The sequence below is a fragment of the Perna viridis genome, chromosome 11, assembly GCF_037379345.1.
Source record: "Perna viridis isolate PV_CMFRI_1.1 ecotype Kerala chromosome 11, ASM3737934v1, whole genome shotgun sequence".
NCBI classification, from domain to species: domain Eukaryota; kingdom Metazoa; phylum Mollusca; class Bivalvia; order Mytilida; family Mytilidae; genus Perna; species Perna viridis.
The window spans coordinates 4,173,243-4,719,167 of NC_142455.1; the positions used below are offsets into that span (position 1 = coordinate 4,173,243).

Here is a 545,925-nt window from a genome sequence, read left to right on the forward strand (position 1 = left end):
GTTTAAATGTACTGTACATATTTTGAGTTGTAAGTATATTGCTTAAGGAGGTAGACATAGGGTAAGGGACACAACTCTTAAAAATCATTGGAACGTTTGTATTCAGCATTTTACATCAATCTTATGTAAGCATCTAATTAACTTGGATTCATTTTGTTCTGCTTCAATCGACAGCTTGAGAGGCTTTGGTGAAATTGAATATTATACAAACATATCACTGATTTCATGGGTTATGTCCCTTATCCTAGGTCTATCTCCTTAAGTAATTGTCAACGATTACAAGATGGTTGCTGTAGGATTGAAAGTGTTCTACGTATACGTTTCCGTAATTAACATGTGTTTTTGCTAATAAGTTTGATAAAAATTGTTTACGCATGTTAAGAATTTTCAAGTTGTTTGTCATTATTTTATACACGTTGTACTTGTACATGTATATCCTATACAGTTCATGTGCGTTTAATTTTATCCCAGAAATATATATAGCTTCTGTACATACAATGTCCCGGTAAAATTTGACCTGTTTATGTCATTCCTGCTAGAATTTTTCTAAAATATGTTTAAAATGTTTTGGTTTTTTTTTTACATTTTGATGGTATTAGAAGTTGACCCATTCTCAAACAGTGTAGCTGACCTTTGAATATAAGTTAGTTGTTTGGTTAAGGCATGAACTTTATATTACATGTACGCAACACATTTTTGTCATTCGATGCATGCATTAATTGCATTTACATTTTTTTCTTGTTCATATACCTAAAACTCAAAATACCGTAAATTGTGTTTTAAAGTTCTGTCAGATTAACAAATAATAATTATGTCAAGTGATGGGTAGTGGATGTAATTAACAGGTTTATAGATCCATGTAAGTGATTATTAATATGGTTCTTTTTCAGAACATTTTCAAGATATACTAGATACAATTAATTAATATGCAGATCATAAAGAGAGATACAGGATTTTCATGGCAATATTTTTTTTTAACTTCCGAGCGCCATATTGCAAACCGCTCGTTCCGACGTTCTTTGAAATCGGCAGAATTATAGTAAAATGAAAAATTACCATTTAGAACATTTTATACAGTTTCTTTATTCTAACACAAGAGGAGGTGACGAAACTGAAGAAAAACAAATGACCTATCTGATGAGAAAATCTAGCAATCCTCTACATCAAAAGCAGTTTCAATGAACTTCTCATTTGGTTTTCAGCATTTTGAATGGGTACATTTGGTTCATAAAATTACGGATTTTACTTTGCAAAACGAAAATATTAAACTAACTAACTTTCGTTATATCAAAACATATTGAATGCATTCCGTAACAAATTAGTTACCTAATTCAAAATGGCTGGGCACCTAGCTAGCTAACTGTCTTCATTACAAATGTTTTCTAGGTATTTAACAAAAAAATAGGATTTTTAAGGCTTGATTTCCAGTGGATTAAAATTCCTTTATGTAAAAAAAAGACTTTAAATATTTTAAGACACATGTAAGGATGACACCAAGTCAGAAATAGCTTGCCAGACAACCTCTGGCACTGCTTGAGTAACTTATGCATGACTAGGTATATGTGTAGGAAGTTTACTTGACCCTAACCACCTATGTCCCTTGATTATTATTTTTTTTTCACAGATTCATACGGATGTAACGATATATATGGATAGTTACCGGTCCGATATGCAATGTCGTCATACCGGTTGAGCTTATATTTGTTTCGAAAAATTCAGCTGCAGAATGTCAACAGTATGTTATAACTATGACTGATAAAAGAAATTGATTTGTCTCCCTTTGATTTATCCACAATTCTTGAACATGCTGGAACTTTTAATGTAAGCGTCACTAAATAGATACTATGCACAAGGCAGTACTACAATTAGTTCAAAGTATTCTTGTTTCACCTTCGACCATGTTAGTTACATTAAAATAATATAATAGATGCAAATTTCGGAACAGACTAGTCATAATCATAATGAAATAATTGATAACTTTGGATTTCAGTTAATATCATGATTTATCAACCCTAGAGATCTAAAATCGCCTCGGCGAAATCGCCTAGATCTCTCTGGTTGATAAATCAAGATATTAAATTCTTGGAAAGTCATTAATTGTTCAATGCCAGTCTAATAAGGGTAAAATAAATGTATGCGATTCAATTTAGGCTTTTAAGGACGAGAATACCTTTTAAACGACTGCATGCAGTGGCCGATCCAGAGGGGGATACAGGGGGTTGACACCTCCATTTTCATTGAAAAATTTGTCATTTTCAGGTATAAAATTGACATAATAATGGCAAATTAAGTCCTTGCACCCCTTTTCTCTGAGGAAACTTGGCTGGCCACCATCCTTTTCAAAGTGCCTGTGTCCGCCCCTGGCATGTATGAAATACAAATGTAATACATGTATTGTCTTACTTGAAGTATTGTCAAAATGGACCGAAAATATTTCACATTTGAATTTTTTCTCACCAAAGGAACTAAAAAGAGGAGAGAAGTCCAAAGATGGTAAAATAAAAGTTATGACTTGATTATTGCACACCAAAATATTTTACAAGATGGCAGAAAAGGGGTTTCCGGAGCGTGAATTTCTCCAACTCACGCAATATCAAGATGCCATGGTTAGGCAAGATAAAAATTATAACTTTCGGACCAAGGAGGGTAGAGATCTACATATACTGGATGTTTAAGGTCTCACTATCCACTTCTAAAGTTCTCATTTATCAACTTTACATGTTAAAAAGTAATTTTAAAGTTGACATATTAATGTTGCATACCATTACAAAGCTAGGAAAAAAGGCTTTCACAATCATTATGTCAATGGTACAATGATTGTAAAAATTTTTTCACAAAATTCACTTGAATAAATCATATAGAAAATACACATTTTTATCCTTTCTGGCTACTGACAGCATGGAAGCAAAATTACTCACAAATGTAAACAATACTCATACACTTCTTAAGTAAATTACAAATATGATTTTAAAGAACACATTCAAAGCTGCATTATGACTACTTCAACGTACACACAGATTATTATCTTACAATGCACAGATCAAGGTTCAGTGTGTTTTTGGCACTATTATAGGGTAAATTGCCTTTTGACCCGCCAGTGGTCAATGGGACTTTAGGTTTCACTTGCTTGTGGGAACTTTGATGCTCACTAAATTGATACCCTTCCCCACTCTCCCATTTGAAAACATAACCTTGACTTCAAGGACTACCAATGCACTAATGTACCTTCGACCTCTAAGTGTAAGATTTTGTAAGAATCAGGCCAAATGGGAAAAATATGAAACATGCATGTCAAAACCCACCGATCAGACAAAATAATTTCATTCAAGGATGCTTTTTTCTATTTAAATGTTTTTAATTTGATGTCTGCATCACTGGATTTGCTCAGAATTTTTTCAACATAATGTTAGAAAATGAGGTTTATGACAGAGTTATCTCTCCTTGCAATGTTTATTTTCAGTGCATTTCAATGCCTTTTAACTCACTGTACCAAAATAATAAAAATATATCTTGCCTTTTTTATTTTGATGTTGCAAATATTCAAATTAATATTTCCAAATTAATGTTTTTTATACCATGTTTCACCCACTGCCTGATTCTTACAGAGACTGGCATTTAAAGTGTCCTCAAGCATATAGCATACAGTCTAATAATATCAATTTATCACTAATTTAAGATACTTTAAAAGAGACTACAAAATCATTCGGGTAAAAAATGTAAAATAAGAAGTGTACATTCAAAATTTGAAAAATACATGTATTATGTGAAAGTTTAAAAAAATCCATTCAATAAATGTAGGAGCATCGCGGATACAAGGTATAGAAATAGGATAATAGTCAAATTAAACACCACATGCTTTACTGACGACCCCCAACAACATATTCAGATCATTGACAAACACAAACACACTCCTCCCAACAAATATCTTCAGATTAAAAACAAACTTCAAATCAAAATATGAGATGCACGTCTTCAATATTAAGTTAATAATCCATGAAAGTTTCATTAAGTTCCATTCAGCAAGCAAAGGGATATAAAAAGGACCAAAGTTCATGTTTATTTTCACAATTGATAGTGATCTCGATACTAATAAATATGTTTTATATACTTGTAGCACCATGTTTCATTACTTTGTTGCCCATTGTCACAGTGTTAATAATTCTTCTTTCACGTTGGCTTGTATCGGGTTCTTTTTTTTTCGAATATCTATTGTAGTTGTATATTCTTTCGATCTTTGGTACGTATTTGACTAAGGATAACTGCTAAAACGCGTACTGTGACAATGAAAGTGTCAAAAAATATCATAATAAGCATTATCGTTTAGGCTAATTAAGCGTTAATTGTATTGATAAATTGGTTAATTTGAATTTTTCATCATTGCAGATGCCATATTTAAGACTGATGGACTTCACGCATTGTACTCTGTGTACAAAGCAAACGGGAATGGAATACATGAATTACAGCACCACTGGGAATTTTTTCCCGACCACCACGGCCAGTCAGAACAGCAGCGGTGGCCACTCGGGGACAGGACTCTCTGACTCGTTTTTTATCTCATTGTTCGTATTGTACATACCTGGTACAGTAACCAATATCTTAGCAATCATCGTGATGGTCGTCGATTATCGAAAATCAAATATGCCGACAAGTTCATTGCTTTTATGTCTGTGTGTCACAAACTTTTTTGCCGTCAGTCTCTCCTGTTTTTGGCACACAAGTAGGCGTCTTGGCTTCGTCATGACGTATGAATGGTGCGCTTTGAGATCGTTCCTGCATCCATTGATGCCACTGTTGACAGGTGCAACAGGCTTATTACTTGCGATAGACCGTGTACTGGCATTCTGCAAACCATTCACTTACAGGTCAAAGATCACAGGAAAACTCTGGACCATAGTGTTTACGGCGGTATTATGTTTTCTTTCGATAATATGCACACTGCCTCACCTCGGTTTTGGGACAATTTGGACGCCTACTTTGCGACGTGGGCGACTAACCTACGTCTGTAGTGTTTTTACGTACCAAACGGAATGGAAAAAGAGGGTGTTCCATGCTTTATACACGTTTCTTGGACTTTCCTTAGTTGCTAGTATCATTACTTGTAACGGTGTCGTTGCTGGGGCGGTGCTCCTGTTACGGAATCGCATGTTGATATTACAGAAGGAGGTCAGCGGTGAAAGAAGAACACCATCCCGTGCGAGGGAAGTAAAATTTGCGGTTATTGTTGGAGTTTTGGCATGCGTGTTTATAACATGCTGGCTGCCGTACAACGTAAGCATTGTGTAACATCTTTTATATACAGGTATAGGTTTACATAAGAAGCATGTAAAAAGAGAATAAGACGAAAAGTTTGATTTAACAAAAATGTGTTACCAGTGCTCATTTATTATAAACAAAATACCGATAAATGTCAAAAGTCATGAAATCATATCACACAATTTGGTTGAACTCTATTGAAAATTCACCACACATTAATTTTGTTCAAAGTTCACAATATCCATCATATCTTCGATCTATCTGACCGAAATTATTGGACATGTACTCGACGCACTAAAACGTCCAACAAAAATTACGAGCTTTTAGGTGAAAATTTACAACCCACAAATTTCAACGACCGAAAACAAACAACAGACATTGATGGAACATTACATTTAAGTGCTACTCCGCCACGTAATGGTAAAAGTGGGATGACACAATGTGAAATAGTAATCAAGGGAACCAATGTTATAGCGGTAATCAAAAGAATGTAATCCAGGGACAAAGACCAGACATGGAAAATAGGCATACACAACAAAAACATAAAGTAACTAAAATCATACATACAAAGCAACAAAAACAAATGAGCAACTCGGACTCCACTAAAAACTGGGAGCACGGACCATGAGCAGCGGTAGGGTAAGCGTCCAAAATGGCCTTACTCGAAATCTATATTTATTGCTTTGCTGATATTGAACCTGTATTTTATGGTACTTAACAATGTGGTACATGTAAGTCAAAAAACGTAATTGATCCGTTCTCAAGTTATCATCTGGAAACCATCGGGGACCGACAGACGGACGGACAGAGTATACTTGTTGGGATATCACATAATACCTCGCTACTTCTTGTGTCGGAGTAAAAAGGTACAAGCTTTCATTACTGCATAATTCCTACACATGCATTCCCAAGACCACAATTGTAAATAATTTACCTTCGAAGTTTGTATACAGAAAAATTAAGAAGCTGCCCATGGACAAACCAGGCAGTGGGTGACACATACCAAATTTTGTTTTCAAAATATTTCCATCCATTAGAAATCATAAACTCATGTTCTAAGAATCTGCCTGATTTTTACATGGACAGTCTGTTAAGTTTGAGTACTTCAGTTGAAAAACATGTAATTATGTATTTTCCAAACGAAACATATATTCATAAATAAGCAAATTTTGACTTTGTAAATTTGATTTTGGAAACTTCTTTTTGATTGATTTATTATATCGCAACATGCGAGGTTTTCTTCTCTTAAATGCATGGCTGTTCATGAAACTCTAGTAACCATGCTAAGAGAGCACTGTGGTAATTAAAACATTAAAACGGTTGAATTCGGGGCGGTTGGTAGTTGTAATTGTGCACGTATCTGAAATGAAATGTCATTTTTTTTAAAGCTTTTTCTGTACGCATTTTGTTTTAGTCTTTGAATTCGTTTGCAGGACCCGTATAATTTTTGTACTGTTAATTGGTGTATTTGGCTTTTAACAATACAGGAGAATAGCCGGTAGAGCTCTAAGTGAGTAATCAGGTGTTTCAAGACATGAGTTGGAAGTTGGCCTGACAACTGAGATGACACGTGGGTCTTCTGTTGCTGGCTGAGAAAATAATATAAAACTTAAAACAAGTTTTATTTTTAATTTATTGTTTCCTCGATGCACCCATATATAGCTTTTTATACCAGATTAGCCAGAAAAATGATTAACCAATAAAAATCGAAATTCACTTAATTGGTCACATATCAATCAAAATCTTGACCAATGAAATAAAATATAACAAATCGTTTCTAGGGTCAAGTCGTCACTATGTGTCTTAATTAAATCCTAAGCCAAATGGTCATTTGTCCTTTATTACATAATTTATCTCGGCATTATTGTTGGTGTTCACTTAGCGAAAATGGGAACCAAAAAAGTAAGTCTTTGTACATAATTCCTTGTGCTTTAATCTTATGAAATATGATAAACAATTTGCCAATAATTAGCAGAAAGCTAACCTTTAGATGAAAGAGAAAAAATGGCATGTTAGGTAACTTCATTTTAGGTGACGAAAATAAAATACATGTACATACAAAATCAATAAAACGTTTTTAAATAACACAAAGCTAAATGAAAAACGTTTCCATCTACAATTTTATCAAATTGTAGATTTTAAGAACGAAAGTTTAATTCACAAAATATACACTAAACACACTATAGTAATAGCATATATTGTTTATGTTTTAATTTTTTTTTTGTATTTTGACCTCAAGGTTTGGATACTATACAAGTTGTTTAACATACCAATGGATTCCAAAGTTGTAGTTATCATTCACTACCTAGGTGGCTTTAACTACTCAACTGATCCTTTTATTTATTTGGTCATCCGGAAGACGAACTGGATACAGATACGACGAATGTGCAGTTGTCAATGCCTTCAGGGTTACGGAGTTCAAATTCACAGGGTCAAGACGAACAGCGGATCAACTTTCAAAAAAGCTCTTTCGAGCTAAACATATGAGATTTTAGCATGAACACTTTGTTGATCTCATTAAAAGTAACTGTTTGAGTATCAGACATTACGTACTCCATGCATGTAAAAAAAACCACCAAATTCACTTTTATTTCTCATTCATTAACAGTTACATACCAATATTGTCTTATTATGGCACACTAAAATGTTGTGCAAGATGGCGAAACGGGAGTTTCTGCTCTATGTCTTTCTTCAATGCAGGAGATATCAATATGCCATGGATGTGAAATTGAAAAAAAGGAAAGGTTCAAGAGCATCTAACCAAGCAGGTCGGAGACTTTATACAAAACGGGTTATGAACTGACATATCTTCTGGGCCGTTGAATGTTTCACTTGTCTAGGACTAATCCATTGTATGGTGCGCTTTGACTTACCCATCCCTATTTTTTTTAACTAGAAAAAAAATAAAATGTTCACTAAATAGACACCCTCTCCCTGCTCCAATGACCTTGTAAATAATTCACTTTTATTTCTCATTCATAAACAGTTACATACCACATAACCAGTCTTAGGTTGTCGTTCGGTTGTGGCACTTCCCGAGTAAAAAAATGTATAAATTTTGTATCAAACTGGCTCATTGCAAGAGTTATCGCTCTTGATTTGATTTCATTTATTTGATTTTAGTTGAAGAAGAATGCAGTGTTCTCCCCATAATTTTTAAATAGCACAGTGCTTACTAGCATTTTTGTTATTTGATAAAACAATATCAACCATTAACCCGTATTTAATATTTTTAATAAAAACATAATAAAAGTAATAATTTAAGCATTTCACAAAATATACTTGTGATGTCTATGACGTCTTAACTTGAGACATGTCTGAGATAGCTTCGAGACGCAACCTAACATTATCATAAGATGATCCTAACTCCATCCCAAAGTTGGTCTTAGGACGTGACTTAGGACGTATCTTAAGATAGTTTCGAGAACCCCACCCCAGGTTAGTACGGTTTCGCTGCAAACGCATAAGTTGCTGATAATGTAATATACCAACAAGCTTCAGAAATTCTTCCGTGTTGCAGGATTTTAGGCCAAGGGAACAGAAACTTGATTCGATGACTGATACATATATCATAGAAGCATTTCAGATAATTTAATGTTCGGAGACGTATTTCCGCATACTTACCAAAAAAATTATTACTGTTTTAGTAGCCTTCGAATTAGATATCCTTTCTTTGTATAGTATAAAACCGTAAAGCAGTTTCCACCTGATTCGAGGTAAATAGCGAATGTGAAAGACGTATATTACGAATGATTGCTGAGTTGTGTGAAGCGCCTTTAGAAAGGGAGGGAGTGAAAAATATATAAAAAAGAGTTTATGCAAAAAACATTACTACCATTTTCAGGGATCAATGTCCCCTTTGAATACGCCACCAGGGTGATGTGCAAAATTTATAAATTATTTTGTATTTACGTGATATGTTAAATATAGTATTTTTATCCAGGTGTTCTTTGTTAGATTATTGTGTTTAATCCTAGTTGTATTATGATGATTAATAAAGTACACGATTCCTTATTTTGAAAATTGTTACTTAGCTATATTTTAACATAATTAAAAAATCACAATACTCGAGAAAAGCTAATAGCGCCCTTGACAATTTTGACTAGACCGGAACCTTGAAACATTTTTAATAGTTACAGACAGCAAATCTCCTTCGGGTCAACGTTGGCTTATGTTTTTATCCCCCGGTCAAATCGTCAAGCCACTTAAATGATCGTAAACAGATCAATGATATAAGTCAAGTACTAAATCTTGATCGTGAATGGATGACGTTAAGGATCATGAACCAGAAATTCAGGAGCTTTTCGGTTCATTTTTGTTACTTTTTCAATAATAACAGCAAAACTGCAACTTTTACAGACAAAGCAAGGGTGACTGCCAAACTAATCACTTTTTACAAATGATATGGAGTCACTGATTTCGATAAACAATTTCGCCTTATACATTTTAACATGCTACTGGGCTCATTTTATCAATACTTTTTTTTATCGTTTTATCCAAATTGTTTACACAATTAAACATGTGCATTAAGTGTCAGCATTTGTAAAATTCAGGCAGTGGGTGAAACATGGTCGGAAAAAAAATGATAGTGTAATTTGACTATTTGCATAATCATAATCAAGAAAAAAAACAATATTTCCCTATGTTGCTGCATTGAGTTATAATTTCATTAAAATGCACTAAAAATGAACATTTCAAGGGCAGATAACTATGTCAAAAACATCATTTTTCTAACATTCTATTGAAATTTTCTGAGCAAAGCCAGTGATCAAATAATGGTCTTTTCAAATAGAGAAAGCATCCTTGAGAGATAATTTATTGTCAGATCGGTGGGGTTTTGACATGCATATTTCTCATTTTCCCATTATGCCTGATTCTTACAAAAAATACACTTAAAAATATATTTCTCACTGAGCATTAACATTTCAGATATTATTTCTTCTGTCATTTTTTGTTATTTATTCTCTTAAAGTGCACAAAACCGACTGATTACATGTAATATACCGACGTAACTAATATTACTTTAGGCTAAGTATCATTTTTTGTTGAGCTGGTTTTGATGTTTAGTATGAAGTGACTGTGATATATCAGATCTCTGTTGGAAACTTAGACGGATATCTGATGTCGTAATTAGTAATTTGAACTTTGAGACTCATTAAAAAATATTACGAATACAGTCAGCGAAATACTTCAATGTGTCTCAAAATTAACATTTTAAATTTGTCATATAAATTCAGCAATTCATAAAAACTAACAATTGTCGTATTTTGGTCTAAAATAACGAATAACAAGTGAAACAACAAATGCGTGTACATGTGCATGTACAGAAGATACTAACTTGTCTGAATGATTATAACGAACCTCCATATTCTTTGTTCATTGTTTTACAAAATATATTTATTTAATTTCACACCCGAGAAGGCTGTCAATGAGCTTTTCTTTTGTTTTTTAACTAATGATCCGATACACTGTAATACTTGTTTTTTAAATGTATAAAATACTTTACAAAAATGCGAATTCTTATTTAAAGGTTAACTAGCACCTAGTAGGTAAGACTATTTAAATTTACAAAATGTACACGATTTAAGTAGCAGTCTTTCTAAAAAGCAGACAGAAGGTGATTCATGCATGTCAAAAACCCACCGAATTCGGTTTATTTCTTGTTCAGAAACATTTACTGATCACTTAACCAGTCTTAGGAAAAACGTAAAACTATAGGTTCCTATCTTGAGACAGGCACATGAAATATGTTTGTGAGTGCTCGACCAACTCCTAACTTTGACAGTGGTGGGAAAAAACAACAATAAAACGAACTTTAAAGATCTGTCGAATTCGTTGAAATCTTGATATATCGAAATGAATACAAACACCTTTGAAAATAGGACAAACGACAGCAGGTTGTATCTACCTCGAAAGGGTACTCGCTTTTTCTTAAGGCAAGTTCAAAATCCAGAAGCCACAGATAAGTAATTCCAACAAAAGAATCCATAAAAACAAGATTTATTGAAAATAAATCATGAAATGTCTAAGTAAAACAAGGTCGTCGTGCAAATGTCTAGATATGAAGCAGTAACATTCACATGGCACATTAACATGATAATGCAATTGCCGATCCAGAGGGGTGCAAGAGGTTGGCATCCCCACTTTTATTGGAAAATTTGCCATTTTCATGTGTAAAATTGACAAAAAATTGCAAAGAATATCCTAGCACCACTTTTTCTGAGTAACCTCGGCTAGTATCCTTCCTTTTCAAAGTGTCTGGATCTGGCTCTGATAATATTACGTAGGATTCGTTAATCTTGAATTTTGTGAAAGAACTATTATAATTAAACGCCATTACCTTTGTAAAGAACGTATTAATTCAATTGATCACAGAGTTTTCTATAGGTTAACCAACACTGGACATGTGAACTGGTTTCTGATTAAGAATTAAAACTGAATTAGCTGGTTTTTGACATGATTTTTATAAAGACTTGTAGAACAATTTCTAGCCTAGAAAAAAATCTTACCATTTTAGTTAAGAATTATTTCTGCCATCTCTACAATGTTCGAGGATTGTGTTGCCTTGGGTCATTAAAGCATTGTTGCCCATTTTAAATCCCTCCGTCATGTTACAGGGTCATTACGTAAATATTAAATACATGAATTATAAATCATGACATTGCATATTCCATATCGGCCTATGTATGAGCACGAGAAGACGTCAAGATACGGGTCGATGGTTGATATGCAAGGGATGATATGGAACAACGTATTTCATAATATTTCATCATATTTTGAATAATTGCATGATAATTTTAGATGACTACTTCAAGTCATTATGATATTTAACCGTGTACATTTATTAAATGGAGAAGCACGTCAATAACATGTCAAAATATCTGATAGTACATAATAATATATGTATAAATGTTTATCGATGATAACAATTAAGTACATCTATACTTCCTCGTCTTTGAATAGGTATTACGACCTTGACTTAGCTACTGAAGAGAAAATCGACTTTTGAACGTTTGGACTTACAGTAGTGCATAATCATTAATACTGCCAAAGAGACCTACAATACTCCCGTCGTACATGCTTGAGGACGGTTTTTGGTATCTTCGAATGAAACATAGAATCGCAAAATGTACACCGAGAGATATTGTATATTTTTTAAAACTTTGTTTAAAGTTTTATCTTTTGATCGTAGTAATGATAACGGGAAAAGTCTTTCTGAATCTTAGTACGAAGGATAACAAAACCATAAAAATCCCGGAGCTGATTCAAAACGAGGGTAAAGACCATGACAAAACAAGACTACTTCACAACCCTAAAACTGAACGACGACAAAGGAAGACCTTGTACGGCCATGAAGCTTTAACATTTTCCAATGGTTTTTGGCAATCAGCCGATGTATGTAGATCCCTTCCAGTTTTGAAGGACAATCCCGACTTTTTCTTAGTTAAGTCCCAATCCGAAGCTGGAACAGTGCCCCTTTATGTTCATAATCCCAACAAAGATGCTATTTCCGGTACGATTAAGGAAAGACGCTCATTTGAATCTGGAAATGTCGATACTGTAGTGTCTCTGCTAAGAAAAGATCCGGAACTTTCTTTTATTGATATCGGCACGAATGTTGGGCAACATGCTATGGCCGCCGCGTTACTTGGAAAACAGGTAATAGCTATAGATGCGGCCAAGGAGAATATACAACATGTTTGTGCATCTGTTAAGTACAATCATTTCTCAAATAGAATTACAATAGTGCACAATGCCGTGTCCGACACTCATGAAAAATTAAAGTTTCGACATGGAATGGAAGGTGACTTTGGACTCGGGCATGTTGACATGGACAACATTCAATCAAAAATGGATGCCAAGTTTCTGAACTATTTTAAAATGAACAAATTCCGCAATATTGAATCCGTAAAACTGGACGACTTCCTAGATATTCCAGGTTTTTCATTCATGAAAAATATTCTTATCAAAATAGATGTGGAAGGCCATGAGCACAGAGTTTTGCTTGGAGCGAAGAAATTTATGGAGAAAAAAATGAAGAATATAAAAGGTATTATGATGGAGTGGCAGTGGTTTGGAGGGAGAGAAGCCGAACAGATAATTCTACAGCTAATGAAAACTTGGATTTTCCAACCTTTTAGATTCATAGGGAAATTCGAGATTTTAGATGTGAACAAGACACATACGTGGCCACCAGATGTACTTTGGCTTCCACAGAATGACGATATTTTCGAGGACTACATGGAAAACAAACATCTGCGATATTCGCGAAGAATCAAAAGACCGATGCATACTAGGCACTAAAAATACGACAGTGCTGCTTATATTTTTTAGCAAACAGGCGGATTAACATTTCTAATGGGCAATTTCGGATTTTATCAATTTTTAAAACATTCGTCAAACTAGAATTTCGTCGTTGGTTAACAGATTTCAAAGCAAATTATTCATGAAAACATGCTTATTTATCACAAGGTTCCAATCAAAAGCATCTGCAATGGGGCAGCACGCGACTTACTGGACGTGGCTTGTGTGTGTGTAAATTACTGCCCACCTTAATCATGTAGACAAACACAGATAACATTCCGATGTGTATCAGCTGTTTTGATTCATTTCAGTAGCGTGAATCAATATCGAATTTATATTCCATAAAGATATTAAACGTTATTTTAGAAAAAAAAATATTATATTCCGTTAAAATCACTTCCGCACATACTCGGTAGCACTCGCCACGTGCGCCATCATGTATGAAACCAAAAAATGACAATCGTCAATGAATGAAACATTGTACCTGTCCATTTGTGAACATTGTGACGTAATAATGACTATTGCCATATCTAACATCGTTCTACATAACTCGCCCTTTCCTCCATTGTAAAAAATATAAACCAAAGTTTCACTAGCGACCATTTCAACTGACATGGACAAATATGGCGGGTCTAAGGTTACCGTAATAGGTCACGAAAACGTAAAAAGTACCATTATTGTCCTGTTAGAATCGCAATCAACCATGGAAACTTCATTTTATCATTGGTTTACCACAGATTACCATTTATGCCGCTTTAATATTTTACCCCGAACGATAGCGAAGATGGAGTTTTCGTGATTTATTTTTCTTAATTAACTTTACCACATACAGTTCAAACCCTTTTCTTTTGACAAAAGTATTTCCATTTTTCAATGTGACATATTTGAAAATTTTAGCTTTATCTTCCACTGAAACTCACTTGAGTTACTTTTTTAAAACCGAAATGATATACATAACCATGGTCGACCTTCTATATGACATAAACATAAAATATCTAATGTAGTCACCATCATTTTTCCTCTTTTAAGAGATCGATGCAAAATTTAAAATCAAAACAATGAAAAATTAACAGTTCATGAACTTATTGAAAGTTCCTATTAAATATAGAGCAATAATCGCAAAATGTTTCATCTTTAATTAATTAATCTGCAATAATAATTGATCCATGAAGTGTCAATGGCCCAATTCCTAGACTTCTGTATGGAACGACTAACCTGTCTGATGAGATACACATTTGTTTACGTGTTGTCAATTTTTTATTACTTGCTGTGGTTTTATAATTACATGTGGTCATTTTGTATTTACGTTATGTAGGAACATCTTTACATTGTGTCGTTTTGTCTTTTCGTTCTGCCATTTCGTCTTTACGTTCTGTAATTTTGTCTTTACGTTCTGTCGTTTTATGATTATGTTATGTCAACATATATTTACATTATGTGGATTTATCTTTACGTGCAGTGGTTTTCTTATAACGTGAGGTCGTTTCATCTTTACCTTATGTCGATCTCTAAATACTTTATGTGTATTTTCTTTTCTTTACGTGCAGTGATTTCTTCTTTACGTGATGTGGTTTCTTCTTTACGTGATGTGGACAAAAATTTCATGATGACGTGTGACCCCGGAACTTTTCGATACGGTGTAAACTTCAAATCAGTCCGTAAAAGGCAAAATAGACGTCACAACGCCGATTAGAAAAATGCTGAACGAAATACACTTGGGTAGTTTATCCAGTCACCTAGAGTGTTTATTGTATTGTAAAAAATAGCTTATTTGTTATTTTCGTTCAATATTATCACAATTGATACACCTGGGACTCTGTTCATGACTTGTGGCGATTTTGGTAGTCAGAATATATTTTTTTTAATTCCAAAAAACTTGGGAATTTCGACTCCCGCGACAATTTACATAAATTCGACTCTACAAGTTAATGCGTGACTAAATTTTATTTTCTACATTAATAAACCACCAAAACTAATTTTCAAGAAAGAATTTTCAAAAATTGTTAAAAATATTACCTATACTCCTAGAAAACTGGTCCCAGTATCAAACATAATTTTCATTCACAGCATACCGACACTGTTAAACTCATATTTTAGGCATTCATAATTAAGATAATGATTTACTCGACATATCTGATCAATTCAAAACAATACTTTTTGGTATTTTTTGCTACTTTTTATACCTCGTTGAGGCAAAAATCATTTTAGCTCACCTGTCCCAAGACCATGTGAACTATTGCCACCACTTGGCGTCCGTCGCCGTTAACAATTATACAAAACTCGTCTCCTCTGAAACTACTTAACCAATTAGAACCAAACTTGGTATGAATGTTTCTTGTGGTATGCTCCATAGAACTGAAATGGGGATTTTTGTTCCGTCGAAAAACATGGCCGCCATTACTAATAATAGTACATAGGGGTCATACAATAGTTTTTTGCATATATCTCCAAAACCGTTAGGTTTTGCCAAATTATTTTTATTGCTGAAATGATCCTTATCATAAGGCTTACTAAAGTATCCAGGGAGAAAAAGTTGTCAGACGTTTCCTTGTTAGAGTTATTGCACTTGAAAGGTGAAAAATGATTATTTTTTTTTTACAGATTTTAGCCAATATCTTGAAAACTGTGATAGATAGAATAAAACTTTGAACTGTTGAAATGATCCTTATGACACGACCTACAAATGTATGTGGGGGTGTTTGTTGGATGACTCCTTGTTCAATTTTTTTGCCCATGAAAGACAAAAAATATGTTTTTAGCAGTTTTCAGCCAATATTTTGAAAGTCCTACCAAAGTGTTCATTGAGTCAAAATTGTTGGACAGCTCATTGTTAGAGTTGTTGTCCTTGAAAAAAAAACAAAAAAAAATAAATAACTAGGTGAGCTATTTAGGGTCCTTGGAGCATCTTGTTTACGTTTTTTTATACTTCTAACTTCTTTTTTCTGCAAAACGAAATAATTCACATATGTATGTATCAATATGCTGCCAAATGTCTCAGCTTTACAATGATACCAAGAAAGTTACGGTAACACTTCGGCTTTGTATCAAAATGAATACAATGGAACTCTGTCTCATAGAAATCGCTTAAATTGACATGTTGTTCAATGTCAAAACCCCTAGAGTATTTATTCTTCAGTAAAAAATGGCTTACTAGTATTTGTTATTTATGTTCGGGATATTCACAACTGATACTTCTTGGATTCTGTTTGTGACTTGTGGCGATTTTCGTAGTCAGAATTTATAAAACCAAAACAAAAAATAATAATAATAAAAAATGCAAAAATAGGAATTTCAATATTCCCGTAAAAAGTCGCATAACTTCGACTCTACAAGATATTACTCCACTAAAAAGTCTCAAATTTTGAATCATTCGATAGGAATTAAATTTCCTGAATTAATAAACCACCATTAACTGATTTTCAGGAAAGATTTTTTTTAAATGTTTTAAAATTTAACCCCTTCCCCCAAAAAACTGGGCTCAGTATCAAGCATAATTCTCATTCACAGCATACCGACACTGTGAAACTCATAATTTAGGCATTCATAATTTAAAAGATAATTATTTGCCCAAAATATCTTAACAATTCAGGCGTGTGATTTTTTTATAGGGTTACAATTACTATAAAATCGTAAAAAGTAGAATTTACAGAATTTCAGAATTTCTTCTATATCACCCTTTATTATCTTTTTACAGAATATCGTAGTTTAAACAAGCTTTTGTGTAATACAGTAGATTTGTATAGTGTCTAAGCTTTCAAATCGGCCAGGTAATTAATATTTGAAATTTTCCAAGTAAAGTTGAAGCAAAAATTACCATCCCTACCCATGAAAAAAAAAGACCTCAACATGAACAAAAATGTTAATTTTAACATATAAACGGCGTACACTGGGCATGTTGCGGGCGATTGCCTTCATTATCGATACATCCAACATATTTGCTAATTTCAAGCGCGTAGGCGACAATAATGTGTTTTTTTCATAAAAAGGGAAAATTCATAAAAATTCAAACGCCTGAATTGATATGTTGAGTAAATCATTATCTTAATTATGAATGCCTAAAATATGAGTTTCACAATGTCGGTATGCTGTGAATGAAAATTATGTTTGATACTGGGACCAGTTTTCTAGGGGAAGGGGTAATATTTTTATTTATTTTTTTTTTAAAATTCTTTCTTTAAATTTAGTTTTGGTGGTTATTAATGTAGAAAATTAAATTTAGTCACGCAATAACTTGTAGAGTCGACTTTATGCAAATTTTCGCGGGAGTCGAAATTCCCATGTTTTTGGAATTAAAAAAAATATATTCTGACTACCAAAATCGCCACAAGTCATGAACAGAGTCCCAGGTGTATCTATTGTGATAATATTGAACGAAAATAACAAATAAGCTATTTTTTAACAATAGAATAAACACTCGAGGGTGACTGGATAGACTACCCAAGTGTATTTCGTTCAGCATTTTTCTAATCGGCGTTGTGACGTCTATTTTGCCTTTTACGGACTGATTTGAAGTTTACACCGTATCGAAAAGTTCCGGGGTCACACGTCATCATGAAATTTTTGTCCACATCATGTAAAGAAGAAATCACTGCACGTAAAGAAAAGAAAATGCACATAAAGTATTTAGAGATCGACATAAGGTAAAGATGAAACGACCTCACGTTATAATAAAACCACTGCACGTAAAGATAAATCCACATAATGTAAATATATGTTGACATAACGTAATCACAAAACGACAGAACGTAAAGACAAAATTACAGAACGTAAAGACGAAATGGGAGAACGTAAAGACAAAACGACATAATGAAAAGATGTTCCTACATAACGTAAATACAAAATGACACCATGTAATTATAAAACGACAGAAAGTAATATAAAGTTGACAGCACGTAAAACAAATGTGTATCTCATCAGACAGTTTAGGCGTTCCATACTTCTGAATCCCATTAAACTAATCCTCACTTCTTTTCCACAAGGCAAATTCAATATTAGAATATATAGCTATCCTTTTTAGAGACGAAACCTTGGAGCAAGTTTTTGTAGGTTTCTGTGTTACTAATTCATAAAACAGCAGTGCAGCTATTTGAATTATTTGTTATAACAGTTACAAACATATCATCCTATCAAGAATTTCTAATAGACAATATTCTTCTCACTTCTGATATGCATACTAAACTGTAGTCCAGATGCAATTAGGCTTCTTATTTGAAAACAAAAGGTGCTAAAATGATAATATTCATATTGGACCTTTGATTTTTTAAATTATCTAAATGGTGTTCATTTTTAAAAAAAAAAATAAATGGACAAAAGGAATATGCCCTTCTAGAAATTAAAAAAAACTGAAAGGGAGGAATATTGTGCTATCTCAATATATTATCCTCGCATGTAATTGATACTATCACAAATAAAAATTCAGAATATAAAAGGTGAAAGCCTAATAGTCGTAAGAATATATTATTTTTGTCAAACAACTATGCCTGCGATTGTGAATGAACTGAGAGTATTTGAAACAAACAAAACATTACTAAGGTGTTTATCAATACCAGGAAACCACAATGTTGAGAATGACTTATTTGTTTAATAACTTGGTATAGTAGTTTGTCAGTGCATCATTCGGTACTAGTTAAAATAAGTAGTCATCTGATTGCATTTAACCATAACACAATGACGACAACAAAGTCTATTTATTGAAATGTAAAATGTAAAAGAAATTTAAGCATACATGTGAGATCTGTTTTAGTTGTAAATATTTTCTAGACTTTTTTATATTAGTTCAGTTTCAAATGCTTTTTATTAGATGAAATTAAAAATCCTAAAAATAACATATTTCATTTCATTTTTATCTAATTTAAGTCTACTGGAATATCCAACAATTCAAATGAAGCGGTCACTAATCCAATTCAGAATCAAGTCAAGTCCAAAATAAATCTAACAAAATAGATATTATACCACCGGAGAAGCTGGTACCGCAATGGTCCTGACTTGGTACAGGCACTTCAAACGAAATGGTGGGTTTAATCTAGGTTTTACAGTGCGCTAAATCTCCCTTTTCCATTGCGGCGTGACTATATCAGTGGTGATTACAAAGCATTTGAATGTTATTGTTACTATAGGTAAATCAGCGGTTACACCAGCACAAAGAACATTTTACACAAAAAAAAAAACAATCATTACTAATTGTTTTAGAAGAAACTGTATTTTTCAACCACGGATTGATATCTAAAAAAGAATTTGGTAAGAGACCTTTTAAGACGCATTTCCTCATATCCTTGATTCAGGAGTCTGTTACGCAGATATTTATGGCGTTCAAGGAAATCAGAGTATTAGTACTTGCTCTAGCGTAGCAAATTAATTGTGAAATATAAACACCATTTGCAGGTGAAGGATAATTGCTGCACAGGTAAGGAAAATTTATGATATTGAAATTAAAGTCGTCTGCTTTATCATAAATCTTACTGCTGAGATGACCACTGTTGTTAAATTCGAAATGTAGGTCCAAAAAGGATGCAGAACAGGCCGCTTCTGTAGTCCCCTTTATCTCGAGCTCTGATGGATATATTCATGGTAACCATTTACCAAAAGAAGGGTTGTTGATGGACAATACATCATCAATATATCTGTATCTAAAGTTAAAAGATTTAGCATCTTTTATTTTTTTTTATTCTTTGCGAGATTCTGAAGAAATTCAGTCTCGTATGAATATAAAAACAAATCGGCTAGGAGAGGAGCACCGTTAGTGCCCATTGGGATTCCAGCTTCTTGTTGAAATATAGCTCCTCAAAATGTGACAAATATGTTATCACTGAGGAAATCAAGCATATCGAAAATCTGCTTTTCTGTGTAGCACACTTTGCACTTCTGCGATTTTTTAGAAGAATATGTGGATTTGTAACCAAGAACAACATAATATTTTTGAAACAGTAAAAGATTTACGAATAAGTCCTTTCAAACGATATTTCAATTTATCATGTGGTAACGTAGTGTAAATAGTTGAGTAGTCTTAATTAGCTTAAGCTCACTTTGATATTGTATTGTAATTTCATAACATGTTCAACCTTACTGGTAATGTTTTTGAAAATTTTTAACGCCTTAACTGTTACAAGGTGAAAAATTGAAGGAGTAATCCAGTGAACCAAGGTTCTAGCGGAAATCAAAAGAATGTAATCCAGGGGCAAAGACCAGACATGGAAAACAGACAAACACAACAAAAAACATAAAGTAACCAATAAAAACATGCAAAGTAACAAAAGTAAATGAGCAACTCCTCGGACTCCACTAAAACTGGGAGCATCGACCAGGTGCACCGGTAGGGTAAGCGTCCTCTGCTTTTCTATAAACACCCGCCGAGTTGCTCATTAAAAGACAAGTCCGGGGTAGACGAAAGGGGAAAAGAAAACTATGACACATTGTCTAAATCAGTTTTCATGGTGCAGGTGGATAGACCGTAACGATCCACAAGTAATGATGACGACCATAAAACTTCTGTAGTGATGACTTCAATCTTGTAATAATATATCGCTGTTCCATAAGCCTTTTTGTAAGAAGTCTAGCGCGATACACAATACGGATTGAGGCCATGAGGGTAAGGACGATATTCCAGAGATATTGAAAAGGGGTTCTAGTAAAAATACGGGAGGATCTGGAGAGGGCGGGGCTTTCCATTTTATCGGTCGTTCCACTCAAACCACAGATTGGTTCATATACCCAGTGGTTCGTGCCAAACGATAAACCGGGCGAACCGGAAGTAGAATTATAGAACATTTGTACGTACCACTTAATAGGAAACAAGCCAAGCTATAAGATAAACCGGGCTAACCGGAAGTAGAATTATAGAAAATTTGTACGTACCACTTAATAGGAAACAAGCCAGGCTATAAGATAAACCGGGCGAACCGGAAGTAGAATTATAGAAAATTTGTACGTACCACTTAATAGGAAACATACCAGGCTATAAGATAAACCGGGCGAACCGGAAGTAGAATTATAGAAAATTTGTACGTACCACTTAATAGGAAACAAGCCAGGCTATAAGATAAACCGGGCTGTAAGAGTTATTTGCTCGTTTGCTCATTTTTATCTATGTTTGGCACCAAATTTACAAAAAAAATGATTTAAAGACCCAGAGTCCCTAGATCAGCCAATGGGGTTTTAGTATATACAATTACAAATTGTAAACACTTCTTCTTTGTGGTGTATGTCTGTTTCCCATATCTGGTCTTTGTCCCCGGATTACATTCTTTTGATTACCGCTATAACCTTGGTTCCCTTCATTATTCTTTCGAACAAGCGTTTATAATCCCTGTACAGTAATTGTCATGAACATATTCCAAATTTAGACTATCGGTGAAAATGCTTTATCATGAAGTCATTTTGGTTCAGACCAATGATTAGACATCTAATTCGGGACATCAGACAACATGTAAGTGTTGTTTTGTATTTTAGGTTTGCTGTGTGTTAAAGGGTAACTTTTCAAATAAAAAAATATAATATGGAATATTCCAACGGTCACGTCACAACCTGAAAATAAAGTTGTCATGCAGATACTTCCCATACATTTTGTAGTTTTATTTTCAATTCAAAAATAATTCGTTCGAAATTTGAACGACTTCTTATTTCGGTTGGGCTTGATATACTTATGTACATGTACCATTTAATTAACTTCAGCTTGACTTGCGTTTTTAGCTCCATCTTGCATGAGGTTGGACTCTGACAGTCAAATGACTTCTTAATCCGGAATATTCACGTTCAATTTTTATTATCAACGACATTAGCAAGGCAGAAATGTGGAGGAGGTACATGTACCCTGCCTCCTACAATTTCTGGGCGATGAACAAAATGAAAGAGAAAAAGAAGAATTATTATGTCAAGAATGAAATAAAGATGCCTTCTTTAATAATATATCTTTTAAAAAATAAAGAAAAATTATTGAAACATACTGGTAAGAGTTGATCTCGCCGTTTTCAAAACAGAAGCAATAACCGCCTATCTGCTCTCCAAAATTTTGTTCCTGAATGAAAGTTTTGTATGATGGCTCACTTTTGATAGCAGAATATCAGCAATCTGTTGGGTTGTTTCCTTAAATTTTGGGCATGAACTTGTTTCACAAGAGAGGACGACAAATCGGTTCGCGAGAATTACTTGCTGGCGAGATCATACAACATGTACTTCTTGACCAGTGCACTTATAGATATAAAATATAAATATAAATTGTCCAGAAAATTGACATCTAGGCTGTCTCCAAACAATTTGATGTCTCCTATCCGTCGTTAGATCGAAATTTACTTTTACAATAAATCTTATTCCAAATTTGTAAATCCGGAATCGTTCCGGAATTATATTGCCCTACCGGACAAAAAAAAAAGGTACCAAAAATAAGTAGCAAAACTTGTCTGAAAAATCGTTGTCCAAAAAGATCATAATCGTTGTCCTTCCAAAAAGATCATAATCGATGCTAAATGTCTCTTTGTAAAAGATCATAAACAATGAATCTCTCTTGTTCTTCATTGTGAAAAGAAACTGGTTCTCGCTTGTAGTGAATGTAGTGTAATGTAGTAGTCAGTCGAGAACTATCTTATGTGTGACCTGCCATTATCTTTACCGGAAGTGGTGAGAAGTCTAAATCTATGAGTTTTTTTTCCAAATTTGGAGGATCGTCTATATAGAGAGTGTTTGACAAAGTATATACAATGTCTCAAACAAACCAGTGTATGCTTTGTTCATATTTGTTAAATAGAATATATAAATATTTTAGCAGTTCTGTATCAGAAAATGAAAATGAGTGAAAAAAATTGTAGGACGAAAAGAATACACTTCTCTCAAGTGGGAAATGCGATCTGAACTCAGAATTAAGAAACAGCAATGACCGTGCAAAAAATTATTATTATAGATTGCGTTTTGATCCGACATTATACATGTATCTTATTTTACAAATAATGCATGAAAATTATAGTAGGCGGCTCCACCTTTTGGGTGAGTTCTTACTACTCTTTTAAGCTTGTATAAAAGTATTAAACGAAACATTTACAATTATTGACATTTTTTTTATTCGTTTGATTTATTTTGCATAAAATTGATTGTTTTATTTTATCTTACGCTACATTTTGTTTTCTGCGTGACTGCCCTCTTTCGGGACATTTAAGGTACTAATAGGTTATTGTCTCCATTTGCATTGATTTTAAAAACTATCATCTATAACCTGTCTTTTCTGGTACACCAATAATATCAGGCGTATTTTTATGCACTTGTAGGTTCCTTTATCTTCTGTTTTCATTTTTTCTTGTGCGGGCTACTTATGCTGCCCAGTGTGCATGTACAACCGGAAATTTGCATGTGAGAACAGGTGCTGGGACGAATCACAGAATTTTGGGTACAATGGCGATCGGTGAATGTCACACAGACAAAGGCGGTAGACAGACGGCGAATGGTTTAACATGGGCAAATATCGATTACAATGGACAAGTAAGAATATTTAAGTATTAAACTGACACTTTTTATTGAAAGAATAATGCTCATTATCAATGGTTTTCTGTGCAAGTCACATGTACGTAAAAAGTAGGGTTTAAATGGATTTCGGGCATTGACATGACGAAACGAATGTCAGTAAAATAAGTCTCCAAACGGTTTGTTTTTTTTTGCGTTGTTTCTAAAAATAGTATATGTATATTACAAATTTCGAAATTTAGTTTAACCTACTAGTAATTAAAGGGCCCTTGGGGCATACAAACCATACAACAAAATACTGATACAAACAATGAACATTATAAGCATAATTAGCGATTAGCGTGTAAGAAAAAGAAAGTAGCAGAAAAAAAGAGCCTCAGATAACACTTTTTCAATGTAACTATACGTTTCTCGCTTTTTCCCACATCGATTTATTTCTTTCCAGAATGCATGGGCAGCAATAAACTGGCTGACTTTCAAAACTTGTTCTAGTACGTGTTGTTTATTTTTCAGACATCATACAATGTGAAATGAATAAATGTTTATATGTATTTCTGTCGGATAAAAACCAACCTCAAATCCAACTCTGGCAAACGATATGATATTTAGCACAAGGTTTTTCTATGTAAAAAGGATGTTTAAAACAAAATACTTGGGCTGAATTACAAATGAATAAAGTTAACTACATAAATGATGATTTTTCTTAATTGCGCAACTATATACTGAAATGTAATTCTGATTTGATTATTGTACATAAAACATTTAACGAATCACCTGTGAAAAAATACTCATAGTCACACAAATCACTGAATATTAATGGAATAATTAAAATTAAATAAATTCCCTAATTTCTTACTTAGCTCATTCTAACACCGGACACACTACAGCAGGTTGTCCTCACATCATTTCCCGCGCGGAATGGGGAGCACGTGCACCAACCCATGCACATGCGCGACTAACACAACTTCCGACATACGTGTTTATTCATCACGGGGCATCTGGTGGATGCCACACAAAGGCAGCATGCATCGATAAAGTTAGATCATACCAAAACTACCACATGGATGGCCACAGTAAGTAAAACTGGAAGTTTAAGTTCTTGTCCTTAAAACTTGATTAAAGAAGAACTTATATGATTTGAGGTTTTAACTAATATGTGGTAGTTGTAATCTGTAAGAGGATGAGGTTAATTATATAGATATATTTAAAAATCTTCTTGTCGCTATCCCCCCTTTGTTCGCTTTCCCTAAACATCTTGATGGTTCTTGTCACTTCTTGGCGCTTCTTGTCGCTAATTAATGACACAGGTATTACTAGTTAAATTTCTGGCTAAATACCGAACTCCGAAAAAATGTAACTTCCTGTCAGAGTGAAATCAGACTCGCAGTACTTCCAAGCTACGACTTAAATTTGCATTAAATACCGTAATGAGGACTTCGTCATATATTAGTACGCAAGTAACATTTGGCTATGATGCTTATGCGCTGCATGGTATGATGTCTCGACCAACGGGAATACGTGTATGACAAATTAATAGAACCAACGAAACTGTACGTCTGCATTGTACGTTCAAACTACGTACCTCATTTAATTCTGATCTACGTCGCTACCAGCGGAACGCTTGATTCTGAGCATCACTGTACATTGATTTAACTCCGTCTCAACCATTTGTTGAATTGTAGAACTATACCTACGATCACCTATGATCGTTACTATGCAGTGTATGTGGTTCTCTATGTAAGTACGTGGTGAATCAATTTGAAGCAATCGCGAGTAAATATACATGTACAAGTTCTTTTTCTGCGTGGAGTATAATTTACGTGGTGTTCGTTTTTCTACCTTTCAGAGTGGAGCGACATTGGTTACAGTTTTGTTGTTGGAGAAGACGGCAATGTGTACGAAGCTCGAGGCTGGGATGCTGTAGGCGCCCATACCTACGGACATAACCATGATGGTCTTGGTATGTAGCATAATATGAAAACAAATGTTATAATTTCAGGGATCTATAGAAATGGTTTGTCCTTGGATACTTGAATTTTTGAATATATTTTCTGAATGTATAATTAGTCGTCATACAAGTAAGATTCTTTTTCAAATTATCGTAGTTATTCCAAAGAATCGATTTGAACATCTTATTAACAAGATAATGTGATAGGTAATCAACACACTAACGGCCGCTCTGTGGGCTGTCTGCATTAGAGAGCGTAACGCCAAATTCTGGCCCATTGACAGAAGCAGTTATACGAAATTCGAACTTCCCGCTCTAAATTTTCAAATTCTACTGGTCCTTGAATAAAATAGTCTATTAAACGACTCAATGTTTTATATCAAATGTAGTCTGGGAAATGGCTCAATGTTTTACATCAAATGTGGTCCGGGAAATGGCTCAATGTTATACACCAAATGTAGTCCGGGAAATGGCTCAATGTTATACACCAAATGCAGTCTGGAATGTGAGGTCTATATGCACAACAAATTGTAGAGCGCCTCCTCAATAACAAGTGCTTTATGCAGTGGCGGATCCAGGAGGGTTTCGTGGGTTTGAAATCACCGTCACCCCATATTTATTAAAAATCTTTTCAATTTAACGTAAAATTTGAGTATAATTAGCAAATAATAGTCTTGACCCCCTGTTAAAAAAAATTTGGATCCATGCCTAATAAGGATGCTGAAACGCAGAATAATTATTTTCATGTACATGTAGCTTCTTGTCGGTCTAGTTTTTACCGGAAGTAGGGTAGTAAGTTATATTTTGGTATGGTTGACGTTTACATCGGTTTTCAGTTTTAGTATTTAGTATAGTAAACAAATAAAACGATTGAATCAATCATATTCCAGTATTTCCCCTTCCATACTTTCGTTACATGTAAAATCCTTTTTTTGTTTTGCTTTTAGGAATCTGTGTTATTGGAAACTTTCAAGACCACGTTCCCAATGATGCCGCCCTTAATGCCGTCAAACAACTGATCCAGTGTGGGCTAAACCTACATAAGATCAAACCTAACTATATTCTAAATGGCCACAGAGATGTCGGGCAAACTGCCTGTCCCGGGCAAAGATTATACGATTTGATCCAACACTGGCCCCACTACCATCATTAACATAATAAATTAATCCGACTCTGCGGTTTCTATGATTTTGCTGAAAACCTGAGCGGACCAATACCCGATTCCTGATTGATACGTGCCACTCCGCTACTTTTACAAGTTCAAATTCAGATTCAATTCAGCATTAATTGCTAAGACAATAGGAGACGGACTTAGTATAAGCTATGCTTGTTTCCGAATCCTTGTCTTATTACTATTATGTTTTGTAATTTATTGTAATCAAACTATTTCTGAATAAATTATCTTTAAACTAAGACAATAGACCATATGGTCTGTACAAAACAAATCAAAAGACAAACAATAACAAATACAAAACAAACTGCATAAACAAATAGAACACTATATCATGTCAAAACAGATTACTTGTCTCTTTTCCTCGGTTCTAATAAGTATTGTATGAAATTCACAATCAAAAAATCATTAAGTGTTGATGGGTCTAACAAATATTTTCAATAGTGCCATGGGAGATAACAGGATATACATTTTCACCAGTCACTGTACCAGTTTATACAAATCCGCAAAGTGCTGTGTACAGTACTAATTTGCATAAAAGGATTTTTTTTAACATGCGTGACAGGGGTATAAAAGCTTTGAAAGAATAACGTATTAGCCCGCTCTGTGCAAGTAACCGAGTCGAAAAGTGATAATAAATGCATCTTTAAACACAAGTACGTGATACGTATTACTTTTTATAATGTTTATATTACAGGTATATCAATCGGTTCACCCCACAATGTTGAAATCAAATCTAAGAAAGAAATGTGAGCATCCCTCGTTAAGGCTACGTGTATACAGTGTAACTTTATCAAGTTAAACATATTTTATCTTAGAAGGCCCCTAAACATGCAGGTACATGTACACAGTATGGTTGAATGTTACCATTACACAAAATGTGATGTCTACAGAGTGGCAAGTCCTTTCAATAACTTGCTCGATAAAAAATATACAATGAAAGCTCTCTTGAGCTTTTGGACAAACGGCGAAATTTTTACGACCGTTTGGCTAATAGTTACATGTTTGAGCTTCTCGCATGGTCGCCAGATTTGAAGGAGGAGCACGATAGTGGTGTCGTCCTGTGTCGACCTCTTGGTTGTAAGTCCAGCGCCTTGCGTGTTCGCGCAATGGGCCATCCTGTCTATACCTTAATTTAGGTCTAACTCAATACCTTTTTTCTATGATTTCTGTGTATTACTGCACTACAAAAAGTGGCAAAAGGAATCAAAACAGAATGACAGTACATGATCGGAGACTTCATAATCCAAAGACAAAGCTAAAAATTGAAAGCAGGAAACAGAGACAAACAACACGATGTAGAAAACATAACAAAATACAATTCAGAAATACAGCACACATCTGAACTCCATGATGAAACCAGAAAGGTAAGCACGTTTCGTTTAGGTACGTTACATTTCAATTTTGTAAATTAAATGCAGTAAGCGGCAAGACGTGAAATCTTACCGAAAATATGTTATTATCTTGCAATCAAATTGTGATGACGATCATAAAACTTTTGTGTTAATGCTATCAGAGGTTGAACCCTTGTCGACGTAACCTTTGTTTTACTAAAACATCAGTGGACAAACCCCATGCACGATAGTAACGGGTGAAATGTGAACTTAACATTTCATAGGTTGGCGATGTTGACACACTGGGAGTTAATGGAAGTCAAAGGCAAGGCCGGATCCAGACACTTTGAAAAGGAGGTGTGCCAGCCGAGGTTCCACAGAAAAAGTTGGTGCTGTGACATTATTTGCCATTTTTTGTCAATTTTGCACATGAAAATGGCAATTTTTCAATGAAAATGGTTCGGATGCCATCCCCTACACATCCCCCCCTCTGGATCGGCCACTGAAAAGCATCACATTTGTCATAAGTTTTGATTTCAAACGTCCTGTAATGTTAATGTTTATGTATGAAGCAGAAGGTACCGATGTAACAGTTGTCGCTTTAATCTAAAGTATAGTTGGGTTTATAAAAAGTATGTAACCCTTGACGTTAAAATTATTCAGACAGTTATCATAATTAATTATTATGAAACACCATTTATACAGGAAAACCTGTTTAAACCTTGCGTGGGACTTAAAGAGTTCCCGACTGGCGGTTCTTACAGGTTCAAAATGTATTGAAATTGATGGGATAGGACTATAGGACTTCAGACTGAATCTGTGGCCCTTTTCACAAAAAATCGTAAGAGTAAAATTAGTCGTAAGTTATGACGTCACAATACTTTGATTTACCATGACGTCATAACTTACGACTAATTTTACACTTACGATTTTTCTGTGAAAAGGACCCCTGGTTTGGACTGGTTTCTAGTTTATTCACATTCCGGTTTATACTGGTTTTACTCTACAAAGGACACTGGGCTAGTCGTTTCTCTCCTATTATAGGAGAACACGAAAAGACCTTGAGCGATGCACAAATGTGTTCCGGTACGTATTTCAATGGTTTGCTGGAACAACTTCTCTCCAGCTAAGGAAATAGTTCCTACAGCCTCAAAATATTGTTACGGGGTCATTTTGGTTCTTTAACTGCGGATGTTTAACGGATCACCTCCTATTTTAGAAGCTTTTACTGCCGATGAACAACGTGTATTCTGGTCTTTGTCCCTGGATTACATTCTTTTGATTTCCCCCGAGAATCTTGGTTCCCTTGATTACTTTTTGCCATGAAGAACTCTTAACGTAGGGATCATCAAAAATAAAGCGGGTTTTAGAACTCATTTACGTTTCAAATGAGTACGATTGACAATCAATAAGTTAATAGACGTTATCTAATAGGAATGTACCTGGACTCGTTTTTTTTCCCTTTTTCGAATTATATATTTTAATTTTAGTGCTTTTTAGTTTCTTGAATTGGGAATTGATCCAAATTTTACATGATACCCTGTCATATGACGTTTAGGGAAAATAAGGATTAAAGCTAAACTTCGTCTTCGTATTCCAGAAGTACACGTAAGTTACCAGTAAATAAGCAGGATATCTGAATTCTTATCATTGCTGTTATGTTCACGTTTACTGACAGCATGTAAGTATTATTTAAAATTAGGCTACATACGTGTTCAGATAGAAATTGTCGAAAGGATTATTAGTGTATATTCAAATTTAAATATTCAGAAATTCAAATTTTTTTAGGTTCCAGAAAATTAAATTCCAAGCTATTTTAGCTTAATTGTTGCACGAAATTAACATTATTTAAAGGAAAGGAGGTTCCAACACTTAAAACTAACCCACCTCCTGGATCTGATTCAGTTGAATTGTCATGTTAAAAATAAACTCATGAGTAGCGGTCTGGGGGGGATTCCTGGGGTCGGAATCCCCCTTTTGAAAAATGTTAATTCACGCGAAATTTGAGAATTAGTTAACAAATAAAGCTTTGGTCCTCTTTTTGAATTTCCCGGTTCTACCTTGTCAACACTAGTTACAAATAGATAATTATTATATCTTGATTTTGTTTTTGTTTTTTCCCCACTTTCCCCCCAAAGTATCAATTTGGTGTTTTTGTACGCATTATTCTTCTTGATTTACAAAAATTTTAAAAAAAATGTTTCAGTAACACCATTAAGTGTATTAAGTACCATTCTGTGCAAGAATACTTCAATGGGTGCACATCGTTTTTCATAATTTAGTCGTTTTGGGCTCAAATAATATTCATTACATGTAGATCTACAAATGTAGAAAACAACTGAAAATCTATCTAAATTTATCCTGCAGCATCAGTGGCGTAGATATTTTTTGACTGCTTAAAGAAGTTTTCCCGCTATTTTCCATAAACACAAGACAATTTACATTTGCAAAACACTGAATTGCAAATCTTGCGCTGCTTTTTCTTCAACCTACCATGTCATGTAATTAACCATTGGATGCAGATTTGCATGGGATTTAATGAAATGCATTTTATTTTACAATTTTTGATAAAATAAACTTATAGTTTCAATTTAAAAATCATGGGATTTTTTTATCACATGGGATTTTTTGTGTCCCATGGGATTTTTTCTCCCATGGGATTATGTTTGTCCCATGGGATTTTTTTTGTCCCGTGGGATTATTTTTGTCCCATAGGATTGTTTGTTTGTAAATCAATACAGTTATAAACATATAAAAATGGGTACATGTGTATGAAGAGGTATTATGATAAGATACCAGAAAGTACAAATGTGTGTGTAGATTGAATGAAGCTATAGAATTTAAATAATTTTACATCTCTATTATTTATTAGCAAGTAATAACCAATGCTTTCTCACATTTAGTAAGTATATTTATTACTTTATTAAATTTTATAAGGAATATGTTTTTATGTATTAAATTATTCAAAAGAATTGAAGCTAAATTATCTTGATAAGTGTTATTTCTTGAACATGCTTTATAACAAAATATAGTTGTTTTTTTTTTGCATTGCAAAAGTACTGATATTGTTGACAAACTACAAAAAGGTTAGTCTTTCATAACATTTCATAACCATATCCACATTCAACACAAAAGTATCTGTATTTTTTGGCATTTTATGTCCATTCTTAAACAAAAAGTGTTAAAATGCAAAATCAACTTTATTTAATACACCCCCTTTTGTGTAAAAATTGGGTTGATTTTGTGCAAAATTTTAGCAAAAATTAGGAAATTAACGCCTAAACCTTCTTTCATAATTTCTAAGGATATGAAATAGATGCCCATGCAATTTGACAGGAATTAAATGTCTGAATCAAAGTCTAACTTATCATTTTGAACCTTATATCATGGGCAAGGACCACAGTTCATATAAACTATTCCAATCTGGCTAACATAGACATAATAAAAACACCTAATATTGTCATGAATGTAAACAGATATAAAATTACTTTAACAGAAAATGAATGCTTGATACATATTACAGCACATCAAATCATAGTAAGGTACAAGAATGTATGTTGTAAGTTTTTTCCGAATCGATAGACATTTATTAATAATTATTTTTAAAAAATTAAAACCTTTTTGCAATGGTGGGGTTTTGAATGAGTAATCAAGGGAACCAAGGTTATAGCGGTAATCAAAAGAAAGTAATCCAGGGACAAAGACCAGACATGGAAAACAGACATACACAACAAAGAACATAAAGTAACTAAAATCATACATACAAAGTAACAAAAGTAAATGAGCAACTCGGACTCCACTAAAAACTGGGAGCATGGACCAGGTGCACCGGTAGGGTAAGCGTCCTCTGCTTTTCTAGAAACACCCGCCGAGTTGCTCATAAAAAGTCAAGTCCGGGGTAGACAAACAAGGAAAGGAAAACTATGACCCGTTGAATAAATCAGTTTTCATGGTGCTGATGGATACACCATAACGATCCACGAGTTCATGATGACGACCATAAAACTTCTGTAGTGATGACTTCAATCTTGTAGCAATATAACCCTGTTCCAGAAGCCTATTTGTCTATTAGTTCTAGCGCGATACAAAAAGTCTGCGTAGTCCTGGCAAGCTCTGGCATAACGTATGAGTTGTGATATGAACACTCCATACGCAAGAGCCGAAGGAATGTTGCCACAGATGAAAAGAAAGTTGACAATTCTGAATGAAAAGTCATCACGTTTGTCGTAAAGTTTGGTCAATAGTTTTCCTTTACCATCGATTTCTAAGTGTAGGTCAAGATATGAGGCTGACTTCACAGTGTTTGTAGTATCTTTTATCTCAAGTTCTTTTGGGTAGATGCGATGTACCAAATTCCCGAAATTAGGATTGTTTAAAGATAACACCTCATCTATATAGCGGAAACTGAGATTGAAGGATCTAGCCAAACAATATTCTTTCTTTCTGATCAGATCAGCTATAAAGTCAGCCTCATAAGAGTGAAGGAATAGGTCAGCTAGTAAAGGAGCACAATTTGTTCCCATTGGAATGCCGACCGTTTGTTGAAAAACACGTCCACCACACTGGACAAATATGTTGTCGATTAAAAATTCCAGCATTTTGTAAACATCTTCCTCTGTATATTTGGAAAATGATTTGGAATTATTTCTTACAAAGTATGAGGAATCTCTACCAAGAACTATATATTTGTATCTAGGTGTACCATCTTTTTTGGAAAAACAACGATGTATAATGTTTTTAAGTCGGGATTTTAACTGAGTATGGGGAATAGAAGTATACAGTGTTGAAAAATCATAGGTTTTAATGCTATTATATTCAGATAATAGTCTTGAACTGATTGTCTCCAAAAGATCTTTTGAATTTTTCAGGATCCACATTGAATTAATACCACTACGGGAGTAACAAGTGTTGTGGTAGGACTGTAGACCCTCTTTGACAGTTGTGAGTATAGAAGTTAAAAGTTTTGAAAGAGGTTTGGTGGTACATTTTGCAGATCCAGCTTATTCTTCTGATGAATAAACGTGTAACTACATTCCTATTTCAAAATTTACATGTTTGTTGCTTATGTCTAAACCCCTACAGTTTCCTCCAATTTTACCCTTCTGTGAATGAGGCTGATACATCTAAACTATTTCTTGAATGTCAACACTTTAGCTTCAGTGAGAATAATATTAGCAGTCACAAGTACATATATGTACATTTATTTAGGTAACAATGATGATTTCTTTACAACTGTACTCCAGTATCACCAAAAGAAATTTCTCAATTTCTCATTTGATGGTAAAAATAGTAAAAGCTCATGTTATGTACTGCACACTTTGTAGTAATGATCTGATCATGATAGTGTTGCTCTTAAATATAATGTGAAAATCCTCCTAAAATTTTGCAGGAATTTCTTGCTGTATACCAGTAGATATTCTGACCATAGAATCCCAACCAATAATGATACCTAAAAAATAGTTAAGAACTAAAAATGTCATAGTATTGGGTAGATTTTTAATTTAAAAAAATGCAAACAAAGCACAAAAATGTGATGTCAAGGTCAATGGTAATTAACCCTAGAGCATGTAGAAGGCTATACATCTTAAAAATGCTTAACAACATGCCAATTATCAAAAACCTACCTTGAAAGATAATAAAGTAACAACCTAGTGTAAACATGATTTGTGTTACTGGCTGACTAATTACTATGAGGGTGATTGGTCAGTTTCAGCAGGCAACAACCACCCCCTCACTTTTCAAAGCTATGCAAAGCATAATCTGTAGGTCTTCAACTCTTAAAGGTTTCTTACAAATATTTATAACTTATTAATGTATTCTGATTTATATGGAACTCATTCATGTATAAAGACAGAACTTAATGTGCTAAGTTGAAAAACTAACTACAAGTAATATGCTTCTTGTGTTCCATTAACCAACAGAGTGCACAACATTAATAACAATTTGAAGTAAACTGATTACCTAAAAAAAACATCAAAATCATGTACAAGTAATGCTTTACCATGCATGTATAGGAATACCTGTAATTACAAGTTATCACATGTTGCTCTCACTACAGGATCCAAAACCCAATCCATCAGGTTGGTCAATGTATTAATAGTCATCTGGTATTATCAGGTTGTCCCTACAATATACAAAGCTAAAAGTACTGCATTGAATCTCTACTGATGCATTTCTTCACATAATTTTTCTTTTAAATACCTTGAGTGGTTTTGGAGGAGCTGTGCTAACAAGGTTTTCACATTAAAAACCAATCAGTTTAATTATCTCCCTTTATGGGTCTAGTGCATATATTATATCTTTACATAAAGCCTAACTTTCCAATTTTAATAATATAAAAAATTAGATGACTGTTTAATCATTCAAACAGTATGCGTGAAAGTTTCTGATAGTCTGTGAAACGAAAAACAAAATCGAACATCTCCACTACTATTTTGCGAGTTTAAGTGTGCTTTCTTTTAAAATGCTCGTCATGAAAGCTTCCTGTGTATTCAAAGCAAAACTGTTTCAGCCTATTGACAATGTCATCAAGATTATATTAAAAAAATGCATACCTGTGGATTAAAAAAAAAATGTTTAATTATTTAATAATCACTGAGTATTGCATGTATAAGTACTTACTGCTACAGTAAATGTGTCAAATGATAATCGCCCTTTTTTTAATTGGTCAATATTCTTCTCTAAGAAATGTGTAAGTGTCTCTCTTTTAAATACAAGTCTTCACTTAAAGTTCTGAAAAAGTAAAAATACAGCTAGACAAATTTAGTTGTACAAGTATTAAAATGCCAGCCATATGTGTAAAGATTGAGTTAAATATGGTTCTGTTGAAAAATTTCTGTTGGTATTAAACCCTCCCCTCTCAAAAAAAAAAACAAACAAACAAACAAATTCCAATCAACATATTTCAATCTTTGCACACAGCATATCTTATTTTAAGTTCTATTTAAGAACTTTTAAGAACTTATATGTATCAGGAACACATACTAAGCAACAAATCCAGTTAAAACTTTTTGCAGGATTGTCAGGTAGTGCATGTTTTGTAATTTTATAATGGGTAAACACCGACGAGAATTCAGCTGTAGTTCCCAACCTGTGACTGTGGAAGGAGGAGACTGTTTCAGGAGCAGAGTGGTCAGAGCAAATCATGCAGATTTTCTGCAGCAGTACAACTCCTAACTTACTGTAGTCGGAACTTGACGTATGCATTTATTGCTGTATTGAATTCGTTAGTTTCTGAACGACTGCAGCATCAACACTTATGGTCTCAGTATCGTATTAATTTTCCCATAGACTTCTATAGTGAAGTGCATATTTTTAGGATTTTTTAAAAAATATGTAAATTGATTCAATAAAACTTTCACTTATGTAGCATTTCTAAGGACATGTGAAAAAATAATTTCCCGCAAAGAAAATAGGGCGAGTCCACGAAGATCGGACAGAAAAGTAGTCTCGAACTATAAATAGCCATTTTCCCTACTTTCACTTTCGTTTTGCACTCACCAAACCAACCTTTTCAGTGGAACATTTTTATGATATTATGTTAGATTTTCTTTTAAAAAAGTTCTTCATCTTACAGTGTGATGTTTGCTCTATTTTATAAGTCATTGTTCATATCTTTTGACAAAATTTTAGTTTGTAGAGAGGCAAAAAGAAAATGCCCTATATTTTTATAGCCATGTTTTGATACTGGTACCTTATCTCGCTGCTGGGACGAGGTCATAGCGGGGAATGAACCGTATACGAAAGCGTCTTGTGTCATGCGTGATTTCGCCACCCCGTTTCACCACTGACTGACAATACATATCCGAGGTTTTCTCTGTAATTATCCTATCGTATAACACTTGTTGATTTATCGATGCAGGAACGCATATGATGAGCATTCCAGTAACGTAGTAAATAGTTATTTCATAGCTAGCGAAGGAGTTAAATTTAGCTAAATGCTATATATAATATAAATCCTTGGGCTAACGAATGAAACTGCACTTTCTCGGGATTTTGTCTTGATTAAACATAGTACGTGTACATTTTAATACCCAGATCTAACGTAAGATGCTGGCATTTCCGTTCGTCCATAGGATGGTGCCACATCAGAAAATAACTTCCACGCAAGCGAACCTCTTTCACGGGCTGCAGTAATTCGGTTTTGTAATGTAAATTAAATCATGGACTGTAAAATCATTGGTGACAGTTACACGCATAGACCTGTAATTAATTATAACTCCCTGTTACATGTACGGTTTTAATTCGCTAGTAAAATTATAAAAACCTTGTATAAAGTAAAAGAAAAAAAACTAATTCACTAGTAAGCAGATCCTTTCAGTAAATATAATTATATACAAGGACTTTTATAATAGCCTATCAAAATCCTTTGGTTGTTATATTCATGAAAAGAAGTATTAAAAATGATATAATTGGATTAATGTGGATAATTTCATGCAAAATTTTGGTGAAAATGAGGAAATATTATACTATGACACACCCCTTTTTTCTAGACCCCCATCCCTTTTAGAACCCACTTTCAAAATCTCGGTTAAGTTTACATACACACTACACAGGCCAGGTGACGAATAGAATTGCCCTAAGGTAATTTTTAAAAAATTTAATTGTTTTATGGCTCAGACAGAACAGGTGACTCAACAGGTGACAGGGTTTACCTGTCCAATATTGCAGTAGAAGATGTTCGTTCCCTTGCAGTTCTGATCATCCGTGTGTATATAGTGTACAAAAGTGCGTCCCTGTTATATACAAGAAGCTTTTACAGATGAGATGATGACAAAGGTATACTAGTATATTCCAACATTACAGTAAAAATCCTTAATTGTATAATTTCAAAATCGCCTACATACATGTAGGGAAACTGAAGCTCTTAAGTTTGTCCTACCTCTGGTTATAGCTACAATTTATATGATATGCATTAAACTGTATTGTACATACGTGTAATAAGATTCACCCATTCTACTTTTCGAAACACTATACGGTGGAATCTATATGTACAATCTATACCTGGTGTACACTGAACATACTATTTTGTACAGTTCATATTGGTTACCAAGTGTCTACACGTTGAAGTTCAATGAAAGTGTACATTGCGCGTTTTTCGATTCAACTTTTGCGGCAATTGGATAAAAACTAGTTTAATTGTCCCAACATATTTCCCCGTGGTTGAATTGCGCTTAAAAAGATTGGCACTAATTGTGTCAGTTTACCTGTAAAAAGGTAGTGATATCAAATATTTCATAAAAAATATGAAAATAAAATAGAAGTTAAGAATATATATACCCAAAAAATGCCAAAAAGATGTAATCTACAATTAGATAGATTTACCTTGTATTGGATCTAGTATTGAAAAATCTTTTAAATGAACATTAACTCCGGCCGGATAACTCTACGGTCCCAAGTCTGGATGTCCCTATCATATGTAAAATCAATTTCAATTCTTCCCATGCACGGTTGAGCCACAGTGCTTCACACGTCATACAATAAGGACACAACCCATGTCACGCCAAAAAACTGTTTTAAAATGAAGGAGAGTTCTCGTGATGTCGTCACTTACCTGTGATTTGGATTTGGTTGGCAAAAAATTCTTTGAGTGGCATGGGGCATCAACTTTATATCATCATAACGTTTTCGTTTTTTAAGATAATTGAAAAATTCTTTTGGTTCTCTACACTTCCAATAATACTCTTTTTATCCACGGAATTTTAAAATAAATATTCAGTAATTAGACTATGTTTGTTTGTTTGTTGGGGTTTAACGTCCGAGCCGCAATATTTCAGCTATATTCAGACGATGAACACGAAATTGATGATAAAATGAACATGAAATGATGATGAAATGAAAAAGGGATGGGACACAAGGATAATGGGGTCGACAAATTTTGATTGCCACCGGAAATAGGGAGAGATGGGTAGGGTCGGGCAATTTAGCCTCCTGTGGCGGAGCCCTATGGTTCCTACTCCGGGAGAATACCACAGTAGGGTTCTTTAACGTGCGAGGAACGTGGCATCTTTCCCAACACGGTGCACCACTATGGTTTGCGGTCAGGTTTTCCGTATTATAGCCTGACAACCCCAGCATGTAACACGCCAGGGGTACCCCATTCCACCACCTGAGGCACACATCCCAGTTGCTCTGTGGGCAGAGCGCCCTAGCCCCCAACTAGGGTTCTGAGCACTATTTAGTCGCCATTTACGACAAGCTTAGCGCTGCTGCAGGCCTATTCTTTTAACACCCGGACCTGCACGGAGATATTAGACTATGTGAGCATAAAAATTTAAAAATAATTTTTAATGATAATAGAGGTTTACATATAAATATCATTTCAAATTTATTTTTTAAGTAAAAATTTACATACAAAATATGAATTATTTTATCTAAATGAAACATTTTACCGAACCAAAATTTGGTATAAAAATAACAAAGTTATAAAGTTTTGAAAATTGAGATTCTAATCATGAATTTGCTAATTGTTTATTTCGTTGTTTATTTGCCAACCAATTTGACACTTAGTGATATGAAAATTAGTGAATATGACATCACTAATGAGATTGGCGAACTCTCCTATAGTTGTCCAATTTCTATTTAAAGACTCCATGAACGAATCAATGAAATACAAAAAAAAATGTCATCCTTAAAGATCTGCCAAGAATATCATAACATTATATCCCTTACGAATAAGCCTATTCAACGGTTTAGTTTACTTATTGGGCGAGTATCGAGGTTTCCGTGCTATGTGTAGAATATTACCGTAAAACAAAGGGTGAGAGACAAAAATGAATATTTGTCCATAACAAATGAATGGTTATTAACAAAGTTATCGAAGTGATAAACTCCATATATGAGTCAAATTGAAAAGTCTGCATAAACTTTAAATGGTATTATCAAAGTACAACCGGAAAGTTTGCAACCATTGCAATGGTCATCGTCACTCGGTACAGGCATTTCCTTTAGACATTGAGGATTAAACCAGGTTTTATGGCGGCTGTCCTTTGTCCCCTTATAAATTGATTTTTTAATGTGACATTTGTGCACAAGAAATAATCAAACAAATATTTGCTTCACATATTTTCGACAAAAGTGAATAGAATGTATTATTTTCATAATTTTCTTGGGTAAATTTAGGGTCCTGTGTCAGCTCCTATTTTGTAAATCTCTTGATCTGCCACACGAAACACGTACGAAGCCATATTACGGGATGTATTTATTACTTAGGTTATAGGTGCCCCCAGCTAAACCGACCACTTCCTGTATATTGTACTTAATTAGCAGTAAAACGGAATATCGAGCTGTTAATATCTGTAGTCATTTTCTCGTAATAAACGAAAATTTGAGTTTTACGTATACATTTTGACTGCAGATTTTGATTTTTAAAATTCATTTTAAAGATCAATTCAAATCAATATCTGTATAAGTTAAGTAAGGCAATCATGCTCACCAGTATAATGTTACAACAAACAACAGTACATATCCCAGTGGTGTCTTCTCACTTAGCCAACATTTTGTATTTCAGGTACCTACAGGTAATTAAATTCATGTAGGCTAGGTGAGACTTTGCAATTGTTTTTACTGCAATTATTTAATTGATTGGGGCCTCTTCCATGGGGACTATAATAATTATTCAAGGTAAATGTGTCAATTTCTCGAGGTTTTTTTATAATATGCAGGGGTTTGATAGAAAAAAGTAATAAATATATATATATTTATATTTTTTTATTTCAGAAATAATAATTGATCAAATCACAATTTCAAGCAATAACACATAACAACATATTTTTATATTAAAGCAATGGTATTTTTTTATAATCAGCACTATATTCATATAAAAAAATTGTCTGCATGTTATTACATTTAATGTATATAGCTGATAGAACATCCCAGGACATGAATAAAATGTGCCATCACCAAAACACTGTTTGTGAGTTGCATAACAGTTCCAAGTTGTTGTCTGTAGCAAACACTAACATTCGCTGATGTTGGTTGTTGGTGTTGTCTATTAGAAGAAAGCGATCACCGGCTGGTGTGTTTTTGAAGTTTTCATCGAGGTCCATATCAGCCTGAGTTTTTGGTAGCTTTGGAAGCACCTTAGAACGGCTTCTGTAGAGTGCAGCTTTACAACTTTCAAACGTCGGAATTTTCTCTATCATCTCATTGACATCATCGTCAAACTCATTATTACGAAGACTACCAAGCTCCTCATCAAAAATGGAAGGTATTGGTGACACCTCTTCCCTGCCACGCTTTTTTACTTTATTAATAAAGGCTGCTGCTGCTAAACCAATGTTATCTGAGTCATGGTTGTGGTTGTTGTTTATGGTAACAGGAACATTATCTAGTGTTGTCAGAGTAGCAGGACATTGACGTGAGACGCATCTCCAGTAGCAACGGTCGTTGCGTCTAGTTTTTATTGAATATTTGTAACCATTATGAAGCAAATAATGACCACCGCGGCCATTTTCAAGAAAGTCTACGTGTACTTGAGCGTTAGCCATGAGAACTGAAATGATAAATCTGCTAGTTGGCCCCACATTTATATACTCTTCCATAGCATCCCAAGCTATAGTGAGTATGCATCTGTCAAGTAGAGTGGTGCAAGCTGAACATATCTTATCTTTAATTATTTTAATTTATATTAATTAATATCAATTAATAATAATTATTCTCAATTAAGAATAGCAGTCATTTCATTTTATTAAATTTTATTTACAGAATTTAAAAATTAAACATATTTTTTTATTTTTATATTTGAAATATATATATTTATATATTTTTTTTAAAGATAATAAAAAAATGTTTTGTGTTATTTTATAAATACTTTTAAAAATATATCATTAATAATTTTTTTTTATTTTACCCAACATAAATGTAGCCCTTTGGGTGGCCTCAATAAAACAGTTATAAAAACAATATTTCTAAATGTTATTTTAACACCCCAATTACCTATGTTGGCCAGATGAGACTATCAATTTTCAAAATGTTGGCTAAGTGAGAATGAACCATCCCAGTATTCTAAAAACTGAACAGAGGATATTATACGTTACAATTGCAAATACACAATCATAATTAAAGTAATTAAGTTAAGACTGTAAATGCATGGAAAAGGAACCTACATATTTTACGCATCACATTGAAATTTCCAGTGATTTTGAAATATATGCATGTACTATATTTTGAAAGAGGAGGGGCTTCTAAAATAATAAGGCTAGACATACTGGCGTCACAACTCGATACAAAATGAAATTCATCCTCGACACTTTTCATTGTGCACAAAGCACACTATCTATTTGACATCCCTATACCATAGTAACGCCCAGTTTCAACAAACAAGGAATGTGATGATTATCTTAGTTTACATCTAGTAAAGCATTTTTTTGTAATAAGTCCGTTTTTTAAATATTTTTGAAGACTTGGTACAAATTCAACAACAAATTTGTACAAATAACAATTAGGAGAGCCCTGAAAGGTTCCGTTTAGATCAAATGTTAAATACCAGTCAACATAAAATTCAGACACTGCTAATGGAGAAGTGATTCATGTTGGATAAAAAGTAATTCACGGTGAAGAAAAACCTACCAAACAAACGATGCTTCTGTGCAAATTTCATTTACAATCTACATTTTTGTACATATTTTTTCTCTATTTAGCGCAACAAACAAATAAAAAACTAAGACTGGTTATGTGATCAGTAACTGTCTCTAAACAAGAAATAAAATTAAATTGGGTTGGTTTTTGACGTGCTGTCTGATTTTTAGAAAGCCTGATAAAAAATGTACTTACGATTAAAAAACTAGGAGTGTGAAATGTGGTGCACCGGTTTAATCCTGGTTTGCATACATTTAATTACAGGTTTAAATAAACAAAGACGAAATTGTTGTTTTAATCATTATAGTCTGTTCTTTATTGGTCACCTTAATTGCACCTGTATTTTACCTGAAGAATTGTACTTAAAATCTTAAGATATTGTTATGAGAATATCAAAATAAACTTGATGATGTTTTAAATGAAATATTTCATGATTTAATATTTTATTTTAGTACATGTTGTCAATATTGGGATTATAGTACAAAAATACAATTATTTACATAATAAATTATGAACTTAATGAAATAAAAAAAATTAAAACTGTAAAGTTAGTTTTATAGTTTATCCTTAATTAATGTCTGTTGAAATTTATTACATTCCTTAATGTTAAGCTTCCAAGTAAAAATGGCATTCGCACAACTACGAGCACTTGAATTTGTTAAAAACAAGTTTGGCAAAGACAGCTTAGTCTTAGATGGGTATCGCTACAGCATCAGAAGTCAACGCAACACATGCATATATTGGCAATGTGTCATCAACACATGTCCTGCTACAGTCAACACGCATGATGGCCATCTGGTCAAACGTGGATACCAACACAACCACCCAAGCAACCAATCCAAAATTGATGTCATGAGGGTAATACAGACAATGAAAGACTGATCTAAATCCGAGGTCACACCAGTACCAACAATCTACGAGGAGGAAGCAGTGAAACTACGCACACCAGAGTGGAACGACGATACCAGGCAGATGGTAGAACAGCTACCTACATATTACTCAATTAAAACTTCACTTTACCACCAGAGATCACTGACCAGACCCGCATTACCAAAAACTACCATAGACATCAACCTCCAAGACAAATGGTGTACAACTACTGCTGGGGAACAATTTCTACTGCCTGATGACAACATTCACCCACGTATGCTTATATTTTCAACTACCAGGATTAAACCATACTGTTTCATCAACTATACACTATCCATGCTATGATCGACGGTTCCATGTTTCCACTAGTATTTGGCTTACTACCAGGCAAAGACCAGACAACCTACATCAGATTCTACAGCCACATCAAAGAGATATCTCGCCAACTCAACATTGTACTTCAACCTCAGACTGTATTCATCGACTACGAGATTGCCACCAATAATGCCGCCACTACTGTATTTCCAGGTGTGACCATCAAAGGATGTTTCTTCCACTACACCAGTTTACCAACACATCAACACACAACTACAGCAACTCAAAGACAGATATCAGCAGCGAATTATGACTGTGATAGACTACGCAGAAGCCGCTTCTCACTTACTACATCTTAATTAGTGAACTTTTATACAATACAAACATTGTAATATATTTCATGCTTTGTCATTTCTGATAATTTAACCTGATTTTATATTTATTTTAATGCTGCAACTGATACAATGGGTCTTAAATGTTGTATATGTATTCTTAGTATATGCAAATTATTTATTTTATTTGTTGTGATTCAAGCTATCTGAAGATGAATTGTCTTGTCCCTTATCTTGTGTTGTTGATTTTGTTATTAAAATATTTATTAAAAAATAATGTTTTACTTATTTTTTATAGGACTATTAGAAATGAGGGACAAATGTACACATTAAATAAAACACGCAATCAATACTAAAACAAAACTCAACAGAATGCCAACATATATTTTCTGCAGGTAAAAAAAAAATACTATGCATTTCATTGTACATATTTAAAACAAACTATAGGTCCTCAAGGTGTATGAACCCATTGTCTTTTTTGTTTATTTAACTATTTAATTAGTATGGTAATTAAATGTATGCAAACCAGGATGACACCGGTGCACCATAGAACGTTTCCATGTGTTGTTACCTTTCGGTCCGTGGTCAAATCATAACTTGTCACATTACACCATAATTCGTTTCTTTCCCCTGTATTTCCAAACTCATTGAGAAACTCTTCGCATGAGAATAAGCAGCACGCGAGAATAAGAACTTTCGCTGCTTTCAAAATCTTGGATGCAATTAATATTTTAAACTCGTTCTTTCCAAAATAGAAACAGGTTAGTACCATTCATTCCCGAGTATTCGATACTGTCGTTTACTAAACGCGAGTTGAAGGATCACTCAGTCATAACCATTTTACTACTACAAGTGGGGCTGCATGTACTGGACAACAAGAGCAGGTCTCACTTCCAGATAATGTTTACTAAAATCGTGTAAACATGATGGTTTTTCAAAGGGTATGGTCATGATTAGACCCCCCTTTTTTGTTGGAATTTTTTTTTTTCAATATTTTGCCATTTTTTGGGCAAATGTGGCCGAGTCAAACTTTATAGTTTGCATATTTTAAGCAATGATTTTTATTTATGTACTGCCATGGTAATTCTTCTACAAGTGATGGAATAAATATCGAGTGAAAAATTTGAGTAAAACAGTATAAGCAATGACCATTTTTGAATGCTGGAATAATACATTTTGTATATGTTCCATAAGTTTATCTGTGCAGGCAGGTAGGTACTTTCTCACATAAGATACAGTACAAATGTTTTTTTTTTTGTTGAAATGTAGATATGGATAGTTATGGGTACAAATGTAACTTGTTTATGTTGTTAATCTTCTGTATTAACTATTCAGAAAGGCTTTTAATTTGAAATTAACAATATAGATATGATCATTTGAAACCATAATAGATTCAGTGCTTCTAGACCCAAATGTAGTACAGAGTTTTTCAACCTGTCCATCACAAACTGAAGATTGGATGCAAGTTTTCATTAGTGGGAATTGGGGTGTAAGATTTCTTGTGTTTGAAGAGAAATTGTGTTACGATTCGGAAATTGTATATATATGGCATATAAGTTGTACTGATTTCATTTTTTCTTCTCATGGACTTTCATCAGTGGACTTAGTACTGTCATATTTTAAACAATTGGAATATTTTTTTTTGGCACCACTTTTTGCTCTTATTTCTGAACATTAATTAAAAAAAAGAACATAAAGTAACTAAAATCATACACACAAAGTAACAAAAGCAAATGAGCAACTCAGACTACACTAAACTTGTTACATTTTTTGAAAGTTCAACGACAGCTTTCTCCACAATCTCTTAATTAATTTTGATTAAACTTACCCCCAGCATGTTGGACTTAACATTGAATGTTACTTATGTGCATTACAAGATAACTGCTTTAAGGATGCTTGCAATGAAAATTAATTCAACTAAATTGAAAGGTACAGAATTGTTTTTCACCATTTCAGGGACCAGCCACCTGCTTGCCTCTATGGTGAATGACTAATTCAGTATATGCAAACTTGATAGCTAATCATATCAGGTATACACTGTTCTCCAGAATTTTTGTACTCCTGCTTTTTGAGACGGGACATATTATGGCATACTGGTGTCTGTCCATCTGTTCTTCATACTTTGCACAAAAAATCAAAAGTGCTGCCACCAACTTATATAGAAAGCACTTTATCTTCGTGTCTGTTTGTCTGTTCATGTTATCTTTTAGATGTCTGATTGCAAGTAATTTCAGCTGTTGATATTAGAAATTAACATATATCAAGTAAGAAAAAATAAGATCACTTTAATTACAAATAAAATGGTATTGTAAAATATTTTATATATTTTGTTTGCATAAAGATTTTTACTTGTTTTATTCTACAGACGAGAAAGGAAGCATGTTTCATGGGTTGAAGCTGACCAAGAAGAAAAAGAAGTGCCAAAAAGCTGATTATGGACCTGAATTTAGACTTCCATTAGAATTTTTATAATTTATTTAAATACTAAGATAAAAGTACTGCTCATACAGCATTCTAAGTTTATAATCTTACACAGCATATTTATAGTCAGAGTGTCTGAATATTTTTTTTCTATTTCATTGTTTTACATTTGTGGTTGATCAGTGAATTTTCAAAGTGATTTCATTTCAAAGCTATAAAAGATTAAAAACTTCAAAAACATCCCAAAACAATACAAAAAACCTCTCTCTTTTAGTCATTCAGCTTTTTTATTCATACTGCACAGAAGAAAAATGCACTAAGTGAATATGTAAGGCATACACTCTCTATGACTATCATTGTATTTTAACACAAGATATCCCATGGGAGAAAAAAATCTCATGGGAGAAATTAAAATCCCATGGGAGAAAAAAAATCCCATGGGATTCTATGAAAATCCCATGAATTTCAAATTGTAACTACAAATTTATTTTAGTAAATATTGTAAAACAAAATGCATTTTATTAAATCCCATGCAAATCTGCATCCAATGGTTACTCACATGACATGGTAGGTTGAAGAAAAAGCGGCACAAGATTTGCAATTTAGTGTTTTGCAAATTTAAATTGTCTGGTGTTCATACTGGATTTTAACTAAATTTGACCTTTTAATATCTTAAAAAGGCAAATTTTACTAACACTTTGATGGTTAATTCTGGAGGTAATGAGGTTTAAATACTTCAATTTTTGTTAATAGAGCTCAGTGTTTTTTCTTAATGTGCCACGCCTTACACACATTTTGTCTGATTCATAGACAGCAATGTATTTACACAAGGATTCAAACGAATTTTAGGTACTTTATTCTGTTAACTTCATTTTTGGTGCGTGCTGCTTTTGCTGCTCAATGCGCATGTTCAACCGACAGTCTGCACATTAGAACTGGTGCAGGAACTTCTTACAGGCTTCTTGGTACAATGTATCCCGGTGAATGTCACACAGATAAAGGTGGGAGACATACGGCAAATGGATATACCTGGGCAAATATTGATTACAATGGTCATGTATGGATTTTACTGTTTTAAATGTAGAATATATATATCTATTGTTCATGGAGTATAAATCGTCGTGGTACTTCTAGATCACCTAAAAAACGAACTGACCTACCCCTTGTTTTTGGCGGAAAATTTTGTTAACTTTGGTAAACTTTAGGGCTAAATGAGGAAATGGAAATAAGTTATAGAAAGTTATCCCTCCCTCTTTTCACAAATCTCTAGTTCCGCGCCTAGCTTTTATTATACAATTTACATAGACAAACTTTGAAGCTGTTGTCCAATTCACAAAGTTACGACATTTCGGCATTCACGAATATTGATGCCCACGAGTAAAATCAATGTCAGAGTATTTTATACGTTTTGTCTGTCTTATTTTATTTATTTAAAAAAACGAAAATTCATCATTTCTAACAATTAATAGCGAATTCTGTTGAAAATTTTCTCATTTTTCGCAATTTTGACCCCCACCCAAAATTCATTACTGATATGGTATATATGAATTTTGGGAGGTCAAAATTGCGACAAATGGCAGAATTTTCGTCAGAACTAGTAAAGATAATCCCCAGTGTAATACCTATTAACTTTCTGTGAGACAGAATGCTTCTAAGCTCAAAGGTTACATTCATATTGATTACCATTATGATGACGTCAATTTTAATTTATTATTTATTTCTACAATAATTGTTAAGCCTTAATCCTGTCTTTACCTTACTCTTTACGTATTTTCAGAACGCATGGGCAGCAACCAAATGGCTAACTTTTAAAACTTGTGCAAGTAAGTTCATATAGTTTAGAAATCTGGCATACATTGTATGTCATTTCTCTACTGTAATCGCATAATGTGTATTAAGGGGAAACGGTGGCGATCTATATAAAAGCCAAGCCCATAAATGGTATATAATTGAAATTATAAGTACGTGTATAAGTGCAATGTATATCTGGATACCCAGTGGATGCTCTTATTGAACATGCCTTTTTTATGTCACTAAGTGCGAGTGATTTTGGATTTGTCGGTATACGGATCTGGTTTGCATTAAATATGTGAGTTTATCTTAAAATTTTTTTTTGTTTAGCTCATTCCAACACCGGTCACACAAGTACTACTACAGGGTGCCCTCACATCGTTTCCCGCGCGGAATGGGGAGCACGTGCACCAACTCGTCCGCATGCGAAACTAGCCCAACTTCCGACATACGTGTTCATCCATCATGGAGCCTCTGGTGGTTGTCATACAAAAGCAGCATGCATCGATAAAGTTCGAGGATACCAGAACTGGCACATGGATGGCCACAGTTAGTATTTGTATATCACCGAAAGTGTCATGAACAAGTTTGAAAGCGGCTAAAGATTCCATACAAGTATTTAAATGTGTTACTTGGTTTCGTAACCCTCCCTCTTCGTAAGAATGACTTCTTTGTACGTCGTAAGAAACTTGCGTCCTCTATCATCGTTTTTTTTTTTTCGGTATATTTTTTAATGTAAATGAAAAGTTCCTGTTCATCTATATATAATTTATTTACAAGCGTTATATGTGTCCTATGCTGTTTTAAATAAATTAAATTAACTTAAATTAATTTTCTGACCCAATAGTCTAGGTACCTCATAGAATGAAATACAAATAAATAGTTTTGCCCTAATGTTAAACAAATTTCCAAAATCCAAAAACAAATATTCTGTCCCCCAAAAGTTAGCCAGCCCCCGCTCCCCCTTCAGAACAAAGCGTGTCATTTTTTTTTAAATAATTTCCTTGAACACTTTATATTAATCATTCTTTATCCTACAATGTGATACATGTAAGCAACTATTGAATACATTAAGCAGAAAAACAAAGAAGTAAACAGAGTAGGAAAGAAAAAATCGAAGAAAATGTCTAAAACGTGAAAAAAGAAACTAAACCAACAGAATTCAATATAAATACATTATATAAAACTGAAGATGAGAACAATACAACTGACAAATAAAATGAAGCACTTGAATTATGAGCTCCCAAATTGAACCGGGAGTGCTCCGGTACGGTATGCATGCCCTACTCCGCCACCAACAGCCATCACATTGTAAGTGAGTAAATTCTGGTACGTGTCAAATTCAGTGGGTCCTTAAACAGATGGTCATTTTAACTTGCTCCTTAACTGTTTTCTACATTCCAGAATATAGTGACATAGAATACAGTTTTGTGGTTGGTGAGGACGGAAATGTGTACGAGGCTCGCGGCTGGGACGCCGTAGGGGCTCATACTCTAGGACATAATCATGACGGTCTCGGTATGTACAGTACAGCTCTTTAATAGTATTTGCTTTTCGTATACACTATATACCATCCCCCCCAATCCCAATTGTCTCATTCCCCAAACTTTTTATTTTTAAATTCTTCAACATTTTTATGTTTTAATCTAATAAAATACCCTCCCTCTCCGCTTTCAAAATCCCCACGCCAAGCGAAATCCTCATCCTCAAACATTACTCCCCCAGTACTCATTCCCCATCACATAATATGAAGTGAAACGTGTCTTAACTGAACCATGAACAAAATCCGAAAACCTGTCATAACCAAACACCCTAGATAATTCGAAAACTTGCCGAAACCAGAGACTTTTAACACCCTTCATATCAGTTTAAATGTGTATCGAAGCTTTGTAAACCGAACATCTGTATAAACCGAACACCCACATAAACCGAACATCTGTATAAACCGAACACACATATAAACCGAACACCTGTATAAACCGATAACCCGTATAAACCGAACATACTTTGGCTGTGTAGAATGTACGTACTGTTTACGTATAATTTTTGCGGGATATCCAAAATGGGCTACACATTAAAATCATGTTGCTTGATTAATGTGTAGATGATCGATAACTACATGTATCGGTAAATTGTTTGGTGTTATTTAATGTAAATATATGTTTACTACATTATCATGTATGCCTACTTTTTTTACATCATTACAAAAATTGAACATGAAAATAGCCGGGAATGTATCCTCCTTTAAACTTTCTTACATGTAGTTGGAAACCCCTTTTGGAACCTTTTCAAGATTTCGGTAGCTAGTGGCTAGTATCCTTCCATGTACTTTACTCGTTTATATTGATAGGTATCTGTATTATTGGTAACTTTCAAGATCACGCTCCCAACAATGCTGCCCTAAACGCCGTCAAACAGCTTATCCAGTGTGGACTGAACCTGCATAAAATCAAACCTAACTATGTATTAAAAGGCCACAGGGACGTAAGGGCAACTGCCTGCCCTGGGCAGAAACTTTACGACCTGATCCAGCACTGGCCGCACTACCATCGGTGATTTAATAAATATATTTCACAGTATAGTTTCTTGAACTTAATGCACCTTCAGAAAATAACTGACACAAGTTAAAAAAAGTTTGTAAAATTACGTGGTCTATAAAAGGAAGTTTAATAGTTCATACATTTGAAAATAGTTCCAAAAAGATTACCGAAAAAGTTTGATTTTCAAACATGTAGTGGTAGCAAATTGCTTATATTGCAATATGTATTGATACTTTACAAGCCTAATAGAGTGGGAAAAGTTATCACGCTTTAAAATCTGGCGAGATTCGTCGTCAGAGATATATTTACGTTTTTTCTTTTCCGGTGTTTGATCTGAATATTATTACTCTCTCTTTCGACAATTGCCTTAGTATTCAATAGTAATCATTTTTTTTGTATTGTTCGATCAGAACATGTACTTCATACAGGTATAGTAAAAAGGGGAAAAGAGTCCATTTCAAATAGAAGAACTGGTTAATATAAGGATTGTCATTCCCCTATTTAAAAGATGATAGCTTGAATTGGTCTCGTATGCATGAAAGCAATATTTACTGTGTTATTCTCATAGGTTTAGATCGGTTGGGTTGGAGATAGTTTAGTGCTGGTATATGTAGATTATGTGTACACTTTTTAACTCCTTTTATTGTGCCTGACTTGTTCACCCTCTGCCATCTTTTTGGTATTCCTCACGTTTTTTTTTAAATAGAAAATGCACATGAGCGTGGGGACAATTTGTGGTTTCTCGGTATTTTTCCTCGAAACCACATATTTAATAGTGTTCCCTCCTATTTGGCCATTATACGCATGTCTGACCTGTTTTAAGCTGTTTTACCACCTCGGACATTTTCCCTCTGTCTCTAATATATGATAGAGGGAAAATGTCAGAGATGGTAAAACAAGCTAAAAACAGGTCAGACAGGAAAAATACCGAAAAACCACAAATTGTCCCCAAGCGCCTGTGAGAAAATGTTGAATTGAAAGAAAATCATTGAATCGTGACTGGGCGCGGTTCTCTTTGGTTAGTCACGATCGGAACTACTCTGCCGTTTCTGCTACACTAAAACAGACATTGGATGCAGAAAGAAGAATTTCTTCTCTAAAAAATGCCAGAATTTTAGTCATACGCGACTCAAAGTAGCTTTATCAACCAGGTGGCGCTAAAAAATTTGGTTAGACATCACTAGAAATCTAGAACAATAACTCTGTCAAGAATTTTGGCGCGAAACGAGGAGTTAGGATAAAAAGGAATGGTAAAAATTTCTTACAGGAATAGTATATTGTTAGTGCCTCCAAGGATTTTCTTTTGTGTAGTAGGAAGGCTGGGGAGTTCTTATTGCGGTTAGTCGTCTACATTTACTGGCATGATTTCGGGTCAAAATGTAGTTGGTGAGCGTTTTGTCACCGCTTGCCACGGTGACACGATATCGTTTTTGCTCTTTTTGCACTTAAAATTTTTCTTCATATTGTCCCATGGTTTATAAGGATCGACAATGATTTTGTCCTTTGCCCAAATGTGTTCTTTTTGGGTTGTTAAACCTTTTTGTCGAAATTCATGAAAAAAAACGCCAAATCCTATCTTTAAGTTTCAAAAGACTAGAGGAAAGTGACGATTTTTAATAACACAGGTAAATCAAATAATGTCATAACCAACCGAAATTAATTTTTGATAAGGAACTATATTTAGATTTCCAATCGTAGGTTATCTGAGATCGCACCACTATAAAAACTTCCGGAATAGAAGGTCTCAGTCAACATGTAAGTTTTGTTAAAATTTCGGTTTAATCTTTGTAGAAACGTATTAGTCTCTATGAAAAATATTAATAATCGTTCTCGGTTTAAGTCATATTTTATATTTACGGCATTCAATCCATGTTCGCAAGTTTTTTTTTTCAAAGGGACGTAACCAACCTACACAACCTGGTTGGCGGTCAAGAGCAGTAAACATTTTTCTTTAAAACTTAAACTATTTTCAGTTTGCTAAGTAGCTGAATGGTTTGAAATAAGTTATTTAAAAGTACCCAAGTACTTTCTGTAGCTGTTTGAATTTGAAGTATACTGCTGTTTATTGCTCCAGTCAGACAGTGAACCAGTCTGTCGGACTGGAGAGTTACTTCCTTTTGCTCAAAATGTTAAAAAAAAGAATAAGAAAAAGGTATATTGGTGACTATAGTCATAGTCATTAGCATTCACTTTGTTATGATAAGTTGAACTCTTTAACAGTTCAATCAGCAGACATTTTCACAAGTCATCATGGCAGATCTGGGGTAAAATTGTTCTAAAACATAACCAGACGTATTTAGCTAATGTGTAAAAGGACGGCTGGTTCTGGAAATGTCAAGCAATTTTGACCTAACGGTTCAAACGAGGGGAAATCTGTGCATGTAGATACATGTAAACATATAAACAACAAAGGGGCCACACACGAAGACCAAATCGCAAAGCACCAAACGATTTAAAATTTTGCACAAGAATCTAACTGCACCAACTAAAACAAAAAAAATGTGGGTTCACCTAGCATCGTGATACCATCTCATGTTGTCATAATGAATACAAATATATCCCCACTTATTAGATTCCGGACTTTATCGCATCCATCTTGTTCGTCCGTCCGTTATACTTCTCGTTAATTTCTTAATTTCTAGATCCTTTAATCTTAGTTTCCGCTATATAGATGACGTATTATCTTTAAACAATACTCATTTCGGGGATTTGATACATGTACATCGCATCTACCCCCAAAGAACTTGAGATAAAGGACACTATGAGGTCAGCCTCATATCTTGACCTACACTTAGAACTCGATGGTAAAGGAAAGCTATTGACCAAGCGTTACGACCAACGTGGTGTCATTCAGAATTGTCAACTTTCCTTTCATCTGTGGCAACATCCCATCAGTACCTGCATATGGAGTGTTCATATCACAGCTCATACGTTATGCCAGAGCTTGCCGAAACTACACAGACTTTTTGTATCGCGCTAGAAGTTTAACAAATAGGCTTCTGGGACAGCGTTATGTTGCTACAAGATTGAAGTCATCACCATAGAAGTTTTATGATCGTCATCATGAACTCGTGGATCGCTGCGGTGTATCCATCTGCGCCATGAAAACTAATTTGTTCGACGTGTCATAGTTTTCCTTTCCTCTTTCGACTATCCTGGACTTGACTTTTTATTAGCAACTCGGCGGGTGTTTCTAGAAAATCAGAGGACGCTTACCCTACCGGTTGGTCATTTGCTTTTGTTAATTTGTATGTATGATTTTAGTTACTTTATGCTCTTTGTTGTGTTTGTCTGTTTTCCATGTCTGGTCTTTGTCCCTGGATTACATTCTTTTGATTACCACTATAACCTTGGTTCCCTTGATTACTCTTTCTATTGGCGGGAATGCTTAGACATTTGGTACATTACTATTGCATGATGACGTGTAACGAGTCTCCACTTTTGACAGTTCTTGGTTAAGCGCAATATTATTAGCAACGACGTAGATTGAAACAAATTGTTTGATAAAAGCGTTTACCTGTTTGACATTCAATATGAAAAATGTCGTAACGAATTTCAGGTTCCTTACTCTTCTTCTTTTATCTCTTGTGACTTCTGCTTTTGCTGATCCTTGTGCATGTGTGATCGATTATCTACACGTCAGAGCAGGCGCAGGAACAAGTTACAAAATTCTCGGTACAATGGTGGCCGATGACTGCTACACAGACAAAGGCGGGAGACAGACGGCAAATGGTTTTACATGGGCAAATTTAGATTACAATGGCCATGTGAGGGCTTTGTTAGTAGACGTATAAAAACTTTATTCAGTTGAAAAACATCACGGAAAGGCTAACCTCCGTACAAAAGCCACCTACTACACATATCTAAAGTTTATCCATATTTAACATCTTTCGTTTTTTTTTAAATTTGACTTATTAGTAAGTTATTTTAATATCAAAAAAATACAAAATGCTAAGGTCTTCCAAAACAAAATGTAAATTGTCCAATAAATCGTGCAGTCTCTATTACTCAGAAATTGCATATATTACCACGCATGTAATCAATTATTTGGCATTGCAGAGTAATTGTTGCCGTTTTCTTTTACTGTATGTATTGTTTTGTTTTTAGAATGCGTGGGCAGCAACAAAATGGCTGACTTTTAAAAACTGTTCAAGTAAGACTTTAGTATTTTATACGGGCTGAAAATAGATATTTAAATGCCTATATCTAATAAGATTAATACGTGTTAATGTTTACACACAATATCTTAAAATATGTTAAGCAAAGCTCCACCTAAGAATCATGCAAAAGCAGATATTAAGGGATTCAATCAATATCTCTTACAAACATAATTGTTTTGTTTGAAATCCTTCAGAATTACGAATAACCATGCAATACTTTTAGAACTGAGAGGTCAGTGAAAAATGTTTTTTTTAAAGAGTGATCTTAAATGTAAGTACGTGTAGTTTCGTATCTTTAACAAAAACAAATATTTATCTGTTTATAGCTCACATCTTAAAGTGATGTCAAATTATATGAAGACAATTAAATCCTATACTCGATGTCGAACTTTGAAAGTCATTATTTGTAAAAAATATCAATATATTCACATTCGTCCTCTTAAAGGTTATAGCTGTCTCAGATTGTGATCCCTGCGATAGCTTAATATATCAAACAATTGCATATATTCCAGGGAAAATCACACATCAATTTATCGAACTTATCTTTATACCATATTCCCGACTTGCGGACCAACATTTTGTCAACATTTGTCTCCCTTTGGAGCAGGTGTCTATTCAGAACACGTAAGGTTTTCCATCCGATATCGACGATACTTTAGAAAATCTCGAAAGTCAAAAGGGAATTTCTCGTTCCACTGACCCTGTCATAAATTTTCTTTACCCGGGATACAAATGAATATCACCCTTATGTAACCTACCAACAAAATGAAACAACCTGTAAATTTTAGAATCACCGTTGTGTTTGTCTGCTGGGGATTCCATTTTCTTTCGAGTTACCTCTTTTTTCTGCACCCGAATCCGAACATCGGTTAGAGAAACTTCGAAATTATACCTGGTCTTACGGGAGGTAACTCTGCAAATTTAAAACTGGATAAAATATGGTTGCATCCCGAGCTCCGCAAGTAAGGAATACATGTACCGTCATTCTACACTTCCCTTTCTTAAAAATGAAAAACTTCTTCATACAGATGCAATGTCAATGAACAACGCGACAGCTAATTCCGACTCTGGCCACACAAAAACTACACCAGGATGCCCTAAGATCATTTCCCGCGCTGAATGGGGAGCACGTCCACCAACTAACCCAAATGAAAAATTGACACAACTTCCGACGTACGTGTTCATCCATCATGGAGCCTCTGGTGGATGCTACACAAAATCAGCATGCATTGATAAAGTACAAGCTTACCAGAACTGGCACATGGATGGCCATAGTGAGTAAAATGGTAAAGGTCAGGTATCATAAAACTATAATTACTTATTATTATTATTATTATTATCATTATTATCATAAAACTATAATTACTTATTATTATTATTATTATTATTATTATTATTATTATTATTATTATCATATCATCATCATTAAGGTGTATACAAGTAATTGCAAATCAAAGACAGCCACGTGGAGACCGGGGAGGATCCAGACACTGGAGGGCTATCAGCCGGGGTTTTTCAGAAAAGGGGCGATCCTAGGACATTATTTCCCTTTATTTGTCAATTTTACACATGTAAATGACAAACTTTCCAATAAAAAAGGGGTACGAACCCCCCGCACAACCTGCAGCTCCGTCACTGGAAGAGTAGTACAGACATGAACTTTGAGCAAAGTTCAGATTGAGACACCGTACTCTCCTCCATAGAAACCATATATAAAACTCCAAAAGTCTGGAATAGGAAGTGCACAACGGCTTTGCATCAGGAGGGGGTAAAAACAACCAAACATGATATTCAATACAAATTACAATTCCACTGATTATTGATTGTGGTTATTGAAATGCGGAACTTCAGTTTCGTGATAGCCATCTTATTTTTCTTTAATTCCAAAAAGTAATAAATGTATGTGTTGAATTGGTGTATACTGTTCTTTGGCGACTTTTTCGTATACATTCAATCATGTTAAGCGCGTCCACTTATATTTCAATAGTATACAACAAGGGCGGATCCTAACACTTTGAAAAAAAGGGGTGCCATCCGGGGTTCCTCAGAAAAAGGAGGATGCTAGGACATTATTTGCCATTGTCTGTCAATTTTACAAATGAAAATGACAAATATTCCAATAAAAAGGAGCTAGGGGGCAACCCCTTGCACTCCTCTTGCGTCCATCACTGTGATATGACTAAGGTTTAAAAGTTGCTGTTTCTATCATAAGCAACAGGAAGAGGTCAAATTATAATAACAAAAATAATGAATAACATGATTCAGAAGACAAGGTACAGTAAGGCTTATATTTTGCCCCCTGTATGACTAGAAATGGGAAATGAGGAGTATTGCTCTGATGTTTAGAAGATTAAACGAATCAAAGGGCTTGGTCAACCACACTCATTCAATAATTAAAACTGTGATGTACTTAATTGTGCAAATCTACGAATTTTCTAACAGAGGTTTCGAAAGTTAGCATTTTTGGAATATTGCATGTTTTCAATGTGTATCTTATCGTACGTAGTCCTTCAACATGGTTTACAAGAATTTAGACCTAATGTTAATGTTTCTTACCATTGCAACCGTTTTATTTTTAGCATCATAATTGCAAACGAGGTGATTTTTAGCATCGTTTTCTGTCATTTAAGAATGGGACGATATTGGTTATAGTTTTGTTGTTGGTGAGGATGGAAACGTGTACGAGGCCCGGGGCTGGGACGCCGTAGGAGCCCATACTCTCGGTCATAATTATGACGGTCTTGGTATGTATTATTGCTTGTATAATACTTCTTTATAGTACACAAATATATACTTCGTATATATCCATACAGTCACTTTCGTCATAATGGATCTGACACTGTTGCGACTTGTCCGATCGAAGGCTCCCCCAATATGTAGCTTTTTCAATGTTTTTTTTTTTTTTAAAGTGTCTCAACTTTTAAAGAACCCGTGCGTTTCTGGTTATTCCATTGGCAGACTCTTATTTTTAAAAAATCATGGATCTGTCACATGACTGTACAATTCTGTTATGTGCATTAAAAGAACTCTAATGAAGATCCGCAAATGAAAAAAAAAATCACGAATTAAATAGTATGCAAATACAGTGTAGACGTACAATTGTAGACAGTTCATATGCAAGATGTAGTTATTTTTTAGTTTGTTTTATTGTGTAATAATTTGATTCAGACGTAACACGGTTTCTGATTGGATAAAAAAATTCGGATTATAGCATCTCATAGACCAAATTTTGTGCTTGTGAGGTCATCAAACTTTTTTTAATGATTTACTCGTTGAATTATAAGAAATGACTGTTATATTTTTTGGTCTATTTGAAATAATCTCAAGGTCCGCGGTGAACACTTTAAAATGCATGTAACCTGCTTCGCAGGTTATTTGGTGTGCCCCACGTGATTGAGATTATTTCTTCATAGTCAGAATTATAAGTTAGCTGGGTTGTATAAGGTGAATATAATACTCTATGAAATATCCCTTTTAACACTTTACAGTACGTATGAGTATTATCTTGTATAACTCTATTTTGTAAACTAACCAATGCACTTTGTTTTCAGGAGTCTGTATCATCGGAAACTTTCAAGACCACGTCCCGAATGATGCTGCCCTTAACGCCGTCAAACAACTGATTCAGTGTGGGCTTAATTTGCATAAAATTAAACCTAATTATATTTTAAAAGGCCATAGAGATGTCGGGCAAACTGCCTGCCCTGGTCAAAAACTTTACGATCTGATTCAACACTGGCCACACTACCATTGATATATAGTAATTAATTAAAATACACCGAATGATTATTATGATTTAATCTGTTGATTGCGTTTCTAGGAATACTTCTAAACAACAGAAAGTAGTAGTCCATTTCTGACATTGCGTTCTCTGGGCACCTTCTCTTTGCTCTCCGTTTTTTTCGTTGTCATTTTTCATTTCCTTGTGTGTACATTACGAATTCCGGTGAAATTCCATAGGGACCTGGAGTTTTTGGAAAGTTTTGTCCATGCAAATTTTTGGCAAAAATAGTCTGGACCCTCTTTCAAAATCTCTGGATTCGCCCCTGAATTTTGTTCCTTTCAGTTTTAATTAGTGCGATATGGAACTACATATACATGTAGGCTTCAAAACATAAATGATCGTAGAGTCGTTAGTTCGATTTTAACTCTCTTGACCTCCTAAAACACATTTTAGATATCAACTCATGTTGTACACAGATCTGATGCAATGATTTTGGCGCGGTTCCAAAGACGGGCGTATCGGGTGTAACCACCTTGAAATTCGATTTTTTTTTCAAAATGAAATCTTGATTCTTCATAAAGACTACCCCAAAATTGTCTTGCGTCGTTTCTCTTGGCGTTAAATTCTATGTATAATTAAATATCTCTAGCCTGAAATCTTGGATCCGCCATGTTATTGTACAGAGGCCCTTTCGTTTTTTTAAGGTTTGGATTTGAAACCAGCCGTCATGTACGCAAACAACACGAGGACTAAAAGAATGACAACTTTTCGTGAATGATCTCGCTAGTAGTGTAATCATTATGGATCTCATCTTGCCTATGTGTCCCAGGCTTGACAATGTATGAAAAGCACAAAAATAAACTTTATAGAACTTTAAGTAGCATTTTCTTGATCCGATCCTGAAATCTCCCCGTCTGAACTCAGCTCTTCATAAGGATCGGTTGAATCCGAAAGCTCATCTTCGGTGTAGTCCTGGCAGACATATTTACTTGTACGAGGACTCTTTTTAAGGGATTTTAAAATCCTTTACCGATTTGCCATCTTGACCATTTTTCGTGGAAGCATACGACCCCGATGTCGACGGAGATTTCATGTTTCACAGTGATTGCTCATATGCACTTTTTGCAATATTTGTGTAAACCTTTTGGATATTTACAAGATAGGCGTAGATGATTGCCGGTTTTCGAAAACAAAATCATGGGTAATTCGTTTCCATGATTCTTTGCTTTGAAGGGCTCCTTTGGGAGAATTTAGCAAGTATACATAATTATACCTTACTTAAGTTTATGAAATAAAATAAACTTTATAGAACTTTAATATCAGTCTTTATAAAATTCAGACAGGAGGTGATTCATGCATGTCAAAAACCCATTGAATTCGTTTTATTTCATATTCTGAATCAGATACAGACAACACAACCTGTGATAGTTAAAGAGGGTCTGAATATTATCTGAATACAATAGCATTAAAACCTACGATTTTTCAACACTGTATACTTCTATTCTCCATACTCAGTTAAGATCCCGACTTAAAAACATTATACATCGTTGTTTTTCCAAAATATATGGTACACCTAGATACAAATGTATAGTTCTTGGTAGAGATTCCTCATACTTTGTAAGAAATAATTCCAAATCGTCTTCCAAATATACAGAGGAAGACGTTTACAAAATGCTGGAATTTTTAATCGACAACATATTTGTCCAGTGTAGTGGACGTGTTTTTCAACAAACAATCGGCATTCCAATGGGAACAAATTGTGCTCCTTTACTTGCTGACCTATTCCTTCACTCTTATGAGGCTGACTTTATAGCTGTTCTGATCAGAAAGAAAGAATATCGTTTGGCTAGATCCTCCAATCTCAGTTTCCGCTATATAGATGACGTATTATCTTTAAACAATCCTAATTTCGGGGATTTGATACATCGCATCTACCCAAAAGAACTTGAGATAAAGGATACTACAGACACTGTGAAGTCAGCCTCATATCTTGACCTACATTTAGAAATCGATGATAAAGGAAAACTATTGACCAAACTTTACGACAAACGTGATGACTTTTCATTCAGAATTGTCAACTTTCCTTTCGTCTGTGGCAACATCCCTTCGGCTCCTGCGTATGGGGTGTTCATGTCACAACTCATATGTTATGTCAGAGCTTGCCGAAACTACGCATACTTTTTGTATCGCGCTAGAATTCTAACAAATAGGCTTCTGGAACAGGGTTATGTTGCTACAAGATTGAATTCATCACAACAGAAGTTTTATGGTCGTCATCATGAACTCGTGGATCGTTATGGTGTATCCATCAGCACCATGAAAACTGATTTATTCAACGGGTCATAGTTTTCCTTTCCTCGTTTGTCTACCCCGGACTTGACTTTTTATGAGCAACTCGGCGGGTGTTTCTAGAAAAGCAGAGGACGCTTACCCTACCGGTGCACCTGGTCCGTGCTCCCAGTTTTTAGTGGAGTCCGGGTTGCTCATTTGCTTTTGTTACTTTGTATGTATGATTTTGGTTGCTTTGTGTTCTTTGTTGTGTGTCTGTTTTCCGTGTCTGGTCTTTGTCCCTGGATTACATTCTTTTGATTACCGCTATAACCTTGGTTCCCTTAAATAACTCTTTCATTGGGTGTTGCGCTTTTGAGATAAAATTTATATATTGTACATGAAATTAGCACTTTGCAAGGGTTATCGTTCTTGATTTTGTTCAATTTGGTTGATTTTAGTGGGAGATAAATGTTCATGTATGATTTTCTCAAAAGTACAGATTTTGATATGGTTCGGTGGGTTTTTCTTCACCTTGAATCACTTCAATGTGGACATTGTCTGAATTTTATATGGACTGGTACTTAATAACCTTTAGCTAATAGTTTATATGCTCCAATCCTGGAAAGGGTAACACAAGTGGTTTCTTTATAATCAACAAACATTTTTAAGCATGAGGCGAGATCCCTCTCTCCGTCTATGTTACAGACATCATATGTTGATATATTTGTTAAATGTAATTTTTAAGAAAGAGTAATCAAGGGAACCAAGGTTATAGCAGTAATCAAAAGAATGTAATCCAGAGACAAAGACCAGACGTGGAGAACAAACATGCACAATAAAGAATATAAAGTAACTAAAATCATACTTACAAAGTAACAAAAGCAAATGAGCAACTCGGACTCCAATAAAAACTGGGAGCATGGACCAGGCGCACCGGTAGGATAAGCGTTCTCTTCTTTTCTAGAAAACCCACCGAGTTGCTCATAAAAAGTCAAGTCCGGGATAGACAACCGGGGAAAGGAAAACTAAAAACCGTTGAATAAATCAGTTTTCATGGTGCAGATGGATACACGAGTTCATGATGACGACCATAAAACTTATGTTGTGATGACTTCAATCTTGTAGCAACATAACCTTCCTGAAGCCTATTTGTTAGAGTTCTAGCGCGATATAAAAAGTCTGCTTAGTTTCGGCAAGATCTGGCATAACGTTTGAGTTGTGATACGCACACTCCAGAACGGATATATTGAATATCAACCCCACCGGAACGAGAAATGTCAAATTAAGTCCACCCATGATCGTCAACTAACGACGAGGAAATTTTCACACAGCTGGTCAGGCTGTAGCTGACTGAGCTTTTCGTAACAAAGTCTTAATGAAGTACCGGTTGTTACAGCGTCTATTTACTGTTAAAAGATCTACCTCTGCTTGTTGGCCATGTGACAAAAACATCGATTCTGCATTATATTTACACCGTAAAGGCTATATTTTTTCCTCTAATTTAATTATTTGTAGAATATTTGTCGCGAATAGTTAGTCACACTGTTAATTTACTTTCAAATTATACTCGTATTCATATTTCCATAATTGAATTCACGTTGGTTGAAATGAGTAAGCAGGGTAATCGCATGATTCATACATGTACCCTCGTTTTCGACGTTAAAGTGCAAACGCCCTCTCCCCCATTTCCCGCACACTAAAACCCCTCGTTTGAAATTTTCGACATTCATCTCTAATTGTCGCTGTTAACGTTCAGATACTATACTTAAAAACACTTCAATTGACTTTATTTGTTCTGGCATAGCTTTGATATCATGGCAACGCAAATATTTTAAAAAGTTATTTAATTTCGAAAATATTACTTTTCTGAAAGGACGGGTACTTATTGATTTTGTCAAGCATAAAACCGATGGATTAAAATTAAAGAATATTTACAAATTAATTTTAACTCATGTTGTTTAAATTATTAATTAGCCAAAAATCGATGAATTAAATGAAATAGTTGACAATTGTCTAGCTACATGCATCTATGTTGTTGCTTTCATCTTAATAACTGTTATAGCTAATTATGAATAATTCATAAGAATAAATTGAGTACTAAAAACAAATCGAAATTGAATAGCAAAATTTAGCGTATTAATTCAATCTTTAAATCTCCCGTTACAAATGAAATAGATTTAAAAAGAAAGTCGTGTACATATATATTTGATTTAAAACCTAGACTTTTTAAAATTTATATATTAGGGTTAAGTCGTTCTTTTAAATTGACAAGTCATTTTTGTGTGCCGGTCCGATTACCGCTTTGTTTGTACACGAAAACCTTTTTCTACTTGTGTTTTGCCGACGGAAATTATGTAAACAAATTCTTCTCCGATTGACGGTTTCTTACATCATGAAATATACATTTTTATAACTTGTAATGTATAAGTTACAATGAGGTTAAGCTAAACGAAGATTAATGGACTTTTCTGATCAGAAACAATTAGAAAACACCGTTAACTGAAGAATTGAGAAACGGATTTATACCAATTTGAAAATCACGTCAAAAATAGCAACTCGACGTCCTACGAATGTGTAACAGTTGATAACTAACAGATTAGAAGGAAGTGGAACTATATTAAATCGGTTCGATTTATACAGGAGAGAGGGAATCGAAAAGTACAATTTATTTCAGCTCAACATTTGAATTTCGAGAGAGAAAATAAGGAAATTCGAGATTATTGTTAAGTCATAAGCCGTTTTTTTTACAGCATTTCTACAAGAAGTTATGTACTGAAAGAAAACCGACGAAGTTGATTTGTGATTGAAACTAGTATTTTCTCAAAAGGTGCACGAATTTTACGATGAAATGGGATGTACAGCTGCAAAAACATATAAGGGAGGTCACTCTCTCAGGATTGTAATGGTTGGACTTGACGGAAGTGGTAAGGTTGCTGACATTATAAAAAAGGGTGGCACCCTGAAAAGGCGCCAAGTAGATTCAGGGTATGCCTTTGCAAGGGGTCAAGAGGTTCAAGCTCTGATGTTAAAATATTTTACAATATTTTAGGTGAAAAGGCTTTTGTTAAGAAAAGGGTGTGCATGCCAGCACCCAATGGACCCCCTAGCCTACGACCTCGGCCTTCTACATATATGTTTCCATGTTTTTAGTACAATAAATTATTTTACTATTCCATATCGGTTTTCAGGAAATGACGATTTATTTAAAGTTTATATGCACACTAATTGCCCTGGTTGCGACACAATTTACTTTCAAAAAACCTTTTACTTAGTGTACATTAAATCGGTGCGTTTACTTTTGTTTCTTAGTTTTAATTTTTATTAAGTATCGATACCAATTTTACATGTAACACAGTAATAGTTACTGCAACGAGAAATTCTGAAGTTCTACAAATTAAATTCAAGCTATGGGAATTACATGTAGTCTAAAAAGTCCTGAACTCATACTGCCGATCAGCACGGATACAAGTCATAACATCATTTTTCACTGAAATCTGAAAACGTTGATGTTAATTTTTTAATTTAATTGGGAGAGACGATAGAAAATCGGAAGAAGTTTTGTTGATCGGTATATCTTGAAGTTCAACTTCTTTAGAAAGCAGTCTTTATGAGGTGATTTACGCGTTTCCCCAAAACACACAAATTTCACTTATTCAAATTCTTATTCAAATTAAGTTCTTGATCAGATACAGTTTTTTTATTAGATTGTTGTACACATTTTTAGAGGTATAAAAGCATGCAGACTTAGAAGTATCGTTCTTGATTTGAATGTGGATGCTGCGGTGTTTAAATTACTTCTAGAATGTCCAACAAGAAAAGCTAGGTAGTTGTGTTTGAAAGGTGGATTACTGGGTTGTTAAAAATTCATGTTTCGAATCTAACTGAAATTAGTCCTATCAATTGTTCGATTCAGTCAGATACAATGATTGATAGGTCTATAAATTCTAATCAGATTGATATATTTCGAATTCTGAGTATAACGGTGAAAAATTTTATTGAATCTATTACGAATTATTTTCGAGATTCTCGAAGAAAAAACCTTGAAAAGTAATGACTTATTGAGAAAAAAAAAGATAAAATTTGTCATTTTCTCATTCATGTTATTAACTCAGAATCACGACAGTATTTTAAAGCATTTTTCTGAAAAAGTGTTTTCACTGGCGGATCTCGAGCAATGTTTTTGGGGGTTCGACAACCCCTTTTTGATGGAATTTTTTTTGTTAATTTTGTACAAAATTTTGTCAATAGTGAGCAAATAATGATGGCCTACATGTTGATCCCCTTGGTATAAATTTCTGGATCGAAACCCCCTTTTTATAAACTTGGTCCAACCCTAATTTTCGATTTATCCCCAGAAAACATTTTGTCATGGTTAACTCGTTTTCTGAGAAACTTTCATTTTACAGGTAAGACGACTCTGCTGTATCGATTAGCCACTGGAGAAGTCATCAATACGATACCGACTCTTGGATTCAATGTCGAAACGATATCTTACAAAGACAATGAGTTAACGATATGGGACATGGGCGGACAGGAGAATATTCGGAAATTATGGAGACATTACTATCTTGGAATTAGAGGTACGAATTCATTCTACTAGTGCATCTTATGTTATGAAACTATTCAACCACTGCTATTTCAATAAAAAAAAAAGCTAAATCAATGGATTCCTGTGATAAAGTACACATAGTGCCTTTCTGAAGATGGTGATAGATAGCGATACAAATTAAAAACATTAACCCCGGAAAAAATTTCGGCGCGAACGGGCGAGCAAAAAACAAAAGGCATAGTAAAACAATTTAACAAGACCAACTGAAACAAAACGTACACTTTAGAATCGTGTCGAACAAATTTCGGGCAGATTCTTCTGCTCCGCCTTGAAGGATAGACGTTTTCTTTGTTCTGTCTGGTTTATGTTCATACAGCTACTTTGGTGATCGTGGCATGGACATTTCTGCCAAATATTTACGTACTGTATTTACAATTGATATCAATAAAGACTGTTTGTAGAACATGAAATCAATGATTGATGATTCTGTTTTAGGAATATTGTTTGTGGTGGATAGCGCAGATAAAGACAGATTAGACGAGGCACAGCAGCTCCTTGACGAACTCATGTGTCAAAATGAATTATTAAAAACACCATTGGTTATTGTAGCCAACAAACAGGACAAGGAAGGTGCGTGTTTTCTTTGTTATTTTCATGTTTTCTAGAAAAGCAGAGGACGCTTACCCTACCGGTGCACCTGGTCCATGCTCCCAGTTTTTAAGTTGACTCTGAGTTGCTCATTTGCTTTTGTTGCTTTGTGTGTATGATTTTAGTTACTTTGTGTTCTTTGTTGTGTATGTCTGCTTTCCATGTCTGGTCTTTGTCCTTGATTTGCATTCTGTTGATTACCGCTATAACATTGGTTCCATTGTTTACTCTTTCAGATTTTATTTGAAAATGTTTGATTTTAAAACTGATCGAGAACCAATCAAGAATTAGGCAAAAAAGATTTTGTTTTTACATAATATGAATATTGGCCCCTTCTGTGAGATCATTTTTCTGCAATTTCAAATCAATTTTCATTTTTTTTTAAATCTTGCTAACTTATGCCGGACCATTTTGCCGAATTCACTGCATATATGCTACGTTTTTTTCTCGTTAAAAAAAAAACGACAAAGCGTACATGTACATTTGTGTATTATGATCATTACTATTTTAATATCTACTTGAAAATGGCTTTAAGGTAACACTTTGATTTACATGTAACAAAAAACTTGCAAAAAAGCCGTCGTGCTTCTCGCAAAATGTATAATGGTGATTTGTATGGTCAGTGTTTTTGTTTTTGTTTTTTTTTTAATAGATATTGGTAATTACTTCGTATATTCATATTTATTTCAGTTAAAACGTTTTGCCTTGTTGGAATAAATATTAAATTTAGTGGCATGTATTATATTTTAGGTGCAATGAAAGAAAAGGACATTGTTGACATTTTGGAACTCAAGCAGATTTCAGATCGGCTATGTACGATACAGGGAACCAGTGCAATCACGGGAAGTGGTATCCACCGTGCTTTAGACAATATACTGCGTTTTCGACACCACATGGACACAGCAAACAAATAAAATTTAATATTGATGGCATGTTTTGAACGATTCCACATGTTAACTTAAAGTGTGTCTGCAATATTGTTTATGTTTAATTTTCCTTGTTACAATACTGTTTCTTTACATTGACTTCAGTTTTTTTGGCCAGTGGCTAGTTAGATTATCACACATCAACGGGTGCCATATGAAAAAAACAAAACAAAACAAAAACAAAAACAAAAACACGGAACCTCTTTCGCAAACCGGTTTTATACTATATAATGTATTAATAATGCTTCTACTAAGAAGTAAGGAGAAATTGTTGTAATATCTGTAATAATACGAAGCATTCTATAAATACACTTGGTATAAATGGAACAAAAAGGATTCATCTTCAATTGATTTTTTTAGTCTATGTTCACTTTACAAGAAAACGTTTTCACAGGTCGAGGTTTAGCTAGGTCACCCGAAACGTAATGACAATGAAGTATATTCCATAGTACAAGAACGACCAATCTCCTCCGCAGACTTATAATCGATTCCTGATTCACTCAGTTAGCTTATATGCTCTGCTATAAAGGCCAGTGACGGATCTATTGGGTGCAGGGGGGTTGGCACATCTTTTTATTGGAAAATTTTGTCATTTTCATGTGTAAAATCGACAAAAAAAATGGCAAATAATGACCTGGCACGTACCCTCCTTTTTCCGAGTAACCCCGACTGACACCCCTCCTTATCGAAGTGTCTTGATCCTCCCCTGCAGGATGTTAAAAAATCACAAATCATTGCATTTCCGTTGTACTGCACTAATTTGCATATAGAAGTGTGGCATATGTGTAAAGCTTTGAAGGATTTTGAGACAGCGAGTATATACCCTTTGCGTCGTAGATTGAGAAACGACAGACGAATATTATATGTATACATATAGTAAATGTTCTTGTTATCACAAAAAAGTAAATAATTTGCTGAACTTGTTTCATAAATTAATAAGAATGTTTCATAAAAAAAAAACGTCAGTAGCCGTCCACATAGGAATCATGCAACTAAGGGATGATAAATGAATGGAAAGATCACACATTCGTACATTTGATATTGTTCCGTATGCTTCACAAAATGTAAGTGTGGAATTGATCGTAAATAAATTATGACGTCACAATGCTGTTTTAGGTTGTGACGTTGTTACTTACGATCAACTTTACACTTAAGACTTTTTGTGAAATCGACGTCTGCTGGCGTATTGAAACAAACAAAGGTGTCGTATAGTGCCAGGGAAAATTAAATGAAATATACTATCATTGCATGGTTTTAAAGGGAGATAAGTCCGATTTTGCCAACTTATTCTATTGTAGTTTCTACCAAAATATCTTATACTAAAAGACTTAATATTATTTAATACTATGAACGTCCGCTCGAAAAAAAAAAACAAAACAGGAAGCCAACTTGCATAAAAATTATATAAAATAAAAAATGGACCTTTCTTAAATGATAAAATTAATTGAAATTTTGCATGACTCTTTAAAATACTGCAACTTAAGTAAGAGATGGTTTGAGACCGGTTGATTTAGCTTTCTGGTCAGCTGCTTGGGCGTATCGAGTAGCCGCTGCGCTAGCTGGAGCCAACTGTACCACCCCCCGTTGTTGGAGAATCTGCGCCTTTTGAACAGCCATTGAGTATCTCAATACACGATCTGGATCCCAGTACCAGTTACCAGGATCTGGAACCAGGTTGTTTGCTCCGCCGTGTTTCATGGCCAGGTAAACTACCGTTGAACAGTTCAAACGCACAGCTTGGTATTTATTACTGGGCTTGAAAAGTCTCCACCATTCTTTAATGGCTGCTTGGTTAATGTTTCTTGGTAAAAAGACCATTTCCATAGGAGTACGACCTTCATATTCTGTGTCTTTTGCAAGGGTCTGGTCTTGGAAAGCATCAATCCATTCTGTAAACTTATAATAAAAATATCATTATATTATTTCTTTGTAGTATGCTTGCGTCTTTCATTTTCTTTGATTTTTTTCAAAACCTGATTAAATGTCCAAAATGTTTAAAGAAATCTGAAGAAAAAAGACCATATTACTGCATAAATGCAATTTTGTGAAGAACTACGTCGAAAAAAAAAATCCAATATTAGCGAACTAAACTTGAGACATCTCAGTTGAACTCTTTCGGTCGGAAATTACCAAAATTACCAAAATTTACCCAAGTCATACATTGAATGTTGTAGCCACATTTTCAAATATTACAAGTTGGGGTCGAAAGAGTTCTACTGGGTGAATTAAAGTGTGAGTTTAGTTTTAAAAATAAATATATGCATGGATAGTACACTATACATCGTTTATATTGGGGACGACTATTTGATTCTGTTGCAGGTGCCTGGCAGTTTTGGTCGGGGCAAACGATTTGTTATCAAAATTTTGTAAATAAAATAAATATTTTCTTACGCTATACGGCTAGAATTTTTTTCTATTATACTGTACATTACACTATGACGTTCTTCGAAGCTCTTTAGACAACAGCTGTGGTAAAAAGTGATACATGTACAATGTAAGCACCAAACGTTATAGACTGTGTCTATTCAAGAAGATGAAGAAACTAGTCCTATTAGAATCGAAATAAAGCACGGATTCGGGATGGGCTCCATACTCTACTTAGGAAACAAATCACGGAAACTCCATTTTATCATATATCGCTATCGTTCGGGGTAAAACAAACATAAATGGGCAGCCCGTGGTAAAATAATGATAACATGGAGTTTCCGTGATTTATTTCTTAATTACTGTAGACGCCATTTTAGGATGATTGCTGGTCATGTTTTGCCATTTTGCCAGATTTCTGGACTCCTCTAATTTGATCCAATTCATAGCATATTTTTTTTCGTCGAGTGACCCCCATTTTGTCTTTTCATAATCTCATTAAACAAACCTTAAAATATTATTTGGAAAGTTTCTAATGAAATCCTTGTTATTTGTTCATTAACCGAACAAGACTTAAAATATGAAGAATCTACAAAACATTTTTCCGCCAAAATTTTAAGTGTTTATAGCACTGACCCATCTACTTTTTCTTCTTATTTTGTTTCACTATAAAAGATCTTTAAAGACTTCACGACGCTTTAAAATCTTTGTTATTCTTAAAATCCTTAACAAAAAACTGTTGAGAATTGTAAATTTTGTTGTTTTTTCGGACATGCTTACATACATGGTTTTCTGTAAAGAAACAACTTTATTGTTCCATATATAATAAACTATGTAAATTAATGTATTCACTAAATATCAAGTTGTTTTTTTGGAAGTGGATACCTATTCCTTGACCTGAAAGTGACCAAAAGAACAAAGCTGACAGAACATCTTAATTTAAGCCAACAACTCCGAACCGTTGGAGACTTTTGAACATAAAGACCCTCCCATTTTTACCCCTATGTTTTATGAATAATTATGGCAGCAATGTTTTAACGGATCAAAAATCTAAAAGCATACTAATTCTAACTTTCAATCTGTCAAGTAGTTTCTGAGAAGAAGAAAACAGACGACGACAGCAACGACGGACACCAAGTAATGGCATTTATAGCTCACACGATCCAAGGTATGTACTCACCAGAGCTATAGGCACCATTCCAGGATTTTTCTTGTGTTCACCCGGTTCCCGGGCAGGCCACCAACTAATGTGTGTTCCATCCCCTAGCTGGAGAGAAGCGTGCCCCCAAAGTTCGTCAGTCGGCGACCAATAAAACAGTCTCATAGGCCTCCCGGCAAACGGATCTGCAGCCATGTTTTATCAGTTATCTATAATCAAAGAATAGTTCAACATAAGAATCATGAAAATATATCTACAGTTACTCAAAAATATCCTTTGCACAATACATATCTTGAGTGTACCCCTTTATTCTGAGTGTGCCAGTTGAAGCTGGGTTTAGTATATTTTGTTGAAATTATACATTGAAAATGAATTAGAATATTTCCCTGCAAGATACATTCATACGTGCACCAGTCAAAAATAAAATCATGATATACATGCATTAACAGGTTATAAATCACGCTTGCATGATTTTAGACAGGCTAGTACTAAAAAGATGAATACTATATTTTTTTCCGAAATACTAAAACAATAATATAATAATGTAATTTTTCTTTGTTTTGGACTTGATTAGTGTTCGGCAATTTTGTTGTTACCATTATTTGTATGCAACACTTAGAAATTATTCATGTTAAATGCACTGACGACGGACAATTGACCCCTCTTTGAACTGAAAAAAAAAGGAAAGCCAAACGATAGAAAAATGTACAGTCGAGCCCAAATTTTGTTATGACAAAATTGTATAATATTCCCTTGTAATTTCTTTATATTTTTTTGTCTTTTCTGTACTTTCCCTCTTTCAAATTCATAAATCATAATGACAAATACAACTGAAAATATGTTGATCGGACTAAAACAAAAACCATTTTAATGAAAGTCTAGAATAAAATTAAACCTGCAGGGAACGAACGTCGGAAACATTTCAAAAACGTCGAAGTTAACGTACAATCTGCGGTTCTTTTGGAGGATATACCTTCTTTTGTCAGATTTTTTTTAATTTTGCGCAAAAAAATAGCCTGGAATTTCTTGATCGGCACTCTCCCCCTTATATAAATATCTAGAACCACTGCCGCGGTCTCACCACCCTTAAAAACCAAACAGTCAACTTACATAAAATTAATTTCACTTACATTAAAATATCATAGGTATAACATCAATGAGTAGCTTTATCCGGTAAGTTGGTCGCTACATTGCTGTTTTATAGTCTCGGGAGGGTTACTAGTTTTCCTGTTTTGTTTCCTCTGGTATACAAGAACCGGCGGATTTTGCTGATTGCTGACGTACGAGTTCATGGGGTCAGATCGCCAAACATGTTTTGTTCTTTTTAATTTTGTTTGTTTGGGTTTATTGGTCAAGCAAATGAGGGTAAAGCAGGAATCAACCCATCTGTCTATCTGTTCGTTCATTCGTCTGTTGAAGTTTCTGGTGAGTAGAACTCCTACTCAACCGTCAAATGGATTTAGATAAAGTTTTAAACGATACATATAGGTGTGCATAGAGGAGTATAATTATTGTTGGTGACTCAAAAGGTAGAAAATATAGTATTATTGCGTAAGGTTTCCCATATTGCCTAGGCGAGGAACAATAACTCATTCAATATGGAAAACCTTACGCAGTTATATCTTTATTGACTAAATAATCCAATACGTCGTGTTGGCCTCGCCCAATATGGATTTTAACCAGGCCAATATGATGTATTGGACGACTTAATCCGTATTGGCGCACTTTTGTACTTAATATTATATAGGCAGTTTTGATCATATTTAGACTAATATTCAAACGTTAGTCAATAATTTAACCTACCAATAAGTATTCTTACTACATTTACAACTCCGGTGGTACTGCTAAAATGTTGTTGAAATTTTGTAGGAAGATTTGACACCATATGTTAACGCGTATGAATGAATATACACGTAGTATTGTCAGAAAACGTTTAAGAAGGAATTTAGAAAAAGAATATATTAGAAGATTGGGTTCTATTCAGAGGTTTATAAAAGGGGTTTTATTCAGAGGTTTATAGAAGGGGGTTCTATTCAGAGGTTTATCAAAGGGGGTTCTAGGCTATCATTTGCTCATTTTGGTAAATTTTAAGTTTTATTAACAAGTATTTGCCAACAAAAGGGATGGGGTTCAACCCATGGACCCCCTGGTTTGGTAACTAGTGTGTCTTTTCTTTTGACCATACCTTGCGCTTTTAAAAAGAAGCAGGTTTGATTTTTTAAATGGAAAAAAATATTCATTAAAATTTGAAATTAGAAAATCTTGACCTAATCTTAATTTTCACGCTTTGGTTCAGTATTTGATAAAATGCAAAACGTAAATTAGAGTACTGATTTTAATTTATCAATATGTGCATTCTCTCAAATTATAGACGGACAGACGAACGCACAAAGTAAAAACTAAAAGGCACCGACTATAATGATTGAGGTGCCGTGCAAATTGCAAAAAGGCTTGAGGTATCATGAATATGATAGAGATTTGCGAAAACATGTGTTCATATAAAAGAACGTTAATGTTTATGTTCCATGATTATACCGACTTCAATGAAAATTAGCATCGTCCCATATCGTATTCCAGTGGTTACGCTATTACCAAGGTCACGGGCATCAGATTTATAAACAAATCGATTAACAAGATCACAGAAATCAGGTCGCACCTTGACATTGAAAAAAAAATACATGTAGTATAGTAACTTAAAGATTCCGAACAACAAAAACCACGAACAGGAAAAATACAAATAAATAATTCCGACTATTTAATTGTTGGTCATATCCGAAAACACCAGTTTGTTTGTTCGATTTCCGATTTCTGATACATGCATGTATTTGTATTTATCGAAATTTCACACATGATACAAGTATCCGTATACGTACCTACTTTTAGCCACCCTTTCTTCTTAACGCGTTTCATTTTTAATTCACAAAAACCATTTCATTCCAATTATCACCTTATAAGTATGGTTACTTTTCCTTTATTTATGATTTTTTTATATTCTTATAACCCCTTCTAGCCGATCGGACTTTTGCGAATATCCCGGGAATATTGATCAAGGGAACCAATTTTCTATCGGAAATCAAAAGACTAATCCAGGGACAGAGACCAGACATAGAAGACAGACACACACAACAAAGAACATAGAATAACAAAAATAATAGATACAAAGTGACAACAGTAAATGAGCAACTCGGACTACACAAAAAAAAATGGACGCGGACTAGTGCATTGGTAGGATAAGCGTCCTCTGCTTTTCTAGAAACATCCGCCGAGTTGCTCACAAAAAGTCAAGTCCCGGGTAGACGAAATAGGAAAGAAAAACTATGACACGTTGAACATTTTTTTTTTGAAACTGAGATTACAGGATCTTGCCGAACGATGTTCCTTCTTTTGGATCAGATCAACTATAAAGTTAAACTCATAAGAGTGAAGGAATAGGTCAACAAGTAGAATTGTGACCTTGACTCTACCAAAAATACACCACTATCTAAAATTTTATTGAATTCGTTTACAATAGTTCATGCTCTAATGTTGAATTGAGCTTTGTACTTTTCCGAAGGTACGTTATGTGATAGTTTCATTTGGGTAGGTATCCAGTCTTTCCGAAGGTACATTATGTCATGGTTTCATTTGGGTAGATATCCAGTTTCTCTCCGAAGGTACGTTATGTGATGGTTTGATTTGGGTTGGTATCCAGTTTCTTTCCTAAGGTACGTTATGTCATGGTTTGATTTGGGTAGATATCCAGTTTCTTTCCGAAGGTACGTTATGTGATGGTTTGATTTGGGTAGGTATCCAGTTTCTTTCCGAAGGTATTTATGTGATGTTTCATTTGGGTAGGTATCCAGTTTCTTTCCGTAGGTACGTTATGTGATAGTTTCATTTGGGTAGGTATCCAGTTTCTTTCCGAAGGTACGTTATGTGATGGTTTGATTTGGGTAGGTATCCAGTTTCTCTCCGAAGGTACGTTATGTGATGGTTTCATTTGGGTAGGTATCCAGTTTCTTTCCTAAGGTACGTTATGTGATGGTTTCATTTGGGTAGGTATCCAGTTTCTTTCCGAAGGTACGTTATGTGATGGTTTCATTTGGGTAGGTATCCAGTTTCTTTCCTAAGGTACGTTATGTGATGGTTTCATTTGGATAGGTATCCAGTTTCTTTCCGAAGGTATTTATGTGATGGTTTGATTTGGGTAGATATCCAGTTTCTCTCCGAAGGTACGTTATGTGATGGTTTGATTTGGGTAGGTATCCAGTTTCTTTCCTAAGGTACGTTATGTCATGGTTTCATTTGGGTAGGTATCCAGTTTCTTTCCGAAGGTATGTATGTGATGGTTTGATTTGGGTAGGTATCCAGTTTCTTTCCGAAGGTACGTTATGTGATGGTTTCATTTGGGTAGGTATCCAGTTTCTTTCCGAAGGTACGTTATGTCATGGTTTGATTTGGGTAGATATCCAGTTTCTCTCCGAAGGTACGTTAAGTGATGGTTTGATTTGGGTAGGTATCCAGTTTCTTTCCTAAGGTACGTTATGTCATGGTTTGATTTGGGTAGGTATCCAGTTTCTTTCCTAAGGTACGTTATGTCATGGTTTCATTTGGGTAGGTATCCAGTTTCTTTCCGAAGGTACGTTATGTGATGGTTTCATTTGGGTAGGTATCCAGTTTCTTCCCAAAGGTGTTTATGTGATGGTTTCATTTGGGTAGGTATCCAGTTTCTTTCCGAAGGTGCTTATGTCATGTTTTGATTTGGGTAGGTATCCAGTTTCTTCCCGAAGGTACTTATGTGATGGTTTCATTTGGGTAGGTATCCAGTTTCTTTCCGAAGGTACGTTATGTGATGGTTTGATTTGGGTAGGTATCCAGTTTCTCTCCGAAGGTACGTTATGTCATGGTTTCATTTGGGTAGGTATCAGTTTCTTTCCTAAGGTACGTTATGTCATGGTTTCATTTGGGTAGGTATCCAGTTTCTTTCCGAAGGTACGTTATGTGATGGTTTCATTTGGGTAGGTATCCAGTTTCTTCCCAAAGGTGTTTATGTGATGGTTTCATTTGGGTAGGTATCCAGTTTCTTTCCGAAGGTGCTTATGTCATGTTTTGATTTGGGTAGGTACCCAGTTTCTTCCCGAAGGTACTTATGTGATGGTTTGATTTGGGTAGGTATCCAGTTTCTTTCCGAAGGTACGTTATGTGGTGGTTTCATTTGGGTAGGTATCCAATTTCTTTCCGAAGGTACGTTATGTGATGGTTTGATTTGGGTAGGTATCCAGTTTCTTTCCGAAGGTACGTTATGTGATGGTTTCATTTGGATAGGTATCCAGTTTCTTTCCGAAGGTATGTATGTGATGGTTTGATTTGGGTAGGTATCCAGTTTCTTTCCGAAGGTACATTATGTGATGGTTTCATTTGGGTAGGTATCCAGTTTCTTTCCTAAGGTACGTTATGTCATGGTTTCATTTGGGTAGGTATCCAGTTTCTTTCCGAAGGTACGTTATGTCATGGTTTGATTTGGGTACGTATCTAGTTTCTTTCCGAAGGCATTTATGTGATGGTTTGATTTGGGTAGGTATTCAGATTCTCTCCGAAGGTACGTTGTGTTATGGTTTGATTTGGGTAGGTATCCAGTTTCTTTCCTAAGGTACGTTATGTCATGGTTTCATTTGGGTAGGTATCCAGTTTCTTTCCGAAGGTACGTTATGTGATGGTTTCATTTGGGTAGGTATCCAGTTTCTTTCGGTTTGCTGTAGATATGTAATGTTCCTTGTGTGTTTAATAATTAGATATATACACTGTTTCCATGTTTCCATCCAGAGGAGCTTGTTTAGGGTTTAACTACGGCTTTGTGAAGGCAGTCGTCAAACTAACAAGTTTTTAATTAAGTAGATGTTCTGTAAATTTACGAATGGTCGCTCAGTGGCGGATCAAGGGGAGAGGGGTGTGTTATGGTGCACGGCACTCACCTCCATTATTTGGAAAATATGGTTTATTTCAAGCATATTCTTGGGTAAAAATTGCAGCCCACCCGAACAAGTTGGTTCCTGTATTAACACAGAATAGGTGTACTAAATCTAGACCAGATTATTATTAAATAAAGGTTGCATTTTCAATCAACAAACTTCGTTAGAACCTATGCCAATACTGAGACCAAGTTATGAGAAAGAATACATGTACCCCATTTTACGCTGGGGACTACAATGTCAATACACTGAAGCAGTTTCTTTTTTTGGAAATAGCCAATACCTATAATGACATTACGATATTCCGAAACGAAAATGTTCCTTTTTCATTTATACTTCTTGCTTGGACCAGTTGCGGATCCCAAAATTCCGAAGGCGTGGGACGGGGGGGGGGGCTGACTGACTTATAACGGGGTGGCACTACAGTGATTTTCAATATTTACTATTTATCTAATCAACCTAACTTTTTCGAGCATCAGAGGTCAGCAGTCCCTAAACCCAATTGGATCCACCATTGTGGACATTAATCGTGTTTACAAAGATCAAACAATTATTACATTAAATGAAGTCTTGGATTCTACAAAAATTGCGTCAGAGTAGGTTGAGTGGATTATGGGGAAGAATTCTCTTGGTTTGACAAGAAAAGGGTGTACAAAGCTTTACAGCTAATAATATAGTTAACTTCAGTAGAGATATTTGGTTGAATGACCATTACTTGACGAACTGCTGAAGGTGGTAAACTGGATAATTGACAACATTTAAGTAGTAGTCACAATGAGAATCATTCAAAATGTGATTAGTGGTTGGAAAGCCTGCATATTTTGATTTTTGATATTTTGTTTAAAATGTTATATTCAACAGAAGTTAAAATGTGGTTTTCCATATAAACCATGCTCTTGGGAGATAAAATTTATATAGAATGTACTGTAGAATTCAAAATTAAGGGGAATAACTGACACTAAAATACAATAAAAACTGTTGGATTTCAATGTAGATAATCTCCTAAGAGCAAACAGAGAGGAATGAAAAATTATATATTTCATCATGTACACCTAAAAAGAACTTAATAACAAAAATAAAAATGTGCAGCCTTTTTTGGGGGGTGTATCACATTTTATAGAATTTGCATGATTCTTACAAAGACTGATATTAAACTCTCAATTATTCCATACGTATTTGAATATATTCGATAGAAAGCTTATTATAATTAGTCTTCTTCTCAATGGTCCATCAAATACCTATGAAAGACCATAAGGTAATGGACATTCAAGCAAGGGAAAACCAACGCCATTCCCTTAGTTAACAATTTTACTCGCTAAAACAAGGCCGAATCCAAACACTTTGAAATGGAGGGGTTCCCATCTGAGGTTCCTCAGAAAAAAGGGAATTGCTAGAACATTATTGACTATTTTTGTCCAATTTATACAAGAAAATGACAATTTTTTTCAATAAAACAAGGGGGAAGGGTGCCAACCCCTTGCACCCACTCTGAATCAGCTACTGCTATATGATTCATTCTGCTATGTCCCTCGAGTTTCTACCTTAAAAATCAGATTTAACAAGAACATTTAAATGGCCGACTCATAGTAAGAACAAGAAGCATATAACCTCAATGACTTTAATAAGAGGAAACACAACACAACAACTGTTGTAATAACAACATATGAAGAAACAAAGTCAAGTCATTTCAACAAATTATACACTACAAGATTATATGCAGCCTTCCCAATATCAGACATGTTCGGAAGGAAACAGATAATACTGACTGTAAACAAAAATATTTTCGCATTCAGGACATCAATTAAATTTCAGGATATAATTTAATTTGATAGTTTACTTCTCATCTGGGCAAGATAGATTATTTTCCATGAACTAATTTGGTACCACGACGTCATTTAAATCAACCAGTCCAAAGTCCACAATTGAAATAAAGACTTTGATGAAGGGAAAAATAAAAAAAAATACTTTAATTGATTGGAAATAAAATAATAAGAATTGCTTATAATTTTGGACCAAGTTATGCTCGCATAGCGGTAACCAACTTCTCTACACTTGTTCACTTTTTGGGACGAACGAGACTTATTTGTCGATAAATAATAATAAATTGGTTTGCATTATTTTCAAATGAACACAAATCTAGACATTGGAACCACCAGAAGGAAAAGAATTGACAAGCATTAACAAAAACCTCTGCCTAAAAACTATATCAAAAAAATTTGATATTAAATGGAATAATTTTTCACAAAAAACAAAATTGAATACCTATATACATTACACAAAATTTGATTACAATGTATTCAATAAAACTGATGAAAATTTGATTACAATGTATTCAATAAAACTGATGAAAATTCATCAAATATTGTCTTGAAATTTCATTCATTTCATTTTTACAATTTTGCTGTATATAACTAAAAGATTCACCGTCAATTAAGTGCAAAATGGGCTGGTTTTTTTTATGTTTTATAAAGGAGTTGGTCCAGAAAGGGCAAAGATTGGCCTTAAAATCAAAGTCAACCTGAAGAAAATTTGATGAAGTTTATCTTTAATCTGTTTTATTGTTGTTTCCATTGGTTTATGGTAATCATTTGAACATATACAATCATATATGTCTTTCAAACTTGGCTGAAATTGGAAAAAATTGTTAACAAGGCTGGAAAATACCAGATTTGTGCAGTTTTTTACTTTTCTAACAATGGCTACATACATGTTCCTTCTCATGTTTCATATATTTTGTTTATAATTATCAGTTACAACTCATGTGGAAATATCGTGGAATGAACAAATGTGTGGCCACTTCCGTTCCACTCAAAAAACCATCTTAAAAATTGCAGAAATATTGAAAGTTTAAGGTTTTTGTAAAAATTATACGGTAATGCATACGGTTACACATATAATAATAATAATGGAATAACGTCATAAATCTCTTAAAAAAACAGCATGTATTCAGTGTTTGCTATACTAGTACGCTCTAGAAAGCTTTAATCAAATTATAAAAATGCACAGATTAGGAGGCTAAAAGAGGTCCTTAACGAACTTTCACCTTGGAAGTCAATTGCTTTATAATGCACAAAGAAGTATAGGTTGCATATAAACTTGACTTCCTCTTAGAATTTAAAGCACATATAGAATGTTCCTTACAATAACAGTTTAAGAATCAGAAATTAAAAGCAGGTAAATTCATTACCCTTTTAACCCTTGTCATGCTGAGCATTTCTGAAAAAAGTACAGATTTAAATACTTTGAAAACTTGTGCAAATTATATGCAAATTAGTCGCACAATTGTACTGATGCTGATTGTTATATATAAGTTAAATATGGGTGATCATGGGAGGGTCCATGGGCCAATGTGGTAAAGGCTAGAAACCACTAATTCCACTTCCCATAGGCTTCTATGCTAATTTCACAATATTCAATGGCTTCTCTGGACTCTACCTTAACTTTAACCTGCAGAGGACTATATATCAGCATGATTCTACATATGTCAGCTCACAATCCTCAGAATGGCATGTGGGGTTAGCAGACTTGCAGTGCAGTACTGGTCAATGGAAGTGAAGGGTCTATAAATAGCATGGGATATCCCAGTGTTTTCACAAGATAGGGGTATATTTAGAAATCATTATGGAGATTAGGCTTCACATCACAAGAAGCAAAATGCACCTATAAAATGTACAGGAATGTTTTTCCTTTCAGAAAGTGTTTAATTTTTTAAAATAAGATGAGGACTTTTTTCACAGCACTATGAGGAACAGGGGTAATTTCGGCGTAGGACAATTTTTGCGTACGTTCCAAATGCTCATTGGTTGAATTGGTGGTCTGTAACCTAAAATGGGTCTCTCACTTGTAAATTGTCATTTTTGTAAATTTCTGGCTACTTTTTGCTACATGTGGGGTTCAAGCGGAGCAAAACAGGAACCATAGCACATTCATTCCACAGCCTGTACCCTGTGAAGGCCACTGAAGCCAAATAAGGTTTGTTACTGTCACAAGTGGGGGTCAGGAGTTCACTGAAGGGTCACTCGTGTGAAAAAATGAGGACTTTTTTCCAATTTTTGGACTCAGTTAGGCCTAAAACCGGAAGTAGTCAATACAAGGGGTCGACATAGAAATGATTGTGACAGACATCATTCTTATTTAGATTCCAGGCAAAATAGAGCACTGTAGATTAATTCTGCTCTGGCAAGGGACAGAGAAATGAACCTTACTCCCTAAACAAGAGGCTACCAGGACCCTGAATCGCTCGCCTGGTTGAATTTTGCCTTCGAATGGCAATAAATTAAACAAGAAGTTGTCCAACAATTTTGACTCAAGAAAACTTTGATAAAACTCATCATAAGGATCATTTCAGCAAATGAAAGTCTAAATCTATGATAGTTTTCAAGACATTGGCTGAAAACTTTAAAAAAAAAAAACATCATTTTCCCCTGTCAAGGGCAATAACTCTTATAAGAAGGCATCTGACAAATTTTATGCCTGAAGACTTTTGTAGTCCTAAGAATAAGGACCGTTTCAGCTATTGAAAGAATTTGGCTAAACCTAACAGTTTTGTAGATATATGCAAAAAACTGTCTGATCCTTATATTCTATTTTTAGTAACAACGGCCATGTTTTTCAACGGATCAAAAAATTCCCACACCAGTTCTATGCAGGATAACTCAAGGAACATTCATACCAAGTTTGGTTCCAATTGGTCAAGTAGTTTCAGAGGAGAAGAGTTTTGAAAAATCCGGACCAAGCACGACAAGGGTTAAGAAGCATTAACAAAATACAGTAATTTTTGATAATTTAAACAAATGCCAGGTATGCCATCAGAACTACTCAGCCTTCCTTATTGCACATAAACTAGAGACTCAAGAGAGCCTGAATTGCTCACCTTGTTAACCATTTGCTTATTTGAAAAACTTGAGGAATGAGACAGGCTAAGTTAAAATCAACTAAATTGTCAAATGCAGGAAATGCTTTTCATAGCATTTTCATGACCTGAACCAGAATTTTGCTAAAGGCAACAATTTTTGAATTTTTTTCAAAAATCTGTCTTATGACCCCCATGTTCCATTTTTAGTATAAGCAGCCATATCTATTCACGGATTAAAAATCACAACAGTCATTTTGAGCACAATATACTAAAGAACTATTATGCTTATTTTCATTCAATGATCTTAAATGGCTTTAGAGAAGACGACTTTCAAAGTTGTACACCTGAAAAAAAAAACAACAAACAACAGGGATTGTAACTCCTACATTAGTCAATGAATGGTTTTGAAAATTTCAGCAAAGGTCCTTCTCATGATGCTTAACAATTTTACCTACTGCCAGAAATTTGGTAAAGGCAACGGTTTTTGAGTTATTTGCAAATAACTACAATCTGACCCCTATGTTCTATTTTAGTAACAGCGGCCATGTTCTTTCATGGATCAAAAATCCTAACAATCATTTTGTGCAGAACACCCTAAGGAACAATCATGCCAAGTTTAAAACCTGTCAGTCCAGTAGTTTCAGAGAAGATTTTTTAAAATTTGTCCATGACAACGACAACAAAAGATGCCAAGTGATGGCATAAGCTCCAGGGGGAAGAAATTTTTACCAAATTATTACCAATCCTATTCTTAAATTATATTTTTTTTTTATGCACAGGTTCGAGTTCTACAATTATTTTTTTTTTAATCATAATTTAATTTATTTAAGAAATGACTATTATATTTTTTCAGTCTATAAAGAAATAACCTCAATCAGGTGGTGCACACTAAATAACCAGTGTGGCAGGTTATTCTCAAGTATGCATGTGCACCACAGGCATTGAGGTTATTTCAAAATATTAGAAATACTTTGTTCCGTAGATCATTATAGTTTCAATTAAAAATATAAAAAATTCTACTTTCAGCATTCCAGAGAGTGAAGCAGAGACCAATAGATATCCTGTAAAAATTCTTGAATAGAAAAAATAAATGATTATATTTTTCTTTTTTTCTATGCAAATATATATAGTAATTCTTCCTATGATAAGATGCAGTTCTAGGACTGAGCATTGCAACTATTGTAATCAGCCACCTACCATTGATCAGCAACAGATCAGTTATTGAACCATCAAAAAGATTTATTTAAAAAATGACCTAATCAATGATTACACTTCACAATTGTTTGGTTTCTCATTTGTTATAAAATATAAAAATATGTATGTTTTGAAAGAAATTTTAATATCATTTTAATATCAGTTTGTCATTAAATTTGCTTTTTGGGTAAAATATAGAATGTGAAAATGATAATGTTAATTTTTAGGTAAATTTAAAATTGCTTTATATTAAAACTGCTTTTAAGAGGGTGTCCGTGTAAAAAACCAGGCAGTTGGTGGCACATGACAAATTTTGTTTTCAAATTTTTTCATCCATTTCTTTCCCAACTGCATCATCTTGTCTCGAAGTTAAATGTTGGTGTTTGATTAACTGCAATGACTAAAGAGAAATAAATTACACAGAAAGCATTGAAATTCATTGAAAAGGGAAGATAACTCTTCATTTAGTACGAAATTTGGTTGCTTTGTTAGGGGACTTTAGAATCATTTTCTGAGCATAAAAAAATCTTTGACATACAAGTACGTACCTTTTAAATGATAAGAATATTACATTGGAACCAAAACAAGTCCCTCAACAACTAGCCAGATTACTGTATACGATACAACTAGCCAGAGAACTGTATATGATAAAACTAGCCAGTGGACTGTATAGGATTCAACCAGCCAGAAACAAGAAAAGTACACATCAATTCACTAGCCTTAATAAATTTTTATCCTTACTATAAAGATAAGATATCAAGAAATAATAACAAATTAAGTACTACATCATATAAAATATAAGTGATACAACAGCACACAGGAAATGGATTGGATATGTACTTAGAATGAACAACACCAGAATATGTAAAACAGCATTGATGTGGCATCCTGAAGGAAAATGAAAGGTTGGTCAGCCTAAAACAATATGCAGGTGGACTACTGTGCAAGAAAGATTACAACTGGGCTGGAATAAGTGGGCGTCAGCAAGAAAGGCAGCAAAGGATTGACACAAGCAAGGGCAGCAAAGCATAGACACAAGTAGAGGGCAGCAAAGGATAGACACAAGTAGAGGGCAGCAAAGGATAGACACAAGTAGAGACAGTGTATCTGTACCTTATATGACAATGGGCATGAAGAGAATAGGTGAGAGGAATAAATTTTTACTAGCTTTGGGCTAGTTGTTAAAGATGAGCACTGCAAAAATTCAGTGGAGAAAAAAATTACAGGTATGTTGCGCCACCCATATCATAGGATTTGCTTGTTTTTACATGGACAGCCTCTTAAATCATTCAACGATAACTATGGGTAATCATCAACTCATTCCTGATCAGTTATCAACTGGTAATTGGTTACAGATACATCAAATCTTTGCAAAGACTGTACATGAAAAATGAAATAAATGGCAGCAAAAACGTATTGCTTAGCTCTGGTTTGTAATTAATTCTTGTATTGTATACATTTATAATAACAGAAAATCCATAATAATCGGAAAAAAAAATCTTTCAAGTCCAACAATCTTTATCCTCCAAGTAAAAATGAACCAAGTCAGATAAGGATATAGGATGCTATGTTCACTATTGCCCAATCTAGCTTTGTTCGTCCTCAGAGTTATAATGGACCAGATTGGATGCTGTAACTGTCTTAAGGTTAGGGCAGGTGGCAGACACTAACTCACTTACGCCTGGTTTAACTCGTGTACCATCAATATTTAACAAAGACAGGTGTGGCAGTTTGATACATTTTATACCTGTGAAAAGAGAAATATAAACTTCATCATGATCAATATTTTAAAAATAGTTGTGATTTTACAAAGCCCACATAGAAGCAGAAATTGACTCTACAGTGGGTAAATTTTCAGCAAACTAGATTACTCAGGACTTAATTTAGACATCAATCACAAGGAGAAGTTTCAGTAAATTCTATTTGAAAAATAACAATATTGATATTTTATGTAATCCACTGTACATGTATTATAAAAACTTCTCCCTTTCAAAGACAAATGGGAAAAAAGAGCATAAACAAAAAGAAGTTACCAGATTTGACAATTAAATCGTCTTTGTTGTTCATCTATGCAAAACATTGAAACCAAAAATTAAGAGGGTAGACCTAGGGTAAGGGAAATAAATCAGTGAAATGTTTGTACCATGTTCTTTCACCAAAGCCTTTCAAGCTTTCACTTGAAACAGAATGAAATAAGTCCAAGTTACTTTGATGATTACATGAGTTTGATGTAAAATGCTGAATACAAACATTCCCATGATTTGGAAGAGTTGTATCCCTTACCCTAGGTCTACCTCCTTAAAACCTAGTAAAAATATGTCAAATCTTAATTGGTGAAAACACTTGATTTCATTACATTAACTTTTCTTTAAATGAGATACTGACCACATTCATCAACTATGAAACCTTGTACTGTCTAGACAGTTTTTGACAAAGTATTTAGTTTTTTTAAGCATCTGGCAAAAATTTGTAGATTGAAAAAAAAACCTATTAACCTTCAAATTTCATAAGAAGCTTCTGAAAGTGGCATACAAACGATACTTTGTGACTTCATTTTGACATAATTAACGATACAAAAACTCAGAAAGATATTTTTCTGGGTTAGGTTACTTTTTAACACAAAAATATGCCAAGAAGACTAATCAGTTGGAAAGCTAAAATTTTCACTAGTTAACAGGGCTGGTTACTAATGAATGTAACCCTTTCAAGCTATTTTTGCAGTTGATAATTATATGATTCACAGGTATTACACATTAAGGAGGCAGACCTAGGGTAAGGGACATAACTTATGAAATCAGTGATATGTTTGTATCATATTCAATTTCACCAAAGCCTCTCAAGATTTTGTTTGAAGCAGAATAAAATAAATCCAAGTTGATTAGATGCTTACTTAAGACTGATGTATAATGCTGAATACAAACGTTCCAATGATTTTTTTAGAATTGTGTCCCTTACCCTAGGTCTACCTCCTTAAATCCAGTTAAAACTTTTAACGTACCACTAGATGAGACCAAACTTCTACTTAAGTTCAGTTTTGTAAGGAAGTGCATATTGCTCAATGTCCCTCTTGTCAAAAACTTGCTGGTAACCCTGTCAATGTCAAGTAAAATAAGTTAACTAACTAAAAAAGAAGTGAGCAACCCCTGTAACCATAAGGTAAAAATGTAAACAAAGTCATCAAACATGGAGTTTCTGTCCTTTCATAATGAACTCCAATCCAACGATATGGCATACCTATATAAAGCTTCTGTCAAAACAACAAGTGTTGTGAGAAAACTTTAACGAAAAATGTGCTGATGAATAAACAGACAGACAGACACCATAAACACTTTTTACTTCCCACAAATCATGGGGTATTAAAATTTGTACACTGGGTAAACTGTATAATCTTTACGATCAGTTCAATGTACATAGTAAATTTACTTATATTTACTACATTTATATTTTTAAGATTAAACAGAAAATTACTAATGACTAAATTTTGCACCATAAAAAATCCTTTCTCTAGCAGTGAAGCATCTTTCATATTATCAAAATTTTCAATTAATATTTTCATTTGGCTGTATACATGAATATGAAAATAAGCTGCTATAAAGCTGATTTTTACTGCAATCTTCCGCTTTGTGCAGTCAAAATGCATGACCATATATTGACGAGTAATATACACTGGCTGTTACTATGTAAAAATTTTTCATTGGTAATTTCCAAAATGACACAATATTTTGAAGTCAAATTTGTCATTTTTGGCTTGAAAAACTTACAAATTCTTTATTGCAATATAAAAACAACAGAGCATTGAATTGAAGACATTTTTTTTTTAATTTAGGAAATTGTCTTGAACTGGCATTACGTAGCATTTTCCTACTATTCTAAATCTTAACATATACTGTAAGTATATTAATTTTTACTTGTAATGATTTCCCCAATTTTCATGGCAGTGGTTCAAATAAGCACTGGTCCGAGGTCCAAACACATCAATTTCTGATGTAGGACCTTTGAAATATGACTTAGTCCTGGACCTATCATATTTAGGTTTACTCTTATTGAGGACCTTTCATTTGAAAGTAAATTTGAATCAAATGGAATTATAATGCTATCAAGGAGGTAGACCTAGGGTAAGGGACGTAACTCTTGAAATCGGTGATATTTTTGTATCATGCAATTTCACCAGAGCCTTTCATTTGAAACGGAACAAAATCAGTCCAAGTTACTCTAATGCTTATGTAAGATTTATGTAAATTGCTGAATACAAATGTTCAGATGATTTATAAGAGTTGTGTCCCTTACCCTAGGTCTACCTTCTTAAACACTTATTATTTTAAACTGCCCAAATTGACACCTGTGAATATTTTCACATAACAGAGTCTATGAAAAACTACAAACAAAGAAATGTTATCTGTATTTGTTTCATGTCAACACAATTAGTAAATATAAACAAAAACTTACATGGTAGAAGACAATGACAATTCATACAAGCTGCAGAATGCTGAAAAAAAAACACAGAATGAACCTTAAGGAAGCTACCAAGCAACAGAGATGGGGTTGTCATTAATCAGCTGTAATTGATTACATTTTTTCAAGTAATCATGTTAATCATTAATCACCCCAAAGTCTGATTACTTATTATTAAATTTAATCAATTACATTTCAAGATGGTTCATTCCCATTTATTCAACTTTTTGAAATTTTGATAAATAGTTACCAGGTTAAACTCAAAGTATATTAAATGTTGTATTTTTTTTCATTGTAAATATCTTTGGTTAAATTTAGGTCAAGACTGCAATATGAGTTCATATCATGATGTGTCTGATGAACTAGTTTCTTTAATTTATATCAAACCAACAAAAGAAAGAGAGGACCTAGAAGCAATCTATAATATACAAAGATGGAAAGGATACATCTACTTTTGTTATTCTGGAGACAATATGAATCCTGATGTATATAACAGCAGGAAAAAATACTCATCCTTGAGTTATATTAAACACAAGTCTAGTTCTGCCATTTAAAGTTTGATCCTTGATCTCTTTAAACACAAATGTTAAGTCACCATGTTTCAAAGAGTTCCTCAGGCCAGATTACTTACATTTGATAACAGAAGCACCTTCATCTGTGACACTGGTTTTGTCTAAATACAATACTTCTAAATTCTTCAAACCTTAAAATGAAAATGAAAATGAAATAAACTTTTTTTTTTTTAAATAAGTTTTTATTTGGGTAAGGTTTATTCTGGTTTCTCATTTACAAATTAAGAAACAAATAATTTTCTTTATTCCAGTTTGTCAAAAATTGAATTCTCTTCCAAATAACAAATTTTGAGAGATTTTCATCAACTTTTTTCAGTGAAAATTTTTATTTGTGTTCTTAACCTTTCATACTAAAAGTACGATGTATAAGACATGTGATAATTTTGAGACTGAGGTCACAAACCCACAGGTTTCAATTCAATTAATTACTGAGTATTGTTTAATTGATCAATCTACCATATTTGAAGAAATATTATCAAAAACAAAAACAAAGTTGCTCATAAATCTTATTCCTCGTAAACAAAATTTTTAAGAGGGTGTCCACGCAAAAACCAGACAGTGGGTGGCACATGACAAATTTTGTTTTAAAAAATAATTTACCTATTTCATATCACAAATACATCCTTTCTCAGTGTTGAATGTTTGAAATGTTGGAGAAATACATTTTATAGAAGGCATTGAAATTCATTGATAAAGGAAGATAACTCTTTCATTTTGTGCAAAATTTTGTTGCTTTCTTAAGGAACTTTAAAATCCTGTTCTGAGCCATCCATTGTTGATTCAAAAAAATATTTGTACTATTGGACATACATATGATATAAACATTACATACAAAAAAAATTCTGTGTGATAAAATTCACCATGTCCCCCCCCCCCAAAATCATAGGATCTGCCTGGTTTCTAAATGGACAGCCTCTTAAAATCAGAGATCAAGGTGACATAGCATTCCCTAGTGATGGTTTAGAGAGAATGCCATGCCCTCCTCTTTCTGATGGATTAGTACCTTGCATTTTACTGTCAATTTTTCACAAACTACAATTAAATGTACATTAATTGGATTGAAATTGATAACTCAGTGGCGGATTCAGACTAGGGTGTGGCGGGCGCGCACCCCCCTAAAATTTGCAAAGCATGGGTTGTTAAAGGTAGATTTAGGCGGTTTTAGGTTGAATAGGTTAAAACTTTAATTTCTCGCTAATTTTACCACATTGCACCCAGTCTAGAAGAATATATATAAAAAAAAAATTAACCTAAAAAATTTTAACTGTTCACCCCCACAAATCTATAATCCTGGATCCACCCCTGTAACTATTCCACTCATTACCTTCCAGATAAAACATTCCTTCATCTGTGACATGGGTATTTCCTAACATCAGTTTCTTTAACCTTAAAGAACATTAGAAATTGATAGAATACTACACAAAAAAGCTTTCTTCTGCAACAGAAACAAAATTTTGCACATTTCATATTAAATTTAATAAAACATGAAAATGAAGTTGTATATGTTGTCATTCTATGGTTACATGTATATCCCACTCATACAACAAGTTGATTTTCGCCAGCATGAACAATCACTTAAAATGTAATACACTGTCTATATAAAGCAACACTAAACTGAAACCAATCCATCCATTTGAAGCCAAAATAATTGCAACAAAATTCGGATGGACAGACGAGGTGATTGCAATGTGCCACCCATTTGTTGAGTGGGGGTATAATTTCATATGATAATGTCATCTTAGTTCTGCTCATGTGCAATGAATCTATAACCCTAGTTAATCATTTCATTATTTTAAATATTAGACAAAACAAATATGGCATAAATATACAATAGACTTTCCTGTATTACATGTGTATATTGTTTAATCAGAATATATTGTACATGTACAAAGGATTCCACTAAAATGCAGAGTTTCATAGATTCCCTCTTTTATTGTGTACTGGATTTGACATCATGAGAGCAACATGGCTGCATTTCTAGAGACGCAGCAGACCCCACCAGTGGACTTGATCCATACTCCAAATTTTTGCAGAATCTTCACTCCCCTACATAAATTTTAAGGTTTCTGAGTATTTTTTTAAGTTATTTGGTTTATTTACGATTTTCTTTGTCTAGTCTTTGTGTCAAGAATGTAAATAAATTGTTTCTTGTTTTTATCTTTGTCTCATTGTTTAATTAGCACTCCAGATAAGAATCATGCAAAATGTGATTCATGGCTGGAAAGCCTACATATTTTTATTTTTGATATTTTGTCCAAAATGTTATACTAAACAGAAAGTAACATGTAGCTTTTCATATAACCCTTGTTCTTAGGAGATACACATTATATTATAGGATGTACTATAAAACAGCAAATTAAGGGAGATAACTCTGTAAATGGCACTAAAATACAACAGAAGCTATTGGATTTTCAATGTGAATTATCTTCTAATAACAGACAGATTGGAACAAATAATTATACATTTCATCACATAGACCTATAAAACAACTATCTAACAACAAAAAAAATGTGAAGCCTTTTTGGGGGTGTATCACATATAAGAGAATTTGCATGATTCTTAGCTGAAGTACTACTTAATATTCTTCAGTGAAAGAACAAACCAGTCTCTTACGTTATAATTTGTCCTACGGACTGCATACCAACATCCCCAATGTTGATATAATTAGTCAGATCCAGACTAGATAATTTAAATGCTGAAATAAATATGGACTTAAGTTTAAATAAAGGAAAAGAATAAGAATACCATATACATTCTTATGCAACATTTTTTGTAACATGAAATTTCATTGGATAACACTGTAAATACCATAATTGACTTTCTCATTTTGTAACATGGAACTTCATTGGATAACACTGTAAATTCCAAAAATGTCAGACTTTCTCAGACTGTTTGTGCAAGCAATGAGATAACTTTTTGTATTTCCAAATGACTATCATCAAAGATATATTTGATAGTTGCATTAGCATAGAGATAACCTATTGCATTTAAAGATTTGTCAGTGTCAAACTTGTGAATAGATTCTGGTTCAAATAATCAGACATTATGTTATGATGGCAACTACAAACATTTTATCACTGTAGTGTAGTTTCTGCACCTTCCTCCAAAAGTTTTTTGAGATGACAAATCAAGCAAGCAGAGGGAAAAATATTAAACTTAACTTGAATAACAAATATTTTCTTTTGATGTGCGAAAATAAGCATTTGAGTACTTTTAAAAGTTTTCTTTTAAATATAACTAATACTAGTGCTGTCACTATCATATCAGAAATCTTGCTATATGATTTGTTTTTTGTCATAATTACACAATATTCTTTTAATGTGTGGAAACGAAAATTTGTTTCAGCCATCAATGTTTTAGGGGCTGGACATACCCCTTAATGCTCCCACTCCCCCTATGTACCATTACTACATGTACTTACAAACTAAGGATTTCATACCAACATCTGTTGTTGTTATTCTACTGGGTAAATTTATTGCTTGTAGTTTCATTCCTAAAATTTACACACAAACAGATTATAATCAATTACCAGATATGTCCAGTCTGTAATAATTACTTCGAGAATGAGGCATATTATCTCTTATTCTAAGACAACAAAAAGCATGCATTCATCCTGAGCAAACATGTTGAGCAAAAAAATATCAGATTTACCCAAAGAAGGGGTAGCACCAATTAAAGTTCAAATGATGACATTACTTCACTTCCCCTAACAATACACCGGATTCATACTCCCAGTTTAAAATGGAGTCTGGTTGCTCATTTACATGTTTTAGTGATTTGATTTATCTATTGTGTTTTGTGTCTTTTCTTGATTTAGTCTTTGCCTCCAAGTCTAATCATAGTCACCTTGCTTTTCTTTTCATATCAACTATGTCAGTATAAATTCTATCTTTTGAGACAAGAAAAAACATTGCACCTGTTGATATGCAAAGTATACCCACACTTGTACAGGAAGTTGATTTCCCAAAATGGCTTGCAACATATGCCCGGTCTATATAAATCAATAATCAAAATTTGAAACCAATGCATCCATAAGAGGTCTAAGTATGCCCCATTTATACTAAGCCACATGCCAAATTTGAAATCAATTTAACCATTGGGAGCCAAGAAATTTGCAACGAAATTCAGACCAGCAAACAGAAAAGGAAATTACAATATACCTGTAGCAACCACATGTTGTGGGGGTATGATACAATTACTAAACAAATAAGAGTAATCCATTGAGTTTTCTGTGTGAAAAAAAAATAAAAATCTTGGCATTCTAAAATATTATGAGTTTTCAAACCAACATTATGAACACTCCATCTATTTTTTAAACTACCATTACCAGATAAATATCCAAGAGCTGTATCTCCATTAACTTTTTCTGTGTGGGAAATCCCCAGACATGTGAGAGACTGGTTCCTTTGAAGACACAACAGGGAATCAGTAACAATATCTGTGTGGGCCACATCCAGGGTTTCTAGCATCTCTAAGTCCTGGATTCCTGACAGACCACATACCTGTACATGGAAACACTTTTAATTCAATAACATGATAACTATTTATGAATATATTTTGTCTATACTTCTGATTAAAGAAATTTAGGAGTTCAGAAACAACTATCACTTTCTCATTTATTTGATATTTACTCATATTCCCAGTTTCCAAACTTCTGTGAAGTTCTATACTTGTAAAACACTTGCTGAGCAATTGCTCAATAGAAAACAGAACAGAAATGCAACAAATACACCAGCCTATAATCTAATTATAAAAAATTTCAATCTCCAAAAGTTTTCAACAAGTGTAAACACAATTAAAGTAAGTTCTGAAAGGCCTCTTCAACACAAGTAATAAAATCCAGGGTAAGAGAAATATTATAGTACAGATTTGGTGCCAGGTAGTTATAGTCGACATAGCATCGTTACACAAATAACTTAAAGTTTATTTCTCAAGCAACAAAATCTTTCACAAAAAACAGTACAAGAACAAAGAATAAAACACCAAAGATCTTAACTACTGAAAATAAGCACATGCACCTGTTAACCCTCCTGTATAATGTGAGAAGGGGACTCCCAAAAAATCAATAGAAAGTTTACAATCATGAAAATTTGTGGGAGATTTTTGGTTGAAATTATTATGTTTTCTCTGAAAAACACAAAATGATTGAATTATCACATAAAAAATGCTTTAACATACATATTTTGTAAAAATCTTTCACATGAGTCAAGTTAAAAGTGAATATCTTGGTTGTCAGGCTAAATAAATATTTTTTTTGTTTTTTAATTATACATTATGATAATGAAAAATTACATGTGAAAAAAGAGGACTTGAGAACCAAAAACTTAGTTTAGTTGGTCTAAGCACTGTACCTTGGTTTGTTCCAGATATAATGTCTTCAAAGACTTAAAATCTGCAAAATAAAAAAATAAGTCCATTTGACCTATATGACAAATGCAATGACTTTTCATTCAGAATTGTCAACTTCCCTTTCAATTGTGGCAACATCAATTCAGCACCTGTGTATCAAGTTATCACAACTCATACATTATGCCAGCGCTTGCCGTAACTGCACAGACTTTTTACACTGCACTAGATTTCTTTCAATTAGGCTTCTAGAATAGGATTACGTTGCTGCAAGAATGAAGTCATCACTACAGAAGTTTGATGGTTGTCATCATGTACTCATCGATTGTTGCGGTGTATCCATCTGCACCACCAGAACCGATTTGTTAAACGTATCATGGTTTTCCTTTCTTCTTTCGTCTACCCCAGACTTGACTTTTTATGAACAGCTCGCAGGTGTTACTAGAAAAGCAGACGATGCTTACCCTATCGGTGCACCTGGTCCATGCTCTCAGTTTTCAGTGGAGTCCGAGTTGCTCATTTATTTTTGTTGCTTTGTATGTATTATTTTCGTTATTTAATGTTCTTTCTCGTGGTGTCTGTTTTCCATGTATGGTCTTTGTTCCTGGATTACATTATTTTGGTTCCCTTGATAACTTTTCTGATTATACTGGACATTTAAGCAGCAGTATGAATTTAATTGCCATTATAGAATATTTGAAATGATGTCATTTGGTTTCATTATCGTAATACTGATTGATATTTTTGGTCACTTATTCAATTATACAGAAAAAAGAAACAATATTCCTGATTACCAACTGCCTACAGATACATTTTTTTCTTGTTTGCACTAAATTGTACAGGTAAATTTTTTGATCAATATCAGTCCCTAAAAAGGTTGCTTTTGTGGTAATAATAAAATTAGCTTACTTTTCAAACATGGTATGATTTTCTCTGTGACAGCAGTACGGTTGAGATTAAGGTGAATTAACTCCTGAGTGGATTTCTGTAGGTAATCCTCTAATCCTGCCTCAGTAATTCCTGTATCCTCTAGGTTCAGTGAGGTCAAAGATTGTAAAGCTGAAAATAAGAAAATAATGATTTGTCAAGGATTTTTAAAATTCTTTAATGGATGAGATGTTCATGAATTTGCCAGTTCTCCTGAAGATAAAGTCACTTCTGTGTAGAGAAAATGTAAGAAATTTGTGCTTGAACTAAAAGTCCAAATTATGCTAAATATTGTGAGTTACTGGTTAACTATCAATATGGCATGTTTTATTTTGATAATTCGTGCATACCTATTTCAAACTGAAATGATAACTTTGTGTATCACGTCAGTTTGCAAAACGAAGTTTTATCAGCAATTACACAACAAAGGAATTTTGTACAAATTACAGATAATTTAGCAAATCATGTAATCAATCTGCCATCTTTGATCTTTCGAAGTTGGATTTCTGCTTGTAGGTGTACCATATAAATATCCATGTATTCCATACCTGCTATAGTTTGTAGACTTTTATTAGTGATCTGTTTACAGCACCGTAAGTTCAGATATCGTAACTTCTTCAAACCTGAAATTAAAATTATTAAATTAAATTACTACTGAGGAGTAATGGCAACAACTCTGTGAGTGTTTTATTTAATAATAATTTATCAAAAGATTCTGCATGCAAGTGTTTCAAATGTATCAAAAAAAGGGGGAAAGATCTGAATCAAACATATTGTACACCTTTAAGTACATAGAAGCAACACATAGAAATATCATCAGTAAATTGTATGTAGTTCAACATCATCCTAAGACAGGTATTTCACACATTTCTGGATAAGAAAAGGTTTCCAATCAAAAAAGACCCTGTTTTGTACCAGCCATACGGACTGAGTTGGATTTTAAGTTTGCCGGCTCATGGAAGCAATTGCCCACAGTTAGGTAATGTCACTCTAGTTGGACCCAATATTCTGACTCCCTGCCAACCAGTTGTTATTCTACCTACTATAGACCACATACTTGACAGAAAACCATCCATCATCAGCTAAAAAGATCCAACCAGGGATCAGACCTAAAACCAAGGCTCACAGAAATAATAGCACACAGTTAGGCGATGTCGACCTACTTGGACCCAATATTCTGACTCGCTGCCAAACAGTTGTTACTCTATCTCCTATGGACCACATACTTGATAGAGAAGCAGCAACTATCAGTTAAAAAGATCCAACCAGAGATCAATCCTACAACCAAGACTCGAGTCAAATACTCTACCACCAAACAAAATTGTCCAATCAAATATTTTAGGAAGCTAATCATGTGATTGCCATCTGATCAAGGGAAGACTATCTCTATCTCTTGAATATCACCATGGTAGGTGCTATAAAACTTGTTATTCATATGTATTACTTGTTATGCACTGTAGACCATTATCTGTGATGAGTGGACAAGAACATAGACTTAGCTGTGTCAACTGGTGATGATTTCTGTAAAATAAAGAATATACTGTAACTATAATTAATCAAAGTACAGAGGCACTGGAATAATAATGAGGACAAAGTTAACCAAAGATTTTAAGTAATAACTAAAAGTACATAATTAGTCTTCAACAAATATGAGATAATTACAGCTTACCGAATGTGTGATATTTTAATATACCGGTTCTGTATTAGGAATTTCCTATTCTTTTGTAATACCTGTAGGGTTTTCTTTTTCATAAAACCAAAACAAAAAAATTGAGGCTTACACGATGCTGAAAGCTTGATAATTTATGTTTTATTTTTTCAATCAGAAATGTTAACTGTTGGGATTGTTGCCTCATGTATATTTCCGTATATCTTCACTTTACTACATATATTACATATAAGTTACATTATTCAAACTCATTCATTCACTCAAAACATTTTTTTTTTATCTATTTCAATTGTTTTTATATTAAAATAAATCAAACAATTAAAATCTGCTCAATATCTTCATATTTTTACAAAATATAGAATTGTGTGAATTTTGTGATATATAACTAATAATATTTGATTGGCTGAAAATCAAGATGCATATCTTGCCTGGACCACTGAAATAACACCAAAAGAGACAGACTCAATCATACCTGTAAAACCTTCCTCTTTAGGAGGGAGACCCCCTCTTTTTGGGTTAATCTCCCTCTTTGACAAAGTCTCCCATGTGAGAGACACAAATCTCCCTCTTTCACAAAATTTTGCCCCCCCCAAATCTCCCTCCGCAGAAATATTGCACAAATTATGTTCTAAATGCCTTATTAAGTTGATATAAATACAATGTTTATGTAACTATATAAATAATAATACTCAATAATTATTGAGAAACAATCAACCAATAATTTGTACTTATTCTCAAATTTTGATTAGAAACCCTTAGTAGATTAACAAGATTATCATAAATTTTATATCTTTGTCTTACCTTTATACATATATAAAGATTTCTAGCAAAATTATCCTGTTTTCTGCGAAAAAAGGTTGTCACACTAAATCTTTCTCTTAGAAAAGCTGAAAAGAGGGAGATCTCCTCCTTTAGGCATTCAAATGGTTAACAGGTATGCTCAACACCTATGCCCACACTAAATATTATTGGCAATGTCAGAAGAAGCTTACCTTATTGCCTGGAGAAGTTCATTAGTTGTATAAGGGTAACAATCTAATACTAACTTTCTGAGATAACTGAAAAAAAATAAAATAACAAATTTTGTCCCATATACATGGTGTAAACTTATCTTGATATAGGGGGATGTCATAAGGGAGGTTATGTTAGAATAACCCAGTTGGTCAATGTTTCATACATGTCTGATATTTTGACCCAAGGTTTAAATATCGTATGATATTTTGACCCCAGGCTCAAATTTTTCACAGGGGTCAAAATATCATTTAACACTGGTACACAGGCAAATGTGCCACACATGAGAATCATATGGTTTGCATCATATGATTATCATATAAATTGAGCACCATATGATAATCATATGTTTCGGTATACATATGACTATCGCACATTTGGCTATGTATGTGCGTACAAATTCCCATGACAACATTTAAGTTCCTAGTCCCATTTTAGTTTCCCATGTGTACTCTTTTAATACCAATTATTTCAGTGATTTAAATAAGATTCCAAAAATAGAACATCCAGAAAAATTAAAAATTTAAAGCCAATGATCCAACCAGGAGCAACTAGAAATGTAAGTGCTTCACTTAGGTGTTATTCATGTGAAACCATTGAATTTGTGTATTTCTCCTTGCAAGGATCCAACGATTATTTTTTCAACAATCATTATCCCACTTCAGATAGGTAGGGTAATTCCTACATGTTTATTTATATAAAAAAATTTGTTTCTTGAGGAGGGGGGCTAGAATTAAATATTATAAAGCAACTAAACAAACAATAGCAGATAATCTTGACGGAAAAGGAAAGACTGTATTGAAATCTTGAACTCTGACATTTTTTGTGTGAACCTATGTCTTTTTTTAGCTTCTTCTTTATATTTTAACATTCATATTGTTATTACTGTTCTAACAGTGGTCTTCCTTGATTTTTACTTTATCAAAATTTAAAACACATTTGCTGACTGAGTACAATACTAATTTTAATTAAGACTTTCCTGCATACAATGGTACACTATGAAACTACAGTGAACCTGTCGAAACCAAATCCACTAAAGACTTTAAAATTTGTTTGGTTCAGACAGTTGTTTGAAATACAATTTAAATGATATAAACGGACATACATTTTCCTTATGATTATTATTGACTTTCATTTATTATTTTTTTTGTCTTAATCATGTTTTTCATGGTGGCCATAAACAAATGAAAAACATACAAGAAACATGTTTTTTTTCAGGATCTTTGATTATATGAGAAACAGGTTTTTTTCAGGATCTTCAAACATATGAGAAACAGGTTTTTTTCATGGTCTTCAAACAAATGAGAAACAGTTTTTTTCAGAATCTTCAAACAAATGAGAAACATGTTTTTCGTATGAGTTCATATGTTGCAATTTCACCTCTGTATGATCTGGATACTTGAATATTCTGGGAATAAATGATAAAATCTACTCACCATGGTATAAAAGCATTGAGTGTTTTAGGTTTTAGTAGTCTGTTCTTCAAGAGATAGTCTAGGAGTTTTTGAGCAAGATCTTCTGCAACACCAGAAAGCGACCTGATCTGATGAACAGGGTCATTTAGTCGTTGTGATATATGATTCATACAAAGATTTAATAGAGCTGCCACCTGGTGAGCTAGTGGTGAATGAGATTCATTAGATCTACTGGTTCCTGGTTTGTCCTGAGCTGGTACTTGAAATCTCTGTCTGGCTTTCTCAGCTTGAATAAAATTCAATTCAATTGAATAAGAAAATAAAATATACAGTAAGATGGACAGAGAGAAAAATGTCATGGAGACAGAATTATAATATAAAAAGGAAAAAAAAAGGGTTTGTTTGATTTTCCTGCATGGTTAAGCAATTTTACTTACAAAACCAATCAATAGAACTATTTAGCAGATCGATGACTGAATAATCTCTGATGGACCGCTGATTGATGACTGATCTGATCAAGGCTTTGTTTTGTAAAATGAAGGATGATTGATTCATGTAAAATTCAGAATTTTCATTAGAGTGAATCCAATATAATACCATGTTAAATTTTCCTTAAAATTTTAAATATTAATTCAACATTTTTTTATTTATAAGAAAACTTTTGTTAAGGAAAAATAATTAAATTTGTGTCTTAAGTTAATTTATTTAGTATATGTAAAAATGGTAAATCGAAACAAACCAATATGCAAAATATATTAACCATTCATCAGTCATGTGATGAAAACAAAAATGATCACTGGTTATACAGACAGGTTTGATGGCTTAGAAAATATTCAGTGACCCATTATGGATCGCAATTATAGTTGCAGGGGATTGGTTCAGGTACTGTTTCTCTTCAATATTCATACACACAACATGTACAACTTAGAAAGTCTTTCAAATATCCTCAAAATACAATTCTGTTAACAAGATGTTCCATTATGTACAATTTTCAAGTGCCTGAAAATGGTCAATTATTTTTTTCTGTTGAGTCTTATTGTCTATGACAGCAGCAGGAAAAGATGTGTTTGTGTATTTTCTTCAAATACAGATATTGAAGTTAAAAATGTCTAAACTGACCCCTTGAACTGTATATATTATTCAGGTACTGTAAATATATTAGTTTTCATAGTTGCTACTTTTTGCAGATTCTGTCAAATGAAAATATTAGCAGGTATCATTTCTCTCCGTTTAAAAAAAAAGCATTACTGCTATACAAAATTAAAAGCCATTTAGCAGGTACAGTTATTTGTTTTTGTTTTCTGTCCATCATGAAAATAGTGAAAATTGATACGTTTACAGTATTAAATTTACCCAGGTTCAAAGTACATTTTTACTTGATATGAAGGGACTTTCAAAGTGTCTACTTAAGGAGGTAGACCTAGGATAAGGGACAACACTCTTAAAAATCATTGGAACATTTGTATTCAGCATTTTACATCAATCTCATGTAAGCACCAAAGTAACTTGGATTGATTTCATTCTGTTTCAAATGAAAGCTTGATAGGCTTTGGTAAATTGAATATGATACAAACATATCACTGATTTCAAAAGTTTTGTCCCTTACCATAGGTCTACCTCCTTAAGAAAGTTGTCTAGTTTAAAAAGATTTCAATCTGGATGGGTAATCACTGAATCATCATTTTTGGTAGGCAAAATCTTTATGTACGCACTACATGTAGATTAAAATATGGCATTAAAACAATTTATTTGGCATTTTCATAGGCAGATTCAAAGGGGGGGGGCCACCTTATGTATTTGAAAATTTATGAAAATAACATATAAATGCATAGAAAAGTGTTTGACAAAGATTCTGGGCCCCACTTACACTACTGTCAATCGAAATTTTAATTTCTCCACTCTTCACAGTGGAGTCACTCATGTCCTCCACTGTGACTCCACTGTGACTCCACCAAAGTAAAAACCAAGATAAAATTGCCCAATTTTAATAGTTTTCAATATTTTTTCTCTGTCCTTTACAGAAATGTTATTATATATTATTATATCTTGGCATGAAGACAGGAGAAGTTAATTACAGACAATTTTTGAAATGATGACTCCACTGTGGAGAGTGGAGACACTGTGACTCCACTCAAAATATCTCCACTGTGGAGAGTGGATCTCCTCAATGAAGAGCTACATGTAGATGTATGCTTTAGTGGATTAAAGATTTTATACCTGCCAATTCTCTGGCTGGTCTGTTGTGATGTGCTACATCATGTTCAGGATGCCCATCTCCTAATCGCATACCAACTCCTTCAAATGCTTGACCGTGCATACCTCCACCTAAGAAAAAAGAGTTTATACATGTACATTGTAACATAAGAAAGAGAAGTTGAAAATTCAAGTACAATTCTTTAGCAGTGAAAAAAATTAGCAGTAGACCTACGAACCAAGTCTATGTAATATCAAGCAGGTCTATGATGAAATTGGCTCAATTTCCTTTGAAATACAGTGCGGTCTACATAAATTTATGATGGGTCTATGTTGACCAAAAATTAAGTTTCTAACACTGCTTTAGACTAAAAACTTTTACTTGGGGCTAGCAGTATTCTCATAAAAAAAAACACACATTTGGGTTGCACTAAAAGAAAAAAAGATAAAAATTTCAAATTTCGATCAATTTGGTTTTAAGCTCTTTAAATCAAATGCAAATTTCCTCAACTAAACATGTGAAAATTGAAATGTGCTCATTTTACTTAAAAAAAATAAGTACCTCATTGGGAAATCAGTAGTTATAAAAATAATGTCCTTTAATTCTAACCCTAGAAAAGTCTAGTAAGACCTACTGTGAAAGTACTTTAATTCATGGAGACCAATTTTGTGGATTCAGGAAGAAGCACAAGTTCATGGATTCTTGAATTCGTGGTTATGAGTTTTTCAGTGTAAATATCAATGGCAATCTCCTTTTGATGCGAACTAAATTTTATGGTGTGAAAACCATAAAAATTGATACCCACGAAACAATAGTACTTTCACAGTATCAAGACCAGTTGGGCTATTAAAACAGGACAGAAGTTCTCCAAAAAACAAATACATGAAGCCTGCAGATAAATATTAGATCTTACCGCCACCAAAACCTGGAAAACCGTGATCCATTCCATGATGTCCACCTCCAGCAAACCCAGGCATGCCAGGGGGTCCTCCAAATCCAGGCATGCCTGGAAGAGGCTGACCCATGCCCTGTAACCCTTGACCTATACCCATTCCTTGACCCATACCAGGGATGTTGTGCAGGGCTGGTGGAATTCCATGATGGTGAGGGTCATCTTCGTCATCACTACTATCACCCACGCCAAGGTCAGGGGCTGCTACACCAGCTTCATTACCAACAGGAAATGATGGTTCAGATGAATTCTCATCTGAAAAAAAAAAAGAAAACATTATGAGAAAAAGAATCATCAGCTTTTAAAACAAAAGTGTATATGTCATGCCTTATATTGCAAATTCAAGGGCCAAAATCTTTCAAGACATATAAAACAAATATATTGGTAGCTATTTATAAACCAAAATGGTAAATTCATGATTTAAAATGCAAAAAATGAGGGCAACTTTATAAGTCTACCAAGAGAAGGATTAAAATAAAAATAAGTCTTGTTTTGTTCCTGAATCCTGTAATTAATTTGCTATGGTTCATTTTTATTCTATTGTTTTGACTTGATGTAAAAATATGCCAATTACATCATAAAAAAAACAAAGTATGTTTTGTGATGTTCCAACCACCAAAGGGTAGCAAATAATTAAATTAATTTAATAAGTGCAAAAGGTTAACCATCTAATCTGTGGCCTTCACCCCAGTTGGCACTGCTTGAAACTTCCATGGGAACATTATCATCAACAGGAGATGATTCTTTGTGAAAGTTTTGGAAGACTTCTAAAATACAAAACAAATATATAGTCTAAGATGATAAAAAGGCATTCAGAAAACATCCAAATATATGTTTATTTGCCAACATCTTATATGAAGGTTTTCCTAAAAGATTTTGATGAAGACTTTGTTAAAGTTGCCTGTTTAGGCAATAAAATAATTAAATAATTAAATCCCTTAAGTGGACAGGAAATGTCTAGAATTAACGTAAGAACATATGTAGACTATGTGTTCAGAACTAACAAAAATGTCATGAAAAACTTGTGTATAAATATCATTTTGTAAAATTTCCATATGGTTTCTAAAAATAAAAGGCATCATATAATTATTGTGTACATTTCTTAATGTTTTTTTTTCATTTTTGACAAAAATGCTATATTAATTTTTGTGATTTTTTACAAACATTGATGACGTCTAAATTTCCTGAATACGAGCTTTACTTTTTGCAATTTAAGGTCAGTTTCTTTTTTCAAAGTAATTTTATCTTGACAGTTATTTCTGAATTTACAACTACAATGACAATAATGTCCTTTTTTAAAGGCTACTATTATGAGTCTCGCAAAGACAGGAATTTACAGTATATAATTATAATTTAATTTGTAACAACTATTCTGATTGGTTGGTTCTCCTTGAGCAAACCATGTTATTTTGTTTAACCTGGTGTTGTGCTATGATGTCTTTAATGTTGATTGGTCCACACTTCGGAATTGATTTATTTGGACTGTCCTCCATTAGAAATTTAATTATAATGAAAGTTTCTGATATTTTAACAAATTACACACAATTACTGGGTTTGGGCCATTTTACACATTTTATAAACCACTTCAAGCATGACTATGGTGACACAGATGAAGATTACAGCAACAACTGCAATTTTTTTGTGGTCGTATACAAATGTGAAAAGTTTGCACACAATGGATCACAGACCTCAGGACAGACAAACAGATGGATAACTGACAAACAACAAACATATTAAGTAAGGACAAAAGCTAACTCTGAACTTTAGCCTATAAGGTGAATCCTATATGTACCAACCTGCTGACCCTGAGATGGCCTGCTTGATTTCTTTCTTCTGTATCACTAAAGACCCAGAAGGAGTCAATCCTAACTCTTGCACTGTTTTATCCATATCTTCTTGCCCATACTCTCTGTGTGGAAAAGGCTGAACAAAATATTTGAATCAAGGTGTGAAACAGAAGAAATAAGTTTTAAATTTATTGATAACTACCAATGATTATCATCAATATTGTAATATGGTAAAAAATAAGACATTAATGGAACATTAAGTGATACAATGCCACATATGGTGACATAAAAAGGATGGCAAAATGTTCAAAATGACTTTTTTTGTTGAAAAATGAACTTAACTGTATTTTGTTACACTAAAAAAAAGATGAACAATGAAGAAGTTTGACGCCTTTTTGTTGGTAAAGTTATTGATACTATACGAAAACTTTAGTTTGTGAAGTACCAATATTTGTCATTTTCATTGACATATGAAATAGCCAATGTACATTTTTTTGTTGCAATGGCTTTAGACAGAACATTTTCATGCAGTAAGAACCAAGTAAAAAGTTTGAGTTATCAATAATTAAACACAAAAAAATATACTTGGGGGACTGAGGAAAAACAGGCCTTTGGTAAGTGGATTTCAGTTTTCATGGTGCTGATGGATACACCATAACGATCAACAAGTTCATGATGACGACCATAAAACTTCTGTAGTGATGACTTCAATCTTGTAGCAACATAACCCTGTTCCAGAAGCCTATCCATCAGAGTTCTAGCACGATACAAAAAGTCTGCGTACTTTCGGCAAGTTCTGGCATAACGTATGAGTTGTGATATGAACACTCCATACACAGGAGCCGAAGGGATGTTGCCACAGATGAAAGGAAAGTTGACAATTCTGAATGAAAAGTCATCACGTTTGTCGTAAAGTTTGATCTTTTTTTTGAAGTTTGTTCCTTTACCATCGATTTCTAAGTGTAGGTCAAGATATGAGGCTGACTTCACAGTGTCTGTAGTATCCTTTATCTCAAGTTCTTTTGGGTAGATGCAATGTATCAAATCCCCGAAATTAGGATTGTTTAAAGATAATATGTCATCTATATAGCGGAAACTGAGATTGAAGGATCTAGCCAACAATATTCTTTCTTTCTGATCAGATCAGCTATAAAGTCAGCCTCATAAGCGTGAAGGAATAGGTCAGCAAGTAAAGGATCACAATTTGTTCCCATTGGAATGCCGACTGTTTGTTTAAAAACACATCCACCACACTGGACAAATATGTTGTCAATTAAAAATTCCAGCATTTTGTAAACATCTTCCTCTGTATATTTGGAAGATGAATTGGAATTATTTCTTACAAAGTATGAGGAATCTCTACCAAGAACTATATATTTGTATCTAGGTGTACCATCTTTTTTGGAAAAACAACGATGTATAATGTTTTTAAGTCGGGATTTTAACTGAGTATGGGGAATAGAAGTATACAGTGTTGAAAAATCATAGGTTTTAATGCTATTATATTCAGATAATAGTCTTGAACTGATTGTCTCCAAAAGATCTTTCGAATTTTTCAGGATTCACATTGAATTAATACCACTACGGGAGTAACAAGTGTTGTGGTAGGACTGTAGACCCTCTTTGACAGTTGTGAGTATAGAAGTTAAAAGTTTTGAAAGAGGTTTGGTGGTACATTTTCCAGATCCAGCTATGAAACGTTGTTTGTATGGATTCTTGTGAAGTTTAGGAATCCAGTACATAGACGGTAAATCACAATCATCGTCCTTGGTAGAAAGACCAAAAGAGGATAGCACAGATTTATGGTTTTCCACAATCTCTTCTTTGGAGAGAGTGGTAGCAGTGTAGGTCTTATCACTGCTATTATTTTCTACATCTACCTCTGATAATAAACATTGGATATAAAACGTTTTGCAGACAAAAACAATGTTGTTTTGGGCTTTGTCTGCTGGTACGACAACATATTTGTCATGTATAGTAGACATGTTTTTGCTACATCGGGGTCTTTGAAAACTGATGTAGCCTTGGCACTCATTGACCTACTTAAAACTTTCATTTGTTTCAAAATCAAAGACCTCACGGCCTTCAACCACTCTGACAGAGAATCAATGTCTTCTTGTTCTCGTATACACTGTAAACATATTAATTTTCGCAGTATTAAAATCTTTGTTATTCATTTTTTGCTGCAGGCAGATTAGTGTGAAAAAAATACCAATGAAATGGGTTTATAACACAATACTGTAAAACCAAGAAAAATTGGGATCCAATAAATTTAGCTGTAAATCAAATAACCAGTGTAAGAAACAGCAAACTGAGCCAGTTCTGCTGGAATTAAGCAATCTTCTACAGACAAACTGCAACTATATGTATACCATTTTTGTTTTTTTTTTGCAAAATGTTTTGATTGAAGAAAATAACCCTCAATTAGCAGCATTTTTACTGTTCTCAGAGCCTTGGTTTTACTCAAACTAGTTTAGTACATGTTGTACTAATATAGTGCATGCTACACTTACATGTATTATAATTTTTTCTCTTATTAGAGCCTTACCTGGAGAGCTGTAATATGGTACAGGCTACATTTATTATCAGTTTCTCTGGTTTAAAGAGCCTTTATGACACTACTGTAATTTAATGATGAAATCCCTGCATACACATAATAAATGCAAGCTACAGTTGGTATCAATGATTTTATCATTACATACCTGGATAGCCGTAATAGGGTGCATGCTATGGTTTGTATCTGTGATTTTATTATAACTTACCTGGATAGCTGTAACAGGGTGCATGCTACAGGTTTGTATCTGTGATTTTATTACAACTTACCTGGATAGCCGTAATAGGGTGGATGCTACTATTCGTATCTGGGATTTTGTTATAACTTACCTGGGTAGCTGTAATCGGGTGCATGCTACAATAACATGTATTATCAACTTCTCTCATTTTTAGAGCCTTACCTGGATAGCTGTTATAGGGTGCATGCTACAGTTCATATCAGTGATTTTATCATAACTTACCTGGATAGCTGTAATTGGGTGCATGCTGCGATTGTTATCTGTAATATATTTCCATACATCTTTATATGCAGCAGTAGCAGGAAAAGTCTGCTTTAGGAAAGTTCCATCCAACATTCTTATCTGCAAAATTTAGACGCTATACATATATATAATATATAAATTTTGTAAAGGTACATTTTCATCCAATTTCAGAATCAATTTTGATCTTGAACTTTGTGAAATTTTGGTAATCTTAAGATCTCTTTACACAGCATCTTGTTGTTTTAATACTGATGAAGGATATTAATTATCCGAAGTATTTATTGTTATTTTTAACATCATTTAGTGTTGAACAAATTTAACATTTATTTTATATTTTTGTTATGTTCTGCATCGTTTCTAATGATCAATCAACCTGTATGATTGATGGTTGGCTATTATTCAGACAGTTTATAATATATATATAATGAGAAAAGGTATGATGTATATGTCATAGATACAAAAACTCCACCAGGTACCAGGTACATGTATATCTTTGCCTGATGAACTAATATTATCATTAATTTTTTAACAATTGGACAAAAACCCATACTGGAATGTGATGAATAGTTTTCATGCATAACTGGTGTCTCTATTGTCATAAACTGCACCCACAGGAATAATTCTGTGTTAACCAAGTCTAACCTGGGTGTAAAACTGTTTGACACTTACAAATGGGATGTTTTGTATCAAATCAGAAGAAAATCACTACAACACAGAGTGTTTCATTAAAATCAATAACCAACCTGGGTGATAAAGAATACAACTTACTTGAATATGTTGCAGGTACAAACTGGTTGTAATCATGGTAATTATCAGAAGTGGCAAAAAGTTACTAACAAAAAAAAACACTAAAAAGCATACAGAACTATAAGTTGTTTTGAAATTCTACCTTGAGCAAGCATTTATCATGAGACGAAGTAGATGGTGCTGGTGTGGCAGTCACAGCTTGTTTCTCCTGTTTTGGTTCCTCTTGTCTGGTTCCTGGTTGGTTGTGTGTTGTTTTCTGTTTCTCACGGTCTTCAGCTATTTCCTTTAAAATTCTGGCATGATCCTATATATAGAAATATTTTAGACATTTTCACACTATAACAATGATATTTATCAGGCACTTAAAGAACTCATGAATAATAATGAGAACAAATCTAAATATATACAAAATAACGGCAGCTTTAAAGTAGACAGAAAACATCAAAATGAGCCTGACAGGGCGAGACAGAAAGATTCATAAGGGCAAGATAGAAGGATTCAATAGGGCAAGACAGAAGGAAGGATTCAATAGGGCTTGTTAGTCTCATTCTTGATATACATGTATTTTTTATCTGAAACATTTACTATTAAAAGACCAATTTTTATTTAGTTTACTCCTTCTGGATACATCAATATGATGAAAAGTTATCAAAGCTTTCTATATTCTGTTATTACCAAATTATTGTAGTGGAGAAACAGAACGCATCATTATATTTTCATCATATTTAAACAGAAGTGGTCTTGATTGATAAGGTTGTAGCAATTAGTCTATAAACTACTCTCTATTCTTCTGAGTTTAGAGTTTGGAACCCATTCTCCTGAACTAATAGGGTTACCTGACAGGACTTACAAGCCCTATTGTATTTGAAATTTAATTGAGTTCCAAAAGAACACATATCTAAGCTTGTGGACCAACAATAACATAACCCACCATTTCTATCGGAAATGCCTGTACCAAGTCAGGACCATTGCAGTGGTTTACCATTATATTGCCATTTGTTATAGACTTTCAATTTGACCACTGCCATTAGTTTATCAGTTCAAAAATTCTATTATTACACACTATGGTCCTGACAGTCTGGTTCATGTAATTTGGTGTAACTTATTTAGTATGCACTCTTTCAATGGTGAACAAAAAGGTGTGAGAAAAAGTTTTTCAGAAAGTATACCTACTCTAAAAAGGCAAAAAATATACATGTTTGTAGTCTTTATACATGTACTTACAAATATGTAAATATGATAGAATCCATGAAATCTTAAAAAAAAAATCAATAAAATTCAAGCTTATCTCTTAAACAACTGTGAGTTGTTTTTGAGTAATTGTTAAATATGTGAACCATAGACTGAGAGACAAAAGTACACTATAATATGTATTATATAGAAAGACAGGGATATAAAAACTTGGAGTTACTCGTTTTCTCCTCTGTTTATCTTTCATGATTTCATGTTTGAGATCATCACGCTGTTTCTGTATGAACAGATCCTTGACTTTTTTCTGGTCTTCATTCAAATGAAGTCTGCTAAGCACTTTGCTTTCTGATTGGTCATCACTTGCAGCAGACGACACTTCAGTGTCATTTGATTGGCTAATTATTTCAGGAGCCTTTGGTTTTGAGGAAGATGGATCACAAAATGGGTTATTTCCTTCAGCAAAGTTAGAATTGTTCTACAAATATGATACAATGATACTAAGAAAAAGCATGAATGTTACCTTAACATGCTTAATGTGTAACTCTTTCTTAATATGTTTTGGCAAGAAATATAATTCATAAACTTGTTATAATGGAAGTCAAATATCTGTCACATTTCAATGATAATTTTTTTACCAAAAATTTCATTAAATATCGAGAGTCTAGAAATTAACGAAAAAATAAAACATTATGCATAATGTAAGATATACTATGTATTAGAGTATATGGACATGTATATACAGCAAAATCTGTCAGTACCAAACCTGATTGAAATCTATCTAAACCAAACAATAGCTTTAATCATTTAAAGTCAATTTCAATCCATGTTTTATCTGTGCTAACCAAATATTTGTCTAATGAGGAAAATTGCATGCTTGATATTTAAGATCAAAGCTGCTTTAAACAAATATAAATGCATACTTATACCTGATTCATGTTTCTAAAATACATGTACAAATTGTAACATGAAGCTTGCTTTCAATTAAGCAATGTATTAAATTTCAGTAAAATGGACAATTTTTAGTTATGTCCATAATAAGTGAGGATTATTCATTATTAATTGTAGTTTTTACTTACACCCCGAAGTTTTAAGCTGCCCCCAGCATTTCCTGAATCTTTGACAAATCCTGGCTTGCCAGAACATAACCTATAGATAAAAATGCAGTTGTACATGTATAACTTCCATACTTCAAATCCAACACATTCAAAAAAATGTTGGAGGTTCAATAAACTGTCATAAGTTTGTATATGTTTCAAGAGAAAAAATACCTCCTTTCGGTGACTTTTTTTTTTTAGAAAAACCTGCAAATCAACAATGATAGTTGCATACAAATAACTGACTTTGTTTTATAAAATGTTTTACATATGAAAATTTGAACATTGAAGAAAAAAAATGAAATTTCTAGAAAAATTCAGTCAGCAAAGTTTTATGAATGTGGAGTTACCATTCTGCAGCTGTTTCTACTGTGATTCTGCCCATTTGGAAAGCATCCTGACAGTCTTGGAACTCAAATCCCATAGACATCAAATGTACCAAGACATCATCCAGTGACTGCTGAAATAAAACAAACAATACATGTATTTCTTACATGGAACTTATTGGAGAAAATAACCAGCCATCTTGTACATGTGCATGTACATGTACACTACAACACTCAGAGTGGACTGGCTTTATATCAACCAGATCTTGGATGAAATACTGTGTGTGAGAGAGTTATTTTCAAATACTAAGCCTTATCTAATTTGACTACATTGTAAATACTGTACATGCATTTGATTCAAACTACACGTACAATAAGCATTTTAAGGGTTTCTTCAGCATTTCTCAATGAATACTTGTATGTTCGACTTGTTTGCTTTGATAATAATTTTTTTGAAAGGAAAATCATACATGCACAGCGCTTTCATTAAGAGCCGATACCCGGTACTTTTACCCGGCTACGGTAGCATCTGGTACCGGCAGAATAAAATAAACGTAAAAAAGAAAAAATCATAAGGAAAATTCTAGTAAATAGATATCTAAGATCGTTCCGTCTGTAGGCTATGGGTATGTCTCAAAATCGCAATCTTTAGTGTTTATTATTGTTTATATTGGTGTCCTCGTCGAGGTCTGCGTCAGAATCTTATTGGTAAAGCACTTCAACCTACGACGATTTAACATAATGTCCATTTATAGAAAACATGTGGTGACTTAACAATGTCAAAGCAATCATTGATTATTTTGTGCTGAACTGAAGATTCTGTGAAAACATGTCAAAAAATGTTGTTCGTATTTGGAATTGCCCCATACTCGTCATTTTTCCCGATATTTGTTGTGATTTGTGCAGAAGAGTGCAGGAATTTTTAGTGTTGACAATGAGTCAACACGTGAAACGAACTTTTAAATACAGAATATGATTTAAGGGACGACCATTCGATTCGGCAGGGAGGGGGAGTTTTGGTAAAAATATTCTGGCAACCCTTAGTTTGAAAAGAACATGTTTAGGCATGGCCTTTGCTCACAAGAATATAGGAAAAAAATTGGATCCGAGATTCAACACTGCTCTAGGTAATAATAGAAAATAAATACATTGCAATGTTCAATTAATTATGTCCGTCTAAAAGTCAACCAGACTAAAACTGCCAGCCTTGTTCTTTTTCAGAAGCAAAGAATTTATTACCAGACTATGATTTTTAGACCAACATTTCACAATAAGACACATGAAATTGCTCTACATGTCACAGTAATAATTAGGCAATAAATAACAACAAAGTTTTATTATGAAAAAAATCAGCACTAGGAACCACCACATGTTATAGAATTTCATTTAATAAATGTTTAGTTTTGTTCCTATGCTTTTATTTGCATGTGTTAGTGTTCAAATTTTGTAACAAGTAAATAAAAGCCTAAGAACAAAATATGACATTTATCAAAATTTCATATAAAATGGCATAGTATCAAACAGTCAACAAAATTTATCACTATTAGTCTAGAAATGGATCTGGTGCGAATCTTGGGGAGCTCCTGGATTTCAGGGCTTTGAGACAAAATCAGTTATCATTCATCAAATATCTTGATTTCAAATTCATATATTTTAAACAAAACTGAAGCAAATATTGCAGACTTAATCCCATATTTTCAAGTCAAAATTTAAATTTCAAAATAGGCTAACATCCAGGAGCTTCTGGGAGCTTTGCCCTTGACCCACTGGGGGCCTTAAGTGGCCTCAGACACCTTGCCAAATTTATTTGCTACCTTCTACTCTTTGTAAAGTACCTCCTGCCTGAAAAATTAATGAAACCCCTGCATGTATTTTGAATATTTGAATCAGTGGACCCATTAGTTTTAATTTGAAGAAAATAGACAATTCTTAGATCTTTCAAGACAGATAAAAAATAAAACATGTATAACGGGAGAGTATGATTTGCCTCACAAAATTATACAAAATAGTATACCTCTACCACCAAGGATCTAACCCTAGACCATTTGGTGAAAAGCAACACATGAAAACAAACTGTTGTTATAAGAAACATGTTCCCAAATAGACTTATTTTTTTGGAAAAATTACACATGTACATGTACATTATTATAACATGTCACTTCTTGTTAATATACACTACACTACAGTACAATGTACATGGCTAATTTTGCCATTTTTGGAAAGACCAATGTCTTTGAGTAATATCTATAATGTGTAAGACCTTGTGAAGTTGGCCTAAACTCTGAGAGTCAGATAATAATGAAGAAAACCAATATGTTATGGCTGTTGGCTGTTATGGACATCTATATTTTTTATAGTTAATATAGAGAAGAAAACAACACTCAGCACAAACAGAAATGTTGTGCAATCATTGCCTGGTTAAGCATTAACTTTCTTTGTAATTCTAAGCCAACGACTATTTCAATACACATTTAAGTATTATTTGTTGAAAGGTTGTACTAAATGCTGACCAACGATAGAAAGTTCACCTTAGATGAATCTGTCATTTTCTCTCCTTAATGGAAACTGGTTCCCAATGAAGAAATTAAACCAGTGTAAGACATTTAGGTTAACTCGTAATCTATCACTTCCGTCCCAACAACTAGTTCGTCACATATCAATGGACATTTTAGTTAAGTGAAACCAATGATTTTTATTGTTGAATAATTTTTAATTACATCTCTGAATCGTGAGGTACTTTAATTTTATCTTTACTGATTGATGCACCGAACTAGGACACAGATAAATCAAATTACGGTAGCATGAAATTGATTTTTTTCCGAGTTACAGAAATTAAAGCGATATAAACAAGGATTTTTATAGTAAACTTTATACACATGTACTATTAAAATCATTAGTCTAAATAAAATTGTGTATTATGAAAAGTAGTTTAGGAATTATACTTAGACAGCGAAACTAAATTATGATTAGAACAAGTACAAATCAGTGGTGAAACTAGAAGAAATTTTTAGATAATATCTGAAGAACCTGATAGGGTGAAACTTACAAGTGGTTATTCACCAACCCAGCATACAGATTTGTCTGACTCCGAATTATATCAGATTTTATTTTTCATATTTATCAAAATTTCCAGTATTACAAATTTCCAAATAATTTAAACACTAAGTTTTCATACCTCTTGATAATGAATTTGGCATCTATTTCGATAGTTTTGGTTTTGAGTACTTCTTACATACACATTTTTTTAGATTATTTTTTATTTAGATTTTACTATATAATTTAATCTAATGGTACTGCTTGAAACACGTGTACAGCATATCAAAATGTACAATATATATGATTGGTATATTTGTATTTCAAATCGCGAAGTCAGTATTACAAGATAAGATCAGTCAAGTTTGTATGTATACATGTACGCTTTACAGAGTTTGATTATTGAGGTTGATAAATATTAATATCCTTCCTGATAATACCATAAGTTCAATTTATCAGCTTACTTGTACAAATACGTAAATCGTATCAATGTTAAGGCAAACGCAGCTACGATGTACTTTATTCTAGTAGACAAAAACATAAAATGGTACAATGGTGTAAGTGCTAGTCATCGGCTTGGTTGTTCTATAATGAAGTATTGTATTGCGATGATTGCCTTTTTCTTTGTATTTTTTTTTATTGTTTTGTTTTTGTTTTTTTTCTGTCTTGACTATCGATGTGGGTCTTGCACGACCGTCTTAAAGGGGTTATGATAGTAGTTGTTGTTGTTTGAAACCAACTTTGTTGGTGGCTGAGCCTAATCCTCGGGATGTCGACCGAAGAACTCTGCCATGGTATGTCTAAATATCAACTGAGCTGCTGTGTTTGCTTGTATGAAGTAGAATCTTGCAAAAAAACATTGAGCAAAATGCACAAGTCACATGTTATGATTTATTTATCTATTCTATTTGATAGCATGAGAAGGTATATTCAGGTACAACAGTGACCAAAATATTGGAAGTGATAAAGACTTAGTTACGAACATATTGACATTACGTGAGGAGTTTACTTTGTTTTACTTGTTTAAGTTTGATTTTATTAGAACTACATAAGAATTTCGAAAGTACCGAACACTGAGTATAGTTGCATGTACTTCGCGTGTGCCGTCTGCAACTTTTCATATTACATGTATGTTCATTCTTACAGTACTGAAGATCTTTATACCAGATCTTTGCTGAAATCAACTTTGCGACACTATTCTAATAGCCATTGATGTAACCGCGATGGTATTGTTTATACCCATCAAAAGGTTGGGGCTAAAAAAATAACATCATAATTATTTTTTGGCATTATATCGTTATACTTATTCTAGTTTTACTATGCATCATCCGCCGAGCGTTCTTCGTGCTTTGATTTTGTAGGATTTCAATGAGTTGTGAACCTTTCAATTATTTGGATTATTGCATTGAATAATATTTTTGGTTTTTTTTTCAGTTTGCTTAAGGTATCGATTCTGTAGGAATTGTTGATTCTGTTTCGTTTTCAAAGATTTCTTTTGGTGAACACAAACTTCCAAAATATGGTATAAAACATTTTAATATTTATCACAATTTCTACTGGAATATTGTGTACAAACACCGTCACTGGTAACTTCTTTGTATCCTGACACTTGGTCAAGTCCAGATCCTAAAAAAAATAAAATAATTCATTATAATAAAAATTCCAAATACATTCATTCAAGAGGGTGCCCATGCCCCCACCTAGGCAAAAGGAAAAAAAGAAAAAAAAACAGGTAGTGGTTGGCACATCACGATTTTTTTCTCAAGAAGTATTTATCAATTTCACATCACAAACGCGCATCATTTTCTCAAAGTTAAAGTTATCTGCGACAATGAAAGAGAAATAAATTACAAATGCACATAGAAAGAACTGAAATTCATAGAAAAAGGGAGATAACTCTTTATTTTGTGCAAAATGTGGTTGCTTCGATAGGGAACTTTAAAATCATTTCCTGAGACATCCATTGTCGAATAAGAAATCTTTATACAATTTGGAACACAAACAAATCAGGCACCAGATCTGCATGGTCTGTCAATGGTGGTTTCAATTTCATTTTTCTTTTTTTATAATGTTAATGTCAGTATGCTGTGTGTATGCATTCATTACACCGCACGGCTCTGTTGGTGTAAATTTGGCATTGTTGAATGACCGTTCTCATTTTGCCATCAAATGAAAAGAGCTAATTTCAATAATACCACCTGTTCAAATTTGAGGCGCCTTTGAATTTATAAATCACAAAGAACTGTTGCCTCACCAAAGCACCTTACCTGTGACCAAATTATGGAGGTTCCAGTAATTAGTGCTATAATCAAGGTGGGCGTGCCATATTTCTGATGTCGAACCCAGTAATACAAATTATATATGTAATCTAAAAATTGAAACTCAAGCACGCCCTTACCTGTGACGAGGTTGTTAAGATTGCAATAGTTTGTACTGTAGTCCAAATAGGCGTACCAAGTTTCCGAGGTAGAATAACCCTGCAGAGGAAATATTTTTAAAATATACTCACACCGTAGCACGTTGTAATACTGGTACGATGCGGATCATATCGTTCTTTCAGTTGGTACGGAAAATCGTATCAAGCCAAAATTTGAAAGGAAATAAAACAATGTATGCGTGTGACACTTTTCTTGGTAGAAGAAGATGCAAATATTATAAGAATTAAGAAATACGTGTAGCGTTCAATTGCAAGGAAGACCATTAAATTAAAAACTATGTGACTAATTTCCTTTGTTTCCATATTGGAAAAAAAGCACATTCAAACATCACATTATTTATTGTAATCAAACGAATTTGTTAATTTAAGCGTACTGACCTTGACATTGCACATGCTGTTGCTTGTTGTAAAGGTAAAGGTCAAATCATCAACATAGTGTTTTACCGGTGTCTCGTGTTTGGCTTTGAGTGTTGTAGCATCATCACTTACGTACTGAAAAAAAAATGAAATAAAAAGATAATGTAAAGGATACATGAATTCGTGTGTACATGTACATTCCAATTTTGCAACCCGATTTTGTCGTACCCATTCGATTCTACTTATTAAGTGCAGCTCTGCCTTAATCAAGACAGAAGCTTATGATTAGTGATTCATAAATATCTTAATCCTATAATTTTAAGCGCTTCATGTAAAAATTGTGCGACCTATCAACGCTTTTACACGCCCATGAACCATCAGGGGCGGATCGATGACTTAAAATGCAATGGTCATAGATAAAATTCAAAAGGCCATAATGCAGATCAGACCCTTAAAAAGTTCTCCTTGGTTGTCAAGTTAATTTTGTAGATACTGAATCGAGACATCAAACGAGTAATCATGCATTTAGAAAATGAATACGAAGATCTCATATATAAAACACACTTACTTGGTAGAGGCATTTTTCTCCGGCACCATTTGGACAGTTGTCAGCGGTGGCCCAAGCAGCAATCTGGTCCTTTAGCTTTGTTTTTACTTGATCACATGAGATTCCAAATGTCCTAAAGCAAACAAAGGGAGAAATGTAATGAATGATTGTTTTTGCGACTTAATGTTCTTGGGCAGAAATGTGTGTATTTCATGCATTTCAGGACGAGAACAAAGGCAACAGCTCGAAAGTAGAAAAAAAGAAACAGATATGATGGAACGCAACAGATGCAACATTGTAAACCTCTATAAAAATAGTAAATACTTACAGAGATAAATAAAAGGTCTCCAAAAATTGTAGACACACCTTCAAGTAAGCTCCGAAAGGCCCCGATAACAAAAGAAATACAATCCACGATAACAGATCGATGATACTCCTTCAAAATGTAACTGAAGTAGCATGCCACCCCACTCGAAAATATTATTCTGAGTCCGAGTGAACAAATCGTCATTCTATATTCATAAATATACCACGTGCTTGGCTGAGAAGCAGTCACTATATCAATTTTAAATCGGCCGGGGATCGAACTCTTAAGGGATTTATATTGTCATGGTTTCTTTAACGTGGGCTAAATTATGTTAAGCAAAATTCAAAATATTTGCATGTACTACAACAAGGATTTACTCCTGCAATAAAATATGCAGCACAATACTAATAGGGCAGTATATTAGATTGTTGGAGCTAGTACCGAAGGTAGCACTGTTAAATGCACTGTTTCTGTGTAATTCTTGAAAGGAACATATAACGGGGGCGTAGCGACCATTATGGATGACACTGTAGCCAATTATTTTCCTAGGTGCATCATGCCGTACTTAACATTTACACCAAATTGTGAAAACGTTTTTTTTTATTTCAGAGCATCTATATGCCTACCCTTTCATTTTTAAGCAAGCCGTCTGATTCGCCGTACTATACATTTTGGTGCTATGTAAATGTAGTGTGAATGAGATGATGAATGCTTGAGAGAAGTTTTAAAGCATTCTTATGCGTGTGGCATCGTATTTGAAAAACATAGAAACTATAACTTCCAAATAACGTTTCTATATTCCTTACAACAGTGTACGACATTGTTACCAAAATATAATATACATTAGTATACTTTCTTTGAAAAAAAGATGTCGATCCATATGCCTTCAAGTGGACCGGTAGATAATAATATGGACAGCTTTTTCATTCCACAAGAAAGATCCAGAGTAAACTATGTACAAAAAGTAAAATATATCGAATACATGTATAGCTGATGCTACTTCAAGTCAGTTTGCAATGTATGGATCAATTGACCGCTCCAAAAAATCCAATGAACTCCAGCTACGCTTCAGGCCATATACTTTTTTTTTTGGGGGGGGGACCAACATGTCCATATATTGCCATATGACCGTCAGCATCATGTACTATATATTTGCTAAAAGTAAAATTATTCCGTATTATTGAAAAATCAAAGATACATACCACTGAATTTTGCATGAAGCATGAATTGGATAAGCCAATGAATATCCAGCAAAGGCCAAAACAGCAACAAGATAGATATGTCCTTTCATTGTCTTTGTTCGTTTAGTACTTAGTTAAGTATTAAAATGTAGAAATAAGGCAGAGAACATCCTGATAAGCCCTTATAAAGGTGTTTGGCCTGTTTGATAAGGAAAGCATGCGTAAACACGGGATCATCTATACAAGGCCTTAAAGTAGAACATTTGAACCATTGTTGGTCACCGTGGCATTTACACTAATACATGTAGAATTTTAGAAAATGTTTTGTTGTTAACATAGTAAGTCATTTATTCAAGGACAGATTCTAAGCATAAACACAATTTCCGTGCATATCAAATCACAATTTTCTTAAATTCTAAGAAAGAGCAACATATGAATTAAAGTTTACGTTTCGCAAATCGTGTGGCAAGTCCTTACACATTTTTGCCTAAAACCCTAAAAATTTAGATGCGGTACATTATTCTCATCCTAAAAACTAAATTATACCCAAACCGGAGCATATAGAAGTTTTGGCGGGAAAATTAGCCATCATGGGAACAGCGAATTTCACATGTTCTTGAAATCCCAAAATTTAGATTCAGCTAACATGCAGGGATAATGAGTAAATTAAACCTTTGTACTATGCCATAGGTTTCTTAAACAAGACTGATAGAATTTTAACTATTTGCCGTTCTTCACATACACGATTGCGTGAAACCACCGGGATCGACTTGCCCCCACTATCAAATTTGGGATCGCCCTTGCATACACTACCGATAATTTACCAACGTTAAACTAACACATTTCTATTTTGTACTGAAACTGTATTGTTGTAATGACTACTGAAACAGTATTGTCTTTTACAGTGACGTTACAGTGCTGTTTTTACAATAATGTTACAGTACTGTCATTTACAGTGATGTTACAGTACTGTCATTTACAGTACTGTTCCATTACTGTCATTTACAGTACTGTTTCATTACTGAATTTTAAAATACTGTTCCATTACTGTTTCTTTACTAAAGTTTACATTACGTTTTCAGTAATGTCTTTTACAACGCATTTTCAGTACTGTGTTAAAAAGTACATTTTCAGTACTGTATGTTTCAGTAAGTTTTCAGTATTGTGTTTTACAGTACTGTTTCAGTACTACATTTTTCAGTATAATTACAGTAATGTTTACAATGAACAGCTGGTCTACCTTTGAAGATCGCATAGACATTTTCAAAAATACATGTTTGACTTTGTTGTCTTATGAGACGTCACAATATTTGTAACGTCATCAGCACCTTGACGTCACCTCATTTTCACTATTTTCAATTCGGTTTGTTTGTTTGTTTGTTGGGGTTTAACGTCCGAGCAGCAATATTTCAGCTATATTCAGACGATGAACATGAAATTAATGATAAAATGAACATGAAATGATGATGAAATGAAAAATGGATGGGACACAAGGACAATGGGGTCGATAAATTTTGATTGCCACTGGAAATAGGGAGAGGTGGGTAGGGTCGGGCAATTTAGCCTCCTGTGGCGGAGCCCTATGGTTCCGACTCCGGGAGAATACCACAGTAGGGTTCTTAACGTGCGAGGAACGTGGCATCTTTCCCAACACGGTGCACCACTATGGCTTGCGGTCAGGTTTTCCGTATTATAGCCTGACAACCCCAGCATGTAACGCGCCAGGAGTACCCCATTCCACCACCTGGGGCACACATCCCAGTTGCTCTGAGCACTATTTAGTCGCCTTTTACGACAAGCTTAGCGCTGCTGCAGGCCTATTCTTTTAACACCCGGACCTGCACGGGGCTTTTCAATTCGGCAAACATTAGGAATGATAAATACTAAACTATATAGGCTGATCCAACTGGGGATGGTGTGCTGTTAAAATGCTAAAAATTCAAACTTCTTATAGAAAATCACTGGATTTCCGCCCTCTTTCTCCAGTCATGTTTCGCAACCGTTGCATATTTTTCTGGACTCACCGCTCAATCGATTAGCTCAGGTTAAATTAAAACTTGGAATTCAGTTGAAAATAAATGGTTGCGGTGATTTCGAATAAACCTGTAAGTAACACAGTTGACTACAACAATGAACAACAATGCGGAAACAAAGTACTACGTCCCGTGTTCTTGTGAACAGCACCTTGGCCGATCCTTGGCCCTCAAAGGGAGTATAGGCAAAATATCATGGTCCTCAAAGGGAGTATAGGCAAAATATCATGGCACACAAGGGGTCACGTGATTTCTGTTATCTTGAATATGAATGATATATAAGACGCTACATCATCCAGGTCACACTGTCAACTAACAGAAATGATCGGAAACAGATCGATCGATGATATATGTTACGTATTGCAGCTTGCATGATTGTTAATGGAGCAAGTACATGTACAAAGTTTCCCTATTTGTATGACAAAAAATAAAAACAAGTTAAACATGTACAAATTTCGCCTGTACAAAAAATGTCAAAAAATCATTTCAACTACATGTAATACAATATTTTCAAAATGACATTACACTTTAATTTTATGTATGCTTAATGACTAAATAATGATAAACAATGATAATGATAATGATAATAATATTTACAAAACACATGCATGATTTATTTACATTTGTTCTTATTGCTACAAGTTGTTGACATTTGACACTTGGAATTACACATCGCTTTCATTTTTCTGCACTTACACTTTCAACTCTTTTACAATCTTTCTTACAATTACAATACAGGTGTCAATGTCCTCCACTTAATGCTAATTTACTAACAATCTGTATTCATTCATAGGATCATCAAACACTTCAGTAGTTGTTGACCTGACAATGCTCTCCTAGCTCTCTTTAAAGCATGATTCGAAATCGAAGGAAACGCATTGTCACCCTACAAAAATGGCACTTTTTACGGTGCTAGACTGATTGTCAACATTCAGATGCCGTACTAAATGCATCTAGAATGTTGACAACTGGTTACCAGGAAGTGCGCTATTTACCAAGGAATCAATTAAACAACTGGAAAAGATATATATAGATATCGGGGGCCTGATAATGTATATGGCTTACATAGTCAATTGTAACGAGCCCCTGTGTCTGAATCGGAAACTGGGTAGTGTTCTATGCTAACCGATCATTTCATTATCCAGTTTCCGATTCAGACACAGGGGCCATAAAAACTTATTTGTTTTTTAACGTGTCAGTTTTCCTTTCCTCTTTCGTGTACCCCGGACTTGACTTTTATGAGCAACTCGGCGGGTGTTTCCAGAAAAGCAGAGGACACTTACCCTACCGGTGCACCTGGTCCATGTTCCCAGTTTTTAGTGGAGTTCGAATTGCTCTTTTACTTTTGTTACTTTGTATGTATTATTTTAGTTACTTCATGTTCTTTGTTGTGTTTGTCTGTTTCACATGTCTGCTCTCCGTTCCTGAATTACTGACATTATTTTGATTTCCGGTAGAATCTTGGTTCCCTTGATTACTAATAATGTAAACTTCCCATGCTCATCCGAATAAAAAAAAAAACACACGTAGAACACATGTACATGATATTTAAGTAGTACATTATGATCTTATATACAGCTAGAACTATGAAGCTATGACAGTAGACACGGCACCGATCTGCAGCTTAATGTGGAGTAGTAATATAACATTATGCAAATCATACGCGAATAAAAAGGACTGACATTACGAGTGCAAGAAGTCGCTAATAAAATTACACCCATTCAGCACCTGCGTATGAAGTATTCATATCACAACACATACGTTATGCCACAGCTTGCCGAAACTACGAAGACTTTTTGTATCGCTAGAACTCTAACAAACAGGCTTCTGGAACAGGGTTATGTTGCTACAAGATTGAAGACATCACTATAGAAGTTTTATGGTCGTCATCATGAACTCGTGTATCGTTATGGTGTATCCATCGGCACCATGAAAACTGATTTATTCAACGGGTCATAGTTTTCCTTTCCTCGTTTGTCTACCCCGGACTTGACTTTTTGTGAGCAACTCGGCAGAGGACGCTTACCCTACTGGTGCACCTGGTCCATGCTCCAAGTTTTTAGTGGAGTCCGAGTTGCTCATTTGCTTTTGTTACTTTGTATGTATGATTTTAGTTCCTTTATGTTCTTTGTTGTGTATGTCTGTTTTCCATGTCTGGTCTTTATCCCTGGATTGCATTCTTTTGATTACCGCTATAACCTTGGTTCCCTTGATTACTCTAAAAATGGTTTAACAGAACCCGGAGATATTTTGTAAATTCATGAACACAGAGTTAACCCTTTCGGGTGTTTCATACCTATAGTTATCATTTAGTAATTTTTTTTATAACATTTCCATTTTCTATTTCATTTGATAAAAAGATTCATTTCAATATTGTACAAGTTGAAATCATTTTTTTTTGGAAAGGTTTTGTACATGATATGACATGTACAGGCAAAATTTGTACGTGTTATAACTTGGCTTATACAAGTTATAACATGTACGGAATTTGGTACAACTTGTACACAGCAGATATACTGTTTAAAAGTAGCTTAGCATTTATACATAGACGGATGTGATATATGTAATAGTAAACGAGTAGGTTGTATACTAGTGGGCTGCATATGCCTATACAAGGGCGATCCCAAATTTCTGACTTCGCTTCAACTCATTTTTTTCAAATAAAATCGAATATATCACTATTTACTGCTCAGCAATCACTTAACAAATGATGATACAGTTACATGTGTCACCATCAGTTGGTCACAGCGAGTTGAACTGAGATGAAATAAACCAAGACAGAAATAAGGCACTGACCATTTTTATATTGAGGGGGGGCTGGGATATTTTTGAAAAAAAAATAATTTCACTTTGAAGAAAAATATAAAAAAATATTTTTGCTGTGGCAAGAAAAAAATAAATGAAGTTCCTTACTGGTGAAAAAAAAATAATGTTGTATTCTGTTTTTCATAAAAAAAGTTTAGGTAGAAAAAAAAAGAAAAGAAAAGGAGAGGAGAAGAATCTCATGTACAGATAGAGAATGTACCATAAACTGTCATTCAACACGTTAAATTATGTATGAAGAAGTATGTAACAAATGTCTTTAATATTAACATTTTACGAACTACCACTAAACATTTTAACCAATTTAGATTTTATCTCCAACAGAGAAAAAATAAGAAAACCGCGGCCCCTGATTATTTCCCATTGTGGAAATTGCGTAGACTTCTTGACCATATTTTGCAACCTATAGTTAAAGACCAAGGAACTTTTGTACGAGACAGCTCGAAACTTTTACAGTTTCTGAATGAAAACAAATTTCCTATATACTTATGACATGACAAGCATGTATACAAGCATGTTCAGTAACGAACTAATTAAGGCGACTGAAAACGTTCACTTTGAAATGAAAAAAAAGAAGACTATGCTATACTTTTGAGCAATGAGAACTTACTTTTAATATTATAATTTGTTCTATCAGAATTAATTCTTAATACGATATGTAATGAGGACAGTCCCTAGCCCTGACATATGCGACATACAAGCGTAAGAACTTATTAACTTTATGGTTGAAAAGTTTTAATTCATTAAAAAATTACTCGACTGCAAAATATACAGCTTGTGCTGTCCACTAGCAGAGCGTGTGCTCTTAGACTTAAAGTCAATAAAAAAATAATAAAAAGTTATTAACATGTGTAACAAAATACTATCCAACATTATACACAATCTCGTATTTGTTACGAAAGTACTTGTCTTATATAATTAATGACCCTGAATGCTCTAAACTATTAGAACCACCACTAAAGCAGACGCTGGTCAAACCTTTATTATGCACGTCGTTCAGAACAACTAAACTATAAATATTATTCCATAGCACTTTTTATCTGTTGAAGATAAAATCATCACATGTATCACTCAAATTCAGTTAAAGTGCACCAAGGCCAATTTTCGTAGTCACAAGCTATTTTCAAAGACAAAAAGCTATTTCCTGAAATAGTTTTGGATTCAATTTACTATTAGGGTTATGCCAGATTGTAAAAACATAATTTACGGGGCATTGATCGGGTTCACTGAACAAAAACGATAAATATCTAAGACACAATTGACAAAAACGCTATGTCACAAATTAGGGTTCCCCTAAAAAAATACATAGCAAAACATAAAATACTCCAAATGAAGAACGCCCAATAAGTTTTATAGGGAAAAAATGGTTAGAAAACACAATTTTAACAGTTCTTTTTACATCGAAAACGATTTAATTTTTTTCCCCAAAAAATACGGATGTCCCATTAAACACAGTGAACTACGTTACAATTTTCCTGAAGCTATAATGAATATACAACTGACACATATGGTAAGTCTGTGCATGACAAATACCATAAAATAATAAATAATAAGAAAATGTATGATTCACAAGTAAAGGATAATGCTTTGATTGAAAAAAATACATGTTTTTTCCAAGTGTGCATTTAATTGTGAATTACGTTATGATGTCGCTTGCATCTGTTAATGGTAGTAGCAAACTTTCCATATTCTTAATTATACACATACCAATGTCAGTCATAAATGACTCTTAAACAGATTTTTCAGGAGCTACATATTTTTTCACATCCTTGGTAAAGTACAAGTCCATGAATTACGTTACAGTGAATTACGTTACAGTAATTTCTTTTAAACGGATAAAAAAAAAACACTGTTCTCTGAACAAATTAACTAAAAATCATTATCAGTGACATCGCCTATCATACGGGCATCTTTAGAATGGAATTTGTGACGCGGGAACAATTGTAAAGGCTTTCCTGATGTAAACATTCCCTGTAGTTGTAGGTGTCCTTAATTTCTGTTAAGTGCAATTATTTAGATATTATTAATTTTCAGTTTAATTTAACTTAGAAATGGAGTATACATGTATTGGTAAGATGTCATAACAATAGGATATTGCTATGTATGATATATAAATCAACCATTGGTATATATTACGGTGTAACGTAATTCACCTGTTCATAAACTGTGTATTTTGATTACAGAAAATGGTTTTACATGACAACTTGTCGTGAAAAACATTAAATTAATGCTAAACAAAGATAGAAATACCTTTCAAAAAGCAAGAGCAATTCAAAAACGATTTAATCATTGCAAGAATTTAAGTTGTATATTACAGTGCCTAAATACAAGAAACTGAAGTGAAAAAATCCTGATTTTGAAGTTCTCGTCCCATTCTTTTTGTTTTTAAAATTGTCATATTTTAGGTGCGGGAGGGGATGTAAACCTGTTAATTAATTTTTAGGCTGAAAAAAAACCCAAAAAAACCCTGCCATATTCATGAAAAAAAATATAATTCAATTGCTACTGAAAAAAAAATAATAAGAAAAGCAGAAAAAATATATTAGCAACATTGGAAATCCAAGCCCCACCCCTCAGTATAAAAATGGTCGGTGCCTAATGAGAAACAAGAGAAAACGTAATAAATTAGTAAATGAGAAATTCAGAAAATATAGAACATAAGCATTCACATGTAACAGAAAAAAAATTATCCCTTTTCGACATATTTCATGAACATTTTGAATATCTACTTCTTTGTCGTTTTGTTTTCGTATATACATTGGTGCACGGATCCGGACAGTTTGAAAAAGAGCGGTGCCAGACGGGGTTCCCAAGAAGTACTAGGACATATTATTTACCACTATTTGTAAATTTTTCAAAATATTTTCCAAAACCGGAGAGGTGCCAACCCCCTGCACCCACCACTGCATTAGTATATGTATAATACATTATCGAACGGTTTTCAGTCGATTTGGGTTCAAGATATGCATATATATAAAAAGTTAGAATTTTTTCCAGATTGTCCATTACATGTGCTCCATTCAGTTTCTAAGAAAAAATCTACAAATGATCGGTGCTATGAAAAAAAAATTACCCAACAGATACCCTTCAGTGACCCCAAATCTATTTTTAGAATTTGTATACAAAGTCATATGACCGACAATGTGAATTTATGTAACTAGCTTAAGGTAGCTAAAACAACATAATCATCTCGTGTCATTTGTTCAAATGAGTAGTTTTAAGTACAAGGAGCCGTACAAACGCTTGGAGGGGAGGAGAAAATCAAATATCTGCTGTTGTACAAGGTGTTCACGTTGTTGTAAAATACTTATGGCAGTAACTTGTGTTTTTGTACTTGTGATAGCAGGACTCATCATTGGGTTTGCAGCCACGAACCCCATTCATGCTTCTTGTGAAGTGAATTGGTAAGTGGAAATAACTTTTTTTTGTAAATAAATTATATTGCAAGTACTTAAAGAGTGTTATCCGAATTTATTTCGTGATGCCGGTTTCTCTTTTCAATTTATTATTAAGTACATTATTCTGCATTTCCAAGCGAGATAACTCGAATTTATACTAGTTTTCGTTGAGTTGAAAGAGTAATCAAGGGAACCAAGGTTATAGCGGAAATCAAAAGAATGCAATCCAGGGACGAAGACCAGACATGGAAAACAGACACAAAGTAACTAAAATCATACATACAAAGTAACAAAAGCAAATGAGCAACTCGCACTCCACTAAAAACTGGGAGCATGGACCAGGTGCACCAGTAGGGTAAGCGTCCTTTGCTTTTCTAGAAACACCCGCTGAGTTGCTCATAAAAAGTCAAGTCCGGGGTAAACAAACGAGGAAAGAAAAAAGAAAAACTATGACCCGTTTTCATGGTGCCGATGGATACACCATAACGATACACGAGTTCATGGTGACGACCATAAAACTTCTGTAGTGATGACTTCACTCTTGTAGCAACATAACCCTGTTCCAGAAGCATATTTGTTAGAGTTCTAGCGCGATACAAAAAGTCTGCGAAGTTTCGGCATGCTCTGGCATAACGTATGAGTTGTGATATGAACACTCCATACGCAGGTGCTGAAGGTATGTTGCCACAGATGAAAGGAAAGTTGACAATTTTGAATGAAAAGTCATCACGTTTGTCGTAAAGTTTGGTCAATAGTTTTCTTCTACCATCGATTTCTAAGTGTAGGTCAAGATATGAGGCTGACTTCACATTGTCTGTAGTATCCTTTATCTCAGGTTCTGTGGGGTTTAGGAATCCAGTACATAGAGGGTAAATCACAATCATCGTCCTTGGTAGAGAGACCTAAAGAGGAAAGCACAGATTTATGGTTTTCCACAATCTCTTCTTTGGGAAGTGTGGTAGCAGTATAGGTCTTATCACTGCTATTATTTTCTACATCTACCTCTGATAATAAACATTGGATGTAAAACGTTCTGTAGACAAAAATACTGTTGTTTTGTGCTTTGTCTGCTGGTACGACAACATACTGGTCATGTATAATAGACAATGTTTTTGCTACATCGGTGTAGCCTTGGTACTCATCGACCTACTTAAAACTTTCATTCGTTTCAAAATTAAAAACCTCACGGCCTTTAACCACTCTGACAGAGAATCAATGTCTTCTTGTTCTCGTTTTATCCATTTTCTTGCATAGTCCTCGACGGCATCCATAAGAACTTTAAAGTTATAATTCCAATTTATGGAGCGTGGTTCACGGTACTTTGGGACCTTTAGAATTGAGGTTCAGGAAAGGAAATTTTGTGATACGTCACATTGAAAGAAAATGTTTTAAAATGTAAATTGGACAAATATCGATATAGCAGTGAAATTTGTTTGGCATTCACAAATCTGTCTATGAAGTATAATAGCGCGGTATTAAGTGTAAATGTGTAAGAATCATGCAATGAGTGGCATATTTGATTTTTATTATCTTTTCAACTTGAATATATTCAGTAGACCCTCAGTAGACCCTTTTGTGTTAAGTGACCCGTGCAGGTCCGGGTGTCAAAAGAATAGGCCTGCAGCAGCGCTAAGCTTGTCGTTAAAGGCGACCAAGTAGTGCTCAGAACCCTAGCCGGGGGCTAGGGCGCTCTGCCCACAGAGCAACTGGGATGTGTGCCCCAGGTGATAGAATGTGGTAACCCTGGCGTGTTACATGCTGGGGTTGTCAGGCTATAATACGGAAAACCTGACCGCAAACCATAGTGGTGCACCGTGTTGGGAAAGATGCCACGTTCCTCGCACGTTAAAAAACTCTACTGGGGTATTCTACCGGAGTAGGAACCACAGAAGGCTAATTGCCCGACTCTACCACCTCTCCCTATTTCCAGTGGCAATCAAAATTTCTCGACACCATTATCTGTGTGTCCCATCCCATTTTTCATTTCATTATCATTTCATGTTCATTTTATCCTCTACTTCATGTTCGTCGCCTGGATATAGCTGAAATATTGCTGTTCGGGCGTTAAACCCCAACAAACAAACAAACTTTTGTGGGAAGTTGGTGGGCATGCTCAATATACACTTTCGCGAGGTATGGCTTGGGTAGAAAAAAAAAGGATTTTCCTCGCGGAAGTGTTTATGGGGCATGCATTACGTACGCATGCTCATCGACTAGCCCATCGTTAGCACAGAAGGGTCTATACATCTAGAAAACTGCCGGAAACCTATTGAAAATTTTCATAAGGCATCTGTGACTTGGATATTTTTGACTGCTTATTTAGGGAAAAAGTTCACCTAGCTCCTTTTCAGAAGTAGAATTAATAAAGAAGGTAAATAATGTCCTTGCATCCCACTTTTTTAGGAACCCCGGATAGCACTCCTCCTTTTGCAATGTGTCCTGATCCGCCTCTGCAGAAAAGTACTTAAATAGCTAAATGAACAGATGGATCGATTTATTTTTACAGGATTTTCCCAAGTACCTCTTGTGAAAATGTAAAAGGAAAGATAAAGAACCAAATAACATTATGGGGAGGCAGGGAGAACTGTAAGAATGGCGGCGAAAAATGTCTTTACGCTGTAAGTAATGTTGTTGTATGCTAAAAAGGGCTGTACTTTTTTTTTCTTAGAACATATTTTTAAAATTACGATGATATCTTCTACAATGATCTTTAACCTTGACTTTGAAATAATAGAGATCTAAAATGAATAATCGATGAGTGGGCCTACATGTAGTCGGTATACATATTCCTCTACCATTCTTGATTAACTTGACGAAAAAAAATGGGTGAAACGGCTAGCTAGATTTTCTGAATATCATACCTTTGTTTATCAATGTATATATATATATGTATACGTAATCCAGGTGTAGTAACCGGAGTAACACCCAACATTTTCCCATTATATAACTTAGTAGAAGTGGCTAGCAATATTCTTTTTGATTTGATGTTGTCTTTAGATGTCGAGAAACTGTTTTCAAAGTTTTTGAAAAAGAAAAAGAAACAGATTGAATTTAAAAAAAAAAAAGAAAACAAATTTTTATCGTATCTATTAAAGTACAGAATGAAGTCCATTGAAAGTCTCGAGTCAGTGCGTGCAAAGATAAGCAAATTGTGTCAGATTAAATGCATCTAGTGATGAAAATACTTTAGATTGAAACCGTAATCTTGCATACTCCATGGCCAACTAACTTTCATTAATACTTGTGCACTTTATATTATTTAATTTCAGATGGGAGATGACTCCGGTAAGACTTTGACGGCTACACACACAACTCCGGTAAAGGGATATGTTGATAAAATGACCTTCACCTTTACAACTGATGGAACAGACTGCCAGACAGAAGTACGTTAGGAATGAGGAACGGGATTGCAAATATTTCGTTTTAATATACACATGGCTTGATACAAATGCTTAGTACATGGACACGTGTGTCAATTGCTTCAGTAGGATACAACGTACCTCATGTTTTGAACGTGTATAGTGTGTAAATACTCCTGTATGCTTTAACTTTTTCCTCCTTTGTTAGAGGTTGTTACCAAAGCAATTTTCTGACTCTTCCGTCTAAGGAACGGAAAACCAACTTCTTATGTTAATACGTATACCCAGCTTTCAGTTTTTATTTATATTTTAGGGATACTCGACTTCTGAGACATGGTATGCTGTTCTGGATTATGGAACTAATTACTGCAATCTACATAATCTTGTTACAGGTTGGTTAATTAGCTGCTTTAAATCTTTTCTTTTTTTAAATGTACATATATTACAATATATACTTAATGGATATGATATGCATGCCAAATAAAGGATCAGGCCACACTTTAATTCCATATAACAATACTAATCTGAGAGGGATTCAAAACTGGGTAATTCCTAGCTTACACCGTACGTCAAGAGATTCTGCGAGTTCATAGCTGCATTTTTTTTTTGCTGAGTGATCACTCTTAACACATCAGTAATGGAGTACAGTATTTTCAACTTACCTATATAAGATGACGTCATAACTTCAACAGACTAAACATTTGTTATGACTGTTTGTCATCAATCAACTTTCAACGTTTGGAAACGTTGGATGTGGGTCTCAAGTGCTTTAGAGCAGCATTTTATTTCACTGCTGTAAAAAAAACAGCATTAGTCTTCTCTGAAATGTGTTCCGAAATACTGTACTTTAATTAAAGTCACATTATTTTACATATATATTTTTTTAGGATCTGGTTTGAACAACACAGCTGGGTATAAAGAAATGACCAGTAATAGCCAATGTACACAGTACAGCTCTGCAAATTGTGAAAAATATTGATATTGAACATATCAGTGTTACGAGTGGGGAGAAAATGCAGATTTGCTTGAACTGCTATCCTTGAGTTGTGCTAGTTTTATTTGGGTGGAATATATATTTAGGCATGTATATTTTATATTTCATTGAAATATTGAAAGATTGATCATATGTGTACCTGGATAATACATTTAGACATGCATGTGTTCTTGTGATGTTTGTATAATTTGAATGTGTATCAGGAAGCCTCTAAATGATCAAATAGTACTGGTTTTGTACAATTTTGTTATTTTCATGAATAAATGATTTTGACAGTAAAAATTACTATTTTGTAGATTGCTTTTGCTCTAAATAAATGCAATTGGCGAGTTTCTACATGTAGTACACAACAGCCTTCTTACCACAATGGAAGTACTACTTATTATACATGTATATGAAAAAGCAATAACAAACAACACAGATTTATTCAGATTCTTGTATATAACTTCATAATCTCGTACATATACATACACACAAAGGCAAAATTATTTCACATGATTTTCACCCGAACTGAGCAAATAAACTTCGTGACATTGTTCACATGAAATTCGGGTGAATTGAGCCTTCACATGAATTGTTCGCATGCAATTCGTGTTACATTATGTAAGTGAATATCAAATTAAATATGAAGCTCGATTAACATGAGTTTCACGTGAAATATATCTGCCTATGTACAACTGCACATACATGTACATGCACGTACATAAGTACTGCAACCATTTTTAAAAAGTACACTAAAAGGTGTTCTTGAAACCCAATGTCCAAGTCACAATAATGCCAGAAATAAGTACTTCTAAAATATCAAAATGTAACATCATAGATAATATATGTTAAGTAACTCATTTTACCTGTTCCATTCATAACACATGGGTTTTCTTGGGTTAATATATTATCTAAATTTCAACCGATTAAAATTGTAAAAAAGAAATTTTATCGACACACGGCTTAAACAAAAAAGTGGGTTTTTTTTTAACACCAAAGCAAATAAAAAATAAAAATTAGAAATGTGCCCCTAGTCATCCAATATTAGTCAGTCCTGATTCCTGAGTGGAGTATATCCTACTTTGTCAGCCCGCATGTAACCGTGCTTCTTCCAGCATGCATACACTAATACGAAAAATCCCGAGATTGCTATTATTCCTCCGGCACTTACTCCAAGTACGATTGTCATCTTAGAAAGGATAGAGCTGTTTGTCTGAAATTTCAGAAAAAAAAAATAATACCGTAAGCAGTCCAACATAAGTGATGCCCCTCTTTGGTTCTGCGTCTGATTAAAGTTCATATATGTTTTAAAAGAGTTGAGATTACTTGGTTCTTGTATAATACATACATGACAAAAGTTGAGGCATTATATCAGTATTACATTCAATATCTATACTAAAAAGTGTATGATCCCAACCTTCCTATAATGTTTAATCAAAGTACAAAAAAAAACCAGTTTTTATACAATCGCAAAAATCGTCGTCCCACGAAGACATATTTTATACTCGGACGATAACTTGAGCACAATATGAATCTCTAAGAAATTGTTCTACAATTTTAAGCTGCCCAAAAGAAGACTAGGGTTGTTTTTGGGGGTTTTGAGTTGAACTGTACCAATATAGGTCATCATGTCTGGACAATAACATGACTGTAAGTGAATGGATTGTTTTTCACACTGAATTACCCTACAACCAAAGAAAAGCTAGAATTGATTTTTACTGATTAGAACCATTTATGATTACGGGAAAAATCTTATCCTGTGTCAATTTTTTTTTTCTCGCAATCAAGAAGAAGTATCTGCATGTAATTTGAATGGTGTTGCCCCAAGTGATCGGGGTCGTAGCAAACAATGCCATGCGAAGCATTCTTTTGAAGAATTGCACTTGCATTTGATGTGGACAGACAAAGGATGGGTATTACTTTTAAATCCATGAAACTTTTTACAAAGGGGTGGAAAGATATTTTTCGTTGAAAAAAATCTGGTGTTAGGTAATTAAAAAAAATAAGATATATTTTTTTTTAATTTCCATGTGAAAAAAGCACGAGTTGAAACAAATCAGACATTCCTGAGACAGATGGTATAAAAATCTTCCTCCCTGACATGAGGCAATACTCAATTTATGTCCACATTTTCTTGCTAAATTGATTTTACTATCATATCACATGGGTATTAAAACTAAATGTACCATAAGCATCCTCCCCGTCTTTCAGAGCTGTTTGTTTTCTCACTTGACCTTTCCTTTTGATATTAGGAATTTATTACGATAGTTGTTGATACATTAATATTTCCAAAATATTACAAGGAGAATGTATATGGTGTATATGTCAAGGAGACAACAACATTATACATCAGGTCAAGGCCACCGATGGGTCTTCAATGAATCACGAGGAAACCCTCGCACCACTTGACAGGCTGTAGCTGGTCCCAAAATAACATCATACACAGGTACAGTGGAATGTTTCTTCTATAAACTCAAGCAACATACAGTACACTTATGATATATACAAACCTCGCTGTCTTCGTCTCCAGTTTGTTCGCCACTTAGCACTGGTATATTAGGTGCGTGTGTTGGCGTTGTTGTTTCCATGGTAATAAAAGAGCTCCCGTCCGTTGTCATGGTGCTTGACGCCTTTGGTCCAAAAACAGCTTTATCGTCGCAAGTGTTATCTGATAAGTCGCACTGCTTTTTTGATTTCTCAGTATTTGGAATGAACCATTGCCATGGTGGAAAACTAGAATGAACAAAAAAGGAAAAGAAATTAACAAGCATCAACTTGCGGCAATTGTCAAACACAAAAAATAGAGATTCTTTATGTAACGTTGAATTTCTTTGAACTAACAAGTTTCATGGTGTCAACTCAGGAACGACTCTCTTATTTATTATGCATACAAACGACTCCTAATGTATTTTTAATGTTTTAAACCATTTACCTTTGAAAATTTGACAGTTGCATTATTAAATCGTATTTTGTATTTAGAGATTTTAGTCTCTTGATTTTATACCTCCGAATCTTAGATTTCGATACAATTTCAAAATAGATGAAATCATTGTTATCCCTCCAGTGCAGGCGGCATTTTGCTGATGCAAAGCTTCAATTGCATCTCTGTTATTCTAACAAGTAGGCCATAACACCATGTTCTCCACGAATTGGAAGCATAAATTAGTTTTACTATTCACGGATAATGTTTTATGTCAAGAATTAAGTACACTTGGTACACCGGAAGTATGGTGCGTCAGGCCCGGATCCAAATACTCTTTAAAAGGATTGGTTCCAGGCTATTCCTATATGCTCATTTTTGCAAAATTTTGTATGAAATTATCACAATTTCTCAGACAGGAATACGCAACTGTACACGTCTTGTGACGTTTTCATTCATGATAAAGTACTAAAAACCCAGGCGGAGTAATACGTATTAAATTGGATGTGGTTGTTCGGTCAATGGAGAGTAGTGTATTTTGACTGGTTTACCTCTTCAACCTTGTGTCCTGCTTTGGGCACTTGCTTTCCACGCACATGAACGATTTAGTCATCTGTAAATGTATATAACTGTATAAGTATTTTTTTTATTTGTCTGAAGCTCGCAATTTACAAATCTACCAACTCGAGTGGCACTCAACCACTCATTATCTTACCAGAATTTACATGTATCACAAGAACAGTCAGATTTTAGAAATTAGCAATACAAGTAGTACTTTTTTTTCAATCGTTTTTTGTCCAAAGTTTCGATTATGGAATTTATTATTTATAGATATATATTGTTTCAACTTCATGATCACACTTTACATGTTCAGCAAGTAAAAATATGTTCAACTGACTTGTTTCAACATTTCCGGAAAAATAAGTATGATATACCACTCACTTTTTTATAACTTTCCAAGACAAACTAAAGTCGAGTTTAAAAATACGTTCTAGACCACCTCATACAGATTTACTGAGTGCTTATGAAAAATAAATATCATATTCATGGTACAATTCCAAGGTCCTGGGATTTCATTTGATAAAACAAATATTATACATGTATACCTGGACGTTCAGCATTATGAACTTACCAAAATTTCTGGGGTTTTACAATCACCATCATAAATCCCATCTCGGAGTGCCTGTAAAACAAATGAACCTTGTAATACTTTGCATTGTACAGTAATATATACTGAATATTACATGTCAAATCTATATCACATATTGCATTAACTTAACCTGAGACTCCTATATCACCCAACGGCTACCGAACCGCGGGGTGATATAGGTCGAGGGTCGATACCACATGTAATACAGACTGACATGTCATGTTCATTATATACATGTATCATATATTTCAACTTTACTTTAAGTACGGTACAAGAAGGGGTGCAATATTAGAGTATACGATGTAGATCTAGAGTTGTTATATAGGGTGTGCAATATAGAACTAGAGGCGTGATATAAGATATGCAATATAGATCTAAGTTGTGATCTAGAGGTGTGATACAATGTATGCGGTATAGGGCAAGCGATATAGGGTTTAAACAATAACTTATAATTCATGTACAAAAAAGTTATATTTTTACCAAAATATATGATATGTTATTATAAATATGATGGCAAAATCTGTAACACACGCAGTGCGTTTGGACATAACAGCATCAAATGATTTATGTTAAAGACAATGATTAAAAAAATGCTAAACAAATAACTTCATGCAGGCCAGTGGCGGATCTAGAAGGGATGCATGGAGTTGGCAATCCTTTTTTATCGGACAACTTGTCATTTCCATGTGTATAATTGACAAAAATGGCAAATAATGTCCTAGCACCCCTTTTTCTGAGGAACCTCGGCTGGCAACCTTCCTTTTTTGAAGTGTCTGAATCCGACCCTGCACGCTCTAAAGAGGCAATGAGGTAACAAAATATTTATTTTAAATTCCCATTTTGCTAAGTTAGGGTGTATTAAGTTCGTCCTCTATTACATTTCACCGAACTTGATGTGATTTCCTTCTTTCAAGTGATAGTGATTTTAGCTAGTCGTCTGCGACTTTTTTCTTCGATGTTGAAGGATGAACTTCACGCAATATCTCCACACACACACACACACACACACACACACAGAGACACAAAGTCATAAAATTTTGACAGTTGTACGTTAACACTTTTTTGTGCAATGTAAATTTGTATGCACATTTCAACTCCGTAATCATTTTATGCAATTATAAAATTCATAAATCAATCGAAGAATAATTTGTATGTTTTTCAATGAATACGTGATTTGAACAAGCTGTCTCTTATAACGCATTTATTTCTTATTATAGAAATATTAACGCATTTCTTCTCTTAACATTAGATGAATACTGTAAATAATATCATAAAGGACACCTCGCTTCAAAGGGAGTTAACTATTAGATTTAAACCTTCAGGTTCAATTATATACATTAAGAGTACTGTAAGAGTAATCACATTCCTTCATTTGCAATATCCTGTACATACCACGTATGATACCCAGCCTCCCAAGTAATTTGATAAAAATCCCTTCTTGAGTAGTTGAAGAGGAGTTGCGGTTAAGATGTTTTAACATAAAATCCTTTAGTTAGTAGACTACATGTATCTCCCTTTTGAGAGAGTACTGTCACATTAATTGTATGTACATATCTATGATCCTCAACCTTCAAATAAAATTTTATCAAAATCCCTTGAACGGCTTAGAGAAACGTGCGCTAACAAGAGATATGGGCAGATGAACGGTAAGACAGACAGATAGACAGAATGAGTGGCTCCATTATACATGTGTACCATAATTTATATAAACACAGACGTCTGGGGAAAGGATCACTAACCTGTGTACAAAGATGATTATTTGCTTACTTGTACATAGTTTGGTGTAATATTTTATTGATATTATTTGTCATCAATCTCTTGTGCATACTACATTTTCACCACAGAATGTGGAAATGTGTTTTTGGAAAAAATTTCTCTACAACGGACTGAAAGATTTCAGCAAATCGACGAAGTGACAACTTACTAGTTCAAAGATGTAATTTGCGAATTTTTCTCTTTCTCTTCATGATTATATTTACATAATGTCATAACAAATAGATTTCATTTAAACGCGTTTCGACGGAAAATTCTAAATTAAAAACATCATTTGAAAATGCCCCCACCCCTCTGACCAAAATATCGGGTTTATTGACCTACATCCCTTTTCCGCTATGATCCATAAAATACTGACCATAGGCAAGTCAAAATTAATTAAGAGACCAGACAACCTTTCAATATACAATGTAATTCTTGTAAGTTCACCTTGTTGTTACTATCTCTGAGGAACTCGACGACAGTAACATGAAATATTGCCAGTAGATGTCCATAACACGACAGATCTAAACCACCTTCTTGTCTCATCTCACACAACAGGTTTAAAGCTTCTACTGTGAAGTTCATCCTCTGAAACAATCAACAGAAATGCGTAGATTTAGATGAATTCTTCGTCGTTCGAAGAGACTAAAATCCTGTCTCCATTTTTTGTCATGCAAGCTACATGTTCAAGCTAAATTAGTGTGTTAAGATATAATTTGTTTCGTTACTTCCTACGAGATAAGTTTATTTTCTTACAAAAATTGCATTTAGATGAAACTTAAGAACACGAACTCTTTTAAGTACTTAATAAAATATACCATAGAGATGCTTCAATAAAATATACCATAGAGATGCTTCAAAGGAGCAGCCCAGAAATGATTAAAAGCTGTTACAGCATTAGTTCTTATAGTCATTTCTCTGACTTTCAATAAGTACATATGGCACGTTAATTAGACCCATACTACTATATAGTTCTAAAATATGGTTAAACTTAATTGATAATTGAAAATTACTGTTGTCAATCAAAATATATTAATCGTACAGAGCAACAACAGAGATATCCGCTTGTATTTTTTTTGTCTTTGGGAGTCAAATATATTTTTTAATGTGTTCATGACAGATACATGTATGAAGTTGCAAATTAATCTTAGGACTGCAGCATTTCCTTGAATAAAATAAGTGTAATGCTGTATTCTGAACTGCAGACTCTATACCATTGGAATTAATCATCTACATGTATTGAGTAAGGTTTTTCAGCCGAATAAATCACTTTACATACTGGAGTTACACATACAAAAAGTTATTTACATTTTCCTCAAATATTGTTAGAACATATTTGGTTCACTCTAACAACGCTTCCAATGCTTTTTAATATTACAATGAAGTGTATTTCCCATGTCATGTCACGTGTGCAAAAAAAGTGTGTCGTAGTGTAGGTCAAGCTATGAGACTGACTTCACAGTGTCTGTGGTGTAGGTCAAGCTATGAGACTGACTGCACAGTGTCTGTAGTATATTGGAAATAGATATGGTTAGACAAAGCCCAAAAACAACATCGTTTTTTTTTGTCTGCAAAACGTTTTACATCCAATGTTTATTATCAGCAGTAGACGTAGAAATAATAACAGTGATAAGACCTATACTGCTATCACACTCTCCAAGGAAGAGATTGTGGAAAACCATAAATATATGCTATCCTCTTTTGGTTTCTCCACCAAGGACGATGATCGTGATTTATCGTCTATGTACTGGATTCCTAAACCCCACAAGAATCCATGCAAATAACGTTACGTAGCTGGATCTGCAAAATGTACCACCAAACCTCTTTAAAAACTTTTAACTATACTTACAGCTGTCAAAGAGGATCTGCAGTCCTACCACAACAATTGTTACTCTCGTAGTGTTATTAATTCAATGTGGATCCTAAAAAATTCGAAAGATCTTTTGGAGGAAATCAGTTAAAGACTATTATCAGAATATAACAGCATTGAAACCTATGATTTTTCAACACTGTATACTTCTATACTTCTATTCCCAATACTCAGTTCAAATCCCGACTTAAAAAACATCATACATCGTTGTTTTTCCAAAAAAAGAAAGATGGTACAGCTAGATACAAATACATAGTTCTTGGTAGAGATTCCTCATACTTTGTAAGAAATAATTCCAAATCATCTTCCAAATATACAGAAGAAGATATTTACAAAATGCCGGAATTTTTAATCGACAACATATTTGTCCAGTGCGGTGGACGCATTTTTCAACAAACGGTAGATATTCCATTGGGAACAAATTGTGCTCCTCTACTTGCTGACCTATTCCTTCACTCTTATGAGGCTGACTTTATAGCTGATCTGATCCGAAAGAAAGAATATCGTTGAGCTAGATCCCTTAATCTCAGTTTCCGCTATATAGATGACGTATTATCTTTAAACAATCCTAATTTCAGGGATTTGATACATTGCATCTACCTCAAAGAACTTGATATAAATGATACTACAGACACTGTTAAGTCAGTCTCATATCTTGACCTACACTTAGAAATCGATGGTAAAGGAAAACTACTGACCAAACTTTACGACAAACGTGATGACTTTTCATTCAGAATTGTCAACTTTCCTTTCATCTGTGTTCATATCACAACCCATAAGTTATGCCAGAGCTTGCCGAAACTACGCAGACTTTTTGTATCGCGCTAGAATTCTAACAAATAGGCTTCTGGAACAGGATTATGTTGCTACAAGATTGAAGCCATCATTAACTCGTGGATCGTTACGGTGTATCCATCTGCGCCATGAAAACTGATTTGTTCAACATGTCATAGTTTTTCTTTCCTCTTTCGTCTACCACGGACTTGACTTTTTATGAGCAACTCGGCGGGTGTTTCTAGAAAAGCAGAGGACGCTTACCCTACCAGTGCACCTGGTCCATGCTCCCAATTTTAGTGGAGACCGAGTTACTTATTTGCTTTTGTTATTTTGTATGTCTGATTTTACTTACTTTATGTTCTTTGCTGTGTATGTCTGTTTTCATGTCTGGTCTTTGTCCATGGATTACATTCTTTTGATTACTGCTATAACCTTGGTTCCCTTGATTACTCTTTAAGCATGTAATCAATTCAATATTACAAATGTTTGTAACATAACTAATTTAAGTTTTAATTAAAACATTAGTAACTATTTTTTAATATTTTTTCATTGAGTCATCCGTAATAAATGTAAGGTGATTAATTGTGTGTCTTTTTGCATTTTGTACCGGTCCTAATCCCCAATTAGTTTTGACCAGTTTTAACTCTAATAAACTTTCCACCGGTCCCACCCCAAATACATTATGACCGGTCGTAACACCCCAATAAATTTGCTCGGCTCCAATCCCCAATGAATTTTGACCGGCCCCTTCAATCGACAGCGCACCATTTTCAATCAAATTAACTGTATTAAGTCTTAATATATTATATTTACCTCTTGGATAGGACATCCGGTAACGTTCTGAAGGAATGTATCCAGACAAGATAAAGACGTAGCTTGGCATATTTGTGAAAACATTTCAGATCCTCTAACCATAGTCGCCTTCTCCATCATCAGCCCATTCCAATAATCAAATTCATCATACAGACACCAATGCCCACTATTACAATTAAGCAATAACGCTTCGATGACATCATTTGAAAATATTACTGCGTAAACATCCCATATTGTCAAATCGACAAGAAGCTGGGGTAAAGTTTTGCCACAAAGTTGGGTAAACGTGTATTCAGCGCCGCATCGCTCCTCGACTACGTTTGCTGTCGACGTGAGTGAAAATAACGGAATATGCGTCGCATTTGTTCCGGAAGTAGCCACACTTGTGCCGTTTTCGACTCCTTGGTCATCAGCCGAGGTTGAATTCTCAGAACTCGGCTTACCGCTGGTCGAAGATGGGGATGAGGAAGACGTGGCTGATTTTGACGAAGAAACAGTGTGCGTACTAGTATGAGTCAATGTTTTCAACCAATCGAGTGTAGACGGAAGTGTTGTGCTATTAATAGTTGCATTTTTCTGATCACCTAATAAAGAATCTATTAAGCCGGAAAATAAATCTTTGAGTGTGATATCGTCCCGTCGAAAACGTCGCTCTTTAGAAACCGACGACGTCATACAAACAGAACATAATCCCATAAATACTACCACTTTCATAACTTTCATATACATTTTAGTACTCTGTTAATATCACAGTTTGTAATAAATTTTCTGTCCGGCAAAAATTAATGGCTACACATTTGATGAACTATTGTTTAACATCAGTGAAAATATTATTGTACACAGCTATGCATTTTCTTTTCTCTTGATTTAAAAGACACCACCACAATTCGTAATTCTAACATGAGTCTGAACCCATATATACTGGGATTAATAATTAGATTTTAGAGGTACTAGGAGGGGTTTCTCAGAAAAAAAAACATATCTAAAATGAACTTCAAAGTGACAAAGTAAACCAAAATGTTCGACAACAAATGCATGAGCGCGGGGCACGCTCATGATGGTCTAAAAGTGTACTTCTAAGGCAAAACTATTAATTTACTCCACACATAAAAGTAGATCCTATAAACGGTTTAAACTACCTTTTTACTCTGATTTCATAATTTATCCCGATAAAAGCCCCTATGTGGTTTCATTTCAAGATGTCGCTTTCATCGATCATGGATCCAGATGTTGAAACTGTATAAATCTCCGAATACATATAAAATCATTAAGAACACAACGATTATCTTTTAAATCTGCTGCATTCTGTTTTTATGATATGATCAGACAGAAATCAAACTTCAACTTCATATTGTTCCATAATTGATCAGGGCCGGTATTAAATGTTACACAAGGCCAGTTTTAACCAGTTCTGACGAAAAACTTACGAATGTAAAAAATACAATTGAAATGAGTGTTTTGTCCAAATTACATATTTTAGAAAAGATTTCGAAAAAGAACATGCAAGGCACATACCACTTTCATGTAGCATTTTTTCCCAAGGGAGCCGGGGATGGATGTGGGTATTTTTTGCCCTTCGCTAATTATAGATATGGTTGGTATTTAACGATATCACTAATATATCATATTGCGTCCTATTGTACTTCTGGTACGTTTGCGCCATTTAATCGTTTGTGTCTTAATGCACCTCGGGGACGTTTGTGTCATTTTTACAGTTCGCGTCCCATGTTATACAAGTATATACCACTGGTTCTTTTGCCCATTTCTTTTTTGAAAACGTGAATTAACTCATAACTGGTAGCTGTTATAAAAGTATCGGTATTTGATTGTACAATTTAAAAAAAGATAAAAAAAAATATTTCATTAAAAAAAACTTTAAATTAACGTATGTCTATATACACCCTGGCTTAATTTTAAGTGACACAGATCAGACTTACCTTATAAAATGTAGAAACAAAAAATGTTCAAATGTAAATATTGCAGTAAGGTGAATCTGTTTGACAAACATCAACAATAGCAATAGAATATTTTCATATTTTGCGACAAATGTTGCAACAAGGTTCTTTCTCATAATAACGCTTGTTCCTCACTGGAGCTGATTCTGAGAAGCGGCTTTATTGGATCACACCATAATCCAATGAGGCCGACATAAAAATTCAATCGGTTTCCTTTTTAATCAATAAAATGTCGTTGAAGAAATTAGAGACCAGGGCCCAGTTGCTCAAAACTTTATTCGCTGTGTAAACCGAATCCTTGAAAATCTGGAAATCCGTCTAAACCGAACCCGTTATAAAGTTTTTTAATCTCAACTCAAATGTGGTTTGAACCTTGGTGACCCGAATAGCTGTCTAAATCGGACTAATTGTCAGGGGCGTAGCTGCCTATACGCAAATACGCAGTTGCGTACTTTCGGACAAAGTAACAAAAATAAAAACACACATTTTATTTATCACATATGCATACCATGAACGTAGTATAGGCTCTGAAAAACTGGCTCCAAAATCGTTAAAATTCAGGAGTTTCCCTCAGGGCTTTGCATTGCCGGACTCACTGGGGGCCTTGAACGACCCCCCCCCCAAGACCCCTCGCCGTAATTTTGCGTACAACTAAAACAGGCCTAGCTACGCCCCTGATTGTACTGAACTTACCGGATACCGGTTCCATTGTACATGTATCTTTAAATTCTTATGACTTCCACAGCTATTTCTGGTGTCAGTTAATCACTGTTCAGTGGCGGATCCAGGGGAGCCCCGGTGGGGGGGGGGGTGAGGAATTTGAGTTTTAATATTTCGAAATTTTGTCAAGTTCCTGTCAAGAATCATCCCCCCCTTTACCTAAAACTCTGGATCCGCCACTGCTGTCCATGACAGTAATTAGGAAATGGTATATTCTAAACTTTACCTAGTGGTACATGCAGTTGTATTATACTCTGTAATAAGATTCCTTTTGCCAAAATCTTACCCTTGTTGGTTGCCGTTGCCAATTTAAAATACCAGTTACAAAAAAAGAAGAAAGAAATACTACAAAACAGACAGAAGTTAAAGTAAGAGACGGAACCAAAAAGTTACTAAAATAAAAAAGGGAGATTTTCCTCCATCACCATCTCATGTTGCCAATATTTTGCACAAAACTATAAAAGGTTTACCAGCCCCGAAAATCTCCCTTGGATCCGCCAAAGGTTTATGGATGATCATACAGTTTTTTTATTAAGGGACACACGCACCGTGTGTACTTGACTACAAGTACGCTATTTACGTGAATTTTTAAATGGGTGAATGTCAGTCTACAGATACGACGGACAATGCATTGTAGTACAGCGAATTTAAAGCACATTCGAGATAGCCGTTGAATACAACACGAAGAAGTGGCAATAAAAAAAATCCATGTTTTCAAATTCGATAGATCTCTACACCGTTGCAGTGACTATCAACGTCCTGGACACCATTACTCACTTCTGTCGTTAAGAACGTTGCTAAAGGTAAAGTTCTCAGCATTATGACGGAACGTCGCTTCCTGTAACATTTGTCGCTAATTATAGCATGAGATCGTTCGATTTGGACGCTAATAAGGTGAAAATAGTGGTTGTCTAAAAATGAAACGCACATTTTAAGCTTAATTTGATAGGAACACTATTATATGATACATATAAATTCCTTAGCATTGAATTCACTTCATGAGAGTCCCCATATAACGAACATATGAACGTCGCAAAATTATTTTCCAGCTCTGCCTAGAACTAAATTGTTATAAAAGATCAATTTCTATTCTGATGATACTTATAAATAATAAATTTATAGCCGAAGATCAACATCTGATGCAAATGATCATGTTTTCTTTTAACAACACCAAGATTAAGCCCAACGCTCTAGAGTTTTAAAGCACAAACGGCAACAAAGAAACACAATCAAGGAACCAAGCGCGTGAGGTAACGATGTGTTTACGGGTGTCTACTTTCACGTCCGCGTTCGAACAATAAAAGCCAAGCAACTAACTGACCACTTCAGTAGCGTGTTTGCTCAGGACAAAACAGACGAACAAAAACCGGAGAACCTGTAAAGTAGTGTGCTTACCGCAGAGGATGCAGTTAGGCATAGAAGCAGACGTTGTAGTAAAATATTTTACAGGAGACCAGGCGAGGAGTCCACCGAAGCCTCTGCTCTACAGACGGAGAAGAAACCAAACATGCTAGACGAGTGTCCACGCACCAACGTGGCGTGTCTCAGACCAGACGGAGTGTCCGCCGTAGCCTGCTGCTGTACAGACGGAGAAACGACAAGGCCCGTGTTGCAGACCAGACGAAGTGTCCGCGCACCATCGTGGCGTGTCTCAGACAAGACGAAGTGTTCGCCGTAGCCTGCTGCTGTACAGACGAAGAAGTGACCAAGAAGTGTTGCAGACCAGACGAAGTGTCCACGCATCAAATGCGTGGCGTGTCTCAGACCAGACGTAATGTCCGCCGTAGCCTGCTGCTGTACAGACGACATGTACAAAAAGGCCCTTTTAAGGGCCACCTAAATATTTCAAAAATATTCTTAAATTGTTATATGTGCGTTTAATTATTCATTGTATGAAATTATGAACCACGCGAAAAAGGCAAAATAAAACACGTGGAGAAATATGCCGTTAAAGCAATAAAATTGACAAGATAAAATAAATGAATAAAATTATAATGTTGTTTCCTGCTAACAGCAAGAAAAAAATACTTAGTAGGGTAGTTAAGTAGGGGGGGGGGGGCTTTTTTACCCTCCCCTCAAACAAAATTACATTTAGAATTAATGTGAAAACAATCTAGACTTTAAAGGTGCTTGGGCCATTAGAAAATTGCCTTAACTTGTTTAAGGTAGGTAGGGTAGCAGGAAACATTTTTTGCCGGAAAATTAAAATCTTACCAAACAGCAAAATCATACTATGCGAAGTAACATTACAAAACAAAATTGAAAGCATTCAAAATTTAAAAAGTGTAAATAAGAACGGCGTCCAAGTCCATTTGTAACACTAACAAGAAATTAAACTTCAGAATGCACTAGAATTCCAGTGTTCATTCCAGAGTTTAACAGCGGGGGTTAAGGGCCCTTTGATAGGAAATCAAACGTTCATCATTGTTCATTCCGTCAAGTAATTTTGCTTTTAAGCTTTATTGCATATGTTCAAGTAAAACTTTCGATGCGCCACTTGGGCGCATATCGTACAAGGTTTAAGCGCCGTTAGATGGTAAATTTGCGTCAATGGCGCAATAACGCGACTTGGAATGAACAATTGAATTGAACTATACAACCGGCTAACAATTCAACATTCAGAAGCCCGGGAAACCTTTGTTTGGACAGTATAATTTGTTCGGTTTAGACACGTATTCGGTTTACACAGGGCCAAAATGATTAAACTTGTCTCGCTGATTTAAGCTCGTTTCGGTTTATTCAGGGTTCGGTTTAAAGTTTAAAGGTCTCTAGTAAACAGAAACCTATGGGACAGAAGTAAGAATCTACGTTCAGATAAAGCAACCGAATATTTAAAAAAAAATCCTTGAACGGATGGTCAGTGTATTTTACTTCACCATCACAGCAAAATTCTTTTGCGCTCGAGTTGATTAAAAAAACAAGAGGCCCCAGGAGCCTAAATCGCTGACCTATTTAAATTGTTGCGTTTCAGGGACTATCACTCCAACAAGGAGTCGACCGACAATTTTGACTCAAAAGATAACTTCCCTATGGCTTATCATATGGATCATTTCATCAATTGAATGTTTCTTGCTATCAATTCCTGTTTTCAAGCTATTGGCTGAAAACTTCTAAAGCATCATTTTTCGCCTTTCAAGGGCAATTACTCTAACAAGAAGTGGTCCGACATCTTTGGTCCAATGCAGACTTTTCGTAGGCCTCAAAAGGAATTCGGCAATCGAAAGAGTTTGGCAAAACCTTACGGTTTTGGAGGTATATGAGAAAAACTTCTGACTGGCCCCTTTGTTCTATTTTTAGTAATAGCGGTCATGTTTTTTTTCAAAATCCCCACTTCAGATCTATGAAGAATACCCGAAGAGTTTTGTTCTAATTAGTCAGGTAATTTAAGAGAAGAGTTTTGAAAGAAATAACATTAAAAATAGGTAAAAAAAACGTCGAAAAGGGCAATTACTCCAATCTGGCCTCACAGATTAAAACGAATATTTAACTACTGATAGATCTCATCATACTGAACACTTTCACTCTATGTCTGAATTTGGCTAAACCTGGATATACATGTACGTCAAAACTTCATTTCTGACCCTTATGTTCTATTTTTAATAAAGGCAGTCAAGTTTCTTGACGGATAAAAAATCTCAACATCAGTTCTATGCAGAATACCCTAAGGAACATTCATACGAAATTTGGTTCAAATTGGTCAACTAATTTCAGAGAAGATTTTTGAAAGTAATAACGTTAAAAATAGCCAAAAAAAAAACATCGGAAAAGGGCACAACTCCAACATGGCTTAACAGATTTACACAAAAATTGAACAGATAGATATCATCAGTCTGAACACTTTTACCCTATGTCAGAATTTGGCTAAAACGTTCGGTTTTGGAGATATATGGGAAAATCAACATCTGTCTGAACCTTATGTATTATTTTAGTAACGGCTGTCATGTTTTACGACGGATCAAAAATACCCATATCTGTTCTATGCAGAATACCTAAGGAACATTCATATCAAGTCTGGTTCGAATTGGTCAAGTAGTTTCAGAAGAGAAGAGTTTTGAAAATTAACGACGACGGACGCCAAGTGACGGCAATAGCTCACATAGCCTTTGGCCAGGTGGGCTAAGAAACGAAGGGATACACAACTGATTGCTTTTAATGGCAGATCCAGAATTTTCTAACAGGGCCCCCTGCCAGTGATTTTCTTTATAATGAACCAAAATTTTCGAGCATAAGGGGAGGGCCGGTTTTTTTCATGAATCATCCCATCAATCCAAATCGTTGTTCTATCGCAAACACTTATACATCTCACGATCATTAAAAAGAGAACGCTTTCACGATCAATCAATTTAAGAGGATGGTTTGTTCACGATCCTCCTTATTATAAGACCCACGTCGATTTTCAACCACTAGTCACATGTCGATATCCACTTATATCATCTAATAATTACCAGGAAGACGTTGGTTTTGGGCGAGGCAAGTGTTTTCTGTGTCGCAAATAGCAAATTGTCGATTCTACTTTGAAACATTTTTATTCTGTTCATTATGTCAATGATAAGATTCTAGTCCTATTAGTGCCCTCCATATATTGATCGCATTTGTACGAGTATTTTGTGTGACGGACTTATCGGCGAACCATGCATTCTAAATATAGCGTGTGACCTTCCAAGGGAAACCAGTATCGTGGTCACATTATATAGGTGTTCTGTCTAGATAGTTTTATTTCATAGAATGCACTAAATCTACAATCCTTTTTCATTGTGTGTATTTTAATCAGTCTTTTAAACAGTTTATCGCTGGCTAAAGGTGACTTGACTGTACTATGTAAATTATTTATGCTTTTGTTAAAACATGTCAGGACCTCTGTAGTATTTTTTAATGATTTATGTAATAGAGGTGCCAAAGGCTTACATCACTTTTAATGCACACCTTTGGAAAATAGGCTTAAGATCTGACTGTGCAGAACTATACAGACAGAGCTTGGACATTTTAGGAAAGACATGAAAAAAAGGCAATGTCAAAGATTAAGAAAGTGACAATATACCGGAACTTGTGATGACCTTATTGTTCCAAAAAAAGCGGGCCGGGGTCAAGGTAAGTTAGAAAGAACAAATGTACACAGGAAAATTGGCAACATTTTGAATATACCTAAAAAAATAATCATATTGTTACTTTTCTTAATAAAATGGTTATAAACTGATCACTTTTTGAAGCCTATTTCAAATTAACATGAAAATCAATCCAACCCTTCCCATTTTGATTTGAAACCTTATATAATTTCATATATTTCATAAATAATTGTCTTCATATCAAGAAAATGCTTGATTCAGACTCCATTTTGGCCCCTAATTCCTTAAATGCTCAAATCACAAATAAAGCTGACACAAAACATTAGATTTGATTGCTTGATTGATAGTGGTTTTACATCTTATGTAAAGGAACAGCCCACACATAGGGACACAAACTTGCAGCAATCCAGTTTTCACTTCTATCTCCTATATGTTACACAATTGTCAAAAATATAAGAAACAAAAGTCCTGTACAATTTAATTATAATCCTAAGAACAGCATCATCAACTTTCAAGTTCAGCATTTATAAAGACTTCCTCTACCTCTTCCACTTCTTTAATTTTGTCCAACAATTTGTCAATAATGTTCATATTTTCCTCCGACATTTTGACAGGATTTAAAGGAACATAGACTGCTTCGCCATATATAACAGTCATATCTTTTGATTCAAGATAATTCTTTACACTACTAACTCGACGTGGCTCACACTGAAACTAAATAGACAATATCTTATGTTAAGTACAGCTCCATCTAAGGATCATGCAAAAGTAGAAATTCAGTAATTCATGCATACTGTAAACCCACTTACTTTAGTGGCTACTTTTATTTACCCTACCAATGCACCTGTCCCATGCTCCCAGTTCTTAGCGGAGTCAGATTTGCTCATTTACTTTTAATTTTATTACTTTGTACCTATTATTTTGGTTATCATAGGTATTTTGTTGTGTGTACCTGTTTTCCATATCTGGTCTTTGTCCCTGAATTACATTCTTTTGATTTCCGCTAGAATCTTAGTTCCTTTAATTACTCTTTTGCATCTAAGATTAGGCCAAAATAAAAATTATCTTAGATTCACATCCCCTCCAAAGCTTTTTTCACTCAAATAGTCAACATTTTTCACCTATATTGATAACAAAAAAATCGCCCACTTGACCCTTATTTTGAAAAATGTTGGTGAGAATCTTAATTTTTTTTTATGATGGCCTTATCAATAGTTATCTTTTCTGATAAGGAATAATTGTGGATATAAATTTCTGTTATTTATCAAATATTTTGGTTCATGGCTTTTAAAAAAATTTATTTGACTTCTTTTAACAGACAATCAAAGACTTCTAATTTGGAAATTTAGTATTCTGTAAGAAATTCACTGAGAGACAAGCATCCAAAATCTTGGATTCCTTGGCCCCATGAACAAGTTCTGACAAAATGTTCATGAAACTGATTGATGCTGAATATATATAGAATATAGAGAGTTGTGTAATTTACCATCACATCATTTTAGCTGTGAAATTGTCTTGTTATCCTCATCTTCAGTCTGTATATGTAATTGTATTTTATTATGTTAACTACATCTCATAAATTGTGTACCAGTATGTAGATTGTTTCTGTTTTAATGTTTAGCCCATGTACAATGTACTAATACAAAAAATATTCTGTGAAAGTATTTTAATTCTTGGATACCAATTTTCATGAATCAGTTAAGAAACACAAATTAGAGCATTCTTGAATTTGTGGTTTTGAGATTTTTTGTATACACATCAATGGAAACTTTCTTTTTGCTTGGAACTAAATTTCGTGGTTAAGCCTATCCACAATAACCAGTAAAATTGGTACCCTACAAACAATAGCACTTTCACAGTACTTTATTAAATCTCTGATTTGTCCTTCTATCTTAATGCTTCAGTGCATTTTCTGCCAATATTCACTGCATTAGGGAGCAACCATTTGATCTTTATGGACGATGGTTAAAAAATAGTTCAAGGATGAACAATACGGTAAATCCAGGACAGGCTAGAGTAATAAAGAAAAAATCTGGTCAGATCTTATATTGAAAAAAAAATATCAAAGATACAAAATTTTATCTTAGCCCCTCAAATAGAAATAAAATGTTTGTTTCCTTTGGCATCACAACTGTATTACCAGTGTGTAAACAAGTTAAAATTACCTGTAACATGTCAACACCATCATCAGTGGTTTCCATGGAGACATCATCTGCTTCTGCTTCAAGGGCCAGTTCAATATGATCATCATGTTCCCTGCTGTCTGTTTCCCCTAGCTCTACATCAATGATGCCCTTTTTCTCAAAGCTGTGCATAATTGATCCATTTGGGACTATACTAGCTCTGAATTAAAACATGTCATAAGCAGTGGCTTTTGACAATTTTTTAACAAGACACAATACACAATAAATTCTTGACAAAAAGATACCTCCCAATAATAATATCAAAACAGGCAATGCATGCGATTTCTTTGTATGTACTATAGCACTCAATTTGGCCTAAAATTTGCACAGCCATAGGTTGCATGGTTTAATGTTATGGGTTGTTGTATTGCCTGAAACAAGTAATGTTATAATTCCACAAGAGAAAATGAAATAATACACATTTAAGTGTAAGTGTTTAAAGTATCAGGCAAAATGGGATAAATCAGAAACATGCATGTGAAAAACCCATCGATCTGACAATGTAATATCACTCAAGAATACTTTCTGTATTAGAAAAGACAATTATTTGATCTCGGCATCATTGGCTTTGCTCAGAAATTTTTCAATAGATGTTGGAAAAATGAGGTTTTTGACCGAGATATCTGCCTTTGAAATGTTAATTTTTAGTGCATTTCAATGAAAATATAACTCAATGCACCAACATGATATGGAAAATATTGTCTTTTTTCCTTGATTCTGATGGTGCTAACAGTTAAATTACACTATCAAAAAGTAATCAAGGGAACTAAGGTTATAGCAGTAATCAAAAGAATGTAATCCAGGGACAAATACCAGACATACACAACAAAAATGACGGTTTTTTTCATACAATGTTTCACCAACTGCCTGATTCTTACATGGACTGACACTTAAGGACAATTAAAGTTCATGTATTTTTCAACATGCATTACTTTAAGCACAACCTAGTTTTCAATTTGGGCAAGTACAAAGCTTATCAACTTAACCAATAGGTTCACAAAATGTTTACATCATATACATGTACAATGTACATGTAATTAGACTGTCATATAGACAATAACAATAAATTATTAGGAGAAAAATAAATTTCAAGGGAAATAACTCAAAAATATATATTTAAAAAAGTAATGACCATACAAAGCTAGAAATTTTGATGAATCAGAAAAAAGAAAAAAGTGATCAATATAAAAAAGTAAAATAATAGGTGCACACTGAAATTATGTGATTAAGAATATGTTAAAGTTTTATTGGATTCCAATCAGCAGTGTCTGAAGTCAGTTGCAGATGAAAACTTGGTATGAACAAGTGACATGCTCACTACATACCTACCGCTATTCAAAGCTGTTTAATCAGGGGGTATAAAAAGTGAAGACACTGATTGGGTAAAAGCAAAATGGTAATATACACACATACAAAAAAAACCAGCAACATGGAACACGAAGTTGCACATGCTGGCATGCTAGGTACATATGCACTCGCATGCTAGGTACATCCCCACTCATACAGAAAGTTAATTTGGGACTGCAACCGAAATTGCTTACAACATATGCCAAATCTGTATAAAGCCTAACCTTTCACCTCATCAAAATCATTAATGGTCTTCCTTGTCAATAAAGCTTCAATTTATGCATTATCATTCATAAAAAGGCAATTTAAATTTATGTGACAGAAACCAGTTTGAAATGGAAGAACAAAAAGACTAAAATGTAAGTAAATTGCCCCAATAGTTTAAAGGAGTTGGACAACGACTTATTAAGGATTGCAGTATATATTTAGCCCAGTCTGATATATAAGTAGAGGTATTCAATGTAAGATTATGAAATAAAAATTACCCAAATTTTTTCACTTTTCCTTGAACATCTTGTCTGGTCCTTCTAGGACTATCTGTAAAAACTTTAATAACTAACATAAGACCAGCCATACCAGTGCATTCATATATTTCTTCTTTAGAATTAGCATTTCTTGATACCTACAAAAAAAAAAAGACTTTTATGATATTATAATATAAAAAAGTGGCAGGTTCAGTGAGCTGGGCAGAGGTAAAGCCTCCAACAAAAATTTGAAAAAATGTACATTTCTTGGGTTTAATCTTGATTTTACACAATTTTTTTACTCTCTAACAATCCTTACATAAGAAAAAAAAATGTACAGTTTTTTTTGCACAAAACGGTTCATTTTCCAAATATTTACCATCCCAAAAAATTTTAAGAGCCATGCTCCGATTATTTTCTGCCCCCGAATACTGAATTTTGAATCAGCCCTTCAACAGAACTACTGTAGATTAAATCATCACATATGATATCTGAGTCAGAAAGTTATGATGGATGCCATAATTTGACCAAAACTATTGCAAAAATATTTTTATTTAATTCAGAGACCCATCCTAACAAAAGTGTAAATTTTTGTAGACCATACAAACAAAAGATGTTTCATAAATTCAAGTTTCTTTCTACCTATTATGGTTTTCAAGGTACTAGCTAAACTGTTATTATTGGAGCCTTTCAGGGCTTGCATTTACACTTGTTGAAGATATTTTGGTGACCACTGAAGGTATTAATTATTTTGGAAGTTATATGCTGCTGCATTGGTTGTGCTTCACCATATCCGACTTTTTTGCCATACATTTACCTTTGGTCCTAGTGAAAAAAAATGTTTATCAATAATACTTACAATCTTATCTATTATTCCTTTAACTGTATCAGTAGGTATATTTTTTTGTTTGGCTGTCTCTATACATTTTGCCAGCTGACTATTTGACTTGGGGTCAGCAGAACCATGTCCTATTAAAACATGTAATAAAAGTGCATTAATGGAACACTGAGTGATACCCTGGTAAATAATGGTAAAAAAGGGGGGATGGCAAAATGTCAAAAATGGCATTACTCAAAAACTTCATTTTAAATTTTGCTGAAAATTGAACTTAATCTGCATTTTATGGTACTAAACAACTTAAAGAATTAAAAAAAAAATAATTGATTTGTTCTCAAGTTATCATACAGATACAGTCAGGGGACTGACAGATAGATGGACATACAGATACAGTCAGGGGACTGACAGACAGATGGACATACAGATACAGTCAGGGGACTGACAGACAGATGGATATGCAAGTTTTTGGAGGGTATAACATAATAACTTGCCACTTTGAGTGACTGGGTATAAAAAAATCAATGTTAAAATTAAAGACAAATGATTTGCGAGAATTTGTTCTGTTTTAAAAAAAAGATTTTTTCTTATCAACTGATCTACTGAAACTTTAAACAAAAATATGATAAATACATGTAACTGTAAAGAGTGAATAACAAAAATATAATTACTAGTACTTGGGGCATAAACTAAATCAGCAATTGATCTAGTAATTATATTTTTGTTATTCACTCTTTACAAATACATGTATTTATCATATTTTTTTTTTAAGTTTGTTGGTACAAGCAATCATATTTTGGTAATTCAGGAGAGCCAATATACTATTTATCATACAGATTTCATATAAAGCTGAATGGAGAGTGCAGAGATTCGTGTTGATAGTACATGTAGTGTTTGTATGAAATGATTAAAGGTTTTTTTTTGCCTTCAAAAACGTATCCCCCCCCTTGTTTAAAAACAATAAGCAATAACTCTCACAAAATTCAATGGATCATAAATCCCTGGTATAATACATGATATTCACAACTATTTATTATGGACATTTTTGCACAAAGTTTCAGGAAATTTGGTGTAAAAGTTTCAGAAAATTTGGTGTAGTAGTTTCAAAGAAGTTGTGCTTACATAAGTGTAATGAAGGGACAGATAAACAAATCTATAGATGGACAAGGTAAAAACAATGTCTCCCTACAACAGTGGAGGAGGGCAGACATAAACTTTCAACAAACTTTATCCAGTGTCTTTGTACAGAAAATACCAACCTCTAATAGCCCCTTTTATTCTCATAACCAGTAATTGTGTTTCCCTAGATCTAGCAGCATCTTTTGCTCCTTTGGTGGCCTTTATATTCTGCCAATGGCTGTGACCTTTCTTCCTTATCTGGTTGTATAATATACTTCTATTGTTTTGACATAAATGTGAGTTAGTGAATGCCTCTTGATTGGTTAACCATGTTGTAAATGGTCGACTTAAGTTTATACTGTCTGTAGACACTAACACAGAACAATTGCCTTGGTGGTGGTTTGTATATAGAGTGGATGTTGTTCTTCGAGGCTGCACTATGCTTAAAAGTCTCTGTAGATTTGCACACAATCTAATGACTTGTTTACCATTCATTATTTTGGCCTGAAAAAAATTAACAATATATTAAATAAAGCTTGAACTTCATTATTACAAACTTCCAAATTTGTAAATTATGCATAATTTCCCAAGAAAAATAGGATATGGTAGTTTTGAAAAAGACCAACCAAATCACTGCATACAAAACCAAATTTGTTGTGTGAAAGTTAAACAATGTAACAACAACTGACTACAAATGTAGTACAAACTGAAATGTGAAACATGTACCTCTACTCATACCAACTCCCCCCCAACCACAAGTTACATGTACATATCAAAGAAATGAAATTCAATGCCATGCCAAATTTAATTTTCCTGCTGACTGGCATATTACCCATATAGAGAATCATTAGGCCAATACTTCTACATCATATGATTTTTTAGACAAATTGTTTTCCAAAAATCTAATGTACAAGTATGTTTAATACAAGTTTGTACATCAAAACTCCAATCTATGGATTTCAGTGTGCAAAAAGTGTGAGAAAGATGTGTAAAGCATTGAAAATCAAAATGCTGAAAAGTTAGCAAGTTACAATTGATTTATCATTAACAATTTAAAGCTTTTTAGTGCCAAATGGCTTGTGTCTAGTACCATAAATTACCTGAAAAAAATAAAGAGAATAGTTTTCAGTGGGTTTTCACGATGCTGGCATTTCAGAATTGTTGTGCTACAAGTTTGACAATTAACTTGATCATGAAAATTCAATTCTGACATTGAACATTCAGTATCGTAGTAATATTTGATTTTTTTTTCATATCAGGAATTATTTTATTATTTAAGTTAAAATCAAATTTTTGACAATTTCATGGATCAAACTCATAAACTCAAGCCCCTGTGATTTACGGCACCCAAATAATTTTTTGCAAAATAATTCATTATTACTGTATGTTAAGTTTGGAAAATTTCACAAGATATGCAAAAGACTATTTAAATTCATGAAAACTATGTTTATTTTTCTAATGTTTATTATTATTTACTTGAGGGTTTGATATCGATTTAAAAAGGATTTTACATTCTGTACTCTACATAGCTTTAATCCCCAGCAAAGACAGGATACAATCCAGAATGAAAAAGAATGTCTCATAAAAAGAATTTTATTTTCATCCAGTAACAAAAATGTCGTCTGATGAAGAAAAAAATTGTCAAAATCTACTAAATGTTTGGTTCCATGCGTTTTAAACAGCAAACATTCGAGATAAGATAGAGCATGAACATTGTTCACTCTTGCTTTGATGTGTTGGCGTTCAAATGAAATATTCAAATTTGTCGTACCGTTTCTTGTTTGAGTAAATTCATTTTAAATGATAGACTAAATAAAGCATTTAATTTGATCTTGTTTCACTTTTGAACAGAAAGTTATCTGTTTCAACAGAACATGTCTTCAGCTTGATTGGACCAACTGCTACAATATGTGTCAATAAAGTCTTCAGTCTTGATTTGTCAATAACAAAATTTGAACATGATATAGATGAACTTATATCCTGAGACAGGAAATTTAACTAAGAGAATGTTATGTATTACACAATGTATTATGTGGGACCTAAAAAAAAAGTAATAGAACAAATGAATGTCTCGGCATGTTTTAATAAGTGCTGCTAAAAATAGGAAAATCTAAGAGTCCTACACAATTCTTTGCAAGACGCTTTGCTCATTTATATATTAAATTTGTTGCAATAAATTTGGAAAGAGAAAGAGTAGATGTACATTTTGTATTATTAGTGACTCAAGCTCATGTAGAAAATGTACATATAAGTAACAGTCAATCATTCAGTCAGCATAATTTTATTTTTTCAAAAATATTTAGGCACTTACATATGTACATGTACCTTAATGGAAAGTAATATTCATCTCAACAAAAGAAAGTAAATATTAAAAAAATGCTTGTATTCATGTATGAAACATCGTATATCACATTTAATTTAAAAATTAATGATTATGAACTATGCCTGTACACCTAGTAAACTTCTCCTTACTTCCCCCTGCTGTCTTTCTAAATGAGATCTAAATGAGAAGTCACTTTTCTCTCTTTTTCTTAAGTAGCTGGAGTACTGTTTCATTATGCAATGAGTACAGACTTTCAGCTGGATATATCACATATTAATGATCAGAAATTAGCAATATAGTATTTGGATACAGGAAAAGCTGGTATGGGTTACACATTAAGCCATTTTGCTATATTTTCTCGCAATGGAGATTTCAGTTACCAAGAATTTTTAAAAATAATTCAAAGTCACCAGCTCATATTCTTTTAAGAGAAGTGAAGTCGCTGTGAAATTTGACCAAAGAAATTAACTCCAGTCCTTCCAGGTAATAAACAACCAATTTTTGCAACAAAGAGAAAACTTCCGCTTAATTTTCATCAGTTCCAAGCAATCCTGTGAAAATGTCACCCCTTCTAGTGACTTGGATAATGGATAAAACCTGCAGAACTTATTTAAATGAAATATATTCAACCTATTGAGTTCAAAATCAAAGGAAAACAATCACAAAAGGTAAGGTACATGTACACTTTGTGTTTCTTGATTAAATACTTAATTTGATGACAACAATTAATTTATTTACTCGATGAGAGACTCTTACAGTGATTTCGATAGTTTTAATTAAAATAAAATTAATAATTGGTAGGTTCAGCTTGGATCACAGTTATGTGTATGAGTGCATGTGGGTCTGAAGTAACACTTTGTTATGATAAGGGCAAAATAAAAATAATTAAGCTAACTGTTATCACTTATAAAAATAATCAGGGAAATTTATTGGATAATTGACTACCATATCAACATGCAGGCATTCATTTATCAATTTAAATTATAACTATCAACTATTTGAAAATAATCCCACTAAACAAAGTACATGTAAACATACATGTACATGCATGTCTGTGCAGGTTGAATTGTGCGTAGCTTTGTATCAATTACATTCAATTAAAGTTACTTATTATGCATGTACATGCACTTATTCATTTGCAAGTATAGAAAATGGAATTACACTATTAAACTTATCTGTTTATTATTAATTAGAATACATGTCCTTGAGATACATCTTCATACATGTATCAATGCGATAAAATATTCTAGCGGTAAAGTATGATTTCTCCCCATTCCAGACTCACTTCTCCCTATCACCCCTGGAAGGGAGAAGTCACTTCTCCTATTCACTGAATCCTAGATTATGTCCAGCTACATACAATTTATTGGAGCATGCACAGAGTCATCAGATATTTCTCAAGTTGACAAAACAAGGTAATGATTAAGTAAACTGTAAAAACCTGGCCACTATCATCGCTGTTTCAAAGGTTTATGAAACTGAACACATGAAAGTACCATATCTCAACTTTAATTTGGTGTTTTAAATATAAAAAAATTTATCTGCTACACTATTGTATTTAGCGTCAAAGTATCAAGTGCGTGGACAACCTGTCTAACTCTGTAAGTTTTTGCACAGGCTCTTGTGTAGCCAGATAATTTTGTCAGGTAGTGGCAACCTGTGCTTAAGGTGTTTGCTTAGTCAAATGACCACCAGAAAAAAAATCAGTTGGATTGACATTGGACATTAGTTGAACGATGATCTTCTAATTATTAAACTTCACACAGGCCTGTGATGTAAGGATCCTGAAATCCACTATAATAAGTGAGCATGATAGAATGTATAGAAATTTGTATAAAAATTCACCATACTGACACTTGAATAACTTTTGTCCACGCATCCAAACAAAACACAACATTGGGATACATTGAAGCTTCATTAATCTAGGCTAGACAAAACATTTCAAGGATGTCTATGTTATTTTTTTTAAAAGCTACTTCCAGTTGGAAGCCCACTAATTACTGATGACAAATTCCTAAACAAACTTTTCAAAATGATAAATGGCATGAAGTCGAATTTGTTGAAAAGGGAATCTGATACTTTTACTTCGGACTTTGCTGGCACTGAAGGCCATTGTCTTCTTCGTATTATTTCCAAACGAGCCGTGTGGCCACTGATTTGGCCAATGTAGACCCATCAGTTCATTTGACAACGAATGTGTTATTCACATGTAAGTTGTAACGCTGTATAGTTCTATGACATTCCCTCGTGGACAAAAAATGGGTTAATTCAGCATATCGTCTATTGTGTGTTTTTGCCTTTTTTCAAAATAAGCGAAAAAAAAAACAATAATAACAAGCCATTTAAACAACGTGTTTTACAAATTTAGAACTTTCACCTTGAGTCGAGTTCTTCAATGTGGAGGATGAAAATCTTTATAAGGTAATTTTAGAACGCATTGGGAGAAGTTACGTATTAAATCCGTATTGTGGGGAACTAGTCGAAAACGTGAGGATTTAAACACAATGACATGAATATATTTGTTATGAAATTGAACTAAAATGAAAAAGAAGCAGCATTTGTTCTACCATTAGTTGCCCTTGGACTTGCATTTGCTGTTAACGAATCGTATTCCAGACAGCATTCATACGATGAGCCAACATTTGCCCAACCAAGTCATTTACGTTGGACCAATTTTGAATGTCCAATGTTGGCCCAATGTTGTGAGTGCAGTTGGACAAACGTTGGACCAACGTAATGCCGACATTTGTGGCAAGCCAAAGTAGACAAAAACTCATATTTTTCAATATTAAAAAATATGATTTTTTGATCTTAGAAATTGATTTGTTGATATTAGAAATTTAATATCAGAACAAGATTTTTTTATATTAAGAAATCATTTTTAATATAAAAAATCATTTTCTAATATTAGAATCTCGTTGAATTTTTATTATTAGAAAATGAATTTTGATATTAAAAATCCATTTCTTAATATAAGAAATTTACTTTCTAATATTAAAAATTCAATTTCTAGTATTGAAAATTCAATTTCTAGTATTGAAAATTCAATTTCTAATATTAAAAAAAATCAATTTTTAATGTTTAAAATTCAGTTTTTTATATTAAAAATTACCAGATTTTTTAATATTAAAATGTTAACCAGCGTAAGACTGATAATGATATTTCAATTTTTAATTTAAAAAAAATCATTTTCTTATATTGAAAAATGATTTTCTAATATTAGCAATTCATTTTTTAATATTAGAAAATCATTTTTTAATATAAAAAATTGGGTTTTAGTCTACTTTGGCTTGACTTAAACATTAAACCAGCGACTGCCCAACTTAATTTGACCAAAGTTGGGTCAATATTGGCAAGTGAACCCAATTAAATGGTGCGATGATGCATTACTAAAACAGAGTTATGCTATTTGTTGCAATTAAATATGTCACAGGGTGCTAATGTTAAGAGGATGTCCATGCAAAACAAGACACTGGGTGTCACATGACAAATATTGATTTCAATTGTTTTTCATCTATTTCATACCACAAATGCATTCTTTCTGAAAGTTAAAAAATGGTTTTTGATTAACTGAAACGGTTAAAGAGAAATGGACTACATAGAAAGCATTCATTGAAATTCATTGAAAATTGGAGATAACTCTTTCATTTTGTGCAAAATTTGGTTGCTCTCTTCAGGAACTGTAAAATGATTTTCTGACCCATCCATTGTCCATTAAAAAAAAATCTTTGTACTATTTGACTTATATCGGAACAAGAAAATCACTGGGATAAAATTTACTATGTGCCATTCATATAATTGGAACTGCCTGGTTTCTGAATGGACAGTCTGTTGATCAATCATTAATACGATATTTTTCAAACTCCCACTCAAGTTATCATACGTATTTATCATGTTAAATATTCCAAGACAAGCTGGTTACATTTAAATTATTCATCAAATTAATAATAATAATAATAATAATAATAAAAATAATAATATGATATTAGCAGATAAAACAAGGATTGGTTTATCAGATGGTGAAAATTTGCATCTTTTTGCATTTAAGGATTAGTCTTTGTAAGAACCATGCGTAATCTGACAAATGTGAATATATCGCAAAATGTATAATTACTCATTCCAATCTGTCTGCTCTTATAGAAGATAAGCAACATTGAAAATCAAACAGAATCTACAGTATTTGAGTGTTATGTACAGAATTATCACCCTTAATTTTGAAATCTTCAGTGCATTCCATATAATTTTTGTCTCCTAAGAACACGGGTTATATGAAAAACGTAATGTTAATTTCTTTTAATTACTATGGCAATTCAAACAAAATATCAAAAATAAAAATGTGTAGGCTTTTCGCCCATGAATCACATTTTGTATGATTCTTAGCTGGAGTGATACTTAATAGAAAAATATAATGTCTGTTACTGTGTCATGTCTAGGAAGCTATTTGATTGAAAATATTTATACAGTTGTTCAAATTTAAAGAAATTACTGTTTTGGAAAAAAGTATTGTGTAAATAGTGTATTATGCTATCAGTTCCAGAACATCATAAGTGGGTGATAATTACGTACATTATCATTATAATTATCATGAATAAAATTTAGCTACTACATTACGTTTTGAGTTATTAAGTTCTTAATATTTTAAACATGTATTTAACAAAATTTGTGGAAAGAGCCAACAAAACTTAATAAAAAGTAGTTATATATATTTTTTTGTGTGTCCAAACGTTGGGCCAACATTTAGCCAACGTTAAAGAAAAATATTCATTTAATTTGCTTTTTGTAAATTTTTTGTAAACTATTTGTTTCTTTGATACAGGGTACGTAAGTCTCGTTATGTGACTCCGTGGTTTAACGAGAATGGACATTTTTCATTTATAGGGGACTGAGTTCAGTATTAAAAGGAAAACATCTTTTTGTGAAACAGTACCGATAAAAACGACACGTTTGCATATCTACATAATAAAAGTATTAAGTAGAGCATAAAATACAAGATATTGCATTGTAATACAGCACTTCGAGATCCCGGAAGTAAACAATTAACTGCAGTCCAGTCCTCGGTTTTTAATACGCTCTACATCGGAAATTCCGGTAAGGAAAATGAAATTAGAACGAGACTTTTAGACCCCAAGAAATATTAATTAATATATCTTAGTAGCACATAGAATATTCATGTATGAAGTGAAACTAAACGCTTAAATCTTGGTGAAAGAAAACGAATTGGGACAACGTTGGGCAACCATGGTATCTCGGTTAAGTTAAAAAACAATAGTTGCTTGCTATGTCCGGATTTGCTTTCTCGTTTCACTTTCCTTGAAGTCGCATATATCTTTTATATCAAGATATAACAATATTATATAATGGCTAGAGTTACCTCTCTTTGTCAGTAATCACTATGTTTTGATTCTTTCAATTTAAATGGATAAATGAAAGATGAGGGATTAAAAACAAAATTTGATTTTAAAAGATTTACTTATATCGAATTCTCCTTCTGTGAATCCTGTATTAGATAATATGACAAGACATATAGAGCTCTCAACCTGAACGCACTAACTACATAGGGTAACTGTGAGTCAACGCGTTTATTTTAGGAACACAAACTATTCGATCCAATGTTGTTCACATGTACATGATCAAATTCGATAGAATTAAGTTTCTTTGACAACATATTTCTCAGATTTTTTACACTAGTGTATATATCAGTTTTCTAACATTAATGCGATTGTTTCTTTAAGTGATTCGTAATAAAATGGAGACTAAAGATATTCTACGCTGGGATAATTACATGAGTGTAGTATTTGTATTGAAGTTAACAGTTGAAGGTTTGAATGACTACGTATCTGAAACCTTAACAGCCATTCACACTCAAATATACAAAAAATTATCAATAGGGAGTTGCTCAATGAATTGCAGAAAAAAAATATGGAAGGAAGTTTTCAAAATGGCGTTCTTCATGTTCTAACTGGAAGTATGAGCTTGAACGACTAAACAAATGCCAACGAGGATATATTCAGTGGGAAAAATAAACTCTATAGATATACCAAGATCGACCGAGGAAATGGCTAAAGATTTTGTACAGAATTTTCATCATTATTCTAGACAAGGACTGTTAACTGATTTAGGATTTCTTCTGTCTCTTTTTACCAACATGACTACTTTTAATAATGCTGTTGGTGATCAGCTGATAGTCAAAATACAAATAATAAGAAATCAAAACATTGCCCATAACTATACAACCGCATTGCACGATGCAGATAAAGACCAAAGTATTCTTGCTCTTCTCTCACTGTTACACGTTCGTGATATCTTTAACACTAATAGTTCCAGCAATGCGGTTTTAAAATTGGAAGAAATAGGGCACTGCCCAAAACACCAGACATATTCTTCCAGCAGTTGCATGAACTCGTGATTTCTGTATTTAAAGATATTATTAAAATAATACCACTGCAAGATTTGATTGTTCACACACACTTCCAGAAACGCTATGGAGATAAGAGACTTATGATTGAAAACCTTAAGCAATGTAATGAAGATGTTAAACTGAATACCAGGATTAAACGCGGGGTTTTCTGGAATAATGTTGGTATCAGTTTTACATGGACATCGGTAGCGTCATTAATAGTGTTTTTTATGTATCATGCGTTGAACTTCTACAATAAGTGTGTACCAGATTTCCCAGACGTCACTGATAACAACAAAGGTATTCTTTTCTTTCATAATTTTTTAAATCTTCAACACTGATTTACACCATTTTATATCCAAAATGAATTGAAAGGATAAGGCAGCAGGTAAAGTCTGTGTAAACACTCTCCCGGTCATTAAGGTATACAATATACATTTGTATTTACACTATGCATGTAGTCGGAGGACCTTTTTCAGCACCAATAATTTTGGCTAACAATATCATGTTTTCTTTCAAGGGGAAGCTGAAGTAGTAGAGAGGTCTTAGTAATGTAATTTTGTTTCTAATTTCTTAGTTTAGGGAAAAAATAACCGTAATGATAGAACTTAATTTGTGCTTTCGTAGCACTTCATTTATACTCTCAACTTAAAAAAAAGTATTATCTTATCTTGTGATTTTAATTCCAATTTATACACTTGAGTTATCTTGTTCTTCACCGAGCTTGATTTGTTCTATTGATATACTGTCAATGTATGACATTCCGTCGAAAATTAGTTCTTCTATCGAAGTATACATGTACAATGTAGAAGCACTAATATGCGTCCGTCTTGAAGTGAATTAATAAATATCTATTATCTCTAATCAATCTCAATATTGTGTTAATAACATAAGTTAATAACAAAATCACCGACCTCATCTTCACAAATTGGAGGAACAAATTAAATAATGAATAATGGACAAGTCAAGAATAAATCGAACAAATGAAAATAGCCACTTTATACGTTTATCGTGACTTGGTTCAGGTATTTCAAATTGATATGGTGAGTTTAACAACAAGGTTTTATGGCTATCCCAACGCCCCGCTTGCATTGCGGCCATACGAGATCTGGCGTGGGTTTGTGTAGTGTACAAAAAATATAAATAAGTTAAAACATGGTCAACCCAGTGTTAAAGCAATCTACATGTGTGGTGAAAAGCACACTTGTTATTGTCTCGTTGTTACAGAGTTATATGTGAAAAGATCGTTATATCAATAAAAAAAACAATGAAGAGATCACCGTCTTGTATCCTTGGTTATAAGTCACATGACAAGAGCATGATGGCGTTTAAAGTGCAAGTGTTGTCCGGCCAGTTCTCCAGGGAGAAATAAACCACATCAAATCGTTAGGTTCCAATATTTATTACAGTTATATGGATAAACAAAAAGACCCTGCAATAACAATACATAAATTCATAAGACTTGGGTAAAGAAAGATAACCCTGATAGCATAGATAAATTCTATCAGTCAATTAATTAAAATAATGTAGTTATGATATAATAACATTACACCTTCTATGGTAGTTCTCATATGATTTTTCTTTGAAAAATGTATTTGTCTGTTGCGCATGAATCTCATGTATAATATTCCACATCTATATATGTTTTAAACACAATGACATGCAAAAATTAATAAAGCATGAAATGTCTAAATAAGCAACAAAAATCAGTTAAAAATAAGCTAAATAGTTACTGACTGAAAGCCAAATATTACCAAGCAAGCAAATAATATTAGTTAAGCAAACTTCATAAAATGTAACACTTCCTAACCTCACACTTAGGTGCAAAGGTCAGATTCCCAGTATATCAATCATTACAATACGCTGTGCAATAACATCAGCAGTGTCACGGTTACATCTGAATACAAAATTATAATAACTATTGTGCTTCAAAATACGCACAATTACATGTAACGCATAACACAAATAAAACACTTACTAAATCAACTTTATAAAATTTATGTTTTATCAAAATAATAATATTTTGATCATTTAGACTTTACATGTATTACTGATTCATATGATCTCATTTATCATTTTATTTAACTTTATTCTTATATTATTTTACTGTTTTATAAGTTTATAAGTCAGTCATCCATTCATTCAGCTCAAATCACTCAAAACGTTATTTTTGGGACAATTAGCCAGATTATTACTAATAAATACCTTTTAAAGTAGAAGAAGTCAATAATGGTGACATAGACATAAAGTAGACAATCAGACTTCCATCAAAATTAACATTCCAAGATATTCCAATAGTTTTTACTGAGTTACAAAAATGTCTGCCATCTGAGATTTTAAATGTATAGAGAGTGACAACAAGAACAAAAGGATTTCCCTCCAAAAGTGCATGTAACTTTCTACCAATTAAATATTCAATAATCCAACTAATCAATATCACTGAAATTCCAAATAAGGCAACAATCCAGGGTCATATTCATGAACTTAGGTCATATACTTATTTTAAATATAAAAACAAGGTAACTGACTGATTTTATTTCTGAATGAGTTCTGATTGTTCAATAATTAAAAAAATCAAGTCAAATTATGATTTTCAAATAATATTTTATTAATAAATCTCTCATCTTAAATCATGGAAATTCTGAAAATAAAATTATCTGTATATTCATTATAAAATTCACTCTTCCACATACTCCCCCCATCTGGAAAATTACGTCCCGTCATTTCACGACGGAGAATGTGAAGAGGATTCCAAAATCTTGAGAATAGTTCTTCCTGCCTCAGACTGTAATCCCACCATAAATGGTGAACCTGACAAGGAACTGATGCATCGCACCCTCCTTTCCTAATCAGATGATGGTGTCTGGATAGATCTGGCCATGTCGAATTCACCAGACCTGTAGCGAAGAGGAACTCTTTGCTCTCTGGTGGAACGACGAAGAACTGGTTGGTCGGTGTCATCATCTGAACTAGGAATCTCTGCTTCGTCAGGTTGATGATCCTTTTTGCGACTCCTATTTGGTGAAGCGCTTCTTGGTGGTACAGGTGAAACTTCCTCTGAAATACTCAGAGTACTCTCAGAAGACTGGGCGTCCCCATGAGCATCATCTGCATCCTGGTTATCCTCATCAGCATCTTGGGTTGGTAAATCTCCAGTGATGGATGAACCACTGCTACCAGTCTCTATGCTGACTACTCTTCCTCCCCATTCTGACTCCTCTTCAGATTCCACTAAGTTGTCAGTCTGGTTTGGAACCAGTTCTTTCTCCGTCTTCTTGGCAGGTCTTTGTCTCGGTCTTGGTTTTCTGGGAAGCGGTGTTGGTGTGTCGCTGATGAAGCCAATCGGTAACAGGAGGTTACGGTGGAGCGTCCTCGTAAGTCCTTGTCCATTCTCCTTATTGACCTTGAACACTGGTATGTCTTTGTTCGGTTGGCTCAACACTGTGTAGGGTTCATGTTCCTATCTGTCTGTTAGCTTCTGTTTTCCCTGAAAGTTAACATCTTTAACTAACACGCGGTCTCATGTCTAGTTGAGTTGTAAGCAAATAAGGCAACAATCCAGGGTCATATTCATGAACTTAGGTCATATATATACTTAATTTAAATATAAAAATATAAACACAAGGTAACTGACTGATTTTATTTTTGAATGAGTTCTGATTGTTCAATAATTTAAAAAATCAAGTCAAATTATGATTTTCAAATAATATTTTATTAATAAATCTCTCATCTTAAATCATGGAAATTCTGAAAATAAAATTATCTGTATATTCATTATAAAATTCACTCTTCCACACAAGCTCTATTATATTTTATTATATGCAGGAAGTTGGTAAATTGCCGCACAATTTTGTGGTTCCTGTTTGTAACAAAACATCTTAAAATGAAAATTTCCTCAGATCGTGAGCTTTTCTCACATATTGAATACACGATCTATTGTTTGCGACAATTTCTATTTTAAGGTTGTCTGAGCATGCGTTTCGAGTCTGATTGGAGAAATGACTTGGACTTTGATTCCTATATTGAAGAACTGCGGAATGAAAGTTCGATCGAAAGAACATGGCTACAACCCATTTTAAAACATGAGCTAAATAATACAGAAAAGGGCATTTTTTGTAACTGCAGATATGGGATTTGGAAAGTCTTCGATAGTTTCAAACTTCTTTGCGCACAAAAGAACAGCGTTTGGTATGACATGAGGTCATCTGTCCTTGCGTATCACATATGTAGACATGACGTCATAAGCTCAACTAAACCAGGTGTATTTATCAAAAACCTTGTTGGACAAGTCGTTACACACATTCCGGAACTAGGAAATTCAATTTTATCGGACGATGGAGCACTTGATTTTTTGTTAAGTGGAAGGTGTAGAGAGGCCCCAATTGCTTGTGTAGAATTTTCATTTTTGTCTCTGCTTAAACAATTATGGGGTAATCGGACATATATTATTGTCATTGATGCAGTTGATGAATGCTTAACACCTGACTTATTTAATATGGTCGAATTTCTCCAAAGAAAAATACCCTTCTTTCCTCAAACTATAAAGTTTATTTTAACAAGCAGGAATAGTAATCAGATTGTTGAAAGATTTGAAATGTTAAAAATTTCAGATTTGACAAAATATAAAGACGAGAATTTGCAAGATATTCGACGTTATATAATGGAACGAATTGATTTAGATCGTAATGATATAATTCGTTTGATAGATAGATCTGATGGAAATTTTCTACAAGTCAAACTCTTTATTAATCACTGTATTAAAACTAATTCATGCATGTATGAGCATGTACCGTACACACTAGAACAAGTTTATCTACTTAATCTACAAAAAAAATTTGGTACAAAGAAGGTTTCAGTAATGAGTTGCATGACTTCTTTGCTATTATCTGTTCCACTCCTCATCCTATATCTGAAGACACAATACTCGAAATAGCTGAGTATAACGACGAAAGAGAAAATTCAAAAAATTCTCGGCTGATATCTTTTCAACACAAATCATTCATGTAGTTTCTAACGAAACCGACAAGACGACACAGGAAGTTTTTTTTTATTGATGTACGAAATGGGCATATGTTATTTGCGTCTTACGGTTTAAAATCAACTGATCAATCAAGATTCATATCAAGACCACAAGAAATAGTCCGTACGGAACTAAGAAATGTTACAATACCAGAAGAAATCACCCAAGTGATAATTAATAAATCCCATAATTGTGATTCAGCGTTACATGCTGCATCAGAGGCCAACCATTTTGAAATTGTTAAATTGATAGTGAAAACTTCGACAGAAACTCTTAAATTGTACTGCTCTCAATGGCTCAACTCCGATTATGTCAGCAATCAAAACTAACAACAAACTATTGTTCAAATATCTGCATAAAGCTGGGTCTAATTTACAACATAGATGCAGACAAAATATGTTTGAAGTTACAGTTGCGTCATTGCATGACGCTCTACAAGGTACTGATTCCTTTTGCCCAAATGGAGCAGGCATTGGACACTTATTAGCAATATTCAATCAGAAGGATAGGAAAGGACTTACTCCTCTACATTATGCTTTCTGCCGAATCAGCATTGACATTATAACCTATCTAGCATCAAAAAATAAATTAGATTTAATGTCCAAATCCTATAATGGATCAACCCCATTACACAGTGCAACAACTTGTAGGTCTACAGTGGTGTTTTATGGATTCCATTTTAACCAAAACACAACTTTTGATATTATGAAAAGAGTGTTTGATAAAGAGAATGGTTCTGTTCTACAATATTACTTTTTAAATAAGATCAGTGATGAAGATATTATAGACTCGGGATCACATCCTTTTTTTTTAATATGACTCCTACTTTATGAATTTGCTAATGCTGACGAAAGAAGCTAAACACGATTTATTCCACACCGACATATATGGTAGAAAATTTCTCCATTATGCAGCCTTCTCTGGAAATTATTTGGCAGTTATTACAAGCATGAACTATGTTGGAATCAAGATTCCATGATTTACTGTTTACAAAAGACATAGATGGAAAAAAATCCTATTGAACTCGCTTTTTGTTCAATGGCAGATTACAACGAATTTCAACCATTCAAATTGCCATTTAACTGTACTCTTACTGAGATGTTTTTAACATCGTGCCATAATAACGGCATTGTTATCTCCACGCTAATTAGTTATTCTGGTCTTGTCTTGTCATTAAATCTAAATTTTCATTTGAAAATTTCAATGTAACAGATTTAATTCTTACATCAATAGGCAAGTCAAGGCTGTATCCTATACTTTTTCTGATGACATATGCAAATGAAGAATTTTTATCTGCTATTTCGAATAATTATATAACATATCTTATAGAATCGAGGACACCCTATCTAGGGGAGATCATGCTAGATATAGATGGCGCATTAAGATGTGATGGACAAAAAATTCCACTTCATAATATTGTCCAAAATCAGAGAAACAAATTTTGGAGATTTTCCTCCTTTTGGTTTTTAGATCCTTTATTTACAAAATATACTGGGATATATCTGAATACATGTTTTGATAGTCAAGGATTCAATTTACTTCACCGAGCCGTATTGGGAGGACATCCTGATGCAGTTAAATATTTTCTAAGCAAAAGCATGGACGTTCTTACATTGTCAAAGAATAATCCGACCATCTTATCCATGTCAATTACTTCTGCTCCCTTTACAAGAAACGGGACAATTCCACTATGTATCACGAACTGTTTTCGATATCAGGCTTTCACAATAATTCATCCGAAGAAAAATAGTACGTGTGTTATTGCTGAAAAAGCTAGTATTAATTTTGATGAAACTGCAACCATTATTTTGGAACAAATGAAAATGGTGCAACATTTAAAAACTGCTGATGTATTGAAACTATTGTGTAACAATGGACAAAGGAAATTCGGATTGATCCATTTAGCGGCAGCAAAAGGAATGCTTATATTTCTCCAAAAAAGCAACACAGGTTTTTGGTAGAAGCATTATTATGTGTCGAGACTACTATGTTATAACTGCTTCACATCTGGCCAATTTGTACAACCAACGCCACGTTCTTCGTTGGATGGCTAAATTGAATATGTTCGTAGATAAAACTTGTCCCACATTCCAACTTATTTGACAACTACTCATCTAAAAAAAGGTATAAATGGGATTGCCATATACAGTATAGATACACATCTGAAGCATTGGCCAAAAGACAAATTTCTAAATGTGCATCGGTTGATAGACATCAATCAATGTATTTAAAAACCCAACTTGAGAATAGTTACCATCAGTTGTTATACAACAATTTATTTGAAATTAATATCAGATGTTTTCTCGAACAGTTTCGAAATGATAAGATGTCACAAAAAGAAAAATATATATAATGTACTATCAATTTTTTTTTTTTAAAAAGAAGCAAAATACCCAACATGTCTATGATATATATCAGACGATCTTGCTGTTTGGCTTGAATGATAAACAATTTTTATACCACCAATTGCTAAACAAATTTAACCTTACATGGGCATCTGAAAAAACATACCTACCAAAGAAATTTGTACGTAAACTTCATTTTGCAGTTTTTGGAAATATGTATCAACATTTTAAAGTGTTAAGATTGGAATCAGATCTCCAGAAGGTTTGGATAAAGTATTGTTTATTTCATACTAAAGGAGATAAATTTGTAGCGAAAACTTTGAAAGGATACGAAGTAGCTAACATGGATGGACTTAATTACAGCTGGAGAATGGAGAGATTCATATTAGAAATTCTTGAATATAATGCCCAGAATGAAAGTATACAATATCGGATGGATACCGCTGCCTTTTTTTGAATGTTTTTTTTTGTAAATTGATTAGCAAGACAACAGATAAAAAAATAAATTTGGAAGCAATGGAGAGTGTTCCTGAATGAAATTTACGTTGTCACCTGCCATCTAGATATTATGTGAAAACAAATCTTGAGTTTATATCTAAGCTGAAACCTGGGAATAGAAATAAGTACAGACATTTGATTGTTGAGCTTGAAATTAAAACCAGAAGAGTAATACAACGGATTGACAACATTCCTAAAGATGGAAATGTAGACACTCGTGCCGATGAACTATTCCCGAATTGTATCACTACGATGATTATTTCTTGCAGTACAGATACTCACGTTTGTATTCAGAGAACACGCATTTGATATCGTTTAGAAACTTTCTACAGTTTTTGCTTGATACAATAGAAAGTCTTTTTTCTCACGAATATCATATATAAGAAACACGTACGTTATGTCAGAGATATAATACCTATTTTAGATTGTGTTAACATATGATGTTCATTTATACTTTTTTCTTTAATTTGATGCAATGTATTGGTCGTTATCATTGTTATTTTGTTATGTGCGCATATCAACCCCAACGTTTCCGGTAAATTAACACTGGTTTTTGTCATAAACAAGTTATGATTCATTTGATATACGACAACCTTACCTCATTGACCCCGTCCAACTCATTTTGGGGGAAGTAGAAAATCAATATTTTTGTTACTAAGTTACAAAGTAACTAAAATAATACATACAAAGTAACAAAAGTAAATGAGCACCTCGGACTCCACTAAAAACTGGGAGCATGGACCAGGTGCACCGATAGGGTAAGCGTCCTCTGCTTTTCTAGAAAAGAACAAACACCCTGTTGCTCATAAAAAGTCGTCTTGGGTAGACGAAACATTGCCATTCCGAATTACTTGAGTTTGAAAAAAGATTTCAAGGTGGGATAATTCAAATAAGCACAAATCCCAAAACATTGCTTTAATGTGAAATAATAATACAAAGACGGTATACATACACAATGTAGCAAACCGAATACAATATATAAAATAAAAAAAAACTGAAGATAAGAAAAAGAAAACGTCATACACACAAAAAAAAAAAAACAATTAAAAGGGACATAATTCGTAAAGTAGATTATGGAATTCTTAGTAGGGCCATCTTTCATCTATTGGTCATTATATCTTTTAAAAGAAAGAGGGCAATAAAAGGGAGATAAATTCTATTAAGGATGATGAAATCCGTCACCTTCACATTGAATGAACTCAGCTGTTTTCAACCGCCATGACATTACAACAGATTTAGGTTTAAACTTTATGTATAACAATTACGAGACTATAGTTTTAATTTAATTTAATTTAATTTAATTTAATTTCACGCCCATTTTAAGTCGCTTATATTGTTAGCGACGTCTTGCACTCGTAATTTCAGTACTTAATATTCGCATATGATTTGCATAAATATGTAGTTATACGCCACTAAATGCTGCAGATATTCGACGTGTTCACCACCATAGCGTCATAGTTCTAGCTTCATACCTCTTAAGTATCATACATGTGTGTTCTACGTGTGTTTCTTGCTTGTGAGCGGGAAATTGACATGAAATGGTCGGTTAGCTTTGAACATTAGCCAGTTTCCGATTCAGGCACTAAAGCTCGTTACATGGTTCATAAACTGGTTCCCTGGTCAATATCATAAGCGACCCAAATATCGCTACAACGTATCTTTTTTAAAACATATAATACACATTTTTTTGTTTGTATTAGAACGGGAAGTCTACATTAAAAAATAAAATGATCGGTTAGGATCGACTTTAAGTAATATTACCACTTTCCGATTCAAACACAAGGGTTCGTTACAATTCATTATATAAAGTTCATATATATTATCAGGACACGGATATCTATATATAGCCAATTGGGACATACCGAGTACGAAGGAGTAAGCAATAATATCCAATAATTTAGTGAAATTCACCCGTTTTAGAGCATATCGCATTTGTACCATTTCGAATGTTGAAAGTATGCCAACATCAGTGAAAGTGAATACTTGGCGATTAGCGAATTTAAAGACTTCAGTCTTTGATTTTCCTTAATTGTAATAGAAACCATCAATAAACAAGTTCCGAATACTGATCTACATGTACTAGTGTATTATACATGGAATTTCTGGATGCAACCACGACGAAGACAAAAAAAACCTTTTCAGTAAGATCTGAGATCAAAACTGAATTGAAAACAACGCCTGAATGTGATTATTTCGGTCAATTCTTCTTGAAAATCTTTACAGCCGTTTCGGCAGGTTGTAGGAATTCCGATGGGCACAAATTGTGTTCCTTTAATAGAAGATTTATTCACGTATTATTATCAAACTCAGTTTATAGCCAAACTTTATAAAGATCATAAAGATGTTCCCAAACCTGATTTAATAGACAAATATCATAATACTTATTGCTACCTTGATGTTATTGTTACGCTGAATAATCCTGACCTATTCAGATACAGTGTTGAAATTTACCCTAAAAAATTAACTTTAAATAAAGCTTAAGATGACAGTTTTTTATTGTCCTTCTCTGGATTTGGAGGTTTTCATATCACTTGGTAAAGTCAAAACTTGAATTTATGACAAAACGAACAATTTCTCATTGTTAATTTTCCCGTCCCTGAGGGAGACTGTCTCGTACTACTATACATCGTGTACCAAGTTAGAGCCCCAGATTAATCCTACGAGGATTTTGCAGGCGGTGTTGTCATAGATGTCACAGCGGTACGAGTTCGAGTCACGCGGAGGGAACGACCAAAAATTTGCATCGCAAATTTGACAGTTCTAACATCGTTGGATATTTTTCAGACCCTTCTTTAAGTTTACGTTATCTTCCCTGTATCAGTTTGATCCAATGGAGCAGTGTCGTTAAAAAAATAGTAACACACATGGCACAGATACGGTTATAATTGAATATGTTAAACTTTCATATCACCTCAACTTATATCAATACATTGTGTTTTATTTAATCTAGTTCTAGATAATTTTAAAGTTCCTGAGAGCAGGGCATGCGGAATAATGAAGCCCATCTATAAAAACAAATGTAATCCTGCAGATCTGGACAATATTCGTGCAATTACTTTCTTTTTGTATGGTAAACTTTTTACGTGCATACTGAAGAGTAGATTGAATATATTTTCGAACGAGTTCAGTGTTGTTTTCCTCCTGAAAACCAACCCTTGATAATGTAAGTCAATAGATTTTTTTTTAACTTATATGTAATGTAATACATTAATTAAATATGTATATATCATACGTCTGTAATATTTAACTGTGTTTCACTACGCTTGTTTATATTGATATTTAATCAGATCTATCTATCTATCTATCTATTTACTTAACACGCATTAATTGAGTTCTACTTTATATATGGAAAGAACTTATAGTGCACATTCGTTGAGTTCCAAAAGGCGTTTGACTCCAAAATCGAGATCAAAGTAATATATGATATATACCACGGTATCAAAAACTTGCGCGCAATGTGAAGGACATTCTGATTGCTTTCTTAGTCATTCCGGTTTAGGTCTCTTTTCTTATTTTCTTCTTTCCCCAATGACTTAGTAGGCTTTTTTGCCATCCCCGATAGAATATCGCTAATCACACAAAATCATTGAAAAAGATGATGATAAACGAAATCCATGTTTATTTTATTTTTTGTGATCTTGTATGCAATTGATACTATAATTCTAATCTGCTCATAAATTAGATGCTTTTCTTATTTCTAACTGTTTCAAGTAATGTTCTTGATCATTTAACCATTTGAGGGAGGGCCTTGTAACATATTACCCAACCATAATCCGATCCTGCTGTAATATTGTATTTGATCAATGCTTAGAGAAACCAACTTGTAAAGGAGCAATTTGCTTGTAACTTAAATAAATGTACTTCAAATCTTAATAAACACCCCTTTTAAACTTTTCAAACTTATATTTTCCCCATACACAAAATCCCGACTCAAAAACATTATACAAAGTTGTTACTCGAGATAAGACTGTACACCTATATACAGATACGTAGTACTTGGTAGAGATGCCCCATAATTTAGAAAAAAACATCTTCAATATATACCAAAGATGTTTTCAAAACTTGATCGACAGCATATTTGTCCAGTGTGGCGGATGCGTTTTCAACAAACGGTCGACATTCTAATGATAACAAATTGTGCTCCTCTTCTCGCTGACCTATTCCTTCACTAGTATGGGGATGACCTTATAGCTGATCTGATCCAAAGCAAGGAACATCGTTAAGCCAGATCCTATGATCTCAGTTTCTGCTTTATAGATGACGTATGATCGTTAAACAATCCTAGTTTCGGGAATTTTATACATCGCATCTACCCCAAAGAACTTGAGATAAAGGATACTTCAGACACTGTGAAGTCAGCCTCACATGTTGAAAAAAGGAAAAACTATTGACCAAACTATACGAAAAACGCAATGACTTTTCATTCCGTATTGTAAATTTTCCTTACATTCTATGCAGCATCCCTACAGCACCTGCATCTGTGAGTTTACATATCACAACTCAAACTTTATGTCAGAGCTTGCCGTAACTACGCGAACTTTTTGAACTGCACTAGATGTTTTACAATTAGGCTTCTGGAGCAGAGTTATGTTGCTACCAGATCATCACTTTAAGTTTTATGACCATCATTATGAACTCGTAGATCGGTACGTTTTATCCATCATGAGAACCGATTTGTGCAACTTGTCATATGTTTCCTTTTCTTTTTTTTGCCTCTTTGATGAGCAACGTGGTGTGTGTTTCTAGAAAAAAAAGAGGACGCTTACCATACAGTTGCACCTGGTCAATGCTCCCTGTTTTAAGTGGTTCCAGTTGCTCATTTACTATTGTTTCTTTGTACGTATGATTTTGGTTATTTTATGTTCTTTGTTGCGTGTTCCTGTTTTCCCTTTCCGGTCTTTGTCCTTGAATTTCCGCTAGAAATTTGGTTCTCTTGGTTACTCTTCAAGAACAAATAACTGTATTTCCCATTGTAAACTATAATATCATAATGTGCGCTTGACTTTTTTATTGAATTGTTTTTATGCTTATGCTATTCAATTTTATAAATGAATCGTACATTTCAAATTGTCAAAAATTAAGAATTTTGGTTGCTATGGTAACCAGATCTAAACCAATCTGATTGCTTTGTACTTTATTGTAAATTGTTTTTCATAAGACATACTTCATTAATATAATTATGTAGTTTGACAAATTTCCACCATTAGATACAAAACAATACATTCAAATTGTGATGTTTTTTTTTGTGTTTTTAGGCCCAAAATTGGTAGTTGCTAAGGAATGGCCGTTGCTATGGTTACGGTGAAAACATTTTTCATTATTTTATATTAATTCTTGTTTTTCCATTAAATCCTACATATTGCAAGTCAATTCGGTTCAAATGTCTGACATCGATAAATCACCCACTGCATGATTCTTAGGTGGACTGCTACTTAAGTGTTCATACATTGTTCATGTATCTGCAGAAAGAAAATATCAATAAAATGACTACCAATATATATGACAGAGTAGGCACACCAATACGTTTTAGAGGGCTGCTTCGTTTACAAAAAGTTACAGACAAATATTAGCGGCAGGAAACAAAAGGAACCAACTTCAAAGTGAACGCCACTTAGCAAATAAACCAAGCAGTCGGTTATTTTTGTTTTTATATATACGTTGTATAAATGTACTTCAACGAAATTCTTTTTTCGTTTAATGTCTAAGGAAAATAGCGACTGCACCATTTTGGTGTAATTTCATAACAAGTCTATACAATATGGTTTTTTTAGATTTTTTTATCTGCGGTGTAACATGTGCAAGTGAAGGACATTTTACTGGGTACATTGATCCTGAACACGAAAAAGAATTTAAATTGAACGTTGAGTATAGTCTTTAACAGGATATCAAACAATTATGATATTATCACTATGGTTGTTTTAGTTGTATTTACTGTTTACTTAAGAAAAGCCACGAATAGCAAGATTTGAAGTCTGAAAATTCATCTAGTCCTGTTCTTGTTCTAAAAAATGCCAATTTCTGTTGAGTTGAATTGAGATACTTTATGGAATGATCAAGCTAAATACCAACAACAAAAAATATCTTGAATGGTTTTGTATTATTTTTATACTCGCAAATTCATTTCATTTCGTATTCAATAATGATCTTTAAATTCAACATTTAGGAATTCAGGAAATGAAATCTCATATTAATAAAACCTCTACGGTTTCGTATACAATAGTGATATTTAAAGTCAACGTTTAAGAATTTGGTAAAAGACATCTGATATGAATAAAACCTCTACGGTTCACAAGCCACAACTATTCTCGGATACATAAGCTGACTTGAAGTATAACTCAATTTACGGATGAGGTTAAGAATTGGGATAAAAAGCGTGGCTCCGCCGAGTTTTTTTTTTCAATGCGTATCTAATTCGTATATCATTTTTAATTCTCGTCATTTCACTGTTTTGTCTTTATACTGCAATCCTAATCATTTTTTTAAAGCACCTATAATGCGTATACGACTTTATTACACTACTCCCCCACTATTGCTCCTCTGACTTTAACACTACTATAAATAGGTAGTTCAGGCAAGGTTTGGCCGAGCAAAAGTGTTATATACTGTCAGTGACAGTGTATCACCAGTAAATATATTTTTAATACATTTTGGTTGCTCAAGTAAGACGATTGCAGTATAAGTTAGATAAATTATTGCGTGGACTTTACCTGAATAAAATGTGTGGAGGTTCAAGTCATTTATAATTAATTTAGTGATTATTGTTATAAAATCCAGTATCCATGGTAACATTCTGAAAAAAATATTACTGAGTTTTAGTACAATTTAGGGGTACCTTTCCAAAACTAACAGCCAATTACTACTTTTTATAAAATATTAAGCACTTCGACACTACCACAGGATGAAAGCATGCATGGAGTAGATGAAAAAAGGGTAAAAATAATAAGACCCTTTTCAATTCATTCTCTCACAATTTTAGTACCAAAAATTCGTGCGAAATAAGGTATTTTGAAAATCAACCATCTGATGCTGAGGAGAGAACCTAATACGGCAGGGGACTGAAACGTTCCGGATACTACTCTTCCTTTAAATAACACCTGTTTACCATTACATATATTGCATCTGTCTATGTATAAATGCTTAACTACATTAATCTACAGGAGAAACACACAATCACACTGCAAAGAACATGAAAAACAAAAAACAAAAAAACATACAAAAAAAAAGTAAATAAGCAACTCGGATTCCAATAAAACCGGAGTACAAGGACGAAGTGCACCGGTAAGATAGGCACCATCTGCCTCTCTAGAAGCTCCTGCTGAGTTACTCATAAAATGGCATGTCCGGGGTAGACTAAAGAGGAAAGGAAAACTATGACAAAATAGGAAATATTTCAAATATAGGGTTTAACTGTTTTAAATTTGAAAACAGAACCTGTCATTCATTTGACGGAAAATCGAGTAATAATTTGATACGTGCCATTCTTCTTGATACGAATGTAGATGCCTACCACTATCATTGAAGTTATGAAAGGGGTTGACACTATAAGTTGTCGCCCATTATTCGTTCAATTTTATTAATACAGTGCAATCTGTCCCAACCGAACAGCAAGGGGACTTAAGGTTTTGTTCGGTTTAGACAGGTGTTCGGTTTTCTCAGTGTCACTTACGACCAGACAGCTTCGGTCTTCTTTAAGGTTTCAAAGCGGTAACTGGCAGTAATTCTATACTACAAATTTACCTGATTCATCTTGTTCGCCTTAAGATGTTTGATGAAAATTTTATTGACAATCTGTTAAGAAAATTTGTCTGCGGATTAAACCGGAAGTTTACAAAAGATTCTAATTTAATATTATGACGGACAGGTATTACGGTAGAAAAAAAATAGATTGCCGATATCTGATCTTGTGAAATGTACATAAAGGCATTTATCGTTCGGTATTTTAATTTGCCCATTACTTCGGCTGCTTATTGGTATGATATCGTTATTTCATTCAGGATGCTCCCAATATGCATTAAAAAAACAACGTTAAAACTAATTTTCATATTTGTTACTTTGATCTCAAAAGCACCATTTCTACTCGGTAGATGAATATGTCTAAATGTGTTGCCCATTAACTTAACAAATATTTGACTTTTTGTTGTGTTTGATACAATCACTGTCTTTTTTAATATGTCATGATCAAGCTCAGTGTATAGCTTTAGATTCACATCATGCAATGGTTTCCCGTCGGATATCTTATATCTTTGTCCAGGACTTCACTATATGATAACCAGTTGATGATTAATCAAAGTGGTTTAATTTAAGCATAAATATTTGCTTAATGAAACAAGGAAGGACATTTGACTCAAGTTATATCAACATTATGTACATTATGTAACCCATACAGGCTGATTAGTACAGACATGCTATCTGTAATCACCTATGATTACAAAAAAAAATATAATAATGATAATTAAATATGACTGGAAATTAAAAAAAATAATAATAAAGCTGTTGCAAACAAAATCGACATGAACATACGAACGATATGAAACAAAAACTGGAAAATGGAATTAGAGGGAATCTGAAAAAAAAAATGGGATAAGCTGAGAGACACTCATTGCACATATAGCATTATTCAAATCTTTTTGTTTGGTAAAGTGATGAACACAAGAACACATTTTGTGTTTTCATCATTAGTAAAATTGTCAACATCAGCAAACATAATTTGATGTTTCGTGTGGTAGGATTTTGATTGGGCAAGATAGGTATATTAGTTTTTTTTAAATTTATATCAAAAATGTACATTTTGTTTGTATTAAAATCAATTGGAAATGATAGTTTAAATTTTGAAAAATTCAAAATTAAAAATTATTAAAAATTAATTCGATAATGTAAACATCTGATAAATGTAATTGGTATTCTATAGGGGTGGGTATTTGTCTATGGGGGTACAAATAATTTTCTTTGGAGATATTGATTAGGACAATGAGGAATAGGTATGTGGTGAAAATGGGAAGTTTATACTATTCAAGTATTCTCATGCTTGGAAAGTTAGTAATAAGTATGCCGTCAGTCCATTTGTCGTTACTCAGTTCTTATCAACAATGAACTCATAAAACGTCAATCATTTTCCTCACCAATCTCTCCTCCGTACAAAAAATGTGTCCACTGACCACACCTATCACACTGTGCAAATATGCCGCTTTACTATAACCAATGAAACGCTCCTATTCGACTTCTCTTGTTGAAGAGTAATCAAGGGAACCAAGGTTATAGCGGTAATCAAAAGAATGTAATCCAGGGACAGAAACCAGACATGGAAAGCAGACATACACAACAAAGAACATAAAGTAACTAAAATCATACACACAAAGTAACAAAAGTAAATGAGCAACTCGGACTCCACTAAAAACTGGGAGCATGGACCAGGTACACGGGTAGGGTAAGCGTCCTCTGCTTTTCTAGAAACATTCGCCGAGTTGCTCATAAAAAGTCGAGTCCGGGGTAGACAAACGAGGGAAGGAAAACTATGACCCGTTGAATAAAACAGTTTTTATGGTGCTGATGGATACACCATAACGATCCACGAGTTCATGATGACGACCATAAAACATCTGTAGTGATGACTTCAATCTTGTAGCAACATAACCTTGTTCCAGAAGCCTATTTGTTAGAGTTCTAGCGCAATACAAAAAGTCTGCGTAATTTCGGCAAGCTCTGGCATAACGTATGAGTTGTGATATGAACACTCAATACGCAGGAGCCGAAGGGATGTTGCCACAGATGAAAGGAAAGTTGACAATTCTGAATGAAAAGTCATCACGTTTGTCGTAAAGTTTGGTCAATAGTTTTCCTTTACCATCGATTTCTAAGTGTAGGTCAAGATATGAGGCTGACTTCACATTGTCCGTAGTATCCTTTATCTCAAGTTCTTTTGGGTAGATGCAATGTATCCCCGAAATTAGGATTGTTTAAAGACAATACGTCATCTATAAAGCGGAAACTGAAATTAAAGGATCTAGCCAAACGATGTTCTTTCTTTCTGATCAGATCAGCTATAAAATCAGGCTCATAAGAGTGAAGGAATAGGTCAACAAGTAAAGGAGTACAATTTGTTCCCATTGGGATGCCGACCGTTTGTTGAAAAACGGTCCACCACACTGGACAAATATGTTGTCGATTAAAAATTCCAGCATTTTGTAAACATCTTCCTCTGTATATTTGGAAGATGATTTGTAATTATTTCCTACAAAGTATGAGGAATCTCTACCAAGAACTATATATTTGTATGTAGGTGTACCATATTTTTTGGAAAAACAACGATGTATAATGTTTTTAAGTCGGGATTTTAACTGAGTATGGGGAACAGTGTTGAAAAAGCATAGGTTTTAATGCTATTATATTCAGATAATAGTCTTGAACTGATTATCTCCAAAAGATCTCCTTCAATCTCAGTTTCCGCTATATAGATGACGTACTATCTTTAAACAATCCTAATTTCGGGGATTTGATACATCGCATCTACCCAAAAGAACTTGAGATAAAGGATACTACGGACAATGTGAAGTCAGCCTCATATCTTGACCTACACCTAAAAATCGATGGTAAAGGAAAACTATTGACCAAACTATACGACAAACGTGATGACTTTTCATTCAAAATTGTCAACTTTCCTTTCATCTGTGGCAACATCCCTTCAGCACCTGCATATCACAACTCGTACGTTATGCCAGAGCTTGCCGAAAGTACGCAGACTTTTTGTATCGCGCTCTAACAAATAGGCTTCTGAAACAAGGTTATGTTGCTACAAGATTGAAGTCATCACTACAGAAGTTTTATGGTCGTCATCATGAACTCGTGGATCGTTATGGTGTATCCATCTGCATCATGAAAACTGATTTATTCAACGGGTCATAGTTTTCCTTTCCTCATTTGTCTATCCCTTCTTATGAGCAACTCGGCGAGTGTTTCTAGAAAAACAGAGGACGCTTACCCTACCGGTGCACCTGGTCCATGCACCCAGTTTTGAGTGGAGTCCGAGTTGCTCATTTGCTTTTGTTACTTAATATGTATGATTTTAGTTATTTTATGTCCTCTGTTGTGTTTGTCTGTTTTCCTTGTCTGGTCTTTGTACCTGAATTGCATTCTTTTGATTACCCTATAACCTTGGTTCCCTTGATTACTCTTTAAGTCCGAATATCCTTTGAGTGAAGTGTATAAGAGACTTTAAAATCTTTGGAATGCTTGAGAAATTGATGCTTGAAGTAAAATATATACTCAAAGAATAACTTATATAGCTAACAAGTGGCATTTTCAAGGATTATTTTGGTGTTACGGAGGACATTTATGCACTACCTCGGTGTTCAAAGATAATCGTTCTCCGATATCTCAAAAGGAGTGTTCTAGGTGTAAGTTGGTCGTTTTAAGTGTTCCCTTTAATCAAAAGGAAAGGTATAGTCTAAGCTACAACAAAAATATTAGTGAAAAAATGTATGGAATTATATAAAATTAATAATTAAAGGGCTATGGCTAAATCCTCTTATATTTCAAAATCATGGAATTTTAATTTAACTCCGGGTTTTACGGTTTAATTCTCCAGTAAGGCATCATTTTGATGCCAAAATTAGGTGAAACGGATATATTTTAAGCGTTTTAAAAAGGTTTTGCACATTCATGATCTGCATATGGCCATAATAAACAAATCCGGCGTTATAAAAACCACGAATCCGACGACGTTGAAACCACAAAGCCTGTATAAGGAATTAGACAAGCTGTTATAGACACAAAGGATTGGTTTATTGCCTTTTTCAGCTAATAGTATGAAACATATTTTAATGTTATGATTTTTTTTCAGACAATAAACATTGACATCTGTTAATCAAAGGAAATTTTAACATTATGTATATAAGTTAGTTTCAACTATTAGCTATTTTATATTTTGCTTTAAATGTTATTGCGCAAAACATCTGCATAGACTACACACGTGCAAAAATCACGCCATGTGTAATGCTTCCTGTTGCACTGTAGGTTCAATTCAAATAACACGAAATCTTGGTTTAAAAAAATTAACGACAGTCAACACTATTCCAACATTTTCTAAAACAAATTGCTCATGCAAAAAATAGGATGGCCTACAATGTACCTATTTAGCAATAAGTCTTTTCGATAGATATGCTTCTTACAATAAAACAAGTTGATTAGACGATTACTCGGTGAGTGTTACCCTACCGAAGCCCCCAGTTTTAATTAAGTCCGAGTTTATCATTTACTTTTCTTGCTTTGTACGTATTAATTTGGTTATTTTATGTACTTTGTTGTGTGTGTCTGTGTTCCATGTCTTTTATCCCTTGATTACATTCTTTTAATTTCCGCTGGAAACTAGGTTTCCTTGATTACACTATTGGATCGATACCTCTGCTGGTAATTTTGTATCATAAGCCCAGCATTTATTTTTTTTTTATTTTAAAGGAGACTGTGCTATTATTCAAGTCATGAAAATCGAAACTAATCTGTTATATTTCATGAAAATTATATTGAAAATAAAATATTTTCTTTTCTTTACTAATTAATCGCGGTTCGTAATTAGGAAATTTGAATTTCCGGCGTCTATGGACGCCACCATGATCGGTTGAGTGGTAACGTCATTAAGTCGGTTTGTAAAGTGAAAATAAATAGGTAATTTATACGATGTCTGAAGAAAGCGCAAATTTAGGACTTTCCCCCTATAATTTCAATCCAAAATACGAGAGATCGGTTATATAATCAACTGGGTTTAGTATATTTATGGCCAGAAAAACCATTAATATCCGGTTTGTGCATATAAAATGTGGAGCTTAAAAATAGCATCATGGCAGCTTCATTCTCGTATACTTGGCTAATGCAATTGAAAACTACACCAGTCTAGGAAACATTAGCTTGCTTCGATGATTAAATACAAATCGAATCTTAACTTTTTCCATGATAGAGAGCCCCGTGCAGGTCCTGTTGTCAAAAGAATAGGCCTGCAGCAGCGCTAGGCTTGTCGTAAAAGGCGACTAAATAGTGCTCAGAAACGTAGCCGGGGGCTAGGCGCTCTGCCCACAGAGCAACTGGGATTTGTGCCCCAGGTGGTGGAATGGGGTACCCCTGGCATGCTGGGGTTGTCAGGTAATAATACAGAAAAACTGACCGCAAACCATAGTAGTGCACCGTGTTGGGAAAGATGCCACGTTCCTTGCACTTTAAAGAACCCTGCTGTGGTATTCGATGGGAGTAGGAACCTTTGCGCTCCGCCACAGGAGGTGGCTAAATTGCCCGACCCTACCCATTCCTCCCTTTATCTTGTGGCAATCAAAATTTATCGACCCTATTATCTTTGTGTCCCATCCCTTTTTTCGTTTCATCATCATCATTTTATGTTCATTTTATCATCCCTTTCATGTATATCGCCTGAATATAGCTGAAATATTGCTGCTCGGGCGTTAAACCCCAACAACCAATCAATGCATGATAGAAATGGTCTAAACATGACACCCGAATGTTTACGAAAATGACGTAATCAGGTTATCAATTCCGGTAAATTCGACCCAGTGACGTTTCAGACAATGACAACTCACATTTCCGAACCAAAGCCAGGCATATCAACTTATACATATTTCCGATCATAAGGAAATGCATACGGACAATAAAACCGTATTTCATAACAAATTTTACGATCTTTGAAGTTCAAAATAACAGTACTGACAAAATCATGAACGGACTTATATGTTTCTTCAGGAGCGTTCAAGGTTTCACCTTCCTCATTTTATGCTTAGAGAATTGGTAAAATCAATTAAGTCTGCGTATGATCAACACAATAGATTCCTTCAGAAAGACGAGTTTTGCAAGTTTTCAATCTCAAAGATTGCATTTTAATTTTTGCTTAAAATACTTCTTACTTTTCACTTCTTATTCCATTAGAGATGGTATTCCAAAGAGATGGACCAAAAGGTTTAGGAACAAAACGAGTATTTTTATGGCATTTAGATAATAGTATGAATTTAATTTGGAAACACATCTTATTTTATCTGCTGAATAAAATGGAGCTATAACCCATTTAAACATTTGAAGATAAAAAGGCACATGCGATATATAGTTCGTTTCTCAACAGTTAGCCAACCTAAAGAGATGATTGATTCTCTGTCAGAGTGGTTAAAGGCCGGGAGGTCTTTAATTTTGAAACGAATGTAAGTTTTCAGTACGTCAATGAGTGCCAATGCTACATCAGTTTTCAAAGACTCCGATGTAGCAAAAACATTGTCTACTATACATGACAAATATGTTGTCGTACCATTGTTTTTGTCTGCAAAACGTTTTATATCCAATGTTCATTATCAGCGGTAGACGTAGAAAATAATAGCAGTGATAAGACCTACACTGCTACCACTCTCTCCAAAGAAGAGATTGTGGAAAACCATAAATCTGTGCTATTCTCTTTTGGTCTCTCTACCAAGGGCGATGATTGTGATTTACCGTCTATGTACTGGATTCCTAAACTTCACAAGAATCCATACAAACAACGGTTCATAACTGGATCTGCAAAATGTACCACCAAACCTCTTTCAAAACTTTTAACTTCTATACTCACAACTGTCAAAGAGGGTCTACAGTCCTACCATAACACTTGTTACTCCCGTAGTGGTATTAATTCAATGTTGATCCTGAAAAATTCGAAAGATCTTTTGGAGACAATCAGTTCAAAACTATTATCTGAATATAATAGCATTAAAACCTATGATATTTCTACACTGTATACTTCTATTCCCCATACTCAGTTAAAATCCCGACTTAAAAACATTATACATCGTTGTTTTTCCAAAAAAGATGGTACACCTAGATACAAATATATAGTTCTTGGTATAGATTCCTCATACTTTGTGAGAAATAATTACAAATCATCTTCCAAATATACAGAGGAAGATGTTTACAAAATGCTGGAATTTTTAATCGACAACATATTTGTCCACTGTGGTGGATGTGTTTTTCAACAAACTGTCGGCATTCCAATTGGAACAAATTGTACTCCTTTACTTGCTGACCTATTCCTTTACTCTTATGAGGCTGACTTTATAGCTGATCTGATCAGAAAGAAAGAATATCGTTTGGCTAGATCCTTCAATCTCAGTTTCCGCTATATACATGACGTACTATCTTTAAACAATCCTAATTTCGGGGATTTGATACATCGCATCTACCCAAAAGAACTTGAGATAAAGGATACTACAGGCACAGTGAAGTCAGCCTCATATCTTGACCTACACTTAGAAATCGATGGTAAAGGAAAACTATTGACCAAACTTTACGACAAACGTGATGACTTTTCATTCAGAATTGTCAACTTTCCTTTCATCTGTGGCAACATCCCTTCGCCTCCTGCGTATGGAGTGTTCATATCACAACTCATACGTTATGCCAGAGCTTGCCGAAACTACGCAGACTTTTTGTGTCGCGCTAGAACTCTAACAAATAGGCTTCTGGAACAAGGTTATGCTGCTACAAGATTGAAGTCATCACTACAGAAGGTTTATGGTCGTTAATATGAACTCGTGGATCGTTATGGTGTATCCATCAGCACCATGAGAACTAATTTATTCAACGGGTCATGGTTTTCCTTCCCTCGTTTGTCTACCCCGGACTTGACTTTTTATGAGCAACTCGGCGGGTGTTTCTAGAAAAGCAGAGGACGCTTACCCTACCGGTGCACCTGATCAATGCTTCCAGTTTTTAGTGGAGTCCGAGTTGCTCAGTTACTTTTGTTACTTTGTATGTATGATTTTAGTTACTTGATGTTCTTTGTTGTGTATGTCTGTTTTCCATGTCTGGTCTTTGTCCCTGGATTACATTCTTTTGAGTACCGCTATAACCTTGGTTCCCTTGATTACTCTTGCATGGGGCGCAGATTTCTTCATCAGGTATAAGCCTAGCTGCCCTCTTTTGAAGTCTAAGTACGCGTTGTATTTTTTTTCCACAATTGCCCTAAATAGCACTACAATAGTCAATTAATGGGAGAATATATCCTGAATAAAACAGTTTCCTTATTTCTAAGTTTGATAGTTTTCAATCCTAGACAGAAGATAAAGTCTACTTGAAGTTTTTGAGCATACAATATTTACTTGGTTTGGCCAGCTCAATGTTTGATCAAGTTGAATCAGCTGCTCCGATGGTGTAATATCTATTTTGCCAGATTTGTTTTGGACGTGATTATGGATCGGATTAGTGTTCGGAAATTTTGTTGCTACCCTAATTTTTATAAGTTTTCACATTCTGAGTTCTTTAGTACTTCAGATTTTATCAGTATCTCAGGGGCACTATTTTGTTGATAAATTCTTGTTTAGTTCGATACATTTAATTTTTACTACAATTGTTAAATACTTTATTTCTAATTCATGATGCTTATTGTTCTCCTTTAAAGCCATACAAAAATGAAATGCTCAATATATTGTAATTTACTTGAAATGATTTGAAATTTTTCATTCTACTATAGATAACCAAGTGTCACCGCTTTATTTACATGTAACAAATGTCATCTAATGAAATTCCAATACATTAAAAACCATATGTGTTTTGACTTACAAGCAGCTAATGATAACGCAACACGTTATGTGCTTCTCAACATCATTTCTTTCATGTATTGATTGTATAAATACTCTAGATCCCATTAAGAGCTTTGCGCAATGCTCACAACAACACTTTAAGGTAGGACTATAATATAAAGCTAATATGTAAAAATTCCTAACATACGGAGCGGTAAAGACAAAAAAAACCTTTTCCCGCTGTTTCTTACAATGTTGATGGGATATATCTACCTGTTTGAGCTAATGCATTATTTATCAGATGTAAGGTTTTTTTGTTCATCCAAAAGTTTATTTCAGATTCATACAAAATAATTATAGTAAACTGATTCAATTCACATGTGTGCCGAATATTGTATTGCATTTATTATTGCATCGTTAACGTTAACTGATTTTAAAAATTGAAATGTTGCATTGCATTTGCAGTAATTGTCTAATGATAAATTGTCACCATTTCGGATCTGAAAATTAAAGTATATATTGGTAGATTAGCATGTGAATGAATTTTCGCCAATAAATTTGAATGTACCACTGTCACTTCGAACCTTGTTATTACCTGTTTCTGTATTTTAACAAGTAAAATAATATAACAGCGGGTATAAACTACTTCTCATTTTGTAATTTTATGCAAGATTATGTGTTGTTTTCGATGTTTCATTTTTATTTTGGGGGTTTTGGGAGTTTTGTTTTGTTTTTTTTTCATTTGATATTATTTTGTTTGTAGTATATTTGTTGATTTGTATTTTTCTTATATTTTCCTTCTTGGATGGGAAATTGTAAATTAACTTACTCAAAAAAAGCAAGCTAAATTGTCAATTTATGTAATATGCGATCAAAGGCATAATTATCTCTTTTTCTTTACTTTGTGACTAATGTTAGTTAAAGAAATAATTTTCTGATATGTAAACTATGATTGCATAACGCTTACAGAGACTTCAAAATATCAAACCAGCTTATTTCCCCACTTGGCTTTACATAGTTTTCTTTAATTTCCTTTCGATTTTTCAGATTTCACAGTAATACCAAAATGAACTCTAAACTTCTCCTGCTTGCTGTCTTTGTTGGTTTTTTAGGTAGGTTAGCCTTTAACTCTAAAAATAACCATCTTTCAATAGTAGCGCAATTTATTATGTGTAAGTTTAAATTACTCATTTTCATTGATTGAAATTTTATTTCGCTTCTACTCTGGTTCAGTTACAAGATCAAAGGAGACTAGATCGTTTAACTATTTAAAAACCAAAACTTTTCTAAAGAAAAATGCAAGTAAGGATTTAGGAAAATGAAAATTTTAATGAAATGAACGTTTTTTTTTGCAACTTTATTAGGATTTACTATTTCTTTGGATTCTGAAAAAACATGCAAGAAGGACACCGATTGTCCAGAATGTGAAAATGGAGAATCACCACATTGTCATCGTGACGAATTTGACGGCGATTACGGTCATTGTCACTGTGGAAAACCTATTGAATGTTCTGGACTTGATGATACTGCAACATGCTCACCCGGATGTACCTGTGAACTTGAACATGGCCATCATTTACATTGCAAATGCAACAATAAATAGGTTATTGATGTTTGTTTGTTTGTTTGTTGGGGTTTAAAGTCCGAGCAGCAATATTTCAGCTATATTCAGACAATGAACATGAAATGGATGATAAAATGAACATGAAATGAAAAAAAGGATGGGATACAAGGACAATAGGGTCGACAAACTTTGATTGCCACTATAAAAAGGGGGATGGGCAAGGTTGGGCAATTTAGCCTCCTGTGGCGGAGCGCAAAGGTTCCTACTCCTATTGAATACCAAAACAGGGTTCTTTAACGTGCGAGGAACGTGACATCTTTCCCAACACGGTGCACCACTATGGTTTGTGGTCAGTTTTTCCGTATTATAGCCTGACAACCCCAGCATGTAACACGCCAGGGGTACCCCATTCCACCACCTGGGGCACACAGCCCAGTTGCTCTGTGGGCAGAACGCCTAGCCCCCGGCTACGTTTCTGAGCACTATTTAGTCCCCTTTTACGACAAGCTTAGCGCTGTTGCAGGCCTATTCTTTGGACACCCGGACCTGCACGGGCCAATAGGTTATTGAAGATTATAGCATACACTCTCCTTATTGCTTTAACAGATCTGTGGATTTTGAGATATATTTGTTTGAAATTTATAAGAAAAATTGTTTCCGCGTTTTACGAAAGTCGTTAGCTTGGACGTGTTTTCAATTTTGGTCACACTAAACTGTTCAGGTGTTAAACTGATAGAACTGTGGATTTTGAGATATATTTGTTTGAAATTTACGAGAAAAATTGTTTCCGCGTTTTACGAAAGTCGTTAGCTTGGACGAATTTTCAATTTTGGTCACACTAAACTGTTCAGGTGTTAAACTAGCAGATACCTGAACAGTTAAGTTGGCACATACACAAAAGTCATATCGAATTTAATTTTTAAAAAGGTTCGGCGAAGCTTTTTTTATAATTTGAATGGAAGTAGGACATTGTTGTCGGTGCTATGAATTAGAAAAGTATTACTGGTTGAGGTAATATGGCACCACCAAACAGGGTCTGAGGGCTTGGTTTGGGCTTTATCATGGCTTTGCTACATCGACAGGGAGGCTGTTCATGTATTTAAAAATGCTTGAAAACACGTTTGTTTTTCATTATGTACTATTTAAGCATAAGTTGAAACCTCGGATTCATTTCTTAAGTATAAGCAAATTAAAAATAAAATTGGTTCTGATATACAATTTCTGATTGTTTGTTGCTAACATACATGTTTTACTTCATTTCTGCAGATCCGACAGCGAATAAATACAGTATGAATTTAAATAATCCAACCTCCAATCCCAATGTATTAAAAGTACAAATAAATAATATTTGTTTGCTTAATTTATTGTCTTATTCAAATAAAACAAACGCGCAAAAAGTAAAAAACGTATGTTTAAATGTTCATTGAGAATTCTCCGTTTTTCCTAGATTTGTAAACACCATTTGATATCCAACATTTTATACGCTATTCCCTCCTTGCGGTACCAATGTACTTGAATGCAGAAATAGATACTTTCTTACCTTCTTTTATGAAAACCAAAATAAAAATGTAAAACTTATACATAAAGTATAGTAAAACAAATCGTCTTGACACATTTTTTTTTATGCTTACATCATAGTTTTTCATTTATTGTCCGTCGGATCGCTGTAAAATAAAAGTATGATAACATTTCACTTAAAACGATGCATATAAAGCAGTCCTCAATTCTGAGGGAAAAAAACGGGGACAAAAACAAGACAGAAATTAAAGTTACAAACATATTTTCGTTGAAAAAAAAACAAACAATACTTACGTTTGATAAATATATATATACTATATTTTTACAATTCAACAATCCATTCTGTATTTAAATCAGTATTTTGTAGAAAATCATACATATATCTCCAACTTAAATCAATCATATCAAACTCAATCAAGAACGATAATTCTTGAATTTGGTGGGTCTTTTTACATGAATAAATCACCTGTCTTTTCTTTATAAAGACTTCTACTTAAATATCTATAAGGGGTATCTGTACCCACAAAAACTAAATTTTATAGTTTGAGTTAAAACCTGTGGTAGTAGACGTAGCTATATTCATATATATATATAAACGAATGAGCATGTCATTTAAGACAATTTAAACGACGGTAGGTGTCAATAAAGTCGTAGAAAATATTTTTATTCAAATTTTAACAGTATGTTATTTATGTGACGCCGAGTATAGTAATAACACGTAAGAAAACTAAATTTTAAAAAAAATGTACTTTCATTATTGCTTATAAATGTAGGTAAGAGGATGTCAAATGTTGCACTAAAGCTGAGCTGAAATATCTTAAAGGATTAAGTCTGGCGCGACGTAGGCAAACAATGGTTTGAGCAAATATTGGTCCAACGTAAAGGTTATAAAGAACCAACGTCTATTCGGTACAAAGATGAAGAAAAATGGCATCTTTACGGATCGTCGTAGTTAGCATTTAGATCGGGTTTAACCATTTTTTTTTTTTAATTTTTTATACATGTTGGCTCAATGCATGTTCAGCATCGATACTTTATTTTGCAAATAATAATAATGGTACTGAATAACAAAATAATAATAATAATAATAATGGTACTGAATAACAAAATAATAATAATAATGGTACTGAATAACAGATGCATAGTTTTTGTTTGTACGATAAACATACAATCATTTCAATCATCGCATCTCTTTAATTTCTACGTACAACCACCAAAAGGATCTTCTTAAATATAATTTACATCCAAAAATATTTCTGATATGTAATTAAGCTGTAAACTTTAAATCCAGCAATCCTTTTCACCAAGTAAACTATAAATTTCTACATAAATGGAGTCTTGATGGTCTATATGATTGGAAGCTGGGACCATTATAAATAACATTTTGTAAAATGTAAAAACACTGACGGAGAAAAGATCGAACAAATCGGCTTTCGGATCAAAAAGGCATTATCATGAATACCACTGTGTCAAAAGGACGTATTTAAAGGTAATCGACGTTATTTGGTAAATGGTTCATGGTGCTAAGGGTCATTTTGCATTATAGACCGATTGTCCAAGAACATCATTTTGACCGAAGAGCAGCTGAGCTCAATTGAATTTTCTTAGGCAACCAAACTGTTTCTATATTCCCCATATTTCAAGGACAAATAAGTACCGATTATTCCATATTCTTATACTTCACTTATTGCTTCCAAAATTTTCAATTATAAAAGGCTATTGTAAAACCTCGAGATTGAGAACTTCAAGGCTAAACCACCTGACTGTTCCTGCAAAAACTCTCCATTCAAATATGGTCCTTCCGGTCACGTCGTTACGAGAGATTTAATCATTATCGAAATTGAATCTCTACGTAAGGTCCTTCCTTAAAGTCCCAAAAAGACATCGATTCTCTGTCAGAGTGGGTAAAGGCCGTGAGGTCTTTAATTTTTGGACAAATGAAAGTTTTAAATAGATCAATGAGTGTCAATGCTACATCAGTTTTCATAGACCCTGATGTAGCAAACACATTGTCTATTATACATTACAAATATGTTGTCGTACTAGCAGACAAAGCCCATAACAACATCGTTTTTGTCTGCAAACCGTATTACATCCAATGTTTATTATCAGAGGTAGACATAGAAAATTATAGCAGTGATAAAACCTATACTGTCACTACTCTCCAAAGAAGAGATAGTGTATAACCATAAACCTCTGCTATCCTCTTTTGGTCTCTCTTCCAAGACGGTTGATTGTTGTGATTTACCGTATGGATTCCTCAATTCCACAAGAATCCATACAAACAACATTATATAGCTGGTCGTGCAAAATGTACCACCAAACCTCTTTCAAAACAACACTTGTTACTCCCGTAGTAGTATTAATTCAATGTAGATCCTGAAAAATTGGAAAGATCTTTTAAGATCCTCAATTCAAGATTATTATCTGAATAAAATAGCATTATAACCTATGATTTTTCTACACTGTATACTTCTATTCCCCATACTCAGTTAAAATCCCGACTCAAAAACATTAATATACATCGTTGTTTATCAAAAAAAGATGGTTCACCTAGATACAATTATATAGTTCTTGGTAGAGATTCTTCAGACACTGTATCTATAAGCAAGTCACAATATATGTATATAGTCAGCTGTTATAGTATACATGTACATATCACTTTATTCAAAAGTTGTATTTTTCAATAGATGTTCACTGTTGCTACTGGCTTTATACATTCATGCTTCAGGTTGCCAAGGAGAGCTGAATATACATAGAAAATTCTTGACATGTCCTTCTAAAAGAACACATGGGAGATTGCATGTATATGACACCGTATTTGATGTCTTACTTATTTATTTTTGCATTCCTTTTTTTTAATTCAACCAATGCTTGGCCAATTTTAGTGAGGACACTCAACCCACCTTAAGCCATGCAAAAATGCTGCATCTGAAATTATCTGTAGTAAAAGGCAAAATTTGGCAATATAATTTGTTTGTATGTGACTATTACCATTCATTTATAACCAACCATATCTGCAATTCGTATATCACAATTGTGTATCTGCTTTTATCTATCAGTATAAAAACATCATTATAATATCATATAATAATGTCAGTCTTTAAATACAATTACATCAAACAAAAATCAACATAAGATCTGCAAGTTTTAAAAATATAAAATGTTCTGTGGGATACATATTGAAATGTCTCAAAAGACTAAACAGATGGGGCAAATATGGAAACAATATTCAAGCTTTACAGCTGTCATTGAATTTAATATCAGACAAGAAACTAGAAATCTTTGAGATGGAATCCATCTCTTTGGCCAACTCCCGCCCCTCACTTCCTGGGCAATTAATTCCGTATGAAATGGATTTAGGAAAAGCTTACCAACTCATTTTTTTCATTTTATAATGCAGCACTCATATTCAATAGAAATATTTACCAGTTGAAAAAGAAGTATTGAATCATATATTCTAACCACAAGTTTCTCACTGAAAAATAGTGATTTGACCTTGATGTCAAAGTTCAATGTCAAAGGCCACTATCCATGGTTCATGACACACATTCTTTAGGTGATCTACCCCAAACCAAATATCAGAAGCCCACATTCAAAGACAAAAAAGTTAGTCTGGACACGAGTTTGTCACTGAACAAAAAACAAAACTTTTACCTTGAGGTCAATGTGTAAAGTCAAAGGCCACTATCCATGGTGGTGCATGATACACATACTTTAGGTGATCTACCGACATGCCAAATAGTAAAAGCCCACATTAAAAGACAAAAATGTTGCAGCCTGGACACGAACTTGTTACCCAAAAAACGGGAATTTGACATTGAGGTTCAAGATCAAAGGTCAAAGGCCATTATCCATGGTATGCAACGCATTATTTTTAGGTGATCTACCAAAATGCAAAATATTAAATGCTTACTTCGAAAGGCAAAAAAAGTTACAGCCCAGTTTTTAACGAAGACGAACATTGTGATCACTATTGTGCAACCGCTGCTTTTTGTGGTGGGGCACTTAAAACTTAGGTCGAAGATTTGATATTTGACATTAACTTTAATGGCATAACATCTCAGTTAAAATAAAATCTTATTATCCCCAATCTTACACAATTTAAAAACCAGGCCAAAAATCTACATACATGTACATGATAGCAAGATTCAGCATATCAAATTAACCCAGAAAAACTACATGTAGATATCAAAATTATTTGATGGAATTTATCTCTATGCACCCCATCTTAATTTTTAGGACAGACTGACAGTAAACCATATGCTGAATACTAGTACACATATTAGAAAATAAAATGCTTTGCATGGTGCAGCTTGATACTGCCACAGAGGTTGAACCCTGATCAGTCGGGGAAAGTATGGACACACTATTCTAACTTAACAAAACTTTGAATTTGATTACAATTAGAAATTTGACACAAAATAAAAAAAATATCTAGAACTAAACTGGTCATTTATCCCTATATAGTTCCAGTCAAAACCTGCAAAATCAAACCTTCCTTGTACCTTGTAGCACAATTACGAAGTAATGCATGCACTTTCACTCAAGTTATTGTCCAGAAATCAGAACAAAATTAAGGAACCTTAGTGAGTCGCTCACATACCGAACGTGTCCCAATCTTGAATATTGTAAATTTGTTCGTAAGAGAAATACATGTACACTGTATAAGGACCCTGATACAAAAAGGAATAAATGTGGGTTTTTTTCAGGCTTTAGACCTTTATCTTCTAACTAAATTCTCAGAATGGTAGTTTCAGAATGGTAGTTTCAAACTCCAGACTGTGATTTCTTTGAGTTTTAGTTAATCCTAAGTAAATATCATCGTAGTGGAAAAAATGTACACTTGACCTGTAACTTATCACGGTGAGCGTTTAGAAAAAAGTCCGAAAAACAGTTATTTCTGTGAATTTAGCTAAGTTCAAGGCCCGTAATTTCGGTAAAAATCATCGGGGCATAACCAACAACAAATTTGTTCTGTAACTTATCATGGTGAATTTATGTACTAAAAATCATGTCAATATCTGCAAGTGTTTAGAAAAAAAAGTCTGGAAAACTGTTATTTCTGTGAATTTTATTATGTTCAAGGCCCGTAATTTCGGTAAAAATCATCGGAGCAAAACAAAACATGAACTTGACCTATAACTTATCATGGTGAACCTATATATCAAAAATCATGTCAATATCTGCAAGCGTTTAAACAGAAGTCAAGAAAATTGAAGATGGACTGACGGACGGGTCAAAAACATTATACCCTTCCCAACTTCGCTGTGTGGGGTATAAATATGTGTTTATGGCCCCTTTGAAACCCTTTACTGATACTCTTACTTGACGTAAGTCACAATCCTAATAAAATGCTTCCCTGAGTGCAGCATGGTACAACCCCAGTGGTCAAACCCTGAACAGTTGGGGCAAGTGTGGCCACAATATTGGGATTTGACACACATAATCATAGGGACTTACAATTCATTATGGACACAACAACTTGTTTGAAGACATAATATAGCACAAAACTTGGAATTCAATAAAAAAAAAATCAAAATCAGGCCAAAATATTGAAATGTCAATATTTTCGGGTGTGGCTCCCTTCTTTGACCCCTTATAACTTGAAAACCATAAGAGATATCTGAAATCTGATTAAACAAAACAGGCAGGGATTTTAATTAGGTATCCAATTAAAAAAATTCTCAAAATTGGACCAAAAATAAAAAAGGTTATTTTCTTGACATCAGGAAAATGTATGTTTCTGGCGCCTAATTTCTGAAAAGTACAAGTCTTTACCCCCCAAAACCAATCCAAGTCTGACCATTGTGGTATAGAATATTGTGAAACAATATCATTGACTGCACTCATATGCTTCTTTGAGGCCATGGTTGGGACTATAACCCTCAAAATAAATACCGTCCAACCTTCCTTTTCTGGTTTGTAACCTAAGACCTTATTATAAAATTTCATAAAAATCAACCGACTAATACTCAAGTTATCCCACAAAGACCAAGTCGCTAAATAATAATAGTAATAAATTTCTGTTCCATAATTGGCTCCCATTGCAATGTCTCTGATTTTAGGCCTGTCAACCTCAGTTGACTTCCATAGAAATGAAGATCTTTTCCAGAAAGGAAGCGTATGCAAAATGCCTCTATGCTCAAGGTTAACACTTATAAGAAATACATGTACTTCTCTGTTCTCTCTGTTTTTCACTATAGACAGAAGCAGGGAAACGTGGTAAGTGAATCTTTATAGAGCTTCAGAAGTCAGGAAACCTTCCTCTATCAGGTCTGTTTTAAAGATTTTATTCCAACTGCAAAATATAAAGATAAACCACAGAGCACCAGGTTTTATATATCATTTCAGTCACATACATACATACAACTGTGTCTTATTCAATTAATTGAGGATTTATCATCTAGGAAAATTTTTTGTCAAATGATACTTGTCCATAAGTTGGGTAATTATTTAAATCGTGTCAAAGTGGGACAAGTAGAATTTCTAGTGTAATGCGCTTTCAAAGCATAATATACATGTACCAGCGGAAAACTAGCATACTTTCCAATTTCCGAAAATCCACAAAGGTGTAATGCACGTGTACTTATAATAAAGCGAATGTTTCTTAAGTACAAAAAAAGCGTGGCGTTTTCTGGGTTTCATGCGATCTGTCGTTAAAAAGTGCAGTTTTTAATTCAACGGTGAACGAATAAAATAAGGAAAATACTTATCTGAAATTGATTTTTTTAATAATTATATCTCCACAATGATTTAGATGGTGTAAATGAACCATGATATAAACTGACCTGAAATCTTTCTGAGTGGACGATGAAAGAATAAAGCCAAATTTCGTTTAAGTCCTCTGAAAATATAAGGTGTATACTTCTGAATTTTAGTGGCCAGTGTTACCGAAAGAAGGATGTTTGAAGTTACACGATTTAAATTCATTTTACAATAGTTTCAACAAGTAGCCAGTTCATTTGTGCATGGTTCAAGTTTGAATAACGTACTAGCGGATCATATTCATGAACATACAGTCCATAACCAAATGAAAAAAAAATTAATCATGAAAAGTTTTGCTATGAAGAATACTTTCCATTTGCTCCGGCTTTTCTTTAGTCCTTTTCGTTCCTGGTATGACTTCTCGGAGCTTATTGTAAAGTATCTTAAGGACACGTGAAATATTTTTCATATCTTTCCGAACTGTGTAAAAATCTAGCCTAAATCTATAAGACGGCATTAATTAGAAATGGATTATTTTTTCTTCTAATGCATCTTGAAGACATTGTCTTCAAGACATGGCATAGTCCAATTCACTGAAATAAGTTTAAAATCCATTATGGAGGCTCCTGATCATTTTTTGACATCATGTCTTCAAGGCACGAAAAAAAATTTTTTCGTGTGTCTTGAAGACATTTTTGATTCCGGGGATGTCTTCAAGACATGTATTTTGAGACATCTCAAGACACAAAGAATCGAAACCATGTCTCAAGACGCTCTACTTATGTCTCAAGACACTGAGGTCTATTTGCTATAATAATACAGCCAAAACAATGTAGCACAAACCGGAAAAACAGATATTGTGAATCTATTACTCCGAAAGGATGGACATATAACGGATATTGCTTCTTGTTGGCAGTTGTCAAAATGTTCATTGAAGTTCATGTATATTTAAAAAAATCCCAGAAAATTCATCATTTATAATTGGAACAAAAAGCAAGTAGAGTAATAGGATAATTAATTGGAACCAATCAAGGGAACCAAGGTTATAGCGGTAATCAAAAGAATGTAACCAGGCATGGAAAACAGACATACACAACAAAGAACATGAAGTAACAAAAATCATACATACAAAGTCATACATGTGATAAAGTCATTCCTTCAAATCTGGAGATTTGTCATTTTTCAGCTCGAGATTTGGTTTGAAAACTAAAGGTTTTTTATTGGCGTTTTTTTTTTTTTTTCAAAGCGTAACAAGACAAATATGTGTGAAACTTATGGAAAACCTTGCGTTAAGTCTGTATCCATGAGAAAAAATGTTGAATACTCTCTTGGTATAGTTAGAATGACCCTTTTGATGGAGCAACACTTGAACATTTTAATAATTTTATTCATTAATGACAATATTTTCATAACAAGAACAGCATAAACATAAATAACTTTCTATTTAAAAGTTTCATCATTACTTTATAGCTACTATTAATTAAATAATTTTCATTAAAAATTGTCACTACAGTTGCTACTTTACATAAATATGCATCAAAATGATTTTATTTCAAATAGTCATTACTGGCTCGGCACCACTTTAACTTTGACTTCCATGCGGCATTGAATTTGGAATAGTACTTTGCTCTCTTGGCAGGAGGTGCTGAAGATGAAATATTACGTTTCGGCATTTTGACGGTTGATGAGAGTGCTCCAAATTGAAAAATTCACATAATTCCTCCATTGACTTGGATAAAAAAAAACATGAGGCTCCCGGGAGCCTGAATCGCCAACCTGGTTAAATTTTGCCTTTCAAATACAATAAATTTAACAAGAAGTTGTCCAACAATTTTGACTCATGAAGTCTTAGGTAGTATGGCAAGCCAAAGTGGACAAAAATGCATATGGAGATATATGTAAAAAAATTACTGTCTGACCCCTATGTTCTATTTTCAGTAACGGCGGCCATGTTTTTCGACCAACCAAAAATCCCCACATCAGCTAACGTTCTGTGCAGGATACCCCAAGGAAAATTTATACCAAGTTTGGTTCTAATCAGTCAAGTAGTTTCAGAGGAGAAGAGTTTTGTATAATTGTTAACGACGACGACGGACGACAAGTGATGGCAATAGCTCACATGGCCTGTGGTGAGCTAACAAGCCATATTTTGAGTTAATTTCATTTTCAGTGGATGCACGGTCAATGTTTCCATAACCATCAAAAGATCTAAAGTCCCGCATCAATATTTACACAATGAGTCCCAATCGTCGGTAGTAAATCGTTTAATCATTTAAACGTGTGTCACTAAAACTTGGGATAATTGTTAATCATCTCCTGTTGTTATATAATTATCACACCTTTTAAATAACGTCACGTCGATAACCACTAAAGCTCTAAATTACTGTTTATTACCCTAATTACAATGGTCACCAGTCTACCCGAGATCAACCGGAAATGTCGTTATTGGATCCTCTCAGGTTTTTTCCTTCAGTAAATAAAAAAAATGGCGTCTCAAGTTTTTGTAAACGGTGGACTGATTTCAAAGTTCTGACGTTTTTGCAGGAGAAAGTCCAAGAGTGAAATTACCGAATTTATTTCACAGTGTAAATTATCGAATTTTATTTCACTGGGAACATTCGATAAAACACTGCTATCTATATAATAAAGGGAAATAACTCTTTCTTTTGTGCAAATTTTTGTAGCTTTTTAGGGAACTCTAGAATCATTTTCTGAGCCATCTCTTGTGGATTTAAAACAAACTAAACACATACATTGAAACAAAAAATTCAATTGAATAAAAGTTCTCAAGTGCAGCTTTATATGACACACAAGGCAATATCTTCTTCACCAACGATAGATGTTATTATCTTGCAAGTCAACATATATATATATATCTGACAAGTATACTTTTGAAAATTATCTTGAAAGTAGATGGCATAAAAAAGTGTTGTTAACACCTTAAATAGATTCTACAAAAAGTCACATTAATGACCCAAGATATGTGATGGAATTAGTTTTATAAGAACTTAATGATTCCTTTAATTGTAAGTCAAAAATGAACTGAAACAACAAACAAACCATTTAAGTTCACTCAGTGATATAACGAGTATAGGCATGATCTATATCAGAGACCACTTCCCCACTGGGCTGAAAATGTCGGCCATAGGCCACCCATAACTCTTCAATGAACGATGGGGAAACCCTCATATCACATGGCAGGCTGCCGCTGGCCCCAAAACATCATTATACACAGGCACAACAAAATAGTTGCCTTAAAGAATGCGCACTGTTATTGAAAGCAAGCTCAGAACGCAAGTCATGAAAGTTGATACAAAGCCAAAAAATGAACATTCAATCATTGTCTGGTTATTTGTTTGTTCACTATTAAAATTTGAAGTGCTATTATTAATAAATGTACAACAGTAGCATAAAAGTGATAAGGCCAAAATTTATTCAGAACGTTCGCTGCTCAAATTTAAATTAACAAGCTTTCAAAACTTTTGGTAAAGTTTTGCAGTATTTGCAGTAAACTCTTGTGGAAACAAAAATACCAAATAAAATTGATTGGATAATGATTTAGTTTTCTGGAAATAAGGAGTAGAAAATTTGACGGGAAAATGGACTCCTCTTGATTTCTCCTTGATATGCAACTGAGCAACATTGCAAGGACGCTTATCTTACCGGTGCACTTGGTCCATGCTCCCAGTTTTATAGGGAGTCAGAGTTTCTCATATACTTTTGTTACTTGTTCCTATTATTTTTGGTTTTTTAATGTTTTTTTTTGTTGTGTGTGTCTGTTTTCCATGTCTGGTCTGTGTCCTCCGATTACATTCTTTTGATTTCCGCTAGAATCTTGGATCCCTTGATTACTCTCTTAAACTTCCTTAAACTATGAAAAATAACATGGATGCCAAAATATTTTGTCCCATTGATATGAACGAAGTATATAGTGAAATAAGAAAAAGAAAACATAGGGTCAACAGACAAAAATTTTTAAGTCATTTTAGTTGGATAAAACTCGGGGATCCTGAAAATCTGGCAAAAAGTCTAAAATGAGACCAGCGGGCAACCTTAAGTAACAAACATGTATTCATGTCATAAAAACATGCAAGTAACACAAACAATTATCATAAAATGCTGTATTCCCTGATATCACAGTCCGACATATTTTCTGGCAAAATGAAAAGATTATATTGCAGATTTCTGTAAATTAGTATTCCAGTCACTTTTGGTGTTTGTGTTGAATAAGATAAAGTGATATTTTAACAACAGCTGGTAAGCCTTTGTTTCTGCATTACTGTGAAGCTTGTAAATAAAACACGTCTTGGACAAAATCTCTTCCATATAAATCAGTCTAACAAATTTCCCTTCTACAGCATGGATTTCAATTAAACAGCTATCTCTACTGAAAGATCATAGATTCAATGATATAAATGCCAATTAAATCCTTCCTCCACTCTCCGAGACACTTCTTTTACATACGGTCCATGAGCTGTGGCATTAATTAGAGGTTGGTCCTTAAACTCAACAGTACAATTTGTCTGTGCACCACATGGCGAGCTCATTAGCTCAAACATTATAAGATTATTTACTTTGTTGTCTCCTGCCAAATATGGCTTTGGCACAAAAAGTCTAATTTGTGGTCCAGCTACTGGCCAATACCGTCCTAAATTGTATGATTTTATATTTTGTATTATGGCCTGACCCTGAAATAAATGACAAATATTTAAATTATTTTACATAACATGGACACTTCTATATTAGACCAACCTACATAGTTTTCTTCTTTTGTGTTTCACCGGCCATAACCATGGCAACTCCTTTTTGTTTCTAGAAAAAGCAGTGGTCGCTAACTCAACAAGTACACCAATTCAATGTTTCAAGTATTTGTTTTTATTCTGGGGTGTTCATTTGGTTTCAGATTTCTGTGTATTTTGTGTATTTACATCCAATTTGTTGCTTATTCGTTCATCAATTTTGTTGTGTTCTCAATACAGTCCTTGAACTGATCTGTGCAATGATTTGACAGATCAATGACCACTGACAGATCGATGACCAGTGACCGCTAACCGACCTGATCACAGTTTTGTTATGTAAAATAACGAATGATCTGTTTAAACTAAAAAGAAATGTGGAATTAAAGTATAATTTGATGTTTAAATATATTCATTATGTAAATACGTGAAAAAGTGCCAAAAAAAAAAAAACAACAAACAAATGAAAACGCAAAATATTGTGGTTGCACTGTGGTCATGTGATGAGATCACCAGTTTAATGGAGCGGTTTGATGGATCTGTGATCAATGACAACTTTTGTTGCACGGATCAGATCAGGTACTATTTGTCAATTTCAAATTTTGATCTTTTAAGTAGTTCACTATCACATCACTTTCACATGAATGCATCTACATAATGAATTTCAACTGTGTATCAGTAATCTGTACTTTTATCCTTCAATATTGTTGACAGATATTTCTTTATATTTCGTACATGACAAAATACTTGTAAATATCCATCAAAACATTGAGAGTGATTGTGACGTCATAAAATATTTAAGAGATTTGCAAAAAAAAATGATGTCATGCAACAACAGTGTTTAGTTGCAGTACTAGATTTTTATGCCGAAAAAGTAATACAAAAAATTAATGTATATTAAACTAACTTTTTTCCAAAATTGCTAAAATTGGACAGAATAGTTCCTTTCAAATTTGATACTGACAAAATCATGTAAAATATCTCAACTAGCATGCGAGTGTGAGTTTGTCTATTCGACATGGTATTGTCAGTAAAAAAAATTGATAGTACCCATTTTTCCATACTACCACAAATTTTTCTCTTTGTTCTGAAAATTTCAGCATTAATTTGTGTAAAAACCATTTAACAAAATGAAGTAAATGAAAAAAGAATGCTACTTGTCTCTTTATGAATTAAGTAGACCAAAAAGTAATAAGAAAAAATCCACCACTTTGTTAACTTATATAATCAAATTGATAAAAGAATCATTTCAAGAAGTTTTATGGGTGTAAAGAATAGTCTCTGAAGTTATAGTCTTTGTAAGAAACAAGTAAAATTCAGAAAACAAACTAAGAAAAATGTGGGAACTTGAATATATCTTTATGTTAATTCTTTAAAAAACATTTTTCAATTAGCAGAGCTTTTATTATTTAAGAGTAATATAAAAAAAAAGCAGACAATAGCGACATTTAAAAGGTAAAGGGGAACTAAATACAAATAAAATACAATTAAAACATCTTTTTGCCTCTGACAAAAACCATAAAGGCTGAAAACTTGGGCATCTATTTTTTTCATGTGTTTTATTTGTAATTATTTCCCTTTTACCTTTTACAAGTGGACATTGTTTACTCATTCTTTTTGCTCATTTACACTAAACTGAGCCACTTCAAAACATATATTACTTTTTATCATTACTTAATCTTAGTCTTATTACCTTAGACCATCCTGTGGGGTCAAGATATGTGTCATATGATTCACTAAAGGGAGGTAACTGTCCTGTGTATAGAGAAGGTGTCATCAATTTCCCATCCTTACTAAAATAAGGCTTTGTTATCCTGAAAAATATAAATATCTACCAGTAGTTAAATATTAGAAGATAAAAATCCTTTCTTGCAAACAAAAATCATTTGTTTCAATGTTTGGATTTTATTTTTTCCAAATCATTGATCTCAAACTTTATTACAAACATGATGACTTTTCATTCAGAATTGTCAAATTTCCTTTCATCTGTGGCAAACTTCCTTCTGCACCTGCGTATGGAGTGTCCATATCACAACTCATATGTTATGCCAGAGCTTGCAGAAACTATGCAGACTTTTTGTATCACGCTAAACTTCTAACAAATAGGCTTCTGGAACAGGGTTATGTTGCTACAAGATTGAAGTCATCACTACAGAAGTTTATTGGTCATCATCATTAACTCCTTGATCATTACAATGTATTCATCTGCGCCATGAAAACTTATTTATTCAACATGGCATTGTTTTTCTTTCCTCTTTCGACTACCCTGGACTTGACTTCTTATGAACAATTGGCCGGTGTTTCTAGAAAAACAGAGGACACTTACCCTACCAGTGCACCTGGTCTATGCTCCCAGTTTTTAATGGAGTCCGAGTTGCTCATTTACTTTTGTTACTATGTATGAATGATTTCAGTTACTTTATGTTCTTTGTTGTGTATGTCTGTTTTCCATGTCTGGTCTTTGTCTCTGGATTACATTCTTTTGATTACCGCTATAACCTTGGTTCCCTTGATTACTCTTTCATTCAGGACAAATGTTAAATATGGAACAGACTTAAATACAAACTTATAACCCCAGAGCAGGAATTCCTAATCCCCTAATACATTAAGGCTACTTAATTAATTGCAAACTACATTTTGAAGCCAAGTTTAAAGTCACTCCCTAAAACAGATGGTATATAATAATTTCATTTTTGTAATTTATAATACATGTATTAGTATAAGGTCATGGAATTAGCCTTCAAATTAAATATATCAGGTACTACCTGCTGCAACTTTTATTTTTCATCCCACTAAAAACACAACACCTGTACATTGCCGGAGAATAAAAAAATTATTTGACAAGCTTTATGAACAGTCAGATCTCATGGGTTCCCCAAGGTAATCTGAGTGTTTCGAAGTGAGTACAAGTAAATATATTGATGTTTTCAACAATGTTCATGTATTGTGTTTTTATCCTGCAACCACATTTTCTATATAAAACATGGGAAATTTGTTCAAAATAGTTTATTTTTCAGCAATCTTTTGAGCATGGGGGTCGGCAAGGACACCTTAAAAGTTATTTCCTGTTTCCTGTTTTGGACGTTGCTCATCACTAAAAAGGTATCATTTATTCCAGGATTGTGAAAATTTTATTATGAAGAAAAAAAAATTTCTATCCATGTAAAATACACTGACAAATTTAATTATTAGTTAGGTTACTTAACGAATAAGTGTAAGTTGGTCACAATTGCCTCATCTGCTGTTACATTCTGCATTATTCCTTATCTTGTACATGGAACTGTGGTAGGATTATAAAGTTCTGAGAAACACTGGGGAACGTTTCCAAGCTTGACAGTGTAATGCCACCCCCACCCCCCACCTAGTGTTACATATACATTCTGTGTATGATTCCTTACCGTGTGTTATATGGAACTGTAGTAGGATTATAAAGTTCTGGAGAAACAGCGAACATCTGCCAGTCTGTGAGTATAATGTCACTCACAGTAACATTCTGAATAATTCCCTGAAAACATTGATCATATAATAACACAATTATTAATGTTTCTAGCAACTTGCAAAACCAAAGAGAATGAAAATGTCCATGTTAAATGCTTGAAGACTTTACTTTTGTACAATTTGGTTATAAGACAGATTGTGTACTTCTCCTAACTATTGACTGATATTTTAAAGAAATTTCAAAAGAAGTAAAAATTTATTACTGGATTTTTTTTCGTGAAGCTGTGACAGAAATACAATGCCATGTAATCAAAAGGGGCGAAGTGTGGATAAAAAGAGTGGAGGGATGCATACTCTATCTAAGGTTAGCAAAAACACTGAAAGAATGTAAATCCTTCTATTCTAATTACCCCCTACAAAAAAGCTCTTTACTTCCTCTTAAATGTCTTTTATGAAAGTCAATTCACCAGGGTGACATGAACATCATATGTAAAATACTGTAAACATATTAATTTTCATGGTGTACTAATTTGTGCTATTTTTGCAGGGGACAGAAAATGCCAAAAAATAGTACCCCCAAAATAAATTTTAATACCATATAGCAATAATTATTTTTTTAAAACCGCAAAATTGATACCTGTGAATATGTTCATTTGAAAGATATCATGAAAATTACCGACAATGCAAATTAATACATTTACAGCAGTAATTATGCAAATCATATAGCAGGAAATTTTAAAGGCTGCCAAATTTGTCAATTGTTCTGTAAAAAGGGGGAACAAATTTCAAGGTCTATTCTTCAAGTCATTAGATACAGTCTGCAGGAGATAACTGTGAAATGTCTTGCATTAAATTTGGCAAGATTCCATTTTCTCAATTGCAAAAACCTGGCAAATATAACCTACACTATAACATCACAAATTTTCTGGCTATAGGGTATTTTTCTATCTTATACTACCTTTGTATTATTGTTGATACCAGAACCAAAGTTGATATGGCCCTGGTTTTCCACCAGAATATCTAAAGTCTGTCCTTTCCTGGCTGTAAAACTAAGTGATAAATTCTGGTTTCTTTCCCTGATTAATACACCAATAGGAACCTAAAATGAGAAGTCATGTTAGGAAGATAACAAAAACCATAAAATTAAAAACTACATGTACTGAGGCTCTAAACACACCATAAATTTTGATATTTTGGGTCGGGTTATTTTGGTGATTTTCTGACAAAACATGTTCGAATTTGATGTTTTTTTTTTGGCCATTCCATCAGAGTGAAAACACATTCTATCTAGTTCTAACGCTACCATTGGTATATTAAGTAGCACTCCAGCTAAGGATCATGCAAAATGTGATTCATGGGTAAAAAGCCTACATATTTTTATTTTTGATATTTTGTTTGAAATGTCATAGTAAACAGAAATAAACATGTGGTTTTTCATATAACCCGTGCTCTTAGGAGATAAAAATTATATAGAATGCACTGTAGATTTCGAAATTAAGGGAGATAACTCTGTAAATGGCACTCAAATACAATAGAATCTACTGGATTTTCAATGTGGATTACCTCCTAAGAGCAGGCAGATTTGAATGAATAATTACACAATTCAAAGTATAGACCCATAAAACAACTTGATTACAAAAATAAAAATATGTAGCCTTTTTTGGGGTGTATCACATTTTTCAGATTTTGCATGATTCTTACAAAGACTGCTACTTAATTCTTCATTTTTTTTTTTGGGATAAAATAAATAATTATAAATACATTCATAATCTTTTTTGTAATAAGGTTAACAGAGGTCACTTTAGGTAAGATTTGTTTCTGTAATGTTTGTCGTTCACTCAAAAATGATAATACACCAATATATAAACTGGCAATCTAAATACTCGCATAAGTTATACTTTGGTGTGTTAAATTTTGGGCATTTTGAAAAGATACATTTAATAATAATTATTACATTTTGTATTATACAGTAATAAATATTTTATTGTTAATTTCAATGGAAAATGAGAAAACACTGTGCAATATATCCTTACATTTCGATGGAAGCTATAATCATTCTAGGAAATGAACTGAAACATTCCGAAATTGACCTTAATAATTCTTGTACTGTTGTTAAGTGTCAACACAAAATGATGACCTTCATTCCAAAGTAGGATTCATTTTCACATTACGTCAATTATGTTTTGAAATACCAATCCACCTTAAACAAAACAACCAATTTTAATTCATTTGAAAACTGACTATGAAACATTCAGAAAATATTATTCTGAGAATGATTGGAGATTTCACTTGATTACTTAATGTTGTTTGCCACTCAAGGTTATATTTTAGTTATTCTTTCCTTCCAATTAATTATCCTGTTCTTAATAAATGTCAGTACAGGCAGGAAGACATGAAAATAAACAATGACCCCAAAGCACATGTATGATCTATCTCTCATTCCTACAACTGTAAGATTGCTTAGTTAAGAATATGTAGTACAGACAGACAGACAGCCATAAAATTAAAACAACTAAAACACTGTATCACGTACCTGATCAATCATAACATATCCTCTATCTCTAATTCCTACAACTGTTAGGTTGCTTGGTGTGGGATATTCTTCTTTAAACACATGTCTGTATAAAGCAAAACCTTGGTACTGAAATTTAAATATGCATTATGAGAGTATTGTATTGCAGTACAAAGTCCCCTACTGGAAGAAATATCTGTTGAAGAGAATAGAGTGCACACTTCATGTATAATTTGTTATGTTTGTTCATGTGTAATGAGAAAAGGGCAGAAACTGAGTCTGCACTACTGGAGTAATTTTCTAAATCCAAGGACCATAACACTGCAAAAAACAACAGACTTGAACAAAATTCAAATCAATCTTTAACTTGTCATGGAAAAGCAATGTACTAAATACTAAATGTATAGCTGAAGCATTACAAAAAGAAGTGCAGAAAACTGATTTGCTGGACTGACAGATGGACAGACTGACTATGGAGTGCAATCTTAAAGTCCTCTTTGGCAAAAGGAAGCATACCTTATAAGTGTAGTTTGTAATCACATTTAAGTGTAAGTGTTGTAAGAATCAAGCAAAATGGAAAAGATCAGAAACATGCATGTCAAAACCCCACCAATCTGACAATAAAATATTACTCAAGAATACTTCCCCTCTTTGAAAAGACCATTATTTGATCTCTGCATCATTGGATTTACTCAGAAATTTGTCAATAGAATTTTAGAAAAATGAGGTCTTTGACAGAGTAATCTACCCTTGAAATATTCATTTTCAGTGCATTTCAATGAAATTGTAACTCAATGGTTCAGTATGATATGGAAAATCTTGTCTGTTTTCCTTGATTCTGATGGTGCAAATAGTCAAATTACATTATCAAAAATGATGGGATTTATTCATACCATGTTTCACCTACTGCCTGATTCTTACAGGAACAGACACTCAATAGTCAGAATTTTTTAAAAAGCATTGACAAACATATTCCTGGTTCTAGCTTAATGTTTTAAGTTTTCTGTTAGTAATTTACAAGAACAGGTCCCACAAGCATCATAAAACTTTACATCTGATGAACTATTGGTTAAATGTAACTCCATAAAACCATGCACTTTCACTATTTGAATGGAGTTACTATGAAAGTTCTTAAATTCGTGGATACCATATTCGTTGGCCAGGAAAGAAACTCAAATTTATGGATTCCTGAATTTGTGGTTTTGAAGTTTTCATTAAACACATTAATGGGAATCTCCTATTTGTTGGGAACCAAATTTTGTGGTTTTGCCTATCCACGAAAACCATGAAAATTGGCATCCTCAGTACTGTGAAAGTACTTAAATTCATGGATACCAATTTTCATGGATCAGGAAATAAACACAAGTTTGTGGATTCTTGACTTTGTGGTCTTGAAGTTTTCAGTATACATATTAATGGGAATCTCCCATTCGTTGGGAACCAAATTTCGTGGTTTTGCCTACCCACGAAAACCATGAAAATTGGTTTCCATGTACAATATTACTTTAACAGAATTAGGCAGATGAGATATAAAAATCTCAAAAATGACTGAAATCATGTTGCTAGCTAATCTTTTAAAGGGCAGATTTAAATTTGTACTATTTCATATAAGCATGTGATAAGTTTGACATCTTTCAGTGAAAAAAAAGTAAAAGCAGAGATTTAAAGATTACAGAACAAATGCTGAGTTTCTAGCTATAAGGCACCAAAAATTTGACAGACAGACAGACAGGCAGACAGGCAGATAGAATGACAAATATATTCAATTCAAACAGCAGGGGTTTTTTATTGGGGAAAGGAACAGATATGGAGAAACACAACAAATGCATTAGCATATGACCTAAATACGAAATACTTTCAGAGATCACATAAATGACCACGATTACAGAACAATGACACTTCTTCAAAATAAACTAAAAAGTAAAATAATTGCAAAATTAAAATTGTACCTGTCCAAAAGCCTGCATATAAACAGGATAGGTAGCAGTAATTGGTTTCTGGTCTGGTCTCCGTAAGTGGTCCAGTAGATCTATCACAGTGCCAGCCTGTAGGAGATCAATATATACTGTATTAGAAGTTTTTCTGTGATGATTTTTAAATTTTTCATTTTATCCACAGTAGGCATTAGGACTCAAAAAATAAAAACAGAAAATTTTCACACTTAAATAAATTAAATATCTTGAGTTATTCCTCATTCTGTTTGCATATGGTATATTACAAGATGGAAAAATTACATTTAATATGAAAAAATAAAATTCTCCTTTTTTACAACTAAAACCTGAAACTTTCAATCAGACAAAAAAAAATCTACATGATTAACTAATTAATTTTCATTGATTGATTGATTTTAATTACCATCAGCAAATATTTAATTTCAGAAGAAAGTTTCTACAACATATTCTGTACTAGACTAATAAACAATCAAAGAACACATGCAGAATTTTTGTGAAATTGACGCCAGGATAATGCGTGATTAAACTCTATTCCATACTGTAACTTGACTTAGAAGCAGGAACTACTTTTTTTGAAAGTCTTTGGTGTGACTTGGTCACATGGATTTAACCAAAGATCTCTATGACAAATGGTGAGAAGGCTACCACAAGTCCACCAAGATAGTAAATATTTTACACAGGCAAAATTATTTCACATGATTTTCACACAAATTTAAATCAATTTTTGACTGAAATAGCAAATAAAATTTGTAACAGAGTTCACGTGAAATTCAGGTGAATTGAGCCTCCATATGAATCTCATGTATACTTTTCACATGCAGTTCATGTTAAGTGAATTTCACATGAAAATCATATTAATTTCACGTCAAGTTCATGTTAATTTCATGTGAATAATATTTCCCTGTGTATTGTAACTTAGAAAGAAAATAAAGTGCAGAATTAAAAATGTGTTGTGTTTATACTCCATAGTAGTCATGACAGCTACTAATTTCTAAATAAATTCTCTCTCAATGAATAATTTGTACTTTTGATACTTTAAAATGAATATGTCAAGTTTGAGACATATAAAATTGTTTTACTCACCAATTTCATCTGTATTTTTCCATATGCCATCTTTGGTGTGTTTTTAGGTATAGGTAATGGCATTCCTTTAACGTACTAAAAAAACGTGTACAACAATATTTGTTTTTATTTAAAATATTATTTTTGTGCAGTATCAGGGTAAAAAATGGTAAATTCAATTTATGCATATGCTTAATTTAAATTTTGCCTATGCTTAATTATTTATGCATATGCATAATTCAAGTTAAGCATTAATACTTTAGAATATGCAAAATTTATTTTAGCATATGCATAGATATTTAAGTGTACACATAATTAGAATTGTGCATATGCTAAAATACTGAAGCATATCCTTAATTCGAATAAAGCAAATACTTAAATTATTTAGCATATACAGAATTCGATTCTAGCAAATGCATAAATTGAATTTTAGCATATACAGAATTATTTAAACATATGCATAAATACATATTTTTGACCCTGATACAGCATTAAACATTATAATAGTCATCAAAAATCATACATAAGCTGCTCTTTTATTTTATAGAACAAGCAGTTTAGCTTTCCTCTCTTTTCTTGTCATCATTAAAGAGCGATTCACTGTGAAATTCATTGAACAAAACTTTTATTAACCTAACATAAAAGTTTCTGATGAATAATGTAAATTTAAGCTTCATTGGGAAATTTTGATATGTAACTTCTTTATGTATACCAGAAATATTTATACACTACAATACTTTCATCATGTTCTCAGTACTTCAAGAGGAAAATTCTGTTTTCTATTTTTTATTCACAAAACAATTGCATAACACAAATAGACTTAAAGGGTAATAAAGTTTTACAGAGTCTTTCTGTTTTGTGTTTATAGTTCTGATATAAATGACTGAGTGGTAAACTCATGGATGTTTACCTCTCATTCAACATTTCCTAACCCAAAAAAGCAGATTAAATCTACAACATACCTACAACATACCTACAACATACCTTAGATATGACTTGTCTGAGAGCCAAATATTTATCAGTGACATCTCCAGATTCTGTTAATGGACCATCATAATCATAGCTTGTAGGTACTGGTAGGTAAGCAGGGTAGTTAGCTCCTGGAAAAAACATGAATTAGATAATTTGACAAATCTGAAATTAACCTTTCTTTTAGATAAAGACTTTCCCAGGAAAAGATGCATGGGAAAGCATGGATCATGAACAAGTCTCTCTCCCGTCTAAATTTGGTTAAAAAATATTTCTATCTCTATAGAGTTTCCTTTTCATGGCCTTCGATAAGCTATAAAATTAACTGCCCTGGACTCCATCTTGAATTACAGAGATGGTCAGAAGTATTTTATTTTGTTATTACAAGATATATTCTTGCATTTTTTTTACATTGAATAAGTTTTTTGAAGATGATTATGAAGAACTGAATTAAACGAATAGTCTAAATTTGCCCGATTTACCTTAATCTGAATATTAGTATGTGTGTGTGATATCAACAGATTAGTGAGCAAATCTGAATCACTATGATTCACACACAATTTATTTTGGGGGATTTTTTCACATTTTTAGGGCTGTTTCGGTTTAAAAAAAAATAAGAGAAACAGAATCTACAACTTTAAAAACACTTGCTATAGTTGTAGATTATATATATATACATGTCTTAGGTTTTTTAACAGGGCAATTAACTTTCTATCATTTCATAAGTATTTCACTCTATAAATGATAGAAAGAATAAATCTCAATGTCAATTGTCCAGTTAACTACCTAGGGAAGTTCATTAGGTGATTGTCATTTTAATCAATGAAAAACTCCATTCCCTAAGGTCAACTATATTATTGGTTATAAATTATAAAAAATTCTCCCAAAGACTAAAGAAATTCTAAAAATCCTAGACTTTCTGATTTACCACTGATTTACCAACTATGACAATAGCAACCAAATGCTTTTTAAACACCACTGGTATATCCATGCTGCAATGGAAGTGTTTAATCAAGATTTAATCCACCATTTTGTTTGAAATACCCGTACAAATTCAGCACCACTGTGGTACCAGCTGCTCCAGTGGTGTAATATCTATTTTGCTGGATTTATTTTGGATTTGACTTGAATATGAATTGGATTAGTGTTTGGTAATTTTGTTGTTACCCTTACTCTGTAAGAACTTGTTCAAAAAGTAGATTCTTACATAAATCCCAATTGACAGACAAGGTTTTCTTCCACAGCTGATGAAATTTCAATTTTTTTAAGAGTGTAGCAACACAAAACATAAAAAAAGACAATAAATTTAAGAGCAAGAACCACACTAAGTATGTCAATACTGTAAACAAAAACCAGAACACCTACCATTCCAATACCCAAAGTTTGTCCCTCCTTCAAACATGTACCTGAAATACAAGAAAATCTCCAATACATTTATAACTGTGACAGAAAATTGTCAATCAACATGAATATAAAGTATACCAATAATAACTATTTTTTTATTTTATGAGAATGCACGAAGATGAAAGCACAAAAAGCCCGAAAAATCAAATTGTTTAAGGTTTATTTATCAAGTTATTGTAACATCATGCTTTTCATAAATCCATAAATGTCATAGTTTTTTTTATATACTGGGTAGATCTGACTTGCACCGAAACATTTTTTTATTTAGACCCCCTATATAAATCTTTCATCATTCTTAGATAATCAAAGAAATTATTATTGCTTATTCATAAAATAATCTATTTCCAAAACAAAATGATAGGAGTACAAGGTACATTATCCATGTCAATTTGTAAAATAAAATATGTAACTAATACCAGGGTCACAGAAGACTTACATATTTATATTTGCCCCATAGTCCAACAGTAAATCTAAACTTTTAGCCACTCTGTCTAACGCTGTTGTTGAATGAGCAAAACCCCAATGATCCAGCCAACCAGTATAAAACTCAGAATTCACCTGTGAATGTAAACAAATATTATAGAATAAGCAGGGGCAAATCCAGGATTACAGGTTGGGGAAGAAAATAGAATTGAAGGCTGAGTGAAGTGAGGCAAGAAAATTGATGGGTGTAGAATTTGAGAAAAGTAAATATTTGATGAAAAACGAGTAATTTTTCCCAATTTTAGGTCCTCCCCTTAAAATCTGTGCCTTATAACTAAATCTCAAAAGGCCAGCAAGTGTACAACTCAGAAATCACTGGTGGACAAACCAGCCAGTGAACAACTCTGAAATCATCGGTGGCCTAAGCAGCCATTGTAGAACTCAGAAATCACCGGTAGCCTAACCAGCCAGTATACAACTCAGAAATCACCAGTGGCCTTACCAGCCAAGTACAACTCAGAAATCAGTGGTGACCTAACCAGCCAGTGTATAACTAAGAAATCACCAGTGGTCTAACCAGCCAGTGTACAACTTAGAAATCACTGGTGGCCTAACCAGCCAGTGTACACCTCAGAAATCTCTGGTAGCCTAACCAGCCAGTGTATAACTCAGAAATCACCAGTGGCCTAACCAGCTAATGTACAACTCAAAAATCACTTGTGAATACAGTGTTGCATTTTACAATAAATGTAATAAAATTACCAAGCTCATAATTATATATATGGGAGGGAAATTATAAATAGTAGAAGAACTGGCAGAATCAAGGATAAAGCAGAAAATGAAATTAGCCAAGTCTTCGAATATGTGAAGTTTTTACACAGTAAAATGGTGGGTAAAACCCAGTTTTACTGCTAGCAAAACATTTGGCTACATATCAGTCATAAGAATTCCAGTGTTAATGCTGTCCACCTACATTGTAACAGTCAAAATAGATATAACAGTAGTCAATTCAGGGTTAGACTGGTGTACGGAAAACACATGTGATTATTTGTTCTGTTGTTACAAAAATAATTTGTGATAAGATCTTGATATCAACAGGAAACTTTTTAACATCTTGAATGCTTAGTTAATAAGTCAAGTGACAAGATCACGATGACTTTTATTAAAAATCTACAAAACTAGTGCAGGCTCTCGCATATCTAAACAACTGTGAGATGTAAACTCCTTATACAGGAGAAGCAGGAATACTGCTGCACTTATAAGGGAAGTCAATAAAGTTGGAAATTAAAATTGTCTCTCTTATCATAAAGTACTGAGGACTACTTAGCATCGACCAAAATAAGAATCAACAAACATTTTTTGCATATTTTTCCCCTCAAAATTGCCAAATTTTATGCCTGCAAAAAAAAATGCACCATATGGTATGTCTAGAACAGCAATGGACATCATTATCTACCAACGAAACTTTTCCAAGCAAATAATTTTATTTTAGTGGAGTTCAGATTTTTTTATGTTTGTCACTGCTGTCTCTTTTCTTTCAATTGTGCAAGTCTGTATAGATTTTACCTGAGCATAAGCAATAATAAAAATACTCACAAAAGGTCCTCTTGGCTCAAAATCCCTCTGTGGTTTAAAGGCTGCTTGTGGATCCACTACAATAAAATGGTTCTCATTAAAATTTATTGTCACATTAACAGCATACCTGCCAAGTGTCACTATTTTTGGAGTATTTCCCCCATGACAGCTCCAAAACTTAAATTTTTAAATAGCAATTTTGCCCGCAACTTAATAAAACAATATTTTCTAATAAGTAGTGCAGTAGATTTTCTTGGGTGTTGAAGACTATTTCATGCATAAAATCCCTAATGGATATTTTTAAATGTAGGCAGGTATGAAATATATTGAAGTTTTAAAATATAAACTTTGAAACCATAAAAATATCTCTGTGATTGTAATCATGTTATTATCATTTAAAACTGTTCTAAAACTGCAATAGTTGTTATTATTACATTTCATATTTTATAGTTTCCATTTCAACAATGTATTTCTAAAACACCAATAATTTGTGATATTGCATGCTTGGTGTTTTGTTTACAAGTGATATTGCACAGCTGACATCATTCATGATAAAAGTGTTTTATGTAGCAAAATTATCAGAGTGAATAATATCTAGATATTTGCCTAAATTTGCTCCCCTTAAAAAAAGGACATCCAAAAATAAATACATAAAAAAGTGGTTATACTTGAGGCGAGCAAATTATAAATGTATACCAAAATATTTTTTGTTAAAAATCGTGATGAATAGAAACTCACACAGCGGAAAATTCTTAAATTTTTACAGAGAAATGTAATATAACAATTATGTCAGTTTGGTGCATGCAATATCATGTTTTATGGAACACTTTTAAAACAATATCAACCTCCACCATAGGCCTTGGTCCATGTCTCTATTAAGTGTTCCATAAAACGTAATGTCACATGCACTGAGCTGCCATAATTGTATAGATAATCAAATTTTCCCTTAAAAATACTGAGAAACATACATAACTTTTTTAAGAAGCATAACATGTCACAATATAGAAAACTGAGACATAATGGAAAGAAATCATGAAATTGTGTAAGGTTAAGAGCTAAGAAATGAATGACAATAAAAAATGGCTATTAAGACAGCAGAATATGTCAGAGTTGTTTAACTTGGCACCTACAGCTACAAAAAGAGGAGTGAAGTCAAGCGTCAATATTGATTACAGATCATATATAATATGTCAATTTATTATGGTGAGTTTTGATTAGAGAAGTGTTAAAAATGGTATTGCAAAAAAGGCCCCCCCAAAAAAAAATACTACTACAAGGGTTTATTGATACTACAAGTAATCATAAAGAAAAGCTCAATAGTTCAAGGCAAATCAATATTTTTTGTTGTTTAGTATATTAGACTTCTATCATAACTAGCAGAAAAAATCTTTAATTCATTGTAATTTAAAAGATGTTCGCATAAGGAAAGAGAGACAACTCACTAGTAACCCCAAAATCCACAGTAGAATAGACTCCCTGAAGTGTTCCACATTTAAGATAACCGTCCCCACTTCCGTCTGTGGTGAACAGAACAACTCCATCACCAAGGTGTGTAATAGCTTTCTGACGGAGGTAACGGAGGTAATCATAATCACAGGCAAAATAACTGCCATATTCATTTTCTATCTGAAAACCAAAGGATTGTGGGTAAATTTGTGAACAAAATCAAACATGCAAACCACCGATGTGTAATAAAGCAGGGTGTTAGAAATCAGATGCAGTTCATATTGATGTTTTTGAAGCAGATCAAGTGTTAGAAATCAGGCACTGTAAATAAAAAAAAAGAATCAAAATATTGAAATCAGAAGCAGTGGATCAAAATCAAAGATGTTTTCAAGGCAGACAAGTGTAGGAAATTTGGCACTGAAAATGAAACAAAAATCAAAATAAGTTAGTACAAAGCAGAAACAGCTTTATATGAAATAAAAGGAAAACAAGAAAGAAGTTAGTGTAAAGTGCAGGTAACAAAAACACATGTAAAAACTTCTGCAGAGCAGATAATTTTTATAGGCTCTTAACTTTATACTTTGTTTTAATTTTTTGTGGTATATCCTTTGTGTGTGTCAAATAATTAAGAATGGATGAAAAAAGCCTATACACCAAAATATTTGGGTTAAAATTTTTCATAACCGTGAAAAAAGGTTAAGCCTGCAAAATTACCCACTATACAGTATCTAATGTCTTTTGTACAAGTTCTTCCTTTTCCACGCATTTCCACTTACTGGTAACCCCAAAGTCAACCGTGGCATAAACACCTTCAATGGTGCCACACTTCAGTTCTGGGTTGTCATGGTTACCATCTGTTGTAAACAAAAGAACGTTTTCTCCAAGGAGAGATTTAGCCTTGCTCCTGAGATATCTCATGTAATCATGGTCACAGTATCCCCCAGTCTTTACATAGCTACCATACTCATTTTCTATCTACAAACCAAGTCTTACAATAAAAAAAACTGGATATGGTGAAATGTAACAAATGCATGGGCATATAAGTCAAATACTTTCAGAGATCACCAAAAGGTCTTCAATGAGTGTAAGCACACCTTTAAATAATCTCTGGAAGGCCCCGACAACAAAGCATTGAAATCCACAGTAACTGAATGATGAAAGTATAATTTAGAACAAGTTTATTTGAATGTCAGAATAAGTTAATGGTACAAGGTTATTAAAAATGTCTACTCTAAAAGGTAATGATTTAAGAAGAAGTCTTTCTAAGAATCATGCAAATTCTGTAAAATGTGATACAACTAAAAAAAGGCTGCATATTTTTATTTTTGCTATTAAGTTGCTTTATAGGTCTATATGATAAAATGTATAATTATTCATTCCAATCTGTCTGCTCTTAGGAGATAATCCACATGAAAAATCTAATAATTTCTATTGTAGTTTAGATTTTATTTACAGAGTTATCTCCCTTGTTACTTTCTGTTCACTATGACATTTTAAACAAAATGTAAAAAATATAAATATGTAGGCTTTCCAACCATGAATCACATTTTGCATGATTCTTATGTGGAGTGTTACTTAATAACTACTACAATACAAATACAAAAAAATATACATCCTAAAGTAATTCATCTATTTCATGTTTTACTCAAACAACTTTGAAATGAACATACAATTATGATGTTCAGAGGATTGAGTCAGTCTTGATTAAATAATGAATTTCTTGGATAGTTGACTGGACAATGGAAATTTTTTTTTACCATATGAAATGAATTGTCTAATAGAAATTTATATTTCTTGTAATATATGTAGTAGTCTAGTCAACTACCCAAGGAAAATTATTAGGTGATTGTTAGCTTTTCTATAATCCTTTGGATATTCTTTGCATTTTCTTCCTGTCTGAAATTTTTCTGTTCCAGGAATTTTTTCTTTGATAATGGTTTGCTGAACTTATTAGTGAAATCAATAACATTTCTGGGAATACCAATATATCATTATATATATCATCGGATACTGTAAACATATTTATTTTAGCAGTGGCTAATTTTCGCAGTGAATATATTTGCAGAGATCAATTTTCATGGTTGCAAAAAAATGATTAATATAGTGTTAAAAATCAATTTCACAGGTACTATTTTTTGCACTTTTGTGTCCACCATGAAAATGGCAAAACTTAGTATGCTGCATAAATTAATATGTTCACAGTAATAATGATCTTCCTTCATGCACATCTAAATATGATGCATATCCTGTCCATAAACATGATAAAGTTTCATCAAAATTCATGATTGGTTTATTCAGAAGGATTTGACCTTCTGTGTTAAATGAGTCTATCACCCTTAGCAGGCACTGGACAAAATAAATGTAAGTTCATGCACACCTACATATGATATCTTATCTTTCTATAAAATTTCATCAAAATCTGTTAAGTGGTTTAGGAGGAATTACAAGATATGTGAACAGACAGACAGACAGACAGGATGGTTCTTAAATGCTCCTCCATAAAAATAAACAACAATTTACCTGCACCATTAAAACAGGACCTCCATTTATATACAGCAAGGGTTTTATCTTTGGGTACAGAACATCTAACCAGGTATCCACATATTTAATGTAAGCTGAAAATGAAACTCAGTAAAACAGAAAAGTGTTAAAACATTTTCTACTTAAATGTAAAAAGTATGAAAATTATAGACAAACAGACTTGAATTATTGTTCAAATTTCACCTTTTTACCACAACAAAATAAATTGATTTGCTTAATTATAAATGAAAATAAGGAGGTAATCAACTAACTTGCAAACTTCATATATTTATCAACAAAAGTAAGAAGTGATCTCAAAAATCCCTGTAATAATGTCAGAGAAATTTTATTTTGATTTTTATTGTTTCATATGTATTGATATTGTATATGTATACATGTATTAATTATTTGCAATTATATATGTTGTATATGCCAGATATGACTGATAATTAGTATTAACAAATCATTCTATTCTTTTCTATTCTGTAGGTTGAACAATGAAGGCAATCTGATATTTTAACTTATGATGAACAAGACATGGAAAACCCCTTGGCATGGATGTAAAAAAAAACATCATTTTCTATTTTGTATCTTCCTGTGCCTTACATGTAACGTATCCTGTGTACAGTATTAATTGTTCTTCATAATATGTAATATATACATGTAGCTATAAATCATCTTCAAGAAAAATCACTTACTTGGATCCATAGTTCTGAAAACTGTTTTAGGATTCTTTGCTAGTATAAAGGGAGGGAATCCACCCTGTAAGATAACAATAACACAGAATTACCCTAACATACTTTAATAAAGAGAGGGAATCCACCCTGTAAGATAACAGTAACACAGCATTACCCTCACATACTTTAATTCAGTCACTTCAGTGTATCCTGATCAATATGAAAATTTTCATCCAATTTTTTTTAAAATTTCAATAATTTTTTTCGTGCTAAATAAATGACTGTTTAGGAAACCATTGAGAATTTTGAGACACCAAATCTCATTCAAGGTACAGATCCTGAACCAATAGTGTTTAGCACAGAGCAAGGTTTCATAACAAATCTCTAATATTGGAATTTTCCTAAAGCCCAAATGGAAAGAATTAAAAGAACAATTTGCAACTAATGTGCACAAGATGCAATTTATTTTCAAAATTCCTTCCATGGTTCGTCAGAGCTTTCATAGAATTTCTACAACTTAAACTTGACCAATGTTATCATAAGTAAAAGATTTGATGAAAGTTTTTTATGATAGGCTCAAGCAATTGCTCCCCTTTCAGATTATGCCTTATCCCATTTATATGTGTACATTCTCCTTTCAAATTGCTTACTTTGTTTATTAACTTAATTGTTAAATACTTAGATTACTACATACACAGTAAAATTGCATGATTGGAAAAGAATTTTTTCATAAATAAACATTGTACTTACCAGTAAATTACATTTCAATAACTATTTGAGAATTCTTAAAATGTAGATATTCTTGCATACTCACAAAATCCCATTCTCCACAGATATAAGGACCAGACCTAAGAACAACATACAGTCCAACATCCTGTACTGTTTTGATGAATCCTACAAAGTCTTTATCTCCATCAAAGTCATACTGGTTTTCTTCCATTTGATGAAAATTCCAAGGAACATAGCTAAAAACAGACCAAATACATTACCATGAAAAAAAAATATATAAGTTTCAAGGCAAAATACAGATGCATACGACCATGTTTGTCATGAGTAAAAAAGCCAATCGCAATACACAATGTAAAAGTAGTCCAGTAAAGTTCAGAGGGTTTATGAATAAATTAATCGAACTTTCTGGATGTAGTTCCACATCTTTGTATGTTGTTATATATTCAAATTATACAAAAACTTATGAATAATTACATGCCCAGAAATACAAGACATATTTTATGCAAATTACACCTTGACCTTTATTGTAATTCCACAGCTTTGGCTATAAAATGGAAGAAATATGTTTTTACACTCAACATCTGTTCAAGATCTGGGATTTCTTCCATTCTTTTGAGAAATTCTTCATCTTTTCACTCATTTAGCTGCTCGCCACTCATCAAAAGACAGAATTTCTCACTCATGGAAGAAATACCTAATGTTCAATAGTGTAAGAACATATTAACCCAGGAATTAAAAATCCATGAATTCACAGAGAGAACATATACATGTACATGTACCTGTCTCTACATTGTCATCTTCCCATGAACTCACAGAGAGAACATATAGATGTACCTGTCTCTACATTGTCATCTTTCCATCTACTTTAAATGTATTTAGACAGCATTAACAAGCTTAACTTACCATCCTGCAATTGTTTGGTATATCTGTTTATCCAGACAAATGTTTATCAGGATAAACTGTATTTATAGTAAAAAATGAAATTGATTTGTACAGTAAAACCTGTATAAACTGAACACATTTTAGACTTGAAAATTGGTTTGGTTTAGACAGGTGTCCGATTGACTAAAGTTCAAAATAACATTGATTGATATTTGATACATTGGAACTTAAAAGAGTGTCCTGTTTTAGACAGGTTTCCAGATTATTCAGAGTTTGGTATAGACAGTTTTTACTGTAATTATATATGACCAATCAAAAACATAAACAAACATACAAGTACATTAATAGTACCTACACTTGAACAGCATTCAGCCCAGCTGCTTTCATTTTTTCTAACCTATCCCTCCAATAGTATGATGGGATTCTACTGTAATGGATACTACCAGAGATATACCGGAATGGTTTACCATCCAGGAGGAATGTATCATGTTCATAATCAATAGAAAATGTTCTATTACCCTAAAAAGAAAGAAATCTTCAGTTTACAGAATCTTATTAGCAGTACAGTACTAACCTGTAATTCAATTCACAAAATGTCATTAATAATTAAATAGACAGGTTGATGCTTAGAAATCAACCTTTTTACAGAGTTGTAGGTACTTACACTAACTCTCAAACTGCATAGAATTTTCTGTTTACCTTTTATGACAGCAGAAAAAGAATAGTCATTTGTTCACTGTGTTAAATTCTGTTTCCCTAACTCCTTACAGTTAAAACAATACTCATATGACAGCTGCAACCCTATTTGCATGATGTCACAAGATGAGTTATTCATAGCAAGGTAAGGTCTCACTAACAACTTCAAACGTTTCCATTACTTTACATGTTAAAAAAGTAATTTTCAAAGTATCACTGTGAATTCCCAGGACAAATGACATCTTAAAGTTGCATACCGTTGCGAAGCTAGGAAAATAAGGCTTCCAAAATCATTATGCTAATGGTACGATGTAGAATTAGAAATTCTTCACAAAATTTACTGAATAAATAATACTGAAAATCCACATTTTTACCTGTTCTGCTAACTGACAGCACGGAGGCAAATTACTCACACATGTAAACAATATTCATTTGTAGTTTATTACATATATGATTTTAAAGTACACATTCTCAGCTTTATTTTGACTACTTTTAATCATAATACACATAAATAATGCACTTACAATGCATATGTCTAGGTTCAGTGTGTTTTTGGTACTATATAGGGGGGTGGCCATTTGACCCGGAAGTGGTTAGTGAGACCTAAAATGGAAATGTGTTGTCCCAACATTTTTTTTCTTTACTGGTGAATATTCTGTCAAAGTCATACCATATAAATTTCTTAAATAAATAAAAAAGAGCTAGTATGGGCAAATAATTTCATATGCTATGTTGACGGCAGTCAAAATCAACCAATCTGCATCATAGAATATACACTCAAACATGACGAGAAGTAATTTCTACAACAAATTAAATATAAAACATAAATATCAGAAAAAAATGTACAATGTATAACATCAAGGACGCTTACCTTACCAGTGCAACTGGTCTATGTTCCCAGTTTTTAGTGGAGTTTGAGTTGCACATTTGCTTTTGTTACTTTGTATGTATGATTTTAGTTACTTTATGTTCTTTGTTGTGTATGTCTGTTTTCCAAGTCTGGTCTTTGTCTCTGGATTACATTCTATTGATTACCGCTTTAACCTTGGTTCCCTTGATTACTCTATCAAATCTTTAAATTCTGAGGCTATCAAAATTCAAGTACATTAATGGCCTGAACATGGAAACAGGAAACTGAGGCAATCTACAAACACAATGTAGCGAAAGGAATCAAATACAATAGCACCTAAAACTGAAGATTAGGAAAGTAAGACACTTTCATCACACAAAAAAACTAGACTTGCTACAAATCCCACTTTATTATACAGAAAATTTATGTAATTAACCTCTCTGATAACGCCATTTCCAACTGCTACAATAATTAGTAGATTGAGATACATGTACATGCAATCTATGAACTATTTCATTTATTTTTAATCTAAAGAGAGGGGCTTGTAGCAAGTCTAACAAAAAAATAAAGCATTAAAATATGAAATAAATTCAACTGACCTACAATGTATAGTCACATGTGTCATTGTGTGTTGAGATGACTCATACCATATATGATCATTAGTTGTGGTGCTTATAGAGAATCAATTGATGCTTTTGTTTATGATCACAGAATAGTATCATATCACAAGCAGCAAATCAATGTGTATTTTCTTATTTAATAAATGAACCCAAGCTCAGAAAGGGTATAAGTAACTATTGCCTTGTATCACATGGATTCTCTTGCCTACTGAACTTCTATACATTTGTAGTTGAAGCATATCTTCTCCCTTTTGACTAACTGGTTGCTTCAGTAAAGGTGTCAAATTAAATTACTGCAGAAATAATGTTTTATTATTACAATTTAAGAGATAAGTTAAAAAAGCAAAACTACTAAACAGTGATATGTATTCAAGTTCAATAAGGTCAGAAAATCCAAACAAAACATTTTTTGATATTCCCCTAAGACAGTTGGACACGTTGCAGAGGGGTCTGAAGGTACAGTACTAGTCCAGCAGCTAAGTAAGACATCAATGCCCTCTGTAAATAGAAATTAGGAGCATTGTGCCTCAAAGACCAAGGTCATACCTGTTCACCTTTAGAACTCTTCATATGGGAGATAATCTTGCACTGACAGTGTGTCATGTGGGAGATGTTCATGTAAAAGAAATTATTTTAACAAAACAATCTACCACAAATCTTACATTATCAAGTGGAATATTCTGAATTTTTCATTGATTTCATTTTAGTCCCTCCTCCTCCCAACGTGGGATGCTAAATAGGTACGCCAGGTCCCTCTGAGAGCTCCTGTGTCCCAATTCATAATTTAAATGTTTCATAAGAAATTTTGATATGCATGTATTGTATCATCCAAGTCATCTCTATATAACTGTATGAAATAAATTTTTTTTCTTTCACCTGTCTATCCATTAGGTACAGTAGTCTGATTTTGACCAATCTGAGGGTCCCCAGTACATCTACCACATTGTTCCCTAAGTGCCCTCCTCCTCAGCCCATCTTTCTTTTTTCAGTTTATAGCTAAACTACTGGTAATACTGACTCTGAGTTCAGTCAAGTATAGTGTTCAAGTACTAGTATAGTATTTGCAAAGATTAAAGGTAAAAATTATTAATGAAAAAAATGACAGCAATCATCCCTTATTAGAGGACAAAATCCTCATAATGATTTCAGTCTGACAGGAAGTGAACTTGTTTAACAAAAACAAAATGTTGCTCAAATCTTAAAAGTATTGACAATGTATGAGGAAAAATAAATCCTAGTTAATGTAAAACTGTAAACATATCAATATATTCAACTTCATCCTCTACCAATATTTTGGGAGAGCATGATTTGACTAACAAAATATAACTGTCCCACCGAGGATCAAACCCTAGACTGCTTGATTCTTACAGATACTGACACTTAACAATCAAACAATGCATGTAAGAATATATATTATATAGGTGGCAGGCCAGTGAAAAACTGATTCAGCTAAAGAATTAATCCTTTAGCCAAGTCAGTTAACTGACTTTTTAAATCTACAGGCCATCCTGCCACACATATTACATCTGCCTCATAAATACGACCGGTGGTGGTCAAAACAAAAAATATCTTCAGCGCCGGATCCCTAAAGGGATTGCTGATAGTGGTAGCAAGCTCCTGTGCTCCGTGTGAAACTGCTGTAAATTCAACATTGAGCATTGTCATGATAAACTGGTGATATCAATGGAAAAAAATCAAACATTGAAATAAAGCCAATTACTTACATCTAGTTGCTTCGAAAAATGTATAAGTTGAAAAGCAAATAAGACTAGCAAATTCTTTGGTCTGGCAATCTCCATTTTGAATTTTCTGCAATCATGTGACTTTTGTCAACATCACGTGATTATATTGTATAACCCTATTGTTACGTAGTTTGCCGCTATTTTCACTTCTGTGGGTAGATATATAGATGTCGGCAATGCAATTTATATAACAATAAATATAAGCTCTCAAGAGCTTCCGAACCAACAAAACGCTATATACAGATTAACAGCATACATGACATAGAGTTATACACACACACAAATAAAAAAAAACCATACAAGACAAATATGCAGCAGCTATAAGCAGGACACTGAACTAAAGCATTCAGCAAAAATGCAAAATAGCAATCATGCAAACCAACCTTAAAGCAACTATAAGTAGCCGCAAAATGGAATATAAGAGTAAATTTATGTTGAATATGATGCACCTATCAGGGTGATATTTCACATATTATTTGCAGACCAAACAGGAACATTTTGTTCCATTCTAAAAGGATATCTGGTTTTTGAATTCATTAAAATTTGTTATTTTTCTGAAAGAATTTGGTAGAGGATTTCAAAGAGCTGGGGCAAGCATACCTGAAAGATTTTATACCATGATTTGTTGTTTCACACTAGAAATCCGTAATAAATTAGAATATCTAAAGTCATATTTGTGAGATTTCTTTTGTATCAAGTAGAATAATACAGGTGTTGCCAATTAATTCAATATTCTAGAAGTTTCAGTAGCCATTGTTCTTGGTTTTTTTTTCATATACATTCTTGCCATATTTAATAAATCTTCATGTGTTGCACTATAATTTGAGTATACAAATCTCAATCTCTTCAAGTGCCATGACAGTGGACAAAAATAAAGTTTGACAGTATAAATTAATGTATGAAAATAGTCTATTTGATTTACTCAGGTTTCTTCTTAATTTTTTTTTTAATATTTAACAGTTGCACTTCCTTTTTATATAGATTTTGAATATGAAAATCAAAATTAAGTTTAAAGTCAATATCAACTCCAAGTAACTTCACAGCTCATCTTAGCGGACCCAATATCAAAAATAGCAAATTCAATTTGTCAAAAGTCCTTTTTTACCACTGCTGTGGCTTTAAACTTTTCGGGATTTGACACATACAATTTTCATTGAATCAGTTTATTAAAACATTGCTTTCTGCCTGTAGAACATTTATAACTTTATTATAGTCCAGTGAATAAAAAGAAAATGTATTATCATCAACATAAATATATAAATAGCCTTTTAGATAAAATAGAAAATATCATTTATAAATACAATAAACAATAAGGTCCTAAAATGGATCTTTGTGGTACACCTTTTTAATTTCTGCCTAGCTACTTACACAATTGGTTATTTGTTGTTTACGTCCTGGAAAATATGATAGTAAAGGTCAATAACTATTTTATTTAAACCATATACTGATACACTCCTTGAGACGTTTAGGTTTCCCGCACGCACAATACCCAAACGCACGCTAAACGCTCCCCAAACGCACGATCATCATGCGTTTAAACAAACGCTCGTATTATGCGTTTAAACGCACGATAAACGAACGGTCCCAGCGTTAAAACGCAAGATGAATGAACGCTCCTTGCGTGCGTTTAAACGCATGATAGACGAACGACACAAAATAATAATATTGACATATAATGAAGACAGAAAAAAACAGAAAATAAAATTTAATGAAATTATATAAATTAAAAATAGCAAAAAATATAAAAATTACAGTTAAATCAAGGAAATAATCAAGGTACAAAAATAAACGAACGCTTCTATCATGCAGCCCCGTGCAGGTCCGGGTGTCAAAAGAATAGGCCTCCAGCAGCGCTAAGCTTGTCGTAAAAGGCGACTAAATAGTGCTCAGAACCTTAGCCGGGGGCTAGGGCGCTCTGCCCAAAGAGCAACTGGGTAGTGTGCCCCAGGTGGTGGAATGGGGTATCCCTGGTGTGTTACATGCTGGCGTTGTCAGGCTATAATACGGAAAACCTGACCGCAAACCATAGTGGTGCACCGTGTTGGTTCCTCGCACGTTAAAAAACCCTACTGTGGTATTCTCCCGAAATGGGAACCATAAGGCTCCGCCACAGGAGGCTAAATTGCCCGACCCTACCCACCTCTCCCAATTTTCAGTGGCAATCAAAATTTGTCGACCCCATTATTCTTGTGTTCCATCCCATTTTTCTTTTCATTATCATTTCATGTTCATTTTATCATCCACTTCATGTTCATCGCCTGAATATAGTTGAAATGTTTGTGCTCGGGCGGTAAACCCCAACAATCAATCAATCAATCAATCTATCTATCGTGCGTTTTAACAGACGCTCCCGGCTTGCGTTTAAACGAACGCAAAACTATGTGTAAACGCACGATAAACGATGCACGAGCGCTAAAATGGGAAACGTGAACGTCTCAAGGAGTGCAACTTACTTAAATTAAAATGTCATGCGACAGGCAGTTAAAGGTCTTTGATAAGTCAATGAGTATGACCGCTCCATACTTATCTTCGTTATTATCTAAGGCATGTTTCCAGTCTTCAAGTAAACGCAGTAAAGTTGAATAATCTTCGTGAAATGCACATAAAAAGTTATCAAAAATGGTCTCAAAGAAAGTAAATATAGAATTAATTGTTCTGATAATACTTTTTCAAAATGTTTTGACGGAATATATAGAATACTGAGACTGGTCTATGACTACTCTTCGTGAATGGACCGTTTTTTCTTAATGGTGTTACTTGAGCTTCTTTCGAAAAATAGAAGTCTCTATTGTAAAATTTACAAGTTTTGTTATCGCTGGTGCTAATGAAATTGTTTCATATCTCATAAGTTTTACTAAACTTTGTCTACCCATGTTGCCTTTTTTATATTGATATTGTCAAAAACCTTTGACACAATGTATTCATTTGTTGGAACAAAAATCAAAATTATTCTGCCTAAAACCTTTTTCATCTATCTTCTCAAAACTTGGATGGTCATTTTCATTAAATTCATAATCTTTGCCAATTTCTCTTGCAACATTTACAAAAGAGTTGTTAAATATACCTGAAGCATATTCATTCTTAGTTACTATTCCAATATTTCAATTATTGATACATATCCCAATTGAAAGATATTGCATTCTTATAAATATGCATGTTTGTGAAATACAAACTTAATCGGACCTGAATCATGGAACTGAATTTTGGCTTTCTATAGAATGACAGGGAATCAAGGGAACCACATTTCCGATTATCCAATTAACACAAGAACGATTCAACAAACGATTTTGGACAAATTCGATAATTAAAATATCAATTTACGTAGCAAAAGTAGTCCATTATTGTTCGGAGTATTTTGCGACTTTAGGTTCACTTGCTCAGAAAACTACAGAAAAATTCGGTCTCACTAATTAGCAACAAGAAGTGACAAGAGCCGACAAGAAGCGACAAGAAGCGTCAAGCAACGACAAGAAGCCGACAAGAAGCGTCAAGAAGAAAAAAATAGCGACAAGAAGAAAAAAAATAGCGACAAGAAGAAAAAAATAACGACAAGAGGGAAAACTAGCGATAAAAAAAAAAATAGCGACAAGAAAAAAAAAATAGCCACAAGAGGGCAAACTAGCGATAAAAAGAGAAAAAAATAGCGAAAAGAAGGGAAAAATAGCGATAAGAAGAAAAAATTAGGGACAAGAGAGAAAACAAGAAGGAAATTAGTGATAAAAAGGCACAAAATAGCGTCAAGAAAGAAACAATAGTGACAAGAAGGCAAATAAAAATAAAAAATAAATCAACCCAATAAGAATTGTTATACAAATTCAAAAGATATTAAGTAATAAAATAAAGAAATATACTACTAAAAATAGAAAAAAGAAAAATTAATTAGCAACCTCCGATTGATTAAGAGATAAGCATTAATTTCTGTCTATTTTTTCCTGTAATTTAATTGGCTTGTATATTGTTTTGGGGCGGCCTTGTGCATAATTATTCATACACACGTGTTTACCTTCAGGCAATAACAAGAAGCCGTGTAATTGACGACGGCACGTGGGTCAGATTAAGTTAATTAGTTTTAATTTGCAAGCAAATTATTCTTTGATCATTTCGAGTGAATAATAAAATGAATATAATTATGCAAATGAACATGTAATTAATGTAATAATTAGCTTGGGTAAATGTAAAAGTATAACTTTATGATTAATAGTAATAAAAACATTGATGGAATGTTTTTGTAACATTTAAAGGATTTGATCTTTTTATAAATAATACATCCATGTTTATTTAAATTTTACTCGCCCAAGCTTAATGAAGCCACAACTAACTACCACTTTGACATAAATTCATGATCACGCATATTCTATTCGATTCTTGCAAAAAATACGGCTCCGTTCGGTTGCAAGAATCTGCTACGTTTGTACGATTACGATTTCTCGAATAAATACATTCAGATTGATACCATGCTTGATATTTCAATAACTGATACTTTACTTAGTGTAAATAACATTGTCATCGGCTCAGACGAAGAACGGGCAATAGTGAAAGCAATTAAGTCTAGCTTTCCGGATTCTGATTTAACTTTGTGTACAAGACACTTAAGTGAAAATGTATCAAGACATTTGAAGATGAACCACATCCTGAAACTGAATCAGGATTGGAAACCAGAAAAACTGCCAGAGCTGGTAAATAAAATCCATAAGGAAATTCAATTGCAAGAGAGCTTAATCGTAGGTGCACTGTACGCACACGGGGACTACGAATTAAACACACAAGTTAGCCACTTGCAGTGTACAAAGTCACTCTGGCAGAGCAAATCTGAAAAAGAAAGAGCACTTGTTCTTCAAAAATTCTTGAGTCACGGTAGCAAGGCTATTGATAAGGGCACAGTAACAACATCTACCGATGGGGGATTGGTAATCCCCAAAACAAATGCATGTGCACGAAAGCCAGGACAGAGAAAACGAGTGAGATCGGCTAAGACAATGTCTGCTAAGAAAGTCAAATTTCAGTGACGGAACAGAGACTTGTGTCCATTAAACACGTTTTGGCTTAGAATTTGTAAATATGTATATATGTAATGTCAATAAAACAAAAAACGAACCAAGAAAATCTATATATATGTATATATTCGTTTAAAAATCTTCATAATTCTGAAAAAAAGTTTTTGTTTCATAAGAAAACGTACACACCTTACGAACACTATTTTTGGAAAACCCCTAAATATATATCAAAAATAAATATATAAAAATATCCTACTAAATCGATGGAAAAAAAAATAAGAACAACTGATCTAAATTATTTCGTTTTTGATTCAAGGAAAACCAAACTTTACAAAAAGATCAGTTTGTCAAATCCAAGACATATCTTTTGGTCAAATTATAGGGATGAATATTTTACATTTCCAAATAAATATTAAAAAAAAACATTAAATATTCTTATCAAAGATTTTTATTCAAAATTTATATATTTGGCAAAATTAAAGCACATGTCTAATGCAAAATTAATTGAAAAAAAAATTGGCATAGAGCGTTACTGATGAGACTTAAGTAGTCGAAACATGTGCATTAAAACTGATATTTGACAATTCCAAAGTAAATATTTTCAAAAGAACATTCAAGTTTCTCATCAAAGATTTATATTCAAAATTTATATTTGGCAAAATTTCAGCACATGTCTAACGCAAAATTAATTAGTTTAAAAAAAAATTGGCATAGAGCGTTACTGATGAGACTTAAGTAGTCGAAACATGTGCACTAAAACGGATACAAGTATAGTCAATATTGGCACGAATGTAAAGACAGGCAACACATAAAAATCTTGTTCTTCGGATCTTTTTTTCTTCTTGACGCTTCTTGTCGGCTTCTTGTCGCTTGTCAAGTTTTGTAGCTAAAAATAAATGTTAAATTTAAAAAAGGAAACTTTACACTTTAAAAAATACTGGTGAGACTTTAATATATTAGCCAAAAATGTGCAGCAGAATCTAATATACCATTACTGTAAACAATGAAAATATATTTTCTTATCTATATAATTTTTCTTCTTGTCGCTTTTTCTGATTTTGTGACGCTTCTTGTAGCTTTTTATTGTTCTTTATGCTATTATTTTCTTCTTGTCGCTATTTGTTTTCTTCTTGTCGCTATTTTTCTCTTCTTGACGCTTCTTGTCGGCTTCTTGACGCTTCTTGTCGTTTCTTGACGCTTCTTGTCGCTTCTTGTCGGCTCTTGTCACTTCTTGTCGCTAATTAGTGAGACCCGAAAAATTCGATAGATAACGTCATTTCCCATCATTCAATGGAAATAATGGAAGATTCTCTCCAGACGCCTTTGAAGGACCGGTGAAAAACGTTATTTTTTAGAGATCGTATATGTTTTCTGGATTATTTAACTGCACTGCCACAAAACTATAATACCCGTTCCGTCAAAATATTCTTCAGATATCGCAGAATATCCATCTTTATCAACATTGCAGCCGAGTAAATTTTCGATCTTAGCTCATGAAAAATTCAACATGGTGTGAATATTTTGCATATTATTATGTCAAAACATTAATTGAATACTAGAACAAGGAAACATGACCACTCAACAACCACCAGGCCCTCCTCCAGATGAGTGTAGCATTAAAGTTATATGCAGGGTTCGGCCATTGAACTCTTCGGAGGAGAAGGCAGGCAGCAAGTTTATTTTGAAATTTCCAACAGATGATTCCCTCAATATCAATGTAAGTTTTCTTAAGTTTGGTACATATAGCAATGGATTTTGTTGACTAACATGGTATGTTAGCCAGATGTTGCCTGAAACAAAAAAAATTAGCATGCATGAACATTTTTATAATACTAAATTCTAGAAGAGGTAAAACTGGCACTCCATGGAAGATCTTCCAAATTTTGGAAGAACTCATTAATTTTGACATTTTTCTACTGACAGTAAAAATTGTTTGGTTAATTGGCAACTCAATGAAGAGGAAGGGAGATATTCACCATGTTCACATGGGAAATCATTGTTAATGGGTTTAAAATAGAAAATCTATTTTTAAAGCTTAACAATGCTCTTCCATGTATAAACAGAAATTGAGTGTCAATTATGATTTTTTTTGGAAGGCCAGCGATATTTCAAATGAAAGTTTTGTTTTATTGGTACGTTTTGGTACCAGTTTTTGTCCAGTAGGGCCGTATAATTCTATAAGTATTGTATATTTCCCAATTTGGAAGAAGGTCTATTTCTTTCTTGTCTAATTGTCGAGCCATCGTTTTAATGATGCATGTCAGTAATGAACTGATTCAGGTACTGTAGGGCTTTCTGTGACTTTTATTACAATACACTTTTTTTTGTAGGAATTTTGAATAAAATATAAGTATACTGTATTTACACTTGGATTTACATGATATAAATAAGTCTCTTATTCAAACACTATTGTGACCTGTTTTTTAAGGTATTTTCAGTTTTACTGGAAATGATCCTTATTATCTCAGAAATGGGTGGAAATTACCAATTTTTTCAATTTCAGAGAAAAAATGTATAAGGGTCGGTCGGGAAATCCAAAACAGACACATTTTTTATTGGCCTTACAAGTATCCTGCAATGGATTGTTTACGAGGATGGAAGTTGCATGTATATTGGTACATTGAAAAAAAAAGAAAGAAAAATGACAAATTTACTTAAGATTATTACACATACACATGGTTACTTGTATATTTACATGTACATGTATATCTAGGTATTCAAGTTTTGTGGCTTTTCTGTTTCAGGGGAAGTTATTTATCTTTGATAAGATTCTGAAACCAACAGTAACTCAAGAAGAAGTGTATGATACATCAGCAAAGAATATTGTGGCAGGTAAATTTTGTTACATGTACATGTATATATTAATCAATGTAAAATAGTCAACTTATCATACAGTGTCATGAAGTCCTTTGCTTTTATAAAACTGAGAAGCTGAAGTAGCCTGAGTCTTCAATATCAATGAAAAACTACATGTATATACTATTCCACTAGCCAACACATCATTTCACTTGTTTGAATCTTGTATTCTCTACACTATAGCCAGCCTACAGGCTTGTGACTGAAGGCAAGCATTTTTGCATACACCTGTAGGAAAGTGAAGTGTTCTCATAGAAGTTTTTATACATGTGCTACTGCAAAAAATTGCATTTGTATTATGGTTTCATACTATCATCATTATCCGGTGTCTTTAACCAATTTGGTTTCAGAACGATAAATTGTGATGGCGTGGAATAGTCCTACATGGCATTTATTCTAGAATCATTATTTTAGTTAGGTTACAGACCACCAATTCAACCAATGAGCATTTGGAACGTACGCAAAAATAGTCCTACGCAGAAATTACCCCTGTTCCTCATAGTGCTGTGAAAAAAGTTCTCATCTTATTTTAAAAATTTAAACAGTTTCTGAAAGGAAAAACATTTCTGTACATTTTATAGGTGCATTTTGCTTCTTGTGATGTGAAGCCTAATCTCCATAATGATTTTTAAATATACCCCTATCTTGTGAAAACACTGGGATTTCCCATGCTATTTATAGACCCTTCACTTCCGGTGACCAGTACTGCACTGCAAGTCTGCTAACCCCACATGCCATTCTGAGGATTGTGAGCTGACATATGTAGAATCATGCTGATATATAGTCATCTGCAGGTTAAAGTTAAGGTAAAGTCCAGAGAAGCCATTGAATATTGTGAAATTAGCATAGAAGCCTATGGGAAGTGGAATTAGTGGTTTTTAGCCTTAAGATGAAGCCATGGCAAAATGAAAAGTTTCTTGAAATAGCTTTAAACTACTTGAAGATCTTGTTAACTTTGCCATGAGAGGAATACACTACAAAAATCCTTCAAAATATGCATTTTTTTAAGTTATAGGTCCAAATTATGGAAAATTGGTCTTTTTGGCTGATTTTTATGTCCTATCTTGTAAAAAGTGTAGAAAATTTAGTAAAAATATCAAATATTAAACTTTGAGGGCTATATTTACCTAAATATGGTAGTAATAAGCACTTGAAATCAAGTTTTGTGTAGATTTGAGCAAAAATTAGGTTAGAAATGAGGAAAAACTCACTTTCATTACTGCGGTTAAGGCCATATAAGCATTCCCCTATGGCAACATGGAAAATCCATTATTGAGCACTTTTTTTGCTTTAGGTGCCCTTTACTGGTCATGTTTTAATGTGAAAACACTGTATTTACAAATTTAAAGCCAAATATATCACCTTTTGTGAAAATTTAAAGATTTAGGATGTTTGACATGTGATCAAGAAAAAGGGGGAGGCATGTCAGAAATAAATTTTTAAAAATAGACCAATTTCTCAGAAAATGATTACTTTTAAAACTATTTCTTCATTAATATTGTTAAAAAACAAGTTGTGATTGATATTTTTTATTTGAAAAGTCAGAAAAAGTTCTTTGCAAATATTTAATGCATTTCAGTATGGTAGAATATTTTCACTTTTTTGCTCGCACAACTTGGTTACCCTATATTTAAAAATCAAATATTTAAAAAAGTGCTTGTCACATTTCACTGAAACTTTGCAAATGCATTCAGTATGTGTGTAGGAAGATACCTGTATAGTTATTTATTTTTTCTAAGACAAAAAGTGACTCTTTAGGTTACAGACCACCAATTCAACCAATGAGCATTTGGAACGTACGCAAAAATAGTCCTACGCAGAAATTACCCCTGTTCCTCATAGTGCTGTGAAAAAAGTTCTCATCTTATTTTAAAAATTTAAACAGTTTCTGAAAGGAAAAACATTTCTGTACATTTTATAGGTGCATTTTGCTTCTTGTGATGTGAAGCCTAATCTCCATAATGATTTTTAAATATACCCCTATCTTGTGAAAACACTGGGATTTCCCATGCTATTTATAGACCCTTCACTTCCGGTGACCAGTACTGCACTGCAAGTCTGCTAACCCCACATGCCATTCTGAGGATTGTGAGCTGACATATGTAGAATCATGCTGATATATAGTCATCTGCAGGTTAAAGTTAAGGTAAAGTCCAGAGAAGCCATTGAATATTGTGAAATTAGCATAGAAGCCTATGGGAAGTGGAATTAGTGGTTTTTAGCCTTAGTTAGACTAAATGAGTCCAGTTTTGTCATAAATTTGGCTGGGAGTAGGAGGAAAGAATGTGAATGGATGACTCACTTTAATGGGTCATTTTAAATTCTTGTTGGGAATTTAACCTCCAAGTATATCCCCGTCAAAATAATCTTTCAGTGTTCTAGCTAGGATTTGAAAAAAAAGGGGCGCAGGGAAGAGAGCACTTTAATAAATAGAATGCTTTTTCAACTAAAAAGGAGCAATGCTGATTTGATTATTTTTATGGGTATGGATGTATCAAGTCCAGAGATATATTTCTTCATTTTTTCACTGCTATTCTTATTTCTAAATTTGAAACCTATCAGTATGGGATATTGTAAAGGTGACATTTCCTAATTGGCTTGGGGTAATTAGCAAGTGTGTAATCTTAATGGGACATTCAAATACGCTGATAGGGCACTGAGGGGTGCTCAAAGAGGGCAGAGGGACGCAGGCTTGATTGGGCTGGGGCGCAGGGCCCCTCCATTTTGCTCTAGCGATGACACTGTCTTTGTACATGTATATATATAGTGACCAGTAAATGATGAAAATCATTGTTCATGTACACATACATGTAAGTATACATGTACAGTGTTGTAGGATTTTTCAGAAATTGAGGTTTCTTGGAAAAAATCCATATAAAATCAACTTTCCCACAGTCAATGACTGCTTTCCTAACAAAACAAATCCTTACAGCATATGAAGTTTTCAACTTGCCACAGGAAAGTGTAACTAAGTACCTAACTTTCCCTGACCTAAATTTCACTTGCTCCGGGTAACAGGAAATAGGAATCCTAGAACACTGATGTACATGTACATTTGTACATACTTAAAGTACATGTAGTTGTTGAAAAAAGTTAATTGCAATATGCCATGACATATGGTACATTTACTTGCAGTAAAACATTAGCACATTTTACTTTTGTTTGTTTTCAGTTTGTAGTTTTAATGCTTGGATTGACTCAGATACATGTACTTGTGCACATAGTGCCTTCAAATATCTTATACCATGTACCTGTTTTCTGATAACTAGATTTGATTGATTGTATAAAAATTAATATCAACTTATATTGATGTTCTAACAGCTGATTTTAAGGTGCCTTTTCAGTAAGATATTTGGAGTAGTGTGGTAGAATCGTGATATAAATACATCGTAATTTAGGTAAAAAGTTTGAGTTGTCATGTTTTGGTTTAGACAACATACTTTAATTGTCTACTTGGAATAACAAAACTTGAAAGGAAGACATGAATAAATGACATCTAATACAAATGTATAAACATGATTTTCTACCCCTTTAAAACAATATAATTCCATTATTTGTCCTCAACTGCAGAGGGCCTAATCTAAACATACATGACAAAGAGAAGTTTTAGTAAATTCTGTTTAAAAAAATAACAATAATTATAATTTTTGTCCATGTACTCTGTACATGTAGTTTGTATTCAAAATGTCAGGGAAAATATTCTCTAGACGTTATAAAAACCCCACTCAGGGATTGAACTTTTGGTTGATATCCCATAGATCCAAACTATACATCATTCTATTCAAGGAGAGTAGAAATTAAAATTGTCCACACCAAATGTAAGGGACCATTTGGGAGTTACATTTGTAGGTCCCAAATATTTCAAACCCTGTCAATTTTCTATCGCCCCATGCAGGTCCAGGTGTTAAAAGAATAGGCCTGCAGCAGCGCTAAGCTTGTCATAAAGGGCGAATAAATAATGCTCAGAACCCTAGCCGGGGGCTAGGGTGCTCTGCCCACAGAGCAACTGGGATGTATGCCCCAGGTGGTGGAATGGGGTACCCCTGGCGTGTTACATGCTGGGGTTGTCAGGCTATAATACGGAAAACCTGACCGCAAACCATAGTGGTGCACCGTGTTGGGAAAGATGCCACGTTCCTCGCACGTTAAAGAACCCTACTGTGGTATTCTCAATTTCATGTTCATCAACAAACAAACAAAACAAACAATTTTTCATCAATGTGTCAGAAATCCTGTGCATTGATCCAGTATAGCACATGTAACATTGTATTAATCAGCTGATAGTATGCATTAGCTGACTGTAGGTAAAATCAATAAGTCTGAGTCACAAGGACAGGATGTTACTTTCAGTTTATGATTGGAATGTTATTATATGGATATTTATCCAATAGTGGTGCATTCAGTATTGATCTGGATGGCAGTGACAAGGTTATGGTTAAGTCCAACTGTACATTCCTTAACCACTGATTTCACAGCTCTGTACTATAATTATTTAGAGGCATACATGTATAATGTAATCAGCAGTACATAGTGCTTTCATTAAGAATCAGTACCTGGTACTTTTACCCGGCTACAGTGGCATTTGGTACCGGTAGAATAAAATAAAAGCCAAACAAAATCATGAAGAAAAATCTAGTAAATACATATAGATATCTAAGATCAATCCGTCTGTGTAGGCTATGGGTATGTCTCCAAAATCGCAATCTTCAGTGTTTATTATTGTTTATGGCATGTCTGCAGCCCATGTGTCTTCTACATGTTTGTCCATGTCTGCAGTCCACATGCCCTCTACATGTTTGTCCATGTCTAGAGTTTACATGTCCTCTACATATCTGTCCAAGTCTGCAGTTCATGTGTCTTCTATGTTTGTCCATGACTGTCCTCTACACGTTTGTCCATGTCTGCAGTCCACATGTCCTCTACATGTTTGTTCATGTCTCGAGTTTACATGTCCTCTACATGTTTGTCCAAGTCTGCAGTCCATGTGTCCTCTATATGTTGTCCATGTCTGCAGTCCATGTGTCCTCTACATGTTTTTGCCGATGGATTTTCCCTATTGAGTATCCCCTCTTTTCATTAGCACTTCAGTATTTTATATGCTTTTCTTTTGTTATCATTCTTTATCATTTTTATTTTATTTCATTTTAGTTATTAATGAATCATATTTTTTTTAAATATCTTCAACTCTTAACATGTTTAATTTGAAGAAAAATTACCTGTTTGTTAAATAATTTATTAACCAAGTAATCCAGTAAGTCAGCTTTCATTTTAGTATGTGTATGTACATGTATAAGAAAAAAACAAACAAAATTGAGGGTCACAGTTATATGCAGGTATAAAAAATATGACTACACTGGAATCACCTACATGTATGTTTTGTTTGAATCAATGTCAGATTTTCGGTCTTTAAGAAGGTCAAAACTTTTTGCTTGTAATAAACACATGAATATGCTTTTCTGAAGTTGCCAAGTTACAAAGGAATGCAGAGATTTTTGGTATATCATTGTAATCTTGTTACTTTCTGTTACTACATTAAAATTGATTTTTTTCCCCCAATTTAATCTATTTTATTGGATAAGAATAGCAATTTTACTGTTTATTAATGGCATTGTTGTATCTGTAAATCTAGCATATTGTCTCTATTAAAGTCGTATACTGAAACATGTCTACGCTGAACCCCTTTGAACTCTGAAATTGGTTTGGTTAAGATGAGTGTTTGGTTTACCATGATTCACACTCACATCAAGGGACTGTTGTCTGGTTTCGACAGGTTTTCATATTTGTTAGGGTTCAGTTTAGACAAATTTAGCAGGGTTCTGTTTAGACAAGTTTTCAGATTTAGCAGGGTTTAGTTTAGACAAGTTTTCAGATTTATCAGTTCAGTTTAGTTAGGTTTCACTGTTATTACACTGGTTATTAGTAAATTTCTAAATAAATACATAAGACCAATAAAGATTATATGTCTCTATTCCTGCTACCCTACCTACCATAAGACCAATAAAGGTTATATGTCTGTATTCCTGCTACCCTACCTACCATATTTTATGTCTGTATTCCTGCTACCCTACCTACCATATTTTACCCTGTATTCCTGCTACCCTACCTACCATATTTTACCCTGTATTCCTGCTACCCTACCTACCATATTTTATGTCTGTATTCCTGCTACCCTACCTACCATATTTTATGTCTGTATTCCTGCTACACTACCTACCATATTTTATGTCTGTATTCCTGCTACCCTACCTACCATATTTTATGTCTGTATTCCTGCTACCCTACCTACCATATTTTATGTCTGTATTCCTGCTATCCTACCTACCATATTTTACCCTGTATTCCTGCTACCCTACCTACCTTATTTTACCCTGTATTCCTGCTACCCTACCTACCATATTTTACCATGTATTCCTGCTACCCTACCTGCCATATTTTACCCTGTATTCCTGCTACCCTACCTACCATATTTTACCCTGTATTCCTGCTACCCTACCTACCATATTTTATGTCTGTATTCCTGCTACCCTACCTACCATATTATATGTCTGTATTCCTGCTACCCTACCTACCATATTTTACCCTGTATTCCTGCTACCCTACCTACCATATTTTACCATGTATTCCTGCTACCCTACCTGCCATATTTTACCCTGTATTCCTGTTACGCTACCTACCATATTTTACCCTGTATTCCTGCTACCCTACCTACCATATTTTACCCTGTATTCCTGCTACCCTACCTACCATATTTTATCTCTGTATTCCTGCTACCCTACCTACCATATTTTACCCTGTATTCCTGCTACCCTACCTACCATATTTTATGTCTGTATTCCTGCTACCCTACTTACCATATTTTACCCTGTATTCCTGCTACCCTACCTACCATATTTTACCCTAAACATTTAATAGTAATATTGGCCTAAGCACTAGAATGTTTCCTTGTTAACTTTAAGTAAAATGCTTTTGAAAAATGAAATAATTTCCCTAAATACTTACTTTATTAACAGGAAACTAAACCATTTTTTGGTTGTTGGCCTTATTATATAGATACATGGACAATGTATGGTACAGTAGTATTGTGTTTTGTGGTGCCTGACATGTACAATGTATGGTACAGTAGTATTGTGTTTTGTGGTGCCTGACATGTACAATGTATGGTACAGTAGTATTGTGTTTGTGGTGCCTGACATTTGTTATTTTTTGCTGTATGTATTCAATGATTGTTTGAACTTCGAGGATTTCTTTGGTAAACAGTGTTAGGAGCTTTATCTGAATGATAAAAATAGAACAAGGTGTGCCCTGTGTCAGTAAATCGATTTGCTCAAGATCAGAATGATAAAAATAGAACAAGGTGTGCTCTGTGTCAGTAAATCGATTTGCTCAAGATCAGAATGATAAAAATAAATTTTTTTCAGAAATTATCTGCAAAAATAAAGTTCTTCAAACTTATTTGACTTCAGTGATTCCAATAAATTTTGGCTTGTGCTGGACCAGTATGAGTTTGGAACAAATGTTAAATGAATAAATCAATTATTGGACTTGGTCAAATGTTACTTTAAAATATCTTTGATTGGAAGAATCTTTAATAGATACTTGTACAGTGAATTACTGCTACATGTGCTTTCTGCTATTGATAAAACATGTTGATGTACATGTATCTTATCAAAAACTAGGGGAACAACCTGACAAAATGTCATTGGTACATGTAACATGTAGTTACATTTTTTGTAAAGGATGTTCAAACTTTCTGTTAGACATAGCAGTGGTGTTATCATCTGATCAACTTTATCACTTTATCATAGTTTCTGTGTTGGAAAAATATCAGGTTGCCCTATTGCTGAAAATACGAAGTTCTTCATAAAAAAAAATTGTAATAAAATTATATAAGGTTGTAATTTGACAATCACACACTCCTTTATTTGAACCTGCTTTCTGTTTTGACTTTGTGCATGCATAGAAATACATGTATAGAAAACATGATTGATTGACTGATTATTGGGGTTTAACGCCCGAGCAATAATATTTCAGTTATATTCAGTTGAAGTATGGGAAACAGAGTACTATTCGTTACAAGATAACGCAATGGAACATCGTACCCTGAAGGTCTTTCTCAAATCTATTGTCTTTTATCATGAATAGATATTTCACATTCATAACATTAACACTGTAAGGGTGCAGCAATCATGTGCCAGATGAGACTCTAATCTCTAAGGTTATATAACACACAGCTTGGAATCTAAACATCTGTGCCAACACCTAGCTGTTATTATGAACATTACTGAAATGATGTAATATAATTGTTTTTTAAATGAAATCAATGGACTTACTTAATGAATGGATGATTGATCTGATAAATAATTTTATTTTGATCAATATAGGATTTATAGAATGCAGTATGTGCAATGAGTAGTAGGTTGAGAATTTTATGTGATCAATGATCACGAGTAAAAATTAAGGAATACAGGTTAATACCATTTTTTTGTTTAATATTTTCCATATGTTCAACTAAATTTTACCCAAAGTTTGGTAGCCCAGCTCAAAATCTAGTAGCCATGGGCTACTGGGCGACTGCTTATTTTAATCCCTGATGATCAGTTCCTCTCCAAACATTTAATACCTACATGTATTTTCAATGTATAGCAAATGCAGGGATGATATAAGTTGCTTTTGTTAAATCAATGGATTATGGTAGCATTCTGTATGATTGATTTGAAAGATAGTTGGTTCAATGAAGATGAACTCAGTATGTGAACTAGTTAGCAGGGTATTCTGTGATTTATGTTGAACCTATACCTCACACCTTTCTGAAATGTGCCACCTCATGAGGTTCATTATTTATACATGATGCAATATTCTTATATTTTTACATTTTAAATTGTTGTTTTGATGGTTTATATTGATTGGCACTGAGAGATATTCATATATGTTATATAGTTGTGATAAATATTTAATTACCCCCTCCCCCCTCCTTTCCATATTGCAACCCTTAGGTTCCAGTGGTTATTTTCACAAAAAAATCATAAGTGTAAAATTAGTTGTAAGTTATGGCACAACAATACTATGGTCTATTTTGACATCAGAACATATGACTAATTTTTCACTTATGATTTTTTGGGAAAAAGGACTGCAGTTGGTCAAAACAATAAATACTTAGGACATAGCATGTACATGTATTTCCAGACTGTAAATCTGAAGACATTCTATAGGGACCACAAATATTCTCATTTGTATATTAAGGTCACTATAGTATAGACTTTGGTCTTTTACAGTAAACAACAAGCAATAGGTACAAATTAAGGTGTTGCTGCCAAATTCAGATTTCATCTTTTTAAGTTTCTTGTGATTTGGTAAGAAGGCAGACTCAAAAGAATAATCCATGTTATATAATAGAAGAAAACAGGCATAATAACATCTGTTACAGTGCCAAATGGCAACACCCTGCCAGCATTATTAACATAATCTGTTATGATTGCTTGGAAATGTATAGATTATTTAGGAATGTCTCATGACAAAGGGGAAATAACTCAAATATATGACATTTTTGGAATACTACTATTTGATCAATACTTTCATGAATATTCATAAATTTATAAATGTTTATGTATTTCATAAATATATACATGATGAATGTTATTAAGTAAGTTTTAAAAAATAGAAACCATCAACATAATTTAAAAATTAAGAGCAATAACAAAAACATCTGGAGTCGATGTAAGGTCGTAACCTTTAAACTTTCACACAACCAAAACATGCAGAATTCTTTTCTAGATAATTATACAAGTTAATGATCTCATTCACATTTCTCTTGTTTAACTGAAGCATTGGTTAACAGCTGATCTTAGTGTATTTATTGTAAGAGTTCAACATAAAACAATAGACATGGGAACATCTGTGGCAATAACTGCAACACCTTTGATATGAAGAGTAACCCCATAGTGAGATATTAGTTCATGCATAAACATATGTAATATTATGTTTCTACTTGAATGTTGCTGAGTTATTTTACCCTGTGGTTTGCTGTAAAACATAATTATATTTTCAAAGTAATGATGATATGAAAGACTTATGTTTTTGTAAGAGACTGTGGCTTGTCTGTCTGTCTGTCTGTTACCATCTTTGTATACTCACTGTACAATGTATTTTCCTTATGACTTTAGTACATGTACATCTTAAGTTAAATAGTTTATGATTGTGATAATTATTACCCTTACTTTTGTGAAGAGACATTGAGTTTGCCCTGTCTGTTTGTCTGTCTGTTAGTCACACATTTTGTAAGCACAAATTGTAAGAAACTATAGCACCAAATTTCACAAAACTATGTTGGTAGTTAGAACATTATATATTAGTATACATATGATATTACCAGGAATTTATAATCCACTTACTTTTGTGGGAGTTATGCCCTTTGAATTTTGGAACCTTGAAAGGCATACAAACTTTAATCTCATGATTTTGAGTTCGATCCGCAAAAGGTTTCATTTTTTATCAGAGTAAATTCATACGACAAAGGTTCATAAACTCAGTGTTTGGGATAGGATTGAGTTAATATGTCATTTATCTGAAACATTCACAAAGTATGCCTATTGAAATTCATAAAATTATTTTAAATGGTCCATATTAATCCCAATCACTGTTTACTTGGGCTTTCTTGCTGTAGCATGAGATTAAGATAGGCCTCCTTTACCTATAGTATGATAAATGATAGTGTAGATAAACAGTGTTTTTGTTGTTAAATCAAATGTTTTGACTGCCGTATTAACTTTACCATGATTGCTCCTGCCTTACTCCAATGGTTAGAAGTTGACACAACCTGACTGACGTATTTACTTTACCATGGTTGTTCCTGCCTTATTTCAATGGTTACAAGTTGACATAACCCAACTGTGGTATTTACTTTACCATGGTTGCTCCTGCCTTATTCCTATGGTTAGAAGGTGACACAACCTGACTGAAGTATTTACTTTACCATTATTGCTCCTGCCTTATTCCTATAGTTAGAAGGTGACACAACCTGACTGAAGTATTTACTTTACCATGATTGCTCCTGCCTTACTCCGAATGTTAGAAGTTGACATAACCTATACATATATTTTTTTGTATATTACAGATGTATTAGCTGGATACAATGGAACAATATTTGCCTATGGTCAGACATCTAGTGGTAAAACCCATACCATGGAGGTAAGATTATTGTATATCACTGGACAATTGTTTATAAAATAGTTACAATGGAAAAAATTGGTTTACGGTAGTTCATGTAAAATTGTGTGTTGTACATAGAAAGAGTAATCAAGTGAACCAAGATTCAAATGGTAATCAAAAGAATTTATTCCAACGTTAAAGACCAAACAGAAGAAATAGACACACACAATGAAGAATATGAAATACCTTGGAAGTACTTTAATTCGTGGATACCAATTTTTGTAGACTAGGGAAGAAACACAAATTTGTGGATTCTTGAATTCATGGTTTCGAGATTTTCAGTATACACATCAATGTAAATTTCTTTTTTCATTGGGAACCAAATTTCGTGCTTTAGCCTATCCACGAAAACCACAAAAATTGGTACCCCACAAACAATAATACTTTCACACTAACCAAAATAACTCATACAAGGAAATAAAAGTAAAGGAGCAACCAGGATGTAAAATTACCATATTGGGATGTGAATATTGTTGTACAAAAAACATCTGACATATCATCTGACAGTTGTCAGACAAAAATTCAGTTGGTCAGACAGAAATTTGGGAAGTTTTCGACTGATTATATAGGAGGAAAAGGTCAAATTTGTTGTCAGTCATACAAGTTAGAAATCTATTTCGTAAAGAATGCTGACATAATTTGTCTTAAAAAAATGTTCATAATTTCCTTTATTACGATGTAGTCCATGGGCTGGGAGGGTCTACCGTGCACCCCACTCATCAACTTCATGGTGATTGTTAGGTACATATGTACCTTTATACCTCCCATTACCAAATCAATTTGTCGTCAAGGAATATCCTCAGATTCTTTTTCAGTATAAGCCTATATTTGTACCCCACTGGAATTGCATGTGTATACAAATTAAACAAATTTTGGTATCATCATGTAGCCTTATGTGTAAGCTTTACAATGAGACCAAGAAAGTTGCAGTAACACTTAGGGTTATGGGGTAAAATGAAAAAAAAATCACCCCTACCCCGCTGAAGGATCGCTTAAATTGACATATTTTTTCAATGTCAAAACCCCTAGAATGTTAATGCTTCAGTAAAAAATGGCTTATTTGGTATTTTCTGTTTATTGTTATCACAATTTATACTTCTAGAGTTCTTTTGATGAATTTTAGCGATTTTCGTAGTCAGAATTTATCGAAAAATGCAAAAAATTGGATTTATGATTTTTTTGCCAAAAGTCACATAAATTCGCCTGCAAGTTATTGCTCAACTAAAACATCTCAAATTTGGTATCATTCGATAGATAATTTAATTTTCTACATAAATGAACCATGAAAACCTAATTTTCAAGAAAGGATTTTCAAAAAATGTTAAAAATATTACCCCTACCCCTAGAAAACTGGTCTCAGTATTAAACAGAATTCTCATTCAAAGCATACTGACACCATAAAACTCATATTTTAGGCATTCATAATTAAGATAATGATGTACCCAACATATCTGATCAATTAAGGCACTTAGATTTTCCTTTTGGGGTAACAATTACATGTACTATAAAATCGTAAAAGGGGTATTTTCAGAATTTCTGAATTTTCTTCTATATCACCCAATATTTTTTTTAAATTACCATAGTTGAAACAAGCTTTTGTGTGATACGGTACATTTATGTAGTGTCTTAGCTTCAAAATGAGCCCAAATATTAAATATTTGAACTTTTCCAAGTCAAGTTAGGTGGAAAATTGCCAAAGCTGCCCATGAAAGAAAATGCCTCAACATGAACTAAAATGTTAATTTTCGGCATATAAACGGTGTACGGTAGACATGTTTGGTACTATTGTTTTAATTGTCGATGTATTCAACACATCTTCTCATTTCAGGCACATTCTTTTCAGTTTCAATGTGACAGTAATGAGTTTTTCATAAAAAGGGGAATTTTCGGAATTTGATATTTTCTTCAATTTCACCTGTAATTGGCATTTTTTTCAGATACCATACTTCGAACAAGCTTTTATATATTCAACTACAATTACCGCAGCTTTCTTGTTACCATTGTAAAGTGCAGATACTGGGCTACATGATGATACATACACATGTCAGTTTACTTCATTCTGTAGCAAGAAGAAGTTCGTAGAATCAAAAATGATTTATGCCTCAACGAGATATAAAAAGTAGCCAAAAAATACAAAAATGCTTCAGTTTATTTTTTGGCGACAAAGAGATTTGTAAATGGGAGGTAAAAGGGTACCTGAAAATCATATTTTGGTTGATGAGTGGGGGGGGGATGCACGGGGGGTTATCTCAGCCCACACACTAATACTAAGACCGATGTATTGTACCCTATATAACAGGGGTATCTGTTAATTGGGAGTGACTACCTTTAAAGAAGGGGTCATAGGTGAAATTTGGCACCTGTTGTATTATGTCATGTATGTTGTAAGGGTGACGACTTGATGGATTAAAAGAGAATTGAGATAGCAACAAAATGCAACCTAGAAATGGGATAAATGACGAAGTAAATCAGTAACTGAAAAAAGTATGTTTAGATTGGACTACGGTCTCTCGTCCAATTTACTACATGTCATGAATTTTAACTTTGAAATTATGACATGGTATCGGTTTTAAATTCTGAATTTTATTTTCAGGGTGTGTTGGGTGATAGCCACATGCAGGGTATTATACCAAGGATTATTGCTGATATATTTAACTACATCTATCAAATGGATGAAAACCTGGAATTCCATATTAAGGTATTAGCCTATTCATAATGGGTGGGTCTAAGGCCTCTTGAAAACCCATGATGTTTGAGGCTTTTTATTTTATTACATATTATTTGCCCTAGAAATCAATGAGGATGCTATTTACAAAGGGTATTTCCAGTAAAACAGGATTAGGGAAGTGTTTTTCCCTATTTAGTCAGTTCATACATATTCAAGTATATAGATATATATTTATTTCATTGATATGTGCATAAAAATGGGATATTCTCAAAACCATGAAATTATTTAGTTGGCCTTATTGTTGAACTAACTTGTGCATGTAGTTTGGGAAAAAATTGCTCAATGGACTATTCTTCTAATATGAAGCCATTTCACGAAACATACAAATTTAGATAAGAAATATTAAAATTTGTCTTAAAACAGAAAATCTTGTAATTTGAAATGTACTTAAGGTTGGAGGCTTTATGCAAATTGCTCATCAATTTATTGTGTTATTAATTTTTAATTATTTGTTTTTAGGTCTCATACTTTGAAATATACATGGACAAAATTAGAGATCTGCTAGATAGTAAGTGATATTGTACCAAGAATATGGAATTTGTAATCAGAGTTCATACATTGAAAAATTGTCATAAAAATCAGTAATTCCTCTGTCAGAAGACTCACTAGCATTCATTTTCCACTGAACACTGGAAAATAAAATTAGAAAATTTCATAACTCAAAATTTTCTGAAAATTAAAAAAATTAAAAAGTCATAAATTTCTGGCATAGGTGCATCCTTCACAAATTATTCCATCCAGTGGTATTTCAGTATATTTTTGTTGACACTCTAAAATCCTTCAATGGATTTTGACCTCAGTTACCATCATTATATCATTTAAACAGAAATTATATTCTTCCACTGTTTGTGGTATTTCCTATTTTCCAAATTCAAATTACAATCGAACTTCACACGCTCGAACTCAGATGGCTCACACACCCGGGATTTCTTGAACACAATTCAAAGTACCAAAATGTTCTCCTATATAATCAGTATAAATACCATCGATTTCCCAAACTTAAATTTCTCGAACACTCGATCTGACTAGTCAGTCCGTTGGGTAATAAACCTTAGAGAATTAGCCTCACTAACTTAAACTCGTCAGCCATTTTGTCAGCTTGGTTAATAAAAGGTGTGAAGAACTCAAACCCTATCATTAATCAGTGTCATTTTAGTTAATTACAGGTAATACTTATGTCATTTCAATGTTCCCTTGGAGTTTGAGCTACCGACTGTATAAGGTTACAATTATATATTCTGAACTGTATATTAACTTCTGATTTTGCTTATGTTTTGCTTCCATGTTCATCCTTCTAAAAGCATCCTTGTTTTAAATGACTATACATTTTTTTCTTTCAGTTTCTAAGACCAATCTATCAGTCCATGAAGACAAAAACAAAGTCACTTATGTTAAGGTAAAGTGAATTCAGGATATTAGAAATCTAACACTGCTGAATATGGGCCACAGAGTTTTCATATCATTGAGAAAACAATGAAGTTTTACCCAAAGTTATTTCCTTTTATTATATAGACATCAGTGTTCTATCGAATGTTCCCAGTGAAGTGAAATTTGATAATTTACACCATGAAATAAATTCGGTAATTTCGCTCTCGGAATTTCTCCCGCCAAAACGTCACAATTTTGATATCAGTATGCCAATCACAGAATTTTAAATTCATGTTGGAAATATTGATGAATTTTGAAGAAAATCTATATAATAAATATGATAATCAATTGGTTATCATGAATAACGAAAAATTATCACTCTTGCCAAGATTGCTTGAGGATTTAACTGGTGCACGGAACAAGTTCTTCACACTCGTTAAATCTAGGTGTTCTTCGGCACTCGTGATAATATTTTGGTTATTCACTCTTTCCAATTAATTATCCTATTAGTCTTCAGTTTTGGCTGTGATTGATTCTTTCTTACCTTATAAATACGCTTTGTGTTTATAGATTACACAGTGAAATGTCACAAGGCTTTAAATAGGAATATATTTGCCTAAGAAGTAAGGAAACTGTATGATTTTGTCTCAGTAGTGAGAAAATGTTGGACCTGTGGATTAGAAATTATAAACTTTCTTTAAATGGGAAGGAAATAGTACAAACTCAATTTTGAAATTAAGACTGTTTTATGATCTCTCCGATTTACATCTTAAAAGTATTCGAATATATAGTATACACGCAAGAGTGATACTTCTAATTAGTCTAAAGATTAAAAAATATTCTGATTCAAATCATGTAAATGATATTAGGAACAACCCCTCAGTAAAGTTTCTATCTGGTTTTAGGGAGCAACAGAACGATTTGTATCTAGTCCTGAGGAGGTGATGGAAGCAATAGAAGAGGGGAAATCTAACAGACATGTAGCTGTAACAAGTAAGTCAAGTCTAACAGACATGTAGCTGTAACAAGTGAGTCAAATATTACAGACATGTAGCTATAACAAGTGAGTCAAACATTACAGACGTAGCTGTAACAAGTGAGTCAAATATTACAGACATGTAGCCGTAACAAGTGAGTCAAATCTAACAGACATGTTGCCGTAACAAGTGAGTCAAGTCTAACAGACATGTAGCTGTAACAAGTAAGTCAAGTCTAACAGACATGTAGCTGTAACAAGTGAGTCAAACATTACAGACATGTAGCCGTAACAAGTGAGTCAAATCTAACAGACATGTAGCTGTAACAAGTGAGTCAAGTCTAACAGACATGTAGCTGTAACAAGTAAGTCAAGTCTAACAGACATGTAGCTGTAACAAGTGAGTCAAACATTACAGACATGTAGCTGTAACAAGTGAATCAAACATTACAGACATGTAGCCCTAACAAGTGAGTCAAGTCTAACAGACATGTAGCTGTAACAAGTAAGTCAAGTCTAACAGACATGTAGCTGTAACAAGTGAGTCAAACATTACAGACATGTAGCTGTAACAAGTGAATCAAACATTACAGACATGTAGCCCTAACAAGTGAGTCAAGTCTAACAGACATGTAGCTGTAACAAGTGAGTCAAACATTACAGACATATAGCTGTAACAAGTGAGTCAAACATTACAGACATGTAGCTGTAACAAGTGAGTCAAACATTACAGACATGTAGCCGTAACAAGTGAGTCAAATCTAACAGACATGTAGCTGTAACAAGTGAGTCAAGTCTAACAGACATGTAGCTGTAACAAGTGAGTCAAGTCTTACAGACATGTAGCTGTAACAAGTGAGTCAAACATTACAGACATAGCTGTAACAAGTGAGTCAAATATTACAGACATGTAGCCGTAACAAGTGAGTCAAATCTAACAGACATGTAGCCGTAACAAGTGAGTCAAGTCTAACAGACATGTAGCTGTAACAAGTGAGTCAAGTCTAACAGACATGTAGCTGTAACAAGTGAGTCAAACATTACAGACATGTAGCCGTAACAAGTGAGTCAAATCTAACAGACATGTAGCTGTAACAAGTTAGTCAAACATTACAGACATGTAGCTGTAACAAGTGAGTCAAACATTACAGACATGTAGCCGTAACAAGTGAGTCAAGTCTAACAGACATGTAACTGTAACAAGTGAGTCAAGTCTAACAGACATGTAGCTGTAACAAGTGAGTCAAGTCTAACAGACATGTAGCTGTAACAAGTTAGTCAAACATTACAGACATGTAGCTGTAACAAGTGAGTCAAACATTACAGACATGTAGCCGTAACAAGTGAGTCAAGTCTAACAGACATGTAACTGTAACAAGTGAGTCAAGTCTAACAGACATGTAGCTGTAACAAGTGAGTCAAGTCTAACAGACATGTAGCTGTAACAAGTGAGTCAAATCTAACAGACATGTAGCTGTAACAAGTGAGTCAAACATTACAGACATGTAGCCGTAACAAGTGAGTCAAATCTAACAGACATGTAGTTGTAACAAGTGAGTCAAGTCTAGCAGACATGTAGCTGTAACAAGTGAGTCAAGTCTAACAGACATGTAGCTGTAACAAGTGAGTCAAGTCTAACAGACATGTAGCTGTAACAAGTGAGTCAAACATTACAGACATGTAGCTGTAACAAGTGAGTCAAATCTAACAGACATGTTGCTGTAACATGTAAGTCAATTCTTACAAACACATAGCTGTAAAAAGTGAGTCCAATCTCACAAACATTTGACTGTAAGAAGTACAATGTAAGAACATGTTGCTCTAAAATGTATGCCAAACCTTACGAACATTTGGCTGTGAAAATTTAATCAAATCTTATGAAAATTTGGCTGTTGGAAGTAAGTCAAATCTTTTAAGGCTATTTCGTCTTGCTCCCTGCTGTATTCACCACCAAAATGTTCTTAACTTTGTTGCTTTATATTGTCAGACACAAGCAAGCAATGTTCAAGAACTCTATAATACTATACATGTATAACCTACCCCTGCAATTACTAAGCTTATTAATTCTGTTTTACTTCATTGATATTTATTTTTTAACTGCTACTTGAAGCCACTGTTGAATTTCAATACTTTGCAACATTTTTACAACATAAAAAGAATAAAGATCTTTAAACCAATAAATTCCCCCCTCCCCTCCTGCGTGCGTCTTGTATATTAAGTGGACAGGCTACTTAACTGTATTACTTTATTTTTTTTAGACATGAATGAGCACAGTTCTAGAAGTCACAGTGTATTCTTGATTAATGTAAAACAGGAACATTTAGAAACAGAAAAGAAATTAAATGGAAAACTATATCTAGTCGATTTAGCTGGTAGTGAAAAGGTATGGTTCTCTTAATTGAAATTCAAAATAGCAAATTATATCTAATCGATTTAGCTGGAAGTGAAAAGGTATTGTCCTCTTCATTGCCAATCAAAATGGCACAATGTATGTAGTTTTTTTAGTTGGAATTGATAACTTTTGGAATTCAAACATTGCAAATCAGAAAAGAAAAACAGTATCTAGTTATTTTAGTTGGAATTGTTAAGGTATGGAATTCAACATTACAAATCAAAAGTCAAATTGTATGAGGTCAATTTAGTTGGAAGTGTATAGGTGTAGTACTCTTCATATATGTTTGGAATCTATATAAATTAACCTGGGACATTCTTCCTGTAAACTTGATATATTTTAATTAACTGGTTTTTATTTAGGACTTGTATAAGATAATTTTTATTATTGATGCTTTTAGGTCAGCAAAACAGGAGCCGAAGGTTCAACTTTAGATGAAGCTAAAAATATCAACAAGTCATTATCTGCCCTTGGTAATGTCATCTCGGCTCTAGCTGATGGAAATGTAAGTTTTTCATATCAAGACGATTTTTTTAAGTTCTATAATTCATTTTTGAAGTAAAAAGTGCTTAAAGCAAAAACATCATAAAAAAAGTCAGCCAGTATTTAGAGGACCTTTGTTTTTAATCATGATACAATTGAATTATCCCCTAGAGAGCTATGAAGCAGAAATGACTAACTCTAACATATTAGCAAAAATTAGTGATGATTACATATTGTGTATAAGGAAATTCTCCATTGAATAAATTGAAAATACTGCAGTTGATTTAAGCAAGAAGCAAGAAATTTAAATTGGAGGGAAAGGCTTTATAGAGGCCAAGTTGTCAATACCAAGCACCTTTTACGAAAAATTCTAAAATACATTTTATGCCAGTTGGGTGGGCACATATAGGGAAATTTTAAAGCGTATTCCCTGACTAAGAGTTCTTGTCAGTGTTGACGATATTGTTAATTATTCCTTCAGATTAAGAAAAGAAGCAGAAGATTTTCTATTTTCATCTTTGTAGTAATTTCATATTTATGGATGTATTATTTTTGTGTTGTATGTTTCAGAAAAGCCATGTACCGTACAGAGACAGTAAATTGACGAGAATTCTACAGGAAAGTTTGGGTGGAAACGCTCGTACTACCATTGTCATCTGTTGTTCACCTGCTTCATTTAATGAGTCAGAAACCAAATCTACACTCATGTTTGGTCAAAGGTTGGTATTGAATTAAGATTTTATTTGTTTCCATATTAAAGGAATTTGTTTTCTAATCTAAATTTAACCATTTCAATTCATTTTTTATACCCTCACTCAATGAGATGGATTGATTTCTAATTTGGTGTTTGTTGTGATATACAAGTAGATGGGGCATAAATTGTTAACTATAACGAGTTTGGGCATACCAAGCACAACAACACGTCCAACTTCATGTTACTACTAGTTTTATTTGTGATTTTAGTAATTTCGATTTAAATTGTTTATCTTGTAAGGCAGGTTTCAGTTGCCTTGCAAAACAAGTTGATGAGCCATTAAACACATTTATGTAGACAATAATGAATACAACATAGCAAATACAACAAAATTTGTAAATGACTATGATTTGGTAACAAGCTTGGTTGAGCTTTTTATACACCCATCTAAGACGGGGCGTATTATGGTATACTGTTGTCTGTCTGTCCATCATCCACACTTCGGATAATAACTCAGAAACGCTTTCTATTTATTGACATAAGCTCCTTTTCAGTTTTTATGAATTTCAGATTTTTTGTTCCATGTTATGAATTTTTTTACTGAAAAAAAGGGGGATTTTCAAGTTTTCGGACAATAACTCAAAAACACTTTCACCTACTTTTATGAAACTTTGGTGAATTGATCATATCTATTGACGTAAGTTCCCTTTCGATTTTTATAAATTTCAGATTTATTGTTTCCATGTAATTAATTTTTATACTTAAAAAAATAGGGTTATTTTCAAGTTTTTGCTCAAAAACTCAATAACACTTTCATCAACTTTTATGAAACTTTGATGAATTGTTCATATCTATTGACGTAAGCTCCCTTTTGATTTTTATAAATTTCAGATATATTGTTTCCATGTTAAGAATTTTTATACCAAGAAAAGTGGGATTTTCAAGTTTTCGCACAATTACTCAGAAACACTTTCACTAACTTATATGAAACTTTGGTGAATTGTTCATATCTATTGAAGTAAGCTCCCTTCTGATTTGTATTTACTTTTCCATGTTATAAAGTTTTAATTTGAAAAATTGTTGAAAACAGACCATTTGTTATGATTATTGAATAATGAATATAAAAGGTACTTGGTAAACTTCTCAGAGAAGTGTGTTTTGAACAAGATAGAAATGTATGGGTGAAAAATCAAGACAACAAACTTAGCTAAATTTGAGGTAGCCTTGATGGTGTCAATTTTTTTTGTGCATTTTTTTCCCTTTTTTTTGGGGAGGGGGTATTTGACAGGGCTCTTAGTATTTTTAGTTGATCATATGAATTCTTTAAAAGCATAAGCACAAGGTAAAAGGGCAACGGGCGTATCATACGCTTAAAGTGCAGCTCTTTATTTTAAAACCGTCTTCTAATATACATAGAAATAATGTCAAAATTACATGTAGGAATTGAGTATTTTGTTTATCTATATGTTTGACTAATGTTTTGGCTTATTACAGAGCCAAGACCATTAAGAATGTTGTTAAAGTTAATGAAGAGCTCACTGCTGATGAATGGAAGAGAAGATACGAGAAAGAAAAGGAAAAGAATGCCAAGCTGAAAGGGTTTATACAGAAGTTAGAGGCTGAGCTGAAGGCATGGAGAAGTGGTAAGTTAAGATCCTACAGCACATATAATGATCATATTCAGGGGATATACTTGGTCTTTGATAAGTTAGTGAGCATTGCTTACAGTTTTTCTAGTCTTTAAGACTTTTGTTGAGGATATGACTAAGAAATCTTGTATACTAATTTTATTGTTATGTTGCACGTAAGTATGGTCTATTGCAAATGACAGTAAAATGCATGAAAATTTGGCATGACAAAAGTGGTTTCCTCTACAGAGTCTCAATTAATTTTTACAAATTTTCAATGCAGTATAAGCATTAAGTGTACATATATTGTAGAGAATCACAACTGTTAAGATTATTACAAGCATCGTTACAGTGGAAATTATGTCATGTTATAGCTTTGGCTAAACACATCTGCAATCATACTGAACAATTGATCTACTTATTATATCTCACGCAACAAAATTGTGGAAAGTAAAATATTATTTATGTGTCCATCCTCTTTTTGTCATCCCAACTCCTTTGAAAGTACTGAACAGAATTTCATGAAACTTGACTTGTTTTTTTATTTTGAATTTCTACCATAGGTCAGCCAGTATCATCCGATGAACAAGTGGATATGAAGACCAGTATAACATCTATAGATTCTGAGGTTCCAGAGGGAGCAGCTCAACCAAGTCTGATGGAGACCAGCATCGGCAACCTTAGTGCAATAAATGAGGCTGAGAAAACTCAATGGGACGCAGAGAGGGTTAAACTGTATGCCCAACTGGATGAAAAGGTCAGTTAGAGATGATAAATTTGTTCCTAAATACCTGGGATATTACTGTTAAAAGATAATATGATTTTCAGGGAATTGGATTATGATTATTGTTCCCTAAAATGTAATGAAAATGAACAAATTAAATATTTAATTCCAAGATGTATAGATATTTCTCATTATTGAGCCATTGGAACAAATTTATAACACTTGCATAGTTGTGATTCATGTAAGGAGAATAGTTATAGTGAATATTTCAAGGAGACGACAATGGGATGATGATGTCAGCCTATGAAATGTTTTTTGGCCATTGTTTTATCATTGGTTGGGTTAACAAAGCCTTTCTTCTTGAGGAGTCCGTAAATGTTTTATATTTTGAATTATCCATAGAGCAGCTTACGTAAGTGATCATGATACTGTTGTCATTTTTAACTTAGTTAGGCGATTGAGTAAGCACTCACTGTAAAGGTGCTTTTAATTCTTGATATCAATTTTCAAGGATTCTTGAACTCATTAAGTTTATTTAACCATTGAAGTTTTCAAACAAAATTTCATTGTAAGTTTGAAAACATGATATGAACAAACAACAAAAACCACTTGGTACTCTAACAACAAAAAATCCTCAATAGTATTTCTAACTTCATCTTAGATAACTTTGAAATGACTTTCTATTTATGTTTACATTCTGTTTATAGGATGATGAAATCAGTAACCAAGTCCAGATGATAGAGAGATTGAAGGAACAGATGATGGAACAGGAAGATCTCATCAGCTCCGGAAAGAAAGATTACGATGTGCTCCAGCAGGAGATGGCCCGTATCCAGACTGATAATGAGTCAGCCAAGGATGAAGTGAAAGAAGTTCTCCAAGCTTTGGAAGAACTTGCCATGAACTATGACCAGAAGTCACAGGAAGTGGATGCCAAGAACACTGAGAATGAGGCTCTGACTGAGGAACTTAACAAAAAAACAGTATGTACTCCTATAAATACTGTAAAACCTGTCAAAACTGTACCCCATTTTGACTTTATACTATGTTTGGTTTAGCAAGGTTAAAAATACATTGAAAATAATATAACGTGACTTTGAAATTACTCTCAGATCATTTTCAGATTTTCATGGTTTCTTTTATTCAGGTTTCACTGTACAAGTATATCAGAAAGCTTCTACAAAAATTTATCAGCAGTGCTATATCCGAGAAATATTGCAATTTGAAATGGTTAAAAGAAGTTTTAAATTCGTTCTTTTTATTCTATTTAAATTTGTAAGTAGTGTTGCAGTAGACAATATTGACCAAACATACTGCAGCATCAAAACTGATGGATAGATTTAAGATATTTTAGATTTTAATTCAAAGTTTGTATTTATAATAAAATTAATTTTTTTATTTAAAAAAATGTAATGCATTAGGGATCTAGACATTCACATTACAAATGAAAATTAGCCTATTAGTTATTTTGCATGTTGGATTCTATTGTAGGAAAGATGATTTTTATGCTAACTAGCACAGGCAAATATTGTTCAGGTGAACTTGACATAAAATTGAAGTGTTTTTCACATAAAATTCAGTTAACATGAACTTCATATGAGGATTTCACATGATATTCATGCGAAGGCCTGAAATCTGTCACAAATTTTATTTGCTCAATTCTGGTGAAAATCATGTTAAATAATTTGCCTGTGTATGAAAGAATATGTATACGCTGTTTATCATTTGTTTGTTTTTCCTCCAAACAGAATGCACTGAATGCTCTTCAGTCTGAGTTTGAATCCACGAAGGACTCTGTGACACATCAGAAGAAACGTGTGACTGACATGATGACAGGCCTGCTAAAAGATCTTGGTGATATTGGAAGTATTGTAGGCAGTGGAGATTCTAAGGTTTGTTTTTATCTTGGTGATATTGGAAGTATTGTGGACAGTGGAGATTCTAAGATATGTTTTTATCTTGGTGATATTGGAAGTATTGTGGACAGTGGAGATTCTAAGATATGTTTTTATCTTGGTGATTTCGGAAGTATTGTGGGCAGTGGAGATTCTAAGGTTTGTTTTTATCTTGGTGATATTGGAAGTATTGTGGGCAGTGGAGATTCTAAGATATGTTTTTATCTTGGTGATTTTGGAAGTATTGTGGGCAGTGGAGATTCTAAGGTTTGTTTTTATCTTGGTGATTTTGGAAGTATTGTGGGCAGTGGAGATTCTAAGGTTTGTTTTTATCTTGGTGATTTTGGAAGTATTGTAGGCAGTGGAGAATCTAAGGTTAATTTTTATCTTGGTGATTTTGGAAGTATTGTGGGTAGTGGAGATTCTAAGGTTTGTTTTTATCTTGGTGATTTTGGAAGTGTTGTGGGCAGTGGAGATTCTAAGGTATGTTTTTATCTTGGTGATTTTGGAAGTATTGTGGACAGTGGAGATTCTAAGGTATGTTTTTATCTTGGTGATATTGGAAGTATTGTGGGCAGTGGAGATTCTAAGGTATGTTTTTATCTTGGTGATATTGGAAGTATTGTGGACAGTGGAGATTCTAAGGTTTGTTTTATCTTGGTGATATTGGAAGTATTGTGGACAGTGGAGATTCTAAGGTTAATTTTTATCTTGGTGATATTGGAAGTATTGTGGACAGTGGAGATTCTAAGGTATGTTTTCATCTTGGTGATTTTGGAAGTATTGTGGACAGTGGAGATTCTAAGGTATGTTTTTATCTTGGTGATTTTGGAAGTATTGTGGGTAGTGGAGATTCTAAGGTTAATTTTTATCTTGGTGATTTTGGAAGTATTGTGGACAGTGGAGATTCTAAGGTATGTTTTTATCTTGGTGATTTTGGAAGTATTGTGGGTAGTGGAGATTCTAAGGTATGTTTTTATCTTGGTGATTTTGGAAGTATTGTGGGTAGTGGAGATTCTAAGGTTTGTTTTTCAATATAGAAAAAATGTGTTATCAATTTCAGCTTCATAAAGCTACATGTATATTAACATCAAATGATGAATACAGCAAGTCAATATTTAGTTCATTCATTTGATAAACTTGATAATTTGAAAATTAAATTTCCCCAAAATAAGGTGTTTTTGGTCATAGTAAATGGTTAATTCTTGATTACAACACAATGTATGCTAAAATTGTGAAAACTAAGATGCAGTTTTGTGTAACAATCTTTCATATAACCGACATGGAATTAAGTAGGTAGACCTAGGATAAGGGACATAACTCTTGAAATCAGTGATCTGTTTGTATCATATTCAATTTCACCAAAGCCTATCAAGCTTTCATATGAAACAGAATGAAATCAGTCAAAGTTACTTTGATGCTTACATGAGATTGATTTAAAATAATGAATACTAACGTTCCAATGATCTGTATGAGTTGTGTCCCTTACCCTAGGTCTATCTCCTTAAGTAGTTGAAATTAGGAGATCATGTACTATTGTATTGGAAGATTTGAAAGCATCATTTGTAAATTTGACAGTTGAAAATTGAGTTGACAGGAATTCAATAAAAAGTTATTTGTGATAATTAGAACTGCTGAATATATCTGTGAAAATGTAATTAAAATATTTTTAAATGATTCATTTAAATTTTTTTAAGGAGTCAGTAATGAAACTGAAATTCATTGTTGCAGCAAATGTTGTACAAGAATAAGAGATATTGGTATGAAGTAGAGGACCTTCATGTAACTGAAATAGAATATTATTAAAGGTATATTTGTACAAAAACACGTCTATCACTGTTTCTTTTCAGCCATCATTTGGACAAACAGAAAAGTTGGAAGAAGACTTCACTGTTGCCAGGCTTTATATCAGTAGAATGAAGTCAGAGGTAAAATCCTTGGTTACCAGGTCATCTAACTTTGAAACTAACAGTGCAGAGGTCAATAAGAAGTTAGAAACAGCTGAGAAGGAGTTGTCAGATTGTCAGCTAACTATCCAACAGGTAATATAGCTATTTATGCATTTTGCTTATGTCTTGTCACAGAGCAATATTTATTGGTTTCAGATGAGAATATACATGAAGTAGGTAGTTGTATAGTTAACCAATTCCTGTACCCATTTTTTTTTAAAAAGGAATTCAAGTCTGCCGATGTTTGAATTGGTCAGCTATATTTTTTTGTGAAAAATCTTACCTATAGAAAAAAATGCCTTTTTAATCAAAATGAACAATAATTTTCTCATTAAATAGACAAACACATTCCTATTTTAAGGAATGTGAGATGTCTGAATCTCATCTGTGGACAAGATAAAACGTGCGACAATCGTGACATCACAATAGAAGATTTCGTGATGTCCTATGAATACAAAGGAATTTTATCAAGCAGAGCATTATATATTATATAAAATAATCACAAAATTCTAAAAGTGAGAAAAAGAACTCCTGTAGAAAATGCGAGACTTGGAAATCTGAGACACCTGCGGGAGTCCAAGGTGTCTTGCATACTTAGTGTTGTTAGATTCTTAATGTTCTACATGTAGAAATTGAAGAAAATGACAATTATTTCAGTGTTTGGTGCACCACTTGTTTTAAAGATTTTCACCATCCCTGTATGTCTCCAAAGTCAGATGCATAATTGTTTGCTTGTTAGCAGGTGAAATAGGACATTGTTTCCACCAAATTTAATCTGACTTTTAATATGTCCATTTGTTTTCAGCATGAAGCTAAGATGAGCTCACTGAATGAGACCATCAAAGATATTGACCACAAGAAGAGGTTACTTCAAGAGAATGTAGACTCTCTCAATGAAGAGATCGCTAAACTCAGAGCACAAGGTAAAAATTCAAGCTTCTAGATTTTGCTGTATTTTTTAAGTATGGGTCCATCAGAACCCTTGTTAAAAAAATTAGGAATCATGAAAGTAGAAACAAGGATTAAATATCACAAATACCTATTAATCTATAAATCTCTCCATGGGGAAGCACCAAGCTACATATCAGAGAAGTTTAACTATGTTTCAAGAAACAAACCTTATTCACTAAGAAGTGCTGAACAAGGAAATTTGATAATCCCAAAAATTGAAACTGAACATTTCAGACATTCATTCATACATTCTGGGTCTGTCTTGTGGAATAAGTTACCCAAACATTTACGTAATCAAGCCACTGGCAACTCATTCAAAATCAATCTAAAGAAGTACCTCAACACTTTTGAATAGAGTATCTTAAAAGAGAAAATTGTTGCTGCTTGCACTTTTTTTTTTTAAAGTTCTATATTGAATTGTCTTAAAGTGATTTGATATTGCCAAATCAGTTTTTGTTTTTGTGTTGTGTTGTTTATTTTTTATTTGTAGTTGATATAGTTTTTGTGTGTGAGGGCCTCAGGGAAGATTAGCTTGTAAACTGTGTAACCCTCTTGAAATAAAGATTTTATTATTATTATATTATTATTATTATTATCTGAAAATCATGTTGAGGTGATTTATCATATCTCAAGATAATTATGAAACATTTCTTACACTTTGTTACGTCCTAAAAACAACTCTTCCTGCATTCATTTCCTTGGATCTGCTATGTATCATGAAATAATTTTTGACTGGTTATAGTGTAAAAGTTATGGATGGAAATTTTTCCATATTTTTCTGCATAAGAACATAACCTAACTTGTGAGTGATAATATCTCTAGTGACCAACTTTCGTTTATGCTGTTATTGTCAAATACAGTTTCTTTGAGGCTTACTGAAGGATTTCCAATCAAAAAAAGATTTCTGGGATTAAGATATGGGTGAACCACTAATCATAAGCGTCTTCCTGATGTTATTAAGGTAGGGCTGTAGGATTATTTGTAAACTTACTGTTGTATTCTAGAGAATTTACTCTTCTGTTGACTCTTTCCTTAATTATTTGTGGGGTGATTATATTATGAATTTATTAGGACTTACCGATTTTGTAGGTGGTTTCTTCATGACTTAAAGTTTGTACAGATCATGTGGTGTTTATGGACTAAACATTAAAAGATAAATCCAGGAATTATATATTTCATCTTTAACATTGGAGCTTAAAATGTTGACCTACAGCTTATGGCGGATTTGGTTCTTCAACATATATAAAATCCCATTTCCATTTTAGATTTTGGTATTCTGGGTTTGTATAGGAAGGATGAACAATCTTTTTTTCTTTAACTTCGAGACTACATGTGTTTTATTTTATTTCAGAACAAATCCACATTACTGAGAAAGAGAAGGTGAAATCAGATGCTGACATGAAGGAAGCTCTTGAACAACAGATGGAGATGCATAGAGAAAGTCATCAGAAACAGTTAACTGCTCTTAGAGATGAGATTGACAACAAACAGTCACTTATTGACCAACTTAAAGAGTATGAAACTTTATCATTGAAAATAAGGGTCCTTCTTTAGCCATTATGTAAATTACGAAGTTTGTTGATTACTTTCTGTAAGAGAGACACATGTAATTAAAATTGGCCAGATACATGTTCTTATATTAATCTTGTATAATTGGTATAGGTGCATGTTTGTGAAAATCAGTCAAGAGTGACTATCAATCTTCAACTATGCTTTTTACCTAATGTTACTTTAAGATATTCATGTATATGTACACATATCTTCATCTTTCTTAGAACAAATAGTCTATTGTCCTTATATTGTGTAGTGCTGAAGTATTTTACAGGCAAAATTTTTTGTTGAAGTGAAAATGCTTACTTTATATCTGTCTTTAAGTAGCTGTCTTTGTAAGAATAATGCAAAATCTGAAAAATGTGATACACCCCAAAAAAGGTGACATATTTGTATTTTTGTGACTAGGTTGTTTTTTGGGTCTGTGCTATGAAATATGTAATTATTTATTCAAATCATCCTGCCCTTAGGAGATAATCAACATTGAAAATCCAATAAATTCTATTGTATTTGAGTGTCATTTACAGAGTTATCTCCCTTAATTTGAAATCTGCAGTGCATTCTATATAATTTTTATCTCCTATGAACACAGGTTATATAAAAACCGAATGTTAATTTCTGTTTACTATGGCTATTCAAACAAAATATGAAAAATTAAAAATATGTAGACTTTTTACCAATGAATCACATTTTGCATGATTCTTACCTGAAGTGCTACTTAAGTAGTAGTCTTTTTAAAAATCAGACAGGAGGACAAAAAACTACCAAAATTACTTTTTTTTTCTTGTTCTGAAACAGATATAGACCACATAACCAGTCTTAGTTGTTCATTGGGGTGCTGCACTTTTGAGATAAAATTTATATAGATTGTGCATGAAATAAGCACTTTGCAAGAGTTATTGTTCTTGATTTTTTTTTATTTGGTTGATTTTAGTTGGAGATTAAAGTGTAGTTTTCTCAAAAGTACAGATCTAAGTACAGAAAAGACTATTGTCACATAAAAATATAACATATGTAGACCAAAAAGACGTTGTTTGTGTGGTTGTTTTTTTTTACACCATCTTAAATCACCTCACTATAGTGTCTGTATCTGATATGTACTTGTACTGAACATTTATTTACAATATTTGTATCTTTATTTCAGACAAAACCAGAAGTTGTCATTGGCACTTGACAAGTTACAGGTCGACTATGACAAACTTAAGGCAGAGGAGTCTGAAAAGACAGCCAAACTGAACGAGCTGACATTACAGATAGACAGAAAGGAACAAGCCAGACAGGATCTTAAAGGATTGGAGGAAACTGTGGTATGTATCTTCATCAAACTGGTCAGTATCTAGGACATTGCCTGTTAGATAAGTTCTGCTTTTTTTTTAAACTATACTGAACTCTCTGGAAATTCATGTTAATGATAAAAGATTGGAGGGGTTTGTATGTACTTAAAAGGTTGGAGGGGTTAGTATGTACTTAAAAAGGTTGGAGGGGTTAGTATGTACTTTAAAAGATTGGAGGGGATTTGTATGTAATTTAAAAGATTGGAGGGGTTTGTTTGTACTTTAAAAGATTGGAGGGTTTGTTTCTTCACTATTTTACAAAGTAATGGCTGCTGAAGAGATTTTCTACAATTTTGTCTTTTTACTTTATTTGGATATCAGTGTTCATTCCAGAAAATTGCACAAGGGGGCCACTGACAGTAAAACAGGGACTCATTTTCAACAAAAGGGGCCAATATTACAGTATGAAATTTAGGAACAATACTAAGGGTAGTCAATAGTTTGTGTATTTTACAAGCAATAGGCTTGACTGTATGTTGCTTAAATTTTTGATTGATTTGTTTATTTTCAGGCCAAGGAGTTACAAACACTACACAATCTGAGAAAATTATTTGTTCAGGATCTCCAGAACAGAGTTAAGAAGGTCAGTACATTAACTGTGTACACTCCACATCGCAATACATTACATTTTTTCAAGCAATTCAATGTAATGTGTAATGCACTAATGTTTACATTACATTTAATGGTAATTCAATGCATTGCTATCACAAAAATGCATGTACTTAAATGACTTTGTGGCTGATCTAATCCAAAGAAATAAACATCATATAGCTAGATCCTTTGATCTCAGTTTCTGCTATAAAGATGAAGTATTATCTTTAAACAAATCCTAGTTTTGGGGATTTGATACATTGCATCTACCCCAGAGAACTTAAGTTAAAGTTTACTACAGACACTCTGAAGCCAGCCTCATATCTTGACCTACACTAGGTCAATAGGATAATTAATTGGAAAGAGTGAATAATCAAAATATGATGAGTGCCAAAGAGTGCCTAGATTTAAGCAGTGCAGAACTTGTTCCACGCATGAGTTAAATCAATGCATTCTATGCTAAAGTGATCATATTTTGATTATTCTGTCATGATAACAAATTGATCCTATTTATCATGTAGATTTTCTCCCTTATTTGTTGCTATTTTCAAAATTAAATTCAAATTTTGTAAACGGCGGATTGATATACATGTTGTGATGTTTTGATGAGAGAAATTACCAAATTTAGTGTTGATGTGCATTATTGAAATTTTTTACAATGGGAACATTTGATAAATGACTGCTATCTATAAAATAAAACAAAATAAACAATCTCCAAGACAGTACGTGAGTGTGCTCAACATTCCTAACAAAACATTTACTAACACCCAATAAGAGTTACATTTATCTGAAGTTAAATATCAATTTGCCTGCTTTATGTACACAATGTTAGTTTGTTGAATTTTGAATTTGTTGATTTGACTGAAGGAGCATTGTTTTCCAAGGAAATTTTACATTGTGATGGGAATGTTAATTTTTAGTTTCATTCATGAATATAACAAATATTTTATACATTTTCTTTTTAAAATACCTTTTGACTAATATTCATGTATTATGTTACACTGCTGTTTGTTCACATGCTGTACAATTACTCAAATATATGAGAATGGATTTTTTTATAATTACTGTAAAGGTTTTAATTTTCACAGATTCTGTCAAGTGAACATATTGCGGGTATCAATTTTCTCGGTTTAGAAAAAATTATTCGTGTAATATTAGTGTTAAAATCAATTCTGCTGGTACAATTTTTCACGGTTTCCTGTCCATGCCGAAAATAGCAAAAATTAGTACACTGTGAAAATTAATACATTAACAGTATTTAAAATTTGTAGACAATCAATGGCACAAGGAAGTTGGACGATTTCATGTATTTCAGTGCAGCTTTTTATTATCAGTTGTACAACTGAAATAGAGGAGAGGTGTTTGTATTATATGTTTATGATAATATTTTTAATTTCAGTCACAAATGAAGAAGGATGATGAAGAGGATGATGATATTGGAGGCAATGCAGCCCAGAAACAGAAGATCTCATTCCTAGAGAATAACTTGGAACAGCTGACCAAGGTCCACAAACAGCTGGTGAGAGACAATGCTGATCTCAGATGTGAACTGCCGAAGTTGGAGAAGAGATTGAGAGCTACCATGGAGAGAGTTAAATCTTTGGAAGGAGCTTTGAAAGAGGCTAAAGAGGGAGCTATGAGGGACAGAAAGAGGTATAATTAGAGTTAAATAGTAAAGCATTCCTAAAAAAAAACAGATTAAAGGAATGGCCATGAAAGATACAAAACAATAGTTTGATTTTGTAAGGACATTTTTAGAAAAAGGCTAGAAGATGTTCGCTGCTCTGTTTAAAAAAACAACAAGGATTTTAAAGGATTGTGAAATCTTTTAACATCTTTCATGCTACAACAATATGAAAAGAAAAAAAAATGATGGTTCATTGTGCTTTTTATAGATATAAGCATTTGAGATTTTGGCGGGAAAGTTATTTCTTTGGAATTTGATATGTTTCGTCTGAGTAGGTTTTATTTATTAAAAACCCAGAAGAAATAATAAAAATTTCATAAAAAGAAACTTCTGAAATGACATTTTGAGGTGTGTAAGATGAAATTATGAAAGGAAAAGTGGGTGTCACCAGGCGAAAAATGTTTATGCTATGAAGTGGATAAAACCAGGGGAGTCAGAAATCTTAACATGAGCAGCGAACATACTGAAGAGAACTCCAAAATGAAGGAAATAGTAATGATGTTATACTTCATTGCACCCTTGTCAATGTGTAAAACATACACTACCCAATTCATTAAAGGCAAGGAAACAATTGCAATCTATCTAGTCGTGGTTATTGAGCACTTGCTAAGATGGCAAGTGATAATGTCCTGACATAAGACAATACAGTTAATATCTTAGATATCCCAAATCATTCCTTCAAACCTAACACATCACTTTCAGAGTTCAGCCTGCTGGTGAAATTCTAAATTTACATACTGGTATGACAAGAAGAATGAAAAATAGGTTTTACAGTGAATCTTTAAAGTTCATTTTTAATCCTATGCTTTGATAAGTTAGAATTATTACATAGATAGTGTTTTATCGAATATTCCCAATGTAATAAATTTCAATAATTCACACTGTGATATAAATTCGGTAATATCACTCTCAGACTTTCTCCCTTCAAAAACATCACAACTTTGATATCAATCCACCAATCACAGAATTTAAAATTCATGTTGAAAATATCGATAAATTATAAAGAAAATCTATATAATAATAGGATAATTAATTGGTTAATTAGTCTTTCCAACTGATTATCCTATTATTATTCTTTAATATTCTACATAACATTTCTTTTGTTATTTACAGGTACCAACATGAGGTAGATAGAATAAAGGAAGCAGTTAGACAGAAGAATTTGGCCAGGAGAGGACATGCTGCTCAGATTGGTAAGGTTTAATCTATTAGGAGAGGGTTTAAATACTACACCGAAAGGAAACGACCCTACTCCTACAACGTAAAAGGTTGGAATTCTGTTCCTCCATACCCCAACCTCTTACTTCCTAGCACCATATTGCATAACGCTCGTTCCGCCGTTCTTTGAAATCGGCAGAGTTATAGTATGCTATTTACCATTTAAAACATTTTATACAGTTTCTTTATCATGATATGGTAGAAGGTGACTAAACTGAAGAAAAACAAATGACCTACCTGATGAGAAAATCCAGCAATCCTAGAAATCCTTTGTAAATGCAGTTTAACGAAATTCATATTTGTGTTTAGCTTTTTGAATGCATAATTCCGGTTGATAAAATTACGGATTTTAAAATTTGCGAAACGAACATATCAAATTAACCAAAGAATTTCCTTTACCAACTTTAAGTTTGTTTTGTCTTCATTACAAATGTTTTCTAGGTATTTATCACATATTTAAGATTTTAAGCGCTCGATTTCAAGTAAATTAAACTTCTTTTATGTAAATAAAAGACTGAAAATGTGTTAAAACACATGTATATCTAATTCACATTTGCAGTGACTTTCAACGTGTCAGATGCTAGAGGTTAGGATGGCACCAAGTCAGAAAATAGCTTGCCAGACAACCTCTAGCATTGCTGGAGTAGAAACAACCCCAGCTTGAACTCTACCAAAACATTGATAATCAGTGTGGAACTATAAATGATAACAAAGTTGGCAGATTGAAAACATGTATTATTTGCAAATGTATATGGTTTTAAGTCAAGTAAATTGCTGAGATAGGATTTGGTATTACATGAAATGATTTCTGTCATATCAAATTTTCTGCTATGGCAACATTGCTTGTCATGTCAAATTATTTTGCTATGATAGCATTGCCAGACATCTTAAATTATATTTCTGTGATAGCATTGCTGGTCATCTTAAATTATTTTTCTGTGATAGTATTGCTGGTCATGTGAAGATCTTAGTATCTTATGATCTTAAATATATGTTAGTCTGAATTGCTTGTTTTCTCTTAATTTACCTGACCATTTTTTTCTCCACAGCGAAGCCTATCAGACCCGGACAACACCAGGGAAGTTCTCCAGCAACAGGTACCAGTCATGGAATTAGAGGAGGTGGTGGAGGTATGGCTGTTAATGGCCCCCAAAACTAGGTAGGTATTTAGATAAGTAGTAAGAGAGCAGTTTATTGTGTGTAGTTAAATACCCCCAAAAATACAGCAGGCATGAAAAATGTTCTGTGTTGGGGGATAGTATGGACTTAAAAAGAAGTAGTTGTTGAAACATGGAATCATGTTATCAGAGGATTTCCTAAGGCTGGTTTTTCTCACTTATTTCTATGTTGAGCAAATTGAGTTCTATGTGTTTTACACAAGAATTAGTTGAAATATGCCATGTGTCATCAAAAGAAAATATATAATGAGGTGTTTCAAATACGAAAAACTTTATAAGGATTAGTGACAAATAGAGAATTCTAAGTTTGCACATGACTCTGTCCTTTATTACACTGTTAGTAGTTAATTTTGTGAACTTAAGTAAGCACTATTTGTAAATGGATAATAATTCTTCATTTCAGATTGTGTTCAGAGCATACTACGGAAGAAGCATTCCAGAGCTTATTCTTTGTTTTATGCCGATCAGAGCTTTATTGTCATCTTGCTGGTGTGATTACACTGCCTTAATCAATTGTTAGTGTAATTAAAACTTTACCCATACATAATGTAAAACTGTAGTCTTATTGAAAAACTTTGATGAATACATAGTGTAAAACTGTAGTGTAATCAAGTGTCAAAGACTTGGTTTATTACTGCCAGTGTTGATAACAATGCCATATTCAATAATTTACTGCTAGTGTGAATTCTATTTCAAGTGTGATTACTTTTTTAGTGTTAGTGATTGATACTCATTGTATAACTCTAGTGTAACTAGACAATGTAGTGTAGTCAATATTTCTAGCTGCCTTCAGAAAGACTGTGGTTTTAAAAGTGAGACTAGCTCTGTTAATAAGAAAACAGTACTACACTATGGTGATTAGTGTATTACACTATATGAATAGTTCTTACACTATTGTATTTAAATTGTGTATGTTAATATATATTAATGTGAGTGATACACTAATTTACATATTTATGCACATTGTATTTTGAGTTGGAAAACACTTTTTTTTCTTTTTTCATACACCAAATCAAATTTTGAGTGGGTATTGTAAACTTGGGTATGTTTATGTTACATTTATTGGTATCTATTGTTAGGCTGGCCTTTTGAGAGCATAAGAAAGCAGGAAGGAACCAGTAAACTGGATTACTTCAGTTCCAATGTTCAGTACATGCTAGTTTGATGTATTGATGCCTCTAGATAATACAAAAAATTACCCTCATATGTTCTGAACTTGGCATGACCATTATTTACTATAAAGTTTTATTGGATGCAACCATTTTTTTCTCATAAAGTGGCTGTTTATTTAGTATTTTAGTGTTTCCATTTAGTTAGACGTCCCATGAAAATTTAGTAACTGCTTTGTAAATAAGGGTTGTATTGTTGTATGATCAGAAACTTTACAGTTTTTCCCCAAAAAAACTTTGTTTTTGCAAAGAGCTTTCCTCTGAAACATTGTATTAAATTTCAAAATTATACTGATCCTGTTTTTAACCATATATGAAAAAGAATGTATGATGAAATGCATTGTATTGGGAAGAATATGAGTTCTCAGGGTCACACTTTCTAATGAAAGTAGGTGGACAATTTGAGATATTTCCTTCCCCTCGAAAAGTTGTGATTCTGTTGTACCCTTTTGGAGAATGGTGGTTGGATTGTTCTCATACGTAGAGCTTTGTAGATTGGCAGTGGGTTCTTATAATTAAAATATATTCACAGTGAATCTCCTTTAGATGTATTTTGACAGATAGTTGGCTTTTAGGTGGAAGGACCAGTTGGTTCTTCTTTTTATTTTTCGATGTTTTCGTGACAGATTTCACCCTAGAAGTATTCTTCTCATGTTTGACATAAAATTAGATTTTTTTTCAGATGCAAAAAAAGATAATTATGGAAAGTACTTTTGTAAGAGTCATTGACAACATTAAATAATTGATTTTTAACTGTACAGAACAACGTTTATGCAAATTGAAAAAAAAATATGGGAGTTCTGATTACTCCCTGTGAAACCAGTGTCATGGGAAGGATATGATTATGGGGTTGATGTTTGTGAAAGTCATACTTTTTGTAGCATTGAATTGAGATGTGACAAAAGCAAGAAACATGACAGGGAAGTACTGCTACATTAATATAATGCTGCAAAAAGTGTGATTAAAGTAATGGATCAAAATACATCTGATTCCATAACGTGCAATAGATATCGGCCCAGTTGTTGAATTAGGAAAATCCTTGGTTTTATTTCTACCAGATTTCGATTGTTAGAAATGGTTGGATTTAACTAATGGATTATCTAGTTTAATAAATGGGTCATCAATTTAGTTATAATTTTTTTTCCAATATTCGTGAACTCATTCACATGCTTTGCATATATTTATATTTGGTGCATTGTTATATAGAAATGTTTATTGTTTATGTATATACAAGTGAAGAAATATTTATTGAATTTGTGAATACATGTATATACAATGTTTGTGTCGAACTTTGTTATTTTATCCAAGTGATGACATTATAGATGAAATTATCTCATTCAAATAAATTACCTATTTATGAAAATGGTAGGTTTTAAACTTCTCTTTGTAAAGTTTCCTTTCATTTCACGTACTAGGTCAGCTTGTTTTGATGGTAAAGGTGAAAAACATTTTTATATTTTAGCTTACAGTTTAGATTTTTAAGAATACCTAGCAGGTGTCTGTCTGTAAAAAAATCTGTTTTCTCATTATCTTCTAACAGGTTGTTTCCAGTATTATGTAAGGACTGATCAAAAGGCTTGAATGTTATTTCTTTGTGTTTGAAATGTATATTGGTATTAAAAGTTTCTTTATTGAGTCTTGAACTGAAATTAGTGCTTATATTTGTTAGTTTGCAGGATGGTAAACTTTGATGATTAATTGTAATTACTATTTTGCATGATTCTTATTTGTGGAACATTTAAAATTTCTATATATTCAACCTCATGGAATCTTTTTCCATAAATTTACCTCAAGAAAATCCAGAAAATAATTTTGTGTCAAGTGAAGTAATGAGCATTGAATTTATAATAATTTGAATTTGTTTGTACCTCGAAAACCACAATGTATTCTTCTGTATACTATTCATGTAAAGTACTGATGTATATTCATGTATATTGTTTACATGTAAAATGTACACAAATGTATTCATGTAGGTGTGATGGTACATTTATTCATTATACATGTGTTTCTCAAAAAAAAATTGCATTGATTCATATCTTTTCTTGATTAATGTAAGGGTATCAACAAAATTAATTTTTTCTACATGCTTATTAAACAAGTAGATTTTTAGGTATACGTGTAGTATAAATTTCCATAAATCAAATGGAGGCAATGAATTATTCATGAGTGTATTTGTGGATAAATTAACAGGTAAATTAAAGGCCTTGTGTTGAAATATGTGGAAAATGCTTTAGACATAAGCTCTGGTGTACCATATATACATGTAGGGTTATTTTTGTGTTGGCTTTTCTTTTTGTCTATGGGCAGATAACTCTTCATGGTATTGTTTAAAGTAAGGTCACTTGTATAAATATCTTTGAATAGGCTGTGTAATGTTCGATTTTGTTACCAAATAATATTTACCAGGAAATGTATCAAGTACGACGAAAGTTCGGAAATGCTTCAATGTATGGTAGTTTTAGCTTGACATGTACAAATCATTTGGTATTTTAAAATTCATAGGGCTTTCAAGTGGTTATGGATTTTATTGTTTATTTTTGTTCATTAGTACAACACGTAAATGTGTACCTGATATTTATTTGTGTACACACATCACCAAGTCATGAGGAGAGAATGTTAAAATCAGGCTTCTTGCTTTTTATGTATGGTGTTTGTGATAATTTTTTGCTCTGTGAAGAAATAAAAAAAGACAAAACATTAATTAGACTTGTGCTCTTGTCGTGGAATTGCAATTACTTAGGTCTACCTCCCTAAGGTGGATAAAAAGATGTGTTAAAAGTATGCTCCATTTTCTTTTTTGGCATGATAAAAAACAAACTCATGATCCTTATTGTAGATGTTTAAAATAGAAACAATATATAAATAGATCTACACTATGTGTAGCATTATTTACAATTCTAAAAATAGAACTATCCTACATGTGTTACATATACAGATATCACAGACTTAGGTTAGTCTATATATAACATGTTAATCTGATAATGTCAGGATCTGTCCTAGAACCGGGACAGTAATCAAAGATGTTTAAAAACACCTTAATGAATGTCACAATATGTCCTAGATATGGTCTCGGGCAATTAAAAAAATATATTAAAAACTGCTGAACAAATTTTTCCTACTTTCCATTCCAATATATATTACAATAAAATTGATAGAGCTAAAATGAGAAACAACATTTGTCCTTTTATCTGTAATGATTGAATAAAATAAATTAAATTATGCATGCAACATCAACCTTTTTCTAAAAAAAAAATGCTTCAGTCCTGATGATATTGAATTACTTTTCCCTTACAGTAATATTGATAAATAAACCATCAGATTTTATGCTGAAGTTTATGATTGATATGACTGTCAATAACCAACAGAAATGAAACAAAACCATTGTTTAAATGACAGAAACAAAACAAAAAAAAAGAAAAAGTGAAAATGTGAAAAAGTATAAAACAAAAATATGTATCACAGTGTCCTTAACAATAGAGATCTATACTCTGTGTATGTACAACTAAATGCAAACGTAAAATTATTGGTCAATGAAATCATTTCCAACAAGACCTAAGGGTGAGAAACTTTCACTTCCAGTTTAAAAATGGGATCAAATTAAAGATTATGCAATTGTAATAACATGTTAAATTTGTACCAGTAATACTGTTATCCCAAAGAAAATAGATGGTGAATATACCATAAAATTCAGTTAGTCTTTGTAAGAATCAGGCAAAACTTAGAAAATCTGAATTGGGTATGTCATGAATACTTTAACACTCATCACAGTATCCTGGACAAAAACACTCCATTCAGTCTTGATCTATGCATGGATGAAATAAGGCAAGATTAAATTTTGCTTGTATGCAGAGTTATATGCTCCTGAATATTTTCATTTACACTGCACAACTCATTTTAATAAATAGATAGAAAAAAGTCTTGCCTCCATACCCCAGGTTTTAAAATTAGTGAAATCAAAATAACAAAGCTGTAGGTATTCTATGATCTTATTTCACTTACTGCCTGGCTCTTACAGAAACTGGTACCTCAGCTCTTAGTGGATTTTTATCCTATTCCAATTTTGATGTTAAATTGAAAATGCGAAATCCATGTAAGCTGTGGTATATATACTCAAACAAAGACATGACTTAATGGATAACTCAAAATCTACCATGTAAGAATAAAACAAATAACCATACAGGAAGCAAAATGGAATTACTGGTAACTCATAAAATGAATAAATTAACAGTATTAATAAATTAACTCGCACTCTCTTATACATATAAATAGTTAGTAATCTTTTACACAAGTAAGGTCTATGTAAATTATGTTGCCATTGCGTAATAGAGTTATCTAATTGCAATAAGTCTGATTTTAATGGGGCAGTGAAATGTTTCATTTTAAAACCAATAAAACAAAACAAATAAAATTTCTGGTCTTTATAGCTTATAAATCAAATAACTAATATCTGACCCTTTTGACCTTAAAAAATCCAAGGAAAAGTACTTCATATTTTTTGGAAAAAAAAACACCACTTTTTCAATATGTTTTTCATCGTTTTGTACAAGAAAAAAACTTCCTAAATTTTTTTAACAATGAGTCTGTGTTTGAACAATAAAACTGTTTAATGTTATCAAAATAAAACATTATTTCAATGCAAAAAAAAAGAGAATAAAACAAAAAATATGACTTTCCAATGAAGATACTAGCCTATTCATCTGAACCTCATGGCAAGGGTTGACATGAGACAATGCCCAAATATGAAATATTGTAAATACATTGTGTAAAAAGGGCATTAATGAAGCATTAAGTAATAACCTATCAAATAACCGTGAAAAAAGGGGGATGGCAAAATGTTCATAATGGCCTCATTTCAAAACTACATTTTAGATTTTGCTAAAAATTTAAATAAACCTGTATTTTATAAAACTAAACAAATGTGCAAAGTTTCAACAAAATTCATCCACATTTTCTCAAGTTACCACCTGGAAAACAATGGGGGAAAAACAGACAGACAAGTGGACATGCAACTTTTTGAAGGATATCATATAATACCTCATCACTTTATGTGGCAGGTTATAAAAATAGAATAGGGTTTTAATAATCTGGATTTAAAATGCTTTGGATTTTAAATGTATATAAAGCTGGAATTTGCTTAACATAACAAAATTTTCAATAGCATTTTGGTCTAGAAAGTAATAATATACACACACAATAGTTTCCTAATTTACAGTATATTAGTTAAAACAAGTGTACATGTAGGTGCTGTAAAATGTAAGTACCTAGTATATAAAATATCCCTGATATAACAGTGTAGGAACTGTTTATATTTCAGATTATAACAAATACCAAGACTAGATTTAAAAAAAAAACACTAAAAAGTTATGGATTAAAAGATATTAACATGAAGACAATAACATATAGATAAAATCATTTACTATGTGTGAAAATTGAGACATTTCAGTTCTGTAAATCATGTGTCATTTATTTCACAGTGGATGAAAAATTGAGTGAAAAAATATTTGTTAAAGTAAATTCTCATACACTGAATTATTTTAACCTCCACTAAACTAATCAAATCTAAGTACACTTAAATTAGTGAATTTGACAGAATCTGTGCAATGTTTACAGTCATAAAAAGATACTCAAAAATGAGTATTGTATATTTCTATCACCCAGCAGTACAATTAGACAATGATCCTCGAGATAAAAATTCAAGAAGTTGCTAAAGAATTTGTATAAAAATAAACTATGACACATTTCTGCTTAGTTTCATACCTTGTACAAAATTCAAATAGCAGATTTACTCAAATGCATATACTTGAACAAAATAACTCATACTAAGGCTTTCCTTACAACTTTGATTTCAAGCATTCTGATTGGTTAAAATTTTACTTGAGAAATGTATCAAACAAAACCTCAATCCAAAATGTAATGAGTGTTATAGGATCTTTTCTTTCTCACTATTTCTCTAATGTTTTTGCCAAGAAATAATCAGCATTCACCTTCATCACTATGCATAAATTATATTTAAAACTAATTATTAAGAGTGGTATTCCAGAAATCATAAAGGAGGGTCTTCTGGGAATAGTTTACGCTATACTACAGAGAGGTAAAGTTCCAAGAATCTGGGAACCGTTTACACTTTGTCAAAGAGAGGTAAATCCAGTAGCAATGTTTAGTTTATTCCTCCTAATACATTGCCTTCTGAACATCACATACATATATTCCTAGCCATAAACAAATCCATCTTAAGCAAACCTATCAGCACAAATTTCCTTTATCATAAATGAACTAAAAGCCTATACATGTACAACCAACTATCATCGCTTTTTAGTTGACTTAGAACTCTTTGGAGGATTAACATAACCAAGTCCTAATTTGTTGTAAAGTTCAGCTCGTTGTACTTTTTTGTCGAAACTCTCGCCACCATACCGTTCCTTTAATTCATCACGTAACTGTTGAGATTGACTGGCAACTAATCTGGACTGTAAGTAAAAACAGATGTATTATTATATAGATTGTAAAATTTAAAAAAAAATATCTTACACTTTTAGAAAATGTCTGCTATTTATACAGACCTCGTTACTGTCCATGAATCTTGAACTTTACATTAATAAGAATCTCATTTCATTGATTATTTGAGCTATAAATCTAACAAAAGGTAAACAGGTAGAGGAATGTTTTATGATGGGTAAATAATTTTGAGGAGCAATCAGCTGATCAGGGTAATCGATGATAACTGACAATTAGAACTAGAGGCTTCCAGAAGCCTGAATCTCCACCTGGTTGAATTTTGCCTTTCAAAGGCAAAAAATTTAACAAGAAGTTGTCCAACAATTTTGATTCAAGAAGTCTTTGGTAGGGCTTATCATAAGGATCATTTCAACAATTGAATGTTTCTTTTAATTTATCATAGTTTTCAAGATACTGACTGAAAACTGTTAAAAAAAAGTCATTTTTTCCCTTTCAAGGGCAATAACTCTTACAAGGAGTCATCTGACAACTTTCATCCCTGAAGACTTTTGTAGTCCTAATAATAAGGATCATTTCAGCTGTTGAAAAAATTTGACTAAACCTAACGGATTTGGAGATATATGCGAAAAACTACTGTCTGTTTTGACGGATCAAAAGTCCCCACATCAGTTCTATGCAGGATACCCCAAGTAACATTCATACCAAATTTGGTTTTAATTGGTTAAGTAGCATCAGAGAAGAAGATTTTTGAAAGAAATAACATAAAATTAGCAAAAATTGTTGAAAAAGGGCAATTACTCCAACATGGCCAAACAGATTAAAACCAAAATTTAACCAGAGATAGATCTCATCATGTTGAACACTTTTACTCTGTCAGAATTTAGCTAAACCTAACAGTTTTGGAGATGTATGTGAAAAACTACTGTCTTACCCCTATCCCTATGTTCTATTTTTAGTAATTGCGGCCATGCTTTTTGACGAATCAAAAATCCCCACATCAGTTCTATGTAGAATACCCTAAGAAACATTTATATCAAGTTTGGCTCTAATCAGTCAAGTAGTTTCAGAGGAGAAGAGTTTTGTATAATTGTTAACGACGACAGTGAACGACAATGACGGACGGCGATGACGGACGTCAAGTGATGGCAATAGCTAACATGGCCTTTGGCCAGGTAAGCTAAAAATGGATCCTGATTGGATACATCACAATTTTCTAATAATTTTGTTAAACCATGTGTGTAAACAAATTTCAAAATTACCATTGTTGATTCAAAATGTCAGTTGCCTCCCTTAAAATTTCTATTTTTTTTAAAAAACTTTTTCTGTAATTTTAATAGTACTGTATATTTCCAAAATTTTGTTTGCAATAGTTGTAGGAAATACAAATCCTATAGAATTGTGATTCTTTCAGAAATCTGATATCAGCATTCTTGAATATTTGTAACATTTCCCCAAATATTTTACAAGGTATACAGTTAACGTGAAAAGGGCTTAAACTTCAATTTCACCACTTCATGGTAATGTCACAGGACACTAAAGGAGACTTCTTGATATACAAATCAAGGAAAAGTTTAGAAAATTCAGCATAAATCTTAAAGGAAGCATGATGTTGTACATGCATGAGGTTTTCTATAAACTTCATACATAACTTATTAGTTACACCACAAAAAAAAAAAAACAATAAAAACCTTCAGTTTTATAAGAACAACTACAGGTATACCACATGTATGATCTATAGAAGCCAACAAAACTTGAATCATCTAAACAAATTAAAAGGACACACTTATCAACTTATGGGATACAAACTGTACAGGGTAGCATGTCCAACCCAGGCATATTTTTAAATCCCTCCTTATCAGTTTCACTACATTTTTAACCTGTGTACACCAAATATCAATCAAAACTGAAAAAAAAATCATTAGTGAGCTATTGGTTCAGTTTAGACATACTGCACTAAAGGTCAATAAAAGGTCAAGGAATGATCATACCTGTAGTATAGTATGGTCTTTCTCTTGTTGTGCTGTAATTATCTTCCTATCTTTTATTGCTATAAAATCTTCTGTTTCCTGCTTCCAAGCCTCTACTTCATCTTGTATTCTATAACAGCAAAATAGGTCGAAGTGTAAAACAATTACAAAAAAATCTAAAAAAAATTTCCTTAAACTTTTTCAAACTAGAAAAACTGTAAACAATGCTCACTAACTTGATACCCCCACTCCCCTTTTTGATAACATGCACCTTTTAACCTCCATTTTGATTCAGATCAAAATCTAAAATAGGAGGTGCATGATGGGAACATGTAATAAAGATTCTTTCATTCAGTGGTGTAGAAGGAGTAACAGATATAAGAGATGGGTCTCCCCATATCCCCAAATGCACAAATGACAAAGTCCATGTTTTGCTACGTGAAACCCCCAAATTGATTCTGATCCCAATCTACAATAAAAGGTGCACAGGGGGAAGATGTAATAAAGATTCTGTATAAGTTTTATTCACTTCCATTAAGTTTTATAGGATAAGAAATAGGTCCTCCTTATGCCAATATTAACACTTGACAAAGTCCATGTTTTGCTATGTGAAACCCCCAAATTGATTCAGATCAAAATCTAAAATAGGAGGTGCACAATAGGAACATGTAATAAAGATTCTGTGAAAGTTTTATTCAATTCCATTCAGTGGTACAAAAGGAGTAATGGATAAGAAATAGCCCCCCCCCCCCCCCCATGTCCCCACATTAATAAATGACTGAGTCCATGCTTTGCTATGTGAAATCCGTGAATTGATTTGGATCAAAATTTGAAATAGGAGTTGCACAATGGAAACATGCAATAAAGATTCTGTGAAAGTTATATTCAATTCCATACAGTGGTGTCAGAGGAATAATGGGTAAGAGATGGGTCCCCTTGTGTAATGAATGGATGGGAGGAAGGATTGTCAAGTGGGGGGGAGGGGGGTATAAAGTTGCAATTAATTAACTTATACCATATGGCCCATTTATATAAAGCCTAACACCAATTATGGAATCAATCCATTCAATGGGACCCCAGAATTTTGTGACAAAATTTTCTCTATCATTCAACAGAGTGAAAAATGGGAAATTCCCACAAAACCGTAGTTGATGTTGGACTTAAGAAGCACTGAGAGCCTGAATTCAGTCAGAAAGGAAGTTAACCTGTAACACCAAGTAAGCACTGAGAGCCTGAATCCAGTCAAAAAGGAAGTTAACCTGTAACACCAAGTAAGCACTCCGAGAACCTGAACTCAGTCAGAAAGAAATCTGTAACACTAAGTAAACACTCTGCGAGCCTGAATTCAAGTCAGAAAGGAAGTTAAACTGTAACACCAAGTAAGCTCTGAGAGCCTAATTCCAGTCAGAAAGGAAGTTAACCTGTAACACCAAGTAAGCAATGAGAGCCTGAATTCAGTCAGAAAGGAATTTAATCTGCAACACCAAGTAAGCACTGAGAGCCTGAATTCAGACAGAAAGGAATTTAATCTGCAACACCAAGTAAGCACTGAGAGCCTGAACTCAATCAGAAAGGAAGTTAACCTGTAACACCAAGTAGCACTGAGAGCCTGAATCCAGTCAGAAAGGAAGTTAACCTGTAACACCAAGTAGCACTGAGAGCCTGAATCCAGTCAGAAAGGAAGTTAACCTGTAACACAAAGTAAGCACCGAGAGCCTGAATTCAGTCAGAAAGGAATTTAATCGATAAAACCAAATAAAGGACCTTTATTTGTTTTGTATATATATATAACGTAAACAAAATGTTCATAGCCCACATCTTAAAATTTTGTTCAATTATGAAGAAAAATTAATTTTAGTTAAGAAAGTGTAAAAGGCATAAAAATATCAATATATTCAACTTCACCCTCCTACAAATTACACATGTCTCATATTATACAATTAACAATTATTTGTTCTTATGGAAAACCCACAGATGAATTTAACATGAAAGTCTTGAATTTCAATAAAAAAGTTTTATTTAGAAGGGAGATAAAAATCTATTCATACCTTCTAATATTTTGTTGTTGAAGTTTTTCTCTGTTTACTCTTTCATCATGAGCTTTTAATGCTTTCTTTTCTATATTTCTAATGGCCGTCTCATTTGCTTGTCTTTCTGCCTAATTAAAAAAAAACATTTACTAAAAAGTTAATGGTGTCTTACCAATTTAGAAAAAATTACAGCGAGTTCTATAGTTTACTTCAGGGAATAATGTTGACCTTTCCTTGATTGAATGACTATAACCTGATGAATTAACTGGACGATTGACAAGAAGATTTAAGCTTTCTACTATTTTTTAGATATAAGATTTTAAGTAGTGAACTGTACTTTCTAGCTTTTCATAGGTGTTTTTATCTAAGTTTGATTGAAAGATTAAATCTTTTTTTCAACTGTACAGTTAACTACCTATGAAAGTTCATCAGGTAATTGTCATTTACTCCCCGAAATCACCATAATTCAGTGTTTATAGCATCAAATCAAAGTTGTCAAGGCTTGTAAATAAATCTGATGCTGTATTTGACAACAGCAGAATATCCACACCACACAGTAAACCATTTATCTTGTTTTGTCTTTTAAAATTTGATCAAAAAGAAACTTAGTACTTATTCAGTAAACACTAAATAAGAAAAGTACAGCATTTTTCCATTTTTTGAAAGTTTTATTTTTTTAATACAAATTTACAAGCTACAGTTAACTATTAAATATATGCTCTAATACTTATGATGGTTAAATGTGAAAAATATTGACACAGGTTTTGTGCTTTTTTAAGATATAATAACAGTCTTTTTATGTTTCAAATAAAGACATATAAAACACAAATAAGAATGTTGAACATGTAAAAAAATTGTAAATGACTATGATTGAAGTATATTAGGAAAGAAATCTTTTTTCAAGTTGTTAGATGATATTATATCATTTAAACAAGTAAATTGAAAGAAAAAATTGAACAATTACATGAACATAACAAGGGAAATAACTTGGATTCTATACTTACCCATAATGCTCTTCGTAACTAGTACATACATATTATATCATTAGGATAAATTTGTAAATTTACCAGTGGCAGTTAAAAAGTAATGGTACGAAATACTTGTAAGAGGATGACACAAAATTCTAATATAATAATATAATATGAAGTTGCAAGTGTTCTTATGCTAGGTGTACCCCTATTCAAACAGGAAGTTAATATCAGACCACAACTAAAATTCAATTACTGTGAAAGTATTACTGTTCGTGAGGTACCAATTTTTGGTGGTTTACTCAACCTTTGAATACCACAAAAGTTGGCTTCCAAAAAAAACCGAAGTTCCTGTTCATTTGTATGCCAGAGAAGGAAAATCCATGAATTCAAGATTCTATGAACTGATAATTTTCCCATGAACTATGAAAATTGGCACTCATGAATAAAAATACTTTCACAGTACCATGATGCCAACTTCATAAATTGAATAATGGCAAAGTCTCACAAAAGTTAAGCCCTTTCTATATACAACCAGGGATCGTGCTGGGCTTTGCCAATGTCACAATTTGTGATTTTTTATTTGATCTGGCAACAAAAATAACCAGTGGGTAATTTATTAGTGCCCAGGTGTTGTATATTAAAACTGACAGGAAGTTCGTCAGCAACGGATATTACCTACAAAAACTGGTAGCTGGCTATTTTTCTGGCAACAGAATTTGGGAAGCCAGAGCAGCCCCTCTCAGCAACAAACCAAATTTTAAATCAATACATCCATTAGAAATCAAGATAATTGTGACGGAAGGCCTGAGTAACATACGGACAAATAAGGTGATACCACCCACTCATTTAGTGGAGGTATAAAAAATCCTCCTCCACTAAATTTTACTTTCAATAAAACAATTGGTCTCAGGAGGTAAATGTAACATATAGATTCTTCCTCAGGTAGGAATGACTTTTTATGAGCAACTCTGCAGGTGTTTCTAGATAAACAGAGGATGCTTACCCTACCAGTGCACCTGGTCCATGCTCCCAGTTTTTAGTGGAGTCCGAGTTGCTCATTTGCTTTTGTTACTTTGTATGTATGATTTTAGTTACTTTATGTTCTTTGTTGTGTGTGTCTGTTTTTCATGTCAAGTCTTTGTCCCTGGATTGCATTCTTTTGATTACCACTTTAACCTTGGTTCCCTTGATTACTCTTTAATCATTTCTCCCCTCTATATGGTAAAAAGGACTGCTAAACCGAGCATGTTTAAATTTAAATTAAACTATGGCATATCTGAGTAAAGAAATTAATCAAACAACACTTCTGAATGAAAGTCATTTTCTTCAATGAAATCCGCAGAAAACTCAGATAATATATAATGGTAGGGACATAAAATCAACACAATGTAAAACTAGACGCTCTGTTTATCACAGGAGCCCCCGCCTCACTTGTTAGTAGTGATTTTCTTTCTTTTTTTTTTAGTAAATCAAATGTGTCTGTAAGACACTAATGTTGCCCCCGCTCGCTAGATTTGCCAAATTATGAACATGTTTATTTTTGTATGAAGACATGGTTTGCAGATTCAGAAATCCTTTCAAGACTTGTGTTACTCATGGTCTGGGGATCAAGTTGAGGATCAGAAATTCCTAAATATATGCATATCTACATATTGTATCCTGGCCACATAGTGTCATGAAATTCTGTTTGATAGTGTCAGACTAGTTGCGATGAGAAAGAGGACTGATGGACGTATTAATGGACACATAAAAAATGTTAATACCCCCCCAAAACAAATCCCCAACTCTCCTGCTTGGGATATATTTCTGACAAAAATAACAAAGTCTAACTATCACCCAGTTCCATAATATTTCATGAAAATCAAGATCCTATCACCTTGCACACCATCATTATGTGTAGAAACATCCTGCAAAAAATATTTTAGATGAAGAGATAGCCATACAAGCCATATAGCCCTATTTCTGATGAAAATGACTAACTCTAACTTTCACCAATTTGCGTAATATTTCAGGAAAATTCAAGATCCTATGACCTTGTACACCCTCATTATGTGTAAAAACATCCTGCAAAAAATATTTTAGATGTAGTTCAAAAACTACAGAAAGAGATAGCCATACAAGCCATATAGCCCAATTTTTAACGAAAATAAGTAAGTCTAACTTTCACCAATTTCCGTAATATTTCCCGAAAATCAAAATCCTTTGACCCTGCACACCTTCATCATGTGTAGAAATATCCTGTAAAATATTTTAGATGTAGTTCAAAAACTGTACGAGGAGATAGCCGGACAAGCCATGATCATGAATAATCTGGATGGACAGGCGGACGGCACAACAAACGGATGAACGAACAGGCAGGGGTAAATTAATATGCCCCCAACAGTTTGTTGTGGAGGCATAAAAAGATGCTTGCATTACTCACTAACAAGAAAAGGAAAATACTTTTTGTCACAACCAATCTCTCCTAGTGTGCAAAATCTAAACATGAAATACTGTTTGACAACAATGATTAATTATGATGCATTCAAAGATGATGTTCACAAAATACTTTTATACCCCATATGCACAGTTATGTAAAAATGACAATGACTTACCACTTTTCGCTTATTGATGATATCCTCTCGCCATTCATCAAAATCCTCCTCCATCTTGTGTTGTGATACACGAACTACCGCCTGCTTCTTTTCTCGCTCTAATCTACAATAATTATTATGCTAAAGCACATGATGTGTCCATCCTCAATATCTATCCTCAATACTTGGTATAAAACTATCATTATTTGATAAAAATATCAGAAAACAAATTAGAAAAGAAAAAAAGCACAAATTGATTTGGGTCCAAATCTGAAATAGGAGGTGTACAATGGAAATATGTAATAAAAATTCTGTGAAACTTCCATCAAATTCTATTCAGTGGTGTAGGGGGTATTGATCAAAGGCTTCTTTCCAAGATGATAAATAAAGTACCATACAATTATTACATTATTTGCTTTAATCATCGTCTTCCTAATTAAAAAGTACTTGTTAATTAATAGTAATATTTTGTATTTATAAATAAAAATCAATTTTTTTTGGAAGGGGGTGTCTTTTGTTTTCTTTCTTCAATTTCTTATCCATTTTCCATATCTTAATAATACTAATTATTGCTATTTAAAAGCGTGAAAAATAATGCCCACAAAAATTGATTTTTAACATTGTAACACTTATACTTTTTTTAAACTGGAAAAGTTGATCCCCACAAAATATGTTCACTTTAAAGAATCCACATAAATTAATATGTTTACAGTCGTTGATTTGAAAATTTTGAACATATATTATGAGTCATTTACTTCTGATTTAAAAAAAATCCCTTTTTGTATGTTCATCAGAATGAGTTTACATTGGAACAAAGTTGGTGGAATAAAATTTCCTGTGTGCCACATTTCAAAGGCTCTGCCTGGTTTCTACATGGAAAGTATGTGGCAATCCCTTTCCTTGTTGTGTTTAGCCTTGTTTTCCTGCACAACAGGTAAGCTTTACCTTTACAATGAAAGCAGTCTAATCAGAACCCTTTTAGACTTTAAATGTGGGTCTAATCAGAACCCTTTTAGACTTTAAATTTGGGTCTAAACAGAACCCTTTTAGACTTTAATTTGGATCTATACAAAACCCTTTTAGACTTTTGGGTCTAAACAGAACCCTTTTGGATTATAAATTTGAATTTTGTTTAGACAGGTGTTCAGTTTACCACGATTTAAAATACATTTAATCTAATATAAAGGTTTAAAGAGTTAAAGAACAACTGACCAATCGAACTGAGCTTGCTTTGTACTAAACCAACATTCTAAACCAAATTTTTATGGTGCTTGTTCAAAGAAGCAACAGCCCACTGGTAGGCATGCCACCTACTTAGACACATTATTCTCCCTCCAAGCCAACCAGTTATCACTCTGTCTCCTTCAATTCTGTGTGATTTTTTGTGACTTGGCTGGATATCCAACTCATGACCTCCCGCATTCGATGCAAGCACACAGATTATACATTCAGTCAAGGAGGTAGACCTAGGGTAAGGGACACAACTTTTACCAATCACTGGAACGCTTGAAAACAATATTTTGCATCAATCTAATGTAAGCATCAAAGTAACTTGGACTGATTTCATTCAGTTTCAAAGGAAAGCTTGAAAGGCTTTGGTGATTTTGAATATGATACAAATGTATCACTGATTTCAAGAGTAATGTCCCTTACCTTAGGTCTACCACCTTAAGATCAATCTCACTAGACAATTAAAACCACCTGTAATTACTCACCTATTAATACTACTTTTGATGTCTCTCTGTTTTACAATATCCTGGTATTTTCTGTCTGATTCAGACAATTTTACATTGATATCTTTCTCCAAGTTTCTTGTATTCTTCCTTTAATATCAATAACTATGTAAATGCAATGGCTTTTACAAAGAATAGTTTAAGTGTAAGTTTTTGTAACAATCAGGCAAAGTGGGAAGAATCAGAAACATGCATGTCAAATCCCACCGATCTGACAACATAATTTCACTCAAGGATGCTTTTTCTATTTGAAAAGACCATTATTTGATCTCTGTATTACTGGATTTTCCCAGAAACTTTTCAACAGAATGTTAGAAAAATGAGGTTATTGAGACAGTTATCTGCCCTAGAGATCAGTGTGTGATGTTCAAAATAATTATTGTTTTTCCAAATCAGTCGTATCTTTGCATTGTTGACAAAGTACATTTGCATAATTCACAAGTGTACCAATAATATCCATAGAATTCTTCTTCTAGCAGATATTTTACCAATTTCTTTGCATTATTTTCATTTACATTTGTTAAAAGGGAAAATAGCAGAAATATTTTTCAATCCAGCTCCTATACATATGTTCCCTTTATTTCAAAACATATTGATATTTAAGCTGTACATACTTAGATTGTTTCTCCACTACAGCATGGCGATTCTCAAACTGATCTCTTTCCTTTCTATTGTTCAACATCTTCATCTAAAATATAAATCATTAGAAATGATGAACTTCAGTTAGACATTATATATTGAAGTTTTAAGTTACAGTTCATGTAATGATAGAGCTAGTCTTCTATTGATAAAAACACAATATCCTTACAAACTTCTATAGGTAGTTGACTGGGCAATACAAGTTCTATAGGTAGTTGACTGGGCAATACAAGTTCTATAGGTAGTTATCTGGGCAATAGATCTTCTATATGTAGTTGACTGGGCAATAGAAGTTCTATAGGTAGTTGGCTGGGCAATAGAACTTCTATAGGTAGTTAACTGAGCAATAGATCTTCTATATGTAGTTGACTGGGCAATAGAGGTTCTATAGGTAGTTGGCTGGGCAATAGAACTTCTATAGGTAGTTGGCTGGGCAATAGAACTTCTATAGGTAATTAACTGAGCAATAGAACTTCTATGGGTAGTTGACTGGGCGATAGAGAAGAAGATTTAAAATTCTATCAGAAATTATATAGATTTTGACAGAAAATGGTTTAAATCTTCTTCACAATTGTTCTGTCAACTACCTTAGAATTTTTATCCAGGGATTGACATTTTATCAAGAAAAGACCAACTCTATCCAAAGATCTTCTTTATTGCATGGGACATACTTATTATCTTATTATTTCTACAATATGTCACATGATAAGTAGAAGAAGCAGTGACTTTTTGGTGTGACTGAGCTGAGGCCTGATTTTTTCTAAGGAGAAGTGCCTGTTCAATTAAGGTATACACTGGCTAAGTACCTTTCATTTAAATCTTTTATTTATCAATATTAAACATTTTTTTCACAATTTCTCTTCTATTGGTATCTAAATGTACATAATTTAATTTGATTTATAACAAGCTTTCTGATTGGTTGGTTCTTTGCACAATCAAGGTTATTTTGTATAACGTGGCCTGGTACTATGAGGTCATTAATGTGGATTGGTCTGCACCCTGCAATTCAAATATTCCCAAATAAAACTAGAAAAAAAATTGAGAAAAGCTCCTTGGTGATTCATTTCTCTACTTCCCTCCACAGAAACCGTATAGGATATCCCATAAGTGATTAAAGTATTCAGAAAACAAAATGGGAAAACACCATGGCATCATGTAATAAGAATCTGTGAAAGTTCATTCCAATTCAATTCAGTAGTTTTAGAGGAGTTGTTATAAGAAAATCCTGTAAGTCATTCAAATTTCACAAGAAAAAAAATAAGAGATGCACAATGGCATCATGAAATGAAGAATCTAGGAAACTTTCATTGAATTCCATTCAGTGGTTTCAGAGGAGTTGCAAATTAGATTAGGGTTTCCCTTGGTTACTAAAGACAAAGTCCATATTTTGCATCAGGAAACCCAAAAAGTCATTCATACTTTCACATGGAAAAAAAATAAGAGAAGCACAATGGCATCTAGTAATGAAGAATCTGAGAAAGTTTCTTCAGATTCCATTCAGCAGTTTCAGAGGAGTTGCTGACAAAGACAAGGGATTCAAAATATATTTAAATTGAAGAAGAAGTGTCTCGTTAAGAAAGATTTTGAAATTTTTTCACAAATAGTTTTTGGTAGGTTAAAATGTATCAACCAGAAATCATGGGCACATCTTAACATGTAAAAAAACAAAAATCTATATTACTCCAAAGATACATGCCAAATCATGCAAAAATATAATATACTTTCATAAAACTATACATGTACAATATTTTTAAATAGTATGATATACTTGGTAAACATATATTTGTGCATGCTTTTCACTGCCACATGCCTAGACTGCACTTTAGACTGTACATACCAGTACACACACACACACAAAATGTACTGGTACATATAATCATTAGTTTTCTCCTGCTAATGATACATGTATTAGAATTGAGGCAGGAGGAAGCCTCAATAAATATGCAAAGTTAAATTATTGGCATATAACATGAAATTTGAATGTTAAATTTTCACTTCAAAAGTGTAAATACACCTGTCTAAACACAGAAGTTGCTTCACTCTACAACAAGAAAAAAGGTTGCTGTTTTCTCAACCTGCATAATACCCTTCCTTACTGTGTCATATAAGTAATACCCTTCCTTACTACATACTGTGTCATATAAATAATACCCTTCCTTACTGTGTCATATAAGTCATTTATTTGGGATTTAAACTTACTAAACAATCCCTTAAGAGCCTGTCCTGTTTTCTTTGAGCAACAGATTTCATTTCAAATTCCTGTTGTTGTTCCATCAGTTTCTGCATATCATTTTCATCTCGTTCCTTCACCTTTTTATTCCTGGTCTTTGATGTAAAATAATGTATATTTAAGTACCAGTGCACATAAAATTCAGACACTGCCAATGGTAAAGTGATTCATGGTGTAGAAAAACAAACCAAAACAAATATTGCTTTTTTAGTCTACATAACATTACTTTAACATAACAATAGTCGTATCTGCACTTTTCAGAAAATCATACATTCTGTAAAACTCATCTCCAACTAAAATCAACCAAGTGAAACCAAATCAAGAACAATAACTCTTGCAAAGAGCCAATTTCATATACAATATATATAATTTTTATCTCAGAAGCTCAACCTTTAAATGAAAACCTATGACTGGTTATGTGATAAGTAACTGTTTCACTTATAAGTATTTTTTAATCATAAGTGTAACATCCCAGTTTCTAAAGGATTTTTGGATGTTGAGAAAGTTAGCAAAAAATATTAAATAACATTTTTTTTTCATTAGCTGGATATTTAGGTGAACCTGTACTCTACAAGTTCCAGTAGAAAATTTCATGAGTAATATATCTTGTTTATTAGTGTCCAATTATCATTTCCATCTATTTTGTATTTCGATATCAACCCGTCAAAATTCTTGGACCATCAAATATTTGAAGCGACACATACATGTATTAAATCTAAACCAATCAGTCCAAACCATTAAGCCAGTTGTGCATTTACTGACACCACAAAAAAACATTAAAAAATCACACTGTTTGTGAGAGTAGTGCAAATTTAATTACAGCACTAAATAAAAATTACAAGTCTTATCTAAGTTTATGATATAGAAACAAATATTTTTTGATTTTTTCATACAGGAAGAAATTTTCATGAATCCTTTTTTCCTTGAAATATGACTGGCAAATGATAAAAGTTTAATTGTTCATTGCCTGACTTTTGGAGGGTGACTGTATCATTGGTAATCATACCACATCTCCTATTTTCATGTTACAGTTAAAAATATTGAGTCTTTTTAATACAATAAAAATCAGAAAATCTCATAACAACAAATTCAAAATTATTGCTTAAATTATTTTAACATACTGGAGGGGGGCATTTTGGTGTATTTTTGTTGTTTTTTTTTTCTTTGTACTTCCCGTCAAATGAAGTGACCATAGCACTAATTATCTATAAGTGGTACATCAAATGCAAATATTCATACTGCCATTAATACTGCATAAATCTGAAGCTACCTTATCATGCAGCTCTAAATTCATTCTACAAGGCAGCTATCAAAATATACCTGTTTTACTGTCAACAGTCCATCAAGATTAGCAACCTGAATTCAAACAGCTTTGAAAATAAATTGTTTTTCAATGTTTTCAAGTAAAATGGTGCTATAACACAAGGGGGGATGATTTATGATAGAAATATTGAATACCTGGAGTCGTCTTTTTAACTGTTGTTTATCTTTTCTTTCCATCATTTGAAGATCCTAAATTTTGTGAAACATAGTTATTATATGTTATTTCATATCAGTAAAAAATCCGTAATTTCAATAGAATAAAACCTTTACATGTGGTATTAATTAACCTGCAGTATAAAGTTTTACCAGTCAATATCATAATGTGATAATGCTCGCGGGTACTATCACATCATGGTAATGCCTGGTTACAAATTTAGAGTTACATCCCCTTATTAAAACACATTGGTGATCAAGCAGTTGTCAATGTAAATATGCAGAAACATGATTTTTGCGTGGCTTTCTAAAAAAGTTGAGGATATGGTTTCTCAATGAAATAAACATAATAGTTGCTTATGTAGTGAGCATTATCGTGATGAATTGACTGCGCAAGAAACAGAGATATTGCCTGAAGTGTTGATAATGCCTCAAACTGCAGTCAAGGCCGTTTTCAAAGTCAAAGGCTATTTCACTTCCCAAGGCAGTCATTTTATCATTATTGCCCTCTACACTGGCAACTATTGTGTTTATTACATTGAAGAATCTGAAGGAGATAATTAACATCTGGCATGCCCTTGTAACATTTTAATGCACATTAATGAATACCACATAAATTTGTTTTCGGCAATAAGAGTAGCTCATTCTTCTCTGATATGAAATAAAGGTGGATCATTCATATAACAGAATTAAATTTTTATTTGTGAAGAATTCAGCAATTGAAGTGAAGTCGTTTCTATGGAATTGTGCAATTAGGAAAACTGAGCCAAAAGTGTGTATATATCTATAATTTAAAAGTCACTATAAACAAATCATATTTCATACTCAGGTATTTCATACAACTGTAAAACTTTACACAGTTTTGAAAGTATTTAAATGCACCTGTTTTTTACCAGATTTACATGTACATTTTAGTTAATTTAGAGCTAAGTTGAAATAAAAGGCAAAACCACTCCATAATAAAGCTTGTTCTTTGAATTCATAAAAATATGAATATTTATTATAAGATACATCAATTCCTTTTAGTATTTTTTTTCTTCTGTTTCTTCTGAAAAAAAAATTCTTGTCTTAAGAATAAGGCTGATATTAAGCTGGTTTTTCCTTTATGAAGCATACATAATACAGGACGAACTAAAACATTCCGAAGCATAAATAAAATATTTAATACAGTAAAACCTCTCTAAATCAAACCCCTTTTGGACTGTAGAATTTGGTCGGTTTGGACAGGTGTATGATTTATCCAGGTTCAAAATACATTTAAACCGACACAATGGGACTTAAAAACTTGTCTGGTTTAGGCAAGTTTTTGGTTAGTTCAGGGTTTGGTTTAGAAGGTTTCACTGTATATGAAATAAACTATTATAAAAAAAACATGCAAAGTAAAATATTGCCAACCTTTTGTTTCTGCTGTATTGTAGAACCAAACTCCCATTTCTGCATGGAATCTCGTAGAGATTGTTCCTTCTTCTGCAGTTGTGCTTTTTCTCTCCTTTGGCGATGCTTTTCTGATGCCACCTAATCATAAAACAACATTTAAATTCATTGTAAATATTAATTTATTATAATTAATTAAAATAATGCAATGTCTGATAAGTTTGCTTCATAAAAATCAATAAATTTTGGTTCCAATTTTTGGTATCAAAACATTTTCACTGAAATTAAAAGATTCCTTGTAACACAGACAAATATGAAGTTGCACACATAGCCATACTAGGCATACCAAACTCGTTCTATATATAGAAAATGGGAAAGTCCCACAAAACAGGAAGTTGATGTGGGACAGCACCAAAAAGCAATTACAACATATACTCCATCTATATAAAGCCATACACAAAATCTGAAATAAATATGTCTATTAGGAGTCAAATTAATTTCATTAAAAAAAACAGAAAGAAAGAAGACGGAGGGAATTAAGGACTGATGGCGGACCAGCAGATAGTCAAGGTGATTCTAATACACAACCAACTTGTTGAGTGGGGTATAATGATATAAAATTCTACCTATGAAACATTTGAAAATAGACACTATTTGTTTCATGCATATCTTTTGCGCCAATATTTTTGACAGGAATCCATTCAGAATGCCTTATAAAAAAAGTTTTCACAAATGAAAGTGTAAGTAAAGTTGGGTTTAGCAGATATTTACATGTTAACTGAGTTGAATTCTACAAAGAAAAAATATAGGAAAAAAATTCACCAAAATTTGTGCATCATTCTATAATGTACATGTAACCTAGTGAAATGTTATCCTAGGGCAACACACTGTGCAGGGATTAAATATAAGCCATGATAAGGTCTATTTTAAAATACATGCAAGCTTCATGTACTAAAAATATTATATAAAATGATGAATGAACCTCTGCATAATTCTAAGACAGAACTATACTTAAAACCACTTAGTCTATTCTTTTTAAATAAGTAGCATTGTGACCTACACCTGAAAAAAAAACCTAAGCTTTTTTACAATTTGGTTATAAACTTAAATTTCTTTCTTGCAGCTTTGACAGAACTGCATACCTTTTTCAGATCTTTGATTCTATTTTCTTCGGCTAACATCCTTCGTCTTTTCATCTCTGACTGGACCCTGGATTCTTCCTCTAACTTCCTTTGATGTTCCCACGTCAGGTCAGCGATGAATTTATCTCTGTTTATAGCTCTCTCCTGTTCTCCTTTCGCCATCATCAATTCTAAAATTCTCTGGTCCTTAAAATGAATAAAAAAAGTCCATGCTACATAACTTAATCATACAATAGTACTTTTTATGAGCAAAACTGCAGTGTTTCTAGAAAAGTAGAGAATGCTTACCCTACCAGTGCACCTGGTCCATGCTCCCAGTTTTTAGTGGAGTCCAAGTTACTCATCTACTTTTGATACTTTGTACATATTATCATGATTATTTTATGTTCTTTGTTGTGTGCATCTGTTTTCCCTGTCTGGTCTTTGTCCCTTGATTACATTCTTTTAATTTCTGCTAGAATCTTGGTTCTATAATCGATTACTATTTTAAAATTTGATATCTCTGCTGTTCGTACAAGTTAAACTGTAAGTTAAGAACAGTATTTGGATAGCCTTGTTTTCAACCAGAACATGAAACTCTAATGGATTTACTACCTTGATTTTTATATTCATCCTCTGGATTGTAATAATAACATTATAAAAAGTTATAGTACAAATGTATTATATATAAGATTACTGTATGTAAAGACATTACAAAAAATATATGCTTAACAATCACTTCCCTTAACAAAACAAATTGAATTCAGTGAAAATGCAAATGTGTTTACATTTCATTTATATAAAATGTCTTCTCTACTTTAAGGAGGTAGACCTAGGGTAAGGGACACAACTCATAGATTTGAATTCAGCATTTTACATCAATCTCATGTAAGCATCAAAGTAACTTCAACTGATTTCATTCTATTTCAAATGAAAGCTTGATAGGCTTAGGTAAAATTGACTATAATACAAACATATCACTAATTTCAAGAGTTATGTCCCTTACCCTAAGTCTACCTCCTTAAGTGGTGTGGTTGAACTATCAATATTTTATAAGGATTCATTTTCACTACCTATTTTTACTATTCTATAAAAGATATTATGAAAAAAAAAGCTACCTTAAATGCCAGCAAAGGATATTTTATAATTTAGTTATGAGATTGTGTTGCTATTGAAATATGCTGAGTTGTTCTGATTGAGTCACAAGAAATCCCAAAATTTCTAGTTGAAAGTAAGGTCATGTTACAGTAAGACTTTTTTCTGTGGCACAGGGAATACCCAATATTAACATAGTAGCCCGCTTTGCTAGCAAACTTTATTTCCAGATTATTTGAAATACATACCCTAGGTGTCACAACAACATGACTTGTGTCAATAGTTTTATCAAGTGTTTTCTTTAGCCTTTGGTTAGACAATGGTTGAGCACTTTCTATTATGCTACGGTTCATTAAACAGGAACTTCCTGTCGACATTAGACTTGATGTGCTACGAGCTCTTCTCATTGTAACAGACTTTGTTTGATTCTTTTGACCACTGCAAAGAAAAGTTAAATGTTTCATCAGACACTTTTTACTCAAATGTCGCTTTTAAAATGCACCATTGAACTCTTTAACCTTGAAAATAAATGTCATTTGGTGTAAAATTTCTATATACAGAATGATGGCAGTTTTGAAGTGAAGACATTAATATCCCAGTGAGAAGTGATGTTTTGTAAAGACAATCAACACTTGCATTATTCTGTTTATCTTCAACGTCACAATCTATATGACATAAAGTTGTCATCAGAAATTGCAGATATTTATGAGTATTATGAAAGAAGCCCACAACACAGTTTGTAAGTCTGGTTCTTGTTCCACTTTCCCTACCGCAATTTCATATGTGGAACGTATTGAAATTTGGAGACCGATTAACCTTCTAGGATCCTGTGTTGCAATGCCACACCTTATACACATTTTGCCAGATGCTAAGACAGAGAAACACTTAATACCTTGGTGTACTTCTACCACTACTCCTTTCCTTTTTAGACAATAATTCTTCCCTTAATTTTTGGCTTTCATCATGAAGTTCTTTCACTCTGTAAAAACAAAATATAGATTTGATATGTTAATGTGTTGTACAATATTTTTGCCCTAACTTGCCATGGAAATCTGTATTTTTAACTGTCCATTTACCAGTCTCTGGATCAAGATGTAAGAAAAATAGATATATGAAAAATTTAATTTTTGCCAGATATTTAAAACATATTTCTTTCTAAAATTGATTTATCACCTAGATAAAATAAATTATGAGTAGTAATATAGATACATGTATATTTTACAGACCCTTAAAATGTTTTCATGACGCTTTGTTTCCATAGTAATGCTGTTTATATTGAAGTATTTTTTACTTATTTTGTGCAAAATGGTCTATTGTTATTCAAGAAATGGCTGGAGATTTTTGTATATTTTTATTCAACTAAAATTTCAACGTAACTACATGTATCTATAAACAAAACTTGCAATATTAATTTGAAAACATTGGAATCTCGAAGGTTTAAAGCCAAATATGTTTATGCATAGCATGTTTGATTTTTAAGTGGAACTATGATTTACATTAAGTTTCATCACTTTTATTTCTGTAAACACTATAAAGGACTATGGTCATTAAAAAAGATATGGCATAGGTAGACCCTATGTTTACTATAACATTTTACACAAAATATCAAACATAAAAATATGTAGGCTTTCCAACCATGAATCACATTGTGCATGATTCTTAGCAGAAGTACTACCTAAATTTACTTATATTGTTAACCCTTAAATTCATTTTGCAAGGATTCAAATATTTAATATGTTTGTTTAATACCTTTTGTTTAGTTCGTCATTTGTAACCCGTTTATGACCAACAGATGTTGCCCAAGCAGTTCTTGTCCTCTGTAAACTACTTGTACTTTTAGAGGTTTTCAAATCCTCTTCTGTGATAGACAAAATACAATTTCACAAAAGCATTCTATTCATGAACTAAGTAGTATGTGTTTTAATCAATTTTGATAAAAATCAGTTGTAGAGTGATTTTAGATAGTTTTACACTTCCTTCTCAAAAAATATACAGATTGTATATGAAATCAGCACTTTAAAGGAATTTATAGCTCTTGATTTCATGATTCAAGAGAGATCTCCAAAATATAGATCTGTATACAGAATGGACTATGTATACATTCGTACCTTAAAATATGATATATGAAGACAAAAATAACTAAATGTTTGTTTGGAGGGGCTTTTTTTGTACATTGCATCACATCTACCATAGGGCAGTGTCTGATGATTATATGGATCAGTACTTAAAAGTATCTCACAGAATGATATACAGAATTCTCCAAGTGAATTTAACCTTTGAATTTGAATACCAAATGTTTCTCAATTCAAGACAGCCATTACATTTCATATCCATTTATAACTTAATTGGTTAGGTGAATTACCAAACAGACCAATATAGGATAAAGATTTACCAGACTGAGATCTATTTATTCTTGTTCTGGATCTAGAGATTCTCTGGGATGCTGATTTCTTTACACTTGATCTCCTGCCAACTGGTTTCTTACTGGTTCCACCAGCTTCCACCAGTTTCTTCCTTTCCTCCTTGCATAATTTTAGAAGCCCTGGTAAAAAAAAAAACAAATTCACATGCACAACATATAAAAACTGGACAACCATATTTAAAGATCCTAGGGCCCTGTTCAATTTTGTACAAAATTGAGTGTAACTCCTTAACCACATTTGAAACAGGATGGAGAAATATAAGAACTTTAAAATTAAACAAATCCATTTCATTGTATTGAAAAATTAATGAACATTAGTAAACGCGCTCACATAACTCACATGTCCCCAAATTGGATACTCAAGTAAATTTGTTTGTAAGAGAAGTACATGTAGAAGGACCCTGATAAAAAAAAGGAATCAGAGTGTTTTTTTTTTCAGGCTTTAGATCTTCATCTTCTAACTAAATTCTGTTACTCTGAATGGTAGTTTCAAACTCCAGACTGTGATTTCTTTGAGTTTTAATTAATCCAAAGTTAATACATTTGTATCATCTAAGCAGAACAAAACCTACCTACAAGACCTGTAACTGATCATGGTAAAAAAAAGTCAGGAAAACTGTTATTTCTGTAAAATTTGCTAAGTTCAAGGTCTGTAAATTTGATCTGTAACTTATCATGGTGAACTAATATACATGTACCAAAAATCATGTCAATATCTGCAAGCGTTTAAAAAAAAGTCCAGAAAATTTAAGATGGACTGACGGAAGGACTGAATGACAGGCGGGTCAAAAACATTATAACCTCCGCAGCTTTGTTGCATGGAATATAATTACACTCATATTTAATCAATTCAACATATACAAAATCTAACTACCAAAGATACACATACTTTGCATCACTATGAACCTTAACATTCAGTTATCTGTTTACAGTAATGAAAAATTGTTTCAACTCTGAATGTATAGTAAAACTTGAACACAGATTTTGTCTAAATTAAGTATTGTAAGTGTATTATTATTCATGGTGTAATATTTTGGTTTTTTTTTTTTTGGGAGTCTGACAAACCAAGAAATTTGGTTTCTAAGGAAAAGGAAATTTTAAATACCAGTAACATTCATCTTGCATGATGATGGACTCAAAGCAACAAATTCAACTGATTTTATTCCCAAAACCACGAAAATTGGTATCTACAAATGAAAGCACTCTCACAGTAAAACAATTTAAATAAAATTCTCACTCTGTCTTTCTTGTTCATGTTCATCATAAATGTTGTAGATAGTTCTAAGAGGAATGTCTTGTGGCAGTAACTCTTCTTGAAAATCAGCAAGAGGTTTGTACAAAATATCAACTGGCTGAAAATTAAATAATTACAATACATGTAATATAATTAAAAATACATGTACCTAGTACTTCTCCTTCGAAGAATCTGGCAAAATGTGAATAAGATGTGGCACATGAAGGAAAATACAGAGAAATTTTATTGCATTATCCAAGTATTTATACCTCATAACCTCCAGAAATTACTATCAAAGCATTTGTAAAGTTTGCCTTTTTAAGATATTGGTAGGTCAAATTTATTTGAAATATACTATGGAAAAATGGTTGGGAAATTTTCCCACACACTCTCTCTCTATAAGCAATCAAATAATATCAAAGTCACAGATGCTTCAGGATAAATGTAAGGAGCTTTTCAGTTGTTTTCAATATGTACATTTTTGTATCAAATACAAAATATTGTATGTGTGAGGCAAAAATGACCAAATTGAGAAAAACTTACATGAACATGACCTATAAATCAACTTTGAATAGCAAACATGCAAGAATTTCAATATTACAATTACAGGAATATGAGGACTATACATTTTTGTACATTGTACATTACAATTACAGGAATGTGAAGACTGTACATTTTTGAACATTGTACATTACAATTACATGAATGTGAGGACTATACATTTTTGTACATTGTACATTACAATTACCGGAATGTGAGGACTGTACATTTTTGTACATTGTACATATGTTTTTGGTTATTGTTGATTTGTTTTCTGACATTAAAATATCATCATACCTTCACTCCGACCTTGGCACAGGCTTCTAATGACCTTGGGCTTGTTAATACATATTTACTGTCCTCATAAACAGGGTCCTCAAAATTAAAGAGATCAATGTGTATCTTTGGTTCATCTAAAAAATAATTAAAATGATTTATTACAAAATGTAAATCAGTGTAAGAAAGACTTGACATGTACATTCATCTATACATGTTATGAATTTAGGCTTCTCCTTTGAGGGACATAGCTATTTGTACCAACAATTGTATATGTCAGGAAGCAACTTCACTCCTAAATATATAGAAATTCATCTATATGTGGCAGGACGCCCTAACTGCGTAGTAGTTGGTAGTGAGATTTAAATAGCCAGTTAATTGACTTGGCTTACTGATTAATTCTTTGGCCACATCAGTTTATGACTGAGCGGTCTAGGTGACTGAGTATAATTTTGTGAGTCAAATTATGCTCTCCCATTACATACACTAAACTCAGCGACTTTTGTTCAATCAAGTTGGATTTTTAAATCTGTGTTAGTCAGACTTATTCACGGTGAAAAGTGAGTGTTACACCCATTCATCTGGGACATCGTATATTCTGGTTGTTACTTGTGTACAGAGAATCACTGACCTGGGTGTGAAATTCGTTATGCCTCATTGAATACATGTATGACGACTATTACAATATACAAAACGGTCATTGTTGGCTAGGTGGAATCTGGGTGGTAAACACTCAATATGTCGGTGTAACACCGAATTTCACTCAGGTCGGACTTGAGTGTTAGAGAAACAAATGTAACTGAGTGTGGTGTATAAATTCATCATATGGACACTTGATAAACTTTCTTCAAAATAAAATCACTAAATCACTTTCTATTGAAGCTTTAGAATTGGTAAGAAATGCAGCCTGGACAAAACACTGAAAAGACATCTTTGTTATTTCTTCATAATTACCATGACATTTACAAAAAAGCTATATACATGTACATATACATATACAAATATATCTAGTTGAAGAGATCATGATAAAACCTTGCATTCTATGCTGAATCCAGATTATATTCGACCAATATATTTGAAATGTGCTTTGCCAGCTCCCACTGATGAAAATATCCTAATCCAACTTGGCAAAAATGATAATTGGTATGAAGTCTACTTCATTGAAAAGGTAATCTATAGTACTTTCAGTTTATGCCTTTCAGACTTTGCCTTCACTAATATAAGCCAAAGCCTTCTAATATTAACACTGATATCTTGACTATCGAGAATACAAGCGAGACTGCTCTATAACACACACTGTGTGTTTGCATTGAAAGTTCAAACAATTACTTCCTAATTGCATATATGTACTTCATTTCTGAAATACAGAAAAGTCACTTCCACCAGAACAATGCTTCAGAGCATTTACATATATAAGGAGCCTGATTGGGGGGGGGGGGAGGGGGGGTCTCATCATGATTCACAAGTTGAGTTTTTTGTCAATTACGATTCACAGAAAATAAATTTCCTTGATCACGGATCATGAAAATATAAAAAGAGTATCCCCAAACAATCTCGATAATAGAAATTCAGAAGCTGGTTGTTTGTGTTGTAGATTGGTTCAATTAAGCTACAATCAAATACATTACTGGCTCATTACTTGTTTACTTGTTGAATTCTAAATTTTAAATTAAATTGCACCACTTCAACTTTTTATGCCAAGAAGACAACTCAATGGAAATCTTTATTTCCGTAATGGAAAAAAAATCATGAGAACGAAATACATATATATGTCTCAGTCACGAAGAATGAACATAAAACTCCAATGAAAAGATTCACGAACAATGGTTTCATCACGAATCACGAAAATTAAATCTGTAGAAAAACAGACCATGATAGCGAAAATGTGCCAATCACAAAGAACGAAAATAACCTATCAGACTCCCCATATATATTGCGTATATATATATTTGTAGCTATCAACTTCAACAGGAATTTAATCATAAGCATAATAAATATATCACAGAGTGTACATGCTACATGTACCAGTAGATCCATAAGGCTGTCTAACATTTGCAACAAACAACGTTAGTCAAATAGGGGAGGTAATCACATGCCACCTCCAAATTAAAAAAGTCAAGAACTGACTCAAAAAGTATCAAATACAGACTGCTTATGTCTTTTGAATATCAAATTAATTATCTAGTTATCAAGCAACAGTACAAATAACAAAGCTAAAAACCGATAGGATTAAATAATTTCAAGCCGCCTAATGCACTGAACTTGTGCATACACGTTCATCAGTCGGGATACAATGCATCATTGTTTTCCTATTTAAACAAATGCAAAAATGAAAGAAACGTAAACATTACGTATATGATTCTTACCTGACATATTGAAAATGTATTTTCGACTAAAATGTGGGTACAGAGTAGAAAAAAGACAAGAGAAAGCTGCAAAAACAGAGGACTTCGTTTCAGATCGCCATTTGTAAACAAAGCGGTTCAATGTAAAAATAATATCTACATTTCCGTAAACATAATCCACATTAAAAAAAAAAAACCTTTTCGGTTCCATTTTAATAAATCGTTTTTGTCAATGCTTCTCAAGCTTTGTTAAATCAATTGAAATTTTATTTGTTCTATTCTCTAAAATTATACAAAAATATATTTCAAAATATTTTATGAAATTAACTAGAAGACCAAAACTACAGACATAATTTTGTTTTCACATAAAATAACTGGTTTACATTCTGGTATCCAGCCTGCTCCAATTGCATCATTTATTTTTTTTGCGCATCAGCTGATAAATACAAAACAACAGATTTGGAAACAAGCCAAGCATACTATAATTTCGTACTGTGGTAAATATAACTTCCATTATTTTGCTTTATCATATTAACTTTTAATGTCTCTGTTAATCTCGAAAACTTTGTATTTAGATTAGAACTGTACTGTGTAATTTTAGCAAATACATTGTAATGTAACTGTGTAAATATTTTTAAGTACATTTAATTATATTTACTCTAACAAGTAATTGACTCATTGCAGACACCTCCAAACAGAACATCCAATACATTTGTATGCAGTCATACATTTTATAGCAATTACAAGTCCAACTCCAGGAGTGACCTCAATTTTACCAGCAAAATACAGATTAATAATAAAAATATTAATTACTTTTGCTTATTGCTACTAATTCTTGAAATTTTTTCAGATAAATCCTTAATTTAAAAGAAGTTATTATGTCTCCTTTCATAGTTGTATTATACTATGCTGAAAAGTCAATCAACTGGGGCTGAAGTGGCAGTTGTTGATTTTCTTTATTTTATACTATTTTTATTTGATATCTCTAATTAGGTAATAGACAAGGTGGTTTTACTGGTGTCAAGATATGACAATTAACAATATATGTTTGTGAGAGGAGTCAATTAAGAAATTTACTACTAAGGGGGTTTTTAATGTCCTTGATTACCCTGTCAGGTCTTGCACGGATGGTAAGAAATTTAAACAAACAACATGTTTTTATCACAGGTGTTTTCCTGATAGTCCAATTTTTTTTTAATTACAAGTGAAAAATACATAACATTTGTTGAACAATAAGAAATTTGAAAATCCATAAATGGTATAAACTTAATATTTTGACAGCGGTTAAATGAGTTCTGCAAGTATAAGTATATGGATTTTTTTTTTAAGAATCTCATAAATTCAATACAGAATATATCAAAAATGCGGTAATAGACATCTTTTCTGCTTTGATATCACAGCCAAAAATAAAGTTTACCACATAAAAGCATGTATATTAGATAAGATCAGTGAGCTGTTTTTACATGTTGAATAAAAAGACACATTTTCTCACTTAGGAGAAAGTTTACCCAAGGGACAGTCTAAGAATCATTTTCTCATTTCACAATTTTTACCATAGGGACATCCTAGGGACATTCAATAGTAATAAAAATCATTCTTTTAACATGTTAAATGAACTAAAATAAAGCAAATATATTTTTTGTAAATGATCTGAATTCAATTTATTTCAATTGAAATATACAATACACAATAGTAACATATTGCTCAGTTTAAACGTTTGTAAAATGCATACATAATTTAATTCTTACACATTTTATTTACATGTAATCATGTAGTAATCAAAAAGTAATCATGATAACAGTCTTTTATCTTGAGTAATTGATTACATTTGATTACATATAATCAAAAATAGACATGATTACTGATTACATATGATTACTACCAAAAAATGTAATTGATTACATATGATTATGATTACCCCACCATTGGGTGTAGGGGTAATTATGTTCATGTAACATTGTGATAGTAAAGTATATAAATATTAGGGAAAAAATTGTGGTACTTTATTTCATTGTATTTAATGATGAAATGTGGCATCATCTAACAAAAACTGCTACAAATTGTAAATTTTGTTGTTTTTTCGGAGATATTTACATCCAGAAAACTTCATGTTATGTCCACATCCTAGAAACTGCAAAATATTATTTTCACATATGATTAGAGTAATCAAGGGAACCAAGGTTATAGCGGTAATCAAAAGAATGTAATCCAGGGACAAAACCAGACATGGAAAACAGATATACGCAACAAAGAACATAGAGTAACTAAAATTATACACACAAAGCAACAAAAGCAAATGAGCAACTTGGACTCCACTAAAAACTGGGAGCATGGACCAGGTGCACCGGTAGGGTAAACTATGTAATATTATATGTATTCACTAAATATGAAGTACTTTTTTGGGTGGGGACACCATTTCCTTGCAATTTACATGTAGAGCCTTTATAACCCCTTCTCCTTTATTCAGAGTGTTTTTAAGATACTTTTGAATATGTATAGCCCTTTGCCATAGTATGTCATCAATAAAAAATCTTAAAACACTGGCCTATATATTTATAAAGGTAGTTCACACAAATTGAACTTTTTTGCCAGGCTTTTAAGGTACTTACAATGTAGGACATGATGCTATATACATGTACATGTATGTACATGGAGTTGTGCATTTAGGATCCACTGAATTTTGTTGGAGTTAAACGATGTACATGTAAATAGAATAGTCTTTTTTTCATATTTATAGAATGCAAAAAAAATTAGCAAGTTTTTTCAAAAGGACATACATGTAATCCACCAATACACGACAACCTGGTTGGCAGTCTCGTTGGGGAAAGGAAGCATTTTTCTTAGAATTTTTCACTTTGGTAAATATCTAAATGGTATGAAATAAGTTATTTAAAAGTATCCAAGTACTTACAACAGTTCCAATATCAAATATTTGAATTTGAAGTCTACTCTGTCCAAATGGACAGTAAACCAGTCTGTCAGGGAGGAGAGTTGCTTAAGTGCTTGCTTAAAATTTTGAAAACATAGTCAAAAGTTGGAATATGAAAAAGGAGTATTAAAGGCCAAGCAAAATGATACAAGACCATTTTTGATAATAGAATTTGTGAAAATCCAGATTTACTGAGAAAAAAAACAATTTTTTCCCAATTTTAGGGTAAAGATTAGTTGTGTCTACCCTCTATGAATCACCACCTGGTTCCACCCACTATGAATCACCACCTGGGTCCATTCTCTATGAATCCCACCTGATTCCACCCTGTATGAATCACCACCTGGGTCCACCCTCTATGAATCACCGCTTGGTTCCACCACATAACATAAAATGCATGTAGCCTACATGTACATATTGAAATGATTCATTAACAGTTTGCATATTATTACATACAGAATTTACTGTGTGGTGTATAAACAGCTATAATTATGAAACCTACATTTTTCTGTATATGTACTAATAACTTTAATGAAGAGATAAACACTTTGTTATGTAATAAGATTTTCGTATATATAACAACCGCTTTATATAACGTCATATTGATTGGTAGGCAATATTATGTGTATGGACCGCCTCTCCTTCAAATTATTATTATAAGTCATAAAGTAAGAAGTTGTGTATGTCTTTTTCTTTTCTTTCACAAGAATGATCCAGAGTAAACTATATGTGAAAAGTAGAATGAAGCAAATAGTTCATGTTACTTTGGATCAAATTACAATAAATGCACATGGACTGGTTGGTTGCCCCAAAAACATTATATGCTGTGCAATTGTGCACTAAATTTTTTATTTTGAGCTGAATTTGAGGTTTCCATTAGTGTAACATGACAATTACCATTGGATTGTATATGGATATAAGGTACCCATTTCATATTTGCTTCTCCTTATTAAAAACTAAAAAAAAATAGGTCTCAATTAAACTTTTAAAAAATGTAGTAGGCATGGTAGGTAATGTAGTTTAGTGGTTGCTATTTAACTTTCATCTGAGTTGATGAATTAGGGATTTTCATTGAATTTTTGCAAACAATACTATTTTATGTAATGGGTTAATACAGATTAAAACCGAAGCATTTTGTTTATCCTTCAGAGATGATGAACCATAGAGCCCAAGTCCTGGCTTTATATAAAACATTAGTTAGAAAGGGAAAATCTCTCCAGCTTACTGATAAAGATTATTACCTTAGACGCATCAGGAAGGAATTTGATAAAAATAGACACTTAGAGAAGAAAGAGGATATACAACGTAACATTGAGGTAATGATGATGGTAAAATTAAATATTGATTGATTATTATAAGACCAAAACAAACAACATCCTGGTTTCCTGCTACTGTTTATCTGAAGGTTAGAATATTTTTCTTCTTAAATGTTGTAGTTCAGGTCTTCTTTGGCACATTACACAGATAACACAAGAAAGGCAATTTTAATGTCTATTTAAAATAAGTCTAAAATTTGTCAATTTGAATTTCAATGTTAGGGTAAGATGGCCTTTCATATATACATGTATGATATGAATTGACCCTTATGTTATTTTTCAATTTACAGATTTAAATTTTTTTTTTTTTAATTTTCTGTTTAACTAATATAATCTCTAGGGTCAGGGATAAACAATATGATTCATGAAGGTTTTGCCCCAGTTTTAGCTCACTTGGCTGGAGACCATGTGAGCTATTGCCATCACATATATCTCCAACACGGTTAGGTTTGGCCAAATTTCTGAATGGACAGAAGTGTTCAGCATGTGATCTATCTGTGGTCTAATTTTTGTTTTAATCTGTTAAGCCAGGTTGGGAGATATTTCCCATTTATGAGGTTTTTTTGTTATTTTTAATGTTATTTCTTTCAAAAATCATCTCTGACACTACTTGACCAAGTAAAACCAAACACTGGTATGAATGTTTTTAAGGTATTCTGCATAGAACTGTTGTGGGGATTTTTGATCCATCAAAAAACATGGCCACTGTTACTAAAAATAGAACATACATAGGGGTCAAAAAGAAGTTTTTGCATATATCTCCAAAACTGTTAGGTTTAGCCAAATTTTGACATAGGCAAAAGTGTTCAGCATGATAAAGCCTACATGTATCTGTGGTCAAATTTTCCTATTAATCTGTTAGGTCATGTTGGAGCTTTCACCCTTTTTGACATTTTTTGCTATTTTTAATGTTATTTCTTTCAGAAATCTTCACCTATGACAATACTTGACCAATTAGAACCAAAATTGGTATGAATGTTTCTTAGGCTATTATGCATAGAACTGATATGGGGAATTTTGAGTTGAAAAACCTGGCCACTGTTACTAAAATAAAACATAGGGGTCAGACAGAAGTTTTTTCGCATATATTTCCAAAACCATTACGTTTGTCTAAATTCTTTTATTGCCCAAATGATCCTTATGATAAGGCCTACGAAAGTCTGCATTTGATCAAAGATTTTGGACAACTTCTTGTAAGAGTTATTGCCCTTGAAGGCAAAAAATGAACCAGGTGAGCCATTCAGGCTTCTGGGAACCTCTTGTTTTTTGCCTATGATAAAGCAAATGTCAGAACAGGAATTATCTTTTTAAATGAAAATGATAACATTAAAATTTTCTTGGGAAACAGGATATAGAAACATTGAAACTGTTTAATTATAAAAGGACAGAAAATATGTCATGAAAATGAATGCTGTACATGTATAACAAGGAAATAAGAGGTAAAAACATACATTTAAATGGATATAATCTGTAATAACATTCAAGTGTTGATTTACATGTACATGAAGTGCACTGGCAAATTGTATAAATGTAAAAAGATAGAAACATTTCTGTGTCTTCAGAACCAAGTAACATGAACCATTACAACACTGAAAGGTAAGTTTAACTTATTGAATATGTGTCTTTAGACAAAAATAGAAAATATCATCTCATCCCCCATCTACAATATTTTCACTCTCTCCAAAAAATTTATTCAGATTTTTTACATAATTTAGGTCAATATCTTTCATATTGACAGGATTTTCACTTTAATTGATTATAAATTAAAAGAATAAAATGCACCTGCTGCAAATTTTGTAAATTCTTAGATGAGATTCAAGGAATTTTTAATTATAATACCCCCACTCAACAAGTGGGTGGTCATCACTTTGTCCATCTCTCATTCTGTCAGTCCAGATTTTGTTGCAATTATCTCTGCTCCTAATGGATGGATTGATTTCAAATTTGGTGTGTAGCTTCATATTGTATATTGTAAGCTATTTTAGGTGATGTGAACTTTTTTATTCGTGGGAGTTTAGGCCATGCTTTAAATAATGTTCATTTCCCTTACCCAACTCTACCTCCTTGCTTTAGGTAGGTAGGTAGGTAGGGAAAATATTTTATTTTCCTAAAGTTCATATGATTCTGTAAAAACCATAATGAAAAAATTTGATTTGAAATTTTTTTAAAAACTTGTCAGAGAATGACAGTAAATTTATTTGGGTAGGGCCAATTTTTATGGGTAAGTAGGGTTGGGACAAACCAACTTAATTTCAATTTTGGTTTTATACAACTTCACTATATGGAATGATAGAGAAAATTTCAGTCACAAAATTTTGGATTGATTTAAAATTTGATATTTGGCTTCATATAGATGGGGCATATATTACAAGTGATTTTCGCTGCTCTATAGTATCAACTTCCGATGAATGGGGATATTCCTTGCATGACAAAGTGTGCAACTTCATGTTTTGCCAAAATTTGTAAGATATGGAATTGTTGCCTTTTTTGGACAACTAAGGTGATATTGTATGATCTGTATACCATTTTTGATCCAAGATATATTATAGTCTGAAATACATGTACATTGTGCCTGTACTTAATTCTTATCTGAACAAAAGTCAGGAAATTCATGACATTGCAAAATGTATTAATCATTATGTGTGGGGACTCTCTCTCATTAATAGACCTTTTTGTGTTGCGTAAATGAGCATGCTCTTCTGTGAGGTAGGGCTTGGGTAGATCAAAAGAATTTTTCTTGCAGAAGCGTATACTGGACATGTTCTTGCATGCTAATCTACTATCCCAAGATTAACAGAAAAGGGTCTATAAACTACTTCTTTTCATGTAAACTATTCAACTTTGTAAGGTCTGTACTACAGTGTTTCTAAACCTGATATAAGTACAAGTAGTTGTACCTACTCATAACATCTGTAAAGCGTCAACAGACATGTAACAAAATGACTACTGAAAGCAAATTTTCAAATTACTGTGAAAGTACTTTAGTTCATGGAGTACCAATTTTCGTGATTTTCGTGTGTAGGCAAAACCACAAAATTTGGTTCCCAATGAAAAGGGGATTCCCATTGATGAGTATGTATATGGAAAACCTCAAAACCACAAATTTAAGAATCCACAAACTTGTGTTTCTTCCCTAATCCATGAAAATTGGTATCCATGAATTAATGTACTTTCACAGTAATCAAGAATTTGTTTTGAAAATTCAGTTTCAGTAAATTATATATGCATTTGAAGAAAATTTTCTTATTTGAAGTGCTACATTTTTTAAAAATACATCTGTTTTGTTTATTTCAGAAAGGCCATGCCTTCTTGGACAGGAATGCTCTAATTTAAAGTGATCTGAAAATTAACTTAAACAAAATGCTTAACACAGATCGACATGCTGATCTTATAGCAGTTATACAGAGTGGAGATAATTCTCGTGTACAGTCTCTTTTGCTTAAAGATTATGACCAGTTATCTTTGGATTCAGCTTTGTGTTGGGCTAGTCGCTATGGAAACGTTGACATTGTTTACAGTTTACTCAGGAAAGGGGCCAACCCTAATGCCGAGTTGTGGGGTGGATTTACTCCACTCATTTGGGCAACCATGTTTTCAACTGATATAAATGTGATAAAGGTTTTAATAGAAGCTGGAAGCAGTGTCAACTGTGCATCAACTAAACGTCGCCAGACCGCACTTCATGCTGCAGTTATAAGGGGACATTCTCAAATTACCTCTTTACTTTTGGAAGCAGGTGCAAGTGTGGATGCACAAGATTACATGTACAAGACTCCCCTCTTACATGCAGTTTTGAAAAATGTTCCATCATGTGTAAAAATTCTACTACAGCACAATTGCAATGTCAATATGTCTGGTTGGGTTAATGGTACAAGTGTATCACCTCTCATACAAGCCCTCATCCAAAACCAGTTAGAGATCACAAAAATGTTGATATTAGCTGGTGCCAAATTTAGCAAGGAGGCGATTTACCAAACGTACACAATTAATCAGTTCTATCATACCGCCGAGAGCCTTGATGTTGATGTCCGACCAATCTACCTCCAGCAGCAGTGCAGAATATATATTCGTAATTTGTTGAAGCCTCAGTTTCTTGAAAAACTAAATCAAATGATGTTACCAACTCCTTTAAAGGATTTCTTGTGCCTTTCTGAACTAGATTATTTTTAATGTAGGATATTGTTAGTTTACCCTTATTGTCCATACAACAATATCCATTATCTGATGATGTTCAGGAGATAGAGTTGGTCTCCTTGGACCAAATGACAACCACCCAATTAACTTACTATGATAGTTAAATGGAAATCTAGATAAAGATTTACAAGTTAAATGTAAATTTAGATAGATATTTTAACTTTCTATTGGACACAGATTAAAATATGTATGGAATGATAACAAGTTCAAATTCCTTCTGAATTTTTCATTTGTTTTGATGTTTGTTATTTATCATACTGTACTGTATCTCCTGAACATTAATGTTGTATGAGCTGTAATTAGCTTTAACTTGTTCCATACATTGTTTAACACTAAATGTTTGTTTTTGTATCATTACCTAAAAGTAGTTGTGGATGTTTTGCCATAAAAGCTTTCAATATCAAATTTTAGTGTCTACTAGTAATATCTTGCCAATTTTGGACAATGATATTTTGAAGAAAAAAAAATAGTTGTTATTTTATTCCTTTAATGGGACCATAAAATGAAAAAATAACATTTTTCTCAGGTGAATTGTTTTTGTAATTCTAAAATTCCCTTAATGTCCAATGAATAAGCAGAAATTTCTACATTCATGCATATCAATATTTTCACAATGCTAAGGCTCAGACCAATTTTATACGGAGGGGGTTGGGGGGCTGGGATTATTTTTAAGGAAAGAAATTATTCCAATTTGAACAAAACATTTTTTTTCCATGGACAGAAACAAATAATGATATTTACCCCATCATTTAACAGTGTAGATTTTCAAATAAAAATTTTAACTTCAGCTACTGCTGAAAAAAAGATTAAGTATTTTCACACTTGGCCGAAAAATAATTTCAAACTCAACATGAAATCCCAGACCCACCTCAAGAAGAAAATGGTCTGCGCCTAAAATTTTTTTTCCAAAGTGACTAAGGATTTGCATATTTATTTCAATTCTATTGATAAGACAATAAATATGGGTAATGAGACACCTTCACAAGAGATGGGGAAGGGCCTGCCAAGTTGTTATATTTGTTGGCATAAGTAGTTATCTTTAAATAGTTAAGATTATACATGTATTAAATAAAAAAAAATTGTTGATCATTTAAAAAAGATGTGTCATTTTAATAATGATCTCTAAGTTTGCAGACTTAATACATTTTATCTGCCATTGTAATTTTCATTTATTACTGGTAAGATTCTTCTTAAAAAAAATGAAATACATGTACAAGTAGTGATTTCTGTCCACCATTTAAAACCATGACAGTTTGTACATTATTCGTATAATGAAAGTTATTATTACAAAAACAAAAACAAGAAAAAAAAGCAGTAGATGATTTTTGTAAAGTTAGTCTTCAATAATAATGTCACAACTTACACCATTGTGAAATCGGCCACTGATCCACAAAAGCATGTTTGTTGTGTATCAAGACTTATAAATGATGTGCCTTGTGTTGAAGTGATCTTGATGCATGAAAATTAATCAAAATCAGTCTATCTACATTTAATACATGTATTGCCTTTCTATCAATTGATATTTCTTTCAGTTCGTTTCTGTCAAAGTCATATTTTAATTATACTGGTATCACATTTTAAAAATATTTTGCCAAGATCATAAACCCTAAAAGAAAAACCTTAAATTCTGTATGTTCAGAAATTATTGTATGTTGTTTTGTCATTTGTAACCAGAATATAAGTATTTGCAATGTTTAATTATGAAGGAGGTAGACCTAGGGTAAGGGACATAACTGTTACAAATTAATAGAATGTTTGTATTCTGCATTTTACATCAATTTCATGTATTAAGGCTAGAAACCACTAATTCCACTTCCCATAGGCTTCTATGCTAATTTCACAATATTCAATGGCTTCTCTGGACTTTAACTTTAACCTGCAGAGGACTATATTTCAGCATGATTCTACATATGTCAGCTCACAATCCTCAGAATGGCATGTGGGGTTAGCAGACTTGCAGTGCAGTACTGGTCACCAGAAGTGAAGGGTCTTATAAATAGCATGGGAAATCCCAGTGTTTTCACAAGATAGGGGTATATATAGAAATCATTATGGAGATTAGGGTTCACATCACAAGAAGCAAAATTATTTTTTGCGTACGTTCCAAATGCTCATTGGTTGAATTGGTGGTCTGTAACGTAGAGTCACTTTTTGTCTTAGAAAAAATAAATAACTATACAGGTATCTTCCTACACACATACTGAATGCATTTGCAAAGTTTCAGTGAAATGTGATAAGCACTTTTTTAAATATTTGATTTTTAAATATAGGGTAACCAAGTTGCGCAAGCAAAAAAGTGACAATATTCTACCATACTTAAATGCATTAAATATTTGCAAAGATTTTTTTCTGACTTTTCAAATAAAAGAAATCAATCACAACTTGTTTTTTAACAATATTAATAAAGAGATAGTTTTAAAAGTAATCATTTTCTGAAAAATTGGTCTATTTTTAAAAATTTATTTCTGACATGCCTCCCCCTTTTTCTTGATCACGTCAAAAATCCTAAATCTTAAATTTTCACAAAAGGTGATATCTTTGGCTTTAAATTTGTAAATACAGTGTTTTCACATTAAAACATGACCAGTAAAGGGCACCTAAAGCAAAAAAAGTAGTCAATAATGGATTTTCCATGTTGCCATTGGGGAATGCTTATATGGCCTTAACCGCAGTAATGAAAGTGAGTTTTTCCTCATTTCTAATCTAATTTTTGCTCAAATCTACACAAAACTTGATTTCAAGTGCTGATTACCACCATATTTAGGTAAATATAGCCCTCAAAGTTTAATATTTGATATTTTTACTAAATTTTCTACACTTTTTACAAGATAGGACATAAAAATCAGCCAAAAAGACCAATTTTCCATAATTTGGACCTATAACTTAAAAAAATGCATACTTTGAAGGATTTTTGTCGTGTATTCCTCTCATGGCAAAGTTTACAAGATCTTCAAGTAGTTTAAAGCTATTTCAAGAAACTTTTCATTTTTGAATGGCTTCAACTTAAGGCTAGAAACCACTAATTCCACTTCCCATAGTCTTCTATGCTAATTTCACAATATTCAATGGCTTCTCTGGACTTTACCTTAACTTTAACCTGCAGAGGACTATATATCAGCATGATTCTACATATATCAGCTCACAATCCTCAGAATGGCATGTGGGGTTAGCAGACTTGCAGTGCAGTACTGGTCACCGGAAGTGAAGGGTCTATAAATAGCATGGGAAATCCCAGTGTTTTCACAAGATAGGGGTATATTTAAAAATCATTATGGAGATTAGGCTTCACATCACAAGAAGCAAAATGCACATATAAAATGTACAGAAATGTTTTTCCTTTCAGAAACTGTTTAAATTTTTTAAATAAGATGAGAACTTTTTTCACAGCACTATGAGGAACGGGTAATTTCTGCGTAGGACTATTTTTGCGTACGTTCCAAATGCTCATTGGTTGAATTGTGGTCTGTAACCTGTAAACATCAAAGTAACTTGGACTGATTTCATTTTGTTTCAAATGAAAGCTTGATAGGCTTTGAGAATTTATTATGGTACAAACATATCTCTGATTTCAAGAGTTATGTCCCTTACTTTAGGTGTGCCTCCTCAAAAGTAAAAATTCATTGAACAACTTCATCTTAGTTACCAAACAGTGTAATTACATTTTAGCATTGATAAAATATTTCAGTATAGTTTAAGGAAACCATTGGTGCTATATTACAATTTACTGGTTATCATTTATTCCAAAAAATGCAAATTCAAGCATTCTTTGAAAATCCTGTATCAGTTTGTCAAAAATTTCATAATACAAGTTTTCGACATGTCACATTTTAAGCAATTGTTTTATGGCTAATGTTGAGTCTATTCATGGTGTAAAAATGAATAAAACATGCTTTTTTGGGTCTTCAAATGCTTTTTTTTATCTGTATACAGATCTATTTTTGTTAAAACCAACATATCAAACCCGATTATGAACAATAACAATGTGCCAATATCTTAAACAATTTATGTAATTTTTATCACAAAAGTGAAACACACAATTGACAACTATACTATGCAAGACTGAATATGTGGTATGTAATGGTTGTAAATTAGAAATTACAGTGAATTGGGTGGATTTTTGACATGTATGAATCACCCGTCTGATTTTTTTAGACTGCCACTGAATGCAATAATATCTGAATCTACAGTATTTTAAGCATCTAGCCAATCACACATTCGACATTCTGTGATGATGGTAGAGTGTAGTGTTGGGGTTTGATGTGTTCATTTATATGTTTGTTATTTTATGTTAATGTATTTTTTGATTCACTCGTAACTTTAAGAACTATAAAATAAACCTTAACTATAACTGTTGCTAGTTCAACCATAATATACAGTATCTTTATCACTCCAGTAGCAAGACAAAACCTTAAGTAGTAAACTGCCAAAAAAAAATAAAACACTTTTTTGGCTAGACACCTACTGATGTCTTTTTCATCAATTCCAATGCATTCGATTGATTATGTTTTAAACATCCTGAGGAAGATATTTCATGCTTTCAGTCAAACAGACCCTGCATGGTACTAGTCCAACACACTGAGCTGATCTTTAATGTGCTTGCTCACAGAAGCAATAGCCTACAGGTAGGCATGCCACCCAGCTCTGACACATTTCTCTTACTTTGAGCAATGAAGTTGTCACTATCTCCTTAAATAATGCGTGCTTTGAAGAGAAGTAGTCACTTCTATTTTGAAGTTATCAGTATGAGTCCGCCAGAGATCAAACACAAGACCTCCTGCACTTGAAGCAAGCATGCTGCTCTGAGACCATTGAGGCATTTCCAAGGATTTGAAACATTTAAAACCAACACTTGCTAAAACTGGACATAACCTATAGTAAGAAGGGGCTTTGTTTCAACAGGCTTCATTGTAGCTTTTTAATATATTAGCAACTTTCTTGAAATTGCATTTTGAAACAACTAATTAACAAGGCCTTATCTAAAGTTTGTGTTTTTATTTGTCTATTGTTTTATCCTTTTCTTTCTTTTTCCAAATCAACTTTATTATCTCCCTTGGAACACCTACAATGGAAAGAGAACATGTACAAGTAAAACAATGTCATGATAATCTGGTTCAAACCTTTACACTCTCTCAATGTAAGGCTCAAGTAAAACAACGTCATGATAATCTGGTTCAAACCTTTAAACTCTCTTAATGTAAGGTACAAGTAAAACAATGTCATGATAATCTGGTTCAAACCTTTAAACTCTCTTTATAAGACACAAGTAAAACAATGTCATGATAATCTAGTTCAAACCTTTAAACTGCAAAAGTAAGAACAATTTAATCATGATAAATGAAAAAAAAATAAATTACCCAATTGACAAACTCAGGGGCAAATCCAGTGGGGGCAGGGTTTCTAAACAAAGGGGGTGCTAGGACATTTGCTATTTTTGTTAATTTTACACATATTCCAATAAAAAAAAGAGAGGGGTGTTGACTCCCTGCAACCCACCCTCTCCTCCGCCTTAATCCATCCTCTACAAACTTTAGGCAACATTCAAAAGGAATAATCAAAAATGAAAGTACAACTATGGAAAAAGTGGTAAGTTGGAAATCACTGTAATTGTCCTGACTTGGTACAGGCATCTCTAATGGAATTGGTGGGTATTATATTGCACTAAACCTCCTACTTTCATTATGGTTTACTATTTCAAGTATATTTAAGTTAAGTTCAACAAACAAATGTCACTCAAATATTATATATCTCAACCAATAAACAATACCCATATATTTTACATACCCCTATACTGAGATACATAGAAAGTTACACCTTCCCAAGTCACTATACGTAGATCTTATTCTAATTAGAGAGCAATAAAAATTGGCTTTGAGGAATTCAACTTTTACCTGTGATGTCATCTCCAATTTATTAAGGCTTTAAAATGATTATAAACAATAAGGATGCATCAATTTGTGCAAGAATCTATCAAACTGAGTTTATTTTGTTGTTTTTTTTTTCAATCTAACTAAAATTAAATCTTCTATGTTATTTTTCTAAAGTCTATTTGTAGAAGCTGATATACTAACTATGGGGAAGTGACAGATATTGTGTTTTGCAGCTAGCTCAATTTACTAAAATTCATAGTATATATAGAAATTAAACTGATTTTGACAATTTGTATGTCACTGAATTCTGATAATAATTTAACCAAGAAGTGAGATCATTAAAACGATGCTTTGACTATATCACTTTATTTACCTGCAGAAATTGTATGACACACACTGCATGAAAACTGGCCTTTACCATCAATAAAGTTTTCAAACAATCGTGTTCCTCCTCCAACACCGAAGTAGTTAGACTTGGCAGCTACATATCTGAATAGTTAGTCAAGTCAAATTGCAGCATAAATTACAAGATGGTGGGCAGAAACCTGAGGGTAAGGGGTCAATAAAGTGGCACTGGGAGGGGGGTAGGATGCAGGAATTATTGGTACAGAACTTAGAATTGAGGGGTAATGATATGGAAATCATGGAGACTGAAGATGGCAGTAAAGAGGAGTTTTTTTTTTTATTTTGAGGTGGGGGTTGGGTGAGTTCTGTCCTTTTTTTGATTCTCCAATTCAAGGAAAGCAGTTGGAATTACCACCCACATTCTTTCACCCCCATAAAACTATTCTTGTTTGATACATGTATCTGTGAATCTCATGACTTAATTAATATGACCACAAAGTTAAAATCGAATAAAATGTAAATATGGTACTACAAATTCATCAAGTAGATAATTACTGGTAAATAAACCAATACAACTTCGCAATGCCACAATATGAGTACCATAGCACTGCAGTAATCCTTAGGCACATAGCTCTGCAAATGTGATACATTAAATTTAAGAACGCTGTTATCATAAGATCACAGAGCCTGTTATTCCTGCTGACATCAGGAAGGATACATTTTACCATCTGTATCTAGATGCTTTGTAAAGACATCATGAAGTTTCTGATAATTATCAGGGTTGTAGATAGTTTCTGCTGTTAATATTGTGTCATATCTGAAAAAAGAATGAATTCTTAAACTTTTATTATATCAAACCATTTGATTTCTAACTCAAAATGGCATACTTAAAAACATTTCAAATGATTTTACAGTGTATGACATCTGGAAATTTTTTATTAACTGGGAATACCAATTTTCATGGATTGGGTAAGAAACACAAGTTCTTGGATTCTTAAATTCATGGTTTTGAAGATTTCAGTATACAATGAAAGAATCAACTATTCATTGGGAACTAAATTTTGTGGTTTGGCCTAACCACGAAAACCATGAAAATTGGTACTCCACGAACAATAGTACCTTTCATAGTAAATTACTATTCAAACACAATTATTCGAACCTCACAGAACTTTGCTAAATGACAAACTAATCATGAATGAGTCTGCTAAATTGTACTCACTTTTGATCAGGTTCAAATTTTGTAGCAAAAGCCAACCAATCTCCAGAGAAAAAATTCACTTTGCACTTCATGCCTTTTTTTATATTGAGCCCAGTAACATTAGGTATCGTATATTCCTCTATTACCTCAGAGTTCTGAAATGATGGTTTTATATGAATATGGATATTTATGTAAATTAGAATTATCATTTTCTAATTATAGCAGTGGTTAATAACACTTTTAAAAAAATTTGAGCTCGTTCATCTTTGCTAGTTTAGCTATTACTTTAAAGTGTATTACTTGACATATACTGTATAACACAGATAGAATATAACGCAGATAGAATATAATATGTTATTAAATAAATACATTCTTTTTTTGCTAAACAATTAATTAGTATCAGTCTTTGTAAGAATCATGCAAATTCTGTAGTATGTGATATATCCCAAAAAAAGCTACACATTTTTATTTTTGTTATTAAGCTGCTTTATGGGTCTATATGATGAAATATTTAATCATTCATTTTAATCGGTCTACCCTTAGGAGATTATTCACACTGGAAATCCTATGGTTTCCACTTTCTACTGTATTTTAGTGTCTGTTACAGAGTTGTCTCCCTGGAATTCTACAGTACATTCTATATAATTCATACCTCTTATAAACACGAGTTATATGAAAACCCACATGTTATTTTCTGTTTACTTAAACATTTTAAACAAAATATCAAAAAATTATATTAAAATTTGTATAAACTTCTTAAATTTCTTTTTCAGTTTTCATCCCAAAAATTAAAACTGCAATTTCATGTGAATAAGCTCCTTTCATATTAGAACTTACATAATCTTGAAAATGAACAACATCGGCACCGAGATACACAGCACATATCCCAGGTATACCAGCACCACATCCTAGCTATAACAGAGAAAGTAGAATATCAGAAAATATTAAGATCATATGGGCCAAGGCACACCTCACATATTCCAGGTATACCAGCACCACATCCCAGCTATAACATAGAGAGTAAAATATCAGAGGATGTTAAGATCATATGGGCCAAGGCACACAGCACATATCCCAGGTATACCAGCACCACATCCTAGCTATAACATAGAAAGTAGAATATCAGAAAATATTAAGACAATATGGGCACCAAGGCAGTCAGCACATATCCCCATGTATACCAGCACCACATCCTAGCTATAACATAGAAAGTAAAATATCAGAGGACATCAAGACAATATGGGCACCGTGGCACAGAGCACATACCCCTGGTATACCAGCACCACATCCTAGCTATAACAAAGAAAGTAAAATAATATGTTGTAGGCAGGTGCATTGCCTATAGAAGCTATCTTCTTATGGTTAGACATTCTTGAATTCTCATTTCAAACCATACGAACAGGAATATTTTATACATAATCTCTGATGTAAACAAAATGCAAACGAATTTGACGCAACTGACAGCTTCGCATAAATTAAAAAGAAAATGTTGCTTTTCCTATCTAAGAATGGTTATCCTTCAATCAGAGCTATATTTTTCCAAGGCAGGTTATTTTCTTGAACAAACAGTGGAACAGCAGAGAATGTTAAAGTGCATGTAACTTTTCCATGAATATTGTATGAAGCAGAATAAAAAGAAAGGATTGCATTGCAGACAAATATATATCTTCAACAATAATCTATTTTCATTTATTGACCATGTTAAGTGTCAGTTTCATATTTTCTTGCCGCAGCACTTCCCTGTTAAGCTTGTTTCTGCTGACTACCAAACCTTATCTCGTTTGGTTAATTTCACGTACACACACCATGACACATTGCAGTTAAGTTAACTTCTTGGGGGAGATGTCAGAACAGTCAACTGCTTTTGTTTAATTTACTTAAAGATAAAACAGTTTTCCTGTGTGATATCTGTCTTGAAACTTTAAAATAAGCCCAAATCAAAACAAAGATAAGTAATCATACATCGTGGATTAGGGAAGCAACACGAGTTTGTGGATTCTTGAATTCCTGGTTTTGAGCTTTTCAGTAAACACATCAATGGGATTCTCCTTTTCATTGGAATCCAAATTTCATGGTTTAATTGACCTACCCACAAAAACCACGACCATTTGTACCCTATGAACAATACTACTTAATTATCCAAATCAATCAATTCTATTTTTTTAAACTATGATTTTATAACACTAGAGAACTAATATATCGTTTTGAAAATGAATAAGATTGTTGCCAAGGTATACACAGAACAGTCTATGGTAATAAAAATTTGTGGGGAACTAATTTTCACGTATATTTATTATAGACTGCACAACACATGGTACAGTAGCTCCATGTTTTTATCTGTGCATAAATTTTCATTTAACTGACGGAACTGATTTTCAATATTATTTTTCAAAGTTAAGTGCAGTAAAAATTTCATTGTTGCCTAAGTGGTAAAAAAGGAAACTACCAGTACAGAATGAGTATGGAAAGTTTCCTTAAGATTTGATTTTTTTCTTGTCTAGAAACCTGCATATTATTTCAACCTGTGAGTACATAACATTAAATCTGCTGGTACTCAATAATTTACAGCCCAAATAAAGATGATGCTCAAGAGATACAGTTTTTTTTCTTTAAACTTTCTATCAGAAATAAAGTTATATACCTATGGAATTAATCAGTATGTGATATTGTCTGATACAAAGTTTATAATTTATTCTTAATTGTTCATTGAACTATTTTATTCTTAATTGTTCAATGAACTATTTCCCTTTTCTATGAATGTCATCAATGTATTCCCTGTAAATAATGTCACTATATTTTACTTACCTCTAAAACCTTCTGACCTTTGACTTCAACATTTTCTGTCATAAATATGGCTAAATCTATTCCACATTCCCAAACAGTCAAGCCACCTGAAAAATCATTTTAAATTGAAAACTCCCTTTGTAAGTCTATTTGGAACTTTTTTATATAAGGATGAGTTTTTAAATTCATTTTTTAAGATATTTTACGAGAATACGTATGGTGTATATGTCAAAGAGACAAAAACTCCACCAGGATGAAAAGAGTTGAAAGCCTTGAGTTCATACTATAAGACTGTAGTATAAAGTGTACATTAAATTTTAAACAAGTCTTTTACTCAGGCACTCTATACCATGTTTTCTAGTATGCAGTGGTGTTTATAGTTCTTTTACAAAGTAAGAATTATGCAGAATTAGAATTTATATAATATTCATATGATAATCATAGTATAATTTACAAATGATAGTTATATGATCATCTGATTCTCATGTGTTAATTTTGGAAACACATGATAATCATGTGATAATCATATGTAAACTGAAACATGACTGTCATATCATGCTCCATTCAAATGATTATCATATGTTGCAAACCATGTGATTATCATGTGTGGTACTTTTAGTTGTGTAAACCTGTACTTGTGGTACAGCGATTGTGAAATTGGGTCATTATACAAGGTTTTAACAATGTACCTTCATACTGGTTTGGTATGAGATCTGATTGGTCACTGGTTGCCTTGACAACCACAGAAGATTCATCTTTTTCCTTCTTCAGTTTGTCTTCAACTGATGTTGCATCATAACAAGAAACAGTTATTTCATCAGAAAGCTTATACTTAATAACACCCACATCATGTAAGGACTTTGTCTGATAAAATAAAATCCTAAATTAGAGACATATACAGACAATAAAGGTAAAGAGACTTGAAAAAAGCCAAAGTATGAATGAAGCTTAGAACCAAGGTAAAACTGAGGCTTTTCCCTGCATTTTTCCAATTCATGACAAATTTGTACATATATTTTCTTTATTACTGTAACTATTCAATGCAGCATTATTGTCTTAATAATGAGATCATATTAATTTTGTATCTAATGAGATCATATTAATTTTGTATCAAGTTCATTTCTTACACAATGTTTTAAGTAAAAGTCTTTGTAAGAATCATGCAAATTCTGTAATATGTGATACACCCCAAAACATATGATTAGCACATGATTATCTTATGACAAACATATGATTTTCATATGTTTCAAGTCAAAATTTACATATGAGAATCATACTTTGTGGGCAACTTCAAAAAGCAAAAGCTTGACAAAATGCAAATCTGTTCAGCAGTTCTGAATTAGGGAAATTCAAAATATTTTAGAATCACTTCTATGCAAATGATTGCAAGGAATTCCTGTGTCATTAATGTTCACACATTCATAATTTAATATTGCAAATTTAATTCTGATGTCAGGTTAAGTAGAGCAAAGAATGATTTCAAATTAAATCAGTTGATATGTTACAAATGATTTACAACAGAGTAAAATATCTACATTTAATTGTGCTCCTAATGCTTACAAATATGGGTATAAAATACAATAAAAGTACATATTTGAACTAAGATATACCAACTTCACACTTCCCTGCTGTTATTTCTTTAAAATCTGCTTGGACCTCTTCAAGTTTTTGTTTTTTCAGCTGAGGCTCTAAAATTCAACATTAACAAATCAAATCGTCAAATTGTCATGAATTAATAGTACAATAATTGAGGTACATTGGCCATCCGCTAAAAATGCAAAACAGTAATAAAATAAAGGTCTATTATCTTGTATCCTGGGTTTTTGTAAGTGTGTAGTCCTTTTCTATTTATATACATGTGTATAATATTAAACTAATTAATTAAACTTGGTTTTTGACCTCAAAAAAGAGGCTCCCAGGAGACTGAATAGCTCACCAGGTTGAATTTTACCATTCAAAGGCACTAAATTTAACAAGAAGTCGTCCAACAATTTTGATTCGAGAAGTCTTTGGTAGGACTTATCATAAGATCTTCTCAACAATTGAAAATTTCTTTTAATCTAGCATAGTTTTCAAGATATTGACTGAAAACTGTAAAAAAAAAAAGGTCATTTTTCCCCTTTCAAGGGAAATAACTCTTACAAGGAGTCATCTGACAACTTTTATCCCTGAAGACTTTTGTAGTCCTAATAATATGGATCATTTCAGCTATTGAAAGAATTTGACTAAACCTAACACTTTAAACGGATTAAAACCAACATTTGAAAACAGATAGATCTCATCGTGCTAAACACTTTTTCCCACATCAGAATTTAGCTAAACCTAACAGTTTAGGAGATATATGTGAAAAACTACTGTATAACCCCTATGTTCTATTTTTAGTAATAGCAGCCATGTTTTTTGACAAATCAAAAATCCCCACATCATTTCTATGCAGGATACCCTAAAGAACATTCATACCATGTTTGGTTTCAATTGGTCAAGTAGTGTCAGAGGAGAAGATTTTTTAAAGAAATAACATTAAAAATAGTAAAAACCGTTGAAAAAGGGCAATAACTCCAACTTGGCCTAACAGATTAAAACCAAACTTTGAGTTTAACTGTCTCAGTTTTTCTATTTTAAAGTTAAGGCCAGGTAAAGAGCCATATTATAAGTCTGCACAACTAAGGATTCCTAGCCCTACTGTCAGAAAAAATATTTGAATATTTGGTTAAACAATATAGTTGAAAGAAAGATCTTTGTTATAACAGAAGATATAGTAATATTGTACTTGGGACTTCATCCAAAACATTGAGTGTAATTTGGACTAGAGGGGGGTAATACCCCCTTAAAAAACACTAAACAATGAACCAACAAAATCCAAAAAACAAATTTAAGAAGGAGTAGGAATAAAAAGTCTAACATGTGACTGTTAAAACCAATTTATCAATTTTATCCCTCAACATGCTCAAGAACTTTGTAAAAATATGTCATCATCAGAGGTTGGTTGATATGAAGTACAAAATTTTTTATACACCCCCTTTTGCAGAAACTGTGTGAGAATCAATCTAAAACATTTAAAAATATAAAGCTACATATCATAAATCAAATGCAAGTAAATTGATGCACTGATTTATCTAATATGTAGTCCAAATAATTATGCTGTCTCAGGAAGCTAATTTTTATTTTACTTAGTCGTCTCCTGTAAGGCAGTGGCTATTTTTCTGGCTAAGGCAAAATAGTGGATCCTATAGAGTTGCGCTATTTTGCCCACCTTAATTAAAAGTTTTCTTTAGGAATTTATCAGAATAAATACACTTTAATAAGAATGAATTTTGTAGGTATTAAGTACGGCTGTTACAATAAAAAAATTATTTTGTTATTATTATCAGCCCACATTGTCCATAATTTTTTGAGTCCTGACTTTGCCTTAGGGATTTGGTTTATTCACCCACGGTGAATTACTTAATTTAATACAGAAAATATCAATATAGTTCGTTTGTTTCAACTAAAAATGGATGGCAATTCATTGCAGAAACAAATGCTAAGTTCAAAATTGTCCTTTTCGAAAAATTTGAAAAGGACAATTATGTGCAGTTGTGGAAAAGGGATTCCAGGACTATCAAGTAGATGAGCTCCAAACAAAAACTTTAAGGAAGATCTTATTTATGGTGCAATTAAAAGTTTGCTTTGTTCATGGCGGCAAAGACATAAAATCATCATCAACTGGTAAGTTGAAAATTATAATTGCACTATCTTTTTGAACATAAAAAAAACTAGAGACTGTGTGCACATACAGATATTTACCATGAGCTGTAGAAGTATCACATCTAGTATGACCCTGCTGATCATATACAGGCTGACATTTTCATACTGATGGGTTTGTTGTCTCTTTGACATATTCACCATAATGACGACAACATTAAAGCCAAATTAACAACAATATATAAACAAAGTTAGAAGATTGTGGTGTATATTGATCAAGGAAAGAAGAAGAATAAATAAATAATTATGGTTACACTACAGTGGTAATTGATCAGCCAGAATAATAATTATGGTTACACTACAGTGGTAATTGATCAGCCAGAATAATGATTATGGTTACACTACAGTGGTTATTGATCAGCCAGAACAAAATGATGTCTGTGGCTTCTCCAAACATGAACCTTCTCTGCAGATGGTATTTATTTCTAAGGTCAGTGTCCTAATCAAGCTATTCTTAAGCAGAATAGTCCGCTCTACATTCAGCTTTTCACAACCCAAGATGGAAAACAACCAACCAATGGTGTCAAAATAAATAACGAGCACAGCCATGAAATAACCAAAACTTATTTAGATACCTACCTAAACAAAGACATCTATCCATAGAAGAGAAACAAAATGTTGAAAATATGGTAAAAGTCAATGCCAATAAAAAAATGTTAAAAAGCTACGTCATGCAAAAAATGGGAAAGAATTTATTTTAACACATCATATGAGAAGCTTACTTTCGAACTACCAAGTTCAGTTGTATCTTATTATTATAGAAACTGGCATACCAAAAAAATCAGAGTGTATCATTATTCTTTATTTTATTATAAAGTCAATATATAACTTTTATTTAGAGCCTGCAAAATAGTACAACCCTACAAGATCCACCACTTTGCCGTAGCCAGAAAACAGGCCACTACCTTAAAAAAATGCCTCCCTGAACGCCATGATTATCTGGACTACATAATAGATGACTTTCACATTCGGTTCTGGAAAAGTTCTTCAATTATACTGTGGTCTACTGGGAAAGCTCCATGCAGTGGTAGATGTTTGTTTCCTCTCTTACTAATTGCTGCTGATAGGCCTTTCAAAACTCTTAGGCTTTTTTCAAATCATACTTTACTTGACAATCAGATAAAAACTTTGCAAGATTCTTGCATTTTCTGAGAGGGCTGGCTGCAGTGCCTAGAGTGAATTTCAAATATCTGATTGTTCTGAGCTAGGTCAACTGGGATCAACAGGCACAAGATTGTTGATATTGCAATGGGAGACAAGGGAACAGAACCTTGATTTGATTACTGCAAGGAATTTTTAAATGATACATATATTATAAAAGCATTTCAGATACTTTAATGTTTGGAGAACTGTTACTGTTCTTGTAGTCTTTGAATCCGATATCCTTTCTTTGTCTTATATAAAACCGTAAACCAGTTTCCACCAGATTCGACATATTATGGCGAATGTGGAAGTCGTCTATACGATGGATGCTGTATTTGGATTTTGATGTTACTGAATCGTCCTTCTGTTGAAGTGCTTCGCAATATTTGCCGAAATCAAGAAGATCTGATGTATCAAACGCATTACCGAATAATAAAAGTATGCAATGTATTACCTACATCGTCTTTGCAAATGTCGGCATCATTATTTTCAACCGGAAAATTGAAACAGAATGAACTCATGTTGTTGTTGGAGATCACAATAGACAGGGGAATGAAACTGGTTGAAAACAACAATTTTTGACGCGCGTGAAAAATATATAATAACATACAGTCCATGTTTTGAAAGATTTTTAAACGGTAGTTCTTGAAAAAATGGTTACAAGCACGAATTTGTAAGGAGCGGGCTCGCGTACACACGCCCACCACCCCACCCCAAAATGAAAAATGGGATTTTTTTTTCACGAGATTCTAGCCACTAAAAATGTTCTTGTCTTCCTCTACGGCGTGCCGAATGGGACTCTTGTGGTTTTGTACTCAAAATTCAATTTTGTTTAGACAAAAGTGAATTTTCTTCAACAAAAATGCGTTCAGATTAACAAAATTTATAACATATTACAAATTTAAATTTTGTCACGACAAAATTCATTTTTTTTATCACAGACTTTACTTTTGTTACCTAGTTTGAATATTGAGTAACAAAAATCAATTTTGTATGCAAATTAGTTTATAGTTTTTGGATTCTGTGAACTAATTTGCATACAAAGCTGAGAAATATTATGACAAAATTAAATTTTGTAACAAAATTAAATTCTGTCACAACAAAATCACTTTTGCATGCAATTTAACACAAAATTCACTTCTGCGCCACAAACTTCAAGATTTTTGTGACACAAAATTGAATTTTGTCTCACAAAAATGACTTTTGTGGTTTAATTTCAATATCAGATTACAATGACAATTTTCTATGCAAATAAATTAATATATAATATTTGCTTAACTATTTGACCAAATTAAATTTTGTCATGACAAAAATGAATTTTATCATTGCAAAATTGAAGTGATAAAAAAGGTCTGTATAACATAGTTTTGCACGACAAAAATGAAATGACGGAATTCAATTTTGTGTACACAAAATTAATTTTGATTACAAAAAGATCAAGTTCCATTCGGCGCCCCGTATCCTCGGCCCTTCAGTAATATTTTAACCCTTTTCCTTCATGACAATTGACTGATGTGTCAATTCAAAAAAAAAGGCCAGGGGCGGATCCAGGATTTCAGGTTAGGTGTCATTAATAGAATTCTTGGAGGTGCAATATGTGAAAAATCAAAACTTCATGCATTTTTCCCACTACCGGTGCTGGCATGCACCCTTAGATGTTCTATACCATTCAAATTTAGTTTAAAAAATCAAACTTGGCGGAAGTATTAACAGGCAATTAACCATTAGCTTGGAAAACTAATTCAAAATGTATTGTATAAATACCGATATTAATATAGCATATTTCAGAATGCTGTGCACGTATTTCTAGGAATGAACTCTCTCATCAGCAGCATTATTAGAACCAAACTTAAATAAAGTATAAGATCCACAAATAACAAAATGTATACCGGACAAGAAGTATTCAAATACACCATATCGAACTATATACATATAAGTGTTCAAGAAAAGTTGCAAAATTATAGTCAATTATAACTGAGGTGTAACCACAAATTTAAAACAGTTGGGTCCGATCCAGAAATTTATCATAGGAAGTTCCACTGGTCATTTTGTCAAAATTTTGCACAAATTCATTTTATTAAAAATCCAACTAAAAGGGGTTGTTATAACCAGGAGCGGATCCAAGTCTCCTGTTTCCTATAAGAGCTATCCCAAAAAAGGAGAGAAATGGACCAAGAATCAGAAGTCGAGCCCTTATCAGATTGGATGCGTTTCATCCGATCGTTGGTACGGAATCGATTTGACGTATCTCAAAAAACGACCCAAGTCTGTATTCAACGATCATGAGGCACTGGTATGCCTTTCCTCTCCGTATGACAAAGCTTCATACAACATTGTATATGTTTGTGAATTAAGCCCATTACATCAATTGCCTTATCTAGAAGTTGCATGGGCATTGATTGTAACACCCCAGGTAATGCCACATACAAACGTACTATACTTTTGACACAGATGAAATCCATCAACTATAAACCCTTCGTGTCTTCTCTCAACATCAAAATAAAATATGAGGACTTACGTCCCAAAACTTCTCAAGTAATTCAGAAAGGTATTAAGCTGGATCTGCATCTTGATCCACGAAGGAGATATCAATATAATTTACCTTACAAAGATGATGTTCGCAGTGAAAGGTGGACAGCAAGCTAGCTGCAATACCGCCTACTCTCATAGTGGCATTAATCATATCTTGATACTTACAAATTCTTAAGATATTTTGAAAAACTAAAATCCAGTAGTTTTTCGGGAATTAGTTCTCTTCAAACTTTTGACTTCTTTTGTACATCTTTTGCTGATCCGAGATACTATGTTCTAGGTTATAAATCCACAGATTTTTCTAGAACATCTCAGAAGGGTAAAGTGTGCTACACAGAAAAGCTGGTTTGCAGCATGCTTAATTTCCTCATTGATAATAGGCACTCACTGTGCTCCTCTCCTAGCGGACCTGTTTTTGTATTAATATAAGACTGAAGTTCTTCAAAATCTCCTAAGGAAAAATGTACAAGATGCTAAATATTTACATATTGATGATGTATTGTCCATTGACCCTTCTTTTGGCAAATGGTTTTCATCAACATATCTGCCAGAGCTCCAGATAAAAGAGACTACAGAAACAGCTTGTTCGGCATATTTTTTGGACTTACATCTTGAATTCAACAATGGTCATATCAGTGCTAAAATTTATGAAAAATTTCACAATGTGGCATACAACCAAACAAATGCTAGTACTAATTATAGGGACTGTTATTGGAATCATTTCCTAGTAAAAAGAGGTTAATCAAAGTGCTGTTAGCACAAGGTTTTTTTATTCTTAATTGTGAAAATTGTATCATGAACAAATTTTAAGATATTACATGATGTAAAATATAACTATAATCATACATTTGCATTTCCCATATTATTTAGAACTGTTTCGCCAAATATGCATAAACTGATTGTCAATCAATACTAAAAACTGTAATCAATATTTGCATTATACAACAAATTCTGTTCTGTTTCACCCTTTTCCCAATTTTTTAAACCGGTCCAGAAGTTAATTAGCAATTACGTTCAAAAGTTTTCAATAAAGTATTATTCTACACTGTAATCATTCAGCTTAAGAAAATAATTTCCTTGATCAATATACAGTAAGATTTTCAAAACTAGACAATTTTTATCAATTCGAATTTTCCTGCCAATTTACTTTGTTAAAATCACTGCTCTTCACTTCCTGTTTATTAATCATAAAATATTAATGATGTGAAGGATATTTTGACTGATAATTATTTTTGATGGAACATGCTTAGCATATTAAATGCTTCTTGAAACATTACTGCAAGAACTTTGTTCCCTAAATGCTATTTTATTACTTAACATCCAAAAAGGAGTCCCTCAAATCTTCAGTTCAATTTTGAAAAAAAAACTTAATTATATTTGCAGAAATAATAGAATATTATTGAGCTGAATAATTGTCAGAAATACAACCATAATGGGTTTTATTCCATACTGAATAGTTAAGAGGGATATGAGCTTTCTAACAGACAGAAAGGAAAGGGGTAAATTCAATAACACTAGTTTCTGGCCTACTATTTTGCGAAAGTTTCAACTTACTTTTTGAAATTTACTATTTGCTTATTTTAAGCTAAAATACTATCTGAATACTAATATACAGAAAATACATGCTGTTGCGTGATAATTTTTTCACAAGGAGGGCACAAAACACTACATCTACACAGTTTTCGAAGAATTACACAAAATGTGAGGATTATGGGTAGTTTTTTAATCAAAAAATATAGAGTGCAAGCTATGAACAACAAAATCTTTTGTCAGGAGTTGTAATGGTACAGAAGGCTATTTTTGTAGAAATATCAAAGAGTTTGATAAATACGCTCTATGTTTTCTACATAAAAATGTCTCATGAAATGAGCTATTTTAATACAATTCAGCTAGATTTTCCAATTTTTCGCTATTTACCTAAAAAATTTTAGTGCAACACATGCATTAACAGCAATGAAACTTGGTTTTTCACAAAAGTCACATATTCAACTAGTAAATTATGCAATTTTCAAATTTATTTGAAATACTTTAGTTTTTGGGGCTGATTTTGATATTTAGTAGGATGCAGCTCAATACTACAGCAGAGATTGAACCCTGAACAGTTGGGGCAAATATGAACACACCAAACTTCTCTAAAACCTACCCATTGTGGTTTGGAATGTTGTAAAATTTTACAAAGATCAACTAACTAATATTCAAGTTATAGCACGAAGATCTAGTATCCATGGATGGTGACAATGACAGGGACACTGATGATAACATGGATGCCAACAGCACCATACCAATTTATGACAGCAATTTTTTTGCGGTCGTATTATAATGAAGAAAAATGAAGACATTAAATTTTAAAAGTTTATTTGAGTCATTACTCGGTTAATAGCGGCAATATAATTATCATCCAGCAGTCAACAATATCATTTAAACTATAAAAACAATAACAGTAGCAAACATATTCATGTACTGACTTAAACAAAAACACATTAATGAGTTACTCCCCTTGAATAGTAACATCATTCATATTAATTCAATGGAACACAAAGGGTCTAAATAAAAACTCAGAGTAAATATTAAACCTTCTCAGGGACTAAAATTTTCATAGGAAAATGTACATCTCCGGGACTTCTTGTTCAACTTGGGGAATTGTACTTGTAAGAACTGTACTTGGCCACAAAGAAATTGTTGACAAATTCATTGAAAAGAATTATTTGGTTACAACAGTTTGAACAAAAGAGATCATATATTGAACCTTTCAAAAGTATATAAATTGAAATGAACTATCAACAACTAAAAAGAGTTTTAAAACATATTAACAGTAAACATTCTTATTTTTCTTTTAGCCGTATACCAATTTTAGCATTTCCCTGTAGCTGCTGAATCTATAGCATAAACAAATTTGTGTTGACTTTCTAATACTGCAAACAATTTGCAGTATCAGAAAATCAACAATGAAGTTTTTTTTCACTCAATGGAACAGACAGCTAATTTTTGTGCTTTTGTGCTGAATATGATAAAAAGCATGATTACTGTAAAATTCATGATTTTTTTATTAAGGAAACATTTTATGTTCATTGGAAGTATGTAGATAATACCTGCATATGTTTAAACTATAAAAACTGGTGACTGGGAAAATTTTTACAATAAGCATTTATTAATAAAACTTTAGTTGACCAAAAGAAAACGAATACTACACCTTATACTCATGTAACTTATATTGTTACATCAAAGTTTAGTGAATCAAATCCAGGATTGACCCTTAAATACCTTCTGTATGAATGAGCATTTTTTCAAAGATTTCTGATTGCAATTTACACAGAAATTTTCAACAGCTGCATTAAAATGAGGATTGAATACTTTATTGTATTTTTAGGTTTATTGTTTTCAAATATAGACTGATGGTCACAAAAATCCTCATACTGGCACCCTTGACACCTCACCAATTTACCATCAATCCATGACTGAAGCCTCAAAATATTAATATCAATACAGTAAATACAATACAGTTAGCCAAGTGGCAGATCCAGGGGAGGGTGTGCAGGGGGTTGACATCCCCTTTTCATTGGAAAATTGGTCATTTTCATGTGTAAAATTGACAAAAAATGGCAAATAATGTCCTAGCACCCCCATTTTATGAGGAACCCCACTCGCACCCCACCTTTTCAAAGTGTCTGGATCTGCCCCTGCTGCCGACCACTTTTCACCAAATACTAGAACACTTGATCTGATGGTTAAATATTGAAAGGAATCCCTATAAATGTGTGTACACTTATTGACTATATTTTAGTCAAATGGGAAGAAGTAGAAAAGAAATGTACACTGACTTAGTACTAGCAATTACAGGTTGTTAGTCATATAAAACTGAATAAAAAGTCAAACAATGTCTTGAAGTACAAAAATGATCCACATAAACTAAGTATTAAAATCAAATCGTTGCTACTTTACTTAATTAAAGAATTACATGTAATAAAATTAACATTTAAATGCAATAAAATAAAAGTGGTACTAACTAGAAAAGTGCCTAACCCTCCACCGAACTAAACCGTAGAATTCTGTGCTGTTGATCTTTCCCAATCATGGAATGAATAGTTTTAATTTGGAATGTATTGAGACATGACATTGATAAATAATAAAACAGTGCAGTAGAATGTTCAGCTTTCTGTAGAAAACTTAGGATCAAAATTAACATGATAAACTTGCACTGGAAACTGATATTCTAAAGCACTGTAAAATTAGAACAACATTCAGATTAATAAATGTTAAAATGTATGTAATTATTCATGTAAAATACAAGTAATCATTCATGTTAAATACATGTAATCATTCATTTAAAATACATGAAACCATTCATGTAAAATACATGTAATCATTTATGCAAAAAATACATGTAATCATTAATGTAAAATACATCCAATCAGCCAAGAAATAAATGCAACAGTATAATTACTTGGTTATATTTGTTTCAAGGGTTTCTTTTTAATCAAACAATAAGGAAAATTTGTGCTATAAACAAGGCCTTCAAGTAATTTCACATCAAGCCATTGTTTAACACTTGTATTTATGCATGTTCGCTGGTCATGTTCAGCCATTTTTATCAGATTTTCAGACTCCTCTGGTTTTATCCATTGATATTTCTTTATCCAGTGACTCCCATTTTTCTCTTCAATTTCATTAAACACACCTTGAAATGTAATTTGGGAAGTTTTTATGAAATCCTTGTCATTTCTTCAGTGGTTTTAATAGATAAAACCTAGTAAGCCAAAACCTATGGAAAATGTAGAGAATTCCTTTTCCTGCAAAATTTCCAATACTTATATCTCAAAAACAAGCACAACAAAGAACATGCTTAAGCGAATGTAAAAAATATAGGAGTCATTTGAATAAATCAGGTTATAGGAAACTAATGCTGTCTCTTGTTAATTAAAGCTGCAATGTTGACTACAAACACATAAAATTGTAGAAGCTGTCTTGGCTATCAATATAAATTTTTACAATGAAACTTGTCTAAAACAGTCAAAATCCCTTTATACCAATTAAAATGTTTTTTGAATCTGGGTAAACCAAACACCTGAAAAAAAACTGTCTAAACCAAACAAACTTTTCAATCCAAATGTAATTCAGTTTAGACAAGTTTTATTGTATCTTGGTCTTTCCATTTGCCCAAAAAAAGACAATACTGACAAATGTCAGTTGCCCTCTGAATTTAATTTTCCTCTCCTATTTTTTTCTTTTATAACTATGAGTAAAATGATAAAACAAAGAATATCATAAATGTTAAAATCAAGGGTTTTGTTCTTATGCATCTGAGGTATACTGTTGATGACTTCATATCTAAATAACTAAATGCATGATAAGCATTGCAGGGGCAGATCCAGGATCTAAGGTTAAGAGGACTGAGAAGAATTAAATGCCAAACACAACAGGGCAAGAAAATTTTGGGTATGGAGTTTTTGAAAAATCAAGATTTTATGCCCCAAAAAAGATGCCCAGAATGCCATTCCTTGGATCCTCACCTGCATTAATAAGTTGACCTATTATAATATTGGTATATGCATGATAAATGTGATGACAAAGAGACTTTTGAGGTTTTTTCTTGACAATTTTCTTCATTTCTGAAATTTGTTGTAAAAAAATTCTTAAACCAAGAAAATTAATCTTGTGTAGTCTTAACCAGAAAAGAAAGTGACTTTTGGAAAATAAAGAGGAAAATAAAAGGAAAAGAGTTTGGCAGTGGCTTCAAGCCAGGCCCTGGTGTTCATATCTTAATGTGAAATCTAAATTTTGCTCACTTTTATATTTGTACTTGAGTGAAAAAATGTAAATGAATGACTACAAAGAATTTGTGATGGACTCAAATAAACATTGATAAAATTGAGTGGTAAATATTACTGGCTCTAAACTGAGTGTTGTATACATGTATACATAAATGTATTTAAAAATGAAAAAGAGTACTTAAATTTTGTTTAAGTATACACCTCTGTAAGAATCAGGCAAAATGAAAATACAACCATTACTGGATTTGTTAAGAAATTTTTCAATAATATGTTAGAAAAATGAGTTTTTGACAAAGTTACCTGCCCGTGTTCATATTCTGTACATTTTGCTAGATTCAATGAAATCATAACTCAACTTACCAAAATGATACGAAAAATCTTAATTTTTTTCGTTGATTTTGATAGTGTGAATAGTCAAATTACACATGTAACTGGGTTTTTTTTATACAATGTATCAACCGCTGCCTAATTCTTACAGAGACCGACACTTAAATACCTGACAAAGTCTTAAATGATGTATCTCTTTATATGTAGATAAAAAACTGTTTCAAAGCAATAAATTTCACATGGACTAAATGCTTAATAAAATATATAAATGTTTTATTAAGAAATGGAGCTAACGTGCCTGCCGTAAATTCCTAAAAAGTCACAAGTATAAAATTTACTGTATGGTTTGACTTTACAATGTGTCCTATTGTTCTATCAAAACTAATATTAATTATTACACACTTACACCTTTTTATAAAAGCCTTTTCAGGCCCTTATGCTTTAATAAGGGTATGTCATAACAGTATAACACACTTTATCACTACAAGAATCATAATTCAACACCAATTAAAATAGATTAAGTAGCAGTCTTTATGAAAAACAGACAGGAGGTGATTCATCTCAAAAATCCACCAATTTCATTTTATTTCTTGTTCAGAAACAGCTATAGACCACATAACCAGTCTCAGTTTTTCATTTGGAAGTTGCCCTTTTGAGATAAAATTTATGTAGATTGTTGATGAAATTAGAACTTTGCAAAAGTGAGTTATCTTTCTTGATTTGGTTTGATTTGGTTGATTTTAGTGGGAGTTTAAGTGTAGTTTTCTCAAAAATACAGATCTAAATACAGAGAAGACCATTGTCACATAAAAATATAGCATATGAAGACCAAAAAAGCACTGTTTCTTCCATGAGTTTTTCTACAACATGAATCACCTTACCATAAGTAGTGTCTGAATTTTATATGGACTGGTACTTTATGTACATAAAATTAGACAAAGTTCACTAAATGATTCCCTCTCTTCACCACACAAGAAACAATATGGTCAAAATATATAGAAAAGTTTTAAAACAGGATGTAGATGTTACTTGAGTCTGAAATCGAATTCTGTGATAATGCATACTTATATAAAGCTTGTCTAAAAAATCAATGGCTGTGACAGTTATAGAAAACTGTAATGGACAGACACCATGATCACTACATACTGCCCACTTTCAGAAGAGGGAGATATAAAAACCAAAACATGTGTGCAATGTACAATATTAAAAGACATTTGGTGAAATCTTTGATAAACTTCTTAAAAACTGCCTCTTATAAAAAGTTAAGTAGAATACAAGTCTGACTGGAGTTGTAGAAGGAAAGAAAAGCTGTCAGATTGGTAAATAAAGTTCCCATTTACTTTAAATGTTTGAACGGAGTACTTAGTCATATATACACAAAGGAGATATTGTTTATAGACTGTTGCCAGAAACATAACGATATGTAATTGTACAAAAGGAAATCAACCCAAACAGAAAAAAATAACAGTTTAAAATCAGAATGTACAGAAATCTGAAAAGATTCTATTACTATGTGCATATAAGTTTTTCTTTTTTGTTACAAGTTTTAGTTACAACATTGACAAGAAAGGCTGATTCCTATTGATTGGTTAATTTTTTTTTTCACACTTTCAATTTGTGATTTTCAAGACTACAAGATAACATAGTTGACTTCCCTTACATATTAATGCCAAGAAATCATCCTTAAATATTACTGCTGCAATGAACTTTAACATCCTGCATCATTTGTAGGTGGGACAGTATATGTTAAGTACTTGACCATGTAATATTTAGGCAACAAAAATACATGGAAAAAAAATGCTGTAATAAATTAAATGCTGTCAAAGAAGCTAGATATGTAATGAAGCTGATCTAAAGTAGTAAAGAAGTATTTTTGAGAGTCTGCCTCTGTAAGAATCAGGCAGTGGGTGAAACATGACATGAAATTTATTGCCTTTATTCCTTGATTCTGATGGTACAAATACATGTAGTCCAATTACACGGTCAAAGTGGTAAGTTATTCCTTTATTTAGGTAGAAATAACTTGCCACTTTGACAGTGTAATTTGACTACATGTATTTGTACCATCAGAATCAAGGCAAGATTTTCTAGGTACTATCAGAATCAAGGAATAAAGGCAAGATTTTCTAGGTACTACCAGAATCAAGGAATAAAGGCAAGATTTTCTAGGTACCATCAGAATCAAGGAATAAAGGCAAGAGTTCCTGAGTACCATCAGAATCAAGGAATAAAGGCAAGATTTTCTAGGTTATTTTGGTAAAATGAGTTAAAAATTTGTCGAAATGAACTGCAAACAGAGGCAGATAACTCTTCAAAACTCAAAATTTTCGGACATTCTAAGGAAAAATTTCCATATTCAGTAATTTGCATTTTCGGAAACCTACGATTGACTACGCTTAGTACATCAAGATGGAGGAATGTAGAAAGCGTAGTAAACCATTGGTTTCCAAGAATGAGTGACGTGGAGATCAAAGAAGAGACTTTCTTGAGTGAATGTAAATTGACACATCTATGGGTTTTAGACATGCATGTTTCAGATCTTATACATTTTGCCAATTCTTACTAATACGTGAACTTAATCACTTAAAAATTGATTGAAATGCCATGCAAATGCTTACATCATTCCTTATTTCATGTGCATGACTAGCTAAAAACTTTTTCTCTTCATTACAATATTTCCCACTATTTGTTATTTGAATCATGTGTGTTCAATAGAATGTTCAGCAGTATCACTGCCTACCTGTTTCTTAAATGGACTTGTAGTTAAATCTTCAACACTAACTGACCATAAAAATAAAACAAAATTACAGCCACAAGAAAACAATTCATCTATATAATAATAAATATTAATTTAAATAAATATATGTACTACCGTTTTGCACTTCCTAAACTCTGGAGAATTTTGTTCTCTTTTGTTGGTAAATTTTTGCTATTGATTGAATTAATATTTTTATTGGTTTTTATATCACCATTTGGACTACTTGAGACAATATTTTCGTCTTTCTTGAACTCTTCTTCATTTCTTTTAGAAATCAATGCTTCTTTGTTTATTGAATTCACTAAAGTTTCTGATTTCTTGTTTACACTTGAAGAACCATCACATTGTTGAACTTTGGTATAGATCTGTCCGTAACCGTAAGGCTTCAGATGGTAGACCAGATATTCCAATACATACATCATGTTTGGAGGTACATAGTGAAATGTGATAGCAAAGTCACTACAACAACTTGGACCCTAAAATTATAAACAAAAGAAGTAGATGAGTTCTGAGTCCTCCATACTACAGACAGTAATATAGTTAACGTCAGGGAATATAGCTGGTCTTCCCTTGATTATATGACAGTCACATGATGAACTTACTAATTAGTTTAAGTGGGCAATTGACAAACTTTCTATCAAACATAGATTAAAACTAGAAGCACATTTGGAGATACCCCCGCTTCCCTCCCAAGATACCATATAGAATACCCCACAAGTGATTTATGCATTCTGATGGAAATGCAAAATAGTAGGTCCAGAATGGCATCATGTAATAAAGAATCTGTGAAAGTTTCAAATTCTATTCAGCAGTTTCAGAGGAGTTGCCAATTAGAACTGGGGTCAGACAAACAAACATACGAATGGACTGATGAATGGACGGACACCATGATCACTATATACCTCCCACTTTTCAAGTGATTTTTTTACATTTTTACTACGAAAACTTTTAAATTTTCATATTAATTGTCCACTTACATGTAGCTACCTAAGACATTTCATCAGCTAATGGTCATTTAATCAAGGGAGATCAACAATATTCCATGAAGTTAACTATTTTACTCATTGTAAATAAATAAAGGCTAGACAGAGCATGTGTACCTCTCGTTACATGTATTTTTCAATTGAATTGGATTTCTTATAGGCTATCACACACAGGTTGCTGTTTACAAAAGATTACAATACATCTATAACGTTCAACAGATTTTAGGGTATCACGCCCAAATCGCTGTTTACAAAAGATTACAATACATCTATAACTTTCAACAGAAGACAACATACTGTTAATAATGATCATAGTAATTATTTTTTATTACAATTTTTTTTTTATGAGAATTTGAGAGTGTAAACACCATTGTCAAAACCAGATGTTACGGTATTTAAATATCAGCATGATCAGAGACTGCACAATCCAATTTTGATTTATAAATGAGATAAGATGGAGCTCAGTTGATGTTGAGGAAGAAAAATACAAGTAAAGCAAGTAGCAGATGCAGATCTTTAGTGCAATAGTACCACAGTATTGATGTACTTGTTTTAGTTAATACATCGAAACCTAAACCAAACCAAGAACTAACCAAAATCCTATCTAAACCAAACCAAGAACTAACCAAAATCCTGTCTAAACCAGACACTTTTAAAAGTCAATGCATATGTATATGTAAATGCATTATGAAACTGGGTAAACTTACTGAACTATTGTCTAATAAAAACAAATTCTACAAACTTAAAATATTTGGTTTAAACAGGTTTCACTATTAAATTTTGTGGTTTGTTAAAAATGTATTTTGTGGATTTCATAAGACTTTTATGTATACTACTAATTAATAGAGTTAGTTTGAAGGTACTTTTATTTGTGGGTACTAATTTTCATGGTTAAGAGGAAAAATGCTCAATTTGTAAATTCTTGAATTCCTGGATCTGACAACTAAATCATATAAAAGAATGGGAAACTTCCAATTTGTTGGAAACCAAATTTCATGGTTTACTAAACCCACCAAAACCACAAAAATTAGTACCCCATGAACAATTATACTGCCACAGTATGTCCTTCCATGATTGAATGACCATTTAGTTGAAATGTAGTTAACTGAACAATTAGACATTATTTGGACGACTTACAAGATAATATAAACTTCATAGTGATAGATTGTAAGGGACATCCTATATTTGTAGATGCTCTGACACAAGAATAGCTCAAAATATGGGAATATTATAGTGGGAAATTCTTGTCAGGTTATAATTTTCCCTATATTCTCAAGATTTGGGAAATCTTGCAAATAAAAGCTGGTCAATTTTTAGTCTAGAAATTTTTTCCTATAATTTCCATTTCCAAAAATTATGAAGGTGCAAAAAATAAAGACTATAGTCATGTAATAACCCTATTTAAAGAGAGTCACAAAATTTGGCACCATGAAAATTACCCGCTTCATAGTCTGTCAGAAGTAATGTATTTCAGAAATGGAGTTAGGACTTTTAACTCAGATGCATAGTGTGTGTTATAGGAAGTCCTGCATGCAACCACTGGTCAAGACATCAGTGATGTAACAATATAGCCACAAAGGATCAACAAGGTCAATTGTCATTTGAGTACAAATAACTCCATTCCATTTTTAAATAATTTCAAAGCCTAAATCATATCAAGGTACAATGTAGATCATACCTTATATTTTTATATTCCTGCCAATTATCTCCCCTTAAAAGAGGTTTATACAATTAATGTTTGTAATTTTACCATACAATCTTCCATTTAAAAATTCTGTTTTTATATCACTTTAAACATTAAAAGTTCATTGAAATTATATATGTCTGTATGATTTCGTAAGATGACTGAAAACAATCATCAGTGTAATAGTTAAGATCTACCAGGTACCTTATGTATTTTTATCTACAAGTACGTTAGATAGAAAGTTAATATCTCTTTGTCGTTTGTGCAATAAACTCTCTCAGGAAGTTTACCAGTTATGAATATAACATTACCAAAAGACAAACTCAGTTTCTTAAAGAAAACTATTTTCTGACAGTAATTGACCTAAAATATACATGTAAGTACTGGTAAACCTTAAGCCAAGTTAAGGTCAGTAAGGAAATTATTTCAAACTCTTAATACAGCACTGAAACTTTCTAGAATGACAAAATAATACCCCATTAAATTTTTTTTTTAAATCTTAAATAATATCTCACATGTACAATGTACATAAAGTAAAGTGAAGTTAAATTAGGGAAGTCAATTTTTTTCAATGCCATTAAAAAAGATTTAACAACTACCATTAGCATGAACAGAGAGAGCAACAGATACCACTGCCTCCCCTTTACCCAACCTCTGCAAGAAGGGGAAGAAACATAAAGGGGTGGGAAGGTGATTGTTATTTAATCAATGGAATACCAACTCTATCACCTGAACATTATAATCCTATGTGCTGTAATGTCAATAGTAGCATGTTTACTGTGAACATACTAATTTTTTGCAGTGGACTGAAAACTGCAAAAAATTGTACATGTATGCGCAAAATTGATTTTTAACACTATAAAACACTAAACATTTTTTGAAGCAGCGAAAATTGATACCAGTGAATAAGCTCACTTGACAGAATCCACAAAATTAGCAACTGCTAATTAACATGTTTACCGTAGTTTATAGATTATTTAATTTTATATGATTTGTGTTCTCGAAATTTGATTGGTTGAAATTAAATGTGATCATTGGAGAAGCCCATAAAAATTCAAGAAGGGTGTACCAAGTTTTCAGAAACGGAGTCTTTCTCTGTGAACAGTTGAATATGTCATTTCTACAGCCTACAAATGTATGTTCAACATACAAAATGTAGATAAGATATTCAATTGCTTGCAAAGAAATATTCCATGTATATTACTTTCAGTTTAAAAGCTAAAACATCTCTGGATATGTAAATCATCATTGTTACATGTTTAACAAGGTACATGTATATTCAACTGTCATTTGACAATGTCGAAAGGTTTTAATTTATACCTGTTTAGCTGGGTAATAATTATAACTCCAATACCACATGTCTTTCGGAAGTATTCCTGGAATTAAATGGTGCTCTGGTACAAAAGGCATGAATCTCTCTGCACCTGATGAATCACGGCTGTCTTCTGCTTTCACACCCACTCTCTCCAAGCAACGCCCCATTTCTAAATCCTCTGCTCCACCTGCATCCACTCTACATGTTCCTTCCTTCATTATACCATCTTCAACAAAACGTTCTGTAGCTTTGCGGCTTAATACATATCCAGCTCCACCACTCATATAACCTTGACTTACATAGGGTTTAAATCTACGACCAAAATATATTGGTTTATTTGGATCTTTGTCGTGTAAAAAGTAACGTAAATTTTCTACAACCACATAAGTATCATCATCAGCTTTCATAAACCAGTCATATTGATTTAAGTGATTTTTATAAAGATATTTAAACGCTTCTTTTGTTTTTGCCCAGAGATTATCCCTCCCTTCGTTGACAGGTAGGGCAACAGCTTGTAATTCTGCATCATTAGCAGAGCTCATAAAAATAAGTTTAGAGCACCGTTTTCCCCACGTAGCTTTCACATGTTTGGCTTTAGACTGGTGGTTGCTTGGGTTGGTCATCACCCAGCATAGGACACTGACTTCTTTTTCTAATTGTTTAGCCAAGGCATCTGACTCATCTAAAAATTAAAAAAAAAATATTGCATGTAAGTTATATTATGAATTAGAAATTTACATGTACAATATAACATGTATTTTGATTGGTTCCAAGCCGGGGAATGTCATAGAATACATCTGAATATACCCAGTCACGGACATTGTAATAATACACAGATCAATTCAATGAAAAAAGTTTTGATATTGATCGCTGTGTAAACTTTTGAAATCGACATCAAATTTTATATAAACAGTTTTAATTGTTATTTTAGCAATTTTAAAAAGTATATGTAAAAATGTTTCAAGATATACATATACATGGACATTTTGTCAAAAGTTTATTCAATTTATGAAAAGTTAATAAGTGTTTAATTGTCTTCAAATCATTAAAGAATACTCCACCAATTGATCCAGTACTAAACTTAGTAAGGTCTACATGTACATTTGTAAATGTAATAGGTTTGGCAAGGGAAAACCATACAGAAATAGCATTCTACATAGAAAACCGATTAATTTTAAGTCACAGAAATATTTCTATTGCAAAATGTTCAAAGTTTCATTAATAAAATGATAGATTTTAACAGCCTTGTTTCGGAGAGAAAATCACACAAGTGCTGTATATGAACATAATGTACACAAATCAAAACAGAAAGTATGTATATGTATATATTCATTTATATGTGACATTCCCTGCTTAGGATTGAATGCAGATGCACAGCATATGTTAAAGTGGGTTTCACAGATTCACATTATTTGGGATATCAGTGATACATGTAACAACACGGGGTAGAATTATCAACAAAATCAAATTGAGTACAATTAGCTCCATCCCACACAAATACTCTAGAGTTTAGTTCATTTGAAAGAGTAATCAAGGGAACCAAGGTTATAGCGGTAACCAAAAGAATGTAATCCAGGGACAAAGACCCGACATGGAAAACAGACATATACAACAAAGAACATACAGTAACTAAAATCATATATACAAAGTAACAAAAGCAAATGAGCAACTCGGACTCCACTAAAAATTGGGAGCATGGACCAGGTACACCGGTAGGGTAAGCATCCTCTGCTTTTCTAGAAACACCCGCCGAGTTGCTCATAAAAAGTAAAGTCCGGGGTAGACAAACGAGGAAAGGAAAACTATGACCCATTGAATAAATCAGTTTTCATGGTGCAGATAATAAAAGTATAATATAACAAATAGTTCAAGATACTTTGGATCAATTTACGATATACCAAAATTTATGGACCAGCTCTTTGTCTCAATAATTGAAAAAATAAATTAAATGGACTTTGGCTACATTTTGTACATTTTGGTCCAGAAAATTACTTGGGCAACCAAATGGTCCATCATGACCTATTTGCTGAATAAAAGTACATGAAGCATGATTTATGGGTCAAAAGATCACACGTTTTATATCAACACACGTACCCGGTATATTTTTTTACAAAAATTTCAGAGAATGAATTTTCACAATAATTTCCGTATACATGTACACTATGAAAATAGTAAATGTACATTTTTTCAATGTTCACACAGATATTAATGTACATGTACAATGTACAATTGATCCCTTTCTTGAGTTAAATTTTCTCACTTCAGCCTACAAGGTGAGAACATGAAAGCCAATCAACCAGAATGAAAATTCATCAAAGATATTTTTTTTGGAGTATGTTTTATCAATGACAATGTCACAAACATCCTTTCAGTTTCTAATTTGTACAATGTGAATATGCACTACACAAGTACTTTTGCATTTGAACCCTGCTAATATAAATCATTGCTTGATCACCTACATGTGTAATTCCCTAGCAAATACATGTACATGTAGTTTTTCAATTCCTTTCATAAGGTTGAAAAATTCATGTATGTCATGTACATACATTTTGTATGTATACATGTACGTACATTGTACGTGTACATCAATCAAAAAAATTACTGCCAGACATACTGCTTGTCATAAATTATGTGTACTTCCGAAATAATGTTGTTTCCCTTGCAGAAAGTTTACTAATTTATCAAAAAAGGCTAAAAAATAATCCCAAAAAGATTACATGTAACTACATTGTATTTCCCTATTAGAATTGGAAGAGTAGGATATGGTGTTTCTGTTCAAAATTACCCTGATTAATTGTTTTTGATTTCAATATGAAGTTTTATTAGATGAAGATTTTTTCCAAGGCTGTTTAGGGCTGTGTTATTTATTCCAAAGGCAACTTCATTTTCAATTGTTTTTACTGCTTGAGACCCTCTATAAATATAAGGTTTTGTTTGGTTATTACAAATTTCCTAATTTGAAAAAAAAATTATGCATATTTTTTCCAAGAAAAAAAAGGATGAGGTACAAAAAAAATGTATATTTGTACATGTACATTGTACATGTACACATGCAGTTTTGAAAAAGACCACCAATATCCCACAACTGGCACAAGCAAAAAGTCCATGCTAATTTGTATTGTTGCTTTTTATCTGGTTTTATACAATGTTGTGCATGTTTGGTAGAATTCTTTTGCTTTTGACTTTGATATCTCTAATGTGAACCGGACTATCACTATAGTCTATATTGGTACATGTACATGTATATTGTTACATAATACTATTAATGTCTTTCAGATATGATAAAAATAGATATTTGCTTATCTACCGATTGAAAAGCCTTAACACAAACTTTTCTTAGCAACAAACGTATAATTTGAAATAGAAAAACCTGCGTGACTGTGAAAATGTGCATCGTTCCAGTCAACAGAGACATCGGGACCCTTTAGGTGATCCATTTCTCCGTGGCTATGTGGACTGTTTGGAATGAATATGCCAGAAGACACTTGTTGACCATATTGCACACGGTTATTTTGTTGGGTAAAAAAGAAAGTTAATAAAAATCCGAGGATAATTCCAACGAAAAACAACATAAGTCCCTTGTGAGTGACATTCAAACTTTGTGCCATGTTGACAATTTTTCGATTCTCTCTAGGATTTTCCTGAAGAAGGGATAGTCACGAGAAGTTCCAAGAGTATGAAGTTTGAATCGTCCCAAAGTTTATTCACACTATGTCTTTCGTATGTCTTCTGGTGGGAAAAATCGAAAAATTATCCTATATTTCATTTATCCTTGTCACTAAATAAAACATTTATTTTTGAGTGAGAAATTCATGATGGAATTATGATTTTAGAATATTGCCTTTATAGTCATACAATTTACAAGATAATGTTATTTTGTGACAATGATTTACCCGCCATTCGGGGCAATCTAGCTTCAATTAAAAGGGGGAACTTTACAAGTAATTGGGTACGGGTGTGCCATCCACAGGCGCGGATCCAAGGACTGGAGTACCGCCCCCTACATAGGTAAGAAAAAAAATCACCACTAGTTTCACCCCATAATATTGTTTGCCTTGCTTTGCACGGCATTTCAATTACCCTCTCCCCCCCCTAAACGCAAACCCTGGATCCGCCCCTGATCCATTACTTTCCTCAGCAAGTTTGAAATTGATTTGATTGTGTACTTTATTCCATGAAGTTACTTCTTAATTTATTTCCTGAAGTTAATCACATACATTACTCGCTGTATTAAAAAGAACTGACAAAATAATTCAAAATAAATTATTTGAGCGTAAAAATATGTTTGTTTTTTATATGTACCGTTTTAAGCTCATGAGTAAACAGTTCATCATGTATAAAAAATCAATGACTCCATCAAGAACTTCTTCTGTGTGATTTTCATTAGCACATTTTACTGCTGGAACAATCAATAAATGTACGTACATTGTATGCCATGTACACATCGCCATGTGCTGTATATTGAGATGAAGATACAACTGAATGATTTTAACTAATGTAACTGATGTAAGTATAAACGGTTTAGAAATATGCATGAGAACTAATTCAAAATATGCTAATGTACACTTTGGAAGTAATTGTACACGAGACTTTGTCGAGTTCTGATTTTTGCAAACTGTTAATATTGTTCAAAATAACGTTCGACGTGCTGTCATGTTTTGTTTACGGTGGAAATGTTAGTTTAATCGAATGCACTCTCACTCCGGTGCGAGTGTAACCATGGCAACGTATTATATGATCCGTTCATTTATCGTTCCAAATTGCACTGTTAAATATGGGTATGCATATGATACATACAAGGCGTCCCTATATAGTAGATAAGCTTAATTATTTGAGCAAATGCAAAAATGATTTTTGGTAGACCATGTTTCCGCGACATATAGTAAACTGGACAAATGTTCTGACTCGTGAAGATTTTCATTAGATTTGCATACCTTGAGATCACAATAACAACTGAAAAGTTTAAAGTAGTTCCAAATAGGCGTTCTCAATATATTTAAGAACAATTCTCTTTAAGGACGAAAAATAAGGAAGAAATTTGAAAACAGAAGTTTCCGTTATTGCATATTTTTATTGTATGAAGTCACCTTGGCATGTAAATGTAAAAAATACACGTTTTATTTTGGTAAACCCGTTGCCATGGTAACTATCAAAGAAATTTCACTGTACTGCTGGAAAGGTTATTCCATACCATTTCCAAGTCCACTGAAATAGTAAAATTTCCCTTTTGGTATAGTTCAGGTTAATACAAAATATTTCCATGGCAATGGGTTTGCAAAAATATTTTAAAAAATTCTCGAGAATGAAAATCGGATATTCACTTTGAAAATTCGATGTTAATATTTCATTTAGACTTTTTTTAGTTATTTTAAACATATTTGAAAGTTTGAGGTTTCCACATGATTTTGATTCATACAGAGTCAAGGGTAAAGTAAAACTTCGGCTGGAACTCAATGTTAAAGATGTCTTACAAAAATATATATTGGAAATGAATTATTACAATATTTCATATTATCATTTTATTTATATTTGTAAATTAACTTACCAACATAGGAATGACCTTGAATGAACATACTTCAGAACTTTAATTTAAAAAAAAAAGAGCTCGCCGAACTTGATTTTGAGATTATTAAGCCTAATTAAAGAAGGCGTTTTTTGTTATTGAAAATATGGGATAAAAGAATATCCACTCTTTAGCGGAACGTTTGACAACTCTTGCATGAAAATCGGATATTCACTTTTTTCAAAAGTATATATACATTTACCTTAAGATTATCCAGGGGCTATAAATTAATTACACTCCCTGGATTATCATAAACACTTGGGTAAATTTTGAAGCAGTTTTGAAAAGGATGGGAAATGTGGAAAACACCCACTTATTCGAGTGTTGAAGTTCCATAACACAAGAGCAGAGAATCGATTTTTCACCCCAAAAAAATTATACAGATCTACTCTAATTAAAATTTTAAGTGTTATTTAAAGAAATTTGGATAAGAGTTCTTAAGTTATTGTGTGTCACTATGAAGGTGACTGGCGATCGGACAGACAATTTTATACTGTTCTCGAAGACATAAAAAATCGAAATTATATGCAGTTTATCGATCACGTGTAAGCAATGAATAGTCTCAAATATATCAAGTACATTCTGTTTTAAAAGTAGAACTATTTGTAGATCGGCGAAAGGATGAAACTGATTCTTGCTACCAGTACCAGGGGCTATGTGATTATTACCACATCGATGGGATGTCTGGTTCTGTTGATTTTATGGATACGGAATTTTCTAAAGACTGTACCTCAGCCTTTAGAAAACAGTCCGCACGACAGACACATCATGGGTGAGCTCAACATGAAAAAGGCCGGGATGGACAACGAGCAGATGATTAGAATTATTAGGCAGCATTTTATAGAAAACCCATCCAACGAACCATATTCCCTTGACGATCCAGGGAAACTCGATTTCTCCAGCGGACAGGCACCCTTTGTGGACAATCGCCTTGGTTTCTTGGTAGGATGTATGGGCATTTGATTAACAATACTATTAACAATGAAAATAATAACGGTAATCTTTGATGTGTTTTGAGGTCCATTGACAGATGAAATTGTTTTGAAATTCAGTAAGACAAGATTAATAGGATTTGATAAGATTTTATATATATACAATAAAAACATCTTAAGAATTTCTTTCAAACTTTCACACAAGGACGTATGGGCCTTTAATCTTATTACTAGAAATTTGTATGGTTAACTTATCATCATTGAATTGAAGGTCACATACGCTTCTTTCTTATAAGAAGATTACTTTGACCATAAGAAGTCAAAGGGGCAAGTTATACATGCATTATTGCAGTATTGATCATTTATTATACTTTCGTTTGCTGAACAACCAGTTGTTTTGTTTTGTTTTTGTTTTTATTCAAGGATGACGATGGACCAATATGTGTCTATCAAAACGGTTTAAACAAATCCAATGTCATTTGACACGATGGAATATTTAACATTCCGTTTAATGACCTCTTTGATATGATCCTTTTTAAAGGCGTGTTATACATCAAAATAATGGTGCAACATGTTTCTGAAAAATACATATGTACGTGACAAAAGTAAACGTTTAGTGGCGGCAACAGTCTTGCTCGTGTCAGTATATAATATACTAATAAATATATGTTTCAGTAGGCCCAAAAGAAAGAATAATGAAGCCAAGAGCCAGACAAAACAAACTCACTTCGGAACATTTTTGTGGCAAAAAAAAAGAAAAAGAAAGCAAGAAACAAGCCATTCTAAAATTCTCAAACATACATAAAGAAATATCATCTATATTTATTTTTAAAAAATGAGACGGGGTATAATTCATGCAAAAACCCACCGAATTCTTTTTTTATTTCTAATTGAGAAACGGTTATATACCACACAACCAGTCTCCATTAGTCATTCAGTGGTTGCACTTAATTTCGAGATTATAATAATATACATGTTATTTAATTCGGTTGAATTTTGTGAGACTTCATTGCATATGGTTTTCTCAATAATACAGATCAAATTACAAAAGGACTATCGTAATGTATAAATAAATCATATGTAGATAAAAAAAAAAAAAAAAAAAATCTTCTGTAACAGAAATTCAACGCTGCTTATTGAACAACACGGCTCTGATTGCACTTTTTGTCCAGAATATGTTTGCTCGCAGTATATTATAACAGTCATGGCTTCACCAGTTGTTCTTTATACCTAGGGGATTACCATTTGATTCATAAGAGGGGTGGGGTGGCTGGCAGTTTTGGTTGGGAAAAAATTATCATTTTCAAAAATGTGCTCATCTGAAAAATTATTTTCAAACGCTATACGGCTAGATTGTTTACTTTCATTACACTGAAGAGTAGAATACTCAGAAAAGTTATTTGTTTTATTTTCTTGGTAGTGGAGGCCATAATAAAATAGTATAAATCCATATATATTCAGGCCAAGATATTTATTTATGAAATCTGTCATTAGAATCAAATGATCGTCCCCTTAAGCATGCATGCTCCTTATATGGGCTACATCGTGTGATTTACAATTCTTTCTTTCTATTTTTTTTCTAAGGAGGGTGGATTCTACATTGAATGTGGTGCTCTGGATGGCGAGAAGCGTTCTAATACACTATTTTTCGAACGCCATCGGCATTGGAACGGACTACTGATAGAGGCCGATCCGTCTAACTACGCCAAGCTGAAGAGTAAGAACAGAAAAGCATTTACCATGAATGCTTGTTTAAATCCGTATCCTTATCCTGCTAAGGCAAGTTTCTATCTACACTTGTATGTAATTTAATTTCAGAAGTAACACGCTTTCGGATTGGATACTTGAAAATTTGTGTCCACCATCTCCTAGATCAAATTTGCTACGCAGGTTATTTGGTGTGCATCGCGTGATTGAGGTTATTTCTTCATAGACCGAAAAAAATATAACAGTCATTCCTAAAATATTCAAAACTTGAATAACAGATTATTCCAAGAAAGGCATTAATGCGTTAGACACAGATTTTGGTTATTTTAATCCAAAGTCAATCTATATCTATAAGGTCATTTCATTTATTACTGTTATCAAGGTTAAGCTTGCTAAGTAAATTGTCTTATGTATACTCTCATATGCTGAAGATATGGAATTTTAAACATTATGCATTTTTTTCTATTTAAATGGTCAATATGTCCTACAACTGGATGTTCCGTTATACGTTTCTAATGACAAATTGACCACAACAAATTTCATTTGCTAAGCAACATAAAATCTCTATTTAAACTAGTATCATTACTTCCATCGTGAGCAGACGTGTTTTTGTAAACTACTTGTACTTCATATTTCTGTTTATACTTTGGAAATAAAAGCATTTGGAATATAATTGATATTGCACAGGAGAGCCGACTACACACAGTGAGCTAGAATTCCCTGTTCCCGATAGTCGAACTCAAAACTCAATATCGCATTTATTGGCATCAAGCTTCAGAGCTTCTCGGCGAAAAGAGTCGTCCCATTATCTCACAAATCGTAATAAATGCAACAACAACTAGTAATGATATAAAGTCCTTGCTTGGTCGGAAAATTACATGATACTAATCCCTTCTGGGATTCGACGGCTGGAGATATTTTTTTTTGTTTTGACCACCATCGGTGGTGGCCAAAACAAAACAAAAAATCTCCAGCGCCGAATCCCAAAAGGGATTAATATGATACATGGAACTAGTTCTAAACATACGGTGTCGAAATTATATATATCAATGTTAAAATTTATTATTAGTAAAAGTTAAAACAGAAATTGAATATGTTTATTTCATGGTTAAAATGTTGAGGGGCTTTTACATCTGTTTTTAATTCCGTAAAACCAGTAATATATAATTGCAATGGACATCATACACACATCTGCGAACTATTACCATCTGGACTTGATGGTCACTTGCTATGCCACGGTAACTGTTGGCAGAGAAGGGCAAGCTTACTTTCCGGAGCACCTGATGTAACTCATAGTTGTGTGTGTGTGTGTGTGTGTGTGTGTGTGGGATAGTACCACAAGTGCACTGAAGTTTTTTTTTTTTTTTTTTTTGTGCACTTCCTTGTTTTTATTATCTTTAGTTTTGATATACAGTTGTATTAGCTACGTTGTGTATGCAGATCATCTCTGTTTCTTGCTTGCATAATTATGTTAGCCACGTACTTGGCAGTTCCGGATCCAGACACTTTGAAATGGAGGGGTGCCAGCCGAAGTTCCTCGGAAAAGGGTGGATGTTAGGACATTATTTACCTTTTTGATAAATTTTACACATGTAAAAGAAAAATTCTCCAAAAAAAAAGTGGTGCCAACCCCTTCTGGATCTGCCACTCCTTGGATTAATGTCTCTAAATTGTCCTTCTGTTTAGATGCTTGGATATTTTTAACCATCATAAAACAATTTCTAGATTCTCATCCAAAATCTTTCAGAATAGGGGGCGGATGGGCAAATTTTATTATTTTTTTCATCAATTTATTAATAAATGAACAAGAGGCTCCCAGGAGCCTGAATCGCTCACCTGGTTAAATTGTTGCCTTTCAAGGGCAATAACTCTAACAAGGAGCTGTCCGACAATTCTGACTTCGAAAGACTTTGGTAGAACTTATCATAAGGATCATTTCATCAATGAAAGTTTCATTCTATCTATTATAGTTTCCAAGATATTGGCTGAAAACTGCTAAAAACATTTTTTGCCTTTCAAGGGCCATAACTTTTACATGGAGTCGTCTGACAATTCTGATCCTTGGAGACTTTTTTTAGGCCTTATAAATAAAAATCATTTCAGCAATTGAAAGTCTCATTCTATCATAGTTTTCAAGATATTAGCTGAAAACTGTAAAAAAAAACCCTGTCATTTTTCTCCTCTCAAGGGCCATAACTCTTACATGGAGTCATCTGACAACTTTGATCCCTTGGAGACTTTTGTAGGTCTTATAATAAAGATCATTCCAGCAGCTGAAAGATATCAGCTAAATCTAAAGGTTTTGGAGATACGTATATGCACAAAACATCTGTCCGACCCCTGTTTTATTATTAGTAACGACAGCCATGTTTTTAACCAATCAAAAATCCAATCATTTTGTTTAGGATACCCTAAAAACAAGAATACCAACTCATTTAATTCTATAGAGTAGGTTCTGAGGAGAAGATTTTTGAAAGTAATAGCATCAAAAAACAGCTATAAAACGTAAAAAAAAGCAATAACTCCAGCATGGGTCAACAAATTTTCACCAAAATTAGACCACAGATAGATCTCATCATGCTGAATACTTTTATCATATCAGAATTTAGTTAAAACTAACGGTTTTGGAGATATATGCAAAAATCTTTTGTCTGTCCATATGTTTTATTTTTAACGACAGCCAATTTTTAACCGATCAAAAATCGAAACGGTCATTTTGTTTAGGATACCTTAAAAAACAAGAATACTAACTTTCATTGAATTCTGTAGAATAGTTTCTGAGAAGAAGATTTTTTGAAAGTAATAACATCAAAACAGCAAATAACATCCAAAAAGGGCAATAACTCCAACATGGGTCAACAGATTTTCACCAAAATTTGACCACAGATAGATCTTATCATGCTGAATACTTTTATTGATTTAGTTAAACCTAACGGTTTTGGAGATATATGCAAAAATCTCCTGTCTGACCCCTATATTCTATTTTTAGTAACGGCTGCCATGTTTTTAACCGATCAAAAATCCAAACGGTCATTTTGTGCTGGATACTCTTAGGAATAATCATTATAAGTTTCATGCAAATCTATACGGTAGTTTCAGAACAGAAGATGTTTGAAGAAATTATTAACGATGAATACGACGATGACGGACGGACGCCAAGTGATGGCAATAGCTAACCTGGCTTACGGGCAGGTGAGCTAAAATGTTTTCAATTTGAAAGAAATTGACCTAAATTGGGAAAAAATCAAAATAATTTTTTTCTGGGGGGATGAGAATCTTGGATATTTTTTTTTTTTTTGGCCTATTAGAAAATATTGGTAAATTAATGTTTAGTCACAGCAATGTTTCAAGTAAAAAAAAAAGTCTACATGAAAAATGGTGTAGTGTACAACGTAAAATTCTCTACTTTAAAGCTGCATTAGCTGCCAAATTTGTTCAGTTTTTGATTCTACTGAATTTTGCTGATTCGATGAAACAAGTTTGTAGTAATGCTATTGAAGCAATAAATGTCGATAATACCTACAGAATATTGTGAAAACAACGTTTTTAATCAGGAAAGATCGATTGCTCTGTTCTAATTATTTTTTGGCATTACTTCCGAAGATTGCCGATAAGCCATTCACCTGGGTTAAAAAAACTTGAACCTTGGTTAAAAAATAACAATGATGGATAGACAGGTCAGCACGTGCCTTGTTTTAATATCATTTCATCTAGTTCTTGATTAGTTTTAAGATTAATAATGACCATATTTGTGCCACATTATATCACAATACAAAAATTTCAAAAGGATCCTTGCGTTATATTCGAACCTTACCTTTGAATTATAGGTTACAGACCACCAATTCAACCAACGAGCTTTTGGAACGTACGCAAAAATAGTCCTACGCAGAAATTACCCCCTGTTCCTGATAGTGCTGTGAAAAAAAATTCTCATTTTATTATACGCCCGTCTATATAGACGGGACGTATTATGGTATACCGTTGTCCGTCTAGCCGTCCACACGTCGCGCGATAACTCAAATTCGCTTTTACGGATTCAAATGAAATTTTAGCACAATATTAATATTAACGGAAGAAAGCTCCCTTTCGATTTTGAAGATTTTTTTAATTGTCGGTCCAGAGTTACGGAACTTTATTCACTTAAAAATTTATATTATCGTCAAATCTGATGTAATAACTCAACGGTACTGATACTATTCTTGAAATTTTGCATACAGTTTTATAGACATGCTAGATTATGGTTGTATAATGGTAACTATTGTCCGTCCGTCCGTCCGTTGGTCCTTCCGTCCATCACTCAAATTCGCTTTTACGGATTCAAATGAAATTTTAGCACAATATTAATATTCACGGAAGAACGCTCCCTTTCGATTTCGAAGAATTATTTATTTGTCGTTCCAGAGTTACGGAACTTTATTGACTTAAAAATCTATATTGTTGTCAAATCTGATGTAATTACCACGACACCTATTTCGCGTATTTAATGCATTTTGTGTGTGGATATCAAGTGACATTATACAAGAATAGCACAATTTAGTAGAAATAATTTAAGGTTAAGGCATATTTCAACAGAAACAAATATTTACGAAAATGACAGTTATTGCAGCTTTAAGGGATTATTATTGTAGTTTTAAAAATAACTTCAGTCATAAAGTTTTTCTTTTTTCTTTTAAAGTTGAGATTTAACAAGGCATCCAATGTTGGGAGAGTAATACATGACAGTTCTGTAGAAAGTTGGCTGAAACACTGGAAAATAACAGAAAATATTGTAGAAGTGCAATGTTTTCCTCTTTATTCCATACTTCTGGCTCTCAATCAAACAACAGTTGACTTCTTCAGCCTCGATGTGGAAGGAGACGAGCTGCGTGTGCTCCAAACAATCCCATTTGACAAAATCGACATCAAAATGGTCACGGTTGAATACATCAACCAACCAGGATCAGTGGGAGATTTGAATCAGTTTATGGTTGCCAAGGGTTACGAACCTTTGATTAAAATGCATAAGGACGATGGAACAGTGACTGATGTTATTTACAGAAAACATACAAATAAGTCTTGATAAAAAAATTCCAAAAATCTTCACTCTGTGATGAAAGTCAGAATTTAAGAGCAGGTGCTGATTCAAAGAAGGGCAGACCCAGCATACCCCCCTCTAAAATTGGGAAGAAAAATTATTTGGCATGAAATCTTGATTTTTCACAAAATCTACCCAAAACATGTCCTTGCCTTGCTTGACTTTTAAGTCTATTATTGAAATTCTTACTGAAATCCTGGATCCACCCCTGAAGGGAAGTATAACCCCCCTGATTTGAACTATCAAAGCTTAAAGTTAGTAGAAAAATGAGATGGCAGAATATACATTTTATTTGTGCTATGATGGTAAAGCCTCGTAACATAGTGACACTTGTTGAGTCAACATATTTTTTTAACAAACCGGAACTGGAGATACTTGTAATATCATTCAAAGTAAATGAAGATATGACTGTCTAAAGTGCCTGTAGAACTCTTTGAACAGATGAAAACATTGCCTAGATGGACTGTACAAATAAATTCTTCTATTAATTTTACAGCGATACATGAAGCATTGATGTTTTGTATATTTGTAAAAAAAGGGTATTAAAGTTAAACTAAATATGCATTTTTTAATGAGGCAACACGACATCTAGGACTTCCAAAGTATATACCTATAGCTATAGTTACTTACATAGTTTTTATCAATATTTTGCAAAACAATAAGTTGTAAAATTCAGCTTATTACACTTTCTTTGTACCAGTAATTGGTTTTGAACATGAAACTTTTACATAAGTAATCTAGCACGTGAAAAGTTTTAGTGACAGACACTACATAAACTGCCAAGTATCACTATTTGTTGGGGTTATTTAAATATTCAGATTCAAATAAGTGGTGCATTAGATTTGTTTTGTCATAAAAATGCAAGAAGACAACATTCGTTAAATTTGAAGGCCCTGTAATGGCTTTCTTGATTGCTTAGGACTATTTCATTGGTAAAACCCCCATGGACATTTTCAAAAGTTGGCAGGTATGTCACCTAATAATTTCAAGGTCAAGGCTGCTGTTTTAAAAAAAAGTTTTGTGATCAGAGGACCATGCATACTTTTTGTTAATAATGAAATTGAATTCTTTACTAAGAAATTCTAGCAAATAATTAAGCTTTTCCATTATATCTATAGGCCATAGCTCTTTCCAATAAATGTACCCATTCCAATGAAACTTAGTTAAACTTAACCTGTAATTAATTCAGATAAAACATTAACTACATAATATCACTTAAGGCTTTGTCTACGAGAGAAAGAGATCATAGTTTTGTTGGGTTGTTCTAGTTGGTGTTACATGCAAGTATTTGTAAGAATCAGGCAAAATGGGAAAAATCAGAAATATGCATGTCAAAACCGAACTGACAATGTAATATCACTCAAGGACACTTTCTCTATTTGAAAAAACCATTATTTGATCTCTGCATCACTGGATTTGCACAGAAATTTTTCAATAGAATCATTGAAAAATGAGACCTTTGACAGTTATCTGCCCTTGAAATGTTCATTTTCAGTGCATTTCAATAAAACAGTAACTCAGTGGTCCAGCATGATATGGAAAATCGTGTCTGATTTCCTTGATTCTGATGGTACAAATAGTCAAATTAAGCTATCATAATGATGGGTTTTTTATACCATGTTTCACTGACTGCCTGATTAGTACAGGTACTGACACTTCACCAATTAGCATGACTTCCTAGAACATCCACTCTGCACCTGCATTAAAAGTTTAAAGGCTCACTACCAAGTTAAGAACCCATTTTCAAAAATACAATTTTCAGACCCCCTATATACATAGGATGTAGCTAATGCTTGGTCCCTATCAAAAACTTCTCAAACCACTTTCAAGTAACAAAAATGTCTGGTCAACTCAATGATGCAAACTGACAGCCAGACAGACAAAATGTTCACCATTTTGTCCCTTTTGGCTTATAATCTTATAACAACAGAATTGTATCTAAAAATTCCACATCTATTTATTATGAATCAATGTGATTTGAATGGGACTATCACAATAGAAATATATAAAATCTTCCCAATAACAAATTCTTAACAAATATACTGAATACATATAAATTTAAGCATTACCCTCTTATAGAAAAGCTGACTACAATAACAAGTACTTGATCAACCCTAAATGTGACCAATGCAATTGATCAAGACTTTTCTGACAACTTTTTGCATCTCAGTATATTGCTGATTGCCATAATTTGTAGAGAAGAGAAATTTATTGTCCAGTTTCAATGAAATTTTGCATGATGTCTATTCACATCTGTCAGGGTGAGCCCACTGGTCAAGAACTTTTCCAATCTTTGCTTTCACAGGTTCAGTAGCATCTGACAATTCTTTCACCACACTCTGAAAAATTAGTACAGTGGGATTGAAAACAAGATGAATACATGGCTGTATCTGTGCCATCATCATAAATTTGTCAGCACATAAGTGTCTTCAATACGGTATGTACATGCACATAAACAAATACTAAGCAAGTCTGGAAACTACAGTGTGTATAACAAATTTCCATCTGTAATTCCCTAATGATAGCATATAATGCTGAAAAATGGTAAAGTTAAACAGGCTACAAATGTAAGAAAATATTAAGGGGGCAGGTTTCCAGGAAACATCGCAATACAAATTGTCTCCCATTCAACGTTGAGTAACATTCAACAAAATAATGTAGCGTAACTTAGTCTCGATTCGATCAGCAAGAAAAGGTGTGGTTTGCCTCATGTTGATTTTTGCTGTTTATATCATAAATTTACAGTAATTTTGAATCTCCCGATTTATACAAAATGGTTCTATAATGCAGTAACATGCTAAAAACATAAGAAAACTTTTCCATAATAGATGTGCACATCTTCCATTTGTACTGTGCAAAGTCTGAATAACATAGGAGTTAACATATAGATTACACAATATAGGCAGTGTGCACAACATTAAGTAACAAAATTGGCTATGTAGTATAAGAATATCAACATTAACAGTTACTTACATCAGGTAGTGTAGGAATATCAGAATTCACAGTTACTTACATCAGGTAGTGTAAGAATATCAGCATTAACAGTTACTTACATCAGGTAGTGTAGGAATATCAGCATTAACAGTTATTCACATCAGGTAGTGTAAGAATATCAGCATTAACAGTTACTTACATCAGATAGTGTAGGAATATCAGAATTCACAGTTACATCAGGTAGTGTAGGAATATCAGAATTCACAATTACTTACATCAGGTAGTATAGGAATGTCAGCATTAACAGTTACTTACATCAGGCAGTGTAGGAATGTCAGTATTGTCAACAATCTGTTCTGGTGTGCTTGCTCCAACAATAACACATGGGACATTATCTTGTTGTAACAACCATGCTAGAGAAGCTTTGGACATTGTAACATTAGCTCGCTTACATATATCTTTCATTTTCCCAATAGCCTGCAAATAATAACTGTTAATGTTATCTGGTATATTTTATTTTCAATATGACTGTCAGCAACTCTCACTCATTGTACCTTTTAGTTTAAGTTCACAATTAACATTGCTTACAAAATTTATTTTTATTCAAATTTATTTCATATTACTGTACATGCATGTATGCCATACATTTGAGTGAAAATGAAAATACATTGCAGGATTTGCAAATGTAACATTTTTTGAGTGACATTTTATCAGACAGTAGTGAGAATAAACTAGAACTAAATACATGTAAATGCAAAGTTTGTCCACTGTTTTGAAATCATTTAAAATCAAAGAATACAGCTTCCAATTTATACAAGGAATAACCTGGTTTGTAGCAGCTGACACTTAAAAGTGTATTTACTGGCCAAAACCTGGTTATTGAGTATAACCTGATAAAAAATAGAAACATTCATTATAATTCAATTTGTAATGAAGTTAAATCTACATTTTAAGATTTGGTTTGTTATTAAAACTTCATTTTGTTTTGGGATAATTAGAATTGCGGAGTGCAGACTAATCGACTTTAATGACATCACAGTACCAAAGGAAGTTATACAAAAAAAGAGGAACAACCAATCAGGAAGCTTGTTACAAATCAAATCAAATTATTAAATTATTTACTTTTTATGCATTCCTAGGGAAAAGTTATATGTGAACTCGTATAATAATTGTTAAGAAACTCAAAATACAATTACCATAACTGTCAGCATAATATTGATTTATGTCCCTTTTGGTGTATGGATGTTAAAGTTTTTATTAGGGGTCAGAGTACAGAAAATACCTGACATTTCTACCATAAATACTACCTTCATGAGCATGAAAGTATGTCCAAATTATCATTACCTCAAATACTTCCTTCTCAGCACCAGGCTGACCATGTCTGGAAACTTCACAACTGAAAAAAAACAACAGAAAATTTTAATTTGAAACTAAACAATACACTGGACTACATAAGCACATATACTTTAAGAGTTTGGCCAAATATAAGGACAAACTCATCATTGCCTGGCAAGGCAACTGCTACTAATTTTTATGTAGTTTTACCCAAAAAACTTGAATACAGTATATATAACTCCTGACTAGATGAAGAATCATAATTACACTACTAAGAAAGGAGCATGATACCTCATCTTTGCCAAGCAAGTTACTAAAAAGAAAGTGAATGCAATTATTGCTCTACGCAAGATACGTTTGTTGAATGGTCATGAACAAAACAGTAAGTTTATTACACAGAAGTACCTACTATTACCTGAAGCAACATTAAAGATGGTATCAAGAGGTAGAAAATTTACAGTTCCCCACAGGAACAGTTGACAAATGTTTTATAATACTGAACTTCATAATTCATTTCTTTGAGAGTACTAAGCAAATAGCGTGACCATGGTCTGATCAAGCTAGTTTGGATTTTAATGTTTTTCAAGAAAAACCATATGAACATCTGAACTCATAAGACAATGAGAACTGGAGAAAAAATCAAAGACCGAAGTCGTGAAAGTCGCTAATCGTCAAATATTCTGTCACTGATTTTGGCATACTTTCAACATTTGAAATGGCATGGATGTGATATGCTCTAAAATCGGGTGACTTCCACTAAAATCTTGGTTCCCTTGATATGATTGCATACTCTTTCGTAACCGTGGTGATCCAAATGTTTTCATTACCTGGAAACCAGATTAAACAACTGACAATGCCTATATATAGATATTGGGGTCCTGATAATATATATGACCTATAATAGTCAATTGTAACAAGCTCCTGTGTTTGAATTGGAAACTAGGTAATATTACATAAATTCAATGCCAACCAATCATTTCATCTTTTAATGGTAACTTCCTGTTCTCATACAAGTGAAAAAAAACACATAGACATGTGTATGATATTTTTTTAGAAGAGATACTTTGTACGCTTATGATAATGACCACGGAACCAGATCAGGAACCAGGTTAAACAATTGGCAATGAATATTCATAGATATTGGGACCCTGCTAATGTATATGACCTATATAGTTTTGTAACGAGCCCATGTGCCTGAACTGGAAACTGGATAATGTTCAATGCTAACCGACCATTTCATGTAAACTTCCCATTCTCATACAAGTAAGAAACAGGTTTAACTTGTATGATATTTAAGAGGTACATTTTTATCTCATATGAAGCTAGAACTATGACGTTATGGCGGTAAACATGGCACAGATCTGCAGCATTACATGGAGTATAAATATATAATTATGCAAACCATACACGAATAAAAAGTACTGAAATTACAAGTGCAAGAAATTGCTAATAACATTATTATAAAATATGAGATACATGGCACTATCGCCCCAGTCCATGGTACAAAAATGTTGACTGGGTAAATATACCAATCAAGGCCATTTGGAGTCGTTAGTTAAAATGTTACACCTACAGAAAATAAATACTGAAGTATAATGAAATAACTACATTTTTAAGTAAGGGACATAACAGTAACACCATGAAGAATGGGGCATATCAAGTAAGGGACATGACAGTAACACCATGAAGAATGGGGCATATCAAGTAAGGGACATGACAGTAACACCATGAAGAATGGGGCATATCAAGTAAGGGACATGACAGTAACACCATGAAGAATGGGGCATATCAAGTAAGGGACATAACAGTTACACCATGAAGAATGGGGCATATCAAGTAAGGGACATGACAGTAACACCATGAAGAACGGGGTATATCAAGTGAGGGACATAACAGTAACACCATGAAGAACGGGGCATATCAAGTAAGGGACATAACAGTTACACCATGAAAAAAGGGGCAAGTCAATAAGGGACATAACATTTACACCATGACAGTTACACGATGAAGAACGGGGCATATCAAGTAAGGGACATAACAGTAACACCATGAAGAACGGGGCATATCAAGTATGGGACATAACAGTAACACCATGAAGAATGGGCCATATCAAGTAAGGAACATAACAGTAACACCATAAAGAACGGGGCACATCAAGTAAGGAACATAACAGTTACACGATGACGAACAGGGCATATCAAGTATTAAAGGAACATAACAGTTACACCACATACATATAGAGTGGGGCACATCAGGTAAGGGGCATTACAATTACAATACAAAGAAAGGGGTATATAAACAACATAACTGACCTCTCAGGAGAGAAGAGCTTCCCTCTCTTCCTACCCAGAGGAACATCAGCTACTGTGGCAAACCTCCCAGTCAGGAGACCTTGTTGTAAAGGGGAATAAGCAAGGATACCAACATTGTTTTCTTTACAAATAGGAAGGACTTCATATTCTGCTGATCTCCAAAGCAAATTATATCCCATCTGAAATTCAAGACAGAAAAAATCGTTTAAATTTAAAGTTTTCCTAGCAAGATTCTGTGAAAACCAATGAGAGAACTTTTCTGTTACCTTTTCATTACCAAAAAAGAGTAGTGAGGTTGTTTTTTGTACATTATTTATTGCTAGAAACATGAAGATGAAGGTGCATTTTTTTTGTTTCATCAATATGATGATGAAAATATAAGGCATGCTAAAAAATAAAGAGAGAGAACATAGAAATTATATTTAAGTTGGCCTTAGGTCATAAAATATGTAAACTATATGTAAAATATTGTTGTATTCTGGAAAACAAATTTTAAAAACACCCACAATATAGTGCACAAATGTACCAAGTTTCATGATAATGTAATCCAATCTTCAACAAAAATAATGAAAGGTTTAAAAGCCAGACAGACTGACTCACATGTATACAAATCTTGAGCATCTATAAGGCTTAATACACAGCTGTAAAAAAGCATATGATATGTCTTAGTGTTCAAAGCCCACAAATCAACAAGAAAAAATTAAAAAAAAAACATTTTACAAGAATAAAATTTGGCTTACTTCAATAATGACAAACATTGTATTCAAATTATTCAAATTTTTAACAAAGACAGACAAACAAACTGATGATCTGTATACAATAATACACAGAGACCTTTTTAAACCTAACCCAAGCCCCTCTGAACTTTGGATTTTCCATTTATTAGGGTTTAGACAGGTTTTCAGATCAGTTTAGTTTTCACTGTACATAAATTTGTAAAATTATTATGATAAGAAGAACTTACTTGATTAGAGATGGGTTTGCCTCCTCCTGCTATTAAATCTTTCATATTCTTTGGACCATAGTTGGACACGCCATAGTATCTTAGTCTACCTAAAGAAATCTGTCGATCCAATTCCTTCACTCCCTCAGCTGCATCCGCCAAAAAACTAGGAAAATGGACCTGTCAAATGGATCATAATAAAAGTCAAATCTGGGTCTAACTAAAGAACATGAATAGTGGCAGTCATTAAAAAGTCTTCTTAACCATATAGCAGACCTGCAGTCAAAATAATCCTGATAATGAAAAAATAAAAAAAACTATCAAGTTTCAATCACAATCTGTCATAAACAAAATCAATGTGATTATTTGGGCAATTTTCACTTTTGCTAGTTTGAATATTGTAACAAAAATAAACATGAAATTATGTTTGTTATGTACATGAAAAAGTTCAAAGGGGTATAACTCACAAAAAAATTCCTCATAATATGCATAACTACCGATACATATCAGGTCCTCACCACCTACAAAGTTTCATGAAATTAGGTGCAGTAATTTTTTCTGAGGATTTGTTTTTAAGAAAGTGTGTAAATGAACAGAACAAATACAAAATATCTTCTCCACCAAAGGGAGATAATTCATTAAAATGGAACCACAGAACCAAAAAAGAACTTCAACTCACTAGTTCATTTTTGATAAATTGTATTACCGGTATATTAAATTATATTAAATAACAAAAAATATATGCTTTAAAACTCTCAATTCAATAAATTTTCTTGTAAAAAACAGAACTTATTCTGAACTTCCAACAGTTAGAAATAATGATTGCTAGTTCTACATAAGCTGGACTATGGGCCAAATGGTCATGATCCAAGATGTCTGTGGGCCCACATGTCCTGTACTCAGCTGACTAATTCCCCTGCTCAAGTGGAATATTTGCTATTTCAAAGATGATTACACCTCTCCAGGAATAGTTACTGTGGAAGATTGAGACTGAGCTCCTGTAAAATAAATTACCAGTAATTAATCACCTGCATTATATCTAAATAGTCTGTTTCTAATTTGCGTAAACATCTAGTAATGGCTTCATCAATCTGTACTGCAGTGTATGGAGGAGTATTAACACCATCGCGGAAACCAAACTTAGAGGCAACAACAGCATCCTTTCTACGACCTTGAAGACATTTTCCAAGAACTTCTTCTGATCCACCATAGCCCTTCAAACAAATTAAAACTGTAGATTTCAAACAAAAAAAACACTCAGTTTTTGAAATTGGCAAAGGTTCTACACAATCTATAAAGGGAATACTTTCCTAAATTGTGGAGCAGAATATTCAGTTGTTTTTTTTTCTTACTATAAAAAAGTACATGAACTTCTTTAAACCATTATATGTACACCTACATTTGTATATATTATACAATTATACTATCATATGACTTCTTCTGGTACAACTGTTTCATTAATTTGTTTGTTCTTTCTTTATAAATAAAGATTATTATGGCCTCAGAATCAGAACTGTTTGCATCTCTATGCCATAATTTTTCTTGGTAGATTTTTCTTTAAATGAAGAAATATAACAAACATGTCTCTTTATACAAATTGTATTGATGTCAGATAAGCTTTTGAAATGTACATTTTAACTAGAGTTTAAATTGACACTCTATACTCACATTTATGCAGCATAATTCAAATTTAACATTAAATGAAGTGTATACTTTCTTGTGAATAAGAATTTGACATATTCCATGAGGGATTTCTACTTAGGATTCAATGCACAGTATCAACTTTAGGAAATCTTACTCTTCTAATAAAAATTGAATCCAATGTATAACCATCGGTGATATTTTCAGTTTCAAAATTATGCATATGTTATAAAAATACCTCAGCAGTGTCAAAGAAATTAACTCCAACTTCAAAACACTTGTCTATGATGGCTTTTGATACCTGAAAGGAAATAAAACACAGTAAACAAGACAGATAACATGTCTGAAGTCTGGACCTGCGTCATAGTCACATATTCTTCAGCTCATAAGATCTTTTAATAATATATGTAAAGCCAGTTAAAAAATATAGTGTTGATTATGAAATACATATGCATGCACTTATGATATAGTGCATATATATATATATGTAGTGCTGAATAAATGACAATTTCAAAAACTGAAATTGTAAAATTTGTAAATCCTAGATTATGTATGTAAACATTTTGCAAAGTTTGAATAATTTGGACACCATTTTTATACTGGAGAGGGGTGGGGGGCTTTAAAAATTTTGTAAAAATTAAATTATTCCAAATTTGAGCAAAAATAATGAACAGAAAAAAAATATGATTCAATATTTCCACATTTCTTGAAATTTAGATTTTCAAATGTTTTTATTAAAAATTCAGCTGCTGCTAAAAAAAAATTTAGAAGATTTAACTTTTTTCACACTTTCCAAAAATATCATAACTGAACATAATTTCATCGGCCACCTTCCAGAAGAAAATGGTCTGTGCCTTGGTTCAGTAATTTCAACAAAGTAAAAAAATGTAAGTACATTGTACAGTCCACAACATAAAATGTAAAAAATTAGGTATTCAATTTTTTTGCATTCAAGGAAGGCACCATGTTAAAGTGTTGGTCCATAACTTGCTATCATTTTATTATAAATAAGATTAATATTTCAAAAAAAGTTTACAGTTCATATTAAATCAAATAGTGATATATTTTATTAGTCAAAGCACGCTACGTTTGGTCAAAATCAGGGTCAATTTCCTGGACACAAGGACTGATAGTGTAAACCTGATCGAACATCTATTTAAACAAGAGCTGATAAGCGACAAAAGCCTGGTAATTTAGGTCACTAAGATGACATATTATACTTCCAAAATTGTATGCTAGAACGTTATTTTTCGGTAAAAAACTAATTACCTCTTCTGACTGGGCATCCCAATTTGCGTTAGCTTTGTTCCCATTGAACTGCCAACAACCCAAACACAGTCTAGAGACGTTTAAGTCAGTCCCTGGGAGTTTCACTCTGGCTGCAGTCATCTTATCTGGTCCTTGTTAGAAAAGTAAATCAGTAAAAATATCTATCAAGAGTTGCCCCATCCTGAATTTCAGCCCTCTCTGATGTTTTCAATATATTGATTGGACAAAGTCCGAGAAATCCGAATTAACGCACCCGGCAATTTTCAAGATGGCTACCGAATTAGAAAAAGCACAAGCACTTCGTTTAACAAACAAAGCCTCGGCGGCTGAGCTGTTATATAGTCTAGGTGACCAACTGATTGATAAATCCATGAATATCTGTTATCGTTTAATATAGTTTTTAAGCGTTTTTCATGTTCAGTTCATTTAAAGAGTAGTTTTACTCACCTACCCCTCAATTTTGCAACATCATTCATCATCTAAACTTTGTATGATAGTAAGAATACGACGTAATGAACAAGAGAATCCTTAATTGAAAGACATGACATTTACCTTACATATTTGTTAGTTGCCTATTCCTGTTTTCCTCGTCCAATTTCAGGTTTTCAGCCTTTATTTTCATTGGCACATTGTGATTACTCAATTTACTGCCATTCTCATAGTCATACTGGTCAAGGAGAAGTTCGCACCAGCAAATTATTCTCACCAACCAATTTTTCATCCACTCCTGTGAAACAAGTTTGTGTCCAAAATTTCGGAAAATTTTTATAATGGATTGCTGATTTTTTACTCTATAAAATGAGCTATCATACTACAATTTTGATTGAGGAATAAAGTTTTGGGGTGAAGATTGGCAAGAATTGCTTTTGTCTTGAAAATGGTGAGATAGGTAAAAACAGTAGCAGGTCGAACTGTCCCCTCTAATAATTATATTGTACATATTTATGTGCATAAAATTTAGTGTCAAGTACCGAAACTTGTTTTACAGCCAATTTTATTTATGTCCACGGTCCTCACACTTTCAAGGTAGGTATCTAAATTGAAGAAACTATAAGGTTTTGCATATTAATGCAGAGAAAAGACATGGTTTGCGGGCTGTTTTATATACACATGAACTATAATCTATTTGTTTTTAAATTGTAAAATTTAAGATAATACATATAGAAAAGGATAAGATAATGTATTTTCAATATTTTTGTTTTATATTTTAATCATATGAATTCCTAATGCATAATGCATTGAGTTTTTGATTGGAGATGGTTCCACTTGGGGATGGATCAATATGAGATCAGCAAGATCTACTCTCTGTCCAGGAGTAATTTTGCCAATCAATTTTTTTTCTTCCCTTCCTTTCCTCTATCTTCGGTCGCCAGAAAAATCACCAGCTGCCAATTCTTTCCGCAAATTTTTAGAAATTAGAGCCAATATTGGTGCCAAAACAAAATAAATTATTCTAGTTTTTCAAAATATGACAGTATTAAATCCACTGATGTGTTATCTTTGTCAATTCATCAAAATAACCCCTTCACATGTACATGTATGTACCCAAGATTCCTTCTTGATGCATGTATAAAGCAATTTTTTTGGTCAAGCCTTGGTCAGAATCTAAAACCAATAGTCACTTTTCATATGCAAAATAATAAAGTACTGCATGTACTCCAGAAACAGGTGTTTATGGTCTAATTAAATTTATCTTAAAATATTTCTGTTTTTTCATTTATGAATTTTCAACAAACTTGATTCTTTTTTCAAGTGATAAAATTTCTAGCACACTACCAGGCACCATTAATTGTGTCCCTTTTTAATTATTTCTTGTTCTTTTGTACTCCTGCTTGGTATCTGAGTATTATGACTTAATGCCTTCAGTATTTCTTTATTAGATTTTGTGAATCCCCATTCTATTTGTTTACTGATTTTCTGCCAAAAAAGCCACATGGCAAAAGTGTAAACAAATGTCATCCATTTTCATATAGCAATTCTTGCAAGTCATAGTTTCTTACATACTTCCTGATGGGATAATTATAGTTAATTGGATTTAATTTATTCTGTTATAAGGTAAATCTGTCTCTGAATGTATCATATGGTTTAACAGGACTGTGGAGCTTGTATGTAGCTACATGCAAATGGCCATGATTGTGTTTACCTTTGACCAGATAATGAGAGTTTTTATTGGCTTAATAATTTACTTACATCTGATTGACACCTCCCATGAGGATATTGTGTGTTGCAGTCACCTGGTCTAATTATCTTTGATTGGCTTCATTCATAAATTGGTTATGGTCAGTTAACTCTGACCAGGTGTCAACACAATTGATTAATTGGAGAGAATATCGTTGCTGACAAACTTCCTGTTAATTTTAATATACAAACCTTGGAGCCAGGAAAATCACCAACAGGTCATTTTGTCGCCAGATCAAATAAAAAATTGCAAAAACACCACGTTTGTTTCTGTTTACTATGACATTTCAAACAAAATATCAAAAATATGTAGGCTTTTTACCCATGAATCACATTTTGCATGATCCTTAGCTGGAGTGATACTTAATGAGTAGTAAATGACATCAGAAGCAACATATTTAAGTTACCATGACATACAGTTGTTAAGGAGGAAGTACAATACATGTAGGTCTTGATTACTCATTATGCAGTATAATATGAGTAAATGATAAAGCATGATATATTGTAGTTTGATTCAACTCATAACTAAGTGAAAAACTTTGAGACAAAATTTGTTGTAAGTTGCATTATCTACATGTATTAGGTTGTCACAAATTATACAATTGTAATTAGTCGGACAAAAGATTTAATGAAACATTACTGTATGGGAAAACCTGATAAGATAGGTTTTTTTTACAGTAAGAAAAGATATTGATGCAAACAGTGAAGATGAAGTCAAAGTTAAAGAACAAGCTGTCTTGGAACTGGGTCAATTGTTGGCTGAGACTAGGCAGGCCGAGGGTTAGTATTTTTTCTGTTAATGAGAATATGTTTACAGATTTTTGCTCTGTCTGTGTTAAAATCACCTAAAAATTAATACAATTGAAAGTAATACAGCTTTTTACAGTCATTAATACATTGTCAAGGATTCTTTGTTTTATAAAAATCATTCTTAGAACTTCAAATAATATGTTATAACACATATTGTTGATCTTTAGAGAACTTGATCCGATATCCTGTGTCTCTGACTCTGCAAAAATATAAAAACAAGGCATACCCATTTACCCTCTGAAGGAGTTTTTTCCCCCACCATTTGACTCAAATATATTTTAAACTATAGGAAAATTCGCCAATCTCATTAGTGATGTCATATTCACTAATTTGCTTATCATTAAGTGTCAAATTGGTTGGCAAATAAACAATTTAATCAAAAATTGACAATTTCAGGATAAGAATCCCAATTTTCAAAACTTTATAACTTTGTTATTTTATATCCAATTATGGTTCTGTAAAATGTTTCATTTAGATAAAGTAATTCATATTTTGTATGGCAGTTTATAACTCTTTTACTTGAAAAATAAATTTGAAATGATATTTATATGTAAACCTCTTTTTTCAGAGGGAGGAGAAAATTGCTCAAACGAGTTAAGTTCATATTACAGAATTGGCAAAAATTTAAAACCCAAAGTGTGTATTTACATGTAACAAGGTTGTGTACATGTAAAGTCCATATTAATTCCTTAACTTGTGATGCAATTTGATGTTTTATTTTAATCCATTTACAGAATTAGCTGGTTTGATAAAATTCACACGTCCTTTCCTGTCTATGGTAAGCAAAGCTAAGGCAGCCAAACTGGTTAGAGCTTTGGTTGATCTGTTCTTGGACATGGAAGCAGGAACAGGAAAAGAGGTATGATTGTTAATGCTTTTTGGGGGCAAAAAAAAGGGAAAGAGGCTTGATTGTTAAATGCTTTTTTGGGCAAGAACAGGAAAGATGTATGATTGTTAATGCTTTTTGGGGCAAGAACAGGAAAAATGTATGATTGTTAATGCTTTTTGGGGCAAGAACAGGAAAGAGGTACATATGTATAACTGTTTATGTTTTTTGGGGCAAGAACAGGAAAAGAGGTACACATGTATGATTGTTAGTGCTTCTTGAAGGCAGAAACTGCAAAAGTTGTATGATTGTAAATGCTTTTAGTGATTCTAAGGGACAAAAACTGTGAAAAACGTTTGATTATTTAATAGTGCATTTTGTGGCAGGAAAATTGATGTGAATGTAAGTGATTTGTAGGGGGGGTGGGGAGGGCAGCAACAGGAAAAGACTTCAAGAGGTACAAGTATTTTAATTGGTGCTTTTTGGAGGTAGGAATAGGGTAAAAATGCATTTCTGATCTTTTATAAACTAACCTTCTAGGATTGAATACACAAGAACTATGGTATATGATACTAGACCCATTCATACAGAAAAATGGCATTTTGAAGTCAAGACGTTCAAAAGTGATGTTATTGAGTATATTGATGATGTCATTGGAAATTGACGATATTTTTCACTATTACATCAGTAGCCTGAGATAAGAAATTACCAGCCAGCAGGAGTAATGGAACATTGATGAAGTCATTGACAATTGTAGGTTATATCATGTGTGACTGATGTTCTTTTCCTTATTAGAAAATAACATCTAGAAAACAAATGCTTTCAAAACTACAGGAGAAAAAATCTGACTGTTGCTTAACAAATGTAGCTGAAGTGAATGAAGTCATCCGTCAATATCAGATTCTGTATACAGTTGCTGTTGTATTTTCAGGTTGAGTTATGTAAAGAATGTATAGACTGGGCTAAAGATGAGAAAAGAACCTTCCTTAGACAAGCTCTTGAGGTTTGTATTGTCTTGGATTAAGAAGGAGACCACAAGTTTTGAGAAAGTATTTTCATTACCTGAACAATGTTGAGGAGATTTAGCAATGTATTCTATTGTATAAGTTGTGACCATTGAAATCACAATGCTATTTAAAAATCTATATCATTGAATTTTTGATAGTATCTAATCTAATTAGTATTTCCTGTCAGGCATGGCAAGAATTATAATTGTACAAGACCTTGAAAATTACATAACTAAAATATTCAAGTAGACATTTCTTGTCTTATTTTAAAATCCAATATCAGGTCTTGAAAAATACTGAGTATTGTAGGTCAATCTCTGTAATACCATGTCAGAAATATGAATATTGTATGTCAATCTCTGTAGTACCATGTCAGAAATATGAATATTGTAGGTCAATCTCTGTAGAACCATGTCAGAAATATGAATATTGTAGGTCAATCTCTGTAGAACCATGTCAGAAATATGAATATTGTAGGTCAATCTCTGTAATACCATGTCAGAAATATGAATATTGTAGGTCAATCTCTGTAGTACCATGTCAGAAATATGAATATTGTAGGTCAATCTCTGTAGTACCATGTCAGAAATATGAATATTGTAGGTCAATCTCTGTAGTAGCATGCCAGAAATACCTGACAAAGTAAGATTAAAGCAAAAATATTTAAAATTGTCAATAAATATGTATATTGAGTTTGATTTCAGTGATTTGTTTTTGTTTCAGGCTCGATTGATAGCATTGTATCATGATACTAAACAGTACACAGAAGCTTTGGCATTAGGTCAGTAAGTTATCATATAAAGAAACTTAATAACCATTGTTTTGAGTGTCATGAAGCCTAGACGGTGTCCTTCTGATATATAATTTACCAATAGTATTATTGCATGACCCTCATGGACATTTTTGTATTATTATTAGATACAGTGAAACCTGTCTAAACTAAGGAAAGAATGATAGTAATGGAGTGACATCCTACATATGTAGTTGATTTATTAATATTTTGGTGAGGGGTCAAATTAAAATTGATTCTTACAAGACAACTGTATTTCATCTTATTTTAACACGTTGGTGGTATCCTATACATCATAGGTGTCCTGCCCCCAGGACACACTTTTTTTATGGAATAGCCCTCATATTCCCATTGGTGGTGACATCAGCAATATAATAGCATAACATTGCATTATCAATGAAGTTAAATGTTGTTTGAGTTCAAATAGCCCCATCCATGTTAGATACAGCCTGAAATCATATGATGTATGTAACCTTCTGACTTTCCTTTTATTTGAGGTCATTTTATAAACATGTTGAATCTGTTCAGACACTAGCCTGAACTTAACTTTCAGTCCACAATTAATTTTTCCACTATGTTCTTTAAGCCTTTCCGTAATTTAATTTAAAAAAAATTCCACCAGCACAATTCAATTCTGATTTTAAGGGACATTAATATGAACCTTCTTACAACTTATATAAATAGATTTTAAAAAATTACCATTATTTTTTCATTTTAAAAGCATAAATACAGAGATATCCTAAAAACTGACCCAAAGTGGCTTCCAGATGTTAAAAACTTTTTTACCTCACCAAATCACAACCTAAATGTCAAATTTCTCATTTCAACACATCTACTAAAATGATTTCATTATTCCTCTTCCATTTGAGCACAAAAAGTATGAGAAATTCTGAAAGGAAGTGTTTCTAAAAAAATTTTAACAATGCCCCATTATATAGGAACTATAATCGTATACAACGAAAAGCTAAGGGCAGATAATTAGTCTCGAACCTGAAAGATCAGCCTTTGATGCCATTGTCTTCAACTTTGGAGGCTGCACTGCATATATTATACAAACATCACCCAATTTTCTTTGCATTTTGAAATCTTTTAGAAGCAAAGTCCTCATATTTCTAACAAAGAGGTATTTTTCAAATATTTTTGATATAAAGTGAATAATAATTATGGATGGTTTAATTTTATTACCAATTTCATGTATGATTTGTTTATTTCAGGATCAACATTATTAAGGGAACTGAAGAAACTAGATGATAAAGCATTGTTAGTGGAAGTCCAACTTCTCGAAAGCAGAGTTTATCATTCACTTAGTAATCTCCCTAAAGCAAGGTAAAATGTTGTGTTAGTTTAACATACTTATAATATATTACATTTTGCGACATACTTTTTACAGTAAACCAACTCAATTTCACTTAAATATTTTTCATTCGCTCGTCTTTTGACAGACTTGATGGACATGTCTATCTGATTTTCCACATATCATATGAAAGCTCAATAAAGCTTTGTTGTCTTTTTTTTTCATTTTTTTGGTACAATGTAGTGTAGAATAAATGTCTTCATGTAAGGAAGCTATCTTAAGTTTCCTATTTTTGTATTTCTGAGTTATAGGTCTTTGAACATAAAAAAATGATTTAGTTAAAGTCTCACTAAGTACTTCTAACATTTCCATTACTTTACATGTTAAAAAAGTAATTTTCAAAGTTTCACTGGGAATTCCCAGGACAGATGACATCTTAAAGTTGCATACCATTGGGAAGCTTGGAAGATAAGGCTTTCAAAATCAAAATCATGTTAAGTGTACAATGATTGTAGAAATTTTTCACAAAATTTACTTGAATAAATAATGCATAAAATCCTCTTTTTTACCTTTTTCTGCTGACACCATGGAAGTCATTTACTAAGACATGTAAACAATATTCATACACTTTTGTCATAAATTACAAATATGATTTTAAGTATACATTCTCTGCTTAATTTTGACTACTTTTGATCAGAATACAGACAAATAATGCAGTTACAATGCATAGATCTAGGTTCAGTGTGTTTTTTGTACTATAGACGGGGATGACCATTTGACCCTTAAGTGGTTAATGAGACCTAATTATGTGCTTTAGTGCAGATTTTTAGATTTTGCTCTTTCTGCAAAAAAAAATTCAATGGGAAAAATTGACATATTAATTGTCTTTTTATACAGTTGCTGGGTGGATATTAAGATGAATAACCACTAACTTCTTCTTTATCTTGAAAATTCAAAATAAAATAACTGAAAATAAGTTGATTGTCTTATGAATGTGCTTATGTGTCATTTTAACTCCAATCAAGAATTAATTTTTATTTTTTCATGAGTTTTATGTACAAGTATTTTTTTAAGGTTTATGTTAACAGTGCTAATAATAGACTCTTTGACTTTGGGAAAACAATCCAAAGAAGTCGCTGAAATCATGTATCTTTCAAGAGTTTTTTGAACCACTTTGCAGTGACCAAGGAATTTGAAGTTCTTTTTTGTGAAGTCTGTTTAGTTATTTAACAACCAGTTATATTAAACAAAGCTAGTGCAGATTGTTCTTGTTCTAATAGTACTATTATAGTCTTGCTTTGGTACAGTTTACTTAAATACATGTTGTATTTCTCCTATTTCCATTTAATTGTGAAGTTTATCATTCAGTCTTCATATTACAATGAGAAATGTACAATAAACAATTATAGAAACTAATTCCAGAGATCTTCTGGTAATGAATTAGCAGACATTCAGTTCTGCTTAAGTATAAAAAAATAAACCTTTGTTTACAGTTTATTGATTTGTTCCTCTTATGGGACTTTTTTTACAACTTCTCTAATTTGTATAGAGCTGCTCTGACATCAGCCAGAACTACAGCTAACAGTATCTACTGCCCACCCAAGCTACAGGCTGCTCTAGACATGCAATCAGGTATTATAGCCAGTAAAATGGTTAACTTAAAGGGGTAGATTTGGTCGTCACCTCATTGAATAGCCATCACCTTATAAAATGTCTCGGGTAGTTAATTAAATAAACACTAGTAGATGTAAACTTTCTGTATGACGTAGATTCAAATATTTATGAAATTATAGAAAGTTCAAATTTCCAGCTGCAGTGCTGATATTATCCCTCACTTATTCTTTTGTACTCTTTGAACTTTCTGGAAATGATTGTGGATGGTCTCTTATATTGTAAGTTTTTGCTTTGATCATAAAATTTATTTTTAGCTCACCTGGCTGTCGTCATCAACAATTTTTCAAAACTCTTCTCCTCTGACACTACTTGACCAATTGGAACCAAATGTGGTTTGAATGTTCCTTAGGATATCCTGCATAGAACTTTTGTGGGGATTTTTGATCCATCAAATAACATGGCGGCTGTTACTAAAAACAGAACAGTAGTTTTTTGCATATATCTCCAAAACGTTAAGTTTGGCTGAATTTTGACACAGGTTAAAGTGTTTGGCATGATGAGATCTATCTGTGGTCAAATTTTCATTCTAATACGTGAAGCAATGTGGGAGTTATTGTCCTTTTTCAACATTTTTTGCTATTTTTAATTTTTAATTTTATTTGTTTAAAAAATCTTCTCCTCTGACACTACTTGACCAGTTGAAACCAAACTTGGCATGAATGTTCCTTTGGGTATATTGCATAGAACTGATGTGGGGATTTCTGATCCTTCAAAATACATGGCTGCTGTTACTAAAAATAAAACATAGGAGTCAGATGGTAGTTTTTCGCATATATCTCCAAAACCGTTAGGTTTAACCATATTCTTTCAATAGCTGAAATTATCCTTATTATTAGGACTACAAAAGTCTTCAGGGATAAAATTTGTCAGACGACTCCTTGTATGAGTTATTGCCCTTGAAAGGGGAAAAATGACGTTTTTTTGTTTTTTGACAGTTTTCAGCCAATATCTTGAAAACTTTGACAGATAGAAAGAACCTTTCAATCGCGGAAGTGATCCTTATGATAAATCCTACCAAAATCTTCTTGAGTCAAAATAGTTAAACAACTTCTTGTTAAATTAATTGCCCTTGAAAGGCAAAATTCAACCAGGTGAGCGATTCAGCCTCTTGGGAGCCTCTTGTTTCCTTCCCCTTAAAAAGAATTGGTTGTCAGGAACAAGTTAGTTGGAAAATCCAATTTTTGTTTAAGCTGTTATAAGTTGTTACACATACATTAATTTTGATAAATACATGAATGATTCTTGAGTTCTGAATTGAATTGTACTTTCAAAATTTCTAATAGTTCCAGCTGCTCACAACAAATATGTAGTACTGGAGCTATTCAGCAAGCATAACTTTGTTTTTTTCTTGAGTTTTAGCACAAGTGGAAAGAAGTTTTCTGTTTTTCACAATCAACTCTGTGTAACATACAGACATGACTTTCTTCTGCTCTAAAACACAATTCTGCTTTTACAGATTTGACAGATTATTCTTTTTTTTACCATTAAGTCATCCTATAATCTTTATTGTAACAGAATTGTTCTAAATTTTGACCTTTCTGTTGTTTTAGGTATTTTGCATGCAGCTGATGAGAAGGACTTTAAAACAGCATATTCCTATTTTTATGAAGCATTTGAAGGTTATGATTCTATAGACAGTCCTAAAGCCATCACAGCTCTCAAATACATGTTGATGTGTAAAATTATGCTTAATACGTAAGTACATTTTCTGTAAAAGAAAAGAAAAAATCTTTTTTCTCTGGTTGTTTAAATTTCTGATTTAATTGTTTTCTCCCTTGAACCCTAAGTTTTTATGACATACGGAGCCGCATGGGGCATCTGAAAGAGAATTCAAGTGCATTACGACCATTTGGTTGAGGTTCAGTTTTGAAATAAAAGGCCTCCCCTACCTAGAAGATAATAAAAAGAAATTTTTTATATCATTTGCTATCATTTTTTCATCCATTACACTCTTCTGTAACAAATTTCTCAGATTCTATTGAATGGGATGCGTAGATGACATAGTGTACAACATCTTGTTACTGCCAAACTACTTTGCCACATGTAACTTTTATCTGTTTTATTTTGACAGATCTGATGAAGTTCAGGCCATTGTTAGTGGTAAGCTGGCCCTAAAGTACAGTGGACCAGCTGTAGAGGCAATGAAAAGTATAGCCACTGCAAGCCATAAGAGGTCTTTGGCTGAATTCCAAAAGGTATTTAGTCAAATTCCAGAAAGCCTGACAAATTTTATGTGGGGCCATTTTCCTGAAAACTCACGAAGACACTTTTTATTTTCTAAGCAGGGGTCCAAATAAGCAAATTTCATGATGGGCTTATCAAAGTTGAACAGCATGCCTGCTGTGCCACCTGATTTTGAATTTCATTTGTTGTCAACATATTATAAAGGCAAGTGAAGTAAGCTTCACTTTGAATCAGTTCCCTTTCAGAAAAAAATGCCTGCTTGATCTGGTGGACAAATTTTCTTATTTCTACCCCAGATTTTTTAGAAGACAAATTACGAGAAATATGAAATATCGGTTGCAAAAAATTTTCAAAAAGAAACCAGAATGATACTTTCTATCATGCTTGCTCATTGCTTTTGTTAAACTTTATCAATTTCATACAAATTTTAGTTTTTATTGTAAAATAGGTATTGATGAGACATTTAGAATTTACTCAATGGCAGATCCAGGGGTAGGGGTACAAGGGTTTGATCCCCCTTTTTTGGATAATTTTTGTTAATTTTGTGCAAATTTCAGCACAAATGAGCAAATGATAGCCTGGAACCCTCTTTTTACAAATTTCCGGATTGGAACCACCCCCCCCCCTTTTTTTTTAAATTCTGGATTTGCCCTTGTTTCATTCTGTTATTATATATTTATACCTATGTTTCAGACTTTAGCCTCTTTTAAGTCGCAGTTAGAAGAAGATCCAATTGTGAATGCTCATCTGAAAACATTATATGATAATCTTCTAGAACAGAATCTCTGTAGGATTATAGAACCTTTCTCAAGGGTTCAGGTATGTGATTTATCTAGAACACAATCTCTGTAGGATAATAGAACCTTTCTCAAGGGTTCAGATATGTGATTTATCTAGAACACAATCTCTGTATGTGATTTGTAATATTAGAGCTTATTTGATTCAGGTTTGTGTTGTTAAGTGAAGCCCGGATTATGATAATGTTATTGAAATTAAAATGTAACTATATTTATAAGAAAGCACAATCAACTTTAAATATATTGAAAATAAGAAATTTAAGAATTAGTGTATTCATTGTCAAAATGTGGATTGAAGGAATTTATGGCTTTTTCAACATGTTAGGCACTCAAGGATTTAAAAAAAATATGTTTCCATGGAAAAGCTTGAAATAAAAATAACACAACCAATTTACTTCTTCCTGAATCTAACAAGTCCTTGTGGAAAATATAAGTTTTGTACTTGCCAAAGAGAATGTGCAACAAGTTTCCTCATAAAAATTTTACTTCCCCCTGGTGACTGGGGATCCGTGACTCCTGCACCACTGAATGGAATTTAATGACCCAAAATCTTTATTGCATGTTGCCATGGTGCACATCCTAATTTAGATTTTGAAACATATCAGTTTGGAGGTTTCACATAGCAAAACATGGATTTTGTCATTTATGTATATGGGGATACAAGGGGTACCAATCTCTTATCCAATACTCCTAATACACCATAAAGTGGAATTTAATTAAACTTTCACAGAATCTCAAGTGCATATTTCCAATCTACACCACCTTTTTATTTATATTTTAATCAAATTTGACGTAACAAGGAGAACCAAAACCTGTAGTTGTTCATCTTTATTGCAAAAAAAACTTTAAAAGAAACAAAGGCTTAAATGTCATGTTTATTTTGCTTAATTTTGTTTTTTTCCTTACGAAGAATGCAAATTCACATTTTTTATCCTTCCTTTAATACTTCCTTTTTTGGTATTTTTCAGGTTCAGCATGTTGCCAATTTAATCAAGCTTGGTATGGTAAGTTTTTTGCCTATGTATTGATAGTTGTATCAGGGGTGGATCCAGGATTTTAGATTGGGGGAGGGGGGGGGCACACAGTTAAATTTTGCCGAGTGGAGCGTGGTGAGCAATTTTTTTAGGTTAAATTTTTGAAACTTTCTTTTAGAGTGGGTGCATTGTAGATACATCTTTTGTGGTAAAATTAGTGAGAAATTAAAGTTTCCACTCAATACCGCCTAAATCTACCCCTGACAACCCATGCTTTGCAAATTTTAGGGAGGGCGCACGCCTGCCACACCCCCACCTGAACTTTACTACTGTTCATCTCTGTGTGCGTGTGCTGTATACAATAACAAAATAATTTTAATTGTTATCTTAATGGATAGACAACCCCATTTGAATGTAGTTGAACTTCACTTGCAGGAACTCGGATGGCTCAAACACCCGGGTTTTCTTGAACACAATTCTAAGAACCAAACTTTTGTCCTGTATAATCAATATAAATAACGTTGGATTTCTTGAACACTCAAACTGACTAGTCCGTCCATTCAATAATAAATCTTGGATAATAATCCTCACTAACGCAAATTCATCAGCCATCATTTTGGAGGAAGTAAGCAATTTGTAACAATAAAGTGAAAACTCAAACCGGCAAGAAAATAAATGCGGAAATTTGCAAACTTTAATTTCTTGAACTCTTGATAACTTGACCTCATTTCAATGGTCCCTTAGAGTTTGAGCCACTGAGGTTTGACTGTTGTTGATTAATTTCCTGTATTGGAGTAACGGGGCATTAAATATTCTAAATATTATATACTTTGGTGGAACTGTTTATATGGCCAAAAAAAGATGGCTTTCACAGTTTGCAAATGTATATAAGGGTTTATAACCTAATTAAGCAAAAAAATTTACATAAAAATGCCTTAACTGTGTCATAAGCTGCTCTTAGCTATGGAAGTGAAAATAATCATTATAGTTTTGGAACTCTTTTTTTTTTTCAGGACACAGTTGAAAAGAAATTATCACAGATGATTCTGGATAAGAAATTCCATGGTAAGATTAGGAAACAATTTTCTTTTATTCTTTCTGTTTATTTTTCATCAAGATTTTTCAGTTGGTTTTCTGACACATTATGGTTTTTCAGTAAAACTAAAAACATCTCATTAAAAGTTGCTGTGGTTTGTTAAATGTGTTTTATATGTTTATTTGTTAGTAAGAGTCATTCTTGTGTATATGTGTAAATCTTTAACTTGAAAAGTCATGACCTTTCATACAGTATGGTATTTTTGACATAAAGCTACATTATCAATAAGTCTGTTTTTCTTTTTCTAATTTCAGTCCCAAAACCAATATGGTTTTATACCAATCACCTTTGTCATATTTCAATTGCAAAAACTAACACTTAACACTTTTGTCATCTTTAAGAGGGAAAAAATACTCAAACTATATCTGTCCTCTTCCCATACAGATATATTTACCCTACCGGTGCACCAGGTCCATGCCCCCAATTTTTAGTGAAGTCCGAGTTGCTCATTTACTTTTGTTGCTTTGTATGTATTATTTTGGTTATTTTATGTTCCATTTTATGTTCTTTGTTGTGTGTGTCTGTTTGCCATGTCTGGTCTTTGTCCTTGGATTACATTCTTTTGAATTCCGCTAGAATCTTGGTTCCCTTGATTACCCTTTAACAAGGGAACATGTACCTATGTTGATACCAGAAAGAATACTGGTTTACCATTTTGGTTATATTTCCTTTTCCTTTCATTGCATAAACAATGTATGTCATCTCTAAGGATCCAAATAAACACTTGATGTACCTCCCCCTTAGTTATCTATGAAGGCCAAATTGACCCTAACCATATCTATTCCTTTCCAGGTATTTTGGACCAAGGAGCAGGTGTGTTGATAGTTTTTGATGAGACCCCTGTGGACAAGACCTATGAAAACTCACTTGATACAATACAGAACATGGGAAAAGTTGTGGATGCTTTATATAACAAGGCTAAGAAACTATCATAACAATATAGCGCTGAAATAGGGGGGTTCAATGAAGGGGTTATTTGTGTTAATAAAAATATTAGTATTTATAACATATGGTGTTTTTGAAACAGTTGATTTTCATTCATCATCATGTACAGTATCATTTGGTTGTTGCTATATGGTTAATTATGAAATCTCATTTAGTTTCCTTTCAGATGATTTAGTTTATTTTCAGTATTATCGGAAACTACACTTTACATGAGACTGCATTACTTAGTAGCAACATTTAGACAAAAACAGTGAAAATGCTGGGCTGTCTACCTTAGAAAATGTAATGGAGATCTTTATTTTATTTTTTTTTTCACTGGTTGATTTCCGACATTAGCTGACTAAGTTTGTGCATATTTAAATGTTTGTCCATCTGTTCATTCTTCTGTCATGATATTATTCAAGCACATTTTCTTCCAAACTACTCAGTAGATTTTATAGGAAGTCTAGGCATTATATGTACATGTAATTGAAGGAAGATAATTGTCTGATCAAAGGGAGATTAATCCAACTTATGCTCTTAACATGATGAACTTCTAAACTGTAAATGAATTTTTTTTTAAATTTAATAATGTTAGACACCATATGTAGATATCCATGAATGAAGATAGTTATTGTCTTTTCAACATAAGAGGAGATTATCCAAGATAAGGGTTAAACAAGTTTTAAGAGGTTGTCCATGTAATTAATACCAGGCAGTTGGTGGCACAAGACAAATTTTGTTTTTTAAAAAAATGTTCATCCATTTTATCTCGTTTGAAATGCATTCTTCCTCAAAGTTAAATGTTGGTTTTCGATTAGCTGCAATAGTTTTAAAGAAATAAATTACATCATAAAAGAAGAACATTGAAAAAGGGAGATAACTCTTTATTCTATGCAATATTTGGTTGTTTTGTTATGCAATTTTGAAATAATTTTCTAAGCCATCCATTGTCAATTGAAAAAAAAAACAATGACATCCAAACATTTTGTATGATATAAACATTACTTTGGAACAAAAAAAATTAGTGGGAAAGAATTAATTTTGTGCCACCTATATCATTGGATTTGCCTGAGCCTCTTAAAGTTGACTTATGGCATGGGGGTATATTTTGTGAATTTTATTTTAATTCTTGTTTTTGTGCCTTATACAAAGAAGATAAAGAAGAGGATCTTGCTTTGATACTCATAAAGTTAAAGTTTTTGTTTTTTTTAAGTGTCCAGACTTGTTTGAAGACAAAAATGACCTTTGAAGTCTCCTTATAATCAGTACATGTATGTCCCAGTTAAAGCTGAAAATAATCATTGTTGTCCAATTTAGCATATGGTTACATAATCTGAAGTTTTATGACACAATACATCATAGCATAATGCCATCTAAGAATCCTGCCGAAGCATATGCATGTATATGACTGTAGTGGTTTAAATATTATGTATGCATAATAGACATTTTTTTAATATTCAATATTTGTTAAAGTTGAAGACTACTTTCATGAAGAAGTTTTCTTCTACAAGTTTTAATGTTATCCTTTTTATTTTGCATTTCAGGATATTCAATACAATTAATTTAGTACAGGTCTTGGTAAGAATCAGGCAAAATGGAAAAATCTGAAACGTAGATGTTATAAACCCACTGATCAGATAAAACACTATCAGTCAAGGAATTCTTTTCTATTTGAAATTACTACTACCGGTATCTGATATCTGCACCATAGATGAAGTTAAACTGTTTTTCATTGTAAGGTTTTGGACAGAGTTATCTGCTCCTGAAATGTTCATTTGTTGTGCATTTTAATGGAATTATAACTCATTTTAACAAAATGATTTAAAAAATTTTGCTCTTTATTTCTTAATTCTGATGCCAGTGATGGTCAAAAATTGTCAAATTACACTGTCAAAGTGATGAATCATTTTACACCATATTTTAATCACTGCCCGATTCTTACTAAGACTGGTACTTTGAAAGTTAAAGGTCAGGGTATATCATTGTTATGTTTTGTTTGAGCATGTTATTTGATACAATTGTTCATGTACAAAACATTTTAAACTGACTTCATCACAATGACCTATGACCTGGATCATTGTCAGCTCTTTATTTACAGTAAAACCGGTGTGGACTTGAAGAAATTAAAAATTGGTTGTTTAGACAGTTTACAGAGGTTCAAAATACTTTTAAACTGATATAAATATTAGAGACCTGAAAAAGTGTTTGGTTTAAGCAAGTTTTTAGATTTTTCAGCGTTTGGTTTGGACAAATTTCACTGTACTTATTTTATGACTGGAGTCAAGTGCTTTAAGTCTTAAAAAAACAAAGGTAGGTTTAAGAAGTGTATCACATGATTTTTTTTAAAACACTGCTATTTATCATCTCACCTGCTTGTTTTTAGTGCAATATATATCATAATATACCTGTAAATTAAGTTATAGGTAAGTAACAACAAACGAGAAATACAGACTTTGGTGAAATTTAACTTTTTAAAAAGGTTGATTTTAGATTTAGGTTCTTGAGGTTTAATGAATTCTGGTTTTTAGTTGCTTATTATGTTTGTAATCTTTTTTCTTATGATCAACCTCCACAGTCTTCCAAGACAAAACTGATATGTTCTAATGCTCAGTCAAACAACAGTTCACGTCACATTGACAATCTCTCACTTTTTAAAGTACTGCAAAGAAAAAATGCTATCACAGTGGCGGATCCAGAGAAAGGAGCAGGGTGTCATGTGTAAATTTGACAACAAATGACAAATAATGTCCTAGCGTCCCCTTTTTTAGAGGAACCCCGGATTGCACCCCTCCTTTTCATAGTGTCTGGATCTGCCCCTGAATCGTATAATGTTATAGCATTGTTAGGGCTCATCATCATTTTTGTCCGAACAGTAACTTAGTGCAAATGTACAGATTTCTGAAATTGTACAGTTAGAGCTGATTTTGGAGATTATGACTTGCACTATTTAAGAATCAAGGGACACAAAGCATTTTTCAAATTTTATTACACGACCTTTGGTAAATATGTATGGAACCTTTGAAATTGTAACACAAGATGACATACCACAAAAAGGCTTGAATTTATTTTCGATGCTTCGATTTGACCTATTTAGGAATAAAACCATAAACACGCATTTTCGTAACTTGAGGAATTAGGAGACCAAGGAGGGAAGTCATTTGCATCTGTTAATCTTACCGTTTCAAATATCTAATCGCAATCAAGTGTAACTAGAATCATGGCTCCCTTGACTGACAATTGCTTAATTATATACTACAATGATATAGGATCACTCAAAGATAATGTATCGTATGGGTTGTACGTAGTCCTATTAAAATAATATAAGCATTTGATGGGAATCCATTTTATCTTTAAGAACATCAACAATTACATGTAACGAAAGTTATCTTTCATGTACAATTCTAACAACATAATTATTTTACGTTAGCTCATCATAGGGTCAATTATATGCATAGAAAAATATGGACGCGTAAAATCTCCTTCAATGTGAGCATTTCTACAGAAAGTGTTTAATGGCAGCTATGGTACGGAGAAAGTTAACAAATAAATCTAAAACTGTGCCAAAAAATTGCAAAAAGTCTTTGGTTACGATGTTGTTGATGCCATAATGGCGTTATGACATCACAGAAGCTGACTACGTTGATTGGGAGAAGAAAACGGAACTTTGAACTTTTGAACTTGCAAGCACCATCAAATTTTTAAATGGTCGCTATAAGTTATCGACCAAATATAATCTGTTTATCGTTCACTTCTTTTATAAGCACAAAGTCTTTCAATGCACGTGGCATTGGTAGACTTTCCAAATTTTGAACTATTTTATAGCCCAAACTTTTACGAATACATTTACGACATAATTGTTGAAGTGAGGTAGCCGTCTGCATTTTTCTGCGCAACCATTGCACAACGTCTTCTTGTTCAGTTACCAATCGCGATGGAATATAGTTCGTGTATATATGCACTCGAGCTGTAAAGTCTACGTATCCAAATGTAGCTAGAAGCTTGCAGATTTCGAAATGCCCCTTTTCTGCTGCTATCTGAAACAAGGATTTGTAAACTCCGTTAGAATAATACTTCCCTGGTTGTTCAAGATCACAGTTATGTACAATCATTAATCGAACAACTTCGATTTTATTCGTTGCTACGGCGTCAAAAGCAGCCGTCTCTCCTTGGTGGTTATATATATCATGTCGACTTCCGGCGGCTAATAACAGATCCACAACCTCTGTATAGTTTCTTTTAATAGCAATATGCAGAGCGGTATCGCCTGTTTTAAATTCACGTCTGTTCAGATCACATTTAGCCTTGATCAGTCGGGCAACAACGTCTTTGTGGTTGTAACATACAGCTTCCATCAAAGGTGTCCGTCCCCAGTAGTTTTGAACATCTATCATACTACCAGCCGATATCAAAATGTCTATGATCTCCGCGCATCCATTCCTTGAGGCATAATGAAGCGCCATATCACTATTTCTGTCTGTAATGTTCAAGTTACAACATGCGCGAATCAATCGCAAAACGGCGTCAGTTTTATTATTCCTGACCGCTTTCATCAATGGCGTCTTTGAGGTGATATCCTGTGTGTTAACATTAACACCCCGGCGTATAAGCACATCGAGTATTTGACAGTACCCGTCGTCTGCCGCATAATGACATGGGGAGTTACTAAAAGTATCTTTGGCGTCGAGTTTCGCTCCTCCGGCGATGAGCAATAACATACATGCTATTTTATGGCGCAACACAGCAAAATGTAACGCTGTTCTACGCAGAGTACCTGTAGTTTGGTTTACATTGCATTTCGACTCTATAAGGTATTGAAGCATGTATGTATAACCCCGGTATGATGCTAGATGGATTGGATATAGGTCTGCATGGTTTTTCTTTCTTACCTCTATGAACTTAGCATTCAAGTCAATTTTATGTTGAGCCACTAATCTTTTCAGAACCTGCAAATCGTTGTTTAGAACGGCATCATAAAACTCTATGCCCGCCATCTGTACTCGTAGCAACATTGAAAAATCGTTTACAGTTTTCGTTATCTAAAGATGTCTATTACACTACTAAAAGTCATCCTTATCAACAATTAAAAATGTCTTGTTTCCCGTTTCACATTGAGATGTCAATTTCAAAATGGCGTCTAAAATCTAGTGTTTTCTTGATGACGTCGGCTGTATTCGCTAAGCAGTATTATAAATTATAATAAAGCCATCACGTTCCGTATAGTATTATTGATTTGAATAAAATCAATCTAAGAAAAGATAACTCCATTTCTCAACTTCAGCAGCAGAAATATTGATCCAAAGCTTGTCATGATAATGAACATAAGTTAATTGAAACTTCTACATGTATATAGAAAAAAATAACCACACATCGATATACAATTTCCCTTGCTGTATATATTTTATATCAAACGTGCTTTGTACACGTGTGATATGGACGATGCTGTTGTATTGTGAGTTGTATGGTGATACGAGCAATAAGTACCTTTTTTCACTGATGTACGTGCGGTGCAAGTACGGATCCAAAAATTTAAAAAGGGGACTCAAAGCTATTAATAGTCATAAGTGTCAACAGTGTAAGACATTAACCAAATTTTCAATCGATACGCTCCGTCGTACGCATTTTTTTGTATTGGCACAACCTAACGTGGACGTTTTTCTTCATCGACACAGCTTGTAATTAGCAGGCTAACAACCGAAATAAAGAAATTGAAATGTCTTTACAAATAACTTGCAAATTGGGATCTTCTCGACTTCTTATAAATTAAAGTACTTTTAAGTGTTATTCCGAGTAAGAATCAGTCTTTCCAGGAAATCTTTTTCATAATGTAATCTCAAATGCAGAAATGTCATTCACTTCTTTTTTTTTAAGTCTCAGGAATTCGAGGTACAAATTATATGAAAATGATCAAATGGAGATAACTCACTCCCCCGATCATTTTATTGTAACATTGAACGCGCTTTTTCTGCATCATCTGACACTTTTACGACGAACTAGCAACTAGGCCCTAAACTATGTTCCCACATGGTCAAATTGGTGTATTTTCTGAGCATGATTCATTATTTTCAATTTTGCCTGATTCATACAGAGTAGGTGTTTACCTATGAATCACACAGTGGGTGGTAAGTCAATAAAGTTTTTGTTGCAGTTTATTTTGCAAGTGCTTTAATATTTGTTTGTTGTTTTTTTTTTAGTATGTTATTGTATTTTATACTTTTGTCTACATTGTGTATGTCGGTAGCCTTTGTTCCCTGTTTTTGCTACTACGATTGCGAACGTGAAACAAATTGCATTCGAATTAATTCATCACACAAAACGCTTTGAAGCCAATACTGAAAGGAACGGTACTCAAGTCACGAAGATGCTACACGGACTAGCGCAAGTCTTGATGTTGTAAGTGAGACTACATGACTGTTTTAGAAGTTTATTTAAATAAATAAAACTCGTAATCATCAACAAAAAACAACTGAATATAAATACTGAACGTATAAAAAATATATGACAAAATGTATGTGTGGGGTATATTTTTAAAACAAATATTATAGAACACAACAACATATAAAACTCAGGGGCGTATACATTATGTTATCAGAGGGTGGGGTGGGTTCTGATTAATTTTCATGAAAAATGTGGATCTAGGCTAATCATATGTTCAAAATATTGCACATCATTCGTATGATAACAAAAGAGTCGAGAAAGGCTCGGGATGTCTAGGCAACCCTACAGTTACTTGGGCCATGAACTGTTTCCACCATCCGCTCTTATTAACGGTAGCCAAAACATAAACCGCAAAGGAGACTTTATATGGACACGACCGCAAATTGCAACTATTTGACACCAAATTAAAAAAAAAGTATGTAGTCCTTATCAATTGTTTTTACACCATCGGTACCAAGAATTACCGTATCTTTAAAGAAGACACTGAAATTCTCTGGGTTGAATTAAAACATTTGGTTTTATTGTAATAACATCACATCAAAATTCTCAGCTAACTTCACCTTGTTTCCTTTTTGTACTTAAATTTATCATTTAACAAGTGGTCTGTTTTTTTTCTCAATATAATTAGTGTTTCCCTATGTATCATATCATTTTACGTGCATCTGATAAAACTTGAAAAAAGATAAAACCTACTGATAAAATGCATATTAACCTTAGTCATTACACAACATATGCCGCATTACCTTCTCTTGTGGAAAAACCTGACATGGTAATAAAATTGATTGAAATATTTGTAAATTATACTAATATTATTTCTCTCAACAATACAGACAACTTTGTCCTATCGCTGAAATCTGGTATTGTCAATCACGAACGTTTATTTTAAGAAAACCCACAATTACACAGGATAATTTACAAAGTTTGAAAACATATATATATTTATATAAATTTTGAAACATATTTAGGACCAATATGGAAATATTCGTTTTTGTGCATTTTAAAACACAAAAACATAACTCCTTTTCTATAAAAGTCCTATATGAAAGACACATGGGATGATTATCATAACATGTATGATTTCAATTTACTCGTTTTCATGAATAGTAATTTGTTAGTCCTAAGCAAATATTTTTTCAAGTGTTTATTGGTTTTCCAAATAAAAAAATAGAAGAAACATAATTAGGTTTTTCTTGTGTTTTTCAAAACATACAAGTACGAAAAATGTGTGTTGCAAAATAGTTGATCTAGAGAATCCGGAAGGTGAATAGAACATCGCCGCATCTATGATTGTTTAAGGTTTCAGTTACTCCAGCAATGCTAGTGATTGTCCGGAAAGCTATTTTCTGACTTTCCTAGCTGGAGTATGGTGGACCAGAGTTCCAACCTCTTACGTTGTAGGAGCTAAGTTCGTGTAGAAAGCGATTGATTTCAACTATATCATGATCCAGCCTTTTCCGTCACACGTCATTGTTATGTCACCCTACAGAAGATCGATCCTTTCCCTTCCACTGTCTGATTCTCTACGTCTAAGGTTACAGCCTGAAATAAGATTTTTTTTAAAACGTTACACTTTAAAATTTATGAAGGAAAATGAAGAGCCGACCGGAATTCATGTTCCATTTTATAACCAGGCACGGTTGTTCCTAGTCTTATCCTCTAGATAGATATTTATCCACAGGATAGCTTGTTTGTATAGCTTGTTTAGATAGTAGTGGATAAAACTGTTAAACTGCAGTTGTTATGTAAAAACTTTCCAGCGTAGGTGCCAAAGTTTTAACATTACTTTAAATCACACAGTCTGACACATATCTGCATGGTTACATCCAAACAAACACCAAGGTTTCCAGATGTTTGTCATAACCAAAGATTTTAACCTTTATCACTTATTTTACATCATAAAACTGGACAAAATCAATGCAAAAGTCGCCAAGGTTATATATGTCAAAACCCGAGATTCGCCTGTATAGAGAAACTTGTGTATAAGTGAGATTGAATCTCAGTTTGAAATTGTACCATGAAGTGCTATACCACATATTGAAATTTTGAACCGGATTTTAGGTTTATTTTCGGGGTTGCGGTCCCAACTGTTTATTAATTATTGAACCAGATTTTAGGTTTATTTTCGGGGTCGCGGTCCCAACTGTTTATTAATTATTGAACCAGATTTTAGGTTTATTTTCGGGGTTGCGGTCCCAACTGTTTATTAATTAAAGATCAAATGAGGCCACAAGAAGCTTATTGTATCGGCTTCTGTTATAAAGTTTATTTCAAACCTAAAATTCTTCGATGTCTTCGATATGATGAATCTTTATGTGTATTTAGAATTCTAAATTTGGACGAATTTTCAAATTAGTCCATATAGGATAAACGCGAGGTAAAATGTCAAACTTTGATAGGCCATTTCTAGTTGATTATGCAGACTTTTCAATTTAGGTCCTGTTATGAGTTGGTCATCATCAAAGTTGGTCATTATCTGGATTCATACTTAAATTTTGTTTGATTTCAACAACTGAATTCTCGGAGGTGTTCGTTATCCTGAATCGAACTGCGTATTTAGATAATCGGTTTTAGACAAAAATAAGTTATTGTCTAATTTCAAATTTTTTAAAGTTAAATAACTACATTCACACTGTACCAAAAACCTTATCTGTGTCATATATTTAATTAAATACAACTCGAAGTCTCAGAGGTATAAAGCTAAAATATAGTATCAATACTGGTCCAAACTGTTTAAAGTTCGGCCTCTATGATCGTACCAAGCAACATACGTTAACATGGGGTGTATGTATGAAAAAAAAATGAATTTCGGATTTTCTACCCCACAAACCCAACTTTTTAGACAAACAACGCTCGTAAACTATCCCTTGCATCTCCTGTTGAAGTTTCAGCCTCATATACATGTACTCACCTATGCACACACCTCCAATTGATAAAAGTCCGAGTTGCTCATTTATTTTTGTTGCTTTGTACCTATTACTTTTGTTATTTAATGTTCTTTCTTGCGGTGTGTTTTCTATGTCTGGCCTTTGTTCCTGAATTACATTCTTTCGATTTCTGCTAGAACCTTGGTTCCCTTGATTACTCTTTTACGTAAATTAATAGCTACCGGATTGTATGTAAATATCACTATTAAGCGAACTAGCGAGTTAAATGGAAAAGCACAGTCATAAACAATATTCTTTTTTCAAACCAAATAGTAATAAGATTAAATTAAGGACGACCAAATGATTTAGTTTGACAAATGCTATTTTTGTTTTTTGTTTTTTGTTTTGCTTTCTTTTTCTTTTCTACCTTCTCCCGTTCTGTAAATAGTACACCCGTATAAGTTACATAACGGAAGTTACGACAAGACTAAAACATCTCTAACATTATACTCACTGTTTGCACGGCAACAGGAAAACTTTGAAAGTATTTGACAGTATCCTTTCTTGAAGTCTGGAAACCTTAATGCATAAATGATGGGATTACAAATGCTGTTTGTATATCCAAAACAATAGGCCTGAAAAATAAACAGTATAATTAATTTAACTTAAGCTTAACAATTGCATGGAAATGTCATTGTAATTACTATTAGACCAAAGACCGACTGAGTTTTGTATCTAATGCTTGAAAATACATTGTAAAGAAATCAAGAGATTCTGTTTCAGTTGAAATGTGTATTCGATAAAGCTCTGAAAATGTTTGTGTGCGTGTATGTGTGTGTGTGTGATTATACTTTAAGTTTTCATTATTATGGTCCTACGGTATTAATTTCTCCATCTTTGGTACAACTCACCAAACGAAAAGTATGTTTGTCCCTTTTTTTTATGAATATTTAGATATTTGTTTTTGTTTTTGTTTTTATTAGTTTGTTTTTATTGCTTTTTTTTGTTTTTTTTTTGTTTTTTTTTGTTTTTTGTTTTGGCTTTTCACGAAGAGAATGAAAATCGCTTTTTAGAAATAATTGCGATTTATAGACAAGAATTTTTTATTACTTCGGTTACCGCGGAATACATGACAATAACTGAAAACTGTATCTACAACACATACCAGTGGGTTAAGAAATGCTGGAATCGAGTTGCGATCCTTAATAAAAAATACATAGTTTGTATAAAATAAGTATGGCAACCAACAAAAGAAAAAACAACACAAAACAATTTTCATCGTATTTACGGCAGCAGCCTGGGCTGATTGTCTTGTAACCTCTGAGTTCCTTCTAGGACGGGTTGACTTCCGTCGAAATTCTGTCGTCTGCTTCATAATCAGATAGATTTTAGTGTACATCATTATCATTATCACAAACGGTATCAGAAAGTTAAGGACAAAATTAGTCAACGACAACGCCACCGACTGGACTGTAAATACTGGGTACGTTGGACCACACTGTGTTGTTTTCATCTTGTACTCGGCTTTGCCCAACCAAACACTGGCAATTAAGGCAAAGATTATGCCCCACGACCATGACGCGATTATCATTGCCTTGCAGATCAAACGTTTGACTGGTTTAGTATCACACTCGGCCAAGCGTTTAGCAGTCAAGTATTTATGGATGCTGATGTACATGAGAGTATGAACGGAAGTGAACAAGAATGTCGTGTTCAGAATGAGGTTCAATGTGCACAACGTGTCGCCCAAATCCCATTCTTCCTTCACTAAAGTATACAGTGAAACTGGTGCCATGGAAATGCCAACCATAATGTCCGATAGGGCCAAATTAAACAGAAATAAATTCGATTCCATTCTTCTCAACTCTTTTACAAATAATATTGCCGTCAAAACAAGTAAATTTCCTAGTATAGAACCAACAATGATGACGAAGAGCCATGTTCCAAAAACGACTGTCGGTACCGCGCCGTAATAATCATAATGTAAATGTTGTGTTATATTGAGGGTCGAGTCATTCAATATCAAATTGGTAGAGCTGTTGGTAATCATTCTGTTTTTTTAATCTGTAAAGGAAACAAACTACATCAGCACATAATTTAAAGTGCAATTTGAATTAGATTAAAATATCTATGAATTAATACACAATTCAAATCTTCTTGTTCGTTGTCTATTCTATATTAATCGCTGTAACCTCAGCGTCGTACAGTGCATTCTCCATACACAATCCAAAATCAAAACATGATAATTATAATACTGAAACTGCAAGTGAACTTACGAAACTGTCCCCTTTATCTAGAAGGAGTTGCACTATACAGTTATGGTAAAAATGGTAAAATGAACCAACACACTTATGGTCCGACGATAGGGTATGCAAGTCTCGTCACATGACTCCGTGATTTTATGAGAATGGGTCCTCGTCTACCATTCAAATGCATGGAGATTCGTCATTAACACATCAATAGGTTCAATACTAAAAGCAATTTTTTTTTGTGTGTGTAAAAATACTGATAAAAAATGACAAATATCTAGTTCTGCATAATAAAAATATTAAGAAAAGCATAAAATAGAAGATTTTGCATTGTGATTGCAGCATTTCGATTTCCCGAAGTAAACGATAAAATGCAGATCGGTCTTCGCATTTCAATACGTTCTACATCAGAAATTCCGGAAGGAAAACTAAAACCAGAACGAGACTTACAAACTCTATTAAGGTTATTCTCCTTATATATCCTCAAATTTTATTCGCGGGGGTATACATGTATGCAGTAGAACATGTCTATCAACATGGTATTGGCAGATATAAGGTATGCAAACGTTTTCGATTCTGACAAAAGATTAACACCCACTCGAATTTCCATTTCCGCCGAAGTTACTTTAATTTTTTCAGTTAACTTGGTCATACTCAACGTATCTTATTCTTTAGATATGATCAAACAGTACTATTAGGACATGGCATTATGACAACATTTTTCTTTCAAAATCTAACTAAGTTGGCCATCTCTCAACAGTGTTTGAATATTACGAAGATACCACTCATATTTAATATTGCTAATTTCTGTATGCGTATTTCAAGGAGTAACCTAGCTCTCATCAGCGACGATACAATTAAATCACCGGAAGATCAAATCCAACAATTAATTGTAAGCAAGATCACTCAAAACCCAAAATTTCGAAATTGGAAGCCATATCCAGCACCAAAAAGTTCTACTACTAAGTGCAATACAAAAAAATGAATCCTCATTGTTTAAGGATATTTGAATTTTATGCAAATTTCAGTAAATAATTATTTTACGCTCAAAACAAACTAACTGTGTTTGCGGTCGAATAAAACTTATAAAATTCAATAAATTAAAAAATAAAAAAAAAAACAGCAATAACGTAAAACATGACTTTATGAAAAATGGACGAAATCAATTAAAATTGTCCGTACCTAGGAATACGATATTTTCTATTTGTCACGATAGGACAGAACGTGATATAATAATTTCAAATTCATATCTGATAACTGACTTCATTACATCAGCTTCAATTTTCCAGTTTTTTCCTAGGACAAGATGTGAAGTTCCAGGCAATCTTTTTTTGACAAACTTTTGCACTAAATTAACATGTTTAAGAACACTTCATAGATTCACCAATGATGTCGTAAACCTAAGAAAATACATACGAAACTAAAACTATAAGAGGACCCCCCCCCCCAAACACACTTTCAAAACAATTATGATTTTTTTCTTTGACTTTGAAGACATTTAATATAAATTATTTTGCCTCTTATACAACCTGGAGATTAAGGAGGTAGACCTAGGGTAAGGGGCACAACTCTTAAAAATCATTGGAACGTTTGTATTCCGCAATTTACATCAATCTCATGTAAGCATCAAAGACACATGGATTGATTTCATTCTGATTCAAATGAAAGCTTGATAGGCTTTGGTGAATTGAATATGATTCAAACATATCATTGAATTCAATAGTTACGTCCCCTACCCTAGGTCTACCTCCTTAAACACGCTTCCTTTTTCAAAAAAGCTTTAGTACATGAAACTTCTACCTAAAACTCCTAAGTTGGATTATTTCCCTTTACAGCCATCTAGCAATGCTTATCTTTCCTTTATTCCATCAACCTTCATAAACAGTTTCATCAAAATGTATTGAACGGTATAGAAGGCATTGTCGCTTACAAGGTATATGTACAGGACGGACATGGCGATTCCTTTGTACTCCAAAAAAAAAGGTCCTAAACTACTATAAATAACTCTAAGTTATATTTTATTACCAAATTTGGAGGCTACATAAGTATGATAAGTATGGAGTTATAAATTACCCTCTACTATACTGCCTACTAAAAATAACGGCACATCATAATATTTTAAAAAGCATGAATAAGTGCCATACATGGTACCACCCACTAACTCCATACCATGTTTTTGAATGAGTCTTTTAACATGCAGAAGATTGTAAATGAGAACAAATAATATGCTCATCAAGTGCTACGTATATATGTAAAGGATGGCCAGGCGATATGTAGTTTCCGTAACATGTTAAAAAATAATTATGCACCTCAGACTATATCTCATCTTATAACATACTAAAATAAAAATGCAAGTCACATATTACTTAACCTAAATACTGGGAACACATATTACTTAACCTAAATACTGGGAACACATATTACACTTAACTAAATACTGGGAGCACATATTAGTTAACATAAATACTGGGAACACTTATTACACTTAACTAAATACTGGGAACACTTATTACACTTAACTAAATACTGGGAACACATATTACTTATCCTAAATACTGGAAACACATATTACTTAACCTAAATACTGGGAACACATATTACACTTAACCTAAATACTGGGAATACATATTACTTAACCTAAATACTGGGAACACATATTACTTAACCTAAATACTGGGAACACATATTACTTCACCCAAATACTGGGAACACATATTACTTCACCCAAATACTGGGAACACATATTTACTTAACCTAAATACAGGGAACACATATTACTTAACCAAAATACTGGGAACACATATTTACTTAACCTAAATACTGGGAACACATATTGCTTATCCTAAATACTGGGAACACATATTACTTAACCCAAATACTGGGAACACATATTTACTTAACTCAAATACTGGGAACTCATATTACTTAACCTAAATACTGGGAACTCATATTACTTAACCTAAATACTGGGAACACATTACTTATCCTAAATACTGGGAACATATATTTACTTAACCTAAATACTGGGAACACATATTACTTAACCTAAATACCGGGAACACATATTACTTATCGTAAATACTGGGAACACATATTACTTAACCTAAATACTGGGAAATTGTAAGGTACCTTGGAATGTCATGTCACAGAGCTGGTTTTATAATTTTGCTATTATTCATTATAGACACAAAACAATTCATATTACTTGTAATATATTTTACAAACACGACTACTTCCATACTTTGCACTTCTTAAAATGGGACAATATGACTTATATCTGAATTTAGTGACTTAGTGTGTCTAATTTCACGTTTAAACATGAGGGAGGGAGGCTCGTCGAGCGTTTTATAATTGTAAATTTAACCATCAAGAGTGCATATGAATCTTGATGCAAACAGCTGTGCTGGTGTTTGTTTCTCAAATGTCTTTTTACTCACTTAAATCAACAGATGGCTTAATTTCTGTGCTTTTAGTGAAATTTGTCGGGTATCTGAATCATCCGCTTATACTATAATTATATCAGCAAACCAGACAAAATTTTCTAACAAAAGGGGGTTTTAACAACAGGACACCTCCCCTTAGAGCCGTCATTACAAACAAGTTTACACATACAATGTAGTTCAATTCAACGTTCGAAAACCGCTTTATACCGGACGACGAAAAAGGACTTTGGAATGACTGCCATCAATAGTGTCATGGGTGGATCCAGAAATTTTGAAAAGGGGTTCAGGCTATTATATATTTGCCTGTTTTGCCGACATTTTGCAAGAAATTCAAAACCTGCAGAACCCTTTCCTCCCTAAACCCGTCACTACTTGTACATTGCACCTTGTTTTACGTGTAGGATGTGCCGTCAAGAACTAAGAAAACAGCAGGTGACTCGATTATCATACTGTTACATATCGTCAAATATTTGAAACATTCCGAAGGAGTCTAACACTAAAACATTATATAATTGATATAACACTTTGTTTTCATAGAGTTATAAATCTGCTACAACAAATTTCATCATATCTAGGTGTGTGAGCTATTATTGTCTTCTTTTTTCATGAAATTGATGTTTACACAATGTGCATACTTCAAAAGCCAAATATTGCATAAGAAGCAAAATTAATTGACAATCCCTTTAAAAAAGGAAATTTCACTTGAAACACTTTACAAACTTCAAGAAGATTATATACTTATTGGTACTAATGATTAATCATTTCATAAAAAATCAAATTAACGTGTACACAACAAATATTAAACATTTACAGCGAGTTTTATAGTTAACTTCAGGAAATACAGTTGTTTGTCCCTTGATTGGAGGACCATTATCTGATGAGCTTCTTTCTTTCTTTATATAGACAATTTACAAGAAGACGTATTATTCCATAGGTTTAATTCTCTTTGTCAATTGCCCAGTTTCAGATTTAAGTACATTTATGACATTTCATCTGGTAATATGGTCACTCGTGTAAACATGGGAAGACCATCTGTATTCCGTGAAATTGACAATGTTACTTCCCGAAATTTTATGGATTTTTCTTTGATTTGAAACGATGATCAGTCCGAATGTAGTCTTGTGACCCTCGATCGACCTCAAATTCCTGAGGGGGTCCAAAAGAAAAAAAAAGAAACATAATAAAATATGTTAGCTCTGGAAATGTATAAAAAGTTACAAAACTTTGATCCCCACATATTTACCCTAAATAATTAACTACACCAAATGCACATGAAGTAAATAACCTGTGTTGATATATTGCAAAATAAAAAAAAATTAAATTCTAGTATTATTGTCACATTATTATGTTAGCAAGAGTTTTCTATGGCTTCACATACTGCATAGTACGCGCGCGCGCGCGCGCGCGTGTGTGTGTGTGTGTGTGTGTGTAGTAAGTTGTTTTTTTTTATCTAAAAAGGATTAGAACTCAGTAAGTGAACGTCTAGATTTCAGAGGACGCTTACCCTACCGGTGTACCTGGTACATGCTCCCAGTTTTTAGTGGAGTCCGAGTTGCTCATTTACTTTTGTTTCTTTGTATATATTATTTTAGTTACTTTATGATCTTTGTTGTGTTTTCTGTGTCTGGTCTTTGTCCCTGGACTACATTCTTTTGATTTCCGCTAGAATCTTGGTTCCCTTGATTACTCTTTCATTCAGACATAAAACAACAAAAACTATATTAACATATGAATAATTGAATAACTAAAAAAATATATTACAATATTATAGTAATATAAATTTAAATGATGCTTTATTGTAAACAAACTCATGATTTTGATTTGTGAACATTTTAATATTACGGGGTAAATCATTTCATATTTTAATAGTAGAAAAAAAACCAAAAATTATCTTTGAACATTATATAGTTCCTGTGTGGTACGAAAGTGGTGTTTCCCATGTGGTGTTTCCCAAGTGGTGTTTCCACGAGCACATCAACCACAATTTATTTTCATGATTGGCAATGAAATAGGACACACAACAAACAATTAAAACATCTGTTGTCGTCAGTGTTGGTGGGTCCAGACGGGATGCGTTAAGCACTGATCTGATAATGGGCAGATCCATGATTTTAGGTTAGGCCAGGGTGTATTCAGAATTAAATTTTGTGGAAGGATTCATACAAAAATCCACTTTAGTGGGGGGTGCCATGGGGGGGGGGGGGTACGCTCGGCACGTATCCCCTCCTGCTGGTATGCAACGAAGATTCCAAACTCCTAGGGGCCTGGTTTTACCTTTTTAATGTCATCTTTCTTTTGTATTGACTTATTGCATGCTGTACGCGTTTGATTTTAAACATACTTTGTATGAACTCTCAGTGTCATGTTTTTAACTATCTTATCATTTATGTTCGTAACTTACCGGAAATCAAGTCTTCATCAGTACAAAACACTTGAATATATGAGTTTACCTATTATAATAATACACATACAGTAGCGCATAATTCGTGCAAATATCCCTTTCACTGAAAATTATTAATGTTGGAGAATTTGTCTTGGGAAATCCACTCTTAAAAATAACTCCATTATAATTAACACACCTAAAAATAACTTCATATAATTTACACGGATCAGTTACACGTTGTACCCTGTACTGTGATCTTGTTGATTAAAAAATCCAGATCGGTATATCAATCAAAAAGGTAAACCATTTAGGACACTATATATCTACATAATCATTGTTGGTGGGAATCAATTCTGTCGCCCGATGTAAACTTCTCAACAAGAATCGATAACTAAATACGAAACACACAGAATTAGAACGGTTAAATCAACTGATATATGTCATCGGAACGCTTCACATGTTAGGCCATTAACTCTAAACGTGTTTTATAATTTAACAAGACGTAGTCACCTTATAACTTTTGACAGATGCTTGACATTTTATGAATTAATTAAATGTAAGGTTCAATTATAGGGACTTGCTCCCACAATCAAATATGCTGCCCGACTAGTATATAAAGACCGCCGTTTTCAGTTGGGGCAGTTCAGTTTCAGGCAGGTGCGCACTCGGTGCCCTCTACCTAAATTTAGCCTTGCTCCGCTATGTATTTAATCCTATTAAAGGCCCCGCCCCAACCTGCACTCCTTGACCCGCCCCAACCTGCACTCCTTGACCCGCCCCTGGTATATATACTACAACTAGTTACGAAAAGAAGATGTTCATTTAGTGGTAAAAGAGGGACAATCGTAGTGTACTTCGTTGAACAAGGAGATAAAAATGGTCTAAACGCAAACTGCTTATATTTACTATAAGTTTTAATTTTTCAAGCGTCACGGTGTCGACTTTTTATTTGACTTTTTAACTGAGTATGTTTTGATTTGCAATAAAGTAATTAAGCTTTTAGGTAATAATTGGAATCCTTCTGTATTTATCATGCGTTCTCAAAGGCTTGGAATTTAACTCTTAGAAATGACAACTCAACGATTTTGTTAGTGTCTGGCCATGGATATTATAAATAAATAAAACCTTTTACAGGTTAGGCAAATAAACAGAACAAGTTACAACGCAATGGTGGCATATAAAGGAGATTACAAACATGTCAGCCTTTGACCAATATGGACCTTATTTCAGCAACTCCAAAGATTGTTTATAAAGATCAACAATAATGGGCAATACATCCATATCTGAATTTCAAATATGAATAAATTTATTGAAGAGTCAAGTTTATGTAGTTAAAATCTGAGCATTTATCAGACATTCGATTTGAAAAAGTCAGCTCTTTTAAAAACCATAATTAGTTTGGCAGTTGAAAATACTCGTCGTCTAAGACTTTGCATATTATGCAAATTCTCTGCTCAGGTGGTATATTTTTATATTTGCCAAGTTCCACTTTCATATAATGATCGCTAATACGAAAATTTGTATTTTTTTCTGCAATTAAAATTCTGAATTTTTAAGTATTCTGATGGTTGAATATCTGTTTTTAGTTTGCTTCCCTCTGAGTCTTTTGTTAAGAATAAATGCTTTCTTGACTAAAAGATTAATGTTATTAGAGTTTTATAGTACGATAATTATCAACTTGTATTTTTATGAATGAAGTTCAGATTCTGAACCAGTATTGCTTGCACTTTTTCGAAGGTGAAGATGTCAGCTCGAGGCAATTAAGCTTATCTAAAGTTCTTGGACTGTAAAATATTCATCCATTAAACAAACTTCACTTTTATAAGAAATTACTGGTGTAACTGAAGTATCAAATAATTTACAAGATAAATTCACTGTTAAAATAAGAAAAATTGAAGACAACCCCCGGAAGGGTCAGTTCTATTGCAAACATAATCTTGAACTGTGCTGACCACGGTAATAAAATAGGGGGTGCCAACCCCCTGCATCTCCCCTGCACCTCCCCTGTGATCCGCCACTGTTCAGACATATGTATACATAAATGTGTAACAGGGGGGTCAATCAGTATTACATAGAGAAAACGACACAGAAATGAGTAATAATACATACAGATACATATGGAGAGCGAAATGTCATGGTGGAAGGATAATAAATCTATCATAGCATAGCAGATATTTTTTTTTAATGAATACAGGAAGTCTACCCTTTTTTTTAAAATCAAATTGCAAAAAGAGAGTAAACAACTTATTTTGTTGCAGTTTGTATAATCATAGTAACACTTTGCCAAATACTTTTGTCTTAGAATTTTCACAAATTAAAAATATATGGAATTTGTCCCCAGTATTCTCTCCTGTCATACTTTAGAAACTTGACTGTATAATTTTCAGTGCCGAAGAATGTATTGAAAAACGTGTAGAATTTGTCACTGGATAAACCAGAAATAACGGAGACGAACAGCAGAAAATCCAATAAAGACCTGGGATTGTATCCAAGTGCTTCGAAATGGGCGACTTGTTCCTGTTATGTACAAGACATTCGCCGTGCTGCCCAAGGAAGGTCATGTTCACAAAAGAGGACGACAATCTATGACAAATTCTCATGTTTTTAACGAGAAGATGGAGAATGGTTACAAACATCTGTTTGGATATTTAACGATTTCCATAAGATTTTCAAAATAACGCAGAGGTTACATTTCCTCTGACAATGACCCGTTAAAAAATAAGAATGAACATGTTGGTTCAGGTACCAGGACACAATTAATTTTCACAAAGAGTTTACTACAGCATTTTTCAAATTAAAAAAATCTACCGCTTCAAATCAAATGAAATTTTGGGAGCTGAATAAACCATCTGACCTTAAATTTCCATAAAAAAATTTTCACCATCATTTTTCAATTTTAACTACCTCAACACAGAGACCCCCTCAAATTTGACCCAAAATGGTTCTTTGTACGTATAATTACGATTATTTCATGTTCTTTGTTGTTTGAGTCAATTTTCCCTTGCCAGTCTTTATCCTTGAAATAAATTTTTTTATTTCCAATCGAATCCTGGTTCCCTTAATTACTCTTTCAATTTTATTTCCATTGCTTTTGTAGGAGAAAGATTCTTTCTTATTTTAAATTTTAAAAAGAGAATAATTTCATGGAATTCAACTTTTTGGAGCGTGTAACTGAATGACAAAGAAAAGCGTAGCTTCTTACATTAAAAATTCTCTCTTATATTATGCTTTATCATTGTTTGTTTCTTGTTCAAATGCGATCAGAAATTAATAATGGAATTCGATTTAGAATTGTAAGATGAAAGCACGTTGAAAGCCACATAGAGTTAAATAAATGCATTCGGTCGAACGCACGAATTAAAATGAATTAAATTCTGCCTGAATTTTTCATTACAGTATATAGTATAACGTATTACTGTACAGTTTTGAATAATGCTTTCAGGGCCATCACGTGTCTACAACAACCAATATATAGGAAAGAGGAAAATGGTTAGAGAATACCGAACATCTTTATGGTCAACACTGACATTTTTGCCCAAAGGATACCAATTGTTTTCCGTTTAACCAGGATGACGAATGCTCGACGTGGCTTCCATCTTAATGTACACTTGAACGATACCGAATTGTTAAATTTTCAAGTCAATCTACATCCACTTTACCTTCGATAACCACGAAAATTAGTACCTAACGATAAAAGAAATGAAACTTTAGTGTCTACCAAAGCTACAGTTCTACAGAGGAATGACCGACTGGTATTCTACCTACCCCAGCTACAGATCTACAGATGAATGACTAATCGGAATATTACCTATCCCAGCTGCAGATCTATAGAGGAATGACTAATCGGAATATTACTTACCCCAGCTACAAATCTATAGAGAATGACTAATCGGAATATTACGTATCTCAGCTACAGATCTACAGATGAATGACCAATCGGAATATTACCTATCCCAGCTACAGATCTACAGATGTATGACTAATCGGAATTCTACCTACCCCAGCTACAGGTCCACAGAGTAATGTGTGGCCGGGATTCCAACTACCCCAGCTACATGTCCATAGAGGAATGAGTGGCTGGAATTCTACCTACCCCAGCTACATGTCCACAGAGGAATGAGTGGCTGGAATTCTACCTACCCCAGCTACAGGTCCACAGAGTAATGAGTGGCTGGGATTCTACCTACCCCAGCTACAGGTCCACAGAGTAATGTGTGGCCGGGATTCCAACTACCCCAGCTACATGTCCATAGAGGAATGAGTGGCTGGAATTCTACCTACCCCAGCTACATGTCCACAGAGGAATGAGTGGCTGGAATTCTACCTACCCCAGCTACAGGTCCACAGAGTAATGAGTGGCTGGGATTCTACCTACCCCAGCTACAGGTCCACAGAGTAATGTGTGGCCGGGATTCCAACTACCCCAGCTACATGTCCACAGAGGAATGAGTGGCTGGAATTCTACCTACCCCAGCTACATGTCCACAGAGGAATGAGTGGCTGGAATTCTACCTACCCCAGCTACAGGTCCACAGAGTAATGAGTGGCTGGGATTCTACCTACCCCAGCTACAGGTCCACAGAGTAATGAATGGCTGGAATTCTACCTACCCCAGCTACATGTCCACAGAGGAATGAGTGGCTGGAATTCTACCTACCCCAGCTACAGGTCCAAAGAGTAATGTACCCCAGCTACAGGTCCACAGAGTAATGAGTGGCTGGGATTCTACCTATCCCAGCTACAGGTCCACAGAGTAATGAGTGGCTGGGATTCTACCTACCCCAGCTACAGGTCCACAGAGTAATGAATGGCTGGAATTCTACCTACCCCAGCTACATGTCCACAGAGGAATGAGTGGCTGGAATTCTACCTACCCCAGCTACAGGTCCAAAGAGTAATGTACCCCAGCTACAGGTCCACAGAGTAATGAGTGGCTGGGATTCTACCTATCCCAGCTACAGGTCCAGAGTAATGAGTTGCTGGGATTCTACCTATCCCAGCTACATGTCCACAGAGGAATGAGTGGCTGGGATTCTACCTACCCCAGCTACATTTCCACAGAGGAATGAGTGGCTGGGATTCTACCTACCCCACCTACCCCAGCTACATGTCCAAGAGTAATGAGTGGCTGGGATTCTACCTTCCCCAGCTACATGTCCAAGAGTAATGAGTGGCTGGGATTCTACCTACCCCAGCTACATGTCCAAGAGTAATGAGTGGCTGGGATTCTACCTATCCCAGCTACAGGTCCAGAGTAATGAGTTGCTGGGATTCTACCTATCCCAGCTACATGTCCACAGAGGAATGAGTGGCTGGGATTCTACCTACCCCAGCTACATTTCCACAGAGGAATGAGTGGCTGGGATTCTACCTACCCCACCTACCCCAGCTACATGTCCAAGAGTAATGAGTGGCTGGGATTCTACCTTCCCCAGCTACATGTCCAAGAGTAATGAGTGGCTGGGATTCTACCTACCCCAGCTACATGTCCAAGAGTAATGAGTGGCTGGGATTCTACCTACCCCAGCTACATATCCAAGAGTAATGAGTTGCTGGGATTCTGCCTACCCCAGCTACTCCAAACTACATATCATAGCCACAGCTCTACAAAGGCTCGGAAAATTACATATCCCAAGCTACAGATCTATAGAGGAATGAGTGGCTTTTTATTCTGTATACCTCAGCTGGCTACAGGGCTACAGAACAAAGGCAGGCTGGGTTTCTACCTACCTAAACTATAGAAAATCAGAGGAACGAAAGGCTGGGATTATACATATCCGAGCTACAGATATACAGAGAAATGACAAGCCGGACTTCCTCCTACTTCATAAATCGGGCGTATACAGCGTATGATAGATGGGATTTTTCCTATCCTAGCTACAGGTCTACATAGGAATGGCAGGTTGGGATTCTACCTACTTCAACTATCTACAATGAAATGACAGTCTTGGATTCCATTTCTCCTAGCTACATATATCCACAGAGATTTATTTTTTTTACAAATCTGCAGAAGGATAACAGACTGAGATCCTCCCTCCCCATAAAGAATAAGTCTACAAAGGAATAACAGGCTGGTATTCAACATATCTCATAATGGAAGGCCTACAGAGAAATGGCAGACGGGGAAATTGCATACACAAGCTACAGATATACAGAGGAATGAGCGGCTGGGATTTTACCTACCCCAGCTACAGAGGAAGGAAAGGCTTGTATACTGCCTACCCCAGCTACAGATCTACAATGGAATGTGTGGCTGGTATTCTGCATGCCCCAGATACAGGTCTACAGACGAATAACAGGCTGGGAATCTACCTGCCGCTGCTATAGGTCTACAGAGGAATGTCAGGCTGGTATTCTACCTGTCCTTGCTATAGATCTACAGAGGAATGACAGGCTGGAATGCTCCCTGCTTCAGCTACAGATCTACAGAGGGATGAGTGGCTGGGATTCTACCTGGCCCAGCTACAGATCTACTGCGGAATGATAGGCTGGGATTCTATCTGCCCCAGCTACAGGTCTACAGAGGAATGAGTGGCTGGGATTCTACTTACCCCAGCTACAGATCTACACAGGAATGAGTGGCTCGTATTTGGCCTGCCCCAGCTACAGATCTACAGAGGAATGACAGGCTGGTATTCTACCTGCCCCAGCTACAGATCTACAGAGGAATGACAGGCTGGTATTCTACCTGCCCCAGCTACAGATCTACAGAGGAATGACAGGCTGGTATTCTACCTGCCCCAGCTACAGATCTACAGAGGAATGACAGGCTGGTATTCTACCTGCCCCAGCTACAGATCTACAGAGGAATGACAGGCTGGTATTCTACCTGCCCCAGCTACAGGTAAACAAAGGAATTCTACAGACCTACAGAAAATAAAGGTAAACCAACCATTTATAAAAATCTCCTTGGTTCAAATGTAACACTAGATTAATCGTAGCTTCAGAAGATGCAATAAATATTAAAAGTTAAAATCATTTTTTACAAGTTAGAATCAATGCTAAATAATAAGATACATCAGGGTGGAACATTTCTTTATTAACTCAGTGAGAATCAGTGGTTCATTAATGTGCACCAACGTCAATGGAAAGCCTAACACTTTCTTAAAAATATGAGGCGCTTTATAATTGTCAGTCTTTTAGCTATTGTACAATATCAAACTGTCTTGGTTTTTTCAGTTAACATTTTCAAGTTTCAGCGTGGTGTGAAATATGTTGCGGGGTATATATACAGTAACAAAATATCAAGTCTGTACCAGTGCGCGGTTATGTGTTTAAGCGTCCGAACTTGCGCCAGTGTTATATACAACCAGAATACTCGGATGTGTCACCTATCAGAGGACAGAAATTCGAAACAATATTTGGATAGTGATTCGATTTTAGCATTCAGGGAGGCTATACCGTCGGTATGTATCTGAGGCAGGTGTAACTTGAAAGATTTCGAAGGCATAGTCCATACAAATTGTATATATCTTCGAAATGATTAAAACAAATAATTTGTTAAAATAATATAAACCTCTTCGCTGCAGATCCTTTTCTATAGTCCGCACGATCTCGGGAAATATTTTCAGAATTAAATCTCAACAAACAATTATACTCCTATAATGCTTAAGGAGGTAGACCTAGGGTAAGGGATATAACTCTTAAAATCGGTGATATGTTTGTATCATACTCAATTTCACCTAAGCCAACCATGCTTTCATTTGAAACAGAATGATATTGGTCCAAGTTACTTTGATGCTTATATGAGATTGGCGTAAAGTTCCAATGACTCAAAGAGTTGTGTCCCTTATCCTATGTCCACCTCCATAATGTAATGTCAATAATATATCGGCTTAAGTATTGAAGAGCTATTTGAATATTTAGGTACATATAACTACGTCATGTGACACCAACTCATTTGAATGTCTATAAATGTCAACTGACCGTCCCAAAACCATGCGTTCTAATCCTATAATTTCTGAAAATAACTCCGAGTGACATAGCTTTATCATATATCCTGACCACATGGATTTACATCAAATATTCAAATATATGTTCTAATAGCTAAGGAGAAAAAAATTAAAATATAAAATTTAAAGTGGCGTTAACAAGGAATTTCATAGGTATTCTGAAAATATTTCTCAGAGTTCGTATGCACTATACAAAAGCAAAGGCGGGTTAAAAATGAATCATTTTGAAAAAATTAGTTTTACAAGAATTTTTTCCCCAAGATATATAAAACTAAGAAGGACTATAAAGGAACTACCATTTGATTTTGTTAAGGGGTAGGGGCTAGGATAAAACTTGGATTAAAATAAAGGCAGAATTGTTTTTGTTTTTGTTTGTTTCTTTTTTCAAGAAATAAAAAGCCAGGACAGGTCATAAGAAAAAAAATAAACAGACAGATTTATTATTGTCCTATTTTTTGGTTTATATTTAAAAAAATGCAATGAGTAATACTTTCCAACAGCATAAGTTACCAAGTGTACTTCATAACAAAAACGAATTTTCACGAAAGATGTTGAGGTGTGCTGATGAAAACTGAATTAAATGATAAAATACCTCATAACGAACGAGTCCTTTTGTAAATGTATTTTGTGTATATACCTTTCATTATTTTAAGGTAGTAGCCCGGTCATTTTTGTTTGTTTGTTTTTTTATTTTGTCCAATGTTTTATGACATTTGGTGAATTGATGATTGACGGCTAGGCGATACTTTCTTATTGTATTATGATTAGGACTTTTGTATCTTGGAATTGTTGTTATATTTCCACATAACGATTTTAGTTTGTTTTTTTTGGGGAGAAAAAAATTCAATATAAGAGTCATTTTCTTGCCGTTTCAATCGTTACCGATCACACTTACACTGTTTATAAGATAGTAACGCCCATTCATTGTATAACCCGTCAAATCACCCTAAAGTGTATATGGTGTTGGATAGTAACGCCCATCGATAGCATAACCCGTCAAATCACCCTAAAGTGTATATGGCGTTGGATAGTAACGCCCATCGATAGTATAACCCGTCAAATCACCCTAAAGTGTGTATGGCGTTGGATTTTAACGTCCATCGATAGTATAACCCATCAAATCACCCTGAAGTGTATGGTATTGGATTGTAACGCCCATTGATAGTATAAGCCGTCAAATCACCCTGAAGTGTATGGTATTGGATTGTAACGCCCATCGATATTATAACCCATCAAATCACCCTAGAGTGTATGCTATTGGATTGTAACGCCCATTGATAGTATAACCCGTCAAATCACCCTAAAGTGTATGGTGTTGGATAGTAACGCCCATTGATAGTATAACCCGTCAAATCACCCTGAAGTGTATGGTATTGGATTGTAACGCCCATCGATAGTATAACCCATCAAATCACCCTGAAGTGTATATGGTGTGGGATAGTAACGCCCATCGATAGTATAACCAATCAAATCACCCTAAAGTGTATGGTGTCGGATAGTAACGCCCATGATAGTATAAACCGTCAAATCACAGAGTAAGAATGTGACGTGTTGGATAGAAACACCCATTGATACGTTGTAGTATAATTCATTAAATCACCCTATTTTCTTTTTAAGTATTTTAAACGATTATATAGAAAAAAACCTGAAAATTATTCATGCAAGAATGTTTTTTTTAAATTTTTTTTAGGAATTGGTGGGAAGTTGTCAACAGCATATCTGCAAAGCCAATGAACTATGTGTTCCGAATGGACAGCAGTACAATTGTCCTTTATGTAAGACTTTTTAATAGACAATTTTTTTTTTACTTTACTAAAATGACCATTAGACGAGAAACATTTATGTGCATTGAGAGGACAATGGTGGAGTGGTGAATATTTGGACATTTGGATCTTTTTAAAAATTATTCCAACTTGGCGTGACACGTTCGTTTTAACAGAGGAGGTTTCCAAGTAGCGTAAAACACTGCTCGCACTTGCTCAATCATGAAATGACCTATATCAACGTCACATGATGTAACGTCATGACACGATTCCGTAGGTTTATTCATGTGTAAAGGAAATGGGATTCAATTTTCGTTTTCCAGTTATAAATCTTACTTAAATGTCATACACGTGTGTTCTACGTTTGTTTCTTGATTGCATGAGAACGTGAAGTTTACATGAAATGATCGGTTAACATTGAACATTACCCAGTTTCCGATTCAGGCACAAGGGGCTAGTTACAAGACTAAATAGGCCATATACATTAGCACGGCCCAGATAACAATAAATATTCATTACCAGTTGTTTAATCTGGTTTCTAATCTGGTTCCCCGGTCAATATCATGAGCAACCCAAAGATTCCTAATGTACCTCTTTTAAAAAATATACACATGTCCATGTATGTTTTTGCTCATACGAGAATGGGAGGTTCACATTAAAAGATGAAATGATCGATTAGCTTTGAATTTATGTGATTTTACCAGGTTTCCAATTCAAACACAGGGCTCGTTACAATTGACTATATAGGTCAAATACATTATCTATCTATCTATATATATGTATATTTCGGCCAGCAAAAGCTGTATTTTTATATAGCCTAGCTGGCCGAGTGGTCTAGGGCGCTGGACTTTGTGCAGGCGGTGTTGCCATAGATGTCACAGGAGTTCGAGTCCCACGGAGGGAACGACCAAAAATTTGCATCGCAAATTTGACAGTTCTAACATCGTTGGGAATTTTTCAGACCTTTCTATATATATATAAACATTCGGGCCATCACGATTAAGAAAGGGTAATTATATCAAGAGAACCGAGATCCTAGCGGAAGTCACCCGATTCATAGGGTGTAATCTAATTATATATGTCTCTACCCGATTTTAGAGCATATCGCATTCGTGCCATTTCAAATGTTGAAAGCAAGCCAAAATCAGTGGCAGAGAATATTTGATGATTAGCAACTTTGAAGTCTTCAGTCTTAATCATGTCTTGTCTGTTTTAAAAGTTTATCATATTAGCAAATATATGGCAAGCCAAAGAGGACAAAATATTTTGTAATATTAGAAGATTTTCTGATATTAAAAATTCATTTTCTAATATTACAAATTCCTGATTTAGTAATTTTTTAAAACAGCACACATTTTGTAACATTAGAAATTGAAATTGTTATATTAGAAAACTAATTTGTAATATCAGAAAATGAATTTGTAATATGAAAATATCACTTTGCAATATTGCAAAATCAGTCACATTTTAATATTACAAAATGATTTTCTAATATTAAAAAATTGTAATTGAATACAACAAATCCATTTTCTAATATAAACAAATCGTTTTTTATATTAGAAATTCAATTGAATTTTTAATATAAAAATATTTTTTAAAATTAAAAAAGGGTTTTACAATATTATTAGAAAACAAATTTGTAATAATAGAAAATGAATTTGTAATATTAATTAATCATTTTTTAATATTAGAAAACACAAATTTAGTAATATTAAAAAAAACATATTTTTAATAGTACAAAATCATTTTTAATATGAAAAAAATATTTATTAATATCATAAATTCATTATCTAATATTAAAATTCATTTTCTAATATTACATATTGAATTTGTAATATTAGAAGATGAATTTGTAATATTAAAATATCACTTTTCAATATTTCCAAATCGGTCACATTTTTTAATATTGCAAAATGATTTTCTAATATTAAAAAATGGTAATTGAATACAACGAATCCGTTTTCTTATATTAGAAAATCAATTTATAATATTAAAAAAGTCGTTTTTAATATTAGAAATTCAATTGAATTTTTAATATTAAAAAAAAGTCGTTTTAATATTAGAAATTCAACTGAATTTTTAATATTAAAGAAGGGTTTTGTAATATTAGAAATCAAATTTGTAATTGAAAAAAAAATTGAATTTGCAATATTAAAAAAATCCTTTTTTAATATTAGAAAACACTTTTTTGTCCACTTTGGCTTGCCATACAAATGTCTTTACATGTAATTTGAAAGAAATAATTATCTAATTATATATCTCGTTTCTTTTTATATTTTTCTTATTGACTGCTTTTATATACTCCCGCCACTTTATCGAAGATATTTTTCTACGTGTTATTGTTCAAAAAGAGACACCCATTTCAGCCAAACTCAATGTTAAACTTACAATGAAGGGCAAAAGTAGAAAACGGAAATGATGTCACTCTAATGTTGGTGTTCCGAATGGTTGATGACGTACTAGTATATGTATTAAACATTTATCTGAAAATAAACCTTAACCTTCATTTAAGCATACCTGCTAAACTTGCTATCGATTAAGAATAATTAACTTTATCTAAAATTGACATTTATCTTGCAGTGCATCAATGCTTGGACAATTATGCAGCAGAGGATCAGTTTCCGTCGTATTGTCTTTTCTTTGCTAAATTTGGTGGATGTCAAGAGAGCAACATCGGGAACCTTTCTAGTATCCATATCAACTGGACACGTACAAATTGGTTGTTTCATATCAGTAGGTGTAAAAGGAGTTGTATGTTGTGTGATGAAACCATATTTGGTAACGGAAGTGACGAAATGTAGGCAATTCATGTACCATTCACTCAATTTATAGGAATACATTCAAATTGTCATGTTTGTTTGTTAGTCTTTATCGTTTTTATTTTGTAAAATCTGGCTTTATAGTGACTTTTAAAATAGAAATTTTATATACATGCATATAATTATATGTACATGAGCATTTTAAGCTTGCGTTACTTTTTTATTGACTTGTTTTCTATACATAGGCTGATTTTCTCCCGCCATTCCATTCCAAGTTTTTTTTTCTACTGGTTAAACTAACAACTGAATGGTTGATAACGTTTAATATTTATATGAAAAATATTCTACCAATTTTAGCGTCACATCAACTACTCGATAACACAAGTAATACGTATATTAAATAGGTAATTAATTAGCATGAAATGACTCTATGTATACCAATACTTCAGACCAATAAGACAACAGTACTGTTAACTAATATCCAGTAACAAATATTATTGTATAGCAATATATTTTCCCCATAGAAAGCAATGTCAGCGTGCAATAAATTTCCATACTGCACTAGTACAAATTTATTAATCTATGAAATTGGAAATGAAGGGAAATAACTCTATTATCTATTTATAATTTGTTTACTGTTTTAGCGAGCATAATATATTCTGAATCATTCACTTTTGCCACCGGAAAAAAAATCCTGTTTTTTTACATCATAATGTACAAAAGCCCATTTTCGTAGACTAAAAAATGTTCGCGTTATAACACGAAACTTTCGCGAAATAACACTATCCTTTCGTGAAATTCACGCAAATTAAAGCGAAACGTTTGTTTTGTTTGTATATATAAAAGTAGAAAAAAAAGGCATGATTTGTCGGTCTTTATTTTTACACTTGGATTTTCTAGTTCTTTATGTAGAATTTTCAATTTCCATTTTTTGTGTTGGAGGTCCAAATGGAGAGATTTAAAACTGTTTTGTTCTTTACACGAAATAGTACTTATGTTATGTTTGATCAAACGAGGTCATTTATGAAACTTTTATATAAAAAATGAAAATGGGATGAAAAGTAACCAAAAATATTAAGCAAAAAAAGCAAAACAAAACAAAAACAAAGAGACAAAAAAAAGAACAAAACAAAACAAAAAACTGAATTTAGGAGTAACAATCAATTTTGATATAAAAAGTCATGACCCCCGAAATACTAACAACAACAGAAAAGTATTTCATTTGTTTGATTAATGCCGATAAGTGCTAGCTACCAAATATTTCTTCAGGGGTATACAAATTACCAAGCTGCCCCATAATTATATAGCGATCACCATGAAGCTTTGATATAAAAAAAAATGGCCGCCGCTAAATAGGTTCTTGTTTGTCATCTATTCAAAATGCTTTCACTTTCAAGGAGAATTTTATTCATGACCATCATGGTAGCGATGAAACTCACTGCTGTGTATATTTCAACTAAATAATAGACATTTGAAAAAAGGAAGAAAATAAAAATGGTGGGATGAAACTTGTATCAAAGGATCTGCCTTTCTTGTTCATGGACCGTATTTAAAACCCCTAATCCAAAACACGCAAGTGACCAGAAGTAACAGTCTTCTCTCTATGGTCCTCCACGAGATAAGGGGACGTTATAATAGCTAAAGTAATATAGACCAATAATGCAAGGCCGTAAAGTTTACTTGATCTACCAATCATTAAATCAAATAAAAGTTTAACATAAGAATACTCGTAGGTTGTAAGGTTTTTCGTTGCGTCACCTTGGTTCGCTTGATTACTCTTTGATTACCGCTGTAGCCTTGTTACCTTGATTACTCTTTGAAAGTCAAAGTCTTTGTAAGAATCAGATAAACATAGAAAAATCTGAAACTGAAAAAAAACAAAGCAAAACAAAACAAACCAAATTCGGTCTGATAATATATTGTCACCAAATAAATTATTTTTATTTGAAATTGCCACTATTTGTTCTCTGGATTATAGGATTTTGATTTTTTTCTGAGATTGGTTTGAATTTTTTTTAAGATTGTTAAAATTGAAGGTTTTGACAGAGTTGTCTGATTTGCAGTGCATTTTAATGAAAATATAATTCAGTTTATCAAAATTACATGGAATATCAGGTCTTTATTCTATGATACTGATGGCACAATCACGCCTCGTGCGGGTCCGGATATCAAAAGAATAGCCCCGCAGCAGCGCTAAGCTTGATGTAGAAGGCAACTAAATAGTGCTCAGAATCCTGGCCAGGAGCTAGGGCGGTGTATTCCAGGGGTTGAATGGAGTAACCCTGGCATACTACATGCTGGGGTCGTCAGGGCATAATACGGAAAACCTGACCGTAAACCATAATGGCGCAACGTGTTGAGAAAGATGCTACGTTCCTCGCACGTCAAAGAACCCTGTTGTGGTATTTGATAGGAGTAGGAACCTTGGCGCTCGGCATATGGAGGCTATATTGCCCAACCCTATCCACCTCTTCCTATTTCCAGTGGCAATCAAAAATCGTCGACCCTATTATCCTTGCGTCCCATCTCATTTTTCATTTCATCATCATTTCATGTTCATTTTATCATCCATTTCATGTTCATTGCCCGGACATATCTGAAATATTGCTGTTTGGGCTTTATACACCAAATCATTCAATCGCCTGATTTTTACCGAGACTGAGACTTAAATCCACCGTGAACAAGTATCAAGTGCATAACATTATTTTATTCCAGACGCCGTTTGAATGAAGGGATATTTTAGAGAAGCTTCGCAGGCTTAATTTAAAGCCGCAATGTTTTGCCCCGAGGTGTAATTTAATTCTGAAAAGGTCATTGTTTTAACTGGACTACTTGCCTTATTAGAAGACATGCTGCGTAACTGAAACAATAATAAGAACAATTTTGAAGCATTTATTTCTAATTTTTCTAACTGATCGAGTTAAAATTCTCGAAAAATCATGGTGTGTCATCGACTTTTTCGATCTAGTACCCAAGCATGTTAGCTTCTAAATCTCCTTCTCTCGGGGAAATACCCAACGATTTAAATAGACTTTTACGTAATAGTTGTTAAATTCTAAACGATCTGACGAAGTGTAGGAAAACACAAATGTTTAGCTTTAGTTTAAACTTCCGAAAGTCATTCAAGTGGAGTGTATAGCCTTTGGTAAGTATAGTAATATTATCAGAATTCATATAAATTAAAAACTACCGGAAATTACTACTGGTTCGGTAGCTTGCGATGGTTGGGATTTGATAACAATTAACATTCATCCCAGGAATGTGTATGTTATTGACCTTACACGTATTTATTCACGTTTAAATAGCCCTGCATGCAATGCGTTTTCAATGCTTTAAACTGTCTTGTGTGTTTATCAAACACGTGGGGTATGTGAGTTTGAAATAGCCAAAAATATTGTCCGTCCGTCTCTCTCCTCACCGGTCATTCTTTTCTTCACGTTGATAACAAGGTAACTTAATTAGCATAACTATGATTCTCCATGCTGTACAATTGTATGACAACAAATTAAAATTTATTATCATGTCATAATATTGATATTACAAGAGGCAAAGACCCAGAGACTTTGGAAAAAGGGGGAGTAAGGCTATTAGTTGTTCATTTTTCAAATATTTTGCACGTAAATAACAAAATTTTCCAACAAAAGGGGTCCGGAACCATTTGTATCCACTAATGCATCTAGGCCATCTAAGGGTCTGTCTACACATACCACCACAGTAAGTGTAACTTAAAAAAAAAATCACTCACACTAAGAATTTTCAAGTTATGAACAGACGGAGGAACAGAAGAACAAACCCAACGTTATCAGAATTTAACCGAATGCAATTTCATAGATGTATTACAAAAGAGTAAAAAATCAATGAGATTAGGTCATTTATCAATTAACAGACTCTGACTCAGTTGTGGTTTGAAACACAGGAATTTTATCGATTGAACAAGGAGACATATAACATACATGTATACCGACCGCGCGAGACTATAAGGGAAGTAAATTTCATCCCTTTCGTACAATACGTGCATAGTGTATTAAATTTCCTGACCAAACTCGAGCAATGAATATTTCCTGATTATCCACACGTTCATTTTTTTTATTAAGATGAACTAAGCTTCTAGAGACAGGAACTAACTGATCGCCTTCCGATAAACAGTAGACTTTGCACTGTTTCAGTGGCCTGCAGCACCGTACCGGAAACACAGAGACATCGAAGCAAAGACAATACACAATTTGTTGTGTATACATTCCGTGAGGAGCGAACATGTTCCTTTAAAAGCCCAACTTTGGATAAAACAGAGGACGAAGATGCATCAATAGAAAAAAAATCAACAAGAACGGTAAGTGGGGTAGCTATATTTATATATACCAAACATGATTAATAATTATTAATTGTACTTACTTGTAATAAATATATATTTTGTTTAAACATGTACGTGTGTATGCTATTGTTGATGTTAATGTCATTTAATTACGATTGTTTATAAATGTCTATGTCCCTTGAGGACCCTTAATTGGAAAAAAAATAAGAATTATCTTCCTCCTCCTCCTCCTTCTCGTACTACTTCTTCTTCTTCTTCTTCTGTATAATTATTTCGGTGTACTGGTAAATACCCAATTAACAATATACACACTTTTAAACTATTTATGAGTTTTCCCTAATATATCTAAAATTCATTTTTCCATGTATTTTCTTATCTTTTCATAATTAAGATAATGTATATGAAAGTCCCGTAATTTTTCATTAGAAATCTGAGATCGAACGAAACACATATTAATAAGTTAACTTTCGTTTCTTTACAAGTGTAGTTACATTGAAGTGCACTGTAGTTCGAGAACTGCTTTTTTATACGAATACAACAGCCATTGCAATGTAATCTTACTTTTTTTCTTCATTCGCCACACCTTATATACAAATATTGCCAAAATCTCAGACAGAAAAGTACTTGTAAAACAAACATAATTAGACTTATCTAACCTTTGACCGATAACAGTTGAATATCAATAAATTTCATGTAATTGAATTATTATCAACTTAGTTTTTTTTTCTTTTTTTTTAGAAAAAAATAAGTGTTGTTGCATTAGCATGTGTTTGCTTTGAACACGTGCACCTGATATTCACATTTCAAAAATATCCATAACTATTACGTAAGATTACATTCCTTGGAAAGTAAAAATTGTCGATCAAACGCTCACTGAATTTCTGCACGAACACTTTAAGAATTAAAACATGAGATATTGGGTGCTGCTGCTTATAAAGATGATGTAATTTTCAGCAGTTTTGCTCTCGTATCAGAACATCTTTTAAGTATGTGTAGAGATGTAGTACTCTTAAATGTTATTAATAAGATCAAATCGAGTATAAAACTTGCATCATTATCTTAAATAAGATATTGTTATTTATTTCGTCTTTTTTCATTTAAGCTTTGAACCATGAGAAAGAACTGTAGCTCCAGTCGACATCGACGAAGATTTGATTTAAAATTTGCTTCAACTTGATGTTTAGAAAACACACGTCAAACGTGATAAATTTACAGGGAGGCCGTAAAGAACACGAAGATGTCAACAAACTAAGCCGCTTGATGAACCATGTCGATATATTGTCGATAAAATGACAAGTTTGAATGGAACCAACGACACCGAATCTTCGGAATATTACGGACCTTTGCTGACCGGAATTTTCGGATCTTGGTTAGTTTTGATAATCATTTTCGCCGTTGTAGGAAACGTGCTTGTGATGTTGGTGATTTTACTCGATAAAGAAATGAGACATGCTCATAATGGAACCAATTTATTTTTATTCACTTTAGCTGTATCTGATGTCATGACTGGAATATTTATAGCACCGATATCCCTGCATACTCTAATTATCAAACACTGGGATCTAGGTGATTTGATATGCCGAGCAAATTTATTTCTTAATTCGCTATTCCTCTTTACTTCTGTTCATTGCCTCATGTATATAAGCATCCATAAGTATTTGTCTATCAAGCGTTTGTCAGTGTGTGATCAACTTCCGGTTAGCAAGTATGCATGCTATGGAATGATATCCGCCGCCTGGATTTGGGGATTACTATTTTCCGTTCTGGCCTCCACCGTTTTAAGCCATGCAGAATACAAAATAAAAACTACACAGTGTGGACCACAGTATCCTTTGCACGATGCACAATCTATCATAATTTCTATTGGGAATTTTACATTGAATTTTCTTATTCCGTTCGGAATTATGTTGATAATGTACTTGAGAATTTATTGCATCCTGAAAACGTCTGTGGCATTTAGACGAAAATCAACTGTCCATTATAAAGAAACCAAACTCCATGCCGGTGACGCCACGGCCATAAATACCCTGGTCATTGTTTTGACGTGTTTCTTCGTCTGTTGGCTTCCCTACATGTTCTACACAATATATGTTTTCTTTACTGTAGACAGACGCACATTACCGGCATTCCTCAATCCTCTGGTAAGTAATCTCAGTTGTCTACAACGGTGCATCGCACTTGTACTTTTTCTTACGTTTGTTCAGGCATTGAATAAGGGACGACGGCTGAAAGGGGCGATATAGGATAGGTAAACTGAATTAAGATACTATAAATAATTCTTTTTTTTAATTTTTTCCTGTCTTTTTTAGTTACATATTTTGATTTTAAATCAATTTAAAGGCATCTGATACATGCAATGTATCCCGATTTGAGGTGTAAAACCACTATTAAAAGTCCCATTACTTTCTATGTTGAATTAAGCAATTTTCAAGGTCCCAATCTTTTTTTTTTAAATTTGTTAAAATGAACAGGTTTTATCATATAGGGGACCCTTTAAAGACTCTCTCATAAAATTTGCAGCAGACCTTTAATGGCTTCTAAGAAAGGACGGTGAAGTGAAAGTAGACAGGTACTAAAAATACTACTTTCCTTTTGGAAATTTGACAAATCAATGGGTTAAGATCTAGACTGACAAATTATTCTCTACATCAGAGTTCAAAACTGTTGTATTCGGTGTGTACCTGACATGATAAGCTTTCAGAAGATACCAAGTTGGCATATACTGGCTAAATCACAAAAAAAATATACAATGCATCCTAAGAACTACTTTGTTTTTTACGGACTACTTTCTGGTATGTGCAGGCGACTGGTTCCCCTTACTAGTGGTATTATACCTTGACTGAACGTTTATCGTTAGCCTCCCATGCGAGATTCGGTATAATTTTGGTATTATACCACTGTACGAAAGAGTAATCAAGGGAACCAAGGTTATAGCGGTAATCAAAAGAATGTAATCCAGGGACAAAGACCAGACATGGAAAACAGACATAAACAACAGAGAACATAAAGTAACTAAAATCATACCTACAAAGTAACAAAAGCGAATCAGCAACTCGGACTCAACTAAAATCTCGAAGCATGGACCAGGTGCACCGGTAGGGTAAGCGTCCTCTGCTTTTTCTAGAAACACCCGCCGAGTTGCTCATAAAAATTCAAGTCCGGGGTAGACGAAAAAGGAAAGGAAAACTATGACACGATGAACAAATCTGTTTTCATGGTGATACATCGTAACGATCCACGAGTTCATGATGGCGCCCATAAAATTTCTGCAGTGATGACTTCAATCTTGTAGCCCTGTTCCAGAAGCCTAACTGTAAGATGTGTAGCGCGATACAAAAAAGTCTGCGTAGTTACGGCAAGCTCTGGCATAACGTATGAGTTATGATATGAAAACTCCATACGCAGGTGCTGAAGGGATGTTGCCACAGATGAAAGGAAAGTTGACAATTCTGAATGAAAAGTCGTCACGATAGTTTTCATTTACCATCGATCTCTAAGCGTAGGTCAGGATATGAGGTTGACTTCACAGTGTCTGTAGTATCCTTTATCTCAAGTTTTTTGCATTTAGGGGTAGATGCGATGTATCAAGCCCCCTAAACTAGGATTACTTAATGATAGTAAGCCATCTATATAGCGGAAACTGAGATTAAAGGATCTAGCTAAACAACGTTCTTTCTTTTGGATCAGATCAGCTATAAAGTCAGCCTCATAAGAGTGACAGAATAGGTCAGCAAGTAGAGGGAGTGAAAGAATCGTTGACTCTTGTTAGATTATATAATGCTGTTCCTGGTACATGTATTGCTGAAATTCTGTTTCTTGTCACATGGTCACAAGAACAATGTACGGCATCACGGTTTATTCCAATCTCGACACAACTATGACCTGTTACATAACAATTAAAATTATATACACTTGAATTAGAAATAGAGACCACGACTTATGACCCATCGACCTTAATGGTTCAGCAAAAGAGCAAACCAGAGACTTACTAAGAACATGCTCTAATGCTTCAATCCTAGCAACATAAAATTACACTTCCATCTAAACCTTGACTTTTGATTTCTGTAGCGGTCATTTGATATTTTCTACGGTACAAGTTCTATGCTGAATAAAAACCATTTTGTACAACTCGAAAAGACTTGTAACAATATTGTTTTATTTCAGCTTTCAATGCTTTAGTTTTTCTATTACAGGCTTATTGCTTTGGTTTTTCTAATTTCTATTACAGGCTTATTGCTTTGGATTTTCTAATAGCGTTTGTAATCCAATTATATACGCTTTCCGGTTTTCAGATTTTAGGAAAGGATATATGCATATTCTGCGGAAAATATATTGTCGGAAACAAACAGGTTTGTGAAACATTTAAAAGTATTTAGCAGACTATAAAATATTTGGTATTTTTGTAGAAGTTCATATAGTAATTCTTACCAAGTCAACCACTTTAATTTTGACAAAATTAATGTGTTACAGCGAGTTGAATTATTTTCTTGATGTAAAACAGTTGAACTATAACTACATTGCATAATTAACAGGAATTTAAATTTTTATTACATACGGATTGTCCTTCCTACTCTGTTCCATGAACATCATCATTGTGTACGCTGTAAGATAGGTTTTGATTTTGGATGAAGAGAATACATGTCAGACACAAGGTTTATGATTTCAAAATGTAGGAGGCACTGGTTTAATCACCAAGTCTTTATTGTTTAGTCTCAAAGGAATGCTAAAGTAAATGCCTGCTTTGTATGTTTTCTCATTAGAAATTGGCACTGACTATCTTCTAGTAGAAGTATTAGCAGAATTAAATGCAACTGTTTTTTTTTTCAGGTGCAGAAACTCCTGCATTTCAAACCACTATACATGACAGTCATGAACATATTGATCTTGTGCCTGTTTCAATAGCGGGGCGTTGTCAACATACAGATTCTCAGTTATGACATAAAACTTTAACAGTTCCGAGCATTTGGATTATAATGGCATTGGCAGATTTCCAGTCAATTTTGAAAATATGACTTCGAAAAACGTACCATGCACGTAGTGTTGTTACACGGATGTTGTTTGGTATACACTTAAATGGTTACTTGAACTACAGCGGTAGACCCAAAGAATTCCGAAAGGGGATGTTGATTAGTCTAAGGAGGGCCATATCAGTCAATCTCAGTGATTCTCTATAAAAGCAACCAAAATTTTCGAATATAAAAGGGGTACCCTCACATGTAAATATACTTAGTACATTTGTACCATGCAGCATGTCAGTAATATGTGAAGTTTTCAAAAGCTAAAATGTTTTTAATTTACATTGTCCAAAATTTTTAGTTTACTGAATTTATGTCTCGGTTTGAAAGCTTGACTTTTCCATCCGATTGACAGAAAGTTATCACAAAACCCTAGCAAAAATCTTATTGCAAATCAGACCTTGATTTGTGGCTCAGGAGAAGTTGCGTTTACGAGATTAAACATATAAAACCCTTAAGTTTTAAACCCTTAATGTTCTCCTTTGGAGTCTCCCGAAGTAAAAATATCCCTTCATGCACATCTTTATACGACACTAAACCTTCATCAAAAGCCCTTAAGCGTTGTAGAAGGAGTTGTGTCGCCGAGGTTTAAACAAGAAATGTGGTCATACAGACAGACAGACAGACAGACGGGATGATTCAAATATACTACCATCCCGGATATTACTTTTTGAACGGAACAGTAGCATACATGGTTAATTTAAGACTGATATTCAATAGAATTATTCATAAATTCGGAGGAATATTACGTAACTGCTATTGCACCAAAAAGTCAAAAAGTAACAAGTTGCAGGTCAATCTTCTCAACAGACCTTTAACCCCCTATATCCTAAGGCGCTTTAGGCTGACATGTTCCTACATTTAGTATGAAGCCTGTTTTTTTTACAATGGCTACTACAGAAAAAACACAGCAGAGCATGGATATTGTCGAATAAGCATCATAATCGGGGATGTGTTCAGCTTTTGTTAATAACATTACTACAGTTTTACGAACATCGTCAAAATGTGATTTTCTATCTGATAGATCTATCGGAACAAATCGAAGTACCTAGAGGTCATACGATTTACTACTGTATTTTATCAGTCATTACTACAGAAGTTTTATGGTCGAGTTGCTCATTTGCTTTTGTTAGTTTGTATATATGATTTTAGTTACTTTGTGTTCTTTGTTGAGTAAAGAAAACAAGTCATGACCTTTCATACAGTATGGTTTTTTTTTTTTACATAAAGCTACATTATCAATATGTCTGTTTTTCTTTTCCTAATTTCAGTCCCAAAACCAATATGGTTTTGCACCATTCACCTTTGTCATATTTCAATTGCAAAAACTAACACTTAACAATTTTGTCATCTTTAAGAGGGAAAAAATCCTCAAACTATATCTGTCCTCTTCCCATACAGATATATTTACCCTACCGGTGCACCAGGTCCATGCCCTCAATTTTTAGTGAAGTCCGAGTTGCTCATTTACTTTTGTTGCTTTGTATGTATTATTTTGGTTATTTTATGTTCCATTTTATGTTCTTTGTTGTGTGTGTCTGTTTTCCATGTCTGGTCTTTGTCCCTGGATTACATTCTTTTGATTACAGCTATAACCTTGGTTCCCTTGATTACTCTTTGATTACCGCTATAACCTTGGTTCCCTTGATTACTCTTTGATTACCGCTGTAACCTTGGTTCTCTTGATTACTCATTACCATAAACGTGACCATAATAAACCTCAAAACTAAACACAAATAAGTCATAGAAGAAGTGATAATAATACCCCTCCCCCCACCCCCCCCCCAATAAAAAAAACCAACAAAACAAAACAAAACAAAAACATACAAAATGAGGTAATCAACAAAGTTCTAAATGAAGAATTTACTGTCCTGATAACCAGTTACAGTGGCGGATTCAGAAGGGGTGCAGGGGTTAACTTCCCATTTTTATTTGAACATTTGACATTTTCATGTGTAAAATTGATAAAAATGGCAAATAATGTCCTAGCACATCCCCCTTTTTACAGGAAAATTTGTCAGTTGTCATGTGCAAAATTGATTAAAAAAACGGCAAATAATGTCCTAGCACCCCCTTTTTTCTTTGGAAAATTTGTCATTTTCTTTTGTTAAATTGACAGCATCTCGGCTGGCACCCCTCCTTTTCAAAGTGTTTGGATCCGGCCCTGCCAGGAAATTATATGAAAAACGATGTAGAGGGTAATAAAGAGTATAACTAAATGAAGAATGTACTATGAGTTGAATGTGATTTGCAGAAATTGATGAAATGCCAAAGGAATCAATGTTCTACCATGGTATTACTTTGTATGATTTGATTTTAAAAAATTAACTGTGACCTATCTACAATCATGACACTATTTTATACCAATCTGCTTAATAATCTGAAAGATTTTATGTTATTTAAACTGACCAGTTGCTATAGTAAGACTTGATGAAACTCATAAAAATTGAACTGTTGTAAAGCTGCCAACACCCTCTAAAGTGTCATAACTTAAAAACGTAAAATCCATAGATGGTTAAAATCAAAAAGAAGCTTCCAATAACCGCAAAAAAAAAAAAAAACAATTTTACGAAGTTTCATAAAAAATAGTGGAAGCGTTTGTGAGATATCAATTTGAAATCTTTGGAATCCAATAACATATGACAAGATACACTTGTAGGACAAATGCTATTTGTTATAAAGCCACCGAATCATGTATGTAATGTTCGATATACGAGAAAAAAATAAAATATTGATTAAAACAATGCTCATGACAGACATAATTTTTTAGGTGATGAATTTAGCTGGTGTTAATTTCATACATAATGCATGGCCTAAAATAGCGTATACTGTACACAGAAGTAGATAGCTATTATTATATTTACAATTGGCGATTTGGAATGTTTAGTAATCAAATTTGGCATATAATACTGAGGACAGATAAATGACATCACATCACCTAAATCGCGGAAAGTATTGAAAAGACTGTGTTTTGATTATAGACATGCAATTTAGGAGATGCGTAACTGTAGCGTTAATCGATTAATTACTCGAATAATTAAACGCCATCTATCGATCAATGGCTTCTCTAGGAGGAATGAAGCAGCTGGAGGTCGGCGGAACATTTAACGACTGATATTATTCGGATTAACCAACCAGTTGATTTTGGAAGCTCGCGGCCGAGTTCTGGAATGACCGATATCACGGATCAAATACTTGCATCGTCAAATACAATAAGCATTATTCTTTATTCGTGAATTGTGAATGAATTTAAGTTTTAAAATGATAGTACATAATATAGTGAAAATTTAAAAAGAGAAACATTCATTTCAATGCATGGTAACTGGAGATGTGTCGCGTGTTTACTTTTGTATCATAAAACTGAAACGCCCGTGCAGGTCCGGGTGTTAAAAGAATAGACCTGCAGCAGCGCTAAGCTTGTCGTATAAGGCGACTAAATAGTGCTCAGAAACCTAGCCGGGGGCTAGGCGCTCTGCCCACAGAGCAACTGGGATGTGTGCCCCAGGTGGTGGAATGGGGTACCCCTGGCGTGTTACATGCTGGGGTTGTCAGGCTATAATACGGAAAACCTGACCGCAAACCATAGTGGTGCACCGCACGTTAAAGAACCCTGCTGTGGTATTCGATAGGAGTAGGAACCATTTGCGCTCCGCCACAGGAGGCTAAATTGCCCGACCTTACCCACTTCCCCTTGTTCCAGTGGCAATCAAAATTTGTCGACCCTATTATCCTTGTGACCCATCCTTTTTTTTCATTTCATGTTCATTTTCTCATCCATTTCATGTTCATTGTCTGAATATAGCTGAAATATTGCTGCTCGGACGTTAAACCCCAACAGAAAAACAGACATAAAACTGAAACTTTTCAAGGAAGCATTCATATCATTTACAATTTTGCAGACAGGCTTGAAAATTGGATAAAGAGGATTTAAAGTCCACCTGTAATCAAACGTTTGTCAAAAGTGATCGAGAAAATGTTGATATTTTTGGATAATTTTACATGTCATGAACTTCTGTACAATACCGCTAGCTCATTTATGAAAGAAACTTCATCAATTATAATTGAAATGGCAGAAACAAAATTTGGAAATGCGAAATTAGGAATTTTATATTAATGTCACGAGTGGTTCTTAAATATAGATGTATTAAAGTCCCTGTTTGTTAAAGTGTTATCAAGGGAACCAAGATTTGAATGAAAATGGCAAAGATATATCCCAAGGATAAAGACCAGACAGGCAAAATGACAAATACAACAAAGAACATGAAATAACCAAAAATAATATGTAAAAAAAAAAAGAACAGAAGCAAAGGCAATAAAGCAACCTGGCCTTCACTAAAAACTGGATCATGGACCAGTTGCACCGGTAGGGTAAGCATCCTCTGTTTTTGTAGAAACATAGCATGTCGGACTCCGAATCATACCGTATTTTCATTTATCAAAACTTGCAGTATTACAAATTTCAAACTCCACCCCCCAAAAAACTTACAAAAACAGAGGCTTCATTCCATGTATTGCACATGGTAGAACCAGAACAAATTGGTGACTTTGGTTACTCCTTGAAACACGGGTACAGCATATTAAATGTTTCGATATTCATGTGACTATTATTTTTAAGTTGAATTTGATTGCGATGTAATAGTTATGGAATTGTTATATAAATGCTTATGTAATTTGTGAAAATATTATATAAAGGGTGGTCTATAAGGAATGTGAGCATGGTTATACAAGTTTTTCGCTTTAAGTTGTTGATGAGTGTATGGAGAAAATAAGAGTTTAGAGGATACCAAATTAGCGTATACGATTTCTGGTGAATATTTTATTGTTTTTTGTAGACTTAAAATAGTTCATCGATTATTTTTTTTTCCAAGTTGCCTGTTTTCATTTTAATGTAAATTACTTCCAAAGTTACAGACACGAATCTAAGTAATGTGGAAAATTTACCTCAGTTTGAAGGTGTTTAGACAGAATTGGTTGGATTTATCTAAGATTATAGAGATTGGAAGATCTTTAAAATGGTCTGATACAGAACTGATAGTGTTTATTGCTGCTGAACAGAAAAAATATAGGAAGAGAAAAAACAGGTTCCTAGAAAAGAGAAAATAGAACTAACAGTAGGAAGAGAAGAACAAGCGCCCAGGAAAGAGAAAATAGAACTGACAGCACAAACAGAACAGATAGAGTGGGGGAAAATAGATAATATTGAGGCAGAACAGCATCGGAGAAAAGCAGAAGAAAGACTATTGAATGCTAAAAAGAGACAGATAAATGGTCAACAGAGGCAGAGACAACTAGTGTTATAGTAACAGTAAAAAAAACCAGAACAGGCTGCAAGTAATGTTAGAGAGGACAGAAAGAATAGTAAATCTTGACTCAACACTAAAAATGCCTAAAAGTGTGGCTCAAAAAGATGATGCTGATGCTGATCATCTTGAAAGATTTGGAAGGTTTGCTACAAGACAAAATTTAATAAAAACTGATTGGGCTCTCTTGTAAGGTCCACTTCATACAGATAAGGAACTTGATGTGTTTACCAGTATCCTCTTCATGACAGTAATAACTACCAGATTTTAAATATAGCATTGTTAAAAAGATACAACCTTACAGAAGATGGGATTAAATAGAAATTAAATGTGGTATACCAGAGGTAGGTGAAGCTCTGTTTCAGCAAAGTCAAGGAGATATACTCAAAAATGAATTGAACTTTAACATGAAAAAAGATTCCAATAGTGCTTGATTGATTTACTATTCAAGAAAAAATTATTGGTACTTGTTATCAAGAATTGGTAGTGTTCTTAAGAGCCATTCTCTGAGAGCATCAAAATATCCTGTATATTGATGGAAAGTCATTGTTTTAGATTCTCTTAAAATTTGATGTTGTTTCGACATTTTTAAATGTCGTTGCTATGGTTACCAACCATGTCCAAATATGGACATCTGCACTGCTGGCAGACCAAGAAATCATGAAAAGTAAAAGAGAGAGAATACCTGGGTGATTTCAAGAAACAGTTCTGGCTGAACAGTGTGTAGAAGCTCATGATGGAAGCATTACATCAAAAGGAAGAAGAGGGTTTGTGAAACATCAATTAGAGAAGGGATATTAAGTTAAAGAAAGAATGCCAAGAGAGATCAGACACCAGAGAATGTTCTGTGCGCCACAAAATTGAACATATAGCAGCCAACTGTTATATAAAACAACAGGGGAAAATTCAGACAATTAACAACTGCAGAGACTGAAAAGAAAAAAATAACATCCATTAAAGAGAATAAAATCGATAGAAGTCTGAAGCTGGCCAATGTACCAATTGTCATTTGAACATGTAATAAACACATACATGTAGTAATAAAGCAATGCGTTCGAAAAAAACCTATGTTTGACCTTAACATTGGTAATGTACCAGGAGTAGTGAACAGTTAAGATAAGGAAGATACAACTAAGAGAACATATCAAGGTAGCAAGGGAATCAAAGAAGATTTTGAAGTGCGTAAAGAGCTCAGCTATAGAAGACTGCTCAGGATTTAGAAGTACTAAATGTTCTAGACAGTTTTATTAAGAGTATTTTTCTGAAGCAGTTTCAGAACTCTCTTAGTATTTCTCGAATGTTAATAACTCTATTGGGTATCTGACAAGCAAAGGGTTTGGTGTTAATAAACTGAATAACTGAATGCTATTTTCGAACAACTTCATGTGAGTACATTTATTCTTTAATGATATACATATGAAGACATATTTGTACCTTGGAGTAAGTTGGAATTGGAATTTGCGTTGGACTCTGTGCAGAACCTTAATTTATTTTTACTATTAACTTTGGATTCGTGCTGAACATAATTCTAAATTGGAGATCGGAGGTTGGACAGATTAACAGAGTTTCCGGACTCTTTTTGGCTAAGTTCTTGTTGCAGTTATAGTAAATTGTAACTATTACTTATTCAACTTAATCAACATAATTGAAATTGTAATTTGTCTTTTGTTGCCTTCTTTTGTTGGCTGAATCTTCATTGGAAGTTATTTCTGACCGTGGCGTTTAATTATAACAATATTGTGACTTTGTATGGTAATGTTAAATGGGTATTGTAAAGGTGTTTCATCAGATTTGTGTAATCTGTAATGAAAGTGGTATAAACCGGATGTGAGAATAAATTGCTAGTTTTAAGCTATCAGAAATTGTTGAAGATTGTGTATTAAAAATTACAGATTTTTTTTTAATTAAGAACCAGTCCACATAAGATTCATACAATGTCAATGATAAAGTGATTAATGGTGTAAAAAACACAAAGAAAACAAATGCTATACATTCATATAACGATAATCTTTTTTGTATTCAGATCTTTAAGAAAATCATATATTTATGTCCCACTAACATCAACCAAATCAAACATAATAAAAAACGATAACATTTTTTTTTTCATGTATAATTTTTGTTTAAAAGCGCAATGACCAAATTAAAAACTAAGACTTGTTGTGCGATCAGTATTTGTTTCTAAACAAGAAATAAAACAGACTTCAGAGGATTTATAAATGAATCACCTTTTTGTATGATTTTTATGTAGACTGATATTTAAATACTGGTGAATATAGTAAGCTTGTACAATTAATGGTGAAAATAAGGAAACAAACCATGAATGAAAATATGGCGAGAAATATAAAATCCTCAAGTCAATAGACCTCAATAACAAGAGTCAAATACAGTTTGAGTACACGGGACATGTAAACATTGAAAAAAAATAATAAAATTATTGGAAAAAAGTTTAAATTAAAGAGTAATCAAGGGAACCAAAGTTATAGCGGTAATCAAAAAATGCAATCCAGGGACAATGACCAGACATGGGAAACAGACATACACAACAACGAATATAAAGTAACTAACATAATATATACAAAGTAACAAAAGCAAATGAGCAACTCGGACTCCACAAAAACAGTCAAGTCCAGGGTAGACAAACGAGGAAAGGAAAACTATGACCCGTTAAATAAATCAGTTTTCATAGTGCAGATGGATACCACAACGATTCACGAGTTCATGATGACGACCATAAACCTTCTGTTGTGATGACTTCAATCTTGTAGCAACATAACACTGTTCCAGAAGCCTATTTGTTAGAATTCTAGCGCGATTCAAAAGTCTGCGTAGTTTCGGCAAGCTCTGGCATAACGTATAAGTTGTGATATGAACACTCACACTCCATAGTTTCTACAAAATTTGCCATGGTTTAGTAAAGAAGTCAAAGAAATCCGATCAAAATTAAAACGGTGTTCATACACTGCAAAGAAAAAATCCAAAATAAAAGAGGAAATGAGAAAATTTGAGGAAATCGCTTGGTCAGTCGCTGTTGTAGTGTCAATCTAAACCATATGACATATTATACCACAGATACCAATGATTAGATTGGGAAGCATGACTTATCTTTGGCTTTGGTCGTAACACGGACAGGAAATCGGTAGCCTTTTGGTGGTAGGGTTGATTATTTCTGTACTTATAGAGCAATAACGTTATTTTTTTTTTACATTTTCGTGTTCTATTATGGTAACCGTTAACCCGCCATATTTGTCCGTATTTGGCTGTACACTTTACGCGAGCTATGTCAGTTTAATTGGTCGCTAGTGAAATTTTGTTTTGTAAGGAAAGGGCGAATTAAGTTGAACGATGTACGACATGGCAATAGTCGTTTGCATTACAAGGTCACAGTGTTCACACATGGCAGGTGCAATGTTTCATTCATTGACGATTGTTATTGTTAGATTTCATACATGATGGCGCACATAGCACGTTGCAAGTCCTACTGAGTATGTGTGCAAGGCAGTTTTACGGAATATAATAGAACTTTTCTAAAACATAATGTTATTTAGGAAAATACCGTCATGAACGGTTCAGATCCGGCTACAAGACCGACATTGTTACTGCATACAAACAAACAAAATAACAAACGAACATACAATCGTCCTAAAATTATCAATTTCGATGTGCTCTGCGCGTGAATTTAAGGAAAAAAACAGTCATCAGCAGCAATAGAATCAAATTCATTATAAATCGGGAAATTAAGTAACATTCATCGTTCTGGTTAACGGGAGAGGTCGCTGTAATAAATAACTAATGTATTACAGAAACTATAATTTAGCCATAGTAATTAAGCAAGGCTTGTAGTGTGTTGCGGCAATACATTGTTGCTTAATTCAGGATTTCATGGGATATACTTTATTGTTTTTCGTCTTTTTTTCTTCTTCTCCCAACATTTACTTTGACATGGCCCTGTTTCATAATCTTTCAAGATATCATTACCATATTTTGATCATCGATATATTTTATTCAGGACTTTTACAGAATGACTTTGTTAAGGATTTCATCAATCATTGTAGATATTATCTCCCGTTTATAGGCTTTTTCAACATAGTCCACCATATTCAATTTCAAGGATTTCATGATCATACTGGGTTAACATGTAGACATCATGTTCTATAAGAAAATGGCCCTGCTCAGTATGTTACAATCGTCTTTAAGAGTATATTCAGCACAGTACTACCTTAAATCTACCATCAACAAATCAATCATCAGACGGCTTCTTATGTTTTGTAAACAACATACATATGCCAGCACTCCACAGTATTGTAGAACTGCCTAATTTTGGTCTTGTAATCTGATGCTTTGTAACATTTATCACTTTAAAAACTTGTCAAGGATCTGTAAATCTTAATGTCTAGAAATAGTTCAAACCAAGGCCTTCAGGATGCAGTGAAAATTTTCTGGAAAAAAATACCCACAGCAAATAGGGTTACCATAGAAACCATGCAAAAATATGCGAAAATTTGCAAAAAAATACATAAAATCAGGTTTAAAAATATCAAATTTTCCGCAAAATACCTTAAATTTTTATTTCATGCCCTGAAACTGTCCAAATTTTTTCCTTCGAAAACCCCTTCCTCGTATGGGCATCGCCTGTTAGATTTTGAGCTATTTCACTTTGTAATCCACTTATTAAATTTAGCATGGTAAAAAATTGACTTACTTTCACTTTCACAATGAAATCAAATTGTCATTGAAAAAAGCCCTTTTAACATTGAAAATATATAAAACATTGCAAAATACTTTGGAAAGTCCCCTTTTTCAGAAAATGTTTTATCAACAATAGATTCTTAATTTTTAATCACTATAGCAACCACCGGTTTCCCTTAATGACATTTTTCATACCCTAGCCAAAAGTGCGAAACTAAACTAAACTGTGGAGTGCTGGCTATGTTCTTATTGTTATCTGTTATCACGAAACCCACAATTTTCACTTAAATCAGGTCAGAAGTTTGATGGTTAGATCTAATTCTTGCAGGTTATTGTCAATTGTTAATCATATTCTATCTTTTCTTGTCATATTTATTTTCACTCGATATTCAACTTTTCTGCCTCGATGCTCATCTTCTTCAACTCGATCCCCAACTTATTTATAATTTCTAGATACTCGAAATTTCTGTAGATGTTACATCACGTTTTCTGAGCACCATCAAATCTGGAGAAATGCAGATATCCTGAATAGGCTAAAAATACTCATTATTTATTTATTCATTGAAAGTGACACTTTGTATTTGATATTAATTAATTTGCATCCTAGTCCAATATACTGCTGTTTTGATCACTTAACGATGTTCTGAGACTTTTTTTTGTTCGTACAGGTCTTGAAGTAGTATGCGATTTTTCTCTACGTAGGAAAAGTGACTTGAGATATCTTCACCAAACTTTAAAGATATATAAAACAACCATAACGTGATTGAATGCATAATATGATAATCTGGATTATTGTAGATGGCCGCCATTTTAAAATGGCTACCATCCGAAATAAGGTGCCCCTTCCGAAATAATGTAAATGTCATCAGAATTTTAAGAAAATTGATATTTAGGCTTAAAATTGTTTGCTAAATTCAAAATTTCGGGAGTATTTACCAATAGATGTTCACTCCACAAAGAAATTTTGAAAAGGGCGCCTCGGTCAAAAAGGGGGAAAAGTCATAATAAAAGATATTGTGATATATCGTAAATGTATGTAGCCATCAACTTGAAAATTGGTGTGCCGGTAGAGTTAGATGAACTCTATAGTATTATACCAACACAAGCGAATCGACATTTCATGTCTTGACACGGTAATGGAAAAAAAACGAAAAATTTGGTCGATTTTTGTGATTTTTCAGATGTTTTTCCTTTATGTAGGAAAATTGACTTGAGATATTTTCACGAATTTTCAATTATTGTAGATGGCTGCCTTTCAAAATGGCCGCCATCCAAACTAAGGTGCTCCACTGGAAACAGGGTAAATAACATCAGAAATTTTTATAAAACTTGGTATTCAGGCTTAAAATTGTATGCTGAATTCAAAAGTGACTTGCTCGCAAGCACAACTGAAAACTTGTTATTTATTATTTATTATATTATTTTAATTCTCCTGTCATAAATTTGAAAATATCCGCCCTTTTCCTCAAAAGTGGCTTGTCCGATAGAGATGAGACTTTTCAGGAAGTTAGAACTACTCTATGAAGGATGCAGAACGTTTTAAAAAAAATTTCCAGCTACAGCCATTTTTTAAAATTGCCGCCGGACTAAAAGTAACAAAATTTTTACACCGGAAATTTGAAACTCAAAAAATGCTGATCAGTATTTGACAAAATATGGTATTTATATTACGCTCAATGGACTAAACAAAAACAGGAAAAAATCGCGTATATCTCTGCCTCCATTTTCAAAATGGTCGACAACGCAGTCGAAAATTCATTTTCTTTCCGATTTTGTTGAAATATGATATCTAGGTTCTTTGAGCCGTTCTGATTAATAATCTGAGTTTAGTGGGTAATTTGAGCTAGTATCGGCGCCACTGCGGTCGAAAATTTTAAGTTTTCCGATTTTGATGAAAACTGATATCTAGGTTCTTTAATCGTCCAGATTAAGAATCTGCACCTCAATCAATAATTTGAGCTACCTATCAACAGCCATTTTGTAAATTGCCGCCACCGCGGTCAAATTTACGAAGTTTTTACGATATTCTTCTCAAAAGACAGGTCAGGAAACGAGGGGCAACTTCTACACGTTTTGTGGAGACGTAAATTTTAATTATTATTATTACCATTTTAAAGAAAGGGTTCTTTTAGGCATCCCGCTTAATAATCTGCGGCACAAATGGCAATTTAAGCTACGTATCGGCCGCCATTTTTAAAAAAAATGGCCGCCACCGCGGCAAAAAAATCAAAGGTGTCCGATTTTGATGAAAATTAATACTTGGGATCTTTAGGCTAAAAACCACTAATTCCACTTTCCATAGGCTTCTATGCTAATTTCACAATATTCAATGGCTTCTCTGGACTTTACCTTAACTTTAACCTGCAGAGGACTATATATCAGCATGATTCTACATATGTCAGCTCACAATCCTCAGAATGGCATGTGGGGTTAGCAGACTTGCAGTGCAGTACTGGTCACCGGAAGTGAAGGGTCTATAAATAGCATGGGAAATCCCAGTGTTTTCACAAGATAGGGGTATATTTAGAAATCATTATGGAGATTAGGCTTCACATCACAAGAAGCAAAATGCACCTATAAAATGTACAGAAATGTTTTTCCTTTCAGAAACTGTTTAAATTTTTTAAATAAGATGAGAACTTTTTTCACAGCACTATGAGGAACAGGGGTAATTTCTGCGTAGGACTACTTTTGCGTACGTTCCAAATGCTCATTGGTTGAATTGGTGGTCTGTAACCTTTAAGCCGACCCGAACTACGTATCGACCGTTATTTCCGAAATTCACCGCCACCGCGGTCCAAAGTTCAAAGTTGTTCGATTTCAATGGAATTTGATATCCAAGTTCTTTATGCTACCCCCAATTGATAATATGTTCCATCGTGATATATTTCTTATAAAATAGATCTGGAAACGGAAGCGACTTCTACACGTTTTGTGGAAACCTAAATTTTAATCATTATTATTATTACTTTTAAAAAAATGTTCTTTGAGGCATCCCGCTTAATAATCTCCGGCACAAATGTCAATTTAAGCTACGTATCGGCCACCATTTCTATGTTCCATTGATGATATTTGTCTAATAAAATATATCTTGAAACTTCGACTTATACACGTTTCGTGGAAACGTAAATTTTAATTTTCATTGCATTCGCTTTAAACAAACATGTAAAAAGACCCTTACATGATGTGCAAATAATTCATGCAATAATGTTTTCTTAATTTTTAGGTATTAGCGAGAAGTTGTCAACAACATATCTGTAAATCCAATGAACTATGTGTTCCGAATGGACAGCGGTACACGTGTGTTACCTATAAGGTCTTTTTTCTTAAAGTTATTAAAAATTGTTCCTAACACGGCCATTTGTGAAAATTGAAAGGTAGTATTGCCAGTTCATTAGGTAGTAATTGGTAAACTATTGGTAGCCTTAACCTAACAATTCAGTTGCCCCGATTCATCCCGATAAGTATGATTTATTATTACTTTATTGCTTGTTTGTTTGTTTGTTTGTTTTTTTTTGCACTTAAGTGGATGTAAAAGTAACAACCAAGCAAATCCTATGATATGGGTTGCACAGTATACATTACTTCCCACTGACTTTTGTTACAATTTAGTGTTTATATCATGTAAGACGTTTGTATGCTAAATATTTTTAATGGATGCCTTACCGAATGATTTTAAAGTTCTCTAACAAAACAACAAACTTTTGCTCAAAATAAAGAGTTCTCTCCCTTTTTCAATTAATTACAAAAAAATTCTATGTATTTTGAGAACCTGGCATGATAATGACTTTAAAATAAAATAATAATAATAATAATAATAATAATAATAATAAAGTTTGTGGTAATACATAAAGCTGAGCCGTTTCAAGATAAATTTTTTTTAATTTTTTTTTTAGAATGACTCGTTTTATATACTCCAGCCACTCATTTTAAAATATTTTTTTTTTCTGCTTGATATGGTTCAAAATGGGACAACCGTTTCTGTCAAATACATATTAAATTTCCACTGAATAGCAATATAAGAAAACGGAAATGACCTTACTCCAATGTTTGTGGTCAGAATGATTGACGACATATATGTATTTAAAACTTATCTGAAAATGAACCTTAACCTTCATTCAAGCATACCTGCTAAACTTGATATCAATTAAGAATAATTAGCTTTGTCAAACATTGATATTTATTTTGCAGTGCATCAATGCTTAGACAATTTTGCAGGAGAGAATCTGTATCTGACGTATTGTCTTCACTATTCTACAGTTGATGGATGTGACGAGAGCAACATCGAGAAACCATTTAGTACACATGGTTATTGGGCGTTTCAAATCAGCAGATGTAAAAGGAGTTGCAGGTGGTGTGATAATATCCTACCTTAGTAGCAGAAGTGACAAATATTTAAAAAAAAAAAGCATATTAAGGACCCCAATGTTTTCCAGATAAGCACCAAACTCTCAAATTATAGGCACAAAAAAATTAGAATAATGAATAAGTGAACAATAGTCACGTTTAAAATGTAAAAAGGAATTACAGAATTAAAGAATAGTCTTTAAATTATTTACGTTTTTTTTTTACATTTTATTTGTATGTAGTTCCTTTTTGTCAATGAAGCAACGACGGTGACTGAAATTGACCTAGGTATCACATGAAATCTTCGATGTTAAACAGATATCATAGTTTAAAGTAGCACTCAGAAGAATCCACGATTAAGTTTTAGGCACAGACCATTATCAATATGAACGAGTGAAACGTGAAATGGAGACGATTAAAAATGAACAAAAATAAATAGTTTATCAAAACCAGAATGCAAGAGAATTCCGTATTCTTTCAGTCCGTATAATAAGCACTATTTGATGACTTGTTTCATCGGACTGTTTAAACATGTGTTGACAGTCGAACATGTACAGTCACCAGCCATCCCATGTGTATTAATATCTCACGTGATATTAGAGCTGAAATGGGGCGCCAATTGGAAAAGAGTCTTACTTAACTTAAAAGATGGGTAACTTCACAAAAGCATCCTTTAATGTAGAAATCATTCTTCCTTCATAGATCCTGAGCTGCGAAAAAGTTTAAATTATTATATGTTCTTCTGTGGCCTTCGTTAATTAGTACCTTCACGTCATCCTTCACCAGATGAGTATTAAAATTGATGTAGTCTTAGATTTGCCTGATTATTTCAAGATTTAGGTGTTAACAGCCTTTATATTAAAACAACAAATTATCTTACGCGGAAACGTAACATTATTTCTGCGAATACAATAATGTCAAATTGCGGAAACATGATGCAACATTATACATGTATGAATATAACAGGTTTTGTTGTATAGTACACCATTTAAATAATAAAAATGCCTACTTCACTAAATTGTACTGATATTTATTACGTGGTCTCTCTGATATTGAATCAAGAGTTAATTTGAAAAAAATTGTAATTTTTGAAAACTTTTTAAATTATTAATGTACAATAACTGTAAAGTTTTCTTTGTACTGAGTTAGCTTATGATGAATAGATGAGAAATTATAATGAGCTCTTTGTATTCCTATTTTTATTGGTTATCTTAATATCCATAAATACATAACAATTAACAACACCTGTTCAAAACTGTGTAACATATTAGTACTTGCCTAATTTTTATAGTAAATATTTTATTCACCAAAAGTCTTCAGTTACTGTTTATTTGGAATTTACATTTAATTAGAATGAGACTCGCTAATTCACTGAATTAGCCAACGAACAATATATGGAGTCAAAGAGGACACAAATTTGAGTAACCTTTTGGGTCTCTCAGGACTGTTCCTTATCGGGATTCTGTTAGTAATTGTATTTAGCAGAGGTGATTGGATAGATCTCAGAGTATTTCTTACTACTGGTTGGGCTGCTGTGTTGATGCTCTGGTCTGATTGTATGGTCATATAGTTCACCTGAATTGTAATTAGACAGTGAAAAATGACGAATTTACATGCTTTGAAAGGATTCAACAGTGGTTTAGCTGCAAAAGCCTACATTGCATTTATACGACTTGAGCAGACCCTAATTTTAAAGCTTTTTAGACATACATGTAAATTTATTTGGTTCAATCGTATTATAATCAGAAGCAAAATGAAATTGGTGAAACAGAAAAAAAAATGAGAGATTGATTGAACATGTATATTTTTAAACGCGTATCATCAAATCTGTATGTCTGAAAAATGGAAAAAAATTATGAGTAATCTTTCTCACATTTATCATGTCTACGTGTAATGACTACACGGTTTATAAGCTATCTTTTAGAAAAGCTATATGTCTAACAGATAAACACTTCAACCAGAAATCTGAGAGGGATGACTCACTAGTGATACCCCCGCATAAAACCGCGATAAAGGAAAATAAATTATAAGTCCTCCCTAAATAGGAGGTTGCCACCATACGGCATACGTCTAGGAAGAATGTTTTTAAATTTTAAGCCGCTTTGATGAGTAGTTGCTGAAAATTTAAACTTGCAAAATTATACAGAAAAAAAAGTCCTCAGTAAATGGAAAGTTGTCGAATTTTTCCAAAGATAAATCCCACTAAGCATAACTACGTGAACATAATGTTAAAATTTCAAGCCGCTCTGGTGAGTAGTTACCGAGTAATGTGCTACAAAGGTTTTAACTTTCAAAATATAAATTAAAAAAACAAAGTCCTCGCTAAACAGGGAGTTTTTGTAACTTTTTTTCCGAAAATATATCTTATTATATGACTTATCTACACAAATAATGTCTGAAAATTTCAAGCCACTGTGATAAGTATTTGATGAGAAAAGTTCGACGAAAATTTCAACATGTAAAATAAGATAAAAAAAAAATAAAGTTCTTGGTAAACAGGCAGTTGTTGTCGAATTTTTCCGAAAGTAGATCCCACTACATGTATATGGCATAACTATAGGAAGAATATGTTAAAATTTCAAGCCACTGTGATGAATAGTTGCAGAGAAAAGTGCGACGAAAATTTCAACTTTCAAAATATGAGATAAAAAAAAAAAAATTCCTCAGTAAACAGGAAGCTGTCAAATAGGCTGGACATGTAAAAAAACAGACAAAGTGATATGGATGACACGACAGAATTTTTTTTCTACTGATTTTTTTTTGTTCCATTGTAATGTTATGAGATATGTATGTCAAACTGTGTAAAGATTGGATGCATCGGAAAAGGATTTGAAAGTTCCCTATCAAAGCATCCACATTTTGCACAAAATAAAGAGTTATCTCCCTTTTATGTCATACAAGCGGCATGCATCTATATACAAAAATGATTAAATGGATTGGTCATAAAATATTATTTAATGTTCCTTAATCAAGCATCAAATTTTGGCACAAAATAAGGAGTTATCTCAATATTTCAATGAATGGCAATGTTTTCTGTGTAATTCACTTCTCTTGAATTCATTGCAGTAAACCAAATCCAATCATCCAACTTTGGCAAAGAATGTATAAGTATTTGCGATATGATTTTCTTAAACAAAATTTGTCATGTGCCACCCACTGCCTGGTTTTTTGCATGGAAACACTTTTCACTCAAAAAGGACGATTCATGTTGATCTGCTATAGCAGAGGTAATTACCACCCAGGAATTAATATAAAAAAAAAAAAAAAAAAAAAAAAACGGGTTTGGGTTCCATTTGCTCATCTTTGCCATAATCTTACTGAAAGTTAAAATTGGTAAAAAAAAATGGGAATCCAACCGAGTGAACCCTCCCCTGTATCCTCTTCTACGTGTACATTTTTTCATACTTAACACCAAAACAAGAACACACATGTTAGCCAGACGTAACATTCTATTCCTAAACTCCTTCTTTCTTTGAGATTTGGGGATAATGTAATGGAGACCTATTACTTATGCTGTTGTTAGGATTGTTTGCATAGTGTTTTATAATATTAGATATAGAGAAAGAATAACGGACGTCTAGTTTTATGAATGATCTCTACTCTCAAATTTACTGTTATAAAAACATACGTGAATCGCGGGAAAAAGTCAATGTCTAGAGTGCGCAGTCTTTGAAATCCTGCTGGCCCTCGAATTGAAATATTTCTAATAATCAGTAAAAGTCACAATTAAAGGAATTTATCTGAACGAATAAATAAAAATCCTATAGTGAAATACTTAGAAAGTCCATTAAACTTTAGTATTATAATTTCACTAAAACGGGCCATCGGTTTTGCACACAACTTAACTTTAGCCACGGGATGTTCAAAGCTTAATCTTTTCTTTGCCTCACATTTGCTGTTCGGTGTTTTAATTCATCAGTGCTGTCATCGTTACAACGATGACGTTTTTTTTATTTGCAATTAAATCGTCGATTACCTCTGAATAGTGTTTTTATCTTCGTTTGCCTTGCGTGATTATATATTTTGACCAGAACAGAAATTGTCAAACCAACTTGTCTGTCTAACTGTTTACAGTTGTTGGCAAATCTTAGAACGTAGTCTAGAAATCTTAGAAGCTTCTGGTATAAAAAAAGGAAGTAATCAAGGGAACCAAAATTCTAGCAGAAATCAAAAGAATGTAATTCAGGGACAAAGACCAGACATGGAAAACAGACAAACACAACAAAGAACATAAAATGAAAAAAAAAGTATGTTACGGGGCCGTTTTGTTTGTATTGTTTTTGACCCGTAAACAAAGGGAACAAGCTTTTGATGTAGTGTCACATGGTATGAGTAATCTTTTCAACTCAGTATAGGTTTACATCTAGTCACTAGAATACATACAGGTTACCACAATCCATGTTATAAAATCCAAAGACGATTTCTATGCAACAGATTTGTTCGAAAGTTAACCTCCAACTGCCCTCCGTTCTTACACTCATCATTTTATACTGACAATAATGGGTATTTTAACGGAACTCTTAGTGTGAAATAGCAGATGTTTGGCATCTTTAGAAAGATTCATTAACAACATTGACCTCGTAAATGACCATGTCACAAATAATACCTACAAAGTAACAAAAGTAAATGAGCAACTCGGAATCCACTAAAAAATGGGAGCATAGACCAGGTGCATAGGTAGGGTAAGCGTCCTCTGTTTTCTAGAAGCACCCACCGAGTTGCTCATAAAAAGTCCATTCCGGGGTAGACGAAAGAGGAAATGAAAAAAATGACACGTTGAACAAATCCGTTTTCATGGTGCAGATGGATACACCGTAATGATCCACGAGAACGACCATAAAATTTCATAGCAACATAACCGTGTTCCAGAAGCCTAATTGTAAGACGTCAATAAGTCTGCGTAGTTACAGCAAGCTCTGGCATTGCGTATGAATTGTGATATGAAAACTCAATACGCAGGTGCCAAAGATGAAAGTGGACAATTCTGAATGAAAAGTCACGATGTTTGTCGTAAAGTTTAGTCAATAGTTTTTCTTCACCATCGATCTCTAAGTGAAGGTCAAGATATGAGGCTGACTTTAATTTACAGTGTCTGTAGTAACACTCATCTCAAGTTCTTTGTGGTAGATATGATGTATCAAATCCCAGAAACTAGGATTGTTTAACGATAATACGTCATCTATATAGCGGAAGCTGAGATTAAAGGATCTAGCTAATCGATGTTCTTTCTCTCGGATCAAATCAGCAATAAAGTCAGCCTCATAAGAGTAAAGAAATAGGTAAGCATGTAGAGGAGCACAGTTTGTTTCCATTGGAATGCCGACCGTTTGTTGAAAAAAAAACGCGGCCACAGTTTGGTCAATAGTTTTCCTTTACCATCGATATCTGTGTTATCATTCAAAGTTTGATAAATATCTAGTGTCATCACTGATCTTGTACCTATTGCTGTAATCAAGTTGCTAGTTATTGCTGTCTCTCTACTGTACGTGCTGTTGATCTATCGCTTAACCAGTCAGGTGCATACAAACGTAACACTGATTTTCATTTAATTTGGCAAATGACAGTCCTCTACATAAGACGTCAGTTGGATTTACATTAGTAGGACATCAATCGCATTCTAAGCAGAATAACGTCATATTTACCATTTTAGTTGTCCTTTACAAAATTACTTATACAAATCTATTGAATACCACATGAAATCAGGCTTTTTTTCCCGTTTCATCTCAACACAGAAAGATATACAAACAACGCTACATAGCTGGATTTGCAAAATGTACCACCGAACCGCTTTCAAAACTTTTAACTTCTACACTCTAAAGTGTGTTTCGTCAGAGCTATCACTGTTCCGACGAGTATACGCAATAGACTCCAAGGTAACAAAAAAAACCCTTATCCAATGGTTTCTTCCGACCGTCAGCAGCAACCCATATACATGTACGGTCTTAATGGACAAATGATCTTGAAGTCACATGCCATCACTACGAATCAAGCGGGGTGTAAGTTAAGAGCCAGTTCGTGATAAACGAATTGGCAAGTGAACAAATAGAAAACCAACATAGATTTGCGGATATACATTCAGAAGCCTACTTTAATAAAAATGACTGAACTTCGTTAGTTCTGTTTTTTTTTACTAATGGTAATAAGTGGTGTACTGATAAATCGAACAAAGATTTACACTTTCTAAAAACTATTCACTGAGTTGTTTTTGGAAAGTTTTGTCTATTGTCTGTCCACCATAGATTCGTGAAAAAAAGAATCCTTTTAAACCAATAGACTAACGTCACAACAATGGTTTAATCATAGATATCGAGGCCTTGCAAATGTGTATGACCTATACCGATCATTTCATGTAAAATTCCAGTTCTCATACACTGTACAAGCAAGAAACGCACGTAAATCACACGTGTACGATATTTAAGAGGTACATTTTTATCTCGAATGAAGCTAGAACAATGACACTATGGCGGTAAACACGGCACAGATCTACAGCATTATGTGGAGTATAGATATATAATTATGAAAATCATATGCGAATATAAAGTACTGAAATTTCAAGTGCAAGAAATAGGTAGCAATATCAGCGACTTAAAAACTATTATTATAATTCAGATAGCTAGGGATTGGAATTTTAGGATTAAACACTGATTTTCCAGAATTTACGGGTGTGTAAAATCTGGCCATACGCTCACAAACCCGACATATTTTATTTGTTTTGAGAGTGAATGGTCCGATTTTACACATCGATAAATTCTGGAAAAACAGTGTTTAATCCCATAACAATTTCAAGTTGTAGACTATGATAGAAAAAATACATATATAGCGAAAAATAAAAGCCAAGACCGAAACTACGACACACATATACTTAATATACCAATAAAATCCCCCAAAACATGGAGTTTGTAGGAAAATACATACGGGGTGTTTCTGTAGAAAGTTAGACCGTTATCTGACCTCACAAGAACACTTGTTCCAGTTAATTTGCTTTACAACTTTGAACTTTTTGTTTTCAAACTTTGCCGAAAGTTTATCTCCATCTCTCTTTCTAAGAATTACATTTTGTCCTTCACGAGATTTCTAGTAGTTCTTTGCTTTTGTCTTATCGGCATAGTGTCTCTCGGCAGCTTTCTTTTTAGCATCTCGTTCTTTCAGTATTTGCATCGTTTTTGATCAAGCAAGGCAGTTTGATCTTTACAATACTATCAAATAGCAAAGATGAGGGAGCATATTAGCATCCGGTTTGCATGAGGTGTTGCGCGGTACAATAAAAGAGAATTGTATAAGTCGTCATGTTAGTTTTTTCTTCAGCACATTCGGCGCGTATATTTTTTTAATGTCTTATTGTAATTCTCTACAAGACCATTAGCACGTGGCCAATATGGTGTGACACGGGTATGTTCTATCCCATTATCACTAAGAAACGCTTTAAATTCGTCTGACACAAATTGACTGCCATTATCAGAAACTATATCAGCACATAATCCATTGATTGAGAATATTCGGCACAAGATTGTAGCACTCAAAATCCATTTGATAATGTCAACCTCTGAAAATCTGGAATAATAATCGATAACCACTAACAAATATTCGTTGTTTGAATACGGACCGCTGAAATCGATAGCTATTTTCCCAGAACCGCCAGGTAAATCTGACATAGTAACAGTTGGCGGGCGAGGCGGATTTGATACTAACTGGCAAGCATGGCAACTTTGAATCATTGATTCTACGTCGGAGTCAATATTTGGCCTCCAAACATTCTCACGCAGTAACTGCTTTGTTTTTACTACTCCCTGGTGCCATTCGTGAGCGAGACAAAGAACACGTTTTAGCTGATTACTTGGGATCATTATTTTTGCCCCTTTGAAAATTATAGAGTTCTGCACTGTTAGTTTTCTGCGGGCAAGATAAAATGGATTCATCTGTCCTTGTTTAGACCTCTTGTTTTTCGCAATACAATTTCGAATTTGATTCATTGTTTTGTCTCGTGCGGATGCATTTTCAATTTGTTTGAAAGACGTCGCTTTCGGGCATGCACTTACTGCAAATAATTAACGTAATGTTCTCTTTCATGGCTATCATTTCCTACACTGTCTCTCATTGGCGAACGCGACTATATGTCAGCTGCATTTAAATATCCTGGTCCGCATTTCACTGTGAACTGGTGATTTTGTAGGCTAAGAACCCATTTTTGAATGCGTGGCGGCGCTTCATGTGCTGCGACAAAAATTCGTTTTAAGTGTTTGTGGTCAGTAAATATTGTAAAAAGCATTCCATACAAATACAACACAGAGCATCATGCATTGTGTGTGAATACCTTCTTTCGACCGGGCTTAATGTTCGATTGCGTAAGCCACTGGCCTATCGTCACCATTGGTTTGATTTTGTGTAAAATCGCTTCTTATACCAAAAGAAGATGCATCCATGATTATACTTGTTCTGGCGTTTTGGTTGTAGTATGCCATTACATCGGCGCTTGTGAATAATTGTTTTAGTGTTTCAAAAGCTGTTTGTTGTTGGGCAGTCCAGTGCCATTCAACTTCTTTTCTTGTCAACTTATATATTTAGCACAAAAAAATAACTAATCCAGAGAAAGATTTGACACTTGCTGGCGTAGTTGGTATCTCGAAATTACGCACGGCTTCGATCTTGTTTGTATCAGCTATGTTGGACACCATCCCTTGATTATAAATGTCCCATGAATTTCAATAGTGTTTTGTTGAACTCGCATTTGACTCGGTTCAAGGTTAGAATCTTTTCACGGAGTCGGGTACATGTAAGCAAGGCACGAAGTGTTTTATCATGTTCTTCTTGATTTTGTGCATAAATGCATGATTATATATCGTCGCAATATGTTTTCAACCTGGTATGTCTTGTATTGCCTGCTCAATAACACGCTGGTGTAACTCGGATGCGGAATTAATTCCAAACATTTGTCACTCGTTCCTATATAGGCATTCGTGACATACGAGTGTGGTGATATAACGCGACTCTTCTTCCAATTCTATCTGATGAAAAGATTGGTTTAGATCTAGTCGAGAAAATATCGCAGATTCTTTCCTTTTTTGCAGAGCATCCTCTATACTGGGAATCGGAAAACGTTTTTTCTGAATAGCCGCGTTTGCTTGTCGCGTATCTATGCACAGACGAACTTCACTGTTTTTCTTACGCACTACTACGAAGCCTGAAACCCATGGTGTCGGACCACTGAATTTCTCTATTACGTCGGATCTTTTACTTTCATTTTTACTTGTTATCATATTTTAAACGGATTTTTTTGCACTGGTTGAGCAACAGGTGATATTGATTTGTCTATGCGCAATTTCAATTTGAAGTCTTTGAGTTTACCAAGAACTACGAATCTGCCCTCAATGAACTGATTATCGTGTCTGTGTTGGAGAGAGTAATCAAGGGAACCAAGGTTATAGCGGTAATCAAAAGAATGTAATCCAGGGACAAAGACCAGACATGGAAAACAGACACACACAACAAAGAACATCATACATACAAAGTAACAAATGCAAATGAGCAACTCGGACGCCACCTAAAACTGGGAGCATGGACCAGGTGCACCGGTAGGGTAAGCGTCCTCTGCTTTTCTAGAAACAGCCGCCGAGTTGCTTATAAAAAGTCAAGTCCGGGGTAGACAAACGAGGAAAGGAAAACTATGACCCGTTGAATAAATCAGTTTTCATGGTGCAGATGGATACACCATAACGATCCACGAGTTCATGATGACGACCATAAAACTTCTGTAGTGATGACTTCAAGCTTGTAGCAACATAACCCTGTTCCAGAAGCCTATTTGTTAGAGTTCTAGCGCGATACAAAAAGTCGGCGTAGTTTCGGCAAGCTCTGGCATAACGTATGAGTTGTGATATGAACACTCCATACGCAGGAGCCGAAGGGATCTTGCCCCAGGTGAAAGGAAAGTTGACAATTCTGAATGAAAAGTCATCACGTTTGTCGTAAAGTTTGGTCAATAGTTTTCCTTTGCCATCGATTTCTAAGTGTATGTCAAGATATGAGGCTGGCTTCACAGTGTCTGTAGTATCCTTTATCTCAGGTTCTTTTGGGTAGATGCGATGTATCAAATCCCCGAAATTAGGATTGTTTAAAGATAATACGTCATCTATCAGCGGAAACTGAGATTGAAGGATCTAGCCAAACGATATTCTTTCTTTCTGATCAGACCAGCTATAAAGTCAGCCTCATAAGAGTGAAGGAATAGGTCAGCAAGTAAAAGAGCACAATTTGTTCCCATTGGAATGCCGACAGTTTGTTGAAAAACACGTCCACCACACTGGACAAATATGTTGTCGATTAAAAATTTGACATGTTGTTACTACTATTTAACATATCGATGTGTAGCAGTCCTAAATCAGTAGCAGTTTTAATAGCAACTAACGGCCTTCCTTCCCCGTTAATTATGTGAAATTCTACATCATGGTGTTTTGTTACCGTACGGAATTAAATTGCACATATCCTCGAGATTTTGACACCTTTAACTTCTCAATTTGTTTTCTGTCAATTACGTTGATAGAAGCCCCGAATCAATTAGAAAATCGATAACTTTACCTTCAATAGAAAACGGAAACGACAGCGTTGTCTTTTCCATTCAATGTGGATATTTCTAATTCTTCGACCTCAATCGCGTGAACGTTTTTGTTGATTTTGTCTTGCACATTGATGTAAAATGTCCGATTTTTCCACATTTACGACATGTGATATTTCGAGATATTCTGCAATCTCTTCCGTAATGTCCCTTATTTCCACATTGAGCAGTTGCGTGTGACAATCTTTTCCCATTGGTTTCAGCATACGATTTCGGAGCACCTCGAGGTTTGAATTGGTTGCTTTCGTCTGATTTTGTTTATTTCTTGATCTCTATACACGGCTCGGGTTTGTTGCTATTTTTCATCAATTTGGTCTCGAATCATATCTTCACGTTGGTCTGGCCTAAAGTTACAAGCGATAAAGAGTTTTGAAATTCTCACAATAATATCATCTGTTGTTTCTCTGTCGTGTTGCTTAGCATTCCTGAACATATGTCTCTCAAACTGTATTTGTTTAATTGGTTCAAAATAATTGTTCATTGCCGTAACAGCTTGATCATACTTAGTTTCCGTATCGGTAAATGTTTCAAAAACGTCTTGTACTTCATGCCCAGCTATATGTAGTAGCATAGCTCGTTTCTGTTCATCTTCAGACATTCCGGTTGCTTTTACGTAATACTCGAACCGTTTTAAATACTGTTTCGCAAGATTTGTTTCACCAATAACTTCGAACGGTTCTGGTGCATGCAAGTCCAAATACCCAGCTATTGTTTTAATGTGAAATCGGAATTTAATCCAACCACGTATATATCAGACTTAAATCTTCACTAATTAAATCCTCGCCGTCAATTTGCCCCCCTTTTTTTTTAGAGAAAATCACCATTCTCGTCGCCAATGTAATATCATATTGGTATTATTTTATGGCCTGGGAACTAAACGCACTGTTTTGCCTATCAAATACAGACTTAGACATGCGCGTGTAGCATGCAAGAAAATGTCCGCCCATCTCTCACACTATTGGCTTATCTTAATACATTACAATAGGTTTTTTTTTAATTGCTTTGTTTGTTTGTTGGGGTTTAACGTCCGAGCAGCAATATTTCAGCTATATTCAGACGATTTTTGAATTGCAATTTTCTTCCGAATAAACATGTTTTTGTTTGAAATACTCAGTTTATAGTTGTCTTTTACTCTTGAAATTGTTTTTGTTGTCTACAACGTGATATTCACAACCTTTCGGATCAGTCCATGCATTTTTGTTTCGTATAAGGAGAATTCAAAATATGGTGAGTATGCCCCCCTCCCCCCCCCCCAAAAAAAAAAAGAAAAAGAGGAACCCCTCACACCACTGTGCAGGCTGTAGCTGGCACTAAAAAACAAAACGCAGCCTGTTGAACCGTGTTTATTTGACGACCAATGAGGACATGCACCCAATTTATGTTGGACACAATTTTCATGGGGGATAAACTAAGCACTTTTGACACAATTTTGCTGCAATTTCTAAGAAAACCCAACTTCAAGCGACAATCAGTTCTAATTTTTGACAACAACTTTTGAAATAATCTTAGTTTTTCAAATTATATAATGATTGCCAAAAAATACACTATTTCAAGAACTCACGAATTAAATAATTTATAAATTTTGAAAAGGATTTACCTATATTTAACCTTTTGTTTGTGACAACGGTCACGGTTTGTGAAGGTACGAGAGAGGGGACGAGATGTCATCTAAACTTGCTTGTTTACGGTTACACTCCCCTTTGCCTGTGATACCCACCAAAACAACATTGCATGCTCGAAAAACAAGAAAGATAAGGTAAATTATGCAGAGTTTATCAAATTTTACAATTCGAATAGCTTAACGAATCATTTCTTAAAAGCCTGTTTTTCTTTTTGGATCACCTGTACTTAGCGGTCGCATTACATGTATATAAGTCCGAACTTTGATAACCTAGAATGGGCTAGATGAATATTCAAAATCTTTCTAGCTATTAACATAAGGGAACATGTCTATTATGGGGAAAATCAGTGAATTTATTGGTAGCACTTTTGACCTAAAATAAACATGCCTTAATTCTGTTAATATTTGATATCAATGTATGTTTGTTATGGCTCTGATTTCTGAGGCCTGGGGTACTCCAGTAGTGCTAGAGGTTGTCTGGGAAGCTATTTTCTGACTTGTTGTCATCCTACCCTCTATCATCTGACATGTTGAAAGCCATCGCAAATGTGAATAATTAGCTAAGCATGTGATTTAAAATATTTTAAGTCTTTTATTTACATAATGGTAGTTTTACCTACCAGAAATCAGGCAATAAAATCCTAATTTTTTTGTTAAATACCTAGAAAACATTTGTAATGAAGACAGTTATCAAAGTGGCCAGCCATTTTGAATTAGATCACTAATTTTATGAAATACAAAACAAACTTAAAGTTATTAAAACAAATTCATTGGTTAATTTAATTTGTTTGTTTCTGAAATTTTAAAATCTGTAATTTTATCAACCAGAAAGAGTAATCAAGGGAACCAAGATTATAGTGGTAATCAAAAGAATATAATCTAGGGACAAAGACCAAACATGGAAAACAGACATACACTATAAAGAACATATTTTTAGGCTAGAAACCACTAATTCCACTTCCCATAGGCTTCTATCCTAATTTCACAATATTCATTGGCTTCTCTGGACTTTACCTTAACTCTAACCTGCAGAGGACTATACATCAGCATGATTCTACATATGTCAGCTCACAATCCTCAGAATGGCATGTGGGGTTAGCAGACTTGCAGTGCAGTACTGGTCACTGGAAGTGAAGGGTCTATAAATACATGTAGCATGGGAAATCCCAGTGTTTTCACAAGATAGGGGTGTATTTAGAAATCATTATGGAGATTAGGCTTCACGTCTCAAGAATCAAAATGTACCTCTAAAATGTACAGAAATATTTTTTCCTTTCAGAAACTGTTTAAATTTTTAAAATAAAATGAGAACTTTTTTCACAGCGCTATGAGGAACAGGGGTAATTTCTGTGTAGGACTATTTTGTGTATGTTCCAAATGCTCATTGGTTGAATTGGTGGTCTATAACCTAAAGTAACTAAAATCATACATACAAAGTAACAAAAGCAAATGAGGAACTGGAAATACACATTCAAAAAGCTAAAAACTAAATGTGAAGTTCATTTAAACTGCTTTTACTAAAGATTTCCAGGATTGCTGGATTTTCTAATAAGGTAGGTCATTTGTTTTTCTTCAGTTTATTCACCTTCTCCTGTTTTATGCTAAAGAAACTGCATAAAATGTTTTAAATGGTAAATATTTTACTATAATTCTGCCGATTTCAAAGAACGTCAGAAAGAGCGGTATGCAATATGGCGCTCGGAAGTATGAAGTTGGGGTAGGGAGGAACGGAATTCCAACCTCTTATGTTGTAGGAGTAAGGCCAGGGGTGCTGAGGCTTATGGTGATGCATGTATAATGATTCATGAATACTGGAATCATGTCAATATGCCTACAAACCAGTTCGCTGTGGGTTGTTTCGCCTTGATATGAAATATGTGTTAAACATTGTAGATTCCTGTATAAGGGGGTAAATGTCATAATTACAAAATACATGTCCATGTATATAATAAAGGAAACAAACCATGGACTGATAGTATTTACATTATCATATATAAATTTCTATATCGATTTTTTTCTTATCAAGCATATGCACAAAGAAAATGGCTATTTAACGAGAATTAAAAATACGACAAAAAAGGATTTCTGAAAATCAAAATGCCAAATAACTAAGTTCCTGCATGTAATTTATCTGTTTTGCAATTAAATTAAATGAATAAACAAGCATGGCTTTACTGTTGGTTCAGTATTAATTTATGATATTTTATAAGATTTAAAAAGTTATAGTAAATTTTTTCGTTATTACAAATTATAATTGAATTAACATTTATTAAATAAATGATTAAAAGTAATTAAACTTCTTGCAAAACTGAATTAAAAATATGATAAAATTTTGGAAAAAAATCATTCCAATTGTAAATGATGAGTTGCAAATGACAATGGAAATTCAAACGAAACTTTTAAGGTGAAGTAGTATAGACTAAACAACCTGAGGCGAACAGGAAAGTGGGCGAAATGACTCTGTAGCCACAGTAGGTGAACAGGTTTCATGACGAAATGATCCAGATTCATGAATACTTACTGTGTGTACCAATCATTGTTCTTGATTTATATGCTCTTTATGGCCCTGTAACTACTCCAGATCATAATTTTAATGTTTTTTGGGGACAATTTTGTCTTTAGGTGAATGTTGTTAAAACTACATGTAGTTAATCAATTTGGTGTCCCCATTGTATTGCTTGGTTGACTGTTTATTGACAATATGTCTTAATGACTATTAAACATCTGTGTCAATTTGATGTCTACATTTGTATGTTTTCATAAGATAATTATTTTTGTAATTTATAAGAAATCAGTGGTACACAATGAATTAAGTGACTGTTTAAAATACCATTTCCAGAAATTCCATTACAATTGTAGCAATAATATAGAACAAATAATTATTAATATATACAGTATTGAGGTTCCACACATTTGTTGTAGTTCAAGTATCTGTGGTTCAGCATTAAATTCATTATGAGACAAGTGCAACATTCTAAACATTTCATACATGTATTTTTAGGTTTTTCTTCAAAAGAAAAATTTTCATTTCTGAATTATGGACAGAATTTTTGCTTATTCATATTTTAGAGGCCTATATTTGTACTAACATGTTCATGCAAAAGTTATATAGAGCATAATTGACATTCCGTTCCTGTAAGTGCAGGGAAAAAAATATGAAAACTTCATAAAAAATCATCTAATGTTATAATGGTTATAACACATAAAAATGTCACATTTGACGTTTTGTTTTTCATTTTTTCATGTAATGTTTGTGCATGGCTTAAATTTTACAGATGGCTAAAAGTATCAGAAGTAAACAGAGAAGAAAAATGAGAGCTATAAAGAGAGAAAGTTATGCAAAGAAAGAGTTAGACATGTTAAAGAAAGTTGTGGCCACCAGGACTGTTGCTGAAGACAAAGAAATGAAGGAGGAACCACGCATAAAAAATGATGGAAGTAAGACATGTTTAAGAAAGTTTAATTCCAGGGTTATTTTACCCCACTCATTAGATTGGGGCAGTATTGCCTTGTTTGTCCGTTCATCCGACTTTTACTGTATCTGTAATAGATTTCTTAATTTTTATTTGAGGGAATGTGTTTATGATTATGTATTTGATATGTTGCTCTTGTGTGATGACCAGTACAATTTGCCATTTCGATGACATTCTTTGTGTGATGACCAGTACAATTTGCCATGTCCATCAGATTCTTTGTGTGATGACCAGTACAATTTGCCATGTCCATGACATTCTTTGTGTGATGACCAGTACAATTTGCCATGTCCATGAGAGTCTTTGTGTGATGACCAGTACAATTTGCCATGTCCATCAGATTCTTTGTGTGATGACCAGTACAATTTGCCATGTCCATCAAATTCTTTGTGTGATGACCAGTACAATTTGCCGTGTCCATGAGAGTCTTGGTGTGATGACCAGTACAATTTGCCATGTCCATCAGATTCTTTGTGTGATGACCAGTACAATTTGCCGTGTCCATGAGAGTCTTGGTGTGATGACCAGTACAATTTGCCATGTCCATCAGATTCTTTGTGTGATGACCAGTACAATTTGCCATGTCCATGACATTCTTTGTGTGATGACCAGTACAATTTGGCATGTCCATCAGATTCTTTGTTTGATGACAAGTACAATATGCCATGTCCATGACATTCTTTGTGTGATGACCAGTACAATTTGCCATGTCCATCAAATTCTTTGTGTGATGACCAGTACAATTTGCCATGTCCATGAGAGTCTTTGTGTGATGACCAGTACAATTTGCCATGTCCATCAGATTCTTTTTGTGTTGACCAGTACAATATGCCATGTCCATCAGATTCTTTGTGTGATGACCAGTACAATTTGCCATGTCCATCAGATTTTTTGTGTGATGACCAGTACAATTTGCCATGTCCATGAGAGTCTTTGTGTGATGACCAGTACAATTTGCTATGTCCATGAGAGTCTTTGCTTATCTACTGCCAGTTTAACTTATGACAGAGTAATTTTTTAAGTGATGCAATGCTTAGATATTATAGTGGTATAATGTGCTTGCGTGATGTCTTTCATCATATCTCCCCTTTTTCTGTTCCTTTAGAATTCTTAGAGTCTTGGAAAAGCTGTATTTATTGTCTCTTTGCACTCTGTTCTTCCCATTTTCTCATTCTGTAGGGCCACAACATGTCACATGTACTTTTATGACTCAATACATTAGATTTATTGAAGTTTTGTAGTGATTTGACATCATTTGTACTTGATCTCTAAATTTTTTACATTACCAATTTTACAAAAGTTATAGAATGTTTTTGTGCAAATTGAAATTTAACCAATGACAGGGGTCAGAGGGCAATACATGTATACATGTAACATCTGAAAAAAATTGATGTAGTGCAAGATGAGTTTAGAAGTGAAGATGAAAGCTAGCAATTAAAAGAACTGTTTTGAGGTCCATAAATATAGCTTGTTTGTTTGTTTGTTTGTTTGTTGGGGTTTAACGTCCGAGCAGCAATATTTCAGCTATATTCAGACAATGAACATGAAATGGATGATAAAATGAACATGAAATGAAAAAAGAGGATGGGTCACAAGGATAATAGGGTCGACAAATTTTGATTGCCACTGGAAAAAGGGGGATGGGTAAGGTCGGGCAATTTAGCCTCCTGTGGCGGAGCGCAAAGGTTCCTACTCCTATCGAATACCACAGCAGGGTTCTTTAACGTGCGAGGAACGTGGCATTTTTCCCAACACGGTGCACCACTATGGTTTGCGGTCAGGTTTTCCGTATTATAGCCTGACAACCCCAGCATGTAACACGCCAGGGGTACCCCATTCCACCACCTGGGGCACACATCCCAGTTGCTCTGTGGGCAGAGCGCCTAGCCCCCGGCTAGGTTTCTGAGCACTGTTTAGTCGCCTTTTACGACAAGCTTAGCGCTGCTGCAGGCCTATTCTTTTAACACCCGGACCTGCACGGGGTCATAAATATAGCATGTTTACTTTTAATTTAACCTGTTACATCATATCAAATTTTGTAGTCTAATATGTCCGAATTAATTATATCAATTATGTTTTAACAGTGGATGTGGATGCAGCACCAGGAATGAAATTCAACAAGAAGACAAAACTAAATGAGCATGGAAATTACCCTGTGTGGATGAATTCTAGACAGATTAAAAAACAACGAAAGAAAAACAAAGTTGGAAAAAGAAAGAATAAAAAATGATTTGTAAATTTTGTTGTAATGTCCTTATGTTTCGGTATCATTAAAAAAAAATGAGAATGGAAATGGTGAATATGTGACTGTCAAAGAGACAATAACCCCACTGAGATGAAGAATGTCTGCTCAAAAATCTTCAATGAATAATAAAGAAACCCTCACACCTCAGGGTAGGCATCAAAATAACATTATACATAGGTACAGCGACATAGTAACCCCTATAAACTCCATCTACATAAAAGTATACTGGATGTAAAAACGAAACAGTACATACAGAGGCCAGAAATTCCTGACTTTCGACAGATGCAAAAAATGTGGCAGGGTTAAAGTAATTTGGTATGATCACAATTTTCCCCCTTTTTAAATTGGCCACTTTAGATAAAATATTACACAATTAAACAGCATAAAAATTAGTTCATCTATAATATATTTACTATGGTCTACCACCTATAATTTGTTTATGATTTTTTACAAGAACCCCTTTTAAAATGAAGTAAAATAACTCAGATTGAACAAGAAGAAAAAACTAAAAACCAAAAAAACAACAATAACTGCTTCAAAGCCAAAGCCAACACAGGAAACTTACTGTTAATGAACAATCTAAATTCTACTGGAAACTGGGTTAGATGCACTTGCAAGGTATGCATTCTCTGCTGCTTCAGAATTCTGCAAAACCATTGACCTTTCATTCACTTTTGGTATGACTTGGGCTGAACTTACATCTTGAGAAATTTATAAATAATTCATTAAAGTTTCATTGAAATTGCTGCAATGGTTTTGAGTTATAGTCTGAAAACATAAAATCATCCTATTTTTGTAAGAAGAAACTTCCACAACACTGATTTACCTTCATATGTCCCATCTAGACAGATTGGGGTATAGAAATGGATGATCCAAATGGTTCAAATTTATTTTTAGTGGTGTATCCTAAAAGCATAGTGTCTCTTAATTGGCCAACAGATCTTTATTTTTTAATCTGGCAGAACCTTGCAGTCTGACAGATGATAATAGGCACATCTTAGCAAACATGTTAATACTCCCACGTTAGGAGGGGGAGACTCACAAGAAAACAATGAAAACTTGGAACCTCCACATAAAAAAGTTTTGTGGTAAGTTTTTGGTTAAGATTACACATGTTTTCTGCGAAAAATACTACATAAAAAAAATTGCTTTAACGTAAAAATTTCAAAAATTGGTCAAAGACAGAAGTGGCAGAATTTCATTAAACAGGAATTACATGTAGATGTTTGACTAGCCAGAACCTGATGCTGGATACCAAATAACAACAGTAGTTGCTGGGAAAAGTGTTACGAAATTAGTTTCCACATCCGCCATTTACGGCAAAACCTGCCTAAACCGAATCCTTTTTGGACTTCAAAATCGGTTCTGTTTGGTCAGCTGTTTAGTTTACTAAGGTTAGAAAGGCATTTAAATCGGTATCTAGGACAATGAAAAGTGTCTGGTTTAGATAAGTGTTTAGTTTACCAATGTTAGAAATGCATTCAAATTGGTATCTAGGAACAATGAAAAGTGTCTGGTTTAGACAGGTGTTTAGTTTATCAAGGTTAGAAATGCATTCAAATTGGTTTCTAGGAACGATGAAATATATCTGGTTTAGATAGGTTTTCTGATTACTGTAAAAGTACTTTAATTCATTGGATACCAATTTTCGTGGATTAGGGAAGAAACACAAGTTCTTGAATTCGTGGTGAGATTTTTTAGTATACACTTCAACTGAAATCTCTTTTTGGTTTGGAACTAACTTCAGTGGTTTTGCCTTCCAACGAAAACCAGGAAAATTGGTACCCAGCGAACAATAGAACTTCCACAGTACTCAGGGTTCAGTTTAGACAGGTTTCACTGTAATAAGAAATGATCATGAATGATCATATTATATCAGATGGTATACTGAGAAGAAATAAAAATTTTGCAGGATACAGCTTGGTACAACTATGAGAGTTGAATCCTGAACATTTGGGACTTGTATGGACACAGTATTCAAACATAATTCAGCTCTGTAATTAAATGTTTTACAGAATATAAGATTCTGGACCAAAGAAAAAAGGTCAAAGAACTTGGACAAAAGAAATAAGAATTTTATATTAATTTTTTTTTATTTGTTCCCCCTTTTTCAGATAGTCACAATTTATCTATATATAAATTTTGAATTTGATCATCAGCCCTGGTTTAAGAATAATTACCCTTTGAACTTGTAATTTGTTAAGTTTTTAAAGGATTTTCAGCATGTACATGTATATAAATACTAACTGACCATAGTTTAGTAATGACACAAATTTTAATGTTCATATCCTGTAATCTCATTTACCATGTATAAAATAGTAAATACAACAACTTCGAATAGCTGATAATTGTTAAATGTTTGACTTGTATTAAACAATGCAATGTCACACCCCTGTATCACATGGCTATAACCTTTATTGTACCCCTACTCTCAATTCTCAATCATTTTTGTTGGTTGTTTGAGTTTACTGTAATTATACAATACTTTTTTATTTAAATATATGATCAAGTGTATCTTACATGTCAAAATCTGTATCACATGCAGTATCACCCTTGTTCAATATCAGTCCATGTCCAAGAAGCCCTTCTGCTGATGTATACTGAATATTACATGCCAAAATCTGTATCACTTGCAGTATCACCCTTGTTCAATATCAGTCCATCTCCAAGAAGCCCTTCTGCTGATGTATACTGAATATTACATGTCAAAATCTGTATCACATGCAGTATCACCCTTGTTCAATATCAGTCCATGTCCAAGAAGCCCTTCTGCTGATGTATACTGAATATTACATGTCAAAATCTGTATCACATGTAGTATCACCCTTGTTCAATATCAGTCCATCTCCAAGAAGCCCTTCTGCTGATGTATACTGAATATTACATGTCAAAATCTGTATCACATGCAGTATCACCCTTGTTCAATATCAGTTCATGTCCAAGAAGCCCTTCTGCTTATGTATACTGAATATTACATGTCAAAATCTGTATCACATGCAGTATCACCCTTGTTCAATATCAGTCCAGTCCAAGAAGCCCTTCTGCTGATGTATACTGAATTTTACATGTCAAAATCTGTATCACATGCAGTATCACCCTTGTTCAGTATCAGTTCATGTCCAAGAAGCCCTTCTGCTGATGTATACTGAATATTACATGTCAAAATCTGTATCACATGCAGTATCACCCTTGTTCAATATCAGTCCATGTCCAAGAAGCCCTTCTGCTTATGTATACTGAATATTACATGTCAAAATCTGTATCACATGCAGTATCACCCTTGTTCAATATCAGTCCATGTCCAAGAAGCCCTTCTGCATCACATGCCGTGTCAACCCAAGACTCCAATATCACCCCAAGGGCCACCAGCCCACAGGGTGATATAGGTCAAGGGTTGATACCCCATGTGATACAGATTTTGACATGTCATGTTCATTATATCATATATTGTAACCATTTGTACTTCAAATATGGTCTGTGAAGGGGTGCGATATCATAAGGGATATAGGTCTAGAGTTGTGATATAGGGTATGTGATATAGGTCTAGAGGTGTGATACAGGGTATGTGATATAGGTCTAGAGTTGTGATACAGGGTATGTGATATAGGTCTAGAGTTGTGATATAGGGTATGCGATATAGGTCTAGAGGTGTGATATAGGATTGAAACAAACACTTGTAATACATGTACATATAAAAAAAAGTTATACATGTATTTTAATATAAATATGTGATATATAGATATCTTGGAATGATAAATCCTGTGATATAGATTTTGATATTTAATATTCAGTACATCTTCTTCATTTTTCACTTATCAAGGGGAATAACTCAATTCATCAATTTGAAATGTCTTACTATTTTAATTTTCAAGATATTGGCTAATAACTGTAAAAAAAAAAAAACCATTTTATTTGGCCATTAAAGGGCATTAACTCTTACAAGATATCATCCTACAACTTTTACCAATAGGAGACTTTGATAGAGCTTGTTGTAAAGATCAATTCTTTTCTCTCAATTATAGTTCTTAAGATATTGGCTGAAAACTGCAACAAAAAAAAAGCAAACTCAATTTTCACAATTTCTTTAGTCAAAGTTGTTCTACAATTTCAACTCAAGAAGACTTTTGTCAAGATCATGTCATAAATGAAAGTTTTTTTCACTCTATCATTGTTTTCAAGATATGGCTAAAAACTTTTAAGAGCAATACCTCTAACAAGGAGTTGTCCAACAACTTTAAATATAAAAAATGGCAATATCTCACATGGCCTTTGGCCATTTGAGCTAACAAGATAAATATCCATTAGTGATTAAGTTACTCCTTTGTCCATGTAAGTGAACAAGATGAATCTCCATTAGTGCCCCTGAAGTTGGTCCTTTGGCCAGGTGAGCAAACAAGATGAATCTACGTTAGTAACCCTTAAGTTGCTCCTTCGACAAAGTGAGCTAACAAGACAAATCTCAATTAGTGATTAAATTACTCCTTTGTCCATGTAAGTGAACAAGATGAATCTCCATAAGTGAATAAGTTGCCCCTTTATAGTGTTAGAAAGAAACAACAAAGAAAGTTTTTTAAAAAATTTTTATTACAATATTTATGTAAGAATAAAGCACACAGTGAAGATCACTTTCTATCAATCTTTCAGTCACAAGGAAATAAAAGAACATTTAACTAGATTTATCATACCTGATTTATAAGCATGGCGAAAAAAGTTACAGTTATTTGCACAGATTGTAGTTAAAAGGAAAGATAAATTGGGATAACTGAATTAACCTCAATAATTCAACACCAACACACAAAAGTTTTGTCAATAAATTATACACATATTCAGTTTAGATATTTCAAGATTCAGTTGATTTTCTGTTAAGTAATGTCATATTGATCATTACCAATCTCTATAGATGTCATCAGGTTCTTCTCACATGTCTGGTGGTAATAAATTTGACATCTTTAGTCTGACAATCATCAAGTCCAAAGGTTATTAGCTGTATAGTAATCCCCTTACTTTTACAAGGATATTTACAGCAAATAAAATAGTTACCTTCAGGGGATAGACCTGGTGATCTTCCTAAGATAGATAACTGGACATTTGGGAAGGTGATTTAATTTTTCTATCAAATGTAGATTGAAATAAATGTACTTATGGAATAACAAAAAGATCAAATCTTGTCAATTGGCAAATCAATTTATAAGGTAGTTTATTAGGGTATGGTAATTCCAAGGAAGACCAACTTAATCCCCTGAAGTTAACCATTCTACTGGTTATAATATATGAAATAAAAACAAAAACAGAAAAATAGTAAGAAAGGAAAGAAAAAACGAAGATCATTAAATTTCCATTTATAGATTACAATGGATAAAGTGCCACATTTTGCCCAAACAAAATTTACAAGTAAATCTTTTGTGATATGAGGATGTAACCAATAACTGCTTCATGGGTAAAACTATACATAAAATCTACCAAAAACAACACACAGGTAACTATATAGAGATAGAAATGATATGATTGGTACAATATCTAAATACAAACACATGTATAAAGCAAACCAACAACTCTATACCAGCATATACCGGCTTATTTTCCTGTAAATGTTTATTAAATGCAATTTTCTAGATAGTTTTTACATATTTTATGTTCATATTTCATCTTAAGAATGCAAAGACAAACTTATTTCAGTGAATTATGTTGAAAGAGAATATTATACATTATTATACAGATTGCAGTGATTTACTGAATGTTCCCAGTGTTCATTTTTTTCATAATTCATACCGTGAAATAAATTCGGTAATTTCATTCTCCCGCCAAAATATTAAAACATGAATATCAATATACTATTCACAAAATATCAAACTTATGTTGAAAATAAAAAAAATAGTGGAAATCTAAATAATAAATAGGATAATTAATTGGTTATCACTAATAACCAAAATATGACCTCTCTTGCTAAGAACACATTAAGATTTAACGAGTGTTTTTGTTCCTTATGGAAAAAATGAAAATAAATTGTACATAAAAAGAAGTTAAAGTAGATAAAAATTTATCTTTTTATAAGTAACAAGCAAAACTGCCATTTATAACAATTCAAACTTTGGCTGGTATTAAAAATGAACCTATACACCTACATAAATCTAGTGGCACTTTCATATTACAATACAATAACAATGTGTTCTAACAGGCCATCTCTATGTGGTGATAGCAGTTGAAATTTACATTAAATGTCCTCTGATCAAATTGTAATTGTACTAAAGCACATCAACGTTATTTATGACACATAAAATATACAGTATCATGGTTCTGAATAAAACAAATTATACCAGTATCCATGGATTTGTAGCTATATATAAAACCAAGAATCTTCCTTTTTTGTAAAGATGATGTTATGAGTATTTTAACTTCTGGATAACATAATTATTTTCATAACAAGTATGGGTATATAGGGGAGTGGATCATAAAGATAAAAATATTGGAGAAAATAAAGCATCAGGCAGTCTATGGTCTTTCAACAAATGGCAAGAAATTATTTTTGTCCTCTAAAGTTAAGACCCTATTATTTAAAAAAGGACTCTTCAATTTTAGTTTTATGCCAGAGTCTTTCTATGGTCCCAGTAAGTTACACAGTTGATCCCAAGAGTATAATTCCCTTCCAGAAAAAGCAAATCAGCTCAAGTGATTTTTCCCTAAGCAAATACATGTACAATGGAGCTAAAATAAACCTAATAAAAACAATATAACACTGATTGTCACATGGGTGCCTTACTTGATTGATCAATAAAACAATAAATAAAATAAATGATATGTCTAAATTTACCATACAATAAACAGTAAACAGTGTTAAGTACAAACAATAACAAAGACAAACCCAGGCTCAACTTACAGCAACTCATGTAGACCAGTGTCCAGTTTTATCTCTCTCTGGAATCTTTTGGCATCCATTAAGATTTTTGATGGGTAGATATTGTGTTATACTTCAATGGTAGAAACTGTGCCAAATATTAGAATCTGATTGTCTAGTTTTTCATTTGGGAGTTGCACTATGAGTTAAAATCTATACAGATTGTATATGAAATTAACTCTTTGGAAGAATTGTTGTTTTTGATTTGGTTTGACATGGTTGATTTTAGTGGGAAATTTAAGTTGTTTTCTTAGAAGTACAGATCTAAATACAAAAAGGACTATTGTCACATAAAAATATAGCATATGTAGACAAAAAAGCAGTGTTTGTAATGCAGCTTTTTTTATGGTGTAGAAAAAAACCCACAGAACAAACAATGTTTTTTTTATTTTCTTTCCAAAAGGTAGGGAGTAAAGCTGCTTTAATAAAATGAAAAATATTTGTGTGTGTGTGTGGGGAGGGGGGAGCTAAAACACACTTTACAGGCCTTGTGAAAATGAGAACAATATTTATACTAGTCATATAACTGGCATGTACTGGTCTGTGATTATTTTGAGGTACATGCTGACTTGTAACAAATATCTAACAAAATTCATTCAGGATAAATGGAAGTAAGGATATCAAATATGACAGGATTTCATATAGACCATATAAATTTATTGACTAACATTTGAATATTAGCCTTAATATGAAGGAAACTACAAATATAATACAAAAGTGTGCTAATACAGGATTTAGCCGTCAAATACAGGGTTTCCCTGTCCAAAATGTCATATTGGCCTAGCTAGTAAAGAAATGTATGATTGCATAAAGTTTTCCGTATTGTCTGAGTTATTGGTCCTTGGCTATGCCTCAGTCCAATATGGCTAGCCTTGGACCATTATCTCAGCCAAAAACCTTCCATATATAATACACTTTCAGTGCAACAAACAATGACACATAATTATAAACAAATTTTGAAAGTAAAAGTTTAATACAAAATGACCACTAAAATAGATTACAGGGACAAATACAGAGCTCATACTATCTTCTGTTTTAACAAACTCCAAAACTCAAATGTCTTAAGTAATTCTCATATATTCCCAATATGAAAGATTTGATTGTTTGAACTTTAGAACATTGTAACTTATAAAGTAAAAGATTGCATTCCTAGCGAGATCTGGTAGAAAGTTATCCTGTGTTTGTGTTTTTACATTTTTTCCCATACCCATCTGTACTAACTCAGTTTACAAGACTTCAACATAAATATCATTTGCAAACATACAAGTAAAACATTCATCAGCAAGCATTCAATCTAAAAGACAAGTTTTAAAATTAAAACAATATCCTTGTATCAGTTTTTGCATTAAACATAAGGAGGCAGACCTAGGATAAGGGAAATAACTCATCATTGAAATCATTGATATGTTTGTATCATACTCAGTTTCACCAATGTTTATCAAGCTTTCATTTGACACAGAATAAGATCAATCCCAGTCACTTTGATGCTTACATGAGAATGATGTCAAATGATGAATACAAATGTTTCAATGATTTGTATGAGTTGTGTTCCTTACAATAAGTCTTATTTCCTTAAGTTGAGATTCCATAAGGTAAATTCCAATAAACACAAAACTAAAACAGCATGAAATATACACCTTATATTCTTAATGTCAGAAGTTATTACAAAAATAATACCAAATTTAGTAATTTAAAAGTACCAATCATATAATATTGCGAACTTCAATTAACTGTACTTCTGTTGTAAGATTTTCAAAATTTGTGCTGGATAATTTTAATATAAGGTTTAAAAAAAAAAGCATACATAAAATTTGACTTAAACAATATGAAAAACTTATTTCTCAAAATCTTTGAAGTTTAATAACAATTAATTTGTTTACTTGACTGTAACTGCACAAAAATCTGAGGCAGATCCAGACTTTGAAAAGGAGGGGTGCCAGCCAGGGTTCCTCAGAAAAAAGAGGGGATTATTAGGACATTATTTACTGTCAATTTTACACATAAAATTTAAAATAAAAAGGGGGAGTGCCAACCTCTGCACCCCATCTTCTGGATCTGCCACCGAAAGTAAATGTGGTGACAAAAATAATAGGGTGTGTAAGTCTTGTTCTCCATTTATTTTTGGTCCGTAACGCTACAGTTAAAATCATACAAAACTTGAACACTATACAATATTTAAGTCGTATTTCCCCGCTACACAAGGTTTTTGATAAAGCTCCTCTCTACTTCTGTCTTTTCTGTGCCATGTTCAGTTTATAGTAAAGCCCCTGTTTAGCCATCAGGTCGTTATGTCTCCCTGCCTCACTGACCGTTCCATGTTTGATCACACATATCTTATCAGCATTCTGAATGGTTGACAGTCTATGGGCAATAACTATACATGTTCTTCCTTCTCGGGCTTTATCTAAGGCCTCTTGTACAATCTGTAAAACGAAAAATATAGTTAGATAAAATTGCTGCTTTAAAATTTAAAGTATTCACAGAAAAAAATAACAAAAAACAAAAAAAGTTTTCAAAAAACAAATGTTCAATAGTTGTGAGCTTTATTCTCAAAAAAATACTGTTAACGTATTAATTTTCATGATTAATTATTTACATGGATTCCATCTAATGAACAGATTCACAGGTTTCAAATTCGGTGATTAAAAAAAAAGATGTTTAGTGTTATGTAGTGTAAAAATAAATTTTGTGGTTTTCTGTCCACCAGGATAACAGCGAAAATTAGAACACAGCGAAAATTGGAATGTTTACAGGATATCTCTTACATCGATTCTCTTAAACCTTCCTCATTTCCTATGTAAAAACGTCACAAGTTAAAATATTACAAGAATAAAGACAAACTTTTTTACTGTTAGTGTAGCCTTGTCTGTTATATCAAGTAAATAAGCCTTTACTTTTTGTATCAAGTGCAGAGGTGGTAAATAAAGTTAAACCAACCTTTTCACTCTCAGTGGCAAGAGCAGAGGCGGTTAACAAAGTTAGACCAACCTTTTCACTCTCAGTGTCGAGAGCAGAGGTGGTTAACAAACTTAGACCAACCTTTTCACTCTCAGTGTCAAGTGCAGAGGTGGTAAATAAAGTTACACCAACCTTTTCACTCTTAGTGTCAATAGCAGAGGTGGTAAATAAAGTTAAACCGACCTTTTCACTCTCAGTGTCAAGTGCAGAGGTAGCCTCATCCAAAAGTAATATACGAGGATTACGTAACAAAGCTCTAGCTATGGCCACTCGTTGTTTCTGTCCACCAGAGAGTTGTGTCCCCTTATCTCCAACATTGGTATCATATCCCTTTAAGAAAATAAAAATTCATGTTTCTTTATATTCTAGTATGTAATATTCTTTAAAATCATCTACGACATTTATACATTTAAGGAGGTAGACCTAGGATAAGGGACATGACTCTTTCAAGTCATTGGAACGTTTGTATTGAGCATTTCACATCAAACTCATGTAAGCATCAAAGTAAATTGGACGGATTTCATTCTGTTTCAAATAAAAGCTTGATAGGCTTTGGTGAAATTGAATATGATACAAACATATCACTGATATCAAGTGTATGTACCTTACACTAGGTCTACCCCCTTAATTGGGCAGAATATGATATCAAAACACCCTAGTTTTCTATGTTAAGCTAATGTGAACTGATGATGAATAAATGTCCAAAGTAACTTCCAGATTTAGGGAGGCAAGTTCACAAAAAAAGTTAGTGGGGAAAGGAACAATCTTTGTGTTGATTTCAATTTATAACATATTACTGACAAGTTTTGCAAAAATTTCTACTTATCAATGCTCTTAATCTGTCTTGAAAATATTGTTGATTTTAAAATCTGAAGCTTAAATTTCAAATTTTTTTCCCATTTTCTGATAACTTAATATGAAGTAACTTACATTTGGTAAACCACTTATAAACTCATGTATATTAGCACTCCTTGCAGCTTTTATAATCTCATCCATGGTTGGTGTTCTACTGTTGTCTCCGTAGGCAATGTTCTCCGCTATACTACAGTCGAATAGTATCGGCTCCTGGGATACAATACCAATCTGTGATCTGAGCCAAGCAACATTCAGATTCTTTACATCATATCTGTCTAATTGCTGTACAAGCAGAAAAAAAAACAATAGTTTGATATGGTCATCATCATGAACTCATGGATCGTCATGATGTATCAATCTGTGCCATGAACGTGTCATAGTTTTCCTTTCCACTTTCATCTACCCCGGGCTTGACTTTTTATGAGCAACTCGGCGGGTGTTCCTAGAAAAGCAGAGGACGCTTATCCTACTGGTGCACCTGGTCCATGCTCCCAGTTTTTAGTGGAGTCAGAGTGCTCATTTGCTTTTGTTACTTTGTATGTATGATTTTGGTTACTTTATGTTCTTTGTTATGTATGTCTGTTTTCCACATCTGGTCTTTGTCCATGGATTACATTCTTTTAAATACTGTTATAACCTTGGTTCCCTTGATTACGCTTTGATAACAATTTTCAAAATGAAACAAGAAATTGAATAATAGGTTGTGCTAAGAATACCTCCAATCAACCATTACAGCCAAATTAAGGTGAACAGAAAGTAGAAAAGCAAGAAACCTGAAAAAGGGAGACACCTTACAAGTGCAAAACAATATACCAAATATTCCCTCCAATATAAGCTGAGAAATCTGTTACAGATAAATGTAACAGAGAGACAAACAAACTGACAAGGTGATAGTAATATACCCTGATATATATCACTGTAATGAGAGGGGAGATATACCCATCACTGTAATGAGAGGGGAAATATACCCATCACTGTAATGAGAGGGGAGATATACCCATCACTGTAATGAGAGGGGAGATATACCCATCACTGTAATGAGAGGGGAAATATAACTTTATCATATTTCTAATAAGCACTAAAAGCTGTGGTTGTGATTTAATTTTAAAATCATGAATTCAATTCTTAGTATCAACTTTGCTGTCAGGGATCTTTTGTTTGTTAGAACTAAAGTTTTCATGTTTGTTGCAATACTTTATCACTATTTAAAAACTCAATGCCAAATAACCTCTCAATTAGTGTCATTAACTCTTTGCTTTACCGAGCAATTTAATCATTGTCTTGGACCATTAAATGTTTGAACCCTTAAAGGATTTATCCAGCTATATGTTAAAACAGGTTAGCTGCCTTGTTTCCTTCCTTTACTAGATGTCTTGCTACTACCCTGGACTCAAATCATAAAATACAAAAGCATTGTTACATATCAGTGGTAGATCAAGGGAGACAAAAATGAGCAAATAATAGCCAGGAAATCCCTTTGTTAATTTCTACATCAGAACACCCCATTTAATAAATTTCCTTCTTTACCCCTTTTCATAAGATAAAGTGTCTAAACTATATTCACAAAGCTACATCGCACAGTCTGAACTCACATTCAGAGTTATACTGACTGTCCAAGCCTCGACATGACTACTTACCACAGTTCCTGACTCTACATCATAAAACCTCTCAATCAGTGCTACAGTGGTACTCTTTCCACAACCACTGGCCCCAACAAGAGCTAAAGTCTGCCCTGGATCTACCGTCAGTGTCAGACCTTGTAGGACTTCAATGTCTGGTCTGGTTGGGTAACGGAACTTACAGTCGGTAAATGTCACTTTACTCGTTACAGAGGACTATAAAGAAAATCATTACTGTTGAGGCATCATTGTATTTATTTCATATGTCAATTAACAAATTTTGAATTATAATGTAAAAAACAACTTATCCATAGTAAAATCAAAACATTTTTACATGAAGTCCTTACTGCCTGTTAAATTTGAAACACAGTCCCATAAATCCTGCAATATTTGTCATATCAAAATGACAGTGCATATATTTTAAGTAAATTGGTCAGTATCTAATTTTCCCCATTCTTTCAGTACCTGACTAGCCAATTCATTAGTCGGTATATGGTTTTGTTTTCATTATTTCAGTATCTATTTTTTTTTGTCAATACATGATTTGGTGTTCGATTTCATCTGGCTTATTTGTTTTTATTTTCTGAAAATTAGTTCCTGGTTTGATTTTTATTTACATACCAGATTTTCATCTTTTGTACACTAACTTACTTCATTTTTCATTGTATTACAAGAGTCACTCATTTGGTATTATGTCACAGAAGTCTTTCATAAAGTCAGTATTGGATTTTGTTTTTCCTTTTGCCCATACACAATTTAAGTTTTTCATTTTGTGCATACATGACTTTGTAATTAATTCATCACATAACTTGTTTTAGTTTTTCATTTTATTGGTACCAGTTTTGGTTTCTTATTCTGTCTGTACCTGGTTTGGTTTTTCATTCTGTCCGTATCTGGTTTAGTTTTTCATTCTGTCAGTACCTGGTTTGGTTTTTCATTCTGTCCATATCTGGTTTAGTTTTTCATTCTGTCAGTACCTGGTTTGGTTTTTTTAATTCTGTCTGTACCTGGTTTGGTTTTCCATTCTGTTGGTACCAGTTTTGGTTTTTCATTCTGTCCGTATCTGGTTTAGTTTTTCATTGTCAGTACCTGGTTTGGTTTTTTATTCTGTCTGTATCTGGTTCGGTTTTCCATTCTGTTGGTACCAGTTTTGGTTTTTCATTCTGTCAGTACCTGGTTTAATTTTTCATTCTGTCTGTAACTGGTTTAGTTTTTCATTCTGTCGGTAACTTTTTTTTTTTATTGTGTCAGTACCTGGTTTGGTTATTTATTCTGTCAATACCTGGTTTAGATATTATTCTGTAAATACTCGATATGTTTTTTTTTAATCAGAACATGATTTTGTTTGTATGATTTTGTTTTTTGTTTATTAGAACATGACATCCTTTACCTGACTTGGTTTTTCTCCTTCCTCAGACTCAGCATCAATAGTTGGTGTCTGATCCAAGAGATTGAAGATAACATTGGCAGATGTCTGGGCTTTGGCAGCATCAGGGGCAAAAGCACTGGCTTGTCCGAGGGCCATAGCTCCAAAGACAATCGCTGAAAACACCCTAAAATATACAAATCAGTCCGTCAAAGCCAACCATATTACACTATATTTTAAACAGCTCACAAGAAATACAACTTCATCTTTTAATGGCATTTACATAATGATTTTCCACATTCTGATTGGTTATGAACAAGAAATAAAAATGAGTTCAGTGGGTTTTTGACATGACATACTATCTGAGTTTTATTAAAACACCTACTTTCAGGAACACAAGTGAAGGTGATGTCAGCATTTCAAGTAATTTAGGTTTTAGTATAGACATGTTCGAGAGGAATTTAGGATTTATTTTAATACTTAGTTAAGGAGCAACTATTTGATTTTTATTTGGGGGGCTAATATCAAATGTTCTATCTGGCATTTTTATTTTGAGAAAATATGGGTCCTGCCTCTTTCTTATTTGGCACAGAGTGCTGAACTTATCTTTTAAACTTTAATTAAAAATATGAGGGCAACAATAGGTCCTGTCCTGCCTTTTTATTGCTTGAAAATTTCAATCCTGTCATTTAATATCAAATTTGATCTTAAAAATCAAATGTTAATTCCCTCATTCAGATTTAAGTTTACAAGGTGTTCAAGTTATTCTGGGTTTGGTTTAGACAGGTGTTCAAATTATTCTAAGTTTGGTTTAGACAGGTGTACAAGTTATTCTGGGTTTGGTTAAGACAGGTGTTCATGTTATTCTGGGTGTGGTTTAGACAGGTTTCAATGTACTTACTTAAACACATCCACGAAGTCCATCTCTCTCTTCTGGATCATGTATGCTCCAAAGTAAAATGACGCAGCGTAAGCAAAGAAAATGATAGACTGAGAAAATGAAAAAGCTAATCCAGCTATATTTGCCTTCCTCACAGCAGCTTTATAAGGCGTGCTCAAATTTTCCATGTACATATCATGAATTTTCTTTTCCTTCACCAATGAAGCTACAGTTCTAATATTTTCAATGCCTTCGGTAGCAATCTTTCCTGCATCTTCAAGTGCTTCTTTGTTTTGCCCAGCAACACCCTTCAAAATTTGCATTTCTAAAAATCCTCCAATGGCAATGAAGGGCAAGAAGGCAAAGATGACAAGAGTAAGCTGCCAGCCATATATAAAGGCAATAATGATAGCAGTTCCCATGTTGGCAATGTTCTGTACCAGTGTCCCTAATCTAGCTCCTGATGCCTGGAAAAGCAAAAATTGATAAATACATAAATATCATTAACAACAATAGAAAAAAAAAACTCTACTGATGAGTTCATCAAATCACTAAATTTCATTACATGCAGTTCATTACAATGACAAAATAAAATAAAATAAATGATCAACCACTCACAGCAATGGATTCTGTTTCTCAAATTAATAAATATGGCTGGCAAAAAATGGTATGATAAATAAATTAAATGATGATTTGATCTTTAAGTGTATTTGGATGTCTTGTCAATTTTGCACAATCATTCCTCACAATTGTGTCAAAATCATAATAAATCAGAGAGAAAAAAATACACGACAAATTTTCTATTTTATCTAGTGTAGACCAACAAAATTAGACATAAATTGCCCTCCCAAGCTAAATGCTAAGGTTAGGTTGATCACTTTGAAGTTCTGGCCCTCCATGTTTTTTTTCTTTTAAATGCTACAGGCCTCTAATTAAAATTTGTTACATGCATATCTTCCCCAAAACAAAACGGCTGCTCCCTTACAAAGTTATCTTATATCAAAGTAATTTTTTTTATTACAGAGGGAAGGTGGTCAGTAAAGATTCCTGAAAATGCATATCATCTCTGTCACACATTGTTCCATTTAAAGTAAAATATACATCATATTAACATATTGTTCTATTTATAGTCACATCATCCTTGTAATATAGTATAATGCTCATCATCCTTGCAACACATTTTTCTATTAATAGTAAAATTCATTTTTCAGTACTTCTAAGTACATGTACCGATATTTAAAAAGATTTATGCCTTTTTATGACAAAACTTGGACTACTTGCATTGTTGAATAATGAAAGTGCTAGGTGATTTATAACTAAAAAAAATTACACCTACCCCCTGGATTTGTGAAGCATCTGTTGCCAGCCTAGTTGTCAAAGCTCCTGTGGAATTCTTCTGGTCATCAAACCATGATATATCCTGAAATCAATAACAAAAACATGCAAAATTTGTAAAACACCACTTTAAAGTTAAAAACTTTTAATTCACAATATCAGCTGCTATCACTTTGAAATCTGCATTAAATCATGATTTAATCTTTATTCAATAATACATTAGAATTATCAGACAACCTCAAGTCATGTACTGTAAAATATCAATTTTGCAGATTCTCTCCATTGAATATATTTACATTTTCATAAAAATGTTTAGCAATAAATAGGGTAAAAAACTGATTTTGTGGGTACTATTTTTCAAGGTTTTCTGTCGACCATGAAAACAGTGAAAATTAGTACCCGGTAAAAATTAATACACTTACAGTAATGGACAATCCATGGTATCTTGCTTAGATAGGTCTTACATTAAGTGTCTATGACACGTTGATGTAGAATTGGCCATTTCATTTTAGATCCCAAAATAATACCGTAAACCTTATTTTACCCTCTAGTATAAAATCAGCATTGAAAGAGCGAGCTTCACTGATTACTTTAACTTTTACAAATATTACCCTCAAGAATTGAATACCTAAGATAAGAGAAAGGGTCAGTTGTTACAGTTGGATTTCAGTTATTGCTATTTAAGGAGGTAGACCTAGGGTAAGGGACATAACTCATGAAATCAGTGATATGTTTATATTATATTCAATTTCACCAAAGCCCTCAAGCTTTTGTTTGAAGCAGGATAAAATAAATCCAAGTTAATTAGATGCTAACATAAGATTGATGTAAAATGCTAATACAAACGTTCCAACTATTTTTAAGAGTTGTGTCCCTTACCCTTGGTCTAACTCCTTAACAGTAAGGGAATCTACTACTTGTGTTCCCTTTCTATTCTTTATGTTTCCATGGTAATTAATTTTGGGGTTAGTTCAAAATTAGATCTTTTATCTTTGGTTTTCAATTCTTAATGGTAATATTTGTCAACAAGAATATGTGAAATATATTTCTGCAAGGAAAGGCTTTGGGTAGAAAAAACAAATTTGTTTATGGAAGCATACATTAGGCATCCTCATAAACTAACCCACAGTTATCATAAACTAACCCACAGTTAACATAAACTAACCCACAGTTAACATAAAACGGTATATTTGACTTATTTTCCATACGGTTTCAGATTTTCTGACAGGCTATGTATTAACAAACTTAGGTCAAATTCCAAAGGATGTTCACTCAAGATTGTTAAAAAGGAATTACAGACAAACAGACAATATCTCTTTCATAATCACTTCTTTTTGAATCTGTATTCTAAACATGCTCACTTTATTAACTACACTTATAGGGTGAAAAAAAATCTAAAACAATAGTGATATACTAAAGTTTTATTATAAAAAGCCATATTTAAAACATTGTACATTAAAAAAGTATAACATAAAATATCACGTAGGGACATAACTCTTCAACATTTGTTTGTCCTGAGATTTACAATATCAAACAAATCACACAAATACACTGATGTCTATGGTAACAAAGCACTATGATTTCTTCTCATGTACTTTAGCACTGCTTTTATTTTGTGTCAGGAATGTTTCGTGTTGCATGTGTTTCAGCAGTTTAAAGTTAAAAAGAGAATGAGCTTTCCGATGTCCCCTGCTGCATTCTAAAAAAAAATTATGAAAATAAAATGAACACAAGAAAGTGCTAACTATGCCATACTAATGAAAATTCTAGTGCAAAGGGCAATAACTCTTAAAAAAAATCTGTCTGTCTTGCCTTTTTCACACATGTCCCAATTACTATTAAGAACCTTTTGTATAAATCTCATAAAAATTCATAAGAAATGAGAGCACTTACAATGTTCAGACGGACACGGAAAGTCAAATTTGTCTTAAATTTTATGCTCAACAGCATTGTTTTCAAGTTACAGAACTAGTCCACACCCAGTCAATTATATACATATCAGGTTAATTACCAGTAGTTAGGCTACTACCTATTATATGTAAATAAATCCATTGACAAATAAAACTCTAATATTTTCATTAGAAGACGTGACTTAAACATTTTCCCTTGATTTCCATACATTTGATATACAGGCAACAGTCCTTATGTTTGATATACAGGCAACAGTCCTTATGTTTGATATACAGGCAACAGTCCGAATGTTTGATATACAGGCAACAGTCCTTATGTTTGATATACAGGCAACAGTCCTTATGTTTGATATACAGGCAACAGTCCGAATGTTTGATATACAGGCAACAGTCCGAATGTTTGATATACAGGCAACAGTCCGAAATTTACCACAAAGATTTTCACCCATTTCATACCCCTGAAATTTGCAGCGTCATTAAAAAATCAATATATGATCTTGTTTAAAAATAGGAGTAAATTTCCAGCATACATTACATAATAAATATTAAATGAACGTCAAATAAAGTGTACAATAAAATATACATTGTGTAAATGTACAGTATGTTAAACAGAGTGTACAATAAAATACTAATGTACAGTGTGTTAAACAGAGTGTACAATACAATATAAATGTACAGTGTGTTAAACAGTATGTACAATGCAATACAAATGTACAGTATGTTAAACAGAGTGTACAATGTGATATAAATGTACAGTATGTTAAATGGAGTGTACAATGCAATACAAATGTACAGTATGTTAAACAGTGTACAATGCAATACAAATGTACAGTATGTAAAACAGAGTGTACAATACAATATAAATGTACAGTATGTACTAAGCACTTTATAAAATAAGATAGCTACTTTTCACTGAGTATACCCTGCTTTCCCCAATTACAGCAAATCATATAATGAACTTCAGGAAATAGAACTGGTCTTCCCTTGATTAGATGACAAACACCAGATAAACTGGTTAATTGACAAAGAGATTTAAAACCTATCAAAAGAGATTTGAAACCTTCTATTAAACTGATCTGAAATACTTGTGAAATAAAAGAAAATTTTAAATCTTTTTGTCAATTGTATGGATGGACAGATGAATCAATGGACAGAGGGAAAAAACCCTCTTTCTTCTTTAATAGGAGTGGAAGTGTATAAAACTTCACAGGATCTTGTCAAGTGATCCGGTCATGGTACTAAGTTATCAGAGCAGACTATAAAAAAAAACCCTAATTTCCTTCAGATAAATACACATGAGATTGAAATAAAATACTTTGCAGCTTGATACGACCACAGAGGTCCAACCATAAAAAAGACTCCACTAAATACAATACAAATATGATATAAAATATATAACAAGTTTTACATAAACCTACAAAATTTATATTTAAATATATATAATGAGTGAAAGGCAGGTTAACAAATTCCAAGCAAAGACATTAAAATGCTAAAAGGCAAACACCATTATGTCAAATAATTTTTTGATTTGTCAAAAGCTGGAAAAAACAATGAATAATGATTTCACTCATTCGCAAAAGAACACATAAAGATCAAACTTCACAATACTGTGAAACATATCTAAACTTTACCCATTCTGGACTGTAGAGTTTGATCCATTTATATGGGTATATTTTTCTTAATTGGTATATACATGTAAAGTGATAAAAGGAACTTTAAATAAAAAGTGTCTGGTTTAGACAGGTTTCACTGTACACAGGAAAAATTGCAACTGAAGGTATTCCTATATTTTTTCACATATTTATGACATCCGTAATATCTAAATTGGTTAACATGTTTCCAACATACCTGTTAATCTAGGGGAGACTCCAACAAAATCGATGAAAAATTTACTTTCATTACATACTAGAAATATAAGATTAGTGGTTGGTTTAAGGTTTAATTTACAATATTTACTGTTAAATATACCAACACATCAGATTTTTACATAAAAAGATTTGGCTTTTTAAAAATCTCTCACATCAGGCATTGTAAATCAGGGAGATGTGCCCACATGAATTGTTCCAATGGTTTCCAATGCAATATCATATATAAAAAGCATAATTTTTCTGACAAAATATTTTTGTATGTGTTTTTATATGTACAAAACCACATAAATGTACTTTCATACTGGGCTTAAACACATGTTTACATATGTTTTAAAACAAATGTTGCTATTTTTCCTGTGTAGACACATTAACATGTTTTGGCTTTAACAATGCTCTATTCATTCTTGTGATTACCACACACTGGCACCAAACTGTGATAACATTCATTCAATTAAACTCTGCTATCAGGACTACTCTGCCATTTCTGCTACAATTGAAGTATAGAAAGAAAAAAAAAACTCTTCTACACTGTAAATAAATGATCTGCATTACAAAGTAAAGCTTTCCTCCAGATGGCACTATGACATAACATACCATACCACTTTAAATTAAAAACATTCCTTTTAAACTTTTGGAAGAGCAAAGATTCAATTTTTATTCCAATTTCCAGATTCCTCCACTTGGTGCATATGAGGTTTTTTCCAATGTGCAACAAGAAAGGATTAGTAGTTCTGACTGCTAAGCTCTGCCATCATAAATTTTTTTCTACTTCTGTCGTTTCTGCGCCACGTTCAGTTTATAGTAAAGCCCCTGTTTTGCCATCAGGTCGTTATGTCTCCCCTCTTCACTGACCGTACCGTGTTTGATTACACATATCTTATCAGCATTCTGAATGGTTGACAGTCTATGGGCTATAACTATACATGTTCTCCCTTCTCTGGCTTTGTCTAAGGCCTCTTGTACAACCTGTAAAATGAAAAATTAATAATAAAAATCATATACATAATTTTCTACTTATTTATCAAAGCAAACTTGAACAAACTCTAATTCCTTCAGATAAGATTTAAGTGTCAGTCCCTGTAAGAATTAGGCAGTGGGTGAAACATGGTAAACAAAAAACCTATTATTTTGATAGTGCAATTTGACTATTTCCACCATCACAATCAAGGAAAACAAACAATATTTTCCATATCATGCTGGGCCACTGAGTTACAATATATTTGAAATGCATTGAAAATGAACATTTCAAGGGCAGATAACTCCATCAAAACCTAATTTTTCTAAGATTCTATTGAAAAATTTCAGAGCAATGCCAATGACGCAGAGATCAAATAATGGTCTTTTCAAATAGAGACAGCATCCTTGAGTGATATTTTATTGCCAGATTGGTGAGGTTTTGACAAGCACGTTTCTGATTTTTCCCATTTTGCCTGATTCTTAAAAGCACTTACACTTGAAAGTCTTACACTCAACTTACAAGGGGTAATATAGTTAACTTCAGGGAATAGAGTTGGTCTTGATTCAATCACATGATGGTATGTATTAAGTAGTTAACTAGACAATGGACAAAAATATCAGTTTCTAACAAACTTAAATTAAAAAAAAAATGTTTCCTACTACACTTCCTACCCTAAACATTTTATGGCCATTTTTGCTTAAGCACTTTAAAAGTCTAGATTGTTTCCCCATTAACTCAATGTAAAATGTTTTAGAAAAATAAAAAAATTTCCCTAACTACCTGCCATATTATTTTCTTGCTGGTAGCAGGAAACAAGTCTATAATTTTTTTGGTTTAAAATACGTATGAAATTATGGAAAGTTTAACTCTCCTCGTTAACTGTTGAGTTAACTACTTCAGGCATTTCATCATGTAAATGTCATTGAATCAAGGGAAGACCAACACTTTTCCCTGAAGTTAACTATGCTATTTGCTGTAAAAAGAAATTATTACCTAAATTACGGTATACCAAGACAATATCTATCTCTACTAGAGATAATTGACATGTTCATCATACAATCTTAAAGGGGAGCATAATAAAATATTACCATAGAGAGTGAAAGAAATAGTTAACATCAAGAATAGACAAAAAAAATATTGGTTTCTACACAGAAATCTATAGGAAACTAGGAACATATAAAATGGCATCAAATCACTCACAGAAATTCAATCACCACCTGGCAGTTTTGAAGTTGCCTGTCACTTACAGAACTTCAATCACCACCTGGCAGTTTTGAAGCTGCTTGTATTTCAAATCACTAGCTTAGAATGGGAGAAACATGATCCAAATATCTCAACATTAATTTAATAGTGTATAGATATAAAATGCAAATACAATATAAAGTTGCACTCATTGCATACCCCAAATGTATAGGAAGTTGATATTGGAAAGCTATAAATAGTTCACAACATATGAAAACAGCAAAAAGTTACAATGTATGAAAACTTTCAGCAATAAAATATGATGTTACACCAAGAATCACTCATTATCAATTCAAATACAACATAACTGTCATCTATGTTACTGACCTGTTCACTTTCAGTATCAAGAGCAGAAGTAGCCTCATCCAACAGTAATATACGAGGATTACGTAACAAAGCTCTAGCTATGGCCACTCGTTGTTTCTGTCCACCAGAGAGTTGTGTCCCCTTATCTCCAACATAAGTATCATATCCCTGCAAAAGTATTTTGTACATTCATGACTAATTTTATTGCTAAAGTTTTCTTCATCCTAATTACCTGTAAACCTGTATATTTCTTTCCACAGAGACTTTCATTTTTCGGTAGAATAAACAAAACACAGGGGTCAAATTGTACAGGTCTCCAAAATCGAAAATTGTGATATTTATACCTATGTCTTTTTATGTTAATTGCTTTGTCATCATGTTTTTTTGTTCAACCAGAAGCATTTTTATAGATAAATTTGATGTATATTGTCCATCAGCAGATAGTATATTAACATGAAGTTGCACGCACGAATGTGCTGAGCATTCCCTCCCACTCGTATAGGAAGTTAATATCAGAGAGCAACCAATTTACTTACAACATATACCATATCAATTTGAAGACACTAAATTGTGAAATAAATCCACCAATTTGTAGCTGAGACAATTGTGACAAAATTTAGACAGACATTGAGTGGGGGTATAATTATAAAAAGTTTTTTGAAAAATACATTTATCTGTAAAACAAATGGAGCTCTCATTTTATTTTTAAAATTATATTTACCCTGCTATGATACAATGGAAGTTGAAAATGGGGGGATGGTCATATGTGTTTACGGATAGTGGTTTTCCTTTCTATGGCATGTTTAAATAAATTTACTTACAGAGGGAAGAGATGAAATGAACTCATGTATATTAGCATTTCTGGCAGCTTTTATAATCTCGTCCATGGTTGGTGTTCTACTGTTGTCTCCGTAGGCAATGTTCTCCGCGATACTACAGTCGAAGAGTATCGGCTCCTGGGATACGATACCGACCTGTGACCTCAGCCAGGCAACATTCAGATCCTTGACATCATACTTATCCAATGACTGAAAAAAAAAAAGAAGAAAAAAACTAAGATAAGATCATGTGGCCCCTCAATCATAAATAGCTACAGTCACAAACCTAAAATCAATTCCAGCCTTCTTTTTGTGGTATAGAACAATGTGGTACAATTTCAAAGACATCCATTCACTTATAGTCAAGTTATAGTCAAGACATAATGAAACTGATTGTTTCTGATTCAATTTTTTGCGCCTTATTCCTAAGCGGTTCAAGATCCTTCCCAACCTTCATATTGTGGTATGGCATCCTGTGATACAATTTCATAAAGACCTATACAGTTACTGTCTGACACAAAATTTCTATGTCATGAGAATGGCAGCTTGATACCATAATATTATTACAATTTTGTTAATGGTATAAGAATTATTCAAAAACAAATGGATACTGTCATCCATTCAAATCAAATGTCAAGGAAATGGAAAGAGGATGTGTCACACGATAAGTCTTTCACATGGGACATGATAAAACCTAGCTTGTTTAAGTTGCATACCATTTTTTAATGTCATGAAGCTCAGGATATATGAGTTCTTGCAATCACATTAACAAAATAGAGATACAATTGTCAAAAATTAAATTATTTCACTAAAACATAATTTATTCCATATTCATAAACATACTTCCAACAGTCCCTGAATTTGTCACAGAAACTCTCATTCAGAGTTATACTGACTGCCCCAGCCTCGACATGACTACTTACCACAGTTCCTGACTCTACATCATAAAACCTCTCAATCAGTGCTACAGTGGTACTCTTTCCACAACCGCTGGCCCCAACAAGAGCTAGAGTCTGCCCTGGATCTACCGTCAGTGTCAGACCCTGTAGGACTTCAATGTCTGGTCTGGTTGGGTAACGGAACTTACAGTCGGTAAATGTCACTTTACTGGTAACAGATTTCTACGAGTAAATAAATTAATTTGTACTCAATGTCAACACATCATTCTTAATATTAAAGATTTATCAAAGAAATCAATATTTGAGTTGTAATCAAAAGAATACATTCCAAGGATATAGCCAGACGAGGAAAATAGACACACAAAACATAAAATAAAACATACATGTACAAAAAAAAATAAAAAAAATAAATGAGCAACCCACACTCCACTAAGAACTGAGAGCAGGAATTAGGTGCACCGGCAGGGTAAGCAATTTCGCATTCAAATTTAAATGTAAATCACCAATGATGGACAAAGGGATTTTTTTTTCGATCTTGAAAGTCCTTTCATTTAATAACAATAAGTAATTAACTTAAGTCATGGAATAGAGCTTTTTTTTTCTCTACTTTAAGACTTAGAAAAAAAAAAAACCTTCCTTGATTCATGCAAAATAACAGATAACTACTTTAGTTCCCTTAAATTACTATGATATTAAACAAATCTTTTTTATTTTGTACTTGTCATTGTTAAATAATTTAGAAACTACATGTCATATTTTAAAACACTCCATTCTAATTTCTATTCCAATTACCTTCCTTATCAGCCAATCAGATTTTAGCTTTCATGGTTGTGGAAGCATTATTTTAAGGTAAAAACAAGGAGATTCTAAAAATAATCATCTGAATAGAAAAAGAATGGAGTGTTGTTCCTACATATAGTGAATGGACTAATGTAAACATATAACCCAGTCTACTACTTCTCTCTATTGTCACACATGAAATGAAATGAATTTCCAACACTATATAATATAACCAGAATGGAAATGGTGAATTTTATAAAGAGACAACAACCCCACCTGGATATAAAATGTCAGTCAAGGCCACATATGGGTCTTCAATGAATGACCAAGAAACTCTCACACCACAGGTCAAGCTGGTGCTGGCCCAAAAACAACATTATACATAGGTACAGAAAAACAGTTGCCTCTATATACTCCAGCACAATATATATTATAACTTTTGAAGCCATGAAAACTGATACCCTCAAATATGTTCACTTGACAGAATCCATGGAAATTAGCAAGCGAAAAAATTAATACACTTGAGTAACTTACATCGCTAGGTTTCTCTCCTTCCTCTGACTCAGCATCTATTTTAGGAGTCTGGTCAAGGAGATTAAAGATGACTGAGGCAGATAACTGGGCCTTTGCTGCATCAGGGGCAAAAGCACTGGCCTGTCCAAGGGCCATAGCTCCAAATACAATTGCAGAGAATACCCTGAAAAAAAAAACACAACAATACGTTAAATTGCTAGGAATCTTCATACCTACAAACCCTCCCGTATAAGACATAACAATATGTTAAATTGCTATGTATCTTCATACCTAGAATCCTTCCATATAAGGGGGGGGAATCCTACAAAATCAATAAAAATATAAAAAAATTAAAAATGTAAGATTTGTGGAGGATCATTGGTTAAAATTACAATATCTTCCATAAAAATGTGACAATAAAATGCTTTATGGAGCTAGATACACACACAAAGGTTGAAGCATGAACATATGGTACAAATATGTGGACACAAAGTTCAAGCTGGAAACAGGTCTGAATTTTGATTGTGATTAAAAGTATGACAAAAGATATAATATTTTGACAGAACTGAAGCAGACAAATAACTTATGTATCAGTCTTTGTAAGAATCATGCAAATAAAGAAATATGTGATACACCCCCAAAAAGGCTTCACATTTTTAATTTATTATTAAGTTGTTTTATGGGTCTATATTATGAAAAAGTATAGTCATTCATTCAAATCTGTCTGTTCTTATGAGATACTTGACAACAAAATACAATTGTTTCTACTGCATATTTCAGTGTCATTTATAGATTTATCTCCCTTAATTTTGAATTCTAAAGTACATTCCTTATAATTTATATCTCCTACAAAGAGGGGTTATATGAAAACCACATGTTAATTTCTGCTTACTATAAAAAAAATTAACAAAATATCAAAAATAAAAAAATGTAGGCTTTCCAACTATGAATCACATCTTGCATGATTCTTAGCTGGAGTACTACTTAAATTGAACAGACAGACGGACAACGTGCTTTCAATAAATCCAAAAATTCTAATCTGTAACTGTAAGTAATGATTAAAAAAAAAATCAAAGCTTAGATCAAGAGAAATAGACCATTCACAAATGTAAAATTCAAAATATGAAGAATTTAAAAGGCAACTCACACTAACGGAAATAAAATTCTATTCAACAAAGTTTTAAAAAAAATCACTTCAAGCATTTTCAGGTCTTTAGGGGAAATTCCTCCTCCCTTCATACGAATAAAGACTCAGAAATCAGAAAGGGATCTCTCATCTTAAGAAAATATTCCCCTGAGTTTCATGAAAATAGGTACAACCACTAATGAATTATAGTCTAAAAACTAAAACATCAAAAATTTCCTGTTTTTATGAATAAAATTAAGTCATAACTCTTAGTGCGTAATCGGAAAACCTCTAATTTCCAAAACTGAAAGGGAGCTTTTATGAATACATGTACAAATAAACAATTCACTAAAGTTTCATTGAAATTGCTGCATGGATTAGTCCAAAATCAGAAAATCTACCCGTATATGTATGAATAAAGTCTCAAAGCTCAAAGAAAAACAAGAGGCTCTCAAGAGATTCACTCACCTGGTTCAATAGCTTTATGCAAAAATTCAAAATGGCCAAACACCTTTGACCAAACATTCCAAAATAATGTGTTCAGTAAGAAATAGTGTTAACTAGGCCTAAACTTCACACTGCTATTGGAAAAATTTACCCATGAAAAATGGAAAGTACTTTCAATATGTATCCTACATATGAACATCACCATGTGGTCATTCAATATTGCACCTTATTCCCCCTTAAAAAAAGTGGTTACTCACTTACGGATATAGAAAAAAACATAATTTACTCACTTGAAAACATCAACAAAATCCATTTCTCTCTCTTGAATCATGTAAGCTCCAAAGAAGAAAGATCCAGCATAGGCAAAGAAAATGACTGATTGTGAGAATGAGAAGGCAAATCCTGCCACATGGGCCTTCCTCAAAGCTGCCTGATAGGGGGCCTTCAGATTGCCAAGATACATGTCATGGATTTTCCTTTCCTTTACAAGCATTGCTACAGTTCGTATATTTTCTATTCCCTCTGTGGCTATTTTTCCAGCTTGTTCCAAAGCTTCTTTGTTTTGCCCAGCAACACCATTTAGGATTTTAAATTGAAGAGCTCCACCAATGGCAATCAAGGGCAAAAAGGCAATGATGACAAGAGTCAGTTGCCAGCCATAGATAAAGGCAATGATCAATGCAGTGCCCATGTTAGCAACATTCTGGACAAGTGTTCCTAATCTAGCACCTGATGCCTGAAAAAAATATAACAACTTGAAAAGCTGTACACATAGTATATTAAGTGATACCCTGTACTTCTCCCAAGGAACACTATAGGAAACACCCAAGTCATTCAGATGGAAAAACAAAATATGAACTACACAATGGTATTATGGGAAAAAGACAGTGTGAAAATTTGATCAATTACAATTCTGCAATTTTCAATTTTCTGAGTTGCTGACGGGAACTGGGTGAGGATAAGTTCACTATATACCTCTATTTTATGTTGTTGTTTTTATTATGGCGTGAAAAAATAAGAATAGAAAATATTTCCCTTTGAACCTAAAAAGAAGAAGCCATACAAATAATGCTACAGAAAAACCACTTCACACAAGAGCATATCCTTCAAATAAAATAAAATCTAATTCAAATGAGAGACCAAGACATTAATTTATACATGTCTACTTATGATCATTTATGGGACAGGCATACACTCAGCAGAAAGCAGTTAACTTAAGAAGGTAGAACTAGGGTAAGGGACATCACTCATGAAATCAGTGGTATGTTTGTATCATATTCAATTTCATCAAAGCCTATCAAGCTTTCATTTGAAACAGCACAAAATCAGTCCAAGTTACTTTCATGCTTACATTATATTGATGTAAGATGCTGAATACAAATGTTCCAATGATTTGTAAGAGTTGTGTCCCTTACCCTAGGTCTACCTCCTTAAACCCTCAAAAGCATGAAAAGTGATCACAAATTTCCTATAATTAATATTAAGCATGCACATATTATATTCAATCAAATTTGCAAATGTTTCCTTATAAGGTTAATTCTTAAATTGATTGTTCACTCAATACACTTACCCCTTGCACTTGTGAAGCATCAGTAGCAAGTCTAGTGCACAGGGATCCAGTCGCATTCTTCTGGTCATCATACCAGCTGATGTCCTGAAATGTATAAAATATTAAAAACTACCCTTCACAATTTTTAAGACTTGATACTAAAGATATATTGCTTTTGCACCAAAAAAATCTCTCAATTACGCCACAAACAATGATTCATTTGCACCAAAAATAAATTGTTTCATTTGTATCAATTACTGGTGAAATTAAATAAATATAGTAAAAGTAATAAAAACTCTACACATCTTTGTTTAATATGAAGCAGCAATCCCTTTAGGACTCTATACTACTAGGATTATATAGTCCCTGGTTCTACACTAACTACATGAAACTTTACTTATAAACGTTTACATAAAGATTACCTTTTAAAAAGTGAAAATAATATATTAAGTCTCTGGTGCAAATGAAATGAAACATTGTGGCGCATATAAAATAATGAATATTTCAAACATGACACCTGATGGTACACAACATCATGCAGGGATGATTTTACGAGGTCATCAATCAAAACAGTTAAAAAAGAATCGTAACAGTAAAATCAGGATTTCAAATAGTGAAAAAATTAATCCCAGATCATGAACTTATCTTTAACTAGAGCAATAAGCACTAAAAACTTCAGAAAAATTGTAACTTGACAAATTAGGGCAATGTGCTTTCTTGTACCATCGGTGCTTAAAATAATAAAGTGAAAATATCGTAATAAACACAATTTCTTAGGCTGTGCTTATTGCCATATATTTTTTTCATGCACTGTTTTGCTTTTTTCACTTTTTCAATAATGCAGTAGTGCCAATTTATTTTAATAGTGATTACAGTGATTATAGCACATACAATGATGATGTTCAGGAGTTTAAGTTGGTCATTCAAACTACCTTTTAGACACAGATTTAAATACCTATAGAATGATAGAAAGATATAATCAATAGTTCATTCAACTGTTCATTACATGATTGTCATAAAATCAGAAGACCAACTCTAATCTCTGAATACCTTTATTGCATGCACTGTAATATAAAGCTATGCAGTGATATACTGAGTAACAATGCAGATAATACTAAACATTCAAGCAGACTATCATGATTCTACAGTGTAGAAAGAGAGCACAAAGAATTTTTTTTTCATAACAATGACTACATCTTTCAATTTCATTTACAGACACTAGCAAGACTTAGATGATAAAGATGAGCAATGCTGGTAGCAATACTACAGGTTGGGTAAATCTAGTCATTTCCAAAGTGGACATGTACACAACCAATTTTAGTTTACAGCACATATGACAATGATGTTCATGGATAGACTTAGTTTTAACTAGTTTAGTTATACTGCTTTAAGACAAACTTTCTACCAGACAAATCACATGCTGATTAATTCTATTGTATTTTAATATATGTCTGATAAAAAGTTTAAATCCCCTTGTCAATTGCAAATTTAACAAACTAAGGCATTTCATCAGATGTTAAATGGGAGACCAAGTCTGTCTTCTAAATATCATCATTGTTTGTGCTGTAATGACTATTCATTCTTACAATTGTGTACTGGGACTACACAAGTGATTTTAGAGATTGTATTAAAGGTAAAAAACTATTTCATCAACACATGGTTAGTGGTACAAATGTACTGTGTTAGGTGAAAATGACAACACTTACAGAACCTGTAGTGTGATATCACATTGCTTACCATTGTAAATCAGAACTTTTGTCCAGGATTGAGGCACCATAGAGCTCTTCATCCACACTGCTCAAAATCTCGCGAAAAATGTGCACTCCACATTCTAAGTGCATATCAAATCTTCATTTATTGTTTTGTCAAAATTATCCCATTAGTTTTCAATTAGATTTTACGAATTGTTTGGAATATTAATTTGTCCTTTGATACCACTAATATTCAATTTCTCAGTTATCTAAAACTTTTTATTAAATAGAAAGTAAATTCAAAAGGACATGAAAGCCTTCCGTGTGTTCAGCAAAGTCCAATTAATTAAAATCTATTATCATATCTATAAAAAAAAAAAACAAAAAAACTGCTGAATATTTTGGTAGATATAACTAGTACAAGCAAAGCTAAACAGAAATATCCCTCAAACCAGATACATCCCAACTACACTGCAACATTTCTCTTTCATTTACATATAAAGTAAAACAAAAATTTTCTGGAACTAGTTATCAGCTCATCATATGAGACAACAATGGAATTTCTTGACATAGTCCGAGTAAGTTTTTTTTTCTGTCATTTCAATTTTAAAAATATTTTTTGTTGGCTAATAAAGAAAATAACAAAAAAATTACCCAACTCATAATAATATATGGAGAAGGGAGATAAAATAGTACATGAGCTGGCAGAATCAGGAATAAAGTAGAAAAATGAAAATAGCCAACTCTCTGGCTTGGTGCAGGCATTTCAAAGTGAAATGGTGGGTTTTATGGCTAGACAACAATATTTATTTATTTATTTTTTTTTTTGGAGGGAGGGGGGGGGGCTGTTTAAAAAAAAATTCCTATTTGATATCATCAGAGTAAAAAACATTCGAATGAAATACAAGCATAAATGTAACTCACCTGTCTCAGCATAGCCCTGAATGTGTTTTGTCTAATTCTCATTGTAAGTGCTTCACCAGACCTTCCAAACATCACACCCTACAGCATTAAATATAAACTTGATTGATATGTCACATGGTTATAATCATACTAATAAAAACAAGAATGAAAATAAAGGTTAAAGATCGAATACAACTATTTTACTTTGGTCAATACTTCTTTCTACAACCAAAAAAAAAAAATTGATATACTACTAATACTACTACAGCAATGCTAGGGATTATCTGGCAAGCTATTTTCTAACTTGGTGCCATCCATTGGGGTATGGGGGAATGGAATTCCAACCTCTTACTTTCTACCAGATACACATATATGCCCAATTATTCAATCTATAGAAAACTGGACAGTGGAGATAATTTTAGGGGTAAAACCACATTAAAAAACCTTAGTGAGCACATAAACACAAATAATATAGAAAAGTGTGGTAGAATTTCATTAAAGTTTGTTAAACTGAACAGAAGCTATGATCTGGAAACAAAATGTCAACAGCAGAAGATAATGCTGATGATTAAAATAAGGACTCCCATTGGGCCATTGTGGTTAATTTCATAGAAATTACAAAACATAAATTAAAATTGATATTTTGTTGTCAGTTCGCAGGGCCTGCAACACTATCCAATATATAGGGCTGGTTGCTATGGCAACATTGTGTCATTCATAAAATATCATGATTATTCATATAATGATGCCAGTAGTCCATAACTGTAATTTTATCAAATTCAAAGAATCCCAATTTCAAGTCCCCATTACAAATCCTTTGAAGGCTATAGTGGCCTGCCCTCCTCCTCCCCTACAACCATTTCCTTTCCTCCCATTTATTATTTTTCATGAAAATGTCATTACCGTATATTCCGGTGTATAAGCCGCTATTTTTTTCCAGGTTACTTCTACCTGTGTTTTATACACAGGTGCGCTTTATATGTATATTTTTTTTTTTTTTTCAGACCAATCAGCTGATCTGATTTTGACCGGAAATTACATTGTTGACATTATTTTATACAATCTGAACAGCCGACTATGACAGGAACTTGCAATGTATACATCTTGTTTTCATCTGAATAAATATTTATGTTTTGTTTTGTTGCTTATTTGATTAAAAAGAATAAAATGTATAATAATGACGAAGTTTTCATGACTTGTGTCTTTACGATCAATAAAATTACAATTATGAGTTGACAAGCCTATAACATATACCATCATATTATTTTAATCCCATTTCACAAAAAAAAAAAAAAACAACTAAACTAAACACAAAAAAAAAAAAAACAGTTTACGATAAAATGTATTGATCGAAACATGATATTCTAATATACCCTAAGGACGCCTCTTCTCTAAAAATCAAGATTAGTGGGGGACATTTCAAAATCTTCAATAATTTTCTACATTCGTACATTGAATTAAATTTATTTCTTTCCTTAAAAAAAATCAACATAATTTCTTATATTCTTAATAAGACTGAGTAAACAGAACGAAAATATTCTCTTCAGGGTCATAAGTTTATGTATTTTTTAAACTTTTATTGAAGTTATTTTGAAATCCTCCCCAGAATAAAGCCAACTGTGAATGGTATTGTGTGCACGTGTGCACAGATTTTTCCACTGTTGTTAAAATCTAAATTTCTCCCCGGCTATACCTGTTCAAAACATGACACCTGTAGAAATTGATGTATTTTCAATCATAATGTTCAAACAACAAATAACCTTTAATCAGCTCACTGACAAATTGTTGTAATAACTATAGAAAGCCATCATATTCCTTTTAAATGTAAACAAAACAAATTTATTACTCAACAACCCCAAAATGGGCGACAGCTTGGATGAGTACGGCGTGGGTTGAAAGTCAACATAGCGAACTTCAAACAACAAATAAGACGACATGTACGAGAAAATCATAATTTTATTGACAATTATAATGCATAATATCAAATTTTATTGAAAATAAAACCCTATAAACCTTTACTTCCCCACTCCCTTTTGTCAAATTACCTGAAAAAGAAAAGTAATAGTATCATATATATCTGAAAATAGCCACATTTATCGTCAATTTGGGTGCGTTTTATACTCGGGTGCACTTTATATGTGGATTTTATCCTTATTTTCCACAAAAATCGACCATGCGGCTTATAGTCCGGTGCGCCTTATTCACCGGAAAATACGGTAATGCTTTTGTTTCTTTCCATCTTCTTCATGTGCTGCAGTTGTTTCACTTTTTCTCTTAGTTCATTTCTCTCCCTTGCTTTTAGAACTGCTTTCCTTGTCATCCTGCTTTTTTGAACTTGATAGATGATAGATGATGGTGTACCATGCTTCACTTGCATTGTGTCATCTTTTTACTTTAGAGCCGTGACCTTTTGTAACACTGAGCTTTTCTCCTTCTCCAACACCTTTTGTTTCTCTCTGATTTTTTTCCAGCTCCTTTAAGGCTTTTTCTGATTTACTTGTACCTGTATCAATCATCATTTGGGCAACCTGAAGAGATGATCTATCTATGTCCTTTTCCTTCATTATCTTTTCTAGTTTCATTTTGCCTTCTTTAAGCAGGACATTGACTGCATCTATATCAATCTTAACATGTGTTTCTCTTTCTGACAGTTCTAGCTCTCTTCGTTCAATTTTTTTGGTAGCCGCTATTTCTTCTTCTGGTTTTCTCTTTAATTTTTCTTCATTTTCCCTTTTCTCCCTTGCTTTGGACGATTCCAGTTCTTTTTTGTTTCTTCCTTCTTCAAGACTTGCTTGGTAACAAGCATGTGCAGTTTTCAAAGCTTTGATCAATTCCTTTAAGAAAAGTAAGTTTCTTGGCTGTTTATGTTGAGGATCATAAAATGCAACTTCATCCTTCACCATTCATATGCCATTAATGGCTTGCTCTGAAAGCAAAGCCCTATCATCAGTGATCACATTAATATTCAATGACAAACTCCTTTCTACAGCTGCATTTCCATTTGGCAATACCAGAGCTGTTTTAATCACTTTGTCCAATAGTTTGTACTTTAAAAAATAGTTTTGCCTTCATCACCTTTCAAGTCAAATACTTCTCTCCAGTAGTGGTCAATTCCCTGGTCCTCCACTTCTACAGGCAGACTACAATCCTGCTGATAACATTTCCACTCATCAGTAACCAACACAAGATCAGTTGTCAATTCTGGTTGTCTGGTTATATGTTGAATACATCTGACAGACTCACTGACTGTTCCAGTCTTTTTCGATGGATTGAGACAACTAAGACTTGTGATAAGGACATTCCCCAATGGCAGTCTCTTGAAGTCTTCTGTAAGTGCTCAACTGATCTATGGTAAAATGTACCAATTCCTAGCATTTGCTTTCTCAGCAGTTCAGATCTCTTTGTAAAGTCTTTCTACTAACATGAGTATATAATGATCAATAAACATGGCTTAAATTTTGTTGCCCTGAGTACACTAGATAGAATATCATACCTATTAGGTACTGTTCCCAGAAACAGTTATTTAATACATGTATATGAGCATCTTAATTGCATATAAAATAGTAAAGAGATACATCGCATATTAATGACTCATACAGGCTTCATAAATCAGTTTTTTGTTATCATTTCAAAAAAAAAATATCAGATTTTTCTGAATATATAGGGTTTTACAGGAAAATAAATGAATTATAGGAAAAATATAGGGACCTTCAAATTCATAGGAAAATATAGGAATTTATAGGGACTTGACACCCTGCAAGAGTTACACCTTTATTCAACAGACTTTTATAGTTTTATTCTTGTATTTTCCCAATACTGTCCCAGGTTAGGGTGTAGTTTGAATGCTAACCCTGCTACATACTTTATGTACCTGTCCCTAGCCAAAAACCTGTAGTCCAGTGGTTGTTGTCTTTTTTCATGTTCACTGTTATTTGTTTTACATTTTTTCTATAGATTAGGTCGATGTTCGTTTTTATAGATAGTTTTACTTCATTTATTTTGGGGCCTTTTACAACTTGCTTTATGGTATGGATTTTGCCCATCAATGAAGACTGTGTGGTAACCCATACATAATTTAAATTGTTTGTATCCTATTTTTACATTACACAATAAAATGTCTAAAGTCATTAAATGGACATTTAACAAGGAAATTCAACATATCTATCAATTCATAGAAATATTAATCTTAGTTTGATAGAGAGTTTAAATCTCCTTGTCAATCGTCCAGTTAATTACCTTATCAAGTTATCATTTATCAAGGTAAGACCAACTCTATTCCCTGAAGATATCTATAATATTTACTGTAAAATATGGGATATTTTCTTATGGGCTAAATACTTCTGTTTGAGTTAAGCAGTAATTTCAACATACACATAGCTTTCAAACCTTTACAAAAACAACATATAATTAAGAATTGGCAATAATAAAAATTTTGTCACTTTGCACAATAAACAATTAGGACATGGAAAATTTATGTTATTTTTCAATATACCAAATTTTTATCATAGCCAATTCTTATAAATTAATTTTATAACATATTTTTATCTTTAAACATGAGAAAAGTAGCTCTGAATTTAACTGAATAGGGGCGTTTTGTCCATTGAGATATAACAAAATTATTTAAACCAATTAGATTACAGTATTTATCTCAAATTGATTTATATGTACAGTACCTGAACCGATCCGTGCAACAAAAATTGCGATCGGTCATGGATCACCGATCAGTTCTGGTCAGTCAATGATCCATCAAACCAATCCATTTAACTGGTGATCGCATCACGTGACCATGGAGTGGTCAATGTATTTTACGGTTTTTTTGTTGTTTTTTTTTTGTCAATTTTACACATATTTACATACTGTAACATATTTAAACATCAGTTTATACTTTAATTTTACATATTTTTTAAAAATTTAAAACAAATCTTACGTCATTTTACATAACAAAAGTGTGATCAGATTGGTCACCGGTCATCGATCAGTTAGCAATGAATCAGTCAACGGTCATCGATCCGTCAAATCATTGCGCGGATTGGTTCAAGGAATGCACATGTATGCTAATGACTATCAGTAAATATACCTGTATCAAGAATGTAAAGAATCCAAGAACACCAATACCAACCAATAGTAAGGCATATAACATCACATCTCTGTCTCGTTTATCCACATCATCTCCAGCAAAAACCTAAAACAAACACTATTTCATTCAACGGATTGCTCACAAAGGCAAGTTCTCACCCTTATAAATTTGAAGATAAAGAGAAGTTCTTGCCTTTATCCACTTCAAGTATTAAGAGAAGTTTAAAAAAGTTATTTACTAGGCCTATTATTTGTAACATTGAAAATACAAGGTTAGCAAAGGCATGTATTTTGCCCTTAAACGTACCTGAAAGTTGGAAATTCAATAGATTTTTTATGAAATTTAACACATTACAAATAAAATACAAGCTTGAAATGACAGCAGAAGTTGAGACAAGTAAGGCCATAATGTCCCTTCTCTGGATTGTCCGTAAATGACAGGAGAAGTTGAGACAAGTAAGGCCATAATGTCCCTTCTCTGGATTGTCCCTAAATGACAGTAGAAGTTGAGACAAGTAAGGCCATAATGTCCCTTCTCTGGATTGTCCCTAAATGACAGCAGAAGTTGAGACAAGTAAGGCCATAATGTCCCTACTTCTCTGGATTGTCCCTAAATGACAGCAGAAGTTGAGACAAGTAAGGCCATAATGTCCCTTCTCTGGATTGTCCCTAAATGACAGCAGAAGTTGAGACAAGTAAGGCCATAATGTCCCTACTTCTCTGGATTGTCTCTAAATGACAGCAGAAGTTGAGACAAGTAAGGCCATAATGTCCCTACTTCTCTGGTGCCGAAATTTTTGTCACAACATTATATTTTGATTATTTAAGAACTTTACAATTCTACATTATACATAATTAATGAGCAATTTATACAAAGTGGGAAAAATCAATACATGGCATTGCTTTGGTTCCTGTTCTAAAATTTTTTCATTCTTACACTGATCATGCACAACCATTTGAATCAATCCCTACCTGACCCTTGTGGTATAGAATCTTCAAAGAGATCCATAAACTTTAACTTGCATTTTATAGTAAAACTTGAAGAAACGCTTCGTTTTCCACTTCTTAGTAAATGATTGGAATCATAATGCTCATAATCAATACCAGCCGTATTCCATATGTATTGAACCTTGGTATAAAATTTTATCAAGATCCACCAATTACTCATCAAATCACAGAATGAAAACCAAGTATCTATCATGATAACAACATTGACAACTTTGTTTCTGTTTGGTAATAATTTAAATAACCAAACATGATTTCAATGTGTTATAGTTTTCCTTTCCTCTTTCGTCTACCCTGCACTTGACTTTGAATGAGCAACTCGGCGGATGTTTCTTGAAAAGCAGAGGATGCTCACCCTACGGGTGCACCTGGTCCTTGGTTCCCTTGATTACTCTTTGATTACTGCTAGAACCTTGGTTCCTTTGATTACTCTTCTACTTAACCAACAAAAAAAATCAGAAATTGATGAAATTGGAAGTAAAAAAACATGTAATTGTAAAATCCAGTAATTCTATCTAAATTTGAATCAAAGTGCTCTAAGCACTGAAGGTTTTTGATTTTAGGGAAACAAAACCTTTAAATATTATGTGATGTAAAATAAATCAGTAGTCATACATTTTCCATATTAATTTAGAACTGTTTTTTCCTAATGTAGAAATCCAATGTCAATTACTGATTTCTGAAGTATAAACTGTAATCAACGGTTAAACAGTATCCAACTTCACACACATATACACATTTTATTCCGTTTCACCTTTTCCTCAAATTTTCAAACCTGTCCAAAAGTTAATTTGGATTTACATCCAAAAAATACTTTAACTGAGCATTTGTTCCACACTGTAATTCAACTTCAGGAGAAATCAGTGTTATGTTTGCATCATATTCATCAAAGCCTATCAAGCTTTTGTTTGAAATAGAATGAAATCAGTCCAAGTTAATTTGATGCTTATAAGAGATTGATGTAAAATGCTGAGTACAAACGTTCCAATGATTTGTAATAGTTGTGTCCCTTACCCAAGGTCTACCTCCTTAAATAAAACCAATTTCATCTAAGAAAATAATTTCATTAATGAACATAAGATTTGTCAAAACTAAACACTTTTATTGATAAGAATTTCCCCACCAAGTTAACTAGATTAAAATCACTCCTAATTAATATAATCATGGAACATTAATGACAAGATGTAGATTTTTGACTAATAACTGTGTTAAAAGAAACATGCTTAACACATTTAATGCTTCTTGATACATTACTGCAAGAACTAAATTCCTAAAATATATTTTATTACTAAACATCTCACAAGACCAAAAAGAAGTCCATCAAAACATCAGTTGAATTGAAGATCTTAATTTTATTTTACATAAATAATAGCCGAGACACATAATACACATATTATGTGTCTGATAATAGAATATAATATTACTGAGCTGAATAATTGCCAGAAAAATATTTACTTGTTATAAAAGAGGTACTGAAGAATATAAAAGGAATTACATTTGGACTTTATTTTTTGTGTAGAGTTTAGAAGTAGTAGGGAAGTTCCAGGCCTGGACTAGTGATATAAGGTATTTTGATCCTGAAGGATCAAATACCCAAAAAATTATGTCTGAAAATATCTTACTCCAATCAGTTCTGAGAAGATAACAGCAAAGGCAGGTTGGACACCACCATTAAGACATGCAGCAATGCAGCCAAACAGAATGAGGCACCATTCAGGGGAATTGTATCTTATAATTCTCATAAATCCAACTTCAGGAGGTTTATCTTCTTCTTCTTTATCCTGTAAAAATAACGAAAATGATTGTTATGGTCTCATATGTTTGAGTCTTGGTCAACAAATTACATAACAAGAGACTCTAAAGAGCCTCAATTGCTCACCTTGTTTGATAAGAAACATTCTAATTTTGTAAAAGTGGCAATGTTTTTTTCTTTGATAAAAATTTCTAAGGAACAATCATATCAATTTTATTGAATTATGTCCAGTAGTTTCTGAAAAGATTTTTGAAAGAAATAACATTAAAAAGAGAAAAAAAAGGATAAAAAAGGGTATAACTCCAATATGGCATAACAGATTTACAGAAAAATTTGACCACAGATAGATTGTGTCTTACTGAAGACCTTTACACGTAATAATACTTTGAAAGTATTTTAATTCATGGATGCCAATTCATGAATTAGGGGGAAACACAAGTTCATGGATACTTGAATTCATGGTTTTGAAATTTTCAGTATACACATCAATGGAAATCTCCTTTTCAATGGGAACAAAATTTCCTGGATTGGCCTTCCCACAAAAATTACTACCCAATGAACAATAGTACTTTCACAGTAATGCTTTATCTCTCACTGTAAAAAAAAAGTGTGACAGACAGACAGTATACATCCCACCATAGATATCTCTCAACGTAAAAAAAGTGTGACAGACAGACAGTAAACACAGTAACTTTGGTTATTTACAAGAACTGAAGTTTTGCTGATTCAAACCTTCTTTCCTTTCTTCTTTTTATCATGAACTGAATCCTGTTTCTTTACATTATCTGGTTTGCCATCTGACAGTGTAGAGGTCATTCTCTTCAGCTGATGATGGTGTTGGTGGTCTGGTTTGACATCCCCTGTATACTCTTTAATCAATTCTTCCTCTGAAACAACAGAGCACATCAAACTAATTATAAATTGTAAGCAATTCCTTTGAAGCAACTCAGAACATTAAATCACATATATATACACACACACTCTTCATGCATGTGCAGTCCCTGAACCAATCCGACCATTTTTTTGACAGATTGATAAAAGACGACTGGTGATGAATCTGATCACAGTTTTGTTTTGTACAAGGAGATTGGTTCTAATAAATTTCAATTAGTGTCATATTTAATGTATAATGAAGTTAAGATATTAAACCAATTTCTAAAAAAAAAAAAGAAACAATTTTAAAGAAAAGTAATTAAATTGATGTATTAATATCTATCATTTGTTAATTACTTATAAAAAAAGAATCTGTAAATATATCAACTGATCAGTGGTCACATGATAGAAATAGAAGCGATCTACTGTTTAACGGATCGGTTTGACTGATCGGTGACCAATAAGGAATCACAATTTTAGTTGCAAGGATCAGTTCAGATACAGTATATACATCCTCCATATTTAGCTATTCTTCTGAAACAATGAAGTAAATCTACATGCAAACCAAACATAGTTTAACAAAATTCATACTTAATTGTGATTTGGTCCTATTTCACTATAATGTGATACATAATATTTGTAATAAATTCCACCATGTGAGTTTATAAATGTTTATTGCCATTCGTTCACATTTTTTAAGTAACTAAAACAGTGCAATAATTTTTATACCCAAAGCATGCTGTCTGTCCGTCTGTCTGTCATATTCACAGAAGTGGGATTTAATTTTGACAAATAAAAGATAGCATTTGTTTGCTTCACAATAATTGACTTTGTCCAATATAGAATGTAGGAAACATGTCAATGTAATTTATCCACATCAGACCATTTCTTAAATAAGCATTCCAGATAGATATTGTACATGAATAGTAGTGACAGAAAACAATTCACATTAACAACAGTCAAAACGAAAGTAAATTGTATAAAACATGAACAAAGACTTTAATCTACAGAAACAAAACAGCATTAACAAGTATCAAATACAAACTGGTGAAGACAAAGTTGGCTTTGATAAGCTGTGGGATCATGATATGAAATAACTAAATTATGTTTGTCCTTCATAATTTCTTTAGGAAGCTGCAGGATGTGAAATTATATAATAAAGTATTTTTGCTTTGGATAGCTGCAGGATATGAAGATATAATGAAGAAGATAGTGATTGTCGGAAAAAATGACATGTATTTACTATTTTTTATAAAGGGTATACAATGATGCATTTGTTGCTTTTTCCCATATCTGCTCCTTTTTCTATGGTAGTCTTCAAATCTGGATTGCATCGAAATTTGGGCATTAAACTTAAAATTCCATATTATAAAGGATAAGTTTTAACTCTAACCAGAGAATTTTTAGCACAATATTCATCAATTAACACTGCCAAATATTTAATACAAAATGTACATGGAAATCATAATTTTTGTTTGACAAAACTTAACTATTACAAGTAACATACTTAATTTTGAGGACAAAACATTATATTTCATGGAGCTCTGACAAGTACAATGCATTATTTTTACAGAGTACACAATGATAATGTTCAGCAGATTGAGACATCCTCCTTTTATTAATTGTCAAACACCTGATGAATTGATTTAGGTATAGCGAGAATAGATATGGTGTACATGTATAAGAGCAACAACCCCACTAAGATGAAAGTGTCAGCCACCCATTGGTCTTCAATGAACGACACGGAATTCCTCATACCACAGGTCAGGCTGCAGCTGGCCAAAAACATCATTATACACAGGTACAGTGAAAGAGTTGCCTCTTAGGTACATGTAGTTTACTTGAGAATTTCATCAGACAAAAATTCAAATACCGGTACCTATGGAATAAATCAATTTGTAGTGAACTAACTATTGCAGTTCACCAAGTGTTTCAGGAAGATCAACTATATCCCATGAACACTATCATTGTATGCGCTGTAATCAATATATTTCTTTAACCAACAATAAAGCAATGAGATCATTGGTATCCAAGGAGGCAGTTTACCATAAATTCAGAAATATCGTAAAATATTTTGGATGAAATATCAATAATTAATTGTATTTAATAATGTGTTTGCCCTGTCAAAATTTCAAATTTTACTCAGAAACTGTAATAATTCTCATATAAAATCTTGTAATTTAATCAACAAAAATGAAAACAATTTCTGAATGAACAGTAAAACTAGGGCAACATGCATGATGGCATCCCCTTGCCATGAAAATATAAGACTTTGTGATCTTGACCTTTGACCTTAAAGGTCAATAAAAATTACAGCCTTTCCCAAGGACTAGAACTGTTCCCAGTATCATTCATATTTATTCTCAAGGAGGTAGACCTAAGGTAAGGGACATAACTCTAGAAATCAGTGATATGTTTGTATCCTAATCAATTTCACCGAAGTCTATCAAGCTTTAATTTGAACCAGAATGAATATAATCCCAGTTACTTTGATGCTTACATGAGACTCATCTAAATTGCTGAATACAAGTGTTCTAATGATTTGTAAGAGTCCCTTATCCTAGATCTACCTTCTTAACTCCTCACAAGGATGATAAAAATGAAAAATGGCAATCACTTGCGTTACAATATTTTATTTATTCTTTTTTTTGGTTGGGGGAAGGGGGTTGACAAGGGAGGATAAGGAGAGTTTGAAGAAATAAGTATAGTTACCTTCTGGTTCTATAAGTCCAAGGAGGGCATGAAATGGTATACTTCAGTGTTAAATATGTGTACAAAGTTTCAATATTGATAACAAAATTTGAATATGGCATTAAATGGTATATTTCAGTGTTAAATATGCGTGTAAACTTTCAATATTGATAACAAAATTTGAATACTGCTTTCAAGTTGTCACCTTTTGATGGTAGCAAAAGACATCCCCTTTTAAAACACAAAAACAGGCAATAATGGCTTTCTACAAGTGAGCAAAGCATAAAATTTTTAAGAAAACTGAACTTGAAATTATTCATGATGACAAAAGACTAATTTTCATTTCAACTGTACTACAGTGTTAAGCTAAAATTCATAAGACACTCAAAACAACATTTGCAGCAAAATGAATTTTCAAGCAAAACAATTCTAATACTAAGTAGCAGACAGGGGTGGGAAGTAAGAACCCCCCCTTTTTGTTGGAAATCTTTGTCAATTTCATGCAACATTCTGGCAAAATTGAACAACAGTAATCTGGACCACCCTTTTGCCAGGAACCAAACTGAAACCACACTTTCTCAAAATCACTGGACCCAGTACTGATATATTTAAACAAATGTAGAGTGGAAATATTGAGATTATAGTTAACTAAAATTTGAAAAAGTAATTTTAGCATTTTGAACTTACTATAAAAAGATAACATACTCCAAAGCCACTCAAGAGATCTTTTATAAAGGTGTATTCTTGTGGCATTAAATTTCAGTAGCATTGTAAATAAAAAGCTTGCCGTGAGCAGCATGATACGACCCCAGTGAGTTGAACTCTGCTCACTTAAGGCAGGTGTAAACACAAAATTAGTATCTGACACACTAAACATAGGGACTTACAGTCATTATGGACACAATATTGCACAATATTTTAAAATTTAAACAACCAGCAAGTACATGTTTCAAGGTCTGCTTCAGGTTGCATTCATGGACAACTTTGTAACTCATTATTTCAAAAACAGTATATAATAGGGTTAATTTGGTAAGATACTTCTATATTTCTTGTATGTAGGCTGGGATTTTCATATGAAATCCAATTCAAAAAAGAAAGATTCAAAATTGCACCAAAATCAAAAAGTCCAATTACCAGGACATGGTTCCCTTTGACCCCTTTGGAAAACTGTAAGATATCAGGCCAGAATTTTCATGAGGAATCTAATATTTTTTTTCAAAATCACCTCAAAAATAAATAGATATTCTTTTTAGGCTGTGGCCCCCTTTGGCCCCTTGTAATTCAAAAACTGTAGAAGATATCTGAAATCTGACTGAAAAGTGCAGACAAAGATTTTTGTGAGGAATCTAAGACAAAAAATTTCAAGCTACTGTCATGAAATAAAAAAAATTCTTGTTGTTGGCCTCTTTGAGTCCACTTATTATTAACCCCCAAAATTAATATGTCTTCCTGTTGTGGTTGCACACCTTATACTATTTTGAAAAGATTCACTCACTGATTGAAATTGAACTCACTTGTTTCTGGCCCCCCATTTTAGCCCCTAATTTCTGTGATAAAGACAATTGTCCAATATCATACATATTCTTATGCTTTCATCCCCTTTCTGGCTGCTAATTCTAAACCAGTTGGGCCATAAGCCCAAAAACCAATACTAGCCTTCCTTTTCAATTTGTGGTTTGGAACCTTGTTTAAAATTCATAAAGATTGACCAACTCATACTCAAGTTAAGAGAAGAGCAAGAAATAAAGTGTTAGAAATGATTCAACAATATTGTCTTGTTGACCCATTTAGAGAATTATTTCCTAATACAAAGAGGTACACATGGAGAAAAAAAACTTCATTGAAACAAGCAAGACTAGATTTTTTTCTTTTGACAGATAGCTTTTTGACAGCTCTCAAAAATTGTAGTGTGGAATCAAGCTACAGAACTGACCATTCAATGATTAATTTAGAATTAGAATTTTGTCCATTTGTCCTTGGCAAAGGACTATGGAAGTTTAATAACTCTTTGTTATATGCTCAAGATTACATTAATTTGGTTAAAGAAAAAATTATTGAGGTTAAAAGACAACATTGTGCTCTGGTTTACAATTGAGAAAATATTGAAAATGTGTGTAATGAACATTTACAACTGACTATTAATAAGCAATCATTTTTTGAGACTTTGATGATGAAGAAAAGGGGGGATAACCATCTCATATAAGAAAAAGGAAAAGGGGAAAAAAGAAATGGAATTACAGAAAGAAATAGAAATACGTGAGACAAATGGATGATGACAGTGCCATACCATAATAATCTTGCAGTATAAAATGGGTAAGTTGGTTCATACCAAAGTTATAAGGCTAAGAAGTAGCTTTCTGTTGGACCAACCAGCAACACAAAGCATGCCATCAAAGGATAAGCTACACATACAATGTAGAACGTTTACAGTTTGGCAACACATACACTGTAGAACGTTTAAAGTTTGGCAACACATACACTGTAGAAAGTTTACAATTTGGCAACACATACACTGTAGAATGTTTACAGTTTTGGTGCCCTAAATCAATTATTAAAAGAAAAAAAAGTATCTTATCATGTTTTTGAAATTTTTATTTGAATTCATGACAGTAAGTCATTAAGGAGGTAGACCTAGGGACATAACTCTTATAAATCATTGTGAGAGTATGTATTAACCATTTAACATTAATCTCTTCTAAGCATTAAACAAACTTGGATTGATTTTATTCTATTTCAAATGAAAGCTTGATAAGTTTTGGGGATATTGAATAATATGTAAACATATCACTGATTCAAAGAGCTTACCCCAGGTCTACCTCTTTAAATTTAGAAACTGATTCTTATTAGCCTGCAATTTTCAAAGAATTAAATAGGGACAGAGAATTGAAATTCTATCATACCACATGTATTCTTCTGATATGAAAACTATTTTTTAAGACTGGCCAAGAAACTTACAATTAAATTCATACTTAATCATCTCGCATACAACAAGTCAAATGTGGGTACCAATTTTCGCGTTTTTCATGGATAGATGAAACCACTAATAGGAGATTTTCATAGATGTGTAAACTGAAATCCTCAAAACCATGAATTCAACAATCCACAAACTTGTGTTTCTTCACTAATTGGTATCCACAAATTCAAGTACTTTCACAGTAGTAAAAATTTGTGACAATTATTTAATTCACACATAGCATTTTACTTCAAATTATCTCAGATTTGTCTTCAAATGAACTTTTGACATCAGCAGAACAATGTCATTTTATATAAAAGTGTAGATCCTTATTTTTTCCAATTGCTGAAATAAGTGGAAGGGACAGAGAATGAGAATGTAAACATTAACTTGACCTTCCAGAATCTCAGGAATACATGATAAAAATTAAAACACATCTTGTCATATGTATAAAATTATATGGAGGCATATGTTTACGACCATTATGAAACATTTAAAAACACAAGTCAATGTAAATTTTCAAAATGTCACATGAAAATCATAGGTTATGTCCCAAATGCCACATGATTTTTATACGATTTTTTTGTGGGTTAATTCTTCAGTTTAAAACATGTTTCACTTTTTGAACCTAAAAAACATGTGAATTTGATATGACAAACTTTTAGTATATGGAATTTTTCCTGTGTAGAATACAACATGAACAATGAATAAGAATACTGTACCTTCATACTCCACTAATGATGTCCAGAAATATATGAAAATAGAAGATCTACTGATTAATAATGTGCAATAAAAACTACAAATGAGCAGTGTAATAACTTGTGAATAAAAAGCTGTGTAATCACTAACCGATTAAAAATACAAGCCTATTTAAGAATCAGGCAGGCAGTGACAATTTTACAATTTATACAATATTTTGAGTAACTTTTTATAGCTGAAATGCATTCAACACCTATAGCAAATAAATGTTCCAATTATAGTGCCGAAATAAATGTTTGTTTTGTTCTTCCAATATTTTGGAATTCACTGTGCTGTTTTATCAAAGGATTTTCCCTTAGAGTATAACAACATCTTTGTTAATTTAATTTTATTACTACCATCCTAGGTCTCAATATTGAATTCTAAGGGTGTGTTTCGGTGAATTGTTTCATGCATTTGAGCAATAAAAAAAAGTTCATCAATTTTTCACAACAGAAATTGCCAGATTCTTACATAGATCAGTACTTTAATCACATTTTGAAATCTGATTGGTTAATCACACCACAAAACACACTAGCATATGAATGAAAGTACTGAAACACAACCTTTAAGATACTATGACAAAAAATAATATAGAGCTTGTTGAGAAATTTTTAAAAGTTAACATTTCAATAGAAAAATAGATTATGGTATAGTGGTCAATTTTCATGACATTCTTATTTTAGCATACTTTAGCAGTCTGTTTAAAAACACTAACATAATGTAACCAAATATTTACTCTGGACTTAAGTATTCATTACAAAGCTTAGCATCCGCAAAAATTTGAATTGACATAATTTTTGTCTACAAATCGCCAAATTTGCCAAAATAATCCGCAACATGATAAAACAGTGCTTACATGGAGAAAGTGTTTCATCATAATGATTTTATTTTAATAGCAGATTATAAATACACTGTATGAGGTTTTATTTTTAATATACTTTTATACATTAAATTAGGATACAAAATACACATACACAGGTTACATAAACATTAGTTTCCTGAATTGTGGTTATCTCATAGAAAGAAATTTGAGAAAATAAATATTGAGATACCAAACTTCTGAAGGTCAAATTTTTAAAAACACTCCTACTGCCATTTTATTGTAAATTTTTCTTCTACATTTAAATTAGAAAATATTTGTTGTATATATTTACATTCTATCATTTTGTTTTATCCTTTTCAAAGCAATAAAAATTGCAAATGATAATGGCTTCATGATGTAACAGAAAAATACGGCGAAAACTTGACAGAGCTAACTGGTTAATACATATTATAAAAATATAATGGATTATAAATGCCGGTGATATGATGATGAAACATGCACCAACAAAAAGCTATTTGTTTATAACCAAGCCGATACATGTAGACATGTTATTGATAAATACAATGTAAATCATTTCTAGTACCAGTCTCTATTTAAAAAACAGACAGGAGGTAATTCATGCATTTAAAATACCACTTACAAATTCACAATTATTACATGTACTTATTCAGGAACTGTAAATGATCACATAACAAGCCTTTGTTGGTCATTTAGTTGTTGCATTTTCAATATAAAAATTCTATACTGTAAAAGTACTACTGTTCGTGGGGCACCACTTTTCATGGTTTTCGTGCGTAGGCCAAACCACAATACTTGGATCCCCAAAAAAAGGAGATTTATATTGATGTGTATACTATGCACCTCAAAATCATGAATTCAAGAATCCACAAACATGTGTTTCTTCCCTAATCCACGAATTAAGGAGGTAGACCTAGGGTAAGGGACACAACTCTTAAAAATCATTGGAACGTTTGTATTCAGCATTTTACATCAATCTTATGCAAGCATCTAATTAACTTGGATTAATTTTATTCTGCTTCAAATGAAAGCTTGAGAGGCTTTGGTGAAATTGAAAATAAAACAAACATCACTGATTTCATGAGTTATGTCCCTTACCCTAGGTCTACCTCCTTAAAGTACTTTCACAGTAGATTGTGTATGAAATAAGCACTTTATAAGAGTTGGTTTGATTTTGTTAATCTTAGGTGGAGATGAATTTATGGTTTTCTTAAAAATACAAGTCTAAATACAAAAAAGACTGTCATTATGTAAAAATATAGCATATGTAGACAAAAAAATCATTGTTTGTTTGGCTGTTTTTTCTACAACATGAATCACCTCTACCATTGGTACTGTCTGATTGGACTGGAAGTTTTCAGTGGTTATGTTAAAACTAATGTAATGGCAAATGGAAAGTTTTGTAAAATATCCTATATTTTAAAAACATATTTTTTACTAACAATTCTAAAAAGAAAGTGTTCTAAAATCCTATCAAACATTCCATGTACCCTTATAATCAGATTATACAGTAAGTAATAAAGATCAACTTCTATAGATAGTACATATAACATACCTTCTTCATCAACTTTCTTTGTCTGTAAATAAGAAAAAAAAATATGTACACATCAGTCTTGATCAGACTCCCCAGTCATTCAAAATTACTAGGGTTTTTTGGTATTGAATCAATCAGTTCATCACTTTAACACTTTAATCAGGGCAATGCCCAATCAGGTATATATCCTCAACACTTTAACCAGGGCAATGCCCAATTAGGTATATATCCTCAACATATAAACCTGGGCAATGCCCAATCAGGTATACATCCTCAACACTTAAAACCAGGGCAATGCCCAATCAGGTATATATCCTCAACACTTAAAACCAGGGCAATGCCCAATCAGGTATATATCCTCAACACTTAAACCAGGGCAATCCCTAGTGAGGTATATCCTCAACACTTTAACCAGGGCAATGCCCAATCAGGTATATATCCTCAACACTTTAACCAGGCCAATGCCCAATCAGGTATATATCCTCAACACTTAAACCAGGGCAATGCCTAGTGAGATATATCCTCAACACTTAAACCAGGGCAATCCCTAGTGAGATATATCCTTAACACTTTCACCAGGGCAATGCCCAATCAGGTATACATCCTCAACACTTTAACCAGGGCAATCCCTAGTGAGATATATTCTTAACACTTTAACCAGGGCAATGCCCAATCAGGTATACATCCTCAACACTTTAACCAGGGCAATCCCTAGTGAGATATATCCTCAACACTTTAGCCAGGGCAATGCCCAATCAGGTATATATCCTCAACACTTAAACCAGGGCAATCCTTAGTGAGATATATCCTCAGCACTTTAACCAGGGCAATGCCTAAAGAGGTATATCCTCAACACTTTAACCAGGGCAATGCCAAGTAAGCTATATCCTTGTTGTTAAAAAAAATCTTTTACAATAAAAAATAAAAGCAGTAATGAGATACCCATAGATATTTCTTCAGCCTTAACAAGGTTATATATGACAGGACTACCCCAACTCAACCATTCCAGTCAACAGAAAGTAGAATTTAGAAAGTGGAGACACTGTAAAAGTCATCATGCAAAAAGCAATATACCAAATATCCCAGCATTCCCTCCAATAGCAGCTGAGAAATCTGTTTTAGTAAAAGTATAATGGGTGGATGGTCTGAAGGGTTGCAATATAGCCCCCATAGAGTGGGAATATAATAATTTCGGCCAAATCCATATAATGATGTAGATCCTTAGACCAAGAGTCTTTACATATGTGTTGGGACAGAATAACTGAATGGAAGGAAAAATTATATTCTCTACGCAAAGTAAGTGAAAGTAAGACTACATTCTGGTAAAATTCTAACCATAAAGATTCACTAACTCTTACCTGAAGAGTCACAAGTGAGTGATAAACTCCTCCTTGGGCCATAAGTTGTTCGTGAGTACCCTGCTCAACAATGAATCCATCTTTAAACCCAGCTATGATATCTGCAGTTTTAATTGTGGACAATCTGTGTGCAATGATTATTGTAGTTCTCCCTGCAGCAGCCTAGAATATAATATGACTTAGTTACACCAATGCAGATAAGAAGTAGGTATGATAAAGCCATTATTTGGCCTGAAGATCTATGACTTAGTTACACCAATACAGATAAGAAATAGGTACGATAAACCCATTATTTGGCCTGAAGATCTATTATTAGAGTTCAGGTTTTTGAAAATATTACAAAATACCAAAAACTTTCTATTTTTTCTAAAATGGTAAAAAACCCCAAAATGCCTGGTTTTAGAAAATCTTCATACTTTTGAGTCATTTTACAGCCAATTGACTAGTTTTGTAACCACTAAGATATCAACACATCATTTTAACATCATAAAATCCTGGTCAATGATCTATTTCTGCATCTTAAATCCATGTTCACCTTTCTTGGCTTCAAATGACATTTATTGCCCTTACTCCTTTAACAAAATTTATTTATGGTCTTAACACTCTGAATATGATACAAAGTATTTGAAGAATTGCAGAGCAAACAACTGGTACTTAAAATTTAATATTTCCTTCCTTGTTTTTTTCCATATATCCTTCTTTTCATTTCTAAACAGTAAAGTGGCATGGTAATTTAATTGAATAAGTTTGCAAAGACCATGGGGGTGGTGAGAAGCCTTTCCTTTTATGCTTAAGACTATCTATCTCAAATAACCACCCATTGTAAGATGACTTCAAAATAGCCCTGATGAACAACTGCAAATTCAAAACTAAGTGAAAGCAGATTGATTGCCTAAACCGTGAAAAATTTCTCAGTTCACAGTATATGATAATTTCAATGTTGTCAACCTTATCTAAAGCCTCCTGTACAACAGCTTCACTTTCTGTATCCAGGGCTGATGTGGCTTCATCTAACAGTAGAATCTTAGGGTCTCTGACTAAAGCACGAGCAATGGCAACTCTTTGTTTTTGTCCACCACTCAACTGCGCACCTCTTTCTCCTACCAATGTGTCAAGTTTCTAAAATGAAACAGAAATTTTATAAAATATTGATATTGTGGTACATGTTAAACCTCCAACATTATGGACGGGGGTGGGGGGGGGGGGTGGGGGTGGCAATGACTGACAATGTAATGAAAATTCAGAATCTCCCACATAAATATGTGAGATTTGTGGGAGATTTCTGCTTAAAATGTGAAAAAACTACAGTAAATAATTGGAATTTACATAAAAAATTTGCTTTGAAGTAAAACCTCCCAAATGAGACAGTGTCAGTGGGGAAGAATCTCCCATATACACTAGTCCAAAGGTTAAAAAGTATGCTCTTGGCATATTTTGATGTTATTTGGCCGAAATTGGTTGTTTTTCATTTTAGAGGGTCAGATTCACTTTTCCTTGACATCCTCAAGACCGCCTTTGGTGGTTAATTTTACCATTGGTTGTAATTTGGCATATTTTCTTTTTCTATCTTAGATCAGTCTACAATATAATCCAACAAGTTAAAAATCAGTAGTTATCTCTAGATTTTTAGAAAACAATACCAAGACCTGGAACTATTTTTGCCTTGGCAACAGGAAACAAACTTGTGTTTCTTGGCCTAACATTTCAGAAGTTATGGCCTGAAACAAACATATTTTTAATAAACAAGAGGCTCCCAGGAGCCTGAATCGCTCACCTGGTTGAATTTTGCCTTTCAAGGGCAATAAATTAAACAAGAAGTTGTCCAACAATTTTGACTCAAGAAAACTTTGATAGGACTTATCATAAGGATCATTTCAGTAAATGAAAGTCTAAATCTATCATAGTTTTCAAGACATTGGCTGAAAACTGTAAAAAAAAAAAAAAAAAAACTGTCATTTTCCTCTGTCAAGGGCAATAACTCTTATAAAAAGTTGTCTGACAAATTTTATGCCTGAAGACTTTTGTAGTCCTAAACATAAGGATTATTTGAGCAACTGAAAAAATTTGGTTAAACCTAAGTTTTTGAAATATGTGCGAAAAACTACTGTCTGACCCTAATGTTCTATTTTTAGTAACAGTGGCCATGTTTTTTGACAGATCAAAATACCCCACTTCAATTCTATGCAGGATACGCAAAGAAACACTTATACCGAGTTTTGTTTCAATTGGTAAAATAGTGTCAGAGGAGAAGATTTTTGAAAGAAATAACATTAAAAATAGCAAAAAAAAGTTGAAAAGGGCAATAACTCCAACATGGTTTAATAGATTGAAATGAAAATTTGACCGCAGATAGACCTCATCATGCAGAACACTTTTATCTGGTCAGAATTTGGCTAAAACTAACTGTGTTGGAGATATATGCGAAAAACTACTGTCTGACCACTATGTTCTATTTTTAGTAATGGCAGCCATGTTTTTCAACAGATCAAAAATCCCCACATCAGTTCTATGAAGGATACCTCATGGAACATTCATACTACGTTTAGTTCCAATTGGTCAAGAAGTTTCAGAGGAAAAGAGTTTTGAAAAATTGTTAACGATGACGGACGACAACGGATGCCAAGTGATGGCAATAGCTCACATGACAACCATTGTTCTCCATTTGTAGATTTTTACTTACCTCAGGTAATTCCATGATAAAGTTGTAAGCATTAGCCATTTTAGTTGCCTGTATTATTTCCTCATCAGTGACATTATCCCGCCCCATTCTGATGTTATCTTTGATTGACATGGCAAATAATATCGGCTCCTGACTGACTATTCCAATGTGTTCTCTTAACCACTTCACATTTAAGTCTTTCAGGTTGTTGCCATCAAGGGTTATCTGTAAACAAAGAAACCCAGAATTCAGAATCTGCTCTTTAACTAAAGGACAAACAGCTGAAAAAATAATTGTTGTGAAAACTTACAGAGATTACTTTGAACAGGGTCATTTCATTTATTAATTCAAAACTGACACCTTAATACATGTACATGTATTAATTATCAGATAATTTGGCCAATGAACATGAAGTTGCTTGCATTATTATTCTATATATAGGCCTATTAGTACATTGGAAAGTCCAATGAAACAGGAAGTTGATATCTGACAGCAACAAAAACTGCTTACAATGTATGCCCTATCTATAAATCACATAGCAAATCTGGAATCAATCCATCCATTAGGGGTCAAGATAATTGCAACGAAATTCTAACTGCTAGCATGATAGATAGACACGCAAATGGATAAGGAAGTTTCAATATACAATCCCACTTATTGAGCGGGGGTTTATTTTGAATCTTTAAACATACAGTCTTCACTGTTAAGCAGTAGTCCGAAGCCCAAGACTAGTCAAAATGGAGGTGGACCTGTAAAATTAACCACTACAGACCAACAGTCACTGTATAAAAATTTCTAAAAAATGAATTTCAGCCTGTGAACTGGAAATTTAGTTGTGAACATATGTTAAAAGGGATACTGTCAGGGCCTTTTTCATAAGAATTTTATTTATTAATTTTTTTATTACTTTTTTTTTTATTTCTTTTTGAATATAGTCAGGGTTTTACAACATCCCCCTACATAACTACCTGACTAGAGTGTAATGGGGTTTTGTAAACATGTATATAATCCTCACTATATTATTTTAATTTGGAAGACCCCACTTACCATATTTATTCACTCTCACTCTCACACTCTGTCATGCTCAAAAGACAATCATTCTATGATACATACATTTCAATATACAATTTGAAATAAAAAAGACGAAATATACTGTCTTGTATTTTAAAGTCTAATAAGCACATTTTTAGTTATCAAATATCTGAAATATTTCTAATAGGGGCCCATACCTTCTCAAATTTATGCAAAACATTATTTTTCTTGTTAATAAAATGTTCAATGCGATAGTAATGTCGAATTCTTTGCTTTAAACCAACAATGTCAGGCAGTTTTTCTTCCAATTTGCATTTGAATATGTATTATTTTCCAATAAATAACAAAAGATTTAATTTGATATCTGCCTCAGGAACACCAAAAAAGAAAGTGCTTTTTTTCTTAACAAAATCAGAATAATATTTTCTAAGAAAAATCTGAAAGTCATACAAGACATTAGAAGTGACTAAGCAATAAAAAAAACAGATGTTCTATAGTCTCTATACTCTGGTTACACGAAGAACACACATTTGAATCTTTTATATGAATCTTGTACAAAAACATATTAGTATGTACAACTTGATGTAAAAAGTTGTATTGGAAATTGGCAAGATAAGCATTACTACAACACTTCTTATTCTGAACAAATTATTTTTCCCAATCTGGAATTTCAGTATTTAATTCACTTTCCGAGTTCAAAAATTTTTCATGTAAAAGACAGCATTGTAATTTCACTAAATGACGATAAATAAATCTAATACATTTATTATTAACAATTATTTTCAAAAATAAATCCTCAACAGTGTGTATCACTGTGTTGTCTACATTTTTTTTTTTAAATAAATTGTCAGTAGGAATACATGTACTTGATATTAAGGAAAAATATTTCACAAAATTTTGTGTATGTACCTTGCATATCAGTTCTGTAAAGATGAGGAATTTTGTCCCCACTATATCAAACACATCACTAAGATATTTGACATTTGAATCTTCCCACTTAATAAAGTAAGAAAAATCTTGTAACGGCACAAAATTTAAAATATCTAAGCTTAAGCACTCATTTATATCTGTCAGTTTTTGTAATGGTTTAGATAACGATAAGGCATAAATCACATCTTTCCAAAACAGATTTTTAATATTTTTTGATACTTCTAATAACTTCCCTTTTTGTAAAGAAAAGCCTCTCAACCCCCAAAGTCTTTTAATTCATTATTAAGCAAACTTTGCCACTCTCCTTCTTTTTGTAAAAAGAGCCTTCTCACCCACCCAACTTTCAAATACATAATAAAAGAATGTAGATGGACCATCTTTAATCCACCATCTTCTATGTCAGCTATGAGTGTTTTACACTTTATCTTTTCTGTTTTTTCATCCCATATAAAACTGTAAAACATTCTGTCTAAGTCATTAATCAAAGATTGATTTATATTAGGCAATGCTGTAAACAAATGTATAAGCTTTGGAATTTTTTATTACAGTGATTTTACCCTGACGTGCCAGCTTCCTATGTTGCCAGCTTTTCAGTAAACCTTTTAATTCTCTTATTTTCCTTTCAAAATTCAATAATACCATTGAGCTTAAATCTAATGAAAAATCTATGCCAAGATACCTGAAATTTGAAAATGACCAATCAAGTTTAATGTCAGGGCATAAGACCAAATCTGAAAACTTTTTACTACATGTACTTACCCATAGCACTTTTGTCTTTGAAGTGTTCATTCTTAGCCCAGATATCAAATAAAAATCATTAATACATTTTAGTGATTCTATTACGATGAATCTCAACCATCTAGTAATAAAAATGTATCATCTGCATAGTGGCTTTCTGTGGGTTTACAGTCAGCCACGTGTACTCCTTTTATACCAGATGTTAATTTAAGCTTCATATCTAACAATTCAACTCCAATTATAAACAAGTAAGGTGAGAGAGGGTCACCTTGACAACAATCTCTTTCTAATTCAAAGAAATTTGATAATTGTCCATTATTTAACACACAGCTTTTTGCCCCTTTCTATAAAATATCAACCCAGTTACAAAGAGATTCTCCAAAATTAAAACTTTGTAGTGCTTTTTTAATGAAATCCCATTCAACTGAATCAAAGTCAGTAAGTAACAATAGAACTTCCTCATTACTTTTTTCTAAATAATGCATCAGGTCATAAAGTAATCTTGTATTCTCTCCAATGAATCTATTTTCCATAAACCCTTTTTGAGAATCACTAATAATGGAAGAAAGAACCTGTTTAATTCAAAAGGAAATGACAGCTGATGCTATTTTCATATCAGTGTTCATCAGACTAATTGGCCTCCAATTTTTTATGAATCTTCTATCTTTCCCTTCCTTAGAAATGCAGATAATAATACTTTGGTATTGAAAATTTGAATAAGCTCCTGAAATGTAACCATATCTTAGTGATCTAAATAGGAAGGGTCCAATATCTTTCCCAAAAAATTCAAAAAAATCAACTGAAAATTTAATAATTCTTGTGTCAAAAGCTTCTTAAGCTAAGTCTGTAAAGTGAAACTTAAATAAGCTTCAATAATATCTGAAAATTAAGACTAAGAGTGGCTTGAGAAAATAACAACAAGGAAAAAAACATAGTTTCTTTTATTGTTGTATTTTCCCAACACTGTCCCATGTTAGGGGGAAGGTTGAATGCTAATAAACATGTCTTAACCCTCCATATACTTTATGTCCGAAGCCAGGAACATGTAGTCTATTTGTTTTATGTTTCTTCAGTTAAATAGCTAGATTTTCATCTTGTATGAATAGTTTCACTTATTTTGGGGCCTTCTACAGCTTGCTTTATGGTATGGGTTTTGCCCAAAATTAATGACCGTGCAGTGACCTATAGAAGTTAAATTGTTCTTTGCTTGGCTTTTGGTGGATGACTGTCCCATAAGCAATCATGCCACATCTCCTATCAATATACTTAAAAGTAATCTTTGATGGCTCTTAGAGCACTGTAGAATTACAGATTACACATACCGTTCCTGACTCTGGGTCATAGAACCTCATCAATAACTGTACACAGGTACTTTTACCACAACCACTAGAGCCCACAAGAGCTACAGTCTGCCCTGGTTTGACGGTCAGATCTACTCCCTTCAGGACCTAGAAACAGACAGAATTTTTACCATAAAAAAAAAAGAACATCATTGCAATAATTTAATAAATCTGACCTTTATGTGTTTTGGAATTATTGTTCAAGGTCACTTAACAACTGGAATGACAGTTTTATACCATAATACATGTTCTGTTGTCAAAACAATTGTCTGTATTCTGTATCCTATCGATCTGAAGATATAAATCCGACTTTCAACAAATTTTTATAGTTGGTTTTACTGTTGTATTTTACCACCACTGTCTCATTGTAAGGGGGAAGAGTTCAGTGTTCACAAACATGTTTAATCCTGCCACATACTTTGTGTGCCAATCCCAAGCCAGGATCCTGTGATCTAGTGATTGTTAATTGAGTGTTCACAAACATGTTCAACTCCATAACATACTTTATGTGCTTGCAAATGACTGTAAGCTGATTATTGGTAAAGATTCGTAAGAAAGATTTATGTATGTGAAGGGGTATCAAAAGGAAATGAGAACATGTTTAATTCTGCAAAAAAATTTTGTTGGCACTCAAAATGGCTATATTGTATTAATGAACTAACAAAAAAAAACAGTTCACAATTTTTGAAGTTTTTTTCATAAGTTGATTTATCTAAATGATTCATTACCTGGACTTCCTCTCTAGCGGGATAGCGGAACTTGATATTCCGGAATTCGATGTTGCCTGTAACTTTGTCTGGCTTATGTCCTGCCTGTGAACTGCTGTCTATCTTAGGTTCCTGAAATGTAGTTCAAACAAGATAACAGGACTGTCATAATTGCAACATGAAAATTAAAGGGCTAAGTCAAATAGTGAAGTTTTTAGATTATTGAAAAAAAGTTTCATGTAAGTTATTTCTGTAAATTCAGAAATTATTTCAATTTCCGCAAAAATGAGACTACCTAGACTGGCAAAAGAAGTCACATTATGGAATTTTTAACATTACTAGGAGGCCAAATTGCATGGTTCAAGAACACTTTTGGCCTGTTCAAAATGAGATTTTTCTTTTCAACTGTATGCAACATTATCAAGTTTCGACCTGTTCATAGCAGTTTTTTGGCCGGTTCCAGCAAAAATTAGAGAAAACCCTGCATAACTAAAGCTATATTTTTCTCAAAGTCTCCAATTTAAAATCACATTTTTACTTTAATGAAAAGAATGCAGGAACTCCAAGGCCTGTTATGCAGTGATTCAGTTAACATTCCTCACTTTCAAAAATAATGACTGAGGATTATTACTCCTGGACAAAACTATGATAATGTTTGAACCCTAACAAACCTATCAAATGTTACCTTGATTAGTAAAAACTCACAATATCTGAAAGTGGTCAGAAGAAATATCCTGAAAGTCCATTTTTGGAAGTGTTCAGAAAAAAATCTGGGTTTTACTCTAAATCAAAACAATTTTCAAGTGCAGACCGTTCAAAAGAACATATACATTGTACTTTAGCGGTTTACTTACCAAATCAATTGTCTGGAACACAGTGTAGGCAGCACCTCTTGCAGAAGCATGGCTTTGAAGGGGTGGAGCTATATTGCCAATGGAGAATGCACCAATCAAAACAGCGAAAAATACCTAAAATCATAAAAGGGGTGGGGTTTGTGAACAATAGAGAATGAGTGAAGGGTTTGTTCTTGACTACCATGACGGGTTCCGAACAGAGGTTTAATGGAGAATGTAACAATCAAAACAGTAAAAATACCTGAAATAATAAATGTTCCAGTCAATAATTTATCTTTGTGTTATGTACAAATATTTTAAGTTTCTTGATTATAGACAACCATTTAACAAAACAATATAAATCATTTTAAAATGCAATTAACTCTATGGAACAGCTGAAATGTGTTGGAGTAATCAGGAGTTTGAGAAACTGAAATTTAGTGATTCTTGGAAATCTGTTACTTGTCTTATGGTCCAAACCAGTTGTCTAATTTCATTACAAGAAATTTCTTACTTTGTATAATTCTTTTTACGTAATTCTTCTGTTTTCAAAAGGTTCACATGGAGCTTAGTTTTTCACACCTTTTATTACCAAACCCAACAAAATGTCTGGCAAGTTGGAAAGGTTTATTCTCTAAGATTTATTACTAAACGAAACAGTAATTTGGTTTATGTGAGCTATACTCCAGGTGACCTTTCAAAAGTAGAAAAAAATTTAGTTTTAAAATGAAGTGAAACCTTTCTACACTCAATCTTGGATAAACAGAAATCCTGTCTAAACCAGACACTTTCTGAATTCCCTTTGTATCAGTTTATATGTAATTCAAACCTTTTCAACCCAACTTCTGTCTTAAATGAACAAATTCTACAGAACAAAAGGGATACAGTGTAGGCAGTAGTGATTAAGACTAGAGTATAACATTTAAGTGTAAGTATTTGTAAAAATCAGGCAAAATGGAAAAAATTAGAAATGTGAATGTCAAAACCCCACCAATCTGACAATATGATTTTACTAAAGGATGCTTTCTCTGCAAAGACCATCGTTTGTTCTCTGCAGCATTGGATTTGCTCTTAAATTTTTCAAGAGAACCTTAGAAAAATGATGATTTGACAGAGTTATCTGCCCTTAAAATGTTCATTTATAGTGCATTTCAATGAAATTATATCTCAATGCAGCAACATGATATGAAAAATCTTCTTTTATTCCCTTAATTCTGATCATGTAAGTAGTCAATTACACTATCAAAATGATAATTTTTTCATACCATGTTTTGCTTACTGCCTGATTCCTACAAAGACTGACATTTAAGCTTAAAATTGTCCCATGTAAATGAGAAATTCTCACAAAGAATTTTTAAGGATGGTCATTGAAATTGTAAGAATCATTAAAATGGCTCATTTTCAAAATTTTTATTCCAATCATTGATATAGGTCTCACTGTATTGTAAAGTAAACTTACAATAAGAACTTTTCCAATGCTATAAGTTTCATCTCTGATAAGTACAGAACCATACCAGAAGCCTAAAGCATAGGCCCCAAACATTACAAAGTACACCAGTCCAACAGATATACCATTAGTAAAGCCTTTCTTTACACCAACATTCTTGGCGTCTACCAAATGACTATTGTACCTTTAAAATGGAAATACAAACATGAAATTGCAATATACTGTAAACTTAATAAATTCGCTATTTTCCCGAAGACAGAAAAGTGTGAAAAATAGTACTCATTTGTTGTTTGACACTATATAACAAAGTAAAACTTTTTTTTAAACCACGAAGATAGATACCCACGAACATGGTCTCTTGAGAGAAACCATGAAGATTAATACCCACAAACATGGTCCCTTGAGAGAAACCATGAAGATTAATACCCACAAACATGGTCCCTTGAGAGAAACCATGAAGATTAATACCCACAAACATGGTCCCTTGAGAGAAACCATGAAGATTAATACCCACAAACATGGTCACTTGACAGAATCTGTAAAAAGTAACAACAGCAAAAAATAATATGATTACAGTATACTCCCACAACTACAAGTCTCAAAAACAGAAAGTTGATTTCTAGTGATATACTCCCACAATTACAAGTCTCAAAAACAGAAAGTTGATTTCCAGATATATAAAACCACATAAAAAATTTTCAAAAATAAATCCAACCATTGGGAGCTGAAATAACTATGATAAAATTAAGATAGACAGAATGATATGCAGAGAGAATGATGAAAGGAAGAACTGACAAGGTGGTTCCAATATACCAGTGCAAAAAAAAAAAAAACAAAAACAAAAAAAACAGACATTCAGTTGTGTAAGCTATTCTTTTAAGGCAATAACAAAATATGTCTGTTTTCCTACTACCCTACATATCTTGTTTTTTTTTTCTGTTCCAAAAATATTTAATGGCCATTTTGTCTAAAGCACAGTTAAAGATTAGATTATTTACCATTAACTTAATGTAAAATGTTTTTGAAAAATAAAATAATTTCCCTAGCTATTTTTTTCTTGCTGGTAACAGGAAACAAGACTAAGACTTTATTGGCCTTAAGGAGGTAAACCTAGGGTAAGGGACATAACTCATGAAATCAGTGATAAGTTTGTGTCACATTCAATTTTACTAAAGTCTTTCAACCTTTCATTTGAAACAGAATGAAATCAGTCCAAGTTACACTGACGCTTACATAAGATTGATGTAAATGCTGAATATAAAGATCCAATGATTTGTAAGAGTTGTGTCCCTTACTCTAGTTCTACCTCCTTAATAACAGAAAATGAATGTTGTGAAAAGAGTCTTTTTAAAGAGTAATCAATTGAACCAAGGTAATCAATAGACGGTAATTTGGGGACAAAGACCAGACAGACATGGAAAACAAACATACACAACAAAGAACATAAAGTAACTAACATAATACAAAGTAACAAAAGCAAATGAGCAACTCAGACGCCACTAAAATCTGGGAGCATGGACCCTTTGCATGTATGGTAATTGATTTGACCAATTCAATTGATACTTAAATAATTTGTACCTTCATACCTAATATGTAAATTATAGCAGTTCACTTTATACTGATAATCAGAACTTACAGCAAGTAACTTAATTAGTTTTCATACGGCCATGAGCATCTACCAGCATAAAATGCCTTTCTTTTCCTATTCATGTACAGGGATTTATTTTTTACAATTTGAAGGTTGATTTGAATAGACTAAAACAGTGTATAGATTTAAAATAAAAAAACTATATTTAAGAGTCTTAGAATTGTGGTAAAATGCAAGGCTTTGCTTAGCATTTTTTTCTGCAAAATTCAGCATCATTTTCATTTCTAGTCAATATACTGTTACTGTCTCTATACTGCAATCATAATCATTTTTTAATCAAGTTTAATTTTTTACATTTATTCCCTACTAGTGGCCCCAGATAGTTACGCTACAATATACAGATAGTTTATACAAAGGTAAGAAAGTATGCAGAGCCAAAGTGTAACACTGTCAGTAACTAAATATCACCAGTAAATATACTTTCAATACGTTTTGGTTGCCAAAATAGACCAATTGCAATGTAAAAAGTTCCTTATACATGTACTAGAATGCCTCTGATATATGAAAAGGGAAAAAAAAAGAATTCTCAAATATTTGGAATAAAATTAGTGAACTTTTAGTTGAATATCAACATTTCAGAGGGCCTCAGGAAAACAGCAAAAATGCAAAGAAAAAAATATCAATTTAAAAAAAAAACAAAAAAACAAAAAAAAACCCCAAAAAAACAACAATTCATCCAAACAACTTGATTTATATTGCATTTTTAATTGGAGACATACACGTATTGCACTTTATTTGGTTACTCTTTTAATTTGAGTTTCTAACCTTATATAAATAAGCAGAAGAACAAAATGAAATACTAGCCTAATGGATTTTATAATTCAGTGAAACCATGAATTTTACTTCCCAATGAAATGCATAAAAGTTGTTCATATACAAATTCAAAAATCCACAAATTCACAAAAATTTTCTGAACCACAAAAATTGAAACACACTATAACATTGGTTATAACTCTATTTTTACCTTTCACATTCTTTCTTCTGTCCACCAAAACTGACGACAGTTCTTATAGAACTAAACACCTCTTCAGCGATGGCCCCTGCTTTAGCATATGCCTCTAACTCTTTAGATGACATGTCTGCTACAAGCTACAAAAAAGGATATTTTAAGGCCACACAAAGCCATGTAGTGGGGAAACATATTGTTTTGGGTTTGACACAGTTCTTCTTTGTTCGATCACTATGATTTGGATGTGTGCATACACACACTGAAATTTCAATTTCAAAACCTGTGACAATGTGACAATGGGAATTTTTATTCTGTTTATTGTTAATACAATTATAGCATCTTTGGTAATTTTAAGGAGGTAGACATAGGAACATAACTGTTACATATCACAACTTAACATCAATCTTATGTAAGCATAACAGTAAATCGGACTGATTTCATTCTGAATTTCTGTTTCAAAGGAGAGCTTGAAAGTCTTTGGTGAAATTGAATATGATATAAACACATCACTGATTGAAAGAGTTATTTCCCTTACCCAAGGTCTACCTCCTTAATGTAAATTTAGTTTTTGTTACTACTTTGTCATGCAAAAATTGAGACTACACACTGTTGGTGTGCGATGTCATTTTAATTCATAACTCGGACGACCTGATGACATCACAATCATCCCAATGTTTTGAAAGATATTTTTTAAGAGATAGAAAAAATATCAGTCAGAGAAGGCCAAAGGTCATACAGATTACCAACATAACACATGTTTAACAGATTACATTTTCATTAAATAGAATTAATTGCATCTGTTTGACAGCATTCAAATTTTCTTTCTATATTTTCTTTTTATGGAAAATAATATTTAAAAAAACTTTTTATCCCTCTCAAAGAGGTTGCCTCTGGACCACAACAGTATCCTGCGAGTGAGTGAGTGATTTACCTTATTCATGACAAAGCCAGTAGCAGCTAAAAGAGGGCTAATGGCTAAAATGACAAGGGTAAGCTTCCATCCATAAATGAACCCAATGATAAAACCGGTGATAAATCCAGCTGACCATTGTAAACAGGAACCCATCTTGTCACCAATGCCTTCATGGATTTTATTGATATCACTGAAATGGTAATACAATCAAGTCATGCCTAGGTTTCATAAAAAATCTCAAATTTAGATTTTCCTCAAATGTTCAATTTTAAGTGATTTGATTGGTTATAATTTGACTTGAGGAAAATCCCAGATCTTTGATTTTGTTGACTACGTTTTTTTTTAAGTGAACTACTGTTATGTAAAAAACAATTGTTTAATCAGTAATTTGGTTTTATTTATGGAGGTAGACCTTGGGTAAGGGACATAAGTCTTGAAATCAGTGGAATATTTGTATCACATTTAATTTAACAAATGTCAATCAAGCTCTCCTCTGAAACAGAATGAAATCAGTCAAAGTTACTTTGATGCTTACATGAGATTGATGTAAAATGCTGAATTCAAACGTTCCAATGATTTGCAAGAGTTGTGTCCCTTACCTTAGCTCTACCTTCTAAAGTCCTCATTAAAAACAAAAATAAGTGAAGTCTGGCTAAAACCCCTTTTAGACTACAAAATTTGTTTGGTTTCCTCAGGTTCAAAATACATTTCAAAACTGACACCAAAAATTTTTAAAAAGTGACCAGAGCAGACAGGTTTTAGTTTTTTTCTGGGTTTGTTTTAGACAGGTCTCACTGTATAATGCTCCACAAGATACCAACAACTTGATAAAACCTCAGAAGATTACTGATTCACACAAGTTAATTACTTCTGATGTACTCATCCTCTGATAAATTGTTATTTACATACTCTGATAATCTGTTATTCAGCTCTCCTGTCTCATGTGTATCAAACCAGCCAATTTCTTGTCGTAAAACATTCTGCAGAAACCTGTCACGTATTCTGTGAGCTTGTCTCTCTGCTGCGATGGCCCAGAAACTAACCTGGATGTATCCACATACCATAACACCACAGGCAATAACTAAAATTAGGACACAAACGTTCAAGAAGAATTGAGTGAAATCTCAAGTTATTACACATAAAATGTCTTTGTCATACCTGTTAACCCTCCCACTTTAGGAAGGAGACTCCCTCTTTGAGAAAATCACCCATATGCAAGACACAAATTTCCCTCTTTTTTACTGTGAAAAAGGTTGTCAAGTTCAATCTCCCTCTCAAAAAAGCTGAAAAGAGGGAGATCTCCCTCTTTAAGCATTCAAAAGGTTAACAGGTATGCTTTGCAGACCATTCAGCTGAAGACAAATATTTTTCTTATTATATCACCTTGTAATACAGGTGAGTTTTTCAATGAGATATTTAGAATAGACTGTAGAAAAGCCCAAAGCCGATTGTCAACATAATTTTAAAACTAAAAAAATATTTCAATCAAATGAAAAATTAATTAATATTGCAACCAATACAATACCATATCAGCCTTCCTTTTGTGGTATGACACCCTGTCTTGTGGTACAATTTCAAAGTTATCCATTTTAGAAATGTTTCTAATTTTTAAACATGATTTATGAAATAACCTAGTTCAGTAAAACACTTTTTTACTGCTTGATTAACCACCAGGCAGTTTAAATAAAAAGTGTAAACTGCAGTCTTCGAGTTTAGCCAGGGGCCGGTGACCCAGGCCCCTAAAATTATGTTCCTAGGAAGCCTGACGGACTTCCAAAAATTTTGGGGTGTTGTAGTGTTCCCTTAATATTTGGGTTCTTAGATATATCTAAACAGTATGAATTGAATGAGTGTTTGTTGTTAGGTATATTCATATAATTTCAAATTTTTTTTTGGGCCACTGAAAAATCATTTGGACTTTTGTAACTTTGGAAGTCTGAATGGCTTCTGTCTAAAAAAGTTAACCGTGAAAAAAACTGGCCCAGGTTATTGAGTATGTAACGGGAATGGAAATATGTCAAAGAGACAACAGTTCCACCATGATGAAAAATGTCAGCCCAAAGCCAACCATTGGTCTTCAGTGAAGGCTGCAGCGGCACACAAAACAATATTATACACAAGTAGAGGAAATTAGTTGCCTCTACATACTCAATCTACATAAAAGTAAACTGAAAGTGAAAACGAAACATTCAGAGGCCAGAAATTCGGTAAAATTTCAAAAAGACCAATTCGCATTTACTCAAGTTTTGTCTGAACATGAAATGTCTATGGATGATGATAACCCAAACAGTTACACTTGATAGCATTCAAGGACCTCAATTTATTTGTGGATTTATAAAAAAAAGGTTCACTTTCCATGATTATAAAAAGTGAACCATCATTTTACTTGATATCATCTGAAAGTCATATGTAAGCTCCATTTGCATGAATTTCAAATTAACTCTGTTCTGCCCACACAAAATTTTAGACCCAGCATATACGGTTTAAACATCCCTTCATGTGACTCCATGGTTTCATGAAAAAGGCTCTTAATATACCATTCAAATGCATTGAAATTTGTCATTTACAGAGCATTCAGTCCAATTTTAGAAGCAAAAGATCTTTTTTGTGTAAAAATATAGTTAAAAAAAGACAAACTTTTGTTTCTACATGATAAAACTGTTGAGAAAAGCACAAAATAAAATATTTTGCATTGTAATGCTGGAAGTAAAATAATAAAATACAAATGGATCTTCGGAATTCTGCATCAGAAATTCTGGAAAGAAAAATGAAACTAGAATGAGACTTACACCCTATTGCCAAAATTACACTCTGCTGACTTTTGGTGGGTATTTCTAGAAAAGCAGAGAATGCTTACTCTACCGATACACCTGATCCATGCTCCCAGTTTTTTGCTCATTTACCTTTACTTCATACTATTTTGGTTGTTTGATGTTCTTTGTTGCGTGTGTCTGTTTTCCTTATCTGGTGTTTGTCCCTGGATTATATTCTTTTGATTCCTGTTAAAATCTTGGTTCCCTTGATTACTCTTTCCCTACCTTTACAGATATACTTACTAATGTAGTAAATAGCGAAAGTTTCCATACTGTCTAACATATTTTCCTGGGCAGACAGAAGATTCAGGTCTATTGAAGAATTGAGTTTGCTCTCCCAAAGAGTTATATTTGCCCTAAACGATAGAATTTCAAAGGTTAAATAAATTAGAACTAAACCTAGATCATAAAAATGTCAATATGTCCATACAGATAGTAATTTGAAACTACCGTACATAAAGTTTCAAGGAAATCAACCAAGTAATAAAGGAGAAGTTGCAGACAACATTTCAGAAATAATAACTATCATATTTTGGTGTGTATAACACACATTTATGTATAGTGCACAGTGCAATTTTGAAGGTCTAAACATGTGAAAAAAAAGTTTTTTAAACTTAGATTGCAGTAAAATTTTGTAAGACAAAAGATAGATACTTTGCACTTAATAGGTCAATTTATTTAGCTTGATGTGGTATTACCTACACAAATGTGAAGATACGGTGACTAAAACATCATATAAAGATCAGTAGCTATATAAATTGGATAATTTTTATTTCGAAGCTTGATAAAATTGACACAGGCTTATAAACAAAATCGAAAATCAGGAAAATCGGACATTTCCAGTTTTGGTTTTAACTCAAATTTCGCAATTTTTCATTTACAAACATACTTGTAAGAAAGAAAACTGTAAGAAACAATCAAAATAAGTACAAAAATAATCATTTTCAGTTGAAAAAGCATTTGATAAGGAGGGTTTGACAAAAAAGAACTTTGTTACTTTTTGGTTTTCAGTTGTTTCATTTTAATCTCTAACCATGTTTTATAAGAAGGAAATATTTATTGTACAACCTCTGTTCGAAACATACTATTAAGACATGATTTGAAGAAAACATCACTAAAAATTCAATAATTAAAGATGTATTTGATGATTACATAAAATTTCTTTCTGAAAGATTTCACTTCCAGTTTTTTGTTTACATTACACAATGTCTTTTCTTGTACCAAAATCCTTTATTTCTTGGTCAATTTGTATTCATTGATGCCCCCTATGTTCTGGCAATAAGTTCTAACTTCTATTTAAAAATGTGCGCATTATACCAAAATACGGTAAAAATATAATTCATAACACCTGGTACATTAGTCCCTCTGTTATGTGGCCACCCATACTGCAGTCAAAAACTGGCCACATAAGAGAAGTGGCCTCTCTTGAGAGGTTAGGCCAATTTCTGCATTTTATTGTATATGTTTGTTTGCTTCTGTTACTTGTACAATGTACATTGTTAAATACTAGTACACAAATTATGTACAGTTTCATTTCATATTTGTAATGTATATGTAATGTATTTTATAGAGCAGAGTGGTAATGACCTATTGAGTAAATGTTTGTTTACTTATCATATTTTTTGGATTTTGTTTTCACCAAGTCGTCACTTAGGACCATTAAACTTTAAAACCCACTGTTTTGTTTAGTAAAATTATTTGATTACTTTATTCATAATTTGGGGGTAAAAATCTGTTAATTAAACCGATGATCAATTGACGAAGAAATCTGATCCGTGCTGCTATCGATTTTTTGAAGGAATATGACTATCTTCTATAAAAAAAATGCCAATCGGAATACACAACTTTAAAACTGTCAGAAAATAAAAAAAAAACTATAAATGAACATCATATGCTTTACGAGTAAAACATTTTTGGATCAAGCATTCCGGAGTTATCAGTCCATTATATGCAAATTTATGCCAACTTACGGTATGTAGTAACACATACACACTTGGAACTAACCAAAATCAATTATAAAGCCCTAACCTATATAGCTAATTGCAAACAGATTGTAAAATGTTAACCACTCTTTATTTGTAATTAGAAATGCCTGGTCGTGTTTTTACTATTAAATACCAGTCATAATTATGACCAATTCATCAGACTAATTTCACACTTCGGTGCCCACGCTTGACATATTTAAAATTTCGTACACCTGATCTAAGGGCTTCAGAGTAATTGACACTCAACTTAATTTAATAATTTAGTTAAAAATATACTGGAGAAAATGCTCAACATGATTTCCGCTGACACCTCTGGTTTATGAACATGGCCGGATACGAGAGGCTAGATCTTCGTTTTTCATTCAAAGTTGTGGCCCCTTGTCGCGTCAGAAGGGTGGCCATCTATAGGGGGTCAATTTGAAGTATAAGTCATTATTACAACAGAAATGTGGTCGCATAAGACAGGTGGCTGTAGGTCAGGGGTACCTTTTCAGAGAGGGATTACTGCATGTTAACTTTGATCTAAAATCTAAGAAAAGCAGACAAGAAGTGGTATTTACCTCTCATATACAATGTAACAGTTAGGTTTTTAGCACCATATGATTTTAAAATGGATGTTTATCAAATGAATGGCTTAACAGGACTTTTGGTTGTTTTTATTATTACTTCTCTAGTCCAATGGTCATTTTCCAAAAAAGTCATAGGTGTAAATTTAGTAAAAAAAAAGTAATCTATGATGCCATGTTAAAAAATGGCATTGTGATGTCATGATGTCATAATAGAGTATCACATTGTGATGTCATGAAGTCATAACAGAATATCACATTGTGATGTTATGAAGTCATAATAGAATATCACATTGTGATGTCATAACTTAGAATCAAATTTTACATTTATGACTGTTAGTGAAGTTGACTGTGGATGACTACAGGATACTTACTTTAACAATAAAGGGTTATCGTAAACTTGGTCATATGTTAGCCCTGCTTCTGATAGGTATGGTTTAAGTCCATCAAGTAACACTTGAAATTTTCCAGTATCAACAAACAAGTCAGTCATGTCACCAAAGACAATAATCATGGCTGGAAGTGCTGACCCATGAGCCAATGAAAAGAGTGATCCAATCAGCATTAACATCTTATCTAAACATGTGGCAAATTTGAACTGAAACAGAGAACAGCAGATGAAATAAGGCAATAAAAAAAATCCTAAATATCAAATAAAACATCTAATAACATGGCAAACCTTAAACTGTAATGGAAAGAAAGGAGTAAAGGCAATAATGTAGAAAATAAAATGCTTCAGAATATGTAGCTTGATATGACTGCAGTGGGTAAACCACTTCACACTTTAGACAACATTATGACTTGATACAGCTATGAATTTGGGTTGTGGTTACACATTTAACAAAATTCTTACAAGAATAAAAATAGGTTAAGAACTTAACAAATTTGCAGTTAGAGATAAGAAATAAGCAATTCATGTACAATTGAAGAACCTACAGATTTCTGAACCCTTTCAGACTCTTATTTTCTAAAAGGTAAGGACATTCTCTTCAATTCAATAGAAATTGTATTGTTGTGGTATGTAGCTATGTAATACAATATCACTAATATCCATAAAAACCAGAAAATATAAGTTTTCGGCTCCTTTTGGACACTTATTTATACAATAACCACAAAAATTAATTCTAGTCTGACTAAGGTGGTATGGAACTTTGAGATACAACTTCATAGGGATCACACACATTCCTCACTAACTTTATATACTAGGAAAGTACTTTTATTCGTGGATACCAACTTTCGTGGATTAGGAAAGAAACACAAGTTCATGGATTCTTGAATTTTTGATTTTCAGAATACGAATCAATGGAAATCTCCTTTCCGCCATTAACCAAATTTCGTGTTTGGGCTACCCACGAAAACCATGAAATTTGGTACACCATGAACAATAGTCCTTTTACAGTATAGATAAGTTTATAGATAGATTGTATAAAACACTTTATTCATGTTCCCTTTTAACCCCTAATCCTTAACATTAAGCATAATATCTTTAAAAACAATCACATTCAACATTTCCATTTTGTGGTATGGAATCATATAATTTCAAAAAGCTCTATACATTTTTATTCAAGCCATAGTTTAGAAAAATGTTTAGTGAACAGCCTTAAGGGAAAATACTTTCTAAATACAAGTTAAAATTAAATTTTGCTATATCCACTTGCTAAAACAAAATGGCTTAGACTTAGATTTAGCAAGTGTAAATATTCAATACTTGCTCAGTAAAGGCTTGTGAAAAAATTTCTGAAATTCAATTCCTGATGATGTTTTTTTTTTTTGCCCTATCAGAACTAATTCCTTAAACGTTTGGGTCATTATTCCAAAACAAATCCAAGTCTGACCTTCTTGCTATCGAACATTGTGGTACAAGATCACAGAGAAACATACACAAACATATAAATTTTATGAAATACTAGTTTTTGAACCCTATTTCCTGTTCTGGATCCATAGCCCAATAATAAATTAGATCAACATACCTTTTGTGGTATGAGACCTGGTATAATTTTATCAAGGTTCACCAGCTACTTACAAGTTGTTGCATGAAAACATCTATGGACAATGATGGTGCAGGCAACAGCTACATACCATTACATAACAACAAAATATTAGGTTAACTAAATGAATATTTGGTCCTTCAAAGGTCCACTTAAAACAGGTTACATATTATTTTCTTACCACTTCAAAAAAGCCAACCATTTTTTCTGGTTCTTTTTCTTCCTTTCCATCTTTATCTTTCTTATCTTTCCCATCCTTATCCTCTGGAGAGATTTTTCCATTTTTGAAGGTAACTTTGTCCGGGTCAGCCGTGGATCCTGGTCTTACTTCAATATCTGGATCTATAAAGAATAAAGTCGTCTAAATGATCATGAATAACAAATCTTTCATTTTTATTTATATCATGAAAAACAAGTCTTTCATTACATGTACCAATATATCATGAAGAACAACTCTTCAATTTATATAAAAAAAAACAATTCTTTCTTTTATATCATGAAGAACAACTCTTCAATTTATATAAAAAAAAACAATTCTTTCTTTTATATCATGAAGAACAACTCTTTTATTTATATCATGAAGAACAACTCTTTTAGCTATATTAAGAAGAATGACTGTCATTTTTATCATGAAGAAAAACTTTTAACTCTTTCAATTATCTTAAGAAGGACAACTCTGTCATTTATATCAAGAAGAACAACTCTTTCAATAAATCAATAAGAACTCTTCAATATATATCATGAAGAACAACTTCATTGCTAATAGCATGTGTTGATTACATGCAGTCCTTGGTATATATTTACCAACTATCAATGTTGATTCCATGTAGACCTTGGAATACATACAGTCATTGATGATTACATGCAGTCCTTGGTATATATTTACCAACAATCAATGTTGATTCCATGTAGACCTTGGAATACATACAGTCATTGATGATTACATGTAGTCCTTGGTATATATTTACCAACAATCAATGTTGATTCCATGTAGACCTTGGAATACATACAGTCATTGATGATTACATGTAGTCCTTGGAATACATAGTCATTGATGATTATATGAAGTCCTTGGAAAACATACAGTCACTGATGATTACATGCAGTCCTTGGAATACATATAATAACTGATGATTAACAGAACATGCAGTCCTTGGAATACCGGTACATACAATCATTGATGATTACCAATACATGCAGTCCTTGGTATACATACAATCATGGTTGATTATATGTAGTCCTTAGTAAACATACAATCATTGATGATTACATGCAGTCCTTGGAATACATACAATCATCTTTGATTACATGCAGACCTTGGTTTACATACAATCCTTGTTGAATACATGCAGACCTTGGTAAACATACAATCACTGATTACATGCTGATCTTGGTAAACATACAATCATTGATGATTACATACAGACCTTGGTAAACATACAATCATTGATGATTACATGCAGGCCTTGGTAAACGTACAATCATTGATGATTACATGCAGACCTTGATATACATGTACATACAATCATCGTTGATTACATGCATACCTTCGTTAACATACAACCATCGTTGATTACATGCAGACCTTGGTAAACATACAATCATTGTTGATTACATGCAGATCTAGGTATACATGTACATACAATCATCATTGATTACATGCAGATCTTGGTACACATATAAATCTTAAGTAACTATATGGTCTTGAAAAGTTAATTATATGACTCACTCAGACATGTTTGACACTATGAAAAGACCAACATTCTCAGAAATATGTTTGATCAATGGTGTCAATTTGGAATATAAAAATGTTATGAGAGATTTCCAAATGAAAAGATGTTTCACACACACATGTCATATCAAACAGGAAGATAAAATGCATGTAATTTGCATGAGAAACTCGCATCACATTATGTGACGTTCATGTTATTATGTGGAAACTGAGAGAAAAAATACTTATTGGTTAAGGTGTTAAGGTGATAAATCACAGGAACTTCACATGCAACTTTTCCTATATATACAATCAAAAACATGGTTAAGCAACAAACCAAGCACCATCATGACAAGCCAATCTAAAACATATATCCTTATTTTTTAGCATGCCAGCAAATACAGACAACAGTGGAATTTGTTTCGAACCAGGTGATCAATTTCCTATTTTCTTCAATTGTTTATAAATACTTCAGATAAAGCATATGTGAACTAAAAAACCTTTCGGTGAGAAAATTTTTATCTGACTAATTTGAACAAAATATATCTAAATTAAAATATTTTCATGTCTTAACACACGATAAGTACAGTTCCCTTGATATAAAATGATCAATACACAGTGACATGATCTAAATCTACCTCAGAATGAATTCTTCTACAGACATATATATCAATATAAGTTCAGATTATCACAGGAAGAATTTATAACTTCTGGAGGAATTTAGATCCCCCTACAGTTTATAATCAAAGCGACCCCAGGGTAAACTTACACATAATTAAATTCAAGTATTATCTATGATGACATGGCATTTTGAAGCCAATCTGGAATAGGTAAGCAATAAGAAAAGAATGTTTACACAGACATCATTTCCTTCATTGGGTACACAAGAAATGGCTTCCTTGAGTTACATAATAATATAAATGCCAGAATGTGCTTCAATATCAACAGATTGAATATGCTTTATTGAGTACACAAAAACAGTTGGAATATGCTTCATTGAGTATACAAAAACTGATAGCATTCCCTTTATTGGGTATACAAAAAATTGTGGATGTAAGTCTAAGGTTTTGGCTTTTGGCTTTGTAATGGACCAACTACAGACTCTGTGACTGGTATTGACAATCTGACACTTCCATGTACATGTATCAAATAAGAACAAACATTAGTACTGGTTCACCAATGAGATCAAAATCTTTACAATGGTACTGGTTCCCCGATGAGATCAAAATCTTTACAATGGTACTGGTTCCCCGATGAGATCAAAATCTTTACAATGGTACTGGTTCACCAATGAGATCAAAATCTTTACAATGGTACTGGTTCCCCGATGAGATCAAAATCTTTACAACGGTACTGGTTCCCCGATGAGATCAAAATCTTTACAATGGTACTGGTTCTCCGATGAGATCAAAATCTTTACAATGGTATGATAGATAACAGTGAATAGGACACCTTTGTAAATATTCATTTCCTAAGGTCCTTCTAAATAAGAGTTTAAGTAGGGGGATAAATCACACATTCATAAGTGAAACATTCAGGGAGTGACATGCTCCATCAGAATGATATTTAGACCAAACCATCTTTTATTCTTAACCAATATCATTTAGTTGTATAAACATAATTTACAATCCTTCTCAACAAGATACAAACACAGACATGAAACAGAATGTAAATAAAGAAGGAAATAAGAGTTCAAATAATAGGACAAAATATTTGGGTCGATTCTTTTTATGGATTTCTACTCACTGCACTAACAATGCAACTAATAAAAAAAATAATGGTTTATAAAGTGAAACCAGTCTAAATAGAACCCAGAGTAAACTGGTTTAAGATTTATTTAGGGTTCTGAATAAATGGCAAACCTGCCTTTACAAGATATTTTCTGACTTCCTTACACATTGGTTTCAAAGCATTTCCAACCTGTGAAAACAGAACACTTACATTTGTACGTGGCTTAATAAAATGAAAGAGGTTCAGCTGAGAAAGGTTCCACTATAATTCAGTAGACTACCCAAAATGCACTGTACAGTATAAATATAGGGATACAAGGGACCTAAGTTACACAGAAGCAAGATGCTCTAGAGAGCCTGAATCACTCACCTGGAGAACTTGTTTGATCAAGAGTAACTAAAATTTTATCAGCTGTTAAAGTTGTCCCTTCCATGATTTCTGCCAAAGTTGGTCACTTTTGACTTAGTAAAAGCAAAGATTTAAGCCAATGGGTTTTCCCATAGGGATTCAATGGCAACTTGGAGTGGCCACAGCCCCTTGCTGAACCACCTGAGCCACACAAAAAGTGCATAGTTTTAAAAGGGCATTCAGGTAATTAATCCTATCAAATTTCAAGACATTAGCACCTGTGTTTTCAGACAATTTCATCTTTGAAAATTGGCCAATTAGAGGCTTAAATGGCCTATGATGGCCATCCTGTTTAATCAAGCGGAACCAAAATTTTATCAGATGTTAACGCTGTCACTGTTACTAAAGCTTCAATGGCAACTTTAAGTGGCTGCAGCACAAGAACTGGATCGTTTGAAGAGGGCATTGAGGTTGTAACCTATCATGTTTCAAAACATTGACACCATTGATATTTGAAAATTAGCCAATCAGCAGTTTAAATGGCCTTTGGCAGCTATCTTGTTTAATCAAGTAACTCTTGTATACATCATTTCTGCCAAATTTGGTTAAAATTGGTCAAGGGAATTTCATGTAGTTGAGCAAAACATGAAAAGTTTCCAGATGACGGATGCAAAGTAATGGCATAAGCTCACTGGGACCTTTGGTCCAGTTGAACTAGAAAGGGTATTAAATGGAATAGAAAGTGACACCCCACCATGTGAAAGTTGAAAAAGGGGGATTGCAAAATGTTAAAACAGCCTAAATCAAAAACAACATCCTGAATTCTGCTGACAATTTAGCTTAGCCTGTATCTTATGGGACTAAACAACTGTGCAAAGTTCTTGAAAAATCAATGATAGATTCTCAAGGAATCATCTGGAAAGGATAAGATTATCCTTTAAATCTAGAAAACACCACTCACAGCAGAATTTTTATAGGTAGAAATGATTGAAATGTACAGTGAAACCTGTCCATACCAAACCCTAAAAAATCTCCAAAACCTGTCTATACCAAACCCTGGAAATCCCAAAATCTGTCTATACCAAACCCTGGAAAATTCCCAAAACCTGTCTATATCAAACCCTGGAAAACTAAAAAAACTGTCTCATCAGGAAACTTTTTAAAGTACTTTTATTTTTATTTAAATGTGCTTTGAACATAGGTTAACTAAATGAACATCTACAGGTCTAATGACAATCAAGTCCTACAGGGGTTTCACTTCCATAGGTTTCACTGTATAAACACTGACACACTTCATAACACAATGTCTAAAATAATTACTGCTTTTTCTGATATCATAATAGACCTACAAACACTAATGGACAATATAAGATGGCTAACAAAAGATACATCTAATAACTTCTGTACTGTTACAACTATTGATACATGTGTACAATAATGAGATAATAATGAGATTCCAAATATGTCAAAACCATGATAACTCCCTTTCATTTAAGAACCATTATAACAACAGGTTTCACCAGCACATTACAGAAAAAGGACCAGTTATTGTGAAACACAACAAATGCATAAAATATCTTAAATCCTAGATAGTAAATACCTTCGGAGGACACCAAAAGGTCTTCAACAAGTTTTCACAATTTAAAGCAAGCTCTGAGAGGCCTTGACCAAAAGAAAGGTCATTGTAACAGAATCATAATCAAACTAAAAAGTAATGATTATTTCATTCTCAAGTCAGACAAGAAAGCTAAAATAGACAGATATAAAACAATGGAATAAATGTAACAGTAATACAGTGAAAGCTAACAAACCTTAGTGGACAACCCTGACATAAACTGGCAAAAACAGTTCATATGACACATGAAACTATCAAGAATCTAGCTTTACATTAAGTTCATGTGAACTGATATAAAATTCATGTGATTTTCATGTGAAATTCTGTTTACATTGTTCTCCAGTGAAAAAAAAAATCCCATGAAATTAATGTGAAAGCTTAAATCATATTAAATTCATGTGAATTCCATCACAAAAAAAATTTGCTTAATTCAGTCGAAAATCATGTGAAAATACTCTGCATGAGTAGCAATTATATAGTGGCATAAACTCATAACTAACATTTTTAGCTTTGGTAGATAGGATAATAAAAAAACGACAAAATATTTCCATATGTTCACCATCAAACTAAATCTAGGTGCCTAAACCAGTACATTTAGACTTACACTATGAATCATCTTTAATGTAAACTAACCTGTTATGTAAGTATATACATTTACATAAACAACTGTATAAAGTTTCAAACATATACCACTTTCACTGGTTGGATCAACACACTTCAAAAATGGGGGGGGGGGGGGTGCCAGCTGAGTTTCCTCAGAAAAAGGTACCAGACCATTATTTGCCATTTTTTGTCAATTTTATTCATGAAAATGACAAATTTTCCAATAAACTGGGGACTGCCAATCCCCTACACCCACTCTGGATCCGCCACTGATTTTATACACCTTGTATGATGTATTCATTAGGAATGGTGACAGTCAAACCAACAGAACACTAAAGGACACCTGTCTGAGGGCAGTGAACATTTACATACTACACTAAATAATGTACACAAAAATTTTAAACATACAGACACTAAAAGACATTTGTGTGAGGGCAAGGAACATTGATATTCCTCAATAAATTGTGCACACAAAAATATTGACAGACAGACAGACCTATAGAACACTATAATACACCTGTGTGAGGGCAATGAACATTGATATTCCCAAATAAATTGAGTACACAAAAACATAGACAGACAGACCTACAGAATACTAAAGGAAACCTAGGTATGATGGCAGTCAGCATGATGAGTATGTTATTGATCACTACAAGGTGGAAACTAGCAACAGACTATTACCTGACAGAAATTCTTTCTTCTTGTCTACAAATACAACAATCAATACACCTTTTCACAACTACATGTACATGTATATCATACTTGACTTATGTTTTTCAGATGCAGTCGGTACAGTTTCACTTTTTACCCTTTGACCTTAAAGAAACGCAAGTCACCTGATCAAAATTATGTTTCCAGATTGGCCAAATACTGATAACTTAGTGGGGTTCGAAAGAGAAATTGAAATTGCATGCCATGCATTATTTCCTGATGAAAATTATAAGAAAAAAGAACAATTTTTACTGTGTCAGCTATCTTTTATAAAGACAGTACTAGTTTTACCTACATATAGAATATGTACTGTCTTGATTTTAACTGGAAATATGATAATACTGAAAAGTAGAAAAACACACTTTGTGGTGGGGTGTAAAAATAAATGGCTTAGCAGAGCATTTTCTCCTATTTGAACTAAATTTGTTTATCTCTTAGTTGTCAAAATAATTTCCAAAATATCCAGAGGATATTTCATATTATGATTACAGTAACTAGAAAAAACTGTTAGCAATGCTCACTAAATCTATACCCCCACCCCCCTGTGCCTCCAAAAATGACCATGTACAGAGAAATCTTGATTGTGTGCTAGGTGCAGAATTGAAAAAACAAATTTGGGGGGATTAAAAATGTCAATGAAATTCTGATATTTTTTTTTTATCCTAGTTGGGTAATTGTCCCTTTGACACATTATCAAAATCCATTCTCATTATATTCAAAAGTGCTACATGTACATGTAACCTTTGAAGTGTTCAAGGTTGGATAGGTTTCTTGCTAATAACAGAAATTTTAAATAAATTAAATAATATAAGCTGTAATCTGTATATAGAAATAACTTAAAAGCTCATCTAAACATCTTATAATTCCTTCCATGGGTGCTGAGAAATCTATGACAGAAATTTTTCCAATAGTGAATATTGCAAATGTAAAATTCTAAGTCGCTCCGAAAACAGGGAGTAGGCGACCAAGAAAGCTGATAAGGGGAGACACGAAACAAGTCATTACGCATAAGCGATATACGAAATATCTACTGGTAATCATGCCCTACAGTAGAAGCCAAGAAATTAATCTGTGACAGAAAATATTTGTTACAGAAGGAATGACGGATGGACAACCATATCACTATAAACTCCCCCTTTTCAAGAGTGGGAGGGGTTACAAAAAAAGGTTTAACATAAAGTGAACAGCATCAGAACAAATTTACAGCAGAGTACAATGATCTTATCTTACTTTATTGTAGTTTGAAGTAGTTAACATGAATGTTTTTAAGGAGGGTGTCTACATAGGGCCAAATTTGGCCAAATCTTAAATTTGATTCAATTAAAATCAAATTTCTGTAATACAACAAACTAATCACCAAGATGCATTTTATCAGTCTTCGATAAGTCATTATGTTGTAGAAACTACAACAAAACAAATATGTTCAGGCAAGATTGCAACATGTAAAATAAAATTTTACCTGATATATTTCCATCACCATTCTGCACTTTGTTACCTCCTGCCATGCAAAGAAAAAAAACATGCACAGTTACCATAGCAACTCAAACCAAAACAAAGCTACAATTAAGGAGTGTTAGAATATATAGTTGTAAATGGATGAAGAAATACAAGATGCATCCCTTGTTCTAAGCAATATTGTCAATCTATTCTAGCATGCTTCATCATTATTTACATTTTTTTAACAAGTAATAATTTAACTACTTTCTTTGTATTTTTCACTTCACAGTTAATTTCAAAATCAAATATTGGAGATTTCAAATGGATAGTGTAAACTGTTCTCTTGGGTTTTTGTTTTGTTGGTTTTGTTTTGTTTTGTTTTTGTTTTTGTTTTTGTTTTTGTTTTTGTTTTGTCTTGGTTTTGTTTCTGTTTTTTGTTTTTTTAGGGGGAGAAAATGCATAATTTAGGTGTATAAATTCAGAGACTGTCCATTCAGAAACCAGGCATTTCCAATGATTGGTGGTGGGGGGGCACATATGGTAAATCAAACAGTAAAAAAATTTTTTTAAATTGATAATGGATTGCTCAGAAAATGAATTTACAGTCCCCCCCCCAAAAAAAAACCAAGTTTGCCACAAAATGAAAGAGATATCTCCTTTTTTTCAATGAATTTCAATGTTTTCTATATCATCAGTTAATCAAAAATTACATTCAATTTTAAGAAAAGATGCATTTATGATATAAAATGGATGAATGTTTTTGTCACACGCAACTCACATTTTTGCATATGTTGTACGGACACTCTCTTAAATGTATACACCATGTTTGTAAAAATTATAAAATAAATTAAAAAAAACAGATTTTCAAAATCCTTTATACCTGTATAAATAAAATAGGAAAGCAATGCATGTGTAAGAAAAAAAAACAATATAAAAACTTCAGAAGAAGTTGATGTATAGTTTAATAAAATAAATTTCTACTGTGAAAATTAACAAAGAATTGAAAATTTATTGTATAAACTGATAAATAAAATACATTGAAGTTAGTTAAATATAAATAAACTACAACAGAGAATGTGTGGATATAATGATGATAGTACATCTGTACTGCTTCCCGAAATTCTCTGAAAATTTGAGCTCACTTTAGGTACAACATGTCACTTAACCAAGTTTTCTGTCCAGTGTTGGAATTTGTTTTTAAAAATTTCATCAGATCTCTTTTTCTCAATGTCTGTTGTGCACACCTGAAAAAACGTGCATATGATTGAGGTACCTTCTTCAAAGATTGAAAAAATAAAACACTTGTTCCTTAAATATTTTTTGGACTAATGTTTATATATAAGAACTTAAGAAATATACATAAAATGAGCTCTGTATTGAGAAGAGAAATATGTAGTGGTGCTCAGACATAGGAGGAGAATTCCACAGAAACTACTGGTTTACTGTACCTCCTGGTGGCTGCCAGTTTGCTCCATTGAGCAGATGACTTTGTCCTGTCATGCAGAAAGTAACAACATACACATAACTAGCATACCTCAATACACAAAATGCATAAAAATGCACACATGCAAATAAAAATAATAGTAGGCTGTGTCCAATTCTAGTCAAATATACATACAAGTATCATTCAATATATCAAAGCAGTTCCTCTATTTGTCCAGTGCAATAGAGGACTTTGTAGACACTATTCTTCTAAAGATGAAGGTTGTAAGCAGAATTTTTAAGAACCAGAATGAAAAACAAATATTCTAAAAGCAAAATTAGCAACAGTTCTGTAAAAATACTAAATGTACTGTTGTGAGTTACTGATTCCTCATGGATAGTAAATAATGATTTCTAATGCTCAATGACATGCTAAGTTTCAATCAATAATTTAGTAGCTATTCTGAAACTCATATACATGTACAAAATGTACATGTATTTAATTTAAGAAGTTTAGAAAAATCTCAAACCTTGGTATCCACAAATCTACCCTTTACTGGTTATATTTTTGTCTCAATGAAACTTACATATGTAAATACATTACCTGGTTAATTTAGCTCAAATCATTTGTATAGTGAAAAAAATAGAGTAGTTAATGCTTACAATTGGAGTTTTTTATTCAAATCTAAGAAAGCTAACAAAATATAGTCTTGGTACACAAGAAGATTCCATTGCCGAACATCCCACTATACAAAAGTTTAATTTTAAAATAAATATTTATGCAAACTTGTCTGATTTTTTTTTTCTGATCCTGCAACCCTCAACATTTTTTATCCGGATTTTGATGTGTTGGGTTATAGCAAATATTCAAATAAAAAAGAGGAGGGATGTTGGGTCAGAGGAAATTCAGACTAAATGTAAACTAGAATAAAAACTCAATATGTTCTACAAATCATACATTGCAAAAATAAAGAAATTAAAACTTTTATCTAATAAATGCACATGGAAACTTTAACATACAAATTCATACCTCCGACCATATCTTAAATGGAAGATACTTAATGATGACAAATATAACTCTCCAATACTAGAACTAACTAGGATCTTCACTTAACTTTTATTATAAAAACTTTATAATCCTTTCTTGATGAAATTTTATTTATGTATGTGATAAAATAAATGACAAATTAGCTTTATATGAATAACAGTATAAATGTACTTTGTCATTAAATAAAACATTATTCTGCAGAACAATCCCAAAGTGGCTTGGTTTGTCAACCTCAGAGGGAATCAAATTAATTGATATATTCCCCTTTACCAAAAATTCTATTTTTAGCAATTATGTAAGATATGCACCAAGCCCCCTACAGTTTAAGAAAAGTGTGCCTAGTTTGTGAACCTTTGGTCTTCTGGTATGAGCAGTATGAGTGCGGAATCTATTTTAAGCCATTATTCAACTAAATGCATCTGTTTACCTCTTTTTTTTGTGCCTGCATTAATAAAATTCTACCTTAGTGTTCTACTTAAAAAGGAAAATAGATAATGCCATTTAAATACATATTACAACATGTACAAGTCAATGCTTCTAGTATTCTTTTGAAATGTTTAAATTCCCTTTTTTGGTCAGCAGGCAAAATCTTCATTGTACAACAAGCTACCATTTATGGTCTGGAAATATGTAAGAGAATATAAATACAAATATTATCTTATTCTCCATTTATTGATTAAAATACCTTAACTTTGACCATATATGGTAACGTAGAATTGTAAAGTATGTTGGTCTCTACAGTACATTAATATTATAAATTTACCTGAGATACGGCAAATTATAATTGACCTGACCTCCTAAAGGAAGTCATCGCTGTGAAAAGGCATGAAAACTTAGTCATTCATAAATTTGTTTTTTTGTTTTCAAAGGATCATTTCTCTAATGAAATGTCACTTCTGTGTTTCATCAGAATATAGAACTGTTAGTGTAGAAAGGCATTTAAGGACACATGCACCTTTACATGTACTGTTGATAACCACTTCAAGACTTTTCATATTTTATAAAATTGCTTTAGGTCTCAGTATCGTATTAATTTTCCCATAGACATATGAAGTGCATATTTTTAGGATTTAAAAAAAAATTGATTCAATAAAACTTTCATAAGGGGGGGGGGGGGGTAGTATTATATATGGTGTATCCATCTGTGCTATGAAAACAGATTAGTTTAATGTGTCATAGTTTTCCTCTTTCGTCTACCACGGACTTGACTTTTTATGAGCGACTCAGCAGGTGTTTCTAGAATAGCAGAGGACGCTTACCCTACCAGTGCACCTGGTCCTGATACTTGGTGTGTGAATTTACTAACAATTTATTTGTTTTCACTACTGACTTGATTCCTGCCAAAGGATAAGAACTGAAGATACTGTGACTTTCAATAAGCATGGAATAATATAAATTGTCCATGACTTGCACTTAGTGTACCTTAAAATCCATGTATAAGCAGTAAAATTCAATATACTAGTAAGCTCTTCAGTAAACTTGGGTTTTTTACACAGTATCTTGGGTTGACACCTTTACAATATAAACCACTTGAAGGCTACTTACTTGGATATAAGAAAATATTTGATAAATACATAGTTCATGACTTGGTTTAAACTACATGTACCGATATATAATACTTATGAAATCGATATTAAAACACAAATCCAAATTGAGGGCAAGATGTACTGTAAGCCAGATATTTACATGTACATGTATGTTCCTATTACACAATAGGGTCCAACTGTGCAAGGGAAATTAAGGGAACTAGGTTCCAAACAGTACACAAAGGAATATAATACCAGGATAATGAGTCACGACTAGACCAGGAAAACAGACACACAAAAAAAGGATTTGAAATAACCAGAATAAAGAAACACTATAAATGAGCAATATGCATTCCAACAACACCTGGAAGCATATACCAGATGCACTAGTAGGGTAAGCATCCTCTGCCATTAAGAAGTTGATCATACCAGCATATAGTGGTTGTGCTGATTGGCAGATTGTGAGTGTAAAATTGATCGTACGTTACGACCACACAAAGACGTTTTATATTGTGACCTCATTATTAACTATCATTATTATATTGGTAACTTTTTTGTGAAATCCACTCCAGATTCAAGGAAAAAAATTGGAAAAAAGCTGAAACTATAAATTGTAGAATAAAATTAAAATTGGTCAAGAAATCTGCTGATTTTAAGTTTTATAAAATGCTTGATTTTGGTGTCTTTTTATACCAATCCTGTAAAACTAATGATGGTTCAACTTACTACTCGTATTTGTTTTTCTGACCAAAGTTTAAAGATTGACACAATTGATTATTCCTGCAATATTATATATGCTACTCTGAGCACGATGGTTTGTAAATGTACATTAACCAGTATACATGTATGTAAATAATAAAGGTCATATAAATTAATTTTCTGATTACATATACATGTATATACATGTAGATCATGAAGGGTCTGGGAGTGTGGGAGTCAAATGAACCTACATGAACCTTTAAGTAATTAGCACAAACCATTATGTTTTTTTTATCAAAGAATGATAGTATCTTTTGTGATACTTAACTCCATGTGTCTCCAGCCCTCTGCCTTCTCAGATCTACAGTACAGAAAGAAACATACCATGACTGATCACTGACATGGGTGGTACATCACTCTTTTAGTGGTAACCCACCATTTTTTTATCCCCAGTAGATAGTCCCAAATTTTTTTTTTTTTTTTTTTTTTTGGGGGGGGGGTTTGGAATAGTACATGTAGTAGTAGGTTATGCTTGACAACTTCCAAAAAGTATTTGTAAGAAATTTTATGAAATAATAATGTTATTGGCTACCACTCTAAGAGTGTTGTACCACTTTATGTCAGTGATCAGTCATGAAATTTCTCTTTCTGTACTGTATCCTTTCAAAAAATTGGAACTGAATCATGTTTAATGGTCATAAACTTTATTTAGTAGCATCAATATGAAGAAATTACCTCACTCTGCCCTAAAATCTTACATGTATTTGTACATTGCTTGATTGATTGACAAACAGATGAGTAGAGTTTCTGAACTCTTAGAAACAATTTCACAAATTTTCTTTGACAATTTTAAGTGTGAGATTAAAATAAATGAAAATTCAAAACACAGAGCATATAGATCAGTAAAGTCTATTCTTTTGTATTCAGGTAATGCTTGTATTAAAACAGTTCAGAAGTGATTACATAGTGTAAATTTTTAATCAAGAAGGTCAATTATACTAAATAAAAAGGTGAATTATTTACATTGTAAGGTCACTGGATGGTCAAAAGATCCTAATTTTAACAGTAGATTTAAATTTGACAAAAGTACTAGTATTTCTCCAATATTGATATAACTAAAAAGCCTCTACATCATGGTGAAATGTTGATTTCAGACACATATACATGTACACATATATGTACATTTGTACATGTATTATATTGCATTGCATTCATTATTTCATTCTTATAAATTAATTAAAGACCAATTTTTAACAATACATGTATCAAACAATTTCTTTGTTTCATTTAAATGAAAAAGTTATTAAAAAAATGAAAGTAATATTATATTTTGGCAAACAGTAAAACATTGCAATATCTGAATCATCATATCATTACCACTGCTGCATTTTTTGCCAATAGTTATCAGCCATAACACTGAAATTTTCCAAACAAATTTTTCGAAATATATTTAAAGATGATGTAATTTATTGTAACCCTACAAACATATTGCATCAAAATAAAATGTACTTTTCTCCTCAATACTTGAAATTATTTTGAATACTTGAATAAATTTCAATAGAGATCTCACAGCAGAGGACATTGTAAAACTCAATAATGAACTGAAGTATAAAATTACTTGTAAATATCTTTGTAAGTTAAAGTCACCTTTAAAGACCATTTATAGGTCACCAACTTGAAGTCTTGATGTACTGAGCAATAACCTAACACCACTGAATACCATTGTGACAGAAAATTGTATGGAAAAGCAAGAAGATACGAAACAGTTGATTTAATTTCTAGATAAACCTGCCCAAAAAAAAACCAACTGGAATCCTGACAAAATATAACATTCTTTTTCGGTCTCAGTGCATTTTGAACATGTGTTCATGGGACACTAACTACCTGCATCATTAAACAAAAAAAAACTGTTTTCAATCAATCAATTTCTGGACCTATGTCGCACTGCAGCTGTGATTCATAGTTGCTGAGGAAAATGTGACGAAAAAAGTATTACAGGTGGATACCTTTGTATACATGTACACCATAATAAAGAACTACAGAACATAATTCCCATGAAAATTTGAGAAATAGTCTTGTTATACATGTGTACATCAAGTTTTATGAAATTCTGTTGGGTATGACAAGCTGTTACATGAATTACAGTAAATTTCTAAGTTCAAAAAGGCATGAACTCCGATAAAATTAGAATAAAAATTTCCTGATAATATGCACAACTACATATGATGTTCTTGCTACGTATCAAGATTCAGGATTTTCTGTTCAGTAATTTCAAAGGAGGAGTGATGACAAGTTGATATCTTATTGTGTTACGATGGACGAACAGATGGAGGGAGTGCTTTTAACCTTAACAATCAATTTATCACTTTGTGGAACCAAATTATGTACCGGTATACACTTCAAGTGAGGGAATAAATTCATGTTATTTATTAAAATATTCCAGTTGTCAATTTTAAAAGCTCTCTGATCACAAAGGCAGACTTAAAAACAGGATGGCATGTGTGGGCTCTCATGCATGATAATCTTATTTTTTTCAATTTTTGAGAAAAAGTTTAAAAACTGTGTGACATAATCCACTTCAGAAAATCTGAAAAAGCTGAATAATATTTTCAATACTAATTACTGAGGAATATGATAACATTAAAACTGCTTATATCATGGAAATTTTCTGTAGAATGAAAAAACCTTCCAACACAGTCTAACAAAAAATAAAGTTAATCCATTCGGTTTCATGTGCACAAATTGCGCACCAACCAAGAAAGCAATTTGCTGCAAACTAATCTATATGCCACTCTAGGTCTTAAAGTATACAATATTAATAAAGAATTTAATCCCCTTAAGTTATTAAATATGAGGATGGTATTAGATGGGGTCACCCCAGAATTTTATGTTTTTCTAAATCTTGATGTGTATAAATCTCACACTAGATGTCTTCTAAAAAGGTCACTGAATTTAAATCAATGTTCATTTTTTACAAATCAATAAATTATAATTGTACATTGTAAAGGAACAAAGTTTAAATTGATTTGGGACAAAAACTTTGGCAGGAACTTTACTGCACTCAAAAACTTGTCAGTTATGCAAGCATTTTAAATGAACTAGAATTTGAACTTTGTTTAAATACACATGTATGGTATGTTTAAAATGTTAAATATTATAAATTTACAAATAAATAAAGACTACCCAAGTACATAAAAAGAATATAAATATTGTAGAAGTAAACAGAGCTAGAATTTTACACTACTAATTAATGCAATATACATCTTCATAGTTTACATGTATATTTATTTCAAATCACCCACTAATCACTAAACTTAAGGAGGGGGGTAAAATGATGGTAGGTGGTGGGGACAATTATTTCATAGCTGCATTTTTCTCAAAGGCAAAATCATGTGTGCTTTCTAAAAATGTTTTCTTCTTTACTTTAATTGTTAAATTCAATTTGTATATTTTTCCAAAACCAGAAAGTATAAAAAAAAATATTGAAATGGCTGCATTGGTTTTTTCAGTTAGTCTGAATAAACACATGTGCTGTGCCGCACAAAAACTGTTTTCCTCTCCTCAAAATGAAAATTTGGTACCAATGAAAAATGGAACTTCCTTTAAGGAAGTACTTGTACTAAAGGACCTTTCCATAAGAAAAGCAATTTTGTACATTGGAACATTTGTAGTTTAAATGTGATAAATTTATGGCAAATGTGTCCATCGATATGTACGCCCAACCTCAGAATGGTGCACTACTATGTCCTGATCAGTCCCTGTATGTCTCTTTCAGTACTGTACATATGTCCATATGTCAGGGGTTCTTAGTCAAGGTCTGAGGTATTGGACCCTCATTTTATGACCTACAACCTTAGAATTTTTAGTTAGCTGGGTTTTGGACCTTACTTCCTTTTAACTGACACTTTAATGAGGACTTTTGATTTTCTTCCAGTGGACCATTGATTTGAGCCTTGGGAAAGGACTTTGAACCCTTGAAAGTAAATATAATGTCCATGTACAAATCTATGTATGTACAACAAAACATAGGCATATAAATACTGGTTTGTGGTGCTCATAAGTGTATACAAGAACATTAACTACATGTACCCCTATCCTGCATCATCAACCTGTGTATAATCATTGATTCAGGTTAAAACATTAATACTTGATTTATTTTTCAATTGTATGTTACATTTACAGCTAGTAATATACACATGTTCAGGGAAGAGAGTTGGTTCTACCTGATGAAATATTTTTCATTTTGTAGTTAATACATTTAACTCAACAATTAAATGTAACAGGAAAATTAAAAATAGATATTTAGGATTTTTTTGTCTATAGAAAGATAAAATTTCTTTGACAATAGTAGGAAGTTCATATGTCATTAAGTTGAAGGAAAGACTAGCGCTATCCCCTGAAGTTAACTATTTCACTCGCTGTAATACATTGACAATGTAAAAACACTCATACATTTACTTAACTTAGTATTGTTACAGAAAATTTGTTTGGACATTTCTAAACAAACAAATCCTTTTCACTCAGATTTGAGAAATCTGATAAAAAACCTTAGATGGTTAAATAAAACTAACTCATGCGTGTCAATTTCAAATTGGACAAATTAAATTTAATTTTCTATTTACTCATAGCCATGTATTTACATTTTTGTACATGTATGTGCGATCTATTAGCACCTACTTTCTGCATGTGCATGCAGCTCATGGTGACAAAAGTATAAAAGTTACGCATATAAAATTACTAGAAGGAACTTAAAATATGGAGATACATGTAATACCCCTGTACTCATTTTATATTTCAGTCTTACTTGTCTTGAATCATTATTTAGTTCTTTTATTTTTTAGAGGTAATTTTCTGAGATGAATGTATTCAGATCAGTTTACCTATATCACTTACATTGGTAATTTTATCATAATCTGTCCATGACAATTTTGAACATTTTGATTCCCTACACTTAAATTATGGAGCTTTTTTTTCAAGCTTTCCTTATTCAGACTCACATGCCATAATGCGTAATTTTCAGTAAAGTATATTATGCACATATAATGTAATTGTACATGTACATGTACAGTATAACTTACTGCTTACTAAATGAGTGGTGTTCAAAATCCAGGACACTCAAAATACATGTATACATGACCAAGGACCTTTGAAAATTTCAATTACAAAGGTCAGGACCTCCAACCCTCCTCATTGAAACTGAATTCTAGACTTCTGGTTTTCCTTCACAGGGTTTTAACTAAAATTTTGGCTTGGTAGCCCACAGCTTAAATTTTGGTAGCCAATACATGTATGGATACATGTAGTGCTTTACAATCACAGTAGAAATTTTAGTAGCCCAAACCAAATTTTAGGGGCCATTGGCAAGTGGACCCCTGCTCAAGTGTACCATTGATTTAAAACTTGAAAAAGTTCAAGACCTTGGACTCTTCAAAATAAAATAAAACCTCTGAAGTTTGCCATGGAAAAAAATATCTCATAACAGAAATTAACCTGCCACATTTACATAAGGTTAAAACTTACAGTTGTACAATGGGCATGCAGGAATAGAAGGTCTATATCACTGTTTAAAGCCCATCAAAATTTATGAGCATTACTCTTGACCATTACCTGAAAGTCTTTAGATATATCTTCAAGATATTTTTTTAAATGAAACACATGCATTTACATTGTATTACATAAAAACAAGTGTGTACATATATCCATGAATTCTGCATACAACCTTCAAATTTTCATTCAGAAAATTTGAGCATTTTACATGGAGCAATATTTTTATATACTTTTTCTAATGTTATTTATGCTGTTTGCAATTTACTAACAATGGTATATACAATTTGACTTATTGCCATTAACATGCTACATGTACATGTGTACATTGATATTAGTTCATGTACATGTACATGTTCTTACCTTCACTAGGAGCTTGTTTGTAACCTAGCAACTCAGGTTCAGGCATTCTGCTTGGTGTAACTATGCTTCCTAGATTCTTGTATATCTCACATGCATCAAAATCTATTTAAAAAATAAACATCAAAACATTTACGAAAATGTATAAACCGGACAGGTGGTGATTCATGCATGACAAAAACCCACCGAATTCACTTTTATTCTTCTTTAGAAACAGTTATTGATCAAATAATCAGTCTTACAACTAGTTTTTCATATGATTGTGTTTTTGAGAAAAAAAATTCTATAGATTGTAGATGAAATTAGCACTTTGCAAGAGTTATCCTTCTTGATTTGGTTGATTATAGTAGGAAATGACAGATCTAAATACAGAAAGGACTATCATTATACACAAATATAGCATATGCAGACTGAAAAATCATTATTTGTTTGGTAGGTTTTTCTACACTATGAATCACCTTATCATAGACAGTGTCTGAATTTTACATGGACTGGTACTTAAAAACATGCTCCCAGGAATCTAGTTAATTAAAAACTGAAGATAAGTCTTTGTTTTCTTACCTATATTGTATGCACACGTACGTTTTTACGTTTTAATGTTTATGCCACATTTAGATAATTTGTAGATTTCCCTCTGCATCATCCCCACCTATACTCCAAAAGCCTGCCCAATTTTTTTTATTCTGTTTTTACAGCACTTCAAATTTATGGAGATCTTTCATGTCTGAATCCATCATAACACTACTCTCTGGCAATATGACTACTGACTTCTAGTCATAACAAGTTCTAATTTATAAATTATTAAATGTACTGCATGTCATACAAATTGTATGTACATTGTAACAATGTACATGTACATGTATATGACTTTTTTCTGAATATAAAATTTAAAATAGAAATCTTTCTTCCATTAGGATATATAAGGAGAATACATGTAGGCATGGTGTATACGGCTAGAAACGACTAATTCCACTTCCCAGAGGCTTCTTTGCTACATTTGTAATTTCACAATATTCAATGGCTTCTCTGGACTTTACCTTAACTTTAACCTGCAGAGGACTATATATCAGCATGATTCTACATGTCAGCTCAGAATCCTCAGAATGGCATGTGGGGTTAGCCGACTTGCAGTGCAGTACTGGTCACCAGAAGTGAAGGGTCTATAAACAGCATGGGAAATCCCAGTGTTTTCACAAGATAGGGGTATACTTAGAAATCATTATGGAGATTAAGCTTCACATCACAAGAAGCAAAATACATGAAAAAAATGTACAGAAATGTTTTTCGTATTAGAAACTGTTTAAATTATTAAAATAAGATGAGAACTTTTTTCGCAGCATTATGAGGAACAGGGGGTAATTTCTGTGTAGGTGTGTAGGACTATTTTTGTGTACCTTCCAAATGCTAATTGGTTGAATTGGTGGTCTGTAACCAAGAAGTCAAAGAGACAACAACCCCACAAGGCTGACAATGTCAGCCCAAGGCCACCCCAGGGTTTTCCCTAACTCTTGCTGGAACCGATCAAAAACAGCTATGAAAAAGACAAAACTTAATAGTGTTGCATACAGTTGTAAAGAAAAAACTCACTTTGAGTCTGACTCTTATAATGTATGTTCTATTTTTAGTGACAACTGCCATGTTTTCTACTGATAAAAAAATATCCACAGCTACATATACATGATGGCAATAACTCACATGGCCCTTCGGACCAGGTGAGCTACAGATGACATCAAAAGATCAACTTTGTTAATACTTATTAAGGCTTATTGGACCATTGCAAAAAAAAAGTTAAAGAATTCATTCACAGCAGAAAAAAAATGCTGTGAAAAAAGACAGAATCAGACATGAGCCTCTTGAGGAATGAGAATATGGACATTCTTTCAGGCAATACCAACAAATGTGATGCTTAAGTAATCTTAGCCTACTCAAAAGATCCCTGTTAAGATTTCTTTGGCTGTAACCATTTTGCCTTCCTTTATACATGTACATTTTGTACATGTGCAAATGTAAGTCTTCATGTTGTCTATGTAAATATTCAAATGGAAGAAGCTCAGAGTAAATGTGTGTACATGTACATGTATGTAAATTGAATGCACATCACTCATACAGTGTTATCTCTAGAGTTAGGTTCAAAGGGGAAATTTTACAAGACCTCTTTTTCCTGTCAGTTAATTTGCATTCAGGAATCAGGCATATAAGGGGGCATGTGTTCTTTTTTTCCAGGGACCTCCCTCAAATACAACTCTGGATTACATGAAGATCTCAGTGTACATGTACATGTATGAAGCAATGTGGATTTCATGCTCACTTTTCGTATACTGAATACTACATGTAAATGTACAGACTTACAAATGTAGATTGATTGGTGTTTAATGCCCAAGCAATATTTCAGCTGAAAGACAATGTCAGATTCCAATTCAGACTAAAAGCTTTCATGGCATGGTGGATATCACTAGCCTTTATGTGTTGTTTAGTGTTCTCGTGCCAGTCAAGTGTATCCTATTTTAAGTTTTTTGTTTCAGTTATAAGTTTGCCACCACCATCCCTACTAATGTTATCACAACAAATCTATTCCTGGGATCGTTTTTGAGGGGTAGGTTTTGATAAGTCTTCAAAGTATCGCCACTTGTTTACTTTCTTTCGGAACTACTCGGTTAATTTCCCGAACTTCAAATACCTACCTTTGTGTTATGAGAAGGCTGAGAAGTTCCGATCTGGTTTACCATGACACTGATCAATAGCGATGTATGTTTGAAATACGCCTCTAAAATTCCTTAAGCGTTTAAAGACTGGAATTATGAAATTACTTATTCTGGGTACATTTCCAGAAAATTCTTCTCGACCACCAGACCAGTACAATAAAGCATTTTGCTAGACCATGACTGACTTTACTAGACATGGCTAGTGGACCAATAGTAATTTCGAACCCAGCAATACTGTATTGCCAGAATGCCTCCATTACCTATTATATTAGACATGTACATGCATGTAAATGAAATGTCTTACTCTGTCATCTGGTTAACATTAATGATGAATGTAAATTTATGCCCTCTGATTGACCATGATTGGACTAATAAAAAATTGAATTTGAATTGTATTATAAAAATACATACATTTTCATAGGGTTGTTGACTCTTTGATAATCACACCTTTTCTCGCTACATGTTTGTATTTATAAATTTTATTGCATAAGCACATGATGTAATTGAAGTATATTTTCCAAAAAAGGTAAACTTTTTTACAATTAAGTTGTAAAAGTAACATTTACAATGTTATTTAATTCTGAATATTTCCATTTTAAAAAATTGGCAAAAGTTACTCAAAATTGCACAAATTAAATCCCAATATTATTTTAACAATATTTCATATTAAAATACTTATTTTTTTATATTCAGTTAAAAACACCTTAAAGGTTAGGGATTACCCCATGGGGTTACTCATAATTTTCAACCTCTTCAACTGATACACTACATTCGGTTTGTCCTTTTTCCACATATTTAAATGTTGCATAAGCCAGATATATCACTAAAGCTTCCCAAGAAAAAGAAACAATTTTCTGCTTCAAATTTCCTCTCACCCTTCAATCCACCTCTTTTTTTTTTATTTGGATATACATGTATATTGAATCTGCCGTATCAATATTACAATAATCCGAAAAAGAGGAGGAATTTCCAGCTTCTTAGTTCTATGTTGCAATGATGCACGGCATGAGGTCACTCGTGTTTGGGATATTCAGTAACTGATTTTTGTGAGAAATCGTTCGTGTTTTTTCCGCTTTTTGCAAACGCGCTGCGTTAATGTGAACTTTAATTCTGCAGCTTCACGCAATTTCACAACTGATGAGAAACAGGGGGTCAGCTTGACAACCAGACATGTTCAGCTTATACGTTGCGATTCGTTTCATTGTAAATATTCACTGATAGAGTTTCAAAAACATACTTACTTTCTTCACTCCAAAAAGTGTATTGTAAATAACACAGTGTATGTATTCCTTTTCACATCAATTTTATCCAACCTTGTTTTATATTTATCCTCCAGTTGTTCCACTGCGTCATTTCCGTAAGGGGCACCTGCAGGATAAGTCCCAATATTTGACCTACACAATAAATCGAACTATGAGTATTGTTTATTGCATGTCATGTATTAGCAACATGAAAGAAGACTCGTGTATAAAAAAAAGTCGAACAGAGGGACCAGACAATCCTGGCTTGGGACAGGCGTAAAAAAGTACATGCAACAGGCAGACGGACATGATTAATGTAATAAATATCTTTATCTCATACAAAATTGAAGTCATCACTACAGAAGTTTTATTGTCGTCATGAACTCGTGGATCGTTACGGTGTATCCATCTGCACAATGAAAACTGATTTGTTCAACGTGTCATGGTTTTACTTTCCTCTTCTGACTTTTTTTGAGCAACTCGGTGGGTGTTTCTAGAAAAGCAGAGGACGCTTACTCTACGGATGCACCTGGTCCATGCTCCCAGTTTTAGTGGCGTCCGAGTTGCTCATTTGCTTTTGTTTCTTTGTATGTCAAAGAAATTAAGAACAACCCAACCTGCATGAATTAGTATTTAAGATCAAAAGGTACCACCTTAGTCTGGTATTCTAAAGCAAAAGACGTTCTTTTTTTATTTTTTGCTGATTTTTCTATGTGTACGCAAGTGTGTTTTTGCGTAAAGGGAGCTACGCCACTGATGGTATTTCGAAAATTGAATGTCATCAACGTTTTAATTTCAAAACCATGCTAGAAAAAAATCGATTGAGATTTACCCTGATAATTATCAAGAAAGATCAGCCAAACCGTTATTACAAGCCATAGTGGACAAAAATCAATATTTTGTATTATCAGAAAATAAATTTATAATATTTCAAAAAAATTTTTTAAATATTAGAAAACATTTTTTTTTTCATATCAGAAATTCATTTTGTAATATTAAAAAATCATGTTCTAATATTATAAAATCCTGATTTAGTAATATTATAAAATATCACACATTTTGTAATATTACAAATTGAATTCATAATATAAGAAAATGAATTTGAAGTATTTTCATCCTTAAATTCGTTTTATTTACTTTTCGATACTCTAGAGATGGGACTTGAGTGGACAAAAGATGCATCTTCAATTTATCCTGCAGATAATGATGAAAACGTACCATTTTGACTTCAATAAAATATTTCAAAATATATTTCTTTTGTGGGGTTAAAATAAGAATGTTTGGTAGAGCATGATGGGGAATGCAATAAATGACTTAAAAAAATGATTCTGAAATAGGGCAGGGCAGAATAAGAACTGAATGATATCTCTAGATCGTATAAAATGGCAAAAACTTATAACAAGAGAAAGAAGACGAGAAAATACTTAGAATGATAATGAATTATCAGATTTAAGGAAAACTGTTTCTCATTTAGGTAAAACACGATCATTACAGTCATCAACTTAGGGCTATATTTTTTTTAAATGTTCCAGAAATTGCAAAAAAAACTTATACAAAAAAATCCATACAATATTGAAAAGAGATATTTAACAAACAACCAACATTAGTGGATACTGGTCCTCAGCAATGTTGGAGAATATTGAAGTCCAATACTTTAACGTGTGAAGATACAAATAATATAGTAGAACTTCAGGCTGGTTTCACTGAGTTAACTTACCATTTTAAAACAAAGGGAGAAACACATGATTTAAGAAAATGTCGAATCTGAACCTATCCCCTCTGTCTAATGAATAAAGCGACAAACCTAGTATTATCACTGAATTACATAAATGTGTAAAAAGGCTCAGTACTGGAAAAAAGCAGACCCTGATAAAATTTCTATTGAAATTATCAACATAGCAGTATTGTCACATCTGTCGTAAAGCCATTGAAAAACTTTTCACTCTAATGCTCAACTCCGGAAAATACCCTACCAGTTGTAGAAAATGTTTATAATTCTTATACATAAATATGTGGATAAACTAAAGGTTAGCAACTGTATGTAGAGGTAGTACTTTTCGAATTTCTATATCTAAGCTGTTCAGTTCAGGTTTCAAATCTAGATTAGTTAATTTCTATGAAAATAAAATTAATCAACGACTTTGCTTCCGAGTAAATCATAGAACAGGCAGTATATTTATACTAAAATCACTGATAAACAAGTATTTTTAAATTTGAAAAAATGAGTAAAATATTATTTTCTTTTATTGACCTATGCCATGCATTTGACACCGTCTAGCACGACGGACTCCTATGTACGATGATTTCCATAATTCAAATCCAAAAACGGTGAAATCATTGGTAGATGAACAAGGGAATATTTTTTACTCTGCAAAAGACACATTTGGCACGTACGTTCCTAAAATTAACGACAGTTCAAATCAAGTGTCAAACCACAACTGCAAACCATGGTTCGATGTTAATTGTAAAGCAGCACAAGTATTTAGTATTTAAAACGGTTAACACAATCGAAAATTGAGAGAAAATGGTGAGCGCTGAATTTTTTTTTAAGTTATGGATGGAAAAATGTGCTTTATCTAAAAAAAAACAACTTTCTAGTGATATAAAAAAATGCCGTGCAAAGTAACCGAAAACATTTTCGGGAAATGTTGAAGGGTAACAGATGAAATGAACAGCCTAATAATGACATGAATACAATATATGAACACAAATGATGAGAATGATGAGAATGATATCCTTTACGTCGAACGAATTCGATACGAATTCAAACGAAACGATAAATGAAAATATAACAGAAGACAAACTTTTCCACTGTATTAACAACCTGAAAAATAACAAAGCCTGTTAAATAGAAGAAATCATTAATGAGTACATCAAATTGACAGCAAACCGCTTTATCATCATCTATGTGAAGCTTTTTTTAACATTATTTTTTAAAAAGAAATATTACTGCTACTCAGCTAAACGGCGTCATAAAACCTATTTATAAAGGCAAGGGTTCCCGTGTAGATCCTAAAAATACGGACTTGTCACTTTTGTTAGCTGTCATGTCAAACGTTTTAGTGCAATTCTGAGTTCCAGATAGTTTTCTGCGGAATGCTCACTGATAAAAGAGAACCAATGTGACTTAAGAGAAAGTTATTCATCTTTCGATAATATTTATTTAATCTTTACACTGATCCAAATATCCTCAAGTTTGAAAAAAAGACAAATTTACTGTTTTTATCGACTTCGAGAAAGCCGAAAAAAGGTCTGGAGAAAACGTATATATTTATATAATATTACTGAACAATATTAATGGAAAGATGTATAATTTTATGTTTGGTATGTACAGAGGTGTTAAGTCATGTATTTCATATATTAATTATATGTCTGATTATTTTAGATGTGAAACAGGTGTGAGACAGGGTGAAAACTTGTCACTCTTTTTCTTTGCATTGTTTTTAAATGACCTAGAGAATTTTTTGGTATCAGAAAATATTAATGGTCTCATTACCATAAGTAAATACATAGAAGAAGAAATAGAAATATTTATGAAATGTTCATTTTATATCCAGGCAATACTGCTTTACTTGCTGAATCAGCTGGAGATTTACAACAGCAGATAGATAGTTTCAGTTATTGTGGTGATATTTGGAAAATGAAGGTTAACATAGAAAAACAAAGATAATGGTTGTTGTTTTTGGTTGACAGAAAAGTAATTTGAACTTCTTCCATGGAAATTTAAAATTGGAAACAGTTCCAGAGTTTAATTATGTTAGAGATACTTTAACAAAAACTTGTAATTTCGGTGCGACAAAAACGAACATGGCAGACAAAGCTATGTATGAACTACTGAAAACTGAAGATTTTATATAATTTGTCAGTTAAACTTCAGTTAGACCTTTTTGATAGAATAATTAAACCAATACATTTGTATGGATGAAAATATGGAGTTTTGGGAACAACGAAATTTTAGAAAAACTTCACAATAAATTGTGTACATACTCCTGAACCTAAAATAACTCAACACTAAATTATATGATTTATGGTGAACTTGGAAGATATTCAATAGATGTTGATATTTAATTTAAGAATTGCTTATTTTTGGTCAAGACTGGTTACAGGCAAGAAAACTGAATTTTCCAATTTATTATACACTTTAGATTGGAAATTAGCTGAAGGTAATGCAGGCCAATTTAACTGAATTTCATAAGTTAAGAAAATATTGGACGATTGTGGTTTAGTATATGTCGGAGAAACGCAAGAACGATTAAACGAAAGAATGTGCGGTCATCGTTCGGGAATTAACACCACCAAATTCCCGACAGTTTATCAACACTTTAATCAATAAGATCATTCAATCCTCTCCATGAAAGTTCGTATTTTAGAAAAAAATTACCATCCTACGAACAGTCCCGTTCTAAGTAAAAACTATCGTAGGGAAAGAGAGAAGTCCTGGATACGCAGACTAGTACTGCAATACCTTACGGATGCATTGGCAACATCAAAAATATAGGAAACCTTTCAAGCCAATATAACAATAGCATAAATGTGATGAATTTATTTGACAAAAATCCAAGACGGGAAAGGAGTCATGGCCATCACCACTATACGTCACCTAAATTACATGTCTCCATAGATGGTCTACTTCCTTTCATACAAAAACCTCTTGGACTTCATCACATTAGAACCAAACTTTACCTCTCACTCTACTACACTCCCTTTACAAAACAAGTCTTGACACTCCTGTTTCTGACTCCACCTCTTCATTATACAGACTTGTTGCCAACATTTTGGATATTGCTTTCCACAGACTCTTTAAACCAGTTTGTGTGAAAGTCAAGATGAAGAAAAACGATCATTTCTTCCACTACCGTTTGTCAACAAAGGTATAGATGCAATTAATCTAGCTAACATCCTCTATCACAAAAACGTTACCAAGAAAATTCTCCATATTTCAACGACAAATCCATACTAATTATTTAATATTCCTATACTGAACCCATTGGATCCAAAATTTTCAATTATAAAAGACTATTGCAGAACCTCGAGATCGAGGACTTCAAGGCTACACCACCTGACTTATTGCAAAAACTCTCCATTCATATATGGTCCTTCTGGTCACGTCGTTACGGGAGATTTAACCATCATCGAAAACGAATCTCTGCGTAATATCCTTTCTAAATGTCCCAAGTACCGTAAACTCAGCTCCATAAATTGGAATAACTTTAAATTTCTTATGGATGCCGTCGAGGGCTATGCAAGAAAATGGATAAAACGAGAACAAGAAGACATTGATTCTCTGTCAGAGTGGGTAAAGGGCGTGAGGTATTTAATTTTGAAACGAATGAAAGTTTTAAGTAGGTCAATGAGTGCCAAGGCTACATCGGTTTTCAAAGACCCCGATGTAGCAAAAACATTGTCTACTATACATGACAAATATGTTGTCGTACAAGCAAAGCCCAAAACAACATTGTTTTGTCTGCAAAACGTTTTACATCCAATGTTTATTATCAGAGGTAGACGTAGAAAATAATAGCAGTGTTAAGACTTATACTGCTACCACACTCTCCAAAGAAGAGATTGTGGAAACCATAAATCTGTGCTATTCTGTTTTGGTCTCTCTACCAAGGACGATGATTGTGATTTATCGTTATGGTATATCTATCTGCGCCATGAAAACTGATTTATTCAACGGTTCATAGTTTTCCTTTCCTCGTTTGTCTATCCCGTACTTGACTTTTTATGAGCAACTCGGCGGGTGTTTCTAGAAAAGCAGTGGACGCTTACCCTGCCGGTGCACCTAGTCCAGGCTCTCAGTTTTTTACTTTGTATGTATGATTTTAGTTATTTTATGTTGCTTTGTTGTGTATGTCTGTTTTCCATATCTGGTCTTTGTCCCTGGATTACATTCTGTTGATTACCGCTATAACCTTGGTTCCCTTGATTACTCTTTCATATGTTTGGCGGTCAGGTACATGTATAATTCCAAATAAAGATCGGCTTAAAGTATCGATAAAATAACGACCGGTAGATCCATTTGTTAAAAATAGCATTCCAATGTAAATGAGGCACATAAATCTATCAACTACAGAATTTTCAAAACTGAGTTTAAATTTGAAGAATATTTGAACATTCTATATACTACATATGCCAAAATATTGTTTAGATTTAGAACAACAAATCATTATTTACCAATCGAGACAAGTCGTTGGCGAAATACGGCTAGATAGAGTAGATACTGTCACCTCTGTAACCAAAATAAGCTTGGCGATGAATATCATTTTATTTTTAAATGTATCGATCTGGAAATGCAACATTCAAAGTGTTTCAACAGCTATTATGTTAAGTTTCATCAGTTACTTGCATAAAAATATTGCTATGGTAAAGATGTGTAAATATAATATTTTGACTCCTTGTGAAATGGTACCTCATATCTGTGTATATATATTGTACATTGCTGTTGTTATATAATAATTATTACCATGTATTTTTTTTTAAATTTTAATACTAAATTTTAGTTTTGCTTTTAGATTATTTTATTTCATTACACTACAACTTAAAAACCACAAGTCATGCAGAAATACCGAAAAACCACAGTTTTCCAACATTGTTGTGCTAACTTACACAAAGAAGGCACATGTAAGCAATATTCATTCACTTTTCTAATGAATTACAAAAATGATTAAAAGCGCATGTTCTCAGCTTTATTTTGACTACTTTTGATCAACATTATCAAGATTATGTATTTCAAATGCATAGATCTAGTTTCAGTGGTTTTAGTACATTTGACCTGGAGGTGTCAAAACATGGAGGCTAAAATATATAGTGCGCTTTCTTTTTGCCTTTTCCTGTATTTGTTTTTTGTTTTTTGTTTTTGTTTTTTTCGCAAATGATTAACATTTGTCATCAGAAGTA

General features: G+C 33.1%; 27 protein-coding genes, 4 long non-coding RNA genes and 2 pseudogenes across 67 annotated transcripts; 18 read left to right on the plus strand and 15 right to left on the minus strand.

Annotated features, from left to right (window-relative positions):
- The first annotated feature begins 2,543 nt into the window (after positions 1-2,543).
- On the plus strand, positions 2,544-7,732 carry LOC148602381 (tachykinin-like peptides receptor 86C). Its single transcript, XM_088553290.1, has 3 exons — positions 2,544-2,606; positions 4,384-5,268; positions 7,493-7,732. The coding sequence occupies exons 1-3, from the start codon at positions 2,544-2,546 to the stop codon at positions 7,730-7,732; spliced, it is 1,188 nt and encodes a 395-aa protein (XP_088409416.1).
- Positions 7,733-10,772: 3,040 nt separating this feature from the next.
- On the plus strand, positions 10,773-14,888 carry LOC148602382 (uncharacterized). Its single transcript, XM_088553012.1, has 2 exons — positions 10,773-10,802; positions 12,217-14,888. Exon 2 carries the CDS (start codon positions 12,331-12,333, stop codon positions 13,555-13,557), a length of 1,227 nt encoding a protein of 408 aa, XP_088409138.1. The 5' UTR covers positions 10,773-10,802; positions 12,217-12,330; the 3' UTR covers positions 13,558-14,888.
- A 6,985-nt stretch (positions 14,889-21,873) lies between these two features.
- LOC148602383 (peptidoglycan-recognition protein SC2-like) lies at positions 21,874-27,124 on the plus strand. The gene is made up of 6 exons (XM_088553768.1): positions 21,874-21,979; positions 23,808-24,018; positions 24,446-24,491; positions 24,861-25,073; positions 25,847-25,960; positions 26,896-27,124. Coding segments are annotated over exons 1-6 (792 nt in total). The 5' UTR covers positions 21,874-21,977; the 3' UTR covers positions 27,102-27,124.
- Positions 27,125-30,053: 2,929 nt separating this feature from the next.
- LOC148602384 (peptidoglycan-recognition protein SC2-like) lies at positions 30,054-50,339 on the plus strand. 4 transcript variants are annotated; one of them, XM_088553769.1, is made up of 7 exons: positions 44,150-44,309; positions 45,505-45,578; positions 45,914-47,026; positions 47,747-47,792; positions 48,091-48,309; positions 49,165-49,278; positions 50,111-50,339. In XM_088553769.1, exons 3-7 carry the CDS (start codon positions 46,742-46,744, stop codon positions 50,314-50,316), a joined length of 870 nt encoding a protein of 289 aa, XP_088409895.1. In that variant the 5' UTR covers positions 44,150-44,309; positions 45,505-45,578; positions 45,914-46,741; the 3' UTR covers positions 50,317-50,339. The 4 variants fall into 4 exon arrangements, with proteins under 4 accessions (XP_088409898.1, XP_088409895.1, XP_088409897.1 ...); XM_088553771.1 differs by having other exon boundaries at positions 45,914-47,002; XM_088553772.1 differs by lacking the exons at positions 44,150-44,309; positions 45,505-45,578 and adding an exon at positions 30,054-30,134 and having other exon boundaries at positions 46,819-47,026.
- LOC148602385 (uncharacterized) lies at positions 32,778-36,073 on the minus strand. The gene is made up of 4 exons (XR_015916897.1): positions 35,635-36,073; positions 35,075-35,185; positions 34,474-34,577; positions 32,778-33,902 (listed from the first exon to the last, which is right to left on the minus strand). It is a non-coding gene; the product is annotated as an uncharacterized LOC148602385 (long non-coding RNA).
- Positions 50,340-51,932: 1,593 nt separating the features above from the next.
- On the plus strand, positions 51,933-59,061 carry LOC148602386 (peptidoglycan-recognition protein SC2-like). Of its 2 annotated transcripts, XM_088553775.1 has the most exons (7): positions 51,933-52,055; positions 53,860-54,067; positions 54,408-54,453; positions 55,489-55,734; positions 57,091-57,204; positions 58,012-58,220; positions 58,889-59,061. In XM_088553775.1, coding segments are annotated over exons 1-6 (819 nt in total). In that variant the 5' UTR covers positions 51,933-52,053; the 3' UTR covers positions 58,215-58,220; positions 58,889-59,061. The 2 variants fall into 2 exon arrangements, with proteins under 2 accessions (XP_088409901.1, XP_088409900.1); XM_088553774.1 differs by lacking the exon at positions 58,889-59,061 and having other exon boundaries at positions 58,012-58,249.
- On the plus strand, positions 58,082-66,677 carry LOC148602387 (ADP-ribosylation factor J-like). 2 transcript variants are annotated; one of them, XM_088553778.1, is made up of 5 exons: positions 58,082-58,220; positions 63,206-63,379; positions 64,862-65,035; positions 65,500-65,634; positions 66,403-66,677. In XM_088553778.1, exons 2-5 carry the CDS (start codon positions 63,304-63,306, stop codon positions 66,564-66,566), a joined length of 549 nt encoding a protein of 182 aa, XP_088409904.1. In that variant the 5' UTR covers positions 58,082-58,220; positions 63,206-63,303; the 3' UTR covers positions 66,567-66,677. The 2 variants fall into 2 exon arrangements, with proteins under 2 accessions (XP_088409904.1, XP_088409903.1); XM_088553777.1 differs by lacking the exon at positions 58,082-58,220 and having other exon boundaries at positions 61,319-63,379.
- Positions 66,678-66,846: 169 nt separating this feature from the next.
- Positions 66,847-71,354, minus strand: LOC148602388 (uncharacterized). The gene is made up of 3 exons (XM_088553776.1): positions 71,232-71,354; positions 70,123-70,310; positions 66,847-68,474 (listed from the first exon to the last, which is right to left on the minus strand). The coding sequence occupies exons 2-3, from the start codon at positions 70,294-70,296 to the stop codon at positions 68,058-68,060; spliced, it is 591 nt and encodes a 196-aa protein (XP_088409902.1). The 5' UTR covers positions 70,297-70,310; positions 71,232-71,354; the 3' UTR covers positions 66,847-68,057.
- Positions 71,355-82,003: 10,649 nt separating this feature from the next.
- On the minus strand, positions 82,004-111,429 carry LOC148602389 (uncharacterized). Of its 3 annotated transcripts, none has more exons than XM_088551982.1 (24): positions 111,345-111,429; positions 108,841-108,950; positions 108,473-108,542; positions 107,617-107,871; positions 106,348-106,509; positions 105,438-105,557; positions 102,433-102,559; positions 101,302-101,403; positions 100,598-100,891; positions 99,708-99,815; positions 97,512-97,776; positions 96,057-96,122; positions 94,840-94,916; positions 93,944-94,018; positions 93,378-93,527; positions 92,474-92,514; positions 91,450-91,624; positions 90,544-90,615; positions 89,736-89,817; positions 88,447-88,508; positions 87,182-87,253; positions 86,545-86,584; positions 85,097-85,188; positions 82,004-83,845 (listed from the first exon to the last, which is right to left on the minus strand). In XM_088551982.1, exons 1-24 carry the CDS (start codon positions 111,360-111,362, stop codon positions 83,685-83,687), a joined length of 2,796 nt encoding a protein of 931 aa, XP_088408108.1. In that variant the 5' UTR covers positions 111,363-111,429; the 3' UTR covers positions 82,004-83,684. The 3 variants fall into 3 exon arrangements, with proteins under 3 accessions (XP_088408108.1, XP_088408109.1, XP_088408107.1); XM_088551983.1 differs by having other exon boundaries at positions 108,841-108,947; positions 111,345-111,402; XM_088551981.1 differs by having other exon boundaries at positions 108,841-108,947; positions 111,327-111,383.
- A 1,938-nt stretch (positions 111,430-113,367) lies between these two features.
- LOC148602390 (uncharacterized) lies at positions 113,368-116,857 on the minus strand. Its single transcript, XM_088553150.1, has 5 exons — positions 116,700-116,857; positions 115,212-115,323; positions 114,665-114,778; positions 114,248-114,326; positions 113,368-113,475 (listed from the first exon to the last, which is right to left on the minus strand). The coding sequence occupies exons 1-5, from the start codon at positions 116,786-116,788 to the stop codon at positions 113,384-113,386; spliced, it is 486 nt and encodes a 161-aa protein (XP_088409276.1). The 5' UTR covers positions 116,789-116,857; the 3' UTR covers positions 113,368-113,383.
- A 7,817-nt stretch (positions 116,858-124,674) lies between these two features.
- LOC148602391 (uncharacterized) lies at positions 124,675-129,567 on the plus strand. Its single transcript, XM_088552271.1, has 5 exons — positions 124,675-124,938; positions 127,439-127,550; positions 128,202-128,315; positions 128,605-128,683; positions 129,179-129,567. Exons 1-5 carry the CDS (start codon positions 124,742-124,744, stop codon positions 129,268-129,270), a joined length of 594 nt encoding a protein of 197 aa, XP_088408397.1. The 5' UTR covers positions 124,675-124,741; the 3' UTR covers positions 129,271-129,567.
- A 603-nt stretch (positions 129,568-130,170) lies between these two features.
- On the minus strand, positions 130,171-139,436 carry LOC148602392 (uncharacterized). The gene is made up of 6 exons (XM_088552270.1): positions 138,553-139,436; positions 135,540-135,680; positions 133,320-133,370; positions 132,739-132,800; positions 131,778-132,000; positions 130,171-130,480 (listed from the first exon to the last, which is right to left on the minus strand). The coding sequence occupies exons 1-6, from the start codon at positions 139,279-139,281 to the stop codon at positions 130,316-130,318; spliced, it is 1,371 nt and encodes a 456-aa protein (XP_088408396.1). The 5' UTR covers positions 139,282-139,436; the 3' UTR covers positions 130,171-130,315.
- A 7,315-nt stretch (positions 139,437-146,751) lies between these two features.
- Positions 146,752-156,663, minus strand: LOC148602393 (uncharacterized). The gene is made up of 6 exons (XM_088552798.1): positions 156,641-156,663; positions 152,379-152,742; positions 151,144-151,253; positions 150,306-150,442; positions 148,456-148,633; positions 146,752-147,004 (listed from the first exon to the last, which is right to left on the minus strand). Exons 2-6 carry the CDS (start codon positions 152,731-152,733, stop codon positions 146,795-146,797), a joined length of 990 nt encoding a protein of 329 aa, XP_088408924.1. The 5' UTR covers positions 152,734-152,742; positions 156,641-156,663; the 3' UTR covers positions 146,752-146,794.
- A 2,981-nt stretch (positions 156,664-159,644) lies between these two features.
- LOC148602394 (uncharacterized) lies at positions 159,645-161,116 on the plus strand (annotated as a pseudogene).
- LOC148602395 (uncharacterized) lies at positions 160,961-168,461 on the plus strand (annotated as a pseudogene). The gene is made up of 2 exons (XR_015916654.1): positions 160,961-161,258; positions 164,921-168,461. The product of XR_015916654.1 is annotated as an uncharacterized LOC148602395 (transcript).
- A 3,317-nt stretch (positions 168,462-171,778) lies between these two features.
- On the plus strand, positions 171,779-186,966 carry LOC148602396 (uncharacterized). Of its 3 annotated transcripts, none has more exons than XR_015916717.1 (3): positions 171,779-171,984; positions 186,401-186,465; positions 186,718-186,966. It is a non-coding gene; the product is annotated as an uncharacterized LOC148602396 (long non-coding RNA). The 3 variants fall into 3 exon arrangements; XR_015916715.1 differs by lacking the exon at positions 171,779-171,984 and adding an exon at positions 185,444-185,516; XR_015916716.1 differs by lacking the exon at positions 171,779-171,984 and adding an exon at positions 185,548-185,656.
- LOC148602397 (uncharacterized) lies at positions 173,939-176,655 on the minus strand. Its single transcript, XR_015916855.1, has 2 exons — positions 176,559-176,655; positions 173,939-174,280 (listed from the first exon to the last, which is right to left on the minus strand). It is a non-coding gene; the product is annotated as an uncharacterized LOC148602397 (long non-coding RNA).
- A 12,283-nt stretch (positions 186,967-199,249) lies between the features above and the next one.
- Positions 199,250-223,487, minus strand: LOC148602398 (beta-galactosidase-like). 2 transcript variants are annotated; one of them, XM_088551994.1, is made up of 17 exons: positions 223,359-223,487; positions 219,824-219,987; positions 218,672-218,822; positions 217,879-217,942; positions 217,181-217,275; positions 214,657-214,840; positions 213,236-213,291; positions 211,653-211,774; positions 211,178-211,218; positions 209,828-209,943; positions 208,865-208,939; positions 207,779-207,874; positions 205,851-205,958; positions 204,276-204,416; positions 203,278-203,384; positions 201,573-201,693; positions 199,250-199,831 (listed from the first exon to the last, which is right to left on the minus strand). In XM_088551994.1, exons 1-17 carry the CDS (start codon positions 223,431-223,433, stop codon positions 199,547-199,549), a joined length of 2,001 nt encoding a protein of 666 aa, XP_088408120.1. In that variant the 5' UTR covers positions 223,434-223,487; the 3' UTR covers positions 199,250-199,546. The 2 variants fall into 2 exon arrangements, with proteins under 2 accessions (XP_088408120.1, XP_088408119.1); XM_088551993.1 differs by lacking the exon at positions 214,657-214,840 and adding an exon at positions 215,437-215,635.
- Positions 223,488-229,633: 6,146 nt separating this feature from the next.
- Positions 229,634-269,648, plus strand: LOC148602399 (kinesin heavy chain-like). Its single transcript, XM_088552178.1, has 23 exons — positions 229,634-230,087; positions 231,115-231,202; positions 242,337-242,410; positions 245,025-245,129; positions 245,619-245,667; positions 246,500-246,555; positions 247,433-247,520; positions 249,762-249,886; positions 250,296-250,400; positions 250,949-251,097; positions 252,567-252,715; positions 253,264-253,457; positions 254,132-254,407; positions 255,173-255,316; positions 257,170-257,361; positions 258,074-258,191; positions 259,571-259,733; positions 260,915-261,077; positions 261,616-261,687; positions 263,095-263,348; positions 264,496-264,575; positions 265,650-265,759; positions 266,182-269,648. Exons 1-22 carry the CDS (start codon positions 229,941-229,943, stop codon positions 265,757-265,759), a joined length of 2,901 nt encoding a protein of 966 aa, XP_088408304.1. The 5' UTR covers positions 229,634-229,940; the 3' UTR covers positions 266,182-269,648.
- A 123-nt stretch (positions 269,649-269,771) lies between these two features.
- On the minus strand, positions 269,772-297,592 carry LOC148602400 (uncharacterized). 5 transcript variants are annotated; one of them, XM_088552182.1, is made up of 18 exons: positions 297,451-297,592; positions 295,106-295,221; positions 294,272-294,386; positions 293,005-293,154; positions 292,362-292,470; positions 291,505-291,591; positions 290,861-291,050; positions 289,539-289,724; positions 288,418-288,537; positions 286,867-286,902; positions 285,516-285,641; positions 283,292-283,365; positions 282,660-282,767; positions 280,966-281,068; positions 278,405-278,422; positions 277,419-277,528; positions 275,392-275,500; positions 269,772-273,414 (listed from the first exon to the last, which is right to left on the minus strand). In XM_088552182.1, the coding sequence occupies exons 1-18, from the start codon at positions 297,455-297,457 to the stop codon at positions 273,250-273,252; spliced, it is 1,929 nt and encodes a 642-aa protein (XP_088408308.1). In that variant the 5' UTR covers positions 297,458-297,592; the 3' UTR covers positions 269,772-273,249. The 5 variants fall into 5 exon arrangements, with proteins under 5 accessions (XP_088408308.1, XP_088408306.1, XP_088408309.1 ...); XM_088552180.1 differs by lacking the exon at positions 286,867-286,902 and adding an exon at positions 287,005-287,058; XM_088552183.1 differs by lacking the exon at positions 285,516-285,641.
- Positions 297,593-297,792: 200 nt separating this feature from the next.
- Positions 297,793-305,096, plus strand: LOC148602401 (mitochondrial ribosome and complex I assembly factor AltMIEF1-like). Its single transcript, XM_088552186.1, has 5 exons — positions 297,793-297,926; positions 301,508-301,674; positions 302,599-302,643; positions 303,237-303,270; positions 304,969-305,096. The coding sequence occupies exons 2-4, from the start codon at positions 301,510-301,512 to the stop codon at positions 303,249-303,251; spliced, it is 225 nt and encodes a 74-aa protein (XP_088408312.1). The 5' UTR covers positions 297,793-297,926; positions 301,508-301,509; the 3' UTR covers positions 303,252-303,270; positions 304,969-305,096.
- LOC148602402 (uncharacterized) lies at positions 305,035-305,844 on the plus strand. The gene has a single exon (XM_088553291.1). The coding sequence runs from the start codon at positions 305,035-305,037 to the stop codon at positions 305,842-305,844; it is 810 nt and encodes a 269-aa protein (XP_088409417.1).
- Positions 305,845-310,840: 4,996 nt separating this feature from the next.
- LOC148602403 (histidine protein methyltransferase 1 homolog) lies at positions 310,841-321,514 on the minus strand. Its single transcript, XM_088552185.1, has 9 exons — positions 321,404-321,514; positions 317,677-317,750; positions 316,752-316,926; positions 316,084-316,169; positions 314,116-314,190; positions 313,300-313,433; positions 312,799-312,897; positions 312,109-312,224; positions 310,841-310,927 (listed from the first exon to the last, which is right to left on the minus strand). The coding sequence occupies exons 1-9, from the start codon at positions 321,468-321,470 to the stop codon at positions 310,860-310,862; spliced, it is 894 nt and encodes a 297-aa protein (XP_088408311.1). The 5' UTR covers positions 321,471-321,514; the 3' UTR covers positions 310,841-310,859.
- A 4,305-nt stretch (positions 321,515-325,819) lies between these two features.
- Positions 325,820-339,945, minus strand: LOC148602404 (glycoprotein-N-acetylgalactosamine 3-beta-galactosyltransferase 1-like). The gene is made up of 3 exons (XM_088553679.1): positions 339,687-339,945; positions 336,322-336,998; positions 325,820-332,810 (listed from the first exon to the last, which is right to left on the minus strand). The coding sequence occupies exons 1-3, from the start codon at positions 339,922-339,924 to the stop codon at positions 332,445-332,447; spliced, it is 1,281 nt and encodes a 426-aa protein (XP_088409805.1). The 5' UTR covers positions 339,925-339,945; the 3' UTR covers positions 325,820-332,444.
- On the plus strand, positions 339,770-350,213 carry LOC148602405 (uncharacterized). Of its 2 annotated transcripts, none has more exons than XM_088553684.1 (4): positions 339,770-339,897; positions 342,489-342,821; positions 344,396-344,590; positions 349,194-350,213. In XM_088553684.1, the coding sequence occupies exons 2-4, from the start codon at positions 342,501-342,503 to the stop codon at positions 349,575-349,577; spliced, it is 900 nt and encodes a 299-aa protein (XP_088409810.1). In that variant the 5' UTR covers positions 339,770-339,897; positions 342,489-342,500; the 3' UTR covers positions 349,578-350,213. The 2 variants fall into 2 exon arrangements, with proteins under 2 accessions (XP_088409810.1, XP_088409809.1); XM_088553683.1 differs by lacking the exon at positions 339,770-339,897 and adding an exon at positions 340,664-340,822.
- Positions 350,214-351,524: 1,311 nt separating this feature from the next.
- On the minus strand, positions 351,525-360,183 carry LOC148602406 (uncharacterized). The gene is made up of 8 exons (XM_088553682.1): positions 360,027-360,183; positions 358,996-359,058; positions 358,145-358,330; positions 357,138-357,296; positions 356,174-356,352; positions 353,871-353,922; positions 352,842-353,003; positions 351,525-351,931 (listed from the first exon to the last, which is right to left on the minus strand). The coding sequence occupies exons 1-8, from the start codon at positions 360,144-360,146 to the stop codon at positions 351,836-351,838; spliced, it is 1,017 nt and encodes a 338-aa protein (XP_088409808.1). The 5' UTR covers positions 360,147-360,183; the 3' UTR covers positions 351,525-351,835.
- A 50-nt stretch (positions 360,184-360,233) lies between these two features.
- LOC148602407 (26S proteasome non-ATPase regulatory subunit 11-like) lies at positions 360,234-374,662 on the plus strand. Its single transcript, XM_088553681.1, has 13 exons — positions 360,234-360,373; positions 362,883-362,984; positions 363,749-363,873; positions 364,772-364,843; positions 365,571-365,628; positions 366,852-366,963; positions 368,481-368,563; positions 370,156-370,300; positions 370,677-370,800; positions 371,483-371,608; positions 372,555-372,590; positions 373,574-373,625; positions 374,449-374,662. The coding sequence occupies exons 1-13, from the start codon at positions 360,295-360,297 to the stop codon at positions 374,589-374,591; spliced, it is 1,257 nt and encodes a 418-aa protein (XP_088409807.1). The 5' UTR covers positions 360,234-360,294; the 3' UTR covers positions 374,592-374,662.
- Positions 374,663-377,910: 3,248 nt separating this feature from the next.
- On the minus strand, positions 377,911-379,994 carry LOC148602408 (uncharacterized). The gene has a single exon (XM_088553680.1). It carries the CDS (start codon positions 379,590-379,592, stop codon positions 378,300-378,302), a length of 1,293 nt encoding a protein of 430 aa, XP_088409806.1. The 5' UTR covers positions 379,593-379,994; the 3' UTR covers positions 377,911-378,299.
- A 997-nt stretch (positions 379,995-380,991) lies between these two features.
- LOC148602409 (5-hydroxytryptamine receptor 4-like) lies at positions 380,992-392,559 on the minus strand. 2 transcript variants are annotated; one of them, XM_088552547.1, is made up of 4 exons: positions 392,154-392,559; positions 385,048-385,946; positions 384,397-384,517; positions 380,992-382,557 (listed from the first exon to the last, which is right to left on the minus strand). In XM_088552547.1, exons 2-4 carry the CDS (start codon positions 385,930-385,932, stop codon positions 382,499-382,501), a joined length of 1,065 nt encoding a protein of 354 aa, XP_088408673.1. In that variant the 5' UTR covers positions 385,933-385,946; positions 392,154-392,559; the 3' UTR covers positions 380,992-382,498. The 2 variants fall into 2 exon arrangements, with proteins under 2 accessions (XP_088408673.1, XP_088408674.1); XM_088552548.1 differs by having other exon boundaries at positions 391,976-392,558.
- A 2,689-nt stretch (positions 392,560-395,248) lies between these two features.
- LOC148602410 (uncharacterized) lies at positions 395,249-404,622 on the plus strand. Its single transcript, XR_015916425.1, has 3 exons — positions 395,249-399,363; positions 401,600-401,684; positions 404,253-404,622. It is a non-coding gene; the product is annotated as an uncharacterized LOC148602410 (long non-coding RNA).
- Positions 404,623-407,428: 2,806 nt separating this feature from the next.
- Positions 407,429-415,002, plus strand: LOC148602411 (trace amine-associated receptor 1-like). 3 transcript variants are annotated; one of them, XM_088552015.1, is made up of 5 exons: positions 407,429-407,576; positions 408,598-408,761; positions 409,846-410,884; positions 412,972-413,092; positions 413,571-415,002. In XM_088552015.1, exons 3-5 carry the CDS (start codon positions 410,033-410,035, stop codon positions 413,678-413,680), a joined length of 1,083 nt encoding a protein of 360 aa, XP_088408141.1. In that variant the 5' UTR covers positions 407,429-407,576; positions 408,598-408,761; positions 409,846-410,032; the 3' UTR covers positions 413,681-415,002. The 3 variants fall into 3 exon arrangements, with proteins under 3 accessions (XP_088408141.1, XP_088408140.1, XP_088408142.1); XM_088552014.1 differs by having other exon boundaries at positions 407,450-407,576; positions 408,526-408,761; XM_088552016.1 differs by lacking the exons at positions 407,429-407,576; positions 408,598-408,761 and adding an exon at positions 409,605-409,729.
- A 25,367-nt stretch (positions 415,003-440,369) lies between these two features.
- Positions 440,370-446,032, plus strand: LOC148602412 (protein LLP homolog). 2 transcript variants are annotated; one of them, XM_088552970.1, is made up of 3 exons: positions 440,370-440,456; positions 443,597-443,759; positions 445,879-446,032. In XM_088552970.1, exons 2-3 carry the CDS (start codon positions 443,597-443,599, stop codon positions 446,022-446,024), a joined length of 309 nt encoding a protein of 102 aa, XP_088409096.1. In that variant the 5' UTR covers positions 440,370-440,456; the 3' UTR covers positions 446,025-446,032. The 2 variants fall into 2 exon arrangements, with proteins under 2 accessions (XP_088409096.1, XP_088409097.1); XM_088552971.1 differs by lacking the exon at positions 440,370-440,456 and adding an exon at positions 441,845-441,874.
- Positions 446,033-450,965: 4,933 nt separating this feature from the next.
- LOC148602413 (ATP-dependent translocase ABCB1-like) lies at positions 450,966-539,172 on the minus strand. Of its 17 annotated transcripts, none has more exons than XM_088552898.1 (31): positions 539,026-539,172; positions 535,086-535,187; positions 525,932-525,976; positions 524,506-524,544; positions 523,017-523,040; positions 516,509-516,669; positions 514,714-514,937; positions 512,032-512,144; positions 509,885-510,056; positions 508,994-509,165; positions 508,078-508,202; positions 505,478-505,649; positions 504,040-504,153; positions 503,207-503,317; positions 502,461-502,586; positions 498,460-498,663; positions 496,728-496,898; positions 495,780-495,941; positions 494,443-494,464; positions 492,028-492,039; positions 485,521-485,675; positions 484,658-484,816; positions 482,032-482,136; positions 476,976-477,053; positions 461,946-462,029; positions 460,631-461,076; positions 459,754-459,916; positions 458,382-458,579; positions 456,820-457,026; positions 456,073-456,219; positions 450,966-455,354 (listed from the first exon to the last, which is right to left on the minus strand). In XM_088552898.1, exons 2-31 carry the CDS (start codon positions 535,129-535,131, stop codon positions 455,154-455,156), a joined length of 4,158 nt encoding a protein of 1,385 aa, XP_088409024.1. In that variant the 5' UTR covers positions 535,132-535,187; positions 539,026-539,172; the 3' UTR covers positions 450,966-455,153. The 17 variants fall into 17 exon arrangements, with proteins under 17 accessions (XP_088409024.1, XP_088409039.1, XP_088409022.1 ...); XM_088552913.1 differs by lacking the exons at positions 456,820-457,026; positions 458,382-458,579; positions 459,754-459,916; positions 460,631-461,076; positions 461,946-462,029 and adding exons at positions 469,050-469,256; positions 469,970-470,167; positions 471,260-471,422; positions 473,102-473,547; positions 474,382-474,465; XM_088552896.1 differs by lacking the exons at positions 450,966-455,354; positions 456,073-456,219; positions 456,820-457,026; ... (2 more) ...; positions 460,631-461,076; positions 461,946-462,029 and adding exons at positions 463,351-466,688; positions 468,250-468,396; positions 469,050-469,256; ... (2 more) ...; positions 473,102-473,547; positions 474,382-474,465 and having other exon boundaries at positions 539,026-539,171.
- Positions 539,173-545,925: the final 6,753 nt, after the last annotated feature.

Excerpts from the sequence above, each read along its gene's own strand:
- LOC148602381 (XM_088553290.1), top strand. The coding sequence starts at position 2,544 with ATGGCAGAAAAGGGGTTTCCGGAGCGTGAATTTCTCCAACTCACGCAA. Across the intron at positions 2,607-4,383 it reads CGCAATATCAAGATGCCATG|ATGCCATATTTAAGACTGAT; the intron begins GTTAGGCAAGAT and ends TCATCATTGCAG. Across the intron at positions 5,269-7,492 it reads CATGCTGGCTGCCGTACAAC|GTTTGGATACTATACAAGTT; the intron begins GTAAGCATTGTG and ends TTTGACCTCAAG.
- LOC148602382 (XM_088553012.1), top strand. The coding sequence starts at position 12,331 with ATGCTTGAGGACGGTTTTTGGTATCTTCGAATGAAACATAGAATCGCA.
- LOC148602383 (XM_088553768.1), top strand. Across the intron at positions 24,019-24,445 it reads ATATCGATTACAATGGACAA|AATGCATGGGCAGCAATAAA; the intron begins GTAAGAATATTT and ends ATTTCTTTCCAG. Across the intron at positions 24,492-24,860 it reads GACTTTCAAAACTTGTTCTA|CTCATTCTAACACCGGACAC; the intron begins GTACGTGTTGTT and ends TTTCTTACTTAG.
- LOC148602384 (XM_088553769.1), top strand. The coding sequence starts at position 46,742 with ATGTGCCACGCCTTACACACATTTTGTCTGATTCATAGACAGCAATGT. Across the intron at positions 47,793-48,090 it reads AACTTTTAAAACTTGTGCAA|CTCATTCCAACACCGGTCAC; the intron begins GTAAGTTCATAT and ends TTTTTTGTTTAG. Across the intron at positions 49,279-50,110 it reads ACATAATCATGACGGTCTCG|GTATCTGTATTATTGGTAAC; the intron begins GTATGTACAGTA and ends TTATATTGATAG.
- LOC148602386 (XM_088553775.1), top strand. Across the intron at positions 55,735-57,090 it reads CTGGCACATGGATGGCCATA|AATGGGACGATATTGGTTAT; the intron begins GTGAGTAAAATG and ends CTGTCATTTAAG. Across the intron at positions 57,205-58,011 it reads TCATAATTATGACGGTCTTG|GAGTCTGTATCATCGGAAAC; the intron begins GTATGTATTATT and ends CTTTGTTTTCAG.
- LOC148602387 (XM_088553778.1), top strand. The coding sequence starts at position 63,304 with ATGGGATGTACAGCTGCAAAAACATATAAGGGAGGTCACTCTCTCAGG. Across the intron at positions 63,380-64,861 it reads GGTTGGACTTGACGGAAGTG|GTAAGACGACTCTGCTGTAT; the intron begins GTAAGGTTGCTG and ends TTCATTTTACAG. Across the intron at positions 65,036-65,499 it reads TTACTATCTTGGAATTAGAG|GAATATTGTTTGTGGTGGAT; the intron begins GTACGAATTCAT and ends ATTCTGTTTTAG.
- LOC148602388 (XM_088553776.1), bottom strand. The coding sequence starts at position 70,296 with ATGGCTGCAGATCCGTTTGCCGGGAGGCCTATGAGACTGTTTTATTGG. Across the intron at positions 68,475-70,122 it reads GAATGGTGCCTATAGCTCTG|TTTACAGAATGGATTGATGC; the intron begins GTGAGTACATAC and ends TTTTATTATAAG.
- LOC148602389 (XM_088551981.1), bottom strand. The coding sequence starts at position 111,362 with ATGACAGATTCATCTAAGGTGAACTTTCTATCGTTG. Across the intron at positions 93,528-93,943 it reads AAGTCTACAAACTATAGCAG|CTTTACAATCTTTGACCTCA; the intron begins GTATGGAATACA and ends TCTTATTTTCAG. Across the intron at positions 91,625-92,473 it reads TATATCTGGAACAAACCAAG|GTATGTGGTCTGTCAGGAAT; the intron begins GTACAGTGCTTA and ends TTCCATGTACAG.
- LOC148602390 (XM_088553150.1), bottom strand. The coding sequence starts at position 116,788 with ATGAAAGGACATATCTATCTTGTTGCTGTTTTGGCCTTTGCTGGATAT. Across the intron at positions 115,324-116,699 it reads GCTTCATGCAAAATTCAGTG|GACATTTGGAATCTCATGTG; the intron begins GTATGTATCTTT and ends TGTTTGCTTTAG. Across the intron at positions 113,476-114,247 it reads TCTTAACAACCTCGTCACAG|GATCTGGACTTGACCAAGTG; the intron begins GTAAGGGCGTGC and ends TATTTTTTTTAG.
- LOC148602391 (XM_088552271.1), top strand. The coding sequence starts at position 124,742 with ATGAGTAGTTTTAAGTACAAGGAGCCGTACAAACGCTTGGAGGGGAGG. Across the intron at positions 127,551-128,201 it reads GCGAAAAATGTCTTTACGCT|ATGGGAGATGACTCCGGTAA; the intron begins GTAAGTAATGTT and ends ATTTAATTTCAG. Across the intron at positions 128,316-128,604 it reads GAACAGACTGCCAGACAGAA|GGATACTCGACTTCTGAGAC; the intron begins GTACGTTAGGAA and ends TTTATATTTTAG.
- LOC148602392 (XM_088552270.1), bottom strand. The coding sequence starts at position 139,281 with ATGTATATGAAAGTTATGAAAGTGGTAGTATTTATGGGATTATGTTCT. Across the intron at positions 132,001-132,738 it reads CAGGACACAAGGTTGAAGAG|TTTTCCACCATGGCAATGGT; the intron begins GTAAACCAGTCA and ends TGTTCATTCTAG. Across the intron at positions 130,481-131,777 it reads CTGGAGACGAAGACAGCGAG|ACAAACAGCTCTATCCTTTC; the intron begins GTTTGTATATAT and ends CTGAAATTTCAG.
- LOC148602393 (XM_088552798.1), bottom strand. The coding sequence starts at position 152,733 with ATGAATGGTAAACAAGTCATTAGATTGTGTGCAAATCTACAGAGACTT. Across the intron at positions 151,254-152,378 it reads AATAAAAGGGGCTATTAGAG|GACATGGTTCTGCTGACCCC; the intron begins GTTGGTATTTTC and ends ATGTTTTAATAG. Across the intron at positions 148,634-150,305 it reads GGAAAAGTGAAAAAATTTGG|AGCTAGTATAGTCCCAAATG; the intron begins GTAATTTTTATT and ends GTTTTAATTCAG.
- LOC148602398 (XM_088551993.1), bottom strand. The coding sequence starts at position 223,433 with ATGGAGATTGCCAGACCAAAGAATTTGCTAGTCTTATTTGCTTTTCAA. Across the intron at positions 215,636-217,180 it reads GTCCTGTTTTAATGGTGCAG|ATAGAAAATGAGTATGGTAG; the intron begins GTAAATTGTTGT and ends CTTGGTTTGTAG. Across the intron at positions 204,417-205,850 it reads GATATGTTATGATTGATCAG|GTTCCTATTGGTGTATTAAT; the intron begins GTACGTGATACA and ends TTCTCATTTTAG.
- LOC148602399 (XM_088552178.1), top strand. The coding sequence starts at position 229,941 with ATGACCACTCAACAACCACCAGGCCCTCCTCCAGATGAGTGTAGCATT. Across the intron at positions 231,203-242,336 it reads AGCAAAGAATATTGTGGCAG|ATGTATTAGCTGGATACAAT; the intron begins GTAAATTTTGTT and ends TGTATATTACAG. Across the intron at positions 259,734-260,914 it reads CTTATTGACCAACTTAAAGA|ACAAAACCAGAAGTTGTCAT; the intron begins GTATGAAACTTT and ends TCTTTATTTCAG.
- LOC148602400 (XM_088552180.1), bottom strand. Across the intron at positions 288,538-289,538 it reads GAATCAAAGATCTGAAAAAG|GTGGCATCAGAAAAGCATCG; the intron begins GTATGCAGTTCT and ends TTTTATGATTAG. Across the intron at positions 273,415-275,391 it reads AAGACCATACTATACTACAG|TCCAGATTAGTTGCCAGTCA; the intron begins GTATGATCATTC and ends TTTTACTTACAG.
- LOC148602401 (XM_088552186.1), top strand. The coding sequence starts at position 301,510 with ATGATGAACCATAGAGCCCAAGTCCTGGCTTTATATAAAACATTAGTT. Across the intron at positions 301,675-302,598 it reads ATATACAACGTAACATTGAG|AAATCTTCACCTATGACAAT; the intron begins GTAATGATGATG and ends TATTTCTTTCAG.
- LOC148602402 (XM_088553291.1), top strand. The coding sequence starts at position 305,035 with ATGCTTAACACAGATCGACATGCTGATCTTATAGCAGTTATACAGAGT.
- LOC148602403 (XM_088552185.1), bottom strand. The coding sequence starts at position 321,470 with ATGAGTTCATTCTGTTTCAATTTTCCGGTTGAAAATAATGATGCCGAC. Across the intron at positions 316,170-316,751 it reads CATACCAAACCAGTATGAAG|GTGGCTTGACTGTTTGGGAA; the intron begins GTACATTGTTAA and ends ATGATTTTTCAG. Across the intron at positions 312,898-313,299 it reads AAATTTGAACCTGATCAAAA|ATATGACACAATATTAACAG; the intron begins GTGAGTACAATT and ends TTCTTTTTTCAG.
- LOC148602404 (XM_088553679.1), bottom strand. The coding sequence starts at position 339,924 with ATGGCACAAAGTTTGAATGTCACTCACAAGGGACTTATGTTGTTTTTC. Across the intron at positions 336,999-339,686 it reads ACATTTTCACAGTCACGCAG|ATGAGTCAGATGCCTTGGCT; the intron begins GTTTTTCTATTT and ends TTTAATTTTTAG. Across the intron at positions 332,811-336,321 it reads ATTATTACCCAGCTAAACAG|GGTCCAAGTTGTTGTAGTGA; the intron begins GTATAAATTAAA and ends TTATAATTTTAG.
- LOC148602405 (XM_088553683.1), top strand. The coding sequence starts at position 340,799 with ATGATTTTAACTAATGTAACTGAT. Across the intron at positions 342,822-344,395 it reads ACAATCGCCTTGGTTTCTTG|GAGGGTGGATTCTACATTGA; the intron begins GTAGGATGTATG and ends TTTTTTTCTAAG. Across the intron at positions 344,591-349,193 it reads CGTATCCTTATCCTGCTAAG|TTGAGATTTAACAAGGCATC; the intron begins GCAAGTTTCTAT and ends TTTCTTTTAAAG.
- LOC148602406 (XM_088553682.1), bottom strand. The coding sequence starts at position 360,146 with ATGACTGCAGCCAGAGTGAAACTCCCAGGGACTGACTTAAACGTCTCT. Across the intron at positions 358,331-358,995 it reads ATTTCTTTGACACTGCTGAG|GGCTATGGTGGATCAGAAGA; the intron begins GTATTTTTATAA and ends ATTTGTTTGAAG. Across the intron at positions 357,297-358,144 it reads ACTATTTAGATATAATGCAG|GTCCATTTTCCTAGTTTTTT; the intron begins GTGATTAATTAC and ends TCCATTTGACAG.
- LOC148602407 (XM_088553681.1), top strand. The coding sequence starts at position 360,295 with ATGGCTACCGAATTAGAAAAAGCACAAGCACTTCGTTTAACAAACAAA. Across the intron at positions 362,985-363,748 it reads TGAGACTAGGCAGGCCGAGG|AATTAGCTGGTTTGATAAAA; the intron begins GTTAGTATTTTT and ends ATCCATTTACAG. Across the intron at positions 372,591-373,573 it reads ATTTAATCAAGCTTGGTATG|GACACAGTTGAAAAGAAATT; the intron begins GTAAGTTTTTTG and ends TTTTTTTTTCAG.
- LOC148602408 (XM_088553680.1), bottom strand. The coding sequence starts at position 379,592 with ATGTTGCTACGAGTACAGATGGCGGGCATAGAGTTTTATGATGCCGTT.
- LOC148602409 (XM_088552547.1), bottom strand. The coding sequence starts at position 385,932 with ATGATTACCAACAGCTCTACCAATTTGATATTGAATGACTCGACCCTC. Across the intron at positions 384,518-385,047 it reads CAGCATTTCTTAACCCACTG|GCCTATTGTTTTGGATATAC; the intron begins GTATGTGTTGTA and ends TTTATTTTTCAG. Across the intron at positions 382,558-384,396 it reads TTCCTGTTGCCGTGCAAACA|GCTGTAACCTTAGACGTAGA; the intron begins GTGAGTATAATG and ends ATCTTATTTCAG.
- LOC148602411 (XM_088552015.1), top strand. The coding sequence starts at position 410,033 with ATGACAAGTTTGAATGGAACCAACGACACCGAATCTTCGGAATATTAC. Across the intron at positions 410,885-412,971 it reads CGGCATTCCTCAATCCTCTG|GCTTATTGCTTTGGATTTTC; the intron begins GTAAGTAATCTC and ends TTTCTATTACAG. Across the intron at positions 413,093-413,570 it reads ATATTGTCGGAAACAAACAG|GTGCAGAAACTCCTGCATTT; the intron begins GTTTGTGAAACA and ends TTTTTTTTTCAG.
- LOC148602412 (XM_088552970.1), top strand. The coding sequence starts at position 443,597 with ATGGCTAAAAGTATCAGAAGTAAACAGAGAAGAAAAATGAGAGCTATA. Across the intron at positions 443,760-445,878 it reads ACGCATAAAAAATGATGGAA|TGGATGTGGATGCAGCACCA; the intron begins GTAAGACATGTT and ends ATGTTTTAACAG.
- LOC148602413 (XM_088552898.1), bottom strand. The coding sequence starts at position 535,131 with ATGCCTGAACCTGAGTTGCTAGGTTACAAACAAGCTCCTAGTGAAG. Across the intron at positions 508,203-508,993 it reads CTGGCTTTGTCATGAATAAG|CTTGTAGCAGACATGTCATC; the intron begins GTAAATCACTCA and ends CCTTTTTTGTAG. Across the intron at positions 496,899-498,459 it reads TTATCATGGAATTACCTGAG|AAACTTGACACATTGGTAGG; the intron begins GTAAGTAAAAAT and ends GTTTCATTTTAG.